General features: G+C 39.5%; 3 protein-coding genes and 1 pseudogene across 22 annotated transcripts; 2 read left to right on the forward strand and 2 right to left on the reverse strand.

The window, feature by feature from the left end:
* Positions 1-630: 630 nt before the first annotated feature.
* NME8 (NME/NM23 family member 8) lies at positions 631-51558 on the reverse strand. The gene is made up of 17 exons (XM_036918940.2): positions 51347-51558; positions 50702-50741; positions 50571-50628; positions 50282-50388; positions 46619-46690; positions 43739-43855; positions 38869-38935; positions 37913-37986; positions 28771-28863; positions 27486-27673; positions 23226-23401; positions 18286-18430; positions 17544-17651; positions 14595-14746; positions 7936-8080; positions 7095-7330; positions 631-773 (listed from the first exon to the last, which is right to left on the reverse strand). The coding sequence occupies exons 2-16, from the start codon at positions 50732-50734 to the stop codon at positions 7096-7098; spliced, it is 1770 nt and encodes a 589-aa protein (XP_036774835.2). The 5' UTR covers positions 50735-50741; positions 51347-51558; the 3' UTR covers positions 631-773; position 7095.
* A 23182-nt stretch (positions 51559-74740) lies between these two features.
* On the reverse strand, positions 74741-75668 carry LOC118929117 (probable G-protein coupled receptor 141; annotated as a pseudogene).
* A 31704-nt stretch (positions 75669-107372) lies between these two features.
* On the forward strand, positions 107373-161267 carry PNPLA8 (patatin like phospholipase domain containing 8). Of its 2 annotated transcripts, none has more exons than XM_036918941.2 (10): positions 107373-107519; positions 115280-116401; positions 116555-116704; positions 127992-128143; positions 130620-130714; positions 133527-133698; positions 137503-137560; positions 145521-145715; positions 153772-153967; positions 159460-161267. In XM_036918941.2, exons 2-10 carry the CDS (start codon positions 115370-115372, stop codon positions 159732-159734), a joined length of 2325 nt encoding a protein of 774 aa, XP_036774836.2. In that variant the 5' UTR covers positions 107373-107519; positions 115280-115369; the 3' UTR covers positions 159735-161267. The 2 variants fall into 2 exon arrangements, with proteins under 2 accessions (XP_036774836.2, XP_036774837.2); XM_036918942.2 differs by having other exon boundaries at positions 115417-116401.
* A 22859-nt stretch (positions 161268-184126) lies between these two features.
* On the forward strand, positions 184127-441034 carry NRCAM (neuronal cell adhesion molecule). Of its 19 annotated transcripts, XM_036918946.2 has the most exons (32): positions 184128-184325; positions 220230-220296; positions 237151-237260; positions 303825-303901; positions 365285-365485; positions 367643-367660; positions 370413-370518; positions 372477-372673; positions 373799-373921; positions 378355-378525; positions 379040-379096; positions 380909-381020; positions 383674-383858; positions 385258-385389; positions 400194-400337; positions 401608-401719; positions 403016-403182; positions 403287-403434; positions 404990-405114; positions 405557-405586; positions 407136-407237; positions 411412-411609; positions 411707-411777; positions 412839-413064; positions 413434-413549; positions 414911-415115; positions 417369-417491; positions 418088-418264; positions 419295-419330; positions 432392-432523; positions 433350-433428; positions 438671-441034. In XM_036918946.2, exons 5-32 carry the CDS (start codon positions 365380-365382, stop codon positions 438906-438908), a joined length of 3636 nt encoding a protein of 1211 aa, XP_036774841.2. In that variant the 5' UTR covers positions 184128-184325; positions 220230-220296; positions 237151-237260; positions 303825-303901; positions 365285-365379; the 3' UTR covers positions 438909-441034. The 19 variants fall into 19 exon arrangements, with proteins under 19 accessions (XP_036774854.2, XP_036774841.2, XP_036774838.2 ...); XM_036918943.2 differs by lacking the exon at positions 220230-220296; XM_036918948.2 differs by lacking the exons at positions 220230-220296; positions 419295-419330 and having other exon boundaries at positions 418088-418273.
* Positions 441035-473468: the final 32434 nt, after the last annotated feature.

Consider the following 473468-nt stretch of genomic DNA (forward strand, 5'->3'; position numbering starts at 1 on the left):
AAGGTCCAGGTCTGGCGAGAGGCCCTGCCTCCCTTTCAGCAGACAGGCTATGTGGGATCTGCCTCCATAACCTATCCAGCCTCCCCCTCAGGACACCTGGGTAGACGTCATAGCCAGCATACTGAGAATTGCACAGGACCCTGGCTGAAAGCTGAAGAGTGTATCCCTGTAGTAAACATCATTCAAATTACATCCTGAGAGGGGAAAATGCCAAAGACAGTGAAAACTTTGGCTGATTACCATCTCCTATCCGTGGGGAGATTTGCATTATCTTACCATGGGAGGGCAACGTACATGCCTACACTGTCCTCTAGCTACACTGCAAATTATGTAAGTCGATATGTCCCTTTTCAGAGTTTTCTGCTGGAATGCTTAGTCAGATTTAGGGCCAACCTCTACATAGTACCTTCGGGCCTTGCAATGAGCATCTGTATATAACGCCGCTCCTGGGTTCACTGGCTCTCTCCTATACTCTTCTTCCCCCTAAGTGTTTCCCCAATTATTTTGTTGAATCTTGTGTGTGCTTATATAAGCCACCTTAAATCCTCTTTGAAAGATCGGGTAAAAACAAACATGAGGATTTGTTGATTTTCTTATTGTTAAATGTTTTATTGTTGTTATGCTTAGCCATGTGATTTTCACTTTGAGGTGAGCCTTCAACTTGAGGTAACATTGAGTCTTCCTCCACAGCATGTCTTTGTCATTCCTTCCAGGAAGCTGTGCCACATGCTTATATGTCGGTGTGAACTCATATGCATTAACTTCTCAAAGTTCTAGGAAATGACAGAATATGTTTGATAAGATATAGCACAAAGCTATATGCTAATTTTAAGGCAGTTATGAGTTTCCATCGAATACACAAATCCCCGATGTGTATAACTGCAGAGCTGGGGAGATGGTCTCTTGTCAACCTATACACTGCCTGAGGCAGCAAGTAAGCAATCAGAAAGGATTTACAACCCAATGTACTAATGAACAAATGCTTTCAACAGAGTGAAAAGCTTTAATTTGTGAGTAACCACAATGTTCTACCCAATTCTTTCATTGACAGCTAAGCCAAAGGTGAGGAAGAAAACTGGAAGGAGATGAGAAAGCCAGCAGGACTGACTGTGTAGCTATTTACTGAACTTGATGGAGAGGCTGGGGTGGGACGGGGGAGGGAAGAACCCGAGGAGCAACTTCAGGGCCCAGGGGGACTCCGAGGACAGAGATGCCCAATGAAGCGTTTTAGGAATTTGTTGTTACTGCTTTAGTTATATTTTGCTTGAAAAAGAATCCTTTCTTTGGTATCTCTTCAAGAAACTTTATTAAAGGATTACTTCTACTTAAGGATTTTGATGTGAGGATTATATGCATTCCTTTTAAATGTGTCATAAGATTAGACTAATTTTGTATCATTTTTGAAGGCATTTTAGAGAATTCTGTTGTGATGGATTTTTGTGCTTCCCTGAGGAACCATTCTTCCTTATTTTTTTTACTACTTTTATTATGATAAAAATACATGTAACATAAAATGTACCATTTTAACCACTTTAAATGTACAAATCAATGGTATTAATTATATTCAGTTTGCACCCAACCACAATCTATTGCCAAATTTTCATCACCTTCAACAGAAATTCTATACCCATTAAGCAGTAAGTCTCAGTTTCTCCCTCACTCCGGCCCCTAGTGACCTCTAGTCTACTTTTCATCCCTATGAATTTGCCTATTCTAGGTATTTTTCATAAGTGGAATTAAAAAATATTTGTTCTTTTGTGTCTGACTTATTTTATTTAGTATAATGTTTTCAAGGTTGATCTAGGTTATAGCATTTATCAATACTTTGTTCCTTTTTACAGTTAAATAATATTCCATTGTATGTACATACCATATTTTGTCTTCTATTGAGGGACACTTGGGTTGTTTCTACTTTTTGGCTATTGTGAATAATGCTACTGTGAACACTGGTGTACAAGTTTATGTTTGCCTGTTTTGAATTTTCTTGAGTATACACCTAGGGGTGGAATTGTTGGGTCAACTATATTCCATGTTTAACCTTCTGAGGAACTGCCACACTGTTTTCCACAGAAGCTCTCCTATTTTATATTCCTTCCATATATAAGGGTATCAACTTCTCCACATATTTACCAATACTTGTTACGTTCCCTTTTTTATTATAACCATACTAGTTAGGAGCAAGGTGGCATCTCATTGTAGTTTTGATTTGCATTTCTCTAGTGACTAGTTACATTGAAGAACTTGTCACATGCTTGTTGGTCATTTATCTTCTTTGGAAAAATGTCTATTCAAGTCCTTTGTCTACTTCTGATATTAAACCCATATCAGATATATGATTTGCAAATATTTTCTCCCATTCTGGGGGGTGTCTTTTCATTATTTTGGTAGCTTCCTTTGATGCACAAAGTTTTAAATTTTGACTAAGTCCAATTTATCTATGCTTTGTTTTCTTTCTTTTGTTGCCTGTGTTTTTGGTGCCATATTTAAGAAACCATTGCCTAATCCAGGGCCCTGCAGATTTTCCCCTGTTTTCTCCTAAGAGTTTTATAGTTTTAGATCTTAAATTTATGTATTTGATCCACTTTGAATTAATTTTTGTCCAACTTCTTTCTTTTTAATGTAGATATCTAGTTTTCCCAGTACCATTCATTGAAGAGACTATTCTTTTTTCACTGAATGGTTATGGCACCCTTGCAAAACATCAACTGACCATGGATGTGAACATTTATTTGTAGGCTCTCAATTCAATTCCATTAGTCTCGATATCTAACCTTATGCCACTAATGCACTGTTTCAACTATGGTGGCTTGTAGTAAGTTTTGAAATCAGGAAATGGGAGTGCTCCAACTTTGTTCTTTTTCAAGATTGTCTTGGCTACTCTGAGTCGCTTGAAATTTCTTATGAATATTAAAATGAGGTTTTCTATTTCTGCAAAACCACCACTGGGATTTTATAGGGATTACATTGAATGTATAGATGACTTTGGATAACATTGTCATCTTTACAGTGTTAAGTTTTTCAATCCATGAACAAAGGATGTCTTTCTACCTATTTAAGTCTTCCTTAGTTTTTTTCAGCATTGTTTTATGTTTTTTAGTGTAAAAGCCTTCCACTTGTATGCTGATTAATTTATTTCTCAGTGTTTTACTCTTTTTTAATCTATAGTAAATTAAATCATTTACTTAATTTCCTTTTTGGATTTTTCATTGATAGTATATAGAAACAAATAATTTTTTAGTGTGATTTTGTATCCTGTGCCTTTGCTGAATTATTGTTAACAATTTATGTGTGTGTGTGTAATTCTTTAGGGTTTACTATATGTAAGATCATGTTTTCTGCTAATGGAGATAGTTTCAGGTTTTCCTTTCCAATTTGGATGCTTCATTTCTTTCTCTTGCCTAGTTGCTTTGCCTACAACTTCCAATACTATGTTAAGTAGAATGCATTTTCATTTCAATCATCTCAGGGTATTTTCTAATTTCTTTTGTGATTTCTTTTATGACTCATTGGTTCTAAGACTGTGCTGTGTTGTTTAATTTCCACATATTTATGAGTTTTCCAGCTTTATTTTTGTAGTTGGTTTTTAGTATCATTCTATTGTAGTCAAAAAACATAATATGATTTCAATATTTTTAAAATTTGTTAAGACTTTTTCATAGTCTAACCTATAGTTTATCTTAGAGAATGTTCCATGTGCATGTAAGACGAATGTGTTGACTGATAGAGTGTTCCTTATATATCTTTTAGGCCTAATTGAACTATATATTGTTCAAGTCCTCTATTTCCTCTCTAGTGAAGTTTTTAATGCAGTTATTCCATTTTTCAGCTCCAGAATTCCTGTAACTTAGTTTAATTTATGATTTCTATTGATATCCTCATTTTGTGCATACATCATTTTCCTGATTTTCTTTAGTTTTTATCCATGGTTTGAGCATATTAAGACAGTTGCTTTAAGTCTTTATCCAGTAAGTCCAATGTGTGGGCTTCCTCAGGGATAGTTTCCATCAATATTTTCCTGTGAATGAGCCATACTTTCCTATTTCCTTGTATTTTGCAGTTTTGTTGTTTAAAATGCGACTTCCAACTATTCTAATGTGGTACCTCTGAAAATCATTTTTCCCCCTTTTGCTCAGAGTTTCCTCTTCTTCATTGGTGAAGACTTAGTTTGTGTTCAGTCATTGTTTTGACTGAGAATTCCTTGAAAGCCAGGATTTAAAAACAACAACAAACCACTTCTCCAAGTCTCTGTGGTTTGGCTCTGTGCTGCAGCATGTCTTTAATGTTTAGCCAGGCTTTTTAAAATTCTGCCTCTGACTTCACTTCCTGCTTGTACTGAGCCTGTAGATAAGCCAGTTGTGAAAAGTTGGGTCCCTCAGATCTTTTCTGAGCATGTATCTTGTCCCAGGTACATGTGTGGCCTTCTAAATTCCCCAGTACACATTAGTGCTTCTGAATGCCCAAATTTCCCAAAGAAACTCTCTCCCCAGGTTTTCCTCCCTGACTTTAGGTGGTCTGCTGTGTGTCGCAACCATATCATCAGCCCCAGGCAGCTGTGGGGATTTTGACCACCATATTATGCTCACCATTTCTCCTCTGTGAGTGGTTTTTGTTGGGTGGAACAAAGATGAATGCCTTATGTTAGCCTTTGGATAGCCTTCAGACAGGTTAGAACAGAAAAACACAATAATTTGTGACAAATATCTACTATATTCTCTCTGGAACCAGAGACCAGGGTCCCACACTGGGAACACAGAATGTGATCTTCAAGACTGTCACAAAGCTGGAGAAATAGTATGGCAGGGGCAAGTAAAAGTGTCATAAGGTTTTCATATCATATCATTTTTAAGGTGCCTTTTTGTTGATTCACATCCACTTGGTTGCTGTAAACCTTTGATTATTACCCAGAATTCTGACAAAGTTGTTTCTGACTGTTCCTGGTTGTTTTCAATGTCCCTGTTGTGGAATGTGAGCTTAGAGCTGCCTACTTCACCATTTTGCTAACATCACTCCAGTGGAGCCTTCTTGACTCCTTTGCTCTGAGGGGCTGACTTATACTCTCAATTCATATGCCTTCTTCCCAGCATGACTGAAACAGAACTCATGGTATTTCCTTCTAGCCTATTTCTCTCTTCTGTATTCCCTGGGAATGGTTAGATCATTTCCTCAGTTACTCCAGCCAGGAAGACTTATTTTTTCCCACTTATGTAGCAGAGTGGTAGTCAGTCATCATGTTCTGTGGACACAATGCAGCCTTCTAAGAATTCTTTGATCATTCCACTTATCACTAAAACACCATTTATACATTATTTCAGGTTGCTGTCATCTTTCACTTTGATGTTTTCAATCCCTCCTGCCTGGATAGCTTGCATCTCACTTTCCTTCTCCATCTCCTATATGTATTTTCTCATAGCACTCTGTGCTTACAGCTAAGAACCCTAGAAACCCATGTTAAACAAGGACTATGTGTATTTATCCCTGAAACAGTGTGCAGCATATAACATGATCTAAACAAATATAATTATTGAACATATGAAACAGATCCACAATTCTAGCCATCATACTGGTATGATTTAGTATATGTATATGTACATACACACATATACACACATATATATATATGATAGTTCAGATGGTTTAGAAACTTTTAAGACCCAATTCTCTCTTGTTTCCTTACCTCTGATTTTGAAAATCCTACTAATTTTCAAGATCTTCTTCATTCTTTCTTCTCCAGCACCTACCCATCAAACATACCTGTCAACTCAGCACTGAACTAATTCAAAATCCCCTATATTATTCATAACACTCCCCTCATCAAAAAAGGGAGTGATATGCATATGTTAGAATAGTATACACTATATTGCTAATAGACGCTATAAACAGAATGTAGTTCCATTCACCTCCCATCCCTCTCTCATTCATCACTTGCATGCTTAATAATCTACTGTCTTCTGGTAGTTAGGTGTGGTTTTTGTGAGTTTTGTCTCCCCATTAGATTTACATTTGCTTGAAGGTAATAACCTTTATTCAATCAGGTATGTATTAACCAAGAATCCACAATTCAAGCAGATATACAATACATATTTTCCCAACATATGTTTATGGGTTCTATAATCATGTATATCATATACATATGCCTTGTTCTATAATCGAATCAGACTTATGGAATGAGCTACACTATGCCAGAATTTATTTTTATTTTATGTATCTGTTTTTTTACAATGTTCTTAAAACTGGAGAAATCATGGCTTAAAGGAACTATTAAGGTAACAATGTACTCATCTCTCCCTGAGGAACCTGGCTAGGTGTGGAGGGGCTTCTCCATTTCACATTGCTTTCTCATTATGCTCTGGTGACTGATTCTCAATTTGGCTACTTCAGGAGAAAACACTCTGTGTGGGAAGGCTGTACAGTAATATTCAGATCAGCAGCCAGAGTCATACAGGTGTACATTGTGAGCCTGCTTTTTGAAAATAAAGAAGGAAAGTAGATCTGATGGAAAAAGTCACCTCTCTCATATTCTCTCACACTGGCCTAGATAAAAACATTTTCAAGTCTTCATCACCAACTAAGAAGTCAATCCACATACATATTGCACAGCTACTGCTCCTCAGTAAGTACCTCTTTGCCAAGGAATAGAAGTGATTGCCTTTTGCTTACTTTATGATTTCTAATCTTCCATTTGATTACATTATCACATAGCACCTACAGGTAGTTAGTAGGTTCCAAGTTTCCAAATACTTAGAAAACAGAGTTGAGGCTACTGAGAGACTCTGCCCATTCAAAGTGGAGAAGTGGAGGGGAGTTGAGGAGAGGGACTGTATGGACTGTGTCATGGCAGATGGCACAAACAGCCAGAGACCAGGACTTGCAAACCCAAGGGTATTTCACTTGCAGCACTGTCTCCCAGGTCCCTGGCATCTACACATCTGAGCTTTGAGGCTTCAAGGTTACTATGAAACAGCAATAAAGTGTCTGGCAAGAGATAAAATTTGATTCAGGAATATGGGAATAGTGCTGGTCTTCCCAGGATAGCCTTGTCCTAGGCCCAGTCACTGTAACAAGCAAAGAAAATAATAATTAAAGAGGTACTGTACTTCAATCCTCAGGATTCTCAGGATCCATGTCTTCAAATACACTATTTATGACCTCCACTGCCTCACTGATATTAGATGATCCATGCACAGCATTTTTCAAAACACTTCTTCCAAACTTGGCTCGGATAGAGTCAGGGGACAGTAGTTTTGCTTCATCTGGGTCTGTGGGACCCATCAATCGTCTCCATTCTGAAACAGCATTCCACTTGGTCAGGATCATGACCACAGATGGGCCCCTGCAAATAACAATGCTTTCAGAAGACAGGCAGATTACAACTGTGGAGACTGCATACCCAGCTAAAGACAGAAGGCTACAGCTTCATCCAGAGAGCTCATCTTTATTCTTTGTTCTTATCAGTGTAATTTGTGGGTTTTTTTTTCATTTCTTCCTTTATCAACAGGTTTTTGTGCTAGAAGAAAGCTGCAGTTTCATTCTAGGAATATATGCCAGGCTCTGTTTCAAGTACTTTCAATGTATGAATTAATTAGCCATCAGAACAAACCTATGAGGTAAATACTGTTATTACCCTCACCTTACAGATAAGGAAAACAAGGCACAGATTATGGATGTTGGCAAAGGAGGGATTTAAAAGCAGAGAGCCTCTTTATCTGATGTGAAGGCCTAGAGAAAGGGGAAGAAAGAAAGAAAAGAAGGAAGGAGAGAAAAAGGAAGATAAGGATGGGAGGAAGGAAGGAAAAAGAAACAAAACCTAAATATTAACAGGATACCTTTTAATGAATGAGATGGAATATTTTATACAAAGTGATTTTTGTATTTTTCAAAGTTTCTATGAACATTTACTACTTTAATAATGCAAAGAGCTATGTAACAGAAACTTACTCAGATAACATTTCCAATAGATCTTTATAAAAGTCTCTTCCTTTTATTTTTGAATAAATTTTGTCTGCATGCTCTTCAGTTAGAAGCATTTCCTTCATCTGTGTTATATCAAATCCAGCCTCTTTAATACGCCTCAAGATCCCCTCTAGGGAAAATAGATAGTTGGTAATCTTACAGATTGCTTTCACTTTCACTCCATGTTCAATGGATTGAAATTACTAAGGAAAGTAATTGTTTTACTTGCATGCTGTGATTTAAAGAACGAAAACTATGTTAAACTAAATTAAACTTAAAAAGATTGACATTCAGAAGAACTATAATATGTTAATATAGATGTTCAATCTCTGACATCACACCCAAACAGAATGATTCAAAAAGGCTCAAAATAATAAATAGGCAAAAAGGTTCCAGGTAAGTATAAATAATAAGAAAGCAAGTGTGTGGTCTTGATACCAGACAACCTAGAGTTCAGGTTCCAAAGCATTTAGTGAGACAAAGAAGGACATTGTATGATGCTAAAAGCTCAAATTCACCATGAATGTCTATATATCAAGTAACATGACAGGCACCATTATAAACCAGAAACTATAGGAGAAATGGCAACATACTAAAAAGTAGGTGACTCATCATCACCAACAGTCCAAGATAGATCAAGTTGGCCAAAAATAAAGTAAGCCCATAGAAGACATCACCTAAACAAATAGTAAGGTAGGTCATACACTCAAATTTTGCCCCATGTTGTAGAGAATATCCTTTTTTTTCACATACACAGAATATTCACAAAAAATTACTATATGGTAAGGTAGTTCAACAAAACCATAGCAATTCCAATAAAGAAGAAATAATTGCGGGGGAGGGGGCGGAAGATGGCGGCGTGAGTAGAGCAGCGGAAATCTCCTCCCAAAACCACATATATCTATGAAAATATAACAAAGACAACCCTTCCTAGAATAAAGACCAGAGGACACAGGACAATATCCAGACCACATCCGCACCTGAGAGAACCCAGCGCCTCGCAAAGGGGGTAAGATACAAGCCCCGGCCCGGCGGGAGCCGAGCGACCATCCCCCCAGCTCCCGGCGGGAGAAGAGCAGGCAGAGCGGGAGGGAGACGGAGCCCAGGGCTGCCGAACACCCAGCCCCAGCCATCCAGGCCAGAGTGCAGACACAGTATGTGCCCAGGGGGCCCTGGATACTAGGGAAACAGGGCAGCAAGAACAGTGAGCGGGCACTGGAGGCCGGGCGCCGGAGGACATAAGAAAAGCGAGCGACCAATTTTTTTTTTTTTCTGTTTTGTTTTGGCGAGCGCTTTTTGGAAGTCTTAAAGGGATAGAGACCCCAATACTAGGGAAACAGGGCAGCAAGAACAGTGAGTGGGCACTGGTGGCCTGGTGCTGGAGGACACCAGAAAAGCAAGTGACCTTTTTTTTTTTTAATTAAAAAAATTTTTTTTTAATTTAAAATTTTTTTTTTTTTTTTTTTTTTTTGGTGGTCGTTGTTTTGTTTTGGCGGGTGCTTTTTGGAAGTCTTAAAGGGGCAGGGCGGGTCACTTAATCCAGAGGTAGGGAATCCGGGGATCTCTGGGCACCCTAACCCCTGGGCTGCAGGGAGCAGGGAGGCCCCTTACGGAGTTAAATAGCCTCCCAGACGCTCCCCATCCAACGCGACTCCACCACTTTGGAGCCACTGCCCGAGCCAGACAGCGCCCACAGCAACTGCAGATGGAAACTCATCCCATGCTCGTGGCTAGGAAGAATTAATATCGTCAAAATGGCCATCCTGCCCAAAGCAATATACAGATTTGATGCAATCCCTATGAAACTACCAGCAACATTCTTCAATGAACTGGAACAAATAATTCAAAAATTCATATGGAAACACCAAAGACCCCGAATAGCCAAAGCAATCCTGAGAAAGAAGAATAAAGTAGGGGGGATCTCACTCCCCAACTTCAAGCTCTACTATAAAGGCATAGTAATCAAGACAATTTGGTACTGGCACAAGAGCAGAGCCACAGACCAATGGAAAAGACTAGAGAATCCAGACATTAACCCAGACATATATGGTCAATTAATATTTGATAAAGGAGCCATGGACATACAATGGCGAAATGACAGTCTCTTCAACAGGTGGTGCTGGCAAAACTGGACAGCTACATGTAGGAGAATGAAACTGGACCATTGTCTAACCCCATATACAAAAGTAAACTCAAAATGGATCAAAGACCTGAATGTAAGCCATGAAACCATTAAACTCTTGGAAGAAAACATAGGCAAAAACCTCTTAGACATAAACATGAGTGACCTCTTCTTGAACATATCTCCCCGGGCAAGGAAAACAACAGCAAAAATGAGTAAGTGGGACTATATTAAGCTGAAAAGCTTCTGTACAGCAAAAGACACCATCAATAGAACAAGAAGGATCCCTACAGTATGGGAGAATATCTTTGAAAATGACACATCCGATAAAGGCTTGACGTCCAGAATATATAAGGAGCTCACACGCCTCAACAAACAAAAAACAAATAACCCAATTAAAAAATGGCAGAGGAACTGAACAGACAGTTCTCCAAAAAAGAAATACAGATGGCCAACAGACACATGAAAAGATGCTCCACATCGCTAATTATCAGAGAAATAAAATTAAAACTACAATGAAGTATCACCTCACACCAGTAAGGATGGCTGCCATCCAAAAGACAAACAACAACAAATGTCGGCGAGGCTGTGGAGAAAGGGGAACCCTCCTACACTGCTGGTGGGAATATAAGTTAGTTCAACCATTGCGGAAAGCAGTATGGAGGTACATCAAAATGCTCAAAACAGACTTACCATTTGACCCAGGAATTGCACTCCTAGGAATTTACCCTAAGAATGCAGCAACCAAGTATGAGAAAAATCAGTGCACCCCTATGTTTATCGCAGCACTATTTACAATAGCCAAGAATTGGAAGCAACCTAAATGTCCATCGATAGATGAATGGATAAAGAAGATGTGGTACATATACACAATGGAATACTACTCAGCCATAAGAAAAGGGCAAATCCAACCATTTGCAGCAACATGGATGGAGCTGGAGGGTATTATGCTCAGTGAAACAAGCCAAGCGGAGAAAGTGAAATACCAAATGATTTCACTCATCTGTGGAATATAAGAACAAAGGAAAAACTGAAGGAACAAAACAGCAACAGAATCACAGAACTCAAGAATGGACTAACAGGTACCAAAGGGAAAGGGACTGGGGAGGATGGGTGGGTAGGGAGGGATAAGGGGGGGAGAAGTACGGGGGTATTAAGATTAGCATGCATGGGGGGGTAGGAAAAAAGGGAGGGCTGTACAACACAGAGAAGGCAAGTAGTGATTCTACAACGTTTTGCTATGCTGATGGACAGTGACTGTAAAGGGGTTTATAGGGGGGACCTGGTATAGGGGAGAGCCTAGTAAACATAATATTCATCATGTAAGTGTAGATTAGTGATACCAAAAAAAAAAAAAAGGGCAGTTCCTGTGTGGTAACCTCCAATGAGTTCTACACAAGGGTATAAAGGGCATATAAAAGTGTAGGCAAAGGGTCTGTTTGTGTTTATACAGAGGATCAAAGCCTAATTGGGCTACCCCGAAAATGAACTAAGATACGATATGAAAAAGAACTTCCCACATCAGCACTCTCCGGAAGACTCATGCCAGAAGATGATCATCAAAAAACCCCAACAAAGATCCACGCACTGCTACAGCTGTAGATGCACTCAACCCACCAGTTCCTGGACTTGCCATGGGAATGAAGGAGATATCTAAGCTGGCCTCTGCATACAGTAAAACAACAAATTTGACTGGATCTATACTGTTGGAACTCAATCAAGAATTAGGAGAAGTGCAAATTGTAGCACTCCAAAATCTTACAACTACAGACTATTTACTGTTAAAAGAACATAAGGGATGTGAACATTCCCCAGTAATGGGTTGTTTTAATTTGTCTGATTTCTCTCAGACTGTTCAAGTTCAGTTGGACAATATCCACCATATCATAGATAAGTTTCCACAAATGCCTAAGGTGCCTAACTGGTTTTCTTGGTTTCACTGGAGATGGCTGGTAATTACAGATATGCTTTGATTATGTAACTATACTCCTATTATGTTAATGTGTGTGTGCAATTTAAGTAGTAGCTTAAAACCTATACATGCTGAAGTTACTCTACAAGAAGATATGTCAAAGAAATAATCAATCTTCCCATGTTTTCTTCCGCCTGCTACTTCTATAGCTTTTCTTCTTCCTTCCTAATTACAACCCTTAAATAAAATTCGTGCCTCATATCAAATTTACCGAGTATCGTAGTTCTTCCAAGTGGTAGAGATACCTCAAGACGAATGCTGGGCATGGAAGCTACAGGGCATAAAATATGCAAAGAAATAAAAAGCTAACCATTTCAAACAATAAGGCTTCTCTCTCACTTACCAACTTTACATTTCCCTGTATAGCCCCGGAAGATGACTGGTTAGCCAGAGACGGGTAAGATTCCTCAAGGGAGGAACCACCTAACACAGGCACAGTCGCAGGGGGGTCATCAGGTGAGAAATTGGGGATCAACAGAGGTAAGGCTTAGAACCTCACCCCCACTGTTCTGAGAGAAATCTTCTGCATACGTGGATGTTTTATTGCCCTTGCCTAGCTTGAATTAACACATAGTCTACAGGCACACACCTGATCATCTACATTTGCTCTCTTACAACACTAAACTATGTTTTCTACCTTTATCTCGTATCTACCTACCACTTCAGCATTTTATTAAAAAGAATAATAATAATAAAGAGAGAAATGTGGTATCCACATATAAATCAAGTATAAAAATCAAATGAGTATTCATATTTGAACTGTTTATAGTTCATAATGCATGAGCAAAACCAAAAGTTTCTGTGATGACTGCCCTTGTACTGTTCACTATGTAACTTATTCACTATGTAAGAATTTGTTCTCCATGTAAGAACTTGTTTGTTATGCCTCAGAAGATTGGAGACTGATGAAGATTAGGCTTGGGGTGGATTAATGATTGTGCATTGAGCATTGACTCCCCTATACAGAATTTTATTGTTGTTGACAACCATTTGATCAATAAATATGAGAGATGCCCTCACACACACACAAAAAAAAAGTACACACTTCCAATTGTAAAATAAATAAGTAACCGGGATGTAATGTATAGCATAAGGAATATAGTCAAGATATTGTAACAGCTTGGTATGGTGATAGCTGGTACCTAGAATTGTCATGTATATAAATGTTGAATCACTGTGTTGTACACCTGAAACTAATGTAATGTAATACTGTGTGTCAACTACCCTTCAATAAAAAATAATTATCTACAAAAAAAAAAAGAAATAATTGCAAATGACCTTCTCTAACCATAATGCACCAAATACAATAATAATAAAATAAAATTTCTCCTCCATCAGAATAATTCTTTTAAACTTTCTAAAAAGATAAATCTATTAAATAACTCTATGGCCCCGGTAAAACACAAACTTAAACTGCAGGTTTTCTAAAAAACAATGTTAGTAAAAACACTATCCATTAGAATCTATGGGATATAATTAAAGCAGTAATCAGAGAAAAATGTGCAACCTTAAAAATTTTACTGACAAAAATAAAGAAATGAATTAAATATCCAGTTCAAAAAGCTAGAACATTTTAAAAACTACTAGAAAATAGAAGGAAGGAAAAAATAAGATAAAAATGGAATGTAGTGAATTCAGAAAGAGAAAACCAATATAATTTATAAGTAAATCAAATTCTAATTGTTTGAAAGACAACAAATTGAGGAATGGTAAGGTGGAAATAACCATTGAAAACAGGAAGTTAAACAGAAGACATTTAAAACTTTGTACAGGTGGAATGGATAATTTTCTGGAAGAATGCAGCTTAACAAAAATTATCTCTCCTTAGTGGAGAAAGTCTAAATAGATCAATTTCCTTAGAAAAAATGGGAAAGTGGTCAAAGAATTATCCTACAAAAAGAAAAAGAAAACAGGCCCAGATGTTTTCACAGGAAAATTCTGCTAAGCCTTCAAAAGCCACCTCCACTGGTACTTAAACTCTTTCAGAGCACTGAACAAAATGATATCTTATTCATGCTTCATAACATAACACAGCCCTGAGCAGCCAACTCACATATATTATAAGCATGCTTCATGCTTACATTGTCATCTAAACCCTGCACCAAAAAATGAAAAGTACAAACCAATCTTATTCCAAGTCTCACTGCAAAAAATCCCAAATGAAATATAAGCACACAGAACCCAAAAGCATATATGAAAAATACACCATGATTAAGTAGACTTTATTGAGGAATGGGTGAATAGCTCAATATTAGAATAGTCATTAGCATATTAGAAATGTCATTAGCATAATTTTTCATATTAATGTATCTATGGAGAAAAAAATGATCATCAACTCTGAAAAGGACTTCAACAAAATTCTTTACCATTTTGGTTACAAGAGAGACAGAAAACAAGGGAGAAAGAGCAAATACAACACAAGTTCATTGTAAAATCTAGATAGAGGAATATAGGTTCATTGCATCAGTCTTTCAACTTTTCTACAGTTTGAAAAATTTCACAAAATTTGGAAAAGAACATATACATCAGGCTTTATTTTTAAATATTTACCTCTTTGTTCATGTGTTACATGAGGCTTAATCACTGCTAAAGTGCTTTGCAAAGGAAAGAAATACTGTATTTCCCTTTTGGCAGCTTCTAATGAATCACTTCCATACAACTGGTTGATAGGCAGACTTCCCATTGCAAATTGTGCACATAAACTTTGAAAAAGAAGTCAAGTGAAAAACTGTTATAGCATAACATAACATAACATAACATAATATAACATAACACAACGTAACACTTCAAAAGTAATCTGAGCGATAGCAACTCATCCAGGATCCAGGCATTGTGCAAAAGGCAGGAATTACAGAGTGGCTTTGAGGCATGCTACTTCTTCCGAAGGAGGTAACAGTCATAAGGAAGAAAGGACATGGACATTTACATAAGCATGATAATGGGTATTGACAGAAAACTGTGAAGGAAGGAAGAGTGAAAGTGAAAACACACAACCCTGGATGCACTACTTGCTAGCTCTGTGTTATTGGGCAATTACTTAACTTCTCTGTGCTGTAGTTGTCTCAAATATAAATGTGATTATAAAATCTGTTTTGAAAGGTGACTTTGAGGATGTCATCAGATGATGTGTTTGAAATATATGGTGCATACTAAGCTCTCAATAAATATTCCTTTTCCTTCTTTCACCACTAAATACTATCAAATGCTAGAGATGGCATTTGACCTTATAATCCAGGAGACACTGCAGTGGAACTCCAAAGGGAGCAAAGGCAGCAATAAAAGAGGAGCGTACAGTGTGGCTTTGTGTTAGGAGGCAGGGGTGATGGTGAGGATACTGGACAGTCCAAGTCAGGTTAGGCAGTTTATTCTGGTTTTGCTTCTTTTAGGATGGACATATGCCAATCTTCTAAATCAATTGTTCTTTGACGTTTTTCAGTTGTCCCTTTTCTATGTATATTTCAGGAGAGGAGATACTCACTACTCATTTCATTTCCTGCCCTTTACACACAGCCCTGAGCAGCCAACTCACAAATCCAGCCACGGTGAAGAATGTACCTTCCTGTTAACAGACTGACATCGCTGGAAACGTAGCTTCCTGCCTTCGGCTTCAAGACCCTCTTCTTTCCTCTCTGTTTTCAGTGACCCAGTCAGATTTCCTTTCTGCCTTGTCCAACTTGGCCTTCCCATTTGGCCCTTGGGTATTCTCACATCTCTGCTCTGAAGACATTTGCAGCCCAAGACCCTTGGAGCCTGTGATTGCCGGGGGTGGGAGGATTTGCACAGCAAATGATGGAAGCAGCCTAAGCCATCACCAGCACTTTCTCTATGCAATGCAGGTAACTACAACCAGGCCCTGTCATGCCATTACATGTGATTATTGGAAAAGGTGTGTGGGAGGCCAGGAGGCTGAGATGGAATAAGTGATGAGGATGAGGGGTTGCTGTGTTTCTCTTTCACTCAAGTGACCGTATTTCAGATTAAGCAATGCAGAGGGTACAGTCAAATACTCAAGTGCAGGAAAGGGCTGCACTCCACTGAAAAAGTTACTTCAAAGCAACCCAAAGTTGCTGGGTGGAGCCAAAGAAACTGGAAAACGGGAAACCAATCAAAAATAATGGTCAAGATTAGTTGTGGACTTGCAGCAACATAGGGATCAAAAGGGCTTTGGGCAGGCTTCTTCTCTGTAAGAGTGGGGTGGAAAGAGGCAGGCAGAGCGCCTTCACCTGGAGAAAATGTCTCTATGCTGGCATACTACCTCCACACTTGGAGCCACAATTGCTAAAACAGTATGGCTACAGGATAGGCCTTGTGTTGGTAGGAATTCTCTCTCTGATGCCATGCATAGAATTCATTAAGAGGTTCTATGGCATTCTGCTCACACCACTCACAGACTGTCCAACCCATATTATCCTTTACGGTAACTGTCCAGCACAGGAGCAAAGGCATAAGTGAGTAGGGCTAAATAAGGGGTAAAATGTCCATGCAGGACAAGTTCGATTCCGGATATCCTACCCGAAAGAAAACATTATGACTTTTATAGGTGATGATTCATAAGTACTGTTACTTATTGTGTCAACGATGATGTCAAGTTGGCTATGCCTGACAGAGCATCTCTGTTCTTGTTCACTTGAAGGAATGACCTTTCTTCTGCTGAATTGATTCCTATGCTGAAATCAGCAAAAAGAATCCAAGCAAATTGTAATTCAGTTTGTTTCCATGAGCTGCGTACCAAAAGAAGATGCCTAAGATACGATTCTCATCCTCCAGGTGATACCAAGCCCAGGAGTTAAGATCAAGAAATGTTTAAAGACTGCCTCCAATGTGCCAGGTAAGATGCCCGATATTAAGTTAATTACACAGTATAGCTGATTTCAAAGATTCATCAGTAAACTAACTTAGTAGATGTTCCCACCAAATAGTTGAACTACACATTGAGTTGGACACCATGGTCTTGAAATTCTTATGCTCAGCTAAAGAATCTCTAGCTGTCATCATACTCTTTTCAAAAGAAAATCTTCTAAATAGTGGGTGGGGTGAATATCTCTGCCAAGAGATGGCCTTTTGGCTGGGTGTCCACCGCTTACTCCCCAGCTCCAAACCAAGCACCCCACAACCTTCTTCAGCGTGGCTGGAAGAACACAGCTTAACAAAAATTACCTCTCCTTAGTGGAGAAAGTCTAAATAGACAAATTTCCATAGAAGAAATGGGAAAGTAGTCAAAGAATTATCCTACAAAAAAAAAAAGAAAACAGGCCCAGATGTTTTCACAGGAAAATTCTGCTAAGCCTTCAAAAGCCACCTCCATAAGCCATGGCCATATTCAGGCTGGCAGGGGACTGGGCCTCTAGTCATAAGCAGTCCACTCCTTGCCCAGGAACAGCACTTTTTGTGAGAGCCTCCCTTGGACTAGAACTGTGGTTCCTGTATCTCATATCCAAAAAAAAAAAATGAAAATGGGCTCCTATGAAACAAGTTGAGGACCCACGATATGAATCCTACCACTCTGGAAGATATTCCTTGGCTTTTTCAACATTGTTTGGTCCCATTAGATCTTTCCAGTGCTGTAAACCATTCTCTCTTAATAGAACAAGGGCTAGAGATGGACCACTGTTAGAAAAGAAAAAACAAAGTTAAGAAAAACATGGATCAGTAGCTAATTATATCGAGGTAGTACAAGTGATTTCTTAAAGAGACTAAAATCATGTCAAAATAATCCTTTTATAAAAATTCTAATATTAAATTCACTGGTGTCCTCTCAAGAGCATATTTATAAAAGGATGGAAGCAAAAAAGGAAGGGAAGAGAAGGGCATAGTCTCTGACAGATTGGTTTCTATATTGGTCTATATACCCTCTCTGGATTCTGCCCCAGCTGCTAGTTCACTCACTCTTCTAGAAACCTGACAGATTTCTAGCATCTCATTCCTCTCCTGGGATTAGTGATCTCTAGGATCACCAAATTCTCTGCTTGAACTTGATGATGTTACACACTGGATTTCAACCTGACTGGCTCCAGCAACTTCTCTGAGGACCTTTCTATTGCTCAACAAGGTTCCAGGAGGATCAGAGAAGACAGCTGAGCAGAGAGCATCAAGATGGGAGTGAGACTGACAAGGAAGTAGACTCGGTACATGTTTATGGAATTGAGAGGTGTGACCACCTGAGCAGGGTGGAGTTAAGGGAAGATTTAAATGATTCAAAAATAGATGGGACTGTGTTTTCTAAACCCGAAATCTACTTTACCGGGTCATGTTTTGTATAAGATCTTCAAAATAATCTTCATTTTCATATTCCTTGCATAATGTTTTTGCTTCTTCTTCTGTTAATACTATTTGTCTTTGCATCAGTATTTTAAAGCCTTCTTCTTGAATAATACTCAAAAATTGCTCTGTTTTATAAAAAAGTCACAGTAATAAGTTAACTGCTAGGTTATTGGTTATACACACAGTACAGATATATTATCATGAGGGCATATGATGTATTTCATATGAGTATGAAATTTAAAAGTGCAAAAACGGCTTATTAGATTTTAGTTTAAAGTGAACAATACTCTTAACGTATCAAACTATGATGCTATTTCTAATTCTTGATCACATAGCAATCATACACATACAAAAATTAACAGAACTATCTCATTAGGAAACACTTTCTTCAAGGGAATGCATGTGTATGTGTACGGGACAGACAGTAACCACAATAGCCACCCAACACAAGTATGCAAGGATTTATAAATAATTTTTATATTCAATAGCCCTTTTTTTCTCCCACTTCGTTAGGTACCCAGAAGTATTTCTCAGCCTCCTCTCTTGCCTGCTTTCCATGTAGAAGCCTAAAAAATGTAATACTCACATTCTCCATCCTTCCTTGGATAGTACAGCAATGTGGCCCAGATAGGCTTATGATATATAAGGGATGTTTCTGAGAAAGACCCTGGAGATAACCTCTCTGCACTAAACCACTGTGGGGAAAATGGAAGTTCCTATGGCCAGGATCCTCATCTGACCCTAAACTGCTTGATGATGTAACTGCTAGGCTACCGCTTCCACACCTGTAGGCAATGAGCTATTATTGACTGAGTCACTATATAATGAGCTCTGCCCAGTGCTCTGGGTGGAGGCAGAGATGGAGGATTGCAGACCCGCAGACTGTTGGATGCAGACATGATTCTAGTGCTCAACCTATTACCAGGAGAAGAAAGCCCAGCTATAAACCCTGTTACCTCAAGAACGTTCCATGGTCATTCCTCAGTCTCACTGAATCCATAGTGAACTTGCCCAGGGCTGAAACCCTCAGGCAAGACAACCACCGTCTGCTCCCTGTTTGAAACATCTGAGGGACATGATGGTTGGAGCTATGAGGTCATCTTGCCAACAAAGAAGGCAAAACTGACAGTACAAATGCTGACTCAGAGCCTCAGAGCATGAAGCTCCCTATCATGGCCAAAAATGAAACCTAATTGACACGGTATCTCTCCACTTTTGGACATGGAACCAAAATAATAAACTAGAACAAAGCAAACAGTTGTCAAGAATGAGTAAAACAAACAAGGAATTACACACATTAATATAGTTAAAGTAGTAATTTGCTTCAGAATTACTTCATAGACAAGAGAAAAAAAGAATATCAAAATAGTTCTTAACGGTGAAAAAGGCGGAATTCTCAGAGGAGATCTGAAGTGATGTTTTTAATTTTTGCATTATTAAATTCAAAAAGTTTGTCTCATATGAGGGTACCTAATGGCAACAGTTTAAAAAGTGACAATTAATCCTCAAACATTTTAGGTTGGCTTCTTGCAATGATTCATGAGAAAAGCTGAGGAAAAAAATTCAGAGGTAAATCTCCACAAAGCTAAAGAAACTAGACTTAATGGCAGAGTGGATGGGTTGGCCATCTGTCTTGCCAATGGGTTTCAGCCCCCGGCAAGTTCGCTATGGATTCAGTGTGACCAAAGCAAATGACAGTAGAATGTTTCTTTGGGGTGAGGGAGTTTATTACCCAGCTTGTTCTCCAAGCAGTAGGTCGAGCACTAGCATCTCTGCCTCCACCCAGAACACTGGGCCGAGCTCTCTATCTAGTGCAATAATAGCTTATTGCCTACGGGTGTGGAAGCAGGAGCCTAGCAACAGGCCAGTTACATCATCAAGTGGTTTAAGTTCAGTGAGGATCCTGGACATAGGAACCCCAACTTCTCCACACCATCCTCAAGCATGCTTTCCTTAGTTTGCACCCTCTCAGTCAGGTGATCACAAGACATAATCTAGGCACATAGTGCCTAGATTTATGACTGATCCCTAAGTTCGGCACAAGGGAGACAAACCAGAATAACACACAAAAGGTTTGAAAATGGAACTGACATTGGAAACAGCCCATGGAAAGTGGGTTGGGACATGTGGTCTTAATGTAACCTCGTTAAGTGACTTCTAAAACAAACAAACAAAAATCAACATTCTCCAGAAGATTTTAACAAGATTGAATCTCATAGCATAATATTCAGAATGACCAGGGACTAGGATACAAAATTATACAACTTACAAGAACTAAACAAATCACAACAATTGTAATATAGATGTTGAAATTCTCATAGAAGAATTTAAAGTAGCTATTTTAACTATATTCCATGAAGTAAGGGTGAACACTCTTGAAATGATCAGAAATATGAAAGTTCTCACACAGAAATCAAACATAAAAATAAACCAAATGAAATGTGTAGAACTGAAAAACATATAACTAAAATATTCACTGGATGATCTGAATGCCAAAAAGGAAATCACAAAAGGAAGATTCAGTCTTAATGTTAAGCTAAAACAATAGAAATGATCCAATCAGAATACACAGAAAAAATATATTTAAGTGAGCAAAGCCTCAGGAACCTGTGGGACAATATCAAAAGATCTACTAACAGTTTTATTTTTGGAATCCCAGATGATGTGGAAAAAGAGTACAGAAAAAATGGGACTTTAAAAAAGAGGGACTTTAAGAGATAATGGAAATTATTCTGACAAGCTAGAAGCAAACTGGAGAGAAGAGGACAGTAAGTAGCAGTCCTGAGGAGATGAAATCAACGAAAAGGAATCATGCTTTCCACCTCTTCTTCTTCTATTGTGAAGGAGAGGAGTGAGGGTCTGATTTCAAAATTACCCAGAAAGTTTTGGCCTGAAGAGTTTCCTTAGATGATGGAGTTTCTTGGATCTGAGGCAAGGAGGGAAGAAGGGAGGGAGGAAAAAAGAAGTGAAGCACAAGAGATTTGTAGGGCAGTATGATACTGTAAAGGGGACACATGACATGCACTTGTCAAAACCCACAGAATGTACAGAACAAAGAGTGAAACAATGTATACTATGGATTTTGGTTGCTAATAGTGTATCATATTGGTTCATTAATTGTAAAATATATGTCACAATAATATAAGATGTTGATAGGAGAAACCGGGGGTACAGGCATATGGGCACTCTGTACTATCTTAATTTTTATAAATTTTCTAAAACTGATTATTCTGATTAGCTTTTCTATAAATCTAAACCTGTTCTATAATCTAAAGTTTATTCACTTAAAAATATGTACACATTTAAAAATATTTAAAAAGGCAAACAAATCTAAACTAAAGCACTCCAAGAACAAAACTCTTCACCCAGATAGTTTCACTGGTAAATCCCAGTAAACATTTAAGAAAGATGTAGTATGAACTATACAGTATCTCTCCCAGCAAATAGAAAAGGAGCCTCATTTTTTGAGACCTGCATTGTCCTGACACCAAAACCAGATGAAAACATTATAAGCAAAGAAAATGACAAATATCCCACTTGAATATAGACACAAACCCAACAAAATATTTAAAAATCCAATCCAGCAGTACATTAAAAGGCCACTGTACAACAACTAAGCGTGGTTTATTTGGAGAACACAAGGCTAGTTCAACATTCAAAAATCAAAGCAATTGTCATATTATCAAACTCAAGGAAAAAAAAAACACAATCATGTGAGTTGATATAGAAAAAATATTTGAGAAAATAAATATACATTCATGATAAAAAGATCCCCCCCAAATAGGAATAGGTGGGAATTTCCTTAATTAGGACAAGAGTATATAGAGCTACCATTATGTTTAATGGGAAAAGACTGGATGCCTTTGCTCTAAGGTCAGGAACAAGGCAAGCATGTTTGTTCTCAGTTCCCTACGCAACATCACGGAGGGAGTTCTAGCTAGTCCAAAGAAGGAAAGCAAAAGAAAGAAAAGGCCTACTGATGGGAAGAAAGAGATGAAGCGGTCTCAAGTTGCATACTGATATTATTGTCCATTTCAGTGGTTCTCAGCCAGAGACTTTGTCCAAGAGTGTATTTGGCAATGTCTGCAGACATTTTTGGTTGTCACAACTGGGAGTGGGAGGGAGGAAGGCTGCTAGCATCTAGTGAGTAGAGGCCAAGGATGTTGTAAACATTTTACAATGCACATGACACAGCCTCCCTCAGCAAAGAAATATCTAGCCCCAAACATAAGTAGGGGCTTATGAAAGGTTGCAAAACCCTGGTCTATATAAAAATTCCCAAGGAAAGTCCATTAATCTTCTAGAACTGAGTTCAGCAAATCAGAGAAAAATGAACAATTATGAATTGCATTTCCATGCAGTAAGTATAAAAAAGCATTAATGGTGTAAAATTATGGTTTGTGTTCTTATTTTGCCATATTCGCTCTGCTATGTGAAAAGCGAATGCATTTAAAAAGAATTAGCACCAAAAAAGAAAGAACTAGCACTTTTTGAATGCCAGGCACTTTATTTACATTCCCTCATTACATTACATTTTTATCTTCTGCATGTCCACATGAAGAAATAAACCTAGTAAGGTATCTTTTTCAAATCACACTATTAATGAGGGGTTGATCCAGTCTTTGAATTAAGACACTTCAGAATGAAAGCTTCCAATCTTGATTATGTAATAATTCTTGCCATATTAAAAGCTATTCTAACAAATTCATTGTTTAGAATATACCTTATGAACTCATTAACTACAAAAATGTTTTATTCTTCATTATTGAGAAATTAGAAAATTAATATTACCTAAATTTCTTAATGTTATGCTTTCTTTCAATGTTAAATTTTAAAATAATGTCTTTTAACATAATTACACAAGGGTTTATTCAAATTCTGTGAACAAAATAGTTAAATAATTTATACTTTATTTCTTACCTTTCCTTTCATGAAAGAGATCTGGTCGAAGTAATGCCAGTATCTTTTCTAATTTTATGCCTTTCATATTTTTAAAATCAGGGAAGAAGATATCAATAAGCTTATTAACATTAGCTATATTATCTTCAACATCACAGAACTGGGATATATGTTGTCTTTCCAGATATTCTTGTAAACTGTTGAAATCCAGAATATAATTTGAATTTATTATAAACTAAAGTTTTATAACCATGCCAGAAAATAAAAACTGATAGGCTCACAAATAATTTGGCATTTAGTAAAAAATATAAAAGTGTAATATCATGTAATGAGAAATTCTATCACATCAAAGAATATGTACATAATTCAACTTTTTATTGAACCAATCCAAAATTCAGTTACATGAAATCATTGAAAAAGTATGTTTGACTTCATGAGAGGAAAAGAAACACCAAAACAAAGAATAATTTTTCCACTACATAAAGTCTTCCAGATAGTTTTTATGTTTCCTTTTAATGTTGTCTTGAAGTAAGGATTATTAGGACATTATATTTTCAAATACATAAGACATCTTGTCATCTTTTTATTGTTTTCTTCCAATTTTATAATCAGCAAATGCATGTTAAATTTTAATTTAAAAATCTTGTTAAAGTTTCCTTGCAAGCAAAGTTTATGTATATTTACATTTCATATATTATAATCACTTATTATATATAATTATGGAATATGTATTTTCCATTCCTGTATATCCTTGTTTGTCTATGTCTCGCCTGAGGCAGCCCCGGGGCAGGTTCACTATTGATTCACTGAGGCCCAGAAATGGAACGCTCTTGGGGTAAAAGGGTTTCTACCCAGCTTTATTCTCCCTGCGATAGGTCGAGCACTAGAATCATGTCTGCATCCAGCAGCCTGCAGGTCCATAATCCACCTCTGTCTGTCTCTACCTCTGCCTCTTCCCAGGGCACTGGAAGGAGCTCTTTATACAGTGACTCTATCAATAAACGCTCATTGCCTACAGCTGTGGAAGCAGTAGCCTAGCAGTAGGCCAATTACATCATCAAGTACTTTAGGGTCAGGTGAGGATCTGGCCACAGGAGCTTCCATTTTCCCCACAGTCTGCTGGTTGTGCATTTGAGATCTCTCACCGTAATGGTAATTTTATCCAGTTCTTTTATTTTTCTAATATTCTTATTTTTATGTATCTGTTATGTATTTTTGACTACAGTATCTTCTTCATCAATGTTGCCTTTTATATCACATCCTTCTTTAACAACTTTATCATTTTCAATGTTTAATTCTAATACTTTCTTTTTCCTGGTTGTTCATTGGCCATCCTTTTATTTTTATTTGTGTCTTTGTTCTAAACAGAATATAAATAAGTGCACCTTTTAACACTTTATTTTGAAAAACTTTAAATAGCCATTAAAATTTCAAGAGGAGGATAACAAACAGTAGATTCACCAGCTGTAACATTTTGCCACATTTGTTCTCTCTCCTTTCTCCCTCTCATTTTCCCATGTGTGTGTGTGTTGTCTGAACCATTTAAGAGCTGGCTGCAGATATTTTAACCATTCACCCTCCTAAATACTGCAGGAAAGATAACTGATATAAAACTATTATCTCATAAATAGTTTATATCCAAATTTCAATAATTGTATAACACTATCCTATCTATAGTAATTTTTTTCCTAATCCTGGAACACTCTTATACATTGTATGTAGTTGTCCTATCTCTCTGGTCTCCTTTAATCTCGAGCAATTTCTCCAGGTTCTTAACTCCTGAGACTAAACTCAGGTCCTGGCCAAGCTCTGGGTGGAGAAGGCACCACAGCACCCTCACCTTCTCATCAGCCAGTGACCTATTAGCACAGGTTCCCTTTGATTCTGAAGAGGCAGAAAGGTCTGGAGATGGAGGAGAGAAGAAAGGTCTAGAATTCACACTGCTCTGATCCCAGAAACACTCCTAAAGATTATTTTAGGAACTGTATCTACTATCTTTAATTTAAATGACAATTTCATAAAAATAAAAAAAAAAACCTCACTAGCTCCCTAAAGCTATGGCATGTATAGAGATAAATAGATTACCGGGAATAGAATAGACACTTTGTATGTCAGAGAAATACGATATATTATAGGAGGTAGGAACTGTCATGTCACTCAGTCACAAAGATTTAAAGCTGAAAGGAACCTTTGGGATCATCTAGTTTTTCCCCATGTTTGTATCCCCAGGACCTGGCATATAGAACTTCAATGAATATTAGATGGATGAAAGGGTGCATAACAGAATGAATGGATGAATGAGTGAAGACCCTGCCAGTACTACATATATGACTCTGGACAGTGTAGCTAAAGGAACCACACCTTCTTCTTCTATAGAATGACTGGGAAACAAAGGTAAATGACATTGTCCTTTGAGCTCTTAATGCACAGGCTGATTAAGGAGACAAACATGTAAAGAGACCATATAAATAATGTGACAAAAGGCCATCATGAATGAATTTGGATTCTGGATGAACAATGTGGGTACCTGTGCCCTGTTTTTTCCTGGTTCTCCCTCCCTCCTCCCAGCCAATATTGGCCACGTGGGCCACCACTGGCATGGAGAAAGTTTTCCCATGCCATGTGGTTCACAAACACTGAATGGTTTCCTCTGTGCAGAAAACTGACCTGGCAAAGACCTGAGGCCCTGCTGCCCTGTAAGAAGCTCATATTCACACAAGCAGCTGCCTACCACTCCCAGTCTACTTGCTCTGCTTTTAACATCCCCTCTTCCTTGCCTCTCACAGTCTCCACCACCCAGAGAAAGGTGAGGGGGCTCCGGGGTGGGAAAGAGAGAGCCACTAGAATAAAAGTGAACAAATGTGTAAGTTACTCCTGAGAGTTCTTACCCTTGATCCCTTAGATTCTGGGTTTACTTGGAAGGTGGATGGTGGAAGTGCACAGTGCCTATTAGGCCTTGCCTCTAGAACAAGAGTGGTGAAAACTGATTCCCGAACAGGTTCCCTACCATTCAGTGCTGCTTCAATGTGGCCACTGCTTGGGACAAACACAAGCCAAAGGCAAATAGAATTGCTAAGCTCAGAAAGAAAATACTGCAGACTTTGCCAAAGCAAGTTAAACACATCTCACTCCACGCCCACTCTGCCATTTGCCTAAATTGTTCATCTTATTATGTGGGTATTGAACAATTGGCGACAACTGCTTCTCAAAGTTGGATGTCATGGAGACTTACGTGAACAATAGCACCAGTGACTAACTTCTTTTATGCCAGTTGCATTAATGAGCATTTCATAGAACACTTTTTTTAATGGCTAAAACATTCTGGTACGAAGCCTGGTATCTTTTAGAACCCATCTCTTCCCACCCAAACCTTCCCTCTGACCTCTGATTGTCATTTTCCCTTAAACCTCTGAAAGGACACAAACTGTTACAGAGCCTTTGCCAACAGTGGATTTCCCTGTGAGTCCCTCTGTCCCACTTAAAATGTGGAATTAATGTTATTGGGGTCTCCTTACTACCTCAAAAGTACATCTCTAGGAACCAACAGATGAAGCCTACTCAAGTAAAGCCACTACAGTTCATTACCAAGACTACAAGGAAAGGCCTGGAGATTCCCAGCCAAAAAATGCAACAGAGGTGGGCTGCTCAGCATGGAGAGGCACATATTTAGGTCTCAAGGCTCAGCCGTTCCTCATGGGTTCCTGCTCCCTGGCCTTTCTTTCACAACTCTGACAACTCTTGTGTTAACTGGATTTTCTGAATCTTCAGAGGAATAAATGGCACAAATGACAGCTCGTAAAACTGACATTCTATAAATCACTTGTTTTTTCAAATATTTTAAATTCCCTTAACAAAATATACAATATTAAGTTGTTAGCAATTTATAACCACTAGCTGCCTTACGTGAAAGGGCAGAGCACAATTTGATGTCTTAGGACACAGGGAAGACGGAAGTGGAATATGAGGAGACAGGAGAGCAGACAGGGTTGGGAGGGACGATGCAAGGCCCCAATCTATCCCTGGGCCACCAGCCCATGCGGCCAGACCGGCGTGCCCAGCTTTAGGAGAGCAAATGGAAAATTCTTCCCTTCCTAATTCTCTTGACATAGACTTTCAGGGCAATCCTAGCTTTGCTAAGTATACAGTATTTTAGATGGACTGGAAGAAACATTTGCGGTTTCAATATAAGAATGTTTGTGCTTAGGTTCTGAGATATTTGGACTCTACGCTTCATCACCAGCAAACACATTGTACATGGTAAGCTTCCTGCTTGCAAGCTACCTGTCCCGCTTCTTCTTCATCTGTGTAGCTACGGCCATCTTGTTTTCATCCTCAGGCAGTTCTTTAGCTTCGGCCTCAGAATTAGGCTCAGTTTCTTTCCAGGGAAGCTGCTGTGTATCTCCTCGAGATATAACTAGCACATAGCTTAGGCCACTTTTCATAAAAAGAACAAAATCTTCAAAGTCAGGCTACAAAATAAAATGATAAATGGCTTACTTCTGGCTCCTGAAACAGACAGACTAGATAGTGGCCACTACCAGGTCAGGGGACACCTTCCCCTTCGTGACCACTAGGTGACAGAATGTCATCTTGATAAGCCTCCTGTTCACAAACATATCTTGAAAGGAAAGAAATTTGCAGCTAGCAAGAATTTATCTTGAAGATAGTTAATAACAACTCTTGAACTTGAGGATGTTTCCATATCATCAGGAGGGATTGTTAAAACCCAGATTTCTGTAGTCCAATCCCAGAGTCTGTGATTCATGGGTTTTGAGTGGGGCCCTGGAACTGGGTTTTCTCAAAAGTTCCCAGGCAATGCTGATGCAATTGGTGCAACACTTTCCTGGGGCCAGAAGAGATGGTTAGAGTGGTGTAACTAGTTTAGTGGTGTTCAGTAGAACTTTCTATTCTAACAAATACATTCTGTTTTTCTGCAGCATATGTAGATACATGCAGCTATTGAGTACTTGAATTGTGGCTAGCATTACTGAGATTCTGACCTTTAAATTTAATTTTAATGAATTTAAATTCAAATAACCACATGTTAATGGCTACCATATTGCATAGTACATTTCTAGAAGCTATGTCTCCTGACCCCCAAGCCAGTGTCCTTTCTAACACAGCACTGCCTTACCATATTCCAACAGGCAAAAAAAGAAGTTTAAAAACAGCTTGAGAGAAAGGCCTTTAGGTAAAGAAAGGATTAAAGCTTGCCTATGAAGTTCATGACAAGGAGCCTTCAGCCTGGGATAAAAATCTACAGGAAAGGCCTGGATATTTACTTCCAGAGGGATGAGGCAGGGAGTTTGAGAGGAGAGGTTGTAACATAAAGAGGTCTGCACAATAAAACACAATAAGATGGTCCACTTTGCTTGGCTGCCACAATTTCTACTGGTGATTTCTCCATAACCACCATCTTTGGCATTACCATGATATGGACACCAACAGAGACACCTGGAGCTTATTTGGTTAATCAGACTTATTCATATGCTTTTCTATAATGAAGGCCTAAAACTTATAGGAATCCACTGTCTTTGAAAACACAATTGTTTTTTAACTTTCTTACCTGGTCTGCTATTCGAATATAGAAGTCTCTTACTTGTTTGTCAGTGAGCATTCTCTTATCCTCTGCTTCTATGACAAATCCTGCCTTGACAATCTTTGATTCAAGAGGAAGGTCAGATCCAGATGTGTTGTGGGACCACATGTAAAACAAGTCAAGGACATTTGTTTCCTAGGCTCTTAACAGACCAACCAGATTTGAGGGCATCTCATGTGAAGACCTCAGCACAAACCATATGGCACCAGGTTTAAAGGGGCTCAAAAATATAAATACAAAGAAGGCTTTCTCCTGCCCCCTAATATTCAAGTTTTCAAGGCTTGAACCAGTGACTCCACAATATTTTGATTATTTAAGTAAATGGCCTGAGAATGTGAAAAAATTAACTGAATTCCAAGGAAAGACATCATAGCTTTCTGAATCATTCAGGAAGACATAAATTTACAAGTACTTCTTAACCATCTATTTTCAAAATTGTTTCAACTTTCTTATTGCATAAGACTTTACTCTGTTAAGACCCTAACTCAGAATCCAGTGTATTTTATTACTCTCATAGCAACAAAAATGCCCAAATTATGGGGAAAGATACAATTTAAGGTTTAACCATGCTTTACTTGTCTTAAAAATCTGATTTAATGACAAAATCAGTCTGCATGTCAGTGTATAAAATATAACAAAAAGAAGATTTGAGGAAAATATGACAAGTCCAATGAAGTATTAAACAATTCAGTGTAAGTGTAATCTGAATTCAAAATAATCAGTAATTACATTAAGTGATACTAATAATTTGAGCTCAATTCGATTGGAGTGCATCCAGCACCAAGTTCTTTCTGCTTCTGTGATGAAACAAACCCTGTACTGATTCAACTGGCTTTGTTGATATTGTAGAGCATTCCTTACATTTCAGTGACCCTCCTAAATGAAATTCCAATTTGAACAATTTCTAAATATTCAAATCATGTCTTTAAGTTACTAGTGCCTGGCAACAGGAAACAAATTAAGCAACATTTAAACCAGGTAACTTCTCCTTTACTATAGTTGAAAAATTCAGTGTGTTCACTTCCTTTTTATCCAAATCATTCTTTATTTTTTCTGCCCTGTTTGCTATGTAGCCTTTTACTATATATATCCACAGAGGTGGAGTATATGGGAGACATTCATAATTTACATCTCTGAAATGTTATTTACTGTGTGAAAACAAAAAAAATTAACATAGGATTAACAGTATTGACTCAACTAAAAGAGCCATGTAATTTTGAAAATCTTCACTATTGTAGCTATTAAAATGTACTAAAAGGGATAAATGTCTTAAAGGGATAAGGACCCCAATACTAGGGAAACAGGGCAGCAAGACCAGTGAGCAGAGGCCTGTGGCTGGCACCGGAGAATAAAGAAAAACGAGGGACCACCTTTTTTTTTTTAATTAAAAAAAAATTTTTTTTTTTAATTTAAAATTTTTTCCTTTTTTTTTTTTTTTTTTTGGTGGTCGTTGTTTTGTTTTGGCGGGTGCTTTTTGGAAGTCTTAAAGGGGCAGGGCGGGTCACTTAATCCAGAGGTAGGGAATCCGGGGATCTCTGGGCACCCTAACCCCTGGGCTGCAGGGAGCAGGGAGGCCCCTTACGGAGATAAATAGCCTCCCAGCTGCTCCTGCTCCAACGCGACTCCACCACTTTGGAGTAGCTGCCCGAGCCAGGCCACGCCCACAGCAACAGCGGAGATTAACTCCATAGCAGCCGGGCAGGAAGCAGAAGCCCTGTCTGCGCGCAGCTGCGCAGCACAAGCCACTAGAGGCCGCTGTTCTCCCAGGAGAGGAGGGCCACAAACCAACAAGAAAGGAAGTCCTTCCAGCCGTCACTCGTCCCAGTTCTGCAGACTATTCCTATCACCATGAAAAGGCAAAGCTACAGGCAGACAAAGATCACAGAGACAACACCAGAGAAGGAGACAGACCTAACCAGTCTCCCTGAAAAAGAATTCAAAATAAGAATCATAAACATGCTGACAGAGATGCAGAGAAATACGCAAGAGAAATGGGATGAAGTCCGGAGGGAGATCACAGATGCCAGAAAGGAGATCACAGAAATGAAACAAACTCTGGAAGGATTTATAAGCAGAATGGATAGAATGCAAGAGGCCATTGATGGAATTGAAATCAGAGAACAGGAACGCATAGAAGCTGACATAGAGAGAGACAAAAGGATCTCCAGGAATAAAACAATATTAAGAGAACTGTGTGACCAATCCAAAAGGAACAATATCCGTATTATAGGGGTCCCAGAAGAAGAAGAGAGAGGAAAAGAAATGGAAAGTATCTTAGAAGAAATAATTGCTGAAAACTTCCCCAAACTGGGGGAGGAAATAATCGAACAGACCACGGAAATACACAGAACCCCCAACAGAAAGGATCCAAGAAGGACAACACCAAGACACATAATAATTAAAATGGCAAAGACCAAGGACAAGGAAAGAGTGTTAAAGGCAGCTAGAGAGAAAAAGGTCACCTATAAAGGGAAACCCATCAGGCTAACATCAGATTTCTCAACAGAAACCCTAGAGGCCAGAAGAGAATGGCATGATATATTTAATACAATGAAACAGAAGGGCCTTGAACCAAGGATACTGTATCCAGCACGACTATCATTCAAATATGACGGTGGGATTAAACAATTCCCAGACAAACAAAAGCTGAGGGAATTTGTTTTCCACAAACCACCTCTACAGAACATCTTACAGGGACTGCTCTAGATGGGAGCACTCCTAGAAAGAGCACAGGACAAAACACCCAACATATGAAGAATCGAGGAGGAGGAACAAGAAGGGAGAGAAGAAAACAATCTCCAGACAGTGTATATAATAGCTCAATAAGCGAGTTAAGTTAGACAGTAAGATACTAAAGAGGCTAACCTTGAACCTTTGGTAACCACGAATTTAAAGCCTGCAATGGCAATAGGTACATATCTTTCAATAGTCACCCCAAATGTTAATGGGTTGAACGTACCAATCAAAAGACACAGAGTAACAGAATGGATAAAAAAGCAAGACCCATCTATATGCTGCTTACAAAAAACTCACCTCAAACCCAAAGACATGTACAGACTAAAAGTCAAGGGATGGAAAAACATATTTCAAGCAAACAACAGTGAGAAGAAAGCAGGGGTTGCAGTACTAATATCAGACAAAATAGACTTCAAAACAAAGAAAGTAACAAGAGATAAAGAAGGACACCACATAATGATAAAGGGCTCAGTCAAACAAGAGGATATAACCATTCTAAATATATATGCACCCAACACAGGAGCACCAGCATATGTGAAACAAATACTAACAGAACTAAAGGGGGATATAGACTGTAATGCATTCATTCTAGGAGACTTCAACACAACACTCACCCCAAAGGATAGATCCACTGGGCAGAAAATAAGTAAGGACACGGAAGCATTGAACAACACAGTAGAGCAGATGGACCTAATAGACATCTATAGAACTCTACATCCAAAAGCAACAGGATATACATTCTTCTCAAGTGCACATGGAACATTCTCCAGGATAGACCACATACTAGGACACGAAAAGAGCCTCAGCAAATTCCAAAAGATTGAAATCCTACCAACCAACTTTTCAGACCACAAAGGCATAAAACTAGAAATAAACTGTACAAAGAAAGCAAAGAGGCTCACAAACACATGGAGGCTTAACAACACGCTCCTAAATAATCAATGGATCAATGACCAAATCAAAATGGAGATCCAGCAAAATATGGAAACAAATGACAACAACAACACTAAGCCCCAACTTCTGTGGGACACAGCAAAAGCAGTCTTAAGAGGAAACTATATAGCAATCCAAGCATATTTAAAAAAGGAAGAGCAATCCCAAATGAATGGTCTAATGTCACAATTATCGAAATTGGAAAAAGAAGAACAGATGAGGCCTAAGGTCAGCAGAAGGAGGGACATAATAAAGATCAGAGAAGAAATAAATAAAATTGAGAAGAATAAAACAATAGCAAAAATCAATGAAACCAAGAGCTGTTTCTTCGAGAAAATAAACAAAATAGATAAGCCTCTAGCAAGACTTATTAAGAAGAAAAGAGAGTCAACACAAATCAACAGTATCAGAAACGAGAAAGGAAAAATCACGACGGACCCCACAGAAATACAAAGAATTATTAGAGAATACTATGAAAACCTATATGCTAACAAGCTGGGAAACCTAGGAGAAATGGACAACTTCCTAGAAAAATACAACCTTCCAAGATTGACCCAGAAAGAAACAGAAAACCTAAACAGACCAATTACCAGCAACGAAATTGAAGCAGTAATCAAAAAACTACCAAAGAACAAAACCCCCGGGCCAGAGGGATTTACCTCGGAATTTTATCAGACACACAGGGAAGACATAATACCCATTCTCCTTAAAGTTTTCCAAAAAATAGAGGAGGAGGAAATACTCCCAAACTCATTCTATGAAGCTAACATCACCCTAATACCAAAACCAGGCAAAGACCCCACCAAAAAAGAAAACTATAGACCAATATCCCTGATGAACGTAGATGCAAAAATACTCAACAAAATATTAGCAAACCGAATTCAAAAATACATAAAAAGGATCATACACCATGACCAAGTGGGATTCATCCCAGGGATGCAAGGATAGTACAACATTGGAAAGTCCATCAACATCATCCACCACATCAACAAAAAGAAAGACAAAAACCACATGATCATCTCCATAGATGCTGAAAAAGCATTTGACAAAGTTCAACATCCATTCATGATAAAAACTCTCAGCAAAATGGGAATAGAGGGCAAGTACCTCAACATAATAAAGGCCATCTATGATAAACCCACAGCCAACATTATATTGAACAGCGAGAAGCTGAAAGCATTTCCTCTCAGATCGGGAACTAGACAGGGATGCCCACTCTCTCCACTGTTATTTAACATAGTACTGGAGGTCCTAGCCACGGCAATCAGACAAAACAAAGAAATACAAGGAATCCAGATTGGTAAAGAAGAAGTTAAACTGTCACTATTTGCAGATGACATGATACTGTACATAAAAAACCCTAAAGACTCCACCCCAAAACTACTAGAACTGATATCGGAATACAGCAAAGTTGCAGGATACAAAATCAACACACAGAAATCTGTGGCTTTCCTATATACTAACAATGAACCAACAGAAAGAGAAATCAGGAAAACAACTCCATTCACAATTGTATCAAAAAAAATAAAATACCTAGGAATAAACCTAACCAAGGAAGTGAAAGACTTATACTCTGAAAACTACAAGTCACTCTTAAGAGAAATTAAAGGGGACACTAACAGATGGAAACTCATCCCATGCTCGTCGCTAGGAAGAATTAATATCGTCAAAATGGCCATCCTGCCCAAAGCAATATACAGATTTGATGCAATCCCTATGAAACTACCAGCAACATTCTTCAATGAACTGGAACAAATAATTCAAAAATTCATATGGAAACACCAAAGACCCCGAATAGCCAAAGCAATCCTGAGAAAGAAGAATAAAGTAGGGGGGATCTCACTCCCCAACTTCAAGCTCTACTATAAAGCCATAGTAATCAAGACAATTTGGTACTGGCACAAGAACAGAGCCACAGACAAATGGAAAAGACTAGAGAATCCAGACATTAACTCAGACATATGTGGTCAATTAATATTTGATAAAGGAGCCATGGACATACAATGGCGAAATGACAGTCTCTTCAACAGATGGTGCTGGCAAAACTGGACAGCTACATGTAGGAGAATGAAACTGGACCATTGTCTAACCCCATATACAAAAGTAAACTCAAAATGGATCAAAGACCTGAATGTAAGTCACGAAACCATTAAACTCTTGGAAGAAAACATAGGCAAAAACCTCTTAGACATAAACATGAGTGACCTCTTCTTGAACATATCTCCCTGGGCAAGGAAAACAACAGCAAAAATGAGTAAGTGGGACTATATTAAGCTGAAAAGCTTCTGTACAGCAAAAGACACCATCAATAGAACAAAAAGGATCCCTACAGTATGGGAGAATATCTTTGAAAATGACACATCCGATAAAGGCTTGACATCCAGAATATATAAAGAGCTCACACGCCTCAACAAACAAAAAACAAATAACCCAATTAAAAAATGGGCCGAGGAACTGAACAGACAGTTCTCCAAAAAAGAAATACAGATGGCCACCAGACACATGAAAAAATGCTCCACATCACTAATTATCAGAGAAATGCAAATTAAAACTACAATGAGGTATCACCTCACACCAGTAAGGATGGCTGCCATCCAAAAGACAAACAACAACAAATGTTGGCGAGGCTGTGGAGAAAGGGGAACCCTCCTACACTGCTGGTGGGAATGTAAGTTAGTTCAACCATTGTGGAAAGCAGTATGGAGGTACATCAAAATGCTCAAAACAGACTTACCATTTGACCCAGGAATTGCACTCCTAGGAATTTACCCTAAGAATGCAGCAATCAAGTATGAGAAAGATCAGTGCACCCCTATGTTTATCGCAGCACTATTTACAATAGCCAAGAATTGGAAGCAACCTAAATGTCCATCAATCGATGAATGGATAAAGAAGATGTGGTACATATACACAATGGAATACTACTCAGCCATAAGAAAAGGGCAAATCCAACCATTTGCAGCAACATGGATGGAGCTGGAGGGTATTATGCTCAGTGAAACAAGCCAAGCGGAGAAAGAGAAATACCAAATGATTTCACTTATCTGTGGAATATAAGAACAAAGGAAAAACTGAAGGAACAAAACAGCACCAGAATCACAGAACTCAAGAATGGACTAACAGGTACCAAAGGGAAAGGGACTGGGGAGGATGGGTGGGTAGGGAGGGATAAGGGTGGGGGAGAAGTAGGGGGGTATTAAGATTAACATGCATGGGGGGTTAGGAGAAAAGGGAGGGCTGTACAACACAGAGAAGGCAAGTAGTGATTCTACAACATTTTGCTATGCTGATGGACAGTGACTGTAAAGGGGTTTATAGGGGAGACCTGATATAGGGGAGAGCCTAGTAAACATAATATTCATCATGTAAATGTAGATTAGTGATACCAAAAAAAAAAACAAAAACAAAAACAAAAAAAAAAGAAGGGCAGTTCCTGTGTGGTAACCTCCAATGAGTTCTACACAAGGGTATAAAGGGCATATAAAAGTGTAGGCAAAGGGTCTGTTTGCGTTTATACAGAAGATCAAAGCCTAATTGGGCTACCCCGAAAATGAACTAAGATACGATATGAAAGAGAACTTCTAACATCAGCACTCTCTGGAAGACTCATGCCAGAGGATGATCATCAAAAAACCCCAACAAAGATCCACGCACTGCTACAGCTGTAGATGCACTCTTCCCACCAGCTCCTGGACTTGCCATGGGAATGAAGGAGATATCTAAGCTGGCCTGTGCATACAGTAAAACAACAAATTTGACTGGATCTATACTGTTGGAACTCAACCAAGAATTAGGAGAAGTGCAAATTGTAGCGCTCCAAAGTCTTACAACTACAGACTATTTACTGTTAAAAGAACATAAGGGATGTGAACATTCCCCAGGAATGGGTTGTTTTAATTTGTCTGATTTCTCTCAGACTGTTCAAGTTCAGTTGGACAATATGCACAATATCATAGATAAGTTTTCACAAATGCCTAAGGTGCCTAACTGGTTTTCTTGGTTTCACTGGAGATGGCTGGTAATTACAGATATGGTTTGATTATGTAACTATACTCCTATTATGTTAATGTGTGTGCGCAATTTAAGTAGTAGCTTAAAACCTATACATGCTGAAGTTACTCTACAAGAAGATATGTCAAAGAAATAATCAATCTTCCCATGTTTTCTGCCGCCTGCTACTTCTATAGCTTTTTTTCTTCCTTCCTAATTACAACCCTTAAATAGAATTCATGCCTCATATCAAATTTACCGTGTATCATAATTCTTCCAAGTGGTAAAGATACCTCAAGACAAATGCTGGGCATGGAAGCTACAGGGCATAAATATGCAAAGAAATAAAAAGCTAACCATTTCAAACAATAAGGCTTCTCTCTCACTTACCAACTTTACATTTCCCTGTATGGCCCTGGAAGACGACTGGTTAGTCAGAGACGGTTAAGATTCCTCAAGGGAGGAACAACCTAAGACAGGCACAGTCACAGGAGGGTCATCAGGTGAGAAATTGGGGATCAACAGAGGTGAGGCTTAGAACCTCACCCCCCCGTTCTGAGAGAAATCTTCTGCATCCGTGGATGTTTTATTGCCCTTGTCTAGCTTGGATTAACACATAGTCTACAGGCACACACCTGATCATCTACATTTGCTCTCTTACAACACTAAACTATATTTTCTACCTTTATCTTGTATCTACCTACCACTTCAGCATTTTATTAAAAATAATAATAATAAAGAGAGAAATGTGGTATCCACATATAAATCAAGTATAAAAACCAAATGAGTATTCATATTTGAACTGACTGTTTAGAGTTCATAATGCATGAGCAAAACCGAAAGTTTCTGTGATGACTGCCCTTGTACTGTTCACTATGTAACTTATTCACTATGTAAGAATTTGTTCTCCATGTAAGAACTTGTTTGTTATGCCTCAGAAGATTGGAGACTGACGAAAATTAGGCTTGGGGTAGATTAATGATTGTGCATTGAGCATTGACTACCCTATACAGAATTTTATTGTCGTTAACAACCATTTGATCAATAAATATGAGAGATGCCCTCACAAAAAAAATAAATAAATAAAATAAATGCTTTCTTAAGCTATCATGTATATATCCTTTTTATAAAGGAACATATATTTGTGACAACATGCAGGGGATAAAGCAAGCTTATAACAAGTTTGCATTACTCATAACTAAACACTGCAAACATTTGTTACAATCCAGTATAAGAACTATAATTTTTATCATTTATATTAGATGCTGGTAGAGCAAAGTTATTTAAATAAGGATGCCTGAATAGCTCTAACCTTGGTAAAGTTCTTAGAGGGACCTAGCACCAGAAGTTCATTATGTTCTATTTTACTATAAATGATAAGCTTGTCTCCAAATTGACAATTAAGGGGTTGTTATTTTGTAGCTTAGTGTTGTTGGAAAATATTACTTACTTTTTCTTTAATTTCTAGAGCTTTTCTAGAAATCACAGCGTCAGGTTTGATGATAGCAATAGTGTGAAGTGGCTCTAGGGAAAAAAAAGAAGAATTTCATTTTCTTGACACAAAGTCTAAGTAATAAAAGACTTGGCAATTAGAAATGTGAACTACTAATGTTCAGTGAAATTTTGTCCATTGACAGCTTTATTCTTTTTACACCATTTCAACAGCCAAAGAGTTTCTACTTAAAATAAAAGTGCAGTTCCTATGTTTGCATGCAGGACAGTTACAAGAGTTTGCAGTCAATAAGGAAAAAACAATGAGTAGGTGGGTGCTAGTTATTTTAACACAATTCACTTGCCTTAGAACCACACCCATGATCCATTCAGCTCAGTATCACTGGTGAGTAGTTTTAGTGCAAGCAAACATTACCAACTGATGGATTTACCATCTACAAATTCATCCACATTATCTACACATACTCAGGCTGAGCTTTTAGTGCAAGCTAGCTCACTGAGCACGCTGTTTGCACCTGCTCCCTTCAGAGTATGAACGCACACTCACATACCTACGCTGACATTCCAGTGAAGGCAGGAAATTGTCACCTGGAAAGTAAGCCAGGAATGTGGGTCATCAAGGAAGAAATTGTTTTCACAAGTTTTTGGATGATGATGAAGGATGAAATAAGAGCAAGCTGCTGTCCAGATTACTCACAGGGGACTAATGAGACCAGGAGCCCCTGGTCCTGGGTAACCTCTGAAAGGCTACAGGCACAGAGACCAAAGAGAAAGCAAGGGGAGAGAAGAGGCTGCTTGTTAGCAGCCAAGTCTAGTGCTGCACAGATCATCATTTATCCTGCCAGTCCCTTATCAGTTAACATTGATGTCATTACCCACTTTTCTGCAGCTAACTCTGTAATGAACATCCATGTACACAAATCTTTGCCATTACCTTAAAGTAAATTTACTTACCAACATTTTCATAGGGTGCTTCCCCAGCATCTTCTGTATCTGAGTCTACAAATGCAATTTCCTGATACTATGGAAAAGAAATGCAAACCAAAGTTATATTTTAATACGAAAGGGTTTTTAGAAATTTTGTTCCTAATAAACATTTATAACCCAAGGGATAGAAGGTGAAGTGGAAATGTGCCTGCATTTAACTAACACTACTTTTCCCAAGCTTTCCACTGAAATAAAATAAGGAGTATTTAAAATGGTTGGGATGAGAAGAGATCAAGAATAATGTATATATGCTATGTGGAAAACAGTTAAAAATAAAAAAACCTTAAAACCTAAGATGTGCACAAGGAATAAAATGAGAAAGAAGCAGAAATTAACAAGTAAGAAAGCAAAAACTCCTAAGTATGTTACAGATCAAAAGGGCATTTGATAAGTTTTAAGATCTCTTCCTGACCATTACTCTTAGTAGCCTAGGAACAGAAAGACACCACCTTAACTTACAAAACAATGTCTTGCTCGAGATAATAGCCTATTTCCTACTATAGAGTAAAACACTAGGAAGGACGAGAGAGTCTTCATTTCTTGAGAACTCTGAAAGTGCTTCTGTAATCCTGTGAACTAGCTGAAGATTTATGTATTTACATATATACATCTTTTGGCAAACGAATGCCTCATTTCAAATTCTCAGTGGACTAAAGACCCAACAATGTTTGAAAATAACTGTACTGTAAGCACCCACTCTTATCATAATCAGAAATAAGATAATTATACCAGCTCTAACTCAGATTGAACTGACCTTGTGTTTGCTGGACCTGTACTGGCTAACGGGCCTGCCACTAATCACGTAAGACTAAGCACTCCAGATGAAGGTACTCCAAATTAAGATGTGTCATAAATGGAAAATACACAGCACATTCCAAAGACCACTTAATCTTTTTAAGCCTTGTCTTACCATTTGTAAATATCTTCTAGGATTTCTTAAGTTTCCTGTTCAAGATTGTAACACAGAAGGCTCCTGAACTCACCTCCTCCCGTGGACACACCAAATCTACAGCAGCGTAATGGAAAAATTCCCTCAGAAAGAAATCCAGAAAATAGCTAAGCGACTCCTACACATCAGGCAAATAAGAAAAAATGTTTTGCACTGGGTTGGAGAGGTTGAGACACCATTTTGCCATGAACTCTGCCCCCACCACAGGGATGTACAGTTGGGAGGGAACTCACACCTCCCTGAGGAGTCAAGGGTTTGGATCCAACATCTAGTACCCCAAATTTAAAACTTCCAACTGAGAGATGGACCCTCAAAATGCCAGCTCTGAGAGCCAGCTGGGGCTTGTGCCCATGAGACCACGAGTCCTTCACAGGCTGGGGAGGGCTTGCTGGGCAAGGCTCAGGGCAAGGGCAGCTGAATGGGGCGCCCAGTTTCTCCTTGAAAAGCTGTAGCCTGCGAGTCAAGCTCTTAATTTATCTCGGGTCTAGGGCCTTACTACAATCCTCTGCAAAGACCAGGGAGGCCAGCAGGCACCAGTTCCATGCTCTCCCTCTGCCCTGCTCCAGGTCACCCGTGTCTCCTTGGAGGATGCTTATACATTTGTCTGGCCCCCCCAGCTTTTGCAGCTGCTGCCCAGGAGATGAACTCTTTGGTCACCTCGCTCACTGACCAGCAGAGCTTGCACATGGATATACCACTGTAGCAAACAATGAAATAGTTCTTGACAGGCTACCCGCATCCCAACCCTGGGCGAAGCAAAGAAGCAGCAGTCAGAGGCACCTAACTCCCAATATTTCCCTAAAGGAATCTTATTTGCATGTCTAGGGGCTGCAGCCTAAAGATCAGGCTCCTAGTTTGACATATATCTAAGGGCCAAGTGCAATCCTCTCCAGAAACTGGGCAGGCTGGCAGGCACCATCTTCGCACTATCCCTCTGGCCTGCTTCAGTTCACTGGCACCAATGCAAAGACAGCTTGAACACACATCTGGCACATGGACTTTTGTGGCTCCTGCCCAGATGACACATCCCTTGATAACCTGACTGTGGTGGCCAGCAGGGCTGGTATTCAAGGCTCAGCTGAACCAGCAATGAATAAGCCATCCAGACAGAAAACCAATAAGGAAACCTTGGACTTAAACTACATGTTAGACCAGATGGACTTAACAGACATTTACAGAACATTCCATCCAAAAGCACCATTCTTCTCAAGGGCACATGAAACATTCACAGGACACATTATATATTAGGCCACATCAAACATCTTTTCCAACCACAATGGTAGGAAACTAGAAATCAAACACAAGAAGAGAACTGGAAAATTCACAAATACATAGAGATTAAACGCCATACCACCAAACAACCAATGAATCAAAAAAAAAATTAAGAACTACCTTGAAACAAATGAAAATGGAAATGCAGCGTGCTTATGGGATGCAACAAAAGAGCTCATAAGAGGGCAGTTCATGGTGATAAATGCCTACATTAAGAAAAAAGAAAGATCTCAAATAAGCAACCTAACTACATTTCAAGAAACCCAAAAAAGGAAACAAATGAAGCCAACGTTAGTAGAGGAAGGAAATAACAAAGATCACAGCATAAATAAATAAAATAGATAAAAGACCGTGGAAAGAAATCAATGAAAATAAGCTGGTGTTTTGAAAAATAAACAAACTAGATAAACTTTTAGCTGGATGCAGAAGAAGAGAAGAGAGAAGACTCAAGTACATAAAATTAGAAGTGAAAGAGGAGACATTACAACCAGTATTACAGAAATACAAAGCATCTTAAGACACCACTATGACCAGTTATAAACTCACCACCTCTAAGTTGTCTGCCCTCCCATGTTCACTGCCGCCTTATTTACAATAGCCAAGATATGGAAACAACTTCAGTGTCCAGCGGCAGATAAATGAATAAAGAAAATGGGATATTCAAAATATATATATAATGTTATATTATCCATCTATTACCAAGAATGAAATCTAGCCATTTGAGACAACATGGATGGGCCTTGAAGGAATTATGCTAAGTGAAGTAAATCAGACAGAGAATGACCAATACTGTATGATTTCACTTATACTTGGAATATAAAAAAAATGAACCCATAGATACAGGGAACAGAATGATGGTTGCCAGAGGTGGTGGAAGTCAGGGAATTGGGTGAAGGTGCTCAAAAGATACAAACTTCCAGTTCTAAGATAAATAAGTTATGAGGATGGAATGTACAGCATGGTGACTATAGTTAACAATACTGCATTGTATATTGGAAAGTTGCTAAGAGATTAGATTTAAAAGTTCCCATCACAAGATAAAACTATAACTATGTGAGGTGAAAAATGTAAACTGAACTTAGTGTAGTAAGCATTTTACAATATACACATGTATCAGATCATTATTCTATTCTTTAAATTAATACAATATTATTTGTTAATATAATCTCAAAAAAACTGGTAAGGAAAAAGATTTCTGTAAGTATTAAATAAGGACATCTGTTTGAAAATCTTAGCAAACAGTAAGTCCTCAATAATTCTTATTGTTTATAATTTTCAAAAAGAAGTAGGAGGAGCAGAAAGAGAGAAGGAGACAGAAGAAAATGGAATCAATTCCCTAAAAAACAAAAAAACATGAAAAAGTAAAGAAAAATGTCCTTGGATGAGAAAAATCCCTATTATAAATGTAAATTCCCCATATTTGTCATTTGTCAGTTTCCATCAAAATGTTCATTTTTTTCTACATGTTCATAAAATACTTTGTACACACTTTGGATATTATCACATTGACACATAGTGCAAGAACTTTTCCCAATTTACTGCTTTCCTTCTACATTTTAGGGTATACTTCAAAGTTTGAAATAATCAAATCTATCAATTTTTTCTCATTTGATATCTCTGTTTTGTGTTATGCTTACAAAGCCTTCCTCAACCTGTAACAATATGTTTGCCAATATTTTCTTCTAATACTTTTATGCTTTGTTTTTTCATATTCAGCTCTTCAATTCATCTGTAATTTATTTACATATATGATATGAGGAAACAATACAGTTTTCTTATACAAATAGCCCATATTCCTAAACCTGCTAATTGAATTTTTATCCTATCCTGTTTTGCTGACACTTTTTATAGCAAGTACTTATGCAAACTTGAGCCTATACTTTCATTATTTCTCTTTTTCAATATTTCTTGATTTGTCTCCACTTTGTTTCTTAAATTCATGCTTTTTCTTTTTGTTGTTATTTGTTTGGTGTGTGTGTGTGTGTGTGTGTGTGTGTGTGTGTATTTCAATAGTACCAGTTGCTTCTATTTATCTGCCTATATTCTGATCACTTTGTGTGGCTTGTTTTCTTAAGCTACTTTGTTCATACCTCCAAATGCTTTATGTATCATTTCTTAATTTTCAAGTATTTCATATCTTATTATACAGGTACTACACTTCACACACACAGGATCTTATTCCAAGTATCCTCTTAGAGTGTATTCTTTTCTTAATCTTGTCCCTCGTTCTATATCAGAGCTAGAACACTAGAATATTATCACTGGATAATATTCCATTGCATGAATTTGTATAAACCACAGACATTTTATGTAACCTATTCACTGTTGTTAGACATTTAGGTTGAGTCTACATTTTTAAAAACATGGACAACACTGCAATAAACATCCTTTTCTATTTTTGTCTCATTATTTTCTTAGGGAAAATTATTGGAGTACAATTATTCAAATGATATAATTTATATGTTTTTTAAGGCCTTTGATTCAAATTGCCAAAACACTTCCTAGAAAGTTTACACCATTGAGACATCTAGATGGTTATAAAGTTAGGTAAAATGCTTTAGGAAAACAACAAAACAGATGTAATTTTTTCTTTAATGTAGGAATCCAAAATATTACCTGAGGGCGATCCATTTCACCTGCTGCAATTTTCTTCTCCTCATTGATCAAGCTAATAACTTTTTGATTAACAAGTGGTGCATTTGCACCTTTAATTTTTGCAATAATTTTGCCATCCTTTGGGGGAAAAGAAAGAATGAAGGAACTTTCATTTTCAGGGTAAGTTAAGACTTCAACAGGACTAAGTCATCCTACCCTGCCCCATGCCCCCAACAATACTTTCAGCTATTATTATTAGCTCTTTTAAAATTAGGCACTAGTATGTGAAAGTATACATTGATTTGGTAAACCCAGATCTTCAAGTTCTATATATTCCATTTTGTCCTCCCATGACCAAAGGCAAGGCATCCCTACATTATATTTTAACGGCTCTGAGTGGCCCTCCCAACACTGCCTTCTCTAATTATGCTCAACACTATGCCCTTTTGTCTGTCAACACATACTTGCTAAAAGTCTGTTTATGGGCATAGTACCAAGCATGGTGGTATGGAATAATAGGCCTGGTACCTGACGTGATTAAAATACAGAAAACAAAACAAAAACGAGACAACCCATGGACAAACACATGTGAAAAACCAACCACGATAGGTTTCATGAAGAGAAACACAAAACTCTGGGAGCATCCACAGGACTGTCCTGGTCAAGGAGACCACCAAAGGTACTTACCAACATCAGGAAGGGAATCTGGGTTGAAAATCTGAAAGACGGGTAAGAGATAACTAGGAAAATGGAGGAAGAGCATTCTAGGCAAAAGGAGCAGAGATGCAAAGGTCCTAAGGCTGAAGGGAATATGGCAAACAAGGCCAGAGTGAGGGGACACCTGGTATGGTGAAGGTCTTGAAAGGAAGAGTTTGAGCCACATGCCAAGGTCTTCAGCATCTATCTGAAAACCAGTAAATGACAGCAGTGAGGGGTAGGGAAGGAGGTTAGCTGAAAAGAGTGGATCTCTAATTAGCAAGGAAAAAAAGTTATTGAAGTAAGAAGAGTAAAGGGAACATCAGTTCAACTGATGGCCTCAAAAAACATAATCCAAGAAAACAGTCACCACTCCTGGCTGCAGAGAAAAATGTCCTAAGTTAGGAGTCATATTTAAGGAAAGTCAAGGGAGTGGAGCAAAAGCTCAAAGATGTGGTTAAGGATACTGGGTTAAGGATACTTCATCATTCTGGAACTTCCATCAGTTCCAGATGCCACAGAGTGAAAGTGTTTGAAAGAGAGGAAGAATTGAACCGTCAGGAAAAGAAAATTCTGAAGCATTAGAAGGAGGGCCATGCATGGCAGGGAGGAAGAATGGACTTAAACTTTAGACATTGATTGCAGGTAAGACACTGGGGACTGGATGGTCTATTTAAGGAGAGTGGGCATGGGTCTACTGATCAAACCTGAGCAGACTGACAGGCGATGACCATCCCAGAGTGTCCACCTGCCCAGTCTTTCTTCCTCAACCACATGCCCTGCCACTGCTGCTAGAGTCCCTTCCTTGTTCCGTTAGCCCACCAACCCCATCTCGGCCTCTGCGCAGTTACTCATCCTGGTTCCCTAAACTATGTCTAGGCCAGGGGTCAGAAAACCATGACCCACTACAGAAAGTGTATTTCTGCAAAGCTGAAAATACTTATCTGGCCCTTTACAGCAAATGCTGGCTGACCTCTCATCTAAATCATCAAATTCTACAACTCCAACTTAGAGCAATGTAATTTTTTAAATTCAGTTCCTTGGTATGGATGTAGTTGGAAGAGTATTGTTTAACAGGGGCAAAAGTTGGAGCCAATAAGTGTTTTAAAATCATTATTTCTAATATCAAAAAAATGATGAACTGTCCTGCAGCAGAGGGATAGACCAAGCTCCCTCTGCGAAGGTTTTCCTTACTGTCCCGTTTCTTCAGTTGTGTCACAGCTAGACTTCGTGTCACACAATTTAACGCCTAAATAAATACTCTCCTTTCAGAAAATGGCACTTATGTTTTTCTGATTATTAAAGTTGTGTGTTGGGAAAAATGGAAAAGTAGAAAGTAGAAAACTAAAATTATGCATCCTTCTTCCATATGTAGAAAACTACTGTGAACAATTTGGTGAATGATCTTCCTGTCTTCTATGCATTTGTCAGTATAGAGATAAGAGCATATATAATACAAAATAGTGATCATATGGATATTTCTTTGTCTTGATATACATGAATATTTATAACCAATTCTCTACTACTGGGTATCTAAGAAATTTACAATTTTTCAGTCCTGAAAAAAATAATTCATCTCACATGGACCTAGAGGGTATTATGCCAAGTGAAGTATGTCAGACCAAGAATGACAAATACTGTATGATTACACTTATATGTGGAATCTAAAAAACCAAACAAATAAAACAAAAATAGACCCATAGACAAAGAGAACAGACTGTCAGTTGCCATAGGAGAGGAAGTGCAGAGAAGGGCCAAAAAGGTGAAAAAAGAGAAAAAAATTAAAATGTTCTCTATCTTGATCTAGATGATGGTTACATGAGTGTATATGCATGCCAAAATTCATTAAGCTGTACCCTAAAATTTCTGCATTTCACAAAAATAAGTAAATACATTTAAAGAAAAAAAATAATGCATCATATAAATCTCTGTTTCTTTAGGAAAGGTAAATGCCATCTTATTTTTCTTTTCCTCGATCAACTCAGTGTGTGGTAATTTAATTTCCTCAGCCCATTATGAGGTCTGAGGTCCGTTATGAGTCTTAGAAGTTAAGTTATAACATATATTAATAGACAAAGATAAAGCAAGAAAAACCTACAACTATCAAACTATCACCAAAAAATAGTTCCATAGTAGTTTTACAATGCTACTTACTTTTTAACTGTAAACTGGAATCTGATTATACATTTGAAGCATTATACTTACGACACTGAAGAGAAAAACAGGCTCACATTTATCTCTAAATGGCTGCAAAGTCACAATGCTGTCAGCTTCTGCCTGAAAAAAAATTGTCATTTAATAATAAAGGAAACTATACCCACGTCATTTGTTTTCTGAGTATGATACAGGCATTTTAAGGCTCAAATACTGGCAGGTCCTGCCTCATCTGGCCTCAACCTTACTTCTTACTTTTCATCTTTATGGCTCAAACTGTTGCTAAACTCGTCTCCTTGTAAGGGTTTACTATGTACCATCACGCTTTCCTCTCTCCTGACCTGTTCTTTGCCCTTCCTTTTCCAATCCAGCTCAAGTATCCAAGAACTCTTGTCTTCCCCCTTCCTGCTGCAAATCTTCTCCTACTCCACATAGCACTGCCCCTCTCTCCGGGCCCCTGGTGTCCCTTGCAACACTGCACTACTGTTATATGAGCCTATCTCATTTCCTCTGTTGGAAGGAGAGCTATGTGCATGGGTAGAAGAGAGTTCATGTTCATCTTTGCACGTCACCCCACCCCCTGCATCAGTCACAGGGCCATGCATAGAACAGACACTCACTGAGTGCTCCTTGAATGAATTGCTTGTCAAATGTCCAAGTTTTTGATTTTTATTTTGTAAATAAATTGTATTTTATTTTATGTTTGCAATTTTCTTAAATTTTTTTGATAAATTTCAAGTTGTCCTACCTTGATTAAAAATAACTATATATCAAATAATAATGTGGAAGCCAAGCCATCAGCCCTCAGAGGTTGTAATCTTTTCTTAACATATTGGATTCTATCAAATTTTCTTTTCTTTCCTTTTTTTTTTTTTTTAAGAGGGTTCTGCTTTCAAAAAAAAGGGAAAAGACTAAAAGGAACTCATCTAAATACTAAAGGACAGAAGTCAAAGATTACATTTAAAAGAAGTCTAGGTATCATCATTAGAATGTTTATAATAAAGTATCAACAATTAAAGTATTTAATAATATAAAAACTACAATAAATAATATTTGCTGAGTTTTTGTAAGTTATAGGTACAATGTTAGTACAAGTCTTCAAGTCTTTTAAAAGAGCACATAACGGAAAACATATTGACCATTCCGCTTAGGGTGATTTCAATATGTAAATCAGCCTCATAGGTTTTCATTTTGGTCTTAAATTTACAAGTTCAGGAAAGGGCCCCTTTCCTGGGTTAACTGCAGAAAGTCAAATATCCAGCAGAGGGCGCGCTTCATTGCACCCAGTGAAGGTTTGGCCACTGTATTAAATATTTTCACCCGTTATGAGCAGGTCATAGCAGAAAAACAGCATCAATCTATATGAATGCACTACTGTTGAGTGTGCTTAAACATAACAAAGGGAAAAAAACTACTCAGGGAAAACTCACAAATTTTGTTTCTGCTAAAATTCAACAGATACTGGTGTTATGAATAGGACATACTTTGGAAAGAATTTACCAACACTTCCCAGTGGGACAGATGTAGTAAGAGAACTGACTCCCTGTGAAGTCGGTTGAGGAATTCTGCTTGGTTGGGGTACCGCTGGGAGGACACAGTCAGAAGCCTCTGGCACTAGAAGAAGCACTGTTAAGACTTGCCTCCTCATACAGCTCTGAGCTGTGAAAAAATGGGAGCCCAACAATCTCTGTGGTCTAATTCTCTCCACATCCACTTCTCAGCCTGCACCTCAGCCTCCACCACCGTGTGCAACCCACATACATAGCCCAGGTTTTTTGCTGCTCAGACTCTATAAACAAGGAGGCATTTAATGACTCTAAACCACATGGGGACACAGCATCAAGTCACACGTCCTCAGTGTCTAGAGACTTCTTGCTTTGCTCTCTTTCTTATGCCCCAGTTCCCTTCCAGATAGCGTGACAGGTGAGCAGGGGGTCTCCTTGTTCACTCTCTCCCCACTGACTCTGCTTCCCTTTTAGATTCCCGGAGTTCCCCTGATCCCCAGCCCAGGCACTTGCACCCTACCACTTCCAGACAAACTTCCCTAATGCCAACTGCCAGGACTCACAAGAACTTCTGACCCTTGAACTCTGTGATTCATTTGCCAGATGCTGGATCTTTCTGATGTGGTCTTTTAACTTTTTTTTACCAACCCCTTGTCAACTGCATGTGCTAATCCCCTTTAGGCTCCACTCTCTGTGGTCTGAACTTAGTTCTTCCTCCCTGCTAAGAATCAAATCTCAAATCATATCCCAGCTCCATTCAGGTATTTCTGACTTTTCAGAGTGAAACAGGTTGTTATCAAATGCTTCCCTTTAAAAAACTGTAAGACCCTCATTCCAGAAGACAATGTCAACCTCTGGACAAAAAGATGTAATGATTGTATATAACCACCCACTCTCTTGAAGACAAATAATAAGAAGAGGTGAGTTTCTAAGCTTTAGACTGCTTGTTTGTAACCCTGAACTAAGAAAAAGAAGTCCTTATAAAGAATGTATCTTCAAAAGGGGATGAATAGTCAAAAAGAAGTTAAGGTCAGTAAACAAATTTTTCCCAATGTCTGGGTTGGGAAGGGTGACCGAAGGCCTGTGTACAGGAGAACATACAATGGTTCATGTCTATATCAAGGATTATGTGTGCAATATAAGAAGTAAAAATAGGCAGTCAGTTATTGCTTCTGCATCTTAGGTCTAGTTGTTTTACATGTGTTTCTGTCCAATAGAAATAGAATGTGAACCAAATATATATATTTTTTATTCTCTAGTAACCACATTTAAAAACTAAAAAGAAAAAGCTGAAAATACCACTAAAATATTTTTTACTTAATCCAAGATATCCAAAATATGGTCATTTCAACACATAATCAAGGTAAAAAATTGTTGAGATAGTTCACATTCTTTTTTTCATACTAAGTCTTCAAAATCTACTGTGGATTTTATACTTAGAGTACATCTCAATTTGTAGGCTAAATTATAATCAGAAATAATTGATCTTCAATTAGATTTCTTAAAATTTAGAGTCAAAAAAGTGGATTCACATACCCAAATTGTCTCAAATAACTTTAATAGCTTTATAATGCTGAATTATCAGTTTTTAAATTTAAATTAATTAAAATTAAAAATTCAGTTTCTCATTTGCACTAGCCATATGTCAAATGCTCAATAGCCACTTGTGCCTAAGGCCACCATACTAGACAATAAAGTTCTAAACAGTTGCTAACTTAACATGGATAAATTGGATAATCAATACAATGAAATCAATGAATTTGGCTGTAATATTTTAATCCCTTGTCACATTTGGAAGGCAAGTAAGTTGGGGGTGGGGGTGGGGATGGGAATCACAATTACTGGAAAATCAGTAACTGCGTAATTGTCCAGAGTCCTACCTAATTCTATCCGGTAAACAGCATTCATCCTTATTCTAAAAGACACTCTGAACAGATGGTCAGGTTAAAAGAAACAGGTCAAGTAGACATACATCAATTTATATACTTTTCTAATGTTCACAGCCATTGGTAAACAACTTCACCATTATAGGAAGGGGATAAAAATCACATTCCTTCTCAGGTCTAGTAGAACTAAATATATAGTAAAACTGCCAAGTAAACATTGTTCATCTTGGCCTTGACAGGTTGTTTAAATTAAGACAATCGTTAAAGAGAATAAACACTTAAAATAACAGAAAATAATAGTTTAATGGGAATGAAATCCTTACTACAACAAAATGCAGAATTTCATCTTCGTTCACCTCATTTTTCAATTTTCTGAATAAAGTCTGCATTGCTTTGCAAGGTCCACACCAGGCTTGGTAAACATCAATCACTAGAAGATGATAATATTTGTGGGAAAACAGTCAAAGAATCTAGAATGGCAGCTTATCCCAACGCTGGGGCAGTGCAAGAGCATAGACATAGCAGGTTTTATGCTGGAAGTGGGAGCCACGCTCTGTGTTGGGGTGCCATGAGATGCCCTGAGCTGGACAAGGGTGGGGGGAGCCCCAGTACCTGTTAGGCCTTTGTTCTGCAACATCTCATCCCACAGCCTTTGATTATTGATGACTGCCTGCAAAAGAAGGCGCTGTAAAGGGTCTTCAAGTGCCAGCACACCAGGTAAAGAATTGATAGGTCGTGCCCACCTGTAACTGGATTTCTCGCTTTTTGCTTGCCATTTTTCCACTATCACACGAAAAAGGGAAGGAAGAAAAATAGAAAACATTTAAGAGGGAATTTAAATAATAATCTCTTTATGCATTCAAGCAGCATCTGAACGTATCCTACAAATTTTCCTTCAGCAATCGTTGGATTGTGGCTCCCCTGTTCTGCGGACAGAGGAGCAAGTTACTGAAGGCGTCTCTCATGCTGGGCTCTGTGCTAAATGCTGACAGCAGCCACAGCATCTTACTCTCCCAATAATTCTGACTCAAGGTAGGAATGTGAGGAAGTACAGTTTCTTAAAATAGCTTCGTTTGTTTCCCAAAAGCATTATGCAGTGCTCTATTTCCATTTGCACACATGTTGTCTATAAGCATGCTCGTGGATCTTTCTTGGGTCCCTCCCTTCCCAAGGAGACTGTATTTTTAGAAGGAGGCCACCAGTGTCCACAGCGCAACATAAATGCCCCACAGGTTAAATCCACGAGGCCCCAACGCCCTCATCTGCCCTATTCGATGGTGTGGGGCCGTTTCCTTGTGGGTCTGACGGCGTATGTGAGAGCAACATAGGAGGGGCCCCGAACAGGACTCCATCCCAGCGAAGGTGCCGGGTTCTCCAGCCCGCTTTACACAGAACAGATCCTCCTCTGGGCTAGACCGGGACGGTGACAGGCCAGGGACGGGCAGTCCTGAGCATCTCAGGCGCCGCCTGCGAGGCCTTGGGGGTCTTGCGCCGGGAGCTGCGCCTCGTCAGAGTACCTGGGCGCCGAGGGAGACCGAGGGGAGGACAGGGTCGCCAGGGGCCCGGGCAGAGCGCTCCAGGCGCCAACGTCCCCGCCGCGCCTCCGGCCGCGCGCGAGCCCCGCCTCCTCACCCGACCGCGCCCGAGGCCCCGCCCAGCGGCAGGACCGGAGGCGGGGCTCTGCGGCCGGGCGCCCCACGCCGAAGGCACAGCCCAGAACTGCTCCCCCGAAAGATGCTACCCTGCGCCGGCCTCCTCCTCCCGCCCCAGTGCCCCCAGCAGCTCCGCTGGACCTCCGGGATGCACCTGCTCGGGGCAGGACTCCTTCCAGCGCCCGCCTCGGTTCTCTGGGTAACGTGGACACGCCTCGCCCTGGAGTAGAGACGCTCTGCTGCCCAGCCAACCGGCCTCCCAGCTTCTCCTGCACCTGCCCTGCGATTGGGGGTGGTTCTTCTAATCATTTAGAAATAATTTTAGACTTAAAGAAAATAATACACAGAGCTTCCCCTAAAGTTGAAATCTTTAATATCCATAGTGCCATTATCATCGAAGCCAGGATATCAACATGGATACAATATTTGACTACTTTATAGATCTCATACAAATCTGTTTTTGCACGAATGTCCTTTTTCTGGTCCAGGATCCAATCCGGAGTTCCACATTGCATGTAGTTGTCATGTCTCCTTGATCTTCTTCCAATCTCAGACAGTTTCTCTGAACCATCTTTCTTTTATAATCTTGATGTGTGTGTGTCTTTTCATTTCGTCATGTCATTTGTAGAATTGTATCGCGAATATTTTTAACATCCTCTTCTTTTCTTGCCATATGAGTTCTATCCTTTACACTTGTTTTAACATCTTCTCAGCTTGCTCTATTTTCTCTTATTCTTATGAGACAAGATCTGTGAGGATCCCTTTTCTTTTGGTGTTTGTTAACTTCAGACTCACAGCTAATAGTCAAGAGGGACTGGTTTCTTGTGAGCCCCTGTGCCAGGCCTGTGGAAGCATAGCTGCACAGTGGTGTCCTACATGCCTTTGGGTGGCCCCATCAATATCTAGGGTAACAGTCAAGTTCTATGTTAATTTTTCAGCTGAGACGTCCTATTTCACTTTGCTGAAAAAAATCTGTATCTACGGATAGGACAATTCTGGGACCTGAATTTCTCATCAATGACTTTGCATCCACATAAAATTCCTAAGGATGGCAAACATCTTTGCTCCTATATGTATAGCCTATAACCCATCTTCATTTCCAGCAGCGTACATGTAGCCACAGATAACTGTGAATATGCAAGCTGAACCCTGGACTTTCAACCCCAGAGAGTGTAGACATAGGAGGATGTAGATCTCTGAAGACCAGGCCTGCCTGTTAAGGCTCGATTTCCTTTCTAATACCCCAATGAATCTTTTCTGTTTCAGTCATCACTAACCCCTAGGACTTCAGTTTCCTGGTTTGCTTTTCCTTCCTAGACATTTCTTTCTCTTAGTTTTCACCTAAATTGAAAATTTTTGAAATAAAAATATTTTGAATTAATTATTTAATATTCCCACATGTTTAGGCCTAGATAGCACATCTTTCTGTTCCAGCTTGCTCAGCCACATTGGCTGGAAATTAATCTGATAACTTCCCGTTTCAACCATGTCTTCCCTATGGTTATTGCTTCCCCTATGGCTTTATGAGTCTTAACTTTGCTTAAAGATCAAACTTTCTTCAAATTTTCTCAGATAACTTAGATAACCAAAGTTGAGTTTTCCAACAAGAATTTTGAAGAAGTTCTTGGATCCTATTTTTGAAAGACCCCTAATTCCTAAATACTAAAATTTTTAAGAATTCTGAGGATTTTCTCTCTTGCTCCTGTTATTTTAATTTCTTCAGTGAAGTCTAAATCAAAACTCTTAATTTTAATATATTCTGCCTAAAGCATTTATGTAAATTGTTCTTTTGCATATAATTATAAAAACACCTCATAACATTATTTATTGTTTACACTATTTGAATTTCATATGAATTAATGTTTAAGGGCAACTTCTCAAGAACTCCATCAGGTAGCAGTATGTATTTCTGTGGTAGCAGTTGTGAAGCAGCTAGCTCACTATGAAATCAGACAAGCATCTCTGATCATACTCTACTGCCAACATTCTGAAGCGCTCATGCCCTTGCTCATTTGAGGACTAATACTTATCTGGAGAACTAGATATACAAAGAGCTCTAAGTTCATATTCTGGGACTCAGGATTGTCTTTCCTGTTGTCCTTCATCCTCCACCTTAGTTCTAAAATGGTACCCCTGTTTGGAAAATGCATGAAGCTCTGTGACTCACAGCTTTCCAAGTGATCCTAAAACTCAGTCTTTCCCATCTTTAAGGGGTCTCTACTCAGGAATGGAAGACAGCCTGATAATATAGCCAGATAGCATGTTATAGGACAAAGCTGATAAATGGGTGGTACATGAGCCACCCATTACTCTCCCACTTCAGTAGCAGACATCACTAATCAACCATGATAGTTTTTCCTGCTCTGTCTCAGACCCATTCTCAGCAGAGCCTTAAAGGCTCCAAACCAGAAGCTTCTGTGACTTAAGAGTCAAAGGCCCTTTCCTAGAAGCTCCTGGGAATGCAACATGAGTCCCCAGCTGTTGTCATACATCAACTATGTGTAGCAGCAATAGTCCCTCCAAAATTAGTCTCAGCATAGAGCAGGGTCCTCTCTCCTGTTCTCTGATACTAATTCCACTACTCCCTCTACTGTAGCCCCCAAGGACCCCAGCATGACATTGTTTTCATTAGTATCTGATACAGTGTCCATATACCATAGCCAATTTTTCTGCCTTTCTAAATTATTTTCCAATAGCTTTCTTACCTGTGATAGCACAGTGGCCCAAAAAAGTTTTCTTGTGTAGCCAAAATTTAACATCCCCTAGAAGTGAATTTAGGACTTGATTTGAGTCAGGATCCCAAAATGGAACTCCCCAAAGAACCAGATTACAGTCCCAGCTTGGAAGATTTTCCTAGGAGTGGGATATGTCATCCAGAATCGGGGGAAAGGGCATAGCAGAAGAGCCTTAAAAGCAGTAGGAGGAGGAGAAGAAGGAAGAAAATTTGATGGTTCATGGCAACGAACTTTCTTCCTTCAAATAAAAGCCTTTGGTATTACGTTCCTGAGTCCAGGATAGCATGTAGGGCTGGGGCGAACAACTCCAACCCAGGAATGCATCTTGTCCTGCGAGGAGGGGCAGGCCATTGCGTGATGATGGCCATGGCGGCAAATGCGCCCCTGAGAGGTGGCAGTCGCAGCTGCAAGGAGAAGTGGGAAGGTAGAAGCAGCGCTCAGCCCCGCAGTGAGAGAGAATTCCAGAAGGACTCAAAACTCGGAAGCTGCTTAATTGCCCAGAGGGATTCAGCTATGACAAGCACTGCCCCAAGGGGCGCTGCGGAGCCATCAGACATTGGCCAAGGCAGTGAGGAACCTGGCAGAAGGGGCTAGGGTTCAAGAGATGGACTGTGGGTGTATCCAGCTGGAGGAGGCTCTGCCAGTTCCTATCAGTTTTGTTCCCATAGTGGCCCAGAAATAAGTTACTCCATTTGTTGTGAACTTAATATTATGTAGAAGAATATAGTATATTCCTACAATATTATAGGAAAGATCCTCTTCTTCACAGTGAATAATGGTGGCAACTCCATTGTAAAAAAAATGGTAATAACCAGCAAACAGTGTCTCAAACACAGAAACTATTTCTAAATTCCTCTTTAAGATGTTATACTACCGAGCTGTTGTTTCTGGGTTTTTTTTTTTAACCATCACATATTGCAATATTTGCTGCTTCTAGTACATTTCAAAAACCCTTAACCCTAGCAGCACTTCTCACCTGGGGTTCTATGAGAAAACTAAGCGCACATATTCGTGTTCATTCATGTTATTCCACTTAAAAACCTTTGTAATTCTGGTATTAAAAATCCATGACCCCAGCCCCTGTTATTTCAATTCCTATGCTTTAAGATCAGGCATACTTTTTGACCTGAGTACATAAAAATCCTTGAAATAGTGAGCCTTATTGTTATAGTGATTCTATTTCAGTTTTCATTCCCTATTAACATAGTCTTTTTGTATCCTTTCTCTTCTAATTCTCAACTTATCTAGTTGCACTCACAACTTAGCACTTATACTGGTATATGACACTGATCGATTTATTATTGTTTTTCTTCTTACTGCTTCAACTACATGTCTTGTCTTCCTTAAGTGGATTGTAAATTACTCTAATTGCTAAGCATGTATTCATTTTATTGCCCACAATTTCTAAAAATTCACATTTAATTAAACAGCCAAAAGAGCCATCTATGACCATATATCAGAGACAATTAGATTCAATCATTCCGGCGAGAGGCGGAGCCAACATGGCGGCATGAGTAGGACAGTGGGAATCTCCTCCCAAAAACATATATACTTTTGAAAATACAACAAACACAACTAGCCCTAAAAGAGAGACCAGAAGACGCAGGACAGTGGCCAGACTGCAGCTACACCAGCGAGAACCCAGCACCTGGTGAAGGGGTAAGATACAAGCCCTGGCCCGGCGGGACCCGAGCGCCCCTCCCCCCAGCTCCCGGCGGGAGAAGAATAGGCTGAGCGGGAGAGAGACGGAGCCCAGGACTGCCGAACACCCAGCCCCAGCCATCCGGGCCAGAGCGCAGACACAGTACATGCCCAGGGGGCCCTGGATACTGGGGAAACAGGGAGTAAGACCTCTGAGCGGGTGCCGAAGCTGATGCCCCTGTGACAAAGAAAAGCGGGGGCTTTTTGAAAGTCTTAAAGGGACAGGGACTTAACAGCTTGACGGAAACAACCCAGGTCACAGTACAGCAGCTGGAAATTACAGGGAAAACCGGGTGCACTAACCCCCTGGGCAACAGCTCTGAGACCCCTCACGGAGGTAAACAGTCAAGCAGCCCCCCATCCATTACCCCACCGGGCGCTGCGAAAGCAGAGAAACAGCCTGAGACAAATTCCGCCCACAGAAAGGGAAATTTCTCCCTTCCGGCCTGGCAAGACACAAAGACCCACTCCACACGCAATTACACAACACAAGCCACTAGGGGTCGGAGTTGTCCCAGTAAAGAAAGGCCAGTAGTAAGTGAAAATTTTGGCCCTCCCAGCTGACAGTCAATAGCACCTGTCAACATGAAAAGGCAAAAAAATATGATCCAGACAAGACTAACCCAGACAGCTTCGGCATCTGCTACATCTTCCCCTGAAAAGGAACCCGAGGAGATAGATTTAACCAGTCTTTCTGAAAAAGAATTCAAAACAAAAGTCATAACCATGCTGATGGACTTGCAGAGAAATATGCAAGAACTAAGGAAGGAGAATTCAGAAATAAAACAAGCTCTGGAAGGACTTCAAAACAGAATGGACGAGATGCAAGAGACCATTAATGGACTAGAACACAGAGAACAGGAACGCAGAGAAGCTGATGCAGAGAGAGATAAAAGGATCTCCAGGAATGAAAGAATTTTAAGAGAGCTGAGTGACCAATCGAAAAGGAACAATATAAGAATCATAGGTATTCCAGAAGAAGTAGAGAGAGAAAAGGGGATAGAAAATGTCTTTGAAGAAATAATTGCTGAAAATTTCCCCAAACTAGGGGAAGAAATGGCCTCTCAGACCACAGAGGTACACAGAACTCCCATGACAAGGGATCCAAGGAGGGCAACACCAAGACACATAATAATTAAAATGGCAAAGATCAAAGACAAGGACAAAGTATTACAAGCAGCCAGAGAGAAAAAAAAGGTTACCTACAAAGGAAAACCCATCAGGCTATCATCAGACTTCTCAACAGAAACCCTACAGGCCAGAAGAGAATGGCATGATATACTTAATGCAATGAAACAGAAGAGCCTCGAACCAAGACTACTGTATCCAGCACGAATATCATTTAAATATGAAGGAGGGATTAAACAATTCCCAGACAAGCAAAAGTTGAGGGAATTTGCCTCCCACAAACCACCTCTACAGGGCATCCTACAGGGACTGCTCCAGATGGGAGCACTCCTAAAAAGAGCACACAACAAAACACCCAACAAATGAAGAAGGGAGGAGGAAGAATAAGAAGGGAGAGAAATAAAGAATCATCAGACTGTGTTTATAATAGCTCAACAAGCGAGTTAAGTTAGACAGTAAGATAGTAAAGAAGCTAACCCTAAACCTTTGGTAACCACAAACTTAAAGCCTGCAATGGCAATAAATTCATACCTTTCAATAATCACCCTAAATGTAAATGGACTGAATGCACCAATCAAAAGACACAGAGTAATAGAATGGATAAAAAAACAAGATCCATCCATATGCTGCTTACAAGAGACTCACCTCAAACCCAAAGACGGGCACAGACTAAAGTCAAGGGATGGAAAAAGATATTTCAAGGAAACAACAGAGAGAAGAAAGCAGGTGTTGCAATTCTGGTATCAGACAAAACAGACTTCAAAATAAAGAAAGTAACAAAATACAAAGAAGGACATTACATAATGATAAAGGGCTCAGTCCATCAAGAGGATATAACCATTATAAATATATATGCACCCAATACAGGAGCACCAACACACCTGAAACAAATATTAATAGAACTAAAGGAGGAAATAGAATGCAATGCATTCATTCTAGGAGACATCAACACACCACTCACTCCAAAGGACAGATCCACCAGACAGAAAATAAGTAAGGACACAGAGGCACTGAACAACACACTAGAACAGATGGACCTAATAGACATCTACAGAACTCTACATCCAAAAGCAACAGGATACACATTCTTCTCAAGTGCACATGGAACATTCTCCAGAATAGACCACATACTAGGACACAAAAAGAGCCTCAGTAAATCCCAAAAGATTGAAATCCTACCAACCAACTTTTCAGACCACAAAGGCATTAAACTAGAAATAAACTGTTCAAAGAAAGCAAAAAGGCTCACAAACACATGGAGGCTTAACAACACGCTCCTAAATAATCAATGGATCAATGACCAAATCAAAATGGAGATCCAGCAATATATGGAAACAAATGACAACAACAACACTAAGCCCCAACTTCTGTGGGACACAGCAAAAGCAGTCTTAAGAGGAAAGTATATAGCAATCCAAGCATATTTAAAAAAGGAAGAGCAATCCCAAATGAATGGTCTAATGTCACAACTATCGAAATTGGAAAAAGAAGAACAAATGAGGCCTAAGGTCAGCAGAAGGAGGGACATAATAAAGATCAGAGAAGAAATAAATAAAATTGAGAAGAATAAAACAATAGCAAAAATCAATGAAACCAAGAGCTGGTTCTTTGAGAAAATAAACAAAATAGATAAGCCTCTAGCCAGACTTATTAAGAGGAAAAGAGAGTCAACACAAATCAACAGTATCAGAAATGAGAAAGGAAAAATCACAACAGATCCCGCAGAAATACAAAGAATTATTAGAGACTACTATGAAAACCTATATGCTAACAAGCTGGGAAACCTAGGAGAAATGGACAACTTCCTAGAAAAATACAACCTTCCAAGACTGACCCAAAAAGAAACAGAAAATCTAAACAGACCAATTACCAGCAACGAAAATGAAGCGGTAATCAAAAAACTACCAAAGAACAAAACCCCCGGGCAAGATGGATTTACCTCGGAATTTTATCAGACATACAGAGAAGACATAATACCCATTCTCCTTAAAGTTTTCCAAGAAATAGAAGAGGAGGGGATACTCCCAAACTCATTCTATGAAGCTAACATCACCGTAATACCAAAACCAGGCAAAGACACCACCAAAAAAGAAAACTACAGAACAATATCCCTGATGAACGTAGATGCAAAAATACTCAACAAAATTTTAGCAAACCGAATTCAAAAATACATCAAAACCATCCTACACCATGACCAAGTGGGATTCATCCCAGGGATGCAAGGATGGCACAACATTCGAAAGTCCATCAATATCATCCACCACATCAACAAAAAGAAAGACAAAAACCACATGATCATCTCCATAGATGCTGAAAAAGCATTTGACAAAGTTCAACATCCATTCATGATAAAAACTCTCAGCAAAATGGGAATAGAGGGCAAGTACCTCAACATAATAAAGGCCATCTATGAAAAACCCACAGCCAACATTATATTGAATAGCGAGAAGCTGAAAGCATTTCCTCTGAGATTGGGAACTATACAGGGATGCCCACTCTCCCCACTGTTATTTAACATAGTACTGGAGGTCCTAGCCACGGCAATCAGACAAAACAAAAAAATACAAGGAATCCAGATTGGCAAAGAAGAAGTCAAACTGTCACTATTTGCAGATGACATGATACTGTACATAAAAAACCCTAAAGACTCCACCCAGAACTACTAGAACTGATATTGGAATACAGCAAAGTTGCAGGATACAAAATCAACACACAGAAATCTGTGGCTTTCCTATATACCAACAATGAACCAACAGAAAGAGAAATCAGGAAAACAGCTCCATCCACAATTGCATCAAAAAAAATAAAATACCTAGGAATAAACCTAAACAAAGAAGTGAAAGACTTATATTCTGAAAACTACAAGTCACTCTTAAAAGAAATTAAAGGGGACACTGACAGATGGAAATGCATCCAATGCTCATGGCTAGGAAGAATTAATATCGTCAAAATGGCCATCCTGCCCAAAGCAATATACAGATTTGATGCAATCCCTATGAAACTACCAGCAACATTCTTCAATGAACTGGAACAAATAATTCAAAAATTCATATGGAACCAGCAAAGACCCCGAATAGCCAAAGCAATCCTGAGAAAGAAGAATAAAGTAGGGGGGATCTCACTCCCCAACTTCAAGCTCTATTATAAAGCCATAGTAATCAAGACAATTTGGTACTGGCACAAGAACAGAGCCACAGACCAATGGAACAGACTAGAGAATCCAGACATTAACCCAGACATATATGGTCAATTAATATTTGATAAAGGAGCCATGGACATACAATGGCGAAATGACAGTCTCTTCAACAGATGGTGCTGGCAAAACTGGACAGCTACATGTAGGAGAATGAAACTGGACCATTGTCTAACCCCATATACAAAAGTAAACTCAAAATGGATCAAAGACCTGAATGTAAGTCATGAAACCATTAAACTCTTGGAAGAAAACATAGGCACAAACCTCTTAGACATAAACATGAGTGACCTCTTCTTGAACATATCTCCCCGGGCAAGGAAAACAACAGCAAAAATGAACAAGTGGGACTATATTAAGCTGAAAAGCTTCTGTACAGCAAAAGACACCATCAATAGAACAAAAAGGAACCCTACAGTATGGGAGAATATCTTTGAAAATGACACATCCGATAAAGGCTTGACGTCCAGAATATATAAAGAGCTCACACGCCTCAACAAACAAAAAACAAATAACCCAATTAAAAAATGGGCAGAGGAACTGAACAGACGGTTCTCCAAAAAAAGAAATACAGATGGCCAACAGACACATGAAAAGATGCTCCACATCGCTAATTATCAGAGAAATGCAAATTAAAACTACAATGAGGTATCACCTCACACCAGTAAGGATGGCTGCCATCCAAAAGACAAACAACAACAAATGTTGGCGAGGCTGTGGAGAAAGGGGAACCCTCCTACACTGCTGGTGGGAATGTAAGTTAGTTCAACCATTGTGGAAAGCAGTATGGAGGTACATCAAAATGCTCAAAACAGACATACCATTTGACCCAGGAACTGCACTCCTAGGAATTTACCCTAAGAATGCAGCAATCAAGTATGAGAAAGACCAATGTACCCCTATGTTTATCGCAGCACTATTTACAATAGCCAAGAATTGGAAGCAACCTAAATGTCCATCGATAGATGAATGGATAAAGAAGATGTGGTACATATACACAATGGAATACTACTCAGCCATAAGAAAAGGGCAAATCCAACCATTTGCAGCAACATGGATGGAGCTGGAGGGTATTTTGCTCAGTGAAACAAGCCAAGCAGAGAAAGAGAAATACCAAATGATTTCACTCATCTGTGGAATATAAGAACAAAGGAAAAACTGAAGGAACAAAACAGCAGCAGAATCACAGAACTCAAGAATGGACTAACAGGTACCAAAGGGAAAGGGACTGGGGAGGATGGGTGGGTAGGGAAGGATAAGGGGGGGCAGAAAAAGAGGGGTATTAAGATTAGCATCCATAGCGGGGTGGGAGAAAGGGGAGGGCTGTACAACACAGAGAAGACAAGTAGTGATTCTACAACAGGTTGCTATGCTGATGGACAGTGACTGTAAAGGAGTATATAGGGGGGACCTGGTATAGGGGAGAGCCTAGTAAACAAAGTATTCGTCATGTAAGTGTAGATTAATGATTAAAAAAAAAAAAAAAAAAGCAGTTCCTATGTGGTGACCTCTAATGAGTTCTACACAATGATATAAAGGACATATAAAAGTGTAGGCAAAGGGTCTGTTTGTGTTTATACAGAGGATCAAAGCCTAATTTGGCTACCCCGAAAATGAACTAAGATACGATATGAAAAAGAACTTCCAACATCAGCACTCTCAGGAAGACTCATGACAGAAGATGATCAGCAAAAAAAAAAAAACTCCACCAAAATCCACGCACTGTCACAGGTGTAGATGCACTCATCCCACCAGTTCCTGGACTTGCCATGGGAATGATGAAGGAGATATCTAAGCTGGCCTGTGCATACAGTAAAACAAAAATTGGACTGGATCTATACTGTTGGAACTCAACCAAGAATTAGGAGAAGTGCAAATTGTAGCACTCCAAAATCTTACAACCACAGACTACTTATCGTTAAAAGAACATATGGGATATGAACAGTCCCCAGGAATGGGTTGTTCTAGTTTATCTGAATTCTCTCAGACTGTTTAAGTTCAGTCGGACAATATCCACCATATCATAGATAAGTTTTCACAAATGCCTAAGGTGCCTAACTGGTTTTCTTGGTTTCACTGGAGATGGCTGGTAATTACAGGTATGCTTTGGTTAGGTAACTATATTCCTATTATGTTAATGTGTGTGCGCAATTTAATTAGTAGTTTAAAACCTATCCATGCTGAAGTTACTCTACAAGAAGATATGTCAAAGAAATAATCAATCTTCCCAGGTTTTCTTCTGCCTGCTACTTCTATAGCTTTTCTTCTTCCTACCTAATCACAACCTTTAAATAGAACTCGTGCCACATGTCGAATTTACCGAGTATCATAAATCTTCCAAGTGGTAAAGATACCTCAAGACAAATGCTGGGCATAGAAGCCACAGGGCATAAATATGCAAAGAAGTAAAAAGCTAACCTTTTCAAACAATAAGGCTTCTCTCTCACTTACCAACTTAACATTTCCCTGTATGGCCCCGGAAGATGACTGGTTAGCCAGAGACGGGTAAGATTCCTCAAGGGAGGAACAACCTAAGACAGGCACAGTCGCAGGGGGCCATCAGGTGAGAAAATGGGGAGCAGCAGAGGTGAGGCTTAGAACCTCCCCCCTCATGTTCTGAGAGAAATCTTCTGCATACATGGATGTTTATTGCCCTCGTCTAGCTCGGATTAACACATAGTCTACAGGCACACACCTGATCATCTACATTTGCTCTCTTACAACACTAAACTCTGTTTTCTACCTTTATCTCGTATCTACCTACCACTTCAGCATTTTATTAAAAATAATAATAATAGAGAAATGTGGTATCCACATATAAATCAAGTTTAAAAATCAAATGAATATTCATATTTGAACTGACTGTGTATAGTTCATAATGCATGAACAAAACCGAAAGCTTCTGTGATGACTGCCCTTGCACTGTTCATCATGTAACTTATTCACTATGTAAGAATTTGTATTCCATGTAAGAATTTGTTCGTTATGCATCAGAAGATTGGAGACTGACGAAAATTAGGCTTGGGGTGGATTAATGATTGTGCATTGAGTATTGACCCCCCTATACAGAAATTTATTGTGGTTAACAACTATTTGATCAATAAATATGAGAGATGCCCTCACAAAATATATATATATATATATATATATATATATATAACACACTTCCAATTGTAAAATAAATAAGTAACTGGGATGTAATGTATAGCATAAGGAATATAGTCAAAATATTGTAACAACTTGGTATGGTGATACCTGGTACCTAGAATTATCATGTATATAAATGTTGAATCACTGTGTTATAAAAAAAAAAAACAAAAGATTCAATCATTCCTTGACCTTAGTGAATTCATTCTTGTTAGCCATCAAACCATAGTTCTTTACAAAGCATTGGGTAGCCAATCACAAGAGACTTAGAAGTACTTGATAACACATCACATAAGTAAAATTATTTAAGGTTATATCCTGTTAGATTTAATTTCTGTACAACATAGAGCTTACACAAAAACCAATGTTAAATCAGTTCACAACCTGATTAAATAAACAATATACTTTAAAACAATGAAAATATCTTTTTCTTATTAATTACTAAGTCAGAAATTTATGGCTCCCTCAAAATATTAACATTATTTATTCTTATGCAAACTGATTGAAGATGTTTTCATCATTTTTGAAATCTTGGTTTAATATTGCATGTTAGAGTGATTCAAATGTCTTATTCTAAGTTTAAATTTATTTCAGTGCTAGAAATAACTCCTCCCTTGCCTTCTAGCTTCTGGTGTCATTTAAAATGAAAGAAGTTCTTCAATGGCTACATGTATTCTATCATGATACTCATCTTCCAATATGTAAGATTTTTACTCATCTTAAATGTAAGATTATGCAGACTTTTGTTGTAAATACTCTGATTTTCCATCATCCTAGAAAATTTCAATTGATTTTCTAGCAAATTAGCCAAATGGTGTTTAAAAAATGACCTAAAAAAACAGAAAATTTTAAAACAGAATAGAAAATTTGCTATTTTAAATTTCTTTTTAAGTATACCGGTTGGAGGGGGTTCATGTAGATAATGGCCACTTTCTCCATTAAAATTGTGTTAGTTACAGAAACATTTCTAAATACCAATTTTCGTATGTTCTATCTCCTTACCACAATTTGCTTTAGAAAGTAGTAAATTTCTTGCTGTATTAAACGATCACTCTAATCTTGGAGGGAAAGATGATGATGATAATTTTTTTCAACTGTATGTTACCAAAATACTGACAACAGCATGTCCTCAAATTTAAAATGCTTTCTTTTTGCTAAATAAAACACTTTCCCATGAGATAACCAGTAAAAGTCTATATGGAACAAAATATTTTCATAGTACCTCTCTATCCCACAAAAGGAATTTAAAGATTCTACTATTTTGAGGTCATGTTGTTTTTTTTTAAATGGAATTGATTGCTTGGATGTAATGTGACATATGTATGGAATGGTTACTCTTAGCTGGTCTTCATTTGATGATGTGATTATTTACCATGCTATTTGAAGCACCACAGTGACTCTTGGCCAACACTATGGAATATATTAAGTAAAAAAAGTGATATTTTGTAACCATGCGTCCATGAGTTGTTTTGGAGTAGACATATGAGCCTGTCAGCATTGTTTAGGAATAATGACTGGATGTAGGCGTGTCCCACCTGATTTTGCTGGAGCTCAGGGTGAAAAGGGAGATCAATGGCTGCACATAGCTGGGATGTGTGACCAGCTCCCTATAAGAATCATCCAACAGACTGGGAGCTTCATGGTGCCTTTGCATGTATGTGGTAGTTGAAGACCTAGAGACAGATCAAGTCCTGTGCAATGCAAAAATGAGAGGACAAAGGGATCATTGAGGACATTGCTACTGCTGAATAAACATCAACAAAGCATAATGTCTTCCTCATTTTTCAAATAAGAAAATCAATGCAATTAGAAATATCTAACTTTTTCTTCCTGTGACCTCACAGATTATTGTGCACACCTCAGAGAAGCTGTACATAACACACTGGAGACTGCTGGATATAAAATTGAGGTATAGAGGCAGTAGCTGGGCAGGACATGGAGATTTGCAGATAATCAGCATATTACAGACACAGAAGTAAAGGATCTGACCAAGGTAAATGTGTCATTTGAGAAAGTGAGGGCCCAAGAGGGTACACTAGGACCTTCAGCATTTAGGAGCAGGTAGAGAAAGTGAAACTCATGAAGGAAGTTAAGAAGGAATAGCCAGAGAGATAAGAGATGAGAGTGTGATGTCACAGAAATCAAAGGAGGAGACCATGTTAAAGAGCGGTAGTTAGTATTGCCAAATGCTACACAGTGGCCAAATTTTTTTAAAAAAGGTAAAATAAAATGTTGCTCAGATGAACTAAACAAATGAGTGTTTTCAGTGGAGCCGTCTGGGTAAAGTCACTTGAGGAGGGAATGTCAAGACAGAAAGTGGAGGCAAAGAGAATCAATAGCTCTTTCTAGAAACTTAAGGGTACAGGAATATGGAAAGAGAAGGGATAATTGCCAAAGGAGTGTGGGCTGTGAGCAATTGCTTCAGTAAGGACTGTTTTTTTACATGAGGTTATATCAGTGTCTTTCTGCATGCTTCTCTACCCTGCTCTCTGCCCAGAGAAGCTGACCTGTATGAACTACCTCAACAGGCTCCCTTGCCTCCTGGCTTCTGGTTAATTCAGCCAACAGAGAACACCACCAAAAATATTGGAGGGATGGAGAAGAATGAGATTGTGGTATTCACTCCACTGGCTTATGTTCTGCAGCACAGCCTTGGATGATTGCATTCCTCGACCTAAAGCCATAGCTGCTTGCAAAGCAGCCAGTCCATGTCACTCCTCTTTCCAGCTTCTGGTAAACACTACCCTTCCCTTGCCATTTTAGGCCTAGGGATAGTGACAGCATTGCTGTTCCTAGCCCTGGAACACTATTGCTTTCAGTTTCCCTACACTGTACCACCTTCGTAATATAACTAGTCACCATCGTTGAATTATCTTTGAATTATCTTGATTTGTGTGGAACATACTTTTCCTGATGGGACCTTGACCTGGTATAAACTGGGAGTACTCTTTCTAGCTGACACCCCCTTTCTAAACCTGAAACATTGAAAATTCTGTGTTTAATATTAACCAAGTAGGTAGACAGTTTATCTTCCTTGTAGTTCCTCATAAATGGAGATTTTGATAGAAACATTTATGTACTGGATTTTATTAAATATTTACTTGCTAGCAAGTAACAAAGTAACTGGTTGAGGGGAAAAGAAAATTATCAGTAAATCATTAACTCAGAAGTTTTGTCCTTGATCTAGATAATGTCTGAGGTCTGTTCTGCTCAGCAGCTTGATAATGTTCACTCTTTTTATCCCCATATCAACATTTGTCATCACCCAGATTGAGACAAACTTGCACAAACCCCTTAGAAACCTGGGGTTATAAGGTCATTGGCTTGTTCTGTGTCATCTGAGCAACTTCTATTCTGGGCAGAGGGGCTCATGAATGGATAACTGCTACTAAAGGACAGAATTCCAGATTTCACAGGACTATACCCCTGGTGTTGGATTTCACTCTTTGCTAGCTTAAAGAATGGTTTGATTTGCAGGTGGGGTTAAAAATATATAATCAGGTAAGACCCATTCCTTGTTGTCAAGTATCTCATGCTCTGAGGTGTGGGAAGTATAAGAGAGAATTACATACATGCAAATAATTATAAGTCAGTTGACAAGGGCAACAGCTGTACAAATGTGTTTGCCAGGTTTCTGACAGCAATGTCTGATGTATTTTCCTTTATTATCTTGTTGGTTATTTCATTTCTAATTCATTGTTTGCTAAAGGTTTTGGAATGAAGCGTTCAAAGGGAAACACTGAAAGGATTCATGCAAAGGTGGAATGGAGATACAGATAACATAGAGGAATGTTCACAGAGGCCCAGAGAAAAATAGGGAAAGGTTAAAAAGCTCAGGACGTCTGGATATGGCCAAGAGCTAATGATCAATGAATATGCAAGGCCTAAAAGAATTCCTGTTTGAACCGTACTGATGTTACCACCAAATGGACTGCTAGCTGTTAGGACTTAAGAACACTCAAGTGCACGTCCTGTGTGTAGTCACACCCTTACCCTCAGCCTGTCCTTTCAGTGGTAGCAGCCCTGAGGCTGGACTAACGTGTAGCTGCTAAAAATGCCACCATTTAATAAGCTGGAGCTTGACTAGGGAGACTAAAAGGAAGAAAAGGAGGAAAAGAAATTGACTTTGAGAGCCTTTGGCAAAAACAAAGAACTAGGAAAGGAAATCTCTAAGAAGGTGCAGTGTAGCACGCACTCAGCAGGCTGAATCCATATAGTCTATTTCAGCTACCATAAAAGTAAAAGGCATGGAGTAAGTTCTTACAATATACAAGCCAGTATGTTTCCTTCTGGGGGTATTACCATCACTGCTGTTATCATCATTGCCTTTGCTGTGTGTTTAATGTGTAACATGGTGACACCAACTGCTCTGGTTTCTGAGGCCACACTTTTTTTATAATTTAATAAAATGACTCAAACCCCTTTTTTAAATACATCCTGCAGTGATTCAATGCTTTCCAAAATATTTCCAAAAATTCCCCAAAATATATGCTGTAGAGAAAATGAAAGTTCCTATGGCTAGGATTCTCACCTGGCCCTGGTTGGCTTGCTCACTACACACGTATGGGCAATACATTATTATTGACACTATATAAAGAGCTCCGCCCAGTACTCTGGGCTGCTGAACAGCTGCAGGGCTGCAAGGCTACAGGAGAGCAGAGACTGGAGTGATGGCAGCACCCAGGACAGAGACTGAGACAGCTGTGGGGGACGGAGAGGCCCAGGGGCAGAGACTGGCTTGCTGCAGGCAGACTCGCTCTGAGTAGATGGTATTCTAGTGATTGACCTGCCACTGTGGAAATAAAGTTGAGTATAAACCCCTTCACCCCGAGATGTTCCATTGTCATTTTTTGGTCTCGCTGAATCAAGAGTGACAAGGACACTTGTGCAATCAAGAGTGACAATGGGGCTGAAACCTACTGGCAAGTCATATGCTTTCCTGGACACTTCTGCTCTAAACCCGGGAGGCTGCTGTATTCTTTTTTTTTGTCCCATGGCTCCTGTTGTCTCTCCACTTACTTTGCCCTTTCATTCATTTTCCCCAAAGCCCCTAACATTAGCATCTAATAGCCTAAGCATGCTGTTTGTAAATACTGCACAACGTTTTAATATGAATATAGAAGCAATCATAGCCCAGCACAAAACAGAAAACAAGGCTGTCAAAATAAAACATATGACATCAAATTAAATATTCAACCAGCAGGAGGTCTGACTTGGCTCCATTATCCTCCTATGAAAAATCCTTCCAACTCCTCTGGATCTGGGAAAAAAGCAAAAAAGAAAAGAAAATCCACCAATAATTATTGAATGTTCATGGGCCTTGAAAAAGACTTTTCCATTTCCACACAGTTTTCAGCTGGACTTATCAGGTAGAAATGTCAAGTAGATTACTTGAAAGAATAAAAAATGCCACCCCCTTAAGGAGATAATGCAGAACTAATGTACACCATACCGTAGAGTCAATATCACACACCTACAGCAACAGGACCATTTCTTAAATTATTACTTTCATGCATGTGCTTTAGAGCAGCAGTCTTCAGAGGGAGAAGTAGGCAAAATAATTTGGTGGGACTCAGAATGAGTAGTAGTAGAAATGTATTCCTGTTTATATAAAAATTATACGATATTTCATAAATGGATTATCAGCAGTGCATGGGTATAAACTATGAATAAGCATATATTCAATGGAGATGTGTACAAACTTTTTTACTGATAAGGATGTAAGACCAAAATCATCTGAAATCCACTGTTCCAGAAGACAATTCAAGTAATGACAATATTCTTTCTCAAAGGTTTTTCTCTTAGGGATAAAACTGCTTTCTGTTTAGGGAAGTTTCATGATGAAGCCCAGTGATCAAGACAGCTGAATGGATTCCTAGCTAGTCTAGATGCAGGAGTAAGAAGTAGCCAGAATTTGTATACTGTTTCTTTATTATTTAAGAGGGGACCCAGGGACTTAGGCAGAGGAAGAGAATGGAGAACCACAATACTTTTTAAAATAGTCTTCAAAGGAATGATGACTCTTAAGTGGGAAATGACCAAGGAGCCTGATAATAAGGAAACCCACAGCGGAACATCTCAGAGCTAACCTCCTGGTGCTCAGAATGAGGCAGGGTTGAGAAGAGTGGAAAATAGACAACACAGGAGGTTAGAGAAGAAACAGTCAGAAATACATAGAAATGTTTATCAAGAGACTTAGGAGATTGTGGACATGGACTGACCACCAAAGTGGACAGAACTCTGAAAGACAGAGCTTGTGAGGCTCCAGGCACAGCAGAACTGCTTTGCATGTCAGCCAAGAAAGTGTGGCTTGAATTTGAGAGGACCCCCTTCCTTCTGTGCCTCCTTGGAACCTAGGGGGCTCTGGTGTTCCAAGGACTGCAAACACTGGACCAGTCAGAGAACCTGGGGCCTAGACATTGGAGGTCTTGTGTCATTTTGTGGGCAGAAGATTTTGCCACCAGGAGCATGAGCAGGAGATGAAGGACAGGGCAGATCAATGTGGTGGCTATAGCTGAGGCCAATCTGTGGACTCACAGGAGGAAGGCTTCCTGGCCTGTAGGTCTGTGGGCCTGGAGAAATCATAAGTTAGTAAATAAAACATACCTAACATTTTGTATAACCAAGAACTAGTGATATCTGGGATTCCTGTGTCACACATTGTATTAGTCAGGGTTCTCCAGAGAAATAGAACTAGTATGTATGTATGTGTACTAGTATGTATGTATGGTAATTCTGGGTAGTATGAACTAGTAATGTATGTGTATATCATGTCTGTCTATCTAATTCCTGAGAGAGAGAGAGAGCTTTATTCTGAGGAATTATGGAAGCTGGGAAGTACCACCATCTTCTTCCAGCTGGAGGCCGAGGAAAACCAGTGGTTAATTCAGTCCACATCCAAAGGACTGAGAAACAAGGAGCTGAGGTCTGTATCTAAGTCTGAGGGCAGGAGAAGATGACACGAGACATCCCAACTCATGCAGTGGGGCAGGAAAAAGGGGGACAAAATCCTTCAAATTTGCACATTCAAATGGCAATCTCATTTGGAAATGCCCTCATAAACATATCCAAGAAATGATTTTTCATCCGGGCACCCCATAGCCAGTGAAGTTAACACACAATACTAAGCTTCACCTACATGTTCAAAGTATTTTAGTTTAAGTAAGTAACTTGTGTGGGTACCTGGAAAGCAGCCACACATTTATGTAAAAGAGAACACCCAGTCTGGAAGTAATACAGGTTGGGTCAAAGGGGATTAAGGAAGGGAACCCTCAGGGAAATGGGATCTGAGCACTTTCCCCAGGCACATCCCACCCTTGAAGGCTTATCCGTGACACAGAGGCTGAGATCAGGGATGGTGGTGGGGTGGAGAGATAGGCCTTGGGGAGTCAGCACAGGAAAGAAGGGGAGTCTGTTGGGAGTGTCCAAGCTAAACCATCCCAGACACACTGCAGGGCATCTGAGGACAGGGTTGTCTGACATTTGTCTTTCTCTCCCGAATATATACCAGGACAATAAAAATAGTAACACTCCACTGACTACACATTTGCTACATGCTGAGCACTGCTGTTTGCACCCTATATAGTACCATTTAATTTCATATCAACTCTCTGGAGTAGGTTCTATTATTCCCATACTACATAGGAAGAAACTGAATGTCCGAGGGATACAAGGCCAGCCTTCTGAAAGGAAAGGGTCCTCAGATACATCTTTAGCTGGTTTCTGGGTGATCTGGACCCATGCTGTCCAGTAGATTCACCATGGGCCCTGCATGGACACTGAAATGTAGCTACCCAGAATTACCATGTGCTACAAGCTTTAAATATGCACCAGATTTTGAAGAAACTAGTATGAATAAAAGAATACAAAATATCTCATTAATTATTTTTATTTTGATGACTTTTTAAAATGATAATATTTTGGATAGAATAGGTTAAAGTACATTACAAATTTAATTTCACCTTTTCCTTTTTAATGTTTTAATATAGCAACTAGAACATTTTAAATTACATTTTTGACTCACATTTGTGACCTGCATAGTATTTTTATTAGGCAGTGCTGATCTAGAATTTCATTCATAGGGAGTCATTGATTGTTCTAGCTATTGCTGCATAGCAGATTAACAGATTACCTCCAAAATCTAGAGGCTTAAAGTAATCATCTCATTATATTCTCAATTGTAAGAATCCAGAGCTCAGGGAAGACTGGATGGGCGGTTTCTCTGCACCAGGTGGCATGGACTGGGCTCACTCAGTGGTATCTGCCTTTGGAGGGCCCACGCAACTTCAGTCAGATGCCCGGGGCTTTGGCTGGGAGGCTGGACTTATCTGGGCTCATGTCCCCTTTCTCTTCAGGTAGCCTCAGGCATCTCCGGGTGTCCTCTCTGGCAGGGAAGCCAGACTTCCTCCATGACAGTTTAGGCTGTGAGGGCAAGTGTTCCAAGGGACAGGAACTGAAGTTTTCAGACTTTTAAAGCCTGCTGGGAATTGGCAGAGTCACTTGTCCTACATTCTCTTGGTCAGAGCACAGAGAAGAGTACGGGAGGTAGGTCACACCTCTCAATGGCAGCTGCGTCAAAGAATCTGTGTCCATTTTCCATCTATCAGCTTCACCTAAAGCAGTGGTTCTCAGAGTTTAGCCCACATCATAATCACCTGGAGGGCTTGTTCAAACACATTATTGGCCCCCACATCCCAAATTCCTGATTCAGTAGGGCTCAGCCAGGGCTCAAGAATTTGCATTTCAGATAAGTTACCAGGTACTGGTGCCTTTGTTGCTTGTCTGGGGACCACGCTTGGAGAAGCAGTAATCTGTACCCATAACCAATATAACTAACAAAGAGCAATTCCTACCCACTCCCCAACTGTCCCTCTTGCAATCTTCACTCTAAACCACCCCAATGGATTTCCCACTATCATATATTCCCACCGCTGTTCTTCAGGGTTAGAGGTAAAGCTGCTACAATATCAGATACAATTCTTATTGATTCAAAGAGCAGGCAAAGATGTGTTTGTTACTGTGAGCAACTGGTGCAGACAGGAACAGTGGTTTGTAAATGTCACACAAATGCCTTAGGTAGTAGCATTCTGCTGGTGTAAAGAACTTGATTACTGTATTCAGTATCGCTGCATAACAACATTATTCTGAAACTTACTGGTTTAAGACAGAAAACATTCGTTATCTGATAGTTTCATGTTAGGAACCTAGGAGCAGATGAGCTGAGTGGTTCTGGCTCAGGGTCTCTAATGGGGCTGGTCAATGTCAGCCAGGGCTGCAGTCATCTCAGGGCTCAAACAGGAAAGGATCCACTTCTGAACTCACTCCGTGTCTAATGGCAGTTCTCCGAAGACTTACCTCCACGCTCACTCATGTGGGTGTTGGAAGGTCTCAATTCTTTGCCAAATGTGTTACCTCATAATATGGCAGCTGGTTTCCTCCAAAGTGAAGCAAATCAAGAGAGAACAAGAGAGAGAGAAGGGTGTCCAAGGTGGAAGCCATAGCCCTTTTATAACCTAACATTGGTAGTGACATCGAGCTGCTCTGCCCTATTCTATTCTTAAGTCATAGTTAATAAAGGGGGAGGAGATTGTACAGGAGCAGCCATATTAGGAGACAGAGATTATCAGAGGCCTTCTTAGCCCTGCTGCCCACCATATTAAAAGGAACTCATAGAGCCCAATACATTAGTAAGTTGAGTACTGACTCTATCCTGACTATAACTAATCACAATCAATTTTGAAGTGACTGTTACTGAAGACATACCATGTCCACTAAAAGAACGATTACATGTAATTTAAGCATACTGCTATTTATCTGGTTTTGTGACAGCAGAGTTATAAAATGGTCCTACTATAGTATTTTGAAGTATAATAATTATAGTAATAATAACAGCAGAAACTTCTTATAGGCAAAAATAGGAATAGCCATCCATTTAGTTATTGATTTAATAATGACATCAAGCATAAAATTGACACTGACCAATAGCATCTGAGCCTCTAAAATATATTTCTATATGAATCAACATTTTGGACCTATATTAAAATTGTCTTGCAAAAAGATGTCATTAGATTAGGAAAAGAAATAATATTATTCTGAATACCACATGCCAGGCACTATGCCACTGTTTAACACATGTTGGTATCTAATTTCACCTAGATATCAAAACCTTATAACATAGGAAACTGGGGCTCAGAGATTGCAAGCCCCACCCAAAATTCCACAATTACTAAACAGTTCTGATCCAGATCTCCAGATGACTCCAAAACTCCTTTGTATAAACTGTGCCTCCTTATTAACCAGTAAGGGCATTATTTGGTTATTTAGTTCAATAAACTTAGTCTTGAAGATAGCGTTATTACAAGCAGAGTATAAGGGCATGTCAATTTCTATGTCAGATAAGCAGAATCCAAGTTGGTTATCTCGGTTGTTTCTTGGGGGTTAACTGATACCAGTCGATTTCAATTATGTAATGCTACTGGTACGTATAGGGTGCCTCGAGTAGCTCAAGGACAGTCCCACTGTCTTAAAGGTTTGCGTTCTAACACAGCCTGCTAGCCTACTTAGACTATGTCCAGCTTTCTCCATCTTTTCCAATTTCTTTTCCATGTTTGGGAAGGTAGACCGGGGAGGTATTCTCAGCTTCCTGCTTACCCACTATGCGTTAAAATCAAATCCTGAAAGGGTTTCCTCTAAGTCTTTTGACCATCTGAGCTAAATCCTTTCTTCCAAATACCACATCCAGCAGCTGTACCTTTACTGGCTAGTCATTTACAAGAGACAACTGTCTCGAGTTGAGCTTAAGTTGAATAAGGTAAGACTTCTACAGAGTCCCCTTCTTCAGGTTCTCTGAACCTTGAAGAATAGATAGCTTACAGATGGAGGAAAAGAAACATTCTAAGATCAAAACTCAGTGAGAGTAAATGCAAAGAGGAGAACAGCTAGGATTGTGCATAAAAGAAGCCAATAGCTGTGCTTACCAGAAATAAATACTGCATGAAATTTTTGAAGTAAGGATTGAGTCTGAAAGAGATGTTTGAGTCAACTTATGTAAAGCTAAGGAAATGGAACATATTCTATAGTTAATGGAGAATAGGTAACAGATCTCTGAGAAGAGGGAAACAAACAATCCTTATTACCTTTTCATGGAAAAATAATTTTGGTGACGATTAAGAGCAGAGAATTTGAAAAACTCTGAAATCATGCACCCATTCAATTGCAACTATTTTGTCACAATGGTGGAAAGCTGATTACAAAGCAAGTGACATTGGAGTATTTCATAGGGATAACTCCCCCTATAAAACACAGCATTTACAGGCAACAGACAGTAGTAAAAGCAACAAAAATTTCATTGTAAAGAACTAACTCAGAATTTTCTATCTCTGAATAATTTTGAATAAAGTATACCCGGAATGCAAGGTGGGGTATAAAACAGACAACTATCACAAGGAGGAAAAAGAAGCTCTTGATTTGCGCTCTATGCTCTTGATGGACACACGTCAGGCCAAAGAGCCTTTGTCAGTTGAATGATGACAGCCATCTGTATCAGAAAGAGGATAACAACCGTTGGGATCATAATGACAATCATAGAGTAGTTTAAGATAATTAACTCCCTCTGGTTGAGATCTTTGTAGAACACAAAACATCATTGTTGTTCTGAATAACCTGGATCTTACTGTAAAAATAATATTGGCAAAAAAATAAGACTACCCACCATCCAAATTATAATGCTTAAAACTACCACATGGTACTTTTGTAACTGTGATATTTGGAGTTTCTTAAAATAGATAAGCAATCAGAGTATGACAATGGCCACATAGAAAACAAAGGTGAAATACATATGACCATATATTATGCTGCTAACCAGTCGGCAGGTAAAGGATCCGAACTCCCATACGACTAAGATGTAATAGCTGAGATGAAAAGGAAGGCTGACCAGGAGGATGGAGTGCAGCATTATGATATTGAGAACGATCACGGCAACCATGGACTGGCTATTCCTTCTGAATATCATACGTGACATCAGTGCTGTTCCAATAGTGCCTCCAAGCAAAACCACCCCGTAGAGTGTTATCAGAATCATCCTGCAGCGTGGGTTGCAGTGGCCTGGGTCTGCATTTGAGGCATCTGCCTGGGTGGTTGTATTGATCAGCTTCATGTTTCACTCCAAAATGCTTGGAGGACCACACACCCCTAAATCAAAAGTTTTGCAAAAATTATAATGGAGATACTGTAACTGCACAGCAACTGCACATTAATAGTATTGATTTTATAATCATAGACAATTATTTACAAATCTAAAACTGTGTACCCAGTAAATACTATCAGAAACTCCACTTAATTACCCAAGTGTATTGAAGAGACACTTGAGTGAAACAAAATCACAAAAATGAGTTTGTTTGAATATAAAATTCTTAAGTGTACACCCAGGTGTTCTATCAACAGTGTCTAAGATCACTTACTGGGACCGGGATTAGCTTGAGAAATGCTAGCCTCTGGCATAAAATTCAAGGAAGGGCCAAAAACTCAGTAATCAAAATAGTAATATTTTAATTTACTATTTTCTAAAAATCAAAATTAACTCAGAACTTCATGATGAATAAAATAAAATTGTAAATAAAGGCAGGGTCAGTATGTATTGACACACACATTCATATCAGATGTATCAACTTTTGTCCCTCCTATTGTCAGGAAATCCAATTTGGGATAATGTACAGAAGACCATATCCATGATGTGTAATCATTGTAAGAAGGTGTATCAGACAACATTTTAAAATATTTTCTATGAACTGCTTTTGAGCAAGGAGCAACATATAATATATGTATATTACCTGCTCTTTCCTCTTTCTAATCCTGAAACTTCCCTGGGCTGGTATGCAACATTTTGGTGAAAAGTTGGGGTTGGAGGATGGATTCTATTTAGTTTTTATTTAAATTTTTTAGGTATGGATGCATAAGGGGCTGTGAACGTGTTGCATCTGCCTTCCTGAAGTAAGGGTCAATTCTGCAGTTCAGTCTGTGGAAGTGTGCACGAGTCACCCGGCTTCATGGGAACTTCAGCCGTGACATGGGAAAGGCTGTGCTGCCCGATTAAAGGGTTGCTGGAAACTAAATGAGTTAGTGTTAAGTTTAAGACAGTTTTATAACTGAAAAAAAAGTCATATAAAAGTTATGATTCTTAAGGTAAATAGCAAAGTAAAAAAGACATTTACCTCTTTCTCCTTATTCTACATAGGGGCAATGGTAATGGTAAAATGTTACATAAAATTGTTGTTGCATCAGTAAGTATTTAACAAATTTCTGCTAATTAAAAAAAATCTTTTTCAGACCTTTGATTAGACAGCATGAGACCCAGACATTAACAGGCCAGACTTTCCCCTCTGGAAGGGTCTTTGCTTATTTGCCTCATGCATCTCCTGCCCACCTGGTCAGAAGCAGAATTGGAGAATTTATATCTGAGGGAGAAATTATTCTACAGTGAATATCTCAATATCCTAGAACTTTTCTTCCACTACTATAGAATATTTTTAGAATAACTAAATTGTTGTTTGTGAAAAATCATAGCAGACCTGGCATACTGAATATCCTCAAATGAGATTTTATTATAACTGAAAAACATAACTTGCACAACTTAAATTTTATCTGCTGAAGTATGCATTTTGACAAAGTACGTATACATAAAATGCATAATGCTTGTATATTTTTTGTGTAAAATGGCATAGTTTTATATGATTTATGAACAACAAATACAATACTAATATAGTTTTTAAATTTTGGCAGTCCTCAAGTCTAAGCAGACAAGACTTAAGTTTGGCATTATTTTAAAACAATGAAAACGTAAGTTATTTATCAGTTCCATAGTTTAAAGATGGACACATATCCCAAGACAGTATGATATTTGGTTGCACTGCCACTTACTAGTTGGCTAATCATGGGACATATATTTAAAGCCATCTCTTCAGCTGTAAATGTGGAAATGAGGAAACCTATTTAATAAGAATGTTGTGAGAAGTTAGATTGTGTCTATAAAAAACATAACAGATTCCTGGACATAGAATATGTCATCAGTGCCACTTCCCCCTCCATGATGCACACAAAAATATTCCATAAACCCAGGTTTCCATTCTTTTTCAGTTACTTCTCAGAATTGTCCTATGAATATTTAAATGCATAGGGATAAACTTATAGGGAAGGGAAAAGTTGAATGGTCACTTCTCTTTTCCGTCAAGACCTTATACTTCTAACAGCCTCCTGCCAACATTATCCTTCACAGCCTGTGATTTATAGCTATTTTTTTACTCATTAAAGCCAAGGACTGAAGTTTCTAGATCTGCTGTCTATGCAGAAACAAACAACTACCCAAACGACTTACTTGCTCTTTTCCTCTTAGGATTCTCTGCTGGTGGAAGACTCTAGGCCCCTGGCCGTCTGGTGGTGGTCTACATCAGGGCAGGCAGTAAGAGCAGTGCGCTATCAAGACTCCACTGACACGGGTCAAGAACCATCCTGGGACGAATGATGAAGTGGAGCTCAGGCTTTGGACTGAAGGCTTCCAGAGCTAAATATCAAGATGGAAGACCCAGATAAACCGCCTTGGCCACAAACGGATCTTTGTTTTACAGTTCATGGTCAAACAATTAAAAATTAGCCCTATAAGTAAAGACTTCATTTTCACTATCAAGGGTTTATTTACAGGGATTTTTTTTTCAAATACTGTTTCATATCATGTTTAACCCATAATGTTTCACATTCAGAATTAGAATGACCTAGAGGAATAGTTTCTGTGAGACCTTCCTATTCTCAGCAGTAAGCCCAAAGTATTTATATCTCTGCCTTTCCATTTCCAAAGACTCCCTTCCCCCATTAACTGCTATTTGGACTTTTCTGACATCAACCTTCTCACTTTCTGTCTTTAGCTGTGCTGACTTCAAAGCATAATTTTAAGGAAGTATTGGGTTTAGTACATAAAGATACAAGAAACGAACACACCCTCAACAGTTGCAGGCAAACCCACCCCAAATCATATTACTGGTCAGCAATATGCTGCAGGAATTCAAAGGACCAAAATTCTGTCACCTGTAGAGCAAGTTCATTGCGATCTACATTTAGGTAACAACTGATAAAATTCTCATTTGCCTTGAAAAAGAATGAGTATTGTTCCCACATATGCCACCTGCTACACAATCATTCAACAGTGTTTGTGACTCCAGAGATATAAAACAGAATCTTAAGGCAATGGAGCCATTTGCCTTATTATTTTAAGAAAAACTCATACTAGAAGATGAGATTTCCAACTCATATTGTCAAAAGCAAATTTGTACTAACTCTGCTCAGCAGGAAAAATTTCAACTAGTTTTAAACATCTCTCCTTAAATTAATTCAAAAAATACAAAATCTGGGTAATAGGCCTGGATTTGGACATATTATCTGGCACACCTCATTTTTCAGAGAAAAGGTGTTCCTGGAATTTGCAGGAGAAAGCATGTTGCCATGGAAACCATGCTATATTTAGGGGTTGCTTGTCTGATGAAGGACTAAGTGGGAAACAATTTAGATGTGACCAAGAATGGAACATAAAAATAAAACTCAGTGATAATTTGGAACTATGGCTGGCACACAAATTAATTTTCATATCAACAATGTAAGGATTTCAAAGTACTAAGATATGTGTATAATGACTTACAGCCCAGCTAAAATAATGTGTTGTATTCCGTATTTTTTCCTATTATACTCAGAGTTGAGTTCTTTTTCTCTGGGCAGTGCTCAGATTTAAGGAAAAATTAAAAAACCTTAATGTAAGAACTTAGAAGTCACCAAGTCCAGAATGGAACAACCCTTTTATATAACAGGTGAAGCCACCATAATTCAGAGAGTTTAGAAAATTACCACAAGCTGCAGGGCTAGATAAGGAATACATAAGGATGAAAACCCCAACCTGATTCAAGCCTTTATATCTACTGTTTCATGATGTATGGTGGTGAATTTGAGGTAATTTCTGGTTGGCCCATTAACAATCTATGATTAATTTTCCATCTTCTCTGATATCTGGAATCTTATTTTTGGAATGGACCTAATATTTAAATAAAAGTATACTTTAAAGTCCCAGGTAACTAAAATTCTTTAAATACAGCTCTTTTTCCCCAAAAAACTGTTAAAGATATAAACAATGGTGATTAGCCTAAGTTAGTTTTCAGAAGACAAAGTCCATTTGTCCTCTGCAGGAGCAAGTCTGAAGCAGGTGCTGCTGGAACTATGACCTCCTTGCCCACATTTCTCTTTCCTTGGAGATGCCATTTGAAACAACAGTTAGAGGGCAATCTCTGCTCCTGAAAGAATGGGGTGGAAGTTGCTTGTCTTTCTAGAGTTGTTTAATTGCTACTATGAAATATTCTTGGGAAAGTGGTAACAAAATCTGCAACTGCTCATTCTTGAACCTGTTGACATTCATAAGTCATTAACTAAGACCTTGAAGTGCCACGCTTGGTGTCCTGTTTGACCCAAGATGCCCAGAGGCTAAGCCCACTGAGATCCTAGAGGCAGCAGCTGGGATTTCAGCCTATCCCCACTCTAGGCACCCATGTTTTTAGACACTCCTTCATCTCTCCCTCTTTGCGTTTATGTGTGTGTCTCCCTCTCTCCTAGGGGTAGCATAACTTCCTTCCACGGGGACATGAGATCTGAAATCAGAAGAGTCCAGACAGACCATCCCTTCCATCCCTCCATCTCACAGATAGGAGATGGAGGCCCAGGAATGCTTTCTGTCCCTCTCCTCTTCCTGAGGAAGGTGACCCAAGGCAGCATTTCTGAGCATCTTTAGGTGCCAAACGGAGGAGCATCAAATGTGCCTGTTGCAAGAAACTCATATATATATTTTTAAGTCAAATACTCTCTGGCACTTATTTTTTAGTAGATATATAGTCTCAACTAATGAAACCAAATAGGCACACAAAAGTCTTGAGTGGCTAAAAGCCATGGATATTAGTCTTCAAATACGTCCTGGCAGAGTGTTCTCTACATCTGATAACAAGATAAGTAATTTCAAATAGAGCAAGAGAGATTGAGAATAGACATTAAGGAAAAAATGCCAATAAAGTCAGAGAGATTCATGCTGGCCTGCAAAACCTCCACTGAATGTGCTCAGTTTGATTCATACTTCACCGTGCTCCATCCCTCAGGTTTCACCTTGCTCCTGGAGCCCACCCAGGTCTTTGCGCACTGTGTCCTCTGCATTTGTGGGTCTCTCTGCCTGGAATGCTTTCTCATTTCCATGTGTCAGGTTGACTTTTATCATTCAGTTTCCAGTGTTGGCATCGCCTCCCCAGGGAAGCCCTCTTTGATTACCACAACTGCCCAGAGACTGTCTCATTGCCTTGTTTGAATTATTTGTAAGTGGTACTTTTATTGTTTAATTGTTCATCATGTGTTTATCGACTGCTGAGTTATATTACCTCCAGTATCTCAATGTACTTAGCTTTTGGACTTTTAGATCAAACAGGGCACCCTGTTTCAAAGTCTTTGTCAATACTTCGGGGCATAAACAGGTTTGAGAATTCAAAGTTGCTCATTTATTTACCACTTACCTAAAGATGTACTTCACCCAACCCTAACTGTATTGTTTATTGTTATATCCCAGTGCCCACAGCAATGCCTATCACATACTTGTTCAATGAATTCAATATTTGTTGAATGGATGTATAAACGTGCATGATTTTCTAATACTGGCTTGGAATAATGTTTTTTTTTAAGATAATTATTTAATCACTTAACTATTTTATCAAGTGTTCTGGGACCCAGGTTGAATGCAGGAGCTAGAATTGCCCTAAAATAAGTTCCATTGAATCCCAGTATATCATTTTACAGCAGAAGGAGCTGAGTCCAGAGAGAAAGCCTGAGTAGAGGCCACACGGATGCCCTGCCTAGGAGATCCTCAGTCCATCCTCCTTTCATGACCTGTCCTGCCACCAAGATGACTGTCTCTCAGGCCACTACTACTGGAGACTTCATCACATTCTAAGAAAGAGTTGTCTTTTTTTTAGGCAATTGTGTCTCTTAAAACTTTGGAGACATCCCAGAACATGGAGACAAGAATGAGGAGACAGTTTGTCCAACATCTCTTTAGTTTCAGGTCTTTAAATACTTAGTGTTAATTATCTCTTGTGCCTTACGGTACTGATCTAATGTCATATAGAAAAAGCCAGTTACCTCTTTGGAGGTTATAATGCAATGTGGTTTAATTTATTTCCTCTGGTTTTTTTCTACTCCCTTATGGAAGGAAGATAATGTTTCCTCAGAGCACAGGAAAGGAACTGGAGGTCTTGCTAACACATGATACATACGAGATTGAAAAATGAGATGTAACTCAGATCAGTAGATTCAAGTCAACTGTTTTCTGAAACAATAATTATATAAGTATTTCAACACCAGAAGGAATTTCAGCTAAGACATGGTTAACAGTGTGTCGCTCTGGGAGAAGGTGGTTTCCCCCTCTATGAATTTAATCAGACCGAGGGAAGACAAGGGCAAGAGGTTGGGAATAAAAGGTTTATTCTCACTGCTCAGCCTTTCCTTGCTCTAAACCCTTGCTGCTCAGCTGTCTTTCCCCACTTGTGCTTGGCCATGCTATCACACCAGATGAAACTCTCTAGGTGGTCCCCAGTGACTGGCAGGTGCCTGCCCAATTATGTACCAGGAGTGGAGCAGAGGAGAGAATGGGTGCTTCCTCTCCACCCCACCCTGGACTGGCAATCCCATCACTGTGTCCAGTGCCTCTGCTACTGGTAAGCATTCCATAAGTGTGCAAACATGCTCTTAATAGTGCACAATGGGCACTATTAAGGCCAGGAGGGAATACTGGTCAGAAAATTCCATCTTCCCCACACAATGTATCTGATTAATGTGTCAAGGAGGACTTGGTAAAAATCTGAAGATGCCGATTCTGATTCAATAGGTCTGGGGTGGGGCCTAAAACTCTATATGCTTGACTGGCACCCAGGTGATGCAGCTGGTTGGTCCATGGACCACACTTTGTGTAGCAAGACTCTATACTACACTGTCCCAATATGGTAAACATTTGCCACATATGGCTATCTCAATTAATTTAAGTTAAACTAAACTTAACAATTCACTTCTTCAATCTCCTTAACCACATTTTAAGTGCTCAGTTACAGAAAGTTCTATTGAACAGATTTTCCAAAGAAAGCACAATTTATTAAGTAATTCCTAGGCCCCATGATCTCACCTCCTCTCTTTCCTTGCTATAGGCTGCCCACTTTTATTTGGAGAAGAGCAAGCATTGGTTGGATAAGCAGGTGTGTTTGGAACTGGGAGAGATGGTGTGGAAGAGAACCAGGGGGAAGAGCTGTTGAAAAATCCAAAGAATAAAGGTATTTCAAGAAGGGTTAAGTCAACAGGGTCAAAAGTTGCCAAGAGGACAAATCAGCTAAGGTTTGAAAACTGTTCATTGACTGTGAAGGGGGCGCAGAGTAAGAGGGCAGTAGTTGGTGTAATATAGAATCAAATGAAAATTTTGGAGGTGCTGGGGAGGAATAATTTCCTTCCACCTTGTCATTGGGCTATCCTCTCATTTATGAACTAAAGAGGTCCTACTAGACCTGCTGCTTCGCCTAAATCTTACTGCAGACTGGTAAGATATGGAAGTTCTTCATAGCCCTTACTGTACTCTCAGTTTCAAAGAATGGGATATTAACAACCAGTTCCTGGGGACAGGGTAGGAGTTGGGGAAACCTTCCTACCAGCAGATCAGCACACATGTAGCCTGTTCTGGAAAAAAAGTAAAGCCTTGGTTAAGACAGAGTGACCTATTTAATCCATAGAGACATTGAAGAGCAGCTACTATACCTTTTTTAATTTTTCCAAAGAGGGGAAAGAGCCCTTTGTTCTCCACTGCTGGGCCAGCACCATGGCCACCCCTCACCCTGGTGGACTTCTTTGTACCATTACCTTACCTTGCCCATTTACCCCCCACTCCCTCAGCTAGAGCCTTTCTGCTAAGATCCTCCTTTTAATTCCCTTGATCATTGTCCTCTGTCATCACACTTGAGATCTATCTGGTTTTCCCCCAGATGGGACTGTGTGGTTGAAGGAAGGACTGAAGGAAAGCAGCTCTCACTTCTCACTTCCCAGTTCAGGGTTGAGTATCACCAAGGAAACCAGACTATTTCACATTCAAGAGTAACTGACTCAGCGCAGCCTGGTATCCTGGCTTGGGATCTTGTCTGTTCTGCCACAGCTCTACTGGGCACCCAAATTGCGAAAGAGAGGAAAACCCAGAAAGGCTCAAGCAGGAGGGAAACAGGCAGGGAGTCAGGTCAAGGCAATAAAATAACCCATGCCATTTGCCCCGGTACTTGGGAAAAACAGGCTAGAGCAGCAGGTTGGCATCCGTGGTGTGGGGTTCACTGAGGTTAAGATGAGCTTGAAACTGTTTAAAAAGTAATTCATTAAGTATGATAGGTAATGTATTACAGTTTGCAAGGGCTTGCTTTTTTAATAACCAGTATGACCCCATTCACAGCCTGGGATTAAAAACATCATACTGCTTCCAGTGTTCACACTGTGATGACAAAGCCACCGAATACTACCATTGTTAGAGATTCAGATTTTATTCTGGAGTCCCACCCCAGGCCATTCAAGGAACCTCAAGAGTAGCTTGTACTCCTGCATTAAATCAGTCCTACTTGGTGCCTGCCTGCAGCTGCCACCTGTCCAGACAGCACTGAACCAGCTGTCCCCTAACAGCTGATCTTTACAACGGCTAACTTTGGGGTGCAGGGTGCAGACCCCGTGCTCTGCAGATGCGCTTACTGAGATCCCATCTGTGTGAGAGGCCAGGACTCCACAGTTCCAGGGCAGGGGTCTGCTTGGCCAGGGAATCACCGTAGTAACCAGCCTGCCTTGGAAACCCTGCCCTCCCACGGTCCTGCGTCCAGGGCTGTTCACAGCTGCTGATCCTGGAATGTTTCTGTACAGACAGAGAGGACTTTTCACCCTTACTATTATGTTCCATCAGTGGTGTCTCCCAGCAACAGCCACAGCAGGACAAACAACTGCTTCAGGCTTTTAGACACCAGCTCTTTGAGTTTGTACACAGGCATCATCTTAAAAAATAATTTAAAAAACAGAACAAAACACTAAAAAATGGGATTGGAGTCAGAAGGGAGTACAGTACCAGACATAAATCATGCCTGATCCAGCCCTCCTCAGAAAATATCTAGTCTCTAATGTTACAGCCAGATCACCCACGTAGATCCCTCCTTGAGGGTGAGTTTCCTCTCAGGAGCCCCTGCTGGCCTTTCTTGATAGCTGGTTTCATCTGTAACAAATCCATCAAATGTTTTATTTAATGACTTCAAACTTCAAATATTTGTGTTCTATTTACCTTCCTCATGAATGCTCCTTGGCTCTTAGAAAAAAAAAATTTTCAGATTTAAATTAATATGTGAGGGATGCTGTGGAGATGCTGTGGATAAAGTGAAGGTTCCTGCAGCCAGTATTCTCACCTGGCCCTGGTTGGCTAGCTTACTACACATGTGTGGGCAGTACATTGTTGTTGAGTCCATATAAAGAGCATCGCCCAGTGCTCTGGGAGACATGGTGGCAGGCTGTAGGGCTGCACGGCTGCAGGAGAGCAGAGATGAGACTGGAGTGGTGGCAGCTCCCAGGATGGAGACTGAGACAGCTATACAGGCAGAGAGGCACAGAGGCAGAGACCGGCTTGTTGCATGCAGACTCTCTCAGGGTGGACAGGATTCTAGTGATTGACCTGCCACCATGGAAATAAAGTTGGGTATAACTCTTTCACCCCAAGAATGTTCTACTGCCATTTCTTTGGTCACACTGAATCCATAGTGAACTTTCCTGGGGCTGAAACCCATCAGTAAGACAGATGCATTTTACCTGTTTTACAGATCAGGATTCTAAGTCCTTGGCCCTTGGTGTCATAAAATCATAACACACTCTTCTTTCAGAACAGTGAGTGGCTAACGTACAATATCACTCAGAGGGGCCATTGAGAGCCAAAGGGTCTGTATTGGTAGGTACAGAAAACTACAGTCCTCCACCTTAGATAATATAAAATCTGGTTCTCCCAAGCCCTTGAGAGAAAACAGCTTCGGAAATTTGAGGTTTTCAGCCTAAGTTCAGGCTGTACCTAACATGGCCTTTTCTGTGTGTGCCCACATGTTCCCTTGAACAGGAGAGGAAGGTGAAGAGTTACAGCCAGGGCTCAGGAAGTGGCCCCCAGCCTCCAGCCTCTCTGAGCTTTACCATGTGATATCATGCAGGTGGTGAACATAATGCATGTGAGCCTATGTGCAAATGTCATACATGCTTTGATTAGCATGAAGAATAGTTATGAATTTGCATGAATTTGTGTGCCTGATGCTATCTGTGTCTCCCTTGCCTGCACACAAAAGCACACAAAAAAATAATTCTAACAGATAGTTTGCCAAATACTTGTGGTGTCACCAAATTTAGTCAAGTTCAGAGGATGTACCTGGGCTCCTATCTGAGAGGTCTACCCAAGTGGTCTGGACACAGCAGGCCTGCAATCGAACTTGGGAGTCGGCTTATTTCTATCTTTGCCGTCCTGACTTCCCACACCTGCCTCTCACACTGCTTCCTCCCAGGGGTCCAGCCCTCAGACCCCCGTGGTCCAGGTGCCTGTACTTGTTTCCTATTAAAGTTGCCTCCAGAGGAGACTCAGGGCTCTTTTCCCAGAGCCTGAGAGAATGTGAAAAGAATGTGAACCTGAGGGATCCTCACACTCCTGATACCAGTAAACACACAACTAGAGCCCCATTTTATCTTTTTTTTTTTTTGTAGATAATTATTTTTTATTGAAGGGTAGTTGACACACAGTATTACATTACATTAGTTTCAGGTGTACAACATAGTGATTCAACATTTATATACATGATAATTCTAGGTACCAGCTATCACCATACCAAGTTGTTACAATATTTTGACTATATTCCTTATGCTATACATTACATCCCGGTTGCTTATTTATTTTACAATTGGAAGTGTGTACTTTTGTTTTGTTTTGTTTTGTTTTGTGAGGGCATCTCTCATATTTATTGATCAAATGGTTGTTAACAACAATAAAATTCTGTATAGGGGAGTCAATGCTCAGTGCACGATCATTAATCTACCCCAAGCCTAATTTTCATCAGTCTCCGATCTTCTGAAGCATAACGAACAAGTTCTTACATGGAGAACAAATTCGTACATAGTGAATAAGTTACATGGTGAACAGTACAAGGGCAGTCATCACAGAAGCTTTCGGTTTTGTTCATGCATTATGAACTATAAACAGTTCAAATATGAATACTCATTTGATTTTTATACTTGATTTATATGTGGATACCACATTTCTCTCTTTATTATTATTATTTTTAATAAAATGCTGAAGTGGTAGGTAGATACAAGATAAAGGTAGAACACATAGTTTAGTGTTGTAAGAGAGCAAATGTAGATGATCAGGTGTGTGCCTGTAGACTATGTGTTAATCCAAGCTAGACCAGGGCAATAAAACATCCACGTATGCAGAAGATTTCTCTCAGAACAGGGGGGGTGAGGTTCTAAGCCTCACCTCCGTTGATCCCCAATCTCACCTGATGGCCCCCCTGCGACTGTGCCTGTCTTAGGTTGTTCCTCCCTTGAGGAATCTTACCCGTCTCTGGCTAACCAGTCATCTTCCGGGAGCCCCATTATATCTTGAAGTAACAACAAATCACCAAGGCAGTTTGAGAGTTGGGGAAATTTTATTTCTTCTGAAACACTGTAGTTTTAATTGGGGCATGTGGATAGTAGGTAGTACCTGGTTTATAGTGACATTAAATTAAACTTTTAATGATTTCAGCCATGTGGCAGACCTTGTGCTAAGTGCTTATGAAATAAGGACTGCACGGCTTATTTCAGAAACAGCCTGCCTTTATTTTAAGGAGGTCACAATCCCATAGGACAAGGAGACTTCAGTGTACATCGTAAGAACAGAGTGTACCAAGTACCTTCCAAGAAGTGAGCATAAGGACTGATGACTAGAACCAGAGACCCAGAGAGGATGTAGCCAAGTTTGTGCCCTAGTAACACACTTTGAAGTTACTATAGTCCCAGCCACTGTCACCAGGCTTTGACAAACACATAGATGTCCCTGCAGTAAGAACTAATCAGCCCCCTCTGGAAGCCCTAAATGGCAATCCAATCAAATGCTGCACTGCCGCATAACCAGACAAGATGGGGCTCTGGCTATGAGGCGCGTCTGTGAGTGGCCCCCAGATAGCAAATGCCAGAGGACTCTTTTCTCTCCAGTGAGCCAGTTGATATCCTCTTACCTCACTTCATCTGAGTACCCTAACTTAAAAACTGGGGTTATTTGTCTTTTGCCTGAGAACCCCAAATTAAGCACTTGGGAAATATTTTATTTAAGGAAGAAAATAATCAGAAGGAAAAGAAAAACTGTTGAATCCTTTTCCACTTCAGTAGTTAATCTTCTGTGAGATTCAATATCGCTGCTCACTCCAGCTGACAGCAGCCATGGGACTCCAGCTACCCTAACCAAGAACCACCCCCTTTCTTTATCTGTGGCTGGAGTTCACTGTCACTAAACCTCTTAGCCATGACTGCAAAAATCTCTCTTTGCAAATAAAATGAGAGTATCTGAGGATCGACCTTATTCCAACTTTGCTTTTAAATGTTACTCAGAGATGGCCATTTCACTTTCAAATTTGCATTTTCCAAGATTGAATGGATTACTTCCTTTTGTGTTGTTACAAATTTTTTTTCTGGTGATGAGAACTTGCCAGATCTACTCTCTTAGCAACTTTCAAATATGTAGTACAGTGCTGTTAACTATATTCATCATGCTGGATTTACATCCTCATGACTTATTTATTTTATAACCAGTAGTTTGTAGCTTTAGGCACCCTTTACCCATTTTGCCCACCCCTATCTCCATCTCTGGAAACCACCAGCATGTTCTCTGTGTCTGTGAACTCAGTTTGTCTGTTGTTTATTTTTTCTTAGATTCCACATATAAATGAGATCATACAGTATTTGTCCTTTCCTGTCTGACTCATTTCACTTAGCATAATGCCCTCAAGGTCCATCTATGTTGTCACAAATGACAAGATTTCATTCTTTTTTATGGATGAATAATATTCCATTGCATGTAAATACCACATTTTCTCTTTCCATTCATCTATCAATGGACACTTAGGTTGCTTATAGATCTTGCTCTTGTAAATAATGTTGCAATGAATATGAGGTGCATACATCTTTTTGAATTAGTGTTTTCATCTTCTTTAAATAAATACCCAGAAATGGAACTGCTGGATTGTATGGTAGTTCTATTTTTCATTTTTTGAGGAACATCCATACTGTTTTCCATAGTGGCTGCACCAATTTACATTCGCACCAAGAATATACAAGGGTTCTCAACACCATTGTGAATAAAATGAGAGTTCCTGTGGCCAGGATTCTCACCTGGCCCTGGTTGACTAGCTCACTGCACACCTGTGGGCAATACATGGCTGTTGACTCTATATAAAGAGCTCTTCCCAGTGCTCTGAGCGTGACACAATGGCAGGGCTGCAAGGCTGCAGGAGAGCGGAGCAGAGGCTTGAGTGGTGGCAGTGCTGAGGATAGAGGCCCAGAGGACAGCTGTGCATGATGACTGTGTGGAGAGGCCCAGAGGACAGCTGTGTGGGACAACTGTGCAGAGAGGCCCAGAGAACAGCTGTGCAGGCAGAGAGGTCCAGAGGATGACTATGTAGACAGAGGATGGCTGTGCGGACAAAGGGGCCCAGAGGCAGAGACTGGCTTGCTGCATGCAGACTCGCTCTGAGTGAATGGGATTCTCTAGTGACTGACCTGCCACCTGGAAATAAAGTTGGGTATAACCCTTTCACCCCAAGAAAATTTTGCTGTCAATTTCTTTGGTCACATTGAATCCATAGCAAACTTGCCCAGGGCTGAAACCCATTGGCGAGACAACCATTTATTGAAGAGACAGTCTTTTCCCCATTGTATATTCTTGGTTCCTTTGTCATAGTTAATTGACCATATGTACTGGGTTTATTTCTGGACTCTCTATTCTATTCCATTGATCTATGTGTCTGTTTTTGCATTAATACCATACTGTTCTTATTACTATAGCTTTGTAATATAGTTTGAAATCAAGGAGCATGATGCCTCCAGCTTTGTTACTCTTTCTCAAGAATGCTTTGGATTTTCTGACTTCTCTTGTGGTTCCATACAAATTTTGAGATTTTTTTTATTTCTGAGAAAAATGGTATTGGAATTTTGCTAGGGAATAAACTGAATCTTAAATTGCTTTTAGTATTGTGGACATTTTCACAATAGTAATTCTTCCAATCCATGAGTACTGAATATCTTTCCATCGATTTGTATCTTCTTCAATTTTTCATCAGTGTCATATAGTTGTCAGTGTTTAAGTCTTTTATCTACTTAGTTAAGTGTGTTCCTACATATTTTATCCTTTTTGATGTAATTGTAAATGGGATTGTTGTCTGATTTCTCTTCCTGATAGATCACTATTAGTAATGTAAATGCAACAGAGTTTTGTATTGATTTTATATCTTGCAACTTTATTGAATTTTTTTATTAGTTCTGATCAAACCATAAAAGTGGTTTCTGAATATACATATTTGAAGACTATATGTAGTAACCACAGGAAGCCCTCTCTGAAACAATTTGCCAGTCTTATGCATCACAATATTATCAGTTGAAAGAGATGTGTGGAGGCAACCAGGCTTTAAATTTATTTGTACAAAGCTTGCTTTGGGATTAGTGGGAATGAGTGAACTTATACAGAACCCCAAACTCCCCAAACCTTTGTGTTTTAATCAAACATTAGAACTATACCAAAAAGTTCTAAGTCTGATTGAATGGTCTTTGGTAAATGATTCAGTCCTTACCATATTTACTTATTACTGATAAATACTCTTTATTTATTATGCTTAAAAAGATATTTTTAAGAAATCAAGTATAATAAAGCTAACTGAAGCATTCTAGTCAAAGTTTCTTGAGTTCTTTAGATTTAAGATATGGAACATATACATCTTGATTTTCTACTGGGTATACAACAAATCCAAGAAATTTTGGTGTAAGAAAAAGTCTGTAAATATTATGATGTGTATGGACTATGTATTAACATCTACATAATGCTGCTAATCCTGTTTTTTGTTATTTTGAGAAGTAGTTTTTTAAAATATAGAAAATAGTATGAAATTTACCTTTTTCACCTCTTAAAATTATTGTTTAAGAAGTTTGAAAATACTTGAAATAATTTTTTTCAAGGAAGTTGGAGTCAGGTTTTCCTTCTTTTTATTTCTCTTTCTATTTATATAGCAAATACATCTATAAGTCAAAATTACTTGTGTAATGTCAAAGGAGGAGGAAGGTAGCACCAATATCCTTATATGGTTTCCACTGAGGAATTAGTGTTATGGAACATAATTGGGGTAGCATGCCCCCATCTCCTCCCACATCCCACATCCACACTTTGGGGACTATTTTACTTCAGTTTAGGACTTTTTCTTCTGCAGTCTAATTAACTCAAAACCATTTATTTGAATTATAGTGGTGGTATACTAGCTAGCAAAGTACCTCCTTCTCCCATGCTTCCAAATTATTGGCATCATACATGTTTGGCTGAAAAAAACAAAGAAGCTTTTCCATTTGTGTTTCTTTGGTGGGATAAAATGCTCTCTTGACTCACACATTATGATTCCTTCGAAGTGTTCACTTCCTACTCTTTGGGGATTTGTAAGTTGCATCATAGCTTCAGATATTTCAATTGCATCCAGACTTGATTTGCCTACTCCAAAGTCTGTAACTCATGTAGTATCTAAGCATTAACTAATATTCCTAGAGAGACTAATTTCCCATTCCTTTTAGACAGGTCTTTTTCTCTTCTTCTCAAGATGTTCAAAGTGTTTTTGATTGTCTGCTCATTTATTTAATCTGAATTAACTAAGAAATATTTGTTTGTTCAGTGAATCTGAAGTCACTCCCAGTTTCCTTCAAGGTCCCACTCTTCTCTGATAATCACATAGGGCCTCCTTCTAGAGCAGTCCTCCTGCCTGGCCTGCTCTGGGTATTTCTGTCACATTAGATCTGTAGCTTGAATATTTAAAAATGAAATGAAAAGGTTAAATTTACATTCCACAAGAGTTATACTCCATTATGAATCATCATAAAGGAGGAATTCCTAGGTCACTGCTTATGATTTAGTGTTTTATAACATTTCTAGCTTTATCTCCCATCCTATCATCTACACATTTGATTTTCACCCCATTCTCAGAAAAAGCTGTGTACAGCCCTTACTTCATACATTTGTTCTGTTGTTCTTCTGGCACTCAGTGTCTTTCCTTACCTATTCTACATCCTAAACATCCTTCCATTTTGAAATAATTAAATTCTATGGTTGGTCAGCAGCTCTCCTTAATTAGGATGGCCAAATAAAATATGAAATGTTCAGTTAAATTAGAGTTTCAGATAAATAATAATTTATTTATCCCTAGTATCTTTCCCTATCCCTAATATCTTTTTGGAATCAATCACTGTGTTCTCTGAATTCTCACATCATCTCTTTGGTTCTATCATTATATAACATATTTCATTCTTCCTTCTTTTATGGTAAATTTAGAGATTTCTATATAATTCTATGTAATTCTAGACTTCTATGATTCTATGAACCCTTTGAAGGCAGGAACTGCACCTTGATCACTCTTTTGCATATAGTCAGTGCTCATAAATGTCATTTCTATTGAATAGCATTTAGAATCCTCCTACATTGGTTCAAGCTAGCCTCTTGACTCAGATAATATCTCTGGAACCCTATGAACTTCTTTTCAGCCCTATTAATTTGGTATTGATATGCTAACAATATTACAAAATATCCTGAGTATATTCTCTGTGCACATACTGCCAAACTGTACAGCTCATGAGAGCTGGGACCACATCTCTTTTACTGACCAATGTATGCTCAAAGACTACCACAATGATCAGAACATAAAAGTGATAAATATTTTTTAAAATAGTAGGCATTTCACATATATTACCTCATTTATGGATCTATAAAACCCTATAAGATTGGTATTATTGTACCCATTTTCTTTTTTTTTTTGGATGAAAAAAGTAAGCCTCAAAGAGGTCATGAGATTTGCCTACCATCACTTTGGGAGAGACAAGATATTAACTCCAGTTCGTATGACTCTGGTGTCCTTATTTTAAAGGATTTTATAATATGATACAAGCAAGTATTGCTGCCTTTTAAAAATTGGTATTCTATTTCAAACTGGATCCAAGCATTCCAAAAAAAGGTCCTTGTAAATAAAAGATTATATTTTTCAAGTGTTGGAACTGAAACTTACAAGTTAGGTAATTTCCTCAAGTAAGTGGCAAAACTAGACCTAGAATCTAAGTCGGCCCTATTTCAAAGCTTATGCTTTTCATGAGCACTGTCCTTCCCAAACAGTGCTGGTCAGTGACAAGCCTCTAAGCTCTCAGTAACTATAAGAAGCACGAAAGGAAAGGGGCTACTTGCTCTTTTGTGTCTGGGTACAGATTCATTCATACTTCCAGCCAGTGTCCGTCTGCTTGCTGCATTGCTCACCGTTTTCATTTTTCTTCCCTGCATTCCTCTCCTTCTCCTGGGAAAACTTTTCTTCAAGACAAATTCTGTAGTTCTGTGGATGCTGCTGTTTTCGGGAAAGATCCGACACCTTAGGGCACTGTTGAGGAGTCTGAGGTAGTCTGACCATGCTGTCTAATCAGGGTACTTCATCACCTTGCCATAGATCATAATGCCCTTAGATGACTGGATTGAGATTCTGACTGATGAGAAAAGGAAGGCTTGTGGAAATTATTTTCCCAAGGTACTACAGCAAGTATATGCTAAGACTGGGACTCCATGCCTGTCTTAACTCTGAAATTAAGCAACACAAATATGGATCCTTGCCTATAGGAAATTGATAATAAAATTCAATATTGAGACTTTTTTAGACTTTTGCTGAATTTTTAACTGGATAAGATGTCTTACAAATAAGAATTAAGGAGGAGGGGCGGAGCCAACATGGCGGCGTGAGTAGGACAGTGGGAATCTCCTCCCAAAAACATATATACTTTTGAAAATACAACAAACACAACTAGCCCTAAAAGAGAGACCAGAAGACGCAGGACAGTGGCCAGACTGAAGCTACACCAGCGAGAACCCAGCGCCTGGTGAAAGGGGTGAGATACAAGCCCCGGCCCTGCGGGACCCGAGCGCCCCTCCCCCCAGCTCCCGGCGGGAGAACAATAGGCAGAGCGGGAGGGAGACGGAGCCCAGGACTGCCGAACACCCAGCCCCAGCCATCCGGGCCAGAGCGCAGACACAGTATATGCCCAGGGGGCCCTGGATACTGGGAGAACAGGGGGTAAGACCTCAGAGCGGGTGCTGAAGCTGATGCCCCTGTGACAAAGAAAAGCGGGGGCTTTTTGAAAGTCTTAAAGGGACAGGGACTTAACAGCTTGACGGAAACAACCCAGGTCACAGTACAGCAGCTGGAAATTACAGGGAAAACCGGGTGCACTAACCCCCTGGGCAACAGCTCTGAGACCCCTCACGGAGGCAAACAGTCAAGCAGCCCCCCCATCCATTACCCCACCGGGCGCTGCGAAAGCAGAGAAGCAGCCTGAGACAAATTCTGCCCACAGAAAGGGAAATTTCTCCCTTCCGGCCGGGCAAGACACAAAGACCCACTCTACACGCAATTACCCAACACAAGCCACTAGGGGTCGCAGTTGCCCCAGTAAAGAAAGGCCAGTAGTAAGTGAAAATTTTGGCCCTCCCAGCTGACAGTCAATAGCACCTGTCAACATGAAAAGGCAAAAAAATATGATTCAGACAAGACTAACCCAGACAGCTTCGGCATCTGCTACATCTTCCCCTGAAAAGGAACCCGAGGAGATAGATTTAACCAGTCTTTCTGAAAAAGAATTCAAAACAAAAGTCATAACCATGCTGATGGACTTGCAGAGAAATATGCAAGAACTAAGGAAGGAGAATTCAGAAATAAAACAAGCTCTGGAAGGACTTCAAAACAGAATGGACGAGATGCAAGAGACCATTAATGGACTAGAACACAGAGAACAGGAACGCAGAGAAGCTGATGCAGAGAGAGATAAAAGGATCTCCAGGAATGAAAGAATTTTAAGAGAGCTGAGTGACCAATCGAAAAGGAACAATATAAGAATCATAGGTATTCCAGAAGAAGTAGAGAGAGAAAAGGGGATAGAAAATGTCTTTGAAGAAATAATTGCTGAAAATTTCCCCAAACTAGGGGAAGAAATGGCCTCTCAGACCACAGAGGTACACAGAACTCCCATGACAAGGGATCCAAGGAGGGCAACACCAAGACACATAATAATTAAAATGGCAAAGATCAAAGACAAGGACAAAGTATTACAAGCAGCCAGAGAGAAAAAAAAGGTTACCTACAAAGGAAAACCCATCAGGCTATCATCAGACTTCTCAACAGAAACCCTACAGGCCAGAAGAGAATGGCATGATATACTTAATGCAATGAAACAGAAGGGCCTCGAACCAAGACTACTGTATCCAGCACGAATATCATTTAAATATGAAGGAGGGATTAAACAATTCCCAGACAAGCAAAAGTTGAGGGAATTTGCCTCCCACAAACCACCTCTACAGGGCATCCTACAGGGACTGCTCTAGATGGGAGCACTCCTAAAAAGAGCACACAACAAAACACCCAACATATGAAGAAGGGAGGAGGAGGAATAAGAAGGGAGAGAAATAAAGAATCATCAGATTGTGTTTATAATAGCTCAACAAGCGAGTTAAGTTAGACAGTAAGACAGTAAAGAAGCTAACCCTAAACCTTTGGTAACCACAAACTTAAAGCCTGCAATGGCAATAAATTCATACCTTTCAATAATCACCCTAAATGTAAATGGACTGAATGCACCAATCAAAAGACACAGAGGAATAGAATGGATAAAAAAGCAAGATCCATCCATATGCTGCTTACAAGAGACTCACCTCAAACCCAAAGACGCGCACAGACTTAAAGTCAAGGGATGGAAAAAGATATTTCAAGCAAACAACAGAGAGAAGAAAGCAGGTGTTGCAATTCTGGTATCAGACAAAACAGACTTCAAAATAAAGAAAGTAACAAAAGACAAAGAAGGACATTACATAATGATAAAGGGCTCAGTCCATCAAGAGGATATAACCATTATAAATATATATGCACCCAATACAGGAGCACCAACATACCTGAAACAAATATTAACAGAACTAAAGGAGGAAATAGAATGCAATGCATTCATTCTAGGAGACTTCAACACACCACTCACTCCAAAGGACAGATCCACCAGACAGAAAATAAGTAAGGACACAGAGGCACTGAACAACACACTAGAACAGATGGACCTAATAGACATCTACAGAACTCTACATCCAAAAGCAACAGGATACACGTTCTTCTCAAGTGCACATGGAACATTCTCCAGAATAGACCACATACTAGGACACAAAAAGAGCCTCAGTAAATTCCAAAAGATTGAAATCCTACCAACCAACTTTTCAGACCACAAAGGCATTAAACTAGAAATAAACTGTTCAAAGAAAGCAAAAAGGCTCACAAACACATGGAGGCTAAACAACACGCTCCTAAATAATCAATGGATCAATGACCAAATCAAAATGGAGATCCAGCAATATATGGAAACAAATGACAACAACAACACTAAGCCCCAACTTCTGTGGGACACAGCAAAAGCAGTCTTAAGAGGAAAGTATATAGCACTCCAAGCATATTTAAAAAAGGAAGAGCAATCCCAAATGAACGGTCTAATGTCACAACTATCAAAATTGGAAAAAGAAGAACAAATGAGGCCTAAGGTCAGCAGAAGGAGGGACATAATAAAGATCAGAGAAGAAATAAATAAAATTGAGAAGAATAAAACAATAGCAAAAATCAATGAAACCAAGAGCTGGTTCTTCGAGAAAATAAACAAAATAGATAAGCCTCTAGCCAGACTTATTAAGAGGAAAAGAGAGTCAACACAAATCAACAGTATAAGAAATGAGAAAGGAAAAATCACAACAGATCCCGCAGAAATACAAAGAATTATTAGAGACTACTATGAAAACCTATATGCTAACAAGCTGGGAAACCTAGGAGAAATGGACAACTTCCTAGAAAAATACAACCTTCCAAGACTGACCCAAAAAGAAACAGAAAATCTAAACAGACCAATTACCAGCAACGAAATTGAAGCGGTAATCAAAAAACTACCAAAGAACAAAACCCCCGGGCCAGATGGATTTACCTCGGAATTTTATCAGACATACAGGGAAGACATAATACCCATTCTCCTTAAAGTTTTCCAAGAAATAGAAGAGGAGGGGATACTCCCAAACTCATTCTATGAAGCTAACATCACCCTAATACCAAAACCAGGCAAAGACACCACCAAAAAAGAAAACTATAGACCAATATCCCTGATGAACGTAGACGCAAAAATACTCAACAAAATTTTAGCAAACCGAATTCAAAAATACATCAAAACCATCCTACACCATGACCAAGTGGGATTCATCCCAGGGATGCAAGGATGGCACAACATTCGAAAGTCCATCAATATCATCCACCACATCAACAAAAAGAAAGACAAAAACCACATGATCATCTCCATAGATGCCGAAAAAGCATTTGACAAAGTTCAACATCCATTCATGATAAAAACTCTCAGCAAAATGGGAATAGAGGGCAAGTACCTCAACATAATAAAGGCCATCTATGAAAAACCCACAGCCAACATTATATTGAATAGCGAGAAGCTGAAAGCATTTCCGCTGAGATCGGGAACTAGACAGGGATGCCCACTCTCCCCACTGTTACTTAACATTGTACTAGAGGTCCTAGCCACGGCAATCAGACAAAACAAAAAAATACAAGGAATCCAGATTGGCAAAGAAGAAGTCAAACTGTCACTATTTGCAGATGACATGATACTGGACATAAAAAACCCTAAAGACTCCACCCCAGAACTACTAGAACTGATATCGGAATACAGCAAAGTTGCAGGATACAAAATCAACACACAGAAATCTGTGGCTTTCCTATATACCAACAATGAACCAACAGAAAGAGAAATCAGGAAAACAACTCCATTCACAATTGCATCAAAAAAAATAAAATACCTAGGAATAAACCTAACCAAAGAAGTGAAAGACTTATATTCTGAAAACTACAAGTCACTCTTAAAAGAAATTAAAGGGGACACTAACAGATGGAAACGCATCCCATGCTCATGGCTAGGAAGAATTAATATCATCAAAATGGCCATCCTGCCCAAAGCAATATACAGATTTGATGCAATCCCTATGAAACTACCAGCAACATTCTTCAATGAACTGGAACAAATAATTCAAAAATTCATATGGAACCAGCAAAGACCCCGAATAGCCAAAGCAATCCTGAGAAAGAAGAATAAAGTAGGGGGGATCTCACTCCCCAACTTCAAGCTCTATTATAAAGCCATAGTAATCAAGACAATTTGGTACTGGCACAAGAACAGAGCCACAGACCAATGGAACAGACTAGAGAATCCAGACATTAACTCAGACATATATGGTCAATTAATATTTGATAAAGGAGCCATGGACATACAATGGCGAAATGACAGTCTCTTCAACAGATGGTGCTGGCAAAACTGGACAGCTACATGTAGGAGAATGAAACTGGACCATCGTCTAACCCCATATACAAAAGTAAACTCAAAATGGATCAAAGACCTGAATGTAAGTCATGAAACCATTAAACTCTTGGAAGAAAACATAGGCACAAACCTCTTAGACATAAACATGAGTGACCTCTTCTTGAACATATCTCCCCGGGCAAGGAAAACAACAGCAAAAATGAACAAGTGGGACTATATTAAGCTGAAAAGCTTCTGTACAGCAAAAGACACCATCAATAGAACAAAAAGAAACCCTACAGTATGGGAGAATATCTTTGAAAATGACACATCCGATAAAGGCTTGACGTCCAGAATATATAAAGAGCTCACACGCCTCAACAAACAAAAAACAAATAACCCAATTAAAAAATGGGCAAAGGAACTGAACAGACGGTTCTCCAAAAAAGAAATACAGATGGCCAACAGACACATGAAAAGATGCTCCACATCGCTAATTATCAGCGAAATGCAAATTAAAACTACAATGAGGTATCACCTCACACCAGTAAGGATGGCTGCCATCCAAAAGACAAACAACAACAAATGTTGGCGAGGCTGTGGAGAAAGGGGAACCCTCCTACACTGCTGGTGGGAATGTAAACTTGTTCAACCATTGTGGAAAGCAGTATGGAGGTACATCAAAATGCTCAAAACAGACTTACCATTTGACCCAGGAATTGCACTCCTAGGAATTTACCCTAAGAATGCAGCAATCAAGTATGAGAAAGATCAGTGCACCCCTATGTTTATCGCAGCACTATTTACAATAGCCAAGAATTGGAAGCAACCTAAATGTCCATTGATAGATGAATGGATAAAGAAGATGTGGTACATATACACAATGGAATACTACTCAGCCATAAGAAAAGGGCAAATCCTACCATTTGCAGCAACATGGATGGAGCTGGAGGGTATTTTGCTCAGTGAAACAAGCCAAGCAGAGAAAGAGAAATACCAAATGATTTCACTCATCTGTGGAATATAAGAACAAAGGAAAAACTGAAGGAACAAAACAGCAGCAGAATCACAGAACTCAAGAATGGACTAACAGGTACCAAAGGGAAAGGGACTGGGGAGGATGGGTGGGTAGGGAAGGATAAGGGGGGGAGAAGTAGAGGGGTATTAAGATTAGCATCCATAGTGGGGTGGGAGAAAGGGGAGGGTTGTACAACACAGAGAAGACAAGTAGTGATTCTACAACAGGTTGCTACGCTGATGGACAGTGACTGTAAAGGAGTATATAGGGGGGACCTGGTATAGGGGAGAGCCTAGTAAACAAAGTATTCGTAAGTATTCGTCATGTAAGTGTAGATTAATGATTAAAAAAAAAAAAGGCATTTCCTATGTGGTGACCTCTAATGAGTTCTACACAATGATATAAAGGACATATAAAAGTGTAGGCAAAGGGTCTGTTTGTGTTTATACAGAGGATCAAAGCCTAATTTGGCTACCCCGAAAATGAACTAAGAAACGATATGAAAGAGAACTTCCAACATCAGCACTCTCGGGAAGACTCATGCCAGAAGATGATCATCAAAAAACCCCAACAAAGATCCACGCACTGCTACAGCTGTAGATGCACTCATCCCACCAGCTCCTGGACTTGCCATGGGAATGAAGGAGATATCTAAGCTGGCCTGTGCATACAGTAAAACAACAAATTTGACTGGATCTATACTGTTGGAACTCAACCAAGAATTAGGAGAAGTGCAAATTGTAGCGCTCCAAAATCTTACAACTACAGACTATTTACTGTTAAAAGAACATATGGGATGTGAACAGTGCACAGGAATGGGTTGTTTTAATTTGTCTGATTTTTCTCAAACTATTCAAATTCAGTTAGATAATAACCATAATATCATTGATAAGTTTTCACAAATGCCTAGGGTGCCTAACTGGTTTTCTTGGTTTCACTGGAGATGGCTGGTAATTACAGGTATGCTTTGGTTATGTAACTATACTCCTATTATGTTAATGTGTGTGCGCAATTTAAGTAGTAGCTTAAAATATATACATGCTGAAGTTACTCTACAAGAAGATATGTCAAAGAAATAATCAATCTTCCCATGTTTTCTCCCGCCTGCTACTTCTATAGCTTTTCTTCTTCCTTCCTAATTACAACGAATTCTTAAATAGAATTCGTGCCTCATATCAAATTTACCGAGTATCATAACTCCTCCAAGTGGTAAAGATACCTCAAGACAAATGCTGGGCATAGAAGCCACAGGGCATAAATATGCAAAGAAATAAAAAGCTAACCATTTCAAACAATAAGGCTTCTCTCTCACTTACCAACTTAACATTTCCCTGTATGGCCCCGGAAGATGACTGGGTAGCCAGAGACGGGTAAGATTCCTCAAGGGAGGAACAACCTAAGACAGGCACAGTCGCAGGGGCGTCATCAGGTGAGAAATTGGGGATCAACAGAGGTGAGGCTTAGAACCTCACCCCCCCTGTTCTGAGAGAAATCTTCTGCATATGTGGATGTTTTATTGCCCTTGTCTAGCTTGGATTAACACATAGTCTACAGGCACACACCTGATCATCTATATTTGCTCTCTTACAACACTAAACTATGTTTTCTACCTTTATGTTGTATCTACCTACCACTTCAGCATCTTATTAAAAATAATAAAGAGAGAAATGTGGTATCCACATATAAATCAAGTATAAAAATTAAATGTGTATTCATATTTGAACTGACTGTTTATAGTTCATAATGCATGAGCAAAACCAAAAGTTTCTGTGATGACTGCCCTTGTACTGTTCACCATGTAACTTATTCACTATGTAAGAATTTGTTCTCCATGTAAGAACTTGTTCGTTATGCTTCAGAAGATTGGAGACTGACGAAAATTAGGCTTGGGGTGGATTAATGATTGTGCATTGAGCATTGACTCCCCTATACAGAATTTTATTGTTGTTAACAACCATTTGATCAATAAATATGAGAGATGCCCTAACAACAACAACCAAGAAAAAGTACACACTTCCAATTGTAAAATAAATAAGCAACCGGGATGTAATGTATAGCATAAGGAATATAGTCAAAATATTGTAACAACTTGGTATGTTGATAGCTGGTACTTAGAATTATCATGTATATAAATGTTGAATCACTGTGTTGTACACCTGAAACTAATGTAATGTAATACTGTGTGTCAACTACCCTTCAATAAAAAATAATTATCTAAAAAAAAAAAAAAAAAGAATTAAGGCAAGGAATAATCTATAAAACTATTAGGTAAAAATTACAATGTAACTCAAATTCAAAAACAAGTTAAAATGTAGTTTTGTGTGTATTTTAGATTTTAACTTTGTGTTTTTATTCTTATGCTAGCCTGGAATACAACTTGCCCCAGAAGAAAGTTGGATTAACTGGCTCAAGCTTGATGGAGAGGCCTGGACTGCATCTATAGGTAGGCAGATTCTTGCAGGCAATTTTGGGGGTGGAGAAAGAATGGTTTAATTAATAGATTAAGTAGGAAAACACAAAACAGCAGGCTTCCTCATGCCCTTCAAATCTTGCCCTTTCATAATGCCAAAGGAATACACTTAAAATCTAAATTTAATATTATTCTTTTGTCTTAAAATCTGAAAATGACCCCGATTACCCAGAAGATCAAGTCCAAGCTCAGGGTCAGCTCTCACCAAGCCCTAATATCACATTTCTTGGCCCAGCAACATGGAGGAGATCATAGTTCCTTTCATACATTAGTGGTGAGCACTAATAACTGTGTGGTTTCTTATCTCATTGTCTTTGATCATGAAGTTTATCCACTCTGGAAAGCCCTCTCCCTTCTCTCCACACATTTGCCATCTCCATCCCTGCCATCTACCTTGATAACGACTCAGCTCAGAAGTCCCAAGTAAGCCTTTCCTAAGGCTTCCTAACTCCACAGGCTGGCCTGGGTTTCCTTGCTCTGAATTCTTAGAGTATCTGGTGTATATCCTTATTAGTGCTTTTTCCAAAATAGTAGCATAATTACTTAAACTTATATCATGAGTTTCAGGAAGGCTTTTCAGTTTTTTATGAAACAGCTTGGTGCTGGGCACACAATAGGCCCTCAGTAAATAACTGTTGGATCAGTGAATCTAATTCATTCAAGATGCAGTCATCAAATATTTACTGAGTATGGACTAATTGCCAAGCCTAGATGTCAAACAGATAAAATCCCTGCCTTCATGCCTCCAAACTATAGAAAAGTAATTGTATTCATTTTCTCTTACTGGAAATGAAACAAAATTCCACACATTTAGTGACTTTAAAAACTCAAATTTATTATGTCATAATTCTATAGGTCATAATTCCAGGAAGGTGGAGCTAGTTCCTCTGCTCCAGTTCTCACAAGGTCAAAATCAAGGCATCATCTGGCCTAGGCTTTTATCTGGGGGCTCTGGGCGATGAAATGCTTTTGAAGGTCATTTAGGTTGTTGGCAAAATTCAATTCCTTGTGGCTATAGGGCTGAGGTCTCCATTTTCTAGTTTGTTGACCAGGAACATCTCTTACTCCTTAAAGCCACCTGTGTTCCTTGTCTAATTGTCCTCCCTTCTCCCCACCTCCCCTTCCACCCATGACCATCTCTGACTTTCCTTCTGCCACATCTTTACTGCCCCAAGCTTGAGAAAGTTCTCCACTTTTAAGAGCACATGTGATTAAATTAGGCCCACCTGGATAATCCAGGATAATTTCCTGTTCTTAAAGGGTGCCTACAGGTATCCTTAATTACCTCTGCCAAGTCCCTTTGCCATGTAACAACATATTCACAAGTTCAACAGATTAGGGCATGGGCATTTTAGAAGGTCATTTGGCCTACCGCAGTAACTATTCTTTTACAATTATTTTCTCACATATTCCTCATTTGGGGGATTTGGAGAAATATTTTACAGCAGTACAGCTAAATTTATCTTGGCTACACCATTAAGTTTTGTTTGAACAATGAAAAGACTAGAAATTCTTTGAAGAGGTATAATGGGCCAGACCTTAATAGTTAAAGAAAGAGGGGTTGATTATGGATTTAGAGAAAGGAAAGATCTAAAATAGATAATTGGTAAACATTGTAAATGGAATGAGAACAGCAAGTGAATGATACAGGAACACTGTGGATGTCTTTTCATGTAGCAGCAGAGGAATATAGAGTTGAATAATTACTGTCTTTAAAATTAACATTATTAACAAATCTAATGCTTTCCTGAAGGCTATTAAATATCATTAGTCTGCTATTAAAAATATAAGCAATCTCCTGTTTTGTACACTACTGAATTTATTTTGAAATTAACTGGAATTCTTTTTGTCTTAAAACTTTTCTTACATCAAAAGAATCATGAATGGGCTTATTTTCCATTTTTAACTCATTAAACTACTAATCTGAATAAAATTAAAAATCAGTTCAATAATACAAAATTTTAGAGTCTACTGTTTGCTAGGTATTTATGCTAGATTCACAAGATACAAATAGTTATGTTATACTCCCTTTATTTAGGTAACTCATAGGCATACAAATGAATAAATTATAATACTGTACAGCAAGGGCACTAGGAGAAGCAAGCACAAATAGAAGGAATGATTTACCCCATGAAGTAGGAAGATACAGTGTCTTGCCAATGGGTTTCAGCCCCAGACAAGTTCACTATGGATTCAATGAGACCGAAAAATAACAATGGAACGTTTTTGGGGTGAAAGGGTTTATAAGGGTTTATACCAACTTTATTTCCACAGTGGCGGTCAGTCACTAGAATTCCATCCACTCAGAGCGAGCCAGTCTCTGCCTCTGGGTCTCTCTGCCCCCGCAGCCATCTCAGTCTCTGTCCTCAGCGCTGCCACCACTCCAGTCTCTGTTCTCCCGCAGGCATGCAGCCATGCCACGTGTCGCCCAGAGCTCTGGGTGGAGCCCTTTATATAGAGTCAATTGCAATGTATTGCCCATACTTGTGTAGTGAGCTAGCTGACCAGAGCCAAGTGAGAACCCCGGCCACAGGAACCTTCACTTTATCCACACACAGCTTTCCTGTTTTATAGTTCTCTCTTAATTTTCTTTTTAAAGACTTAAGTATTTAGGGAGGTTTTAGGTTCACAGCAAAATTGAGAGGAAGGTACAGAGATTTCCCATATCCCCCTTTCCTCCACATACATAGCCTTTCCCCACCTTGTTAACATCCCCAGATGGTACATTTGTTACAGAGTGGTACATTTGTTACAAATGAACCTACATATCATAATAACCCAAAGTCTGCAATTGACTTCAGGGCTCACTCTTGGTGTTGTATAGTCTATGGTTTTGAACAAATGTATAATGACATGTATCCATCATTATATTATCATACAGAGTATTTCTGCTCTTTAAAAATCCTCTAGGTTCTGCCTATTAATCCTCTCCTAACCCCTTCCTTTAACAGCCGCTGATCTTTTCATTGTCTCCATAGTTTTGCCTTTTCTAGAATGTCATAGAGTTGCAATCATACAGTATGTAGCCTTTTCAGATTAGCTTCTTTCACTTAGTAATAAGCACTTAAGATTCCTCTATGTCTTTTCATGGCTTGAATTTCATTTCTTTTTAGCTCTGAATACTATTCCACTGTCTGGATGACTAACAGTTTATTTATTCATTCACCTACTTAAGGACATTTTCGTTGCTTCCAAGTTTTGGCAATTATGAATAAAACTGATATTAACATCTGTGTGTAGGCTTTTGTGTGGGCACAGGTTTCCAACTCCTTTCAGTAAATACCAAGAAGTACAATTGCTAGATTGTATGGTAGGAAAATATTTAGGTTTTGAAGGCTTTCCTGGTTTTGAGGGAGGCATGACAAAGACTTTGAAATATGAAAAGGAACAAGGTATTTGGGGAAATACAAGTATGGCTGGAGGGTAAAGGGCAAGGGGCAACTGGTGAAATTAAGGCTGGAAGTTTGGCAGGGTCAGAGCCTGTCATGCCATGCATTTTATTCTTTGAAGATGAAGTGCCAACAAAAACTTTTTATTCAGGTAAAACATGATTGGACATGCAGTTTAGAAATATTACCTTGGCTACACAGAGAGAATGATTCTGGGTCAGAGGCCAGTTACAGACTGGAAAACCAGTTTAGGCAAGACTGAGTTGCAAGGATGAAAGCCTAAACCAATGCAGTGGACATGGCAATGTAGAGCAGTGGAGAGATTTGAGAGATCTTGCAGTAAGAATCATCAGACTTCATGACTGTTAAAGTATGGGGGTGGATGAGGGAAGGGGGCACAGATGGAGGAGGGCTTGAGAGTTATTGGACAACATCTGACATGAGGAAAATCTAGATATTTGATAAAATGTGACTCAATTAGGGAATAAAGGAAAACAAGGGGGGGGAAATGGTGATGAAGAATTCCATGATTAGATTTTAATGAGGTTTCTCTGAGCACTCCTCTCATCTAGGCTTCTTGTCTGGGCCTGTCATTCACTTGTCATGTCCAGTTTTAACAATCTTGATAAGGCAGTTTAAAGAGAATCACCCATCCTTGATACCTGATCACTCTTGATATCTGATCAATTCCTCATCTCTCATCCTTGATATCTGATCACACAAGTTTATCTTCAGCAAGAATCCTGTTAAGTTGGTTTAGCAATCCCTCCTACCCTTCATGTCCTACTTACTAATTTTCCATCCATTGACCCCCAATCTGTTCGTTGGCTATACATCTCCAGCTATCTTTGTTGTATTCATAGTTGAACCCAGTCTCTCTCCCCTATTGCAATAGTCTTGACACCTATGGAAATAGTCCTGAATAAAGTCTTCCTTATTGCTTTAACAAATTTTAAGAGTGATTTTTTTTTTCCTTTAACAATGAGGGAGAAGCATCTCTCCAGAAGTAAAGTTACTTCCATATGCCTGTAAAGTTTAGTTTGTGCATACATCTTTTAACTATTATATAACTAAATAACATGTCAGGGTTATGCACTGCAGGGGTTTTCCAGGCATTATCGTGTACACAATCCAGCCATTTGTGCCCCAAGAGCCTAGCAAACTGGCTTCCTTACCTAAATTAAAAAAGAAAAAAAAAGCAGTATCGGTCTAACACCCACTACGTTTGGCAGCTCATACAATTCCTTCCTTAAAGACTTTACATACAGGGAGCTAAAGCATTAACACCCATGAGATATGGCAAGCCTAGAAGTAAGAGGGTCTAACAGTTGGTAACATTTTGAAGTGGAGGTGTAGTAGACTATTCTTCTACAACTCCTAGCCTCAATTTAATTGCAATGTCATTTCAAGATAATAAAGGAAGCTGGTGTTAACTACCCAAATTGGCTGGTGTAGCATGAAAGCCACTTGACATATAAGGAATGGGCACGTCTGTGTTCTAATAAAACTTTTTTGTAGTCACTGAAATTTTAATTTCATGTCACTGTCACGTGTTCAATTCTTTTTTTTTTTTCTTTTTGACCATTGAAAAACTTAAAAACCATTCTTAGTTCATAGATGTAGAAAAATAGGCAGTGGGCCATATTTACCTAAGGGGCAGTAGTTTGTTGACTCTGGTATACAAAATTGTCAATTCCACAAATACGTGTAAAGTGTGAGCCCTTTTGTTGGGCAGTGTATGCTAATTACACAGGCTAATTGCCAACGTAATGATACATATGAAAGTAATTTCCGGTGATGCTTAGTCCAGTGGCCCTACCCAGGAATGAATGGTGACAGCAGAACAGTCAGGGCCTGGCCCATGCCCCTCACCACCCTCTAGGGGGCTGGTGACGCAGCCCGAGGACCCGAGGACTGGAAAGAGCATCGACAAGACCTTCAAGGACGTGGAAATGCAAGCTTAGCTCAGCCGACAGAGGCCTGAGGCCTATAAACTGGCACAGCGAGCAAGGGAAACTCCCCCAAGACAGCCCCTCAAATGCGCCTCTCCCGGCGTGCGCAGGCGCGTGCACTGAGGCACGTCGGCCCGGCGCTCAGTCATGACCTATTGCGCATGTCTCGAGGATGGGGCGGAGCGGCGACTGACCGGAGGACCGAGGCCAGGGAGGCGCCCCAGAAGCCGGGGATGGAGGAGGGCTGCAGGCCGCCCGTGCGTCACTTCCGCTGGGGCGGGACGGAACTGGGGAGGGGTGGTGCCCTGGCTGCTCTTCTGTTTGTGTTGGGAGCTCAGCTGATGCAGGTCGGCCGAGGGGACTTCCACCAGGGAAGAGGCGCGTCTCCACTGCCACCGAAGTAGCTGCGGCCCGCATTCCGGTAAGTGGCCGCTGGGGTACAGAGGCGGGACGATAGAAAAAAGCCTGGTTTCCCGGGGCACTGGCCGGCGCTCCGGGTCTTCTATCTGTCCTGCGAGGGCACTTCCAGAGTAAGAGGGCAGGTCGCCGCCTGGATTGGAGGAGGTCCCAGGCCAAGGTTCCAAAGGCGCCGGGCGCCGGAAGGAGGTCGCGGGCCAGGGGCTGATTGGTGCGCCGAGCCCTGCCTCCCGCGCGCCGGGTAGTCCTGGCCCAGAAACGCACATTGTTTTGGTTTCTCTGGTCCCGCCCCGCGCCTCTGTCCCACCCCGACTCCCAGCCTAGTCACCCCGAGTCTCTGTGGCTTCCCCTGGACTGGACGGTACTCCAGCAGTTCACTGGTGACTGTCAAAAAGGTTTCCCTATTCAGCATCATCCTCGACTGTCAGGGTACCGGTGATTCTTCTGCTTGGTGTTTTTACTTGCCAGAGATTTCTTTTTAACCCCACCCACATTTAACAACCCCGGACTGCTTGTTGCTTAAGCGGATTCAGGTATATGTGCTTTTTAAAAGGTGAAACCGCATGAATCAGTGCGTTGCTAGTGCTTTCTATCATTGTCATTTTCTGTCGTCATGCTGGGAGGGACATGTTTTCTAAGCTTAACACAATGGTAACTTTAAAGAAAACTGGTGACCTCTAGGAAAAACTTAGAAGAGATGTGGCCCAGGGACCATGTATAATCCTATTTAAAGTGCTTTTTTGCTCCAGTAACTGTTGCATCCTGGTTCTACAGTCCTAATTGTTGAGATTTCAAACGTGACAAAATTACGATTCAGTGTATCAAGAAAATGATTTTAAAAATTAAAAAGTTAAAAATCCAAGAGTTAAAAGAAATTACATTAAACTGTGAACCGAGAGTTTATGCCTTTTATGAGGCAGTTATTTCAATCCGGTTGTAGTCATTTTGTTAAAATTGCTTGTGCAGATTTCTTATATGCTCAATATAAGAATATGTTCTTATTTCATACTTTTTATTATTTACACTTTTCCTAAATGTCAGTCTTGTTTTTCTATTTCTATATCAGATCTAAATTAAAATCTTGAAAGCAGTGCCGTCTTAAAGAGTGATGTTGAATGTAAGGGTCAGTTTCACTAGCTTATGTATTTACTTGCTTCACATGCAAATTTGATAGAAGTACAGCTTGTACACTGAGTTGTTCTTTCACTCAGTAATGACGGCGGAATTATGCTGAAGGGTACATATTGTTTCACTTGTGAAAAGGACAAATTTAGAACTCTTAACCCTAGACACCTTCCTGTCACATCTTAGTTCTCATCGTTCTGTCCCTTATCTTATATTTTACTTTATTCATTGTCCGATACTTTTTAGAATTTGCTGTTGTATTGGTTTCCATTGTCCTGACTTTTCCAGAATTCCTTTTCTCCTATGCTTTTTTCCACTTTATTTACTTGATTTTTTATAGAAGTATAGAACAATATTATATTGGTTTCAGGTGTACCACATAGTAATTCAGTAGTACTTTGTTCATTATCCACGACTTCTATTTTTTATTTTTATTTTTTTATTGAAGTATAGCTGATATACAATGTTATATCGGTTTCAAGTATACAACATACAACAATCAAGTGCTTCGACAGTTATATACGTTATTCATTATCCAATACTTTTAAAACTTGCAGTTGTATTGGTTTCCCATTGCTTTAATTTTTTCAGGTTATCTATTTTCCTATGCTTTTTTCCCCCCAATCTATTCATTTTTTTAATTGAAGTATAGTTGATATACAATATTATTTGGGTTTCAGGTGTGCAATATAGTGATTCAGTAATTATATACATTGTGAAATGTTCACCACAATAAGTTACCAACTGTCACTATACAAAGATATTATAATATTATTGACCATATTCCCTATTCTGTAGTTGTCATCCCCATGACTTACTTATTTTATAATTGCAAGTTTGTCCCTCTTTATCCCTTTCACCCACTTCATCCGTACCTCCATCCCCTTCCTCTATGGCAACTGCCAATTTGTTCTTGGTGTTAATGAGTCTATTGTTCTGTTTATTTGGTTTTATTTTTTCAATTCAACCTGTAAGTGAAGTCATATGGCTAAATACCCTTTTTTCTGTCTGACCTGTCACTTAGCTTAATACCCTCTAGGTCTATTCACGTTATTGCAAATGGCCAGATTTCATTCTTATTATGGCCGAGTAATATCCATTGTATATATGTACTGCATTTTCTTTATCAATTTATACACTGATAGACATTTAGGCTGCTTCTGCATCTTGGCTATCTCCTACTCCTTTTTGTTTCTTTAGAAGACGTCCTCTTCCTAACTCTGGATAGTAGTCCTCCTCATGTTCTTCTCTCTAAACCAGAGTTTTAAAATTTGAAACCAAGGAATATTTCAGTAGGTCCATGAGTATCTTGAAGTGTCATGGAAAATGCAGTGTGTATATATTGCAAAAAAACTATTTTTCAAGGAAAAGGAGCTTTTACCAGGTTCTGTGATCTCAAAATTCTCAAGAATTATTACTATAAACCTTTCTTTGGTAGTCCAGTCTTAAGGTTTCAGCTATCACTGTGCTGGTAACTCCAAACATAATTTCACAGCCTTTGTTCCTGTAGTACATCCCTATTTGAATGTCCACTGTCACTGTATCCCAAGAGATTTTCTTTCATACAAAATTGGTTCCCTTTGCAGTTATCTCATATTCACAAGTGCTATTCTCCCTGTGTCTGTGATTAAAAACCTTTACATTGTCTTGACACCTTGAACACCTTACCCCATTTCTTGCTGTCACCAAGCCCTGTGTTTTGTTGCTTACCTACTTTTAAAGTGTGGCTCAGAGTAATGCCAGTCCCCGTTGTAGTACTATTACCTTAATTCAAGCCTTTGTCACTTTGTGCCTGCATTATTGCAATAACTTAAGTGAAGCCCATTATAAATTTATTCTTTCCATCCTTTTCTGAGCCCACCCTGAAATTCCCTTATTTTCTCTGGTAAACTCAATTCCATTCCCTAGTAGTTGGTCTAAGCCTTACTATTCTATTTATACCTACACTGTATTTGTACTACTCTATAAATAGGTAGTTTAGTCTTCCCTGGTCTTTTCTCAGTAATTGATGGCACCTCCCACTTAACATTCTTCTCCTTATCTTTTTGTAATCTAACTTTTGTTCCAACTGAATTTACTCTCAAAACTCCTATCTGCATTTACTAGGGTTGTGATTTGGAGGCAGATTTGGCTGATGGATTTTGTTGACCATTCTTTATGTTTAGTAGATTTTACTTGATGATTGTAATTTCTAGAGAGGTGTGTTAAAATGTTATGATCATGAACTTGTCTAGACTGCCTGTAAATTGTCCCCCCTCTTTTCTTTTTTAGCTTTATATACTGTATTTCAATGCCAAGTTGTAAGCATATTCATAATTGTTCGTGAGGGTTATATGTTACTGGAAGGGAACAATGCAGACACCTTACCACAGTCTAGGCTTACGTAGCTCTGTCTTCTGCTTGACTCTTGGACCCATCTCTAGCACTTTTCCCATTTCTAACTTCCCTTCAGCCACCTTGTTGTTCTTGCTATTCCTGAGTAGACAAAGCTCATTCTTGTCTCCAAAGCCTTGGTTGCTTTTTCCTCTGCCTTGAATACTTTTATCCCAGATACTTATAATAATTTGCTTCCTTACTTCATTCACATCTCCAGTAAAATGTCAACTCAATTCTCCTGACTGCATCAGCTAAAATGGCACTCTCTTTGCCTCTGCTCCCCAACTCCCAGCTTTACTTTTCTTCATGGCACTTCTTGACCTGATATTACACATTATATTAGTTATTTGTTCATTTCTTAATAGATTGTCTTGTTCTTCAAGGCCTGGAAGTCTACCTGATGTTTATAAGCAAAAGGATTACTGCTTTTAACTGTTAGATGGTATTCCTTTTTTTATCTTTATTTAATGCTTTTGCCTTAAATGTGCTTTAAAGTACTTTATGCTTTCTCTTGGTTAATATAGGCCTATTATATCACTTCCCCTATTCCTTTATTTTCAACTATTATTTGTCATTATGTTATAGGTGTATCATGTAGCTGGAGTTCTGATTTCTAAAATTTTGCCCTTCCTGTTAACTTTTTGTACAGTTCTCGTTTTTTGTCTCCTTGTTTTCCTTCCCTCTGTTATATCATTAAGCATTTTAAACCTTCTTAATTTTCTTCTGTTATTTCAAAGTTTTGGTTGCACAGTTTCCTGATGGCTATATTTGCTGGCACTCTTCTTGAGGTCATGGTTCATCTCTTTTTATGTTTTGTAATCTTTGTGAGTTAATCTTCAGCAGTGGTTGCTTAGTGTAGGAGTCCTGTTTTGCTGTGAGCTTTGGAAGTGTCCTTACATGGTAGTTTCGACTGACTCTGCTGAGGTGCCATGAGGTTCACCAGCTCTGACTGGTTTTCATTTGCTTAGGGTCTCTGCACCATCAAGGTAATGTGACTCCAGATCCAGGTCTTTTGATTCCTCATCAACTGTGTATTTCCCACTATTGGTTTTTGGAAAAAAAATTTTTTTATTGTGGTAAAAAATGTACCATAAAACTGACCACTTTAACCATTCTTAAGTGTATAGTTCAGGGGCATTAAGTACATTCACATTGTTACAAAACAAATCTCAAGTGTTTTTTCATCTTGCAGAATTGAAACTTTGTAACCATTGAACAACTCCCCTTTGCCCCACCCCCCTTACCCCTTGTAACCACCATTCTACTCCCTCTGTCTATGAATTTGACTATTCTAGATTGTCATATAAGTAAAATCATGCAGTATTTGTTTTTTTGTCACTAGCTTATTTCACATAAAATTATGTCCTGAAGGTTCATCCATGTTGTAGCATGTAACAGGATCCCCTTCCTTTTTAAGGCTGAATGATACTCCATTGTATGTATATACCACATTTTGTTTATCTATTCATCTGCATTTGTTTGTAGACTTTTGGGTTGTTTCTACCTCAGCTATTGTGAATAGTGCTGCTGTGAACATAGGTGTGCAAATATTTCTTTGAGACCCTGCTTTCAGTTCCCTTGGAAATACACCCAGAAGTAGGATTGCTGGATCGTACAGTAATTCTACTTTTAATATTGTAAGGAACTGCTCTACTCTTTTCCAAAGTGGCTGAACCATTTTACAGTCCCACTAATAGTGCTCAAGGGTTATAATTTCTCTACATCTTTGCCAACACTTGCTCTGTTCCTTTCTTCTCTTTTCTTTCTTTCTTTTTTGATAATAGCCATCCTGATGGGTATTAATGAGTGCGAGGTGTTAATTCTTTTGGTTTTGATTTGCATTTTTCTGATCAGTGATGTTCAGCATCTTTTCATATGCTTGTTGGCCATTTGTATGTCATTTCATATGCTTGTTGGCCATTTGGATAAATGTCTGTTTGAGTCCTTTGCCCACTTTTTAATTGGGTTATTTTTTATTGTTGAGTTGTAGGAGTCCATTATTGGTTTTGAGCATGGCTTTTTATCCATAGTACTTGGTTGATGTTTTATCAAATATTTATGTTTCAGTATAATTTTATAAATATTACAATTTATCAAGTATTGTATTTATATTTGGTGAAATATTTCTGTGTGGTGGATTGCAGGCTTTTATGTTAATTCAGAGTAATTACATTGACTGCAGGTCTAAAGGAATTCAGAAGGCCCAGAAAGGCAAATAGGTTTGCTTCTTTTCTTTCCTCCCTTCTGTGAAATTGGGTATTTAAAGTAATATGCTCACATGCAATTTAGAAAGACTTTCACTCAGACTATCATGTTCCAAACAGTCTTAATAGGTTCTTGGTTTTCTGTCTTTCTCAGTCTTGCCCATTACTCCATTTTGTCAGATCTGCTAGAATCATCTTTCTAAATGTCTTTCCTTTGCTTAAAATCCTTTTTGACAGTTTGGCAATATTTATATTCCTTGGCAGTATTTATGAGATTCTTCACAATCTGACCCAGACTCTCTGCAATATTATTTTCTACCTCTCTCTCATTCTTTGTTCTCTCTAGGTGCTATAGTGAAACTAGACTACTTGCAGTTTTTGTTCATGTTGTGAATGCTTTCCTAAATGCTTTTTTGTGTTTGCTTTTATTGACTTTTTCCCATTATTTTTCCTATCTAGAATTCTTTCCTTCCTTCTTGTCTTTGCCATATGATGAATTCCTTTTTAACTTTACCCAGTTTTTATTGTCTTTTGTTGGACTTACCTGGGTATCTACTCTCATCATGTGTCTTCTATTCACAGGGCACAGTTAAAGTGCTTAAAGCTATTTGCTTTTTCTAATTACAAAGTAATACCTGCTCATTGTAAATAACTCAGACAATACAAAAGTAAAAAGCAAAAGCCCTTCTCCTCATTTTCTTGATCCCACTCTTCAGTTCACAAGAATAAATGGTGGCTATCATTTCAGAATCTCTCTCTGTTGTGTATGTGTATGTGTAGCTACAGATTTAAACTTCATATATAGACTTTTGGATTTTTTTTATTACATAATATCTACATATCTACATCTGTGTATCTTCATGTGTGTGTACATATAGCATTGCAGCTTGCCTTTTTCACTGTACTGTGTATGGAGGATATGTCAATGTACACAGATCACCTAATTTTCTCTAACTGCTACATCATATTAAATGATAATTCACTCCACTGTTTCCATGTACCATAATTTATATGACCGTTCCTTGCTAGAAGCTTTAGAGTTGTTTTTTAGTATTTTGTTGTTTCAAGCAATGTGTCAGGGATTGTATCTTTGCACTCTTACGCAAGTAGTTCTGTAGGATAGATTATTAATAGTGCAATTTCTGATTAAAGAATATGTCCCCTTAATATTTTGACAGACAGCATTAAAATTTCATTAGGTACTGTCAGATAGCCCACTGTGTCCCATTTCCCCAGCCCATTATCAGTACTGGACATTATCAATCATTTACATTTTGACCCATTGAAAAAACAAAATGTCTATTTCAGTTGGCATTTATTTTCAATGTGGAGGATGTTTTCATAATTTCACTGTTTGTATTTATTCTTCTGTGACTAGTTTATGTCCGTTGCCTATTTTTTTACTGGATTAATCTTTTCTTTCTTATCTTTATGTATTCTATTTATATTGTAGTTATGAACCTGTTGTCTATTAGAAGTTGCATGCAGCTTCTTCTATAATCTGTTCTTTGATTTAATAAACACTTGTTACTAGATAGTAAAATCTCTTTTACATGGCTTTCTCTAGCTCTAGACTGAAAGGTCCTTGGTATCCTGTTTGTCTTTGTGGTTTCAGCGTCTAACACAATGTCTGGTGTATATAAAATATTTTATAAATGATTTGCAGTGAATGAAGTATAAGACTTGACTCTTGTCTTAAAGTTTAGTGTTATGTAAAGTAGCCAAGACTTTAACAATAAGGAAGAAAAACAGCATAGTATTATCTAAATTGCATATTCAAGTTATTTGATACAGGAAACGTATCTATTGGAGCTTCCCTAAATTAGTTGTCATGAAACATCCTACTATATATACCCTTGCTTTTTTCATTGATTTCTATACTGAAAACTGAACTACTTCTATGAGCTTAAAAGTGAAATTTATATTAGCTGTAATGGAAAACTATTATTCTGTCTTTTTGAGACAAGTTACAGAGTTTTGTTTGAGTAGTAATGTATTTTGTCTTAGTCCCTATTTCAGTTTTACCTTGAATCCTAATTTTTTTTTCTTGGTATTTCAGGTAAGACCATGAATTATGGCATTTCTTAAATGAAGCAATCAGGAATGAAGTGAAAATCATAACATATAGAAATTAAATGATTTTTAAGTTATGTCTATTAATTTGACTATAGATATATATTATATTTACCTCCTTAGTAATGCAAGAAGTCTTTGTGGGAAGCAGAGAAACAAGCAACTGCATTTCTTGTACTCACCTAGACATTACTGGAGGGTAAGCCACATCAGTCTGCAAAGAGGTTTTCATACAAGCAAAATAAGACGTAAGTGGGCCCAAACTGAAGTCTATTCTTGCAGTAAGCCCTGTCACTCTCCAAGCAGTCATGGTTTGCATATTGGAATTTTGAAACTTAGCACTTCTGCTCCCAAGGGACTTACGAAAGTGAGCATTCGTATGTCCCGTATTAAAAGTACTTTGAACTCTGTTTCAAAGGCTGTTTTTGGCAAACAGAATGAAATGATCTCACGTTTAGCTCAATTTAAGCCAAGTTCTCAAATATTAAGAAAAGTAGTGGATAGTGACTGGTTAAAACAGAAAAACATTAAACAAGCCATCAAAGCTCTGAAAAAATACAGTGGCAAATCACCAGAAAAGAAGAGTCATGTTGTAGATGAAGATACAGGTAAAGAAAGCCTTTTTCATTACACAAATATAACCACAAAATTTGGAGAGTCATTCTACTTTTTATCAAGTCATATTAATTCATACTTCAAACGTGAGGAGAAAATGTCTAAAGAAAAGGAAAATAACCATTTCCGGGACAAATTAGAACTTGAAGATAGAAAGGTTGAAGAAGAGAAATCCAGTTCTCCAGGCATCCTGACTGATAAGAAGCTGGACTCAGAATCTTCATCATCCGCCGTGGACAAACCTACGGGACCCAGTGTGACCCCTGAGGTTCTTCCCGTGTCTACTAAACAGAGCATTGCTAACTTTCTTTCTCGTCCCACTGAAGGAGTACAGGCTTTAGTCGGTGGTTATATTGGCGGACTTGTCCCCAAATTAAAGTATGATTCAAAGAGTCAGTCGGAAGAACAGGACGTGGCTGTTAAGGCTGAGCAGACTGTCAGCAAAGACAAAGACGGAGAGGAGAAAAAGCGGCTCTCTCTTCAGCGAGAAAAGGCAAGTTGTGATACTACAGTATGGTTTAAGTTTCAATTTTGTCACATTTATGAGTTTTCTTTCCTAATGGGATCTAAGAAACTTGAATCTTTTGTTGGCATTTCTAGTGCAGTTTCCTATTCTAATCATATATATCTTAATATACCTTTGTAGATTATTGCAAGAGTGAGTATTGATAACAGAACCCGGGCGTTGGTTCAGGCACTGCGAAGAACCGCTGACCCAAAGCTCTGCATTAATAGAGTTGAAGAATTGACTTTTCATCTCCTAGAATTTCCTGAAGGAAAAGGAGTAGCTGTCAAGGTAATTCTAATTTATTTAATCTGGTTTTGTCTTGAAATAAAAATACTAATAAACCTAAAATCGAGAAGGTAGTACCTTTTATTTTTTTACTTAATTTTTGTGTTTTTTATCATACATGTTATATATTCAGTAATTGCCCCATTTATTCTGTGATATTCTATGATACATTATACTGAATTCTGTGATTATAAATTATTTTATTATTACTGGTTTCTGTATTTAAGATTCAACATTTTAAGATTGAGGACAAGTCTTAGTATATTCGATGAATTCTCTAATAGCTGCCAAGCTTTTCTTAAATGCAATGCAGATATTTATACTACGTAACTACTCTTTTAAGACAGGAGATGTAATTCATAAGTAAAACCATTGCTAATTTTTATTTCATGATCTTTTTATGTTTGAAAGTCTAAACATTTTAATGATCTTATTGATAATCGTATTAAACAATTAGCTTTTCTTTGCCTCAGTTTTTTCAAATATAAAATAGTGAAGATAATTTAGACCCATTTAAATAGACTGTTGTCAGGGAAATAAATATTAATATGAATGATGTGGTTGTGTCTCTACATCTGTAATACCAAGATCATTTGAAATATTTAATGAATAGTTTGAAAATATAATGTAATAAAAATAATGTTAACATTTCATTAGAGATTTGTTAGTGCTTATTTTTAAATTGCCATTCGGAAAATTGTAAGTTAACTTAGTTCATATTTATTCAGATTTTTGACAACCATCTTGCTGAAAAATGATCTAATTAAGTCTTTGTATAATGCATCCTTTTGTAGTTTTATGTTGTATAGTGCATAATTAAAATAGCTAAACTTTAGAATTTCATATTCATAAAATTTAGAATTATCTCTCATATATGTAATCTCTTACGTAAAAGATAAATTTTCCAAATATAAATGTGCTTTTAAGTCCATTTAAGATCTTAGTGACATATTGAAAGCATAGTCTTAAATGAAATCACATACTTACAAAAACTTTTAAAAAACATTTTATTGAAGTATAAGTACAAAGTTCAGTGGATTTTTCACAAACTGACCACATCCATGTAACTGTCACCCAGATGAAGAACAGAATTTACCAGTGCTTCAGAAGCCTGCCTTGTGCCTCCTTTTGGTCATAATCTCCCAACAAAGTAGTCACAGATTTGTTTTGCCTGTTTTTTTTCATATTATATAACTATTGTGGTTGGCCTTCTTCATTTATACATGTTGGTAGGAATCATACATAGTGTTGTAAGTAGTTGTAGATCATTCATTCTTGTTGCTTTTCTGTTCCTTGGTGTGATTATATCATAGTTTACTCATTGTACCATTGATGAATTTCTGGGTAGTTTTCACTATGAGTCTGTTATGAACAGTTTCGTTAATAGAAACTTTGAGGACTGTTACTTTTCATAACTTAAATCTAAGGACCCTTCAATACCAAGGAGAAATGTGATACAGAAGTGTATATTCAGATCAACTATAAATGAAAATCTGGATAGTCTGAAGAAAGTTCACACCCTTCCCCTAAATAATAAGTATCTCAAAAATAAGGAACTTGATAAATTGCTCAAGCCATGTTAGCATGTACACTCTTATATAATCTTTCCTAACTATATTTTCATTATTATCAAAAATCAAGTTTTCAAAAGGCTAGACTGTTATAGAACATCTATATGAATTTGTGCCATATTTATGGTGACCAAATCTAGAAAATTGTCTTTGATCTAATGCACTAATAGAAACTAGTTTCCTCTTTTGTGTATATGGATTTTATATGCTGCTTTTATGGCAACTACACCTAGGAAATTGTCTCTGATGATATTTTCATTTTTGGTGGTGAAGGTGGTCACCTTTCACTATATAAAAAAGTAACCTTTTATTACTTAAAAAAGGGGAAGTACATGGACATTATAGAAAACCAGAAAAAAAGTAAAAAGTAAGAAAGTAACATTTTTACCACCACTGTAATCTAGAATGCTATTTGTCAGATAAGTCAGATTAAGCTGAGTTCATCTCTAATAACAAAAAAAACAAAATCTAGGTGGCTTAACACAACAGAAGTTTATTTGTCACTCATGCAAAGTCGGCTGTGGGTTTGGGTGACTCTCCAGGACAGTGAGCCTCCACGTGGTGGCTACTATGGTCTTTGTTCCCTATATCTCAATACGAGGCTTTCTCCATGATTGCTATTGCAGGGAAAGACAGTCTCTGAGCAGAAAGCACCATAAGTTTCTTCTACTCAGAACTTATGTATCCTGCCTCTTGCATCAGCCTGAGAAGTACTGCCTTTGTGTGCCTGGAAGGGGAAGCGGATTGGGTACTGGAGAGTATTCACCACAGTATTGTGGTGAATATTACCACAACATTACTCTACAAATTCTGAGGGGCAGAAGATGGCGGCGTGAGTAGAGCAGCGGAAATCTCCTCCCAAAACCACATATATCTATGAAAATATAACAAAGACAACCCTTCCTAGAATAAAGACCAGAGGACACAGAACAATATCCAGACCACATCCGCACCTGAGAGAACTCAGCGCCTCACGAAGGGGGTAAGATACAAGCCCCGGCCCCGCGGGAGCCGAGCGCCCCTCCCCCCAGCTCCCGGCGGGAGAAGAGCAGGCAGAGCGGGAGGGAGACGGAGCCCAGGACTGCCGAACACCCAGCCCCAGCCATCCGGGCCAGAGTGCAGGGCCCTCGATACTAGGAAAACAGGGCAGCAAGAACAGTGAGCGGGCACTGGAGGCTGGGCGACAGAGGGCATAAGAGAAGCGCGCGACCATTTTTTTTTTGCTTTTTTGCTGTTTTGTTTTGGCGAGCGCTTTTTGGAAGTCTTAAAGGGATAGGGACCCCAATACTAGGGAAACAGGGCAGAAAGACCGGTGAGCAGAGGCCTGAGGCTGGCACCGGAGAATAAAGAAAAACGAACGACCACCTTTTTTTTTTTTTTTTTTAATTAAAAAAATTTTTTTTTCTTTTTTTTTTGGTGGGCGTTGTTTTGTTTTGGCGGGTGCTTTTTGGAAGTCTTAAAGGGGCAGGGCGGGTCACTTAATCCAGAGGTAGGGAATCCGGGATCTCTGGGCACCCTAACCCCTGGGCTGCAGGGAGCAGGGAGGCCCCTTACGGAGATAAATAGCCTCCAGGCCGCTACCCCACCAACGCGACTCCACCATTTTGGAGTAGCTGCCCGAGCCAGGCCACGCCCACAGCAACAGCGGAGATTAACTCCATAGCAGCCGGGCAGGAAGCAGAAGCCCTGTCTGCGCGCAGCTGCGCAGCACAAGCCACTAGAGGTCGCTGTTCTCCCAGGAGAGGAGGGCCACAAACCAACAAGAAAGGAAGTCCTTCCAGCCGTCACTCGTCCCAGTTCTGCAGACTATTCCTATCACCATGAAAAGGCAAAGCTACAGGCAGACAAAGATCACAGAGACAACACCAGAGAAGGAGACAGACCTAACCAGTCTCCCTGAAAAAGAATTCAAAATAAGAATCATAAACATACTGACAGAGATGCAGAGAAATACGCAAGAGAAATGGGATGAAGTCCGGAAGGAGATCACAGATGCCAGAAAGGAGATCGCAGAAATGAAACAAACTCTGGAAGGGTTTATAAGCAGAATGGATAGAATGCAAGAGGCCATTGATGGAATTGAAATCAGAGAACAGGAACGCATAGAAGCTGACATAGAGACAAAAGGATCTCCAGGAATGAAACAATATTAAGAGAACTGTGTGACCAATCCAAAAGGAACAATATCCGTATTATAGGGGTCCCAGAAGAAGAAGAGAGAGGAAAAGAGATGGAAAGTATCTTAGAAGAAATAATTGCTGAAAACTTCCCCACACTGGGGGAGGAAGTAATCGAACAGACCACGGAAATACACAGAACCCCCAACAGAAAGGATCCAAGAAGGGCAACACCAAGACACATAATAATTAAAATGGCAAAGATCAAGGACAAGGAAAGAGTGTTAAAGGCAGCTGGAGAGAAAAAGGTCACCTATAAAGGGAAACCCATCAGGCTAACGTCAGATTTCTCAACAGAAACCCTACAGGCCAGAAGAGAATGGCATGATATATTTAATACAATGAAACAGAAGGGCCTTGAACCAAGGATACTGTATCCAGCACGACTATCATTCAAATATGACGGTGGGATTAAACAATTCCCAGACAAACAAAAGCTGAGGGAATTTGCTTTCCACAAACCACCTCTACAGAACATCTTAAGGGAACTGCTGCAGATGGGAGCACTCCTAGAAAGAGCACAGCACAAAACACCCAACATATGAAGAATCGAGGAGGAGGAACAAGAAGGGAGAGAAGAAAAGAATCTCCAGATAGTGTATATAACAGCTCAATAAGCGAGCTAAGTTAGGCAGTAAGATACTAAAGAGGCTAACCTTGAACCTTTGGTAACCACGAATTTAAAGCCTGCAATGGCAATAAGTACATATCTTTCAATAGTCACCCTAAATGTTAATGGGTTGAATGCACCAATCAAAAGACACAGAGTAACAGAATGGATAAAAAAGCAAGACCCATCTATATGCTGCTTACAAGAAACTCACCTCAAACCCAAAGACATGTACAGACTAAAAGTCAAGGGATGGAAAAACATATTTCAAGCAAACAATAGTGAGAAGAAAGCAGGGGTTGCAGTACTAATATCAGACAAAATAGACTTCAAAACAAAGAAAGTAACAAGAGATAAAGAAGGACACTACATAATGATAAAGGGCTCAGTCAAACAAGAGGATATAACCATTCTAAATATATATGCACCCAACACAGGAGCACCAGCATATGTGAAACAAATACTAACAGAACTAAAGGGGGATATAGACTGCAATGCATTCATTCTAGGAGACTTCAACACACCACTCACCCCAAAGGATAGATCCACTGGGCAGAAAATAAGTAAGGACACGGAAGCACTGAACAACACAGTAGAGCAGATGGACCTAATAGACATCTATAGAACTCTACATCCAAAAGCAGCAGGATATACATTCTTCTCAAGTGCACATGGAACATTCTCCAGAATAGACCACATACTAGGCCACAAAAAGAGCCTCAGAAAATTCCAAAAGATTCAAATCCTACCAACCAACTTTTCAGACCACAAAGGCATAAAACTAGAAATAAACTGTACAAAGAAAGCAAAGAGGCTCACAAACACATGGAGGCTTAACAACACGCTCCTAAATAATCAATGGATCAATGACCAAGTCAAACTGGAGATCCAGCAATATATGGAAACAAATGACAACAACAATACTAAGCCCCAACTTCTGTGGGACACAGCAAAAGCAGTCTTAAGAGGAAACTATATAGCAATCCAAGCATATTTAAAAAAGGAAGAGCAATCCCAAATGAATGGTCTAATGTCACAATTATCAAAATTGGAAAAAGAAGAACAGATGAGGCCTAAGGTCAGCAGAAGGAGGGACATAATAAAGATCAGAGAAGAAATAAATAAAATTGAGAAGAATAAAACAATAGCAAAAATCAATGAAACCAAGAGCTGGTTCTTCGAGAAAATAAACAAAATAGATAAGCCTCTAGCCAGACTTATTAAGAAGAAAAGAGAGTCAACACAAATCAACAGTATCAGAAACGAGAAAGGAAAAATCACGACAGACCCCACAGAAATGCAAAGAATTATTGGAGAATACTATGAAAACCTATATGCTAACAAGCTGGGAAACCTAGGAGAAATGGACAACTTCCTAGAAAAATATAACCTTCCAAGATTGACCCAGGAAGAAACAGAAAATCTAAACAGACCAATTACCAGCAACGAAATTGAAGCAGTAATCAAAAAACTACCAAAGAACAAAACCCCCGGGCCAGATGGATTTACCTCGGAATTTTATCAGACATACAGGGAAGACATAATACCCATTCTCCTTAAAGTTTTCCAAAAAATAGAGGAGGAGGGGATACTCCCAAACTCATTCTATGAAGCTAACATCACCCTAATACCAAAACCAGGCAAAGACCCCACCAAAAAAGAAAACTACAGACCAATATCCCTGATGAACGTAGATGCAAAAATACTCAACAAAATATTAGCAAACCGAATTCAAAAATACATCAAAAGGATCATACACCATGACCAAGTGGGATTCATCCCAGGGATGCAAGGATGGTACAACATTGGAAAGTCCATCAACATCATCCACCACATCAACAAAAAGAAAGACAAAAACCACATGATCATCTCCATAGATGCTGAAAAAGCATTTGACAAAGTTCAACATCCATTCATGTTAAAAACTCTCAGCAAAATGGGAATAGAGGGCAAGTACCTCAACATAGTAAAGGCCATCTATGATAAACCCACAGCCAACATTATATTGAACAGCGAGAAGCTGAAAGCATTTCCGCTGAGATCGGGAACTAGACAGGGATGCCCACTCTCTCCACTGTTATTTAACATAGTACTGGAGGTCCTAGCCACGGCAATCAGACAAAATACTCTACAAATTCTATACATGTATATTATATATTATTCATTATTTTATATATATGTGTGTGTATACACACAGACACACACACACACACACACACCAAAATAAAGTCATTCTACATGTGCTGTTTTATAACCTGTTTTTTGTTTTTTCAGCTTGTCATGTACACCTTTCTCGATCAGTAAATTTTCATCTCACCTATAACCAGTTTGAAAATGTTCTTTATGTAACTGATTGGATCCAAATGAGGGTCTAGTCTAGACTGTACATTACATCTGGTTGTTTCCCTAAGTCACTTATAACAAAGCACAGTCCTTCCTTACCTATTCCTTCAAAACTAATTGAAGAATTGAAGAGACCAGGCCAGATATGTCATAAGATGCCTCACTTTATGGATTTACCTACCTTCCTTCTCATTTGGTATTATTTGATATATTCTTTCCTTTTTATTTCCTCAATGCTAGAATTTAAATATAAAGGCTTGATTGAATTTAACATTTTTTTGTTAGAGCACCTTGTAGATGATATCATGTGCCTCATATTGCATCATATCAGAACACATAACTGGTTGAACAACCGTTAGTAATACTAGGGTTGACCATTGAATTAGGGTGATGACAGTCTGATATTTTCATTGGACAGTTGAGCTAGAACCATTATCCTTTAAACCATTAACCTAATTGGTTCCAGAACTAGGCATTTCATTAGCGTTCCATATGGTAAATTTCTAATTCTATCAGTCTATATTAATTGACATTCTTAATAGGAAAAGAGACCTTTCCTTAATCAGCTAAAGTTATTTGGAAGACAATTTTACAGGGAAAGCAAGAGATGCTTAATTTCTTTGTATTCGTCACTAATTTTCAAAGTTAATTGTTGCTCTCAAAGCTGTCTCAATGCTGACATGAATTTTTAGCATCTTTGTTTTACTATTATTATGAACTTACAGTTTTTCATAATTTGTGTTTCTATAATCTTTTAATTCCCCTTTTTTTTAATGCTAAATTTATCTCAGCTTTGACTAGTAGGGGCCCTTTCAAGCTGATTCTTGTCTATTCTTTTTAACTTTTTATGAAAATGTCATGTACAGAAAAGTATACATATACATAAATGTACAGCTCCATGAATTTTCAAAAATTGAACACATCTATGTAGCCACCACCAGTATAAGAAACAATGTTACCAGCACTTTTTGCCCCCTTCCAATCACTATCTCCAAAAAAGATTGACCAGCATTATAGGTAAGTTGTGCATCTTTCTGCATGTTATATAAATAAAATTATATAGCTTGTGCTGTTTGATTTTCCCCGCTCAACATTATATTTGTGAGAACTTCCTATATTAACGGGGTGTAGTTGTGGATAGTCGTTCTCATTGTGGTATATTCTATGGTCTGAATGTAGCGCAATGTATTTATCCATTTTATTGCTGATGGACATTTGGATAGTTTCCAGTATGGGAATATTTAGTAATAGTGCTTCTGGGATCTATCTTTTGGAAAACATCCTTGAGGTGTATATCCAAGAGTAGTATACCTGGTCATAGAGTGTGTCTGTTTTCATCTTCATTAGATACTCCCCAAATGCAAAATGCTTATACCAATTAATACTTTCACCAAAATTGTATGAGCCTTCTGGAACATCCTGCTTCCTGTCCACCAGTTTATATTATTTATCTTTTTTAACTTAGCCATTTTCTTGGGTGTTTAGTGATACATGGTGGCTTTAATTTGTATTTCTTTGGTAACTCTGTAGTTCAGCACTTTTTCCAGTGTTTATTACTATTATTATTATTATTGTCCATTTTCATAATTCCTTTGTGAATTGCCTATTCCTGGCCTTGCTCATTTTTCCATTGGATTCACCAGTTTCTCTTATTGATTTGGAGAATCTCTACATTATGGGTACAAGTCTTTTAATATATGTAAGTATATATGATATCACATATATGTCTTGTAAATATATTCTCCCATTCTGTAGGTTACCTTTTTGCTCTTTATGGTTTTTAGTGATGACAGATATTTTTAATTTTAATATAGTCCAATTTCCTTTATGTTAGCATTTTGTGCCCTATTTAAGAAATCTTTGCCTATCTTAACATCATAAAGACATTCTCCTCTGTTTTCTTCTAAAATTTTATTGTTTTGCCTTTCACACTTACATCTACTATTCTTCTAGAGTAGACTTAGATCTATGGTGTGAGGTAGGAGTCCTGATTTTTTTAAATATACATACCCAGTTGACCTAGCTAAATTTGTTGAAAAGACGTTCATCATAAATCAATTGATTACATATGGGTCTATTTCTGAACACTGTTCTATTCCATTAGTGTATTTGTTTATCCTTGCTCCAATACTACACTGCCTAAATTATTGAGCTTTATAACAGATTTGATGTCTAGTAGTCTAAATCTTACACCTTTGTTCCTTCTCTTAATATTGGCTCAGGTATTCTTGGCACATTATATTTCCACTTAAATTTTGGCTTATCAGAAATTTTAAAAATGAAGAAAATCATGCTGGGATTATGTTGAAACTATGGAACAATTTGGGGAGAATTGATTCTGTAATATTAAGTCTTCCAAGCCACGAGTATGGTATCTTCTTCCATTTATTTGGGTTGCCTTTATTTTCCCTCAATGTCTTTGTCCATTTGGACTGCTATAACAAAATACCACCAACTGGATAGCTTATAAACAATAGAAATTTATTTCTTGGAGTTTTGGAAGCTGAAAGTCCAAGATTAAGGTGCCAGCCTGATTGCCTTCTGGTGAGGACCACCCTCTTCCTGGTTCACAGCTGGTGCCTTCCCCCCGTGTCTACACTTAGCAGAAGGGGTAAGACAGCTCTCTGGAGCTTCCTATATAAAGGCACTAATCCCATTCATGAGGGTTCTGTGCTTGTGACACAACACATCCCAAAGGCTCCACCTCCTAATACGATCATCTTTGGGGGTTAGGATTTCAGCATATGAATTTTGAGAGAACACAAAATATTCACACCAGAGCACTTAATATTTAAAGATTTTTAATATAAATGTCTTGCACATCTATTAGAATTTTAAAAAATTCCTAGGTAGATGATGTTTTGAGACAATAGTTTTATTTTTGTTATTTCAATATATTTTACTGGGAATTCTAATATCATCTTGGTCTTTGATCATTTGGTACTGGTTTCACATACCTTATAATTTTTCTGGTTGTTAGGCATTTTGATTTTTAAAAATTGCATAGGATCTAGATTGTGTCAGATGGTTTCTTTTTCCAGAGGTAGTTTGTTTGTTTTTCTGCTTGAAATATAGAGTGGGACACTAATAACCTTAATTCAGTTAGGTTCAGAGCTGCGTGAAGGCTGGGTAATTTGGTGAGACCTGTAGTTTCCCATTTCTAAGGCATATTCCGCCAGAGCTTTCAGTTGAGACCCTGGTGCATTACTACCACCACCACTCCCTTGGGCTCTAAAATCTCAGGAATACACAAATTTCCACTTCCAGAGTTTTTCAGTTAGCTTTTTGACTTCCCAAATCATATAGTTAAAGAATTCCAGCAGCTGTTTTGAGGTGAAACCAGTCATGTCATTGAGGCCCCTCAAGTTTTCTGTTTTGTCGCTCAAAAATCATGAGATTCGGAATGTTCAGCTGGTTTCTCTGTTTTTCATCCATGGCCCTCTGTTTGAGCCAACCCCAGTTTTTCAGTCCTTCATTTCTTCCCCAAATCAGCAAATGCCTCAAGGGAGGAAAAGCTGTAGTTAGGAGCTCACTTCCCAGCAATTAACCCTTCTCTAGATTGTTAGGCCCTTCTGTCCTCACTGCTTCAGAAGCTCTCTGATGCTTTTAAACAGATGGCACTTTTTTTTGTATTTTGTCAAACTTTTCTGATCTTGGAAAGAGACCGTTCTAGCCTAACCAGAGATGGAAATTTACATTTCCATCTCTACCATTGTTCAGGTTCCTCTAGTGGAGCTTTGGAGCTCAACACAGCCCTGGTGGGATTCGGGGGAGGGATTGAACAAAAATGGAATTTAGAACAGTAGTATTTCAGATTTGATTTATCATAAAAAAAGAAACAAAATGAGTGATACATTGAAATTTACTTGATTTACAGAAAGTTACACAGCACAAATATAGCTGTCATTCAATTATGCCCTTACCTGGAGTACTGACCAGATAACATGCTTCTCTGTAAAGAATCTAGAAAATCTTTGGTAAACTCAGCATAGACGCCTAGCATTTAAGCTTTTACCTCTTACCAGTAGTATAAAGTTCAACAATAATATGAAGTAGAGACTTGGAAGTCCCAGGTTTGTTTAAACTATTTAATTGTAAGTGTAAGGTTTTGCCTTCCACCTTAGTTTTATTTATTAATTAACATTTGTTTATACTCACTGTGACCTACCCTTTTATCCTATCTGCAATGTACAAAAGATGGTTTATTTTTTTTCTTTATAAACAAGTTTAATTTCCAATAATTACTGTGAAGCAGTTTCATCTTAATGTAGGATTTGGATGAAATATTGTATCAACTTTATAATGTTAACTTTTTTTGTTACATTAACATTTCCTAAGTTTTCATTAATCATTGTACCTTTTAAAGAAAACATTTGGATAGAGGTTTTCTAGATATTATGGCAGCTATATTCTAAATGTTATTTGACATTACAATGTCAAAAACTAATCTTATCACTTAAGAGTACTGAGGAAGTAATAAAAACTGGCACCTTGATTATATGTGATGATCTACATGGTTGGAGGAAAATAACTATACATTTTCACTCTTGATTTGACAAAAGCAACAAAATATCTTTCTCTCAATATAGGAAAAAATTATTCCATATTTATTGCGATTGAGACAAATTAAGGATGAAACTCTTCAGGCTGCAGTTAGAGAAATTTTGGCTTTAATTGGCTATGTGGATCCAGTAAAAGGGAGAGGAATTCGAATTCTCACAATTGATGGTGGAGGAACGAGGTAAGACTAGAAAATGATTTTTTTTTAACTATAGATCCAAATCAACCCTAGGAATTTTTAAACTGATTCAGTGTAATTGTATCATTATAAAATCAAATTTTTAAAATAAAACATGAAATAGTTATTAATTTACTGTATCAGTCTAGACCTTCTTTAACATCTTACCTGAATTGCCTTTTACTTTAATTTCATCTGGTATTTATATTTTAGTTTTGTCTTTTCATATCTGTTCGGTAGTTTAGGACAGTTTATTAACCATGATTCTTTTAAATTCTTGGCAATGTTTTGTAATGTTTGCTTTCTTTTATTATATAGATAAAGGTAAGATAAACCTAAATGTATTGGTCAACTAGTCACTTAAAGTGACGGTTTAAGAGAAGTCTTTATCAGTAACTTCCTGACTTCCTACATCTTCACTTGCAGCTGGGAATTCTGGTGCTACCCCAGAAATATTTAATGTCTTCTTAGCTCGGTAGGAGATAATTTCACCATCAAGCTCCATTCTACTACTGGCAATTCATCCATACTTCTTATTCTGTCCTAGTTTGTTTAGTTCCTTCCTAGTTCTTAGTTAGATCCTTTGGCTTGCTTTCATAAACCTTTTTCCCCACATTTCCAAGTTCAGGTGCCAGCTCCCTGCCGTCTCTACTCCTACTCTTAGATGGATAGTATATGCCCTGCCTGTTGCTCCTAGCTCTGATTTACCTCACCGATTCACTCTCTGGTACACTTGCCTTGCTGATCACTCTTCTGCATGTCCAAGTACTGCCTTTCCTTTCCGTTAATTCTACAGTCTTCAATTTCAGTCGAGTCCTTTAAATTTTGACACCAGTGTCAGTGAAGGAGTGAGTGATAAAAGGAGGCTACTTAATAATCTAGGCAGAGGACAGTAAAATACTAACCTCAGATGGTGGCAGTAGGGAGCTGGAGGAAAGAAAAATATACATGAAAATTTTGAAAGAGAAGGGAAACTATATATGGTAGAAATAGACTGAAATCACTCTTAAGCATAAACCCTGTGGATGACTGAGACAGAATTGCAGGGACAGGGGAGGATGTGATTGGTGAGAAACATGGTTTTGTTTCGGACATGTTGACGATAAGGCTTTACATTTCCATGCAGTAGTACCATGCAAATGAAGATAGACTTGATTGAGGAGAGAAGTCTTATACGATCTTTCGGATATTCCTGAGAAAGTGAAATAATCCCAGAAGGGCTTATAAGGAAAAAACATCTGTCTTTTATTTCTTTTGTATACAAGAGCCTGGTACAGCATTAGGCATGTAGTCTCAACATGGAAAGTATATTAATCTTTAAATTTGTCCTGAATTAATTTATAAATACAGAATTTTAAGGTAATTTTCTTCCTGATTATACAAGTAAAACTTGGGATAAAGGAAAAGAAAAATATGAAGAAAACCAAAACAAACCATAAGCTCACAAATTCTAGATTATTTTAAACATTTTAATTTTTTTCAAATATTTTTATCAGTGTGAATATGTGTATGCATATTTTATTTCCTATTTTATAAGTAATAGAGGTCACATTGTTAAAATTTTTATCCAGCATTGTCTTTAATTCTTCATGTCTCACCTGAATTCGTAATGTATTTCTCTTATAAGCCATCTCGTCTTCTGTTACCTGTCTTCAAATCCACATTACTTGGTACAATTAAAAAGGTCAGCATCTTTGGTTTTCTACTTCAACCTTACAATATTTTCTAGTGACTTCCTGTCAGCAATATGAAAGCAAAATTTGATATTTAAAATTTTATTTTGTGTGGTTACCATTCAGGACTTGTCTGTCCCACAACTTAAAACATTTCATTGTTTCTGCATATTCCCAGTGTTGAGAATTGTCCCCAGGTAACACACACGCTGAGTTGGCTGCACCTCCTAGATGATTTCATCTTTCACACTCATGGTGAAGCTATTTGCTGACTTTGTCAAGAAACCAGCAAACCAGCAGTGAACAAAGTCATCCACATAAATTAATACATCCTTTATGCAAATCATTGTCCTAAGGTTGAGTTTTTAAAAAATACATGAAAGCTTAAAAATACTGCTAGTGGAATATTAAATTAAAAATGTATTGAAACATAGATTATCAAATACATAGATAAGAGAAGATACCAATATATAGCATCTCAAAACTGGTGAGTTTGTATTTTTATGTATTTTCAATGGTTGGGGTGTTTAAAAATAAATCTTGTATTGACATGTCTTTGCAGTCTTATTTAAAGAGATGCTAGTATACATTCATAAATGTGCTGCCATAATACAGGTTCTATGTCATTATTGAGATACTGGATTTTAGAAAGTGATCTTAAAAATTTAGGCAATTTTTGCTGATGCTAATTTATATGATTAGTTTTCATGTTGGCATATAAGCTAGAAAAGCAATTTGTAGGATTGTTTATTCAGTGACTTTCTTTGGAGCAGGAATTCTCATTTCACCCTTTATCTCTTCTACAGGGGTGTGGTTGCTCTTCAGACACTACGTAAATTAGTTGAACTTACTAAGAAGCCAGTTCATCAGCTTTTTGATTACATTTGTGGTGTAAGCACAGGTAATTATTACTTAGAAGTGGTACATCCCAGCACTGCATTAAGAAAAAGAACATTAAGCACTTAGGTTGAAGATCTGGTCATACCCTGAAATGATGAGTATTAATTAGTTCCATGTTTTGATGATGAGTAATCCTTTGGTTTGCTTAAGGAACTTTTAAAAATGTTTATTGGGAATAAGTCAACATTCAGAAGTAGTTTTTGGGGGGTTGGTGCACTAGGTGAAGAGGATAAAGAGGCACAAAATTCCATTTATAAGTTCATCACGGGGATGAAAGTACAGCATAGACAGTATAGTCAGTAATATTGTAATATCTTTGTATGTTGACAGATGGTGACTACACTTATCGGAGTGAGCATTTGGCAGTATAGATAACTGTCAGATCACTATGTTATACACCTGAAACCAATCTAATACTGTATATCAACTAATCTTCAAGTTTTAAAAAGTAGTTTTTAAATGTGCCTTTCTAAATATGTTTTAAATAAGACACAGTGACAAGTAAAAATTATGAATTATTGCTTTATGGTACAGGAAAGGAGGTATTCAAACTGTCTTTGACCCAGACATGAAGATGGATACAGTTTTACTTTTCTGTGAGACATGTCCCTCTGTGTGGATATTGCTTCTTATATCATTTTTTAACTGATTGCTTGAAGCCAGAATTTAAATTGATAAATGTGAGAATATGCTTTTTAAAGACTGTTTTTAACTAATGCTAGTTGGTATACATTTAAAATTGTAGTTTCATATTTTTACAGAAGAAATTGACAGCTTAGAATATGACTGTTACTGAATAATTTCTTAGTTTTTGTAGAGTCAACATCAGATGAATTTTTGTTTTGTTTTCCAGTTTCTTTATATCATCTCCCTCTCCCATCTGCCGTCCTGTGTTCCCCCTCCCATGTGTACATTAAACCTCTCGGGATACTGGTCGTTACGGCTTACTCCCCAGATAACATTCAAAGACTATTAAGATTGCAGATCCTTCCTGCATATTTTACTGTTTGACCTGATAAGTTCTTACTTTACATTAGCTTATCTTCATCGCTTTTATTTCTATTTCTCTCATTCTTTTAAATTAGAACAATAGTTCTAAAACCATTAGCAACAGAATCCAGTGATTTCTATACATTAACGGTGTCAAGTCTGACCAGTACTCCCAGAGGGCATGTTAGTCCATGTTCAGTCACGAAAACTGCATGAGAGCAGTTGCAGGGGTGATTCCAGAGCATAAGGAATCAGTGATTTCGGATGGTCCAGCAACACTGCTTCCCCAGGATGTCAGCAGATTTGGGGAGTGTTGGGGAAGGGAAGTTAAACAGGTTTCTTTAGAGGGACTTCTGACATCTTCTCGTATGGTAAAAATGCATTTTGACTCTCAGAATAGGAAAATAATATGTATCCTAAATTCATTTAACTATGGAAACTTTTCTTAAAGAGACATTTCCCAGGGCTAGTGTTCTTTGGTACTTTCTTTGTTGCTCTTACCCTGAGCATTTCTAATGGTCTTAGCAGTTCAAACATATAAACATATCTACAAGCTAACTTCTTGCTTTGACGCCATTGTTAATAGGTGGGTGCTCAATAAAGAGAATTTTAAATCATAGAGATTCATCCGTGGAGTAGAATATCAGTTTCTGTATATGTACCTTTCTGTATTTGTCAGAGTATATCTTTTCCATTGTGTCTTGTAGCTTATATGAACTTTAACCTACAGTTTATTGCTTATAATTTGCTTATAATCTTCCTTCCTTTTTTTCCATTTTGTGTACTCTAACAAATTTTGTTTGCACTTAAAATTTTTATAAAGTTAATAAATATGTATCTAGCTTAAGGGTAATGTCCTTACCAGTTAAATAACATACATTTTTAAAATATTTGCTCTTTATAGTAGCTCTGCTTGAAAAGAACTTAATTTTTTGGCAAATTGTTTCTTGAATTAATTAGACATTTTCTGCAAATTGAAATATAACAATTTATATTGTACAGCATATAGTTATGCCATACAGTGTTTTTTAAAACATGCTGTCCATCTTTTACTAGAATAAAACCAAATATAATAAAATACATGAAGTAGTTAAAATGCATTATGATGGTTATTTCCTGGGTGTGTGATAGCAATTTCAAAGAGAGCAGTGACACTATACCTATCTTCACCATATCCTACCCTCTCCCCATACACAAAGCCTTCTCCCCACCTTTTTCTCTTTCGTTCAGGCTCAGGCCAATTAGGTACACTAGGTGGCAGTGTGCCCTACCATTCACAGCTAGGATATGCAAGCAGCTGTTAAAAAATTAAAAATAAATAAAAGGATGTGCCGGAGACCTAATTTCTTTAATTACATTGGTTCCCAGGACCAACCTGAAGAAGTAATTATTTTAATGAATTGAGAAGTTGTCAAATATGCTGCATTCTGTGACTAAAACTAAGAAATTTATTAAGGTTGTAAAGGATAGTATCTACTAGAATATCTTAATTATATATTTTTTTAACTTAATGTAAACATGCATTTTTATATATTTAAAAATTATCATCATCATCGAAGCATTGGTTAGCATTAATTAAACCCTTACTGAGGCCTGATAAGGCACTTTAAATGTGTTATCCCAGTATAAGAGCCTTATATATTTTAATTGTTGTTATCTTTATTTTATAAATGAAAAAATTGGAGCTTTGTGAGATTTAGTAGTTTGTCCCAGGTGACACAGTTGGAAAGTGTCAAAGCTAGAATTTTAACCAGGCTTGTTATTTAGATTTTTTAAGTACTGTAATGTCAGTGCTGATAAAAACTAAGGATTCTTTCTTTCAGGTGCTATATTAGCATTCATGTTGGGATTGTTTCATATGCCCCTGGATGAATGTGAGGATCTTTATCGAAGATTAGGATCCGATGTGTTTTCACAAAATGTTATTGTTGGAACAGTAAAAATGAGTTGGAGCCATGCATTTTATGACAGTCACACATGGGAAAATATTCTTAAGTAAGTTAAAACTATTCTTTTTTAAAAATGGTTTGATTAAGGTAATATATGCATATGATAATTTGAAAAATGCAGAAAAATGTAAAGAACAATATTCAGTTATTGACCCCACTAGTTGGAGATAACCACTATTCATATTTGCTGAATCATATTCTAGTCACTATTTTCTTGGGTTCATGTATGTGAGATTTGCATATAAAAGTTGCCTTTTTAAAAATTGAAACCAAATTGTGTATAGATAACATGTTTGTTTGCATCCTGTTATTTCTACTTACATATATAGTCTTTCTTAAGTCATTAGCAGATATTCTTCTAAAACATTTAATGATGTTAAGACATTTTTTCCAAAATACACAAAGCCATTGTACTCACTTTAAAAAATATAAGCATAAAGTAAAAAACTTAAAATCACCCACAATCTTATTACTCAGAGCTATAGACATTGCAATGTATTACCTTCTAATTTTTTCTATATATATTTTATATGGCAGAAATTGCTACAATTATAATTTTATAACTTTTTCCTTATTTTTCAACTTTATTAAAATCTCTTGACAAATCTCTATAAAACAGAGTTATGCTACATTCCAGAGTGTGGTGGTATCATATTTTCTTAACTGTTTACATTCAGGACATCTATATTGTTCCTAATTTTTTGTGATTATGAACAATGCTATTGTAGGAAAATGTAATTTTCTGCTCACATTTCAGAATAAATATATATGTAGATCAGTTTATAAGAAACAATTGTTGAGTCATTGTTGATAACTTAAAAAATAATCATTTTAGAAAATGAGGAAGATAATTTATAATCCCACTAAGAACAAAAACACTATTTATATGGTGATGTGCTTTTTATCTAGAATTCCTTACAGGTAAATAAGTATGGGGGCAGGGGGTTGTGAGTGTCTGTGTATGTATTATACCCATCACAAAATTGGGATGATAATGCACATGATAATTTTCAGAGCATTTTACCATGGATGATTTTTGTATGTCAGTAAGTATTTTAGAGACATGTTTTAATGGTTTCACTACTCCATTTTTATGGATGCACTATTTTTATTTAACAAATTTCCTATTGGAAAAGGAAAGTACTTCAGGTATTTTTAAAGTTCAATATAATGTCCAGATGGGCATCCTACATCTCTATATAAATCTCTGATTATGTCTTTAAGGTAAATTTCTAGAGTAAAATTTTGGGACAGAAAGAATATTTGTTTTAATCATGAGCTATGTATGTCTATAAATGTTTGAATTGTTCTTCAGAACAGTTGTACCAACTTACCCACCAGAATCAATTTTTATTTCCATTTCATGAAATATTTAAGAATGTCAAACACTTCAATTTTTAGAACTTAGTTCATCTGAGATTTTTTTTGTGTAATTGAAAGGGGGTTAAACTTTTTTTTCAAATATGAATTCAAATGTCCCTGTACTTTTTACCAAGTGCTTTTTCCTTTTTTCACTAATTTGAAATGCCACTTTTATCATATTTTAAATTCTTATTTATATCAGAGTCTATGTCCAAGATTTTGTTTTTCTATATTGACTTTTAAAGTTTTTGTCCCAACTTCTTTCAGTTATTGAACTATTGCATAATGTTTTTATACTGATATAGCAAGTCTTTTTTTCCTTATTCTTTTTCCTTTTCACTGTTTTCACTTAATCTTCAGAGTGAATCTTAGGTTACTTTTGTTAGATGAAAGTAAATCCCTTTGATAACTTTGATTGAAATTACATGAAACATAGCAGTTATTTTTTAATATTGACATCTTTCCAATTGAGCAGTCTTCCCATCCATTAATATTGTATGTTTGTTTATTTTGGGGTCTTCTTTCCTGTCTATTGGAAAAACTCATTAAATTCTCATTAAATCATAAAATAACACCGGTTAAGTTTTTTAATGAAGATTTGAAAATTTACTGTAAATACAGTTTCTCTGCTATGAACTGTTTTTTTCCCTTTTGTAACTCATTAGAGTATCTTCATGTATTTGCATATTGCTATTTCATTGATGTTCCTTCAAAGGCTCCTTTATTTTTAGTCACAGCATTGATAAACTTTCTGAGTATGCTTGGTTGTTTTTATCTTATTTTTCCCTACTTTTTCACTCAGTTTTTGCTATAAAACAAACCACTACAAACCTTAGTGGTTTAAAACAATGATTTAGTTTCACGATTCTGTGCTTTCACTGGCCATTTCTTGGGTCTAAACTGACTCACATGGCTGCTGGCAGCAGGGAGCTCAGCCGAGGCGGCTGGGACAGCTGGTCTCTGTCTCCACATGGTCCCTCTTGTTCTGGACTGCGTCCCACATTCGGGGCCTCAGAGTTCCAAGAGGGCAAGCCCCAGTGCTTAAGTATTTATCAAGCTTCAGTTTAATGGCATGTTTGCTGATGTCACATTGACCAAAGCCACTCAAACCCAGGGTCTGTGTGGGAAGGGACTATATATGCAAGGATATGGATATCAGGAAGGATGAGTCATTGGGGCCATTCACCTATTCTGCGGCCTTTTTCTGTCATTTTTTCTTCTCTCGTTGTTTATTGAGAACATTTCAATGGCTTTTTTTCCTGTAATAATGATTTGTATTTTAGGGACACTTTTTAATTATAGCATTGGTAGGATCTAGGAATGTTGAGAATTTTTTCATATTTTGACATCTCTGTAAAGCAATTAATGTTCTTGACTTTCTCTTCAAATTTATATTCATTACTTAATTCACTAAAGAATTTTTTAACTGTTTTTATAAAATAAACGTTGAAACAAAAAATAAATGTGAAGATTTCTTACAGTATATAAGTAGCACGTTCCCAGGATCTCTGTCCCAATTTTACAGCAAGATTCCTATAAAAGATAAAGTGAAAGATCCTTAGGAGAATAAAGTTGCATTGATCTTCCTACTGAAGAAACACATAGGTCAGGTTGGGAAAGACAAGGATCTTGTCTGTTTTAGAAAGTATTTTACATTGATATTTATAAAAGATTGTAAAGGGTACATCATTCCTAACTTGTAAATACTGCCCTCATGTGATTACATGATATTATAGTTGAGAAACAATATTGTTTAAAAAATGTCACTAGAAAAATGTTTTTTCTTATTAAGCCCAGTTGGTGAAAAACATATACTTTATATTCAATACGGAGGAACAATAAATAGTTTTTAAGCCTGGAAAAAATCTGTTCGCTGAAATGAAATACCCTTATAGTAGAATTGTGAAAGTTGCTGTCCAAGGACAACTTCTGTCATATTGCAGTAATTCAAATGCTAATTCAGATGATTTAAAAAGATCGTTTTTGGGGAGTAAAGTAACTTTGATTCCGTATTGCTTAAAGTCTGAATGTTCTGGTCTAGTTTTTAGATTACTTTGTAACTTGTCTACCCTTGTTTCTACAGTCTTAACACAGCTCCTTTTTCCTGTCAGGAGGACCCTGAAAACGACAGATTTATTCTGCCTCTCTGCCTTTACCCTGTGTATGTTCTGGCTTTGAATAAGTTGCTTTGCCATCTTTTGGTGTCGTCTTAAACTGTACCTCACGCATCTTCCCCTGATACTGCAGCCCATATTGATTTTCCCCTTCGGAACTGTAGATACTTGCAGTTTGAATCAGATATTAACAACTGCATATTGTTTCACGTGCATTTATTGGATTATAAGTCTCCTAGAGGAGATTCTTCTGCTTCTTATTTGTCCCTTGTAGAAGTTTGACAGAGCCATGGGCAAACAGTAATTGCATAATGTATGTTCCTTGATGTGAGGAAATAAAATGATTTTGTTAAAATTTTTCTTCTTTAATAAAGGGATAGAATGGGATCCTCACTAATGATTGAAACAGCAAGAAACCCCACATGTCCTAAGGTAAGTTTTGAGTCTCTTAAATGTAACACCAGTTGGGTTGAAGATCAGATGAAAGTGCTTACTCTGAAGGCCCTTGAAACATTTATCAGGAACCTCTTTTAATAGATTATATTGATTACTTATATATTGGATCAGTCTATGAAGATTCAGGATGTGGTCATTAGACCTTTTCTATATCCAGTAAAAGCATAGTAAAAGCATAACAAAAGTTTAAGAAAATGAAAGACTGGGACTAAAAATAATGAAGAATTATTATATTATAAGAGTTAATCAGTTTCTTTTTTTTTAAGGTTATATTACTTTTTTTTTGTATCATTAATCTACAATTACATGAGCAACATTATGGTTACTAGACTCCCCCCATCATCAAGTCCCCACCACATACCCCATTACAGTCACTGTCCATCAGTGTAGTAAAATGCTATAGAATCACTACTTGTCTTCTCTGCATTGTACAGCCCTCCCCGTGTCCCCCCTACATTATGTGTGCTAATCATAATGCCCTTTTTTCACCCTTGTCCCTCCCTTCCCCCCATTCTCCCCAGTCCCTTTCCCTTTTGTAACTGTTAGTCCATTCTTGGGTTCTGTGAGTCTTCTGCTATTTTGTTGCTTCAGTTTTTTCTTTGTTCTTATACTCCACATATGAGTGAAATCATTTGATACATGTCTTTTTCTGCCTGGCTTATTTCACTGAGCATAATACCCTCTAGCTCCATCCATGTTGTTGCAAATGGTAAGATTTGTTTTCTTCTTATGGCTGAATAATATTCCATTGTGTGTATGTACCACATCTTCTTTATCCATTCATCTACTGATGGACACTTAGGTTGCTTCCATATCTTGGCTGTTGTAAATAGTGCTGCTGTAAGCATAGGAGTGCATATGTCTTTTTGAATCTGAGAAATTATATTCTTTGGGTAGATTGCAAGGAGTGGAATTCTTGGGTCAAATGGTATTTCTATTTTTAGTTTTTTAAGGAACCTCCATACTGCTTTCCACAATGGTTGAACTAGCTCACATTCCCACCAGCTGTGTAGGAGGTTCCCCTTTCTCTGCATCCTCACCAGCATTTGTTGGTCTTAGTCCTTTCGATACTGGCCATCCTTACTGGTGTGAGGTGATAGCTCATTGTGGTTTTTATTTGCATTTCCCTGATGATTAGTGAAGTGGAGCATCTTTTCATGTGCCTGTTGGCCATCTGAATTTCTTCTTTGGAGAATTGTCTCTTCATATGCTCTGCCCATTTTTAATCAGGTTATTTGCTTTTTGAGTGTTGAGGCATATGAGTTCTTTATCTATTTTGGATGTTAACCCCTTGTTGGATATGTTATTTACAAATATATTCTTCCATACTGTAGGATGCCTTTTTGTTCTGTTGATGGTGTCCTTTTTTTTAGTTTGATGTAGTCCCATGTGTTCATTTTTGCTTTTGTTTCACTTGCTCGAGGAGATGTGTTCAGGAAAATGTTGCTCATGTTTATATTCAGGAGATTTTTGCCTATGTTGTCTTCTAAGAGTTTTATGGTTTCATGACTTACATTCAGGTCTTTGATCCATTTCAAGTTTACTTTTGTATATGGGGATAGACAATAATCCAGTTTCATTCTCTTGCATGTAGCTGTCCAGTTTTGCCAACACCAGTTGTTGAAGAGGCTGTCATTTCCCCATTGTATATCCATGGCTCCTTTATCATATATTAATTGACCATATATACTTGGGTTTATATCTGGGCTCTCTAGTCTGTTCCATTGGTCTATGGGTCTGTTCTTGTGCCAGTACCAAATTGTCTTGATTACTGTGGCTTTGTAGTAGAGCTTGAAGTTGGGGAGCATAATCCCCCAGCTTTATTCTTCCTTCTCAGGATTGCTTGGACTATTCGGGGTCTTCTGAGCTTCCACATGAATTTAAGAACTATTTGTTCTAGTTCATTGAAGAATGCTGTTGGTATTTTGATAGGATTGCATTGAATCTGTAGATTGCTTTAGGCTGGATTGCCATTTTGACAATATTAATTCTTCCTATCCATGAGCATGGATGTTTTTCCATTTATTTGTATCTTCTTTAATTTCTCTCATTAGTGTCCTGTAGTTTTCAGAGTACAGGTCTTTCACTTCTTTGGTTAGGTTTATTCCTAGGTATTTTATTATTTTTGATGCAACTGTGAATGGAATTGTTTTCCTGATTTTTCTTTCTGAGAGTTCATTGTTACTGTAAAGGAATGCAACAGATTTCTGTGTAATAATTTTATATCCTGCAACTCTGCTGAATTCAGATATTAGATCTAGTTGTTTTAGAGTGGATCCTTTAGGGATTTTTATGTACAATATCATGTTATCTGCAAACAGGGACAGTTTAACTTCCTCCTAGCCACTCTGGGTGCCTTTTATTTGTTTGTGTTCTCTGATTGCCATGGCTAGGACCTCCAGAACTATGCTGAATAAAAGTGGGGAGAGTGGGCATCCTTGTCTTCTTCCTGATGTTAAAGGAAAGGCTTTCAACTTCTCACTGTTAAGTATGATGTTGGCTGTGGGTTTGTCATCTATGGCCTTTATTATGTTGAGGTACTTGCCCTCTATTCCCGTTTTGTTGAGAGTTTTTATCATGAATGGATATTGAATTTTGTCGAATGCTTTTTCAGCATCTATGGAGATGATCATGTGGTTTTTGTCCTTCTTTTTGTTTATGTGGTGGGTGATGCTGATGGATTTTCGAATGTTGTACCATCCTTGCGTCCTTGGAATAAATCCTGTTTGACCATGATGGATGATCTTTTTGATGTATTTTTGAATTTGGTTTGCTAATGTTTTGTTGAGTATTTTTGCATCTATGTGCATCAGGGATATTGGTCTGTAATTTTCTTTTTTTGTCTGGTTTTGGTATTAGGTTGATGCTGGCCTCATAGAATGAGTTTGAAGTATTCCCTCCTCTTCTACTTTTTGGAAAACTTTAAGAAGAATGGGTATTAGCTCTTTACTAAATGTTTGATAAAATTCAGTGGTGAAGCCATCTGGTTCAGGGCTTTTGTTCTTAGGTAGTGTTTTGTTTACCAGATCAATTTCATTGCTAGTAATTGTTCTGTTCAGATTTTCTGTTTCTTCCTGGGTCAGTCTTGGAAGGCTGTATTTTTCTAGAAAGTTGTCCATTTCTTCTAGGTTATCCAGTTTGTTAGCATATAATTTTTCATAGTATTCTGTAATAATTCTTTGTATTTCTGTGGTGTCCATAGTGATTTTTCCTTTCTCATTTTTGATTCTGTTTATGTGTCTATCTTTTTTTCTTGATAAGTCTGGGTAGGGGTTTATCTATTTTGTTTGTTTTCTCAAAGAACCAGCTCTTGCTTTCATTGATTTTTTCTATTGTTTTATTCTTCTCGATTTTATTTATTTCTGCTCTAATCTTTATTATGTCCCTCCTTCTACTGACTTTGGGCCTCATTTGTTTTTCTTTCTCTAGTTTCGTTAATTGTGAGTTTAGACTGTTCAATGGGATTGTTCTTCTTTCTTGAGCTAGTCCTGTATTGCAGTATACTTCCATCTTAGCACGGCCTTCACTGTGTCTCACAGATTTTGCAGTGTTGAATTATTGTTTTCATTTGTCTCCATATATTGCTTGATCTCTGTTTTTATTTGGTCATTGATCCATTGGTTATTTAGGAGCATGTTGTTAAGCCTCCGTGTGTTTGTGGGCTTTTTTGTTTTCTTTACATAATTTATTTCTAGTTTCATACCTTTGAGGTCTTGGAAGCTGGTTGGTACAATTTCAATAATTTTGAATTTACTGAGGCTCTTTTTGTGGCCTAGTATATGATCTATTCTTGAAAAATGTTCTATGTGCACTTGAGAGGAATGTGTATCCTGCTGCTTTTGGGTGTAGAGTTCTGTAGATGTCCGTTAGGTCCATCTGCTCTAATGTGTTGTTCAGTACCTCTGTCTCCTTACTTTTTTCTGTCTGGTTGATCTGTCCTTTGGAGTAAGTGGTGTGTTGAAGTCTCCTAAAATGAATGCATTGCATTCTATTTCCTCCTTTAATTCTGTTAGTATTTGTTTCACATATGTTAGTGCTCCTGTGTTGGGTGCATATATATTTATAATGGTTATATCCTCTTGTTGGACTGACCCCTTTATCATTATGTAATGTCCTTCTTTATCTCTTGTTTCTTTCTTTGTTTTTAAGTCTATTTTGTCTGATACAAGTACTGTAACACCTGCTTTTTTCTCCCTATTGTTTGCATGAAATATATTTTTCCATCCCTTCACTTTTAGTCTGTGCATATCTTTGGGTTTGAGGTGAGTATCTTGTAAGCAGCATATAGATGGATCTTTCTTTTTCCATTCTATTACTCTGTATCTTTTGATTGGTGCATTCAGTCCATTTACATTTAGGGTGATTATTAATAGATATGTACATATTGCCATTGCAGGCTTTGGATTCATGGTTACCAAAGGTTCAAGGGTAGCTTCTTTACTATCTAACCATCTAACTTAACTCTCTTATTATGCTGTTATAAACACAATCTAAAGGTTCTTTGTTTTTCTCCTCCTTTTTCTTCTTCCTCCATTCTTTATATATTAAGTATCATATTCTCTACTCTTTGTCTATCCCTTGACTTACTTAGGGGGTAGTTGATTTAATTTTGTATTTGCTTATTAATTAGCTGTTCCACTTTCTTTTCTGTGGTTTTATTACCTCTAGTGACAGCTATTAAACCTTAGGAAAACTTCCATCTATAGCAGTCCCTCCAAAATATACTGTAGAGACAGTTTGTGGGAGTTAAGTTCTCTTAGCTTTTGCTTATCTCGAAATTGTTTAATTCCTCCTTCAAATTTAAATGATAACCTTGCCAGATGGAGTATTCTTGGTTCGAGGCCCTTCTTCTTTCTTGCATTAAATACATCATGCCACTCCCTTCTGGCCTGTAAGGCTTCTGCTGAGAAGTCTGATGATAGCCTGATGGGCTTTCCTTTGTATGTGGTATTTTTTCTTTCTTTGGCTGCTTTTAATAGTCTGTCCTTATCCTAGATCTTTGCCATTTTTATTATTGTATGTCTTGTTGTTGTCTTCCTTGGGTCCTTTGTGTTGGAAGATCTGTGCGCCTCTATGGCCTAAGAGACTATTTCCTTCCCTAGATTGGGGAAGTTTTTAGCAATTAACCTCCTCAAAGACACTTTCTATCCCTTTTTCTCCCTCTTCTTCTGGTACCCCTGTAATATGAATATTGTTCCATTTGGATTGGTCACACCATTCTCTCAATATTCATTCATTCTTAGAGATCCTTTTTTCTCTCTGTGCCTCAGCTTTTCTCTTCTCTAATTTCTGTTTCATTTATTGTCTCCTCCACATATCTAATCTGCTTTTAAAACTCTCCATTGTGTTTCTTAATGATTAGATCTCTGCTCTAAATTCATTCCTGAGTTCTTGAATATTCTTCTGTACCTACAGTAGCATGTTTATGATTTTTATTTTGAAATCTCTTTCAGGAAGATTGGTTAGTTCAGTCTCACTTGATACTTTTTCTGGTGTTTGTGAGATTTCTGTTTGAACTAGGTTCCTTTGACATTTCATATTTGTATGTGGCACCCACTAGTGCCCAGAAACTGTACTCTCTGGAGCTGCTTAGCCCCTGGAATGATGTCAGGGGTCGCAGGGGCATGGTGCTGGTGCCTGGGGGGAGGAAAGAGCTGTTTTCTGCTTCTCGGCTGCTATACCTTTCTCCACTGCCAGAACCAGTGGACCAAACACACAGGTGTAAGCCTCTATGCTTTGTATTTGTAACTGCTATAGGCAGGGCTTCCCTCTGGCTGTCCTGATGCCAGGGCAGGGTTTACAAGCCAGGCGCAGGCTGGTGGGGAGGAAGGCACAGCAGGCTGCATATCATGGTGGGGGACCTTGGAGCTATGTATCCAGCCAGGGGGATGGAGTGCCTGAAGCTCCTGAGAGTTCCCAACCTGCTGGGCAGAGTGCGCCCAGACACTTTTGTCTGTCCTTTCCCCTTTAGCAGCCCTCTCGCTGTTGGGAAGTCTCTCATTCTGTCTGTCCAGAGCAGCCAGATATCGATCCCTGTTTTCCACATGCAGCTGGAATCTCAGTCTCTCTAGGTATTCTGCCTGTCTTAGCTTTCCAACTCCACTAATCACCAGAGCACCATGCAATGTAGGTTCGTGCTCCCAAAGAAGATCTCCAGGGCTGGGTGTTCAGGAGTCTCAGGCCTCCACTCCCTCCGTGCTTCGTTTCTCTTCCTTCCTCCTACCCGTGAGCTGGGGTGGGGGAAGTGCTTGGGTCCCACCGGGTCACAGCTTTGGTATGCTACCCTGTTCCATGAGGTCTGTTCTTTTCTCTGGGTGTATGCAGTCTGGCACAGCCTTCTTTCCTGTTGCTCTTTCAGGATTATTTGTATTAATTATATTTTTATATTATATTTAGTTTTAGGAGGAGGTTTCTGTCTCACCTCTCAGGCCGCCATCTTTAATCCCATGCAGCTTATATTTACTCTTGGATAACAAGCTGTAACCATGAAAAATTGAATTCCACATCCTCTCTTGCTCTTTCACTCTTGCTTATTCATATTTTCATTCATTTTGTAGATATTAATTGTACACCCAGTGTACTAGCACTATAGGCACATTGGATGCACTAGTGAGTAAGTGCAGATGTGGAGTTTATAGTCCAATAGGGCAAAGTAGGCCTTCATCAAATAATCACACAAATGAGATAGTTTCCCTGAAATAAGAACTATGAAACACAAAAACAGTTTTCTGAATGCATGTACTTGCAGGACATGAGATTTGAGATCTCAGTGTGAAGGCTGATGAGTAGGAGTGTTCCTGGCAAAGGGAGCCACCCTTGCAGGAGGAGTCACGGAGAAGTACAGGGACCGAAATGCAGTTCGTGGAAACTGGAGCCCAGGGATCACAGGGCTGGAGTGGGAGGTAGATCAGACCAGCACGGCCTCGGAGGCCATGAAATGAGATACACATAGCTCTTTGGAGAGGATGGTAGGATGCACTCTGCACCTATTGTTTCTTCCCCTGTATCTTCAGGGCTTCTTGTTTTTTTGTTTTTAAGTTGTGGAGTTGCCAACTTTAAGTAAATGAATTTTACACTTGAAAAAATAATTCAGTCACGTTAAGTGGAGCAGCTGCCTACACTTATTCAGCCTGTCTATATACCAGTTAATAGAAATACCCTCCAGATTTTCATGTATGGCCAACTCTTATCCACAGTGTTCTAGGGACACTCATGGATTACAGGAACTGGGGATATAACCTTTGACTTATAAAACAGTAAAGCACCCAGGCCCCTGATGGGGCTTAGCACAGGACCTAACAGCTTTGGCCTCATCAATACCTTTTAGATTCTTAAGTTTATTTTGAAGATCATTAATAAATACAGTGCATTTTACATAAATTCAGCTGACATCAATAAAATCTGACACCTAAAGTGATCAGCATTCTTTTTCTTTATAAAGATAATTACCCAGCTACCAGTTATTAACTATGATCAGAAAGCCTTGAGAGTTTGTGTAATGTTAAAAATTTCAGTTACTAAAGTTGTAATGCTTTCAAAGAGCACAGAAACAAATGATGGTACAAAGATAGTGTATTCATCTTTAAGTAGTTTCTAATCCTTGCTTCTCCTGCTGTATCAATTATTACATAAAGGTCTACAAATTTATGTCTTAGTGATGTATTTTTAAATAGCTAATCAAATCTTGTCAAAAATATTTTTATTATTGTATAATACAGTTCTCAAAAATATTTCAGCCCTCGTATCTATTTACTCATAAAGAAATACCTATTTAAAAAGATCTGGTCCCCTTAACATTAAGGGGTTTTGTTACACATTTATCTTGATGGGTAGAGTTGTAGATTTTTTCATTCTTACTACTAAATAATATTTAATTTCTATGGATACCAAATATTGCTGCTTACAGTGGAATATTGTTCACTTTTTAACTCACTAGGTAGCTGCAGTGAGTACCATAGTAAACAGAGGGATAACACCAAAAGCTTTTGTGTTCAGAAACTATGGTCATTTTCCTGGAATCAACTCTCACTACTTGGGAGGCTGTCACTACAAAATGTGGCAGGCCATCCGAGCCTCCTCCGCTGCTCCAGGCTACTTTGCAGAGTACGCACTGGGAAATGATCTTCATCAAGTAAGTTGACTTTAAGGCTTATCTTTTTTAAACTTTACATGATTAAAAGGAATCAGCATGTATTAAATGTCACTGAATTAAAAAGGGATCAGTCAAGGAGACTTTCTTCTTTGTGTCTCCATGTGGTAAAAGTTGTACAGTAAGATATTTGTATTTGTTGTTTGTTTTTGTTTTAAGTTAACTTGTAAATTAAATTTCACTTGTTTGTTTTTAGTTAAGTCTTTGGGCTTGATTTTAGGAAATTTTTTTGTATGTTATATAATGTAACTCATAGGCAATTCTTACAATTTTATTGATAGAAAAATGAAGCAGTAATTTATGATTGACCACCAAATGTGATAAAAATTAAAAAGAAACACAGTCCCTGAAAATGCAGAACCCAATGAAAAAGCAGAGCCCAATCTATTTGACAGTTTTGGTGGACATCTTTCGAAGGAGAGGATATAGTAAAACAATAGTAAATATTCACTGTTAGCTTTGTGCCAGACACTTGTATAGTCCTTTGCATACTATACTTCATTTAATTATCACTACTTCCAAGGTGGATAGAGTTATTTCCATTTTACAAATGAGGAATTGGAATCTTAACAAAGTTTAAGTAACGGGACTAGGGTCACAGCTGTTAAGTGAAGGGTACTATCTTTAATTATGCTGTTGTTAAATTTTTGGCAAAGTGATCTGTAAAATTGAGTATTTCTGATAATTCTTTTTCTGGTATGTACACTCATTAATTTATTGTAAGCTTTTTCTCTGTCAAGTTTCTCCCACTACTTATGGAAATCTTCACTCATAACTTATACTAAATTATAAAAAACAGTCAATAACCTTTTTGAGTTGCCCCTTCCAAAAAATATATATATTTTATATATGCTTTTCATGTGATGTCCTATTTAAAAATCAGTCTCTTTTGATGGTGTTATTAACCTCAACTTTCCTTTCTAGTCATGAAGTTTGTGTGCTTTCTTTATTAGTTTGGTACCAGATTGGGAAAAAAACTATTTTGACAAGGATTTTTCAGATATTCAGAAGGTCATGCATGAATCTATATAAGCTACATATCAACTATATAATTTTAATTTGCATGTGTCAGTGTTATAATAACTAAAACATTTTTATCAACTTATTTTCTTATATATTTTTATACAGTAGCTTTAGAAGTATTTTTAAATGTTACTATTTGTTATCCCATTGTCTTTCTACCTTTCTAGAAGAAATGTCGTAATCTTTGTAGTTAAGAGATTAAAATAGGATTCCTTTTGCCTTTGGAGTCAATTCAGACTATTTCTTACTTTGTCAAGTCAGTCATTGTTGAATTATGTAAGGCACTTCCCCTTCTGCTTTTCTCTTCTTTCTTCCACCCACTCAGGGCAGAAAGTGCTGGCTGTAGGATTTCTTTTTGACATTGATTGGTCAGAAATAAGATTTTTATTTTAATATGTAGCTTACTGTTTTTAACAATTATTTCTCCATATTCTTATAGTATTTTCACTATGGCATCAATGGAGAAATAATTGAAACAATGTATTCAAAATACAGTAGTTAAGATTTATTATTTAAAGCCTTTTAGTGGTTGTCATACTACAAAACTGCAGTTATGCCAAGTATTAGGGAAAGTCTCACATGAGAAGTTACTGCATTTCAGGACCATATGTTCCCAGACTTCAAAAGAAGTTAATTCCATTTGCTCATTATTCTTTATCTAAGAGGAAGTAGTTCTAAAGTTTAATTTAGTCCTGTAGAATATATATAGCAAGCCAAAAGTAATTCAGCAGGTCTTCTCCATTTCAGATAGACTAGTGATACTTCTTTTCATGCTTAACCATTTTTATATTGATGACCATAATCTTTGAACTTAGATTGAGCTAAGATTAAAATAACTTCGCATATAAATTTTATGTGAAGCATATAACCACATTCAGAGAATATACCTTCATGTACATCAGTGACTTAACTCCAGAAAGATGGATACATCTAACTTAATGAGCATATTCAAATAAAATTTGCAATCTAAACAAACCCTGTTCAAGTAAATATTTTGCTTATTGCATATACAAAAGACACCATGAAAGACTGATAAGAATAATTTAAGGTGTGAATAATCTTGATTGCTTAAGCAAAGAAAACATTCAAGCGAAGTCCCTTTCCAGCCCTTCAGAAGTTGTCAAGAAGTTTAAAACTAAAATACGGTTCTTACTTATTACAGTCCTATTAAGTTCTTTGAATAATTGTATTAGTTTTTTCTCATTTCATTTTTAAAAGCCCTTTTAACTGTCATGTCTGACATATGTTTTAATGTAAGTTACCTCATATCCCTGGAATCAAATAGAGTATAAATTATAAATTAATACTCTATTTGAACAGTTAATTGAATGTAGTGATTTAATTCAGAGGTATGAGTAGGTAGATGGGTAAATTTCATTTGCCTTTGACTATAAAGAGAGAAGAATATTATTATAGTATTTACAAGGATTATTTATTACATGTTCTAGAAAACTATAAACTGGGAAGAATTATGTTTGAGTAGCTTCCAATATATTACATCTCTCTCCCACCCACATTGTATCATACTTATTTTAAATAGTACTTTTTATACAAAATTGTCCCTCCTCTCTCTTTCTCTGTCTCTCTGTTTTAGCCAGCTTTATTGCAGTATAATTGATATATACATATTTGTACATATTTAAGGAGTTTGGACATATACATATTGTTTCTCTTTTATCTTTTTCTATCTCCACCTCCAAAATTAAATCATTCATTCTCTGTCTTTAGAGATAAAGCCTAATAGTTTAGTTTGCATTAAAGGTTTTGATTACAGATTCTAGTATATTATTTCTGTTAGATCTTAGTTACATTTTAAAAGATTATTTTCAGAACTCAAGATACATTAGCCTAAAAGGAATTACTATATTTCGTATAAATGTTCCCAGGGAAAGAGTGTTTTTAGCAGAAAGAGCCTGGCTAGCACCTGCCAAATTCAGCCCATGCCAAGCCACAGCTGATCATTTTCATTATAACTAGATGGAAATATAGTGAGTGCTTCCTCAGTGCCAAGCACTAGGTTAGCTCTGAAGAATGTAGAGGTTTTTAATAACTGCTAGCATGCTGTTTGTGTTTCTTGGATCCCACCCTCAAATAGCTCAAACTAGACTGTATAAACACTGTTGTAGAATGAGATGAAAATTAAGTAATAAAAATATTTACATGGTTAAGTAGTGTAGAAGATAGGATTTATCCTGTCAGGATTGGCTTTACAAAGTTGTTTTCATCTGAGCTTATGTATAAAGAATGAATAGTTGATTAGGATAGAAACGGGATAGAGAGGGGAGAAAGGAGGATGATTGCTTAATGGTCACAGAGTTTCTGTTTGGGGTGATAAAACTGTTGAAAATAGATAGTGGTGATGGTTGTAAAACAATTGGTATGTAATTATTGCCACTGATTTGTATTTTGTATATTTTACCATAATAAAAAACAAAATTTTTTTAAAACCCTAACATAAAAGGCTAAGATGAGATGATTAGGAGACATTCGCATTGTCCACTAGCTATTCTCTGGCAGGTACTCTGATTTATGAAAGGAATAAATGTATGTTAAAAGCAGTAAAAGTACCCACATTTCATGCTATTAAGCACATTCATGATATACTGCAGTTACAACAGAATCCTGTGTGTACCTCTAAGAGATAAGTAGCAAATTATCTAATCAATTAATTTCTCAACTCTGTTTTACCTCAACATCTAGCCGTGTGCCTGGCAAATACCAAGTACACAAAAAATAAATAAGTTTGAGTATGAATACTTAAATGAATGGGAAGGCTACAGGAAATACCATAGACCTAACATTAGCCTAATGACTTACTAATTGAAGAGGCATTTGACAAGAGGAAGCTAACTATAAACAGAGCTTAACAAGGGATGGTATTCTTCACCCCTGGACTAGAGTGAATACCAAAAATCTTAAATTCTGTGTTTTTTTTTTTTTATTGAAATCAGGTAAAGTTTAAGGAACAGGAATTTACTTTCAAGCTTGGCTATTGAAACCATTGGCAACTATTTGATTTGGAATTGATTTTACTATTGTCAATTCTTGCTAAACTTCATTTTCCCTGTCTTTAACTTCTTTCCCTTTTTTGTCTTTTCTGATCCTTTTTATAAGCCTTTATAATAATGAAGAAGTGTTTCATCTAAAATACCCAGATGATTAGAAGCTACACAGAGTATAACTGTAGAATTGAAGATAAAAATAGTCTAATAAAAGATAACTTTTTTGCTGAATTGGAAATGAAATATTTTACTTCTATTATGGGATGGGTATCATTCTTGTACCTTATTAATTGAAAACAAAGGAAAAAGTTGAAAGGATTAATTCAAATTTGTACTTGAGAAGGCCTTTGGGAAATAATTATTACTACATACATTTAAAGAATTCAAGAATATTTTTACAAAGTTAAACAATTCAAAACAGCCAATTTGTGACTTTTAACAGATATATAAAGATAGCTAAATTTAGAAATAGTTTCATTTAAACTGATGAATGAGTAAACAAACTGTGATACATCTGAATAATGAACTAATAGCAGTAAAAAGGAATGAATTACATAGGCAGTGGCATGGATATATTGCAGAAGCATTATTCTAGGTGAAAGAAATCAGACTTAAAAGACTATATACTGTATGGTTCCATTCATTTTTATAACAAGAGCTAACGTGTAACCTTGGAGAGTAGGTGAAAGAATAGTTTTTGAGATTAAGAGGATTGAGGAATCAGAGTCCAAGCTGTAGTACAGATGTGAAGTCACATGCGGTGGCATAAAGAATTTCTACCCCCACTTACATGGAGCAGAAAGGAAATCTGTGAGCCTGGTGCTGACTAATTTGTTGAATGAGGAAGAGTGATTTGGAGGTTGGTAGGTGATGACAGTGATGAGGAAATGATGATTTATTCTGTCTGGACTGACTTTACAAAGCCAATAATATACAGGGACTTGAAAGAACATGAATTTCCAAGTGGATTTAGACTAAAAATGGTCTAAAAGAAACACTAAATAACTATATTACTGTAGCATTTAACTATATTATACTAAGGTGTACACTGAGAATTAAGTTTTTCAAATCCATGGTAATGATACGTTTAGTGCTAGCATGTGCGCTACTATTTCCTCATTCTGTTCCTGGTACAAATTGCCCTTCTCCTGAGCCTAGAAAGCGAGAGGGGCTTCACTGTTCTTAGGCCACCTGCCTGTCAGGCAGCAAACAAGGCAAGCCCCACCCCACCACCTTTTTTTCTGTCCCAGACCTGGGGCCATTCACAGACCTGGTTTGTGCAATCTTTAGGTTTCAGAGACAGTCTGTAAGCATATCTCAGCCACAAAGAGATGTTTATGAAAAGAGCCAAAGACCTGAAATACAGTGGGCCTAGGAATAATGTGCCCTGTTAACAATCTTTTAAAAGGATAGCCTCTTTTTATAAAAGTCACGGATGTGGAAACATAAGACACATTCTTTTGAAGAGATGTAGTTAGAGAGTTGTGGAGATTGGCAACTCAGGGGAGGTAGAAATTGGATTGGAAGTGGTAGCAAACCACCCAGCCTCAAATGGAGAATAGAAAATAGAAAAAGCAATGAAAATGTGACACAACAGCTTTTCTGAGGGTCCACACAGCCATGTGCATCGCTATTATCCCAGAGGTATCCTAAAGCTGCAGTCGGGGATGAATGACACATGCTGTGATAAAGGACCATTAGCTTCAGATCGGCTGTTCCATAACTAAAGAGCCAACTGACTTTCTCTGGGAGTGTAGTTACCATTTGGGAACATTGCTATATTGCTGCCTTCTAGTGTAATCTGACCCAACCAGAGTCTTGTTGGAGATACACATTTTTGAAGAAGTTGTTTTTGAGATGCTTAAAATGAAGAGCTATCATTAATATCTGTGATTTGTGAGATAAACCCCCTAATTAACAGCATAAATTCACAAAAAGGGTGAGGAGTGGTTCTTCTTCACATTCTTTGAGAAATTAAAACAGTAGTCTACTTCAGTAGGGCTGAGTCGTGCCTCGTGTTTTTCATGGGCCCTCAAGCCCGAGAGCACAGCGCGGGGAGTGATGTGGGTAGGTGGCTCCCACACGGAAGGGACATCACTCAGGAGAAGTCTGTCTCTGATCCTTCCACTGCTGCGTGTGCTGCTTTTTACCTTTATCGAAACTTGCAGATTTTTGGAAAAGGAAGCTCTCAACAAAGACTTTTTTAAAGTTCTAGGGGCAATCCTAAAATAAGTTGCCATTGAGCCCATTTTAAATTATGTGTGTACGTGTCTATACTCAAGAAAACACCTTATCAGCAAATTTTAGAACTGGAAGGGATGTTAGAAATTATCAAATTAAACCTTATTTTAAAAGTCATTATGCCTCTACCAAAGGGCTAGTAGGTAGAAGGGCTGAAATTAGAATTATAAATATCAGTATTCCTAATCTGTGTTTTTCCCCCACAATCTCAAATCTTTGAGAAAAAATTAAAATGCCATTGTATTTTTTTTTTAAAGTGTATGGCTTATTGCACAGTTTTATACACACACACACACACACACACACGAACTCTGCTCCAAGGAAAACTCTGTTATGCAAAGTGACCAAAGATTCTAGATTACCTTGGTTTTACTGTATTAGTGCATTAAAAAAGAATTCTGAAGAAATGTATCTTCTACAAGAAAAAGAAGTTGGTTTGTTAAATATCTTTGCTCGAAAATATTCGAATTACTATGATAATGGTTCCTTCATTTAGAGTATATCATGCATTGTTGCATGACAGTTAAGGTTGTATTTCTCTTCCTATCCTTGTGGAAGACATTTCTCAAAATACTTTTTAAAAACTGTGCTAGCCTATTCAGCAATGTTTTATAATAACGGATTGTTTTCTACTCAATATGTTAGCATTATTTCAGCTAGGTTCTTGCTAGAATAAATGATTCCTGGTCCATGTTCTGAAGAATAACTGGGAGTTAGTTGAGCAAAGAAGAGCACTGGGGAAAGAGCGTGTTGAGTGAGAGGACAACACAGGCAAAGACGTGAAGGCAAGGGAATGCGACTTGTCCAAAAACCTGAAATGATTCATGTATGGCTAGGCTATAGGATTAGAAGATGACCAATTCTGGATAGCTTCAAAATGCAAAATCTAGAATTACTGGGAAAGGTTACAGGAGGGAGATTGGGCTTTTTAGAAAGGAATAATTTCTAACAGTTTATAGCTTTTCAAATTGAGTGGATGTGCTAGTACCTGGGAATGCAAGATTGATTATATACTTTTATTTGAATACATTTTCACAGTACTCTATTGACATATTTTACCCTTCTTTCATTTTGAATTCTTCAAAATAATAGTTATTGATAAAAGCTTAGAAATACAAGTTTGCCTGCTTTGTTTAAGTTACATGTGCATTACAGTGAATGTGATACTTTGAAGTATTATTAATAAAATTTCAACTTAAATTAGCTGAGTTAATTTGGTTATATTTCACTTGTGAAAGAAGTATTTGTTTTAATAGTTTGGTAGAACCACCACTCTTTTGTTAGTTTTTATATAGACTCTATAGTAACCACGAAACAAGGATAATGTATCTTTAAAAAGCAGTACATGAAGTTCATTTTATAGTTTTGAGCAAATATGCAATACAATCCAAGAAGCTCAAACTTTCATAATAGGAAATTTTGGTTAGTGAGTTTTCACATGATTTTTTTTTTGCAGCTGTGGTATATAAAATAAATTCACCTTAAAGGAGCCTCTTGTTTTTAAATAATTTGTTTGGTTTATTACATAGTTCAGCTTTCCCTGTAAGTAAGTAAATTTTTTAAAATTAATTTTTTATATTTGGAATGTAGTTGATATACAACATATTGGTTTCAGATGTACAACATAGTACCTTGATAATTATATACATTACAAATGCTCCCTGTGAGTAAATTTTAAATGGTTAAAATATAAATTTTTATTTTCATATTTGTAAAACACAATTCCACTTCTGTGAGTTTTGTACTATATTTTTTTTACTTACATTTTACAGGATGGAGGTTTGCTTCTGAATAACCCTTCAGCATTGGCAATGCATGAGTGTAAATGTCTTTGGCCAGATGTCCCACTGGAGTGCATAGTATCCCTGGGCACTGGCCGCTATGAGAGTGATGTGAGAAACTCCATGACATATACAAGCTTGAAAACCAAACTATCTAATGTCATCAACAGTGCTACAGACACAGAAGGTTAGTCTGTTTATTTGCTTCCTTTAAGCTCTTTAACTTTTAGAATTCAATGTTTAGTAGAATACGCTGATGCTAACTGCAAAACAGTGTGTTATATCTGTAGTGCAGGCTTAGGAAGCACATGGGAGCAAGTTTTTGTTGCTTCCATTTCTTCTCACCGTTTGTTCCAGGTGACCCTAGAACAGAGACTGTTCTCTCTCTGGGAGCTATTGCTCCCTTTGCCTGCTTACAACTGGAGAAGTATGTAAAGCAGGATTAACACAGAGGCTTGCTGGGAGACTTCTAAAACCAGTTAAGAAAGAGGGAAAAGAAAAGGAGCCAGGTTGGCTCAAATGTATACATGGTAACAGTGGGAGAATTAGAGTGCTTAGTAGTTAGGCTGGTTAGTAATGTGGAGGCAAACTGGAATTACAATAAACCTTTACTTCCACTCTTGCTGCCCCTATAATCTAGTCTTCATATAAAGTCCAAAGAGATCCTTTAAAATGTGAATTAAATCATGTGTTTACCTTGCTCATAACCCTTTAGGCTTCCCATCACACTTAAAACAAATTTCAAAGCCTCATTCACTGACATTTCCCAGGCCATGTAATACCCAGTCTTTCAATGTATCTCTTCCCCCTCTTGAAATGTGCCCCCTCAGTAAGGTGTATCCAGCTACAATTTAATTAAACTTGCTAGGCAGTCTCCTGCCTCAGGGCCTCTGCAGTTGTCATATTCTCCCTCTGTAAGGCCTCTCCCCAAAAATGCTTACTTCACTCACATTTCTTTCAGGCCTCTGCTCAGATATCGCTTCCTCAGAGAGACCTTTTCTGATCATTCTCCAACTCCTTTGGCCATCTCTCTTTAACTCCTTATCCTGCTTCTTTCTCTTTTTTCCCTCTTACAGCATTTATCTCATTGTGGGTGTATATTACATATTTGCTTTTTTAGCTGCTTATTGTCTCTACTTCAAAGAATATAAGGCACCAACTTACCCAATTGACTCTGTTGACTTCAATGCCTGGCACATAATAGACAGGCAGTGAGTATTTGTTGAATGTCTGGTTTTAGCCTTGAGGTCTACCACTCCTTATTTTACTATAGTATTTTTAAGTCCTTTTTGAAACCTGTTATTACATTTTTAAGAGAATTGTTACCACTTAGCAGCCCCTTGCTTCTGACTCTCATTCTTTCCATATCATCATGTTATTGGCCTAGTCGTTAGCCTACATGAGGATCTTAAAATCCCTACTAAGGACTTTAATATCTATTAAATGAGAACCCAAGAAAAGCTGGCATACTGGATTTTTGACTATCTGAAATTTTGTCAAATCAGTAAAATACTCTTACTGTAAGTAATCTGCTAGAAAAAGATAGCTTTAATTAGTCTCATAATACTTTTAGTATACCTTGTGTAAACCATGTGATGGGTTCATTTGAAATTTTTAAGAAACGTGAAATGCTGCCTCTGTATACTTACACTCTAGAAGGTGAAACAATTAGAATGAAACATATAATTGCTGATACTAGATGGTTATTGACCTATAAAAACAGCAAGTTTCATTTGATTCAATCTAATATATCAATTGCTAAATGGTGAACAGTTGTAGATGATTAAGATTATGAATTAAGAGAAGGAATGAGAAATTAGATTATTGTAGGTGATTTACAAGAAATAAATTAGACTTGGTGCAGGTCTTAAAGGATATATAGGGTTTGGACATTTTAAAAGAAGGTTAAGACTTACACTTCTGGCCATGATGTATTTCCTCTCAATTTAAACCATTAGAAAATTGGACCAACCAATGTTTTTCAGTCATTAGATGACAGGTGGCATAGGGCAGTGATCCTTAAGAGAAGGAAAATAAATAATCACTGATTGCCCAACTTGCTACCGGAAAATAATTTATAGGTTATAGTACAAGGAAGGGGGAACCTAGAAAAGAAGGAGAGTCCCTTAGAATTTAGGAAACAGAGTTTGGAGTTCAAGGAGGACAAGGAACCTAGAATTTGTGGGCAAAATACCACAGAGGAGGCAGCTTCACAGAGAGAGTGCTCCAGAGATATACAGAGGAACCTTCATGGACACCTGCTCTGTACCTGCATGGGAGGAAACTATCCAAGGCAGAGGAAAGAACCACCAGAAAGGATTAGAGCAATGCTTGGCTCTCACATAGGACCCAAAGTAGCTCAGATTTCCATTGACTAGATTAGAAAAACCTTGTTAATACATGGGATGTGCAGTAGAGTCCTCAGAAGAGTACTGTGTCAGTAGTGGCATAAAATTAGCTCTAGACAAAAGGCTGCTCTGGAACCATCCTTAACAAATGTTGAAAGCAATCCTCAAAAAGAATAAATTGGCCCCAGTTAACAACATCCACTATTAGAATAAATCTAATGATATTTAAAGGACTACAACAAATTCTAGTACACAAAGATGTAAAATGCACAATGTTTGACATCCAGTGAATGATTACCAGGCATACAAAGAAACAAGAAAATACATCATTAACCAGGAAAAAACCTAAACAGTGAGAACAGACCTAGGTATGAAACATGATAGAATTAGCAGACAAAGACATTACAATAAGCTATTATAAATACATTCTACATCTTCATTGGGATGGAAGAAGACTTGAACATGATAAGGAAAGAAATGGATGATGTAAAGAAGACCCAAATTAAACGTGGTGAAAAATATAATATGTGAACTGAAAAATGGAGTTGAGAAGATTAACAGCAATTCTACACAAACATGTATAGAAAATGGAAGAATAAATACTTCCTAGCTTATTCTTTAAAGCCAGCACTACTCTGACACCAAAACCAGGCAAAAGCATTATAAAAATACATAAAAATAGCAGTCAGGATTCCCTGTTGATAATGCAAGCTGAAATCCTTAAAATATAGTAATTAATTGAATTCAGCAATATGCGAAAAGGATACATACAGCATAACCAATAGGGTTCATCCCACAAATACAGGGTTGGTTTAACATTCAAGAGATCAAAGAAATTCACCTTATTAATGTACATATAAAAGGAAATATTTGTGATAATCTCAGTAGATGTAGAAAAGACATCAGACAGAATTCAACATCCATTCATGATGAAACCCTCAGCAGATAGGAAAGAAGGGTACTTCCTTAGCCTGATAAAGGGCATCTACAAAAAAAACACCAAAAACTAGAGCTAGCATTATATTTAATGGTGAAAGACTGAATGCTTTGTGCTTAGATCAGGAACAGAGTGAAATGCCTCTCTTCCTGTTAGTCAGTATTGTACTAGAGGTCCTTTTCAGTTCAGAAAGGCAGTAAAAGGAAATAAAGGCATATAGATTAGAAATGAAAAAGTAAATATTTATAGACAATATGATTGAATCTATAAAAAACTTACATGATTAATAAGTGAGTCTAGCAAGGTCAAAGAATACAAGATCAATAAAAATCACTCATATTGCTGCATACTACCAATGAACAATTGGAAATTGAAATTAAATATATATAAAGATAGGTAGGTAGATATGATTTATAATAGCATCAAAATATCAAATACTCAAGCAACTATGTAATTATGTGCAAGACCTGAACAGTAAAAACTACAAAACATTGCTGAGAAAAATTAATGAAGGCCTAAGTAAATTGATAGATATACCATGTTCATGAATTGGAAATCTCAACATTGTTAGAGTGGCAGATTACAAATTGGTCTGAAGACTCCATGTAATTGCTATGAAAATTCAGACAGGCCTTTTCTGGAGTGAAGATTAATAAGATGACTATAAAATTATCTACCAGTGGGCCTAAAATAGCTAAAATAATTTTGAAAAAGAACAAAGAGAACTTATTCCCTCTGATTTCAAGACTATAAAACTACAGAAAATAAGGGACTCTGGTATTTGCATAAAGATAGACATATAGATCAATGGTATATAATAAAGAATACAGAAATTGATTTATATGTGCAAACTCAAAAGATTTTTGACAAAAATAACCCAAAAAGTAACCTATGGAAAGGATAGTCTTTTCAACAAATAGTACTGGGACAGTAAAATTACTATATTCAAAAATACTGAATCTTGACCTGTTACACCATTACAAATATTAACTTGAAATGGATCATAGATTGAAATATAAGAGCTACAGCTTCTAGAAGAATACCCGGAAGCAAATCTTACTGGCCTTGGGCTAGGTGAAAATTTTTTAGGTCAGCCACAAAAAGCATAAACCAAAAAAAAAAAAAAAGAAAAAACAAATAAATTAGACTCCATACAAATTTTACTCTTCAAAAGACATTTTTAATAAAATGAAAAGGTAAGCTGTATAGACTGAAATAAAGTATTAGTAAAATATATGTCGATCCATTATCAGAGCATAATCAGATCCAAATTATAAAGAATTCTTATTTATCTAAAGAATATTTAAAGAAGAAAATAACAAATTCAGTGGAAAAAACATAGGCAAAATATTTGAGGAGATGCTTCATTGAAGAAGATGTATAATGACTAATAAGTACACAATAATCTTCTCAACATCATTAGTCATTAGGGAGATGAAAAGTAAGGCCACAAGAGAGTACTGCACATCCTCTAGAATGGCTGATGTTAAGACTGACTATACCAAGTTTTGGGAAAGATGTGGAGTAATGGGAACTGTAATATATTAATGGTTGGAATGCAAAATGGTGCAGCCATTTGGAAAATAGTGTTGGAGTTCTTAAAAAGATAACTTACAACTCAGCAATTTCATCCCTGGATATTTGCCCAAGAGAAATGGCATCATATATAAACAAAAAGGCTTATGTGTTAATGTTTAGAGTAGGATTATTCTTAATAGCTAGAAACTGATGAGAAACAGACTGGAGAGAACAGGCTATGGTAGATCTGTGCAGTGGAGCACTACTCAGCAGTAAATGGAAGGAACTGTCGATGCATGCATCAACACGGATGAATTGCATAAGCATTTTGCTAAGTAAAAGAAGCCGTAAGCAGAAGAACTATATATACTTACATTTATATGATACTCTACAGAAGGCAAAGTAAGAGGGTACCAACTTTAAAGAGGCATGAAGGAACTTTTTGGGGTGATGGAAGTGTTCTATGTCATGATTGTTGTGATTACACATATTTATACATTTGTCAAATGTATGTCAAGTTACACACTTAAAATTGGTAAATTGTACCTCAATGAAGATCTCAAAAAATTAAGAACAGGAAAGTTGGAAAGGCATCTCAGCAAGTGGCTAACAGGATGACCCAAAACATGGGGAGAGTTAAGTACTAGAGCATGTATTCTAACTGAGCAGAATTACGTGAAGTACTTTAGGAGATGAATTTCATTTTGTGGTTACATTCATTATAATGGATTCCTTACTCCTACTGTTAATCAGCTGGGATGACAAAATAAGGAAGGCTTTGTAATTTGCTCTAAAAGAAAATTTCATATAAAAAAAACCCAGATCTTTGCAGAATAACTCAATTTTTTTTATCCACCCTGCCCTCTGTTTCAACAGAAGTCCATGTGATGCTTGATGGTCTCTTACCTCCTGACACCTATTTTAGATTCAATCCTGTAATGTGCGAAAACATACCTCTAGATGAAAGTCGAAATGAAAAGCTGGATCAGCTGCAGTTGGAGGGGTTAAAGTACATAGAAAGAAATGAAGAAAAAATGAAAAAACTTGCAAAAATATTAAGTCAAGAAAAAACAACTCTACAGAAAATTAATGATTGGATAAAACTAAAAACTGACATGTATGAAGGGCTTCCATTCTTTTCAAAATTATGATCAGTGTGTGCATATATTTGCATAAATGAAGGCCTTATCAGAAGATCTGAGTTCAGTAAGGAATTGTGGAGTTCAGCATGAGTTAACTTTGAAATATTTAGGAATTCTGTGGAATCCTGAAAAAGATGGTTCTTGAACCAGCTTGCACAGCACAGAGAGTATACTTGGTTACAGAAATCATATGGGAATTAGGTTTTTATGATGTTAATAATTAACTATGTGCTTTAGGAATCTTATTGTGCTAGCTGCTTTTAGTAGATATTGGTGTCATATTGTTTGTTTGATGTTTGAAAATTTATTAATATATGTGCCAAACAAGAACTAAAAGCTCTCATATATACTTGGGATTTTTGTTTTAGGTACCATAATCATGTTGAATTTATCTGATCACTCATTTTTAAGTGGAAAAGCTAATTTCTTCTTAAATTTACACCATTTATATTTTCACTAACTATATTCTATGATCCAGATGTTGCCTTTCACTGTAATACCATCTAAACAGATGTAGAAAAATGAAATTTTTCTCTATCAAAGAACTTTTACATTTGAAATATGAAAGAACCAGATATGGTTTTCTATTTAAAGTTTGCTTATTGTTTTGGTTCAAAAAGATAGATGAAATTCAAGCCAACCATTATAACCCCTGAAATTTCAAGATAATGCTATGCTTTTCTAGCTGTACCTCATCATTCACTATTATAAAATTAACTATTTGAATTTATTCAGCAGATATCCCTCTCATTAACAGAAATAAACTATTGAAATAATCTATTGTTAAAAGACTAATGTCATTTTTAAATTTATTGCTCATAATGTAACTCCCCATCTCTTTTTAGCATTTATATATATACCGTCAATGGTAGGCTAAAGAAAAAATAGACTTATTTTACTTTATTAGCTTCTATAACCATCTGGATTTCACAGTGGTTAATAACATATACACCAACCCAAATCATTGTTTGTGTCAACCAAATTTATCTTTGTTGTGTTATTCATCTATCTGCACGCAAATCCTTATCACATCATGTTTAGGTTTGTCCAAAAAAAAAATGAAGAAAGAAGGTAAGTGCTCTTTGCTTTGTATGTGTAAACTAAAGCCACACCCTGCTGGCCAGGTTGTTACATTGGTTCTTTGCAACATTGGTTCACAATGGAGGTGAAGGTGGGTGAGAGTGCTGGGGATAGCTGAGGGTCAGGAGGCTCATCTGGGCTCGGCTGCAGTCAGGCCTCCTGTAGGGGACCTGGAGGAAGGCCAACAGCCTCTCTGGGCGTCAGATATTTCATTTGTAAAATGAGGAAAGCTGGCTCTAAAATTTCATTTACTCTTCTTCTATGGCAACCTGAATTCTGCAAATGTACAGCAAAAGATAGGAAAAGATGTGCAAATGAATATTCAGCCCTACAGGAGTAAAGTATCTGCTTTTTTTAAAGAAGCAAAGAAAAAATATAGTCTATTTAGGAAATGTAATATGTTTTCCAACTCATCAATTATATAAAAAATGTAGAGAATAAAAACTGTTTTGATGCTCAGGCCTCCTTGGGTGTCTCAGAATTCTTATTTCTGTGATAAATGGCATACTAGTGATATTTCAGTTCTTTTCTTGCTGCAAATATTATTCTTTATTAAAGATAGTACCTTAGATAGAGTTGTCCCTAGAGGCATATGGACTGGATGGGATTTCCCTTAGCGGGTGGAGAGCCTGGCCTGGCTTACAATTACACTGTGTGCTTCCCCTGCCCCACCCACACCACATTTTATCCAGAAGAAAGTAGATATCAAAGGAATCTTCTGAGAAGGAAGGAAGTCCCAAAAAGCCAGCATGCAGTCTGAGGGGACAGAGTGGGATCTTACAACTTTGTTTCAGTGATAGGATGGAAGGGCTCCCTTTGAGTCCGTCCATCCATCCATTGCACCAACACCCCTTCCTGACAAGCTACTGACAGTCGCCTCCCCTTTTCACTTGCTACAGAAAGTTCAGATCTCAAAGTTTACCTAACCTGCTATGCTCTAGAAATAATACTAGTCACAGTTTTAACTATTTCACAAGGTTCGGTACACAAAGAATATTTCACGAGGAATGTTACTAAACAGATTTGTAACATCCAAATCACAGTTTTTAGGCACAATAAGTATATGAGAAGCTACAAATGATTTCTAAAGATACTATAAACTAGTCCTTTGAGACTAAAATACTGCATTCCTAGGCAACTAGAACAACTAGAAATGTAAGAAAAATACAGATAATTAGAAATCAGAGTATCTTTGGGTATTCTTTTTAATAAAGCAAATTTCAAGCACACGAAAATAATATTTAATGAAATTTACATACTTGCATCTTACCATAAGGTCTCTCTTGTCCTAACATGAGGCAACTCGTCTGTTTTACAGCTGAAGGTAACTCTCTGTCCCTTTGTTTTTTTGCTTGGCTGATTCTATCCCTCTGAACTGTACAATATACAAGTGTACTCTGGCCCTAGTTTCTTTCTTAAACTATACAGCATAGCACCTAATATGTCCCCATGTCCTGGCCCTGTTTCTTTAGCTCTTTTTACCCTCCAAGAAAAGGCACCCCAGTTTTGTGGCGCACCAGTTTTCCATTATTCTTGTCCCCATTTGTACTTCAAACTGGTTAGCTGAAGAACACTGTAATTCACCTGAGATAACCCTCATTTTATAATGAAGCCTGCCCTTCCCTTTGTTCAAAAGCAGAGTGGGTTTCTTTTCAGGAAAGCACAGAAGTAAGGAACACTCTTCTGAAAGAAGAGCACTCACTCCCAAGTAGGTTATAGATTCTCCAATGGACTATTTTAAAAGTAGGATAAGTTCTTTATGAGAGAAAAATGTTAAAGATAGATAGATGGCCTATTTAGGTTACTTCCAACCCTACAATTCTGTGATAATTTATAAAAATAAACAGTGATAAATAAGTTAAAAGAATTTATGTGGGTCAAAGAAGAAATTAGGATATTCTTGTTTGCTTGTATCACTTTTTATGTAAGATTAACTTGTCTGCAGATAGTTTATGGTTCTTGATAAGCTCCTGTATTTAAATCAACTAGTTTTCATTCATGCCAATGGATATGTCTAATTTTGTTAACCATTTTGAATTTTTTAAATATGGCTTGAAAATGGTACATTTTGAAATTTCTGATTGAAAAACAAAATGTATCCACTGTCAGTAATTTTATTACAACAAACTGTAAGGTTCATTAAATTGTGGTTCCATTTTTACAGTAAGAAGGAAAATTTCATAGCTATGGAAGTAGAGAAACATGTTTTCTTAAGTATTTTCACCTCTATAGAGGAAACCTGAATGTTTTTATCACTGTTAATAGCTAATACTTAGCATCTATGTGCCAACCACTATAGTGAGAGCTCTTATGTCCATGATCCCATTAGGTCTCATTTTATCCCTATGAAGGAGGTACTGTTATGCCTATTTTCCAGCTAAGGAAACCAAGGCTATTATCTAATAGTGAAATAAAGAAGAAAATTATAAAGAATTTTGGCTTTTCCTTCTCTCTTTCTCAATTAGCCAGGTTCAGAAGCTCATTATTCATTGTACAAACCCTTAAGACTGCCATCTTTAATTCCAGAACTGACTCCATCCTTTACATCACCCGTACTTAATAAATGATCAGTTCCTACTTTAACCTGAAGTATTTTTTCCTTTTTTTCCAGTTTCATTGAAGTATGATTTCCATACCAATAAAGTCTTCCATTGTAACTGTAAATTGAATAATTTTTTGTGGGTTTATAGAGTTGTGTAACAGCTACCATAATCCAGTTTAAGAGCAATTCCGTCATCTCTAAAAGTTCCCTTGTGCTCATTTGTAGTCATTTCCTGCACCTGCCCCTGCCCTACAAGACAAACCAGTCTGCGTTATGTCTTTATAGATTTACCATTTGTGAATATTTCATAAAAAATGGAATCATACAGTAGTCTTTTGTATTGGGCTTCTTCAGTTTGCATGCTTTTGAGATTCATCCAGATTGTAGCATGTACCAGTAGTCAGCTGCTGCTACTTCTGTCATATGCGTACCCCATTTTTGTTTATCCATTCACATGGTGGTTACCATTTGAATGTTTCCAGTACTTACCTGTGATAACTAATGCTATGAAATTCATGTGCAAGCATTCGTGAGGACATGTATCTTCATTTCTCTTGAGTAGACATCTGGAAGTGGGATTGCTGCAGTTGTAAGTGCATGTTATATTTTCAAAATACAGCCAAACAGTTTTCCAAAGTCTCTGTACCATTTTACCTTCCAATCAGCAGTGCAAAATAGTTCTAGTTTCTCCACATCTTCACTAGCCCTCGATGTTGTTTGTTATTTTTGGTTATAGCCATCCTAGGAGATATGCGATGGTTTTTCATTGTGGTTTTAATTCACAATCCCCTGGTAACTATTGATGTTGAGCATCTTTTTTAGGTGCTTATTCACTATTCTATGTCTTCTTTGGTAAAATATCCATTCAAATCTTTTGCCCATTTTTAAATTGCTATATTTGTCTTATTACTGAGTTTTAAGAGTTCTTTATATATTCTGGAAACAAGTCTTTAATCAGATATATACTTTGCAGCTATATCCTCCCAATCTGTGGCTTATCTTTGCATTTTCTCATTGGTGTATTTTAAAGCAAGCATAGGTATTTTTAATTTTGATGAGGGTCAGTTTATCAGTTTGTTCTTTTGAGTTCAGTTTGTGTATAGTGTGAAAAGGGTAAAAATTGTTTTTGTTTTTTACATAGGAATGCTCAGTTGTCCCAGCATCATTTGTCAAAAAAAAAAATCCTTCACCACTGAATTGCCTTTGTCCTTTTGTCAAAAATCTGTTGTGTTTATATCTATGAGTCTATTTCTGGACACTCTGTTCTGTTGCATTGATCTACATGTTAATCCTATGCCATTACCACACTGTCCTGGTTACTATAGCTATATAAGAAGTTTTGAAATCAAGAGTATAATTTTTCCAACTTACTCTTTTTCAAAATTATTTTTGCCCTTCTGGTTCCTTTGCATTTCCACATAAATTTTAGAATCAACTTACCAGTTTACACACACACACACGTGCGTATGCCTGCTGGGATTATGGTAGGGATTGCATTGAATGTATAGATGAAGTTGAGAGAAATGACATTAGCAATATTGAGTCCTTCAGTGATGTCTGTCCTTTAAAGCATACAATGAACATGGACTATCTCTCCATTTAAATACTTACAAAAATTTTTCAGCAATATTTTGTAGTTTTGCACTCCTTTTTAAAAATTTATTTCCAAGCATTTTATTCATTGTGATGCAATTATGAATGGACTAGTTTTTAAAATTTTACTTTCTGATTGTTACTAGTATGTGGAAATACATAAATACAATGATTTCAATTCTGATAATAGCACGATTTACCAACTTGTGAATTATCAAGCTAGTAATGTCGCAGTGACCTAACCTAGGAGGTATGGATGGGGTGCTACAGATTGTGAAAAATAATTGGAGTATTATCATAATGGTCTTACTGGTAATGCATGACTATAGTAATTCTAGCTTATTTTTGTCTTTGGTCAATTAACACGTATTTTAAAGTGTTCTATTTGTGCAACAATGTGTGTGTATATGTATATGTGTGTATATATATAAATTTTTTTCAATACCACATTTACATTACTGTGTTATTATGGCACAAAGGTATTTAAATCTCTAGAAATAGTATTCATTTAGAAAAAGTCAGATCCTGGAGTCTAGATTACATGATATTTTATTATTGCAGGTACTCAGTGAGTTACTGAGTTACATTTTGGCATTTTGCCATACATTATTCTTAACTAAAATGTTCTTGATTTATTTTTGATTAGATATGTTGAATTAGATTAGAGTTGTCTCAATCAGTAAAAACATGAATTACAGACTTAGAGAAGAACAGCATGTTAGGTGTTCAATATATTTGTTAAATTAAGAATGTAAGTATTAGTATGCTTTCCTTGTTTTCATAGTTCTTCATTGTGAACACATAATGATACAAAACATTTTGACATAGGTTGAGCAGTTGTGAATTATCAAGTGTAGAAATTCTGAATTTGGATATATTTAAGACAGGAGTCAGTGATAAATTTAAAATATGGCAAAAATAATAAACATGAAAGCTAATCTTATGCTTTGTCAATTTGTGGAAAATGCATACTTTATTATTTTTCTTTCATCAAGTAACAGGACAAGGAAGGCATTTCTAATAGTAGAAATTGCCATTTGCCTTATTTTTTAGTTATTCCTGAGGCCACCCTTGTTTCTTCTAGTGTACATTGTTCTGACAACTTCTTGGTCCTTGTGACTGGCAGCCTTTAGCGCATAAACTCTCACTTTGCCCCTTTTATGCCTAACAGTCATGACATTTGAGCGCTTGCTGAGAACCAGAAACTAAGCTAAGCAAGTTACGTGTATGAGCACATTTAATCCTCTCAGTAAGCCCATGGGGTAAATATCATTCTCTCTTTCTCTTTTTTTGTTGTTGAACTGTAGTTGACATATGTTTGTTTCAGGTGTACAACAATGATTCAATATTTATACATCATGAAATGTATATAAATTTCATCTGTCACCATACAAAGTTATAAAAGAAAAAGTTGCCCAAGATGTCACAAATACAAAGTGATAGAGCTCAGATGAATCCATTTTCTTAACCACAACTCTGTCCCTTTTTCCTAGAATGTCCTTTCCTGAAATGTTGCAAAGTGACTTCAGATCCAGTGAACTAAACTGAATCTGTGAACTCTTGGGTTTAATCACTGAAGAAATATAATTCCAACATCAAATTGTATGAATACTCCTTATGCCCTTGTCTGCTACAGAGGTTCTCTGCTGGGAGTGGTGTTACCCATCTCCCTGGAAGGATTTGGAAAGCTGGGGGCATGAGGGGAGATTGTCTTGGGGAGCCATCGGAGTTCAGTACTCCAGGAGTCCGAGATGGGAAATGTTATATAATATGCAGGGAACAGAGACAGCCACTCATAATGAAGAACTCTACCCCAAAAAAACGTTACTCCCTTTCAGAAACTATGAGCTGCTTATCCACAGAATGCAAATAATGTTCTTTGACCAGAAATTAAGGATACACTTTGCCCATAATTAAGATGCATAAACCATCTGTGAAATTCCATTTTGATTCTGTCCCAACAAGAATTCTTTTGCATTCATTGTTCCTTGTCCTTCCTTTTTTTTTTTTTTTTTTTGCCAAGTTTAAATACAACTGAACTGTTCACTTAATCTCACTTTTTTGGACCAAATTTATGGCAGTTACTCTTTCATGACTAGGAAGTAGGAAGGAGGGAGATCAGATTAAAAAACAGTTTGTTCTGTCCCTGGCAGGAGCTATCCACCATCCAGAAAAGATTCAGAGAGTACAGATGGCCCTGGACTACATTGTGTGTGTGCTGGTCCAAGGGTTTGATAAATGTGTCTCTCTCAGAAGTCACACTGATTGCCTTGTTCATTATAACCTTTATTCAGCTGAAGCAAATGGACTGAAACACATCACTATAAGGCATCTAGTATAATGTTGACTTACCTTCATGATAAAAATCTTAATAAAAACATTCCTTGCCTCAATATATATTGTGAGATTTATTTTAGAGATTTCATTCTGATTGAATATGAACAAGTTGCATGGTCCAAAATGGTTGAGAGTCTCAATATAGGTGTAGCTGACATATATTGCCATTCAGTCTTATCAGATAGGTTCTATTACTTATCCTTATTTTATTCTAGCACTGAGATGATGGTGAGAAAGATCTTATGTTTCTTGACTGCCGTTAAGTTCAAACTCTGTATCCCTCCCTAAAGAGAAGCAAATAGTGTTTTCATTATCACTGGGAAATTACAGAGCATAGTCTGAACATGGGTGCACAGTAGTCTTCCTTAAATTACATTTCTAAAATAAATACTGTAATATCTTTTCACATATTTTATTCTAGTCTAATCTACATCACATTTAAATGCCTGATTTGTATTAGTTAGGCAGTTTTCAAAGATCCAACCAACAAATGTACCCGTCCTATAAGAATAAAATAGCTTAGTTACTACTTGGTAGCACTCTTTCTTATGTATCATGTATTATTACTGTCAGTGTTTGCAAAAGACAAAGTGATTAACAGCAATCCAAAAACATCCAATTATCTGAGAAGAAAAGAAAGCTATGCCATCTTATATTAATTATATCACATTACATTCCCAACACATGTTGTTCCAAAATAGCATTTAATGCAGCACTTTAATTAAACTACCCATGAAAAAATTTTTAAAAGAACTGAATTCAATTAAAAATAATCCATTGACCAAACAGAATATTGAAAAGGAAAAAAGTTAAGTCCCCATATGCTCTATGCCAGGATACACAGTTCTTAGGATTCACAGTCTTGCAAAACAAAGTGTCTTATCTTACATTATGTTTTCTACAGTTGGACCACATTTTTAAAACAATATGTTCTAGTTGCTGTGTTTTTGTATGTGTGGTAGCATAATGAACAATCTAAGGAATTCTAAAGTCTCTCAAGTTGAAAAAGTTGAATAAAACCAGTGTAACTTATATCTCTGCCTTTCAGATTTGCTCTTAAAAACAAGGTGTTTTTTTTGTAATACTAGTAGAATTAAGAGCCATTTAAAATCACAGTTTTTTTCCCCTGTGTCTCAATCTTTAAAGCCACATTCTTGTAAATCACAGGTGCTGTTAATCTGGCTAATTTTGAATAAACACGTCAGGATACAATTAATCCATACACATCTAAACATGCCCTTTGGCATCCCTTTCCTATGTTGAATTACGTGAAAAGTGCCCCATGCTGACACTCAAAAACTGTAGAAGTGATGGAACTTTAGACTTTTCTTAGTATGTAATGCAAATATTTGTTTATATTTGCATATAGAATATAACATACATGTCTCAAAGGTTTTGGTGAAGTTTAGTGTGAATTTTGTGATACAAGCTTATACCATTCTCATTTTTTGAGCATGGGTAAGTGCTATATCCTGATCTTAAAGACATAGTGCCCCATATGTCTACAATAGTGTGGGGGGATCATTCAGTCCATTTGCCTCAGCTCCAGCTCATCTCAAGCACAATCATCAGCTCAAAGAGTTCCACCCCAACTCTTTAATTTTCACAACCAGAGAGCTGATTTTTAAAAAAGTATCTGGTATATACTGCAGTCATGAAAACATCTGCAAAAGTCATGATTACAAATTCAAAATGTGTAGATTCATCTATTATGTGTGCTGCTTTATGATGAGAGAAGAAGTCTCGTTGGGCAACAAATAATTGAACTAATGTCACTCTCTTTATTTTTATCTAATTACATATTCCCAACACAGCTCAGGACTATCTCACAGCTTTCAGCACCCTGCCAGATACATTATAAATTCTTAAACATTTTTCTAAGTTAGGCTTCATTGAGTGAGCTGCCTTACACCATTCCAGGGAGATGGAGAAAAGGAAAATGCTTTCAGAAGTATTGTTTAAAACAGTTTTCTTTTAAAATCTGGAAAGGGGGCTTTTTCCTGTGCTGGTAGGTGGAATTGTGACTGGGATAATTTTCCTTAGGGTGAGTGGGGACCCTTCTGAGACATAAAACTTTGCCCAGGTTTCAGAGCCTGTCATTGCCTCTCACCTGGCGCCTGAGATAAACATCATCGAAACGTGTCATGTCTTCATAAGGATGCGAATACAACACTTCTTGGCATAGTGGAAAGATTTCTTTTGTTTGAAGTGTGAGCTTTTATCCACTGCTTTCTGACCAGTATTTGCTCATTTTAAAACCATATTTCTGTTCCTCATCACTGCTCCCTAACTTGGGGCCTCCTTTGTTTTGTCAGATTGAGTCTTTTTGTTGAGCCGCCTTGTTACCCAGATCTTTAAAGATGAACCTTATTTTAGTAAATTTATGGGTGTGGCCTCTGAACCTTCATTTAATAGTAACTATAGCAATACATTTATATACAACATTTATTTATAGTTGCATCAGCATTTATATGCTTTCCAAAAAAGCCTTCACATATACTTCATTTTATCCTAACAATCGTCCTGTCCTGTGGGTTTGGCGAGGCCAGCATTGTTATCCCACAAGGAATTTATGAAACGTACAGCACTGAGAAAGCAAGGCTTGCATGACTCACCCTATTAAACATGATGGCTTGAGCCAGTGGATTCCCAGCCCAGGACTCTTTCCACTGCTTTCCAAGTAATAGTTGGGGACAGGGGAATTGGATGCAATAAATAGATTTTAATCATGGTGGTGATTTGTATTCTTTCCCAGTATGCACAAGAATTGTATTTCTGCAAGATTTGCCTGTATTTTTCTAAAACAGGAATTCACTTCATCATAAAGGACGTGTGTTAAGTGCCTATTTGTATCATAAGCTTTCCTCTGAATAAGGTTTCAGTGTATTAAAAATTGTCCTTTAGCTACTTCTATAGCTTTTCTTCTTCCTTCCTAATTACAACCCTTAAATAGAATTCGTGCCTCATATCAAATTTACCGAGTATCATAATTCTTCCAAGTGGTAAAGATACCTCAAGACAAATGCTGGGCATAGAAGCCACAGGGCATAAATATGCAAAGAAGTAAAAAGCTAACTTTTTCAAACAATAAGGCTTCTCTCTCACTTACCAACTTTACATTTCCCTGTATGGCCCCGGAAGATGACTGGTTAGCCAGAGACGGGTAAGATTCCTCAAGGGAGGAACAACCTAAGACAGGCACAGTCGCAGGGGGGTCATCAGGTGAGAAATTGGGGATCAACAGAGGTGAGGCTTAGAACCTCACCCCCCCGTTCTGAGAGAAATCTTCTGCATACGTGGATGTTTTATTGCCCTGGTCTAGCTTGGATTAACACATAGTCTACAGGCACACACCTGATCATCTACATTTGCTCTCTTACAACACTAAACTATGTTTTCTACCTTTATCTTGTATCTACCTACCACTTCAGCATTTTATTAAAAATAATAATAATAAAGAGAGAAATGTGGTATCCACATATAAATCAAGTATAAAAACCAAATGAGTATTCATATTTGAACTGACTGTTTATAGTTCATAATGCATGAGCAAAAGTGAAAGTTTCTGTGATGACTGCCCTTGTACTGTTCACTATGTAACTTATTCACTATGTAAGAATTTGTTCTACATGTAAAAACTTGTTTGTTATGCCTCAGAAGATTGGAGACTGACAAAAATTAGGCTTGGGGTGGAATAATGATTGTGCATTGAGCATTGACTCCCCTATACAGAATTTTATTGTCGTTAACAACCATTTGATCAATAAATATGAGAGATGCCCTCACAAAAAAAAAAAAAAAAAAAAAAAAAAAGGACAGACGTCCAATGGTAAAATAAATTAGTAACCGGGATGTAATGTATAGCATAAGGAATATAGTCAAGATATTGTAACAGCCTGGTAGGGTGATAGCTGGAACCTAGAATTATGTATATAAATGTTCTACCACTGTGTTGTACACTTGAAACTCATGTAATGTAATACTGTGTGTCAACTACCCTTCAATAAAAAATAATTATTAAAAAAAAAATTGTCCTTTAAAGATTCTATGAAGATGTGGATGTCATAAAATTAAACAAGTACAGTGAGTGATATCCTGTACACTTTGGACATATACAAATGCAACAAGATCAGGTCAATGTTGTCCACTTTTGCATCTAGTTTCTCCAGAGTCCCTGATGGCCCACAAGAGGTGATAGGTTTTGTGTTGAGATGGTCTCTGTCGAAATTCGGGTTCAAACTGAGGCCCATTAGACAAGTTACTTAACCTCTCTGAGAGTTTCCTCCCCTGAGAAATGCAGCATAGTTGTAAGCACTAAGAATAATATAGGTCAGAATACCTGGAATAGAATAGGCACTCAATAAATAATAGCTGCTCTATTTGTGTTCTAGAAATTAAGATCTTGAGGGAAAGTACAGTAAGTTAATTTTTACTGAAATATATAGTTCTAAAGTCAAAGTGTGTGTTTCTCAAATACAATATCATAGATTAAGTTGTGCAACATTCCTCCACTTCAGTCCTTGAAAGGATCAGGGAATCATTTGAATATGACATCTTTTTTATTTTTCTGCATTATCTTGTATTATTCTGTTGAATTGCTACCATATGATGCATTGCTAAAAACATTAATACTAGTATTATAATTTGAAGATATAAGTTAGGTAAAAATATTCTTTTTGCACATTAATTATTGCATTCCATATTATTTGCATACAAATAATGTTAAACAATTTTCTGTGCCTTTGTCTCTGAAATTGATTTTAAAATAAAGCAAGCATGAACTTAAAAAATGGAGACTATATGTTTTATTTATGTCTAAAAGATACTTTAAGGTATTCAGCAAATTATACTTCCCTGAGGTTGCAGAAGTTCCTGAGCAAGTCATGCTATTTGGAATGAAACCAGTTGGCTGTGAAGAAACGTATCATGGGCCTCACCATTGTTACCTCCTTAAATGCTGACTCATATCCTGAATTTGCACAGACACTACTCCATCAAGAAATGTAGAAGTTGGAGGTGCTTCAAGTTTAGTCCAAGTTACACGGCAGGAATTTTGGCAGGCAAGGAAGGCAGTTTCCAGAGAATACGTTGATTTTTGTTGTCCTGGATCAGGGGATTGAGTCTCTGTCCGAAACTGAGGAAAGGTTTTCTTTGTGCGTGGTGTTCTTAAACTTACTGCTATTGACTAGAGTGTCCTCGTTGTGACTCACGCCATGTACTCCCCTTTCCTTGACTTACACACACCATGGTTCCTGAGCCCTATGAGTTGTCTCTGAAGACAATTCATTCATTCATTGAGTAAATATTAAACACCTAATATATGCTAGGCATATTCAAGAAATTACAATAAAACAGTGAGGTAGGGTGGTGAAAACACCAAAGTACCAGACTTTGTGCATCCAAAAAGTGTTTCCAGGACTTTACGGCATTCTCTCAGGGCAGCTTTGTAGTTCTAACAGTGAGTTTCCCTCTTTTTGGGAACTGTATACCTGAGACAGTACATGTGCGCATTTGTGTATGTCCTGTAGTAACCTTATGATTCTAGCTATGTCTTATACACCAATATATCCATTACATTAAGAAATAGATTCATTTAGGATCTCCAATGAAAGGGAGTTGGGGGTTGGGGTAAGAATACAATAGGAGGTCCACATATTGTATGTCTAAATATTTAAAAGCAATAAAGTAATGTTTTGTCTTCCTACCTTGATAAACGTACCTTTATAAAGATCTTCCTGCCCACATTTGAATTCAGAATTCTTGGGGTTCTGTGCCAGAATGTGGGGGTGTAGGGAGAAGAGCCCCAGGCCCCAGACCATGGCCCATTCCTGGCTTAGCCATGAACCTTCAAGAGCCTCAAAAATTGTTAGGTGAAATGGCTTAAGATGGCGGCGTGAGTAGGGCAGCGGAAATCTCCTCCCCAAACCATATATATTTTTGAAAATACAACAAATACAACTATTTCTAAAAGACCAGAGGATACAGTACAACAACCAGGCTGCATCTACATCTGTGAGAACTCAACATCTCACGAAGGGGGTAAGATACAAAGCCATGAACCGGCAGGACCAAAGCGCTCCCCAAAACCTAGCTCACCAGTGGGAGGAAAGGAGTCAGAGTGGGGAGGGAGTGGAAGCACAGGACTGCTAAATAACCAGCCCTAGTAATTTGCACTGGGAGCACAGACACACATTGCTTGGCGTGCTGGATATTAGAGAAACGGAAGGATAGGATCCGAGACAGAGACTGCAAGTGGGTCCTTATAGCCAGCTCCCTGGGACAAGAGAAAAGCGTGCACTTTTTAAAAGTCTTAAAGGGACAAGGGCTCAACAGCTGAACAAAATCGTCCCAGCACACTCAGCCCAGCAGGCTGGGAATCTTGAAGAACTTTGGGCCCCCTAAACCCTGGGGGATAAAGCAGCCCTGAAGCCCCTCACGGCAATAAGTAGCCTGCCATTCATTCCCCCTGGCCGGCGCTGCAAGTGGACCAGCTGACCCACCACACCTGCGGACCCTCTGGAGAGTGACCCTGCCCACAGCAACCACACGGTCTCCTCCCACCGAGCAGCTAACTAGGACAGTCAGCGGAAGCTGGAGCAAGGTCTGGAAGGCATGAAGGGGGGGCCGTTCTTGCAGGAGAACACACCCGGCATGGCTGAAACTCCCCACAGTGTGCTAGACTATCCCGAGGGCTGCCGTACCCATGGCAGTTGAGGAGATTATCCCAGAGTCTACTCTCAGTGTGCGGGTAGATGGCACAGGCAGCGGAGAAGGTCAAGGTGACCAACAAGCAGAAAGGGACTTTGTTCTCCAAGCTGACACATGTGCCACCTGCCTGCAACCGCTGCTATTACCATGAAAAGGCAGAAGAATCTGGTCCAGACAAAAATCACTCAGACAACCCCAGAGAGAGGGCCTGGTGAGATAGATATCACCAATCTTCCTGAAAAAGAATTCAAAATAAAAGTCATAACCATGGAGATGGACCTGCAGAGAAATATGCAAGAGCTAAGGGATTAACTCCAGAGGGAGATAACAAAAATGAAAGAATCTCTGGAAGGACATAAGAGCAGACTGGACGAGGTGCAAGAGACTGTTAATGGAATAGAAATCAGAGAACAGGAGTACAGAGAAGCTGAGGCAGAGAGAGATAAAAGGATCTCTAGGAATGAAAAAATATTAAAATAACTGTGTGACCAATCCAAACAAAACAATATTCACATTAAAAGGGTACCAGAAGAAGAGAGAAGAAAGGGGATAGAAAGTGTCTTTGAAGAAATAATTGCTGAAAATTTCCCCAAGCTGGGGAAGAAAATAGTCTGTCAGACCATGGAAGTCCACAGATCTCCCAACACAAGGGACCCAAGGAGGACAACACCAAGACATATAATAATTAAAATGGCAAAGATCAAAGACAAGGACAGAGTATTAAAGGCAGCCAGAGAAAAAAGATTACCTACAAAGGAAAATCTATCAGGCTATCATCAGACTTCTCAACAGACACCTTACAGGCAAGAAGAGAATAGCATGATATATTTAATGTAATGAAACAGAAGGGCCTTGAACCAAGAATACTATATCCAGCATGATTATCATTTAAATTTGAAGGAGGGTTTAAACAATTTCCAGACAAGCAAAAGTTGAGGGAATTTGCCTCCCACAAACAACCTCTACAGGGTACTTTTAAGGGACTGCTCTATATGGAAGTACTCCTAAGGCTAAATAGATGTTACTAGAGAAAATAAAATCACAGCAAAGAAAGCAGACCAATCAAATACTAACTAAAGGCAAAAAATAAAATTGACTATCCACAAAAACAGTCAAAGAAAAGACAAGAGTACAGAATAAAACACCTAACATATAAAGAATGGAGGAGGAAGAGTAAGAAGGGAGTGAAATAAAGAATCATCAGACTGTGTTTATAATAGCATAATAAGAGAGTTAAGTTAGATGGTTAGATAGTAAACAAGCTACCCTTGAACCTTTGATAACCACGAATCCAAAGCCTGCAATGGCAATAAGTATATATCTATCAATAATTACCCTAAATGTAAATGGACTGAATGCACCAATCCAAAGACACAGAGTAATAGAATGGATAAAAAAGCAAGATCCATCTATATGCTGCTTACAAGATACTCACCTCAAACCCAAAGATATGCACAGACTAACAGTGAAAGGATAGAAAATATATTTCATGCAAACAATAGGGAGAAAAAAGCATGTGTTACAGTACTTGTATCAGACAAAATAGACTTCAAAACAAAGAAAGAAACAAGAGATAAAGAAGGACATTACATAATGATAAAGGGGTCAGTCCAACAAGAGGATATAACCATTATAAATACATATGCACCCAACACAGGAGCACCAACATATGTGAAACAAATACTAACAGAATTAAAGGAGGAAATAGATGGCAATGCATTCATTTTAGGAGACTTTAACGCACCACTCACTCCAAAGGACAGATCAACCAGACAGAAAATAAGGACACAGAGGCACTGAACAACACACTAGAACAGATGGACCTAACAGACATTTACAGAACTCTACACACAAAAGCAGCAGGATACACATTCTTCTCAAGTGCACATGGAACATTTTCCAGAATAGACCACATACTAGGCCACCAAAAGAACCTCAGTAAATTCAAAAAGATTGAAATTCTACCAACCAACTTCTCAGATCACAAAGCTATACAACTAGAAATAAATTGTACAAAGAAAACAAAATGGCTCACAAACACATGGAGGCTTAACAAAATGCTCCTAAATAATCAATGAATCAATAACCAAATTAAAATAGTGATCAAGCAATATATGGAGACAAATGGCAACAATAGCACAAAGCCCCAGCTTCTGTGGGACGCAGTGATGGCAGTTCTAAGAGGAAAGTATATTGCAATCCAGGCCTATTTAAAGAAGGAAGAACAATCCCAAATGAATAGTCTGAAGTCACAATTATGGGAATTGGAAAAAGAAGAACAAATGAGGCCCAAAGTCAGCAGAAGGAGGGACATAATAAAGATCAGAGAATAAATAAATAAAATTGAGAAGAATAAAACAATAGAAAAAAATCAATGAAACAAGAGCTGGTTCTTTGAGAAAATTAACAAAATAGATAAAACCCTAGCCAGACTTATTAAGAGAAAAAAGAGAATCTACACACATAAACAGAATGAGAAATGAGGAAGGAAAAATCACAACAAAGAATTATTAGAGAATACTATGAAAATCTATATGCTAACAAGCTGGAAAACCAAGAAGAAATGAACAACTTCCTAGAAAAATAACATCCTTCCAAGACTGACCAAGGAAGAAACAGAAAATCTAAACAGACCAATTACCAGCAACGAAGTTGAACTGGCAATCAAAAAACTACCCAAGAACAAAACCCCTGGGCCAGATGGATTCACCACTGAATTTTATCAGCCATATAGAGAACACATAATACCCATTCTCCTTAAAGTTTTCCAAAAAATGGAAGAGGAGGGAATACTTCCAAACTCATTCTATGAAGTATCACTCTAATACCAAAAACAGGCAAACCCCACCAAAAAAGAAAATTACAGACCAATATCCCTGATGAACATAGATGCAAAATTATTCAACAAAATATTAGCAAACCGATTTCAAAAATACATCAAGAGGATCATACACCATAATCAAGTGGGAAGCAAGGATGGTAAAACATTCAAAAATCCATCAACAGCATCCACCACATCAACAAAAAGATGGGCAAAACCACATGATCATCTGCATAGATGCTGAAAAAGCATTCAACAAAATTCAACATCCATTCAGGATAAAAACTCTCAACAAAATGGGTATAGAGGGCAAGTACCTCAACATAATAAAGGCCATATATGACAAACCCACAGCCAACATCATACTTAACAGCGAGAAGCTGAAAGCTTTTCACCTAAGATCAGGAACAAGACAAGGATGCCCATTCTCCCCACTTTTATTCAACATAGTTCTGGAGGTCCTAGCCACGGTAATCAGATAACACAAAGAAATGGATAAAGATGTGGTACATATATACAATGGAATATTATTCAGCCATAAGAAGAAAACAAATCCTACCATTTGCAACAACATGGATGGAGCTAGAGGGTATTATGCTCAGTGAAATAAGCCAGGCTGAAAATGACAAGTATCAAATGATTTCACTCATCTGTGGAGTGTAAGAACAAAGAAAAAAACTAAAGGAACAAAACAGCAGCAGACTCACAGAACCCAAGAATGGACTAGCAGTTACCAAAGGGAAAGGGACTGGGGAGGATGAGTGGGAAGGGAGGGACAAGGAGGGAAAATGGGCATTATGATTAGCACACATAATTTAGGGGTGAGGCACGGGGAGGGCTGTACAACACAGAGAGGACAAGTAGTGATTCTATAGCATCTTACTACACTGATGGACAGTGACTGCAGTGTGGTATGTGGTGGAGACTTGATGATGGGGGGAGTCTAGTAACCATAATGTTGCTCATGTAATTTTAGATTAATGATACAAAAAAAATTGTTAGGTGTACACCCAACCCGCACGTCCAAGTTCTTTCCACATCCCTGCATAAGCCACTTATTAGACTCAACTGGGGTTTTGTTTCTATGGTTTTCCAGCTATATCAAGATACACTTGGCATATCACATTGTACATTTAAGGTATAGAATGAGATGATTTGATATATGTGTATATTGAAATTATTACCAAAATAAGGTTACTTAACACATCCATGACCTCATGCAGTTACCATTTTTCATTGAAATAGAATTTACATGTAACACTATATTTGTAGACATGATCACCACGATAAGTCTAGTTAACAACCATCACCACAAACTTTTTTTTTTCGTCCTTGTGATAAGCACTTTTAAGATCTTGCTCTTCAGGCCTCCAGTTTTGCCCACCAGCAGAGCAGTCCTCTGTCAGGAGCATGAGGAGGAGGCCTTCAGAGATCCTCATGGGATTCTGGCATCCCGGGCACCCAGCTGTGGTCTAGGAGGAGGGGGGTGGCACGGGCTCCTGGTGACCCAGAGCAGGGCTTTCTAAAGCACACAGCCCACACTGGGGTGGGACTGGACTTGCTTGTGCCCTATGGATAGCTGGCATTTAAAAATATTGGAAGACCTTAGAGTAAAATTTAAATCAAAGCTTAAAATATCAGAAGTGCAATGTTAGTGTCTATTAACCTACCACGTTTTTCCTTCTTAAAAATAATTCAGGAAAACACCAGTAAGAAAGCCTCTGAGTTAACTATTCCTTTAGACCCCAGAGAGCTCTATCTGAAGCCATATCCTTTCTTCCCTCCACAGTGTGCTCATCTTCACTGTACTTGTTATCTGTTCCCTCTGAAGCCAGATATGAAGGACACATATCATAGTGCCTCTCAGCAACTCTGTTTTCCAGAGCAACAGTTCTCTGTCCCTGATGACCCCCTTTGCAATGGCTGATGGCACATAGCCTGAAATCCATGCAGCAGAATCAGTGTACATTCTTATAGACAGAAGCTATAGGAACAGATGGAGGAGTTGGCTACAAGGAACATGCTTATTATTGCTGAAAATGTTCCTCTACTTTTCAACGCGGTTCCCCAAGCATGGGGGTGGATTGAGCCAAGCAGAAGATCCTAGTGATTCACAAGCCTCCAGAGAAGAAATCCACATATGGCTAACCACTAAGGTCACATTTTCCTCCAATTGCTTGAGCATTACATTCTTCAGATAAGTGTAGGGACGCAGTGTTGCTAAGCACCAGGCAAAGAATGGGTTGCAAAGTTCTGGTTTCTCTGTGACACATGCCCAGCAGCACCAGACAGGCACCCAGAATCCTGTGGTTATGTGGCAGGTGGTGAGGAGGGGCATGAGAGAGTGGTTGGTTTTGCATCTGTGGGAACCACTGTTTACTGGTCAGGTGATGTATGAAACTGTACATCCTATTATTATTTATAAATTATCCATAATTGCACATCCTATTATTATCCCTAGTGGACAATAATCACTCACTGTGAAGCTTCAAGAGGTGAGGCCCACCTGAGACTGTGGCTGGCATCCAGGAAGAGAAAGGAGCAGCTCTGGGTGGGAGCAGTGGCTGGCTGCCCTCCCAGTTTCGCTGTAGGACCAGGTGTAACTCTGGGGTGTGGAATTAGGAGCTGCTGAGGTTAACCTCCAGCAAGTCGGATTAATGTCTCATTTGTTTTTCACAATTTTTCCTTTACCCAACACTGTAGCTGCATCTTTTAACAACTACCATTTGATCCATTTGCCCCTTTCCTATCCAGAAAATAGGTAGGATTGTGTGGGCAGCTGCAAATTTAGGGTTCTGAAATGCACTTGAACAACTGCATCAGTGATGAATTTAGCAGCTTAGAACTAGAAACGTTACTCTCAGTTTCTGTGGGTTGAGAAGCCAGGGGCAGATGAGCTGGGTCCTCCAGCTCAGGGTCGCATAAGGCTGCAGGACTGAGTCAGTCTGGGCTGGAGTCATCTTGAGGCTCAATGGGGGAGCAGTCTGCTTCCAAGCTCACTCAGGTGTCCAAGGCAGGATTCAGCTCTTCATGGGCTGTTGGACTGAGGGCCTCAGCTCCTCACAAACCACTGGCCAGAGGCCTCCCTCAGCTCCCTGCCTTGCGGACCTCTCCTGGGACAGCTGACAATGTGGCAGCTCGCTTCTCTCTGAGCGAGTAAAAGAGCAAGACAGCAAAACGAAATAAGCCAGAGTCTTTTTGTAATCTAGTGGTATCAGACAGGACATCCTGCCACTTTTACCATCTTATGTTCATTAGAAGTGAGTTGCTAGGTCCAGTCTACACTCAAAGGGAGGGAATTACCCAAGAACATGCCTATCAGGAGGAGGCGACCCCCGGGGGCCATCATGGAGGCTGTGCACCAGAACAACTCCACTTTCTGACCACATTGGGTTATATTGCCCTTTCATATAGAAGGGCCTTAAAAATCACTGAATTCACCACATTCTGTCAGACAATTAATCGTGTTGCCCAGCCATAGATAGTAAGATGATGACCCTGATATAAGCCACTCCAGCCAACAACCTTGTTATACTACAACAGAACATCAGTGTCCCACCCTTTCTTACCTATAGTACATCCAGCTGTCATCTGAGGTTTACTACAGGAGTCAAAGAAATGCTCTGTTACCACCAGAATCATAGAATGACAGAGTTAAAGAATTTTTGCTCACCTAGCCCAAGTTCATTCACAGTGTGGAAACAGACTGAAAGAGAGAACTTGCTCAAAAACACTGCTCCACACTGGGGTGGCTGGGTGACCTTCACATTAGGTTTAGAGACCTTCCCATTAACTTTGGCGACCTCCATGTTGGTTGCCAGTTACACTGCTTCCTCTGGGAGACTTGAAGCATGGATGGGGATTAAGAAAACTAGGAGGAAAATAGGTGAGGGGAGAAATAAGTGTGGAAGAGTAAAAGAGGAGAGGGAGAACTCCAAAAGAGAGAAACAAGACTGCGAAAGAAAGAGGAGGCAAGGAGAAAAGCTAAACTCAAATTCATGGCAGGCGCCACTGGGAGGCTCCGTGACTGATGTAGCTGCTTCACTGCAGTGACATTGTGATGCATGGATTGAAACCACCTATTAGCTTCCTGCCAGTGGTTAAGACTATGGACTGTGGAGCCTGAACCCCAGCGCTGCCTCTAGCTGTGCGACCTCTGCAAGTCACTGCACCTCTCTTTCCTCATTTTCTAAAATGGGGGTGAAGTTGTACACACCTCATGGGATGGCCATGGGATGAAATGAGTTAATAAATGTAAAATAGTGCCAGGCACATGAAAAGTGATATTATGTTCAGGTGGTGGGGAAACGCTTATGTTATTTTCTGCCCTCACCTGGGTTTGAGGGTGGAGTGATGTTTGGGGTAGAGGACAGTGTAAGGCTTAGGGATGGGATGATGGGTAGCAGTTAAGGTAAAGAAGTGTGTTGTGCACGTCACTGGCAAGGCACGGGCCCACCAGAATGCCTTATGCATCTCGAGGCCAATCGAATGGATATTCCTTTCGCCCACTCAGGCGACCTTCTGATCCTGTTTCAGATGGTTCCTCTTCCCCTCTTGCTCCCTTGATTTCAGCTCCTCCTGCTGCAGCTCACTGCTTCCCCCTGTTGCTCCTCCTCCCAGGAGACTAACCCCCAGCAGTGGGGAGCTGCAATGCACTTGAAGTAATAAGATGGACATTAAAACTATATAATAATTCCAGATTATTACCAGTATTATGTAGTATCGAAATTATTTAATTTTAATTACTGGTGCTGTCCCTTGGGTCCCATTTCCTCCAGAGCTGTTTTCTTCTTCCATCTTTGTTCTTTTTATTCAAGTATGTATTCATTTGAAAAATATCTGGTCAAACAATTGCCTATTATACGAGAATTTGCTGAGTGACTATTATGTCCTCCACATCATGTGGTGGTTTAAACTGGCCTTTACAGTAGCCCTGCGTAGTAAGTATTGCTGTTCTGCCTGTAGAAACAAGGAACAGTATACCTGGAGAAGTTGTCGCTTGCCTGAGATACCTCCATGGACGCATTCCTTTGACAACCCCTGAAGACATCCATCTGTGTTCTAGGCCACCCGGAAGGCATCAGGACTGACCTGGACTCACCAGGGTAGTACAGTGTCTCCTTCAGTTGGGCTTCATGCACCAGGGCTGGGCCTGATGAGAAAGAATTCCAAGCAGCAGCTGGAGTTGTTTAAGGATGGTCTCTATAAGGTGTGACACCTGGGACCCAGGCAGTGCTGTTTCAGTGCTCAGGGGACAGGGTGTTACCCACGACCAGGCCAGGAACTGCGGAGAGCAGAGTGCCATCTTCCGCCACACAGATTTGCCATGGGGGACACCTGGGAAGGCATGTTAGTGGGAAATCTCTCACACAGTGGCTGGGGGCTCCAGGGCACAGGGCAGAAGGACATGCAGGACCACTCTGGACTCTCAGCAATTACTGGTGAGGAGGGCATCGGGGGGTCTGAAGTCCTTTACACAGGTGGGAGTGAGGAGGCTGTGAGAGTTGAATTATTTTGATTTATCCATGGCTCCACTTATGTTTGTGGGAAATGAGGTGACATGAAAGTAAGACAGACTGTCCTCAAATAAATGAAATTTGTGGGGTCAGACATGCAAACATAATGTGACAAGTATGAGTACAATAAACAGGAACTCAGGAAAGACTTCACAGAGGAGATGATAACTGAGCAAAGCTCTGAAGGATGAACAAGTTTGCCTGATGAAAAAAAGATGGAGGAATATTCTAGAAAGTAGAGATCTCACACTCAGAGGCTTAGAGTTATGAAACTTCCTTTTGCTGGAGGATGGAGCACTAAGTTAGGGGCACATTGCGAAGGAGCATGACAGGCAATATGGAATTTATTTTGTAGGCAACAGAGAACCAGCTATCTTTTAAGTACAGTTATCATGGAGTCACATTTTTATTTATATGTTTTTTTTAGAAAGGTAATTCAGAGGGAAATTTGGATAATGAATTGAAGGGGGGAGAGGCACCCTGGTGACGGGGTAAGGACTAGGGTCAGAAGAGTGATAGAACCGAGGGGATAACTTGTTCAAAGACCCAGGAGCCAGAGATGGTAGACTGTTTCAGGATCTGTGGTTTCAGGGACAGGAGGGTCTGTGTGGTGGGAACATATTGGGCACCGCAAGGAGAAGAGTGTGGCAGCAGCAGCTGAACGAAAAAAGTTTGCTCTCTTGCATGCGTGGTGCTGTGCATTGATGGGGCAAGTTCAACCTCAAGTTAGAGCAGAGGTGTTAGGGCTGGAAGGATGACCCTGTGCCTTTTTTACTTCTGAATCACCTGCCTAGCACTGGGGCCTGGGGCCTGGAGCTTGGGGGTGGGGAGAAGGGACAACAGGGTTCCACAAATGTTTTCTTGAATTGAACTGGAGGATTGAAGGAAACAAGGCTGGGGCCAAGTGAAAGCTGGAACCTGCACTAAATGGGCAGATGTTCAAGTGCGGTGATAGCTGGCGTTGGGAGGCAGCTCTGGGAGTCAGACTGCAGAGCGCCGCAGATGACTGAGGATCTTGAGTGCCCTGCTAAGGATCTCAGACAACACCATCTAGCACACAGTGAAGAGGGTCTCTGGAGCTGAACTATGCAACCCACAGGGTGTTTGCTGAAATACTACACATTTAGAAAAGCTTAACTCTTTTTACTTTTACATTGCAAATAACTCTCCATAATGCTCCCAAATCTGAAAATAAACAAATTTGCCCGAATGCGTTCCCTGGGGCCAGAAGAACCTATTTCCACCGCGAACTGAAAGCATCTACCTTACGCTGAAGGCTCCCTTTTTGGGGGTTGTTTGGAAAGAATGGTTGCAAAAAAGTTAGAACAAAAAGACAGCAATCTCATCCATCCAACTAGTGAGTTTCGAAGAAATTAAGTGCTTTAAAAGAAGAAGAAAAAAAAGACCACAGACCTCGCACAGAAATATAAACCCATGAGGGTGGCATTTGAAATCACCCATTTTTCTGGAACATCTTCTGTAGCCAAATCCCAACCACCATAGTGCCCGGCACGCTCCCGCCCTCCTCGCCTACTCCCAACCCCACAACCCCCGCCGAACACGCTCGCAGGATGACGTTGGTTGACGGTGGCGCGGCCGCCCAGGTGAGGGGCCACCCAGTCCCCCGGGGCGCGGGCGGCCGGAGCCCAGTGGCTGTCGCCGCTGCAGAGAGACGGGAGGGGCTCGGCCGGGAGCAAAGGGGCGGAGGCGGGAGCAGTGCGGGTGGCGGGCGGGGTCGGCCGGAGCGAGAGCCGGAGGAGTCGGAGCAGGACGCAGGCGGGGGGCGGAGGGGCGGGAGCGGCGGGGGCGCGCCGACGCGGGGCCAGCACTGCTTCGCCCGGGGCGCGGGCGGACGCGCGCCGCAGTCGGAGCCTCAGACGCGCGGGCGCAGAGGACAGCGCGCAGCTGCCAGAGGCTACAGCTCGGTCCAGAGCCGGCGACATCTGCGCTGCAGGGTCCTGGGCAGCCGCGCCGGGGCTGAGCGGTGGGCGCGGCGTCACAACGTGAGTAGCTCCTAGCGCGTCTGGCGGTGGTACTCGGTCCTGCTCGGGGGGACGACTGGAGCGGAGGAGGCGCGGGGGCTGCTGTGTTGTCACCGGGACAGCAGCGTGGCAGCGCCCCGCCAGCCCTCTCTGCCGCAGCCGGACCTTGTCGCCAACTCCCCTCTTCCTTTCAGGTCCCCGACACCGCCGGGGGCGCCGAGCTGGAGGAGGAGGGACGGGCAGCCGAGGGAGGGCACAGCTGAAGCAGCCCCAGGCTGACCCGGGCGGGCACCCTTCACCCCCTCCGGTCTGCGGCCAAGTTCTGCACCCGCGCCCCCGTCTCCCGCTTCCCGGAAAGCCCTGCCCGGAGGTCCCTCTGTGGGCAGTGGGGCCTGGAGAGGCTTCTGGGGCCCGGCGCCGCGGCTCCCGGCGTGGACACCGAGGCGCGGGGTGTCACGCCGCGGGGCTGGCGGGGCCGGGAGCGCAGGTGCGGGGCCGGCGCGAGGGCGTGAGCGCGATGCGCTCCCCACGGACCCAGCTGGGCGTGGGCTTTGTTCGGCTGGGCTCACACCTGCGCGCCTCGCCCGAGTTCAGCTGAGACAGAACCGACCTCCACTCTGGGCGCCCTGGAGAGAACTCGGGAATCGAGGGGGGAGGGAGTGCCCCCGAAGGTGGCAGGGTGGGGACTTTTCCGGGGGCTTTGTGGGCCCTACAGGTGCGGGTGCTGAAGGTCTCGGCACCCCGCCCAGCCTCCGGGGGCTGGGACTTGTTGGGCCCGCACGCCGGCGCTTGGGGCTACCGCACAGGAGCCCCTTCCCCGCCCAGGCTCCCGGCGGTGGGATCCGGCAGCAGCGCAGCCCCGGGATGCCGTGTGAGCCGGGAGGGACTGCCCGCTCCGCAGCATCCATCTCGCGGCGAGCGCCATCTGCGCCGCCCCCGACCCCTCCGCGCCCCGCGGTGGGCGCCTCAGACTGCTGTCCTCGCGTTCGCTGGCTCAGCCGGTCCCGACCCGCATCTGCCCGCACAGACGGGGAGCGGGGGTGCGGCGGCGGGTGCGCTGGGAAATCGTCTCCCGGAGCGGTGGACTCTGGGCAGCAGGAGGCTCCGGAGAGTGCCTGGGGGCTGGTAGGCAGGCCGCTTCCCTTCCCTCCCTTCCCGCCGGGGTCCCCTCATCTGCCACCCCCGCAGGCTCGGGGGCCGCCCCGCGCATCGGCCGGCGCAGAAGAGGGCGCCGAACAGCGGCGTCTCTTTCCCACCCCGCCTCTCTACGGCCTTTTCTTTTTTTTTTTTCGCCAGCGGCTCCAGCCGTAGGCGGCATCAGGGCGGAGCTATTTGTACTAAGAGGGAAACGTTCGTTTCCTTCCCGGTCTCGCATCTTTAACGCGCAGAGGTGCGGATCTGAGGGCCAGGGCCCAGTCTTGCTCGAGACTCTTGCCAGGAGAGGTGGGGGCGAGTGTAATGGGGCAGGAGGCATTCGTTCTGCACCAGGAGCTCCCCCTGGGGCTCTCCTGGGAAGGAGCGAGGTAGCCCCCGAATACAAAACTACGGAGGCTGGGCTGCTTTATGCTGTAGTTCACGAGTAAATGAGTAGTACTCACATGGATTTAGACTATCGCATACTTCCTACTTTAATGGTAATGATAGTCAAGATATTTTCAGAGCTTCATATGTACAACGCGCTGTGCATGTTAGTTACGTGTATCATCTCATTTAATTCCACAATAACTCCATTTTTAAAATTAGGAGACGGAGGCATAGAGAGGTCAAGTAACTTTCCCAGGGCCACATAGAAAATGGGAGAGCAAGGACTAGCTTATTGCCCCTACACTTCACTATCCAAGACTGAAAATGGCCTTTTTGGAGGTTTATCTTTAGTTTAGGTGAAGCCTAAAACTACGAATGTTCAAAATCAGGAATATGTTACAAGACCATTTAATTCTGACCCCTGCAGACCTCACAGTAGCAGGCGACATTGTAAATCAGTGAATTGTATTGTGGAATAGCCTTTTATTGGCCTGCATTGCCCTTGAATGCCTTTACATGTTCCGTTATTCCTGTTAGCTTTTAAGTCTGCGGCTGTTAACTCACAATTCAACCAGTTACAGTTACTGGACTGTTCTTAGTGACCAGACCCCGCTGTGATTACTGAGAAGCCGAGAGGTTCCTGGCACATGGCAAGTTTTGAGAATTCTTTTATTTTTAAAGATAGGACAAATGTTTCCATTTGGTAAATGTTTCTCTTTCAAGCTCCCAGAACCTGAATTTCCCCTGTACACTCTTTTGACTGCCGAAGATTTACTCCTCATATTGGAGGTTGAATTTGAATAGGACTCTAGTTTAAAATCTTAGGAAAGCATTCCATATCCTAAATATGTAATACTGTGTGGTGTAATTACAAACATGCTCCCTATTAACTAGTAAAAGGAAGAATTTGAACAGAAGTGAAACCAACTATTCCTGGAATAGCTTTTAGAATGATTATAATTGACCAGTTGGAAAAATGGATTCATTTTGCATTCTTAATCCTCCTACTGACTCACAGTCTTCTTTTCATCCTGCTTTCTTCTTTGTTCCAGGAAAGTCACTAAACATTTCACAGAACCCAGTAATTTTAGACCTGTAAGAGGATGCTGTATCTAATAACACTTTGGGTTTCAAAATGGGTGCAATGGGCTCAGAGAGCTCAGCACACCCTCTGATGCAGGGCAGTGAGGAGATCTTTGGCTCTAGACCAGTGTGCCCTTACATGACGTCATTTTTGTGATCACATCAGTGACAGTAAATGAAAACAAGTCATCTTTAGAAATGGTACTTCCAGTGAGGCCAGTGTGACAACAACAGTTCGGTGTGAGTGCTGGAGAAGTGTACTGAGAATGTATATACCTGGGCTGGAGAACTGATTCCTTAAGAATCATTTCAAATAATGTTTTCATGTAGGTATAGTTTTCCTTGTGTAATCGGTTAATAAAAATAGAATCTGCAAATATGATATTGTGTATATACAAAGGAGCTATTTAAAGGAACCCCACAGGAAGCTTTTCTGGTAAAGAGATACTTTCATTCATTCATTCATAAAAATTCACTGAGTGCAGTGGCCTATTGTTCTAGGGACTGGAATACAGTGGTGGGCAAAACAGTGCCTGCCCTCAGAGAGATTAATTCTAATTTTATCATCTATGGCTACATACTTCCATATACACACATTCTTTTTTCACATATCATAAACGTACTACATGTTGGTGAACTCACATATACTGAACGCACTGATGTAACCAGTGTTCAAATCGAGGAACAGAACACAATGAGCAGCTGAGAAAGCCCTCTGGTGGCTCCTCCCAGTCATTACCCACAGTAAGCACTGAGACGCCCAGGCTTTTTTCCTGATATTCTCACCATGAAATCAGAGGGTCTTTGTCTTGGGCACCGCGGACTGCCCTAAGAAAATAGCATTGCCTCAGTGGCTTAAAGAACAGGTTAATTTTCTTAAAGTTCTGGAGTCTGGAAGTCTGAGGTCGGGGTCTCAGTGTGGTAGGGTTCTGGTGAGGCCTCTCTTCCTGGCTTGCAGCCACTGTGTGCTCCCCATGTGCTTTTATGTCCTTTCCTCTGGTCATGCACGTAGAGATATTTCTCTCTCTCTCCCCGTCTTCTTATAAGGCCACCGATCCTATTGGCTTAGGGCCCCACCCTTATTATCTCATTTAACCTTCATTACCTCCTCAGAGCCTTATCTCCAAATACAGTCACAGTAGGGGTTAAGATTTCAACACAAGAATTTCAGGGGGGACACAGTTCAGCCCACAGCAGCCTTGACTGGCTGCCTCTGTCAGCATCTTTGGCATCTCATCCTATGTCCAAAGAACAGCTCCCACTGGAGAAGCATGGCGACTGAAACCAAGGTTCCCTAGAATACAGAACTCCGTAAGTATTGCTCTCCAGGAAGCTCTGTATGTTTGTACCCAAAGGCCACTTTAGGTCAGCCTTCAACCACTGTGATGATTGGTGAGCAGGAAGTGTTTGAAAATTACAAAACGTGTGTACTGCTCTTTCCCTTTAGGTTTCCTGAAGCCACCAGGAACCTTCTTCCCAGGGCGGGGCAGAGAGGAGATGAGATGCTAGGCACAAGAATCCAGCAGCTTATTCTGTTTAACCCTCTGTCCACACAGGCAAATGAAAAGCCCCTTTAGTTTCAAAGAGTCTCCATTGACATTAGAGGCTGAAGTTTCTACGGGTAGCAAAATATGCCAAAATGAACTGCTGAATATTTTCCCTCTCAAAATGTGAGAGGGCACCATGAGGAAAATATGTGAATGGTTCTGCCTCCAGTTTTAATAACTATAAATTTTTCAGTATCAGGTTGTTTTAAAATGGGGGAGAAAAATGCAGTATATGTATAGAAAATGTGCTGTTTTTGCCAAGTTACTTTTTCATTGTGTTAAATATATATCACATAAAATTTACCATTTTAACCACTTTTAGTTATATAGTTTAGTGACAATGACTACTCCACATTGTTGTGCAGCTGTCACCACTGCCTATCTCCAGGACTTTTCTCTTCTCCTCAAACTGAAACTCTATACCCATTAAACAATAACTCCCAATACCCCTCCCTCCCACCCCCCCAGCTCCTGAAAAGGATCACTCTACTTTCTGTCTGAATGAATTTAACCACATCTGAGGACCTCGTATGGGTGGAATCATGCAGTATCTGCCCTTATGTGACTGAGCATAATGCCTTCAAGGCTCATCCATGTGCCAGAATGTCCTTCCTTTGAAAGCTGAGTATTATTCCAGCGTATGTACCCACCACTATTTTAAATTCATTCATCTGTCAATGGACAGTTGGGACTGCTTCCAGTTTTTGGGTAGTGTGAATAATGCTGCTATGAACATACAAACTCTTTTTAAGTCATTGCTTTCAACTCTTTTGGGTATATACCCAGAGGTGGGATTGCTAGATCATGTGCTAACTCTATTTTAATTTTTTTAATGACCCACCATGCTATTTCCCACAGTAGCTGTACCATTTTGCATTCCCACCAACAGTGCACAAGGGTTCTGGTTTCCCCACATCTTCACCAACATTTGTTTTCTGTTTTCTTGATCATAGACATACTAATGGGTATGAAGACCTATAGCTCTTACTTTTTAAAGTTATACATCAATATACTATGTATTATGAGCAAGTCATTCACAATACTTTCTAACAGCTTTAACTTTTATTAATAAGGAGATCTATGGTTTCTAACAAGCGTTTGTTGACCCTGTACTTTGTTCAAAGCATAAAATAGATGTTGTGGAGCATATGTGTCATAGTCCAGGATAAGCCAGCATTGGTGACATTTGTTCATGTTATTTTTTTTTTAATGTTGAATTAAATTATGTAGTGCACGTGTGCTAAACGATTTTGTCTGAGGCTAGATTAGATATTAGCATGCTTTTATTTTACTACTGAAAAAAATGACATCACTATTTTAACCCAGATCAAGAGCAAATTTGCCTCCTATCTGAAAATAGATAGGAATATTCTATGCTTAATGTTTTAGGGATGTGCTGGAGTTGTAAATTACAGGTCTGCACTGGACATTTCTCCCCACCATTGAATCTTCAAAGATGACAGCATAAACTCTCACTACCCAATTATAATTGCTTAGCTGAGCTAATAAAAAAAGATGTGGTGTCAACTTAATTGACCTACTTTACTGGCCTACAAGATTGGAATTTCAAATTAGAAAAAGGTAATTTTCAAAAGTCTGATGGGCTTCCCTCAGTAACTAAAAAACTAGGGAATGTAAGAAATTCTGGAGGTAAAGGGAACAAATTTACAAATACTAGTGCTCATCTACTGCACATTCTGTCCAAGTGGCTTATGCACGTGAAAAACAGAAATGACAAATCTTGTCTTAATGTGTTCTTTGATTTCCTTCCGTATTGCCCTGTACTAAAGCATTGTTTATTCACATGAAAATGGAAATGGCAGTAACTATCTGGTGGGAATGATCCTATTTAAAATTCCTATTATTAACTGATGATAGGATGGTCTGGAAAGAATATTTTGCATGTGTATATATTTGTATGTGTATTTCAAGGATATGATGTGCATGGTGTATTGGTCCAAAACCCACTGTAACCAGGAAAATATATTCCCAAGGCAATCTGAGAATCCTGTAGGAGGTCTTCTACTGTGTAATATGCAATGAATTTGATTTATCTTTCTCTAGTGGGCTGAGAGCATTCAAAAAATTCAGTATATGTATTCAGTATGTAGTGATCTTTTCTCCAAATTTCAACTTTAAAGCTAATTTCATGCCACTTTCAGATGCCCTTGGCATTTGAATCGTATGATTTACCACATACATTTTTGACGGGCATTTCAAATGCCTATTAAACACCATGAACAGACTCTCTCTAAAGGGAAAAAGGGAAAGGGAAAGTACTAGTCTTGCACTAATTATGCCTTAAGGTAAAAAAAAGGACCGTGGAAAGAGTTTCATCCTGGAGTTTTTGGCCTTTGAGGAAGGATGGCTTGTGAGCCGCTCTGCTGCTGCCTTCCAAAGCCTGGTGCGGCTTTTCAGGCCCTCACCTCAATAGAGAGCTGAAAGGACAGAAGCGAACAAAGGAGCCCTGTTTTGCCTGCCCCACTTGCTGGGCTGTTGTCTTGGCCCTTTTCAGGGAAGGGGTGGGGGGAGCTGGGTCAAAGTTGAAGAACACTGAAAAGGAATTCAAGCTTCATGCCGAAATTTGAATTATAGCTTCAGTTTGAGTGCCGAGTAGATTAGTTTGAATTGGAATTTCTGAATCTGTGGAAGCTTAAGTGACAGATGGTGTTGGAACAGCGAACATAGAGCTGGACGGCGGACCCGAGAAGTTGAGTGCCCAAGCGAGGCCCTTAGTAAACATCTAGTTAAGTGACAAAAGTTTTAAAACTGTAGGAAGTACAGCTTGATGCTGTACGCCGCCCTCAGACATTGGGCTGCGTGAATGACAGGGAGGCCCCTGCGTCTGGCATACACGCCGGTGCTCTTGTGCCCCTCATTGCCTTGCAAATATTCTTCTGACTGTTCCGTGGCTTCCCCTCTAGTATGTAGTTGAATAAACACAAAAAGGCCCAATCAGCTTCCCATGTAAAATCTCATTACCGTTTTGGTATTGACCACAGATTGTTTTGATATATGACAAGAAAGATCTGTCCTAAATGTTGACTAGCCAGTGCTTTTTCCTATATAAGTGTATTTACGAGGAGTGATTTCACCTCTCTGCTGGTAGTGGCAGTCCATCCCTGTTACATTTGCTACTGAAGTTTGTAGTCTGGCACACGTTTCCCCATTCACCTTGGTAGGCAGTATCTGATGTAAAACATTTTAGAAGGAGAAGTTGGCTCTGTGTATAACTAGAATAATGAAACAGCTACTTGGGAGGTCGAGGTTAGTCCAATGTAAGTGGAATAAAAAATAATAAAGTAATTTGAAACACTTCCTGGGGTCCCATAAAACTGCAGTTGGGAAAATGTTGCTTTGGTGTCTTTGACCATTTAAATGACTTAATTACTTTGTTCTCATGCTGGTAGCATGATGGCTAAAAGCCATCTTTTAATATACATTTAACACATTCAGATGAATATTTCTGCTTATAGGGAAGTAATACTGACATGGTAATAATATGAACAAAACAGTAAAGTAGGAATTCAGAGATAATACCAAACATAAAAGCAAGTTTACTTTAGAATTGGTCATATTTAACTGACATGTTGTATGTCTGGCAAATTTTAAGGTAACTTACATTTATTTTATTTTATTTTATTTTTATTTTTTAACTTACATTTTAATAGTTGGAATAAGGTTCTAAAAATTCCACAGCCATGTATATGTTTCTAGTAACAGTTGCCTTGATGCCAAATTATAGCAGAAGGTGAAATATATCAAGACCTTATTGCTGTCCTAGAACTATGAGGGGACCCATTAAACAGCAGGCAGGGAGTTCACGGTTAGATTCATTTGCTGGGACTGGAATGAGAGAGTATTGATCAGGGTGTGTGAAGGAGTCAGGTGGAGGGAAGGCTCAGGTGGGCATTTAGAATTGTCGCATCCTGGAGAAGGCATCTTATGGCAGAAGGAGCGAGAGAAATTTTCAATAATGAGGACAGCATAAAAAGTATAACACTGTAGAGATAATAACTTAAAAATCTGAAAGAAATCTCCTTTTGGGAGGAAAATTAAAATGTTTGTGGTGATTGCCTGGCTAACAGAGGACAGTCTTCATTTCGTAGCAGCCAATACTGAACACTTTAAAGAGCTTTTATTGTGGTCCCTCATGTCGTTGAAGTAACTTGACATCATAAAAGAGAAATAACTCATAAATCACTGAAAAAATGAAATGTAATAATACATTTACATCTAAAAGAAATTGAGAAGAGTTTACTAAGAGTCAAAAGCTAAACTTCAGCACAGCACAGCACAGTTAAATTCCTAGGCAGATCATCTCTCCTACCCAGCTATTTTGTTCTTTTATATACAGATGGCCCCAGCTTGAGAAAGTTGGATACAGCAATATCTCAGAGATTTCACAGGTTTGCTTCCAGACCTCTGAAATAAAGTGAATAAATGAGTTTTTTGGTTTCCCGGGGCCTATGAAAATTATGTTTGTATTCTACTCTAAAGTGTGCAACAGCATTGTCTACGAAAAGTACATACCTTAATAAAAAAATACATCATTGCTAAAAAGTGCTAACCGTCACCTGAGCTTTCAGCTACTCATAGTCGCTGATCACAGATCACCATAACAAATATAATAATGCAAAAGCTTGAAATATTGTTAAAATGATCAAAATGTGGCTGATGTTGAGATACAAAGTGAGCAAATGCTATTGGAAAATGGCACTGATAGAATTTCTATCTATCCAAAAACAGAAAGGTTGCCACAAACCTTCAATTTGTTAAAAAAACAAAACAAAAAAAAAAGCTCAACAAAGTAAAATGCAATGAAACGAGGCATGCCTCAATATGAATATGTGATCTGGCCAAACACATTTGGGGTGATACTTCATGTTAAACAGGATTCTTTGCTTTGCACAAGGATTACATGATGAGTGAGCAACTAAAATATGTCAAAGTTCACTTCAGGAACAACTTTTCCAAAAAGGCAGATGATTCTGTCTGTGTACTGAAAGAGCATAGCATAATAGTAGGCAGATGATTCTGTCTGTGTACTGAAAGAGCATAGCATAATAGATACCAAGGGAAACCCAAGCAAATAAGGCTACGTCGAGATCAGTAAAAGAGGCAGACAGGTGGTGAATGACGAGAAATACCTCAATTGTATGAAAATACTTGATATTTGCTCCGGATAACATTGAGAGGCCAAGTCTCTTGTGATAAAGGAAAGCAGGTAACAAAATAGTAATCCAGGTAAACCAGACATTTTTTCACCTTGCTTCCTAATAGAATTCTCTCAGCTTTCCCCAGGCTTATCACCATGGAAATCCAGTCCTTGGTCTGTGCTGTTAGGAGCCTGAGCTTATTTCTCACTATGCATAGTGGTATGTATGCGAGAGTCCCCATATTTGATGAAGGAGAGAATACAAGAATGAATGAATGACTTCATCCATAAATATTGCAAAATGTCAAGTGGATCTTTTGGCGGAGAAAATTGGGGGATTCTGTCTCAGAGCTGGTTTGAAGACAGATGAAGCCTAGACCATGGGAAATCAAACATTCAGAATTTCATGCCTGGCTTCTATATGATTGTAATTTGCTTCCTGGTTCTAAATTAGGCACTCTAGCAGGCAGAGGAAATCATTCAATCCAGAAGGTTACCATTTTTTAAATTGTCGCTGTGGAGCCCTAAATTACATCTTTGTGACCCCAAAAGTTCCTCTGTAATTTTCTACCTTTGCTCGCGGTAGATGATTCAGGATTTGCACAGGCTTTACGTTCCCTTCTCTGTCTAAATCTGGTGCTTGTCATTTCCTTCTGGAGGTCTCTGGGTGGCTGCACACTGATGGAGTTAAGTACTTTTTGAGACTGATTTCCACCATCTGAATCTGAAGAAATCAGAAGTGAAGCATGTGGGGCTGAAATGACAAGTGGCAAGGCTGCTGTGTGAAGCAAATTAGAAGCACTCAGGCTACAGCTTTAAAAAGTGAACTTTCTCCCCCTTTTTGGCTGGTCATGAAGTACTCCTGTCTGTTGTTTTCTTTATATTCCACCGTGTGAGCTGAGTTACAACATGGCCTTTCCCAACAAGTTAGTGGGTTACACTGGTTCGGGTCAAGGCAGTGGTGCCCAGTTAAAGAGATACCTAGAATAAAAATTTATCTGAAACTGGTAATTAATTAAATTTTACTAAGTAGCAGGCTACTCTTCATAGATGAAGAAACCTTAGTATACTGTATGGCTGTGGAAAAGTTGCCAAAGGACATAAACTTTCTCGTTATCCAATCCTGCCTCACAAGAATATGTAACTATGACAAATCATGATCAAAGTGAAAGTAATTAAAGATTATATCAATGTACCTTATTAGGTAGACTGTACTGCCATTTTTTTTACCATAATATTATCAAATTTGCTTCAGAGGTACGTATGTATGTATCACACATCCTTAGCAATAATTAGTCTACTTGATTTTGAATAGACGAGTGTTCTCATGATGCAGCCTGAGAGACTGGCACCCTCTGATGCTACATGGTGGGACTGTTTTCAAAACACCATATTCTTATCCTTCAACAAATGATAATATATATGTGAAGGTAGGATTGAGTCAGTATGATTAAAAAAGGGTATAATTTCAGGAAATACTTTTTTTCAGTTGTATTTAATGTCAGTAATAGTCTTTTGAAATCGAATTGTATTTTATTTCAAACCATAGCCTATTTATAATTTTCAAGAGGACAGTCATGTGTCAGCTATGACTAGCCGCCTCAAAGTTCATAAGGCATGAAACCATTTTAATGTATTAAATTCATCCAGCTCACAAAGTACATATGCTTATAGGTTTGATAAAAAGAGAAGCACATGCAGTGAGACTAGTATATATATCACTGTTTGTATTTATTCTATTCCTTTGCATTTATTCTGTTCCTCTGCATCTCAGAGAAGACATAGGTACTTAAAAATAGTAGCCACAAAATGACTGTGGAAAACAGCTTGGAGGTTCCTCAAAAAATTAACAGTAGAACTACCATATGAGCCATTTTTGGGGTTGCAAAGATGCCATTTAGGGCTCCACAGCAGCATTTAAAAGATGCTACCTTTCTGGACTGAATGGTTTCACCCACCTGTTCAGGTGCCTAAGTTAGAACCCAGAAGCAAATTATAATTATGCAGAAGCCAGGCATGAAATTATGCAAACAGGATCTTGAAGAAATATCTGCACTGCCATGTTCACTGCAGCATCATTCCCAGTAGGTGAGATATGGAAACACCCTAAGTGTCCATCAATGGGTAAATGGATAAAGAAGATGTGATATATATATATATATATGTATACATACACACACAGGGATATTATCCAGCCACTAGAAGGAAGGGCATCCTGCTATTTGTGACATGGATGAATGGGTAGGTAGCACTATGCTAAGTGAAATAATCCAGACAGAGAAAGGCAAGTACCGCCTAGTATCACTTCTATGTGGAAGCTAAAAAAGTCAAACTCATAGAAACATAGTAGAAAACGGTTGCCAAGGGCTGGGGGAGGTGGGGGTGGGAAATGAGGAGAGGTTGGTAAAAACAGGCAAACTTTCAGCTGTAAGATGAATAGGGTCTGAGGATCTAATGCATAACATGGATTATAGTTGATAACACTGTATTGTATGATTAAAATTTGCTAAGAAAGTAGAACTTACATGTTCTCACCAAAAAAAAAAAAATTGTGTGAGGTGATGAATGTGTTCATTAACTAGAGGAGAGGAATCCTGTCACAAATTACCACAACATACACTTACATGTCATACGATTTTTGTCAGTTGTACCTCAGTAAAGGTGAAAAGCAGTGGTCGTCATTGACCTGGATGTAGACACAGAGCTTTAGAAGTGGGAATGTGTCTTGGGTTAAATGGTGTCCCCCGTAAATTTAGAAGCTGAAGCCCTAACTCTTAGCACCCTAGAATGTGACCCTATTTGGAGATAGGGTCTTTAAAGTTAAAATGAGGCCATTAGAATGGGCCCTGATTCAATGTGACTAGTGTCTTTATAAAAGGAGGAAATTTTGAGACAGGCACAGTGGGAAAAAGCTGTGTGGAGATAAAGGCAGAGATCTACAAGCCAAGGACCGCCAGTGATTGCCAGCAAACCTGCAGGAGCTAGGATATAGGCATGAAACAGATCTCCCTCATGCCCTCAGAACCAGCCCTGCCGAGGCTTGATCTTAGACTTCCAGCCTCCAAAACCATGAGACATAAATTTCTGCTACTTAAGTCACCTGGTCTTCAGTACTTTATCATGGCAGCCATAGGAAGCCAATACAGAATGCTGTACTAAGGTCACTTGTTTTTAAGCCTGTCCCTTACAAAAAAAAAAAAAAAAGACAAAGTTGAAAATAGCCCTCCCAATTTCTTTGTTTGTGTATCTATATCTGTCAACATCTACCTTGTGTACCAAAGAAGTATGTCTATATAAATGAGTTATTTAGAAATATTCTATGCCTTGAATTAAAGCACAGAAATACCAGGATTGGTGGGGAGGGTATTCGTTGTATTAACAGCAAATAAATGTGTGAAGTTGGCAATTTAATCAGTTGATGACTCTTTTTGGTTGTAATCCAGCCGACTCCATCTTGGCTGCCTCCCTCAGGTGTAAATTGTCATCACCTGGGACCCTAAGGGGGCATGTTTGCTGAAGTCTCTGCAGGTGCTCACGCTGCTTCTTGCCAATCAGAAGGTGTTTTTTGACTGGAAAAATGGTATGGCTTCTGCTGTTTCCTCATGCTGAGGAAAGAGAAGGCTTGTCGAACTGCCAGACTCACTAGTGTGACTGCTGCTGCAGTGGGACGGGCTGGACGATGGCGTGGTGGCAGATTTTGCAGCTCATTTAACCAGGCAGCATCTCTGTCTGAGGCAGCCCAACTGCCAGGTGCTTTGGATCAAGTTGAATATTTGTTTGAATGAACTGGAAACCAAAACCATTTTAGCTGGTCCAGAATGACGTCTGCCCATGTGGTGTGAATGTCTGCTGGTTTCCAGCAGCCACAGTCTTGTCTGGCTGAGATGGTGCGCTCCTTCAGGGCAATGACCCTATCTATTCCTGTCATGTGTACCTTGTCCAGGAGCTGCCATGTCTAGAGAAGGGCCTGATTGTTTCAAATAATAACAATGATATGATTAGGTAGGAAGGTTCTTGGGATGAGCACCAAGGACTTTACAACTCTGAGTTTGTGTTACTAAATTCCATTTTAATATGTAAACCATTTGCCAATTTGGGGCTTCCTCCTGGTGGTGATATTCTTCCCTTGCTATGGACTTGAGTTTGTTTCTGACCCTGTTGGGAGGGACTAATGAAAACCCATCAGCATTCAGCAGGAAATGATTTGGAATTGTGGCTCTTCTAATTCTGCAGATTCTTACAACTTCCCTTTACCATGCCATGCCATGCCATGCCATACCAGACAGTGGGGCACAGACTGGGGGAGTAAAAAGTACAAGGCCCTAGACAGGAGCAGAGGAGAAGCAGTAGTTTGTTTCTGAAAAATCACTCTCAGTGTCAACTCTTTAGACCTTTTAAATATTTGCCTTGAAAGACAATTTGTGACAAAGGATTGAAAAATTTATGGGAACCATTGTCACGTTTGGTGTTGACCACAATTTACTTGCAAATGTGCTAAAACGGAGCCATCAATGCCAGTTCTAGGATAAATCATCAGCTTTAGATTCATTTTATTATCTTAAACTGTTAGCCTAGATTTTATTACATTAAACTCACATTTAAAAATTTTATGTCCCAGACCACACTCTCCTGATTTCCTGCTCTGGATAAGCAGAATACGCCTTGGGAGAAGCAGTTACTGCCAGGGAGAATGGAAATGTGCTGTGCTCTTGTCCCCAGCAAGCATGATTTCAGCCCAACCTGCTCCTTCTCCAGTCTCCTCTACACAATTAGGAGGGGGGTCAGCGATGAATATGCATGTGTCACACACCTGTGACTAAGAGATCCACCATCAAGGAATGGCAGAGTATCAGTTACTTGAAATAGAGGGCTGGTGGCAGCTGCTATCTGTGGCCCACTGGGCTCTGTGCCCAGCACTGACAGCTGCATGTCACATCCTGCCATCACACCACCTCAGCCACCTCCATCAAAAAAAAAAAAAAAATAGAGGGCTGAGCCTACTGATCTGGGGGCATTAATTCATGGGTAGTCTGCTCCTGAGGTGGTATATATAAAGATGTCTCTGAATTTTAGGACATGAGATCACAGTGATTTCATAACCTTTTACTCTTAATAAGTAACAGTAATCCATGGCATTCATCGATTGTTTAACCACATGGGGCAATTTACATGGATTATCTCATTTAAGTTTCACAACAACCTTTTAGGGTCAGAGGTCAATTTTTTTTCCCCAGATTTTTTTCTGTAAAGGGCCAGGTAGTAAATATTACAGTCTTTGTAAGTCTTTCAGTCTCTCCCCAAATAGTCATAGACAATATGTAAATGAATGGGCATGTCCATGTTCCCATAAAACTTTCTTGACAAAAGTAGGCAGTGGGCCAGATTTGGTCCAGGGGTCATAGTTTGCCAATCCCTGCTATATGACGTTATATGCATTTTATAGATGAGGAAACTGAGGCTTGGGGATTTTTAGTGATGGGTCAAAATTACACAGTTGTTAAGTAGCAGAACTGGGATTCTAACCCATGGAGTCTGACCCCTATCCCTTAGTCTTAACTCCTACGAACTACTATGGTGTCCTGCCATGAGGAATGACAAGGAATGGGATTTTAGTTTCTGCATTTTGTGAGCTATAGAGTATGACCCAAACTTCTAAGAGTAACTCTCATTTTCTTTAGAAACATTGTGTAGGGAAGAGTATCAGTCCATGTCCTGAAGATGCTGTTTAGGTAAATGTAGATAGTCTAATCTACAGCACATTCAAGTGGGACCACATCCTTGAATAACTGAATAAAGCTTTTAAGATTCTCCAAATGACCTGATCTGGTGGCCATTTTCATCAACAGGATTGAAGAGGGAAAATTACCCTACTTTTAAAAATACGTAAATTACAACTCTAAAATTTGCTTATACATTAGTGGTTCAAGTGTTATATACCTTTGGCATGTTCCCAAGAAATATTTTCATGAAAACAAATTATGTAGAAGAGTGTCTTCCACATTTATTATAAAACCCTTGAAGGAGAATTCTAAGCAGTTTTCATTTTCTAGGATGGACAGCTCTTTTTGTGTTCTGTTTCCATGGTGACCGTTAAGTTTCTGCTTGAGAACAACAAACCGGAAGATAACCATCCAGTTGACATTGCTGGGCATCCCCTCAGGGAATTTGCTACGCTTCATGGCGTCAAGATAGCACCTGAGGTAGAACTACACATGCTGTCTGTGTTTTTATATAGCAAGCTTTTATTTAAAGGCTGAAGGTTCTCAGAATAGACAAATCGGAAAATGTTTCATTTTAAGCAGCAGTTCAACACACACAAAACACCATGGCAGCCACACTTCAAAGTCGTTCCCAGGACACCATAAAGGGGTCCAGAACTCACGGTTCCTGGCCTCCAGGTGGATGAAATACTAGGAAGCATGCACATGGCAAAATGGGGTCTTCACGGGACTAACCATTATTGTTTGTAGTTTGAGGGAGGCTCAAAATGGAGCTACTCCTGAGTGGAGAAATCAGTGTGGAAGCTTGTGGGGAAGTAACCCTGTTCTCTTTGGAAATCTGAAGTCTTGTCTTTGAATTTAACTGAGCCTCTATTCATTACTAAGAAAGTGGACAGAGGAAGAAAACTCAAATAGGGAAAAGTTGACTGCTGTATTCATGTGAAGTGGTTACTGTGAATTAATTGGCATAAAGTTATAAAGGGCATGGTCGAAGAATGGAGAAAAACTTTTTTCTGTTGAATCATTTCCTAGAAAAGATATCCTAGGCTTAGTTCACTTAATAAAAAAAAAAATGTCCAAACAAAAAGTGGAATTATGGAGCAGTGGACAGTTTTTTATGGCATTTTATTTTTACAGGTGTATTGACGTATAATTTATGTATCATAAAATCTACCCATGGTAAGTATACAATTCAGTGGTTTTTAAAAATACATTTATAAATTGTGCAAGTGTGGTAAGCAGATTTCTAAGATGGCCTCTAAGACTCTTGTAACTGGTATAATACCCACTTGATGTAGACCTTCCCTTAGAGTGCAGCAGGGACCTGAGTATGATGGGATGGCACTGCCATGATTAGGTTACATTACTTGGCAGAGGCGAGGGGAGTTTGCATCTTTCCCCCCAAATTTCCCTGAGGCCATCTACAGTCAGACACTTTCCCCATTCCAAGACAACCACTGATCTCTCTTTCTCTACAAATTTGCCTTTTCTACATATTTCATATTAATGCTATCAATCGTACAATACTGAATTTTTTGTGGCTCGCTTCTGTCATTTAGCATACTGTTTTTAAGGTTTCTCAAAAACGTGTATGGAGATACCACATTGTGTTTGTATATTCAGCAGTGGATGGGCTTTTGGATTCTTAATAGTTTGGGTCAACTCTGAATAATGCTGCAGTGAATATTAACGTGTAATCTTTGGACCTATGATTTCGTTTCTTTTGGGTGTGGGTACTTAGGAGTGGAATTGCTGGTTGTATGGTATATTTATGTTTAACTTTTTAGGATGCTGCTGAACTCTTTTCTAGAATGGCTCTATCATCTTGCCTTCCTATCATCAATGTATGAAGGTTCCAGTTTCTTGATGTCCTTACCTGGTTTTTTATTATGACCTTTCTAGTGGGTGTGTAGAGGTTATTTCATTGTAGTTTGACTTGTATTTCCCTAATGACTAATAATATTGAGCATCTTCTCATATGCTTATTAGCCATTAATAGTCTTCTTTTGTGAAATATCTATTCAAGTGTTTTGCCAATGTTTCTCAATTGAGATAATTTTCTTCTTCCTATTGATTGTAACAGTTTTTAAAAAAAATGTATTCTGGGTACAAGTCCCTTTGTGGCTATATGATTTTCAAATATTTTCTCCCATTTTGTGGGTTGTCTTTTCACTTTATTGATGGTGCCCTTTGAAGCACCACGATTTTTAATTTTGGTAAAATGCAGTGTATTAGTTTTTTGTTGCCTGTGCTCTTGATGTCATATCTAAGAATTCATTCCCTAATTCAAGATCACAAAGATTTATCCCTGTGTTTTCTTCTAACAGCTTTATTGTTTTAGCTCTTGCATTTAGCTTTATGATCCACTGTGAGTTAATTTTTGTGCATAGTGTAAGGTGTGAGTCTAAGTTCTTATCTTATTTTGCATATGGGTATCCAGTTATCCTTGCATCATTTGCTTAACAGACTATACCATTGAAGTGTCTTGGCAACTTTGTTAAAAATTAATAAATGTAAGTGTTTATTCCTAATTCCTAGACTCTTAATTATGGTCCACTGATCTGTCTTTACTTATGCCAATGTCATCCTGTTTTAATGTTTGTAGCTTGTAGTAACTTTTGAAGTTGGTAGTATAAATCCTCTAAATTTTTTCTGCTTTAGTTGCATCCCATAAATGTTGATATTATTTTGTTGGTTTTATTGATTTTGTTGGCTTGCTAATTATTTTGTTTGTTTCATTTCTTGTTTGTTTCACTGATTTTTTTAATCAAACTATCATTGATGTGTACTCTTATGTCGGTTTCAAATATACAACCCAGTGGTTCAATAGTTACCAATATTATTAAATCCTCACTTATTCTAATGCAGTCGCTATCTATCAATGTAGTAAGATGTTTCAGAATCATTTAACTGTATTCTATGTATTGTACTACTTATGACCATATACTACTTATGACTCCATGACCAACTTATATTGTCATTGCAAATTATTGTGTTTCATTGGTTTTTCTTCACTGATTTTTTTGTGTGTGTTAAGTAATTTTTAGTTTCATTTTAACTCCTACAATGAAGTTTTTACCCTTTTTTCTTGAATTATTTCCTTAATGCCTAAGATACGTGTATTTTATCTCACTCTACTTCAAAATAATACTAATTTCCAGTGAAATACAGTTTTCTCCAATTTATCTTCTTTTCCTCCCCCCTCTTTTGTGCTATTATTGTAATTTATATTATATTTAGATATGTTATAAACTGTCCATTTAGTGCTGTAATTATTGCTTTATAAAGTGGAAGTATCTTTTTTTTGGGCTTCTTTTTTTGAAGAATAATTTTGTGGGATATTTTCTTGGTTGAGAGACTTTTTTTTCAGCACTTTGTCATTCCGTGGCTTTCAAGCCTTTGTTGCTCCTGATGAGAAGTCATAAATAATTTGAAATGCTGTTTCACTGTAGTTGATGAATTATTTTTCTCTTGCTGCTTTCAAGTTCTTTTTTTTTTTGCCTTTGATTTTCAACAGTTTGGCCATGTATAGAGCTCTTTGTGTTTATTTATTAATGGTTCATTTAAGTTCTTGCATATGTACATTATGTTTCATCAATGTTGGGAAGTTTTCTGCTATTATTTCTTCAACTATTTTTTGCCCTCTTCCCCAACCCCTTCTTTTTGGGACTTACCACTGTACTTATATTGGTAGGCTTGATGTTGTCCCACAGATCTCTGAGACTGCAATTTTTCTTCATCCTTCTTTCTGCTTTTCAGATTGAAAATACTTTCCATTGACCTGTTTTAAAGTTCACTGATTCTCTCTTCTGCTTTCTCAAATTTGCTTGAGTGCTTCTAGTGAAATTTTCATTTCAAATATTGAACTTTTAACTCCAAAATTTGCCATTTGATTCTGTTTTATTATTTCTGTCTATTTATTGTGGCTCTCTGTTAATTGATTAAGTGTCATCATATTTTCCCTTATTTTTTAAAGTTTTCTTTAGTTTTTGGACATATTTATAATAGCTTTTTTGAAGTCTTTGTCTGCTAAGTCCAACTTTTAGGACCACTGAAGAACATTTCCTATTGATAGTTTTTCCCCCTGGGTATAGATCACACTTTTTCTTTGCTTGTCTCATGATTGTTTTTGTGAAATACTGACATTTTAGATATGTAGTAGCAACTGTGGTTTCTGCTATTTCTCCCCTGAGGGATCTGTAGTTGCTGCTGTTTTTTTGTTCAGTAACCCATTTGTACCACGTCTGTGGGATGTCTCCCCTGTACTGTGCAGCTGCTAATGTCTCCACTCAGTTTCTTTTTATTAAAAAAAATTTTAAACCCGGCCTCTTAGGGTTTGCTCTTGTGTCTGCATAGCTTAGTAGTCAGCCAATGATTGATGAGAAACTGTGCTCAAACACCTCCAGCCAATAAGGCTTCCATTCTCTGTTGATGGATTTATGTGTGCCCGGAGAATGCATTCAAACTTCTGCTATTTTCAAGTCTTCCCCCCGACCAGCTTTTCCATTCTGCTGGACTCCCTTGTGCGTGCTCTGTGGGTATGCAAGCTCCATCAACCATGGGTGTGTAGGTGGCTTGGCCCCCTCTGGTCTCTGCTATGATTTGCACAGCCCTCATCAAGCCAGTATATGTGAAGAGCTCTTTCTCACCCTCCTATGTCTGGTTCACCTACTGAACTCCCTATTAAATCCCTGATTAGTCCACCACTTCTTTGTTTGCCCTAAGCAGGACTTCAGCCTCAGGCTATCCACACTGTTAATATGCCCTTTTACTCTCCAGGAGAAACTCCATGTTAACTATGAATGCTCCAATCAGCTGAGCCCCCTGTGGCAGGGGCAGTGAAGTGCTGATTTCCACAGTCTCTTCTGCCCTGCTTTAATATTACCACAATGACAGAGCCAGAGTGGGGAACAGGGGGCATGAGATGGAGGCAGATCCAGGTAACAGCACTGCCGTAGACTCACTCTGCCAACCCTGAGTTCAGTAAGTTGTCAGGAATAAATGCTCAGGCTGTCGTATGCCTTTGGTCAATTTCCAGAGCACTGAAATGGTTGTGACTTTTTTGACATTTGTCCAGTTTTATAGTTGTTTTGGGGGAAGAGAACTTGTCAACCACTTCACTGCTCTCATCATAACTGTTTGTTTGTTTGTTTTTTGAAGGCTCATTCATTAGAATAAATGGACCCAAGGTATGAATTGAAACACTTACATGGTCCCATTATTTAAAGATAGACTTATTTCTAAAATGCACTTTTTTAGGCATGGTAGATATAGAATAGAGATAAAAGGACTTTAAATGTAGTTAGACATGGGTTCAAGCCCATCTCTCTGCTTGCTACTGCTCATATGATCTGAGACTAGCTTTTTTAACTTCTAGGAACCTGGAAGTTTCTATTAGTAAATAGGGATTATAATGTCTACCTTAGAATGTGGTTGTGAAGATTAACTGAGACAATTACAAATATATAGGACCAGGCTCAGTACATAGGGAAAAACCTAATAAATTCCAGTTCTCCTTATATAGGATTGGGAAGTGATTAACACTGACTTTTGTAGGAGAGATTTTTTTTTTACTTTTAAAGAATGAGACTCTGGCACCTATTTCTAACAATTAGAAAATTAGACTGTTAGAAGAAAGGTTAAAACAAATTGGGACTGAGTCACTGAGTCACCAGAAGAACAGAAAGTGGGGAGAGGCTTAATATTAAAGAATATTGAATTAAGAAATATAGGAATGTATAGACATGCAGAAGAGACAGACATTGAATTGTAAAGAAAAACAGAAAATCTACACGAAGAAAGACCAATAACAAATCCGTACCAACAGTCATTAGCTCCACCTGGTACAGAGGGATGCGGGTGCCAAGGGCAGCTTTACGCCTTGGCCTGCTCAGAGCTGCCTTGCCCAGGTCTGTGCTCACACATGCTCTGACCTGACCACCCTGGGAGGCAGCTCCAGCCCTGCACCTTCCTTGCTCATTCCTTGGCGTCTTTCCCAGCCCACAATGGATCTCTGAGTGTAGGATCCCAGTAAAGTTCTCACTCATGTTGAGCCCCACATGAGCCTCAAGGATGAAAGGTGATTCTCTATTCAAAAAGCCAGTCCTGTCACATTCTTAGCATCTTTCTCCATGGAGAAAGGATTCAGAGATACCTGTAGTGTTACATGGAAGGACTGAGACTTAGATACAGGGAGGTGTCCAGTGAGCCACTTCACTTTAGTGGTAAGAACTAAAGGCCAGAGAGGGTATGTGCTTTGCCTGAGCTCTCAGAGCATTATGTGGCAGAGCCAGGATTCAGGGAGGTCGTTTGCCATAGGATAAGCCTAGCTGCTTGGACTTTCACAGTATTTGTCAGCAGGTCTAAATACTGATGACAGATCTGCAGAAAGATGACTTTGAGGCTCCATAAGCTCTTACCTCTCCAAGAAAGAGTCCATTCAAGGCAGGATGCCTCATTTGTTCAGTAAAGTGGACTAATGAATTTTAGAAGGATTTTCAACAAAGATTGGAACTGTCTAGCTCCATGGATAGTCAAATTTAGAAGAGAATTATAGAGTCTCTGTGACTAGACAGTCAATAAATGTGATTGACTGATGCTGCTTAGATGCCACTGCAATAAAACCTCCCCACAAGTGAACGTTGATTAGAGCAGCAGGTCCCAGATCAAGTGCCAACATATAACGACCCATCTACCCTCCCCCAAATAATAAACAACATTGAACTTACCAGTTATCTCATTTCCTGAGCACTCTGTTACGTTTCTAAAGCCTAAGAAACAGCATGTCTGGACTACCAGTGTGCATCCTAAGAAAATCCTCCCTGGGCACTGTGGCTTTTAGGCTCGAGCAGCCAGCACTCCTGGCCTGGGCCCATGGCTAGTGGGCTCTGCTTTTGCTTCTTCTTGAGTCTGGCTGTTCTGCAAGGGATGAGATATCCAGAGGTCAAATGGACATCTACTCTGCTTCTCAAACTATACTGTGTACCTGAATCACCTGGGGATCTTATGAAAATCCCTCCGATTCAACAGGTCTAGAGTGGGACCTGAGATGCTGCAGTTCTAATAAGCATCATCAGATGATGATCATGCTGCTGGTCCCCAGGCTGTACACTGGGTAGCAAGGTTCTGCACTGCACCCCACCAGAGAGCCTAGGATTCCATGTCCAAAGAGCTAGAACCTCTGTCTAAGACCCGCATGGGCTTCTGAAGACTGAGTGCTGCAGGTGTGGTACCCACAGGCCCGAGGAGTAGCTGGGAGGCAGCCGTGTGTGCACGCATGGCGGGCAGCAGCTGGAGGTGGGTTTGGAAGGTGAGCCCTGGACCTGCAGGCTGGGATTCTACACACAGGAGTGTAAGGCCCCTCACACGGTGCAGGACTGAAATGGGATAGGAAGAAAAGGGAGCCTCCATTTATACTTTTGCTCCAAGGTAGGAGTGGGCCTGCTTGTGGGTATCTCAAGAGAGATTTGGTTAAAATTATTTTATTATTATATATTCTCACTAATATTAATTTAATTTTTGTTATTTTATTTCTAGACCTAAACACAATATGGAGAAATTCTAGTTTTTCTTTTCTCTTCATGTCTATTGCAATCTGAGAGATGACTTTCATTTGCCCTTTGTTGTGCACATTAAATACTGGAAATAGGCCTAAAATATTCATCCAGTTGTTCCTTGGGTTTTGATAATGTTGAGAATCCTCCATTTTTCTAATTGGCTACTTAGTGCTGGTGCAAAGATATGTCTTACCTTATGCTTCCTGTTTGCTGGACATTGGTAGTCTTGTTATATCAGCTCTCTGAACAAGAAGAAGGATACCATTTGGCATAACTTAAAGGATTCTACTGTCTTCTCTGAAGATTCAGTGGTAACAGTCAGTAATTGTAATTTAAGTAATTCATATTAAAGGATCAATGCCCATTAACCTTTTTTAAATTGTTCTTTATTCTTTTTTTCAAAGACAACTTTTTAGAGCAGTTTTAGGTTTACAACAAATTGAGAGGGAGCTGCCGAGAGTTCCCATATGTCTACTGACCCCACACATGCATTGCTTCCCCCATTATCCATCACTCATCAAAATGGTACATTTTTTTTTTTTTACCAAAGGTGAACCTACTTTGACACATAATCACCCAGAGTCCATAGTTTACCTTTGGGCTCACTCTAGGTTTTGTACATTCTGTGGGTTTGTACAAATGTATAATGACACGTATCCATCATTATAACATCATTCAGAGTATTTCCACTGCCCTAAAAATCCCGTGTTCGGCTTATTCATCCCTATCCCATGACCACTGACCTTTTCACTGTCTCCGTACATTTGCCTTTTCTATATTGCCCTACAGTTGGAATCACACAGTGTATAACCTCTTCAGATTGGCGTCTCTCACTTAGTAATATGCATTTAAATTTCCACCATGTCTTTTCATGGCTTGAAAACTTATTTCTTTTTAGCACTGACTAATATTCCATTGTCTGGATGTACCAGAGTTGATTTATCCTTCACCTACAGAAAGACATCTTGGTTGCTTTCCAAGTTTTGGCAAATATGAATAAAGCTGCTGTAAACATCTGTGTGTAGGTTTTGTGTGGACATAAGTTTCCAACTCCTTTGGACAAACATCGAGGAGCACAGTTGCTGGAGTGCATAGAAACAGTGTGTTTCTTATTTTGTTTCAAAGTTTGTAGGAAAGCCAACTTAGTGGGCATGAGACAAAGATTAGTAGCTGAGGCAGTAAACATGCTATAAAACCAACAAATGCAAAAGAGTGTTCAACACAGTTCTAGCAATGAGACCAGCAGCTATCTGCTGGAATTCTGAGCACCTTTCTTAGCAGCACCCCCTCTTGCCTGTCTCCTTCCTTCCCTTGGTAACCACCTGCCAAAATTTGCAGCCCGCAGCGAATTCCAAAATTGCCAGTTTAGTCAACAAAGAGCCTGGTAGGTGAATCAGCTCAACCCACTAAAGCGAAGCTCCCTTTACCTCCACCTCTTGATTAGGCCTGGATGGCCCTGAATAGGTCTTTGAAAACTAACATTTGGTGATAGTACCTTGCCCCAGATTTGAGTTCTGGATGTTTTCTTATCCTGCAAATTTAATGCTACTTTTGTAGGTTCTTCTTTTGACAGGAATTATGAGTCATGATCAAACCTAAAGACAATAGTCAATTTTTGAGGAGTTGCTGCAGCCTTTGGCCACAATGCCACACAAGGTCTGAGTTTCTCCAACACAATACGGACATAACAAAGGGGGTGCTTATGTTGGCAGCCCAGTCAGGGCCTGTGGCGGTGGAAGTAGCACAACTCGGTGGAAAGAGCACTGGGCTAAGAGTCAGGAGGCTCTGGCAGGGGTTCAGTCCACCATGAATAACATGACCTTAGGCAAGTCAAGCATGTTGCCCATTGACAGAAACAATGCTGCCCTCTCTTACCAGGGATATTATTGAGACAAAATGAGATAAGAAATCAGAGTGCCTTGAAAAAGTGAAAAGCTGTGGCAAACATTAGTGCTGTTTCTTTATCTGTGTATTCCGGGCACATGGTGCGTGCCAGGACGCATTATCCCCGTGAGACACTGGGAGACACCCAGTGGGCAGAGCTGGGTCTTTGGGATTCCCGGTGTAGGGGAGGGAGGAAGCAGCAGGCACGGCCTTCCAGAGCAGCAGGGCTGGGGGAGAGCTTCCACAGCTGCAAAACGCCCCTGGAGAACCAAGGCTGACTCTGCCTGGGGAGGCTGTTGTTCCTCACAGAGACAGTGGGGTTTGATCTGACTCTTGGAAAATGAGAAGTTTGCCAGACTGAAGGGGGGTGAAAGGCCTATGAGGCAGAAGGACCAGCATGTCAAAGGCATAGAGGTGGGAATGTGAGTAGCATTATCACCAAATTAAAATGAACCCAACAGATATGCACTGGTTACCTACCTCCCCTTGGCATTGTAGAGAGCTAGGGGAACAACAATGAATGAAATGGCCTCAGTTCCTATGTACTTGCAGATTTATTTGCTCACTGTATTAGTGTCCTATGGCTGCTCTCACAAATTACCACAACCTTGGTGGCTTAAAACAACGCAGATGTGTTACCTTACAGCCCTGGAGGTCAGAAGTCCTAAAATCCAGGTGTCAGCGGGCTGTGTTCCTTCTGCACGCTCTAGTGGAGCCTTTCTCCTTCGTCTTCCCCAGCGTCTGCAGGCTGCCCGCAGGCCTCGGCTCAGGACCCTCTTCCTCCTCCATCAAAGCCAGCGGTGCGCTGTCTTCAGAGCTCTCTCCCGCTGGCTCGGACACTCTTGCCTTCTTCTAAGGAACCTTGTGACTGTGTTGGGTCCACCCAGATCATCCAGGATACTCTCTCCATCTCAAGACCCTTAATTGAATACATCTGAAAAAGACCTTTTTCCACACAAGGCCACAGAGTTCCAAGTTCCAGGGATTAGACTGGGGACATCTTTCAGGGAGCATCATGCAGCCCACCACATTCATTCCGCAAATGTTCTTTAGCTTCCCACAATATGGCACTAGAATAAGGTCAATGACCTGTTGTCGTAGATTTACATACCAGTGTTTAAATGTCGAGCCATTGTATTCACTTATGTTCTAGGCACTAGAAAGACTTAAAAAAAGAAGTGCTTCATACCCAAACTGATCAGCTCTTCTCCCAAGCCCAGACTTGCTTCATCTCAGTCGATCCTTCTAGTTGCCGAAGCCAAATCCTTGAAGTTACCCTTGAGTCCTTCCTTTCTTCCATACTCCACACCTAACCTGTCAGGATCCTGTCTGTACTCCCTTCTAAATATGTCCCAAATCCAGTCTCTTACCACCATCACCAGCTCTACCCAGGATCAAACCAATGTCTGGATCACTGCAAGAGCCTCTTCCTATTCAAGTTCCTTCCTTGCCTGCTACATTTTATTGTCAACATAAGCACACAAAAGGATCTTAAAAATCAGATCATGTCACCTGTAACAGAAACCCATTCTGCTCAGAGTGCAAGCAAGATTCTCCAGGCATTTCAGCTGCCTTAGGCTTTTGCATTGGCTATGTCCTAGACCCAGAATCTTCTTCCCTGGGTTTACATGTGCATTCCATCACCTCTATCCTGTTTTTGTTCATATGTTCCCTTTTAATGAGGCTAACCTTGTCACCCTGTTTAAATTGCAATTCCCCACCCCTTACTTCTGATTGCCTCTAATTGCTTAGTTTTTTCACTTTTCATTTACTTACCACCTTTGAAATACTACACAATTTAATCTGTCTTCCCCCTAGTAGAAATTTAAGCTTCACAAGGCCAGATATTGTTCATCCCAAGCACATAGTACCCCATACACATTAGGTACCTATTAAATATCTGTTGAATGAGAAATGGAAAAGTCAGTGTGTATGCCACTGAGGAACTTACCTATGCATGGCGGGCAGCTGTGAAACAAGAGTGTCATCTTGGATTGTTTGCAACTCAAGTATTTATACCATCTTTAGTTGAGAGAGTTGTAAAAGGTGTGCAACAAGGGGAAGTAAAAATGAAACTCAGGTCTGTCTTCTCTGTGGGAAGTGTGTATATGAAAAATAGGTTAAAGAGGGGCCTCCTTCACATTGTCTCTTTGGTCTTGGGGGAGATTTTAAAACTAAAACTAATTGAGCACCTGTAACAATACATATTTCACTAGGCCCTCTGAACAAAAAAGAGAAAAGGTGGTATGAAGCCACAGCTTTCCTCTTTACAGTCTGAAGAGCTGGGCTGTCTAGTAATCCCTGATAATCCTTGGAATTCCTTTTTCAAAAAAATAAAAAATCTTAGGTCAAAATTTCAATGTTCCTTCTTACGCTTGGTCTTTGCCAAGAATTATAGTAAAAGACAGAAAAATGTTAGCACGTATTCTGCCAGCCTGTCAAGAGGTCCTGCTCTTCTTTTGCCAACGAAAAAGGAACTGAAAAGTGTGTGGATGAAGTGAGATGGATGAGGAAGGAGGAGCATGAAAAGTGCAACATCTGAAAGGAGCGGAGTTCTGTATAGGTATTTTACACATGCTTATTGAAGATGGCATAAAATTGTTTATCTTGATATCGAGGAAAACTTCTGTAAAAGCTGCTGTTTTTGGTGTATCACAGACGTGCCCACAGAGGGGTGACCCTGTCTGTGGAGCCTATCCTAGTGCATAATGATCATCCTGTGTGGTTCTGTTCCCTTTTCCATTTCCCTTCCCCACTCTCTTCCTCCATCTTCCTTTTGCCCAAGGATCTCAGCATCTCTTGATTTACAGCCTTTATGAGTTTGTTGGAAAGAACAAGTGGCCTTTTCACAAGCCACAGGGTCACATGTGCAAAGCCCTGGTTCTCTACCTCTTAGGATAGCAGGTTGGCCCACATGTTTTTCCTTTTCATTAGGATGTTAAATATGTGTCATAGAGAAAACAAAGAAGTCAAAAGAGCAAACATTTATATACTTTTACTAATATATTTAGGCTAATGTATTTAGGCAGGACTGATGCAGGCTGTTTCACCAATTTTTACAATTCCAGTGATTTTTTAAGTTTAGCCAAAAATATTTTTAAAGACCACTTTTCTTTTTCTCAGTGGTGTGTAGAGAAATTGTGAATGGTGTTTTTGTATGTATAATAGTATAGGGCTATTAATGTCAGCTATACCTAGATTTTATATCCTTTCCATTTCTGCGAAGTTTTAAAGTGTTTTTCTTCTTGTTTATCTTGTCCTTTGTCTGATTATAGACATCCATCACAAAGCCCATTTGTCATTAATGACCCATGACCCCTTTTTATTAGACATACTTCAGAAGGTCATGGATCTTAACTCAGTGGTAAAGGAGACATATCATTTTCCTAATTTGCAGAGTGTGAGACCACACGGGAATCTTAAAATTTGATTGATGATTATCCATTCAAATAAGATGAAATGTGGCAGTAGAATAGTTAAGCACAGTAAATCTAGAACAAGGCCATATATATTTTGTAGGATTTCTTTGGCTTGTTTATTTTTAAAAGAATCACTTTCATTGCCAGCTAATAATTTCTTTCTGGACAAAGAATTGGCAAGCTTTTTGTGTTAGTGGCCATCTCTTGCTGTGTAAGGATTCCAAGGTTCTGATCTCCTTTTTGGAAACACTTATATGTATATATGCAGAAAATACGGTGGACTTCAGACATTTTGAGTGGAGTGAGCATGGTAACCATAAATAACTTTGTCTCTTTCTCTCAAAGGTAAAATTGGTGCTACTTACAATGAGTAACACCCATGAAACTTTTTTCCAACTAGTGCAGTTATACTGAAGAACAAAGTAAGTCCCTACCTCAAGTCACTTGATGAAGAATTGAAATCTCAGGCCAAGTACTTATTAAATGCAACATGTATTTCCTGACTGCTTGGTTAAGTGCCAGGTTCACTTGTAAAGTAACTTACTTTACAATTTGCTTCATATATTTTTGCCTCTCATTATTCTCCATTCATCCCAAGCAATGGGCTAAGCACTCTTGTCTGAGTTTTACAGATGAGACAGTAAACTAAAACCATGAACTTGCCAAGGCCAGACAGTGGCTAGTAACAGAACAAGCCATGAAGCCAGTTCTGGCTCCTGACCTGTGTCTCCCCCAGTATTTCATGCTGCCTTCCTTCTGCTAGTTAGAATCTGCTGCTCAAGTAGGTGAACCATACCAGTAGTTCTCAAAGTGTGGCAGCGGGTCCACCATTGGCAGCATCTGGGGGCTTGTTAGACATGCACATCCTCCAGCCCAGTCTTACTCAGAAAGTCTGGGGTGGTTAGAGGGGAGGGGAGAAAGGGGAGGCAGCCACCCATGCTAATCAAACTCTGCAGCTGACTCTGATGCAACCTCAAGTTTGAGAACCACTGATCCAGACAGATTTCTTTGTCCATAAAAACACAGCTAAGGCAGTTTATCTGTTATTTATCCATTAGAGCTGCCTTGTGGAAGGCACATGGAGTATTTGCCTTCTAGGAACTCATCTCATTGAGGAGAGAGGACCAGTTCCCCTGAAACAATTACAGGAGCCTGCATTGTTCTTTAATGATGTGCTAGGTCATGTGGTAGAGCTATAGCGCAGTGGTCTTGAGGGTAGGGAGTAATCCCTGGAGGTGCCAATGGTTGGAGAAGGCTCCTGGAAGAAAAAGAAATGTAGACAGGGCTGGAGGTGCCCTAGGATTTGGAGTGAAGAGGCTAGAGTGGGAATTCCACAAGAAAAGCAAGCCTGTCAACCAGGAATATTGGCTTGAGTTGAATAGAACTCTTGTGCTGGGAATATAGAGAAGTAGATTGGATGAGTAACATGGACCAATTGTGATAAACTTATTAAGCAAAATTTGGTATGGTACTGGACAGTGGGGAGCAATAATAGATTCTGATTCAGTAACTAAGACCATAAATGCATTGCTTAAGGAATATCAAACTGCCATATGCAAGCAGGAGCCACATAGAATTTGAATGTCCTGTAGTGTTTTACACATTGTCTGTTCCCTCATAAATATCTGTGGGTTTTGAAGCAAAGGTACTTATAAAACAACAAAGAACACAAAAATGCTTATTTTGGGTTATGGCAGTAATTTCACATTTTGATCAAACTTATGTGAGTGTCTTTTGTTCAGATAAAATGACAGGTGGTCTTAATCTGCTGATGGGGAAAAGCATTCAGGGCCTCGTCTGGTCAACAAGCTGGTATTGCACCCTTTTCATGGGCCTCTTGTTTTATAGGCAGAGGGGTGTCAGCCCTATCCTGAATGAGGCTTTTCTTTAGAAATGGAGAAATGGTGCAGGCTTCATCTGGACAGGGTGAAATGGTCCTCCCGTGTGGGCACCATGCAGTTCAAAGTTCTACTAATGTAAAGGTGTTTGGTTAAATATGTTATACAATTAAAGAGGAAAAGGTATCATGTGCTCACTCTGTTTAAGCCTTGTGCGTAGGGCATAGCAATGACTAAGATACATTCCCTTGTCCACAGGTGGCATCTGGAGTTGAGGGAGATACTCTCTCATATTCATGAGATAATATAAAATAGGAAATGGTATGCAGCCTTAGCTCATAAATGAACATAAACTTAGATGTGTGATCACATTCTGCTTATGTCGAGGTCTGATGACAGGGATGCACCTATCTGTTTGGCTGGACAGACATGATCAGCCCTGCTTTGGAGACGCCTGGTCTCATTCACCATTCTCCCGTGAAGATTTGAATTCACTCGAAAATGATTAATGTGTTGGTGTCATCCTTGTGTGGTAGACTACTCACCATTTTCATCACAAATAAAGAAGACAACAGTTTGGCCACCTGAGCTAGATCCTAAAGAATAGTGGGGGCAGCAGTGCCGCTGGGAACCCAGGGCTTTGCTGTCCTCATTCTGCCAGAAGCTGAGGCCTTACTCAGTAATTGCATTTGTCTATGAGGTCTGGCCTACTGTCCACCCAGTTGTGCTTATGACATGCTTAGATAATCAGCAGCGTCAACAGTTTATTTCACCTGTCAGGGTGATAAGGCCCGCCCATGACTGGCAAAATGGTCAGTGGAGTCAGACACTGACGTGACAGTTCTTTTTCTGTTTGTATTTGGGTGGCTACTATTTTGTATTTATTTTATAACCTCAAATTTTAATCTGATCATTAGGGGAAGAGTGTATGTTTTTTTAATTTTGATATCATTAATGTACAATTACATGAGCAACATTGTGGTTACTAGACTCCCCCCATTGAGTGTATGTTTTAAATACATCTAAGAACTATAAAATCTGGGGCAATTACTTGAGGCCTTAAAGCTTCTGTGATATGTTTACACATCTTGACACTTAGTAGATGGTGAGGATAATAAACACACTAGTTTAAAACCAAAAGCCTCACCAAACCACCACAAGTAAAACTGGCACGTTTTTAAGTATTTTTAAAACAGTACACATGTGTCACCTCTTCCAGGGTTGGATTCCCACTTTGCATTGTCATAGGAGAGGAATTTCAGGGTTTAGAGCTGTGTTAGGGGTCTTAATCACCAGATGTATGTAGAAAAACTAACCAGAAATGGATTTAGACAGACATATGAAATAAGCACTGGGAAAATAAAACTTTACCTTTTACTGATTCTCTTCTCCGAGCTATTCTCTAGGCATCATATTTCTAATATGTTTATTCTTTCTTACTAATATTTCTTACAAATATTATATTCTAGTGGTTCTTAACCATTTGGGCCATGGTCGTTTTTAGAATCTAGTGAAAGCCATGACCCCTCACCCCAGAAAAGTGCTCATGGGGACATCCTTACAAAAAATTTCCATGGAATTTGGGGGGCTTCATGGACTCCACCAAACCCTAATGTCTCAGGGCATTCAGGGAGTGCTACCATCTATGCACTAGCTATGTACCTTTCTTGAGAAAATAATCCTGCAAATCATTTTCTGTAGGGCTCACTTCTTGCAGAATTATGTGGAACCCTGATTGAGAAAGGCTGTGAGTGAAAGTGTGTGAAACAAAACAAAATGCTAATGTAGTATGTATGCTAGATTTATAGCCATCCTACTGCTCAATGATAGTATACAAATTTGAGATTTAATAATTATACATGTTTCAAAGAAGGATCAATTTCCAGTATCGTATCTCCTTATTCCCCTGATATTTTCATGTTAGAATAAATCATGTTCACTTTCATTGAAATGACTATTTACTTTGGCAACTTTGAGAACCATTGGCCACTAGCTACAGATAATATTACTCTATATTCAATTTTTAAAATCTGGAATAATAGTGTAGACCCTGTAGACAAAAACTAAGATGCCTGAAAATGATGGGTTTTAATGTACTGTGTAGAGGGCCTTGTCTGCTTCCACACATCTTTGTTTTGCGCCCAACAGGCTACCCAGCCCTTCATTCCAGTAATTAGTAGACATGCCATAGTTCTCAGTTGGCGATGCCAGCTGTACATCTGACTGACTTCCCTCTCTGCAGGGCTTCCAGGAAGCCACAGCACATCCAGTGGACCGAACGGCTGCTATCTCTGCTATTTCCCGGGGAAGCCCAGGCAGCGCTGAGGTGGTAATTTCTAGCTCATTCCCTTCTCCCCAACTCTCTCTGATGCTCCATTCCTGGTGGGACCCATGAGATGCGCTTGCCCCTGTCAGTCAACACTGGGCTAAACTAGGGTCCCAAGATCTGTGGCCATGGAAGTGTCATGCTATTTTCTTTCACGAGTGCGCGGATCTAAGGCTGATGGGTTTGCAGAGGCACTGGACTGGTGTCAGCATAGCTGCCCCAGGGACACATTTGGGGTCCGTGTCATGGCTTCTGTCCTCTTGGAGAGGAGGGAAAAGCATGTGCAGAAGAGGTGGTGACAGCAGCACCTTAGAGGTGAGAGGTGAGACTTGTTGTTTAGTTGGGGAAAACTTGAAGATCAGCTTCCAGAAAGGGGATTTCTACACTCTGATGTCTACGTGCACCACTTACTCAGCTTCCTATAGCTAATGGTATTCATTCTCTGTATTTCCCAGCCTTTCTGGTTAAAGAAGGGAGCTCCTGCCCTCCCACAGCAGTGGCCCCTGTGTATGTCACTGAGGACCCTGAGTCATAGAGGAAAACTTAAATTCTGTTTAAGAAGGCTGTGTGTTAGCAAGATTTCCACCAAAACTGGTTCAGAACTTAAAGTGATAACTCTGTTATGGGGAATATTGCCTCTTATGCAATGGCTGACATGCCACTAGATGTTTTTGGAACCTCATCAGTCAAGGTATCCATGTTCCCACTTCTGCAGTTCCTTTCTGAGCAAGCCCATAGCATATAGTCACATTAGAAATTACCTTTCATTTTTATCGCATCATTTGCTCACAATCTCTTCTTTTGTATGTCTTCATATCTTTCCTTCCCCTCTGACTCCAGTGGTTTTCCCCACTTTTGTTGAGATCTCTCCTGAGGGCCTGTGTTCTTGCTTCAGCCTCCCTCCCTGCCCACTCCACCAATGACTTTGTTTCTTACTTTCTCTTTCTTCTAACCTCTCTTCTGTCTTAGACTTTAATTTACATCCCTCTCTGACTCGCCATAAATTCCTTGCTTCCTTCAGTTACCTCTGCCCATCAGATCACGTATACATGTCATCATCTCACATGTACAACAAGATGAGGAATGATGCAATGAGCATCCCATCCTCTCCACCCTGCTTAAGGACGTCACCACCTCAGTGGACTTCCTATCCCAGTGTATCTGCACACTTGCACCCAGAGGAAACTCCTGTCTTGTATTCTATCTCACATCCTGTTCTGCTTCCCGGGGCGGGAGGCAAGATGCTGTCCCCAGCACTCAGCCTCCCCAGTGGCCTTTTCTCCTGGCTGCTGGTGACTAAGCCTTGGGGAGCCAGGGGCTGAAATGGGAGGATCACCCCCCTGAAGCCAGGTGGGGAGGGGCCGGGGTGGGTGGAAAAGGGGAGCTCTTTCACTGCAGAACATGGCTGACTTGCTCCCCCTTTGAGAGTTATGATTTTATTCAGATGATCTTTCCTGACTTCTCTGACGTATTTTGAATATGAAAATATTGTTCTGTGTTCAGTGAACTTTTAGTGAGCACCTTCTCAATGACCAGCACTGTGCCTAATAAGACTTTATTTATGGGTCTATAGATTCACTTTTATCCTCCGCTCTCTGTTGTGCTTTTTTTTTTTTTTTTTGGATGGAGAGACTCAGTTATACTTTAAAATGTATTTTTATGTCAAGGATTATCTGTATCTTTCAATCTAAGTATATTTGTGTCAGAGCTGGCTGATGTGTATTACATGCTCTGCTTCTCAGTAAATTTGAAATAAACCAAATACACAAAAGAGTTCGGGCCAGAGGCATACAAGCCTGGTCTAGACCCCAAGCTCAGCCACTTATTGGTCAGGTGATACTAAGCAAATTATAGCCTTGGCTTTTTAACCTATAGAAATGGGGATAGTGTTAGCGCCATCTCTCAAGCTGTTTATGAGATAAGACAATGCATGTAAAGTGCTTATGGCAGCACCTGCATACAGCGCTGAACAAACATTAAGTGACAAAAGATCTTGAGCTTAGAACATTATGTTGAGAAGTGATTGATTTGAAGCACTTCCTTTAGGATGGGACATAGCATTTGAAGCCTGTGTGGTTGGTGGTATAGCTCAGAATAGAGAGGCCTAGAAGGGCTCAGTGAAACATTCCTCTAACCTAGACCTTGTGCAGTGGTCCCCCGAAGAGGTTGTATCTGTGGAAGTCATGTTGTGGCTGAGGAGTCTGGAAGCCCCACTTCCCCCAGACCTTGCTTACTGCTGGGCCGCTTCCTATGCCATGTCAGAAATATCCTCCGGGCCCTGTGGACAGGCCACTGCTCTGTGTCAGTCAGATCTTTCTCCTCTTGTTAGACAACATGATTGAGTAAGTCATTAACCTCCACAGGGCAGAGCAGAAAGCTCTGTCAACTCTCAAGAATCAAACAGTAGCAAAAACCACGGAGTTCTCAATATAAGCTGTGCACATTGATCAGAAAGCAAAATGACTGAAGGACAAAATGATTTTCTCTGTCAGTGGTTACTACCCCATTGATTTTCCTAGAGTTGTGGGTTGAATCACTTCAGTTCCCAATATGAAATGTAGAGGGAATGGTACCTCTTTTATTTAAATCAAAACTAAATGGAATTGAGGTTATATTGTATGTGAATTTTGTGTTCTGCTTTTTTTCAAGTAGTTTTATAACTAAAATGACAATAATAGCAGTAATTCTAATTCCTACTTCTCGAAAATGATTTTCCATTTTCAAAATGCTTTCTTGTTCTTTCTCAGTTCATCTGCAAAAAACCCAGTGTTGGTAGGTTTTGATTTAATTTCTCATTAAGAAGATTTAGGTTTTCTAATAAATTCTATAACTGTGTTCTTTTTTCTCTATATATTTTTTCATATTTCTTTGCTTCTCAATGCTGTTAAAGTAATGGAAACATTCTTACCAGAAACTATTGACATGTTTTGTTGTTGGTTGATAAATCTTTGCTCACAACTTTGAAGTTCTATCACAAAGTTGAGTAATATTTCTTTTCCAGTGCTTAAAGATTAATATTTTTGTATTATAAACAAAAACATAATAGTCTATATTATGGAATACTTGCAAATACTTAATATATAATTACAAAGCACATAAACATTAATAAGTGGCTTATGATATTTTAGGCAAACGTAAGTATGGCATGTCAAAGACAAGTTTTTGAAAGTTAATCTGGCACACACTAATTGCTCTCACGATGTTTCAGCTTACTCTACTCCATCTAACACAAAATTATGATTCTTTTATGATGCCTAATACACGTATACGCACACACTTACACACCATCTTCTTTTCCCAGCACCTACTGTAATGTTGAACTCACTGTACTGGTATAATGAATCCTTCTTAACTTTGTGTGTAGTGTTGCTTCCCTGCGTTTGCTCTTTTAGGGTGTATGGGGGCAATGAAGTTCAGACAGTCAGGGTTTTCATTAATTCTTAGTTAATGGACACTTTTCTTCTACCAACATGTTCTTAACTCTATTAGGAGATATTTACCATGAATAGCTTCTTCCCTTTATATCCCCACTTTCCCCCCTTACACACACACATGCACACACACACACACACACTCACACACACCCTCTGAAAGATGCTTCCTTAGAGAGCTCTGAGACAGTGTCATGTGATGAAAAGACTATAAGACTAGGGTATGGAAACATTAGGTTTCTACTTTGAGCTGTGGGAGATTCAGCGAGACCAAAGACAGGAGAGCTATGGAATAGTTGGGGAGAGGAACCATGCATACCTTCAAAGTTAAGTCACAATATAAATGCACAGGGACTAAGTGTAAAATGAGCAGTTAGGCTGCAGGTACTGTTGGAAGTGGGAAATGTGAGAATTGGAAATTGTTCTCCTTTCTTTCTAGATAGCTGAAGAACTCCTCCTCCTACCAGGACTCCAGGATGCCCTTAAAATATGTGGCCACAAGAAAGGTAGATAAGAATTTGTGTATATTTATATACTTTAAAAAGCAGCAGTTCATGTGCTGCTAAGAGCTTTGCATTTATTCAAGACACACAGATTATTTCTCCTTTTAGCAAAGAATTGCTTGCTATTCAGGTGTGGTGACCTTCTCAGGAGTAGCATTGCATAAAGGAGATGCTCATCTGTCATTAAATGTCTGCAAAAATTTATTTTGTGTGTGTTTAGAAAGCAGAATCTCTTCAGTAATATCTGTTGATGTAGGTATTTTAGATGATTAATGGAGGAAGTAAATGTTGACTAAGACCAATGAAAGATAAGATCAATACATTTGAGGCCATTTCTGTTCCCCAGATTCCTCTATTTTGCACAGATATTGCAAAAGTATATACATTTCTTAGGTGCAACTGCCTGCAAATTGAAAGAAATGTGTGTGTGTGTGTGTGTGTGTGTGTGTGTGTGTGTGTGTGTATGAAGTGAAAGCATTTGTATAAATACTTGAGTATCAGACTTCCTGATTTGTTACTGAATAACTGAAAGATGGTTCTGTCATACATAAAAATGGAAAATGAAGTGAAGTTTGTTCACTGGCCCCAACTTCCCCTTTTTCATTCTTTTCTCTCCTCTGTGGTGCCCCTGGAGGGACTTAATGCCCACTAGAAACACCCACCCTAATACCAAATCTTTTGTTAATAAAGGATTCAACTTTAATCCATTAGCACAAAGTTAAATCATTACCTGCCCTGTTTTATGCTATATCTCTTGTGTAGGTATAAAATGGTTTTGTCTCATCCAGAGGAATTTTTGGTGTTGACATGGGTGTGGAGACCTGAAACTTTCTCGGGGGGCAAAGGGTGTCTCTTAAATGGAGCACCTCGGTGAGCTCAGACTTCTCTTGGTCTTAGGCATGTCTTTTTGATCTCGATCATCTTTAACTAATACATGACCCAAAATACCCTTCCAGAGTCATAAAAAGAGAGACTGAATGCTGAGTGCACTTGGCGGGGAAGAGCAATGTTTGACAGACACACAGTTTTATTTTATTTTATTTGAATTTTGAGCATTAAAACCTATAATCTCTTGTAAGTAGGTGAGTGAGCAGATAGTGAGGTAGAATAATAAGCAATGTAAATCCTATATCTTCCTTGAAATATGTTGAGAAGAGGAGAAATATGTAAGAGGAGGAGGAGAAAATGGGGAGTGTGAGCTGGCTGGGCAGGATTATTAAGAAAAGAAGCTAATTGGAGATAATCTGAAATAAAATATCCACAGGACTCCCTGGGGAAATTAACTGCTGTGAGAAGCATATTGTGAGAACACAATGACTAATGTTATCTTTTAAGAACAGTTATGGGGATGACGGCAGTTCTTTTACTTAAAAAATGTGCCAATAACTTGAAGGATGAAAAAAAAAATCCATATGCTAAACACTAACCAGGGGAGACACACTGCAGTTTTTTGGTGAAACCAATTAAGCGCACATAGATCCTATTAGTGCCTCTTGTGATCACAAGGGCTGGGAGGTATTTTTAGAGGTTATGGGTAGAGAAGACTCACTCCTGAATAATTTTTTAAAATCAGAGCAGAATTTTAGAAATTGTTTTGGTTTGCCACTGTGTCTCCAGGAAGTGTTTGTGTGCTAGTCCAAAGCTGCTGTGCTCATGGCTGAATAAATTTTCATACTGGAAAACAAGCTAGAAAAAGACCTACATGGTTATATAAAAATGTCGAAGTGTTGAAACAATATGTTAAATTTTTAAAATCAAGAACATTAAGTATTGGCCATGGAAAATGAGGAGGATGATGTACTTTCTAAGCTCTCAGGTGTTTAGTACGTACACAAAGGTGAACATATATACCAGATGTATGTATACTAGTTAAAAACCTCTCCCAGCCAACACAGCTCTTATGGCTTAGGCTGTGGGGCTGACCTCTTCCGTTCGGACTGCCACCACTTGTCCCCTTTATTGCCATACTCTTCAGTCAGATTCCCATCCTAAAACCACACCAGCCCTTGGTGTCCCTGGAGAAGTTTGTTCACATGAATTCTGTGAGTGGGCTTGTCTTTCTTCTCAAAATAAGCTCTGGGAGCATGTGCATCCAGCAAGCATGGATATCTTTTGTTTGGGAAGAGTCTCTAGTTCAGAAACATAAGTCAGCAAGTCCTCATGCACTGGCCTTGAATTCTGGGGAAGACCAAACAGTGCAGTTTTTTTGGTACCTCGGCTGTCAGGGGAGTGGGGACTGCACCTCTCCCAGTCACCACGACGTCTTTCCTGTTCTGTGTGTCCCAGGTGTAGCTTCCATGGATGTGGCTGCCTGAGGGCCCTGCTCTCGTTATTCTGCTGAAATCAGCGTGGAGCCCACTGGCCCAGTGACAGTGACAGCAGCCTTCAGTTCTAAAAGGCTGTGGTTGCAATTTGGTGTGAGATGCTGAGAATTGCTGCCCGCTCAGTGTGCACATTGTTGGGAAGTCTCCTGGGCTCAAGGGCTGCCATAATATCACAAAGACGAACAATGAGTGGCTGTCACCTACTGGTGCCTAACTAGGTACATATAGAAATGTCACTTCTGCAACTTATAAAACAAAGAAAAAAAGAAGAGAGCTACCTGTCTGGTGCCCAGAGATTTTGGGGTGGAGGTCTGGATGTCTGAGTAAAAAGAAAAAATAAAAATAAATGAAAATAAAAATCTGTAGATAGTTGTGATGTGAATTCCCCACTGAACTGCTGGAGTATTACCTCAGTTACTAGGAAATTATTTCTTTTCCCAACAGCAATTATAATAGGCCGCTGTTGGCTGGTACCTCAGAGTAGCCCTAAAGCACCAGCGTCTTTGATCAAAGTGTGGGGAGCGTGTTATGGGGCAAAAGTAGAGGCTCACAAGGCGCCCAGTCAATTACTCCTTAAGGGAAGGTGGGAAACAAATAAATTGCAGTGACAACAACAGCAACACCCGAAAAGTGATGTCACGAAGCTAGGCATGTCCTCTGGGGGACGTGTGTTCGCAATGTCACCAGTTAATTGAGCAGAGACGGCAGCGTGGAGCTGAAATGGGCGGGGACTGTCCTTAGGCTCAAGCTCTTTCCAGGGCTGATGAAGCAGGGACACCCGAGAGCGGGGCTCCGAGGGTCCCGCAGGAACCCGCCTTCATCATGAATGGCAGCCCCAGCTCACAGGGTGCATCAACTGCTCGATGCTGACTGGAAGCTTCATTCAAGTTTCCTTTTCCTTTCATGGGTTTCACTCTGCTTCGTCGGCGGTCCCAGGCCTTCAGTGACACACACATGAAATCTAAATCTTGAAAAGCATATCACAAAAACCCAAGATTTTCCTTGGGGTAATCTGTCTAATTAAGAAAGCCTTTTCATTACCATTTGTTTCTTTCCCAACGAAGTAGGCAATTAGAGGTAAAATGAAAGAAAAAAATCCCTAGGTGATTGCCTTCTGGCCAGAACTTTCAACCTGCTGCTGTAGAAACCTCTCTCTGATCAGGGAAATGGTGACAAAGCATAGTTCTGATAAGGCAGATTTCTTTGCCACGTGCCTAAGATTTAATGTTTCCTTTTTTTCTCTCCCCGAGGCAATTCCATCTACCATTGTCAACCATGTCGTTTTTATGGGAATGCTTCAAAACATCTGTAAAATGCTGATTTAAATAGACACTGGGGTACTCTACAAGAAATGACTTGTGTGTGTCTTGTCTTACTGCTAGAATTGCATTTGCAGTTTTATTTAAAGTGCATATGTCACTTGAATCTCCTGTAGATCCTTGGGAGATGAAGATGAGTATCTCGGTCACGCTGGTACAGAGGGGTGGGCCCCCGTGGGCCCAGTTCTGCTGTGGAAGAGTTATTCGTCTCAGGGGGAGAAAACAAATGAAATGTTTCTGAAATGTTTGCAGTGTCTCTGAGGAAAAAGAAACCCCGTGGCAGAAATTACAGCCAGAGAAGGCCACTGTGAAAAACGCTCAAGGGTAAGAACCACAAAAGAGAAATCATGTGGAGGCCACAGAGCCGCCTCTCCTTCTTAGGGGCAGAAATTAGAATGTGGGACAACCACTTAATTAAGAAACATTTATTATCTCTTTTATCATGCTTCTCATTGCCTCATGCTCCTGAGGTCTAAATCTCCTCCTGAGGCTTTAGGGAGTCATTAAATAATATTCCTGTCCTCCCCATACCTGCCAGTTTGTACCAATTGAGAGAAATCTGACACAGAAACCAGATGGATGAGAAAGAGAAATGCCAGCGTTGTTACAGTCAATGCTGATGGGAGAGGTTGTTAGAGGTGCAGCCCCAAGGGCTTCCTGGGCCTTCTCTCTCCTTTGCATATCTCACCCTCCTAGCCAGGAAGACTCAGTTTCTTCTTCCAAACTCTCCATGCTGAGGACTCAGGTGGGAGGGAGGGAGTAGGGCAGCTGGTGTGGCTATTCGTGTGTTTTACCCTCTAGAGAGAGGAATGGATAGCTCATCTCATATGGGAATATGCAGAATGGGGAATGCCTGCCTGTTCAAAACCCCTCTGCTGTACCCTGGATGGTCCTGCTGGTCCCCACTGAGCCCCTCTGCTGGGGACCCCACCCTCCTCTGCTCAGCCCTTTCTCCCCTGCTCACCCAGGGCTGCAGCCACGCTGTCCTCCCTGGGGGCCTTACCCAGGGCACCCTCTGGACATGCCCCCTCCCTCTTCCCTTGCCTTGGCTGTCCAGGAGGTCTGATGGTCTTCCTTTTGTCTGGGACTGCCTTTTGTACTCACTGTATGTCCTCTGCAGAGTACCATGCAACAGCTCCCACTCTCCACACTTCTGCCCCGTTTGTCCCTCTGTTACATTCACTCCAGATTCCCCATCCTTTGTTTTGTCTTTTTCACTTATTGTTACATGTGTAGTTGTCTTGCCTCCCCAGTTGGACTGTAAGGTTGCTGAGGACACGATTGGTTTCCTCTGTCTGTCTTTTGTCCCCCTTCCCTGGGCTAGTCTGATGTGGGGTGCAGTGTTTATGGAGGCAGTAGTGTCTCTGCCTGAGTTCTCTACCAAACAGTCAGAGGCAAAACTTACACAGGAAGGAGGTGCAGTTCCAGAACAGCAATAGTGCGGGAACAGGGGAAGCAAGACAGATGCAAGACAGCCAGGTACCAAGCTGCCCGCGGCTCCTCAGGAAGACAGCCGGTCACTCTGTGGCGATCGTCATCTGGCAGTCAGGCGTCGGAGCCACTGTACCTCACCACAGCCTGTCACGGGAGGACAGGCAAGGCATCCATCTTGCAGCTCCTTGTCTCCTGTCTCTCACTGGCCAAGGTTAGCCCTTTAGGCTTCACGTCCCTTGTGCCAGGTTGATCCCATACCCCACAGGGAGGTGCTTCATGGGAATCCCGAGGTGGTGGGAGGGGCCCGAGCCTCCACAACACCCTGTAGGGTGGGCGAGGTGTCAGAGCTGCTGCGGCTCTTTCCGCAGTGCTGAAGACAGAGGCTGAGCCAGAGCCGTCACAGAGGGAGACTGAGACAGTGGTGTAAGGAGATGGGGCAGAGGGGAAAAATTAAAGCTGATGATATCCATTGTTGGCAGAGGAGCGGAGAAACAATTTTATTATACGTTCTTGTAATTGTGTAAATAATCACAGCCCTTTTGGAGTTCAGTTTGACATTTTTTATCAAAATTTGAAAATCAAATAAATTATCTCAGAAATTTCATTTTTTTTGTTAATTTATATAAACATAAAGATATTTACATGATTAGTCCTTGCAGTTTTGTGTCTGTTAGAGTGGGTTTAGATGAACAATTTGTCAGTGGTGGAATGATTAATAAACTAAGGCACATTGTATGACTGTCTGTTAAAGGGTGTAGATCCATATGTCCTGGTATAGGAGGATCTCAAGACATGCTGTCAAGTTGTAAAAGCATATATAATATCAGCCCAGGGATCTAAGAAACAAAAAAAGAACAAAACTAAGAAAAAGAAAGAATCCCAACCTAAAACTCAGGACATGAAGGGGCTTTCTCCTTTTACTCTGTTCACTTCTGCATGTATCCCCTTGCCTAACTTTATGGGGAAATAGCCCTCAAATGTATCACTCTTTAAAGAACCAAATGTTCACCTTCCAGAAAGCATCAGAGGAAATTTTCATGTCAATGCTTAAACATTTTTTTTTAAAAGGGAAGATAATTGGGAAGAAAGTCATAGGGGTTCTGTACCAATGATATATCACAGAACATTAGAATGAGTGATTTTTTTTTTTATGAATTAAAGAAAAACACATGCCAGCTAATTAAAAAAAGGCCATTATAGGCTAAAGTAGTAAGAAGAGTATCAAAAATTAGAATATAATAATTTGATTCATTGTGGAAGTAGATGTTTTTTTAAACAGAGTAATACTGAAAATGATTAAAAATTTTCATTTCATTGTGCAGATTAACAAGTTTTATGTGGATCATCAGAAAAATTTTATATAAACAGTTTTGTCCTAAGGATGACATTACAAATGAGGCATTTTGTTTTCTCACCCTAACTTTAAAGGGCTGACCTTAGGTGGAACTAGTATAGAAGAAAAAAATCGCTTTCAAAGATTTAGGACCTCTTTCTCCACCGTCCCTCATAGGGACTCAGCTATGGAGCCCCTCCATCCACATGTGCTGTGACAAGACGACTCAGCCACCAGCTGACCTGCTCTCTCCTTAGACAGCTCTGCTTGTTACAAAGTCCTTAGTATCCTACGGAAGGAAAATCTACCATGAGGGAAGGTTTACCTCTGATACACATTAGAATGAGCTTTAAAAAGTGATCAAGGCCCAGTGCTCTCCCTGGACCAATTAAGTCCCTGGGAATGGGGCCCAGGCATCAGCAGCTTCTGCAAGTGCCCCAGGGAGTTTCATGTGCAGTGAGGACTGCCAGCCCCTGTGCTTCTGGAAACCCATCCAATTTTTAGAGTACTCTCATGTTTCACCTTGATCTCTTCTCCAAGAAAAATATCCTCCAGTCTTTACGTGAAATGACCTGTAATGTTTTAAAGGTCTGTGTGATGAGTATCAATTTGTACTAAAATCACCGAAGCAGGGCTTTACTGTAGAAGAAATTTGTTGTAATGCAGTTTTAGTGACAAGAATCGTATTACAAAGAAACAGACCAAAATTTAATCATGGGCTATTTAGTGTATGCACATGGGCTTACATTTTTGTACCTATACTTTAATGAATTTTGTTAACTTGAAACCTAAGGTCTGCTCAATTGCAGCAGTTAGACTACAACGCAACAGAAGGATATGGATTTGGGAGTTTCCTGAATCAGAAATGTATCAGCTGAGCAGGTTCTTGGGGGTTGGCTTCTGTTTTTTTAATGTTTCAGCAGTCTTCTCATGGCTGAAATAAAAATAAAAGATGTTTAACTTTTTATAATGAGTTAAAAACTGACCCAGGGAAGTGGCAGAAATAAGCCAAAGGTGGGACACACACCTGGCTTGGTTTAGTGGGAAATCAGTCAACCAAATCCAACTTTTTTAAAAGGAAGATATAATAAGCAGAATATAAGTTTTTTTGGTTTTGAACTTAATAGTGAGAACTAGAAATTATAATATGGGTAGTGTTAGAATCGAGGTTTCATCTAAAAGTCTGTGCATATTACTTAATCTAGCAATTAAGGGAAACGTAGCCTGGTGTTCTCAGTTTCTGTGAGGCATGAGGATTGTTTCTCCCAGGGCAAGTTTTGTTTTAAAGTTGAGTTTCTCACCACTGGAAAGAGGGTCGGTTATGGTTCTCTGAAAAGGTGAAGTTTGAACACCTAGAACAGTGTGTTTGTGTGTGTGTGTGGGGGGGTGACTCAGGCATTGTGCACCCCCCAAAATGCTTGGTTCCTGGACCTCCGAGCTGGGCACTTGGATGAAGGTGGGGTGACCTCGTCCTTAGGCATGGTGCCTATAGATGGGGGTGACCTGAGAGATTGAATCAGGGGTGAAGATAAAATGGAAGACTGGTATGAGCTTGCATCTGAAGAGGCTTGCAAGGGGGCCGACAGTAGGGGTAACTGTCAGATGGGGTAACTCGGGGAGGGAGTATCAGGAGGAGCCCCAGGTCTCAGGACCAGTGTAGCCATGGCACGCTTTTCAGTAGGAGGGGGCTGTGAAAGGCATTGAGCATATTAGAGTAAATTGGGAGTTGATCTTGCTTTTTTTCCTATAAGGGATACAAAATATTTCATCCATTTCTACTGAGGGAAAAACGAGTTCAATATTATTCATTTTAGCTGAGTGGTGATATTGGCCAGCAGTTCAGAAATCAGACCTTTTCCCAGTTTGTGTTAGGAGGATTTCTCCTGATACTCTGGTGCACGGACACTGACCTTTCTCTTAAATTCCTGCCTGGTGGCCATCCAGGCAGTCTCTGAATGACAGCGCCATGTTCTTGGGGCACTTGGCTGCTCAGCCACCCTTGTCATCCAGGCAGGGGTGCATCTTGCCTCCTAAGCAGCTCCCAAACACGTCACCCCTCTCTCTCCCCAGCCCAGAGAGCTTCATCTCTCTGGTTTCATTTTGCAGTGCCTTACCGAGGCCAGTGGTGACGAGGAACTGTAAAGGACCACACCTTTGACAGCCAGAGTTGTGTCCCCGCCGCCACATGCAGTTGTCCCAGTAACTCAAGGAGACCCCTTCTCCCTGAATGAGGGTTCCTTTTCTTTGTCTTCTACTCCCTTTCAGAGAGTGCTCAGCCTTGGCATGTAATGACACCCTGTGCACCATGGCCCCTTTCCAGCGGGGTGCAGTTCTAAACTGCACTCAAAGCCAACACTAATTATGTTCAAAGTTTCTTACTAATAACAGAGTGAAGACATATGTGAGCAAATATTGAATATTAATTTTCTCTAATAAGAGGGTTTGGCTAGGTTTTTGCAGATGTGAAACTGTCTTGGTGTCTGTAGATGGAGCACTGAGCCTCAAACATAAGGGGGATGATGGTGCCCTCCAGCAGGGAGCTTCCAGTTTGCTGGGGCAGCTTTTCCCACATTCTTGCTACAATGCCCGGATTTGAGCTGCTCTTAGAGGACGCATGATTATTCCTGGGGCTGTAACAGGTTCATTTTTATACTTCCTGTGTTTAGATTTTTTTTAGATAAATCAATGTTTAAGCTAATTTGTGAATTTAACCTAGTTTAAGTCTACTTAAAGAGAATGTTGAACTCTTGAGAAGTATCTTTTTTTAAGATTCACACATTCACATGGCCTGTGCTCTGCCTTGAAGAGTACCTGGTACACAACAAGTTCTAAAACGTTTGGTGAATGAATTACTACAAATTATTAAAGCCAGCCTCTAAATGTCTTTGCTGGGTAGCACTTTTTTAAAAAGCAGATTTGTACTTGAAAATGATAAAAATCACTTCTATAAAAATATTCTCTTATTAGTTTCATGTCTATCATATTAATTTATCAGTTCAATTTATGAAGATTCGTTATGTAACAGATCAGTAGTTCTTGGTTTCATGTTAGGAGCCTCACTTAAGACCAGTTAAATCGGAATCTCAGGTGTGTATTTTGGGCACCTGAGATCTTAATTTTTAACAGCTTTATTGATCTATAATCAATATATACTGAACCGCACATATTTAAAATGGACAATCTGATAAATTTTGACCTATGTTTACACTTGTGAAACCGTCACCACAGTCAAGATAGTGAACACTAAGCGGCAGCGGGGCTGAGAAGTAGGGCAATAGACTCAAGATCATGTGCTGCTTAAGGCTTATAACTTGTAGCTATTCTTCTCATCTAATATTTAATAATAATAACATCAGTGAACATAGTTATTTACAATTTCACAATCTAGCCCTTTGTCTTTCTTGAGAAATAGTTTGGGATTGGGTACCAATTTGTACTTCTGTCCTGCTCTGATATATTCATTGGAAAATCAAGCAGCAGTCTTAATTGATACTACCAAGTACCTCTGATCAATGCCAATCTATGGAAGTCCAGCACATGGTGAAGGCAGGGCTGTGATGGAAAGCAGATGCCAGTGTGTGCAGATACCTGGCCTGCAATCAAATCCTGATGAGGGAAATGAACTTTATAGCTGAATAATGCTCCATGTGTCAATTGTGTAAGAATTTTATTAGTTGTTTTTCTGCCAGTGCTAGTAAAATAGTGTACCTTTAGAAAGTGATAGAAAAATGTCAGCTATATGGAACCATATCAATGGCCGATTTAGGAAATTGGTTAAATGAACATGATTCCTTTATGTGATACAATATCATGCAGACACTGAAACTAATTTTGTAGACTTTATAATGACTTGAAGAAAATGTTAATTTTGTTTTGTTAGGTGAGGAAAGAAGTTTCCTAAATCAGTGTGCACTGTATGATATCACTTGTATTTTGAAAAATGTGTATGCAGACACACACATATACATACAGTAAAAATAAAACACTTGGAAGACATACTCCAAAACATTGACAATTTTTATTTCTGGTGGTGGAAGAAAGCATTTGGTTTTAATCTTTTCTTCTGGTTTTCTTTCCATATTTTGAGAAATGAAAACACGTCTTTCATCAAAAAAAATAAATGCCATTAAAAACAGCTGCAAAAATTCCCCCAAATAGAATAAAACCCTGCTAAATAATCCAGTCAAAATGAGGAACAAAAATAAAAATCATGAGCATTCCAGGTTTGAACTATTGTAGATTACCGGTAGGCGCTCACTAAATGCTTTATGAGCGATCTGAATAGATGACTGGAGCTAAGCAGAATAAACCCCTGCTCAAGTTGGAACTAGTTCAGTTGCTTTTCAGGGTCATCAAAGCAAATTTGTTTATCAAACTCAAGTTCAGGGTTGCAAGGCATTTGTATTACTGTTGAAGTGTGTTGGCAATTCATTTCATGTTGACTGACACCAACTGTTTTTTAGCAAGAGGAGTGGGCAATATGTAAATAAGTAGGTTTCTGCACAGGGGCTGTTGCATTAGCTCTTGAAAACAAGTTTAAGAAGAGCTTCAATCTGAGGCATGCTCTCTCCAGCAAGGGAGAAGGCATGCAATGAGGCCACACACCTTGTATGGTGAGGGAGTTAAAGTGACTAGGGTGTTAAAATGATAGGAACTCCTTAGCTCCTTGGGTGCAGAATGAGTGTGAGGTATCAGTTGGTAGCTCCAGGATTGATGGCTGACCAGGAGCTGTGCTTGCTGCCCACCCAGTGACACCACAGAGGACTGTACCACACAGCGCCAGCCTGGGAAAAGATCCAAATTCACAATTCCAAGTACGGTTTCTACTGAATGCCTATCGCTTTCACACATCATAAATTGAAACATTGTAAGCAGGGAACCATCTGTACCTCACATCTAAAGTTAACTGCCTTTCCAACATTAACTGAAGTTTTATCTTTCACCTAGTGTCTTACACTCCTCAAAAGTTTTTGTTTATTTGTTGGCATGTTTAATAACTTGAGCAGAAATGAAAAGGTATGCCATAGCACAGAGTCAGACATGTTCTCATCCCATCTCTAACATGGACAAGCTGACTTTGCGGTGTGTATATACCCATGTAGAAAGCCAGGATAGCAATGAATACATTGTAGGATTAAAAGAAATATTGTCTGGAAGCCCTGAGTCCCACATCTGGGTCCTGAAAGTCACTCCCTGGAGGCTGATGCACGTCCTTTCTTACCAGCTCCTTCTTCTCATACCTGAAATCAAGTTCGGAATAAGCAAACTGCCCGGAGGTGTGAGTGCCAAGCAGCCAGCAAGTTGGTGTGTTTCAAACTGGCATCCCAGCAAACTGCTGCTTCGCACTTCATGAGCCCAGGCAGCCACTGTGAAACCACCAAACACAAATACGAGGACACGATCGCCCTGGGTCTCTTCTCTCTGCTTGGCTCAGCCAGTGCAATCCAGCCAAAGAATCTGAAATAACAAAATGTACGTAGCGAGTACCGAAGCAGCAGATGGTATTCACATGCCGGAACTCTGTGCTGTCATGTCATTCACACACCCACCGTGTGGCACAGGGCAGGGGAAGCATCGCATTTCCTTCCTTTCTTGGAACTGCCATGTTTCTCTCATCTCAGATGCCAATGTCTTCTCACAGGATTTACAAGAGAAGAAAAGTCTCACTGTTCTGGAAATGCTAGAAAACGTTCCAAAACTTTCTTCGCGTTCTTCCTAGCAACAGGTCCAATGACTTTCTCCATATTTTTCCTGGGTGGCACAGCTCGCGTGTGTTTTTGCTTTCTGTCCTGTACTAGCCACACCACCCCGGGCCATTAGTCCCCTTTCTGTGCCTCTGTTTTCTCCTCTATTAAATGGGGATAATAAAGTCACCCACCTCATGAAGTTGTTAAAAGGATCCAGACAGTTACAGAAGCCAGACAGTTATAGAAGCAGCCAGTATGCAGTAAGCTCTCAATACCTGTTGCTATGTAGCCATTTCGTCCGTGAGAGCAATGAATGCACCTATAGGCTGGTGGAAGTCACATGGACTACGAACCACAAGGCCTGCCCTGGAGTCTGGCTTTGCACTTGCTAGCTGTGATGAATACTTGAAAATTTTATTTTTTTCTCTTAGATGGCAAGAAAAATATGTAGGTTTCAGTATGGAGTTAGATTACTTTGGCAAAAAATAAACCAGAAAATGCCATACCACACAAGACAGTATTACCATCATCTCTCATGTCTGTCCCGGAGCAGAAGCTGCCGAGTCTTAGTTATCTTGTCTTTCCTGTGGCTCCTAGGGCAGCGCCTTGCCCCTCGTGGATCTGAACATAATTGTTGCATGAACAGTTTAACAGTCCAACACAGCCGAGAAAAAAAACAAGCCAAGGAGACCTCAGTTTGGCCAACAGAGATGGTGTGAAATCTACACACACACACACATATGTTTTCTTTATAGACTGGCTGATCAGGTCCTCCTCCGTCGCTTCCCAGTCTTATTTTACATAAAGTCAGCCCATGGAAGATCAGAAATACCCAATTAGAGCCGTGTGGGTTGCTCCAGGAAGGCACACGGAGCACTGTGAGAAATTGCAGCCTGACACAGCCAGACAGTAATGGTGAAGAGAGAGAAACTAAGAAAAGCAGTCATGAGGACTTGAAAAGCCCTTCAGTGTAAGGCGTCTTGCTATAAAGAGAGATCTCATAAGGCTTACTGAAAGCAAAATTAGAAAAAGCAGTTGAGGTCTTTGGAGAACAATTTCACTTTGTCAGGGGTGTACCAGATGACCTAAAATGACAGATTCTGCTGATTTCCATGATTGCCTCAGGGAAGAATGAAGCCGACTTGACTGTTTTTGCAATATGTTTCTCAAACATAACTTCTTGGTCTGCTGCACAGGTAATTATTCTAACTACACAGTTCATGTTGCCAATTATCTCAACTATGGCCTAATTTTCTCTAATGATGCTGAAACCTAATTCTTCTGGGTTTTGCAATCTCTACCAAGTAAATGTGAAAACGTTTATCTGGAAAATGAATTGCTTGGACGTGTCAGTTTATGTAGCTCTTTATCTTCAGGATGATGTTTTCAGTCAATTGGAGAATTGGTAATTATTAATTTGAAGTAATGACCCTGACACTAAAAGAAATTTATTTATTAGCAATTCAGTTTTCACTATTTTTATACCACTGTTTGCTTTGTGAAATAGTGTCCATTTCAGTGTCTTTATCATAGCATGAACACTATTCTAGATGGCAGGCTTGCCTTATTTGTAGATGACATGAAGGTGAAAGGCATAAGAAATATTTCAGAAAGGAATGATTGAGAAGCCAAAGCTTTAGGCAAGTTGCAATAATGAACTCCATTCTAAAAAGGTGAAGTATTAATGGAGTGAAAGTAAAACCTTCGCTTGGTTCTAAACTAGAATGCCTACAAAAAGATAAGAGAGCTATTAATTGTCGACCTGATATGCAGCTATAAGAATGGCTCTATAATTTTAGTCCATACATACTATGCATCTGGGGCTGTAGAGGACAGAGACCCATCGAGAGCCCCCTGAAGGGGAGGACTTAGCACACAGCCCTCTGTGTGCATCTGGACAGTGGAAAGTTAATCTGTGCCTGAGGCAACTCCAGGGAATGACCATCCTCTCTCATGGTCTCCTTCTGGCCTTTCTGCTTACCTCTGCACATTCAGTCGGTTCTCCTCTGACTCCTGATGTCTAGTCCAAATCCTGGCGACTGATCTGATCGACTTGGCTGGTTATCTTCTAGGGCAGAGACCTGCACACAGAGCTACCGCACGGGCATCCACCAGCTTCTGTGAGACGCCCTCGAGTTAGGCGCTCACCCCTGGCCCTTGCAGTTGCCGCCTCTGCCCAAACGGCAGCCTCTTCCTGCTTTCCTCCGCAGAGGGCTGTGCTTGGGTAGGGGCTTTGACAGTGCCCTGCCAATCTGGAGAAGTCACCGAAGCCCAGAAATGGGACCAAATAGTGGAAGCTATAGGAAAAGTGATTCTGGTCCATACAGAGTTCCCTGAAAATGGAAAAGGCCGTAGGCAGTTAGATGGTTGGGTGCTATGACTTTCCAGACCCTTTCCAATTCCCAAAATTCTGTTCTTATTTTTATCACTCTTTGATATTTTCCTAGAAGTGTCTAATGAAAACTGCCTTTTTGCATTACTGTTAAAAGGAGCCATGAAGATAATTCTGCCACAGTATAATTAGGATATGCCTAAGGTGTCAGAAACAGTAATGTTTTTGCACTAGCCTCTTAAATAAGATTTAAGATTCATATGTGGAATATTTCTAAGTTAGATTTTATTGTGGTCAATAACAAAGATATTTAAAGAAAGGAAATCATTTACACAATGTAAATGTAATGGAGCAGCAAACTGTAACAAGGACACTTCTATGAGTGAAGATGAGTGTAAGTTTGGCAAATTTTTTCCAAATGTATTGTAAATGTCCCAGAGATTTCAGTGAGGCTTTTAAACTCCTATGTCTTGGGCAGATCTCAGTGGTAACTTTTCCCATAGTTGCCTGAGCTGAAGTCTCCAGAATAATGTAATTAGATCTCACCATCCAAACTCTACTAATTTGGAAGCGTGTGTGTGTGTGTGTGTATCTGTGTGTGTCTGTATGTAGTATGTTTCATGAAGTAGGAATAAAAATCACTCCATAACCTGTTAATCCTTTCAAACAATGGAAATTAGTTATTTAATATGGGAAAATCTGGAAGCACCAGAGACACCAGGATGCTTCTGTTTCCATTTTGCAATGTGAGAATGCATTGTGACAGAAAAAGACAAAACAGATCCAGCGCTTAGGGGCCTTGCCTCCAGCTGCCTGTAACCGCATTCCCTGGAGGCAATATGTGGTAAAGAGAGAGGCTCGCATTGTTTAGATCTAGTGCCACCATTTTAGAGATGAGACTAAGCTCTCCTGGCTTCTGTTTCCTCATTTATAAATTGGGGATAGTGATAGTACTTAGGTCAGAGAGGTCTTGTGAGGATTAAAGCGCTTTTTAGCACAGTGTCCAGTGCATATGAAGTGCTCAATAATTTGGCTGCTAGGATTATTTTTCACCTTTTGTATTCCTTAAGGAGTGGGGGCCCAGAGAGCCAGTGTTATCAGTCCCTAGTCAACAGCGTGGCTGTGTCTCCCAGGCACCCCCCCGCTGAAGCTAAATAGAGTTGTGTCCAGCCCCACTCATGATCTGACTTTATCCTCCCCACAAGACTTGATTCCATCCTGGTGGTAGTGTTCCTGTACTTGGACCTTGTCTAAGTCACTGTACCCTCAAAGCCTCAGTCCCCTCCTCTCACAAACTGGGGACCTATATAATTCTATAGGGTTTTATGTTTTGGATACTATTAATTTAAGTTGTGTTTGTTTTAAAACAAACTTGAGCTATGAAGTGCAAAATGTGTGGATAGGGCAGAGTGTTAGAGCCAGTGGAGTCGTGGAAGACAGTTATCTTCTCTGACCTTCTATCTTTTGAAAAAAATGCCTATGCTTGCTTGTGTTCCATCCCACCTGCGATTCTGATTTAACTGCTCAAGGATTTCTTTGGCCTCAATGGGGCCAAGCCATCGATATTTTTTGAAAGCTCTCCCAGGGGTGCTAATGTGCCCAGAAATTTGAGAAGCACGTAGCAAGCCCAAGTTAGACTGTTAGTGGGGGAGGCAGGTCTGGTTGCCCGGGCTTCTGCTCTTCTCACTACAAACTGACCCCACGTTCTGGTTTAAAAGTGGTTTTCTGAATAATCCTTCCTGGGATTTTTACCCATTCTCATAAAAGTGAGGTATTAAATAAGCACATTCTTCAAGCACTTGTGTTAGTTGATTTCCATTTAATTAAGGTTTCATTCTGTGTAGTTCCACCTTGACTGTATGCTTGCTTTCTCACAATGGCATGTTCAGCAACCCCTTTATTCCCTGATGCCTTCTTTTCTCACCGCCTTCAAAGCCACATCTAGAATGTAATTGCATTGCTGAGCTCCTTTCCGATATCATCAACCTTGATCAAATACTTAATTCTTCACTGTTTGTTCTTTCCAGACTGTATTAGATTCTTCCCAGCTCAGCCTGTGTGTTGATGTGATTGGAAAGCACGGTGTGTTCCCATGAAGTATTAGAGCAAAATAAGATCAAGTGCCCTTGTTTCCTCTTTGATTGGTGTGCACAGTTGTTTCCTGCCCTTTAGGAATCGTTCCGACTTCTACCTTATACCAAAATGTAATCGGAATTATGTTTTTCATTACCTATTGCCATTAAATCACTTAGTTTCTTAGACATTGGTGTCCTGAAGTACAGAAATTAGTTAAAAATAATCGTGGCATTTAATATGCATAAAGTTCCCCTTGTCAGTTTTCTTAGGAGTAGAATGAACTCTCAGCTCAACAGCATTAGGTAACTAACCCAAAACCATTTACACTATTCTGTGTTTTTTCCCATTTCAGGAATCTTTGTGATATTCTTCCTCAGCACCTGCTAGCAACTTTCACCATCATCCTGGGAAAAGGGCGGCTTCAGATGTCAGGGGACTCCTGGTCGAGGGGATCTTCTGGAGGTGAGAGCAAGCCAGTTCTCTTTCTTTAGAAATCTACATGAGCTGCTCAGTTTTGCAAAATCTACTTCTTGGAAAAGAGTACATAAGAGAATAGGTTACTGAAAAGTTCTCTCTAAAGAATTGAGTTTTTCTTTTTTAGGAGAATTTTTGGTAGTTACGAAGGCAATCAGTTGGCTATTTTAACCAAACAAGAATTTACTTGAAGTTGAAGCTCTAATCTATGAAGACTTATTTGAACACACACACACACACACACACACACACATACAGCTTCACACTTTAATAAAGTCAATAACATTTCTCAGAGAAATTTTTTATATTTTTCAGGTCTTTCTGAGTCTGCATATCTGCCTTTTCTGCCTTACCTGCCTTCTAGGATTGTTTTGAGAATCAAACAATATAACTTACATGAAAAGTACTTTGTAAGCCAGGAAATATTACTTGCATAAGTAAGAAAAGCAATTACTGTTTCCAAATATTTATAATCCTCTGCAAAATACTCTTATACCCTCTAAAGGGTTTTTCTCCATAGTTTGATTCCTTTTTAGTTTGATTCAATAAACTTCATTAGGATCTCCAGAAGCAAAGGTGGTAAGTCCTTACCTTCGTGGAATATCTGTCATGTGCAAGGAAGAGACACAAATAGATAAGACCAACTCCAATATGATACAAGTATATTGAGAGTGTTGGCATTAAGGAATGGAAAGGCATCAAAGGCAGCCTGGGACTAGAGGGTTGTATGTGTAAAAGCAGGCTTCCTGGAGGAGGTGATCTCTGAAACAGCCCTTGAAAGATGAATAGGAGTTAGCCTGGTAAAGAGCAGGGTGAGGTGGAGGAGGGCATTGCAAGCAGGAGCAGTGGGACACGGGTGTGAAACCTACATGGAAGTAGTAAGCTGGTCAGGATCACTGACCCAAAGGTATGGTGTGGTGTGTGTGTGTAAGCATCGAGGGGTTTTAAGCCAGCAGTCACTGAATTTTCAGTGTGTTACCCTGGAGAAAGTGTCAAGAAAGAGCTGGAGGTGAGCAAGGCTGAGGAAGGAAGATTCGTTTTGTAATGATCTGGGGAAGAGATGGGAGGGCTGGAATTAGTGTAGAAGCCATGAGAAATAGAGAAATTTGAAAGAGCTAGAACATGCTGGATTTGGTGGTAGTTTGGGTGTTGGACATGAAGTGGTAGGACTTGGAATTCTCAGGGTTCTGACCTGGGTGACTGACAGCATGATGTTGTCATGAAGGGAATTCAGGCAGAAATCCAACTTGCTCTTGGTAAGAGAAGACTTTGAGGTACATATGGGATCTCCCCATAGAATCATCCAACAGGCAGCTGAAAGCGTCTAAGTGCGGAGGTAGCGGAGGGTTTGGGACTAGAAACACTGATTGAGAATTACAGGCAAAAGTTAAAAATCTTTTTTTAAATATAAATTTGATTTTGCAATAAAGCCTTCAAATTATTCACTAATACACTTAAAACACAACCCACCTCATTTTCAATTTCCATTTTATTTTGACGTTACCTATCGTTTCAATTGTATCTGTACTTGTTGCTCTTATTTTCTTGGCATAATAAATTAGGATTTTTCCTAGAGGCCAATGTTGTGATTTTTTTTTAAGTTTGATGACATTTAAAGCAATATTTAAAAAACAATGTAAACCCTAAAGTTTAAGAGAGTTACAAGCCAGTGCCTCTCTCCATATTAATTCACAGTGGGTACAGAAGTTATTTAAGGAAGTTGCTTTGCTTTCCAAAGTGTAGTTGTTTTTTTGTATATATCATGGCTCCTTGTCAATTTCTCACTTTCATTGCTCTGCCCAGGACTTGGACGTTGCTTATTCTCATAAGAATAATAAGCTTATTCTCATAAGCAATAATAAGCTGCACAGGATCTTGCCTGTGTGCTTTGGTCGAGTGGTGCCAGGGTGCCTCCCTTTGGGTCTTCCCAGCATCACCCCAGCACATCATTAAGGGGGCCTGTTCAGACAGAAGCTTCGCTGTGCGAGATCAAGTCCACCAAGTGAGGCTTCTGAAATGCATTCCTCAGAGCTTTCTTGGAGGGAATGTCATGGGTACAAATTTTAAATTCAGATAATACTGACAAAGGTACTATTTTGAATGAGTTGTATTCAATTACTGTGGTCTTAGTTAGCTTACTGACTCTTTTCCTTAAAACCTGCTGGAAGATTACAAAACGCTCCCTTTTTATTCCTCAGAGTCCACTTCAGGACCATCTTTCCAGAAACTTTAAAGATCAGCTAACCCCTCACTTTCACTTTCATAACAAAAGAATTAATCTGAACCAAATTTAAGTGACTTAATGCTCACGGCTGGAGCCAGAGCCCTGGTCTGCTGGCGACTCGTGCCTGCCCTTTCCACTTCATCATTTTGTTCTCTTATTTCAAATCCTCACTGAACTGTGAAGTTATCCACAGGTCTTAAAATAATAGGAAATTGAATTAAGTATATCAGCTCACATCAGTGGTATTTGCTTTGGCTAATCACTCTACATTCAACAAACAGATTTTGCTTTAATACTTTAGGCTCTGATTAATGATCTATTCTGTTTAATTTTTATAATTTTATATTTTTTTAACAAAGGTCTTGTTTTGAGCACCCTTTATTTCTCTATATGGAGTTTTGAATTTTTTCTTTATTTCTTCCATTACTAAAATGAAGGATCATTACAGAATCAAAACCCACATACATTTAATTCCAGTTAAAGAAAGGCCAGTCATCTCAGCATCCATTAAGCCAATTTTCCCCTAATAGGTACTTTCAGTAACAATGTATTAGGTCACCAGTAACACAAGTACTGGCCACACAACCCAGTTTCCTGAAACATCCTTTGTTTTGTTTTGTTTTATTTCCCCTTAAGTAAAAGGTAACTTTCATACATAAAAAAAAGATACAGCTATTATTTTATAACCAGTGCTTTTAATAAAGCACAAGACACCTCTGACTCAGTCAATACATTGTCAGACTCTATGAATTTTATGTACCGAAAATGAATTCATGGAAATGCTGACTGGTATAGCTTAGAATGATGGCACACACATGCGAGTTGTAGGTGGTACCCAGGACAATGAATTGTTCTCTGAAATTCACAGAGTGGTCAGTCATTGCTGTGAAACCAGTGGGCTGTAAATCATCAGGGCAACTGTACAAAATATGATTCACTCATCCCAAAAGCTGCCAGTAACAAAAGGAGTTTCCACTCCTTTATGTGCAGGACACAAGAAATATGTTTCTCTATTCTGGTCTCTCTTTCTGTGCCTCTTTCTGGCTCTGGCTCTGTGTCTCTTTTTCTGTCTAACTCTGTGTGATAGACACATACTAACATGATGTTTCAAAATGTGAGACCCTTGACAGTTTACCTTTATGGAACTGGCAGTGGAAACAATGTACCCACAGATACGGGAAGCAGTCTTCACATGGTGAGCAATGAAGCTGTGGGGAGACATTGGCCAGCTCCTTGGCTAGCTTGGCTCCACTGGGCCGAACGGCAGCTAACTGGGGACAGACAGGTGCAGAAGCTACAACAGACAGTGAGCACAAGATGGTGAGATGGCCAGGAAAGGACAAGCTTTCACCATTGCTGCTTGTCTTGGTGGATGGGTCTTCTTTTGACCTGTCTGACTGTGAGCAAAGGACAGGAGGCAGCAGTATTGGGTGGCTGCTTTCTGCTCAGATTCCAGAGTGAATGTTGCAAAAGCCATCATCCAAACAAAGCAATGGATAGAGCTCATATTAGCTTGGATTTGCAGCTTTAAAGTATTCAGAGTTTGAAATAATATTCAAGACTGCCTTCCTTCCATCCTGTGGTCAGAGCAGCCAGTTCTCCTGGTGGAGGGTTGTTTGGGGAAAACTCCTGCTAGAAGGTAGAAGCCATCCATAGGTGAGTTGCCAGGGTGAGAGCTTGGAAAGGGCAGTCTTCCAATAGGCTCAAATCATATTTAACAGCAAAATGTGTTACCTTATGTCCTTCTGTAGTGTGGGATATTAAAAAGAAAGGAGAGAGGAAATGCTGAGCCACCAACTTTTGATACAAGTGCAGACCCACTGGCGAGGTCAGAGGCTGCATCAGCAGTTCGCGGGCCATTTTGGTGGAGGACAATGGCAGCGATTTCTGATCAGATAATGTCCCACTACATTTGAATTGTCACTCTCCACTGCCTTTGTTGTTTGAGTGCTTCCAGAACTGTTCTTGATTCAGGCTTACTATTAACTTTTTGAGCCAGCTTCTGCACTAATATCTTTCTGCTCATGTTAAAATGAGAACGGTGACTAGAGAAGTTATTTTTGCACTCCTTGATAAAACAGCATGGCAGTATAATATGAATAAATGACTCTTCATATCTTCCCATTGTATAGACTGGATTCATTATCCCCTGGGGATCTATTTCAAATTCTTGCCTTAATAAACCGTTCTTGCTGCTTGTTGGCTTTCTAGCTGTTTTTTAAAGCTTTTACATAATGGATAAATATATAACAATAAATAAATAATTTTGATTTTAAGCCTTAAAAAGATTTTGGACTGTTTTCATTATAAAATGGAAAATGAAACAGAACTTCCTCTTCATGATCAATGACATAAGTATTTGTACTTGGTTTTTTTCTAGGCAAGAACCATCCTGGGGCAATTACGTCTTTTTAATATGGTTCAGAAAATAAAATCTATGAGGGAAGATTAAGGGTATGTAGAACTACAAGTAGGGTTTATTCATCCCTTTGTAACATCTTTCATTTAGAGGACATGTATGTTACTATTGGCAGAACTATCCAAAAATGACACTATTCACTTGGGAAATAATCTCTTACCAATATTTCAAATTATTAGCTTTCCTCTTCTGTTTCCCCTCTTTGCTATTAAAGTCTGCATGCTTTGTTTAGAGTCATCTTATTTGTGTAGATCACACAGAGAATGTGACACAACAAGGGACAGAGCCAGAAAGAAAAAGACAGAGAGAGGCAAAGAGAGAGACTGAAAGGTGAGAGAGATTCCTCATGTCTTGCACATACACTGAAGTAGTTATTTGTGTAGTTCTTTCCCCCTAAATTTGATTTCTTTGGTATTAAAGCTACATGATTTCTGTAACTTACAAACCCATGAACAGATCATAGAGCCATATTCTGAATGGGGATCAGAAAACAGAGTCTCTATAGTTGACCCATGTTATACTATCCACATGCCTTGTGCCCTTTAGGACTGAGACACTCTCCCCAGCTTCTGGGAGTGTTGACAGCCTGAGAGCTGGCAGCTGAGTTCCTCCTTCGGTATGGCCGTCAGCCTTCAGCTCCAGTGAGTCGCATCCCTCAAGGTTATAGCACCTGCCAGGGCAGCAGCTGACGTTCAGTGACTGGTCAAGTTGGGGACACAAAGGCCCTTGCCCTAATTCAAGACAACTCCGTGGAACCTGCAGGGCTACCTGGGGCTCCTGTGGTGGCTGCACCACAGGCCGGTTTCTCCCCCTGCTTTGCCCTGCTCTGTTTATTCTCCCACACAAGTGGAGCCCAAGAGCCCTCAGCCGGTAGAATTCCAGCAGGCAGATCCTCACCTGAGATTCTGGTTCTAGGAAAAAGTGATGTGCAGTAGCCATCATTCAAGGACCATGCTGTGTGTGTATGTGATAGAGAGAGAGAGAGACTGTGATTATGAATCTTTCTGGCACTGTGATAAGGTACTGGCTCTGGAATCATAGTCAAGATATTTGCCTGTCTAGCCCAAACCCTTCCTGTGAAAACTGGAGATGACAATACCTACTTCTTAAAGTTGTGGCCCGGATTTAGTAACAGAGTATCTATCCAGTGCGTGGCACACAGGATACAATAAAGCTGGTTTTTATTGTAATTGCCAGTAATTACCTACAAATAATGCATAAATAGTACACTAATTCTGAGCACTTGGTTACAATACAGAATGCATTTTTATGTCATTTTATTACATTTACTTTAGTAGAGCATGGAGGTTAATAAAAGTTGCATCACCTGCAAATTGAAGTAATTCTTCCATACCGTTAGTCCCCTTTCATAAACTGTGTGGAGAAATTGGGCAGGGTTCCAAAGGGAACCTGAAGTGATTAAAGAGATGAGCGGAAAGTCATATGAGAGAAAGTTAAAAGAGGCATAACTTGTCTTCAAGTAGCAGGAGGTCTTTTTTGAGAGGGCTTTTGGACACGTTTTCTCCATGTTCACAGAGAACAGAACAAAAGAAAATGGATGCAAATTACAGGAGGAAGATGGCTGGGTTCCTATCTAGGGAATTCCTCTACTTGGGGGCAGTAAAACATGGAAGGAGCTTGTAGAACATACAATTTAAAAAATCTTCCAAAAACAGAAAATTATTCAGTCTGGAATCACTGAAGTGCTTCCCATAGAATTTATGGAGAACTCTGAACTCTGTGATTCTGTGATTTCAGATTTCAAAAATGATGCTTCCTAGAAACTCAAACACATATATATGTTCTGCTTTGCAAATGGAAGGAAATAATTATTATTTATCCACAATCATTTTCTCTATAACTAAACTTCTTATGGTATGTTTGAAAATGTCCATATGCTTTTCTGATAATGTAACATATTTTTCATTGAATACGGTATCTTTCTGTACATTAAAAAATCTAATAGACATTATAATTTTCAATCTTGTTGTATGCCATCTCTTTATATTCTTGATAAAAACAAATGAAAGCCTACCGTCATGAGCCATTTATGTATACCCATTGTAAGTTCTTTTGAGACTCAGATCTTGGGATGACATTGTTAAAATACTCATGAGTGTTAAATCTCTATGAAGGGCTTCAGAACAACAGCAAAAAGTCTGAAACATTGGAGAATATCTTTTTCAATCAACTAATTACTTAGAGATAAGATTAAATAGTGGATGTGGGACTAGGTTTTTTAAAATAAATGCTCTTTTAAAAACTCAGACATCAGAAGATAAGAGGAAGCCACTGAGAAGTTTCTAAATTACTAATAAATATATTGGAGTTTGCATTTTCTCCTTGGCATGTCTCATCCAATAGTAACTGGCAGAGACAGGGTCATGTAGAAGACAGCCCACTGGCCTGGATGTCCAAATGTCTGGCTCTGGTTCTGTCCACTACAGAATAATCTGTTCTTTTTTCATAAAACTGTATCCTCATAGGTTTGCTTTAGGTTTCTAGTTCCAGCATTCTGTCTTAAGTGTTTATCACACTACAGTACCTTCTGTTAAAAGAAGGCCAGCTGACCTAAGGGTTCAACCTCTGAGGGTTTGGTGTGTGGGCCCCTCACACCTCCATTAAAGCAGTTCTGCTTGAATTGCACTTTTTTCATTAAATTGAAGTATAATTGACATGCAACTTTAGTTTCGGGTGTACCATATTGTGATTCATCATTTATTTACATTATGAAGTGATCACCGAGTTAAATCTAGCAACCATCTGTCACCAGATGGCATTATTACAATATTACTGACTATATTCCCCAGGCCGTACATTGTATCCCCTTGTCCTACTCATTTATCCCCTTCCCCTATTTTGTCCATCCTCCACACCTCTGGCAACTGCCAGATAGTTCTTTGTATCTGAGCCTGTTGTGGTTTTGTTTGTTCATTTGTTTTGTTTTTTAGATTCCACATATAAGTGAGATCATATGGTATTTGTTTATCTCTGACTTAATTCACTTAGCATAATACCCTATAGGTGCATCCATCTTGTTGCAAATGGCAAGATTCTATTCTTTTTTATGGCTGAGTACTAGGCTATTGTATACAAATATCACACCTTCTTTATCCATTCATTTATCATGGGACATTTAGGTTGCTTCCAGGTCTTGGCTATTATAAATAAGGCTGCAATGAACATAGAGGTGTATATATCTTATCAAATTAGTGTTTTCATTTTCTTCACATAAATACCCAGAAGTGTAATTTTGAATCACATGGTAGCTCTATTTTTAATTTTTTGAGGAACCTCCATACTGCTTTCTATAGTGGCTGCACCAATTCCTCCACATCCTTGCCAACACTTGTTATTTCTTGTTGATATTCACCACTATGACTGGTGTGAGGTGATACCTTATTATGGTTTTGACTTGCATTTCCCTGATGATTAGTGATGTTGAGCATCTTTTCATCTGTCTGTTAGCCACTATTCAGGTCCTTTGCTCATTTTTTAATTGGATTGTTTACTTGGTACTGAATTGTGTGAGTTGTTTTTATATTTTGGGTGTTAACCCTTCATTGGTTATATCATTGGCTAATATCTTCTCCCATTCAGTAGGTTGCCTTTTTGTTTTTCTGATGGTTTCCTTCACTGTGCAAAAGCATTTTACTTTGATGTAGTCTCACTTATTTATTTTTGTTCTCCTTGCCTGAGGAGACAGATCCAAAAAATTTTGCTCAGACTGATGTCCAAGAGCTAACTGTTTTCTTCAGAGGGTGTATGGTTTCCAGTCTTTACCATTTTTAATCAATTTTGAGTTTATTTTTGTGTATGGTGTAAAAGACAGTGATCCAGGTTTCTTTTACATGTAGCTGTCTGGTTTTCCCCATACCATTAATTGAAGAGATTGTCTTTTCCCATTATATGTTCTTGCCTCCTTTGTTGAGGATGGGTTTATTTCTGGGCTCTCTGTTCTGTTCTATTGACTATGTTTCTGTTTTTGTGCCAATACCATGAAGTTTTAATTATCAAAGCTTCATGGTGTAGTTTGAAATCAGGGAGTACAATACCTCCAGTTTTGTTCTTATTTTCCAAGTTTGCTTTGGCTATCCGGGGTCTTTTGTGGTTCCATATACATTTTAGGATTAGTTGTTCTGGTACTGTGAAAAATAGCATTGGTGTTTTGATAGGGATTGCACTGAATCTATAGATTGCTTTGAGTAGTAGGGACATTTTAACAATATTAATTCTTCCAATCCATCAACACAGAATATCTATTTATTTGTGTTGTCTTCAATTTCTTTCATGAGTGCCTTTTAATTTTTGGTATACAGGTCTCCTTGGTTAAATTTATTCCTAGGTATTTTATTCTTTTTGATGCAATTATGAATATGACTGTTTCCTTAATTTCTCTTTTTGATAGTTCATATGAGTATATTGCTTTTGTTTCCTGCAACTTTACTGAATTGATTTATTCTAATAATTTTTTTTGGTGGAGTCTTTAGGGTTTACTATGTATAGTTTCATGTCATCTGCAAATAGTGACAGTTTTACTTTTCCAATTTGGATGCCTTTTCTTTCTTTTTCTTGGGCTCGGACTTCCAATATTATGTTGAATAAAAGGGGTGAGAAGTGCATCCTTTTCTTGTTCCTGATCTTAGAGAAAAAGCTTTCAGGTTTTTACTGTTGAGTATAGTGTTAGCTTTGGGTTTGTCATATAGTTCAACCTTTACGTTGAGGTATGTTCTCTCTTTATGCACTTTGGTGAGTTTTTTTTCATAAGTGGATGCTGAATTTTACCAAATTCTTTCTCTGTATCTATCAAGATGATCGTGATTTTTATCTTTCTTTTTATTAATAAGGTATATCACATTGATTGATGTGCAGATATTGAACCATCTTTTAATCCTTGGAATAAATCCCACTTGATCATGGTGTATGATGCTTCTAATGTATTGTTGAATTTGGTTTTCTATTATTTTGCTGAGGATTTTTGCATCAGTGTTCATCAGAGATACTGGCCTATAATGTTCTTTTTTTTCTTTTTGGCCTTTTTATTTAAAAAAAAGGTAACTATCTACATAGACAGTGGTTTTATTTAAGATTTCATTTGATTAAATGGATCCACTGCTAGAAAAATCAGTTTTAAAGGTATCCTTACTGATTCCCATGTCTTCAATATTCTGCCCATATATCTCATTAAAACACCAGAGTTTACTCCTTCTGTTACTGCCAAGCTAAAATTCTTCAAATGGCTCTCTATCTCATCAAGAGAAATGGACATAATCCTTACCCCGGTATTCCAGGCATCCCTCCCTACTGAATCTGTTCAGGTGGCCTAAGTGTTCTAACACATCAGTTACCTTGATCTTATTATCAAATACAGTGCCTGACACAGTGTGTGCCATCACTAATGACTCATCACATGAGTTCTCTCTGATTTTGCTCCTCATCCTCCTTGCCCTTCTGAGCAACATAAGCCATTCTCTTCCTTTTGTGCACACCTCAAAACACATACTCCTCCTCAACAAAGCCTTCTTTGATTATCCCAGCCCATATTAATCTGTCCTATTTCTGAAATTCTCTTGTGCATTTGGGCATTTACACAAGTCTACACTGCATTTTACCCCATTGACAATGGTGTTATATAAACTGTGTGTGCACCGAGTGTATCATCACCCTTTAGGGCCATCAGGGAGTACTGCAGCAGTCAAATATACATGCTTGAATCATTCCAAAATGTAAATTTTCAATGTAATATATGCATAATACATATGCATGTATATATGGTTATATATGGAAGATAGGAAGACAGGAAGGAAAATGTATTTTGGAGATAAATTTTAGCCATCTTACCTCACATTACCTTAAGTTGCAAAGCACTGAAGCTCAAAGTGCTTGTTTAAGATCAGATGATACAGGTTTTAAACTTAATAATGCCTCTTTGGGTCCTTCAGCAAATCATTTATCCTTTATGATTTTCCTTTTAATAACAGCAATAATACTGCTATTATTTCTTTTTTCTGTTTTTTAATTGAAATATAATTTATATATGCTATTTTCTTCTTTTTTGCACTTCACAAAACACTTTTCCATGTTTTTTAGTTTTAACTCCTCAGTGACCTAGTGTAGCTAGAACGAGCTAGTATCAAAGAAAACAGCTTGTGGATGTGCCCCCAAATCCTAATGTGTTAAACAGACAACAAGCACTAAAACTCAAACCATCTGACTTCTATTTAGTGTTCTACACATATTCCTGAAAGTGTGGTCCACAGACCAGCAATGTGCACATCACCTAAGAGCTTATTAAAAATGCAGAAGCTCAGACCCCACCCCAGAGCTGCTTAATCAGAATCTGCGTTTTAACAAGATGCCAGGGATTCATAAAGCTGGAGAAGGACTATAATTTAAGGACAGTTTAAGCCTTCAAGGTACAGGCATGAAAAGGTTTTATTTCTACTCCCAGTGCTGCTGTAAAATCTCTCTTTCCTTTGAAGGGGTCTCTAGTAGATCTGATGGATTTTTAGTTACTTTCAGGTTTCTAAAAGTTTCATGCACTCTAGTCCACTTATAAAACTTTAAACTCGTATGGAAGTAACAGCTTTCTCTTCCCCAGCCCAGCTTGTGCCCTTCAACAATTTTTTTTGCCTGTTTATCAACCTGCTCTTAAACCAAATGTACCCCTTCCAAGTTCTGACTCTTAGTGATGCATCCTGATGATGCTCCTTTTTCAGAATAAGAAATTCAGTTACCCCACTGTGTCTTCAGTGAAACTCAGAGGTAAAAACCAAGCATTCATACCAAACACACGATAGCTAAAAAGTTTGGTCTTCATTCATTATATTTCATCAGGTTATTGGCCCAAGGATGACGTAGGTTGTCTTTGGCAAAACCTGAAGTTGATGAAGTATGAGACTTTACTTCATCAAAAAGAAGCATTCTTCAACCTCTTGTTCTTAATTTTTATTTAAATTTCTTGATCTTCTTTGACTAGGAAGCCAAGAGTTAGCTCTATTCACCATGAGCCAAATGACTGCCCTTGGATGTTCATGGAACTCCACTAAATCCCTGCGGGCTGTTCATTAGAATTCTCAGGAGCTGTGATCACTCGGTCTCAGCTACATATTATATCAAACTTCTAACTCCCTGTCTTCAGGCCCAAAATAAAAGCTTCATTTTCGCTGTCCTGCTGCCTCCTCCGTGTCTGGTTTGTTTTCACTTTAACGTGACAAGAAAAGGCAGTTTTTGTCTTTAGTCCTGGTCAGCAGACTTCATAAATATTCATTAGCAGGTTCCCTTTCCAGCTACTATTTTGTGACTTATTTCTAAATGAAATCTGAAGTGAGAAATAACTCCCAATTCTTCTTTTAATACATTTGAATTAAATCTTGATTTCGGAGGTTGTGAGCAAATAGAAATGACTTCTGAAGGCTTTCCTGCATCATCCGAGAAGGCCCGGGCTGTGCTGAGCGGTGTGGCTTGTGGCTCAGCTGACAGGAGTGAAAGGAGTACTCCCAGAGCGGCTGCAGAGGCGCTGCAGGAGTCCTTGCATCCCCTGTGCCAGCTGTTCTTCACACGGCACTAAGAGGCCGGTGTTCCATATCCATCTTACAAGCTGGGAAACAAGACTTAGGAAAAGTTAGCAATTCGCTCCAGTTCACTAAGCTAGGAAACAAAGGACCTGAGATCACAGAAGTTGTTGAAGAGTGGGTGTTCCACAATGCCCTTCTGGTTGTTTGTGAAAATTGATTGTAGGTAATATTGGAGTTACATTTAGAGAGCTGACTTTTTTTTTATTTGGGTTTATTAAGTTAAGAAAAATGTTAATAAATCTGGGCCACTGGGATGTGTTTGTGGAGCCTATTCCTGCCCTCACTTAACCCTGGGCCCTGAGACACCAGGGGAGCGACCCTGCATTTCTCCACATTGCCCTTTCAGTCAGTGTTTTCTTCATTGGCAATACTCCTCAGCTCTACCATTATCTGTCTGTAAAAAGCTTTTTTCCACCTTCAAGGAAGCTGTTTTGCAGAAATGCCTTCTCTACCCCCTCCTGTGGAAAACAAAACAGGCGCACCTCTTCATCGCTGCTGTGGGCTCAGCCCCACACAATTAGCGGTTTCCATGCACTGGCCTCACAGCCTTCCTGCTTTCCTGACTGACAGCAGGAAACTTGCCTCCCATTTAAGGACTGTTTTTCTAAACTTGCTAGTCAGGCAGCTCATCCCTTTGTATCGTGAATCTGTTTCTTGATTGTTGCATAAACTCCTTGTTCAGTTTGGTGGCTGTGCACTGAGGAACCCCCTGGGTACCTTTCTGCGTTGAGTGGGGGTGGGCTTGCCCTGAAGCCTCATAAACCAGCTGAGGTGCGGGTTAAGACCCACCCAAAGCAACTCTTCACCAGCCTCTTACAAATTTTGCTGAAATTTAAAACACTATTTGCCTTTGGGTACAAAAGGAAGGCCCTTTTTGGGGGCCCAGTAACATTCATAGTTGTCTATTATGTGCCAGGCAAGATGTAATTAGACTTACTATGCAATTTACCACGTGAGTTAGGATATGTGATTTTTTTAAAAAGCCAAGGGCAAGAGTATTTTTAAACGTTGATTTTTTTTTTCCTCTGAGGAGAGAAGTAATAATACATGTTCACTGGAGGTAATGTAGAAAATGAAGAAAAATATGAGGAGAATAAAAGAACACAGGTAAAATGATTAGTAAGTTTTGGACACATATTTCTCAATACACTCACACACATACAGAGATACAACACGACATATTCAACCTTTTGCAAAACATTTTTAATGGCATTAGTTCTTAGGGCATTAAGACCAAGCATTTTTCTCCTTTACAATTTTTTCTTTTTCTTTTTTAGGATGGAAATTACAAAAGAGAGGGACAATAACTCAGTGTTCAGAGCATTTACTATGGAACCAGATTGCCTAGATTCTGGTCTTGATTTTGCCATTTGCTAGCTTGGAACTTTGGGAAAGTTACTTAATCTTCTGTGCCTCAGTTTTCCCATATATAAAATGGGGATGAAATAGTACTTCTGTAATTCATAAGGTTATTGTTAGAATTAAATAGTAAACTGTGAGCTATTGTTACTTTTAAAAACTGAATATAACATATCTGTAAGGTGAACAAAGTAAAAACAAACACAACCAATATGGAAAATCTAATATTATTTTGCTTGTGTTTTTATTCCTTGATCACACCCCCTTCACTTCCTCCTTGAAGCAACCATTATCCTAAATTATTGTTTGCTCTACATATTTTGAATGGCATATAATTAACATCACACTAATTTTTACTTAAAATGATGTTTGAGATTTCTTCAGGGTGATTTTTTTCAAAGCCAATAGTATAGGTCACCAGTTTTATCCTTCTGGGTTATTTTGAACTTTTCCATGATTATGAGCAGTTCTGCTGGGAGCATTCTTATTCCTGTCTCTTGGTACATACCGGCAAAGTTTGCTGCTATTGTCACTCTTTTGCTTTTGTTTTTTAAGCAATCTAATTACTGGTAGTCGTGTGTGTGCATCTTTGACTTTACTAGGTGAAGGAGAATTATTTTCCAAAATGGTTGTACTAGTTTATATATACTGAAACCGGAGTGTGTAAGAGATAAAACGTCTGTAGGCAATTTGGCTTTTGTGCTGTGGAGATGATTTACCTTTTCTCTTTATGGCTTTTAAGATATTTTCTTGTCATTGGAGATCTGTAGTTTAGTAACTTGTCTAAGTAGTACTTCTTATAATTCATCCTTCCTGGTATATATTATGGTTCCTGTGTCTGTGAATTCATGTCTTCCATCCCATCTGGAAAAATAATAACCATTACTTCATTGAACATTGCCTTGTCTCCATTCTTCCTCTTAGAAACTCTTAAGTAGACTTACTTAGACCTTCTCATTTGATTTTTGTATGACTTACCCTCTCCTTCATATTTTCCCCCCTCTTTTGCTATAATATGGATCGTGTTTATCTCTGTTTTCTTTTTAATAATACCATCATTAGCTGTCTATTATGTTTCTAATATGATGTTTATCATTATTGAGTTGTGGAAAAAAGTTTTCAGTTAAATGATTTTATTTTTCATCTTCAGAAGTTTCATTTGATATTTTGTAAACCTGCCTAGTTACTTTTATAACATTTTATCCTTAGTGACTTAAAAAAAATTAATTGTGGCAAAATACATGTAACATAAAATTTACTATCTTAACTATTTTTAGGTGTACGGTTCAGTTAAGCACATTCACATTGTTGTGCAGACAATCTCCAAGAACTCTTTTGATCTTGCAGAACTGAAACTCTGTACCCATTAAACAACTCCATATCTCCCCAGCCTCTGAAACCGCTGTTCTACTTTCTGTGCCTATGAGTTTGACTACTCTGAGTACCTCAGATGAGTGGAATCATACAGTATCTGTCCTTTTGTGACTGGCTTGTTTATTTCACTGAACATAATGTCCTCAAGGTTCATCCCCAGTGGAACATGTGTCAGGATTTCCTAACTTTTTAGGGCTAAATAATATTCCATTGTGCATTCCTTTGGAATTTTTATTACCATATTTATTTTTTTATCTATTCCGGATATAATGATTTTCACTAGTATCTGATAATGACAACACTTGGAGTCCTTGGGCATCTAGATCTGCTGGTTTGCTGACTTTCCTTTGTGCTAGTTTTTTCCCCCTAAGTGGGTGTTGGTGGTATTCATGGGGCTATGGTAGAATAACTTCCTATCTGAGAGTCCTGAGACTGACCTCAAGGAGGATTTTAATTTGCTTCTGTTGGGAGCCTGGGTACTGTCCATCCGGAACTACATTAGACTTTCGAGCTGAATGTGGAGCTTCCAGGGGCAGCCCCCACCTCACGAGTCCCCGCTGGGCTGGGTCAGCACTCAACGCCCAGGGAATGCCTGCCCTGCGAGTTTGGGCGTCAGCACCAGCTGGCTTCAGCTCTTTCCCCCACTTTCTTCCCTTCTCCTCCATTCTTCCCTGCAATACTCCTCTTTGCAGTTTCTATTCCTTCTTCCTCCTTCCCCTTCCTTCTGCATTTTTCCTTCCCTTTCATCAGCACACTGACTTGCCTGATTACTCTTGAGATTTTCCCTTTGCCTTTAGAATTCTGAGGTTTCACTATATTCTGTGTCTAGAAGTCTGCTTGTTTTTATGTTTTCTTGATTTAGTTTTTTTTTTAATCCTGCCTATTATTTATTCTCCTTTCTGAATCTGAAAATCTGGGTATTACATCCATTCTGGAAAACTCTTCCATTTCTTCACGTATTGTTTCTCTCTCCTCACCACTATTATCTCTTTCTGGAATTCTTAGTATATATGTTATTCCTTTATTTTTATCCTTCCTGCCTCTTAATCTTTTTTCTACGTATTTTCCCTTTTTAAATTTATTTTTTGTTCTGTTGCAGTCTGATTATTTCTCCAGCTTTTGTTTCAGTTCTCTAATTCCCTATTTTTACTTAATGTGTTATTAGCTAGCTGATCCATTCAATACATTTTTCACTTTAATTGTTATATTTTTTATCTCAGGAAGTTTTATTTGATCCTTTTACAGATCAAACTCAATTTTTCATAGTCATATATATTCTTTGCTTACATATTCAGTTCTCTCTAATCTTTTGTAATAGCAGGCAATTTGTATTTTGAGTCCAATTATTTTAACCTATGAAGTTGTGTCAGGTTGTACATGTACCCTTTGGCTGACTCTCACTCATGGTGTCTTGCTTTGCCATGTAATCTCATTTTTTTAATTGTGAAATCCTATTTGTTGGGACTTTCTTGGTGGGAATTCTACAAAGTCTGGTTTGAGAGCACATGCCATCACAGAGGATCTAGGTTTGTTTCTAAGGAAAACAGGACTGATTTACATTAATTTGTTGATTTTGGATTTGGGGCAGTTGTGTAGAGAGTATAAATCATGACCTGAAATCCAGAAGGGTGGTGTGGTGGCTTCTGATTACAGATTGTCAGGGAGACTCTTTTATCCTTTGCTGAATATCAATGTCAAGAGAGACAGTGTCTTGGCCATCTCCCTTTGTAGGGAGATTTTTTTTTCTTCTTCAATAAGGGCATAGCCCGTGGGGATCCAGGCTTCATGCAGTTGCCTCTATTCTGATGTCTCTCCTGATGGAGGCCCAAGACCTTTACTCGTGACGCTTCCCCCCAGACTTTCCTGCCTAGAAAGTGCCAATGGAAACATAGCCTTAAAGTAACTACCGATTTCAGTTCTAGCTTAACCTGTTGTTATTAGTGTTTCACTTTACTGTTATCCTCAGATATTTCCCTTTTATTTACTTTTAGCTCAGCTATTCTTTTACAAGCATATCTTCTATACTTTACTCAGAATATTTTGTTGTTATCTTGGGTTTCAGAATATATAGTCTGCTATATTGCTGGGAGTGGAATTTCTGAGCATTTAAAATGCTACCAGTTCTCAACAATATTGGAGCCGGTATTGCTCTGACATTGGTAAGTGATAAGAAAGGATGGCACTCTTGCTCTGGGAGGGACTGAAGGCAGCTGTCTCTCATCCGTCCTAAAGGCTTTCCAAGTTGGTGAGTGTCTAGGAATAATGGTGAGGCCGCAACAAATTGTGAGACTCCTGGGATTGCTTTAGTTTCTGAAGTATTATCTCCATTTTCTTAATTTTGGTCTTTTCCATTCTTAACTGATAGTTTTGAATTTAATAATCCACTCTCATTTTAATAATTTCCCAAAGGAAATGCAGCATTCTCATTGAGGGTATTTATAGCCAGGTTTGTTGACATTCATCTCTGACGTCTTTTCATTATTCCTTTCAGATGTCTTTCTAGTCACAAGTCTGTAAACCAGGTTCTCAAGTGTGAAAAGCCCACAGCTGCACTGGGATTTGTTTTGTTTGCTAAGTGGCTTTTTTTTTTTTTCCTAGCTAGGATCTTCCTGATGCTCACATTTTCTGCTCTGAGAATATGATATGTAGATATGTTTACAACCTGTATGGTTCATTCACTTCCCCTTAATGTTGTTCAATTAGCTGTTTAGGGCCACTGATAGTGCTAGTTAAGATAATCCACAAACTATTACTTGTGAGATTCCCTATTCACATTATTTTGGAAAGAATTGTTCAAAGTAGCTTTTACGTAACCACTGATTTTTGCTGGGAGTTAAATCAGATTATAAAAAGAAATTGAGACGGTCATCTCACCAGCTCCCCAATGTGAACCCTGCCTAACATTTACCTAAACTGGACCTTAACTGGGAGACAGAGAGAAAAAGAAAGTGGGGAAGGAGAATGAGTCAGAGGAGTTCTCCGTTACGGCTTACGTACACCTATTTATAGATGCAGGCTGCCCAAAGATGTTCAAGTACCAAGAGAACAGGTACCCCTCCTCTGCAGCATTGATATCTTATGCTCACCCTTTCTCGGGAGGGCAGTGAGTACAGCTCGCACTTGTCTTATACCTGCCCAAACCCAGCCTTGACTAACTTAAAGGAAAGGCAATTACTGGAAGGCTATGAGCTGAGCACAAAACTCACAGGATGACTCAGTGGCCAGACTTGAATATTGGCAGGAACAAGGTCACCTCCAAAGAACCAAAAGTGGGAGATTCAAATAGATACTATCTTACCACAGGGACAGTCTGGCCAGAGTGACGGTGATCATGCAGATAAACCTCAGTCATTTCAGTTTCTTAGGCACTCTGTTCAGCATTCAAGTCCCAGGCAGGTATCTGATTGACCGAGCTGGGGTTACATAGCTGCCCCATGGCTGGGGGAGGGCAGGGAACTGGATTCAGAGCCCTTCAGATTCTATCACAGGTTAAAGTAACCCCTGGAATAAATCTGTGGAGCATTTGGAAACAAGGCATGCGTATTAGGCCCTCAAACGCCAACAGATGTCATCTCAGATTATCAGAATCCCTGGACTGGTTTGATGCAATGTTAATTTAAGGTCAAAATTAACCTAGCTCTCTGCAATACAGCTGATTAACAGTGTCAATTCTAAATACTCCTGGGTTTATTCATAATTTCTCAGATGCATTCAGATGTATTTTCTCCACTTATTTCTTTCGCCCTTTAGCCATTTCAGTTCACAGTATTTCCTCTACAAGAGACTGGACAGATGATACTTCGTAAACTTTACATGTTTGTGTATATCAAATGAAATAGAAAAGCTTGTGAGGAGGACAGTGGAATGAAGAATCTATTAAGCATAATGATATTCATAGAGTTGACTAATGTTGATATTCTTGCTTTGATTGTATATCAGATCAACATAGGACTCGAGAGGCTATAGTTTAATTAGCAAGTTTGAAATGTTTCCAGAGAGAAGCTGTCCCTCTACGTATCTCATGTGCCTTTTTTATGTGGAAATTGCATATGTAAAAATAGAGAAAAATGTCTTAATGAGTATCATCAAGACTATGGTTCTTTTATTTCCAGGCTTGTTCTGAATAGTGTGAAACCTCAGAGGTGACACAACAAGGAAAGGTTCTCACATTAACCTTTTACTTAGATGTGTCACATGGAAGAGCATCTTGATTCTTAGAAGTTGTGACAAATTCACCCTTGAAAGACTTTAAAGATTGGTATTAATTTTGGGGGGAGAGCATGATGCTTTAGGGATAGAGTTGGTCATTCAACAGACAACTTTCTAGAGTTTCAGTTAAACAAACATGTATCTGTATCTTAATGAAGCTAGGCTTGTTCAGAGAGCACTCCATCATCAATGCAGATGTCCTCTTGTTGCTCGTGTTGGGGAAAGAGCATCAGTTGCCATAGTCAGGTGGTGTCTTCTTGCTCCAGGATTCACCACAAAAAACACTGAGGTTCTTTGCTTAGGATGTTGTAAGATGATAACTTACTAATTGGAGTGATACAGTACAACAAACTGTGAATATACATGCTGGATTTTGATCAGTTATCAGTGCCTCCTCACTGAGGTCTGGTGATGACTGTTAGTGACTGTGACTACAGTCTGCTTCAGACTAGATCCCCCTCCAGGATCTCCGTGATCCACTTTGGCTTGTTCTACTGGGGTGATTACCTCTTGATTCAGAGCCCTAGTTCCTAGTCACTCAGTAACTCATGGGTCATAGATTACTCTTAACCTATACACTTTTCAAGACTAGCATTTTAAGTGCTAGGTATCTGATTATGTCAACAGGAGGCTTTCCTTTGCCCTAATAGGCATAGCAAAATACTGGCTCCCTGCCTTTGAAAATGGCTGCTTGAAACAATTCTCTGTCTAGTCTGCATGTGCTGTTTCTTAATTTTGCTCAGTGGCTGTGGTCTCTGTGGGTATCACTGTCCTTTTGCACTCTTTATTGATGGGAAGGACATTTTAGACACTCTTGGCAGAAGGAATTACCCTCTTAAAATCTGAGCTTATGTGTGCTCCCCATTTAGGATAAATGTGGTTGCTGTGACACTTCCCATCCCCGACCCTTGCTGGAACTTAGGAAGTGATCCTTCAGTCACCTCAAGGCCAAATGCATGTGGCCTGCTGTTTACACCCCAGGAGTGACCATTAGATTTACAGGTCGCAGGTGTTGCCCTCCAGATATCATCTGGGGCAATGTGTGACGCCCAGGGATAAGGGAGGCTCACCCTCAGTGGCTCTGAGCCTGCCTAGTGCAGGATTTGCTGGGACAACTGCAGCACGCTGACAACCGTGAATGACTTGGGTTTGTCCCTGTCTACTTAACGTGCCCCAGGCCTCCATGTCAGCCTGTTGTGAGTGGAGCAGCTAGTAGTCTGGGTCCTACTGGCCATGGAGGGTTTGGGTCTGAAATTGAAAGTAAGGCAGTGGCTCCCGAGTCCCTGAGCAGCTCTGCAGCCCAGTCCAGGGGTTCTCTTCACACCAGGTCCTTGCCCCTTTCTAAAGAGGCTTTTTAGCATTTTACCAGAAAATTCATTGACAAGTTCCTTTGAAGAATGATACTGTATGATACATTTAAACTATGATCGTGAATGCTTTTGTTTATATGGTGGTTTCCTTAGCCCTAAAAGCCTTTGCTTTTTCCTGAATTCAGAATTAACCACTTTTTCCCCAGCATTTCCAAAGTGCATGGCTTCCATCATAGCACTGTTCTCCATGCCGCCTATGTGACTTTTAACTGAGCCTTCACTCAGCCTGGATAAGCTTCTGGAATAAGGGGCAGTGTCTTATTCATCTAAATATCCCCAAAGGCCATTCTAGGGCCTTACCCCTAGGGATGGTTAGTAAGTAGTTATTAATAATTTACAAAAACATGTTTACTTACCCCAAACCTTTGAGAATGCTTTTAAAGCATCAGGTTTCCTTGAACCTGCAAAGGAAATAGATCCCCTCCCCCAGAGCAGCCCTGGAGACACTTAAGTGCATTAGCATGCCCTCTGCTCTCTGGCTCCTGCACTGCCTGCTGGCTGGCCTTGTGGCCTTTGTGCCCAATGGTCACATATATGGCTTTGTGGAAAAGTAAAATAACTGTTTTCCTTAGTCATAGTAGGAACTGAAGTGCTATTAGATGGTTTGTGGCTGGCATGCAGGATCTCTGGGCCGGAGCCCTGGCATCTTCTGAAATTCCCAAGGGCTGCCCCAGCGCAGGGAACAAAGGCATGTGAATTGAGTTCTACTCTGTTATGAAAAGCTGGGCTTGTGCTGATAAACCAGTGCAAGCATCTCTAGTAAATTGGGCCAGAACACTCTATGGGCCTCTTGTTTTAAACTTGACCACCAGAGTATCTTATGGCTATTACTCATGCAGGCTGTATAGAGAAGTGTAGGGAGGCCAAAGACCTTTTAATCCCCTTGCCCCACCCCACCCCTAGGCCCCATAGTAGATAAAGTGGCAGAATGAGGAAAGGTGGATGTTGCTGATCAAGAACTAAAACAACAAAATTCCAGTTCCCACTTGCTCAAGAAATGTCCAAGGAAATAAATTTTAGCACAATTTTCCCCTTTCTCCATTGCTTTCTTGCCCTAACTATTACACTAAGGCATTTTTATGACTAATAGGTCTAGTGTCTAATATCTACTTGGTAAAATTCATTTTCTCTTATAACTTAGGTTTGCTAAAGGCCTCAGAGACTCTGCAAAAAGAAGTAAATCTGAATTACCTTTGGTTTTACTTTGCTTTTTTAACCTGAAAAAAAATCATCTTCATAGAAGGTAGTGGGCATTTCTCTAATCCTATTTCATCTAAGTCTCTAGTCTGCACAGATTACTTAGTGTTTTAAGAAGGAAATCCTATTGCAGTAGAAAATATCAGTGCATAAAAATCAAGCAAGTCTTTGGAGGCCAATGTAAGCAGAAGCTGTTTGGAGAAATATCACTGGCATGATTGCAAGCATGTATGAATTCTGTGAGGTGTGAAAAAGTAGTTATGAAAGATGTTATATTTTAAGCCTAGAAACGTGGGTGGGTTGCCATCTTGACTAGATTTAAAATTAACTGCAGTCTTGAAGCTTTAACTTGTATATGTAATGTGGGAGATGTGTTACAGAAATAGATACAGCAAATGGTGGACTTTTTACCCATTCTACATTTGCTGCTACTTTGAAGCACAGAGAAAGGGTGATTTATTATAATACCAAGAAAAGAAGAGCTAATGAATGAAATATTTGGCCATGTGAAAAATGTTACAATTTTATTAATGTTTGTGGAAGTGTTGTGACGACTGCTAATTTACTGTCCTACAAAGGTTTGACAAAATATCCTTCTCAGATGTATTTAATCACTCTTAATCAAAATAATTTTTCTTTGCTATCCACGCCTATTGCCTTTGGAAATAGTCCTTTAACAGTGGGATCAGAAGACAACAGAAGTCTTTATTTAAGTTACACGTGAAGATATTCTGTGCTGCCTGACTCTCTGATTTTGCTGCTGAGGGTCCGAGACACTTGACAAAGCAAGTGAGATGAAAAGAAAGGCCTTCGAGTGTGTAGTAATATATGCCAAGCCCAGATGGTCCATAAGAGCTTTGCCTTGGAACTTTGAAAAACTTTGGCTCACGGATAAGTCTTTCCCAAGATTTCAGCACTATACTGGATCCCCTTCCAGTAATTATTTGCATCAGGTGCATCATATCTTAGGGGCACTTTCTGATAATTTGATGTTAGGAAAATAATGGTAAGGTAAAGAGAAATAGCATTGACTTCCTCACCAAGTCTAGAGAATAAGTCAGGAGTCCCACCAGATGAATGATTCTGTTTCCAAATATTTTCAGGCAGCTGAAGTGAACTTTTTAACAGTCTGTTAAGGAATTTTTACTCTTAACAGTCTTAAAGAAATCTTAAAAAAAAAAAAAAGCCCATGGATTTTCATTACTAGAAAATTATCAAGGAAGACTGATTATTTTATCAGATAGCATTGTCTCCAATTGATGCTAAAGGTCAAGTTGAACACTTGGAAAAATATACACTCTTTTAAAATTTTTGTTTCCTAAAATACCTGAAGCATTATGGCTTCAAAGGGAAAATTTAGTATGAGTTTATATATTAAAGGTAATCAGCAAACATATTTTATTATAAGAAAATAGGTTACTTGACATGGGAGAATTCAAAGATGGACAATTGACTAACAAACATTTTAGGTAAGGTACCATGTTTTGCTTTCATGACTTCTTTGTCTATCAGGGCAAAGAAAACTTGTCCTTAAGTAAAATTACCTGCAATTTAGGAAAAAGGCAGATCCTGTAAGCAAGGAACCAACAAATAACTAAGAAATCACTTAGGAACAAAAAATACTTGAAGAGGAGAAAAATAATGAGCTAAGAGCATCTGTTGATTTCTCTTTAGGAACAAGATTACTTAAATTTAAAATTTTTAAAATTTTTTTGAAAGGAAAATGCTTTCAAGACTTTTCAGTGGACTATACTTCATAAAATACTTTAAAATTCAAGAAAATACTATTAAGTAATCCATTCTGTATAATATTCTGATAAATTAAAAAATTTACTAATGCACATAATCATAAATTACTGTCAAAATGTATGTATTTGTGAGCAAATAAGTTTATAGTCTAGTCATTATAATCCTATGACTATAAAATTACTCAGATAATTAGAATTGGAATAGGCTTAGAGCCTTTGAAAATTCTGGGACTTGTTAAAATGAAGTACATTATAAGTACATAATAAGTTAAACAGTTAAAGCTATAATTATATTAATTGTCTATATCACATTCTTCTGTTTATTGAAGAATCTTTAATTTGGCTACACATAGGTGGAAAACATCTGGAATATATTTAGTATTTTTAATATGGCTTACTATCTTCTTGGTACTTTAAAAGATACCCTAAATCAGGACCAAACTGATTGTTAAATGCTCTTTTTAGTTGATCATATAATTCAGTATTTAGATTTTAACATTTCCTTAGCAGGTCTCATTTATGGTATAGTTGAGAAGATTCTATCACAGGTGCCTGTGTGACAGTGTACCCCTAAATAAAGTTCCACTGGTTATGTCAACACTGTGTGCCTTTTGGAGAACAAATCTTTCAGAATTACATGGTTTCTCATGGTATTTGCTCTACTTCACACTTGTGTTTTTTTCTGGTTTGAAGAATCTGTTCCATGCCATGTTTGTTAGATCAGCTGGCCCTCAGCACTGCAGTGAATACAAAGTCATGCAAACAGATGGTAAAATTTAATTTTCAGCTAGGAAAGGGTTCCATAGCAACATCTGAGTGAAATATATGTCTGGTCACATTTACCAGGCCAGGGTTGTTACAAACCAAACATACACATAAGTGTGCTCTGGAGGGGGCATTTAAATACGTGCTGCTCGTCTATTCCCTTAAAATCTTTTCTCTTTTTCCATGGAGATTTTTTTCCCTTTATTTCAGAAATATCGAGTATGTATGTACTAACCAAGTCAAGTGGTTTTTGACCAGCTTTAGTAAAGTCCGTTTGGCAAGTCAAGTCGCATTAGAAAAATGTTTTCCCGATATTTCTGTAAGGAGAAATTAATCTTTCAGAAACCATGTTTCAGGGTTTGGAAGAGGGTGCAGCAGGAGCAAGGGGAGGTGCAGACACGTGGTTCCGTGCAGCTGCTGCAAGGAAGAGTGGGTGCTAAATGTACTGCAGTGAGATCTGGGCAGCACATCAAAAACCTAGGGAAGATTATGTAAAAATAACAATCCTGTTAAGCCCCGTCTATCTGGAGGAGTGTCAACCTCAAAGCTCAAATAATGAGTGTGTTTTCATCAAACTCTGCATATTGATGATTGAAAGATATAATAGTGATATTGAGGCATAAGATCCTATACTACTTCTCAAAGTATGAAAAAATAAACTCATTGCTTGGGTCGTTTTATGTAAATGCTTGACATTGATAGATAAGCAACGTGAAGTTTATATGGTAACTTCTAGAGATGAAAATAATTGATTTAACTGGATTTCCTCATTTCTCAACCATTTTGGGTAATTAGATATTTATGACATCTTGCATTTGAATAAGCACTTTTTTTTAACTCCTCAAAGTATTTTCACTTACAAAATATGATCTTGCTTTCACATGGTTCTTTGTTGAGAATCTCCTTTAGATATGTAAGAAAAGAAAATTGAATTTAGAGATGAGATCATGTTTTGCAAAAAACATGAAAAATACCAACAAATTCCAAAAATCTAGCTTAATTTTGCCTTGACTATCTATCTGCCTAAAATGCTTAGAAGGTTCTAGTATAAGATAATTCTATTACTGAGCTAACAATGGATGCATTTTTTGAAAAAATCTTGGTGGGAACAGTAAGAGCCCTGCAAATGGAATCTCAGCTATTAATTTTGCAATTAATCTTAAAAACTCAGATGTTTTGTAAGATGTCACATAATAAATAACTTTTTCAAGTTTAAATCAGGTATAGATTCCAAATGAAAATGCTAGGTATATAATTTCTATCTAATATGCTTTTTCAATTTTATGTCTTAAAATCTGAACCTAGAGTATTAGCAGGACAGTATTTCAAGGCGATTGCTTTTGGGGTATAGTAGAAAAACATTTGGTTGGAATCAAGCTGGCACGTTCCTTTACAGGCATTTCCAGTAATAGTCAGTGTCACTTCCATGACCACTATTGGTTGAGAAAGCCACTTTCATTTCTTTATTTTCCATTTTAGTTAAAGATGCTTATTTCCATAGAACCAAGTAAATGTTATTTAACATTTGGGATTAATTATATGACATCTCTCCCCAAAATCATTTTAGCAGTTCTTTCTCGTTACAGATACAGTTGCTCCAGGGCTCAAAAATAATAGGTAAGAAAGATAATGCACTTTGATCTAGGTTGGTAAAATCTTGAGCCTTTTGTCCCAAGTTTATTTAATCACCTCCCAGACTTCACTCTAAAACACTAAAGGATCATTATGTATGGTATGGTATAATCCACCGAGCTGCAATCAGACAGACTTGGGTTTGAATTCCAGCTGTATTAACTGCTTACTTAAATCCAGCTGTTTAGTTTTAGGAAACTAAAACCTGGAGAGGTTGAGTAACTTGACTAAAGAGGCAGAGTAAGATTTAAACTCAGGTTATCTGACTATTCATCTCTGCATTATACTGACAAACTTCTGTTTAGGAAACACATATATTCATATATAACTTAAAAATAAAAGCAGATATTCAGAATTTGTAATTTCAGAAGCATTTTACATTACTGACTCAAATGGCAGGATTATAAAACTTACATGGAATTATCTTTAAATATACTGCTATTCTTTGGGTAACCAGAGAATGAGACAAAATCATGAATCTGATATGTATTATGCCTAAAACTTTTATATGTTACTTAAAAATCCGACAATGTAAAGCACAATTTTAGGTCCCTCCCCCCAAGCCCTACAAATAACCAAAGAAAGTATATTGTCACAGAAAAATTAAAATGCCTCTGAATGGGAAAATAAGGTATTTAGATTTGAAGCAATTATCAATTTTCATAGCATTCTTTAATTCCAGCCTCAGTATTCAGGCTTTTTGTATCTGTAACCAAGAAAGGCATGCTGTTTGTATGATTTAGCTGTATGATTTCATCCTGAATATGTATTTGAATACAAAAAGGAAGACTAAATTAATAATTCATATGCTACAGACCATTTTTGTGTTCTCTCATTTGACCCTAAGGACAATTCTTTGAGGTAAATGGGACACAATTAGAAATTTAGTATTTGAGAGGGTGAGATGCAGTGACTTATAATGGTTTTGAGCTGGCCCAGGAATGAGTCAGGCTGGTTTTAAATCCAAGTCTGCCTCAGTTTCTTTAAAATGCAGATAATGTTTAAGTCTTTAAAATGCAGGTAATAGCACTCACCTCTTAGCTTTTCTATGAGTATTAAATAAATTAGTGTATGTTAAATGCGAAGTTATCCGGCAGCTACCAGGGCAGTGTGTCTTTATAGATTACATTCTTCACCACCACAGGCAGACTTTCCTTGTTTTTGATGACTGACAGTTTTGAAGAGCACTGATCAGATATTTTATAAAATGTTCTTCTATTGGGATTTATTGGATGTTTTTCTTATGAGTAGACTGGGGAGCCATGTGTTTTGGGGAGGAAGATCACTGTGAGAGAGTATGATTTTCATCCCATCATATCAAAGCTGCATACTATCAACATGACTTACCACTGCTGATGTTCACCTCGATCACTTTGCTGAGGTGCTGTTTGTCAAGTTCCTCCGCCACAAAGTGATTCTCCCACCCACCCCTTTCCATACTATATCCTTTGGATGCAAATCACTGTGAGCAGGTCATATTTGAGAAGTAGAGAGTTAGGCTTTATTTCTTTGAGGTGGAGTATCTACATAAATTATTTGGAATTCTTCTGCACAAGAGATTTGTCTCTCTATATTCATTTTTGGTGAATGCAGTTACTTATTTATATTGTCATGCACCCATGGATATTTACATCACACTTTGGATATAATGCATTACTAATTTATTCATCTTATTTTTTAAATTGTCCCAGTTTGGGCTATCAGAAGCTCTTTCAGTTGGTTCTTTAGTCTCTCTAACATATCTTTATCTTGGTGGGATTTTTTTAAAACACTTTCTTACTTTCTGGGACCACCAATCCCTCCAGGTTCATCTTATATATTTCCTGCTCCACTTCTAGAATCAGCCATTTTCCAAGGAGCCCTGGTTCCTTTATTAGGAAATGGTGTTAGCAACCAAGATGTGATCACTAGGTGTGCTCATTGCTAGTAGGGTGTTATTGCTTCTAGGCCTTCTTGGCTGACAGAACAAGGAAATGTATAGACATCTGATAACCCGTGTTATGCACATATCTATAAACAGTCCTGTATGTAGCCATCTCTATCTATAGTGAGCTAAGCATGAGTCCATACTGTTGCCCCCACTCTAATCCATTTACCACATGCATCATTCCATTGCTCTTCCCCATGCTAGTCTGGAAACTCTCTCCAACAGTAAGAAACCTGGCTCCTGTCATCCACCCTCCATTTACTTAGTTGTCCAATTCCAGTATATATTTATAGAAATACCAGAATTGTTAACCTCTATTCCCATGGGATATAGCTTTATCAACAGTACAGTACTGATGTACAGTTTCTTTGCCTTCAGTTTTACAGACTCCAGTGATTTCCAAAGTTCCTTTAGGTCAGCACCTTTTTTCTCCTCCCAGTTTAGTGAGATTGTTTGACACATTTATAATACAGTTAGTTTGTTTTGTCATATTTTGCATTTCATCCTAGGATTTCTTTTGCTCAACACATTACATCACAACTCATGCAACTGGATATTGAAAATCTGTGCATTTTCTGCAGAGAATTATACTTCAATTATTTTAAAGTTAAAAAAGAAATTTGGTGGCACCCTATTGTCTTCAGCTCTAAGTCCTTAATTTGTTATTGAGGGACTTTGAAAATCTGACATATACATAACTTTCCAAGTGTCTCTTGTTATTCCCTTCCATGACCTATTATCAAGCACAATTGAATTCTCTTTCTACTTCACATTCACCACATTTTCCTACTTCTGTGATCTCACTTTTCCCTCAGCCAGGAATGTCTTCCAATCCCCCATTACCAATCACCAAGTGTCAAATGATCTTCCTCCAAATTCCATTATCAAAAGCCATCCTCCTCTGAACACCTGTCTTGGTAGCACCATTTTGTATTTCTCTTAGGGCACTCTTGACTTCCACCTGATTTTATTGTAATTATATTGCTATGTTTGTAGAGTGTTTACTATGTGCCTGGCACTGTTTATGAACATCCTCTTCCCACTTTAGCCTGTAAGTTCCACTCAAGGCAAGACTTACATTTGCTTCATTTCTATCTCCCACAGAGCCTCAATATGCATTTAGTAAGTGGATGGATGTATAGATAGAAGAGAATGGATGGATAGATATGGAGATAGCAGGATGGATGGATTAATTAAGGGTGTGGGGCAGTGGGGAATATTTGGGGATGGGGTAGCCATTTTCAGCATCTTTCAAAATCTCTTATATATGCTGTTTTACCTGTATGGTATAATGAACAAGAAGAAATATGACAGGAGGTAAAAAATTTTGGTGGCTGTCAGCCAAGTCCTGAGCTTATAAACATATCTCTGCAAACCTGAAAAACATGACAGCTCTAGGAATGATTTTTAAGCAGTTTTGTGTAGTCTGTTAAATTATTTCCCCCAATATAATCCTCCAACTCCTGGAGGTTTTATGATGTCCTCATCCTGGCAGTGCCTTCAGACTTTCTCCTTAGGCAGTATTTCCCAACCAAGGCGTCTGGCACATTGATGTGCCCAGAGGCGGTACTCAGTTGGTCTTGCTAATAAGGTAAACAAACTCCCCTTGACAGAAAGGAGTGACTTACAGTGTTCAGGGAGTACGCGGAAGCTGAAACAAGCAGAGATCTGGTGGTTATGCAGTCATTGGACATGAAAGCCTGGCTCAAGCTCAAGGGATGGAAACTTTCAGGAGGGGCCAATGCATTATGGATCATGGGAATTGGTATGTCAATGCAAATTTGACATCACTGACTTTGGCAAAGCTTCTGTATGAAATTTACAAAAAAACTAAGCCAACATCTCCACCCTCCCCCTGTAAAAAATTATTTTATAGAGGAATATGAGAAGGTGTCAGAAAGCTTTCAAATCCTCAAAAAGAAAATTAGCCAAAGGACATTTGGCTGGGGAAAAGGAATATTTGTGATTTTCATCATTGGCTTATTAAGATTTCATTTAGGAGATTCATTCCTGAGATTTTACAGTCTGTCAGGACAAGCCAGTTCTTGTGGATAATAGGGCTTCCCCTCAAACGTTTCCTACCATACACACTCTTTACCAGGGTTGAGGGGGCACCACACCTTGATAGCCAAGGGAATAATATTTTAGCTTCATTCTTTACTTTCTCAAATAGGCCACTTTAGCAGGGGAAGGGGAACACATAAGTAGAGAAATTCAAATGTTCAAAATCTCAGAGAATTGTTTAGGTTACGATACTTATGACTGATTTAATCAACTGAGGAGATGCTCTTATCGAAGGCAGGAGAGAGAAGAGAATGAAACCTTCCTGCATATGGCAAATTGTATAATTATATGTGTATTTCTAGTCCAGTGCAAGGTAAAAGCATTTCCATTTTGCTAAAATGTTGGCCTACTTAAAAATAGAAAACTTTTCAGTACTATCCTGTTATGAAAGACCTTAAGAACAACAAAAATCTTGGAAGAGCTTCAAAAAATGGCAAAAACCCTAAAGCCCAGAAAGTATACACATTATATTTGTAATGTTGTTTGCAAAATAAAGCTCCTGCCACATATTTGTTTATGAGCCCAGTGTTTCTCTGTACAGTGGAGAAAATGGTAGTTCCTATGTCATGTAGCTGTGGGAGATGAATAACAACAATGCATGTAAAATGCTTTGCATATGCCTAGCACTTGGTGAAGAACCCATTCATTCATTCATTCATTCATTCTTTCAACAGGTAATTGTTGCATACCTGCCATGTGTTCTGGGAGATGAGGACCTAGTAGAAAATAAGAGATGCTTGTTTTCAAGAAGTTTATATTGTAGTGAGGGAAAGATAATAAAACCATATAAAAGAACATGGAAAATCCGTGAGAGATTTCCAGAATGGAGTGCCATGATGTGGTTTATATTTAAAGGAGATTGTTCGGGTGCTATGAAGAGAACAGACTCTAGGACACCAAAGTGGAGGCTCTTTCTGTCTTCAAAGCAAGTGACAGTAGTGGCTTGGACTAAGGTCATAACAGCAGACCTGGTGAGAAATGGATGAATTTGCAATATACTTCTGAAGCATAGTCAGTGGGATTTGCTGGTGGATTTGCTGTATGGGTAAATGGGCTTTTTTAAAACTTAGTGTTACAGCTGTTCGTGGCTACTATAGAGAAATGGGTGTGGGAAAAGAGAACAATTCATGATGACTCCTAAGTTCTTTTATTTCAACAATTGGGTCATGGTTTTTACTGAGATCAGAATGTTTAGGGAGGGACAGATTTTTCCCCAAAGAGGGAACAAAAGTTGATCATCAATAAAAACTAGCCACCATTGTTCTCAATCTTCAGATTATATCCTGAGCCTCATTGCTTTCTTCTCTTGATGAGCCAAAATATTTATAGATTTGCATAAAGGCAAAAAAAATAAAATTTATTTTAGTTAAAAAGAACTCCAAAATGTAAGTGGAGCTGTATATTTGACAAATCAGTTTTCTCTATTTTCAATTGCATTTTCTTACTATAGAAATATGGAATAGTTTCATAGTATGGAAGTCATTGCAAAGTATATAAAATACAGTTTTTAAAAAAGAAAGCATATGTATGTAAATATGTCCATGTTACTAATTACCATTCACCTATCTAAGCAGTGCTCCCAAATATGACTCATATCTGCTATCAGTAGCTATCAAGTAAAACACTGTGAGTGAAAATTTTGGAAGACATAAAACAGTATTCCCATGTGTGGATATTTTTTGTAGCAACTCCCAAAAATGTCCCATGAAAAATCTATTCCTCCATGGAACTGTGAGTGTGAAAGCACATGCCAAAGCAGAGCAGCCTGTCTGGCACCCAGGCAGACCTAAGACCCGTGTTTCCTTTCTGTGGTGTCCTGATGCTGGCCAACCTGGTGTCACCTATGAGGGAAAATGCTCTTTGACTTTAACTCAGAGCACTATTCAGTAGGTCTCTGATTGGATTATGCATAAAATTTATATGTATGCCATTGGAGATTAAGTAATTAAGAAGCTCTTAATATTGCAAGGGAAACATTACAAGTCTCATTATTTTAATGGACTGGTGGACTCCAGGGATTTGGTGATAGGATGCAACATCTTGTGTTCCAAGTTAGCAAAATTCACAATTTTGACTGTGTGGCAAGCTACATTTGTAAGCTTTTGATGACCTGTGTAGAAAGTAGTAGTCCCAGATCAATTCTTACAGCACAGACTATTCTTACCAATAATAATAATAATTTGTGTAATGGAGGCCTTATTATTAGTGCCACTCAGGCACTAATGACTCCACAACCAGGGAGTGAGTGGTCTTTTAATCTGTGCTTTGAGAGGGTCCCTGAAGCCCTGAGGCCCTCTCAGGGTGATGGCACAGCTGTCTACTTTATGTGAGGTTGTCTTTTAGGGACCTTGCAATGGATGACTAATGGGCCTTACAGTCCACATAATGGCACTGCAGTTTTTGCACTGGAAATACAAACACACATATTTCCTTTTGTTAAGCATATTTTTCTTCATATCCAAAAATAACCTTAATAGCTTATTGAGAAAGTGCTTTACAATCTTGAGGTTCAATTTCTGTTTCATCTCTATAAATCTCTTGTTGATTGTGTAAGCCTGTCATATTAGCTGTAAGTCCAGTATCTCTCTCTGAGGGTTCATCCCTCCTTCTGAGTTGTCAAAAACTACAGTGAAGTAACTGTGAGGTCTTAGGCACTCCAGTCCTAACGTCTGTCCAAAATTCAGTGCTCTGTGTAGAGAGCCCTTGTCCCACCAGCACCTGGGTGCTGTTGCTCCTTGCAGCTGCCAGCGGTGCCTCTTGGTCCTCCACAGTCCAGTGACAAAGCTGGTCTGTTCTATAAGGGACTTTGGTGTCGCATCTTCCTGGGGAGTGAGCTGTGATCTTGAAAGGAAATGATGTTACCACCTCAAAGCCATACTTGGTCTAGGGTTTTAATAAGGTATCTCTTCTGTGTGAGACACTGTTCAATATACCAGAAATATAGTGGAGAGCAAAACAGACCAGACAAGCTTCTGCAGGTAGCATATATTCAATTGGGGGTCCCAATCAACAGGTAACTGAAGGTAATCTATTTTATGTAACACTATGGAAGAAAGATGCTACCAACTAAAATATGACACACCATCTACTCAGAGGTCATTCTAAATTCAAAGATGTTAAATTGTAAAAAGAGAGAGAGAAGAAAAAGAAAAGAAGGTAAGCTGGGTTACTGCCCTCTAAAAATACTGTAAGATAAGGGTTTGAATGTAGGTTATTTCTTTGGGAACTGATACCAGAAAGCACAAACAGAGGAGTAGGTACGTGAGAAGGAAAGAGAGAAAGCCAGCCAGAGAAAGACTCCTACTGGTCACGGCAGAGATGTCAACTCACTCAGTGTGTTAACTCCCCATTCTCCGGGCCTGCCGGGCACAGAGGCCCAACAGCCCAGGGAAGTCTTCAGGTGGAGAGAGCAGATGCTTACAGCAGGAAGCCGTCAGTGTGCCTGGACGGACGAGTGCCCAAGAGATATTGGAGGAGCACTAGCAGTGTCTGTCAGTGCACATCGCGGGAGAGTGAAGCAGCTGCTTTAGATGATAATAACTACCACGAAGGAAGAAGAGTGGAGGAGAGGAATGAGGGAGGAATGCCATTTAGAGAGCATGGTGAGAGGTGGGAGAGGGAAGCTTTTGAGAAAGTGACATTTGAGCAGAGACCTGAATGTTGAGGATGGAAACATTGGGGGATCTGAGGGAGGGGTGTCCAGTGGAGGGACCGGCAGGCTTCAAGTCCCTGAGATGGCAGAGAGCTTGGTAGGTCCAGGGAACTAAAGGAGCCGTGATGGGCAAAGCATACCCAGCAGCAGGTGAATGGCAGGGGATGCCTTTGGTCAACAAGGGCCCAGTCATGCAGACCCTCATAGCCATGGCAATGCATTTGGATCTTGTCTTGAATATGATGAGGAACTGTGAGAAGGTTCTGAGCAGTATATGTGATCTGGGTTTGTTTTAAATGCTCATTGTGACCTCTGTATAGGAATAAGGGTAAAAACAGGTGATGGGTTAGGAAGCTATTGTAACAATCCAGGCAAGAGACTATTGTGGCTTAGAGCTGAGAAATAGAAAGACTGCAATAAGAAATGTTCTTTGGGTGAAGGGGAGTGCTTCCTGTTCATGCAAAACTGGTGTGACCAACTGTTCATAACAAAAGGATGAAATATTTAGCAAACAGGGTCCAAAAATAGATCAGATCATTGCCTAAGAACAATATTTGAGTTAGTAACTAAGTACACACTTAAAGAGCAATAACAAGGATAGTGACTTACATATGCAAAAAATCAGAAGGGCCGAGAGGCTTAGAGTCATGATAAAGGTAAAATGCATCTGCCCTAAAACATGGTAGGCCAGTCTCCGGGCCATAGAGTAACAGTCAGTTATTCATCAGCCCAACCGTGAAATTTCTGAGAAAGAATGTGGATTGCACCTAGGTTTTTGTGCATAGGGATTTTTTTCCCATCACATAGCAAAACTTTCCCAAATGTTCTTTACCAATAAAACCCTCCCATCAGATAGATTACACACCCCTTGGCTGCCCCTAAAGAATTCCCAATTCTACCCTTCTGTGAATTCTGTCCACAAAATCAAGCCCAAGGAGCTTTTTACCCAATGGACTTTACACGTTACTCCAGTAGCTTCTCAATTGCTGATTTGCTTTTGATCTTCTCCCCCACAGCAGACTGTTCCCTAAAATACTCCTTTTATCTGATCAGTCACCTAAATGAATGCTTTCTGGGGATCTTCTTCATTGTCTAAGGAAAACAATCTCCTTAGTTGCTAGATAGGGCTTATCTCCTACTCTGCCCTCACAGCCCTCAAACTCATCTTGCTAGAGCTTGTCATGCTCTGAACATCCCTTCTTGCTACCCCTCTGAGTCTCTGCTCTTTCTCTTTCCTTCCTCTGGAATTTTCTATTGTGTATCCTACACATACACACACACACACACACACACACACACACACACACACACACACAGCATCTCTACTTGCAAAAGAAATTACATCTCAAGTCTTTTTATTAAAGCCTCCCCTATACTTGGTGTCGCCCAGAAGATGAGAAATAGCAGATCATAAGGTAACATTGTAACAGGTTCTATCTAGGCATTTATTCATCTATTGAGTACCTACTCTGTACCAGTCTTTGTACTGGGTGTACAACGATGAATACAGAATGCTGTTGCTAGCCTCAAAGAGCTAAATCCAGTAGGAGAAGTGAATGCATAAATGTACCTTTATAGAACATGGTGAGTGTGATGATTGAGGTATGGACAGCGTCTGGCATTAGGGATGTTCAGGCAGCCCCAAGGCAGAGGGGTTCAGTTTGCAGGCAGAGTCAAGACTGAGCTCAACCCCAGGCAGAGGTCTCAGTACCAAGGAGAGCGCCTCGCACAACCAGCCTGAGGCATTCCTCGCGTTTTAGGAAGCAGCTCAAAACTTTCCTTTAGCCTCTATCCTGAAAAGCAAGTTTCTGGCTTAAAGGACCCCTCATTAGACATATTCTGGATCCCTTAGAATTAGGAAGATACTACTTCAATTTATGAACTTGCAATGTTTGAGGATTAAAGACTAGTTGTGGAATGTATATCCTTAGAAGGTCCTCTTTAATCAAATCCTCAGGGGATGGTTCTCATTCTAGAATTTGAGATGAAAGCCAGAACTTTATTTTATTGGAATTTTTTTCTTGGGCTTTGGGAAAATGATGCCTGATTCCTGACTAGATGACAGAATTTATCACCCCAGCCTCTTATACCATGCAATGCATCTGACAGCTATGATGTTGTTTAGGAATGTCTTACTTGCTCAAAATACGTTAAGAATTTCTGGAGTAGCAGAGTCCATAGAAGCATAGAATTAGACACATATGTAATTTTAAAATTTCTAGTAGCCACATTAAAAAATATAAAAACAGGTAAAATTAATTTAATATGTTTTATTTAAGCCATTAAATCTAAAATGTTATTTAAACCTATATGTCTTACTTGCTCAAAATACGTTAAGAATTTCTGGAGTAGCAGAGTCCATAGAAGCATAGAATTAGACACATATGTAATTTTAAAATTTCTAGTAGCCACATTAAAAAATATAAAAACAGGTAAAATTAATTTAATATGTTTTATTTAAGCCATTAAATCTAAAATGTTATTTAAACCTATATGTCTTACTTGCTCAAAATACGTTAAGAATTTCTGGAGTAGCAGAGTCCATAGAAGTATAGAATTAGACACATAATGTAATTTTAAAATTTCTATTAATATTAAACAATTAATGAAATTTACTTTCATTATTACAATTCTTTCTCTTTCCTTCCTCTGGAATTTTAAACAATTAATATTAATTGTTTAACAATTAATATTAAACAATTAAAGAATATTAAACAATTAATGAAATATCTCACATTCTGTTTTCCTACTAAATCTTCAGCATCTAGCATATATTTTCTCAGACGGGACATTTCAACACAGACTAGCCACATTTCAAGAGCTTAGTGGCTGCTGGATTGAACAGCACAGCTCTGGATGTTAAAAAGCTTTCTGTCACTTAATCTTTCAAATCTCATGTATATTGGCCAGAAAAACACCATCACTCTAAGAGGTGATATAAAAACCAAATACTTTTTGTCCTCTACTTACAACTAAGTAGGAAGTGAGAGGAAGAAATATTTAAGTCTCAAAATAAATTTGTGTATTTTTTAATCAACTTAATGAAACTAACCAGCTAGCTGACCATGTAGTGAGTAGAAAAATGAATTAGTGAATAATGATGATATGTAGAATACTTAGTCTAGACTGATATGTTTCATAATGAAGAAAATTAATGCTAAGGAGGATAATGTGCCTTCTTCCCCTGAAAAACATTTTTAAGTATAAAAAAGGGGTCAGGGGGAACACTGGAGATCTGGAGACTAAAATTTTAGTTTCTGTTCTGCTCTAGTTAAATTTACACTCTTAAACAAATATATTAATTTGTCTAGCCCTTATCTTCCTCATCTGTAGAATAAAAGGATTGGGTTGGACTAAACTCTGTTTTCTACCTTTATCTCGTATCTACCTACCACTTCAGCATTTTATTAAAAATAATAATAATAAAGAGAGAAATGTGGTATCCACATATAAATCAAGTTTAAAAATCAAATGAATATTCATATTTGAACTGACTGTTTATAGTTCATAATGCATGAACAAAACCAAAAGCTTCTGTGATGACTGCCCTTGTACTGTTCACCATGTAACTTATTCACTATGTAAGAATTTGTACTCCATGTAAGAACTTGTTCGTTATGCATCAGAAGATTGGAGACTGACGAAAATTAGGCTTGGGGTGGATTAATGATTGTGCATTGAGTATTGACCCCCCTATTCAGAATTTTATTGTTGTTAACAACTATTTGATCAATAAATATGAGAGATGCCCTCACAAAATATATATATACATATATATATATATATACACACTTCCAATTGTAAAATAAATAAGTAACCGGGATGTAATGTATAGCATAAGGAATATAGTCAAGATATTGTAACAACTTGGTATGGTGATAGCTGGTACCTAGAATTATCATGTATATAAATGTTGACTCACTGTGTTGTACACCTGAAACTAATGTAATGTAATACTGTGTGTCAACTACCCTTCAATAAAAATAAATAAATAAATAAATAAATAAATAAATAAATAAATAAAAGGATTGGGTTGGATACCACTAAATTCCTTCTACTCCTGAGTCATGTTGACGCTGCCTCTTAAATAATTCCACAGCCATTGTCTCCTCTCCAACCCCACTGTATAATTTCTTAACCTAAACTACCATAGCTAGTATCCCTAGCAATTTCTCAAATCCACCCTGTTTTCCACACTGCCATTGAAGAAATCTTTCTAATAAAAATCTCTTGTCTCATGGTTAATGCCCATCAGTAGTGCTTACAGTCTGTAGCAGTTGGCCTGGCCTGCTTTTATCTGCTCCCCAGCTCCACCCCTGGGCTCCCCCAGACACACCCCCTCTTCTAGATTTACTGGACTGACTCAGTTTCCAGGGTATGGCATAGGATTTGGGGATTGTCTTCATCTGTTACAACTGCTATAACAAAATACCATGGATTGGATGGCTTAAATACAGAAATTTGTTTCTCACCATTCTGGAGGCTGGAAGTCCAGTTCAAGGTGCTGGCTGATTTGGTTCCTGGTCAGTCTCTTCTGGCTTGCAGACTGCCACTTTAGCACTGTGTCCTCACATGGCCAGGAAAGAGACCATCTCTGGTGGCGTCTCTTCTTAAAAGGGCACAAATCTCACTCATGAAGGCTCCACCTTCATGACCTGATTACCACCCAGAGGGCCTGCCTCCAAATACTATCACACTGAGGGCTAGGGCCTCAGTATAGGGACTGTGGGGGACACAGCATTTAGTCCATATCAGGGAGCCAATGATCAGCATTCAAAGAGATTTGGGGAAAATAATTAGGTCAATCTCAATGTATCAGTAGCTTTATAAAAACTCAAATATATAATTCACTATTTTATAAGAATGTGCATGACATTTTGGAACAACTTCAATACTTAGGTTCTTATTTGGAGTCAAAACTCTTCCCATAGAATTTTGTGCTAGACTTAATCTTTGTAAGGACCTAGTCAAACACTTCACTGAATAACTGAGGAAATTCCAACCCAGAAAGGTAGAGTAACTTGCCAGCATCATATAGATCCCTATGATTCAGAGCTGAATCTGGAATCCAGACTTTTATACTCTCCTTCCTCTTCTCTTTCATGTCCATACATAATAGAAACAGTAAAATGATCAGTTTTCCCATATGAATTTATCTCTCATTCCATTTTTTTCTTCTTTATAAAATATAAAATGTCAGGGGGTCCACATTCCTCGTCCCCAGTTCATCAGGTACTGTTAATTTGTTCGGTTAAAACTTCCGTAGATTGAGTCAATCTTACTTTCCATCCAATAGAGTCAAAATCAAGCCTCCCTTCATGGCTTCTCCCTCTACTTTACCCTTAATCATGTCCTTTATCATGTTATTACAACCAGCGAGCATGATGCCCTGATTTTTAAAATGTATTTTTGTTTAGAAATATGGTTAAGACTTTATGACTCACACCCAGCTTTTGATTGTCTGTGTCTACTTTGATTTTTCTCAACTGTAAAATAAGAAATGTAAGCTAAATAGTTTCTATGACTCTTCCCACAATAAAATTCCTATCTATGCTCTATAGCCCCTAAAGTGATTCTTTTCACACAGTAGTCATTCCATAAATATCTAGGGAATTGGCACTTAATAGAACAAAATGTCAGTAGTACTAAAGACTATAAATAGTTCCTTGAATTTTCCTGTTGATTGGCCTAAACCTCTGTCACTTTAGGAGAGCGATATCTGCTGTGACTTTCCATAGCAGCAAAAAATGAGTTTACGGGAACATCAGATGTGTTGACCAGTTTTGCACTATAATACAAAATGTTTATTTTTTATTATCACTTATGTTTATTATTAATAACTTAACAGAAAAGCCCCTCTTAAGAATTTTATGTCTTATATACTTAGCTTAACTAAATTATCTCTTAATTTAGAAAGGAATCATTTTAACTATTTGTGGTTATTTACTTGTAATTATTTAAGAAATATGAAAGTTACCATTTTTTAGGTAAAAATGACTCTATGTTCAGTTCTTTACTTGATTTTCAATGTGTCTAGAGGATTTTAAACTGTATTAAATGATGGGAGAGCTTGTTTACTGGGCCTGCATAGATTTAGGTTCTATTTCCTCATATAAAATGCTTTAGAATATGTTTAAGCTTCTGATGCACCTTAGAAAGATCTGGAAAACTGTGATTGGCTAGCATGATATTGAGCATGTAGAAGGCAAACCAGGAATGTCTGATAACTTTTAATATATTTGAAATCAGCACCCACGATTTTAAAGAATTCAACATGTACTGTTTGAAAAGCAAGTAGTTTTAGCTATTAATTCCTACAGATGATGTTTCATCAGCCAATCTCTCTAGTATGCATCCTTTTAAAAGCCTTCTATGCTTTTTATTATTATATATTTGTAAACACTGCATCCAGTCTTCTGAGTATATCCATACAAATGGGTACAAATATACCAAATGATAGACGTTCTGTCACAAAAAGCTTCCATTTGGATTGGACAGGAGGGTGGAAGACGCTTAAGATCCTGTCGTGAATTGTCTGCCTCAGTTATGGAAATGAGTTGGGTGGATTTAGATAACCTTTTAAATATGAGTAATTAACTATTGAAAATAAGGTCAGCAAAACCTTGAACTAGAGAGACATCACTTAATGAAACACAGGTCATGGACTGCAAGCAATTCATATAGACCAGAACAAAAGGGGTCTACGGGGTTCCATTTGTGTGTGAGGTCATGTCGAATCAAATAGATGGAACAGGAGCATTTTCAGAATTAGTGTTTTGATTTAAAGATAGGTAATTGAAAATATGCTTTTGTTCTTGCTATTAATTCCCATCAACTGAGGTCGTTGCTTCTGCTGCTTGTGGAAAAACAGAAAGAAGGAAAATGAATTCAGCAGCAAAGGTAGACACCAGGGGACCATTACTAGAGAGACACCGAGTCGTGCATCATCCTACGTGTGAGCTGTGATCTTTCCCAGGAATGTCATTTGAGGTGTGGGAGGATACTGTGCAGCCAGTTTACAGCAGTACTGACTTCTGTGCTTCTGCTGTAGTAAAAATAAGCCTGAAAACCAGTAAGGAGCATGCTCATTCCACCCCATAAGTGAGCTCGCCAGGGACGAAACCCTGCCCAGACCTTTGAAGAATTCTGTGTGAGATAATTTCCCCATCTAAAGGAGGGGAGAGAGAGCAAAACAGTTAAATCTGAGATCTCCTGAGGATCCTCTAAGTTACTCTCCCTTATTTGGCAGCAAGCCAGGCAACCCCTTGTCTTTGCAGTAAAAACTAGAAGAAAAAAAAAGAGGCTGGCTAAACAGATTTCATGGGACATGAACCAGCTGGGCGAGGAACTGAAAGGGGAACACTCTACTTTCCTGTCTTCTATTTTCATTATGTTATAAGGGGGAAAAATACAAAATCTCCTGTCTTTCCTGTGAAAGAAAATACATCGGTGGCAGAAGCATTGATTGCTTTATAAAGCCATTGGTATTACATATGAGTTGAACGGCATGGTCAAGTTGACATTGAACACACTGTCTGATGTTCTGATACCCGTGGTCTGCAGGAATGCACACACACCAATCGCTAACAGGGCTTTGTACACTAACAAATTACAACTCCACCATTTTCTTGCTGACTAGGCAAGTTACTTAACCTCTTTGACCCTCAGTGTCCCCTTCAGTAAAACAGCAGTAGTAATTGGAAATACAATCCCCGTGTCATGTAAGGATTAAGTGAGTTAATGATGTACATATGCCTGAACAGTGGTAGCATGTAATAAATGCCACCTTTTATTATAAATCATGTCCTAATATATAAATAGCAAAGTGGTTAAATTTCCCCATTTCTCATTCCTCATCCTATATAAAATACTAAATATATCTAGGGCATGCTATTTTATCATTCTTTGATAACTGATACCATTTTATTTTTACTTGAAAGTAATTGAAGCCCAGAGAGAAGGGTGATGTTGGGAGCAAGCCCCGTTTTCAGGTGTGTGCCATTCACAGGCACAAGCAGTCCAGTGGGTCACGCCTCCGTGTCAGGTTTATCATCTCAGGCAGGACTGTGATCTGGTCATGCCTGTCACCTTCCACGCTGATTGCAGATAGCAAAGCCCGGTATCGATTGGCTCTCTTTCGTGTTCAGGCCAGATTTGGTCCCTTCTTCAGCTTTGCTTCCCTTGGGAAGACTTCCCTGATTCTTTCTCAGAGATGGACAGACATCTCATCATTTTCCTGTTTCCTCTATGTTTCATTACTTTAAAAAGGAGGACTTTGTACAGTAATGGGCTTTAGAAGTGTCAATCAAACATGCATTATGAATAAAAGGAGTCAAGAACTGTGTACACTTTGCAGGCATGAATATATATATGAAATATGTATATGAAATAGAAGATACACAGTGAACTTGGAAAGAAAAAAGCTAATGAAGAGTCCTAGGTAAAAGAGAGCCCTGGAAAAAGAGAAACAAAGTTGCTAGCAGGTTAGTTTTTCTATTCTGTTACTCATTTCACAGCACTGTTTTTTTTTACAATTAATTACATTTGTTTTCCATTTTCTTTTTTAAGTATTAAATAATGAAGAAAGGAAAAAGAAGGTTATGAAGATTTATGTGCTAAGTACTAGGAAAATAAGGAGTGATTGGGAGATGTAACAATTTTAAAATAAAGAATTTATTAAAGAGATTGAGATATAAAGTGATTATTAAAAGTCAACAGTGTTAAGCATTTACTATAAATAAGATCATGCTTTTCATGTATCATAATTTTTTTTACTTGAGCCTTTATGAGGTAGGTTACTACTAATGGGGCCATTTGAAAATGGAGAAAATGAACTTTGAAGAGGCAAAGGACCTAAGGTTAAAAACTAGTCAGGGGACAGAGCCAGAGTTTGAACCCCGGACTCTCTGACCCTAGAGTTCTTAACTACTCTGCTGCTCTAAGAATATATAGAATAAATGAGCTGAAAAGGAAACAGAAACATGACAGAAGAACTGAGGAAGAGGAAAGTTTTAGGGAAAAAGAAAAACAGTGACAGACAAGTTGTTGGAAATAATTGAATGATTGAGACTCTTAAAGGAGACACAGGAGGTGTGGAAGGTGAGGAGTGACAACACAGAATGAAGGGCATGTAGCCAAGAACTAATTATTCATGCTAATCAGTATGTGAGGAAGTGAGATGGTTTTATTTGGATTTAATCAATTTTTGTCAAATTAAGTATAAGAGCATATGCAGAATCACATGCAGGAAAACATAGTCCTGTTCAGACAGCCACCGATAGGTCTCACAGCCAGGGGGTCCCTACTGCATGCAAGTTGCAGTGCTTGGAGTTTGGAGTTAGAGCTAACAGAAATAGTTTATAATTCAAGATGGGAAGAAGACACAATCACATTTTTAAAAGCTAAATCAGAAAAAAAAAAAAAAGGTAGTAAATGTGAGATAAGTGGAAGGTGATAAAGTCTAAGTCAGAGAGGCAATCGTCTGATGACTGTGTCCTGCAGTTAAATCATCATGGGGGCAAAGGACTTGATCTTGGTGTTGACAGGAGAGATTTAAACAAAGAGGAGTGAGGAGCACCTCCCAAGGGTGATATCTGGAAACAAAGCTGGGATGGGGGTGGCCTGTTTGATGCTGAGACGATGGACCTGTTTAGATGGAAGAGCTTGTATATGTTTAAGACTCATGGAATATGCATAAAGAGTCATAGGTAAGAGCTGGATTGCAAAGGATTTTGAGTAGCAGGCTGAGGAGTTTCCTCTATGGGCAATGGTAATCTCTTAGCATTTGGGTAGTACATGATAATTGGTGACTGGGGCGAGTAAGATGTTTTGCAGCTATTGAACTGGCCAAAATATTTTAAGATAATTCCCAGTATTGCAATATATAAAGGTGACCATACACACACTGGAAATAATGCAACCGTTCAAAAAATAACATGGGATCGCACATCCACACAGATATTTTCACTTCAATTTAAGAAAAAGTTTTCAAAAATCCTTGGTGTTTGAAGATAAAAATTATGGCACAGCATTTCAGTAGAATATTGTGTGTTGACTTGACATTATAATTCTGAATACTGTTAGTAAAATAAAAACATTGTGACACAGTGCTAACTTCAAAAGTAAAAAGTTTCAAGATTGCAACCTTGTTGAACTTATACACACACACATACATTCAAACAAAAACAGTAAGGAAACTGTTACACTGGAAATGGGGGATTATGAAGAATTTTATTGTTTCCTATAGTGTTGTCTAAGAAAAGGAAAGATGAGTGATGAACGGATGAATTGTGGCAGAAGGGGCAAAATCATCATTGTAACAACAGTCGTGAAAGAGAACTCATTAAGAAATTTTCTAAGATGATGGATTTTACAGTTCAACAAAGATTTGAAAATGTGTGATTAAAAAAATCTCTTCCAGCTAGGGTACTTTTGTTATAGTAGAATTATCAAAAAGCTCTTTCTATTTTATTTTTATGAATGAGTTGCTTTGGCATTATCCAAATACGTTTTCATTTTGAAAAATGAACTTACATATAGTATATTTTTAAACAGAAATGTATTCAGGGAAAACAGCTAGAAAATGTGTGTGTGTGTGTGTGTGTGTGTGTGTGTGTGTTTAAATATAGAATTAAGAAGAGGTAGGAAAAATTACTTTGACACTTAAAACACACATCAGCAATGTGTGGCTGTTTGGGAGGCCCATTACTTATAGCAACTGAAACTTCCAGAAAATGGTAATGAGTCTTGCTTTACAACCAGTGATGGAAATGGAAATTATTTGATCTGGGAGCACTGGCTTTATTTCTGTTAAATAATTTGGATGTTTTCTGGAGCTGCAGAGTCCCAGGGAAGTAGTTAGGTTGAAACACATAAAATGACTGTTATTTGACCTTTTTTGACTTACAAAATGGCAATTTCATATGTTTTGAGTCCCAATATGTTTTCTGTTCCTTACAATCTCCTTTTCTTCTCTTCTCATTTTCTACCCCTGTCATCCTTCAAGTTTCATGTATGATTACATCATTGCTTTTCTATTCTTTGACTTGTCTGATAAAATTTCATGTATATAAAGACAATTCTAAGATTTAAATGCAGTGCATTTATACATACATTTTAAGTAAAATGTGCAACATTGAATAACATCTACATGAGATGTGAGTAGCCATAAATGAGTTCTCTATATAAAGTGCTACAAGGATATAGTGTACAAGAAATCCTGGCTTATTTTAGTACTTCTGTTAAAGTTGTTTTGACCACTTCCACTTGCAAAAACTCTTTTCTTACAGAATCATTCTTAACTGCAGTACTAGAGCTCTTTTGCAAAAGAATGGTTTGTAAGATCTGTGCATACTCTAAACAAGGTGACGCAAAAGTGGGAGGGAGAGGGGAATCAAGAGAGAGAAAGCTGAGAATTAATGAGGTTTTGTTTTGATGGAACACACATTCAGAAAGAAAACCAATCTGCCATTCTCCTGAAGTATTTAAAAGTACCCATTAGCCTCAAAAACATTTTCTCTCCATCTCCTGCCTTAACTCGGCATCACAATGCCTTTCTAGAGTCTTGGCATTTTGCCTATCAGTAAATTATGAAAAAACAATAGGATGCCAGTCTGCTGTGCCATCCAATTATTTGTGGGGTTCCTAGGTCTATATATTGTATTTACAGAAACAGATGGCTCTTTAACACTTTTACCAAATAACATGACACTTAACTTGTCTCCATAATGCAGATTTTCATGTTTGAGACACACGACTGTGGATGGCTGTGAGCTTGTGAGTATAGCATAGCATTTCAGGGAGTGAATGAAACACTTAGTTCATTCATTTTTCCCACTCAGTTTGTAGGCTACTTTAGCAAAATCCTTTATCTCCCATTCAATTGACACAGTTAATTGACATCTGTTTTTTTCCAGTAAAGGAATTCAAAAGAAAAGCATCCATCATTTCTGCACTGTGAGAACTTACAAAAATGTTGCAGAAAAATGGTGGTGAATGTGAACTTAGGCAAATATAAAAGCCTGCTAAAAAATGACAAAAATAAAGATCATAAAGGTAAACTAATAGTTCAAGGGAGAACTCTTCTTAGAAGAATGTTTGAAAGAATCATTTGCTCATTTCCCATGCATAAAAAGTACCTGATTTATTTTTATTTAATACAAACATATGTGTCAGGCATTGTTCTAAGTGACTTAAAAATATTAACTCACTTAATCCTCATGGCAATTTTATGAAGAAGTTATGATATTATTCCCATTTTACAGATGAGAAAACTGAGGCACAGAGCTTGAATAGTCTACACAAGCATTATGGTATTCAGAACTATAACATTTGAATAGAAAGCACTTTTTTTAAACTGAAAATTTCTGATTGTATCTATTTTAATCAAAATTTAGATGCATAACTTTACATTTACATGTAGAAGTATGTCTGTTAAAAAAGCACATCAAATATTTTTATGTACTTAAAATGGGTACCAAGTCATAGCATGCAGAAAACTAATTACATGCCAGAAATGGATACATCTGGACAGCCTGTGAGATTGACTCTGGGAAACAGGGAGCAGAACGGACATTTTGGTGCCATAAAGTTGTCTCACCCGATCCAGTCCCTAGAATGGAACTGCCTATTCAAGAATTAGGTGTTAAGCAGGCTGAATTAACACATGATTAACAATTAGTGAGTTTAAGATGAGATACCCAAAGTTACATTTTCAAAGACAGCTGCCCTGTGGAAGGTGTAATAGCCATCAACTTCAGCTTTTCTTAATAAAAAGTAATACTGCAAGAGGAAGGAACTACTTCAAAGGGTCCCCAGCTGCACGGCAGTCCCAAGGGTGCGATTTTAAAATGGTACAACACCCGTTCTTGTGATAAAATGACAGATTTGACAGCAGATTTTGAGCAGCCCGTTAAGCCCAGTACCTCCGTTTACCAAAAAATGTTTTGAGTAGCCCACTGAGTAACCACTGTTGAAAAGTAACAGGTCACAGTGGGAGACAGAGGGAGAAATGGGCCTGCAGAAGCATTTAGTATTTAATGGGTCTGTGGCTGTAGCGGAGCAGTGTGCCAAAATAATTCTGATTAGGCTCGGTCAGTCAAGCTGCATAATGAGACTCCTCTCCCCCACAAGCCCTTGCTGTTCAGAACACCATCACAGTCTAGCACACCATTTTAAGCAGTCCTCACACTGTTCTTTAAAATACAACCTTCTTTCAAATTGGCACATGAACCTTTTTTATACCTGTGGGAATAGCTAAGTAGGAAAAGAGAAGGTTATGTTAACATATGAACAGAAAAACATAGGCACTTTCTGTTTCCAATGGGAATATTTAAATTGTAAAAATTCACTCCAAAGAAATTATTGGAAAATACCAAAAGGGGTAGTAAGTATAAGTCATACTCTCCAGCCTGGTTTCTGTTCCCAGGAGCGTGTGCCAATTGGGACAGGCTCGTTATATTGCTTCCTATCAGCTGGTACCACCCATAACACGTATAGAGCAGCAGATATGTATTCAGGAGGAAATAACTTTAAAGGCTTTCCCGCTCTTCTTGTTTTATCTTTTAAAAGAGTCAGAAATAAATCAGGACATCATTTTATGTTTTTCAAGTTGTTATTAGTGTAATCGAAAGCTACTTAGGACATTTTCAGCACAGAAACGGATGGAGAGGGGACCCAGGCAGGATTCCTCGGTGTCCCGCTTAGTTAGGTTGTGGAGGTCACGTGGCACAGGTCATTGTTGTTCCACCAGACAACATGCTTTGAAGGAGATTGGGTTACACGTTGGTTGTGCTTTTGGGAAGAAAGGCTTTCTTCTAAGCAGGTCTTAAGAAGTGCTTAAAAGAGCTTCAAAGAAATATATCCACCCATTGTTCGTGAGAGTCACTGTAATAAATGGGGAACAGATTTTTAGGTTTCTTCTTAGGAAGTGAATAACCGGAATTGAAAACATGGTAAGCAGACACTTTCTAAACTTGTATCATTGCCAGTGAATGACTTATAAACCTACTTATCTTAGGCTCTTCCAGAGAATCTTAAAGCTTGAAAAGTAATTAGAAATTCGAGCAAAGTCTTCAGGCTTCAGGATTTGTGGCAAAACCAACAATGAAGTCCTGCTATATAAACTACATTTTAGAACATTTTCCAGTCCTTTCTTGAGGTCTTATTAACATGAAATATAACCCTGATGTATTTAACATTCAATGAAAATGCCTGCTCACTCTTTATTATTTTTATTTGTGTATTTGTGGATCAATAATATCTAGCTTACCAGAATAATAAAAACCAACATTTACAAGTTTTTACAGCTTGGATAGGTTAAGTACAAAGGACAGTGGGTACCAGAGAAGATTAAAAGAGAAATAAAACTGGGAACTAAGTAGGTAGGGGAAAAGAAACAGAAAAACAGTTATAATATTGACTTTTACTAAGATCTTCACATGAAATTAATTGAGACGAATAGGGATTCTAGGATGCCATGGAAGGAAAAAGACAAATGGTCGTGGTCCATGCTGAAGTAAACAAGCCAGTCTCAAGCGGGAATTGCATCCTGTAAGGAAAGAATATTTAAACAATGACCAGACAGGAATTCTTAAATTTAAACAGGGACCTATTTTGAGTTAATAGGTTAAGAAAAAGGAAGAAATTATATAGCACCTTACATTTTCTGCCCATAGGTAAACATATGGCAGTTACTTTCTTAAAACAATGGTATTACCAAACCAGAACCTATTGTGTATTTGGCTAAGTCATTCTGAGCAACTAAACAGATTTTTTTGCTTCTAAGGGGATACGAGAAATGTTTGGCCCCCATGTATTGCCACAAAGCCAGGCTGATCACCGTGGGGGCCCCAGAGGCCTGAGCAGCTTTGGACCGGCTGCCCAGGCACTTTAACACTTACATGGTCCCACCCCAGCAGGGCCCAGTCGCCAGTGTTTTGTCTGCAGTAATGTGCTGGGTTGGGCCCTTTATGATTTTCCTTTTGCTACTGGAAGGAAACGGGAAACAGTAAGGTGACTCCACGAGTAAGGTAATGTCTGTGCTTGTTTCTGCACAGTGGGAAGGGGTGTTTGGCTGCTTCCTGGAACGACTGGGTTTATCCCCTTCGGGTGTCATTTTAATGATTTGTTCAAAACTGAAGCCAAAATGAGAATTGGATGCCAACCGTAAAAGCTTGTCTGAAGCTTTTTTTTCTCTGTTGTTTGATATGGTTTCACTTAGTGTGCTAATCTGGTTAATGGAATTTGTATCAAAAACTATGATCTTTCACATAACTTGTTAAACACTTAAAAGAGAGACTTGGGCAGGGCAATGACAGATTTAGTTCAAGTATTTTTACTAGCCAAAATGTGAACACACTTTAAAGAAAAGTAAATGCTAGTGGACTTACATTTGCTCTGAGGGTACTCCAGCATGGTGCATTAACACATAATTTTGGCTTATCATTCCATGTATAGGTATTTGTTCTTAATGGTCTCATGGGCCATTTTTTTATAATTACCCGAAGACAATTTTCCAGCTCAGCCTTATTCTCCCTTATCTGCTTCATTCCTGTTTTATATTTATATATACACACATATATATATATATATGTATATATATATAGTAATACACAAAGTGTGGTAAAAACATCACCCATTTGCCTTTTCAATTAAAAGAAGATTCTGTTGTCCTTTTTTCTGTACTTGAGAGTTTTCCCCAAGTTTTCCTTATTAGTTCTCCTGTTTCCAGAGAGTTTAGTGGTCAAGAGGAAGAGAAAAGCTGGATTAGGGGCACATTTTTGTTTTTAATGCCATAATCGGATTTGTTAGCTTTAGCTCATGAAATATCTTCAAAGACCACCTGTAACATTATATTCACTGTCTCTCAATTTTTGAACCTCATGAAATACAACATGTGTGATTGTACTAATGCAACAAAGTTTTGCATCCTTGAAAACATTTCTGAATGTACCCATTATCTGCCTGATTTTATTACAGCTGGACATAGAGCAAATGTAATGAAGGCATTCTGCTATTTTCCTTAGGCAAGTTCCTCTTTTTTGCTCATATTTTCCATTGACAATAGTAACTGGCATGAAAATCATCATAAAAATAACTTACTTTTGTATATAATGCTTTTCAGCTTGCATTATCTAGTTTGAGCTTCTTAACCATCCTCTACAGAAAGGACAGGTCTTATCATCTCCATTTTAAGGAAGAGAAAAATGAGGTTCAGCAGCATGCCCCAAGGTATCCAGCTAGGAATGTGTAGAGCTGAATTCTGACTCAGGCCTTCAGACCAGTTCTCTTTCCAAAATACTGTGGTGGCTCCATGTGCTCGATGTTTGCTTTAGAGATCAGACTATTTAAAGTAAGCCCTTAAGTAGGAAGGCTCTGGCGACAGCTGGTGTTAGGTAGATTAAAAATAAAATCAAAGCCCATGTTTGGACAATGGAGTGATCAAGAGAGTGAGTGAAAAGGGAGAAAAGATACCAAAATACCTGAGTAGTATTAAAAGACCTGTGGGACGATCCAGGCAGTATGACTCGTGAGGTTCATGCTTCCATCCTTTTCTCTCGTTCAAAAGAAGTCCCCATCTCTTCAGTGTTTCTTTCTCTTGTCCCTGGTTTCTTTTAGGAAATTTGCGTGCTTCATCACTACAGGCCACCGCTAAGTACAAATAGGACTCTATGGCACCTTTCCCTAACTTCATATTCATATCTCATCTCTAGAAAATAACTATCAAATCTATAAGTCTTCCCTTTAGATTACGTCTAGCCCAGGTCTCATGTTGACTTGAATTACACTGAGAATAATATTTATTTAAAATTAAATTGCATTCTCTTACCATGTCTGCTTTTCACTCTGAATTTTATTACTCTTTAAACAACTATGCTCTTATAGTTTGATTCTACTGCTTTGTCACCCCACTTCTCTCTGCCTTTCCTGACTGGACTCTGGTTCTCATGGTTTCATTTTTCTTAGGAAATCTCATTATAGATACTGATTCTATAATAGCTTTGCCCTGAAATTCAAATGAAAACTGTGGTGCGTGTCAAGCCTTGACCCCAATTGAAATGCTTGCTACCATGTTGTTAGTGTAAATAAGGTGGTAAGAATACACTGCCATCTTCAGTATTCAGTGTCCTGATTATTGGGAAGTCCTTGTGTTTAGGACCAACATACCACTTACACCAGATCTGTTAATCCTGTAAGTATGAGGTCTTTGAGCACTCGAAAGTAGTAGAGTTATTACATGTATCTTTTTGTATGAACTCTGTATGTCTCATCAAACACATTGTGTATGTGTGGATTTTTATACATACATGTGATAAACTATTTTTCAATAAACATTTATTGGGGTTTTTTACTATTGTATATGACAAAAATAATTTTAAGTGGCCCATAATTCACATCACCCAGACATCTCTGAGTGCTAATATAAAATTCCAGTGATCTAAAGATGTGATTAGTACATGCAGTTATGAAATTATATGTAACTCTCCCCCTCAAATCCTTCTGCAAGATGAATACTATTATCAGTGTCTTGTGTATCCTCCCAGAAGTAATTTGTTTCAATGCATGTGTTAGCCAAAATTGATCTTTTTAAATATAACATTTCAAGTTAACATTATCTGACTACTCTGTGGAATTTATTCATTCATTCTCTGTGTTAGGCATTGTTCTAGACACTGGGAATATAGCATGAACAAAACAGATAAAAATCTGTCCTCCTAAAGCCTATGTTCTAGTACTTGAGACAGTTAAAAAAAAAAATCAATAGAATATGTAATATGTTAGATGGTGATTAGTGCTAAGGAGAACAATAAAGCAGAGAAAGGGGAGAGGAAGTGGGGTGCGGGTCACCACGTTGGACAGGACAGCCAGAGGAGGTCTCTTCAGGAAGACAATGTATGAGTAAAGTCCTGAAGGAAATGAGGGAGCAAGTAATGCAAATATTTGGAGGAACTGGAGTCCCAGGGTATGACCCCAAGCTCAGGAAAACTTTTTTTCCCCCATATGTCAAGAGGTTTTCTTTTTCTTTCTGGTAAGTCACCCAAAATGAAAAAAGGAGAATAATTTATGTAAAATAATAATTTCATTGAAAAAGGTCAAGCATATCTTCATTTATAGAATAGAAATTCTCGTTTATTCTGCCAAAAATGAGACCTAGATCACAAGCAAGAGCACCCCCATCTCCCTAGGGAAGATGCCATGGCAGTCCAGGGACCCTCTGGTTACATGTTCCTCCCGTACCACAGTCCTGACATTGCCAAGAACTTTTCTTCTAGGTTGGATGAAAAGACTAAGGTATTTTCCTTCTTTTCCCATGAGGGTCATTTCCAGTCTCCTCTTCGGGCAGCAGCCATTGCCACCGTCTTCCTACAGCATATGGAACTGTGCTTGAATGCAGCCACCTCATTTCTGTTCAGTGAAGGGGAAGCCTGTCTTTGTTTCTTGAAAATCAGGGCTCAGGGTTTAGGCTTGCCTGGTATATGGTGTCTGATTATAGTGGTCACAGCTAAATATTTTTTTTTTAGTATAGAATTTTACACACACAGGAGTTAAAAGAGCGAAAACATTTCTCTGGTTTATATGGACATACGAGCATATAAATACACAATAAAAATTTGCTTCGGAAATATTTTTGTGTATGTGTAGTGGAACTTAATTAACCTGAAAATGCAAGCGGATTTGTAGAGGCCAAAGCTGTTGGCCTCCTCCCAGACTTCTTCGCCCAATCCAGTCCCTCTGCACCCCACCCCACCTAACAGGATAGCTTCACTGCACAGTCATCTGTAGGGTAACTCAGTGCTGTACAGGAGAGTGGCAGGTGTCTTTACAGAGAACTTCAGTAGAACCCTGTGAATCATTTGTGCTTTAGGAGACTAGTGTTAAAAACAAGACAACAGGCCCAAAGTGAGGTTTGCATATGCTGAGCACCCAACCGAGACTTAATCATAGCTTGGCTCTCCCAGAAATGGGATCCTAAACCAGTCAGTCAGGAATCCCCCAGTCAGCACTAGTGAGGTAATCTGCCCTGTAGACCCCAGTCATCCCTTAAAGGGCAGTAATGTTTCAATAACCAACCTGCTTTTTGCTCGTTTCTGCCTATAAAAGTCTTTATTGTTACAGCTGCTCAGAGTGCCTTTCTCTCTGCTCGATATTGGGTGCTGGCAATTTGAATTGATTTTTCCTCAAATAAACTCTTAAAAATGCTCCATGCCTCAGTTTGTCTTTTAACAGGAGCTTACTTGCCAATTTGGCTACATCCAAATGGGGCATGTTTGGACCCTTTCTAAGACAGTCTGGGGGAGGGAAAGTATTATTATTGACAAGAATGTGTAGAAGGGAAGGCTTTAAAGAGAAAAAGCTGCCTGAGAGAGTGAAATAATTCAAACATAAAACCACAGCTAGATGAAGCAGAAGGATGTGACACTCTACCCATGTGCCACCCCCACAGGTTCAAGCCACTAAAATCTGCTCTGAACTGCTGCCTTGTCTGTGGTCGCCGTCCTCAACTTGGCTCTCCACAGCCTGTTGTTAATACAGCCTGTTCCAGCATTTAAAATGGTAGTCAGATCATGTCTCTCCTCTGCGCAGACCCACTTCAGGGCTTTGCCATTTCACCCAGAGTGAGAACCAGAGGCCTTGGGACGATTTCCAGCCCTAGTCAGCTGGTACCCCATTCCATCTCGGCCTCCATCTCACAGTATTCTCTCCCTTGCTCACTGCTGTCAGCCACCCTAACTTCCTGGTGCTCTTGTGCACACAAACTCCTACCTCAGGGCCTTTGCATCTGCTGGAATTCCCATGCGATCTGCAAAGCCCTCCTGCAGAAGCTCTAACAGGCATCTTTCAAATCTTTATTCACATCTCACCTTCTCAAGGAGGTGTTTCATATTTAAAATTATAGCCTCTCCCCATCTTCACACTCTTTTCACCATACTTTGTGTTTCATTCTAACATGTTATGTTTATTTAGCTTACTATCTGTCTTCACTCACTAGAATGTAAGCTACACAAGAGCAGGGATTTCTGCCTTTTTTGTTCAGTGCTAGTTCCAGCACCTAGGACAGTGCCTGGTCAAATAAATGAATGAATCATGGAAATTTAACTGGGGAAAGAGAACCTTCTCTAAAATAGATGAAAGTCTGGGGAATCACACAATAAAAACAAAACCCTAAAATGAAAGAAGTCTGGTGTCTACCCAGCCCATGTGTGCTGACAGGCATGTTGCCTGGGTATGCCAGATAGTTGATTCAGAAAGAAAGGCCGCGGATGCCTCCAATGTCATGCTTTAATGCAAATGATGCTGGGAACAGCAATGAGAATAATGACCAAAAAAAAAGAGCTGGAAATTGAAAATGGTTGTTTTGCTTCCAAAGTAATGATTTTCAAAGGAAAGGCACTGAATGGGAAATAAATTAACACAACCTCTGTGTCTCTGAAAATGGAAACTTCATTTATATTCTGATCTGTGCGATTTTTCAAGCTCAGTGATCCAAGGTCAGAGGGCACTTGTATTAGCATAGACCTTGCTTTGTTAATTCACCTCTGACTAAATCTCTGAATTCCTTTTTATGATGGTGGTGTCCCAGTGACAATAAAACCAAGCTCTCATAACACCAGTAACATTTATAAAGCACTTCGACAATTCCTAAATGAATTGTTCCCAGAGACCTTAAGAGATAGGTCAGGATTATTAACCCCATTTTGTGCACAGAGAGCAAGTAATTTGCCTAATGTCACCTGGTAAGCTATTGAATTCATAATTTGATTGCTTTATTTACAAGTAATGGTTCATTTAATACAAGCCATGTTGCATTAAAAATGACCTCTTTTTAGATGGACAGCTTCATATTTGGACTTAACTTTAGTTAGTGACCCGGAACTAATAGTATTCCATATTTCTATAAGATCAGGGTTTCAGATTCTCAAGTTGGGAGACTGATTTAGAGAACTGAAGAATCTGAGACTCTCAAAGCCATTTGGGGATTAATGAGGACTGGGCCACTCTGCTTAGACACTGCTGTGGAGAAATGTATCGTGGTAGGCTCAGGGTTGATGGGGTATCCTCTCAAGTCATAATCTAAATCCTATTTGAATTCCTTTGCTTTTTGTTTTTGTTTTGTTTTGTTTTTATGTTCCTTCAAAAAATCAGTATAACTAAAATTGAAAATCAGTGCTAGCATGGCCCACTACAGAATAGAGAAGAAATCCTCATTAGGAAGTCCTGGGTGCCAATCAATATTATGATAGACACAAGATAAACATCACTGAAATGACATCCAAATTGTATTTGGAAACCATTTTATTGTGTTTCTGTTGTGGTTCATTCCTTTTTCCTCCCAGAGCAGTATTATGAAAAGATCTCAAATTCAGTTCAGTGAGCATGGCAAGTGGTCAGGAAGTTGTGAGGAAAAATAAAAGTGGGAGAGCTGCTTGTGCATTCCTGCCTGCATCGAGAGACTAGAAAACTAGAGCATCTAAAGAGAATTTTGAAATCAAAGTGACTTGCCAACTTTGAAAACTGATAGTAAAAGAGAAAAGATATGTCCAGCCTTTATCCAAAATGTTTGAAAGATTTGCAAGCCAATTCTCTTTTCATCTTTGTAAGTGAGATTTATTCAGTGCCAACAACAAAAAATGCACAGCCAAATTATACTTTCAATTTGTTAAAAAAGATTTTTCTCCCCTTCCTTTTATGGGAAATGCATTCATCCTCCTTTACAGTTGCCGAATCTGATTTAGTGCACTTCTATCCCTTTCTTTACAATCTGACTTATTATTGGTAACATCTGCTAGGAATATGAACTAGTTTTGATACCAATGGGCAATTTCACTGGGCATTTACAACTTCGCTTTAAAAAAATCAGAAGAATTTTGCACATTAAATTTTAAAACATTTTTTTAAAATTTTGGTATCATTAATGTACAATTACATGAGCAGCATTATGGTTACTAGACTCCCCTCATTATCAAGTCCCACCACATAGCCCATTACAGTCATTGTTCATCAGCGTAGTAGGAAGCTATAGAATCACTACTTGTCTTCTCTGTGTTATACTGCCTTCCCTGTGCCCTCCTCCTGCCACAGTATGTGTGCTAATCATAATGCCCTTTTTTACCCTCATCCCTCCCATCCCACCCATCCTCCCCAGTCCCCTTCCCTTTGGTAACTGTTAGTTCATTCTTGGGTTCTGTGAGTCTGCTAGTGTTTTGTTCCTTCAGTTTTTGCTTTGTTTTTATACTCCACAGATGTGTGAAATCATCCGTCGCTTGTCTTTCTCCACCTGGCTTATTTCACTGAGCATAATACCCTCTAGCTACATCCACATTGTTGCAAATGGTAGCATTTGTTTTCTTCTTATGGCTGAATAATATTCCATTGTGTATATGTACCACATCTTCTTTATTCATTCATCTACTGATGGACACTTAGGTTGCTTCCATTTCTTGGCTATTGTAAATAGTGCTGCGATAAACATAGGGGTGCATCTGTCTTTTTCAAACTGGGCTGCTGCATTCTTAGGGTAAATTCCTAGGAGTGGAATTCCTGGGTCAAATGGTATTTCTATTTTGGGTTTTTTGAGGAACCTCCATACTACTTTCCACAATGGTTGAACGAATTTACATTCCCACCAGCAGTATAGGAGGGTTTCCCTTTCTCCACATCCTTGCCAACATTTGTTGTTGTTTGTCTTTTGGATGGTGGCGATCCTTACTGGTGTGAGGTGATATCTCATTGCGGTTTTAATTTGCATTTCTCTGATGATTAGCAATGTGGAGCATCTTTTCATGTGCCTGTTAGCCATCTGAGTTTCTTCTTTGGAGAAGTGTCTGTTCAGATCCTCTGCCCATTTTCTAATTGGATTATTTGCTTTTTGTTTGTTGAGGTGTTTGAGCTCTTTATATATTTTGGATGTCAACCCTTTATCAGATATGTCATTTATAAACATATTCTCCCATACTGTAGGGTACCTTTTTGTTCTACTGATGGTGTCCTTTGCTGTACAGAAGCTTTTTAGTTTGATATAGTCCCACTTGTTCATTTTTGCTTTTGTTTCCCTTGCATGGGAAGATCTGTTCATGAAGAAGTTGCTCATGTTTATGTTCAACAGATTTTTGCCTATGTTTGTTTCTAAGAGTTTTATGGTTTCATGAGTTACATTCAGGTCTTTGATCTATTTTGACTTTACTTTTGTGTATGGGGTTAGACAGTAATCCAGTTACATTCTTTTACATGTAGCTGTCCAGTTTTGCCAACACCAGCTGTTGAAGAGGCTGTCATTTCCCTATTGTATATCCATGGCTCCTTTATCATATATTAATTGACCATATATGGTTGGGTTAATCTCTGGACTCTATTCTGTTCCACTGCTCTGTGGGTCTGTTCTTGTGCCAGTACCAAATTGTCTTGATTACTGTGGCTTTATAGTAGAACTTGAAATTGGGAAGTGAGATCCTCCCATAAAAACATTTTTGTACCCAAGCATATTAAAATTGGTCAGACTAAAGTGTGAACTGATAGAACAATAAAAATACTAGGTTTCAAATAATCAAATTAAGCTTTAAAATTAATGTCTTTATAAGGCTAAATCTTAAAAAGTGATGATAGTAGAGACCTCTACAAATAAAACAAACACAAATACAATTCCCAGGACCTATAAAATCATGGGGGCCTTGGAAGTCTTTAATAAAATATAGCTAAAGTATCCTTGAAACCATTCTTTTGGCTATATATATTGCATTCTTAAGGTAATTTAAGCAAACAATGAAGTGACAGATCTGAATTGTATGAATGGCAATTTGGTGAAAAGGAGAATTGTACAAATTAAATGCGTCAAGTTGTACAACTTTTCTGTACTTGAAGAGATAAGCCTAGAATGTACTATATTGTTCAGAGGTCAGATTAGCTCACAACACAATTAAGAATTTGGTGTTTCAGACTTGTTTTTATGCAGACTTTGAAATGCAAAAATATTAATCACCTACTTATTGAATATTTAGATCTTTGTAAATTAAAATAATGAACATGTGGCTAACTTGATTATATACAAAAAGTGGAGTTTTTCTTATTACCTTATATATCTAATGTTAGCATACAGCATTATGCAGGCCTGGATTTTTTCCCCATTCAGTAGTGTATATATTAGCAGCCGGACAGAGGAAGGCAAATACCATATAATTTCACTTATTTGTGGAATATAAACAAAACAAAACAAATGAACAAAGCAGAAATAGGCTCATAGACAAGCAGAAGTGACTGGTGGTTATAATGGGTGAAACAGGTGAAGGGGATATAGGGGCACAAAATGTCAATCACATAAATTAGTCACGGCAATGAAAGTACAGTATAGAGAATAAATTCAGTAATTCTGTAACATCTTTCTCTGTTGACAGAACTACATTACTTGGGGTGAGCATTTAATAATGTAGATTACTGTTGAATCACTATATTATACACTCGAAACCACTATAAGATTGTATGTCAGCTATACTTCAATGAAAAAACAAGTGATTACACACTGCAATGTAAGCAGGAGAGACTGAGGCTCACTCACACTGAATAAACACTGTCCTTATTTCGTCTTTAAAAAAGTACATATTTGCATTGATATTTTAAAGGGAGACATGTTTTCTGTTTGATTCTTTGTTCAAATTCTTAAATATTGATCAAATTAGTGCAACATTTAATTAAATGTCCCATTGTTACCTGATATATTAATGAAAGATGCCTAAGTAATCATATTTTGTGAAGTTTAATACACTTCATTTCTTAAATCAAATAGTTGCACTGTTTTTTTTTCCCCAAAAATATCCCCTTTAAGTAGTATTAATCAAGTATGAGCAATTTAATTTACCAGGCTTGCAAATTAAGGTGACTCACTTTTAATCAAATTCAGCTTCATTAGTAATTATATAATAGAACCTTGAGAGATTCTACGTTTTTGATCAACACTAAAAAATTAAAAAGTGGAGTGCTATTTACAGTGTCTTATCTGATTGTGATAAGTCTTTCATATGTGAAACACTACCTTTCATCTGAGAGCTTCAAAGAGTTGCACCTATTTTTACAACTATACAGGAATTCACTTGTAGTCCTTACCCTTGTTTTTCATTGGTTAGAGCAGCAAAGTAAGTATTATTTCTGATCAAATCATTCCTCTCCCACCGCCAGCCTCATGAAGAGTACATGCGTGGCTTCCCAATTCTTCTAAGATAAAGACCACAAGATCACAAGGCTCTGTGTGGCCAGGCCTCCACCTGCTTCTCCAGCCTCCTTGGGGCCGTGCTCCCCTTCCCTCTGCTTTGTGCAGCCATACGGGCCCCTCACAGCCCCATTCCTCAGCCCTCAGCCTTATCCTCCTTTCCTCAGAAAGACCTTCTAGACTAAGCCAGTTGCCATCACCACACACCCTGGCAGCTCCACACATCTCGGCTTAGTGGATGTTTAGATTCCTGTCTGTAATTTTTGGATCACTGTCTCCTACAGTCGACTGTAAGCTCCAGGAGGGCAAGGAGGGGTCTGGTTCGCTGATGTTGTCATTGCTATTTCTTCACAATTGTATTTTTGGTGCTCAGCGCAAAGCTTGGAAAGTGAAAGACATTTAATTTAGTAAGGATTTGTTGAATGTAGAAGAGGCTAAACAAAGCAATGTTCTGAATGGCAGGACTTTCTTCTGTCCACTACTATGTCACAAGCTCCTAGAACAATGCCTGGGCCATAGTAGTTGCTCATTCAATATTTGTTGAAGAAATTAATATTTTCCTGATTTTTTTAAGGACACAAAAGTATTGATAGGAAGGTGTAGGGTACACATTGAATTTTTTGTCCTGCAACTATCCTATTATATTCATGGACTTACAGAGATAGAAGGAAGTCCACAGTTGTGGTGGTTTTTATGGTGGTAAAATATATGTAACACAAAGTTTACCATTTTAGCCATGTTTCAGTGTACAGTTCAGTGGTATTAAGGACATCCACATTGCCGTGTGATCATCACCACCATCCATCTCCAGGCCTTTTTCATCATCCCAGACTGAAACTACCTGTTAACAAAACAATGACTCCCTGTATAGCCATGTGGTTTTACAAAATGTTTTTGTTTATTGTGTTAGAATCTTTTATTCCCGGGACTTTACATAGACATTCGATATATGTAAATGTAAACTGCTTTTGCTCCTTGAGTAGAATGGGTGCCTCCCTTCCTCTGCTTCATTCTGCATCTCGGTTGGTGGTCGGGTTACGTGGAGACTGTGTTCCCAAACAAGAATGCCCCAAGCAGCTTGCGGGACCTGGGGCCACATTGAGGAACATCTGCCCATCCATGGATGAGATGTCACCTCCCCCACTTCAGACCCCGAAGTCACCCTTGTTTCCGCCTTCTGCTCATCACCACCTCCTCCCCGTATGCCCTCACAGTCACTCTCCTAAGACTGTCAGCTGCTGAAGCATTGGGCTTGTGTCTTACTTTCTAGATTCCCACAGCTCTGTAATGTTTGTTGACAGAGTGGGTTTTCCACCCTGCAGATGAGAAACTTTCCCAGTTGCACTTTCTTCTGGGAAGGAAATTTGACAGCCTCACAAACTGGTGTAGTTCACTGTTCGACCATCATTATCCTGACGATTGTCTTCACCGCGTCTTCACACTCACAGTGTGGCCCGTGAGTGCCCGTGTCAGGGCAGCCTGGGGCTGCCTGTTAGCAGAGTGGATTTGCAGGCCTTGTCTGCACCTACTGAATCACATTCTCTCAAAAATGCTCTTTTCAATTTTCCCCGTTTACTAGGTACAATATACCTAGTATATTCAATATACCATCACATAAATCTGTATTTGGTTTAAAGTTAATGAAGTGAGAAATAGTTTCTCACTACCTGCTGTGTAAAACTTGTAGGGCCTTCATATTCATTGACAGTTTCACTAGCCTCCTTTACACTTTTTCTTCTGTAGTGAGGTAAACACTGTTACTTTAATTGCCTCTAATAGGACTTAATATTCTTTAATCATTTTTCTTCTACTGCTCTGAATATACTCATATTTTTAAATTAAATCTGTTCCTCTTATTTTTTAAATTAAATCTGTTCCTCTTCGATTATAGACACAGAAAAAGGACCAGTGAGGAATCTGAGGTTTCTATTGCATTCATGCCATGCTGATGCTATTACACAGGCCAGAGCCAGCTGCTATAACAAACACCCAATCGGAAGAAATTTCACCAGATGCATTCCTTTCCAACTTGTGTAACAGTACAGTGCTGGTAATGCAGATCAACTGCATGGAGGGGAGAATCTCTACTCATCACCCTTCACAGGCCTCCACTGACAAGTCCAGGCCATGTAACTTCCAAAATTACACTGGGCATCACCAGCCAGCTAGCAGTGGAGAGACAAGAGGAGTGGAAAAGACACACTAGCTTCTTAAACATCTGGGCAAAGAAGTGATACATATTAGCTTCTGTACATTTAATGCTGGCAGTGTAGACCCTGGCCGGGAACCTCCTTCCCACAGTCACTCTACAAGACAGAAGCGGGCATGGTAGATAGCTAGCCATTACTGCACACTGCATTTCTGGATTAGTTATAGTAATTCGTCCTATAAAACTATGCAGTGTTCCATGTATTATATACCATGAACTGTTACAATAATGTCTGTGAGAGCATGACTGCCAGTGCACTGACAAACAGAAAGATGCCATATGCCCAGCACACGACAGATCAGTGTAATTTGCTCACAGTTGGAAGTTTTCATCAGTCTATGAGGTAGCAAATGATAATGTCATGCTTCTGGGGATGGTCAATGTTCAGTCTGTTTGATTTATCGAGGGATCAGTGATTTCATTTCTCTGAAAAGTAAAACATGATGCATGGTGGTTCAACTCTAACCCTCCTATCAGAATGGGTCTCTGCCTTACTCCCACCCTGAAATATAAGAGGTCATGGAGTTGGTCCCATGTCCTGACAAGTTCACTACTCTTGCAAGAGTAAGCTGAATTCGATGCTAAATTAGGGGCTGGAAATCAGGACCCCGTGTCCCTGGAGCCCTAGCCAGCCAGCTTGTGGTAGATGTGGACCCCTCTGGTTGAGGTACTAGTTCAATCCGCTTCACTCTGCTTTTTGGAATGTATTTTGTTTCATAGGCTGCTGAAATGAGGAGAACTGGGTTTCGAGATGATTTTTGCCTTTTTGCCATGCCAAGTGGAATTAGGCTGCAGGATGACAGGCATACCCCAGAGAAACCAAAGATAAATGCCAATTTTAATAAGGCTGTTTGTTTATCCTTTTGTCTCCAGTTAGTAAGCATGAATGGGCCCCAAATTTAGTCCAAGGATCATGTCAAAGGCAGGAAATTAAGAAAAAAAGAAGAGTTTGGGGGTTAGTCCATGATTTTGATACCGGTGAAGTTTTGTTAGGAGCAGAAATTAAAAATCAGTATGGAAAGTATTATCATTTCAAAGTGATAAAAGCACAAAACAATTTTGCATCTTACACGTAAGAGTGCAGGTATATAAATATATTGTTACATGTAAGAGTTTCAAAACTGATGTTCTAAAAAAGTATTTCTTGGCCATACTGATTTTTTAAGAATGTAAATGGGAAATAATTGTCACAGTCAAAAAAAGAATTGGTTTGAGAAGTCAGATGCTTGATATTTTAATGTACTCTACCCTTTGATATGTACTCATTAAGGCCAGTTTTTCTAAATCAACCTTACAGGAACCAAAGAGTAAGCAGTTTTAATGTCCTCACAGTTATGCCAGAGAATATAAACCGGTAAGATTTTGAGCCTTTTGGCTTGCTGTTATTTTTTTACCTAATAGTGTTGCCAGTCACAGGTTTTCAGTTACATTGAATATGAGGATTCTCATTTTAAAATGAACAGAATAAAACAACCAAAAAATCCTGCAAAAAAGTCATGCAAATCAATAGTTCCATTTGCTTTTGAACTATCAGGAAGGTCATTATTTTATTTTTCTCTGAGTGGCTAAGGCAAGTATTCACTTTCTTGAATGACTGATTTTTTTTGCATGTTATACTTCTGCACCATTGAATTACTTTTATGGTAACTGATTTGTTGTGTGTACTGTGGCCTTTGGGTTTCTTACATCTTTCATCTAGGTGTTATTCATCTTTTCTGAAGGCTACTTTTAAATTACATCACATCTCATCTTGACCTTTTGACTTAGGATTGGTTTTTATGTAATAGGATAGATTGATTGTATTTTGGTTTAAAGAAAAATTAAATTGTTACTTTGTTATTGGAAAAATAATCCTTCCCAATGATGTATTACCCTATTCTGTCCACTGAAATGTATTTTAGAGTGATGAAAGCCTGTTGACACAGTCATCAAAGCAAGAGTAATGAATGTAACAAAAATTCACTCCCTAGAAATATTTGGCATAATTGCTGACATAGTAATACAATTAATACATAGTGTTTTGGTGGTCTTTGCAAAGGCTTTAGGGTTTAAATCATCACAGGGAGGTTGAAAATGAGGCAGTGCCCTATCAATAATACACATAAGCAAGGAGGAAGTAATTTTCCCACATAGTGCCTGTGGGAAATCATACTGCTGCAAAATTACCTATGTGTCCTTTTCCGGCCATTTTGCCCTGAATTGAATTATACTAAAAATGATTCAAACTTATCGAAAGAACCACATTCCTTATACTCTTCCTTAAAATTTGTGTTCAAAAACATATTCTATACCATATCCAGTTGTATTCTCATACCTACCCCTTTGCGGAACATCATTAATAAGAAGTACAGTTGGCAGAGGGGCATAGAACTGGCAGTGGAGTAGGTGGCCTGAGAGCTGGACTCGTAGACCATGGGGAGGTGAGTAGTACCAGCTCAGGGCTGCGGAGACTTCCCACTGACAGCTGCTAAGTTGCCCGAATGTGCGCCCTTCCTGGGGGTTTTGACTCCATGGACCACCCCTGACCCTTCCTAGCGCTCTCATTTCTTGGCGTCCTCCAAGCCTTCCTCTCAGCCTGACCACTCTGTCTGCCAGTTTCCTCTTCTGCTATCCTCCCTTAGAGCTCAGTAGCACCCCCTCTCCAAGTTTATCCTGTCTTCTCTCAAAAGCCATAGGGTAGAGCAGGAAAGGCACAAGGTTTGGATTCAAACAGAAGCAGTGTTGTTTTCCGGGTGTATTCCTTTCAAGCTGTGTGTCTAGGGTCATCTACCTAACCTCTCCGTGCTTCATTTCTGCCTGTCTCAGATAATGATCCTTCTAGAATTGGAGTGTCACCTGCAATATATACACAGGGCCTGGGACATAGAAGGAGCCCATGAAATGTTAGTTATCTTGTCTCTGCCAAGTAAAAATTACAGTAAACTTAGTTTTATTGACATGCGTCTTTAACTGATTCACACCCGGTATTGGGCTGCAGCCTCCAGTTGTCTGTGGCAGAGATTTTCTGAGTAGCCTCACAAGCAATATGGTGTGGCTGCTTCAGACACAACCAGGGGCCAAATAGTGAAGATTTCCCTGAAGGGACTGGGTCAGGAAGCTAAAGCACTCTCTGAGTTTCTGTTGATTTTTCTGTACACAAAAATGTGTTGCAGAACAGACTTTCAGAAGAAAGGAACAGGCTGCCCTTTGGAGATGCATATCCACCTTACCATGATTGTTTGCAGAGGAAGGAGTGTGGTATGTTTTGGCCAGGGGACCCACAAATGCTTACATTCTGCTCTGCCTATGAGGTCCCCAAAGGAGATACTTGCAGGGGGGACATAGACAAAGCAGGACAAAGTAAAAGTGTATTATTATCTGCAGTGCTGGTCTTGAGGTCCAAGGCAGAGCCTCACTGGAACTTACACTGGGCTGGAAGAGGTGACAGTTCCTTTGCCCTTGACTGACCTGGAAGCCCAGTAGTCCATTAGGCAGGGTCTGATTCCTGAAGGCCCAAACCCGTGTCAGACATTAACACTGCACTGTGAAGACAGAGACTGACCCAAGGCCCACATCCAGTAAGAGGAAAGAAGGATGCAGAGGGAGGGGTTTCCCGAGGGTCAGGTGTGGTGCTGGGCTGACTCACCTGTCTCAGGTCCTGCGCTTTGCCAGAAGCTGCCCTGGGGAGGAGATGGTGGGAGGTAGAGAGATGGCTAGGTGGAGGGGAGAAAAACAGACCACATCCTTGTGCTGACCTACTCAAGTTCTAGCTATAAAGGTATACTCACATATTAGGACAATGAAAAATCATAAAATTATTCCATTAATAAAATAAAAGATGTGGAATAATATCAAATGTCATGTTGTCACCAGTATTTTTACCCCTAAACCTGTGTTCTGTCTGTGAATCCTGATTCAACTTGGGGAGGAGTCAAATGTATGCTTGCCGTGGGTGGGCTTAGGAAGGACAGAGCGGTTACCCCAGAAGCCAAGCCCCCCTAAACAGTCATCCTCTCCAGTCTCCACCCTCAGTCACCACACTACTGACAGTGTTCTTTCCTCTTGCCTAAAACCTTCAATATGTTCTCTTTGTTCTCAAGTTCAAGTCCAGACTCATAAACTGATTGGTGGACAAAGCCCTTGCACTCTGGTTCCCAGTGACCTCTGTAGCCTCCCTCCTCTGCCCTTCTCCCCACTCCCCATCATCACCGGGGCTGTGATCTCCTCTTTTCAGGATGCCCTTCTTACCCATTTTTACAGTCCCTCATGTGTTATCTCCTGTGGAAAGCCTTTCTTGAGGCCCCCTTGTAAAATCAATTGTTTCTTCCTCTGTGGTCTCAGATTGCTCTAAAGGCTGCATTTTATGGCAGTTGGTGGTGGTTGTGTTTTTCCCATCAGTGTTGGATTGAGATCCCTTATGTCAGGAAACATGTTATTTACATTTTATTCTTTTTTCCTTATTTACATTTACCCAAAGTATTGACAGATATGTATTAAATGTTCAATATGTTTGTTAGATTGACTTGTTATTGTAGACATAGCTTCAAATTCTTGTAGACTCTTTCCCACACACCTCTAGAGAGTTTTTTTTTTAATGGAAACTAAATGACAAGGAGAGAAACTGGGATACTCTAAAATTGGTTTTAATTACAAGGAAGATTCACTGACCTCCACAACATTGCCATTGCCCTGGTAAAATATCATTGCATCAGATCCCATGAAACTCTATTAAGAATGACTTTACATATAATTAAGAACCTTTTTGCAATTGAGTACAGAAAACATTTTATAATGAATGCAGAAGCTAAAACATGTGAGATGATTACACATCTTTTTATTTTATTAATGGAATCATTTGGCAATTCACACTTGTCTCAGTACTTGAGTGCAGCCAGGGGTTCCTGAATTGACACTTGTTTCTCTTCCCTGAAAGGTTTTTCGGAGGTTGACAGTGTCACTTCTGTTTCCAAAAGCCAAAATCCAAAAAGCCACAAATCCTCCCTTAGAAAACTGAACTGGTTCCTAAAAAAAACAAAACCTGATGTGTTCAGCTGCAATTGTTCTCCCTGTCCATGCTGTCCCTTTCTGGCTGATTCTCAGCTGGAATATTGCAAAGGAGACATTGAGGCCGAGGAGCCAAGCACTGGCGATGATCAGACCCTGGAGCTGTCCACAACTGAGCCTTTGTCACAGCTCTGCGGGTCCCGCGCTGCTGGCGGCTCCTGTCGTCTCCTTCAGGCCCTCACTGAAAACTTAGGGCCTTTCAAACACAGTCAAAAGAATCCCTACTCTCCTATATCAAATTTTAAAATAATAATAATCCCCCAGCAAGGAAGTATGTTAGCCACCCTGTATACGTGCACTACAAAACCCTCTGTTCCTCTAAGCTTCAAAGAGGAAACACACATGACTCTCTTCTGGGCTCCACTGAAACACGGCCACCAGAGCTTTTGTCACCACTCTGCTGTCAGTTTTGATTGAAACCAGCAGAGATGTGTTTTGGCAAATCTCTCATAATTTGTCTTTCCTTGCAGGGCTCCCCCTATCATTATGTCTCCCATCAGGAATTCAGTTGGAGTTAATGTACTGAGAATCTGCTGTGACTGGCGACCAATGTCTTGTTAATATATCCCCCCACTCTTCAACCCACAGAGCAATGCTAAGAAGACTTTTGGTTTAAAGAAATAAAAGGAAGAAAACTTATTCAGAGAAGAGGACCTTCTTCAAAGGTAGGAGTGTGTCTTCTTAAAAGGTTTAAATTAGGTAGTACAGAAGGGAATTATACCATAAAATGATGTGATTATGTAATATCATTGCCATATTTAATACTTTCAATCCAGGGAGCATGATAAATACAGAGAGCAGGAATATAGATGCAAAAACATTAATCATACTGCTTGCCAGGAGGATGGATCAAATACATATGGAAGACAACCGGCTCTTCTATGTCCTTTCATAGTAAAAAGATTTTTGTTTTACTAAGTCATGTATCATAAAGTTCAGAAAACAGCACAATAAAAGCATTGCTAGTAAACAATATTTTTTGGAGGGATTAAAGATTTAAAATGATGAGGAATCATTTATTTTTAAAAGTTTTCTTTTTGATTCTCTGATGTATGGAAAAATCTCCCAAGAACATACTATTTGTACATTTTTCTTGTCTCACAGTGAAGTTTAAATAATACAAACATTGGCTTGGAAAGTTTAAATATGACTTTAATATGTGCTTTCTGCTTTGTGAATCTCTTCCTCACCCCTCATTTCCCACCCCTACCACCCACCCCATTTCCATTTATGTCATTTAGAATTATCAGCTCTAGAACAGGCTCTGCCAGGCCTCTGATGCCTTCTGAAAAGCCATCTATTATAGCATTGAACTTGATGAAGAATATCTTACTTGGAGATCTGGAACATAGTTCAGAGAACTAAATCTCAGCCAATAATGGCTTTCTTAAGGAATTTATGAGAGCATGATTGTTTGGACATTTAGTCCTCTACCTCATAGGTTCCATTTAACAAGAAACTCTCATGAACATTAAATTAAGAAAAGAAGATTGTATGCAAGATTTTGAGGTAGTAAAATCCCCCAAGCATGTTGTTCCTTATCTTTGAGAATTCTTAAATTGCTCCATTCATATGTTGTTTTGTATTTAAGAGGAAATGATCTGTGCCTCTGTAGAAGTTGCTCCCATTGCGTTGTATTGAAATTGATTTCATATGACTAGGTAGTTCTCCAGGTGTTTCAAAATACCACCAGAAATCCCCAAATCAGTAGCCTGGAAACTAAGAACATTGCTTTGTAAATCAAATAGCACACATTTTGTTCTGGCTGTAGAGTTCTTCGAAGGTGAAAATTACGAAAGACTTGCAAAACTGCTGAGTCGGTGATGATGGGTAATACCAATACCAAACGATGCTTAATTTTATATAAATGGCTCTTTAAGTGGAAAGCTCCCTTAGGACTTGTTTTGTAGTTTTGATAAACCTGTGCACGCCTCCCCAACAGATGTCCATATTTCATATAATAAGGACCACCTGTAAGGGAAAGCAATATAAGAATAAGAGCCATCCATTCTGATGGGGACATGGAGGTCTGTCCCAAATCACAATTGTTAGGAATTGGTAGTAAATGATGTGAAGCAAAGTGGCTTCAATAAAGCACTAGTAACAGCAGTACGTTCTGGCAAGTTCTACTCTAGATAATACATAGTGTGATACCTAGGAGAGGTAGAAAGACAGCAAGACCAGGAGCTTATTTGTAATTTGTGATGGTGGCTTCTAGGGAAAAGAGGAATGAGCGTGAAGACCCCGTGGTGCCCCTTTAAGGTGGCTGCGATGGGGCTCCGTGACAGGCACTTCCCCCTCCCCAGAACACCTGCAGGTGGTTTCTAAGGAGTTTTCCTGGCTGGTGCATTATTTTCTCTTTCGTTCATTACATGAGAGTTATTTGACTTAAAACCTCCTTCTTCTAGACCAACAAGCGCAAAGTTTCAGTTCTGTCTTTCTCGATACATTCTTCTCATTGACCTTTCCGGCTAGTCTTTTATTAAATGAGTAAAGGGAACTTTGAGCTGTCAGGCATTATGAGAGCCGCTAAAATATCTCATTTTATCTTTGTGAATGATTTAATCTGATCGAAACTAAATACCGAGTGCCCTCCCCAGCTCTTTGCCTTGCTTCACAAAGACTCCCTGAAACTTCCCAAAATTCTGAAGCACACTTGTATTCAGAATGTCCCCAGGCTATTCAAGAATTCAGCCTGACATCAGAATAAGAACTTTTTTTGTAGCTATTTCGGGTTTTCAGTAGTCTTTCCCACGTTCACCAGGGCGCTGTGGTATCTGAAAGATGTGAGCAGCCAGAACTGTGGTTTGCAAGCCCCCATTCCTACCCCTATGTCCTTCTCTCTGGAGAGCTCTACCTCTGTCGATGTCCAGCCTCATATAAACCCTGTGTGCACACTCATCATTAACAACTAATGTGTAAATTCTCTCCAAGGAAAACCTGCCTTTGACCTGGCTTGAAACCCATAAGCTAAAATGCAGGACAGCTAATGTGGAATTTCAGTAAGTGGCCAGAGGAAGGAGGGGCCTGCCCTGATGTCCTGTGCGTGACTGGTCTTCTGCTATGGCTGTATCTGTGTGAGTTTGGCCCTGGTGGTGACCATAATGAGTCTGAAGAAGAAATCATTCCCCTGCTGCCCCTCAATGTGTGTTCCCATTTGGCAAAAGCTGTGTTGAAAGAAAAATCTGGCAGGTTATCGGACTTAACAGTTAAGAATTGGTTTTGGTTGATGATTTGAAAGTCTTTTTCCTCCTGGGATGCATAGTACTACCTTATTAGAATCTTTAAATGCTTAAATCTTAGGAGAAGGATAATTATGGTCTGATAATAGTAAGACTGATAACAGTAAAAAGACTGTGTCTTGTAATTGTTGATTTATAAACGTGACTCAGCATTTGATTACAAAGCCCAAATGGGGCTACTGTTTTCCATACTATTTAAGAGTAAAAAGGTCTATCAAAGTTTTGTCCTACAGGGTCATTTTAAAGCTGAGAAGTTTTATCTCCTGCTACCTGACAAACACAGGGGACACATATCACCCACAAGGAAGACTCACCTCACGAAACTAGAGAGGAGAAGCTCATGAATGAAAACAGTCACCCTGGGAAGCCCTAACTTACAGAAACCAAGATCTAAATCTAAGGCCACGGACATTCACCTCTTTATTGCTTTATACCAGTTAAAATGGATTAGGTATTTAGTCAGCTAGAAAACCAAAACAATCTTTTCTTGTACTTACTAACTTATTCCCACTTGACCCTGACATATGATGAGGGAAGACTCCAGACCTCACCGCAGGGATGCCCTCTCTGCAAACCTTCGTGCACTTGGACAGTCCCTCCACTGCGGCACTGTCATGCTCACCACCAAATTGCTGGAAGCTGAATGAGGGATGAACGTTCTGTTCTTCCACCCGCTGTACTGCCCAGCTTTCCACTGTTATGTGGAGTCTAAGTAAAGCCCAGTGGCCTGGGGTCAGATGGAAGTACAGTAAGTCTCACGTACAGTTTGTGTAGGAAGGTTGAATTATAATACACTTCCCACGAGTTATCTCTAAGATCTTATGGCATTCCATGATCAAGATGCCTTTAATGATTAAGTCCTTTCCACCCCTTGCTTCCTGTCCTCGCAGTTCTTAGGGGACACAACCATTTTTCTCTGGAAAAACCCCCAACCCCACCCACAGCTTGGGGCTGCTTAGCATGGTAGCTGTCTCTGAGGGCTCAGACTCTGCGGTTGGGGGGTATCTGAAGGAAGAGGTCTGCCTTCTCTCTCGGAAGGTGGGGGGAAGTGGGAGGTTGTGCGAGGCGAGGGGGAGGTGACAAAGGTAGCATTATGTTTTTGTGGCAGCAACAATTAGTGCCGGTGGTCAGGAGGTGGAGTCCTGCAGCTTTCATGCCCTCCTTCCCTCTCCTCCCACTGCGTTCCAGGGGGGAGAAACGTCTGCTTTGGAATTGGAAGGAGAAAATTGCCTGAGTCACTCTTGAGCTGGAAATGTGTAGCGACTTAGCATTTATACACCAGTAGTTGGTGTGGTGACCTTTGCAAATAGCTCTTTGGAGATGCTTACTGGATCCAATTTGTTTTCCCTGCTGCTCTTTTGGCTTCTAGTTTTAAGTGTTTCCTAAGGTCACCAGAATTAGAGCTGGTGATGATAAGGCTAGATCTGTGGGCCATGGATTTTAATTTGAGAGCTTACTGAAATGGCTAGAAGTGTGCCACAGAGTGGGGAGCCACTGCCCCATCCCCCTCGTTCCCAGCAAGTTCAATCTCTACTGAAATAACTCTGTGCCCCAGAGAAACCTTACTCAAAATGACAATTATAAATGGCATCCCTTAGTCATTCAGAATTATATTCTTTATGTTCAGCATCCTCGTGACCAAAATCAATATTCATTGAACTTTGTGCACCATCACCAACTGAGTGAGATTCTCTGTGTGTTGATGGCACCGGGCAGCCTTAAAGGTGCAGGTGAGCATAACTTTGTGTACACAAAGGCAGAGATAGGTGCCTAAATGCTGGGTGTGCCTTATCGGACCCCTTCTTCCAGCATCTGGACATTTCATCCCTGGCTGATTTTGGAGAGAGTCAAATCCTGACAGGAGAGTTATCTAGGGAACTACCCAGGAGGAAAATGAAGCCCAGTGTAGAGCAGGAGGCCCGGCTCAGGCCCCCGCTGGTCCTGCAGTATGTTGCTGTCACATCTGACTGCATACACAAATAGATGCTGGGGCTTTTTTTTGCTTTTGCTTTGTTTTGTTTTATTTTGCCTTTCACAACCACATTCATTTTGTAAGGCAAAGAAAAAGATCTCTTGGAAGGATTCAAGTTTTTGTATCTGCAGAAGACGTTTCTACAGCTTTTATCAAACTTAACTGGTCTGCAAAGCATCTTTGTTTCTGGTTGACTGTTGCAGAAAGCAAGGCCGTAAACCAGCACAAATATAGGAGAGAATGATTTCTATTCAGAGTCAAGTAGGATATGGTGCATGGGTCTGGTACTGAAAAGGTTTTTTTTTTCTTGCAACATGCTGGAAATTCACATTTATATTGCTGCTTCATGTTGGTTAGCATGCACGGTTAAACAATGGGGCATGCCAGCTGACGTGGCAGTGTTGATTAATGCACTCCTTGAACGTGTTGATTAATGTGTTCCTGCAATGCCTCCTTAAGCTGCGACGGCACCTGAGGTGTGTGGAATGTGCCTCCTCACCGGCTGCCGTGTGGCTCCCATGGCCCATTCGCACTTACGTCTTCCCTGTGTATATTTCACACCAGTGCCTTTATAAATAAAACCACAGATCTAGCAGATGTTTTACAGAAATACTCTCCTCTCACAAAACTGTTCTACATGATCACCTAGCAGGGACTCTAAACTATGAAGTTCGTAGAAGAAATGTTCTTCTAGTTAAACATAAAGGCTTGCTGCCTTCCGTCTGTCCATGGATGATCCTGCCCTGACTTTCATTTCCATTCTTCTCAAAGTTTTGCTGAAGACGAAAAGCTGAAAGTACTACAGAGGGCAATTTTCACTTGAATAGTACAGGAAGGAGTATGCCAAGGGACTATTAGACACTTGATGAACTTGGCAAGTCAGTTGGAAACCCACTCTTCCCAGAGGCAGGGCTTCCCATTAGCCCAGCCAGGGTGATTCCATTTCCAGTTGGCTTCATTCAGGGTTGTGACTTTTCTTATTGAATTATGAATTCCCGTTAAACCGCAAAATTTTTTCATAGCTTGTTTCCAAAAAGATTCATCTGAATGGCCTTCTGACTGGCTAATGGGTTGAAAAAAGTGAGAGTTTTTATTTGTTTAGTATCTTTCACTTGCTATTTGAGACACAAGAATTCTACTGCTACTTTTAAAACTTTCTAGCCCTAGAATCTCAGCAAAATGACCAAAATGACAAGAAAGTGGGCTCTAAAATGGTAAGAGAAGGTCTAAGTATAGAAGAAATAATTATGTGGTGCTGGGGTGATAGTTTGGCCACTGCCTTGAGTCTCCAACTATAGCATTTTAATAGAGGAAACCATTGGCTTTCTTCAGAAAAACTGCTTTTAACATTGGGAAAAGCAAAGCAAACAAGTTCATCCTGAACAAGAGGGGGCTTTTATATATTAGAGAATTACTGTATGAAATCATATAAAGAAGTGAAGTCACCAATATTTATTCCATTTACTTATTGCATGGTGAAGGATGGCATTCTGATGTTTTCAAGAATAAGACCTGAGTGATGATTCTTTATTCCATTTAGACTGGGCAGTGGCAGGCCCTTCAAAGGGCTACTTGGGAAGTTCATAGACTCAGGGCTTCTGTTATTTGATTAGTGATATCTAACCCAAAATTTGCTATTATTTTTAAATATTTAGTCATATCTGTCTTAAAAGGAATATTTGTGGGAAACAAAGTAAAAAACGGAACTACTTCCTTGGAATTTACGTACATAAGTTTCTCTTTTTGGTACTTGAGGTACATAGAATATGTGTTTAAATCATCATAATCCATATTTGATGTGGAAGACATATTAGGAGAAACTAATTTTATCTGATTTTCAGAGAACCTTAATTATATGATATGTTTAAAAGAGAAATGCACTGAAATTGCTATCGAAGGGGGAGTTCACATTTGTGATTAGACATGCATTTTCTCAGTTCGCTTGAATTCTGCAGGAACTGAAGGGGTAAACAAAGAGAAGGAGCGAACATGATTAATCCATTTTTCTGTGAAGCTTTTGATACTGTACTGAACAAAAGCCTTGCTGACAGAAGCTGTTGGCCTGGTGAAGGAGAGGCCACAGGAACAGGTTATGAAAGGAGAGAATGGAAGGCAGAGAACAATCCATGTGAAGAAGGAGCACAAGGGAATGGTTTCTGCAAATTTCTTTTTTTTTGTCAGTAAGCACAGCAAACTGTATGTAGCTAATGTAGTTTCCTAAATGGCTTTATTCCCTGGGGAAAGAAAAAAAAAAACAGAAAGAATTTGACAAGCATATCTAGACAAAACCATCATATTTAAATAACTCAAATGACCTGGAAAATATATCCATCTAACTTCCAAGTGTCCAGTAAAATATTTCTTCATTATGTAACATTTCCCTCTTATAGAAAATCCAACTGCAGTTGTGCTTTAATACCAAAAGAAGGCCTTCAAAATGATCTTATTGTGAAAAATAATAGATTATTTGATAGGGATGTTTTTGAAGGCCATTTAAAAAGCTTTCTTGCTATGCATAGAGGGGTAGGCAAAAATAAATACATTGTAGTCTTTTGCACCATCATGGATACTTAGTTCATGCTCTGTAAATATTTGTTGAATTGAAGTGAATACATACCAAAATCAAGAGTTATCCCTAGGAAAACTTTCCGCCCTTCTCTCTGGGTCTTCCAATGGATTGCTGGTGGGTTACTCAGAGCAGCTTTATGGTAAATTGATAGACATTTTTATTTTCCTGAAAAAAAAACCTTTGAACACTAGAATTTTTCTTCTATAGGACAACCCCAAGATCAATAAGGAAATAGGTTTCAAATACCTACATTGTAATGGACTTGCACATTCTACCCAAATTATTTTTATTACATATATGATCCAGTAAGTAATTCAACAGACATGGAAAGGGTGTGGAAAGATCTTTGTTATGAAAAGTAAAAAATTGAGACTTTTATAAAGCAGATTTCCCTCAGCTGAGAGTCAAACACAGTTCTTCACAAGTATTCAATAACCACTGAATATATACTGACTTTTAGAACCATTACCCATACTTGAACCTAGAATCTCACCACTTTATTGACAATAAGTCAAGGTTTATTCTGGAGTTATTTGAATTTCACTAATACAAATAAAAAACTAACTTATGGGACATACATAGTGCCTATATAGTGGCCATCTTCATTGGTAAATTTTATTGATTGACTCACCATAAATAGGGAAGTGTGAGAGGTTCTAATAATACAGTCTGCATTATAAGATATATGGCTCCTGCCCTTCAGTGACTCACATTCTTTGGTTGTAGACATATAATTTGGCTGTTCACACACATATGTGTGTACTAGATATCCACATAAAAGGAGGGCACAAAGTAACCTTGTGAACTATTAAATGTGTGGTATAGGTTAAAAGTACTCTGGGAGTCCAAAGGAGTGATGACCACTAGATAGATACGGGAGGCTGACAAAGGTTTATGACTGATTTGAACTTGAACTGATTGAAGGAAGAATGGTTCTAAAAGTACTTCAAAAAATTAAATTTAAAAGAGTAGAAATTATAGTAGGGAGATGGCAAAGTCTTGATGCAGGAGGGAGAGTAGAGTGGTATTTACATGGCAAAAGGAAAAAATTGGCAGGAATAAAAGCAGAACAGAGACCCTAAGAAGTGGTTGAAAGTGGCTTTGAAGAGTTCCCTTCCTTTTTTTAGAAATGAATATTTATTCATTCATTCATATGTGAATGAATGAGTCATTTCAAACATCCTTAATGAGTAGGAAGCATGCTGTATATAAATTACAATAGGGTGTAATTAGTCCAAACAAGTTAAAAATAATACATATGTATATATTTATGCATGTGTATACATACATATAAAGATATAATGGTGATAAAGGCATATAAAGTTGTAGTGTGACAGCTCTGCATGGTGGCATTAAGAAAATCCTTGAGAAAGAACATCAAAGATAATCAGGCATCTTCCAGGCAGACATGGAGAAAGACATTCCAGCTGCGGCAGAGCAGAGCCATAGGCGATACCACCTTGCTGTCGACACACTTTGAGTGATTGGTGTGAATGAAGGCAGAGAAGTCGGCGTGCCATGAAGGCAGGCTGGAGAGCATTGTTTCAGACAGGTTGTGGGATTCCACTTGAGGACTCTGGGTAAGGGAGTCCCATGATCAGATCTGAGTTTAGAACAAGTACCCTGACAACTGTGTATAGAGTAGATGGGTGAAACTGGAAGCTGGAAACCAGTAGGAGACGAGGTAATAAGCAAGAAATCCTGACGCAGGAGCTTGGAAGAGGAGCTACCAAGAGGGAGACAGTTTCCAATGTATTTGAGTGGACCTGGACATCAACTGGGAATGAAGAATGAGGAAAAGCAAGGCCTGATGTTGGCCTTAGGTACTGGGTGCATGACAGTGTTACTGACCAGAATAGGAAATGCAGAAGGCATGCTTTCGAGAGGAAGATCTAGTTCTTTCCTAAATACCTTGTATCTGAAATACATCTGCTTGTGAATATACTATACTGAGCTTGCTTTATGTTTAATTATGGAATGTTGCTCCAGGAAGACGGGGTTCCCTGCTCTGGGCAAGTTTGTTGTGAATTTGCTGGATAAAGGCAAGGGCAAGATGCTGAGGGTTTAAGAAGGGGGTTTATTCTCATGGCAGTGGGTCTCAGTCTCTCCCCACTCTGGGCTCATGCTCTCTGCTCCCTGCTCCCCTGTCTGCCCTCCACTTCCCCACCCCTAGCATTGGGAGGAGCTCTGTGGGCAGGTCTCTGGTGACTGGTGAACACTTGGCCAGTTACTTACCAGGAATACAGAGAGAGGAGATATTTCCTTTCCACCCCTCCCCGGGCTGCTTCTCCCATGACTGACCAGCTGCTCTATCCCCGGTAAACATCCCATAGATGTGCAGTCAGGCTCTTATGTATATATACAGTGGGTGCTATTAAGGCCAGGCAGGAATCCCTGTCAAAAATTCCCATTTTCTCCACATGAACCCATTAAGTTCCTGAGTGAGAATCAGTGAGGTGTGTCCACCATTGTTTTGAGAAGTTAATTTGGCATCAAAAACTCAATGAAAGCACATTAAAGATGAAGAAAGCAGGTAGGAAACTATAGCTGTGGTAGCTGCGTGAGTACTGAGTTCCTAGAACTAGGAGACAGACTGTAGAATGATAAGTACAGATGCCAGGAGTCAAGCAAACTGCAGCGAGCAAATAGCAGCCCCTTGCCTTGCAATGTCCTGTTTAGATCTAGCTGAGCTTGTTTCCCATCATTCCATGAATAGAGTATTAGGTAGGGCCTCTCTCCCTTGGTTGAGTTCCATCTCTAGAACTCAGAACTGGCTTGGCAGCAGTGATAAGTCATCATCCCAGCTTGTCCTTAGAATTAGTGTACTTTTTCGAAGAAGGGGGCTGGTCTCCCATCAGCCACATATGATAAGAATTAATATCATCAATCATCTCCAAGAGAAGAACTGGCCTTAGAAACCAAAAGGCCAAAAACTCTTATTAACCGAGTGACCTAGAATGTACACAATTCAGACTGAAATTACTTTCTCAAAGAGCGATCTGAACAAAGAGAATTTTGCCAAGGGCAAAAATAAAGAAAAACAGTACATAGCATGCCCAAGGGTCACTGGAAACATTTTTTGAAGTAATAACATGGGACAGTATGTCATTATTATGAAGCAGAAAGATTTGAGTCCAGTGTAAGGGGAAAGAGCTGTTTCTGTTATGTTTTTGCTGGTTGTTTTTTTGTGCTATGATCACTATTTTGAAAGGGTGACCAGTTAGATACATGGCATATGATTGAGGTGGCATTTCCATGAAGTATGTCCATTTTAATCATTCTTTCATATTTCTAGATGAAAGACAGCTTAGCCCTAAGGCATGTGCTAAGATGAATCACAAGTCTCAGAAATATTGTCCTACAGTAATGCATAGACTGCTAAAAGAATTCATGTGTACTTATGGACAAATTCTGGCATAATTAATGTCCCAAATCTAATCTTAAATGCCCAAATCATAATTTCTATTCATAAATATTTCATTTTGAGCTCCTAGGTATTTCTTAATCAAAACTCATACCACCATCCATGTATCTTCTAGTCAATTAATCAAATGGAAAACAACTGTAGTTTTATAAAAATAGAAAAATTATCTAATTTCCTTTCTACTTCTCATGTACACAAGATAAGCAGAAAATGTCCCCACATCTGACTGGCACTCCTTTCCTTCATTCAGAAACATGGGATGGGATAATAAGCCGCCCTGTGGTTCATGTCATGGGGGCACCCTTCCTTCTTCAGCTCCACCAGTCAAGTCTTGTCACTAATGACCTCCCTGGTGCCTGGACCAATGTCTCATTAGTTCTTGTCCTAGAGGTCATACTGGGGATCCTGTGGGCCATGGAACCTATTTTCAGGGAAACCATCGAATATGTTTTTTTAATTTCTATAAATTTTTTAGAGAAAACACTCTAGTTTCTTGTCCACATTTGCATTGTTTTGAATCTGGCTGGCATATAACCCACTTTGACATCTGTATTGAAATTACATGCATCATCTGTCAGTAATTTGCTTTCTGATACAAGGAATGGGAAATGTTTGGTAGGTTATACAATAACTCTATTTTTAAGTCACTCAAATTATATTGAATTCTTTGCAAATAATGTTAGCGAGTTCATTGCAATTTAAATTCACTTTCTTATCAAAATTATTCTTTCTCTTCTTGGCATTTCATAGCTGCGCCTTGTATACTTCTTCATTGTAATTACATGTTTTACCTCTATTTATAGAATGTAGAGAATCTTGTGCAATTTCCTTTTTTATTTGCATGAAGAATTATTCTTAATGAGAATTTGTGAGTCATTGAAATCTAGTTCTATAGAAATACACATACAATATAAGCCAAATTTGTCTCCTGAATGACATGTAAAGTAAAATAGAATTTACTTCTTAAAAAATTTGCTACAACTGAGCTGATAGTATTGTATTTTGATAAAAAGTATCTGAACTTTAGAACATTCTTTTTCATGATTGAGCTCCTATTGATTCATAAAACATTTTAGTGCCACAAAAGCAGCACCATTGTATAATTTCCATCCTACAATAAATAAGGAAAGAAAATGAAGAAATTCTAAGTTGTAATGCCAGATCTGATCAAATTTTTGCCTGGTCCCTTTATATTAGCATATTTCATTGTGGCCTACATGCCTCGCCAGGGCAGACATCTGCCGTTCTCCTTTGGACTGCTCACCTGACCTGTGCCCGACTCAGCTCTGCCCTCGTTTAGTGCATGGAGGCAAGCTGTTTTCTCAGAGGGTCTCAACTCACCCAGGGATGTGTTTGTCTTATGCTTCTCTGTTTTGTTGGCATATGTGTATGACATGCTGAAAGTAGATGCATATTGTAAAAATATGCATATTGTTTCAGAAAATAGATGTAAAAACAGCATCTGGAATCCTCTAAGACTGTATTTCATAAAACCATATTGGCTTAATTTCATGTAATATATTTTTTATGTCTTCCCAATGGTGATGGCCCTTCTTTAATATTTAATAAGGTAAAATTAACACAGTGTTGCCATAACAATTCACAATAATCCAAATATGCCCTAAGCAGTATTTTTTTAAATATTTGTTTGGGGGTTTTTTTTAGCCCATGCCTATAAAAAATGTCCCCAGAAGTTTTGAGAAGGATTAAATTTGCAGGTAGACAGTAATACCTTAATAGTAGAATTGAATATTCCCAGTGATACCTATTTGAAAACTGTGTTCTCCTGTAATAAGTCACCCTATATGAGGCATATTATGTGCTAGACATATTCTAAGAATTTGCGTGTTTATCTCATGTTATCCTCACAGCCATTATCCTCATTTTACTGATAAAGAAACTGAGGTACAGAGTTAAATACATTGCCTACAGACACACAGCTAGTAAATGGTAGAGAAGGGACTCAGTAAACTAAGTCTAATTCCAAGCTGTGCTTCACCACCACACCTCTGCCTGAACAAGACATGTGCCCACTGAAATGCTTCATCAGTTAATAAAGGAAGCCCTTGGCCTTGGGAGTTCTGGTCAGTGTGCTGTGTGTACATGACAAATAAGGTCTCATATAGAAGTCAAAGCTATTACCCTGCTGCCCATTCACATCAAATAATAAATCTAAAGGCTGTCAAGGTTGTTACACTGCACCTGTGGTTCTAAACATCCATTCCATGGTCATGCACATGATATGGAATGCATGGGTGCCAGAGAAAGCGAAAGAAATTCTAGGGCGAACAATGCAATACGTTAGGGAGGCCCTTCTGCTACAAGGTGGTGTGATGGCTGTGGGGGGCATTTTCTTTTCTCTAGCGTGGCTGCTTCTATCTGAAAATGAAAAGCTCTTGGCAGTGTGGTATCAGCGTGGTTTGCTCACAGGTATGACACTTGTCTACACTGATAGAAACAGTCATAATTAAAGCTTGCTTTTTGTACCTTGTTGCCTCCCCCAGTCCCACCTCTTCCCTCCTGCAGTTCTTCCATGGGAGCCCAAGCCGTGTTTTATTCACACAGGATTTCAAAGGCAGCTGCTGTCTGCTGCTTCTCAGAAGAAATTACCTGACTGGTTTAGATGTGATTTCCTACTCTTTTCCCAGCCCCTTCCCATCCTAGCTCAGTGTTTGTATTTTAATGGAAGAATCAGGAAAACAAGTGGCCTTGAAGATATAAAGGAAGGAAAAATTCAGTCCTATTATTAGATTCAAGGAGTAGAATTCCACGCAGAGGATTTATCTCCTGTCCATAAATCCCCCAGATCACTACACAATAAAACTATTTACTGATAAATCTCCCGCTACTTAGATTACAGTAATTTCAGTGATGCCTTTTAGATGATCATGATAAATATGTACTTTTTCCTGAAATAGTATCATTAGTAATAAACTGTGGCTTTGTAACATGCATTGTATTTACATTTGTATTGAGTTTTATTATCTCCTTATTATCAAGGATTTCATTCCAGATAGTACTTGCTTTTTTCTTGATCCTAATTAAGTTTGGGGAGAGCCAAAGCTCTTACCCTGACCTCTCTCTTATCCTCTCCCCCCTCTCTGCTCTCAGTGCATTCACCCCCATTTATGTCCCTTGAACAAGCGAGGGACTGTCTCCACACACACACACACACACACACACACACACACCTTCAATCACTGTCTCCCTCTCCAATTTTATTGTTTTCTCCACAGTACTTACCACCTGATTATTTTGCTGATACCTGGCTCCCTCCACTAGAATAGAAGGTCTGTGAAGGCAGGAACTTTTGTCTCTTGTATTCATTAATGTTTCCCAGGGTCAAGAATACTGTCTGACATATAGTAGATGCTTCATTTGCTCAATGAATGAATGAATGTAAACTTGTGAAAATGTAAAGTTTTAGCCCATTGTCAGATAACGTCATTAGCTAAATAAATTCTGCCTTACTTTTGTGGAACACTCTGACTTTCCAAGACTCAGCAATGTCATAATTTAGAACTCAGCATACTCACAAATTCTGCTAGCAGGAGGAGCGGGTATTGTGGCTTTCCATTGTTAAATGCGGAGGTGGAGTTGGGAAACCATCAAAAGAAATGTGCCTCTGATTTTTTGAAGCAAATGAACAAATCTAGCATTTGTTTTTGAGAACAAATACTCTTCGCAAGGAACAGAAACTGTTCCCACAAATCTTTGAAGTATGTCACTGGTCTTTTACCCAGTAGCTGGAGAAGCAAGTATCCTAGTGACAAACATGGGCTTTGTTGGGATGAAAACTAATCATAAGTTTACAAAAACTGATTGGGCATTTGGCTTGTGTCTAATTCCTGGCAGTGACACAAAGGAGGCTCTTAATGGGCTCAGCCACATATATTTTAAGGAAAGACCCTTGTCCTCAAAGAAATTCAATTTTTTCCCCAGTGCTTTCTCTTAGATTGAAACAATGCATTGATCAAGATATAAGTAACATTATATAGTAGAGGAAAACAGATTACTTGGGAAGAGGGATGATCATTATTTGTCTCTTAGAGGAGTTTTTCCCCTCCATAATTCATTTAATTTTCTAGTTGTAAAACCATCAGAGACCATTGAATCAGAACGATGTCCCTAACAGCCTCCCAATTGCAGGGTCTGTGTTTTGTGGTACTAACCCTGAAGTCAGAGTGCTTCCTATCAGTACAATAAAAAAGATCTGTCAACCCTCAAGGCCTGCCCTTAATGCTGTAGTGATTTCAGGGTGCCAGGATTATCCCCCCATAATCCCTTTCTCTCTTAAAAACATATCCTGCCTGATGCCTGGCAAATGCCCGAACTTCTGCTTGCGCTTGTTTTTTTTCATTCAGTTCTCTATTTATTGAGCTGCTATTGCTTTGACCACATAGCAGATGTGGGGTTAGCAGCTGCGTTGCCTGTACACTCTCCCATGTGCCAGGGACTTTCAGCTTTGGTTCCCTGAGGAAAGGAAACTTCTGTGGTCTCAGGCTCCTGGAATGCTTTACTGGCTCCTTATTTCAGCTTTTTTCCAGTGAGACCAGGACACCAAATGCCAGAGGGAAAAGAGAAAGGCTGGCGCCTGTGTATGGAAATGGGCATTACTAGGAAGTACAAAAAGGAAGTGCTCCCAACTTTAAAGTGTTATAGAAGTCCAGCCTTGGCCACCAGGCATAGGGGTAAAAGGATGCCAAACTACCTGAAGACCTGTGGTTCTCTGAGGAGTTGCCCTGCTTTTCCGTCTTTCTCAAGATGCTGGAGCATGTGAAAGGGCGTCAGTTTCAGATTTCCCTCTTTTACCACGTGACCTGTGTATCTGGCAGACAGCCCCTGGGAGCTCCATACTTGCTTGGGGGTGCTCCTCCAGCAGGCTCCATGGGGCCCTTTGCAAATAACGTCAAGCGCAGAAGCGCCGGATATAAAAGAGCTATGCTGCTCTGAGCCCTGCCTCTCTGGCCTCTGCTCAGTGCCCTGAAGAGGCGCTGCACACCATGCTGTCCTTGGGCACAGGATGTGACCGCAGGGGTACCTGGGGGTGGTCACAAATGCTGTTCTCTATCTGTACAAACAACGGCCAATCAGCACTGTTTTCATGTGCCAGACACAGGATTCAGACAGCCTAAGCTGACAGTGTGAGGCCTGGCTTTGTCAGTAACAAGTAAGGAACCGGAGAAGTAACCTAACCACTGGGGGCCTCACTTCTCCTTATCTGTAAAATGGGAAAATGTTCGGATCTGGAGAGGTGTGAAAGAGTTAACATACATGCAGAGGACCTGGGGCAGACTAAGCCCTCAAAAGAAAGCAGTCGTTGAAAAATAAATAAGACCCAACCCTAAATGACATAGAATTCTTCAGTTTCAGGGGAAAAAAAAAATAAAAGAGTATGTTTAATAAGGGCCAAAAGAAATTGACAGTCTAGCAATCATTTAATCATTTTTTCTCCCACTCTTAACCCCTGTGTAATTAATAGTTCTGTCCCAAATTATGTATGTGCAGTAATTGCACCCCTTTTTCCTATAGACAAAAAGTTTCATATGCATGGTGATACAAATGTGGTCTTAAGGGATGCTGGTGCTATAATGAGCCAGAAGTTAATGAACAGGAAACTGAACAAGAATGGGGCAGACAAGTTGGCACCAGAGATGGCTTCGGGGCAGGAAGTATAAACCAGGCATGTCCAGAAAGGGGAAGTGAATCGGAAGACGAGAAGAGTGGGCTGGACCAGGGGCTGCTTCTGGACTGGCTGAGAACCTACTTGACAGCGAGCCGATAGAAAACCACAGGTGCAGCCCACTCCTTGCCCCAAGCAAATGAGTATGCCATGAAGGACGGGCACTTTCCACCATGCAGATGGTCCACGCACCATTTACCTCAGGCCTTGAATGCACTATTTTACCTTGTTTACTCTTGGTTCAAATGTATTCGTTCTGTTACCCAGATAAGTTACACATTTCTTCAGGGCTGAGGCAGTGTTTTCTGTATCACATCCCTCCCCACAACGGGCTGTGTATTCGTATAAGGCAAGGTACAGAGGAAAATGGAAGCCACCTTCGGTATTTTTAAACAAGCTAATGGACTGGAAAGGCAGAAACTGCAAAAAAGGGATGTTGGAGGAGTGAAAAGCAAGAGGAGGCAATACCTAGATCAGAAGCAGCTACCATCGCAGGGCTGGAGCCCGTGAACTTGCTCTAGCTGTTGCAAGCGGTTGGAGACACTTGCATTTGATTCTGCATCTGCTCGCGAGGCGCGGTCACAGCCAGGGTTGGAACCGAAGGAAAGTACTGCTGTGTCCTGAGCTGTCGGGGGCCAGAATGACATGAGCCCCACCGCGACTACAGCAGCTGCCATCAGCTGCCTCTTTTAGGGTCAGAACCACGTATTTTTTGTCTTCATTTTGCTTCCTTATTGTGTAACAACACCGTACCTCCAATTAGCAGAGCCAAATGGAGAGACACCTGGTAAGGGAGTGTGGAGAGTGGGGCAGGTGCGGGGCTGCAAGACAACAGAGGAATAATTGGCACATGTGTTAAAATGGAAAGAGCACTCGATTTAAAGTCAGAAGGCCTGAAATGAACCCCATTCTAACACTCAATAGTCATGCGATCCTGTGCAAGTTACTTAACCTCTCAGCCTCAGCTTTCTGGCCTGTAAAGTGAGAGTAATAATAGTACTACCGCACAGAGCTTTAGGGAGGACTGACTGAGATAATGCACATGGAAACCAGTCAGAAATGATAAAGATCTATGTGACTATTACTTACACAGAGCTGGTAGTAATTATCAAATTCACTGCTTAGGAAATAATCATAGAGCTTTTTGTATAAACTAGAGAAGATTTCTGCCAGTCTCTCAGTTTACTGCATGCCCTTAGACTTCCCTTATGATACAGCAAAACATTGCTAAGTTGGGGGAGATGTGAGATCAGTGGTACTTGTCAGTTTAGCCGATTAAAAAAAATGTTTTTTCACAATTCTCTTTTGATGGGTCACATCCAAAGATAAGCAGCTGAGCCCTCTTAGCAGCAGGAAGGAAGGGCAGCTAGCCTTGGGTTACACAAATGAACTTATTAAGGGGATTTATAAAGCCATCTAGTTAATCAGAAAGGAGGGGAGTGAAAGAGCCTTTCTTAGATAAGCCAAGATCGCCTGCTGGACAATTAGAAGCACAGTTCCATTGTACTGTTGTAGTCCTCAGTTGGGGTCAGGCATATGAGCTAGGATACAGCTGGTGGGTGGCTGCAGTGAAGCTGCTAATTAATCACAGAGGGGTGGAAACCAAGGATGAGGTGTTCACACCCTTTGATTTCAAATGGCCCGGTTCCACTGCATTGACCAGCATTCCCTAAATTGACCTCTGTGAGATTTCTAGGAATTGTGGCACATTGGGTCCTCATTTACAAGTTGCCAGGGAAGTTCTTTAGGCAAACCATTAATTTTGGCCTTGACTGGATGAAGATAGGGTTCAATTTCTTTTAGATAGTTTGGAGTAAAATGCTAGTTCAACTAGTTTGGTGATTTGGTGGATTTAGCAGTTAACATATTTTATGCTGATAACAACAGCTAATTCTTTCAAATGCTTTCTCTGTGTCAGACAATATTCAAAGCACAACATAACCCTTATAACCTCCCTAATAACCCTCCCTCCCTAATAACCCTCCCTAATAACCTTCCTAATAACCCTGTTTAACCTCCCTAATAACCCTGTGAGGGTAACTCTGATCCCCAATTTTCACAAGAGAATATGAAGGTACACAGACCTTAAATAACTTGCCTAAGTTAGTAAGTGGGGAACCAGGCTTTGAGCCCAGGCCAGGCAAATGTTCTTGACCACTTGGAAGCACTGCCTCTCAAAAATCAAAACTTCTTTCATGTCTCTTCTTTTTGATGATTGTTCACCTAACTTGATTTGGCATGTTTAAGAATATAAACTTCTGTGGATAAATCATACCCCTGAATTAGCAACCTGAGTACTCTAAGACTCAGATTGCTTCGTCATTTTGAGATGACCCTTTCCAACTTTGATATTATTTCAGTTCTCCAACTTACTGAGAATTAAGGTTCCTACACAGTGTCTTCACAAGTAATTTATTACCAGAAAGGACCAGAATAGACATCTGGTGTCAAGGGAAACTTGGACATGTTTTTCAGATAAGGAACCAGTCCCAAGGAGACCCACGGCTACTTAACAGCAGCACAAGGTATGGGCAGCATGTGGCCCTGGATGCATTTCTTTAGACCCCAAGTCCTGGAACCACACAGCACTATTGAATCTATGGTTGCCACTTTAGAGACAGTTGATTACATATCAAAATTTTAGTTGCTGGCTTTTTAAGAGATCAGGTGGTCTGGCAACACTGGGTATGTGTTCTCCTGACCATAGTCCGCTAAAGCTGAGTAGCAGCAAGGAATGTAAACTGGTGCAGCCACTACAGAAAATGGTATAAAAGTTCCTCAAAAAAATTGTTCCCCAACAATAAGCAGGGCCTTAGTTCCTTTGCTGGGAAGATTCATTCTTTTAACTTTGATGGCTTGGCGCCCTTAAACCTGAGACCACATAACCCTGAGTTCAGAACAAAGACTTCCTGATTCCATTCAAGCCTTCTTTTCACACCACCACACTGTTCTTTCAAAAATTTACGATTCAGATACTTTTTAAAAATGTTTTAGTTTAAGATTATAGTTAGGGGCCAACTCCTCTTATGGGATGATAAAGTTGTATCTCTTCATTTCTTCCTCTTCTCCTTTTCTCTCCCCTCTCTTTCCTTCTCCAAGAATTTGTGGTGATACATTTATTTCAGACAAGGTCAAAAGAAATATTGATCACTCTCCACATTTACATGCAATAAATGTATATATACATAACAAATATATTAAAAAACTGTTAATACACAAAATTAGATATACAGATGGCAAATAAGCATGCTCTCACATCATATGTCATCAGAGAAATGCAAAATAAAACAACAGTAATTGTATAGAACCACAAAAACCCCCAACAACCAAAGCAATCTTGAGAAAGAATAAAGCTGGAGGCATCACACACCTTGGTTTCAAACTATATTACAAAACTGTAGTAATCAAAGCAGTATGGTATTGTCATAGAAACAGATATATAGGTCAATGGAATAGAACAGAGACTCCAGAAATAAACCCACGCATATATGGAAATGTAAATTGGGCAGCTGCTATAGAAAACAGTATGGAGGTTCCTCAAAAAATTCAAAATACAAATACCATATGGTCCAGCAACTCCACATTTGGGTATTTATCCAAAGAAAATGAAATACAAATGTGGGTAAAATTGCAATATTTTCAGAATCTCTCACCTGGCTTTAGTCTCCATCTTCATATCAATAGGTGATTATAAGCAGGGTGGAGAGCAAGCACACACCTGGACCGGAGAGGTTTGGTGGGACCTTCAGAGTTGGGTCATGTGAGACACGGGCAAGCAGGAGTAGATAACTGCTTGTAAGCAATAAATGGGTTCCTCCCACTTTATTTCTCCCTTTGACTAATTTCAGCTTTAAAGGTCTATTTGCCCCAGGCTGGGAATACATTTTCCCCCCAGAGTTACAACAAAACCTGAAAAGATATATGCACCCTGTCTTGACTGAAGGTTTCAGCCCCAGGCAAGTTCACTGTAGATTCAGTGAGACTGAGAAATGACAATGGAACATTCTTGGGATAGAAGGGTTTATACCCAGCTTTATTCTCCCAGCAGTAGGTCAAGTGCTAGAATCATATCTGTATCCAGCAGTCTGCAGGCCCATGATCCTCTGCCTCTGCCTCTGCCTCTGCTTAGGGGCAGAGCTCTTTACATAGTGACTCAGTCAATAATAGCTTATTGCCTACTGGTGTGGAAGCATTAGCCCAGCAGCAGGCCAGTTACATCATCAAGGAGTTTAGGGTCACGTGAGAATCCTGGCCATAGGAACTTCCATTTTCCCCACACACCTCAAATTTCATTGCACTATTATTTATTAGCCAAGTTATGGAAACAACCTAAGTGCTCACTGATGGATGAATGGATAAAGGAACTGTATTATATATATATACAGTGGAATATTATTCAGCCAGAAAAACAAGTACTATATATTCTCACTTATATGTAGAATCAAAAAAAACATACACACAAGCTCATAGATATAGAGAACAGATTGGTGATGGCTGCAGGGTGTTGGGGATATGGTGGAGGAAAATGAGTGAAAGAAGTCAAAAAGTACAAACTTCCAGTTATGAAATAAGTAAGTCCTGGGCATGTGATGTACAGCATGGCAACTATAGTTAATAACACTGTATTGCATATTTTAAACTATTACATGTAAGAAAATAGATCTTGAAAGTTCTCATTTCAAGAAAAAAATTCTATACCTGTGTATGGTCACAGATATTAGCTAGACCTATTGTGGTGGTCATTTTGCAACATATGCAAATAAATAATGTTGTACACTTGAAACTTATGTATGTCAATTATACTTCAAAAAACAAACAAAAAACCCCACAATAACAGTGAGATAACACAAGATGCCCAACTCCAAAATACTGAAAACATCAAATGTATATGAGGATGTGGAGTAATAGGAAATCTCATGCATCACTGGTGGGAATGCAACATGGTAGAGCCACTTTGGAAGACAGTTTGGTGGTTTCTTACAAAACTAAACATACTCTTACCATCTGACTCAAAAATTGTGCTCCTTGATGTTTACTAAATGAGTTGAAAACAGGTCCACACAAAAACCTGCACATGGATGTTTACAGCAACTTTCTTCATAACCACCAGAATTTGGAGGCAACCAAGATGTCCTTCAGGAGATGAATGGATAAATAAACTGTGGTATGTCCAGACAATGGAATATTATTGATGGCTAAAAAGAAATGAGCCATCAAGCCATGAAAAGACATGAAGAAACCTTAAGTGCATATTACTGTGGAAAAGAAGCCCATCTGAAAAGGCTGTGTACCGTGTGATTCCAGGTATTCTGGGGAAGGTCAAACTATGGAGACAGTGAAGAGACCTTGGTTGCCAGGAGTTGGGATGGGAGGAAGGGATGAATAGACAGAGCACAGAAGATTTTTTAGGGCAATGGAAATACTCTGTATATTATAATGATACATGTCCAAATAATGGCTACATTTGTCCAAACCTATAGAATGTACAACACCACGAGTGAACCCATATGTAAATTATGGGCTCTGTATGGTTTTGTGTCCGTGTAGGTTCCTCAGTGGTAACAAATGTCCCACTCTGGTGGGGGATATTGATGATAGGGAAGGGTCAGCGTGTATCAGGGGTGGGAGTATGTGGGGAAAACTCTTGTACCTTCCTTTCGATCTTGTTTTGAATCTAAAACTGCTGTAAAAACATGGTTTTTCAAAAAAATTTTTTTAACTTAAACACTGGTGTTACTGTCATTTAGCCTTATGACTCATGTTTAACTGTCAGGAGAGACCATTTTAAGACAGAGCAAGCTCTTTGGAATGGACTTGTCTTTCTCTGTGTTGTTATCCCAATCATAAAATTACATTGATTCTCATTTTCTAATTATGTGTCATCAGGCTTATGACCTCTAAGCACTTGCTTGCTATCTTATATTTTTAATTCAAAAATAAATTGCATAACGAAACTAATTCTATTTTCCATTAAGATAATGCATTTTTAATTACTCAGAAGGGAGTCAAATTAAGTAGCATTTACCCAAAGTAAATGCAGGAGATAATAAAATATTTCCGTGGCCTGTTTAGTTCAAAACACTCATGTATAAAAATGAATTTGGTGTTGGGTTAGAGGTATGTGGAGGAAGGAGCTGCCCAGAAACATGGCTCTTTTCTTTTGTTCTTACATATTTCATCTGCTAATAGCTAAGCGACTAGATTCTGGGTTCGCCAGTTTTCTCTGTGAAACCATTGGAAACGTGACTAATCCCAAGAGCCTTTGTTCATGTGCATGGACAGATTGCCTCTGAAAGTGCCCAGATGTGAGCAGTGTAACTCCAGCTTTGTAATGCTGTTTATCTGGCAAGAGAAGCCCTACTCGCAGTAGTTAGCTATCTTTTTTACATTTGCCATGGTCCAGCGGTATTGCAGAGCTTTGCGGCTTCAGAAGCTAGTTGATGACAATCAGCAGATTCTAAAGCCTTTTCAGAACCCTGAAAGAGAATAGATAATGACAGTGAACAAAGCCAAAATGACGAAAGGAATAATGGATATTCAAATGTTGATGCAATTTAGCTTCCCCCAAAAAAACAAATACAGTTCCTTTTCTTTGATTAGCTTTTCAAGTTTTGACTTTAATTCTTCATTGTTTAACTTCTGTAAGATGACATTCAGAAAAACATTACCACATGAAATCTGTCAGAAATGTTTAGACAGTTGTAATCACAAAGAGTAAAAATGCCTGCTTTGTTCTGTACTGTTTGACCCTGCTCTGTCCTATGCGGATAGTTGCTGATCCATTTTTTAAGGTCATTAATGATTTCTTTTTAAATGTTTGCAGGAAATGGTTTTTAGCTTTTGTACCAGATAGCAATGGTGTTTGGCTGACAAAAACTTGAAAAGGTGAATTAAATGAAGTAGTATTATTTTAACTGAAGACAGAGAAGTCTGGCAGTTCAAGGCTTGTGAAAATACAGCACAGACTATGATCAAGGCACAAGATCCTTCTTGCTTTCTGCTCTTCCCTCCTTAGGTTGTACCCCTAGTCCTTGTTCTCTCAGTTTGACTACTGGTAATGCTCGCGTTTTTATGCAGCAATGTGGAGCAGGGCAAAAGGATGCATGCCTTATGACAGTATTATTTTTCCATCTGATATGTACTGAATTCAGCATGGAATGTTGACCTTTGAGACTTTGAGGTGACATGGAATTCCAGAATTTGCCGAGATTAATGTATAGACCTCCTAATTGTATAAAACCTTGCAAGTTTACATTTAGTAACACCATAGTTTGCCCCAAATGTGGGAAATGCATCTCATCCTCTTTTGGATTTCCTTTCAGGAAAGGAGGAACCCCACAATGCCATTTTTAGATTACAGTGGTTCTCAAATTTAGTGGGCATTGGAATTACCTGAAGGATTTATTGCCATACAGATTCAGATTCTAATCTCCTCTCCACACTTTCTGACTCAGTGAGGCTGGTGGGGGGGGGAGGCCAAGAACTTGCCTTTCTAACAAGTTCCCAGATGATGCTTGTGGTCTAAAGATCACACTTTAAGAACCATTGAGTTAGAAGAATTTTATCTTCAACAGGTCCAAATTCCTGCTAGTGGTGAATTCCCAGATGAGGCTCTGAAGCCTTAACTTCTGTGACTTAGCTGTTGATTCCATTTAATTCAAGTCACTCCTGAGTGCCTACTCTGTGCCTGACCCTGAACAGGCAATGCTCATCATGAGAAGAGAAACAAAGATGGGTCAGACAAAGACTTTAAAAGCTTGCAAACTTATGTCAAATACCTAAATAATCACACTGCGAGACAGAGAATCTGTACTTTTCCTGTTTATACTGTTTAAACTGCTTGCAATGTATGTAGGATTTTAATGGGTGCCAAATTCTTTGATCCCACTATTCCAGTTACTCCAGTGGTTGCTCTGCATTTTCATTTGAAACAGGGAGTTATGTCCTGTAACCACCTTGAGGCCAGGGGTCTTCTGTTTTGGAGAAGTCCCAGACCAATTCACAACATGTGCTATTCCAAGCAGGCTCAACTTTACCACCCCCTGATCCCCCCGAAATATAGAAATGGAGAAATGCTTTCACAAGCAATAACAGAGAACCAAGTCTAAGTCATAACCTTTGGCCAAAGAAAGAACTTATATCTCCTCCCACAGAAGGCAAATTATATCGGCATCAAACATAAAAATAAGCAAATTTAGTAGTAATGGCCCACATGCTATGTGGCATCTTTTTTGGTAAGGGAAAACACTTTCCGAACTATTACTGGAATGTCTGATGGAGAACTTCCCACCCCCCCCTGGTTCCTGCAGATTGCTAATTGACCCTGAGAAGCAATTAGAGGGTGGAAGTAGTAGTGGGGATAGGTTCTAATGTAATTTAAACTGCCTACCAACCTGAGGAAGGATTAATGTCACCAATAATATAGGCTGTTAAGCAAAGACAGGGAAATACAATAAATGTGTGACTCCACTTAAAGTGAGCTAAAAATAAGCTTCTTACCAAATCTAAACTAATTGGCATATAGACATATTTATATTAGCTTACTTACGGTTCTCAAAATACTCTACAGATGTACCATGTGCCATTGAGTAACCATTGCTAATACATGCATCTTAATGTGAGAAAATGTACTTGGTAAAGAGTTCGATGAACAAACCACCTTTATGTGGCTTGTAAAAGTTTCCTATTTGGGATTTCTTAAGATTTAAAAACTCAATGTGCTGGAACCTTACTACTTAAGATGTGCCCAGAAATAATTAAAATGACATATCTGATTCTATAGACGCTAAAGTGGAGTAGAAAGAGGGTGGGCTGAGGAGTAACACAGACCTGGCTGCGAGTCATACACCTGCCATTAAATAGCTGACTGTTCATAAAATGGGAGGAATGCCTACTTCACAGGATGTGGGAGAGTTAAATGAAATAAGGTACATAAAGTATTTAGAAGAACAGTTGATATGTATTGATCCCTCCATAAAGACTTTCTCCCCTTCCTCCAATCTTCCTTTCCTTTCCACCTCTTCCTCCTGCCCTTCCTTCTCTTCTTTTGCTCCCTTTTCTTCCTCTTCCTTCTGATTCTTCCCCCTTTCTCTCCTCCTCCTTTTTGTTTTATCCCTATTTCTTTGTCTCAGTGAGTATTGTCCTGCTCAAAAGAAGCATCTCATTGAATCTCCATCAGCATTTTCATGTTTGAAGTTGAATTTGATTTCTGAAATGGTCAAATGTCATTTACAACTGACACTGTACCTGTGGGCAAGGCCAGTGAGCATCGCTCTAAGGCAGTGGTCTATGCACGACTCCTCCAGCACATCCGGCCCTCTGCCTGCCTTGTATGGCCTGGGAGTTGTAAATGGGTTTTACATTTTTAAAAGACTGCAAAAAAAAACAAACAAACAAGACTATTTCACAATGTGAAAATTACATGATATTCAAATTTCAGTGTTTGTAAGTAAAATTTTATTGGAGTTCAGCCATGCTCATCTGTTTAGGTATTGTCTGTGGCTGTTTTTGTACAATAATGCCAGAGTAGAGTCTTTGCAACACAGTGTATGGCCACAAAGCCTAAAATAGTTATTATTTGACTCTTTACAGAAGAAGTTTGCTGACCCCTGTTCTGAAAGAATGAAACGTGTTAATTTTAATTTGCTTCTGAGGGCAGCCCTGAAAGGGGAGCTTTTGGGAGTTGCTGCCACAGCAGGGCTGGAATGAGTATTGGGCTTCCAAGGTGACTGAGGAGAGAAGAGAATTCAAGGAGACAGATGATGGTGTTTCGGTTAGAATCGCCTACACAACAAAAATCCGTTTCTCTGCTCTCTCACCATGCCATTCACTCCTGACAAAATATAGTGAATGATAACTGTAAGCAAAGGGTCTCTCAATGCTTTTAGACATTTTATCTATGAAGCAATCAGGGCACTGGTCTGAGGGAGACAGACTGGAGGTACAGTGAAGTTTCACTGACACCATCCCTATAAACAGTTTGGACCTGCATCTCAGAATATCTAATAACAAAGTAAATCCTTTCCCTAATCCTGATTAGTCTGTTATCCTTAGGAAATCCATTGTCATCTCTGAACAAGCTGGGAATTCTCTTGTATCTCTTTAGGAGAAGGACTGACCAGATCAAATATCCACCTGCAAACCCACTGTAAAACTTTTTTTAGAAACAGATTGAAACTAACCACATATTCCTTGATAGTACCCCTTGATGGAGCCAGTACTGGCAATTGTGAACAAATGTGTATTTTTTTTTTTTTTCAATTAAATGCCAACAGCTATTCCTGGGAGGATTAGTGATATAGTGTTTTACTCTAAAGGAATGAAACTAGGTGAATAGGAAGGGGTGGGAGGTCAGTTTTCTCTGTAGCCATGTGCAAGACACCATGTGATCTGGTATCCAATGATTGAGAGAGAAAACAGAGGAATAAAGCCAGTGGAACTAGAGCTCAGATGCTCAAGTTAGGTCAGTGAATTTAATAAGCTAACGGACACCATCTGTCAATCGTGCCAGGGCTCCCAAGTCTTAAGGGGGCATCTGTCCTCTCTTCTCCCATCTCCTCCAGCCCATTGCTCATGTTGCTGCTCAGTCATTCAGTGGGTAGACCAGTGAGCCCTTGCACCACACAACTCTGATTAGCCAGCCACTCATTCAGTTGAGTTCTAATTATGTGCCAGGTGCCCTAAGTGCAAGAGACACAAGCAGAACAGGAAGTGTTTCCTACCCTCCACAGGGAGGTGCCTCTGGGCCCCAATGGAGACAGACTGGTAAACAAGTGTGGGGGCATCTGGTGGTCTGCAGACAGATGTCTGTCTGTGTGAGGGAAAATACCTTTCTGGGCACAGATGAGTAAGCTGATGGCTGCAACTGAGTATAAGCTATGGGCTGGGCCCTGACTCAGCAGGGAGCCTCCAAAGGCTTTGTGGAGAGGACTGAGGTTTGTGGAAAGAGAAGGAAGGAGTGCACTGGGCAGGAGAAGGGGTATTTAGGAAGGCATGAACACCTGACCCAGTGGCAGGGGCTGGATGGTTAGACCTGCATGTGTGTGACAGAGGGGATCCTGAGCAAGTGGCAAATCAGGAGAGACCAGAAGTGCTAAGTGGAGTCCAAACATTAACCCAGGAACTCTGGGGCCCAAGCAGAAGAGTCATGCGATCAGGATTTGTAAAGATGCTCTGGAAGGTGCATGGTACTGATGGTGGAGGCAGGAAGTCCCATTAGAGCTCTGAGAGTATCCACATGGGCAGTACTGCCTATAGAAGATGAAAATTAGAGAGAGGTTGAGGAGAGAGACACACCTGAAGTCCATGCTTGCTTTAGGTGGGGAGGAGAGAGAAGGGTGCATACGTGTGGTTCTGGCTTGAGTGCCAGCATAGGAAAGGAGTTCAAACTGCCCTTTTATAGTATGGGAAACTGTCTCACCTGAGGGGGATTTCAGCTCTGGGCAAGTTCACTCTGGATTTGGTGAGACCAAATAAAGACAACTGAACTTTTGTGGGTAAAAGGTCTAACACCAACCTTTATTCTCATGATGGCAGGTTGAACTTAGATTCATGTCCACCTCAGGCAAGTCTGCATGCAGCAAGTCCGTCTCTGCCTCCAGGCCTCTGCGCCCCACCCCTTCAGGCTCTGCCTCCACTCCAGACTCTGCCAAGCAGTGGGCAGAACCCTTTATGTAGCAACACAGGCAATAAGGGCTTATTGCCCACATGTGCACAAGCATGCACCTGCACAGTAGGCTAAGTATTACATCATTGCACGAGCACAGTGGGTGAGTAGATTCAGATCAGGTGAGGATCCTGGCCTTCCTCAAAAAGTGGAACTTCCGTTTTTCCCAACAGAAATGAAGATGGGGAGAGTGGAATTTGGGGAATGAGAGACACATACAGAAAGAATGGAGGAGGAGAAGTCTACAGGGGCTGGGAAAGGACATCAGAGAATGAGAAAGTGAAGGCCAGAGTGGGTCCTGAAGGAGGAGAGCATGGGGAGGGAGGCAGGCAGCAAGTGTAGAATAGGGACCACAGTAGAAACTGTCATTCCATGCTTCAGGACCCTCTGGTTTAGAAATACAGGGTCCTTCCAGAAGTGGCTCCAACCTCCTTTTACTTCTTTTGGCTTCTGCCAAGTTGAGCTATTCCATGTCCTGTGTGTCCCCCTCAATTTCCATCTCCTGCCCCTATGCTTACTGGCATGAACACTTCAAAGTCCACACCAAATACCATCACCTTCAGTTTTGACTGAACTGGCATTGATTTCTCCCTTCTCTTGACAATCACAGCACTTTATGTGTCTCTGTGTCACACTAGTCACCTTCTATCTAATATTGTAATTACTAATGTAATTGTCCTCTTTCTGCTCAACTGCAGTCATGCAAATCATGTTTACAGAATACCTAGAATTCAACTACTGGGTCATACTAAAGACTTGTAATGATTTATCGCTGATGATTTAAAGAATCCTAAAACTAACCAAAATTTAGTTTATTTGGGAAATTTAATGATTTGTGATATGAAATCAGCAAAACTTCTTTTCTTAACAATTGTGGATAAAGTGAAGGTTCCTATGGCCAGGATTCTCACCTGGCTCTGGTTGGCTAACTCACTATACACGTGTGGGCAATATGTTGTTATTGACTCTATTAAAGAGCTCTGCCCCATGCTCTAGGTGACACAATGGCACAGCTGCATGGTTGCAGGAGAGCAGAGATGAGACTGGAGTGGTAGCAACACTGAGGACAGAGACGAGATGGCTGTGTGGACAGAGAGGCCCAGAGGCAGAGACCGGCTTGCTGCATGCAGACTCGCTCTGAGTGGATGGGATTCTAGTGGTTGACCTGCCACCGTGGGAATAGAGTTGGGTATAACCCTTTCACCCCAAGAACATTCCACTGTCACTTCTTTGGTCTCATTGAATCCATAGTGAACTTGTCCGGGGCTGAAAGCCATTGGCAAGATACAGCAATCTCACAGTGTTCATTTGCACAGATAATTGTCTTTTGATTTAAAAGGCCAGGATACTTAGCAGGGAACAGAGAAGTGCTTGAAAACGCTGGTTCTGAGGCTTGGCTGCACAGTAGAGTCACCTGGGAGTTTTTAAACCACTAGCTCTAGTGCCTGGGTTCTTCCGCAGGACTTCCAACTGAGTGAAGACTGTGGCCTGGACATTGTTAGGATTATCTCATTATTTGCATTTGAAGATCACAGCTCTTGCTGAAGACTGACTTTTCCTACATTGAAATCTGTGTAGTTATAAAGCACAAATTTGTTTTTAGCTGTAATATATTCCCTCTCTCTTTCTACTTCCACACTCTGCCTGTTACCCATGAGGGAACAGTCTTCAAAGCAGGACTGACAGAGCTCTTATCTCTGCCAGGAGATAAGAAATACCAGTGTCTTCTATAAATGTGTTGCTTTGGCCAGTCACCAACAAACAACAAAACCTTGAACATATAAAAATTGCATTTTGAGGTGATAAATGCCATTAATGGTATTAAGACCCTATATTAGCTTTGCTTTTATTAAAAAGTTCCAGCTAAACAGAAATTCCTAATAAAAATAGATTGGTGAATGCTTTTGTCCAAGTGTTACATATTTCTAGTAATCCTGGCTCTAGAAAAAAATGTCTGGAAAAGATTTCTTTCTCTAAAGAAAAATGAAAGAGAAGGAAAGAGAAGCACTCAGGTGTCAATCAGTCCATCCCAGACATTAGTAAAGTACTCCAGTTTGTGTTTAATGAGAGAAATGATTTCTTGCTTACCTTCTCTGTAAAAAATCTTAATTTTGATTATTTCATTAGAAATAGTGTAATAGTATCTTATGTCCTTTATACTGTTCCTTATTATACTATTAAGTGTGTATATATATATATGTTTCTGTTGTTTATGAAGAGCTTGGTATATTTAAGAGTACTAAGTGGGTTATTGTATGTGGCTGCTTGGCTCCATGGGGTCTGTTCTCCTGCCCCTGGAAGACATCTCTGGGCTAAGCCACTCAGTTGCATTTGATCAAAAGCCTTCCAGACACTTGAATCCCTGAAACACTCTCAAATCTGTCACTGTTACGTCCTGTTTAGTTTATTCATCACAACGGATGAAGACAAAGCCCTGCGCCTTCCCTCCCCACCCCACCCCCAGCCTGCTAGTGCAGGCAGAGCTGCCCCCAGCAGGACTGCCGGTTCGCACCGCTCTCTCCTGAGTCTCTGGAGACTCCCTCCCTCCCAGCTCACAACCGCCACTGGGCACGTCTACCTACATTGTCTGCTAAGATCATAAACCCTCCTCAGCCCCTAGGTAGCCAGCTGGACACCTCCAGCATCCTTTCAAATCCTTGCCCCACTCATTTCGGATATTTCCTGCCCCGTGAAACCTCTCTGATTCATAATCCCCGGGTAACAGGCCTTTCTCAGAGCTCTCCTGGTGCATCATGCCATCCTTGGACCGTTTATCCCTTGTTTCTTTGCCTGGCAGTTATTTATGGTATAGCTTCCTGTCTTATCTCTCTGCTATGCTCAGCTACTTAAGAACTCTCACCATTCATTTGTTTGTTGCCCACAATGTACAGGATAAAAAACAAAATGTTAAAAATAAAGACATTTATAAAATGTGTAGTTAGGTTACTGTGTATGTAAAATTAATATTATATAGGTAAACAAGTGTATAGAAGACATGAGAAAATTCCTCAAGCATTTAATTTTATTCATTTCATCAGGTTAAAGGGGAAGGTAGATTTATGTTTTTATAGTTTTTCACATATTTTAAACTGGAAATATATGCAGTGATATAAAGCAATTTATCTAAAATAATTTAAGTTGTTTCATTAAGTCATTATCATATTTATTGTGTTATACCAGAGAGCAGGCAGCAAATTACTTATTTACTTTAGTGAGGAACCCATTTCTAAAGATTGTTGGGCTTTTAGAAGGACAGGTTTTTTACATCATTTAATTTTTAAGTATATTGAATGCCTCCATTTTAAGAGCTTTTAGCATAATAGGCCTGTTGCTTCCCTGACTACTTTCTCTATCTTTATGCAGAAGAGAATTCATTGTTTTATTATCTGTTTTTGACCTGGTACTGGTGATTATACAGACCAGACTAAAAGACAGCTTATTAAATATTTAAGAAATCATATTAAGGTGGCATTTGTGTCTTCTTTGTAACAGCTGCTAGCTGTTCGCCAGATCCTTTATTTCATTATGTAAAATACAATGACATTGTTATTCCCATCAATCCAGTTAAAAATGGACAAGGATCAGACTGTTTCTAGTAGCACCAAAGGGACTAAATGTGAGTTCCAGATGCGCCCATCATGATTTCTGAAACAGTGGAAAAAATTAAGTTGAGCTACAGAGTCGTGTACATCCTTTGGTGGGAGGGCTCTGTTCCATCTCGACGTTCCTAACTTCCATCCTTGTTTTTAAAAGGTAGTCATAGCACAGCTGAAAAGGCTGGGCAGACAGCATGCTGCCTATGCCAGGGTGGTGGCTTGTGGTCATCCACTAATTCTCCTGGGCATAAAAAAGAGAGGCTTTTACACCACATACTAATGTCTCGTTTCTTCCTTACATATGAAGCTGTGGCCTCTTCCTGCCTTTTGCAGACTGCCCTTCATCCTGCTGAAAGGAACTATAATTGCTGGAGCTTTGCAGCTTATGAGCCCAATAAGAAGAATCATTTTATTTGCAGCCACCAAAAAGTAAAAGATAATGCTGATCTCCTGAAGCTGAAAGGGGAACCCCAGGGGGCTCCACTGGTGTCTTCTTTCTGGTGTTTCTTCTATTATATCTACTATTAAGTTATTTGGGTGTAAAAATTACTTGGAGAGACCTAAGACTTTTGGTTTTGATTGTAAATGCGGCATGTTGCTGCTGGAGCCCAGTGGAGTGTGTAGCTGAAAATGGGAAGCTGCTGTCTGCTCTTGGTCGGGGCTCAGATCACCGCATTTTAAAACACTCTGCCCGCAGTTACCCTGCAGCTAAGTTACAAAAACTCATATCCTTTAGGAAGCATAAAAATGATGATGCCTAGGTCCCCAACTTCCAGATAGAAAGAATAAAATACATTTTTACATATGCATATGCATTTAAAATTTTAACAATGTGTTTAAAAAGCATATGAAACAAACTGCAGCAATTTGTCAAACATAAGCCAGGGCTGAGGTAATATTCAATTTGTGAGTATAGAAAACTTCATATTTTTTTGTGAAGATAGGAAATAAAAACAAAGAAAATAAAATTGGTAAAAACTAAGATTAATCTCAAGGAAGAGCTTACTAGTATCACAGCTCCAATAATCAGAGTCTGTCCAATTTTTTTAGGCATGCTATACTTACTCCAGGAAGCCCGCCCAGATAAACACCACATCTCTAGTCACTTACCTTACATTCCTTATTCAAATGGTTATTTCCCTATCATCTGGTATAACAGAAAGTGCATAGGCCTTATAAACAGACAGCCTTCTTTGATACCTCTGCCTCTTGCTTGCTGTGTGGTGTTGGCAAGGTATCATCACTCTCTGAGCCTCAGTTTCATCAGTAGAATAGGAATGCAAGTTCATGGTCCATCTTCTGGAATCTTGGGGTTCAAATTCAGGACTTTTTAGAACTTTATTTTAGAAATATAACAAAGTACACATACAAATGTTATATAACAGCCTCAGCTCCAGCAGAATATGTCAAATGTTATATACAGCCCCTATATAACAGGGTGGGAGCAGCATCCTATAATCAAACATATTAGAATTCTGCAGTGAAATGTGTATAGTCACACTTGGGATACAGTGTATGAACATGTCAGATTTATCACCAAAACTTAATATTTTTCAGAACTTTCAGTAGGTGAACCTGTACTAACCCTGTCTTTGAGGATGTTTGTTCAGCAAATAGCAATTGTTTCCCCAAGATGGCTGCTGTTTTTATTTGAATTAATGGCAGATAATGTGCATCTCATGACTTACACAGATTGTCATGTACATAAAGGAGTTTTACTCAGCATATACCTCTGATTCCCACTGAGTTTTATAAAAGGCCATTACAGTACTTTTAAAAATGGTAGTGAACTTCACTCTTCAAGAAAATATTCACAGGAGGGCAAAACTGCTTTCTTGAGTAATTTTAGATCCAGATGTGTTACTCTGCTCTGATGATTGATAAGATCAGAATTACAGATTTAGAACAGGAAATGAGACTTCCATTACATACAGTTAAAATTAGTACCAAGTCCTTTTTAGCTTTTTTTTTTTCCATAATTCTTACTTGATGAGATAAAATCAATCACTCCACTAGGTCAGCTAGTGTCTGAAAACTCTAAAGTGATTTATGTTTCTTTATGCTAAATTTTGTTTACTAGCTTGTGTCTGATGTGACCATAGCCCAGCAATGTTTAGCTCAGAGTCTGTCCAATTTTTTAGGCATGCTATACTTACTCCAGGAAGCCCACCCAGATTAACACCACATCTCTAGTCTCTTACCTTACATTCCATATTCAAATGGTTATTTCCCTATCATCTGGTATAACAGAAAGTGTGTAGGCATTATAAACAGACAGCCTTCTTTGATACCTCTGCCTCTTGCCCAGATCAGTGTCAGGTGTCTCACAAGAAGTTTTACCAGTAATAAAGTCAGAGTTTATAAATTATTTAATTAAAACATAAATAAGTGATTATTTCAGGTTATCCTATGATCATATCAGTCACACTTTCTTGGTTTATAATATACTTTCTTAAGTGGAAGAGAAAAGGAAAGCTCTGTGCAGGAGTGTGTCTTACATGAATGTTATCCATCATGTCCTAGCAGGAGAAATTTTTTTCTTTTGAGAACCTCTTTTCTCGCATATCTGCTTGTTAATCAAAGTATGTGGATTTTAGTCTTTTTTAAGTATCTATTTTATGTTACATTTGGAAAGAGTAATTGTCAAAAATTCTTACAACTGCTTGACCTTTTTTATTGTAAAATACACATAACATAAAATTTACTATTTAACCATTTTTAAGTGTGCAGTTTTGTGGCATTAAATGTTCACATTGTTGTGGAACTATCACCACCATCCATCACAGGAACCTTTTCATATTCCCAACTGAGACTCTGTGCCATTAAACATTTAATTCCTACTTCCCCCGCCCCCAACCCACTCTAACCAACAGAGTCAAGAACCAGTATTTCTTTTGGATGTAAAATCGGATAAAGCAGTAAGCTCTTGGCAGCTACCTTTCTACTCTTTCTCAAAGAATTTGACTACTCTAGGCTCCTCATGTAAGTGAAATCATATAGTATTTGTTCTTTTGTGACTGGCTTATTTCACTTAGTATCTTTAAAATGCATCCATGTAGCATGTGTCAGGATTTCCTTTCTTTTCAAGGTGGAATAATGTTCCTTGTGTGTATATACCCATTTTGTCTATCCTCTGCTCCATCGTGGCTGCTTGCAATGCTCCCACCTTTTGGCTGTGTAGACAACTGCTGGGTCTTGAATCAGTACTGTTATTACTTGTGTTCAGAAAGGTTCCTATTATCTTTAAAATGCATCTGTTAATATACTAACTTGTCTATTTAAAACCTCATTAACAGAAATTCAGCATAAGTAGCAGCTTTAACTTTAAGATTAAACCGTGAAACCCTACTTGACCTATTGCCTAGGTGAGTTATGGAGGAGCCAGCCTCTATTTGCAGAGGGCCTTGAAAAGGAGGGGCTTGGTCCTGTCTGACTCTGGGACCACAGAAGAGCATCACCGGATGGTTTCCTTCCTGCAAGCCCTGAGGCCCCTTCTAACCTTAGCATCCAGGACACATCAGAAAGGGAAGTGGTTGGTTTTCTACCGAATTATTTTTGAGTCCCAAACTATTGCTCTTCTTATGTTGCTGCCTTTTCCCATGTGACCATCCCCTCAGTCCCCCAAGTAACCAACCAAAAAGTCTCCTTGCAAAATAGGAATAATGAAGATTTTCAAAAAAAGGGAAAACTGTTGTTTTCCAAGCTCACCATAGGTTGTGAAGCTAAGCAAAGCTGTATCTCCTGAGACATTTTGAACTCTAACCAACAGAGTAAAGAACCAGTATTTCTTTTGGGTGTAAAATCAGATAAAACAGTAAGCAAAGTATGGTTGCTATGTCAGGAAACCTTGCTAAAATTTCTAGCACATTCAAAACCTTCTACGTGGCTGTAAAATGTTATATATTCCTTCCTCCTCCTCTAAGTGCTGTGGTGATAAAGGCCAAATCCTGTAATTAGAGGATGAAATAGCATCTGGGTTTTATTTTCAAATGAAAAGTGCGAATTTGCTTTCAGCCCAGTTTGCTTTGTTTTCAGCTCAATTTCTTTTTTGATTTGGGCATATAGGCCTTGACTTATTTACATGACCAATTAATGGAGTTGATTATTACTCATTACAAATTTGTCTAGCTTTGTATGCATTATCTTTCCAGTGGGTTCCCTTTGTAGGTATGTAATTATGTCATGTTTGAATGGGGATCCATAGAAGGCACATCGCTTCCTTCTTACAGTCTGGACAACCTCCCCATCACACTTCTGGACCAGTCAGGTCCTTCCTGCAGCCTGCCTGGGATAAAATAGTGACCCAAGGCAGACAGGCCTCTGCTTTCATAGCTTACCATCTTCTAAAGGGCCAAGAGACCTCAGCCAAGTAAGCACAACATTTATACAATTCTACACTGAAATGACAGCTATGAAGAAGAGAGCTGTTTGAAGAGGAGACCATGGTGGTCGCAAACACAGACACTAGAGCAGAGTCATGCCACGCTTTATTGGAGGCAGGGGCACAGGAGAAAGTCAGTGATACTGGATCTTGTCCTTATTTAAACTTTTGATATTTGTTCAAGTGAGTGTTTTGCATTGACTTGTCCTCTCAAATACTGCATTCAGTTGTGATGTGTCTGGTGATGAGTTTTGGGTGTACTCCTTAAATTTTGCACCAAGGCCTGTGCCTTACCCATCTCACCTTCGTCCCATCCCTGCTTTGAAGCCAAACTTGAGTCCCAGTTTGGCCACCTCCTAGCTGAGTGACATCGGCAAGTTGCTTATCCTGTGTGCCTGTTTCCTCCTCTGTAAAGTGGGGATAATAATGGTACTGCTTAAGGTGTTGTGAGGTTAAAGTGAAGTAGTGTTTGTGAAGAGCAGTGCCTGGCACAAAGCAGTGTGTATCTATTTAAGACGTGTAATAAAGGAAGAGGCCTTTAGACTATTTCAGGTTCCTACACAGTCGTTATGAGCTGGATCCCATAGATGTGAATTTGCCAGCCTGCCATTGGCAAGGCTCCCCACCCCACTACCATTTCTGCTAAATTTATGCATATACTCAGGACGGTCTTGTAGCTCTCGTGGTGAAATATTTAAGAGGTGAAGGACTTGCTCATTGTGTTGCCTCTTTTCCCCCTCTCATTTTTTTTCACTCTCAAGTAACCAGGGAGATGGTGAGGAATTGTGGTCCGGCCTCCCACCCAGACAGCTGCCTCCTTGGGGCACTTTGAGAACTGCAGAGCAAGGCACAGATGTGGCTGGCTCCCCCCAGGCTCTGCCAGCCATCTCTGCAGGACTGCACTGCTGGCTGTGTGCTGCTGAGACAGGCACAGCCTTTAGAGTCCTACCCTCCCTTACTAACCAATGTCTTATGCAGTGCTTTCAGAATAAACAGGCCCCTGCATCGTCAGGACCCCCACTTGTAAAATCCACTGCTTCTTTTCCAATCTGCAGGAAAAACTCAGCTTTCTCTTGCATTTACTTCTAGTGCCATTTTAAATTGGTGTTTCTACATGCTTCTTTTTTATTCATGTAAAAGCACTTTTTTGAAGACAGTATCACTCCCTTATCTTTTACGGCATGGGTGTTATGTTAAGCTTTAATAGTACAAAGAATAAATAGAAAAAAATTCTAATTTAAAAAGTGAAGAAATGCTTGGAAGTGAATTTACTTATTCAAGATATTAATATGAAAATGGCTAAGTACAAGTTTCAATTTAAAAAGAGCTATGATATGAACTGATTTATTCCATAAGACTAGGGGCAACTATGTAAGATGAGCAGGAATTTAATTATCTGTACAGAATTCTGGTTAAACGTAATATTTTTCTATAGTAGCTTCAATGTACAGAATCTATGTATTAACTGGCCTAGAGGGAATAATGTTATACCATGGAAGAAATGAGCTTTATCTCAGTGTGAATAAATGGATTGTTTCCTAATTTACCCTCCAGCTTTGAATTAATAATTTGTAGAAAGTGGGCCACTGGACTGGAATTAGTATTCTCCTTTGATGACCTCTTTTCTGAAATTGTATGTAAATGTAAGTATCTTTCTGTCTCTTATACAGAACCCAGATAAGCTAAATTTTAAATGACGTGTTCCAATTCAAATAGTGAAGCATTGGGAAATGAAAATGTTTTCCTTTAAGGATGTATGTTTTGTGGTCATGCTTATTAAAATTTGGTTAAATTTTGAGCATTTATAGCAAAACCCTAAATAACTTTTTAAAGTTAACACCTTTATATAGAGAAAGGTAGCGAAGAGTCATTATTTACATTTATATTCTCTTTGGAAGCCACGGGTTTCTCAGAGTCCAAAGCTGAGAGCCTTGACTGAAAGCATGTAGTCACTTGTGGAAAGAGTACTGCTGTACTGCATGGCCACACAGTGCACCTCACTGCCACAGCGAGCAGCAGCAAATTGAACGGACTACTGGGTGAAAGTTCTCTGTGGGGCCCTTGCACATCTTACAAGCAGAGGCACTGGTCACCCTTTTTTCCACATTCTCTTTTTTATGATCTTTGTATAGTGAACAGCCTCAGAAGGCAGAGAAATTGTTTCCCTCTAGAGCAAAGAAGCATGCTTACTACCCATTATAAAAGATTCGTGTTCCCTGGGCTCTGAGTTCCTCTCGTGTACTGCAATCTGCTATGTGTACAAGTGTCACCTGGACCTCTTTTTATCACCTTGTAGGAGTTGAAACCTTGGGACCCAAGGCAAGAAAATGCTGATACTCAGGCCATCAAACTGTTGCTGTTGCTGTTCTTAATAAAGCCTTTGCTTTGACCCAGGAGTCTCATGTCCTCCCCTGGGACCTGTAAAATTGTAGTAAGCCAACCTGTTAGCCTCTGAGTTAGACCCTTTATACTTATTGACAGGAATGTCCACTAAAAGATAAATATGATAGCCCTTTTCCATTTATATGTGATCCCAAGTGGATGGTCATGGGTTTAGGATTAACATGGATGAATGGTATGGCTAGAACACTGCATGGGATGGCAGGACATCCAAATCTAAATATATGAAATGGTGTGAGTTGCAAAGAATAATTGGTATTTCTTAAAGAATATAGGACGTTGTCTTCTCATGAATACTTTCTGCACCTAGGGACAAAGATGCTGGGTCTGATTTGGACTTTGTCTCTTTTGGCTCAGATTCTCAAGAAAAAATATCTAAATTTACCTAGAGCACACGCCATGGGCAATGGCTGCTTACTCTTGGGAACATAAGTCTCACCCTATATTGCAGTTCATTTTAGCCATCATGCCCAGGCCTTACCATGGATGCCAAAGTCTACATTCTTATAAGTGATGTTATAGCCACATTTCTTCACATCTGTTTCCTAATAAGGACACACCTTTAAGAAATGGTCCTGCCATACTAGATGGAACTGTACTTGACCCAAAATGGATAAATGGAGGTCACACCACTCTGAGTAAGGGAGCCAACACATAGCCTTTCTGTTCATCTGTCATTTCACCAGAAAGCAAGCCAAGGGAGCTTTGCATGTCCTTCAGATAAGGGCCCAGGCTTTCACCTGCTGTGTGTTTTGGCACAGCAAATGATGGAAGAGATTAAAGGACTTCACCTAGGACAGAGATGAATGAAGTGGTACACAGGAGTCTTTGTGAGTTTGTTTTTCACAAGTGTCAAAAAGCCTTTTTCCTCACTGATGGAGGGTGGCCAATGCGCATGGTGCTGTGCCCCCACCTCTCCCGTCCATGCAGGGTGGCCGTGGTGAGCCAACCTGGCCTTCTCTCTGATGTCACCAGGCTGTAGCCTCTGGTTGCATCACTCGGCCGTCCGTGAAGCCACTGCCACTTCATTACGATGGCCATGATGAAGTTGGCTCCCTCTGTGAATGCTTATGATGACTTGTTAGGTCTGAGAATCATACAGCCCCACTGAAAGCAATGGTGTGGGGAAATCTTACAGAGACCACTGTGGAATGGCATTTCTCATCCACAAGAGAAAACATTTGAAAACACACATGCAATGTGAAGCACTGAAGTATGGAAAATTTCAAGAAAAACAAATGTAAGCTCAACATTCCTGACCTGCCTGGTAGGAGACCTTCACCACTCATTTGCTGTTGGAAGAAAGAGGAGATGTGGAGGTCCTTGCTTTTCATTATGTGTGGCCTGGAGGGAGAATGACTCTTGCTTCCCTAAAGCCCCATAGAATTAGAAACCTAGAAACTAAATGAGGACTTGGTCCAATGACTCAGTCTGGAAACGCACCCTGATTTCTGATGAGAGGACAACCCAGGAAGGAGGCTTATATGTGTTTGTTACAGGAACAGAGAAACGGTCTTTGTTTTGGGGCCCTAACTGTGGAGAAGGCCATAAGAAGCAATAAAGATAGCTACTGTACAAGCACTTGGTAACGCCTAGAGTTAAATGCTGTGTCATTCAGGGTGGAGCACGTGTTTGTGACGTATTGGTTTGTTACAGCGGTTGGACCGCTTTGGAGTGATCATTTCAAGTAAAAGTAAAAGAGTAATCCTAATACTGGTTTTGATACGACCTGATGACCTTCAGGGCCTTGTGAGTTCCCCGAGAGTCCCAGCTGTGCGTTATCTTTTCTAATTAAACCAAAAACATGTAACTCAGTTTGTAGAGAATATAAACATAGTTAGAAATGAAATAATGCGGCACAAATTACGTCTTCCAGAATAAATGAAAAGAGAGCTTTACACAGGAAGTAAAAAGAAGATGCTGAGCCATATCATATTTTCATATCCATAAGCACTAAATGTAATAGTGATATTATGGTAGAAATTAGGACCAGCAGGAAGTGCGGTACGACAGGCTGCCTCAGGGAGACCACAGATCATAAGGTAAATAAGGCTCAGGAAGTCATCAGGCTGCCAGGCTGGCATGAGGCCTGGCCCGGGTCACTTCCAGCTGCCTGACATGTGTTCCTCACCAATGGCACCCACCCAGCGTAAAGAAGAGCTTTTCTGATTAAGTCATCCAGTAAGCCTGTGAGCCAAGCTCTGTGGAGTGGGACATTCGTGGAGATGAATGACTTCTAGTTTCCTAAGTGGTTTCTGTGCGACAGTTGTGCACATGGCAGGGGTAAGGGCTTCAGCGAAATACCCGGTGATCAGAGGCAATTACACAGCCCCGTTCATGGCTGGGAAACACTAGCACCTGCCAGATGGTGCTGGCAGGAAGCGGGCCCCGGGCGGCCCTGTTTCAGCCTTGCTGACGACGAAGCTGAGTGGCACTTGGCTCTTCTGCTACTTTGCACCTGCTAGTGAGGAGGTCAGATTTTTGTGTCATTCATGCGCAGAGGGGTTGTTTTTTTCTAACCTTTGGGGTTAGTGTTACTCTTGTCCCACATTTGGGGAAGAAAAGGACATCAGTCCTCATAAACACTGAAAAAAAAAAGTAGTGACAAGGAAGGAGGTAATGAAATTCTCTTCTGTGAAGATGTTGAATGAACAGAATGAAATGAGGCAAACAGTTCTATCACGAGCTGGTCATTCTTCCTTAAGTCTGGAATCTGAGAAGAAATTAGGGGTTTGCTGCCATGGGGCAGCAGCGTAGGGAAGAGGCGCTTGCTTTCTCTTAGCACCTTGGAGGATGACAGTTGTGGCTATGGTCTCCACAGATGGTGTCCTGTCCACCTTCCTTCCAGTGCGTGTCCCCAAGTCAAGCTGATAGCCAAGCTTGAGAAACTGAAGATGTCTGAGAAATGCTTCTCCAAACTGTGCTGTATGCACTCCGCATAGACAAGGGAGTCTGCAGTTGTGTTCCTGATGAGGCAAAGGACAATAAGAAGCTGAGCAAGAGGCCATGGTGGGAGGAAGTGACCAAAGAAAGAAGAAAGAGGGGAAAGGTCTAGGTGATGAAGCAGAAAGCCTCTTCACACCGTGCGGGTTCAGTATGAGTCTTTGGGATGCCATGTGCCTCCTCAGGCGACAGAGGAGAACAAAGGCAGAGTCCCGGGAAGCAATGACCCGGCAAAGAGGGACACTGCTTGTCTAGACATACGTGTCTATTATAAAGCTTGTCCTTTGGATCTTCAGGGAATAAATGTGCAAGAAAGGATACTCAGGACTTGCAGTAATAAGGACTTGTCTACGTTTAGCATGCTGTAGAGAGATTCCAGGCTGTGAACCCACAGGACTGGGTTCAAATACTAGTTTAAATTCTCATGTTGAGATCTTGGATGCATTATCTGGCCTCTCTGAACCCATTTCCTCATTGTATAAAGAAGATAATAAAACAAGGCTGAGCACATATGCTCAGGGAATGGCTGCTCCTGTTTCCACTGTCGGCCTTGGGAAGAGGAGAGAAATCATTACAGTTGAGGAGTCTTTGTGTGGGGGTGCTGGGTGCCTGGGGGGCCAGTCACAGGTGCTCACTCCTGGAGCACCATCAGGGTGTGAGAGTGTGCAAACCCACTTGTCTTAGCCTAGGGTCCCCCAGATGCCAAGCCAGAAACCCAAACTTGTGCATAGGAAGTTTGTTTGGAAATGTCACCTCGGGGGAGTGAACAAGAGGAACAGGAGCAGCCAACACGAGGATGCGCCATCGCACTAGCTGTGGGACCCCCCGGGGCCTGTGAGGGGGCGGTTTATGAGATGCTTCTCAGAAGGGGATGAACAGAGGTTGCTTTTATTCCCTGGCTCCAGATCCTCACTCATCAAGAGTGGCCCCACAGCACTCCCTCCCCGACTGGCTGGGACGTGCTTGCCTGGGCACTGAGCGAATTCCTGGGCTACTGAGCCAGAGTAGAGATGCCAGAGCAAGAAGGAAAGGCTCCCTTAGTGGGGACAGCGTTGACGCTGCCGTCCAGATGCACCTGTGCAAAGCCGCTCAAAGCCTGTGGAGGAACAGGACCCTCACAGCTAGGGCTGAAATCCAAGGAGCAGCTGAGAGAGGTTTGGAGGGAAGCAGAAGAGGGGTGAGCACACCAACTCTTGTAGGAATGCCTTTTATTGTCCTGTGTAGGAAGAAGGTACTGAAATAAATAATTTCTTGGAGTATCATTGTCCTTTCAAGTCTACGATTCATGAAGATGAAACAAAAACCTGCTGAACAGGTCTTGATCAATAAGAGTGAATGGATACAGCAAATCACAACACTGGCACTTAATCACCAAACGAAATCTGTCAGCTGTAGACAGGGAATGGCGTAAAATGGAGCTGTACCTGGCATCCACGGAGAGAGCCACAGATTGGCAGCTGTAGGCGGTTGTGACACACACTGAAAACAAAGAAATCAGTTTGGGCTCCGAAGCAAATCTGGTGAAAAGCCAATTGATTTATCCTTAGTACCACGACCATTACCCGGGCCTAAAGTGGATTTTAGAATGAATGCCTTAGGAAATCTTATTAAATATGAAACTATGGAAGGGGTTCCAGGGAAGTTTTATTAGCCTGGGATTTAGAAGGAGAAGACACGGGGAATCCTTCGAAGCCCACTTGGCTCCAGGCAAAATGATGAAGCTGATCAGGCTGGTTGTCAGCCCTCCTCCGTCCACCAGTGCCCCTCACGTCCCGCTTACATTCTCCCTCCGGGGCCCCAGGACCCCTCTGCACTGCTCAGATGCCTGTATGATGCCAACCATCCGTTTTTACTGGTGCTTACCAGGTACCTAGCACCTTGCCAGGAATCAAGGGTGAGAATACCCACCTGGCCCTAACGTCACCTTCTGGTGTCCAAGTCCTGAGGATGAGGGCTAGGTAATTTGAAAGATTAACGTATGTGCATTGCACCAGGCATCTTTTATGCTCCACTGCAGAGCTGCTCTGCCTCCCCATCTCCTGATCCAGCTCTTCGCACCTGTACACCTCTCTGCTCCCACCGAGGCTCCTGTGTTGGCATCAGACCCACTGGATGTCCGTGCCTTGGAATGCACAACCCAGAGATGCAGGGGCCAGCCTTTCTCCACACCACTCCAGGGCTGCTTCTGAGCGGCAGTTTCCTGGCTTCTTGGGGGTGTGGTCTGTGGACTGAACAGCCATGCTCAGCAGCTCTATGTACATCTCCAGACTGGCATTCCTTCCTTCTCAGCCTCATTCCCCTTGGACCTCATTGCTCCCTGAGATTATGTTCCTTCATAAAATAATAGCTCGTTCATCCCTCATAAGTATTTGTAAGGTACATACTCTGTGCCAGGTCCTGCCGAAGGCACTTCAAATACAAAGAGATTTTATATTTAGTGACTTATCTGACATCAGATATTTTCCTGGAAGCTATATTGTTTAATTCCCTTTCGTGGAGGCCAAGAAATCCTAGCTACATGGTCTAGTGCTGGGCTTGCCTGAACGGGTTAGGGACGCAGAGGGGCCAGAAACATCTGTAATCCCACAGAAGAACATAATGAGAGACAAAGGAGGAAGCCAAGGACAAGAGCAGGAGGTGGCCGCCGATCTGCGAAGATGCGCAAGAGAAACGAGGCGAGAGGGCAGGAGTCAAGGAGGTCAGGAACTGAATTAAGCAGGATTAGGAGTGGACTGAGAAATGGAATAGGAGGCAAACAAGGAGAAACCACTCAGGACCAACTCCTGAAAGCAAGGACAGCAGGAGCTCCTTCCTCATGGGTCTGGGGCCTCCAGAAAATGAAAAGATTTTTTCCAAAAAATAAAAGAAAAAAGGCTTTTCAGTCAGTCATGCAATAACCCGGTTAGCAAACTCTTATTGATTGGGGTGGTACTTCAGAAAACTCACAGTTCATAGAGAAGAACAAGGAGTCAGCAATGAAAACATGAGCCCTTATAACAGCACATGTGGGTTCTTTGGGAGAAGGGCAGCAAAGACATTTCCTGGAGCTGCTCTGTCCAGCGGGACTTCCTGGTGATGAAAATACTCCATCCCACACTGTCCAGCATGTGGCCACCAGGCAGCCACATGTGGCTTATCGGGCACTTGAAATGCAGCCGAGGAACTGAATTTTTTATTTCAGTTCATTTTAATTAGTTTAAATCTAGGTAGCCACACTAGCATGTGGTTAGTGGCTACTGTTCAAGTCAGTACAGTTCTGAAGGAAGACAGCTTAGCTGAGTCTCCAGGAATGAGGAGGCATTATCCAGGCAATGAGGAGGGTCAAGATCGGAGGTCCAGTGGGAGGAAGCCACATAGAAGGCATGGAGATCAATGTGTCTGTCCTGTAGGCCTATGATAGAGCAAGAAACAAGAAAGGAGGCCTGGCATGTCACTGTGCACATTACACATTCACCTCACTTGTCCTGTCTACAGCCCTGGCGCCAGGTCACGTAGCCCCACTTCATAGGTGAGCAGACTAAGGCACGGAGAGTTTACTGAACGTAACCAATGCAGCACCGCTGCCAAGTGCAAAGCCAAGGTCTGACTCACCACCCATCTTTTCTCTCCTTTCTTACCTCCCCCCACTTGTGTGACTTGTGTGACCACAGGGCGAGTTTGACTTTATGTCATTGTGGCAACATGGCACTATGGGCAGGACCGTTCTGATCCGGGGTTTTCTAGGCAGGCACCCTTTAAAAGCCAGGGGAGAAAGAAGTTGGGAGCACTGACCAGAAAAATGCAGGTGGTGCACAGGAACTAAAAATAAGAGAAGGAAAGGAAGGAACTGGAGAATTCTTGGAATGTGGGAGAAACATGAGGCCGAAGAACAAGGACAGTGGAAATAACTGAGAGACAGAATTGCGAGCGAGCACACTGGTTGGAGGGGATCACTGCCATTTTAACTGGCTTCCAGCCAAAGGACTACTGGGCGGGAACTTACCAGCGCAGGAGCTGAGGGTGTTAACTGGGGGAGAAGGCCTTGGCACCACTCCATCCTTCCCGCACACAGCCTCCTCCTCCAGCAAGGACGTGGGGTTCTCAGCAACTGAGCCTGAGTTTGAGAAGTTTTATTTTCTTAATCTCTACTTTTGGTGCCTTGTTTTTGCCTAGTGAGTTAGAAATAAATAGCACTGACTTTTTAAAGTGTTTATAATTCTAGCATGCTAAGTGACATGAAGATGAGCGGGAGGTGCTGTGGTGGTTAAAAAAGGGAACCCACGCCCTCATCTGAGACCTCGCGATGAAACAAACAGATCCTCTCTACCCGAGTTATGTGCTAATAGCTCATGTGCCTTAGATGGCATGGAGGTAAATGTGAAGTTAAAAATAATTTTGATTTGAAATATGAGTTATGTAGGAGTCTTAATATAGCATAAAAACCATTTTGAGAAATACTGTGAATTGTCCTGAATTCACAGAAGGTAACTGATTTGCACTGGATAATAGAAATATCTTTTTTCATGAAAATGACAAACGTAGCTTATTTTCATCCACATTATCTATTTTAGTTAGAATAGGATCCTATCTCTACATTTCTCCTCTTAAAATTACTCCTTCAATAACTCATTTTCACAAATTGATGTATTGTTTGCCATTTCTCTCAGTATGGCTTAATTATCTGGATTCAGAAATAGATCGGTTTGACTTACAGTGGGACCAGGGCAAGTAACGTATGTGGGAGCTCAGACCAGGGGAGAGAAGGCTCGAGTGCCTCCCTGAGGTGTGTCTCTTTGGAAAACACAACATATTCGAGTTATTTCCTTTTTTATAGCTTTATGGAGGTATAGTTTACATACCACAAAATTTACTCATTGTAAGTGTAGTTTGATATGTGTTAGTAAATCGATACCATTGTGCACATATCTCCCCAGTCTAGTTTAAGGATACTAACACCAACGGAAAATTCTCCTGTCTGTTTCCCACCACCAGCCTCAGCCCCACACAGCCACTGACTGATTTTCTGATTCTGTAGTTTTATTTTTCTAGAAAGTTCATATAAATGGAATCATATAGTCTTTTGTGTCTGGCTTCTTTCACAGCATAATTTTGAGGTTGCACCCATATGGTTCACAGATCAGTAGTTCACTCTGCTATTGCTGAGTAGTTTTCCACTATATGAGTATACATACCTCATTTAATTTATCTTTTCACCAGCCAATGGACATTTGGATTATTTCCAATGTTTGATTATTATAAAAATCTGCTGTACATATTTGCATATAAGTGTTTTTGTGGGCATAGTTTTCACTAGTCTTAGGTAAATACCTAGGAGTGGCATTGCTGGATTATATGGTTCACTGTGTGTTTAACTTTTAAGAAATTGCCAAACTTTTTTCCAAAGCAGCTACACCTTTGTACATTCCCATAGCAATGTATGAGAATTCCATTGTCTCCACATCTTCACCAGCACTTTTTAAATATTTCTGTTCAGATGGTGCATAGTGGTATCTCATTGTGGCTTTAATTTGCATTTCCCTTATGATATATCAAGTATGTTTTCATGTACGTATTAGCCATGTGTATATCTTCTTTGGGAAGGTGTCTATCCAAATCTCTTACCCATTTTTTATTGAATTGTTGTCTTCTTAATTTTGAGTTACAAGATTTTTTTCAGTATGTTGTGGATACAAGTCCTTCATTAGATATATGATTTGTAAATACTTTTCTCCTATGTCTGTGGCTTGTCTTCGCATTTTCTTATTGGTGTCCTTTGAAGAACACATGTTTTTACTTTTGATGATGTTCCATTTACATTTTCTTCTTTTTATGGGTCATATTTCTAATATGAAGAAATCTCCTTAATCCAGGGTCACAAAGCTATTCTCTTACATATTCTGTGAGGACAGAAAACTATTGACTTTTATTCCTTTAAAAATGACCAAGGTCTGGAGGCTGCAACAATGGCTTGGCAGTCTCTGTTAGTTTTAGGGTTTAGTGGTTGTGGTAATGATGCAGGTCAGGAGGCCAGATGTACTGTTGCCATTTTAAATAATTATAACTTGGATCCACATGCCTTGTATCATCCATTCTGCTGAGCTCTGTGCTAAAGGAGGTTCCCTCCTCCCTGCGTGTCATCTTTCTCTTCTCTGACCACCCCAGCCTCAGGCAACCATTGGTCTGTACATAATTGATTCTCAGATTATTAAGGTAAATTTAATTGTATCCTCTAAATTTCCCTGCATATTTTACTCTTTTCATGAGAAGATGCTACTCTTTTTTAAAGAAATTGAGGTGTAATTGACATACAATATTGTATTGTCTGGGTGTTCAACATAACAATTTAATAATTTGTATATATTGTGAAATGATCACTATAAAAATAAACCTAGTTAACATCTATCACTGTATATAGTTATGAAAATGCTTTTTCTTGTGATGGAACTTTTCAGATTTACTCTCCTAGCAACTTTCAAATATATAATAAAGTGTTATTAACAATAGTTGCCATGCTGTACATTACATCCTCATGATTTATTTTTTTATAACTAGAAGTTTGTACCTTTTGACCCCCTTCACCCATTCCCCACCCATCTCCCTACTCTGTATCTATGAACTTGATTTGGGTTGTTTGTTTTTTCTTTCAGATTCCACATACAAGTGAGATCATGTTTTTGTCTTTCTCTGTCTGACATATTTCACTTAGCATGATACCCTCAGAGTCCATTTATGTTGTCAGAAATGGCAAGATTTCATTCTTTATATGGTTGAATAATATTTAATTTTATGTGTATGCCACATCTTCTTTGTCTATTTCATCTACTGATGAACACTTAGGTTATTTCCATGTCTTGGCTATTGTGTACAGTGCTATAATGAACATGGGGTGCATATATTTTTTCAAGTTAGTCTCTTCATTTTCTTCAGATTAATACCCAGATTTGGAATTGCAGGACCATATAGTAGATTTATTTGGAATTTTTGAGGACCTCATACTGTTTTCTATAGTGGCTGCACCAACTTACATTCTCACCAACAGTGCCCAAGGGCTCCCTCTCTCCACATTCTCACCAATATATTATTTCTTGGCTTTTTTATAATAACCATTCTAACAGGTGTAAAGTAATATCTCACTGTGGTTTTGATTTGCATTCCCCTGATGATTAGTGATGTTGAACATCTCTTCATGCACCTGTTGGCCATCAGTATGTCTCCTTTGGAATAATGTCTACTCAGATCCTCTGCCCATTTTTTAATCACACTGGGTTTTTTTGCTACTGATTTGTATGAGTTCTTTATCTATTTTGGATCATAGCCCCTTATCAAATATATGAAACAAATATTTTCTCCCATTTGGTAGGTTGCCTTTTCATTTTGTTGATAGTTTCCTTTGCTGTGTGAGTTTGATATAGTCCCAGTTTCAAATTTTTGCTTTTGTTGCCTTTGCCTTCAGTGTCAAATCCAAAAAATCATCCCCAAGATTATGTCAGAGAGCTTACTGACAATGTCTTCATCTAGGAATTTTATGATTTCAGGTCTTAAATTCAAGTCTTTAATCCATTTTGAATTAATTTTGGTATATGGTATAGGATAGTGACCCAGTTTGATTCTTTGCATGTAGCTGTCCAGTTTTCCCAGAAACATTTGTTGAAGAGCCTGCCCTTTCCCCATTATATATCTTTGGCTCCTGTGCCATAAATTAATTGACCATTTACTTGTGGTTTATTTCTGGGCTTGCTATTCTTATCTATATTCCTGTTTTTATGACCATACTATACTGTTTTAATTACTATAGCATTGTAATATAGTTTGAATCAGGGAGCATGGTAACTCCAGCTTTGTTCTCTTTTCTCACAATTTCTTTGGCTATCCTGGATCTTTTATGATTCCATACAAATTTTATAATTGTCCTACTTTGTGAAAAATGCCATTGGAATTTTGATAGGGAATGCATTGTAATATAGATTGTCTTGGGTAGTATGGCTATCTTAACAATATTAATTCTTCCAATCTGTGAGCATGGAATATCTTTCCATTTATTTGTGTCTTCTTCAGTTTCTTTCATCAGTGTTTTATAGTTTTCAGTGTACAAGTCTTTTCCTTCCTTGATTAAATTTATTCCTAGGTATTTTATTCTTTTTGATGCAATTGTAAATGGAGCTGTTTTCTTAATTTCCCCTTCTGGTAATTTGTTATTAGTATATAGGTACACAACAGAAATACCATGTCACCTACAAATAGTGAGTTTTACTTCTTCCTTTCCAATTTGGATGACTTTTATTTCTTTTTCTTACCTAATTGCTTTGGCTAGGACTTCTAATACTATGTTGAATGAAAGTGTTGAGAGCGGGCATCCTTATCTTATTCCCAATCTTTGAGGAAAAGCTTTCAACTTTTCTCCATTGAGTATGATGTTACCTGGTGACTTGTCATATATGAGAGAAGATGGCACTTTGAAGCTCCTTTTGAAAGAAAAGTTATTTAACTTGCTGTACTCAGCTTAATACTTTGAAAGTCACCTAATATCATGATAAAGTCAAAATTCAACAACACAGCATTTAACTTCACTTATCCTGGCAGCAATTCATCCTTTCTGCTTCATTCCTCCCTCCTGCCACGTGTGCTTCAGTCCCATCTGGGCACTTTCCAGAAACACACCATACCTTTGGTGTCTTAGCAACTCACCACTTCCATCTTCTCTGCCTGGAATATTCTTATTACTCTTTCCTGGAAGAGTTCCATCTCACCTTCTGAAGTCCTTTCTCTTCCTTCTTGAGCAGAGTTGGTGCGTTCTACTTTGTGTTCCCGTTCTGCTGGGTTCAGATCCTCCTACTGAGTGGGATTACTTACCACATTGTTTTTACATTTAGTTACATTCTCATGGAACCCACTTCCCTCTCCCAAGCCCAGATTTGAGCACTTCAGGGACATGAATTATGTTGTATTCACTTTTGAATCTTCCCCAGAGTATCTGAAACTTAGATCTGCAAAAAAATGTTTTTAATCAAATGTTTGAAACCAGTCCTACAAAGACCTCTATCTAAATACATTTAGATACAGCTTAAAAGCTGTAGTTTTAAAGCTTCTAAGTAAAAATGATTATTATCCCCTCTAAGACCTGTCATTTAGAAGTGCCCAGGCCTAACAGCAGTCTCAGGCATCACTGCCTCTGTGCCATTATTGTGACCTTCTCAATTTTATGGGCTTGCCCTCCAGTTAGAATTTTCAGCATCAAAATGTAGAGCTTATTATCATTTGCTTTCCCTCTTAAGCAAAATATACTCTGAAATGTATACAGAATAACTTGTCTCCATTTAAACCCTTGCTCTCAGTTGAAACCAAATTATATCTTTCAAACATGACTATTGTTTTCTGCTTCTTGCTTGTCTGCCTGATAACTTAGCTTGCTTAGTCTGCACATAGAACTAGGTTTCCTGAACTAGTTAAATGAACAGAGAAAAAGAAAGTGATATCTATTCTTATAATCAACTTTGATTTAAAAAATCAGAAGTTAACACTGAGCTGCCATTGAGATGTTTTAGAGCTATTTTTAGAAGGGTACTTAGGCCTTCCAAACACAAACACAAAAATTCTTTTTATACAAGGCTTATGAGAGCAGTTGGAGACCAACAATTAACATTTTGGACTCTAACATGGGCCTAGAAGATTCTTACTTTAAATTTTTGAAGGAAACAAAAAAACTAGACTTTTGAAAGCCTTCCTCAGACAGACTAATAGACAGATTTAAGATGCTGCCCTTGGCCTAGTAAAGTGTGGCAAGAGGGCCCCCAATGTTTATTGATTAATCCTGAGCCAGCTACCAAGCAGGCAAAGAGAGAGGGCTTTCAGCGCTTCTTCGTGCTCGGCCTGCACACCTCTCACACTCACACCAGTGCCCTGTGAAAGCTACATGCAGTTGTTCTTTTCAGCTCTTGAACTTTCTCTAGGTTCTGTTCCCACATCTCCTGGGCTCAGGCTTTATTCTTGGTGATTTCCCTTGGTATCCTTTCTGCTGTCTCTCACCTGGCTTTTGTTCTTTGCCCAGCCCTATCACTTCTAGATTCTGTTGGCCACTCTGCCAGGTTTTTTAATCATCTTCTCCATAAGATGTTGCCTCTCATATTGCCCAAGTTGGCTCCACTGGACACACAGATCTGCAGATGGTGCCTAGACCCAGAAACCACTGCTCATCCTCCGCCAGGGGCTCCAAGCCTCTCTTCTCTGAGAAGGAATTGGGCCCAGACGTACCCCTGCTCACATCATTGTGCCCTTTGCTGAGATAGTAACATGTAGCTGACACTCATTTCTCTACTCCTACCTTGTCTGACTTCATCATATCCAATAAGCAGGAGCCATGCAGAACCTAATACTTAGCTCTCTTTTTTCCAGTTTCTGGTCTTGGTTTTCTCCTTCTGCTGTGGCATCTCAGTGGCTGCACTATCGTGGCTGCTTTAATTGGCTCCCCTTCCATCATAGCAGATGCGGCCATGGTGACTCCAGGAGCAGGGCTGGGGGAGCACTTTGAAGGGCTCTCTTCTAGAAGAGTTCCTTCCAGAGGTACTCCTACATAAACATTTTCCTTGAAATCTTTGTGAGTCCTTTCAAGGCTTAAAAAATTATTTTTCATGGGTGTTTTTCCACTCAGTTCCTTGATGAATTATAATTTATAAGCAAAAAAAGTGATGGTAATAAGAATAATATAACTTAGAAGTTTCTCTCATCTATAACATTTTTTCTTTTATTACTTTTCTTTTATTACTTTGTCCTTGTCCTCCTGTCTCACTTTTCCTTCTTACTTCCCCACTCTTATTCCAGAAAGACCAAATATCTGTCTTTAGGAAATAAATGCTCAGCTTACCCATGATAATTTTTGCCAAGGAAGTGTGACTGAAGAGACACAAACAGGCAGTGATTCTAGGTTTAATGTTCTTATCAACCAACTTTGATGACAACCAGCGGCTTTACTGCCCTGATTCTTTCAGGGAACTGGGCACTGGGACCAAGAATACTTTCTTCTGGATACTGCTCCTAACCTGCTCTTTGAGTTAGGAGGAACTATATAACTTTCACACCTAGCAGTGGAATATAGTCTTTCTGTGAAGTTCATCTAAGTGGTAGTAGTAATAGAATGTGATATTCTCACAGAAAAAGTGGTTCCTGAAAAGTCAGTATCTTTCAGCACACACAGCAGAGTATTCTAAAGCTTTGACTGTTGCGTTGATTACATCTTACATTGCAGAGAATGTTGTTTCTAACATTCATGTTTTTGTGTGCTTAGCTTTAATGGAGAATATGGACTCCTGAGGAGCTGACATTTAAACTCCCTGGAAACTGAATTATATTCTCAACACTTAGGAGGAGGATGCTCTTTGGAGTAAATCAACAGGTTCTCTTGGAAGCAAATGATTCACTTTATTGACTTATTTTTTGATAAATGAAGATTTTCACATGGCCTGTTTAAAGAAAATTAAATGCACCAGGATTTAATGTTTCATGAATTACTCCCATTTTACTGGTAAATCCTTTGTAGTGCAAAATGTATGGTAGCAAGTGACCGAGATTTGTTCTTTCTGCGAAATAGCCTCTAGCTGGAATGAAAGATTTCCAGCTATTTAGTTAATGGTAATATACCTTCCCCAGCATAGATAAGAAGTGGAAAATACAATTCATCACATCGTAAAGGTTTCATTTCTCATTTCCATGGTCCTGTTGTGATTATACAGAACCTGGATATCTTAGCAAAATATATTTTGAAATGTTACTGTGAAGATCATAGCAATCTGTGACATAGCAGGAGTGAAGTCCCTTAAATTTGATGAACCTGGCCCTTCCACTCCCTCACCCCCACACCCAGGCCCATATCTGGAGGAAGCCCAAGTTACAGGAAAGAGTGAATCAGAAACACAGCCAGGAGGGAGGCAGAGGAGGTACTGCCACCAGCCAGCACCCACGCAGCCCTTGCTCACCACCATCATCCCTGATTAATCACTGAGATGGACAGTAAGACACCTGTGGAATGTCTCTCTGAAACCCTTTCCAGAAGAGGCACCTTCCGATTTCCTGTGAACCGAGCTTGCTCTTGGCTGCAGAGACAGTAGAGCTCGCTAGATATTCCACAGGCACCAGACATTTACCAGACTCCCTTGGGGTTGAAGTCATTAACTACTTCTGGCCAATGAGCTGTGAGCAAAGGACGGGTGTGTCATCTCTGGGTGGAGGCAGTCAAGGACAGAAGGACATGAAGCCTCCGGAAGCCGTGTGCTGAAGTGGTGGAGCCGCTGGCAGCCTGGAGCAGAGCCCCATGTCCCGCACTGGGCAATAGCATGAGCGAGATATGAACTGTCTTGTGCTAAGCACTGAGACCTCTGGGTTAGTTTCTCCCTGCAGTACAGGCTAACTCTTTCTCCCACTCTTTCTCCTCCCCAAGCCCCGCTTCAGGCCCATTAGGAAAGGAGCACGCTGTGATTTTGACCTACACCTTGCATCTGCACCCTGAGGTCTCATACATACCATTCAGGAAGAATAACAACTTATATATCCTGGCCTCTCATCTTTGAAATGTGTTTTTTCTTTTGAGTTAGTAGCCTGCCAGGCATTCCAAAGTGCTATTCGCTGCTATTAAATGGCTGCCATTTGGCCATGTGTTGTTTACTTGACAAATGGATGAGGTTATAGCCCATGAAGAAAACTAATATCCCGTATGGACCTTTTTGCTGACAGTTTTAATAAACTATTTTGATCCTTACATCTTCTGAATGATTTTGTAGAAATCTCAGTTTACAAGAAGATAAATAGAGCTGGAGCTTGTTTCCATGACTTGACAAATCTTTCCAAATACATTATTATCAAGACCTGTATTCAGAACTAAATTTCTGTTTCTCAGTCTTCACCTTTACAGCAGTTCCCTACTTCCCATTTTAAAAAATTGGAACTTTGTTTCTGTTGACTAATTGGAGAAAATCAACTGGGAAGTGGGCCTTGTGATGGAGAAACAGACGTGTCTCTCAGGCCTGGTTTCCCTCCCTCTCCTCCCCACTTTCTTCAGATTCCCTGTTTGGTGAATTTTGGAAAGTGAGTGGGTCCAAGTGGAAACTGGGACCAGGCTCAGAATTCTAGTGTGATTCATGGGAATGGGGTGGGGCGGAAGAGGGGTCGACTCACAGCGTTGGGCCCTCCATCACCGTTCCCTAGCTTACTTTTTGCCTCTCTACATTAGAAATAATATAATGCCAAAGACTCTAAATTAGGCATAATCCACCATTATTCTAGTGTGAACAAATTTGTTTGATATAAGGTCACCATCTTCCATTTGTTGAATATAAATTTTGTATGAGAAATGGAACTTAAGTTGTTAGTTAAGGTAGTGCCCTTTGGCTCTACCAACATGTATACAAGGAAGTATGTCTAGGAAAAAACAAGATAGATCATTTTAAAGGGGAAAGCTACACTTATTTATTTAGAATTTTATTTAGAATTCCTGTGGTTCCAGCCATAATCATGCAAGGAGATCTGTGCATTTGAATAATCAGTCTTAAATGTGCATAGTGAAGTCTTTCCGGTTGCAAGACACAGCCAATTTCAGTTTGTCTCGGCTAATTGTTTCAGATATCTATGGCTATGTGACAAATCTCCCAAAATGTTATGGTTTAAAACAACAACAATTTATTACTTTTCATGATTCTGAGGTTTTGTTAATCCCGATGGCTAACATCTGGTTCCTCTGTCCACAGAGGGTTCTTCTGTTTCATGTGGTTTAATGAGTCACTTACTCATCCTCATTCAACTGGGAGCTCAGTTACACCCAGAAAATCCAAGATGGCCTTTCATCTCCACAGGGACTCTTTCCACTGGTCTCTCATGTCTATGTGGTCTAGCTCAGGCTTCCCAGAGGGAATATTACAGGAGGATAAATCCCAGTGTGAAAATGCTCACTGCCATCTGCTGGCAGAATTCTTGTTCGAATCCCACTGGCCTAAGCATGTCACATGGCCAAGCCCAGAGTCACTGTGGAGGGACCACACAAGGGTGTGAATCCAGGGAGGAGTGTCACAGTCCATCTACACATTAGTAGACTTGTTTTAGAATTCACAAGATGGAAGAAAGACAGGAAGACATTTCCACCACAGCCACTATTCTGTCAGACCTCGTAGAGAATTGGAACATGGGACAAGAGTTTTAGGGGCCTGGGTATCACACTGTGAGAGGAACGGGTACTCACAGTGTTGTGCCCAAAGTCACGAATCCCAGGAGACCACCAAGGAGCCAACACCGATGCAAAAGCAAAGAGCCTTTATTCGTGCTAGCTCGAGCTCAATCTCTCATCTGCACCAACACAGTGGCAAGATGCCAGAGAAAGAGAGCGCGTTTTCCCCAGAACAAAGGTTTTATGGGTTTCCAGGGTGGTTTGGGGGGTGATGGCCGTGGCCCTGGCTGATTGTCTGGGCCTGGGGGTAGTTGGGGGGGTGATGAGTCGTGGCTTTGGTCAATTGGCAGGGTCTAGGGGTGGTGGGTGTACTTCTTACTGACTGGAGGGGAGAGAGACCAAGCTCCAATTGGGTGAAATAGAATCCGGGTCCCAATTGGCTGAGGTAGGATCCGGGTCTCAATTGGCTAAAATAGAATCTGGGAGCTTGCCCTTTCACACAGCCCCTGCCAGGTGTTCCACCAATGCTGCGGTCACACGGAGACCCTCTGACTCCCTTTCTGCTGGTCCTGAGGCTTCCCACTGGCTGCATTCTGCTCCTGACAGCCTTCGTATCCTCTGCTCACTCGTGGTTCCTCATACGGCCTCCCTCTCTATGATCTTTGGCCTCTCTTTCTGCTGCAAACTGTTGACTCACTCTCTCTTTCTGCCTCATGTTCACCCTCCCCCTGAGAAGGGGATTTGTTACCACGTTGCTGGTCACTCTTCAGCCCTCGGGAACAGCCAAGTCATCCCACAGCTGCTGCCTGTGGTCAGACACCCACCCCGATGCTTCGAGCCTTGGTCAGAATGGTGGGGTCAATGCAGAACGACAGACGGTGAGGATGGCTAGCATTCAGAATGACACAGTCTCCATTCTGTTTAGCCAGCTGTGATTGGATTTGGAGGTGGGAGTGAGGAAGGCGTCCTTTGAGAAAAATGCCAAGGTCTTTCAGTGAAATCTAGTTATTTGCAACACATGGAATTATTTGGATACTGGCTTTTTCACCAACTTTGTTTAGCAGAGCATTTATAGGAGGGGAAATAGAAGACAATGAATTAGAGACAAAGCTTATCCTAAGACAAAGAGGGAAGGCATCGTCTTTCTCTCCTGCTCCACCCATCCTTCCTTTTCCAGTCAGCGCTGTCACCCCTGAAGCTGATCCTGACAACTGCCATCAGATTACCGTCTGGACAAGTGGAAAACAGGTGCCATTCTTGGTCAGGGTCACTGTTAGTCTCACACATTCAGACTTTTCATCAAGCATGCTTATCCTTTGTCTTAGGATAAGCTTTGTCTCTAATTCATTGTCTTCTATTTCCCCTCCTATAAATGCTCTGCTAAACAAAGTTGTTTATTTGTGTTTGTTTTTCTCATCTACTAAATGGGTATTAAAACCTGCTTTGCTGTTTTACGGAATTTTTATGAATATCAAATAAGCTGATCAGTTATAGTGCTCTGAGGAATGGAGATTTGGGCCATTATCAAGATAAGTTCCCTCATCTATTTCTTGGGTAAAAAAACATCTGTTAATTGTCCTCCTTTCCTTCAGTATTGTTTCAAGTTCCAGCTACCAGATTCCTTGTTGAAACCCTGCCATGGGGCATTCCTTTGGGTTAGGAAGAAATTAGAAACATGTTCCTTGGTGCTTCACAGTTTGCCTTTGAAAAGATGGTTACAATCTCTACAGTCACATTATCCCAGACTATGTACTTTTCTTGGGGTGCTTCCATGGTAGCATCATTGTGTACATTTAAGGATGACTTTGTTGATGTGTTAATTGTGTAAAGTTATTGTCCATTCTCTCCAACCTTCCTTCCAGTCTCAGGCACAAAATCTGCTATTGAAAAGCTCAAGCATGGGCTAGGAATGGGCATTAATGTGCTATTCTTTACAGTAAATATTTAACAGAACATAAAAAGTAACCATCCCTAGCTGACTGCTGAAAACGCCTTTCATGGTCAAGCCGATGTCACACCCAGTTAGCCATCCAGTCAGGGAAGCCAGCCCCTGACGGGTCACTAGAGCAATAATTAGTGTGCCCACGGGCGTCCAGTCACATAAGCATATTTGTTTATTGGCTTAGAGAGTAGATCATGTTACATTGTGCAGTGAGCACTGAGCCACCAGTATGGGATGCTGGGAAGCACAAACAGACTGAATACATTTGGTAAGTAATGCATGGTCTTCCAGGTCTGATAGAGAGCTGATTGTTTTTAATTAGAATTATTTTATCTTTCACTTGACAGAAATACGAAAGATTTTCTTTTCTTTCTAATGACAAGACTTCTTAAGTGAGCAATAGGAGAGCTATGTTTTTTGGCTTAATACGAATCCTTTGTCAAAACATTAGGTTTTTCTTTTAAAATGTATGGCAAATACATTTATGCAGGGGACCATTTGCTCTGTGATTTAATATAAATTTTAGGCAAAAAGAAGTAGGGGAACCTTGAATTGCATTAATATAAATTTTAGGCAAAAAGAAGTAGGGGAACCTTGAATTGCATTGATTTTCTAGTGATGAACAATTTACTGAAAAAGGGAGATTTTTTTCCCCATCTGAGTCAGAGGTTCTGAAGATAGTATATGTGGAAAGTTGCTTTGAATGGAGTTAATGAAGTGAAATACTGAAAGGCTTTACTATTTGTCATTACTCTGGAACATTTTACCAATGTATGTGGTTTTAAATATCAGGGTGATATATATTGCAAACATGAATCTACCATCTGTCTCATTCAAGCCTGCTTTCAAACATCTGCAGCAAATATTTTTTGTGAATGACCATCTATCTTGTAATAACATACTGTTCTGCCTTGACTAAAGGTGATGCTATTATTTCTAATCTGTGGTTCCATCCATTTTGATGTAATCACACCAAGAGTATAGTATTAGTTCATGGTTCTCACGTAAGAGAGAACGACTATGATTTTCTATGTTAAACTACAAGGCCTATGAGCTCCTAGCAGGGAGGGGCATTGCCTTCAACACTGAGGGTGTGGACACAGTGTTTTCTCACTGTGAGATGTGCAAAGCACTGTACCCCTACAGAGAGAAAGTTCAGCTTTCTGTTGCTGTACTCAGTTTTCACTTTGCCTGAGGCTTGGGGACCCAAAGCTGTCCTTGGGATCAGGTTTTTCACCTATGATGGCATAGTAGGAGGAGTAGGTGATTTTCCATGGGCATAGTTTTTCCATAGAGCCAGAGGCTGGGCTGGGCTGTTGCTTTGTCCTCCCCAAATACAACCCATACCACATGCAATTTTGGGTTTTGGTGCAGGTAACTTACAACTTCTGAAGAGAACCTTCAGTTATCATAGCTTGTGATCTCCTTTCATTGTGAGGATTTACTCCTGTCTCTAAGTGCTTTCCTGATTTTTCTTGAATTTCTTATTTTTTCTTTCTGCCAGACTGTGATTTAATGTGCAATATTATTTTATTCCTTACATAGTCTGAAAAGGCAAGGCAAGTTGAATGATACTTCCGTTCATATGAAGTTGTCTAAGGGTTTTCTCTGTTTTGAAGGATGAGTAGTTAAATCATCCAGGCAAAATAAATAATAAGTGAAGAACTTATAACAGAAATGGTACACAGTTGCCTGAGATCTTATGGACATTACAATTTATTAGTACATCTTTTCAAAAATGTTTAATTCTCCAGCAACCGTTCAGAGAGCTAGGCAATTCAATTGAATAAACTCGATTAGCTTGATGCACAAATGAGGCACGTACACTGTGGTTTTCTCAGTGTCTGGTTCTGTAGTTTTCTCTCAGGTTGTGCAGTATGTAACATCAACTTGTTTCAGTGCCATTTACATTCCCTGAAGTGTATGTGTAAATTCAGAATTAGCATTTCAACAGAAAAATCATGAGAAACCTAAATAGATTTGATGAAATGGTACAGATATGCTTTGCACACACACACAAAACAGTCTGGTTTATAGTTTGGTTGGATTTGATTGGCTGAGCTTCGATACCTACCTCTTGATATTCAGTGGACCTGACTGTTTATGTAGTATAATATGGAAAAACAAATTTCCTGGATCTTACTTCATATGAATGAAAAAGTATCATTCAACCTGCCCTGCCTTTTCAGACTATGTATGGAATAAAATATTCGGTAGACTGTGGTCGGACTTAAATGAAACCACATAGCATGGATGTTTCATTCACAAAATAATACTTATTTTGTATATGTGTAATGTCTATGTTTAGCACATTAAATTTTTCCATTTGTTTGGCAAGAAATGTCGAACTACATTTGTAATTGCATTCAAATAAGAACTCAGTTGCTAACAAAACACATATTCATGTTATCAGCATTGTTTCATTTTCCTCTTATACATTTGAGCTCTCTTCCACACACAGATGTAATATGAAAACTAATTTGACCATGTTGACAAGAGTTTGGCTTTAAACCAAGGAGTGTAAATATTAATATAGCCTTGGGTGGACTGTGGTCAGATTACCTATGTAAGCACAACTTCATCTTCAAAGATCATAGGTCTCTGTTCCCTTCCCCTTTCCTCCCTCCATTTTTTTTTTCTGCAAATATTCATGGAATCCCTCCCATGTGCCAGGTGCTGTGATAGGCTCTGGGGACACAGTGGGGAACAGAAAAGATGCCATTCCTACCCTTCAGAGGCTTTCAGTTCAGTGGGAAACATGGACATTATCAAAGTACACTATCACGCAAGTCATAACAACCACACAAATAATTCAGTAATTAAGCTGTGGGACCATCCCTTGTTTGTAATAATAACATCCCTACTACCTTCCAGAGAGACCCAGGGCCACCCCTACCTTGTTTCATTGATGAGAGACATGATTAAACCTGTCATTCCAGGTAGGAGTCTGCTGCTGGTCTATATTCTGGGTGTGCTTATGCTCCTGTGCACAGGGAACACTCCTGGGCAAGGCACACCGTGTCAGGTGATGGGAAAGGGAAACAAAGATAGGAGAGGCACAGTATCAGCCTGCAGAAGGAAGGGAGAGAGAACACGCCTACAAAAAATGTCTGTCTCTGTATCTGTCTACATAATGTATGTGATGATTCAAACACAGAATTTCAGGAATTCTTAGGGGGCGAATGACTCCTAGTTTGGGTGTCATCAGCTCATGTTTCAATTTCAACTGATCTGTAGAGAAATAAATTGGCCTTTGATAAGGAAATATGGTGAAGAGGGCATTCCAGGTCAGAGAAATAGAATAAACAAAGGCAAGAAGGAGGAAAAATTCAGGGCATAATGAAGGATTGACCCCAGAAAGAAAAACAGAAACAGGCCATCAAACAAAGAAAAGTTATTTTGGAAACAGGAGACAAGGTTTGTAAGAAAAATCGAGGCTGGATCATTGAGGGTTTTGTTATTACCCGGTTAAGGATATATTCTGCTTTATTTGGTAGATCCCATATGGCCATTCCCAATATTTAACCAAAGAAGACTCTTTAGGAAAATTAATCATCACTGTCCAGGAAGATGACTGGTGAAGAAGGCCTGGAAATCAGAGCCCATACATAATCTGTTGCCATAGTCTTGGTTTAGAGATGGGGAAGGCCTGAATTGTGGCTGGTTCTGCTGGTAAATCAGTGATTGGGCTTTGAAGCAAATTTGCAGCAATGCCGTGAACTTCCTCAGAGATGATCTCTAGAATGTCTAGAATGGAGAAGCCACTAGGCTTCCCCTCAGAAGTCACACTTTCTAACCAACTTGTAAGCCAGGTTTTCCTGATCTATTAGGAACAATGAGGTAGCCTCTGATATAAATGCAGATGTTTAAGATGGAAAAACCATAAAGATGGCAAGGTTGACAGATTTTGCTTGACATCATTACAAATATTTCTGACCTGATTTTAGCTGATCTATGAATAAATGATTATCCCAATCTTGAGAGTTAAATATTTAAAAGTTAGCTCCCTTTTAGACTTCATGTATAATACAGAACTGATTTTCTGTGCAGCAGAGTCCCTTGTTTCCTTTTTTTAAATACACTATATTTCTTACTCTGTCCTTTTTCAGTTCCCTTCGTGAAAATTATTTAAACGTTGCACACAAATCTTTTGTGAAAGAAGAAAAGGAAAATCAGTCTGTGGGTCGCAGCAGGAATTAAGCTAATGCAGCTTAAAATAATGCCAAAAAAGAAGTGCTCATACGCAGGCAGAGTGCCCCTGATTCTTGTCCTGTGCCAGATGGTTACTGCACTGGAAGTACCTCTTGATCGTAAGTATTAACGTTGCAAAGCTATTAGGCCCAGGAGTCAAAACCTCCCCGGCATTTACCATCACTTTGAACTGTGTGAAGGAAGAAGGTTTCTGTGTGACACTGAAAAGCTAATCAAAAGTAATTTGGCTTTTACTTTCAGCACCTGGTGTTTATAAAGAACCTCACTGTAGAAATGCCCATTGAAACAGTCAGACACATTGTCCCCTCCCCATCATTATCTTTCTCCCCCTACGATGCCTTTTGTGTATCATGGTGGGGGGATGGCCTGAGAAAGAGTGAAGCTGTGGGCTGCTCTGATTCTCCAACCAGGCGGCTCTGCAAAGCGGTGCTGCGAGAAAACCATTCAGTCACTTTAAAGCAATCACAGGATGCTTCCCCCTCTTGCCCCTTCCCCCTCCTTCACCCTCTCCCCCCAGAGATGCTCAGAGTGTTCTGGAAAAGTTGAGGGGATGGTCCCGCAGCAACCATGCACCCCTTTGTATCCCAAACCACACATGACTGATTCACTTTTGAATTCTGAATCTTAATATGAGTCTAGATCTAGGAAATGTATCATATCTAAAGCCTAACGGAAGGTCTTTTTTGGTTTAAAAAGTGTGATCAAAGATAAAGATGTAAATTTTGAGAATAAAACCAATCATCTGAAAAAACACTAAAATAGAGTGAGTAACAGCTCCTGTATTAGCTCCCCCTTTTTCTAGTTCCTAAGCATATGCTGCACTCTCCTGATCTGAGTGGTCTGTTTATGAAAAATAAAGAGAATGCTAGGCTCCAACTGGTCACTTTTCCTACAGCAGAAAGCAGAATTTCAAATTTGGACAGACAGTTACCGTACTTCAGATTTATCCTATATCCCTAATCTGCATGACCTCTTTAAATCCATTAGCTTCCTGAATAGAACATCTATTTTTGGCAAGCTTTCCAAGGTACAAAGATGATAGCACTTTCCTGGGACCATTCAATGCTGGGATGTCGTTTCTTTGCCAAAGAGGTTGCAACTGCCAGTGGGAAGACAGTAAGAAGAAATGGTTTATCCCACACTTTGTTGGCTTCCTTTGCTGTGCATTTCTAGTCTCAAGAGCAATAAAATGCAACGTTTTACTTATTTTCAAAAAATATTCTACAGTGACTTCAATTTCAATTTTCAAAATAATATATGTGTGTGCATGCATATAATATATATGTATGATTGGTTAAGCCCATTGGAATGGGAATGGGCCAGTAAGCCTGAACTCTAAATATATAGCAGAGGGAAAGCACTTGAGAGAAACCCTTTTATTCTCCCTTGTGTTAAATATATTCCCCTTTCATCTGGCTGCTCAGTCTAACGGTCAGAGGGAACAGTCACCCACAGCTAACTCAGTTATCGCTGCGAATGGAGAAGAGGCACAACCGTGATGGAAAGACAGCAGTGGCCAGCCCTGGCGCTCCTGCACTAACTAACCTTTGCAAGCAGTAATGATATTCAGCACTGCAGAATCATTTGGATTGCATACCAGTGTCATTTCTTCCCTACCCCCATTCCTCACATCCCTTCTACATGAGCCGCTCTCTGCTGTAGGTACCTGCAATCCTGGCTGATTGAGGAACTCTGAAGCAGAAATATGCCAATAGTCAGAAAAGTTCAATTACTCACTTGGGGATGAACCAGAGAAATAGAAAAATCTAAAATCAGTGTTGGGTTTGGCTTGGGTGAAGGACTGTCACAGTAGCAATGTCCCCTTGTTAGGTATTAGCACCATGTGCCTACTGATGTCTGGATAATGGGATCAGACCTACACTGTGTGTGACAACTGAGATTAATTGTAGATTTCAGCTATTTTTCAAATGGAACGTAATTACTTGTCCAACACAACGGGTCTGGGATGCAATTAGCTATTCCTATTCTAGAAGAATCCTCTTTTGCCTGCAGCCTTCCTTTTGTCCTTCCGTATGTTTGTATGGGATAGCCGCATGGGACTAACCCAATCCCTTCGTGGGAGCTTCTTTCTCCTACAACTTCACAACCTCAAGTGTCGCTGTACTGGTTTTTTAGATCAAATCAGACAGACAGATGCCCCTTTTATCTCCAGGGTTCTAACGTTCTTATCACTAACATCTGGTTTTCTTTAATCCTGTTTGCCCACTCACCTGCTGATATTGATGGGGAAAAAGCAAAACTTCTTGAAGACTGTAAGTGTCTTTCTGTAATTACTCAGCAGTGTGAAAATTTGACCGTGTTTGTTTTTTAATTAATACTGTGAAGCAAATGCACAATTTAAGTTTTGTGACTAATGTCTTTTTAAGCATGTGTACTTACTGTGGCTAAACATTGCATTTAAATGCCAAGAAACAAGTTTAATATATTCCCTGCATGAATTTCGAAGACTCAGGTATCATTCTTTTTCTTTTACTGATATGCTGCTCTACTAACATCTGCGTTTTATTCACATCTGATGTAACTCAATGAGAAAATTCACAGAATTTAAAGAGTATGCCTCTCTGGTTCTAAATACCAGTAATTGCTTGCTGGAATAAAGACATGTCATTTGATACCTTTTAGAAGGTGAGTGCATGCAGATGCTTCACCCAAGTCGGCAGCCGTATGCCCTCTCACATTTATTTGTCTCTGTTTTGGTAGCAGCCCACCCTCACGTCATTTCTGAGTGGCTTGCTCTAAGCAAAAACCTCTGCCACCTCGGACAGGTGGGCAGTATCCATCATCTACCTAAATAGTTTTCAGGCATTTGAAAAAGGCCATGATGTTGGATTAACCAGGAAAATTATGTAAAATCACTTTGTTCCCTTATTACTCCAAAGCATTTGTTAGCTGCCAGGTGACCTAAACACTGATCAAAGGGGAACATCCAGACAGCAAACTCCTGGCAGTTCAGAGTGGCATCTAAGCCAGCTCTGTTGCAGACACATGAACAGAAGTTCCAGTTCTGAGACCACTAGACTTGCACCTCTGTCACTCGAAGAGAAGCACTGGGCACAGTACCGAGTCATACCTAAGAATGCCGTAGTCCACCCCCTCTGTCCACCATTCCCTGGCTGTGCAACTCCGTGCTTCTCTCCATCATCCCAGACTCTATTCTCCCAGAGCCTAAAGGGTCACCCAAAGGTGAAGCTGGTCCAAATACAAATGATTATGATAATTTCAACATAGCTAACATCACCAAGCCATTATACTATGGCCTTTGCTAAGAATTTTACAGAAATTATTTTATGTAATCCTCCCAGTGACCCTAGGAGGCTGATGCCACTTTTAAGCCCCATTTTCTCTCTAAGGAAACAAGGGCTTACAGAAGTTAAGAGACTTGCTTGAAGTCTCACTGCTGGTTAAGAACCAGACTAGTTCTTAACCACCAGAGCAAACTGCTGACCAGCTCAGGGAAGTGGCGGGGCTGGAAGGAGGGGGCTCCTGGTATAGTGGTGGAGGCTGTAGAGCAGCTGGCTTTGCAGGAGGACGAGGGGTTGAATCTTGCTAAAGGGAGGAGAAATTGATATTCCCAGTACCCTGCATCTAAGAGGTGCACAATAAATGATGAAAGTAATGAGCTTAGGTTTTGATCTATATTTTATGTGTTATTTGGAAACTTCATAAATGTCTGGTGGGCAGCACCAGCCTGGAGACAGAGCAAGAGAACATACCCATTTTGCAGATTTGTGAGACATTGGACACAGAAGTGATTGCAGCCCTGGCAACAATTAGCTGCAATAAAGAAAGACAAGAGCAGAGGCCTGTTTTTAAACTTTGGGAAATACTTGATTGATAGGTGGGAAAAAGTTCACAGAGGAAGCACAGACTAAGGGTGGAGAGGAAAGGGAAGATCCAGGATATGAAAAACTGAAATGATCCAGATAAGTCTTTGTTCTGGGGGGCTTTTCTGTATATATAAGATGTTCAGCAGCACCCCTGGCCTGTACCCCCAGTGCCAGCACCACCCTCCATCCCAGTCATGCCAACCAAAATTGTCTCCAGATAGGCCAAATGTCCCCTGAGGGGTGGGGGCAAATTGCCTCTGGTTAAGAGTCACTGGTCTGTGTCAATGGCTCTCCCCACCACCAGAGCTGTGCAAGGCAGAGGCTTCTGCTAGGAGAGTTTGGGTCATCTCTCTGCTTTGTGCTTTCCTAGTCAAGCCATTTTGCTGCCCCGAACAACAAAAGAAGCAGCAGCAATAGATTATTTCTCCAGTCCCTTCCTGTTCTCACATTCTGTGATTCTGATTTCACAAGAAGGACATGGTAATCTTGGAGTGACATAAGCATCGGGCATCCAGATAAAGCTTTCTTCAGATTACATTGTTCTGGATCTTGAAAAAAAAGTGAAATGGAAATGTGTCTGCTATAGCACAGAACTTCCAATTCCATTAAACTTCTTAATAAAACAGTTTTATCTTTCTTCCTAATAACCACCTACCTCCTGGTGCTAATAAGACATGTCATCTCTAATTTAACCATCTTTTTGACATTAACACCTCAAGTTTATTTGTTCCCAACATATATTAATTTACATTAGCACAATGAACTGCAAGTAAGATACTCTTTCCTAAGAAATTTAAGTTTACCCTCATAATAAATTTTATTGAAAAGCATCTTTGAACCAGAGGAATCAGAGAAATTTCTCATTGTTACATCAGAAAAGAAATTGTCATAGTATTAAGCTTGCACTGGTAATTATTTCCCCAAACTCTGAGTGGGAGAAAATGGGCTTTGTGAGTATGTATACAGTTACTAAAAGGAAATTATGCCTTAACGTGAAAGGTTTAGAAGGTTTTTAGTTAAAAATCCACTGAGGTGTGTGCTGCCACAGTAGAAATTACTAAAAACGTTTGGAGCATATTTAGTCCAGAGTAGGTGATTTTCATATAGAAAAAAAAAAATGATTGCTATGATGTTAAATGATCTGTTTCTTTACATTATTCTTCTTTCTACAATTAAGTGGTACAACCTCCAACCATTACTCAACAGTCTCCCAAAGATTACATTATTGACCCTCGGGAGAATATTGTCATCCAGTGTGAGGCCAAAGGGAAACCTTCTCCAAGGTGGGTGTGCTCTCTGCTCCCTTAGAGTACTGACAGTGAACGCTGATGCTAATACTGAACTTAATTGCAGTCCTGCACACTTCCGAAGTATCTTTGCCGGTCATTGTTTTGTCTAATTCAAGCCTGTTTGTTCTTCTTGAAAACCCAGATGATTGTATTCCTGTACTCATACATGCACTTCTTCAAAATGCTCAGGAACTGTGGGGAGCTGGGAAGAGCCTCCTGACGGCTCCCATGGCTGTGACAGGCCAATCCCTTTTCTCCGGGCTTCAGTCTCTTCCTCTATAAGATAAAGTTGAATGTGATGACTTCTAAGATCTCTCCTAGCTCTAAAGGGGTATATAAAGTAGTTCTATGTCGGGGTGTAAAATAGTTCTGGAGCACACCCGCACTCCCTCCTTGAGTGTGTACTTTTGTCTTATTATACTACTCTTTGCTGGTAAAATAAGTAAATAAAATAGTCCTGTATGGGTTTCCAAACTTGGCAGGTTTCAGTATTCAGAATTCTCCACATGGATCTTGGCATGAGCACTGAATGGCCTTTTAGAGTTGGGAGAGACGTCAGAGGTTATCTGCTCCAAACCATGTAACTTATTGATGGGAAACTAATGCCTAGTAACACTAGGTAACTTCCCCAGAGTCCCACAGCTAACTAGTGGGATGATCTGTAATTTACGCAGTAATGTATGGAGTGTTGGAGAGTCAGATTATTATTATTCAAAGGTAAAGTGGATTTTTAAGTAAAAAGAGTGAAAGTTTCAAAATACTTTATTCCTGTTTGTCTGTTACCTGCCTTACCAAACCAGCACAGACTGGCACCTGAGAAAAAAGTAACTGGTGCTAATGCTGAAGCAGATCAAAAATTTCCATCAAAGGTTTGCTTCAAACAATGTATTCTGCCGTGTTATTAGAAACCCTCTGGCACTAAGCCCTAATGTGATGTCATTTGGTGGGGTTTTCCTGCATTTTCACGCTTACTTAATACCCCTTGTAACTCTCTGGAAGACAGGATTTCTCCACCTCAGCGTTATTGATATTTGGAGCCAGATTTTTTGTTGTGGGTCTGGGGCTGTCCTGTGCATTGAGCAGCATCCCCTCCACCACCATCTCCCACCCTTCCAGCTGTGCGACCATTGCTATAAGGATCAGCAGCAGGAAAGGAAATCTACGTGGGCCAAGAGAAGTTTAGGGAGATTGATGCCTCTGTAGGGTGTGCCTTTGTTGATCTGGGACTAGTTATAAAGGATCTCACTACATGAGCACTGTGACTTGCATGTAAGGCAATCTTTTATGTAAATAAAACTGAGAAAGAAGAATTTCAGTTGGCAATTTTGAAATGCTTCCTAAGGAATTTATAAAATCATCTCTCGAATTAAAACTTGTAAAAATATATTTTGTATAGAATTACCCTTTTTAATACCAGCATTTAAAACACCACTAAACTCCTATTTCTTCCCCACCTTCTAACCTACATTTGCACTTTCATAGCTTGAAACTGGTCTGATCACTTTTAAACAGAAACATATATTAGTACCTGTGAAGGCCTTTCTGTTCACATTTCAGCCCAGAGCAAATCTTTATAGACAGGTTATCAACTCTGTGAACAATGAAGTTTACAATTAAAATGCTAATAAAGCGCTGAGAGAGTATGTCCCGGAGACCTACATCCTATATATATATTTTTTAATGACAGGCAATTTGTGTGCATGATTTCTTTATTGAGTCTGATTTCAGCTAGTTCTAATGAAGACATGTACCTTAAAATATATGGCCAGAATTTTTTTCCAAGTCATGATTCAATGAAACATCTTAGGTATGGAGCCTATTACTCCTTTATTGAATATTAAAATCTAGTAATTATTTCTAGAAAATCACAAACCTCCTAGGAATGTGTTAAAGAGTAAGCAATCCTTGTTTTCTGGGCCATTAACAAGCTTAATGCTTTATGTGTTGGACAGCTTCTCCTGGACTCAAAATGGGACTCATTTTGACGTAGATAAAGACCCTCTTGTCGCCATGAAGCCTGGCTCAGGAACCCTCATAATCAACATCATGAGCGAAGGGAAAGCGGAGACCTATGAGGGAGTCTATCAGTGTACAGCCAGGAATGAACGTGGAGCTGCAATATCTAATAATATTGTCATCCGCCCATCCAGTAAGTGCAAACTTGTGGACAAATGTCCCTTTTTAAAGTATGGGTCTGAGACTCAGCATCCATTACATTGTCCAGGTATTATTATGGGAAAGCAATGGCATTGATCCAAATGCTCTGATATATTTCGCATGTTGCTCCTTTCCACTTGACCTTGAGTTCCTCAGCCTCATGCTTTGCCAGTGAAATGTTTTGCAGACAAGTCCAGAACAAACACCATGGGTCAGAAAAGTGTTTCTTCCCCGAATTGATCTAGTTCTTAATTTCTCATGTATCTTATGTATGGGCGGACTTTCTGTGGCCAAATGGAAATACATACAATATGAAAAGGGTAATTGAGGTCTAAGTATTATTTCTTTAACATTTTCATTTCAGAGTTTCACTGGAGATAGAGTGTCCTCACTACCTGGATATATTGTGGCTCTTCTTGCAGTAGTCAGCCCCCAGACCCTCTTAACCCAAGAACATGTATTAGAAGATCAGTGACCATTTACAGTTCTGGTCATCTTAAAAACTTTTCTTTACTGCATGTACAGTACATGTTCATCATTTTAAAAAGTTAATTACAAATAAAAAAGAAATTTAAAAATTACTCATGAATCATTATATTCAAGGAAATAGCTACTGCTCTTTGCATTTTTTTCTAGGCAAGTAAATACATATTTGTTCAAAGCTCATTCTGAAGTACAGTTTTATAACCTTTTCTAATTTATCTACATGTCATGTATATTCTAATATCAATCTTAAATGTAAGTACACTTACATACTTTTAATACTGTATAATATTCAAAAGAGCAAATGTACAGTTTTTTGTTTAACAGATCTTTTGGCATTTAAATATTTCCCATTCTCTTGTGAAGGATATGTGAAATTATTATGTATCTTCTTAATGATTTATTTAATATAATTCTTAGATGTGGAATCACTGGCTCAGGATTTACATTATTAATGGCAGTGAATGAAATTATCATTTTTTTACACTTAACACTGTATTTAAAAACTACTTCCTCATTATCTTAAAACTCTTGAGTTACTATTTCCCCAAAAGCTTAGTTTGTCTTTCTTTCTAGTGCTTCTTTTTATTTTTCAATGCAGAAATAACTTAGAAGTTATTATTTTATTTCACAGGGTCACCGCTGTGGACCAAAGAAAAGCTTGAACCAATAACACTGCAAAATGGCCAGTCTTTGGTACTTCCCTGCAGACCCCCAATTGGATTACCACCACCTATAATATTCTGGATGGATAATTGTAAGTTTTAAAAACTATGAACTTTCTTTTTTCAAGAGTCTTGTGATTATTTGCTAACACAGTAAATTGTTACCTCTTAGGATGCATAAAGTGTTTACAAAATGTTGTAGAGTTGCTTAGGAGAATAAATGCTCACTGGAATAAGTAACAGATCATTTCATTCATTCATTCATTTTTCTTGAGCACCTACTATGTACCAGGCACCACTCTAAATACACCAAACCAATGTCCTGCTCTCACTGAACTTATATTCTTTGGACAGGCAATAGATTGGGATGGAGAAGGAAGTGGACAATAAATGTATTTAGAAAATGTGTCAGTAGACAATAAAGTGCTATGAAGAAAAATAAGTAAGACTGAGAGAGCAAGGCAGGCACCAGAATATCTGGGTGGAAAGAGAAACTTGCAAGCCCCTGAGGCAGGAGCAGCCTGGTGTGTGAAAAAGCAGCAGGAGACAGTGTAGCCAGACCGAGTGACAGAAAAGTTCAAAAAAGCCCAGGGGCTCGATGCAAAGGGCTTTGGGTTTTACTCTGAGAGAAGTAGGGAGACATAAAAGGAGTGACTTCACCTGAAACAAATGGTAATTGCATCGCTTCAGGTCCTGTGCAGGCAATAGAGGGGACAGGTGGGAAGGCAGGAGGTAATGGTGACTTGGACTCGGGTAGCGGCAGTCAAGTGGGTAAGGAATGATTAGATGCTGGATATATTTTGAAGGTACATCTCCAGGATTTATTGGGGTCAGGATGAGGACATAAGAGAGAGAGGAACCAAAGATAACCACAAAGTTGAAGACTGAACACCTGGGGAAATGAAATTGCCATTTCCTGAAACAGCAGAAGCCCATAGAAGGGAGGAAATCAAGCTCTTTTGGACATGTTATATTTTTTTCATTCAGTTTTTTTTAATTACCAACAACACCTAATAATTATTGAGCACTAATTAAGTATGAATCCTTTTACTAGGACTTATGTGGGTCATCTCATCATTTTTTACAATAACCCTATGAGGCATGTCTGATCATTCTCTCCACTTTTCAGATGAGGAAACTGAGGCTTAGGAATGTAGTCATCTATTAGGCAGCTTAGCATCTGTCCACCCTATCCCTGTCCTTGAGGGAATTGTTTGTTGTCTGCTCTCCCACCCTCCAAGTCCTCCAGTGCTAAAAGATAGGTTAGCATTTACCTTAGTGGAAGTATGCGATTCTGCTTGGAGACTGGGAAACCAGGGTTCTGGAGGGAAGAGGCTGTAAGACATCCATGTGGAGGCACCCTGTAGGAGGCAGAACTCGTGAGTCAGAAGGAAAATTCGGGACTCTGATCAACACTGTGGCAATGTTAGCACAGAGGTGCTCCTCAGAGCCAGGGGCTGGGTGGGGAAACTGAGGGAGAAGAGCAAAGCCTGGGATGGAGACCAGGAGCCTCCCAGGGGCTGAGAACTTAGGGAGTAACACAGAAGGAAAGAAGCCATCACTGAAGTAAGGAGAGAACAAAGAGAGAGCAGTGTCCCTGGGACAAGATGCAAAACTGCTCTCAAGTAGACAGAACGCTCTTTCAACTGCTTCCAATAGATCGGGTCACTTCTGATGTGGCTGAGAAGTGACCACTGAATTTGGAAACACGGGGGTCACTGTTGACTGTGACAAGAGTCTTTTAGGTAGAATGGTGGGAATGAATGCAAAATATTTGTAGAGGAAATACTCTATTTTCAGTGACATGATTTCCTCTGGAATCAGAGGCTGTATGCATTACTACTAAAGGTAAAATTTAGCTCTAACATTTAATTTCCATTTTTGACTCTGTTTGAAAGCACTCAGATAAAGTATCCACAAAGAAATGGAAAATATATACATGAATAAGTGAATGAAACTATTTTTCCTATTATCACATAGCAGCTTTTACAGATTGTGAAAGAATAAGTAACAAATTAAATGTAAATGAGTGGTTCAAATGTGAATGAGTGGTGTAGGGCATTGAGAATAACAGTATCCAAATGTCACTGCCAGAATGAGAACCAGTATTAGGTGGTTGGTTCTTATTCAGAAATAATTACCTTTCCACATAATAAAGAGACATACACATGTAAAGTCTCAGAATCATTTGCATATGTAACTAATCTTTTTTTCCCTATTGCACTGCTGGCTATGTCATTTCCATACATTTCAGGCAGTTGGCAAAACATCTGGACCTTTTCAATAAGCTTTTCAAAGTGCATCTGGAGTTTGAGAACAAATTCAGATCTGTATAGCATTCTTCCTGAAAGATAACATTATTGAGTTATTTCTGTCTGCATACATTTTTTTTTTGTAATGTAATGCAAAGGAACTCAATGGGCAAAGTGCTACCAGCCTCATAAATGTTATCAAACCAACAAACCAAGGTCTGCTCTCCCTGCAAGCAATAAAGCCAAACACTGACATCAGGATGTATTGAAAGAAAGAAGGCAGTTGTCGCATGGTGCCAGGCAAGGAGAATGGGTGGCTAACGCTCAAGGTCCTGAACTCACCATGCCTTTTAAACAAGGGTGTTTAAAGGCAAAAAATTATGGGCAATGGTTGGAGGGCGTTTGATCGGCTGGTGTCCATTCTTCTGATTGGTCAGGGTGAGGGGACAGGGGATTGTTTCAGGAGTCCTAGTCATCAGTTTTCTGACTCTACCCAGTCTGGGGTCCAGCGCTTGTTGTCAGGAGGTGGCCTATCTGGTAGGGGATGTAAGTTCCTGCAAAATATCTCAAGGATACATGAGTCAAGAGTTTATCTAGGGCCTTGAGTGGGAACTTAGAGTCCTATGTCTGTTTAGTTTGCTTTTCTTAGTTTGAAAACTCACCGTTTCTGTAATTGTTAACTAACCAGTCTAATTCCCACACTCTGGGTCATGATTAAGAGACCTGGGCTTCTCTTTGTTAATGAGAAGTCTGAGGGGCTTCATCAAAAGGGGGGCTACCTGTGCAGTTGCATAAGGTCCCATTCCTTTTGATGCGATCTACCAACACCCATCTACAATAAAATACAGCAGGAGAAATGGAGAAGAATAAATGTATGCTTATCTTTAACTCTATTCATTAAGTTAATGTACATCATTTGTCTGAGTTATAGTCAAAACAACCCTTTCCCTAAGGAATAATGATCTAAAACCACGACTTTTCCACAACCACCAGTGAAACCCCCATCTGTCCCACGAACTTGGCTCACACGGCTAACCAGCGTTAGAGCACTGGCACCACACGTCTCTGCCTTTCCCTGCCTGAGGAGCTCTAGGCTTTTCACCACAATTTTGCAAGATGTTTGAGGCAGAACTGCTTGACTCAGATGGAGAAGTTCACTGGGCAACGTACTATCTGGCCTGAGGCAGCTGGGCTGCCTGATTTTTCCTAGGGCTCCTACCTCTCACAGTTAAGTCTGGGAAACTGAGTCAGAAGCTTCACGACGCATGGTTGCCAACCACGCGTAAACTCACACACAGATCAGTGGGGCTCCCTCTCTGAGTACATCTACTTCGAAAATCTTCCTTCCAAGCCCAAGGCTAGGTGGTTCCATAATTGGGCCCGAAGGGAAGTAAATTGTTAAACGTGAAACTGGAGAGTCAGGGTGCTGACAGTACTGGGGTCATTACGGAGCCCCTGTGACGGTCCGGGTGTGGCTTCAGTGCTACAACCTAAGACAAAGCAGGTGACAGTCTCTGTCCTTCCAGAACTTAAACTCTTGTGCAGAGAGACAGGGGTAACCCATACATACAACAAGTAAAATATGTTGTAGGTTAGAAGGTGAGAAGTAACTCAGTAAAGTAGAGGAGGCAAGGGAGGCTGGGTGCAGGGGCCCCGAGGGGCATGTCACAGCATTCCTCAGCATCATCATTTCACCCTGTGGCTAGTGTCGTGTGCTGCCTGAATCTCCAGTTAGACCACAGCTCCAGCAGGGCAGGGAGCCTGGTATTGCCTGACCCTGCTGCTCCCTCACCAGGCCTGGCTCTCAGGTGCCCTCACAGTATTTGTAGATGCAAATATGTATGCATGTATGTATGTAGATGCAACTCAAGATACCATTCTTACACACTTCCTTGATGCATTTTCTAAGATAGGTACATATATGCATTTAACAATTATAGACTCATTTAAATATTAGGAAAAGTCTCGCAAACTCTTTATAAAACATTTCTGGTTTACACTTGTTTCACAAAACACTTTCCTGTACAACTCTAAGCACCCCTCTGCCCCCACCCCAGAGAAATTAGGGTGGGTCAGGTACAGCAGGAGTTTTAATGCATCATTTTGTTTTGTTTTTTACTGTTAATTGGCTTTTACTCAAGGGGTTTTGTAGGAAAAAAAAAAAACATTCAAGTGAAGTTCACAGAACTACTAGCAGGTATATTTATTTTGCTAATTCGGAAAGTAGCCTCTTTATGATGGAATGACCTGGATGTCTCTCTGCCTTTCTCCAGCTTTTCAAAGACTTCCACAAAGTGAGAGGGTTTCCCAGGGTCTAAATGGAGACCTGTATTTTTCCAACGTTCTCCCAGAGGATACCCGTGAAGACTATATCTGTTATGCCAGATTTAATCATACTCAAACCATACAGCAGAAGCAGCCTATCTCTGTAAAGGTGATTTCAGGTATGAGTTCAGCTTCCTGAATCTCTCTTTCACTGATATTTACAAATATGCACAAAATGTGTTAACTATAAAATACTACCACCTTTGGCTGTAATCTGGTTCATTGATCAGGAAAGTGCCTGTGAATAGTTTACTAAGTATTGGCATATGTGTTTTATAAAGAGTATGCATATCCTAAAGACTGTATTTTATATTCTTTGCTGTTATCACCATTACTGTTTCCAGGATAACTTTTTGAATTTACATGGTATTCTGAGCACCTTTGTGTGCTTTATGTGCCACAATGCCTTTAAATGGCAGTCCTGCTGCTCTGGTTATATACGCACATATTACTGATGGGGGTGGCTGAGTGAGTTAAAGTTAGCCTTGTACAATTGTAAAGCACTGCTTTTAGTTGTTAGGAATGGCTCTTGTCAGCATAGCTGTATGCATTTGCTTTATTTGCCCAGTACATTTTTTTACAATACCTTCTCCCCTCTTTTTTGCATTCTTCATAATATTCTGTTTATTTCAGTGGATGAATTGAATGACACAATAGCTGCTAATTTGAGTGACACTGAGTTTTATGGTGGTGAGTTATGGTGATTGTAAATGATATTCTCCCCTTCATTGTAGAATTTTAGTTCACTAACTTCACCTCCATGGCTATTTAACCTTATTTCTTTATGGAATTCCTAGTTATGTGTTTAATACCACTAGAATAAATGTATGTTTCTAATGAAATTTAGCTGTAAGCTTTCAAACATGTCACTAAAATATTTCCCATGTCATATGTATAATAATGAAAGTTGTTAGAACTGTTTTCATGTCAAGAACCATTTCACATGATATGGAAAAAAGCTCTCATTTATGTTCAGAATTGTATTTTTCATGTTTTGTTTTGTTCATAAAGTTTTGTCGTGAACTAAATAAGAATTGACAGGGTGCATTAACCTGCTAGAATACTAACTCATCAAAGCCTTAGTAACCTTTAGTGACTGCAGTAAGTGGATTTTAACAGTAGATTGTTCCATTTCCCATCTGATTTCACATGACATCATCAATGCCAGATAGTTAGCAGTAGTAACTAGTTTCTCTTAGTTTTGTTTAAAACCAAGTCACTAACTTCAGAGAAAGTCGTCTTTTAAAAAAATAGAGCATTTAACTTCATTCTTTTAAAAAGAAAAGAATTTGATTTCCTTAAGGGAAATGTGACACTCAAGTATAGATTCTATCCATGAAAATTATGGAGTCTGGATATGGGGATCCTCCTAATTATCTAAAAGGCAGAATTTCTGCCATATTAAATGTTAACCCTTGAGGTGTGAAGTAAAAAAGGGTTAAAGTACTATCAATGACCAGAGTAGACATACCACAACTCCTGCCCTATTTTATTCTATTTTTATTTTTATGTGCTCCTGAAAAACATGGGCCTCAAAACCATTCTCAAAGTGAATTCAGAGAAAGCTTCCTTCACAATCTCTAAAGTCTTGGGAAAACTCTTAATTTCTCTCAAGTAATGCCTTCTCCAGTATTCAGGTTTTTCTTCTGAGAAATGAGAATTCACTTATTACCTTTTCAAACAGTTTTTGTGAGCACCAAATAGATAATGCTTTGAAGTGTTAAAAACTGTAAAGGGCTTATAGGACCTGAAGATACTTTAGGTTTTTCTGAGAGACCATCAAAGGTTATGGCTACATTTAGGTGAGGTCTCCATGAAAAAGGAGGTGGCCTGTGTAAATCTCCCACAGAGCTCTGGCTTGAACTCTTTTATTTTTTCATTGAAGAAACCAGTTTCATCTATATTTAACTCCACCATTATTCTTAATTTATGGCACACAATTTTCAAGACCTTTGTCAACAACTGTTTTGTTTTGCTTTGCATAAACCTCCCAGTTTGGAAGTCTTGACATGCTGGACATCCACCACAGACTTATCTCCATGATTAATCAGTGGAATTGACTATTATGTTGTCCCTAGTGTAAACCAAGATGCCCCTCCCATAGTCACACCTTTGAGAAAAGTCTAACATCTTCCAGAAGGTAGACAGTTAATCCTCACTTTGTCCTGAGCACTAATCTTAAGGGATAAATAGCTTGATAACATGATTTTCCTCTGTGTACATTTCAAAAATTTACTAACCCACTAAAAAGTCATTTAAAATGTACAAAAAGAGAACAGTTGTTAAGTCAGTGCTTCTGCAACCAAAATTGTTTAATTCCTGGCTAACTGAGTGAATGCTGGCTGGCTATTTTTAAGGCAGAGAGTGTATGTGTGGTTTTGTAGTTCAACAAACTCCACAATGTTAAATGGTTTTGAAAAGGGATTAGATTTTTAGAAAATGAACTCTTTCTAGAAATACGTATTCATAGCTTTTAATGCCTACTGATTCTCTTGTTTACAGCTAAATCAAATAGAGAGAGGCCACCAACATTTTTAACTCCAGAAGGCAATGCAAGTAACAAAGAGGAATTAAGAGGAAATGTCCTTTCACTAGAGTGCATTGCAGAAGGACTGTGAGTTTTCACCTTTCGTCTGATGTACATTTCTTATAAAATCACAGCAGGTTGGGATAGAGGCATTAATGTCCTAAGAGCCATTGTCTTTGCTAATTCCATCAAGCATCAAGAAATTTTTGAAAATTATTTCCAAAATAAAAGCCATATGAATCTCATATTACTAAAATATTTTGTTAATGTAATAGTGTTCCTCTTGAAATAAGTATCAATAATCACCCTAAGATTGCTATGATTATAATTCGGGTGTATTATTTTACTACTGTTTTGTAACAAACCACCTCAAAACTTAGCGGCTTAGAAGCAATAGCTATTTATCACTGATCATTCTGATCATTTGTCTATGGGTCTGCAGGAAAGTTATGCTGTAACAGGCTAGATCAGGCTAATATCGGTTGAGCCTGCTCATGCTTCAGCTAGGAGGCTCAGCTTCACAATTCTGAGGGTCTGCTGCCTAGTAGCAGGGCAGCTGAGCACTTGGTCCTGAGTTTTTCTCTTCCCTCTAGCAGTCTAGCCCTGGCTTATTCTCGTAACAGAATGGCACATTGCCTCCTAGTGCCTCGCCTCAGAACCTGGCACCCTGTCCCTCCCACTGCTTCCAACTGGCAAGTCGTAAGCCCAGCTTCTTCACACATGTCTCATCTGTGCCCACCTCAAAACTGATGCCACCCTCAGAACCCATGTGCCCTTGATAGGAATTGGTGGGGGAGGGCAGGGGCCTTGGCTAAATCCAAGAATAATTGTCATGTTAGGTACACATTCGTGGCAAGCTTCTACATAGTCCCTTCATATGCCTGGCACAGGGCAGGTGCTATGGATATTGAGCTCGTTTGCTGAAAACATTGAATGGAATTGCAGAAACATGTTGGATCACATGCTGCATCTGGGTGTCCTTGGCCTGGTCACTCAATGGTCTCACATTGTCTCCCAGTCAGCCTCCAGATGTAACTTTACTGCAGGAGACACGTGGAGGCCTCTGCTGGCCATGTCAGGAAATCACACCACACACTATTCAGTTCCTCAAGTAACTGAAATACAGCAAAACCCCTTTTAAAGACATATGAAATGTATCTCTTTCTCAACAGAATTAAAAACAAAACACAGAACCCTTGCAATGTTCATCATCATGAAGTTAGAAAGCTGTTGAATCTGCCAGCGTCCAACTTTGGGGAGTAGATGTATACATTCTTACATTTTAGTGATTCCCCTTCCACAAATGATCCATTACATAGAAAACTAAAATATGGCTAGCATTTGGAAATTGCATATAACTTATGAAAGAATTTGGAATGTTGTAAAACGAAGATTGGGGCTCTATCACTCACAAACCAATAAGCATAAGACTCACAGAATCAACATATTTCTAATTCTTAACTGCTCAGTGGAGTAGTAAGCCCCAAAACAATTCATGACTTAAACTTCTATCTCATACTTCTTTCTCCATCTCCCTCTCATCTTCAGACCATAAAGATGCAGATTAATTTGACTGTAAGGAAACTCGTAATTTGTAATATCAGATTCCATGTGTGTGTGGTATCTTCAGCTTCTCGAAATGATTTCACATTTCAACCTCTTGTATATTCACAGCATGTTTTATTTTAGAAGCTATTTGAGATCAATCAAATATATATGTTCAGTTATTTTTATTCCACTAAACCAAAAGCAATTTCACATCAACTAATCCCACCTGCATTTCAAATGGCAAATATGGTGACCTTGCTGAAGGCCTGGATCATTATTTACTCTTCTTTATCTTCCTAACACACACCTCCGTGCTTGGTCTGTAATTCAGTGCTTAGTAAATGTTTGTGATTAATGGATTTTTATTTTGCCCTCATGAAAACCCTCTAAAGTCACGAGATCATTATCCCCATTAAGGCAACTTAGGAAACTGAAGCCCAAAGGGGTCAGAGATCCAAGGTCAAAGAGGAACTTAGGGACAGGCCTTTTAACTCTAAGCCTGGGCTTTTCGTTTTCATCAGTAACCGTATTTCATAAGAAGCACAGGTGAGAAATGGTGTGAGTAATACATGAGTCTAATCTATTCTTATCAATTGGTATAATATTTTTAAATATCTTCAAAATGAAATGAAGGGAAGAGCGCTATTTCTCTAACCACTTCATTCACATCATCAGCTAGCCTGTTACAAAATTGAAGCCTTCTTCCATTTGATATGGAAATGTGTGTAAAAGTTCATGGGCACAAATATGTATATCAGCTCTTTCTCTGTGCATTGTTAACTCTAGCTGATAACAAATTAGGACTCAATATCATTAGTTTCATGATAATTCTTTTGATTGACATAGTCATAATAAAATTTTCTCAGAGTGCCTAACCAATCAGAACTTTGAAGAAAATAATGAGGTCCCTTTAGTGAAGTAACTCACGCCAGCACTTTCGCTGTGTCATTGAAGTCAGAGTTTATGGTGTGCAATAAGTTAGTATTGTTCTGTGTATGTGACAATGGTAGCTTACAGACTTACCTATATAAGGTTTTGAGCATTATTTATAAATGGGTGATGCTACTTAAAATATCTGTTTATTTCTCATGATTATAATATAAAGAATTTGTTACAAATCTGCAGGCAAATCCACCCTCTAAAGCAGCTAGGTGAACTTCTTTTTTGTAACATTATTTATTTATTTTATCAGGCCTACCCCAATTATTTATTGGATAAAAGAAGATGGAACACTACCCATCAACCGGACATTTTATAGGAACTTTAAGAAAACTCTGCAGATCATTCAGGTTTCAGAAGCTGACTCTGGAAATTACCAATGTATAGCAAAAAATGCATTAGGAGCCATCCATCATACCATTTCTGTCACAGTTAAAGGTATACCATGGTTTCAAATGCACTGCTCTTGCCTTCATAAAAGGCTTAAATCTCCAATTAAATGTGTCTTTGATATATTCTTCAATAATAATAAGTGTAAATTTATATCAACACTCATGGTACCTTAAATCTCTTTTCTATTTATAGTGCATCTAAATCAGGTTAAAAATATGCTCCCCCAGATCTTCCTTACAGAAGAATTCCAGTTAATAAATGTAGAAAGAATGAGGGAAATAGAAAATCACCTTTAGAATCCCACAACTATAACTGCTGCTGGCAAAAGCCAGTGATGAATGTTAAAATTAGTGGATGAAACTTTAAAGAGAAATTTGTATAGCCTAAAATACTTCTTCTCCCAAACCCACCCCCCCCAAAAAAATGCATTACTGAGGCATTTTTTAACCTATGCTCACAAATTCCTTATACTCCCCCTTAAGGAAATGGAGCTTAATTTCCATAACCTTGAGTGTAGACTGTACATAGTGACTCACTGCTAATGAGTAGAGTACGGAATGCAGGAAATAGTAACTTTACAGTGGAGAAATCTGGAAGACATCACCTTAACCAAGTGGTCAAGATTAACATAAACAGTAATAAGTCATGTCGGTATCAGGCACTCCCTGAAATAATGTCATTAGAAGGGTCTGTCACCCAAAACTGTAGTCTCATGAGAAAATATCAGACCAACCCAAGTTGAAAGTCGTTCTACAGATGAGCTGATCAGTACTCTTGACTGATCAAGGTCGTGAGAGATGAGAACGACCAAGGAACTGTCAGATTGGAGGAAACTGAGTAAGGACACATGATCAGTAAATGCAATGTGGTGTCCAACAAGACATCAGTGGGAAAACCCGGGGCATCCTAAAAAAGAAAGTAACTTAATGATATTGTACCTATGTTAGTTTCTTGTTTGACAACTGTACCATGGTTATGTAAGATGTTAACATTAGAGAGAGCTGGGCAAAGGCCTTATGGAAACCTCTATACTAACTGCAACTTATGCAAAGTTTTTTAAATTGTGTCTTAATTTTATAATTACATGTATTTTACAGGGATAAGAATTCAAATTCATGTTTCATAACCCTATCTGAACCTGTAAATTGCTCTACACCCTTAGATAAATCTGTCACCTCTATGATGTCTGATTAAAGTAAAATGAAATATCTGTATCTAAAGGGTCTAGAAATAATACATAGATGTCAGTGAATCGCTTTTAACATTCTTTTGAAAATCTGAAGTGTTCTTTGAAGCATCATTTAGAAATCTATTCACTAAAAAATTGAAGTAACAAATGTTTTGCACAACACTTATTTTTATCATTAAAACAGTACAATATGTTAAATTTGCTAGAACATTTATTTGATTCAGATTTCTGTGTTTTTTCCCTTCTCCAATAAAGCGGCTCCATACTGGATCATGGCACCTCAGAATCTTGTGCTGTCTCCAGGAGAGGATGGGACCCTGATCTGCAGAGCTAATGGAAACCCTAAACCCAGAATTAGCTGGTTATCCAATGGAGTCCCAATAGAAAGTAAGTTTCCTTGATTGGCTCCTTTGCAGTATATTTTCAGAGCATAGTTACATCTCAACAGGGAGCAAATGATGAAATAATGGGTTAAAGAAGTAAGCCATATATATTAAACAGAGGCACCAATTATCTTTATATTTTTATTTTATTACCTTTAGATGTTTCTTTTTTTATTAAGATATCATTGATATACAATCTTATGAAGGTTTCACATGAGCAACATTGTGGTTACTGCATTCACCCATATTATCAATGCCTCTCCACACACCCCTTTGCAGTCACTGTCCATCAGCGTAGTAAGATGCTATAGTCACTACTTGTCTTCTCCATGCTATACTGCCTTCCCCAGTGACCCCCCCTACATTGTGTGTGTTAATCATAATGCCCCTTAATCCCCTTCTCCCCCCTCTTCACCCACCTTCCCCACCCCCTTCTCATTGGTAACCACAAGTCCCTTCTTGGAGTCTACGAGTCTGCTGCTGTTTTGTTCCTTCAGTTTTGCTTTGTTGTTATACTCCACAAATGAATGAAATCATTTGGCACTTGTCTTTCTCCACCTGGCTTATTTCACTGAGCATAATATCCTCCAGCTCCATCCATGTTTTTGCAAATGGTAGGATTTTTCTTCTTCTTATGGCTGAATAATATTCCATTGTGTATATGTACCACATCTTCTTTATCCATTCATCTACTGATGGACACTTAGGTTGCTTCCATATCTTGGCTATTGTAAATAGTGCTGCGATAAACATAGGGGTGCATATGTCTTTTTGAATCTGGGATCGTTTTCTTCCAGTAAATTCCTAGGAGTGCAACTGCTGGGTCAAATCTTACTTCTATTTCTAGTTTTTGGAGGAATCTCCATATTGCTTTCCACAATGGTTGAACTAATTACCTTTAGATATTTCTTATGACCAATTAGTTTGTGCTATTAACAGAATGGTATGTGTGGATTAGGATTTGGCAATATTTCCTGTTTGTCACATGGATCATAGAAGGAAAGGCAGGGTCAGAAATAAACATCACTGAAAAGGTCAGATGATCTTCTTTCTTCAAAATGTCAAGTGGTTTGTGGAAACATCCTAGGAGTCTGAGGAGATGGGCAGGGAGGCCAGGAACAGCCAGTAAATATGACAAGAATAAAACATAGCTGTCATCATTTAGAATTTTCATTCCTAATACAGCCCAGATGTTCCCAAGTCCTCAGTCTGCAGAGGTCAGCCCCCATTTAATACCCAAAGAGGAACATATCCTCTGACCCCAGTCCTATGCAGGCCACTCAGTCTTTGACCAGTTATACCTCCCTGAGTACTGCTGAGATCATCTTTGAGCAATACTTACACAGTCCTAGCTGCTGCTTGTCACCTCTTCGGCCACCTTCCCTGTGCTCTTCCTCAGCCAGCTTCTCCAGGCTGCCACCAGGCTACCCCTGAATGCGGCCCCAGGCCCTTCCATTAATCTTGTGAATCAAAGCGAAGAACACTTTCACAAAACTTGGTTAAAGGTTTGAGGATAATAGAAGGGAATTACAGCAAAGACAAACAACTAAAAAGGGATATTGCACGTCCCTGCTCCCAATTCCTAAGCCAGAGCTGCCCACAGAGCCCGAAAGCTCTCCTCCTTCTCAACCCCGCCCACCACCAACTGCTGCCCACGAAGAGTCTCAAACATTTTCGCCTTCTTGGAGTCCAGACCTTCTCTTAGGCCCCGAGAGAGAAAATCAATTTCTGTTTAAAATCCATCCTGTTTACCTCCCCATTAACAGCATAATAATCCTCAAACATGTTCTTTATTCACAAGAGAGACCACCTTCAGGCTTACAATGTGAGCATCTCAGCTCCCCATTGCCTCCAAGCCAGAATCAAAAATCAGTTCTCTACTTGTACATAACCAAAAGTGCATTACACTGCTTTTCCTGCAACCATCCACCCTAAGGCAGATCTGAAAAACACTGGCAGGTCTTACATGGCACCAGTCCCTGTTTCTCACCATCACAGTCTTGGAACTGTGGGCCTGGACTGCGGAAGAGTACCCCGTCCGGTGTTTATCGGTATGTGCCACACACGCCGCACAGTAGTTACCAGAGACTGAAACAGCCTGCGTTTCCTGTAAAGGGAAGTGTGTTCTCGCGAGAATACAGAGTCTACAGAAGCCAACCAATGGGGTTCTGTATTTCCATCCCAACTGTAGGCATGGTCAAGATCAGGAAGAACTGCGGAAAAAACTTTGTGGTTGTGTGTTGGGAAGCTATTGCTACCCCAAAGGCATATAAGTGAAAACAGAAAAAGTGGGAGAAAGCCCAGAACTAAAAAAGAAGTTTTATGATACGGGCTCTGATTTCCTGAGGAATGCGTACAGAATGGCAGTACCGGACGGTGCTTGCCCAGCACTTCGGCTCGCCTCAGAGGCTGTGTGGAAGGTTCAAGCATCAGGGCTATAGTCTCAAAAGTCTTCCCAAAGCTCTGTTACTTTATAAAGTTTAAACTTTCCTTGAAGCAAAAAACAAACTGTATGAAATACTGAATTTCCGCAAAAGCACCTAAAATATATATTTTTTAATCTACAGAAGTCAGGAAAAAGGACACAGCTGCAGAGAGCTGGTGCCAAAAGAGCACTTTGATTTTCTGGTGTGACCTGCAGTGTCTGGGAGGGTGTGGAAGTAGAACCCGGGACCAGAAGGAACAGTCCGAGACTAAGGCCCTGGACAGTGATCCCTGCACGTGTCCCGGAAGGCATCTGGAGAGCCTAACACCCGTAGATCTTTAATTGTGCCCCAGATGAATTGCGGTAGATCTCAGATTCTTCTGCATGGAGCATGTGTAAAATAGCACTGCTGTCATGTTAAAAGGTCTCTTTTTGCTAAGAGATGAGGAGGGGAAGGAATGAAGGAATAAATATGGACAGGAGGACTCCTGCTACAATGACATATTTTGCTGACATTGGAGGGAGAGATCGAAAGCCAGTAACCTGTGATAAGTAGTTAGGGGAATAGAGACACGGCCCAGGATGTTCCCAAGATTCCACCAAGGTGTATTCTTCCTTTTCTGAAAAGTGTAGGGCTCATCTGGCATCCCTTTCGTAGCGGGTAAAATAAGTACATGAAGAGAAAAGTCGTCTCTTCACCCAAAGATTTGTTCTACATTATGCCTAAATGTTCAGATTTCAGAAGATGTTTACACAGGAGACTGACAGAAAAGCTGAGCATTGATCTCACGTTAAACAAACCATTAAATGCTCCAGTCTCTGGTTTCTCATCTCCAAAGTGCATATACTATCTCATCAACCTATTTCATAAGGTTCTTTTTAAAATAAAATTATGCAATAAATACACAGATATTTTAAAAACTGATAGTACTCTCTGCATGTCAGGGGGTACTAACTAACCATTTTGATTCTATTATCTAAATGTTGGGAGCATTTATGGTTTTGGCCACCATGTCAGGAGAATTAGAATAAAAGAAAGTCCCATTGAAAGGCTCTCACCCCAGGTCTGCACCTTACCTTTGGGGCTTTAATTTGTATGTAGTGTTCTGCCAGGAGTTTCAGGTCCCAGGGGTGAATAGACAAGTCCACAGCCAGCAGTGCAAAGGCAGAGAGGAATTTTATTGCTAGCTCAAGCTAGGGTCCCAGTCGCATCAGGCGCAGTGGAGCCTTGACCAGGACCCCAACCCTTGTTTTCAGCATCCTTATATAGGGTCGGGTTATATAAGGTGGTTAGCAGCACTCACGCAGGTGGTTCTTGCTCGTTTCTGGGTGACCTACTTTACTTAGGGGTGGCAGTACTTGATTGGCTGGGGTGAAGGGGCTTTCTTGACCTGGGTTCTATCTTAGCTACTGCGGTTTTCCTGTTTGCTCGCTTTGCTCGGGTGGAATTTTCCAGACTGGGGTCGTGCATGCTCTGACAGCTTAGAGATTCTCTCGGCCTCGTCTCTACAGTGGTAATTTGATACTGTTGAATTTCCTTCTCCAGTGTTCATTTATAGCAGATGAAGTTGGTTAGTCCAAGAAGTAATTATTATTCCTTTGGATAATTTGGGTTTGGATGCCAGAGTTACTCCCTCCCAGTAGCCAGCACACAGAGTCCAAAGGCTTCAAGTATTTCTGCACTAGTGGTTTTATTCCTCCATTGGCCCAGTACCAACTGAGCCTCCATATGTGACTATGACAGTTCCTGGGTTTGTTCGTGTTTCTCAAGCAAGTGCTTAAAGAAAGTGTATCCCAGGCCCCGATGGAGAGATATTACTTATTTGCCACTCTTGCCCAAAGGGTTCATTTTATTCCTAAATACCTTGCCAAAAATAAATACTTGAAGACTGCTCCATTTAGCAAAACTAAAGCAGATACAGTGAAATGCCTCTCAGATAAAGAGTAACATTGAAAAGAATTGATAGTAAAGAAAAGTGCAACTGTGGGCTACATAAAAACTTTTAAAGTGGTTTATGGTATGACTGATGAATCCCCACTAGGGGAAGACTGTCCTACTGGTTTGTTTTTTTTTTTTTTAATAATTATTTTTTATTGAAGGGTAGTTGACGCACAGTATTACATTACATTAGTTTCAAGTGTACAACACAGTGGTAGAACATTTATATACATAATTCTAGGTTCCAGCTATCACCCTACCAAGCTGTTGCAATATCTTGACTATATTCCTTATGCTATACATTATATCCCGGTTACTTATTTATTTTACCATTGGAAGTCTGTCCTTTTTTTTTTTTTTTTTTTTTTTTTTTGTGAGGGCATCTCTCATATTTATTGATCAAATGGTTGTTGACGACAATAAAATTCTGTATAGGGGAGTCAATGCTCAATGCACAATCATTAATCCACCCCAAGCCTAATTTTCGTCAGTCTCCAATCTTCTGAGGCATAACAAACAAGTTCTTACATGTAGAACAAATTCTTACATAATGAATAAGTTACATAGTGAACAGTACAAGGGCAGTCATCACAGAAACTTTCGGTTTTGCTCATGCATTATGAACTCTAAACAGTCGGTTCAAATATGAATACTCATTTGGTTTTTATACTTGATTTATATGTGGATACCACATTTCTCTCTTTATTATTATGATTTTTAATAAAATGCTAAAGTGGTAGGTAGATACAAGATAAAGGTAGAAAACATAGTTTAGTGTTGTAAGAGAGCAAATGTAGATGATCAGGTGTGTGCCTGTAGACTATGTGTTAATCCAAGCTAGACCAGGGCAATAAAACATCCATGTATGCAGAAGATTTCTCTCAGAACAGGGGGGGTGAGGTTCTAAGCCTCACCTCTGTTGATCCCCAATTTCTCACCTGATGGCCTCCCTGCGACTGTGCCTGTCTTAGGTTGTTCCTCCCTTGAGGAATCTTACCCGTCTCTGGCTAACCAGTCATCTTCCAGGGCCATACAGGGGAATGTTAAGTTGGTAAGTGAGAGAGAAGCCTTATTGTTTGAAAAGGTTAGCTTTTTACTTCTTTGCATATTTATGCCCTGTGGCTTCTATGCCCAGCATTTCTCTTGAGGTGTCTTTACCACTTGGAAGAATTATGATACTCGGTAAATTTGATATGAGGCACGAATTCTATTTAAGGGTTGTAATTAGGAAGGAAGAAGAAAAGCTATAGAAGTAGCAGGCGGAAGAAAACATGGGAAGATTGATTATTTCTGTGACATATCTTCTTGTAGAGTAACTTCAGCATGTATAGGTTTTAAGCTACTACTTAAATTGCGCACACACATTAACATAATAGGAGTATAGTTACATAACCAAAGCATATCTGTAATTACCAGCCATCTCCAGTGAAACCAAGAAAACCAGTTAGGCACCTTAGGCATTTGTGAAAACTTATCTATGATATGGTGGATATTGTCCAACTGAACTTGAACAGTCTGAGAGAAATCAGACAAATTAAAACAACCCATTCCTGGGGAATGTTCACATCCCTTATGTTCTTTTAACAGTAAATAGTCTGTAGTTGTAAGACTTTGGAGTGCTACAATTTGCACTTCTCCAAATTCTTGGTTAAGTTCCAACAGTATAGATCCAGTCAAATTTGTTGTTTTACTGTATGCACAGGCCAGCTTAGATATCTCCTTCCTCATTCCCATGGCAAGTCCAGGAACTGGTGGGATGAGTGCATCTACACCTGTAGCAGTGCGTGGATCTTTGTTGGGGTTTTTTGATGATCATCTTCTGGCATGAGTCTTCCAGAGAGTGCTGATGTTGGAAGTCCTTTTTCATATCGTATCTTAGTTCATTTTCGGGGTAGCCCAATTAGGCTTTGATCCTCTGTATAAACACAAACAGACCCTTTGCCTACACTTTTATATGCCCTTTATACCCTTGTGTAGAACTCATTGGAGGTTACCACACAGGAACTGCCCTTTTTTTTTTTTTTTGCTTTGTTTTTGGTATCACTAATCTACACTTACATGACGAATATTATGTTTACTAGGCTCTCCCCTATACCAGGTCTCCCCTATAAACCCCTTTACAGTCACTGTCCATCAGCATAGCAAAATGTTGTAGAATCACTACTTGCCTTCTCTGTGTTGTACAGCCCTCCCTTTTCTCCTACCCCCCCATGCATGTTAATCTTAATACCCCCCTACTTCTCCCCCCCTTATCCCTCCCTACCCACCCATCCTCCCCAGTCCCTTTCCCTTTGGTACCTGTTAGTCCATTCTTGAGTTCTGTGTTTCTGCTGCTGTTTTGTTCCTTCAGTTTTTCCTTTGTTCTTATATTCCACAGATAAGTGAAATCATTTGATATTTCTCTTTCTCCGCTTGGCTTGTTTCACTGAGCATAATACCCTCCAGCTCCATCCATGTTGCTGCAAATGATTGGATTTGCCCTTTTCTTATGGCTGAGTAGTATTCCATTGTGTATATTTACCACATTTTCTTTATCCATTCATCTATTGATGGACATTTAGGTTGCTTCCAATTCTTGGCTATTGTAAATAGTGCTGCAATAAACATAGGGGTGCATCTGTCTTTCTCAAACTTGATTGCTGCGTTCTTAGGGTAAATTCCTAGGAGTGGAATTCCTGGGTCAAATGGTAAGTCTGTTTTGAGCATTTTGATGTACCTCCATACTGCTTTCCACAATGGTTGAACTAACTTACATTCCCACCAGCAGTGTAGGAGGGTTCCCCTTTCTCCACAGCCTCGCCAACATTTGTTGTTGTTTGTCTTTTGGATGGCAGCCATCCTTACTGGTGTGAGGTGATACCTCATTGTAGTTTTAATTTGCATTTCTCTCATAATTAGCGATGTGGAGCATCTTTTCATGTGTCTGTTGGCCATCTGTATTTCTTTTTTGGAGAACTGTCTGTTCAGTTCCTCTGCCCATTTTTTAATTGGGTTATTTGTTTTTTGTTTGTTGAGGCGTGTGAGCTCCTTATATATTCTGGACGTCAAGCCTTTATCGGATGTGTCATTTTCAAATATATTCTCCCATACTGTTGGGATCCTTCTTGTTCTATTGATGGTGTCTTTTGCTGTACAGAAGCTTTTCAGCTTAATATAGTCCCACTTACTCATTTTTGCTGTTGTTTTCCTTGCCCGGGGAGATATGTTCAAGAAGAGGTCACTCATGTTTATGTCTAAGAGGTTTTTGCCTATGTTTTCTTCCAAGAGTTTAATGGTTTCATGGCTTACATTCAGGTCTTTGATCCATTTTGAGTTTACTTTTGTGTGTGGGGTTAGACAATGGTCCAGTTTCATTCTCCTACATGTAGCTGTCCAGTTTTGCCAGCACCACCTGTTGAAGAGACTGTCATTTCGCCATTGTATGTCCATGGCTCCTTTATCAAATATTAATTGACCATATATGTCTGGGTTAATGTCTGGATTCTCTAGTCTGTTCCATTGGTCTGTGGCTCTGCTCTTGTGCCAGTACCAAATTGTCTTGATTACTATGGCTTTATAGTAGAGCTTGAAGTTGGGGAGTGAGATCCCCCCTACTTTATTCTTCTTTCTCAGGATTGCTTTGGCTATTCGGGGTCTTTGGTGTTTCCATATGAATTTTTGAATTATTTGTTCCAGTTCATTGAAGAATGTTGCTGGTAGTTTCATAGGGATTGCATCAAATCTGTATATTGCTTTGGGCAGGATGGCCATTTTGACGATATTAATTCTTCCTAGCCACGAGCATGGGATGAGTTTCCATCTGTTAGTGTCCCCTTTAATTTCTCTTAAGAGTGATTTGTAGTTTTCAGAGTATAAGTCTTTCACTTCTTTGGTTAGGTTTATTCCTAGGTATTTTATTTTTTTTGATGCAATTGTGAATGGAGTTGTTTTCCTGATTTCTCTTTCTGTTGGTTCATTGTTAGTATATAGGAAAGCCACAGATTTCTGTGTGTTGATTTTGTATCCTGCAACTTTGCTGTATTCCGATATCAGTTCTAGTAGTTTTGGGGTGGAGTCTTTAGGGTTTTTTATGTACAGTATCATGTCATCTGCAAATAGTGACAGTTTAACTTCTTCTTTACCAATCTGGATTCCTTGTATTTCTTTATTTTGTCTGATTGCCGTGGCTAGGACCTCCAGTACTATGTTAAATAACAGTGGAGAGAGTGGGCATCCCTGTCTAGTTCCCGATCTCAGCGGAAATGCTTTCAGCTTCTTGCTGTTCAATATAATGTTGGCTGTGGGTTTATCATAGATGGCCTTTATTATGTTGAGGTACTTGCCCTCTATTCCCATTTTGCTGAGAGTTTTTAACATGAATGGATGTTGAACTTTGTCAAATGCTTTTACAGCATCTATGGAGATGATCATGTGGTTTTTGTCTTTCTTTTTGTTGATGTGGTGGATGATGTTGATGGACTTTCGAATGTTGTACCATCCTTGCATCCCTGGGATGAATCCCACTTGGTCATGGTGTATGATCCTTTTGATGTATTTTTGAATTCGGTTTGCTAATATTTTGTTGAGTATTTTTGCATCTACGTTCATCAGGGATATTGGTCTGTAGTTTTCTTTTTTGGTGGGGTCTTTGCCTGGTTTTGGTATTAGGGTGATGTTAGCTTCATAGAATGAGTTTGGGAGTATCCCCTCCTCCTCTATTTTTTGGAAAACTTTAAGGAGAATGGGTATTATGTCTTCCCTGTATGTCTGATAAAATTCCGAGGTAAATCCATCTGGCCCGGGGGTTTTGTTCTTTGGTAGTTTTTTTATTACCGCTTCAATTTCGTTGCTGGTAATTGGTCTGTTTAGATTTTCTGTTTCTTCCTGGGTCAATCTTGGAAGGTTATATTTTTCTAGGAAGTTGTCCATTTCTCCTAGGTTTCCCAGCTTGTTAGCATATAGGTTTTCATAGTATTCTCCAATAATTCTTTGCATTTCCGTGGGGTCCGTCGTGATTTTTCCTTTCTCGTTTCTGATACTGTTGATTTGTGTTGACTCTCTTTTTCTCTTAATAAGTCTTGCTAGAGGCTTATCTATTTTGTTTATTTTCTCGAAGAACCAGCTCTTGGTTTCATTGATTTTTGCTATTGTTTTATTCTTCTCAATTTTATTTATTTCTTCTCTGATCTTTATTATGTCCCTCCTTCTGCTGACCTTAGGCCTCATCTGTTCTTCTTTTTCCAATTTCGATAATTGTGACATTAGACCATTCATTTGGGATTGCTCTTCCTTTTTTAAATATGCTTGGATTGCTATATACTTTCCTCTTAAGACTGCTTTTGCTGCGTCCCACAGAAGTTGGGGCTTAGTGTTGTTGTTGTCATTTGTTTCCATATATTGCTGGATCTCCATTTTGATTTGGTCATTGATCCATTGATTATTTAGGAGCGTGTTGTTAAGCCTCCATGTGTTTGTGAGCCTCTTTGCTTTCTTTGTACAGTTTATTTCTGGTTTTATGCCTTTGTGGTCTGAAAAGTTGGTTGGTAGGATTTCAATCTTTTGGAATTTTCTGAGGCTCTTTTTGTGGCCTAGTATGTGGTCTATTCTGGAGAATGTTCCATGTGCACTTGAGAAGAATGTATATCCCGCTGCTTTTGGATGTAGAGTTCTATAGATGTCTATTAGGTCCATCTGCTCTACTGTGTTGTTCAGTGCTTCCGTGTCCTTACTTATTTTCTGCCCAGTGGATCTATCCTTTGGGGTGAGTGGTGTGTTGAAGTCTCCTAGAATGAATGCATTGCAGTCTATATCCCCCTTTAGTTCTGTTAGTATTTGTTTCACATATGCTGGTGCTCCTGTGTTGGGTGCATATATATTTAGAATGGTTATATCCTCTTGTTTGACTGAGCCCTTTATCATTATGTAGTGTCCTTCTTCATCTCTTGTTACTTTCTTTGTTTTGAAGTCTATTTTGTCTGATATTAGTACTGCAACCCCTGCTTTCTTCTCACTGTTGTTTGCTTGAAATATGTTTTTCCATCCCTTGACTTTTAGTCTGTACATGTCTTTGGGTTTGAGGTGAGTTTCTTGTAAGCAGCATATAGATGGGTCTTGCTTTTTTATCCATTCTGTTACTCTGTGTCTTTTGATTGGTGCATTCAACCCATTAACATTTAGGGTGACTATTGAAAGATATGTACTTATTGCCATTGCAGGCTTTAAATTCGTGGTTACCAAAGGTTCAAGGTTAGCCTCTTTAGTATCTTACTGCCTAACTTAGCTCGCTTATTGAGCTGTTATATACACTGTCTGGAGATTCTTTTCTTCTCTCCCTTCTTGTTCCTCCTCCTCGATTCTTCATATGTTGGGTGTTTTGTGCTGTGCTCTTTCTAGGAGTGCTCCCATCTAGAGCAGTCCCTGTAAGATGTTCTGTAGAGGTGGTTTGTGGAAAGCAAATTCCCTCAGCTTTTGTTTGTCTGGGAATTGTTTAATCCCACCGTCATATTTGAATGATAGTCGTGCTGGATACAGTATCCTTGGTTCAAGGCCCTTCTGTTTCATTGTATTAAATATATCATGCCATTCTCTTCTGGCCTGTAGGGTTTCTGTTGAGAAATCTGACATTAGCCTGATGGGTTTCCCTTTATAGGTGACCTTTTTCTCTCTAGCTGCCTTTAACACTCTTTCCTTGTCCTTGATCTTTGCCATTTTAATTATTATGTGTCTTGGTGTTGCCCTTCTTGGATCCTTTCTGTTGGGGGTTCTGTGTATTTCCGTGGTCTGTTCGATTACTTCCTCCCCCAGTGTGGGGAAGTTTTCAGCAATTATTTCTTCTAAGATACTTTCCATCTCTTTTCCTCTCTCTTCTTCTTCTGGGACCCCTATAATACGGATATTGTTCCTTTTGGATTGATCACACAGTTCTCTTAATATTGTTTCATTCCTGGAGATCCTTTTGTCTCTCTCTCTGTCAGCTTCTATGCGTTCCTGTTCTCTGATTTCAATTCCATCAATGGCCTCTTGCATTCTATCCATTCTGCTTATAAACCCTTCCAGAGTTTGTTTCATTTCTGCGATCTCCTTTCTGGCATCTGTGATCTCCTTCCGGACTTCATCCCATTTCTCTTGCGTATTTCTCTGCATCTCTGTCAGCATGTTTATGATTCTTATTTTGAATTCTTTTTCAGGAAGACTGGTTAGGTCTGTCTCCTTCTCTGGTGTTGTCTCTGTGATCTTTGTCGGCCTGTAGCTTTGCCTTTTCATGGTGATAGGAATAGTCTGCAGAGCTGGGACGAGTGACGGCTGGAAGGACTTCCTTTCTTGTTGGTTTGTGGCCCTCCTCTCCTGGGAGAACAGCGACCTCTAGTGGCTTGTGCTGCGCAGCTGCGCGCAGACAGGGTTTCTGCTTCCTGCCCGTCTGCTATGGAGTTAATCTCCGCTGTTGCTGTGGGCGTGGCCTGGCTTGGGCAGCTACTCCAAAATGGTGGAGTCGCGTTGGAGCAGGAGCTGCTGGGAGGCTATTTATCTCCGTAAGGGGCCTCCCTGCTCCCTGCAGCCCAGGGGTTAGGGTGCCCAGAGATCCCGGATTCCCTACCTCTGGATTAAGTGACCCGCCCTGCCCCTTTAAGACTTCCAAAAAGCACCCGCCGAAACAAAACAACGACCACCAAAAAAAAAAAAAGGAAAAAAATTTTTAAATTAAGAAAAAAAAAAAAAGTTTTTAATTAAAAAAAAAAAAGGTGGTCGTTCGTTTTTCTTTATTCTCCAGTGCCAGCCTCAGGCCTCTGCTCACCGGTCTTTCTGCCCTGTTTCCCTAGTATTGGGGTCCCTATCCCTTTAAGACTTCCAAAAAGCGCTCGCCAAAACAAAACAGCAAAAAAGCAAAAAAAAAATAGTCACGCGCTTTTCTTATGTCCTCTGTCGCCCAGCCTCCAGTGCCTGCTCACTGTTCTTGCTGCCCTGTTTTCCTAGTATCGAGCGCCCTGCACTCTGGCCCGGATGGCTGGGGCTGGGTGTTCGGCAGTCCTGGGCTCCGTCTCCCTCCTGCTCTGCGTATTCTTCTCCCGCAGGGAGCTGGGGGGAGGGGCGCTCGGCTCCCGCGGGGCCGGGACTTGTATCTTACCCCCTTTACGAGGCGCTGGGTTCTCTCAGGTGCGGTTGTGGTCTGGATATTGTCCTGTGTCCTCTGGTCTTTATTCTAGGAAGGGTTGTCTTTGTTATATTTTCATAGATATATGTGGTTTTGGGAGGAGATTTCCGCTGCTCTACTCACGCCGCCATCTTCCGCCCCTCTCTGTCCTACTGGTTTTGTTAATGGAACTGGTCTACCGCATTCATGGTGATATATTTTTTTTTTTTAACATGTATAAAAAACACGTAACTTTTTTTTCAAGTGTACAGTTCTAGGTAGTGTTAAGTATATTCACAATATTGTGAAACTGATCTCCAGAACCTTCTCATCTTGCAAAACTGAAGCTCTTTACCCATTGAGCAACACACACCAGTATAACTTTTAAGTGCTCAGTGTACTCAAGGAATTGGAGGAGCTCTTCTCACACAGTCGGACACCCACCCAGAGACACTGGCCCGGAGCTCTGAACTCATCACTGTCTAAAATGCCCAGGCACAGCTCTCCTGGCCCCCCTGCCTGGCATGTCCACAGAGGATAGACACGTGGTGGGCACTGGGGTTCCCTGAGGAGTCCCAACACTGTAAGCCCAAGGGCTGGTTCCAAAAGTTCTAAGAATAATTGACAGAAAAGACTCCAGAAATGCCGCTTCACTTCAGTATGCCTTGTTGAAGCATCAGATGGACATTACAGAGCATGTGTAAGTCAGAAAGGCCCAGATGATACTACACGTGGAATCTGGAACAGAGAACATGGGATACTGCATTCCCAGGGTACCTGGTTGCCTGCCACCACAGTAGTTCACGTCCTATGTCACTGTGTCATTTCTGTCTTCTGCTGTCATTTATTGATGAAATCTAGACCCTGTTGAATGAATTAGAACTTGCACTGTTTTCTAATTGTAATAACATGTTCCTTTATGGCAATTTTGAAATTATTAGAGTCATAACCAGCAGATATAAGCAAAGAAACCAAAGTATTTTGGCACACTCCTATCACTTGTTGAACTAACTGGAGTATCTGAGATGATTTCGTAAATAGCTATTTATATATTGATTAAAACTGGAGTGTTTTAATCCAGAATGATATGGGATTAAACTACATACAGAATGATATGATACATACAGAATGATATGATAGTGAATTTGTGTGGTTTTAAGTCACTAAGTTTGTAGTAACTTGTTACTACAGCCATAGAAAATGAATGCAGAATGAGTGAGCACCATACTTGAATATGTATAATAAAACAAGGATGAACAACTGTAGTTTGCTTTATTTTATTAAAAGTAAATTAATAAACTACAGATGAAGCAAATATTTGAGATTTGAAAGTGATTAAGGAGTCTAAATGCAGTGATAAATATGTCTTAGGTACAAATTCTTTTTCTGTCATCAAAGAGAAAAAGTGGTGTTGAGAATGAAATTTAGGCTACTTCGCTGGTTCAAGTTGCAAGAGCAGTTTTAGAGGAATGGTGCTGTTATTTAGCTTTGCTTTTGCTCAGCATGCTGAGGCAGATACCTGCCATCCCTTTAGTGTATTATAAGGTCACTGTTAGTTTTCACAGGTTTTGGCATTCTCCAAAAGGAATTTATCTCCTGTAACACAGCCTTTCCAAATTGCTAGGCATGTCCTGGACCAAATTCTCACATACTGAATTACCCAACTGGTTCCATTCCACTTCAGTGAGGATCAGTCCTGGTCCTACTGTTTTTTTAAGTAGTTGAGAGATGTAGTTGAAAACACTATCTTTATAAGAAGTTTCACACAATTTCTACTGTGACCCCAGGCATTTCCAAGACAGGAAAATAAATATTTTCACGTATAATGATTAGCCCATATTTATTTGCATACTTACTTATTTATTTCAATAAGGGGCTCTTGAAAAATGTAGGTTTTGATGAGTACAGAGGGTTTTTGTATTTTTTTTACCAGCTTTTGCTGCTCTTCTTGATAAGTAACTTCCCTCTTCTTCCCTCTTCATAAATAACTGCAGCTTCTTTGTCAACAAGGCAGTGTTTTCCTGAATTTGTGTTGCAGTTTCACCAAACTTGTGATTTTTTTCTCCTTCATCTTTCAAAATAATATTCCATCTTACAGAATCAATCCACCTAACACTAAGTGAATATCAAACAGATACCCATGCTGGTAAGTGGTAACTACGTTCTGAGGAAGGAGGATTGTGGTCTTCGCCTGGGTTGGGTTCTTAGTCTCCTCCTTACTGAATGTACCTCTATCAGTCTGTATTTCTGTCCTGCTTACTGTAATGTAGACCTACAGCTTTACATCTTTAAAGCATGGAGGAATAAATATACATTTCAATTTTTACACCCAAACAGTTGCCCCTGATGACCCCAGCAGAAAAATAGATGGCGATACCATTATTTTTTCCAATGTTCAAGAAAGATCAAGTGCGGTGTTTCAGTGCAACGCCTCTAACGAATATGGATATTTACTGGCAAATGCATTTGTAAATGTGTTGGGTAAGCTCTTCCTTTATTAAAAACATGGCAAATTAAATTAACGGCTGCTATTGTTCTCCATTCAGCAAAAATTATTGAGCATCTACAGTGTGCTGTGCACAGTACTTGGAGCTGTGAGGGATGTATGAAGACGAGTAAGATCCAGACCTTGCCCTAAGGGGAATTACAGTCTGGCCTTGATGTTCTTTCAGCACACGGTTGTTTATGATGGCAAAGTCTTCCATGTAGAAATAATCAGATTGTCAGGCTGCTCCATTCACAGGTGGTTAAACTAACTGCCAAACCCCTCAAAAGGAAAAGAGCAGTGGTCAGCTATGACTAACTGAATGTGACTGCTCTTGCAGCCTGAGAAACTAACAACTTGAATGACAAGTTCATGATTCTGGTTCTTTTTTTAAATAAATCATTAATCATACTGTTTGATCTTTTTCCAAGTACAAATATACATTTATTGATTGATTCATGATAACATGTTTAGAAAACTATTATATATATCATCATCTTCTGTAATAGTTGGTTCATGTGAACATTATGTTTGTCATAATGGACAAAACTACCAGCATAATCAGAGTTGTTCAAAACTTGCATGAGAATCATTTTCCTGGCACCAGGGAATTATATTTCATGTCTTTAAGTGCAGTAGGCTCCCTTCCAAACAAAATTACAGTCAGGAAGCTAACCAATATTTGGGATTTTTCCTTCATGCTTGAAATGAAGGTAAATAAACCACATGAATTGCTGAGTGAAATGAGATATGGGTGGATGTTTAGGAAGCAGCTCTGATTTCTGGTCCCGTGTTTCGTCATCAGCACCCTGCTTTTCTCTGCCGGCTGGTGTGTTCCCCACCACTTCCCCCAAACACACCCCCATGATGACCCTGGCTTGCGATGGGCCAGTCACTCAACAAAAATACACTCGACCATTATTTTGATGACAGATTCTGCACTTGTTTCTGGTGAGAAAACAACAGAAAGTCCCATCCCCTGGCCACAAGGGATTCACAGTGTAGTAGGAAATACAGATAAATAAGTCAATTACTAAAATACTGTGTGTAATATGTGGGGCATTTGGCAGAGGGAGAAAACTAGGATTTTTCCACCTTGAGTGACTGGTACCATCATACTTGAGAGAGAACATAAGGGGAAAGACATGTTGGTTGTGCTTTAGCGGAAACTCTAACGGCCTTAGAACAAAGTGCAATAGAATATACGGGGGGGCCTCAAGTTTCTTTTGTTTTAATATTTACTTTACCCCTTTAAAACGTTTTCAGCTGAGCCACCACGAATCCTTACGTCTGCAAACACCCTCTATCAGATCATTGCCAACAGGCCCGCTTTACTGGACTGTGCCTTCTTCGGGTCACCTCTACCTACCATTGAGTGGTAAGTAATGTTCCTATTTGGCTTCCTCCGTATGTTGGCTTTTAGTCAGAGAGCAGACAGGGCGAAGGCTGTGCAGAATCCATCATACCATTAATTATTAAGTTCATTCACAAATATTTAACTACTTGCACCATGCGACTTTCACACGCATAATCTATTTAACAGCATACTTTGTCAATGACAGAGGTATTTGTAAATGTTTTTTAAAAAATTGAAGGTGGCTGTATTTTTCAATGCCATGGACATCACCTGGGACTTCACTAATGGTGGCCAAAGGGCAGGTCAGGGGGCATTCCTTCATAAAATATCATTTGGGGTGGGGTCAGAGGTTCTATAAGCTTAAACCGGAATTTATTACCTGTGTTCATCTTAAGCGCCTCTCCCACAGAGTGTGCTGACTTGGGTCCAGCCGAGCTCTCCTGTGTCCTCTCGCTGCCAGCTCCCAGCCAGCCCTTCTCACACACCACTGCTGATACCCATCCTGGTCATCCTCTGAGCTTACTTACTTTAGCAGGAGCTGGGAGAGGCAACAGCTCAGAAAGAATTGAACATTCAGTTATTGATCATCTATCAGGTACCATACACTGTGCTAGGCTCAACCTCCTGATGTGAGGTGGAGCCAGAATAGGATTACAGGACAGTCTCCCCAGGTCTCCACCTTAAGCACAGAGAAGAGAAACACAGGCACTCAGGCAGGTGTTTTCCAGTGCAGGTGATGGGTTACTGCTCAGCTGGGCCGCCTGACCCCTTTACTTCCATCCTCCTTCTGTCTGATACTAATCGGGAAGCTGAATGTACCCATACTTTACATACATGCTGTGTTTTTTTCTTCCCTGAATATTTTCCTATTCATACTTTCAGAAGTACAACCCTTGTAACCCTGAAATGAAGACCTTCTTAGAATCATAGCCTGCAGATGGACTTACAAATGATCACAGGAGGGGGAAACTGTCAGAAAGCACAGTGTTCATTTTGCCTGTTTTATCAATCAGAGATAAAACAAGTAAAAATGTGTTTATAAATTAGGAGTCTCTCATAATGAAAATGACAATTTAAGCATTTTGTAATGTCAGCCTAGTTCTTCAAGCACCATTTATCACCAAATTTTCCAGTTTTACATCCTGTCTTTTCAGTGATCCCACCAACTTGCCAGCACGCAGTAAGCTCATGCAGATTGCAGACATCTCTGAACTTGATGCCATAATGCAGATCACAGTGTGCTGACCATGACCATGGCATTTTATGACTTACTTCAAATTATGTTTTTTTCTCATTGTGATCATTTCCTTGATGAAGGTTTAAAGGAGCTAAAGGCAGTGCTCTTCGTGAAGATAACTATGTTCTACATGAAAATGGAACTTTGGAAATTCCTGTGGCCCAAAAGGACAGTGTAGGAACTTACGTATGTGTTGCAAGGAATAAGTTAGGGACAGCAAAGAATGAAGTTCACTTAGAAATCAAAGGTAAGGCAGAAGTGATGAAACTTTTTTTTCAAGTATTATGTGACTTGGAGCAAATTCTCCAATTTGGGCAATGGATAACTTTAACTTTATCCTTTAAATTTCAGATCCAACAAGGATTATTAAACAACCAGAATATGCAGTGGTGCAAAGAGGGAGCACAGTGTCCTTTGAATGCAAAGTAAAACACGATCACACCTTAATCCCCACTGTCCTGTGGCTGAAGGACAACAGTGAGCTGCCCAGTGATGGAAGGTATTTGAAGATGACTTACTCCCTTTCTCTTCCTTCTCTCTTTCAGCTGCTATTGAACTTAAAGATTTATTGTATAGTGACTTAACAGTGATGTTTTCAAAGCTTCTGAAGACTGCTGTCTCCAAAATAGTTATGCATTTCTCCCTGCTGTAAAATGATCAGACTTAAAAAGGTATCAAGTTATTGAAATAAGACCCTGAGAATGTTTGTCTATCTTTGTGTGTTGGTCTCCTACGTAACTCAGGATGAGAAAAACCTTTCTGCCTTGGCCAACCTCCATTGTTTTCTACCTTGTACAGTGAAGTCTCAACAGATGTTTTCATTACCAGTCTACAAATAAGCAGAAATACGATCTGTTTAATCACCAGAGTGCTCCTGAATCCTTGTCAGTATTTTAAAGGACACTAGTTTTTATTTGGCTAGGGAATTTTCACTTGATTTTATCTAAAGCCAGTAGAAGGAGAAAGTTAAAAAAAAAACAAAAACAGGTAAAGCACTTAAAAGGGAGCCAGAGCATGTTGCATTCCTTTAGGCTGGAATGGAAGAAAGGTGGAACCCAAATTCTGGGTGAGGGCCTCAGTTTGAGAGTAAGTACTGGGGAGTTGAACGCGTGAATTCTGGCTGTCACAGGGTGGCTACAAGCATCGCCCCCTATTGGAAGGAATGCTGGAAGCTGGTGGGCATGATTTCTGTGTTTCCCTTCCAACAGCTCCTGCTGCTCATTAAGCACCCTAAAAGGACTATGTGACCTTTTTTATATACCCAGAGTTTCCATATAGTTCTATGCTTCAACTTGTCAGTTTCATTTATAAAATCTGAGTTGACAAAGATGAGAATGAAATATGAAGAAATGGTACTGGGTTTAAGTCAACTAAATATTTAACTTGGAATTCCCTGCAGACAGTTAACGATTTATGCAACCTTGTTAAAACTACACGTTTCCTATTGACAGATTTTCGACCTACTGAGTAATTTTTCATGCCTGCTAGTAGCCTTTAGAAAACTCCTCATGGTGATGGCTAACCTGAATCTTCCTGTTTCTGGTAGTAAAGCTAATTACTACTTGCATTTACCTCCTCCTATGAGAGTTTATTAACATAGCAAAAATGATACAAAATTTCTGCAGCAAATAATAAATTATTTTAAAATATACACTTTGTTAGTAATTGAGCTGGATGAGTAGTGTTCAAATGCTTTTTAGCAGTGGACACCAGAGGAAACCCTTCAGTGAGGGTAACTGGGGCTGCCCCCGCCTCACTTCTGGAAGCCCCTGATCTTTAAAGAGATTCCTTAAACTCCAGAAGCATGGCTCAAAGCCACCAGGCCAGATGCCTTAGCATCTCTTCTAACCCAAGATTCTAATTCATTCTAATCATTTTCCAACTTCAGTCATTATCAAAGTGATACATACTGTATAGGATTTCAGGCCTGATGTGTGGCAGATCTTTATCATCTTTCCCTTTTATCAAGTTCACAGTTTCTTTCTTGACAGTTAGGCAGTCATTGGATGTGGTCAGATGTCCCTTTCGGCTGCTCAGATGTGTTCCAATTACAGGTTCACTGTTGACAAGGACCATTTGGTGGTAGCTGACGTAAGTGATGATGACGGTGGGATCTACACGTGTGTGGCCAACACAACCCTGGACAGTGTTTCAGCCAGTGCTGTGCTTCGCGTTGTCGGTAAGAACTGGACACGTACACACAACTGGCTGCCCTGTTTTAGGCTGGAAAAACAAGTATCAGGGGTAAATGTTTGCTTATGATAGTCTTAAAGTTTTATCGGTGAGCTAAATACCCATGCTTTTCTTCTTTGAAAGATGCCTTTGAGGTGAAATTTCAATATAAACATTCTCTGTAGCAGCACTGGAATTAAATGGTGGTTATGCATATTTGTGATATTTTTATAAGAAAATTGGGGAGAACATCTCTCTTATTTAAAATTGGAGATTTCCCCCCTAAATTGTTACTGCATGTTTATTGATTGATGCCATGTCTCACAGTTATAGGCTTTAGTTTTATAATCTTAATCATGTTCAGTCTTTGTCTTCTTGTGCTATCTTATAGCTTATATCTTTCCATTACTAATTCTGATTAAAATCCTTTATATTAATGTCCTTTCTAGCTCCTACTCCAACTCCAGCTCCCATTTACGGTAAACTAATATGAGTCTTCTTTCTCTGTTTTCTGTTAAACAATTTCACATTTGCAGAAAAAAGTCCTTTCTTTTCTTTAGCACATCATTGTGTTTCTTTAAGGAAAAGAGCTCTGTCAAATGTTCTGTTGTGTTACCCATTTGCTGCCATAAATCATCTCTTCATTATAACACTGTTACTTTTAACTGAATATACTGCCGCTCATTTCTAAATATTTCATGTTATTGTAAAGTCATTTTGCTTAAAAGATGTCCCTCTTTGACATAATTTCCTTCTAAAGTAGCATAGTGCTTTTTCAAAAGCTACCATCCACATTTTACAGAATGAAAAAGCTACTGCAAAAATCACTCCACAAATTAGGTTTTTATTTCAGTCTATTGAAAGTTGTTTTGGAAAAATAGATGTTGTTTGGGATTCCTTTTCCCAGAAACTTACATAGGAAAACAGTGGATGTTTAGAACATTTGATCTTTAAATCAGAGAAAACAAACTCACTGTGCAAAAGATAAATCACTAAAAAAAGACCAAAAAGAGGGCCCTTCCAGGTTGTGTGATTTTTTTTCTGCATCTGAAAAATTAATCAGAAATTATTTCCAGAGATATTTTTGATTAAAGAACCCTCATCTTTATTCAGCATATAAATACTCCATTGGTGTAATTTTATGGCATAAACTAGGTGGATTTTACATAGTGTCATTAGTTATGCTAAAGAAGACCTACCCTTTATAGACATCTATGGTTTGAGAGGAAAGAATACAAGAACTAAAAGGAGAAAAAGTCCCAATATTTGCATTTATTGTATATGGCCTCTGGTTCCCCAAGAGCCACAGTCAGTCCCAGGAGCAAGGCCAGGAAAAGCCCAGGGAATGTTAACTCTGGATCTCAGACACACCATTAGAAGAGGCAGACATGCTTCTGGGACACACTCGTCCCCACAGGTGTCTGTAGCCTGGTGACTTGTGAGAGTAAATGCACCATATCCCCATGTACCTGACTATCGTACTGAGAATCTGCAGAAAGTATGCATGCTGAGGACTACTTATATAGCATCAATTTTAGAATTCCCTTAAGAATATAAGTATTCTTCAGGAGCCCCTAAATCTGTAATTCTGCATGTTTCAGAAAGAACATATGAGTCTTCCTTAAACAGTACATCTATCTTCCCGTATTTGTTTTCTCAGCATTTGCTACTGTCTGTTTCCCATTTATTAGAAATGAAGCTTCAATAATATTTTTTCTGTCTGTGCCCCTTCGTGTTTAGAGAACGTCTTTCACTGAGAGTGCTGGTGAACCATGCACGCCTACTTCACTATTTGCTTACAAGCTGCTCAGTTCACTTGAAAGAGAATCAAGCAGCACTATCGATGGGCCGTCTTGGGTGTGCCTGTACTTTCCCAGCAAGCTCGGTCATTCCCATTTCATTTCGGTTGCATGCTCACTGGCCATTAAGTGTGCTGTGTCTGTAAGATGTCCCCTCTGTGAATACCACAGCCGAAGGAGAACTCACAAGGTTGGGTGATTAACTGTGCCATATGTGTTTGGTCTACAGATGTCCCAAATCCTCCCTTTGATTTAGAATTGACAGATCAACTCGACAAAAGTGTGCAGCTCTCGTGGACCCCAGGCGATGATAACAACAGCCCTATTACAAGTATGTGATGCAAGTTGCTTTGTGACGGATAAACTTGATGCCCATTTAGGAAGGACTTCATCATATGCAGTTGAAATTCTTCAGAGATATTTGCTCGCATTCTCTGCTTCATTACTAATAGAACAAAAACATTTATTCATGGCCATCTTCCTTTCAGAGCTAGAGTTATTCCAAGTTACAGCTTCTGGTATGGGACGCTAATTAATTGCTGAAGATGTTAATTATGCAAGTACACTATCATTTGGCATTTAAGATCCATAAGAATCACCCTAAGTTTCTACCACAGCAGGAAGATATATTGTTAATTTACTCATTTTACCCATTAATTTGAGAGAAAAAGAAAGGGGTAGCAGGTGCAGGAATGCCCAGTCTGTGTATTAGGGAAGAGACCTGGTGAGTAAAACAGCTTTTCAAACCCACAATTGGCAAGAGAGCTGGGTGTAGACATCAGGTCTGCTAGCTTCCAGTCTCTTTCCCCCCATCAGCCCCTGCTACAAAGTGGCACCTTCAACAAAGTCCGCTCCTCGCCTTGATGACAAAAGCCTAGGGAACAGAATCAGGTGAGGGACCATGTGCCATAAGGATTCTGGAAGGGCTTAATATGGTAAGACCATAGATAACCCAGAAGCATTAAGACTGCAAAGGCCCTTCTGAAGGCAGATGCAGGCCTGTGATATATTATTACCTTCAGGCAGACACTGCATGAAGACTGAGCTCCTTTCTGATGAATACCTAAGACTATTCTGAAATGATGTGTGTGTTGACTTCGTGCACCTGCTGGTAGAGCAGAATATATCCAGTGAAATTCAACCAAAGCCTCATCTTTTCATGTGTTATTTAGTGGTGTTCCTTTCTCAACTGACTTTTCAGTGTTTGATGAGAACACTCATTCATTTATACTGAGTCTTACAGTGGCATCACTGCATTAGCCAGATTTAGCTGGTTAGGATGCCTGGAGATTCGTTTCACCTGTTTAAATGATACCATTACATTTCAAGACATTTCTGCTCTTTCATTCATTCACTCATTCATGCAACAAACACTGAGTACCATCCATTGCTCTGAAATGAAACACCAGAAATCTCTGTCCATATGGAGCTTATATTTTAACAGACACAAATAAGATAAAATTAATATATATCCTGTTATTGTGTATAATATAATTACATAAGTGAACATATGTATATGTGTACACACACACACACACACACACACACTCCTCAGATCTCCCTTCAAGAAAGAACCTGCCACAAGGAGTAGTAACAGCAGCTCCTTCCCTAAGGATCTGCCGCAGTGCTCATGGGAGCCCACTGTCTTCCTAAGCTACTCCAGTAACCGGGCACGGGGAGAGGCCGAGAGCTCAGCCATCCCAGTGCAGAACTTTACTGGGGCTGACCTGACCGAGACTGTCCAGGCTGCTGCCCAGGTTTTCCCCACACACTCCTCCTTCCTCCTGCCTTTCATCTGTCAGACACAAGCCCTGCTTCGTGGTTTGCGTATCTTCCCTGCCTACTCCTGCTTTCTGTCCCTTTTACCTTCCATGGGTGTTTCCCCAGATAAATCTATTTCTAATTTTGTCTTAGCATCTGCTTCCTAGAGGACTCAGACACATCCATATCTTTACACATGGTTGTGAGTGTGTGTGTGTGTGTGTGTGTGTGTGTGTGTGTGTATTGAGGCTATGCAAAAACAGGAGAAGGACATTAAAGTGTGTGAGGTCAGGGGTGTAATTATGAGTAAGGCGGTCAACAAAAGCCACTTTAAGAGGGTACCTTTGGGTATGTCAACAAAGACCTGAGGAGGGCGGTAATGAGCACACTGTGCAGTTGTCTGGAGGAAGAACTTTTCCAGGCAGAGTGAGAAAAAGAGCACAGGCCCTGCGACAGAGGCATGTGGGCTAGGAGGCCAGCATGGCTGTTGTGAAATGAGCAAGAGAAGGTGATGTAGGAAAAGGTCAGAGAGATAAAGAGTTGGTGGGTGGGCATGAAGCATGCCCTGTGCCAAGCCTTGTAGGCCATTATAAGGGCTGGGAATCATTTGGAGGGATTTAAGTAGAGGAGGGATTAATGTATCACTCTGGCTCTTCTGTTGAAAATGGTAGGACGAGAAAGGAAGCAGGGACACCAGGTAGGACCCCAGTTCTCAAACTGGGCATTCAAGCACCCGGTCGGACCTCAGCAAACTCACAGAGGTGTCTCAGGATATTTTTTAAGTTTTTGATTTTTAAATTCTGATATTTAAAAACCATGGTGACATCTGTCAGGCACCACATGAAATATTAGCTTGAGGCAGTTTACAGTTCACCATGATAGTGCTACATCATATTGTGATGATGTCATATCTCTGCAAAACCTTTGCTGTGATAAAATGCAAGTACCAGACGAAAATCAGTGTGCAACAGGAAACAAGGAAGGTGGTGGCCAGTCTGTTTACACAGTTTGAGGAGTTATATGGTTAAAACCCAGTAAGTTTTTTTTAAGTTGTTAACACATGAATAGCCATTAAGTTGCGTGGACCGTACTACTTACAGGGAAGTGTGAGGTATTTCTTTTGGCCTATGGGAGCCATGAAAAAAATTACTGAGACACTAAATCTGCTATGAACTGAGAAATCTTGGAAACTTGTGAGTTAGGCAGTTATGCAGTCATTCACATTTGGATTAGGCTAAGAGGGATGGAGGTGCTGAGAAATGGATGAGCTTGGCATAAATGTTAAAGGTACAGCCAACAGGACTACCAAGAGTATGAGAGAGAGAAGCCAAAAAAGGCTTCAAGGTTCAGCCTGAGTTGTCCCTCCCAAGTGAAGGGGGCAGACTGGGATCAGTCTGGGTCATAACCAGCTTGAGATGCTGTAATAGAGAAACAAGTGGAGCTGCTGAGTAGGTAATTAACTATCCACGCCTGCAGTTCAGAGGAGAGGTAGGAGCTGCAGAAGTAAATGTGCAAGTCATCAGTTTAGGAGGCAGGAGATCACCAGCAAAGTAACATAAACTGAAAGAACTCAAAAGTACTCAGCTGCGGAGCACTGCAACACACGATATTTTGAGGCTCATCTTTGCATCTTTAATTCATATCAGGGTATGTGGTAGGGAGTCAATGAATATCTCAACACCTATTTTTTACAAGAGTAAAACATGTACTCCCACAAAACTTTAGCAGATGAAAGAAGGAAAGCACTGAAAGGTACATCTTCCTCTTCCTGGTTCCCAGTTCCTCTGGTGGCACCTGTGTTATCAGGATACACCTATGTATCCTCCAAGAGGTAACACATGTAAATAAAGCATATACATATGTGCATATGTCATAGGAAATCTTTCTACTTTTACACAAATGTGGTATCCAGCACACACTGTTCTATATCCTACTTGATTTCACCTAACCATGTATTTTAGAAATCATTTCAGTGCATATGGAGCAGCCCTATTCATTTGTTACAGCTGAAGAATATTCCAGTGTGCACACACCCACATTTATTTCATCAGTGTCCTACTGATGAACACTGAGGTTATTTGCAGTTAGCTTGTTTTGATTGCAAACAGTGCTGCAATGTGGATTCTTTTTCATATGTCTCTGAGCATATGCATGAGCACATGTATTCAAAACAAGTCACTTGAAGTACAGTTTCTCAGTGAAAGGGTGTCTGAGTTAAATAAACATCATTACATGTTCTATGTTGTCCTCCACAGAAGATGAACCAATTTACACTTCCTGCAAGTGCTTGTTTCCCTGCAGCACAGTTAACAAAGTATGTTAAATTTTTTATTGTTGCCGATCTGTTTAATGGAAAATGGGTGTCTCACTGGATTTAATTTAACTTCTCCTGTTATAAAAAAAAAAAAGCCATCTTTTCATATATGTAAACTTTCCTAGGGATATGTGGATCACTTCTAAACAGTTTTAAGTAACTAAACTCAGTGTGCTGGAGACAGAATACCAAATATTATGGGGTGTGCTGAAGCATTGAGGATGAGATGATAGAACTCTGAAATCAACATATTCTAATGGAATTCTTTTTGAAAGTGAAATAAGCCATGTCTGGGTCCTCTTGTATATGAATTATTCTTGTACATGAATTATTTCATTATCCTATTAGTTACCCTAGCCACCTGCTTCTTAGGCAACTGAATTTGAATTCACTATCTTGGGTTTGTTGTGTATGTGTGTGTTGTGGCCAGAATTCATCATTGAATATGAAGACACAATGCATGAGGCAGGGCTGTGGCACCACCAAACTGAAGTTTCTGGAACACAGACCACCGCCCAGCTGAAGCTGTCGCCTTACGTGAACTATTCCTTCAGAGTGATGGCAGTCAACAGCCTGGGGAGGAGTAGGCCCAGCAAGGCCTCTGAACAGTATTTGACTAAAGCCGCAGGTAAAGTGGGTCTTCTGTGATATGAAATAAAATAGAATAGTGTTCCATTGTTTGAAAAAGACCAAAGTTTATACATATGTGGCTGTTTAACTTCTAGAACCGGATAAAAATCCTACAGCTGTGGAAGGACTAGGATCGGAGCCTGATAATTTGGTGATTACATGGAAGGTGAGCTATGTTATAAAGGCTTCAACTTTCCTCCATATATTTTAGAGGGGGAAAAAGTCCTTTTTAAATAATATCTATATTAAAGTCCCATTTTACCAGTTTTGGGGAAAAACATATTTTTTAATAAATATATTTATGGGGAAAAATATGTATTTTATATGTATTATTATTTAAGACATGGTATTATATAGTAGTTAAAAGTGTGGTTGGTCCTTGGAGTGAAAACAAATGGGTGCAATTCCCAGCTTTGCCACTTACTAACTGGGTAACTTTAAGCCAGTTGTTTTACATCTCCATTATGTAACTGTATGATAGGAATAATAATAGCATCAACCTCATAAGATTAAGGCTTTAATACACATAAGGCACCCAGAACAGTGCCTAGTACTTATATGTGCTCAATAAATGCTAGCTAGTATTATCATCATCATAGAGAACCATTTAGAAGACATGTACCAAGTTATTCCCAGGAATCAGCTTCTTTTTTGGCTTATCTATATTTTTCTGGACTTGGAAGATTAACATATATTTACTTATGTAATTTAAAAGCTTCTTTTAGATGGATTCATACATGCATATTTATATGCATACATATTTGTACCTACTCATATACATACATACATGTACCAACAGGATAGAATGACAACCAGCCTTTTTTTTTTTTCATAAAGAAAGAAGCAGTTCACAAGTTTCAGTGTCTAAGTAAAATAGATCAACAGATCTATATACTGTCAGATTAACAGGAATATATAAAGGAAACTAGGTAACTGAAATGTTTGAATTCACCAGCCCTTGACTGTGGAGCCAGAGTTTGAGAGGCTTATGTGGTATTTATTTCAAGATAGAAATGAATAACCTTTGCAATGTTGATTGTAAACAAACTTTGAATCTCATCACAAATGAACAAAAGATAAAAGGTCCCTGGAGGAAATTGTGAATAGCTTATATTTTAGTGTTTCAATGCTCACTTTCTCTAAGTCTGGGAATTAAATTTGGTAGTCCAGTAAAAGGTTCTGCGGTGTATCTGTTTATAAGCTCAAATTATTTGGCTTTTCTCATAGCCCTTGAATGGTTTCGAGTCAAATGGGCCAGGCCTTCAGTACAAAGTCAGCTGGCGCCAGCGAGATGGCGATGATGAATGGACCTCAGTGATCGTGGCAAATGTATCCAAATACATTGTCTCGGGCACGCCGACCTTTGCTCCGTACTTGGTGAAAGTTCAGGCCCTCAATGACGTGGGCTTTGCTCCAGAGCCAGCTGAAGTCATGGGCCATTCTGGAGAAGACCGTAAGTATCTGCAGCTATTTCTTTTATACTTTTCCCTTGCAAAAAGGACTTGCCAAGGTGTAAGTCAAAGCCATTTCCAAAGGTGCTTAGATTGGGAGGATGGGAGGCAGTAATTATTTTGCTCAACATTTCTTAATTTAAACTGCCTGCTCTGTAAAAAGTAGGCAGAATATTAAAGGTTATTACTTTTAAAAAAAATATGTTATATTCTCATGAAGTCAAATAAACAGATTTAAAAAATCGACTCTCAGTCCTTGATAATCCATAGCATGGGACTGGGTCATGCTTCAAGCTAAAATTATCAGCGACAGTTTTGCATGAAATTCAAAATAACATTGATACTTTACCCCCTTCCCTGTCATTCTGCAGTCCCAATGGTGGCTCCCGGGAACGTGCGTGTGAATGTGGTGAACAGTACCTTAGCCGAGGTGCGCTGGGAGCCAGTACCTCTGAAAAGTATCCGAGGACACCTGCAAGGCTATCGGGCAAGTGAAGGGAGATTCTCATGCTCTTTCCTTAGGAACAGGCCAGCAGCCAACGCCCCATGTACTTCTCTTCTTCAGAGGAAGAGGCCTTAAGAGTTCATCCGGTTTACCACTCAGGCAGGCCGCATCTAAGGAGCCCCAGTTAGAACTGATTCAAAATCGCACTGCATCTAAAGTGAGAAAAAAAACATTTTCTCAGTTTTTCCCACAGATGACCAAGCATTCCACCAACTGCACAATTAACATATGCACACACTGGGAAAAACTAATGTTTAAAAAACTAGACTATAGCAAAATGCACCTAGCTTGAAAGCAATACTGACCATATGTGGCAAACCCACAGAATCATTCTGCAAATAATGCACTTTTTTAAACAACTCAGATTGTATTTCACAATAATATAGTCCCAACCAGGTCAGTCTCATGAATATCAATTACCTTTGTTGTTGGGAAGCACAGAAAGACTGATTCATGGAGATTTTTGATCCATCAGTGGTCAAGGAACTTTTTTGCACCTACTTTGATTTGGCAACCCTGACCCCTAGAGATCACTTTTTGTACTGCATCACGTTCAATTCTGGATTGTTTTTCTCTGATATTGCCCAACTATATTTCTATGTTGACTTTTCTTAAAATTGCCTTTAAACTCCTAAGAAGGATTGTAGAGGACTTAATAAACAAAAATTCTGGATTTTTAAACTAAAGCTAATCAATAATTTGCTTATCGATTGCTACAAAACCTATGCTTACAATTTAATACAGACAAAACTCAGTGTTTTTCATTAAATGATGCAGTTTGGCTTAGTGAGAAAGCCTAGACTGGAAGTGGAGCTCCCATGGTGGCTCTTGATTGCCCTGTCACTTTGGGCAAGTCACTGGGCAGCCCAGGGACTCACCTGTAGGAGGAATAATAATAAAAACTCACTGTGCTTTTTAGGATTAAGCTAAATGGTATATTGTACCTGAAGTTACATTAACTCTGGAAAAAATATGTAAATGTTGGACAATAATTTTAATTTTTTGAATATTTTATACAAATGAGGCACTTAATCCTTCTATTGCCTTCCATTTCCTTATGTTAAGAGAAAACCATATAGGTATGATGCTGTTTCATTTATTTCATGTGTATTCCTCCAAAATAGTATAGCCCAGCTTCATCATATATTCTTAATTTAATTTCCCTCATTGTCTGTGGGCTTCTATTCTCTTGCCTCAGAATCAGTATCTGTTTTGCCAACAATCTTCTAAAATGTGCCAAGGGAATTTTCTGGAAAAAAAAAACATAAAACTTTAATTTTGTGAGCATGAGGAATCTTGTTTGCTCCCTTCTGTGTTCCTGACTTTTGTTCTTACTGTTTCAGATTTACTACTGGAAGGCACAGAGTTCGTCGAAAAGAAACAGGCGCCACATTGAGAAAAAGATTCTCACTTTCCAGGGCAGCAAGACTCATGGCATGTTGCCAGGGCTGGAGCCCTTCAGCCACTACACAGTGAACGTGCGAGTGGTCAATGGGAAAGGCGAGGGCCCAGCCAGCCCCGACAGAGTCTTTAATACTCCCGAAGGAGGTATGGGGTGGACGCGTCTCTGAGATCCTAGGAACACATGACACATCTGGAGAGGCTTTGCATGACAGAAGGACCCCCAGATAAAGTACATTCTGGAAGTCAAATGCAACTTCCCCATAGATGAACACAGCTGGCAAAATGCCAGCTCATATGTGGCTTTGAGGATATGTGGAAGCCTTCAGAACCCAAATGCTGCCCTAAAACCCCCATCTCAACTTAAAATTTTTCTCCACACCTAGTTACACTTCAGAAACCTTGCCCATTTGATGTTTATTTGGGTCATTAACTTTCTGATATAAGGCAAGTTATAAAATTTCTCTAAGCTTCAGTTACTTCATCTGAAAAGCATGAGCACTGATGTGATAACCTAAGAAAACACCTGGCAAGGAAAATAATTCTGTACACCCTAGTGCACCTTCACAGTTTATGCCAAAGTTGAGCTGCGTTAGGAGGTTGCAAATCTTGCAAAGTGGGTTGGGAAGAGAAGGGGAAAGTCATTTCAAGGATGGACCACTGGCACAGGAACATGGAAGCCTAGTGGATGGAGAAGAGAGGGCTTCTGGAGAATGAAACATAGGGATTTGAAAAGGCACCAAAATGGGCTTTATAATTTTTAATTTTGCCTCAAGCCAATATTAAAAATGAGCCAGACAACTTCTGTGGATTCCTTAGGTCTTTTAGATCAAACACTTCACAGGTAAACAGTGCCCTGGCTCCTGTTGGAAGAGCTCATGTTGGCTGCTGCCCAACAGCCCCTGAGGGCCATCCTGTGTCCCAGCTCCCATTTCATTATACTTGCTTGTCCTCAGTCTCATTGCACCTTAGAGGTCAATGGCACCTGTCACTCAAGGCTTGCACTAGTGAGACCCCGAACCAGTCCTGTAGATGGTTCTGGGGAAGGTGTCACAGAAGATATGACCAGGGGATTAAAGCAGAAAAAAAGAATAGTCGTAAGTTCAAAGACACAAAGGGATGAAACAGCAAAGCCCCCTCAAGGAGCTGCAGGTCTCAGAGCCAAGAATGGTGAGAAGAGAGAGGAAGGTCAGCTAGGGAGGACCTGCAGCCTGCACGGTCTTAAGTGCTGTGGATATCAACCTGTAAGCCAGAGGCTCTTAACCTGGGGACTGTAATCTCTCAGAGGGGTCAGTGAATGAGTTTAAGTTGCTCGTGAACCCTCCTGATATTGTGTGTAAAATGTGTCTATTTTCCTGGGGAGAGCTTATGGCTGTCATCAGATTCTCAAAGGGGTGGTTTGGGGAAGCCTAGAACCATGTGCCAGGACTGGCCTAGGCCCAGGCAAAGACCATTCAGGGCCTGAAGTGGGGGTGGGGGCAGAGAGCAGAGGAGGGACTGAATATGGCTGAGATGAATGTGAGGCAACTGACAGGATTTAGTGTCCCAGGAGATGGTGGAAATGAGGCAGAGGGAGAAGTTCATTTTGGCTCCCTGGCATCTGGCTAGAGGGACAGGAGAGACAGTAGTGCCATGAATATGCCTAGGGAGTGTGGGAGGTTGGGGAGAGGAGGGAACCACCGTGAGGAGAGCTGCCGCCATCCGTCGTCCTCATGAGCAAGTGAATAAAGGAAGACCGGGCATGCTTCCTCTGGCCATTGGCCAGCTTCTGCCACCAAGGACCTGACGCCCCGCAGGCCTGCCGCAGAGCCAGGGGTTTGCCAGCAATGGGATTTTGTCCATCACCTTGAGATTCTGGGCGTCTGTCAGCATTCTGGATGAAGCCACTCTGCGCCTGGCAGACTGGCTTGTGCCCACAGCCCAGCAGGCCAGGTGTTCTGACTGTGGAGACACCTGGTTTGTTGGGGAAAACAATCTTTAATAACCCGAGGGGGCACAGGTGCTTCTTCCAGAAGGTCTGGTTAGAATAGTTTCACTCAGTCACTAGTTCACTCTTGTGAAGACACCGTTCATGAATCAAGTGAGTACTTTCTTGGCCCTTTTCTTTTTAAACGTTGGCTCGGGTCCATATAAAGGCAAAGTCTTTATATGTTTTTGAGGGGATGGTCTTAATGAATCTAAATGGAAATGGAGAGAAAAAAAGAAGGGCACTAGCTAATCTAGGGCACTGTGAGGTTCCCGTCACAGGTTTTTGTTCATGTATTTTCCGTTGAATCAGGGACAAGAATGAATTACGGAGAACAAAAACCTTGCTGAATTCTGTGAACATGGTGAAATGTGTCATTTCATACATTTCAAAATATTCAAAATTCTTTTCATTGACTCTGTTCTTATTAAAAGTCCCCAGTGCTCCGTCCTCTTTGAAGATTATTAATCCGACACTGGACTCGCTCACTTTGGAATGGGATCCACCAAGCCACCCGAACGGCATTTTGACGGAGTACACCTTAAAATATCAGCCAAGTGAGTTATTGGGAGAAGGAGAGGGGAAATACGGTTTTAAAAGGAAAAAAATGGTAACTATTATCTTAGAATACATACTGGTCATTTGTTTGTAGCAGCAGGATATATATATATATCCTTCAAGTGTTATATCAGAAGGGACTACAAATCAGTCTTTTTAAAGACATATATGCTGTAGAAAGTTAGGTAATCTGCAAAACAGTATAGATCTGTGAGCATGGGGCTTAGGTGGGTTCTGTCAGTGATCAGACAGGCATTATCTGCAAGTAGATAATGGTAAGAGAGTTCCTTTGGCACAAAGCCTCTGAAGAAGAGTTCTGGAGTTATGCCTCCACCTGCAACAACAAAGACAAAAAATGCTGTTGTGACACAACTATAAAATTCCCCTAGTCTACAGGCCAATTGAGGATATCCTTCCCCTTGTTATGCCATATTATAGGAGCTGTAAAAGGTTATCAGTTATGTTGGGCCAGAGTGAGTGCGGATTACAAAAGTCAGTGTATTTCCAAGTCTAGGTCTTTGGTTGACATATTGATTTATCATAGCATTCTTCTAGCATCTAATGGGGAATGAACTTCTTTATTTCTTGTTGACAGTTAACAACACACATGAATTAGGCCCTCTCGTAGATTTGAAAATTCCTGCCAACAAGACAAGGTGGACTCTAAAAAATTTAAACTTCAGCACCCGGTATAAGTTTTATTTCTATGCACAAACAGCAGCAGGACCAGGAAGCCAAATAACAGAGGAAGCAGTAACCACTGTGGATGAAGGTAAGACGGGTATGTAGAAAAATCCATCTAAGCATCGTGAGACAAAAATCTGCAACCAAAGTTTATGCTTCTCTTCCCCTCTTAACAATGAGTATTCATCTTACCCAACTAATACAAACATTTGTAAAATCCCATTTTGATATGTATATATATAATTAATTATTTAATTCATATTAGAATAGCTATTTAATATTTGTTTTCAAAATCCATATGAAATTGTAAACTTATAATAAAATATTGAGGTGAGGGTAGGAAAGTATAACATTCTGCCACACTTGAATTCAAAGTTCAAGGCAATGGCTTTTCCTGTCTATAACTTTCATGTATATACACAGACACAGGCACATACATTTAATACACATATATGTGCCTGTACTGGCATACACATCTATCTACAAATAAATAAATGTAATTCTAGTTCTGGTTTTGATGCACTGGAAAATAATTTGCTAGTCCACATATGAATTTAGGTTTTCTAGCAAGGAATACAGAACCTAATAACTGTGTCTTTATTTTGTCTTTGAGCATGGGACTTTGTATTTTGGTATGCCATCTGGTACAGAGAAAGCAAAATAGCCCTATTAAAGTATCTAGAAAAGGAATTAACATTTCCTTTCATACCTTTAAAACTCACTTTGAAAAAAGTTAGATTCAATGAAAATGATCAAAAATATTATAAAAGGTTTTCTGGTTTTGCATGTCTCTAAACTGTAGAATTGCTTAAGGATTATTTCATTATCTTTCATAGCATAAGAAATTGACATTTCCACCTAAAAATTGGTTTAAAATGCCCTAAGCCTTCATATAAAATAGGCAACTGTGAATAATGCACCTTAAGTAATGTGTGGATTTGATTACTGGGTAAGTTTGGGGACACCAACTTATCTTTGTCCCCTGTACCTAATGTGGTACACTTCATTCTCCTCGCATGCTTTGGCATTTTAATAAGTGTTTTTGTATCGCTTTACATGCTCATGGGTGTGTTACATCTAACTATATAGTGTCCTATTTCTGTTTCCCTTCATTAAAGCTGGTATTCTTCCACCTGATGTAGGTGCAGGCAAAGGTAAAATAATTCATCTGCATGACTTTATACATGTGTGAAATTTGCAATGTTGAACATGGGGAAGTGCAGCATGGGTTAAAGAGAAAATAAAATAAGCTTTAAAGCACCAAAAGAAAGAGAAGATCTTGGAAGATCTTGGCTTTAAAATTAATGTCTAGTTTTTCTTATAAGTAGAAAGCCACACATTGATTTCTCCTAAAACTTTTTCTCAAGACATCCCTGTCACAAATCCTAATCGTAGCTTTTAATGACATGACTGTGGCTGGGTCTCACAGGACCACAACCGTGGATTTGTCACAGATCCTCTCTATGGGCATGCCATATAGTAAAGGTTCAGAAACATTAGTCCTGTGATGAAAATAGCCTGTGAGAAATCGGATCAGCCAAGCTTTCCATTCTAATCCGATCAGCTGTTCTCAAGATGCAGTGCACACCCTGCTGGCATTACACTACGGTCTCTGCTTGGAACTTCAGCTCAGCAGTACCCTGTAACTGGCCTGAGAGTCAGTCTCCCCACCAAAATCCCCTCCGAGCAAGTCTTCTAGTCAGCCTGCATGCTCTACTCAGTCGTGTTATTCCATCCTGTCCTCACCAAACTGCTCAAGTCCCCCCAATCCAGGTAATAGCCAACAATTGCTGTGGATTACTTTTGTTTTCCTCCATTTCTCACAGGTCTCTGGGTGAGAAAGATTGGTGGGGGCTGTGGTGCTTGAGTTAGTTGTCACATGTCTCCCACCTGAGGGGATCCCAAAGACAGCTGCCCCCATCTTTGGCCCGCAGCTGTGGGTCGATCTGTTGGCTTGTTAGATGACAGCAGGACCCCTGCCAGAGAACCCTGTTATCCCATGGGGTGCCCCCTGCCAGGGCTTCTCTTGGACTTCAGCAGGCTAATTGAGCATAAATAAGAAATGAAGACAAGGAAAACCAAGAGAAATAAGTGCTTTGCCTTAAAGTATTCAAAATTTGTGAGCTTAGGCCTGATACATATCTTCTGTCTTCTTAGAACTCTGCTTATATTCAGTCATGGCAAATTATAAAATGTAGATCAGATAGATCTTGGAGGGATTGAATAAGAACTGTAGCCATTTTCAGTAATCTTAATGACACGATATATGTGTGTTTTAGACTCAAAAGAACAAAGTTATTAAAATTCAAAGTTTCCACAATCTTGTAGACAGATGGAAACCTTTCTTGTGTATATCCAGGTCTTTACTGGGATAATTAGGTGTCAGTTAAAAACCTAATTTGCTTTCAATAATTTGCTACTATGTTCCCCTGGTAACCTTCGATTGAGGCATTCCAGAGAGGGCCTGGCCTCTTTCCCTCTGCAGCGGACACCTCCGTGCAGCTCTGCCTAGAGTCATTGCGGAGTAATTGTGTGGCAGTTGGGCTCCTGTGGAGAGCATCTGAGTTTTCCATTGATTCGTCTTGTTAGAAAAGGGCATACATTCCACGGGAAAAACATCACCAGCTAATATTAAAGAATTAAAAATAACTAAAAGAAATCTTCACATTAGGTTTTACGCTTCATTTACTGCTACTAACTTGAATTGTGAATATGATTATAGAGACAAAGAAAAAATGGAGTGTCAGAAAGTTCATGAAGCCCCTAATGTTGAAATCTGATGGATTTCAGATATGAGAAATAGTGCTTAAACTTTTTTAAAGCTAAATCGAACCTTATTTCCTATATTGTTTCTTCTAATAGGGTACAGTAATTAACACTGCTTGCAAAAAATGATGACATTTCAATCACGATAAGACTTTAAATTGCTCAAGAATAATTGGTTATCTTGGGTTTCCCTTCCTTAAAAATATTTCTTTTTCAACGTAAGAATGAATTTATTTTCTCTGTTTTCCTTCTCCACGCAGTTTAGCTACATGTGGGAGGAGAGAAAAATAAAAGTTCTCCATGGTCCTTCTAAATTGTAATATTTTTATCTATCTTTTATACTTTAATTTAAAATGGCAGGAAAGAGAATAAATAAGAGCTGAATCCCTGAGAGAAAACATGTTATGATATCCTCAGCTATAGAAGCATCAGCCTCTAGAGATTTTAATTCACTTCTGATCAAAGAGGGGAAAAGAGGTGCAGCTGAGTTTACATTTTTAAATTTTCTTACAGATTTTAAGAGATGTTAAGCAAAGCCAAGCTTACAAATATATAATTACAAAAGATTATTTAAGCTGCAGAGCAGAAGCCAGGATGATTCATTCAGCTACATTATGCTGTATTAATGCTGTCCTTGCCTTAATTCGAGCATGGAGATACCCTGGAGACCTTCAGGCATCACTTACCATGATCTGTGTCCTTGTTTGGTTGAAGCCCTCAATATCTGTGTGAGAATTATAGTTGTTTGGTTGTATTTGTTCAATTTCTGTGTCCCTTTAAATAGTTTTGGGGTCCAGGATTCTAGGAAATAGACCTGTGAAGGCATCTATAGAAATAGAGAATGGATTTGTGTTCATGGTCCTAGAGTTGCTGATGGATGGGCATTCCTTTATCCACAGCATTTTACTCCTTTACCCTTTGGACCAGTCACCAAAACACTTTTGTGTTTGACTAGTTGGAGCACAGGAATAAGGAGCAGCTAACTGGCAAGTCGGTAACTGAACCTGGATCTTGACCTAATTAGGAGCTGACTGTGGTCAGCCAGTTAGGACTGAGCAGAAGAGGTGAGAAGCTAGTGATGAATCCTCCCTGTGGTCAGACTCTCACTTATAATTACACCAGAATTGGTCCCACTGCTACCAATTAGGTCAAGAAACAAGGAAAAGCTAAAGAACCAGTAAATAAAAGCCAGGTTTAAAGTTCACAATTTTATTTGGCCTAAGACTCCAGTTGACCCTTGAACAACACAGGGGTTAGAAGCACTGACTCCCCACACAGGTGAAATCCATGTATAACTTTGACTCCCCCACAACTTAACTACAAATAGCCTACTGTTGATCAGAAACCTTACCAATGACATAAATGATCGATTAACACATTTTGTAGGTTATATGTTTTATATACTGTATTCTTACAATAAGTAAGCTAGAGAAAAGAATATGTTTTTTCAAATTGTTGCAAATCTCAAAAAAATTCCCATGTATTTATTGGAAAAACTCCATATGTAAGTAGACCAATGCAGTTCAAACTCATGTTGTTCAGGGCCAGCTGGCATATAGAAGGTCCCATCAATTCAGCAGTTCATGTCTATCTGGCATGTAAAATGTGCCAGGCTCTTTTAAGGCACCGTGTATCAAGATGGTAATACAGACCCTGCCTTTGATATGCTTAAAATATGGCAGGTAAGACCAACACATAAAAAAGAGTAAAAATAGATGCTAACCTAGTAATTTGAATAAAATGTTATCTGAGCATAGAGGAGTGAGCCTGTTTTTGCCAAACAGGTTCAGGGAAAGCTTCCCAAAGAAAGTAGTATTAAACTGGGCCTTGAAAGGGAAGTAGAATTTTGGCCCATGAGTCAGGGCTTGGGGTGTGTAAGTTCTTGGTGGGGGAATAAGCCAAGGCATGGGGTTGAAAACCCTGGACGTTAGGGTTATACCCAGACATGTAGCTGAAGAGGTAGGTGAGGCCTGGTGTGAATGACCCTTAGCAGCAGGGAATGCCTCGCTAAGGAATCTGTGTTCACCTGTGGGCAGAGGCAAGTCCTCCACGACCTAAACAGGTAAGTGACAGGGCCAGGTATGTAGCTTAGGAGGCTAGAAATAGGTAACTGCATTAGTGGGAGGCTTACAGTAGGGAGAGAGAAGAGAGGCAGACTGCGGAGAAAGCCCACATAAGAAACGACACTAGCTGCCCCGCTGTCATGTCATTGGTGACACTTGAGTATTTGTTCAATAAGGAAGAGGGTGAGTGCTGAGTAAAAACAAGGAGAGATCGAATTCTCAATGCGAAAAGTGGCCAAATAGCATCACTTTAGGAAATCACCCTTTCTCTGGGTGTCTTTAAATTTGAGCTAAATGCTCTTCTCTTATAAATACTTCACTATGGTCTGCCTTGAACATCTTCATCATTACACCAAGACTAAATTCCTCAGTTCCATGATTCCAAAAATGTTTTAAGAAAATTAATGTTTCATCTGGGTTCTTTGCAGTGAATATTTTACCCCCATGTTCATATTTACCATCTCTGTTGATTTGATCATATTCTTATCATTATCTATTCCTTTAAGAAGAAAATCTCAAGACAATCGACATCAGTTAGGTGCACAGAAAGACCCTACATAATTCAGTAATCAGTTTTGCTCTCAGCTATTTCCCACCCTCAGCACACAGAGCAACACAACATACGTGTGATGATGAACTGTATCTCAGAGACCAAGTGCATTATTTCATTACTGTAATATACAGATCTTCCTCAATTTATCATGAGGTCACACCTCCATAAAGCCATCATAAATTGAAAATATGTCAAGAATGCGTTTAATACACATAGCCCACCAAACATCACAACTTGGCCTTGCCTACCTTAAATGTGCTCAGAAGACTTAGGTTAGCCAGAAGGTGGGCAAAATTATCAAATACAAAGCCTATTTTATAATAAAGTGTCAATATCTCATATGATTTTTGACTACTATGCTGAAAGTGAACAACAGCATGGCTGTGCAGGTGCAGAATAGTTGTAAATGTATGGGTTGTTGACCCCCGGAAGCGAGTAGCTGACTGGGAGCTGTGCTCACCGTCCACCCAGCATCATGAGAGAGGACAGTCTGCATATGACCAGGCCAGGAAAGGGCCCAAATGCACAGTTCCAAGTATGACTTCTATTGAATGTGCACCCTTTCACACCATCATAAGGTCAAAAAATCCTAAGTCGAACTATTGTTAAGTCAGGGACCATCTGTACTTCTCTTTCTGATCCTAAGAAAGGTCATTTCGTTAAATTTGTTTCAGTAGAGGCCTTTAGCTTCTAAATTATATAACATTATTTGGAATTTAGTTTTAGAGTCTAAGGAAACCCATTGACACTTCTGACTTACTATCCTAGGATGCTTTCTCTGGAAAAATAAATTGATCATACCATTTTTTAACTACTCAAGCTAATATATCTACAAATATGTCATTTTTAGTTTAGGTTGTTGCAGTCAGGCTGATTGACTTGTCAGCCTTAGATGGCCAAATCTTTTAATGACTAGACGTCATCTTTACTGAGTCACAGGCACATAGCTCCAGACAGCAGGCCTGTAGTCTCCATAATTTGGTGTTCTAAGAAGCTGTTGAGTTTTCACTCTGATTTTTCAGAAGGTGATATGCAATGAACACTTAGCAGGTAAGGCTGCCTTGCTCTCTGGGATGTGTCAAGTGAAATAGGTTTTATTCCTTTTATTTCTTCTTTCTTAAGTTATTTGGCAATTCTTTTTCAGCTTCTCTTCCAGCATACCCTAACCATCCAAAATACTCTAAAGTTCCTGGAGTAAAGCTCCTTAGCTGGGGTCCCAGGACTTCCCAGAGGCAGATTCTTAAAGAAGTTTGTGGCTCAAAGAAGGTCAAAAGCCACTACTCTAAGGATCATCCTTTCTTACCCCAAAAAACAAATTTTTTTAAGACTCACACTGAGATAATAAATAGAATTGAAAAACAACTGCCTCACACTGGTTTTATCTTGCAATTTCTGAGATGCCATGACCTTTGCCCCCAGCATTGTTCAGCCCTCTGGGCCGAGCATCAGTAGATGAAGACTGATCAGTTTCCTGAGACTGTGGCTAATGGACCACAGTTTACATTGTTCAAGACTCACATAATAGAACCCATAGATTTTAATATTGTGCATCATTTCTGATTATTCATTTATTTCCCAATGAATATGGAATTCAACCATTCCCTTCCAAAAAAAAATAATTTCCATAGTGAAAGTGAAGTATGAATGAACTCTAAATTTCAGCAGCAAATTCTAATTTTTAATTTTATCTACACAGTCTCAGAGTACTTAAACTTATTTTGCATTTGTGTGTATGGTGCTGCAATTTGATTGCTTGATTCATTTTTCTATTGTATATTTATTTCAAGCAGTAAATCCAGGGATCCTCAAACTTACAAAGCCACAGCTGCTGAGACCTATGTCAGTATCAGTTGGGAATATGAGGGATCAGAGCATGTGAACTTGAATGTTGAATATGGTGTAGCTGGCAGTAAGAAACAATTTCATTACCTGGGTTTAAGTTGGAGGATATATCTTAAGAGATTAAAGTCATTTTTAAGTATTTACTATGGCTCATCTTGAAAAATAACTTGATCCAATTGAGGGAATCAGATTTATCTAAAAAAAACTATAGTAAACCATCAGTCAGTATATTTTATACATAACTAAAAATCTTTTATTTGTATTATTAAAAAGCAAGAGACATAATAAGTCTCTTGCCTATGTTATTTTCATGTCATGGTACTTAAAACTGTTCTATACCAACATCACATCAACAAGAGTAATAATGAATAATTGTGTTTGTAAGTGCAAGGAGGAAAGAAGAAAATTTGTTCAAATTGCGTGTTGAAGTAGCAGAAATCAAACTGACTTCAAAGTAGTCATTTTGTCTATGTCACCTGACAGAATTTTATCAGTCACTGCAGAAAATTAACACTGTGGGGAAGCATCCAGTATGTTTCAATGTTTCATGTACTCCCACGTCAGGCGCTCTACTGATGTCCTGGCCACGTCTACCAGGAGAGGGGCAGCTTTAATTTCCAGCAGGTTATGGAAACTCAGATGCAGGTTGCTGTGCATGCATTGAGCTGGGTGGCCCATCAAAGGGACAAAGTACTGAAGGTAGTCCAACTTCCTGTTTAGGCCTTTATCATGAAAGTGAATATTTTTAGAAAGAACTGTCCCTTTTAGGAAAACCAATATTTGGGAAAGGTGAAATCTATAACTTGGATAAATTTGAAGGCATTTAAGTTTACCAAAAGATTCATCTTGTTGAATCTTAAAAAATAATTCTTCCCATAGTTCATTTAAGCTACCAATGTATAACAGTTCTTTTTATAAACATCATTAGAGAAACTCAATATTTTTATAAGGCAAGGTGCAGATAAAGAAGCTTCTTTTGCATCAAAGAGAAGATTTAATGTAATGGAAATATATGCAATTAATACACCATCTGGATGTCTAGTCAATTTTTCTTTGAGGATATTCTCTTGCAATTTTTCATTTTAATCAGTTTATTTGACATAATAATCAAAACTGATAAGCCTAAGCATCCTAAATTTTGTCTTTATCTTATAAAGAATTTGCCTCTCTTGAAGCAACAAGTGACTTCTTGTCCCTTAAAATATTCAAACTTGTTGTTTTTGCAAAATTTCCATTTTGCAAAGTAGAATGAAGGAAAAAAATTGTAAATGGTTCTCAGAGCTTTGGGTTAAAGGGTCTAATGCCAGGAAGAGCATATGAAGTTCAAGTTGGTGCTGAGGGGGCCTCTGGTTTTGTGAGTTCAGATAATGTACTTGAGACAGGCCCCAGAGAGATGCACCCCGCACCAGTTGTGGCTCAAGCTCAGAGGTGAAGCTCGGGGGCCCTCCAGTTGGAGACGGCTGGTGGAGCCGGGTTAGGGGTAGGGCCAGGAATGTCTTTCTCTGGGACCCAAATGGGTAGGGTTTTGGGGGTTTGTCTTTGGCTCTTTATATCAAATGAATTACAGAATTGAGCAAATCATCATCTAATCACATTATTGCCAAAAACCATTACCAAAACAGAGGCAAACACGATTCTTAACTTAGCTTGTTCAGGTAATTCAATTTTTCACATCATTTCCACATATGAACTTTTCCTCAGCACTCGATTCGAATTCTTGAAATGATTTAGAGCTGAAATAACTCATTGATGACTTTAAATTTTTTATGTCAAAATGGACTGTAACCCAGAAGAACCCTGTAGTTTGGTTAGACAACTGATGAAAACATTATTAAATTTATATAGAACAAGAAATTGTTCGAATCATGTATTTCATTGTTGCCAAATTTGCCTGTACGAATTTGTTATTTGAATATTTTCAAACTCTGCAAGTAATGATTAAAGTTTCTAAAATAAAGTGTTCATGTAAGATGCAAGAATATTCATCTTTACTCACAAGATGGAAAACAACCCCTGACTACTAAAATTTAAAGAAGGGTTGTGTGGTACATGTTCACTGATCATACATTCATGTTATTGTCAGTCACTTCATGCATTCTTGAAGAAATGTTACATTTCCTGTAGAACCCATAGGCAAAATGTATTTTCTGGTGTCTTTCATTACCCGAGCATTATGATTTTTAAAATCATTTCTCATAAATTAGAAAATAAACAATCATGATTGGTTTTTTAAAAAGGAAAAAGGAACAAAAATAATATTCATTAACTTTTTAAACTACATTTTTAAAGCATTCATGTGCTAAAATCATAATGTTTAAAGAAAAAAAAATTTTCTGCTTTTCTGTTCCTTGTATTTTTGTATCTACTTGTGTACCAAGTTCTAGAAAAATACTGTCTGCAGCTTAAAGGAGGACTATCCGTTCCTAGTATTACAAGGTGTTAGTTATTATCAGTAACTTTTCATTTCAAAATACTAAAAGCTCAAGTAAGTATTCTGTCCATTTTATAGCTAGAATTCTGATAATAGTAATAGTGCTAACATTGAATCAGCTCTAGTCTCAACCAGGTAAACAGTTTTCCCGGCTTTTCTCATTCAGTCCTTACAACATTCCTACGAAGTGGGCGGTGTTCCTACCCACTTACACATCGCTTCGGTCGGGTGTGAGGGGAGGTGGAGGACCACCCCGCCACCCAGCTGGAAGGTGACGGAGCTGGGCTAGAGGCTCAGCCTTCATCACCAGACAGAGGCTGCCCCTATCCCACCGCACCAGGTCACAGAGGCCCACACCCGAGGGGAACAGGTTGCCTCAGAAAAGACTGCTTTGTTTAGGACTGGATACATCTTTGGCTGTCCTGAACCCCCGAAGGCCCCAGTGGACTCCCAGTTCACAGGTATTCCTAGAATTAGATTGCACCCACAAAATCAAGTTGTGGCTTTTCTTTGTCTTTGTGTTTTTATAAGGCAGAAGGCAAACACTTTCAAAAGATTTTTTTTCTTCAATGATGCCATACTTAAAATTCCAGCTGCAGCAGGCAGGTAGGTAGTTCAAGGTGAGCAGTCGTCACAGGCGAGCCATTCTGGGGTGCCAGTGATGGAGGGACAGGGCAAGGCCCCCAGGTATTGTCACCTTTTATATATAAATGTAACTATGACAAAGAAGAAATACTGATTAAGCCCTAGTTAACATATCACCTTTAGGAGCAAATACCGTTGATCCAGTTCCCTTGTTCCTCTAGCGTCCACGGTCTGTCCTGTAGGGCTAACGGATCAGCTCCACCTGAAGCATTACCTTCTGCTGCTCGTGCTTCTCCACGTTCCCCCACCCCCTGCACCACACACACGCACATGCACACACACGCACACATGTACAACAGGGCATCTCCCGAGGCTGTTACACACACTCCTGGTAGGACCCCACCTCCTCTTCTCGCTTCCTCACCTTGTTCCTTGATTTCCATGCCTCTCCTCTCATATCACAGAAGATTCGAGCAGATGTGCTTTAATGGGACCAACAGGGTTTCATTTTGTTTTGTTTTGTCAGCTGCCTCCAGTCTTTAGCCAAGGTCATTTCTTCACCATCTACACATTTCTAATGATTTTAACTGAACAGGACATTTTTATACATAAAGGATTCTTCATAAATAGCAATACGTCTCACTCTGTCTCTTCCACATCTACCCTATTTTCCTAAGTACCCAGGAGCATTTTCCCCAGAGACCTACTACCACAGGGCACAGTTCACCCATGAGTGCAAGCAGTGTGACAGCAGAAGACTGTTGTTAGAACTATCATCTAGGAAACAAAGCAAATTTCATTCCTCTGGCTTATTTTCTTTTTTTGTATTCTTTATATCTGTCTATTTGTTTAATGTATTGCTTTGTGACTGTCTCAAGTAGTACATGAATACAATTAGATTGGATAAGTTCCAGATACACTGCAAATCCTCTTTTACTCTCCTATCCACTCCTACAAATACCCACCCATTAAATCTCAGATTCAAGAAGAAAAAACCCCATTAGGCTTCATTCTGTGTGTGTGAATATGAACATGTGTGTGCATGCACACACATGCACCTGTTAACATACTGTGTCTGCATAACCTTAAATATTGGGGTAGTGACCTATGTTTATCGCTGCACTATTTACAATAGCCAAGATATGGAAGCAACCTAAATGTCCATCAGTAGATGAATGGATAAAGAAGATGTGGTACATCTACACAATGGAATATTACTCAGCCATAAGAAAAAAACAAATCCTACCATTCGCAACAACATGGACGGAGTTAGAGGGTATTATGCTCAGTGAAATAAGTCAGCTGGAGAAAGACAAGTACCAAATGCTTTCACTCATATGTGGAGTATAAGAACAAAAGAAAACTGAAGGAACAAAACAGCAGCAGAAGCACAGAACCCAAGAATGGACTAATAGTTACCAAAGGGAAAGGGACTGGGGAGGACGGGTGGGAAGGGAGGGATAAGGGCAGGAAAAAAAGAAAGGGGGCATTACAATTAGCATGTATGGTGTTGGGGGGCATGGGGAGGGCTGTGCAACACAGAGAAGACAAGTAGTGATTTTACAGCATCTTACTATGTTGATGGACAGTGACTGTGAATGGGGATGGGGGGGGGACTTGGTGAAGGGGGGAGCCTAGTAAACATAATGTCCTTCATGTAATTGTAGATTAATGATACCAAAATAAAATTTAAATATATATATATACATATATTGGGGTAGTGAAATATTTGGTACTTTTTTCTTAAGACATAGAGGCAAAAATTCAAAGTCACTTTGGACATTCCTTTTTCAACTGTCAAAGAAACATTTCCACTTTTTGCATAGTTGTGTGGTAGCAAGCTGCCAGCAGGCAGTTCAGTTTGACAGTCACCATCTTTATTAGACAACATCCATGCTAGCACTTGAGTATGTTATTGCATTTTGCCCTTATCAGGTATGTTTAGCTGAAAACTGTAAATGTAGGTACTATTTATGACAAGGCTATAAATCATGAAGCATACTAAAAACAAGGACTTGAACTTCCAATCAGGTGCTCAATAGGCTTAACACCAGTTGGTTTTTGGTTCAGTTTTGAAGAAAAAGCACACAATCAAAGACCATATGTGAACTGACAGAAATATATTACCAAAGGGTATATAATGTGGAACTTTGAAAATATTTTTACCTATCTCAGAATGGAGAGGCCCTATAACATTTTATTCTTTGTAAAGGCTTCTGCAGATTTGATGTCTGGGCATGTTTTCAGGAATGCATTACAGCAGTAGAGCACTAATGGCTAGCACCAGGTTCTCTGGGCTGAGACAGACACGGGTCAAAGCCCAGCTCTCGGGCAAGTCTTTCCCCTCTCTGGGCTGGGGCTTATTCCTCATGCCATTCTTAAAGGATTACTGTGAAGACTAAATGAGATTCTGAGCACAGTGCACAGCAGATCAGAAGAGCTTCAGAATGTTGGCTCTTGTGGTCACTGTCTTCATCTCCACCACCAGCATCGCTGTGACTCTGACGTATGTCTAGAAGGAGCGCACTGCCAAAATGTGTGCTTCGCTTGCAGCCGAACCAGATACTCTAACCACTGAGGCCCAGGGGGCTCTGGGGAAGGACTACTGGCATTTGATTTGTAGTCCAGATAATATATTTCTACTTCTCATTTTATTTCTCAAAACACACCTGCCCATTTTTCACATTCTTCTTCACACATGACTTTAAGCATTTTCATTTTTCTCCTTCTATTTTGTATGGGGCAAAAAAAAAAAAGGCAAGAAGGTTCTATTTTTGCAACATAGAGCCATCTTTATTTCTGCATCTAGAGATCACATACACCTAACCCAACCATGTTAAATGTATCCAGAAGAAATTCCATCATCAAATTGAAAAGCATGATATAAACATGCTTATGAATCAAAAGAAGAAAACGTTTTACCTTGATTTTGGTCAAAAGAGAAAAAATAAAGGCCTATAAAAAATTCATACTAGTTTATTTAAACAAATCCTCATGGGCATGTTTGAATAGCCATTGATGCTGCACTTTGACCCATCTGATTGACACTTTTAAATTATACCAGAAATGCTCACTATTCTGTTTTTCTTAGAAGATTTGCATAGTGTGACTGGTTGAATAAGGGGTTTCACATTTGTTGACTCAAACAGAACAGATGAAGATTTAGAGATATGTATACATGTGAATGAGTATTTTCTCTTTAAACTGGTCCCTTATTCCACTGAACAAGATTGCTTCAAAGTCTTTTGAATGAACCTAAGCAGCATTGAATATTGAATATTGAACCTTGGGGGAAAAATCGGATTTTTAAGAAATTTCCACAATTCATTCAGAACCAACTCTTGTAAATGTGGTAAATAACAGTGAGATGAATAACAAATCTGGTATTTGGGGTGTAAATTGAGATGTTATATAAAATAATAAGACTGATTATCTTGGGTAGACAAATTTCTTGTGTGGAAAGTTTTCTTTTTTAATAGAAGATTTCCAAAGCATTTTGAAAAATGGCGCATCAGTGCAATGACATTTTATCCTCAAAAAGTGGTTCCTTTGAAGGAAAAATACTGCATTAGATGTATACATTCTGTTCTGTTTTAAAATTCAGTCTTATATTCTTATCATTGCACTTAATGCCCAGTTTATCCTATAAATAGAAAAAATTTTAATTGGTTTGCAACTATGCTTCTATTAAGAATATATAGTTAAAATAGCTGTGAACACATTGTTCAGCAGTGTTTGTTAGCATTTAATGATATTAGCAATCAGATTTCTCTATTTGAATATTTCTGATTAATACAGATTTTCCAGAGCTAAGTATTTAAATAACTCTTGATTTAATAACTGACAGATTCCAATTTGGGGCCACATGTAAAATATATAAAAGTTTGTATATGATGGCAAGTTATACTACAGAAACCTACAATTCTCTTCTTCCTCTTTACCCATTCCCACCAACACCGTGGATCTATTTTCCAGCAATGGCAAGCCGACAGGTGGATATTGCAACTCAGGGCTGGTTCATTGGTCTAATGTGTGCTGTCGCTCTCCTTATCTTAATTTTGCTGATTGTTTGCTTCATCAGAAGAAACAAGGGTGGTAAATATCCAGGTAAGAAAGGAAGATTAAAATTGCCTTATAATGCTGTATAATTATCCATTAAACAACAACAAAAAAATCATAAGGATAGGTTAATCAGTGTAGAGTGTAATAAGTATATCTTCCTGGAGTCATACATTTGGACTTTCTGTTCAAAAAATTTTTGATCCCTTTTTATATGATGGGAGCCTAAAAAAAAATTTAGAAGACGATTGGAAGAGTGAATTAATGTGTTCTCTGAAGGGATTGGTGATACCCTGAGACTCCACCCAAGTCACTGTGCCTCCAAAGGCTCCCATGGGCAGAAGGGGGAGGTGCATTGCGTCTTCCCAAGGGAGTAATGCAGGAACTGAGTCTTGGTATCGTGATGTAGAACACTGCTTTCCCTTTACAGTTAATGTTTTGTTCAATTAAGTGGCGCCAGTGAATTTCTGTTTTCTTTACCTGGCCATTTCCCCTTCAGCGACAAGAAAAAAATGTGCAAAAGAATAGATTTACAAAAACTATTTGTAACCACGAATATAGATACTAAGTTGGTAAAACAGGGGAGAAATTTTAGACCCATAGAATTTATTCCTTCACCAGGTGAGTAAATGGCTTCTACCAAAATGCTTACATGAAGCCAGCCTTTTCTTTAGCAAATGTTCATTCTGTTAGGTTGCCTCAGAGACTGAAACATCCCCGTATACGCATGGCCACATGATATGTCCGGTTGTATAACAGCTGCTGTAAATAGAACTGTTTCCACTGCTGTGTATCTCAAAGACTGCACTCCCAAAAACTTTGAATAAGGAAGCACAGCCTCAATAGATAATAACATCATTTTGAAATTTTGCAGTTAAAGAGAAGGAAGATGCCCGTGCTGACCCTGAAATCCAGCCTATGAAGGAAGACGATGGCACTTTTGGAGAATACAGGTGAGCCTGCTTCTCACCTGCCCTCTGCCTTCCCTGCCCTGCACAGGCCCTGCGCTGAGTCTCCCTAGACTGGGATCCAGCCAGCAACATGCTCTGCCTCACATTTCATGCTTTCCTCTAGTATTAGTGTAGAAACATTTCCATGTCTAAATGTTTGCATATCCCTCATGGCTCAAATATCCTCACTTTTCATTAAAGAAACAAGTTTCCATCATAGTTATAAACTTGGAGACACAGTGTCTTCCATTCAGTTATATTTTCCAGAGCCCTTATTGTGTTGATCAACCTAACAAAGCTGGTGTGTTACAGTGAGAGTTAAGATAACAATAAACATCGTATAAAACCTGCATTGTAAAGGGAACTACACCTGTCATTTTCTAAACAATACTTTCGTAAAGTCAGTATTGCTCTTTCTGATCTTGGATTTGAAGCTCGTTTTTCCAAAACAAATACCTATCCTCTGCCCATTAATCATGAAATGACAACCAGGTTGTTTTAGAGGCTATTAATTGCTAAGAAATATCCCAGCCCTGGAGGTAGTGTGTTAACTCACAGGACTTTGATAATACATTCTTGGCTTGTCTCCATCATTAAAGACCAATTTTAACCTAACCTATGTGCTAAATAGTTAGAGAAATTCTTTAAACATATGTAAAATATATATTTAATATAAAATATTATGTATAAATTATATATATAATTTAAAATAATATAAAATTATATTTTATATTATATTAAAATTATGTAAATTATAACATATAAAACATAAAAATAATGTATAAATAAAATATATATTTGTTCATTCAAAAGACTGGGATTTGGGTGTCCCAAAAGAATACTCCTACTCATAGAAAACCTTTAGACCTTGTTTTTTCTTTCTATAAACATCTGGATTTTATAAAATATAATCTTTTAAATATACACTGAGCCCACACCAAGCCTTTGGCAAAAAAAGCCAAAAGAAAAGGTTTTAGATTAAATAAAATATTTTGTTGTTATGATTGCCAGATGATATTTGTGCCAATTTTTACCTGTTTCTAGAGCAAATTGTTGGTATTTCCATGTCAGTTGTAAGAAATAAGAGAATTGACAGAAAAACCATATATTTTTGACAGAAGTTTCCATGCAGATACAAGCATTTTGCCTTTGTGTCTAAGCACCTAAGCTTTCATATTCTGATCTCAACAGAGATGACTATGACTTCTAAAACTCAGAATTTCTGTGTCATGAGGTACAGAAATATCTAGTGAGGGTTGTCTTGATGTCAAATGTTGACTCCGGGCTGAAAGTATGAAAATCTCTTGCAGCACCCCCACCCAGTCCACCTAAGAAGGTTTTCACAATACGTTAGAGCAGCCTGTGGATGGCCACTGCCTAGGGTAACCGTGTCTTACACTGGATGAGTTGAAATCTGTGCCAAGTTAATTCACTCTTCTACGTGTTTCTCCTGTAAAGCAGGAGAATTATTTGTAATTATTAAATTACAATTAACTTCCTGTATTTGGAGTTCTTGTAGCTAGAATTACACACAGGATATGCACATCACTGCCTTATTTATTGTGATGAAGCTAAATCTTTAATATAGCTGGAAAATATGTATACATATATTTACACAAATTGAAAATAAACCACTGCACTTCATACACTCCTCACATGGTGATGGATTCCTGTTCTACATTATGCTCAAGTGAATCTGGCAATGTACTGCTTGCCTCATGGGTCAGATGTCAACTGCTATTGCAGTGCTGTGAAACTGATTTGACATAATGTGACTTTCTCAGGGTAACTGTGCTACCTTCTCCGTTAAAACTTGATTGAAAGTGAGGTTGAATGTGAACTAGCTTGGAATCAAGAGACCATCAGTATTACTGTTAACTCACCCATTACCTTTGATACCTTTAGATATGGCACTGGATTTGTCTAGAACTCAACTTTTTTACCTATAATATGAAACAGTTATTCAAGTATTAGGTGATCTCTGAAGGTTTCTAGTTCTAAGATGTCTATGCTTCTCTATAAGCTATCTGCTAACAACTTTTACTATGATGTTGGGTTCCAGAGCAGTGCCTACCAAGGATGTGGTTACTGGCCACATTATCACTGTGTTTACATTTATTTGGTCATATTCCTGTGTTACTTCATAGTGATATGTCTGTGAAGCTTTTTCAGATGGCTGGCTCTAGCTTGTGCCTAGAGTTTCTCAAAAGAGAGACTTTTTCTTGGGCCTGTCGAGTACAAACCCACTGGCTCATGTGTGAAGACAACAATGCTTGTCACACATGTAATTACATGGACCTGGGAGGTGCCAAGGGGAATGTGGTTCTGATGGGTGTCTTAAACTCAAAACACAACTCAGTGATATTTTTTACTGATGCTGAAAGTTCATAAAGACCATAGCATACATGGAGGCTCTAAGCACAGGGACCTTGACATTCATGTGATCTCGGTCCTGTTGCAAGCATGCTAACCCATGCTCATAAAGCTTGAATGATGTGAAGATGTGTTCTAGTTGTAACATGCTTTAGATTTATTCTGCTCACAAATATAAACCAGTGTGTGAGCAATGTAAATAATGGCAGACTTTTCGAGGGAGTGTTTGGGTCATAAATATCAGTGAAACTGCAGCATGATTTGGCTGTGATAGGGTGTGACCACAGGAAAATGAGAATGTTCAATCACGGATTTATCCATTTGTTGCTGAATTTTACCCAGTAGGCATTTGGTGGGTACCTTCCCTGTGCACAACCATGAATGAAGTGCTGTTGGGAAAAAAAAGTAGCTTCCTAAAATTCATTCTTAGGGTAAGAGGGAGGAAGAAATATATCCTAATGCTTTGTCTGGCATCATAAAATTGATTTAAAAGGAATGAAAAATTTTCAATGTAGAATTTTGAAGAATTTCTAAAATGTCCTTTGTCTCTTCTATCATTAGTTTTTACTATTATAAAGTCACTCAACCAGTACTTGAGTGCCTACTGTATACCAGGCTGTGGGGCTATTAAAACCAATAGAGGCTAGTTTCTAGTCTAGTGAGGGATGCAGGGAAGTAAATGAACAATCTGAGCATAGTGTGGAAGTGCTCTGAAAGGGATACAGCCAAGGGGCCACAGGAGCAGGGGGCAGGCCAAAGCCATGTGGGCGTGCAAGGAGGGTCCTCCCAGAGGAAGTAGGGCAAGAACTGAGTTCTGGAACATTTCTTTCCACTGCACAGCCAACTTTATTCTTGGATATAAGTATCAAAATATATTTTATAGCTATACATACCATTTTATGACTTATTTTGAAATTATTTAATCATTGGGGATACAGCAGCAAACGAAATAGACTAAAACCCTGCACCTCATAGAGCTTACCCCTAGTAGGGGAAAAACACAGACTATAAACAGTCAGCATATTAAAAAATGAGTCAGAGAGTGTGTCAGAAAGGGATTAGTGCTATGGAAGATAGAGATTGGAGTAAAGAGGATGGAAGGTGTCAGGGAAGGGTGTGGAAGGTTGACATTTAAATAGGATGTCAGGGAAGGCCTCGTGAAGAAGTGACATCCGATCAAAAACTTAAAGGAATTGAGTTAGCCAGGTGGTTGGCTGGAGGGATAGTGATCCTGGCAGGATTAACAAGCTGTGCACAGTGTCCTGAGGTGGGGGCGAGCCTGGCATGTTCCAGGAACAGCAAGGAGCTTGGGTGGCTGGAACTGAAAGAGACAGAGGGAGATTGGAGGTAAAGTGGGAGAGGTGTCAGGGCTGGCTCAGGGCCTTGGGGGAAAGCATAAGGATTCTGTCATTGACTCCAGTTGAGATGGAAGCCACTGGGGGGTTTGCAACGAATGAGCGACATGATTTGACTTACATTTTGAAAGGATCACTGTCATCGGTATTGAGAATAGCTACCCTAGAGAACAGGGGCCAGCAAAGGACAGCGAAAAGGGGTCACGTGCTGTAGAGACCACGTGGCCTGTAAAGTTGGAAGTATATACTATTCGGCTCTTCACAGAAAAAGTTTGAAAACCTTTTTCAAACTTTATTGACAAAAGAGCCAAAATATGTGTGCATCTTGAAATATTTGGGTCTTGACTAGAATAAAAGTCACTCAGAAGCAGAGGGAGCAATAAAGTCTTGGTACAAATTCTTGTATTTTTGTTCTGTGCAAGAAATCACAAAATACTGTCATTGCCTTTGTTTCTTCTTTCTTTTCTTAAAGCACATGTTACCTATTAAGGAACAGGTCAATGTGCATACCTAGTTCCAGAATCAGATGAAAAGATGTTCTAAAACAGAATGCTTGCCTTTCTGCTTCCAGATATTGTGCTGAGGGGTTCAACAGAAAAAAGAAGCCAAAAAACTTAAGTCCTATAAAGTTTTATTAAATTACATTCTTCACATTCCCATCCCAATGGACAGGCTACATAGCACACTTGGGAGAAGGGAATAGTGGGGTGAAGATGAGTGAGTGGAGGAATGTTTGCCTTTTTTGGAATCACTCACAATCTTTAGAATATATCAACATGCCATTCATAGTACGAATGTAGTGCTTTGAGGTTAAACTGTGTCTCTTTCCAAATTAATAAATATTTACCCATTAACTGAAATTTGTACAGAAAAAAAAAGTAGTGTATACTACCAGTATAAGGATTTTGCTTTTCTTCTTAGGCTATTTTCATTTGTTTCTTCTGCATCCTTTTAATGGAATTTGTAGGTCTCTTGAAAGGTAAGGTTAAAGTTTACAAGTCTGGCCTGCACTCAATAACAAAATCATTTGAAATGCAGGATTTTGCTTCTCCTTCTTGTTCAGAAAAAAAAAAATCCATATTTCACACTTAACCAGAATCATTCTTCATTCATATTCAAGGAGTCAGAGACACTACGCAGTTTAACATACTAACTTCTCTACTTGCCTGAGCTATTTACCCTCCTTTGAATTCAAAATAATGATGATTTTCAACTTTGCTCAATTCTTCCTTTTTTAATGCTTGTGATTATTTCTGAATTGTTTCCAAATCAAGAGACAGAATCTGTCATTGATACTGACATGCACAATAAGAAGCCATCCACCTACTGAAGACTTCATGATTAAATCATTTCTGCACCTGACTTTCACTCCAACCACATCCCAGCCAACCTGATGATTAGATTTGGCAAAGCTCAGGACTCCATATGCTTTATCATAATCTGCATGCATGATCTTTCAGAAGAAAACATTTTACCTGAATGCCAGTCTTAATGAAAATGTTTTCTCTTCTTTCCAGTGATGCAGAAGACCACAAGCCTTTGAAAAAAGGCAGTCGAACACCTTCAGACAGGACTGTGAAAAAAGAAGATAGCGATGATAGCCTAGTTGACTATGGAGAGGGAGTGAATGGCCAGTTCAATGAAGATGGATCCTTTATTGGACAATACAGTGGTAAGAAAGAGAAGGAACCTGCTGAAGGCAACGAGAGCTCGGAGGCACCTTCTCCTGTCAATGCCATGAATTCATTTGTTTAATCTGTAAGCTCTTTGCCAATATCCCATTTCTCTAGAGTGTTTATCTTAAGCGCTTGTTCATCAGGCTTCTCATACTATGAGCATAGAGGCAGGAAGTATGTTCTGCTGTATGTTAATATGATGAGAACAGTTAGAACAAGAACATAACTCAGTCATATGATATGTTAATGTGAACTGCAGTGCAAAATGCATACTTTCTCATTCAAAACATGCATTCTTCATTTTCTTGGTACTGATAAAAACAGTACAGCATCATCAACAGATCATGTTATTTTCTCTTCAGGATACAGTTCAATACAATGCATGAAAAATGCTACCCATTTAAAGGACATACCTGTGTATGTTATTACAACATGGTTTGATACTTTGTTTATACTGCCTTCTGCTGAACCCCGAAATATGAATTCCATTTTCATTGTCAAGAGTGTTGCTGTAGTATTCTCTAGAACTTCAATGTCTTTGTGGACATTGTTGTGAAACTGGTGACTATGTCTAGCTGTTGTGTCTTTTTGGGAGACTGTTAGGAACAATCTGTACAGTATATACTTGCTAAATGACTTAATCATGACAGTTGCATTTGCTGATTGCTTACTGAGACTCTGTCACCTACTCTTTGCTCCTGTTACATTGTAGCCTTCTTAATCTTCCAGGTATTACAGCAGTACAGTGTTCTACTTTTTACACCATCTCTACCTTCTTGTGCTTAGGCATCAACGAGGTGTATTGCAATGCATTTGGCATTCGTGCCATACTGAAAGAATCAAAATCAAGTCACTCCACTTAAATTTCAAAAATTATTTCAGAAAGCACAGGGCAAGACACATGCAGTGCCTTCAGACACTAAACATTCCAGAACATGCTGCCTTCTGTATCCGCTGGTACAGTCAACTTGGAGTCCTAGATTACTGTCAAAGTCTAAAAGAAGAGATAAGGAAAAACTACACTGCCGAAAAAAGGAAATGTGAAAAGATAGTAAGTAAGATAGTTTGTCTTTAAGGAGAATTTTCCCCATATGTATAAAAAGAAAAGCTTTATCACCAACTGGAGCACTTGATGATTTTGTGGTCCTTTATGGTTTCTGTTAAAACAAGTCACATTCCATAAGAAAGATGTCAACTTAGTAGAAAAATTTTTTTAAAAACAAAATATTCCAGAACTAAATGCATATAATAGCTTGCCGATAGGCACATATTATTCTCTAAGTCTTTAACTATGTGGCAGCTTTTGAAACTCTCCAAAGCATTAAACAATATGTATGCAAATTGCTACAGACAAATTTCAGAATCTAAGAAATCTGACAAGTGCTAGTAAGGCCAACAGTCAAAGGGATTACATGTGCAGTTTCAAAAATAAACATATATTCCACCATATTCGTAAACAATATCTATCAAATGGTTTACTTCCAAATATGAAATTCTATAACAACCTATGGTTGAAGGAATGCTCAGTTTCATTTGCCAATAAATTGGTTTCTCATAACTTGCATCAAGTTTAATTTTAAGTAAAGCTTTTTATATGTAGATATTTTGTTGAATTTGTAAATACCCTTAAAGTATAGATGCTATATGCTTATTGGCGTTACATACAAATAAATATACAATGTTTATGTTGTACTGTATAAGAAGTTAGCTAATTAATACAGTGCGTGGGATTGAAAAGCATTTACTTAAATACCTTTTGGGGTTTTGTTTTCCTTTTTTTGCTGTGAAACTGAAATAGTGTACTATTCTACATTTTGACAGCAAATTTCTAGATGGACTCTTCAGAGTTTTGCCTATGGGGTTCAGCAGGCCTAGTCACCTGGCAACTTTGATATATGTAGGTAAAGCACAGTTTGAAGTAATCCCAGGTAAAGATGGCCCTAAATACTCTCATGTCTCCAGATTCACTGTTCACAGATTAGCCTTCCTAATGGAAATACAAAAAGGCAGAACAGGCTTGCCCTGGTATCAGAGAGCACAAAGATAAAAGTTACTTCAAATTTGCCAGTGTTTGAGGGAAAAATCAAAGTACAGTTTTTACTCTTCCATAATGGTAGATGCAAAATTTATCTGTGCATGAAGGAGTCACTTCTGTAATAGTGCAACAGATTTTGTATTAAAAATTAAATGTGATTTTCAAAGTTCCTCTCTGTTTTGTAATATATCATGTTCCTAGTGGAGTATGAATGTCCAAGTAATGGTATATGTAGCAGTATAGGCCAATGTGATTGGATTTCCATCAAAAAGTAACCATTAAACAGTCTTGATCTCATTGTGATTTTTAACTTTTTCAAACATATATTTTTTAATGACTTCTAAAATAGCACAAATTTTTATTTTTGCTTTAAAAAGGCTACTTTATGCTGAGAAAACACAATATCAAACAGAGCTAATAAAACGGCATACCAAATAATTTTCATGGAAAGCAGGAGGAGATATTGCCAACCATTTGAGAAACAGTCTGAGAATCAGATCTGCTTCCTTTCCTAAAGCCTGGTCCCTGGTGCCTGCTGTCGGTCTCTTTTTTTGCTTGCCTGAACCCTCCCCAGCCCTTGGAAACTTGGATTTCTTAATCTCTCCTGCTTGATGAGACAGTTTGGTCATTTACAAATATTACAGGAATGTCATCCACCTCCTTTTCTCCAGCCCTGTTCTCATTGTCTCCAACCTGTCTAGCTCTGCAAACAGCCAAGGTGGATTTGTTCCTCTTTCCTACCACTTGTCTTTAATTACCCTGTCCCTGGTCCCAGCTTTCTGCCCATGACATCTGCTTGCACAGAGCTTCCCCTCCCCTCATGGCTGTTTGGATAAAAACCTGCCAGGTAAGTCACCTGTAAACTGCTGTACAGACCTTAGTAGTTCTACCAGGGAGAGCATTCACTTCTGACCAGCAAATCGGGACCTCCACCCCCCACCGCCCGCCAGATTCACAGTCCAGAGTCTCAGGTCACCACCGCTCAGGTTAGCAACAGGAGCTGGTAAATTGTAAGCCTGGCCACAGAAAGCTTCGGTCCATTGATGCCTTCTTGTTCAGGTGGTTTATAATGGCTCTGCTTTACTTTTAATGGCTTATCTTGGAAATGGCTGTGGAGGCAAGGGAAAGAAATACAAAGAACTGAGCATTCACCTCACCCCAACGAACTAAATCTCTCCCTCTCCTGAGATTTTTCTAACAATCACCACCAGAGGGCACCCGTGCTTTATTTAGTGCAAGAGAGTGGCGGGGAATGAAGCCTCTGGAGAAACAGTTGCAAAGCACTTTTGATGAGACTATGTGTGGTCTCATAATGCATAAGGTGACTGCCTGCCGCCCCTGGGGAAATGGGATTTACAACTTTCTCTGACATGTCCACAACTTCCAGGGAGTAAGTCTGTGTCACCGCGGACCTTGCTAATCTTCCTCTTGCTGTGGTGGAGGGGCTGGGTGGACAGCCGGTCGACAGGGGAAGGAGGAGGTGGTGTGTGCGTCCTGGCTCCCACCTGCCACCCCATCACTGCTGCACGTGGTGGTGGTGAGGGCAGGGCCACGTCCCTAAAATGGTTTTCCTCCCTTGCCCCTTGTCTGCCACCAGTGGTTTGATATTTTGTGATCAGATGGTACAAAACACATTTAAGCACAGACTGCTTTTATTTTTCTTAAAAAAGCAGGAGAAAGAGAGAATACTATAGAGTTTTTACATTAAATAAACCGACAGTTCCCAAAATAAGGTAGAAAGAGACCAGATTTACATTCCAGCTCTGCCACCACCTAGCTGTGTGACCGAACCTCCCACCTCTCCAGGCCTCCAGTTCTTCAGCTTTGAAATGACAGAAAATAGTGATTTCTAATACACCTTTCTGCTTGAATGCCGTCGTCCCCAGTCACCCCCCTGGGCACCTGCGACAGCCAGGTATCCTGCTAGGTGGGGAGTGAACAGGTTGAGCAAGCCCAGACAGCGTTCCTGCTCTCGTGGCGCCTAGAGTCCTGAGTGAGACGACAGACGTCAGTCAAACAACCGCCTAAACGAGTGTGTAACTCCAGACTGAGATAAGCCCTGTGGAGGGAAGGCTTGCCCTTCCCTGGGCAGGTAACAGTGGAGGCTGACCTGTGTGCAGTGGTCAGGAAGGCTTCCCCGAGGAAGGGTGAGCTGAGAGCCAAGGACGAGTGGGTGCGAGGAGGAGAAGGCAGGACAGAGCCTCTGCTCAGCGAAGGCCAGTGTGCCTGGAGCAGATGCAAGAGCCAGACCAGGATGGGTCCTGAGGACTGCAGGACAGGCTTTGTATCTATTCCAGGAGCAGTGGAAAGTGGGGAGTAGATGAAGAGGTTGAGATAAAGAGTTAGATGATCGGCTTTGTGTTGGGGGAGGAGACAGAATTCACACGGTTTAATGTGGAGAATGGGCTGGAAGGGAGCAGAGAGACTGATAAGACACTGGAATCTTCACAAGAGATGGTAGAGGTTGGATCTGGATCTTAGCACTGGGAGAGAAGGGGGTGGATTCTAAGATATTTAGGAAGAAAATTGACGGGAATAATAGATTGGATATGGAAAGTTGAGAAACAGGCAGGTAAGATGGCTCTTAGATTTCTGATTTGTCTAACCAAGGCATGAGGCCCACTTAGGTGAGGACATCAAGAAAGAACCAGATTTGGGGATGAGTTATGAGTTCAAGTTAATAAATGAGCAGTTTGAAGAGCCTCTGAGACATCCAAGTGGAAATGACTAGTAGGAATTGGGTGTCTGGGCTTAATGCTCAGAAGAAACTTCTACAGTGATAGGTAGTAATTGAAGCCATGAGGTAGAGATGAGATTGCCTAGGGAGAAAATACAGACAACAGTGCTGAGGATTACACTCTATAAGAAGCTGCATATGTAACGAAAGAGGCAGGTGGACCCAGTGAGCAGGGGTCAGAGAAGCTGGGAAGAAATAAGGAGAGTGTGTTGTCTTGGAAGCCAGTGAAAGGGACCATCTCAAGAACAGGGAATGGATTACAGTGTCACATAATGTTGAAAAATCAAGCAAATGAGGACTGGAAAATATTTTTTGGATTTGAAGACTCGGAGGTCAGCTGAGATCTTAGTAACAGCTATTGGGCATTGTGTGGTAACCGAGTTGAGTACAAGGTGAGGAAGTGGAAGTTTTGAGATTTGCCATTTCGCACGCGGACAGCCCATCCAGGACTCATTCATTCATATCTCTACCTCCATAATCATCTAATCCAAGTATCCCACTCTCTGCGCACAATCTCTTTCCAACCCACTGACCTTCTGCTTCCTCTCAATCCTTCAGTTTATTCCTTTTTTTTCATCCCTTTTCCAGCATGCATTTGAAGGCCCATTGTTTTTGAAACACTCTTGGATTACCCAAAGTCCTTTGCCTTTCTGTCTTTTCTAAATACCTGTGGAGGCTTACTGTCTGCCTTCTCCTGCCTGCCCCAAGCAGCTGAGAGAGAAAACAGAGGTCAGCATCATTAGAAAATCATAAATGTCTTCAACTCTCCATGCTGCCCATTAGGCCCACTTGTTTTCCTCATGTGAATGCAGTCTCGCCCTAGCAGTGACTGTTTCATATCCTTTGTACTCTCCCCAAACATTCAGTCCTACCCCTCTCCCAACCCAGTGTCAATAAATCCCTCTCTACAAAATGGCTTTCCATCACAATTCAGTAAGAAAAGAAAAAGAAAACACAGAGAAGCATTCCCTGATCGTCCAGCCAGCAAACCAAAATGTTTGCCTCAATATGCTCCCATCCTCTACCTCCTTGAAAATAGAAGGACCATCCTTTCTCCACCTAGGGCCAGTGCTTCTGTCTGGGAACCTCTGTCCTTCTTGGCGGATTCTTACCCACCAGTTTTCCTTTCTTCTGCGCAACTGGACTGTCTATTGACATGGAACACTCACAATCTCCTGTCTAAAACAGACCATTGAAACTTAGATTGCTGTCTTGCCAATGGGTATCAGCCCCGGGCAAGTTTGCTGTGGATTCAGTGTGACCAAAGAAATTGACAGCAAAACGTTCTTTGGGGTGAAAGGGTTTATTACCCGGCTTATTCTCCCAGCAGTAGATCGAGCACTAGCGTCTCTGCCTCCGCCCAGAGCACTGGGCGGAGCTCTCTATATAGTGCAATAATAGCTTATTGCCTAAAGGTGTGGAAGCGGTAGCCTAGCAACAGGCCAGTTACATCATCAGGTGGTTTAAGTTCAGTGAGGATCCTGGCCAAAGGAACCCCAACTTCCCCATAATTGCCCACCCATATGCCCATATCAGTCATCATTTTCTGTCCTTGATAGTCAAAAAGGTTGAAATAATACCAGAAAGGTAAATGAGAGGAATCATAGAAGCTACCATTTGCCAGACGCTGCATTCTTTGTTCCTTCTATGGCCATATGACTTTTCCAGTCTCATTCAGCTGGTCCTATAGATACTGTCTTTCTTCAGCTGTATTTGTGTAGCTATTTCTCAGTGATTGGCTCAATAAACTTCTTTTTTTTTAATCTGAAGTTCTCAGCCTGCACACTGAAATCATCTTAATGCCTGCCCACCCCAACCATGTCTCAGTTGTAATTTGTCTGAGATGTAGCCTGGCATCAGGATTTTTTAAATTTCCTCAGATGATTCTAATGTACAGCCAAGACTGAAAGCAGTGGAAAGAAAAAAGGTGTTTCCATGTTCTTATGTGTGCACTTACAACATTTAATGAACAGTATTTCTGAACACATTTCTTCACACAGGTTGATCTCAAAATCTCTTGTATTCCTCTCATTTAAAAAAAATATCTAGGGAAAATTGATCCCATGCTGTTAGTACAACTGTAACATGGTACAGCCACTTTGGAAAAGAGTTTGGCAGTCTCTTAAAGTGTTAAATATAAATTTACCATGTGACCCAGAAATTCAACTCCCAAGAGAAATGAAAAACATTCCTCCACAGAGATCTGTACATGAATGAGCATAGAGGCATTAATCATAATCACCAAAAAATAACCCACGTGTCCATTAACTGATACACAGATAAATAAAATGTGATCTATCCATTACAATGAAATGTTATATCCATACAATTGAATGGAGTAGTGTTTTGTAATTGTTTTAAAGCATGTGCTAATAATACATGCTACAACATAGAGAACCCTTGATAATCTTAGGGTAAATTAAAGCCAGACACAAAAAAACACATATTGTATGATTCCATTTACTTGAAATGCCCAGAAAAGCAAACCTATAAAGACAGAAAGTAGGTCAGTTGTTGTCTGGAATTGAGAGTGGGAACAAGGATTAACTATAATTAATAGGCCAGAAGGACCTTAGTGAAATTACGGAAATGTTCTAGCACTGGAATGTATTGATGATTGCACAACTTGGTAGATTTACTAAAAAAACATTGAATTGTATACTTAAGTGAATTTGTGGTGTGTAAGCTGTACCTCAATAAAGCTGTTAAGATAAACCATCCCTAGGTTTGTGTGTGTCTGAGAAGTGATCAGAGCTGTGTATAAATGAGGCTCATGATGAGCACAGCACCATGTGGTAGGTCACTTCATTCCCTGTCTTCCAAGTTCCTCAAGACCAGTGGTTCTCAAAGTGGGGTTCCTGGAGTAGCCACATCAGCACTTCTTGTTAGAAATGCAAATTTTGGCTGTCTCACTGGAGGGTTTCAGCCCCAGGCAAGTTCACTCTGGGTTCTGTGAGACCAAGTAACAACAATGGAAGGTTGTGGGTAAAAGGGTTTATACCAAGCTTTATTTTCACAGTGGCAGGTCAAGTGCTGGAATCACATCTGCCCCTGGAAGTCCACAATCCATCTGCACCTCTGCCTCTGGGTGGAACACTGGGCAGGGCTCTTTAATATAGAGACACTGTAATAATGGCTCATTGCCAACAGGTGGTAAGCCTTAGCATATGCAGCAGGCCAATGACATCATCAAGTAGATTAAGGTCAGGTGAGGATTTGGGCCATAGGAACTTCCATTTTCCCTACATTCCCTTCCCCCCCACCTCATCCCCCTTGACCCATTCCCCCATATGCTGGATCAGAAACTCTGGGGGTAAAGACCATCATCTGTGCATCAACAAGCTCTCTGGTAACTGATTCTGGTGTCATGAACGTGAGAAACTGTGCTCAATCTGCACCCCAGCCTCTCTCCTCTCCCACTTGTAAGAATAGGAGTGATTATCACATTTAAAAGAAGAAACTAGGCTCTTTTCATAATAGCAAAAAACATGAAATTACCCAAATGTCCATCAACAGGTAAATGGATAAACAAAAATTTTGGTATATGTGGATAAAGTGAAGGTTCCTGTGGCCAGGATCCTCACCCAAACCTAAACTACTTGATGATGTAACTGGCTGGCTGCTAAGCTACTGCTTCCACACCCATAGGCAATAAACTGCTATTGACTGAGTGACTATATAAAGAGCTCTGCCCAGTGCTCTAAACGGAGGCAGAGATGAAGGACCATTACAGACCTGCAGGCTGTTGGATGCAGACGTAATTCTAGTGCTCCACCTATCACTGGGAGAATGAGCCAGGTAATAAACCCTTTCACCCCAAAAATGTTCCATTGTCATTCCTTGGTCTCACTGAATCCATAGTGAACTGGCCCAGGGCTGAAACCCATTGGCAAGACAGTATATCATGCCAATATTTATACCACTGAAATGCTAATTCACAATAAAAAGGAAGAAACTACTGATGCAGGTAACTCATTCTGATGAGTGAAAGAAGCCAAACAAAAAAACACTGAAACAGGCTATGGATAAAGTGAAGGTTCCTATAGCCAGGATTCTCACCTGGCCCTGGCACACTTGCTCACTACACACATGTGGGCAATACATTGTTATTGACTCTATATAAAGAGCCCTTCCCAGTGCTCTGGGCTGCACAATTGTATGGCTGCAGGAGAGCAGAGACTGGAGTGGTGGCAACGGCCAAGGGCAGAGACTGAAACACCTGCGGGGGCAGAGAGGCCCAGAGGCAGAGACCAGCTTGCTGTAGGCCAACTCGCTCTAAGTGGACAGGAATCTAGTGATTGACCTGCCACCATGGGAATAAAGTTGGATATAAATCCTTTCATCCCAAGAATGTTCCACTGTCATTTATCAGTCTCACTGAATCCATAGTGAACCTGTCCAGGCCTGAAACCCATCCACAAGACACAGGCAAGTATAATCTATAATGACAGAAAGCATACCCTACCAGTGATTGCCTGGGGGTGGGAACGTGGGAGGGATTTACTACACAGGCTGAGAGGGCTTTAGGGGATGCTGGAAATGGTCAAAATTTTGATGATAGTGGTATTTACAGGGTGTATTAATTTGTCAAGACTCAAAATATATACTTTGAATGAGTGTGTAAGTTATATCTCAGTAAGTTGGCTTTAAAGAGAAAAAGGGAACTGGGCCTATGTGATGCCTCTCTTGGTTCTCTGGTCTGCCTGTCCACAGCGGGGGCAGGGCAGGGGCTGCAGGAGGCATCTGGCCCTGCACCTAGCTCCACATGGTAAATGAAAGGGGTCAGGACCCAGGCCTGCCTTCTGGGGAAAGGTCTGGCTGGAATCCATCTCTCTCCCATCCCACCAGGGCTGTCGGGCATCTGAGTATTCATATTTCCTCTAGCACACACCCAGACCTCCCTGGGTGGGCTCCCCAAGGTCTGGGAGACAGCCCCTTCCTAACTTATGTCTATATGACAAGGCCGCCTGCAGGGCTTTTCTGAAACCCTGGAATGTTGGTTGCCAGCGTGGCACTTCAGGCCATCCCATCCCTCTTCTCTCTCTCTTATTTTTCTCTCTCAGGCTTTTCACTACCTTCCTCACTCCTTCCTGGTATGTATTTTTGTTCTCCTGGGCCTAAACAGCATCCCATTTCCTAGCTTTCAAATCTCCATCCAAATGAGGTCTAACTGGCATCTCAGAATTCACCTGTTCAAAATGCAAATCATGAGCTATTTTGCACTGTCTCTCTTCCCCTCCCTAGTGCCCCCAGTCTCCTAAACAGCACCAGACTGGCTCAGGGCAAGACCCAGGAGTCACTGTCATTCCTCCCAACCCCGACAAACCCAAGAGCCAATTCTCTAGGTTCTTGACAAAATGTATGTTGAATTCATCCACATCTACTCATCTCCAGTCTCTCAGCTATATTGTCTGCCCCTTGTTAAAAAATGGTTAAAGAAGATAATTTAGGTGACACAAACATTAACACTTCATGAAGTTTCCTACCAGAAACATGCAATGTGGGGTGGCAGGAAAGAAGCTTTTAGAGGATAAGGAATCGAGAACAAGGAAAAGACAAATAGAAAATACCTGATTAGCTGGTGTCACATAGTCAACCTTGTTAGGAGTGAGAAGGCCTGGAGCTGGCTTAGCACGGGGAGCTGGCTGACCACATGTACTGCATTTCTGGTCAGTCAGAGTGACCAGAGGGAAAGTGAGTTTCCTTGCTGATGTGGTTTCCTGCACAGGAGCAGCTCCATCTTGGGCTGAGAAATGTATTTCAGCACTCCCTTACCCTCCTGCAAGCCAACTCCACACAATAGAGCAGGGTTGGCAAACTTTTTCTTAAACAGACCAGACAGAAATAAATGAGGCTCTGCAGGCCATGTGGTGTCTGTTGCAACTACTCATATTCTGCTGCTGTGGCGGGTAAGTAGCCACAGACTTCAGATTTCAGATGCATGACATACCTAAGCAAATGGACATGGCTGTGTTCCAATAAAACTTTATTACAGGACAGACGCTGGTCGCAGCCTAACCACAGTGTTGCTACTACTGGCCAGATATACCTGGGGCAAGAGTTAATCCACTTTGGAGATCCTGGGCCAGGACACAATTTAAGGAGTGTCTCTTTAAGAGGACAGCTCCCGCCCCGGCAGTAACCCGGATGGAGGTCTGCCCTGGAGCGCAGTGCTGAGGCACCTGAGAGGTAGGGTGGGCGTCCTAGTCAGGGTGAATAATGCCTGGTGAGGCAAAGGGAACAAGAATATGTTTAGCGAGGAGACAGCTGACTGGTCTGGAGGAGGAGCTCCAGGTGGTGCTCCTGGTAAGCGTCCGTGAGGGTGGCGCTGTGTCTGGGGCCGGGGGCGGGGTCCCTGGGAGCCCAGAATGCACTTGTCTGCGGGGCACCCAGGGGAGGCCCTTCGCCCGGGCCCCAGCCGCTAGGGCGGGAATTCCCGGCTAAGGCCGGGTTGAGCCGCAGAGCCGCGCCCGGGGTCGGGGTGTCTGGCCGCCAGCAGCCGCACTGCCTTCCGTGGAGGACACTGTCCCCCTGTCCGGCTCACACAGCCGGTCCCAGGGGGCTCCCCAAGTAGCCGGGGGAAGAGGGGCGCTGTCATGTCTTCCAGGCTCTTGGGCGAGGGACTGAGCACGGGGAAGCCGCGCCCTCCTGTGACTCACTTGGAAAGGCCTGGACGTCAGGTTGAGGCCTCTCGTGAGGACACCATGTCCGCTTCACCCAGGAGGCGCCAGTGGCCAGACTGGGCTGCTGCTTGGAGGCGTTTAGCCCAGCCACTAGGGGACCTAGTAGCTCCAGGTGGGAGTCAGGAGGGACTCCGTTCTGCCAGAGTCCAATAAGATGCCCAAAGCAGGCACCCAAAGGGAGCATACGGGGCTGCCGCGGGGGTAGGCTCTTAGTCCAAATTACCCACCTGGGAACCGGTGGACCCCTGTTTAGCCCCGAAACTCCTGGAGGCATGGACAGGTGTGGCCAAGGACTGGAGCCAGGGGGCAGTACAGATCTGCTCATACCACTTCCTCAGAGGGACCCCTCAGCATAGACAGTATAATGCCAAAAACAGTACTTTGCAGTTGTAAGTGCAACACACACTACAATTAAATCCTGGCAACAGAGCTTATGTGCAATTGCAACAAATGTATATTGAGCTCCTTCTAAAGAGAAAGCAAACTGGGCCCAGGATTCCTCTGTGATAAGAACAGAACAGAAGATATTGGCAAAATCAGTGACCTCAAAAGATGCCCATTAAGCCCATTGTATATCTTCAATTAATTCAATAATATTAGGAATTTGAGCATTAATCAGTAGAACCTGAGCATTGAGGTCTCAGTAGTCAGTGGTGAGCCACCGTTCCTTAGTGGCTGGCTTAAGTAATGGTGGGCTCAGCGACTGCTGTCTGAAGCATATCATTAATGACAGGGCCTAGGCCATCACCGCCCTAAGTCAGTCCTGGGGAGTGTTTCCTGTTCTGACTGGAGAATGAAGGTCACCAGTGTCCATTCAGTGAGTCCCACCAGGTAGACTAAGAACCTGGGCTTGCACCCTGTGGTATAGCATTTGTCAGGGCACCCAAGCCTGCGATAGGGAAAGAAAGAGCTGTCTGAGGTGAATGATCCCATTAATTACATCCGAATAGGTTTCTACACTGTGGTTTACCAGCAATGTCCTGTAGGTAAAAGGGCTTCCCTTTTGGGAATTTAGAGGGATTGCCTCAAATGGCAGTGATCCTAGTGTCTAAGAGGACCAAAAAGGCCTAGGTACATTTTTTGTCCCAGTGGACTGCCAGAGTGGTATAGGGGTGATTGTCCCTGGGAGGTGGGACAGGCCCCCAGAAACTGCAGTTTGTAGGTTAGGGGCTTAGGTGGCTGTCAATCCTGGAGGTTAGGGAAGGGGGCAGAGGGAGTAGCGGGGACTGGCGCAGGCCAGAGGGGTTAGCACCTGTGTGGCAAGAGGATGGCCAGTAGCAGGGGGCAGTAGCTGTGAGAAGGGGAGATGGCTGAGTCCTTATGGCAGCAGTGACGTTTTGGGAACAGATCCTGTGGGTAGCACACCACAGAGGCGATATGCAAGGGCACATAGCACGGGCCCCTGCAGGTGGTGCTCCTTTCCCAGGTGGTGATACCCACCTGCACTAGCTGGGTAGTAAGCGGGTTGCAACTAAAGTGCATTCCTTCTGTTAAGTGCAGCCCTGCAGGCAAGGCCACTTGTGTTGGGTCGCTCTCGGCCAGTCCTTAGTGATGCTCTCAGCTAGGAATGCCTGGGGCACTCACCTGGGCCTAGTGCTGAGGCAGCCCCCCAGGCATTTCCCCAACAAGAGTCAGAGAGTCAGCCTTGCAGCTGGACCAGCCCCTGTGGTTCGTATTATGATTGCAAGACTCACTTCAGTGGTAACAGTCAGGAAACTCTGAAAACACCAAGTTTATTATTCACAGGTCCCAGAGGGTACAAAGTGCTCCAGGGTCACTAGGTAATGAGAGAGAGTATGGGCCTGGGATTCTGCATTAATTGGGACCAAGGGTAGGGGCCTGTGGTTTGGTAGGTTCACCCTTTAGCGGTGAATGTAAAACAAGCATGGGAATTAAAGCTCGAGAAAGTGGTCAGATGGTCAGTTATCCAAGCCAACCTGAGCTCTCTAAAAAGGGGACTTCACGAGTGGAGTGGCCCGGCTACTCCAGTCCTGTAGCTGACACTGTTATTGAAGATGGATGTCTTTGAAGGGGATGCCTCAGCAATCAAAAGCTTAGTGTCAAACACTTAAATTACAATAAAAAAAACAATTGTCAGGCTTACACTATAATGTCATGGCTGGCGAAATTTGGTGGCCACTGGCCACAGTTTGCTAATCTGTTCAATAGAGAGATGATGTAACCCTGTGCCTGAAATACTTCAAGACTTCCCACTCTACTGAAAGAAGATCCGTATTTCCTGCTATAGCACATCCCTCCCTCCACTCTCTTCTTAACACGCTGGCCCCTCTCTTTTCCTCCTCTGCATCTCTGCAAATGCTCAGGGCTGAATCCTGGCACATGAGGTCACAAAGGTAACCTTAGACATCCCATTTCATTTGAAGTGAGCCATGGGGATGCTCATGGGGCACCTGCATCTGGGGGCCTGCGAGAAGGTCCCACTCATCTCCAGTGCTGTGGGGAAATGCCAGAGCATTTCTGGTGTCCTTTTTGGCCAACTCCAGAAGCAGGAAAGTAGGGAAGGAAGGGGTTCTGTGTTTACTGGGGTCAAGGGTAGGGGTCTTGACACAATTTAAAATCCCCATGGTAAAATCTGAAATGTAAGGAACTGCCAAGTATGAACAGGACCATGTAATCTGTTATGGACTGAAGGTGTCTCCCCAAAACCCTTCTGCTGAAGCCCCAGCTCCTGAGTGTGACTGTGTTTGGAGATAGGGCTGCTAAGGAGATAGTTAGGGTTAAAGGAGGTCATCTGGTGGTGTCCTGACCCGGCAGGAGTAGTGTCCTTATGAGAAGAAACACCAAAGAGCTTGCATGCACCTGTGCTCCACCCACCCCCGACCCGCTGCACTCCACCACACCACGCGAGGACACAGAGAGAAGGCAGCCATTTACAATCCAGGAAGCAGGCTGGCACCTTGATCTGCGACTTCCAGCCTCCAGAGCTGTGAGAAAATTTGTCTTTAAGCTACCAAAATGCCAAGTCTACAGTATTTTGTTATGACAGCTGAGCTGGCTAGGATATAATCCTTTGCAAATTACATTATGTCACATTCTGTCCCCCAAATGCAAGCAATCTTTATGGTATTTTCCTACTTTGTGGGTGTTTTAAGCATTTAATCCTCATTAGTTAGTAAGAATTTGTTTAAATGAGGACAGAGAAGAAAAACACTAACCCACCTTTAGTGCCTGTTAAATGCCAGGTGCTATATGAAGCAATGCATCTACATCATTCCCATTTAATATTCTCATCAGTCCTGTAAGGTGCCACCACTTTTCTTCCCAAAGATCACACAGCCGTAGAAGAGATCTAGCATGTGAACTCAAGTGGCTCCAAAATATAAGCTCCTTCCTCACTTAAATTATTTCTCCTTAAACATAACTATGTAAAATAAAACTCTCATGTTCAGTGTGGGAGAGGGAGTAGGCCTATAGATGGAGTTCTGTCCAGTTGTAGAAGACTAATATTTAAAAATGAAAAGCCTGCTGTTTGTAAAGGCTAGCACAAAGGCAATGAGAGGGAAAGACATGGCTGGCTGGGTTTGGGGCTGTCTACCCAGGCCTGGACCCACATTTACGTAAGAAAGGAGACCCCATCTCACTCTTTCCAGATTATAGCGTATAGAGCACAACTTTAGGACAGCCAGTTTTCAAGAACTACCCAGTTCTGCTGGCTGTGAGGCTGCCAGACCCTCTGGAAGGCATAACCAAAGCTTTCTCAACTTTCCCCATATGTACAAGTGCTTCACAAAGTCTCTTAAACATTGTTGGAACTCATGTGAGGTTGTTAGGGATGCATGTGATGAATATTTTCCATAGAGATGGGAAGGACACATGAGAATATGAAAGTCATGCCTAATGCCTACCAGCTCTGCTCTGCGGAACAAGTTCATGGGCAGGCAATGACTTTGGGATCTCAGCTCTACTGTCTTAGGTGAGCAAAGTAGAGGAGGATGAGGGCAAATTTGGAGGTCTGGCAGGCAAGCTAGAGGAGTATAAACAATAGTGTTTGTGCTCAAGCCACCTTCAGAGCAACTAGAAATACTAGATAACCTCATGTCAACAGTTAGGGGCCTAGGACCAGTTGCTAAGGTAATACATCAACCATAATTACAAAGACAGATTTTACTGTGGGCTGAAGCAGGAGTCCCAGAAGATGACCTTGAAAGATGAAGAGAATTTGAAAAGAATGAGGATGGAAAGACGCATAGTAGTCAGAACAATGGCCCTCCCAAGGATATCCCCATCCTAATCCCTGGAACCTGTAAACACGTTATGTTACACGGTAAGAATGACTTTGCAAAAGTGATTAAGTTGAGGATTTCAGGATGGGGAGATAATCCTGCATCATCCAGGTGGGCCCAGTATAATCACAGTTTCCTTACAAGAGGGAGGTAGGAGGGTTAGAGTGCAGAGGAGGCGATGTGGTGACAGAAGCAAGGAAGGAGCCCCAGAGGGCAGGCAGCCTCTAGAAACTGCAAAGGGCAAGGAAATGGATTCTCCCCTCAGAGCCTCAAGAAGGAGCCACAGCCCCTGACTGCAGCCTAATGAGACTGATGCAGAGCTTGTGACCTCCTCAACTGTAAGATAATAAATCTGTGTGTTTTAAGCCACTAAGTTTATGGTAATTTGTTACAGCAGCCATAGGAAACTAATATAGGGGACATTCGATTGGGAAAAGCAGAAAGACCAACAGACCCAAAAGGCAGTGGGGCTTTTAAGCGATAATAAGCCCCCAGTCCCAGTACTGGAGTTAGGGAGAAGGACAACAAGAGTGATGTCATGATGTATTAGTTTGCTAAAGCTGCTGTAACAAGTACCACAGACTGAGTGGCTTACACGACAGAAGTGTACATCTCACGGTTCTGGGAGCTGGAAGTCCAAGATCAAGGTGTTAGCGGGCCATGCTTCCTCTGAGGGCTCTAGGGAAGGATGTGTTCCAGACGGCCCTCCTAGCCTCTGGCGGCCCTTTGGCCTGTGGCAGCATGACTCCAGCTTTCACATGGTGTTCTCCCTCTGTGCATGTCTGCAGGTCTAAGTTCCCCCTTTTTATAAGGACACCAGTCATACTGTATTAGGGATCCACCATCTCCAGGATGACCTTATCTTTATTAATTATATCTGCAATGACCCCATTCCCAAATAAGGTCACATTCTAAAGTACTTGGGGCTAGGACTTCAACAAAGGTATTTGGTGGAGGGGAGGACACAATTCAATCCATAACATGTGGGTAAGAGGGAATTTAATCCTGCCAATGCTGACACCTCCTGTTGCTTCCACAATGTACTAGATGTATGAGGGCTGCCAAGTGAATAGAAAGAGTCACTGTCTTCAAGGGACTGATGTCTATGTCTTAGCTTGTAGGTTGAGGTGGCATCAAATTCCACATGGCCTCCGAATCCCTAGGTCATCTGAGTGATGACAAACCTGTAACAAGACAAAGTGAGCAATCTTCAATCCATCCCAGAAAACTGGGAAAGAGAAACAGATTCAGGCAAGACTTTATGGCAGTGCTGAGGGCACTTGAAACAGTTCACTGCTTAGCTCCTTAAAATTGCTTAGTTTTCTGCAAATCTTGTTTAACCATATTTTCATTCCGTAAGTCATTAAAATGACTTAAGTCCTATATTAATTATTGAACTTCATCCCTTGGCTGTTATCACCAATAGTGTTTTCTGAAAGTGAATATTGAGAGCAGTAGAAAGAACTGCCAGAAAAAACCAAAATGGGACTCTGGGGAGTGTTCAGCTCAAACAGTGATACAGGATGCCACAGAAGTGAGGGAGAGGTTCCTCACATGGCCAGGACAAAGCAGAGACACCACAGAATTAATGGACATGGAGAGACAAGTAGGGGAGGCTTGGAAACCATAGATAAGTAGTTAAGTGGAAAGTAATGGGAAAGGTACTCCCAGAAGTTGTGCAGCCTGCCCCAGCCCTGCCCATGTCGGGATGTCAATTAAAGCTGGCCTATCTTCCAAAGGCTTTTAAACCTGTGCCCTTAGCCAGGCACATTCCCCTTCACAGAGCTTATCCACCTGCGAAAGGCCAGGACAACCTAGTCTTCACTACTTCTGCCTCCACTGCTTCCTTGCTATAGCATTTAATTTCAGGGGAATTAAAACAAATGATTTCTGTCATTGTGTTTTACAAATATGTTGGTTCTTGTTGCTTTAACTGAAAAAAATAAGAATAGGTTGATAGCCAATTATTAAATACTCCAAATGCTGAGATATTCAGATGCTCTTATTATCCAGCATAAAATAAGAGAAGCATTCATTCAACAAACACTGAATGCCCATTATGTGCTAGGTGCACTGTATGAGATGCTGGGAAAGCAAAAGTGAACAAGACATAGTCCATGTCCTCAAGGGATTTATAAGCTAGGTATGAACGCATAAAGGAGAGTCAACAATCATAACACAGGCAACTACTATGGTAGACACACCTACAGGGTGTTCTATGTACCCAGTGGGGGGACCTGCCCAGACTGGCACACATACCCAGGAAGTGCCCTGGGGGAGATGCTGAGACAGCAGTGGCACCAAGAAGGTTATGGGAGTCTTAGTCCATTCAGGCTGCTGTAACAGAGCACCACAGACCACGTGACTTATCAACAATACAAATTCATTTTTCACACTTCTGGAGGCTGGAAATCCAAGATCAGGGTGCCAATCTGGTCAAGTTCAAGTGAAAACACTCTTCCCTGTGGCAGACTACCAGCTTTTTGCTGTGTCCTCACAATAGAAAGGAGCATTGGGAAGGGCAAGAAAACTGTGGGGTCTCTTATAAAGGCCCTAATCCCATTCATGAAGGTTCAGGCCTCATGATCTAAGCACCTCTCAAAGGCCCCACCTCCTATTATCTTTAGGGTTAGAGTTTCAACATATGCATTTTGGGGGACCCACACATGTATGTCCTTTAGCAATGGCTTAACAAATGTTTTCTGGGAAGGACCAACTAGTAATTATTTTGGCTTTGCAGATGGCATTGTTAAAAAACAAAATTCAACCAAGTAAATTTAAAGATCTAATTGGACTGATTAAGTAATTCATCATTTGGACAGCATCCCATCTATTAAGCAGAGAGATGCTCTGTTGAACTGTAGAAAAGGAAAGGTTTTTAAAGGTAGAGAGTTGAAAAAGGTAAATGATTAGCAGAGAATCCATTCTTTTGGAGAAGTTCACCCTCCTAAGGAGAACAGAAAGAGTCTATCAGTAAATTTCCTGGTGAGAACCAGGAAATTCCATGTTGACTGATTATAGGTTACATTCTTGGAGACTGAAATTGCAGGTAAGTTAAATATTAAGTCTTGGTTTGCTGACATAGGGCCATTAACATGAGTGACTCCATTTTGGGGCCTGTGGTTCTCTTTTTAACAGTATTTTCTCTTTCACAACTCTCCTCAACTCTGACATTGTAGTGTAGACACTGCAGCTATAAACAATATGTGTACAAGTCAACAGGAGTATTTCTAGTTTATTTATGAACCCTAAAATGTGCATTACATCTCATTGTCCTGTGTCACAAAATATTATTACTATTTTGATTATTTTTAACCTTTAAAATGTAAAAGCCAGTCTTTACTTGTAGGCCATTACAAAAGCAGCTGGTAGGACAGAGAGGGTCTAAGGTTTGAAGATTTCTGATCCCTCAACTAGAGAAATGAGCAAAGCATTACATGAAGAGGAAATAGCTCATGAGAAGGCACACAGGCACATTCAGGAACCACCAACAGTTGTTAAAAGATTACTTTTTTTAAGGTAAAATGATGACTCTCATACAAATATAAAACATGACAAGGATTTTTTTAACTCAATGTAGGAACCAGTAAAAGTTATAACCAGTAAAATTTTTCAAAGGAATAATTTTAAAACACATATAAGCCATCAGAAATGCTGAGATCAATTGGTCAATATAAGGCAATAGTCAATTACACCTTTTCAGCACACAGTTTGCATCTCTTGGACAAGAACTATTTGCATTACTATCATATTCTAAGACTTACAGGGTTGTAAATACCTCAGACATGCTGATAACAGAGATAACCAGGAAGGATCCACTACATGGGACACCAGTAAATTTTTTCTCATTTCAAAGGTTTTCACAGTTTTTCCCTGCACAGTTCAGTGTGATTGGAGGGAAGAGCTCTGGGAGGATTGGTTTTGTTCTGTTTTGTTTCCCAGAATGTTCCAGAGCTGGTTGAATTTAATTTAGAAAGTTTTGGCTATTAACATTCAGGTTTAAGGCACATGATAGTTGTGATGGTTACTGTGATAAGCTAGCCTTTATTCTACTTCCTCTGCATCCTTGTTATATCAGTTCATTCCTGGGGATTAAAGGAAATATTTATAACAGCGTAACTATGGGCAACTTGCTTAATTCCTTTGTGCCTCAGTTTCCTCATGTGTAAAATGAGAATAACTTAGTACCTACCACATAGGGTTGATGTGTAATAAGTGATTTAGTATGCCTAATTCTCCTATGAAACACTCCTTTTCCTCTGGATTCATCAAAACCCTAATGCATGCTAGTGTGACACTGCCACAAAGCCACCACACCAAAGAACAAAATAAGAAAAACATGGCCATCCACTACAGGCAGTTATAGTCAGATAGATGGACATGGCTGGGGACCACCATGTGGCTTTAGCTGAGTCATTTCACTCTCTAAATTTTAGTTTCCTAATCTTGAAGATGAAGAGAACTCTAGAGCTGGAGAAAGATGGTGGCATGAGAAGTGAGGCAGAAAACTTCTCCCAGACTATGTAGAACACAAAATACAGCAAATACAACTAATCCTGAAAGAGCAACCAGAGGATGGCAGAACAGACTGCCTGCATCTGGGGAAAAGAGAAGACCTCAAAAAAAGGGCAAAGTAGCAAAGCTGTTATCTGGCAGAACCCAAGCTCTCACCCGACCCCAGCCCACAGGCAGGAGGAAGACAAACAGAATGGGAAGTGAATAGAACCCCAGGACTGCTAAACAACCAGCCCTGGAAATCTGCTCCAGGAGCACGAACCCACATTACATGGTGCTCTGGAGATTATTAGTGGAATTGTAAAGCAAAGACTGGAGGAATACTGGGAGAGACTGAGATTCCAGCCACTTGTGGAGACCATGTATGCACAACTGGACACCTGGGATGAAAGAAATTGAATTGGTAATCAAAAAACTTCCTAAGAAGAAAACCCTGGACCAGATGGTTTCACTGCTGAATTTTATCAAACATTTAGAGAAGACCTAATACCCATCCTCCTTAAAGTTTTTCAGAAAGAAGAAGAGGGAATACTTCCAAACTCATTCTATGAGGACAGCATCATTCTAATACCAAAACCAGACAAAGACACCACACAAAAAAATTACAGACCAATATCCCTGATGAACATAGATGCAAAAATACTCAACAAAATATTAGCAAATCGAATTCAAAAATACATGAAAAAGAATCCATCATGATCAAGTAGGATTTATTCCAGGGATGCAAGGGTGGTATAATATTTGAAAATCCATCAACATCATACACCACATCAAAAAAAGAAGGACAAAAACCACATGATCATCTCCATAGATGCTGAAAAAGCACTCCACAAAATTCAACACCCATTCATGATTAAAAAAACTCTCAACAAAATGGGTATACAGGGCAAGTACCTCAACATAATAAAAGCTATATATGACAAACCCACAGCCAACATCATACTTAACAGCGAGAAGCTAAAAGCTTCTCCTTTAAGATTGGGAACAAGACAAAGATGCTCACTCTCTCCACTCTTATTCAACATAGCGCTGGACATCCTAGACCAGCAGCCAGAAAACACAAAGAAATAAAAGGCATCCAGATTGGCAAGGAAGAAGTTAAACTGTCCCTGTTTGCAGATGACATGATATTGTACATAAAAAACCCTAAAGAATCCACTCCAAAACTACTAGATCTAATATCTGAATTACGCAAAGTTGCAGAATACAAAATTAATATGCAGAAATTTGTTGCATTCATATACATTAATGATGAACTAGCAGAAAGAAATCAGGAAAACAATTCCATTCACAATTATATCAAAAAGAATAAAATACCTAGCAATAAACCTAACTAAGGAAGTGAAAGACCTATACCATGAAAACTACAAGACACTCTCAAGAGAAATTAAAGAGGACACTAATAAATGTAAACTCATCCCATGCTCTTGGGTAGGAAGAATTAATATTGTCAAAATGGCCATCCTGCCTAAAATAATCTGCAGAGTCAAAGCAATCCCTATCAAAATACCAACAGCATTCTTCAACAAACTAGAACAAATGGTTCTAAAATTCATATGGAACCACAAAAGACCCCAAATAGCCAAAACAGTAATGAGAAGGAAGAATAAAGCTGGGGGTACTATGCTCCATGACTTTAAGCTCTACTACAAAGCCACAGTAATCAAGACAATTTGATACTGGCACAAGAACAGACCCATAGATCAATGGAACAGAATAGAGAGCCGAGATATAAACCCAAGCATATAAAGTCAGTTAATATATGATAAAGGAGCCATGGACATACAGTGGGGAAATGACAGCCTCTTCAACAAATGGTGTTGGCAAAACTGGACAGCTAAATGCAAGAGAATGAAACTGGATTATTGCCTATCCCCATACACAAAAGTAAACTGGTAATGGATCAAAGACCTGAATGTAAGTCATGAAACCATAAAACTCTTAGAAGAAAACATAGGCAAAAATCTCCTGAATATAAACATGAGCAACTTTTTCCTGAATGCATCTCCTCGGGCAAGGGAAACAAAAGCAAAAATGAACACATGGGACTACATCAAGCTAAATATCTTCTGTACAGCAAAGGACACCATCAGCAGAACAAAAAGGCATCCTACAGTATGGGAGAATATATTTGTAAATGACATATCAGACAAGGGGTTAACATCCAAAATATATAAAGAACTCACACACCTCAACACCCAAATAATCCTATTAAAAAATAGGCAGAGGATATGAACAGAGAATTCTCCAAAGAAGAAATTCAAATGGCCAACAGACACATGAAAAGATGCTCCACATCACTAATTATCATGGAAATGCAAATTAAAACCACAGTAAGATACCACCTCACACCAGTTAGGATGGCTAACATCAAAAGGACTAGGAACAACAAATGCTGACATGGATGTAGAGAAAGGGGAACACTCCTACACTGTTGGTGGGAATGTAAACTAGTTCAACCATTGTGGAAAGCAATATGGAGGTTCCTCAAAAAACTAAAAATAGAAATACCATTTGACCTGGTAATTCCACTCCTAGGAATTTACCCAAAGAATACAAGTTCTCAGATTCAAAAAGACATATGCACCCCTATGTTTATCACAGTACTGTTTACAATAGCCAAGATATGGAATTAATGTAAGTGTCCATCAGTAGATGAGTGGATAAAAAAGATGTGGTACATATACACAATGGAATACTATTCAGCCATAAGAAAGAAACAAATCCTACCATTTGCAACAATATGGATGGAGCTAGAGGGTATTATGCTCAGTGAAATAAGCCAGGCAGAGAAAGACAAGTACCAAATGATTTCCCTCATTTGTGGAGTATAACAACAAAGCAAAACTGAAGGAACAAAAACAGCAGCAGACTTACAGACTCCAAGAAGGGACTAGTGGTTACCAAAGGTGAGGGGTAGGGGAGGGTGGGTGAGTGGGGAGGGAGGGAGAAGGGGATTGAGGGGTATTTTGATTGGTACATAGGGGGGTGGGTCACAGCGAAGACTGTGTAGCACAGAGAATACAAGTAGTAACTCTGTGCTATCTTACTTCACTAATAGGCACTGACTTCAATGGGGTATGAGGAGGACTTAATAATATGAGTGAATGTAGTAAACACAATGTTTTTTATGTGAGAGCTTCATAAGAGTATATATCGATACCTTATAACAAAAAGAAAACAGTCTTGTAGAGAATGATCAACTAAAGAAAAAAAGTAGATTAGATGAGGTAGAGGAGACAGTAAATGAAATACAAGCCAGAGAAAAGGGAAAGAAAGAAACTCATACACAGAAAAAATAATCTCTAGGAATGAAAGAATAATAGTAGAACTGTGCAACCAGTCCAAATGGAATGATATTCACATTATAAGTGTACCAGAAGAAGAAAGAGAAAAAGGAATAGAAAGTGTCTTTGAGGAGACAATTGCTGAAAACTTCCCCAAACTAGGGAAGGAAATGGTCTCTCAGGTCATGGAAGTGCAGAGATCTCCCAACACAAGGAACCCTAGGAAGATAACACCAAGACATATAATAATTAAAATGGCAAAGATCAGGGATGAGGAGAGTTTTGAAAGCAGCCAGAGAGAAAGGAAAGATCACATACAGAGGAAATCCCGTCAGGCTATCAGCAGACTTCTCAGCAGAAACCTTATAGTCCAGAAGGGATTCACATGATATATTTAATGCAATGAAACAGAAGGGCATTCAACTAGAAATACTCCACCCAGCAAGATTATCACTTAAATTTCAAATGGGGATTAAGCAATTTCCAGATAAGCAAAAGTTGAGGGAATTTACCTAACACAAACCACCTCTACAGCGTATTTTAAAGGGACTGATATAGATGGAAGTGCTCCTAAAGCTAAATAGCTGTCACCAGAGAAAATAAAACCACAGTAAAGGAAGTAGACCAATTAATTACTAAGCAAATAAATGCAAAATTAAATTAGCTACCCACAAAGTCAGACAACGGATACACAAAGAGTACAGAATATAACACCTAATATATAAAGAGTGGAAGAGAAAGAAGGAAAAGAAGAGGGGAAAGAAAGAACCTTTAGATTGTAATTGAAATAGCATGAGTGAGTTAAGACAGACTGTTAGATAGCAAGGAAGCTGCCCTTGAACCTTTGGTAACCGCGAATCCAAAGCCTACAATGGCAATAAATACATATCTATTGATTATCACCCTCAAGGTAAATGGACTGGATGTACCAATCAAAAGACATAGAGTTATGGAATGGATAAAAAAATAAAACCCATCTATATGCTGCCTACAAGAGTCTCACTTCAAACCCAAAGACATACACAGACTAAAAGTGAAGGGATAGAAAAAGATATTTCATGCAAATAATAGGGAGGAAAAAGCAGGAGTAGCAGTACTTGTATCAGACAAAATAGATTTCAAAACAAAGAAAGTAACAAGAGACAAACAAGGACATTGCATAATGATAAAGGGGTCAGTCCAACAAGAGGATATAACCATTATAAGTATCTATGCCCCAATATAAGAGCACCTAAATATCTGAAACAAATACTAACATAATTAAAGGGGGAAATAGAATACAATACATTCATTTTAGGAGACTTCAACACACCACTCATACCAAAAGACAGATCAACCAGACAGAAAAATAAGTAAGGAGACAGAGGCACTGAACAACACTTTAGAACAAATGAACTAACAGACATCTACAGAACACTCCACCCAAAAGCAGCAGGATACACATTCTTCTCAAGTGTACATGGAACATTTTCCAGAATAGATCACATAGTAGGCCATAGAAAGAGCCTCAGTAAATTAAAAAAGATTGAAATTGTGCCAATTAGCTTCTCAGACCACAAAACTATGAAACTAGAAATAAATTAAGCAAAGAAAGTAAAACCCACAAACACATGGAGGCTTAACAACATGTGCCTAAATAATCAATGGATCAATGACCAAGTTAAAACAGAGATCAAGCAATATATGGAGACAAATCAAAACAACTCAAAATCTCAAAACCTGTGGGAAACAGCAAAGGCAGTTCTAAGAGGAAAGTATGTAGCAATACAGGCTTACCTCAAAAAGGAACAATCCCAAATGAAGTCTAAACTTACAATTAATGAAACTAGAAAAAGAAGAACAAATGAGGCCCAAAGTGAGTAGAAAGAGGGACATAATAAAGATCAGAGCAGATATAAATAACAGAGAGAAGAATAAAACAATAGAAAGAATCAATGAAACCAGGAGCTGGTTCTTCAAGAAAATAAACAAAATAATTAAACCCCTAGCCATATTTACCAAGAAAAAAAGCCACACACATAAACAGGATCAGAAATAAGAAATGAAAAATCACTACAGACACCACAGAAATACAAAGAATTATTAGAGAATACTATGAAAAATTATATGCTAACAAACTGGATAAACATTTCTTCTAAAATGGAAAACTTTCTAGAAAAATGCAACCTTCCACAGCTGACCCAGAAAGAAACAGAAAGTCTGAACAAACCAATTAGCAGCAATGAAATTGAATTGGCAATCAAAAACTACCTAAGAACAAAAGTCCTGAACCAGATGGCTTCATGGTGGAATTTCATCAAACATTTAGAGAAGACCTAATACCCATGCTCCTTAAAGTTTTCCAAAAAGTGGAAGAGGAGGGAATATTTCCAAACTCATTCTATGAGGCCAGCATCACTCTAATACCAAGACCTGACAGACACCACAAAAAAAGAAAATTACAGACCAATATCCCTGATGAACATAGATGCAAAAATAGTCAACAAAATATTAGCAAATCGAATTCAAAAATACATAAAAAATATCATCCATCATGACTAAGTGGGATTTATTGCAGGATGCAAGGATGCTAAAATATTCAAAAATCAATCAACATCATACACCACATCAACAAAAAGGACAAAAACCACATGATCATCTCCACAGATTATGAAAAAGCATTTGACAAAATCTAACATCCATTCATGATAAAAACTCTCAACATAATGGGTATAGAGGACAAGTACCTCAACATAATAAAGGCCATATATGACAAACCTACAGCCAACATCTTACTTAACAGTGAAAAGCTGAAAGCTCTTCCTCAAAGTAGGGAACAAGATAAGGATGCCCACTCTCACCACTTTTATTCAACATGATACTGGAGGTCCTAGCCACAGTAGTCAGTCAACACAAAGAAAAAGGCATCCAGAATGGTAAGGAAAATGTTAAACTTACTGTTTTCAAATAACATTGTATTGTACCTAAAGAAGCCTAAAGAATTCACCAAAAACTACTAGAATAATAACTGAATTCAGCAAAGTTGCAGGATACACAATTAAGACTCAGAAATATGTTACATTCCTGTATACTAATGATGAACTAACAGAAGGATAAATCAGGAGAACAATTCCATTTACAATTGCATCAAAAAGAATAAAATACCTAGGAGTAAACCTAATCAAGGAGGTAAAAGACCTATACCCTGCAAACTACAAGACACTCATGAGACAAAGAAGACACCAACAAATGGGAATCTATCCCATGCTCATAAATAGAAAAAATTAGTACTGTCAAAAAGGCCATCCTACCTAAAGCAATTTATAGATTCAATGCCATCCCTATAAAACACCAACAGCATTCTTCAATGAACCAAACCAAACAAATAGTTCTAAAATCCATATGGAACTACAAAAGACCCTGAATAGCCAAAGCAATAGTGAAAAGAAAGAACAAAGCTGGAGGTATTACACTCCCTAACTTTTACTACAAAGCCATATAATAATTTGGTATTGGCACAAAATCAGACCCATAGATCAATGGAACAGAATAGAGAGCCCAGATATAAACCCACACATATTTGGCCAATTAATATACAATAAAGGAGCCATGGATATGAAGTGGGGAAAAGACAGCCTCTTCAACAAATGGTGTTAGCAAGACTGGACAGCTACATGTAAGAGAATGAAACTGGATTAGTGTCTAACTCCATACACAAAAGTAAACTCGAAATGAATCAAAGGCCTGAATGTAAATCATGAAACCCTAAAACTCACAGAAGAAAACATAGGCAAAAATCTCTTGAATACAAATCTCTTGAAAATAAACATGCGCAACTTTTTCATGAACACATCTCAGGCAAGGGAAACAAAAACAAAAATGAACAAATGGGACTATATCCAGCTAAAAAGCTCTGTACAGCAAGGGACACCATCAGCAGAACAAAAAGTCATCCTACAGTATGGGAGAATGTATTCATAAGAGACTTACCAGATAAGGGGTTAACATCCAAAATACATAAAGAACTCACATGCCTCAACACCCAAAAAACAAATAATCCTATTAAAAAATGGGCAGAGTATCTAAACAGACATTTCTGCAAAGAAGAAATTTGAATAGGCAACAAGCACATGAAAAGATGCTCCACATCGCTACTCATCAGGGATATGCAAATTAAAACCACAATAAGATATCACTTCAGACCAGTTAGGACAGCTAACATCCAAAAGACAAGCAACAACAAATTGTGGTAAGGATGTGGATAAAGGGGAACCCTCCTACCCTGTTGGTGGGAATGTAAAGTAGTTCAACCATTGTGGAAAACAATATGAAGGTTTCTCAAAAAACTAAAACTAAAAATAACGTTTGACCCAGTAATTCCCCTCCTAGGAATTTACCCAAAGAAAACAAGTTCTCAGATTCAAAAGACATATGCACCCCTATGTTTATCGCAGCACTGTTAACAATAGCCAAGATATGGAAGCAACCTGAATGTCCATCAATAGATGAATGGATAAAAAGATGTGGTGTATATGCACAATGGAATATTATTCAGCCATAAAAAAATATATCACCATTTGCAGCAGTGTGTATGGAGCTGGAGGATATTTTGCTCAGTGACAAAAGCCAGGTGGAGAAAGACAAGTACCAAATGATTTCACTCATTTGTGGAGTATAACAACAAAGCAAAACTGAAGAACAAAACAGCAGTAGACTCACAGACTCCAAGAAGGGACTAGCGGTTACTAAAAGGAAGGAGCTGGGGAGGGAAGGAGAAGGGGATTACGGGGCACTATAATTCACAATCACAATGTAGGTAGGTCACAGGGAAGGCAGTACAGCATGGAGAAGACAAGTAGTGCTCTATAACATCTTACTACACTGACAGGACTGTAATGGAGTTGTGGGGTGGATTGGTAATGTGGGTGAATGTTGAAACCATAATGTTCATGTAAAATGTTCATAAGCTTGTATATCAATACCTTAATTTTAAAAAATAAATAAAACATTAATGCAAAAAAAACCTCTAATTATCCATGACTGTTAACAACTTTGCATAAAAATGACACAGCTTCTACACTTTATCAACAATGTAAAGTTTGGTGATTTTTAGCACTTTCCTGTAAGTATTGAATGCTTTTAAAAATTCTGATAGGAATTATGGAAAGTCATCAATGGCCTTGAGTCCCCCAACTCTCTCTTAAATGCCCTGTGAACTCCCCCTACCTCAGTCTGGTAACTAGAGCACTCTAAGGCAGATTCTGAAGTGAGAGATGCCAGGCTTAGCTCAGGCCCAGGTCACCATGTGATGTATGGATCTTTCCATCTTCCTCTGTAGGGAGAGAAACTGGGAAAGTTGGTTATAAAAGAAACCAAAGGGTAAGTCTACTGGGATTCTCTCCAGCTGCCAATGGGCTATCTGCCCCAGGTCATCCTGAGGGAACAGAGCAGTTGACACCAGTCCTGTCAGGGCAGTTTTGGGTTGTCCTCACTGCCTGAGGACCTTGTAGGAGGCCTACACCCATCTGGCCATTCAGAGCTTTGGCAGCATGTATCAGCCACATTAAACACTGTGATCTTAGCTTCATTCAGGTTCATGGAGCCTTATTAAAAGGTGATGAGCTGTCTCAGTGTCTCCTGACAATTAGTAATCCTCCACACGTCCCGTCAGGACTTGCAAGCTTCCTGTGCGCAATGAAGACTTCTTCGCCCTCGTGAAGTCTTGAGTCTGGGCAAGTCCCCGTCGGTGCTGCTTCCTCAGCCCTGCCGTTCAGTGGGCCACCAAGGGGAAAGGCAGACGAGGCCACGGCCAGACGGGGCTCACCAAGCAATTCTGGCTGAGCTAAGGCTACACCAAAGGATTTCTTCCCGGGCTGCCTTCCCAGGAAATACCTTGTTCTAGGCATATGAAATGTTCACTTCTTTTCCCACATTTAGCTTGTGCTCAACTGATAGCATTGAATTCTACCCTTGAAACAAGCGGATTATGGACATTATGCGTAATGGAATTTGCCTGTTTTGAAAGTTTGGTGACTGAAGCAATAGGGCTCCACACTGCTGAGTCTGGGATTAGCTCCTGCCCTTCAGCCTGCCCACCTCTGTTTCTGAGAGACGACGGCAACACTGAGAGAATGAGAACAAGAGTGGGAGTGATTTGGCAGGACGTTCACAGAAAGACCGCAGGCTTTCAGATGACTTTTATTTTCTTCATACTTCTTTATATCGTCTGGTTTGAGGTAAATGAGCATATATTATTTTTCAGGAAAAGCCCTAAATCTGTTTTGTTTTTGGAAAAGAAAACAGAAGAAGCTAAGACCTTTGTATAAGAAGGGCTGTATGAAGAGGCTGCTTCTGATGAACTGATAGACTGAGCTTTTTGTTCAGTGGGCAAATTATTTTTCTTGAAAATACCTCCTGTCTAACAACACATTCACCCTCACCTTAATCTCAAGAGGTAAATATTTAAACCACTCTGAGACAATGGCAGATACTCTAAGAATATGGCATCAATTTATAGGAAAATAGCCCATAGCCACCTATATATACATGGTTGTTTGTTTGAAAGCAAGTTTCTAAAGGTGAATGTCACTTCAATTTTCATTATAAAACTGGAGATACATGTATCAGGGGGAAAAACCCTCAAGATATAATCAACCAACAGTTCAAGCCTTTTTAATTTACATATTCCAAAAGAAAAAATACTTTTATGGAACTCCAGTGTTTGAAATAAGCTTAAAATATGCACAAATATCTAGTGTCTAGGGTTTTATGTTTTGTACAATAGTTTAAAAGACTACAGGGGAAAATAGTATTAGATTAATAAAACATCACAAGCCAATCAAATGAAAAAACTGAAAAAAGTCGCTTCACTTTCACTTAAACCCATGGATGAAGTTGCTTCCTGAACAGCAAATGCTTCTCTTTGGTCTCCTACCACCTGAGGCTTTGTGGAAGTTGTTGGTTTGTATGAAGAAATGAAATGAGTTAGTTTAGCGAGCATCCTTTTTGCTTTCTCCTCAAAATGGAAAAGGCATGATTCCAGTCTTCTAGGAGTTTGCTTTCCAGTACCTCAAAGTGAACAATCTGACCTCTAGAAAACAAAATTAAAAACAACAGAGGCATCAATTTAAAATACAACAACATATAAAAGCACAATTAAATCACAAGTAAGAACCTTTGAAAAACTGAAAGAGCTAAAGGTCTATAAAAATAATGTTTGAGAAACATTTCTTGAATCTATTCTGTAATCTTTCAAGGCTATGTAAAAAATGCATAGTTTTGGTTTCATTTATAACCATTAATCTTCCAGGAGGGTTTTCTCCATGCACTTGTAGGAATCTTGAATATGTCTTTTCAAGCAACCAACAGACTTACCCACTGAAAATGCATAGATTTGAAATGGATACTTTGATATACTGACAGGTGAGTGAAATTTAAGACTCTGCCTTAGTTTCACTTCTGTCTTATAAACTTTTGTAGGGAAATGGAATTCCAAACTATATGGATTCCCAAACCACTTAAATCCACAATTTCTGCAATGATTATACCTGACAAATCACAAGGTAAACAGAAGATGTGTGAGACACTTAAGATGATCCTGAGTCTGTTGGGACTTGACAGAGCATTGAGAACCAAAAAGAACGCTTTTCACCTGGTCCCCTGTGGGGAGGGCTCAGCATCTCTCATTTCTAAGAAGCAAGGCCCCCTAATTCGGCACATTTGAGACTGATAAGTATTAAGCTTCCTGAAAATGACAACTGAAGCATGAACTTAAAAAAAAACCCTGCAGTATCTCTGGCAATTAAAATTGGCTTTAGAGAAAATGAGGTCCAGGAGAGGAAAACAAAGATCTAAGAGGTGGAAAAAATGAAAGGAGAATTACATTTTGTGAAGAAAGGCAGACAGTGATTTAAAAGAGAAATCACAGTTAAATTACCGTAGGGCATGGGGAGCATTTTCTACTTGTTCTAAGTTATCAGGCACTAGAGAAGACTGTCACTCTTTGGTCTTGAACATTTCACTCCCCGGACTTCCTCTTTGATTACTATCCCATGTCATCCACTCTGTTGGGTAATTTATGATGCCTCAGGAAAGCTGACCAAAGCAATTCAAGCCACATGACCCCAAATACTGAATAGAAGTTCTAAATCTAAATTCAGGGATTTAGTTTTTCTGATATAGATTTCTTCATATAATTTTGTTAGCAGTTTCTGCAATTTAATGTCAGCTTATTCAAAAATAAAGTGCCTACTGTGTGCATTGCACCAGGCTTGACATTTGGGGGTCATGTCATATATTTTATATCCTTATGAGAATCCATGAGACTTTCAATACTGAGGATCTGTGCACTATGGTAGAGCCACGGGAGGAGGCTGACATGAGGTGGCCCCACCTCAAAGGAGAAGACAAAACACCGGGTTCCCAGTGAAAAGAGAGGGCTCAAGGTTGGTACAGTAAAGGCAGACTCCTGACTAGAAAGAAAGGTTCCCTGAGCAGAAACCCAGTCCTGCAGACTGGGCCAACACAGGTAGAAGGGAGATCTGCATGGTGGGTGAGGAGGGCTTGCCCAACACACCCCTGTGGGCACTAGAATACTCAGTGTGGACCCTTGAGCGCTGGACCTTGAGTCTGGTGACCATGAAGACCAGAGGGCACAAAGAGTTTACCTGCAAACTGAGCTGTTGGCTTCTGCGCACAGGAAGCATGAGCAGTGCAGCCACTGGAGTTCGAGGAAGAGCAGTAAGGAAGGGTCTTCTCTGTGGTCCTTGCCATCACACTGCTCAGAGTAATTAAGGGGAGGCTGACACCAACATCTTACTGCAATAGAAAGCCTGTCATTCTATCAAATACTGCTAAAGAAGTAGGAACAGCCAGCTCTGCTTGGAGCGGTCGAGAAAAGCTTTACAAAAGGTGAAAGCTAAAGGAAAAATGGATGAGGAAGAATGGTGTCCCATAAAGCGGATGGGCTGTGCAAAGCCAAAGTCATAAAAAATGTATGATGTGTCCAGGACAGAAGGAGGACGGAGCACAGCTTCACGCAGGAAGCATGGAAGGAGCTGTTGGGGCCAGAAGGCAACCATGTTTTTTTAGGCCAGCCTAAGAAAGTTGGGTCCTGTAAGTGAAAGGAGCCAGTGAAGGTTTGTAAGCAGTACAGTGACAAGCGTAGGTCTGCATTCTCTGGTGTCCATAAGGAGGATGGCTCAGAATAAGCAAAGAATAGATTTAGGCAACTAGAGTCTGTTAGAAATGATAACTGCCCCAAGTAATATGCTGCTGTAAGGCTATAGAAGAAAGAGTAAGTGGAGTAAGAAAGCTGACTTAACAGTATTTGGAAACTGGGGAATTTCCTTCATAATATTATTTGGTGACCTGTGGGCAGCAGATACAGGCAAGGACTACAGAGCCCAGGCTTGGGACTAAGAGTCAAATAAAAAATGTAATGTTTTAAAATGTTCTGCTTTGAGTAATTGAGGTAGATATAACTTTGTGTCACTCAAGATGCCACAAAATATTAAATTTGGTCGGTCTTAGCAAATTAGTTCAGTCAATAATATTTAGCCTTTTCCAGCCAACAGCCCCCATCCCTGCACTGTTCTTGGAAAGATCTTAGGAGTAAACAGGCCAGTGAAAGAGGTAAGACCTTCTGACTAGTAATCTTAGGGGAGTAGGAATAGTGAAAATAGTGAAAATCTGGGCTGTTTCAAGCAGACAGGAACAAGGAAGGCCGTGCTATAAGGATTGAGCCTCTAGCTCTTCCCCTTGGGTGATGCTTGGACTTCCAATCTTTGCACCACAACTTCCCTCTGAAAGGACATGGGCAGTGTTCCAGGGCCACAGGCCAAGGCCCAGGGGAAGTCACTGATACTGCCCTGACCACCAGCCACATCTGTACTGAGGGGGAGAAACCTAGGAACATTGGGGGAAGCAGGGCCAGCATTAGCCAAGGCTACTTGCCTGTGTATACCTGGACCCGTCAGTCGTTTAGGGAGGCCAGGCTTAATTTTGATCCTGTCTTGTGGGAATAGAAGGCAGAGGGAGAAATTAAGCATTAGCTGAGGCTACTGGCTTGAACAAATGACTGGGCAAAGATGCTATTAACTGAGATGGTATGGAAATGAGGAAGATGGGCAGGTTTGAACTAGAGTTCAGCTGTGAACACCAGGTTTGACATGCTGGTGAGTCATCCAGAGGGATGTCAGTAGGCAGTTGGAAACATGGAGCCCAAGCTCAGGAAGTAGGTGGTGGTAGAGATAAAGAAGTGGTTTAAGGCATTAGCCTATCCAACTGAGTTGCCTGAGGAACACACACAGAAAAAGAAAGTTGATGCTCAGATGATAAAGCCCAGAGGAAACACCAACATTTAAGGGGAAAGTTGAAGAAAGGTGTTTCTGTCTCATCCCTTTGCTATATGAAAACATAAACAGCATTGCCTGGTGACTTACTGATTTATTCAAATTCATTGAAATAATGAAACCATAAAGCCTATCACTCTCAATCTAGGAGGTACTTACTAGTATCTTCTATAGTACAGCCTGTACTACCAAACTATCTGGGTAAGGGTAAAAACAGAAGTTTTACAAGGCTAGTGAATCTTCAAAGACTGACCTCTTCTAACCTGAGGATGAACACACGTTGTGTTGCGGGCAGCAAATACAGGCAAGGACTACAGAGCCCAGGCCCAGCCTCAATTTAGCCACCTGATTTTTTAATATCTTTCTTTTTCTTCAGAATGAGCCACATCTTCCCTCTGACAGATGCCAATATAAATCAGTGAAATGGGTTAATTTTGTCTTGATGTTGTATTTGTGGAGGATAGTTTACTATTCAAATTCTAGGAGCCAAAATATTCCATGGACTGTCTCTAAGTTTCATCAGACACTGATTCTTTTCTCCCTTACTACCAGAATCTTGGTTTTTGAAGCAAAAATTGGATGCTCAACTTTTCTTCAATAGAAGACTATTCAAGCTAGTGAATAATGAAATGTCTGTGCTTATCAACCACTCTTTTCCTGGTTGAGGGTCTACTTTGTAAAGCATTATTATTGCAAGTAGTATGTAAAATGTATTTGAATATGCCCAGACCTTTCATCCAGGTGGATTTAGAGCATCTCTCCCAAACAAACTATTCCTCAGGAGGACATTGTGCCTCAGTTGCTTTT

This window comes from Manis pentadactyla, chromosome 7, assembly GCF_030020395.1.
Source record: "Manis pentadactyla isolate mManPen7 chromosome 7, mManPen7.hap1, whole genome shotgun sequence".
Lineage (NCBI taxonomy): Eukaryota > Metazoa > Chordata > Mammalia > Pholidota > Manidae > Manis > Manis pentadactyla.

Coding starts and splice junctions, on each gene's coding strand:
- NME8 (XM_036918940.2), bottom strand. CDS start 50,734: ATGGCAAGCAAAAAGCGAGAAATCCAGTTACAG. Junction 8,081..14,594: donor TGTAACACATGAACAAAGAG/GTAAATATTTAA, acceptor TATTTTCCCTAG/AGGGGATCTTGAGGCGTATT. Junction 7,331..7,935: donor CTATTGGAAATGTTATCTGA/GTAAGTTTCTGT, acceptor TGTTATTTGCAG/GGGCCCATCTGTGGTCATGA.
- PNPLA8 (XM_036918941.2), top strand. CDS start 115,370: ATGTCTATTAATTTGACTATAGATATATATTATATTTACCTCCTTAGT. Junction 116,402..116,554: donor TCTCTCTTCAGCGAGAAAAG/GCAAGTTGTGAT, acceptor ATACCTTTGTAG/ATTATTGCAAGAGTGAGTAT. Junction 137,561..145,520: donor GAAACCCCACATGTCCTAAG/GTAAGTTTTGAG, acceptor TTAACTCACTAG/GTAGCTGCAGTGAGTACCAT.
- NRCAM (XM_036918946.2), top strand. CDS start 365,380: ATGCAGCTTAAAATAATGCCAAAAAAGAAGTGCTCATACGCAGGCAGA. Junction 413,550..414,910: donor GACACCTGCAAGGCTATCGG/GCAAGTGAAGGG, acceptor TTACTGTTTCAG/ATTTACTACTGGAAGGCACA. Junction 417,492..418,087: donor CACCTTAAAATATCAGCCAA/GTGAGTTATTGG, acceptor TCTTGTTGACAG/TTAACAACACACATGAATTA.